General features: G+C 36.3%; 1 protein-coding gene across 1 annotated transcript; it reads left to right on the top strand.

Annotated features, from left to right (window-relative positions):
* Nucleotides 1-42,837: 42,837 nt before the first annotated feature.
* Nucleotides 42,838-465,519, top strand: LOC150109826 (RNA helicase Mov10l1-like). Its single transcript, XM_090414598.1, has 14 exons — nucleotides 42,838-42,942; nucleotides 56,953-57,102; nucleotides 69,195-69,286; nucleotides 97,771-97,829; nucleotides 130,259-130,830; nucleotides 171,988-172,065; nucleotides 200,562-200,717; nucleotides 269,769-269,834; nucleotides 273,398-273,562; nucleotides 297,292-297,465; nucleotides 346,432-346,572; nucleotides 371,976-372,083; nucleotides 430,018-430,158; nucleotides 465,291-465,519. Exons 1-14 carry the CDS (start codon nucleotides 42,853-42,855, stop codon nucleotides 465,366-465,368), a joined length of 2,070 nt encoding a protein of 689 aa, XP_090270724.1. The 5' UTR covers nucleotides 42,838-42,852; the 3' UTR covers nucleotides 465,369-465,519.
* The last annotated feature ends 611 nt before the right edge of the window (nucleotides 465,520-466,130 follow it).

Genomic DNA, 466,130 nt, shown 5'->3' with positions numbered 1-466,130 from the left:
AATGATGAAACGTTGACTACCGTTTCGGTAGGAAGTTGTAGTTTCGAGATTGAGTTCTTTTTTAAATTTTCAAATTTTTTGATATGTCGATCTTGTACCTTTTTTAAATTCTTTCTCCACTGCAGTGCATGAGATGTCGTATAAAATAGACCAAATTTCGTGGCTTAAGGTGCTTGAAAGGTCATCTTCGTGTGCCTGGATAGCTAAGTTAGCATCATTCAGAAACGGCGAGTCGTGGTGATTTGTTCCCTGAGCAAGGCTTGGCTGGCACGGTTATAAATACGAAGAGCCTTTTGCAAAGAGAAATGGTGCTTGAATTTCACACAGTTAGGAATTACCTGGTTATCCCGGCAGCGTTTTAGGAAGGTGAGACGATTCAGTTGTCGTGATAGCTTTGACTTCATTTTACCGTAATGGCATGCTCCACGTGCGATATCATCTCCGTGGATTATCGTAATTCTTGTGGAAAGGCTTAGACGTTGGTTATGCATTTTTACTAAATAATTTAAAGAAATTACATCAACTAGGATATACATTAAAATAAATTTTAATATACTTCAATATACGAAAAATTGAAGTATATTTTAATGTATATCCTAGTTGACATTGTAATTTCTTTAAATTATTTAGTAAAAAATTGAGCTATTTTGTTTTAATATAACTATTATTTGTTATTTGCAATATCATCAAAATTGTTCTGGCATTTAAGGTAAATTTTATTCAGTTCGTATCTGATATGTTGGATCCTCTCTCTAATTAGTGCTAAAGAAGTTTTATAATATATTTGTTCTGCTTGTTTTGACCGATATGTCCTTTGATAATAAGGAACTTGGGGATGATAGCATGTTGTGTACATCGTTTAAGGAAAGTAAGATGATTCAGTAATTTGGCTTTTTTGCATTTATCTTTACGAACATCGTGAACAATCTCAATGGATATATGAAACACAAGGTACGTTGCCTAGAAAAAGATAAATGCAAAAAAGCCAAATTACCGAATCATCTTACTTTCCTTAAACGGTGTAGACAACATGCTATCATCCCCAAGTTCCTTATTATCAAGGGACATATTTGGTCAAAACAAGCAGAATGAATATATTATAAAACTTCTTTAGCACTTATAATAAATTTAGTTTAATCCTTTATCCAAGTGTGAGCAAACAAGGTTTGCACCTGAAAGTATCTTCAGGACTGGGGTAAGGTGGTGCCACACCAGGGCAACTCTTTGCAAAGGTGGAGCAAGCTACCAACACTCCTATCTCAGTATCTCCTATAATGCAAAACACATCTCCTTGCGGATATGTCTAATGTTATGCATTAAGGGAAGGACCACTACCCAGAGTAAGGTGTTTGCTCACACTTGGATAAAGGATTAAACTAAATTTATTATATTCTAACCAAGTGAAAAATAAACTTTCAACTCTTTAGCACTAATTAGAGAGAGGATCCAATATATCAGATACGAACTTAATAAAATTGATCTTAAATACTGAAACAGTTTTGATGATATTGCAAATAACATAGATTACTCAACGTGGAATATTGTGGACCGCATATATGTGTATTAAAACCTATGGTCTTGTAATCCAAATAGTATGTGTTAATTTTCATCATACTTCATTAGAATGAGAGAGTTTCTCTTTCTTTTTAGAGTGCTTTTTATTGAGATTTTCATCAGAAATCAGTTTTCCCAAACTAATTCCTGGTAGTAGTAGTATTCTTATAAAAATTCCATTTTTTAATCTAATCGCTATGTACTCTTATTATTATTATTTGAGACCTCCAGGGAATCAAGGACTCATCGAGGGAAGCTATAAATTACCCAAACCAGCTGTCAAACCCTCCCTTAAATTCATTCACGCTAGATGCACTTACCATTTCGCTCTTTTGTTGCTCTCTGGAAGATAAACCTAGCTCTTATCCCTTTCTTGATTGCAAATAAATTCCTTCCATGGATGCCCCTGTGTTCTCTCCTCGCCTTCCATATAATGAAAAATTTTATCAGATGATATCCTTTAACACCCATTCAAAAGTTTATAGACCTCTATCATATCACCCATCTTTCTCCTGTTAACTAGAGTCTGCAATCCACATACTTGCAATCTGTCCTTATAATCCAAATCCTATAATCTGGATATAATCTTAGTAATTCTTCTTTGCACCCTTTCCACAGCTTCTTTATCCTCTTGGAATTCAGGAGACCAACTCTGCACACAATAATCCAAGTGTGGTCTTATCAACGCCTTATAAAGAGGCAAAATGACTTCCTTATCCTTACATGTCAAGGTTCGCTTCAACAATCACAATTATCCTCTGAGTTGTATTTGCAACTTTTGCTATCTGACCTTTAAACATTAAATTCTTATCCACCAATACACCAAGATCCCTTGCCTCTTCAGTTTCTTGTAGAATAACTCCACTAATATAATATGCCACTGGAACTCTAATCACGCCAAAGTGCATAACTTTACTTGCTAACATTAAACTGATAGTCATTTTCGTTTGCCCAAATTTCCAGCTTATTCAAATCATTTTAAGTGCTGAATATCAGTAGCATGTCTGATTTCCCTGCCTATTCTCACATCACTGATAAACAACTTCACATCTGATGTTAGACCCTGCCTGATGTCATTAATGTACAGATTGAACAGTAATGTCCCAAGGAATGAACCCTGAGGCACATCGCTGGTCACCTTAAATCTGACAGATTCACACCCACTGTATACCACTTTTTGATATTTAGCTCTCAGCCATCCCATTATCCAAGTCAAGAGTTTATATTCCAATCCCATATTCTCCATTTTATGCAACAGCCTTTCATGTGGTATCTTTCAAATGCCTTAGAAAATTCCAACATTATCATAGTGTATTATTCCCTTTATCCAATTTGACCATAACATTGTTATAAAATGTGATCAAATTGCTAAAGCATGATGTTCCTTTAGTAAATTCATGCTGCTCTTTGCAGAGTATAGCTTGTTTATCTATTCATTTCTGTATGTGAGTTCTTACCAACTTCTCTAAAATCTTCACTACCACACCAGAGATACTGATGGGTCAGTAGTTAGACACATCAATTTTTGCAAAATCCTTGTATAATGGAACTATCATGCTTGTGGTATCATAACTGAGCTGAGACTCAAGTTATACAAACATGTGAAAGACCTAGCCAATTCGGCTGAACATTCCTTTAGCAAACAAGCTGATATTCCATCTGTTCCTATAGATAAATTCTTATCCAGATTATGCAACAACTCTTCAACCTCATTTTCATGAACCTCTAACTCTTCATCCAATGTAGCAGTAACACTGTGCACCATGTTATTGCTACATTGGATGAATCAATGTAGCAATAACATGGTGCACATGTTATATACACCTAAATCTGTTTGACTGTTTAGTGTCCACTATTTTATGTCATAGAAGAAGTTTTCTTCAGAATCCTATATGGATACGAAGCTCATTCATCCAGCTTACACTTTTTCATTAAATTATATATATATATAGGTATTATTTCTGGGAAAATTCCCATGTTACTCCTCTTAAAAACTATTGTTTTTACGGCTATTTTTGCTTGTTTTCATTTAGGAGTGTCCCTTATTTTAAAAACGTTGGCTTTTTACTCAAGAATTCTTAGGACATTATAGGTGTATTTTAAAGATAAATATATGCAGACTAGTAGAGGAAGAAATTTTGCACATACCTTGTTTGGATGTTGTCTTTGTTCTGCATACTTCTGCTGTTAGGCTGTTAAAAGGGGGGGGAGGGGTTAGGAAATGTGGGAGGGGGTTGAGGCAAGGTGGGAAATTAATTTGAAAACCTGTTTTTTTTTAAAAATAATATATATACATAATATATATATTATTATATTTAAGGGCACTTCTTTTGGAGAAGGGGAAGGGTTTTATGGGAAGCAGGGTCGGGGGAGAGCGTTAATGGGGTGCGAGCCATTTCGATCATGCTATCATCATCGGAGCATTTCGGGATAAGTGTAGGGCTATGTCATGTCAGCTTGGTGTTTCTGCCTTTGAGGTGCTAGTGTTACCGCCTGTTGGTCGGAGTCGTGACCTAATTTTTATGTCGTGCAGCTCCCAACACTCAGAAATTAAGTAGGGCTGGTGGAAGTTTAATTGAGTTTTTGCCACATTTTATGGCTATTGCATCATTTCAATATAACATTTTAGAGGACTCCTCACAAAATTCATTTCCATGTAATGATATCATTCCAGAGGAATAATCACAGGAATACTTCTGCAAAAATAAGAATTCTTCTGGAGTTGTTTTGAATCTTCTAGTGAAAGGATCTATTCCCCAGTAACAAATAGATTCAGGATAAATGGATTTAGAAGAAGATGAGAGTTACAGGTTGGTGACCATGTTTACTCAAAGACAAAAGTAATTTAAGGAAAAGGGTAAACTAGTTGTAGGAGCTTCAGGTCCATATGAGACTGTGGACCTGAAGCTCCACAGTCTCATATGGACTTCTTCTGTGGCATATAAAATAGTAGACATTAATAGAAGACAGCCTAACATCCAAACAAGGTATGTGCAAAATTTCTTCCTTTACTAGTCTGCATATATTTATCTTTAAAATACACTTATAATGCCCTAAAAATTCTTGAGTAAAAAGCCAATGTTTTTAAAACAAGGGACACTCCTAAACGAAAACAGGCAAAAATAGCCATAAAAATAATAATTATATATATATACACAGGGAGTCCTCGAGTTACGTTGGAGATCCATTCCTACAGACCGACGTAAGGCGATTTTCGATGCAAGTTGGAATTACCATAGCCTAAGTTACTTACCTAACCTAAAACACCCTAAAGTCATATGTATATATATATATATATATATACATATATATATATATATACACACATAATATACACACACCAAGAAACAGAACTAGGCCATAGGAAAATGAAAGGGAGAACATAATTACTGTATAGTACAGAAAAATGACAATAAGAACAAGAAGCCTTTCCATCTCAATCATGAGCCTACTACGTTTTTTCGTAATTACAGTCGATTTCATTGGTGCCAATCCTTTCATGTGTTCAAGGATGCAAACTTTATCCTTGATAATAGTCCCGACTGTGGTACGACTTAAGTTCAACTTGCGGCCTATGTTCCCTTTTTTGCCCTTTTAATAATGTCTAATTTCACTTCTAATGTAATGGCTTTCCATTTCTTCAACACACTGTCATCGGAAGAGTCTGCCTTACGTTTGGGAGCCATATTGAAGGGTAAAAAGTCACAAAAAAAAACACAAACACAAAAGTGAGAGAGTGGATGTAAACAAAGCACACATGGTTCCCAAAGAGTGTATGCTAGGATCCAAGCGACGGCACCTCTCCCAAACAAACACTACATAACGGCATATTCTTCCGCCGCGCTCACAAACAAGTTCGCCCAGAACATTTGAATTTTACGTCGCACTGCTTCAAGTCGAAATTTATTTTTTAAATTATTTATGGAGTTACTGCCATAAAGTCAAAATGACACATGTAGAGGACGTCGTAGGTCATGGACCCCCTGTATGTATTTAAAAAATTTATTTTTTATTTTTGAGTCAAACATGGTCACCAACTTGTAACTTTCTTCCCCTTCTAAATATGTTTATCCTTAATTTATTCTTTTCTGAGGAAGATTCACTAGCACTTTTAACCAAAGACCACATAGTATAAAGTTTTTAACACTATACCAGACAAATATTCATGTGTGTCAGCTAAACCAGAATTTACAGAATCTAAATATAGATGACTAGGAAAGATTGGGTCATAACCAAAGAGTGCAAAATAATTGATTTTCTTTAATTCTTCTGCATTGAAGTGCACATAAGAATGAATGGCAAGTAAAGCTTGTAAAAACGATTCCATTCTTTAATCTTGTCATAATCCAATGTAGGTAGGACTAGTTTTAATGTCTTATTCATTCTCTCACAAAGACCATTATACTGGGGTCTATAGGCTGTTATGAATAGTTTCTTTACATCTTACAAACTTGCAACAACAATTCTGAGGTAAAGTTTGTCTTGTATTTGTCATCAGTGTTTCTGGACAACCAAACTTACATATAATTTATCAATAAGACACTTTACCAAAGTTTCTGCCTTTTGATCTTCAAAGCAAAAGCTTATGGGTATTTAGTCAGCATATCGACCACAAAAATATATATACTTATTTCCTCATTCTGATTGAGGTAAAGGTCCTAATATATCAGCTGAAATATATCATTTGCACTATACTAGATAAATATTTATCTATGTCAGCAAAACCAGAATTTACAGAATCTAAATGTAGATTGCTAGAAAAGGCCTAACAGGCATCTGCACTGTTTGTAAAGAAGCCTTCCTCTTAAAGGGATTTCTCAGTTGACAAGAATGACAACACTGAACAAACTCTTTGATATCACTGTGAAGTCCTAGCCAGAAATAACATTCTTGAATACAATATAAGGCTGTACAAAATTCTACATGAAGTGCTAAACTAGATGAATGATATTTATTCATTATCCAGAATCATTTTTCAAAGGAGCTGCTTCTGTAATTAGTTCTTGCATTCTTATATTTTATTTAGAGTATTCTTTCTGAACTCAGAAATAACCTCTCTGGATCAAAAAGGACAAAATCATCACTTATCAATCCTTTGTGGGTCATTATGTATATAGGTCCCCAAAATGGATCTTTCTGCTGAGTGATCTTTATGGAATTAGTATCCCAAACTCCATCTGGACTTCCTAGACATATCTGTTTTACAAGCTTAAAGTGACATTAATATTGTATAAAAACAATCTTTACTTAGTGTCAAGCTCTTTTTTTGTATGCAAACCGTCATTCTTTCAGATGACACATCAGTTTTATCCTTAGTGGAATAGTTGCATGTTTCAGTAGAATACTTTAGAGGACTCCTTACAAAATTCATTTCCATGTAATAATATCATTCCAGAAGAAAATCACAGGAATACTTCTGCAAAAATAAGAATTCTTCTAGAGTTGTTTTAAATCTTCTAGTGAAAAGATCTATTCCTCAGAAAGGAATAGATTAAGGATAAATGGATTTAGAAGAGGATGAGAGTTACAGGTTGGTGACCATGTTTACTCAAAGACAAAAGTAATTTAAGGAAAAGGGTAAACTAGTTGTAGGAGCTTCAGGTCCACATGAGACTTGGAAGAAAAATTCTCCTGTGGCATATAAAATAGTAGACATTAAACACCCGTAATAGATTTATAATAACACATAGTAAATAGATTAAAGAAATGCTATTTCAATTAGAATACCGCTATGGTACTAGGAATTAGTTTGTGAAAACTTATTTCTGATGAAAGTTTCAAAAAAGACCTGCACTAAAAAGAAAGTGAAACTTTCTCATTTTAATAAATTATATAATGAAAATTTATCACATGATTCTGAATTTGATACTTTCATGGGAAAATCTATTATCTATGTAACTATGTATGATGTAAAATCTCTACTAAAATCATTTGATCAATCAGATAGCACCAGAACATACTGAAGATAACTTGAGATCCATTCTGTTGTGGATATCCTTATTCAAGATTTTTGAAATGATGTTGGTGGACTCTGTAGTTCCAACATACCATTATTTAATTCTTGTGTAGATCAAATTTTAGGTGAAGAAGAATTTAATATTGATGACATAAATAACGGTAAAAATGTTGAATATCAATATAGATCCAAAAATGAGTGGTTATTCTTTGAGACCACATGCCAGTTATAACAAAACATAGGTTTTGTAACTATAAATAATTTTTATTTTATTCTATTGTGGAACAAGCAGGTTTTAGGAAAGGTAGGGGCACCAGAGATCACATCCTTTGCCTTAGACAGATCATAGAAAAATATAAAGAATTCAGCCTCCCTCTGGTAATGTGTTTCTTAGACTACTCTAAAGGTTTTGACTGTGTTGAGCATGAAACTGTGGGAAGTAATGAAAAGAATGGGTTTTCCTCAACACACTATCAGGTTGATAGCCAGCTTGTATAAGGAGCAAGAAGCCACAGGTGTTGGATTGACTGACTGGCTTCAAGTTGGAAAAGGAGTTAGACAATGTTTACTTTCTCCTCACTTGTTTAGTATATATGCAGAGGACATCATGCGTGAAGCATTGGATGAGCTCAGGACAGGAATTACGATAGGAGGTAGATTGATCAGTAATCTGAGGTACTGATGATACGATACTCCTTTGTAATGACATGGAAGAACTAGGACTAATTCTTGACAAAGTTAACAAGATCAGTAATAACAGAAGACTTCAACTCAATTCTAGCAAGACAAAGAGCATGGTTCTCAAAGGAAAAACAAACAGAGAAGCTCTTGAGAAACAAGTGTATCTTAATGGAGAAAGAATTGAGGAAGTCAGCAAGTTTGAGTACCTGGGATCCATTATTAATGTGAAGAATTGCTGTTCAGAAGATGTCAGAAAAAGGTTAGGAATGGCTAAAACAACAGTCAGAGACCTGTCTAAAATCTGGAAGGATGGATCTATCTCCATGGGAACAAAGTTGAGGATTTTAGATGCAGTTGTTTTTCTAACAGCGACTTATGGATGCGAGACTTGGAACCTAAAGAAGTCAGATAAGAAATAGATATCTGCTTTTGAGATGTGGTATTACAGAAGGCTGTTGAGGATATCATATATTGAAAGGCGTACAAATGAATGGGTGTTAGAAAAGATTAGTAGAGCTTTAAGGCTCCTTAAGGATATTGACAGAAGAAAGTTAAAATATTTTGGACACATAGAAAGGATGGAAGGAGGACTTCTCAGAACAGTAATAGAAGGTAAAGTTCCTGGAAAAAGAGGCAGGGGTAGACCATCAATGAGATGGATGGATGTGTGGAGTGACTGATCTTCAGAGAGAGTTGAGGCAGCCAGAAAAGCAAACAACAGGACTACATGGCGAGGCCTGGTGTGGAACATCACCGAGCATCGGAGTGACCATATGGCATCTGTAGATGCCCAGTGAACATAGAGAGAGAGAGTGGGCCATTGCAAACCATCAATATATCCACAGATGTTCTACAGAATTTTGTTTATGTTTTGCTGCACATCAGTCTGCAAAAAGATAAGTTTTATATTTAATGTGTGGGGATATTATCTAATTTGTAGAGAGAGAGTGTTACTGTTAGATATTTGAGTGTGGACTGAGGTATTTATTTAAATTTATAAGCTACTTTAAATTTACTGTTTCTTATTAGTACTCTGGTACAATAAGGTAGAGTGTTGCATAGATTTGCTTGAAAGACAAGAAAGGTGAATTGTGTGGATTTTTCAAAAATGGTACTGTGCTGTGAATGCAGTATGTATGATTGAGAGGATTTCACATTTTTATGTGGAGAGGCTGAATTGAAAAAAGGAGTAAGTGTAGGTATGTAGGAAGTGCGATATTCTGATGGACCATGAGACTTGTTTAAATATGAGTAAGGAACATGCTGTTGTAACTGAAATGGTTGTCGAGGAAGATTGTGTGAGTGTTCAGAAAGTATATGGAAGTGATAGTGAGGAAAAATATTCAATTAGTAATAAAGCATGTGATAATGATTGAAAAACACAGCGCAATTAACGGTAAGATAGCAATTGGGGTTGGTGACAAACAAGCTTGTGTGATTGATGATAAGATAGCAAGAGTGAATGATAGCAAAAGTGACTCAGGATTTGAAAGCTGAATCAGAGAAGATAAGACCAGGAAAATAGTGGATGTGGATTGAAATGAAGAGAACTGTAGATATGTATGCAAGAGTGGGGGGAAAAATGACGTTGGTAGGAAACAGGCCACGAAAGACTCATGAGGGAAATTGTATGTAGATTTGATTATTACAGGTATGATAAATGAGAAGAGGCACAAGGTTTGTTTTCTGAGAAGTAAAATGAATAGAGTAGTTGAGACATTAGATACGAGGAGTAAGCGAGCAGAAAAGTTAGTAATAGTACAAACAAATGCCTTGACTCGGAACAAGGAGAATATAAGACTGGATATCAAAAGGTTGTTGAGAAGGATAACTGATAATAGTGTGATAGGAAAGGTAGTTCATGTGTTGTCCAGGTATAGCAGTGATGAGGCAGAGAGAGCAAGGAGTATGAATGATTTGTTAACAGAAATGTGTAAAGAGAAAGGAGTGTAGTGTGTTAATGTGTGGAATGAGTTTGAAGGACGAATTGAGCTGTATAAGAGTGATAGACTTCATTTGAATGGTTTTGGTGTGAGTTATTTGCAGAGACTGCTGCTGCTGCTGGAGAGAGTAATGAGTGTAGAGAATAAATCGGAGCAGGTAAGAAGCAATGTTTCAAAGAGCAGAAGAGTAAGGAAGGAGCGAGGGGAGTGGTGCTGTAAAACTCGATTGTAGCTTAAAAATATCAAAGCGCTTTACATCGATTTTTACATAGGTCAAGTCTCATGATATATATTTTGCTAAATATTAATGTAGTTAACCCTATGGGAAGTTACTGTATTTACTGTTTTAATGTCAAAAACGAAGGCATTGCTTTGCCATCGGAACTGTGTAAGAGCACGGGAAAGTTGTTTATATGAGAAAGTTGCTTACAAGCTCTGCACATAACACCTTTAAAGTTAGCATCTAAGAGTGCCGCTAGGTTTAGAGAAGTTTCCGCTGCCCGAAAAGACATGGAATGTATGAAAGAGGTCTGCTAGTTTTAGACAAGTTTTCACTACCTGGCAAAATACGATCAAAAAGCACAGAGGAGAACAAAGAGCGGGTCAAACTTAAAAGATGAAAGAGTCATGCTGAATTCGTTGGGGTTTACTATCCTTAGTGCTAGGTCCCGAGATTGCAAAATAAAAGGGGACTGAGCCAAGCATAAAGGGCTTCCAGTCATCAGCAAAGAGTCATCAGAAGTCGGAACCAGAGCGGAGGCGAGCTGCAGACCATAAGCGAAGTCCGAACCAGAGCAGTGGTGCCAGAGAACGAGGAGAGTCCAGGTCCAGTTGCCGACAGAGGAGAGCCGAGATCCAAGTGCCAAGAGAGCAAAGATGAAGTGCTGTTACTGAAAAGAGCCAGAGCCAGTGGGCAGCAGTTACAGTCATCAGCGGTCAGCAGTTAGAGGCACAGCCATTGGCAATTTGTAGCAGAAGTGGCGGCAATTAGAAGCAGAAGTTCCCGAAGTAAAGATCCCGAGGAGAATTTGCCCGTATGCTGAAACCTCTTGTATGTGCTATTCGAGTATCGCAGATTGCAGTCCAAAAGCCCGCTTATATCCCAACATGATACCACTATAGCAAGATACTCCTGAAGGAAGTGTAAAACTCAAGATGAAAGAAAAGCCATAGAGACTTTAGTAAAAGACTCTTGACTGAATGTGTGATACAGAGCCTCTGTAAGTTACATCCTTTTGTATATTTTCTCTTATAATCTCCTAGATTATAAGAGAAGATATGTTGTATATGGACTGTTAAAAATTAGTTTAATAGTAATAAGAAGTGTCCATAATAGAGTCAATTGGCATGTTAGAAGTTGATATCAAATTTGTAAAAATAACTTAACAGAGAGTTAGCTAACCTCTTTGCGAGTAAACTAGAAGTTTAATAAGTTGAATTTGTAAGCAGAGAGTAAATAAGTTTTTGAGTTAAAGAGATTATTTAGTGTTGAAGTATAAGGGTTCTAATTTTATGCTAAAGATTTTTTTAGATGGGTAGAGAAAGCAATCTCCCTGTCATTTGATTCATGTATATTTCATATTAATGTAAATAAATGTGTTTTTATTATTTGCTAAAAGAGTGCTGCCTGATCCTTTATCTTACAATGCACTGTTCTAAAAATAATCAACTTGTGAGCAGGAAACAACTAAAGCATTAAAAGCGCAGTTTAATTACTTAAGAACCACGACTGTTTATGTAAACTTTGTTGAAGAAATTTACCCTAGTAGGAGAGAGAGAGATCTACCGGACGTTTTATTGAGTCTTAAGCCAAATATTGATATATTGGATGGCGCAGTCTTACAAATTTTCCAGTGTTCATAGGCATAAGACTAGTAAATACGGAAGGTGGATAAACATAATATGCAGTAGAGAAAGTGAGAAAGGTTACAAGAGAGAAAGCGTGCGCACTGCTAATTAGCAATGAAGAATAAAAGAAGATATTACAATAACGCAGCAGACAGAAATAGTTACAGTGCTTATGAATGGAGAAGTGGTAGAATGAGAATGGAGAGAGAGAGAGCATATGTGCAAGACAAACAAGGAGACTCAGGATGATCAGGTGGAACAAAGCGTAAAAAAGGTTGATGCTCAAAGAGGAAGTGAATGTGTATGTGTGTAGTCAAGAAGGGAATGGGATGGCCTAGGATGTAAGAAGAATAGCTGAATTTGAAGAGGGTTCTGGGATTGGTAAGGAAGAAAAAAAAAAGAAATGACTCTAGGAAGGAATGGAAATTCACATCTAATAAGATATCAGTGAAACTTGTTATAGTTTCAGGAATGAGCTGTGATGTTTGTATAGAAATGCTAAAGGTATCAGAAACAAGGGGAAATTAAATGGTTGCATTGATTGAATTCTTTCATCCAAAAACTGTTGTAATAAGTGAGATGTGGTTGGATGAGGATGACCTCCTGACAGGAATAGAGATATGTTAGATGGTAAACTAGAAAAAAAGTCTTGGAATGATTTACTTCCTTACTTCCTCAAATTAAAGAGTATCCTGTTAAAAAAAGGTAAGAAATATTTCCCTGAAATTTAAACTTTTTCATGGCAGTGTGATTTGTTCTTTCTGTGCGACATGCTGGTTCACTTGAAAAATTTGAATATGAAGCTTTAGGGAAGAGAAGATGAGTAATCACAATTTATTCATGAATTTCAATGAAAGCTGCCCTTGCTTAACAATTTGAGAAGAATGATTTGACACATTTTGCAAAGTTGAATAGTTTCCAGGAGTATGATTTCTCTGATGAAAAAGGATGATCTCAATGTCAAAAATCTATCTCAAAAATTTGAATTATATTTTTCCAAATTTGAAATAGATATTTGATTTTTGAAAATTTGTCACTTGGTTATACCATAAATTGAAGATGCCAAGAAATTATATTCTTGATTTAATCCTTTATTCAAGCATAAACAAATAAAAATGCTAAGCAAATAATGTGAAGTCGTTAGCCTCTATATTGTGATGTTACTTCACATGCAAATTTTTATTTGCTTACACTTGGATAAAAGATTTCGTGGCATCTTTAATTTATAGTGTAACCAAGTGAAAAAAAAAAAAAAAACTTTCAAGCATCTTTCTGTGATCCAGAGTATTCTATTAGTAAGGTATGACACCTTTTGACTACTTGTATATGGAAATATAACTTCAGCATTACTTCAACTTATCACTTTGGGATCTGACTCTCACTGATGAGACTTCAATAAAGGTTGAAACCAGTCTGTATGGATATGTGTTTTGCATTATGGGATACTAAGGCAATTAATGTGAAGTTGTGATATTTACTTCACATGAAAATTTTTATTTGCTTACACTTGGATAAAGGAGTAAGCTAAGAATATAATTTCTTGGTGTTTTTAATTTATGATATTTGATTTTTTGCATGATCTATTTCAGTTTGACTTAGCAAATTCCAGTAAGGAAATTACATTTTTTTTGTTTTTGGATAAGCATGGGTATGCGAGTCAATATTTTCTATTCTAGATTTCCTCAAGTCTAGATACAGATCTTGACTTATTGACATAAATTAAGATGCTCATTGAGCATAGATATTAAGCCAGATTTCATGAAGTTTGTTGATGGAAATACCCCATCAATTTTCACATTGAAGGTAAGTTGAAATGCAATTATTTTGATTAAACTAACATGTTTCAAATATAGTTTATTTATTTATTTTTGCATAATGTGGCCAATGTTGATTTATTTGGCACATTTTTCATAGTGGCCACTATGAAAAATAAGTTGCCCAGCCCTAGTCTAGGAGGAGGAGAGGTGATATGATAGAGACATACACGTTGGTCAGGGTTTGTTATAGAATTAATGTTGAAGAGGTTTTTCATAAAATGGTGGGAAATAGGGAAGGTCATCCAAAAAAAACAAGAAACAAGAGGTCATCCCTGGAAGCTGTATAAGGAGATGTAAGCAAGGGAGTGAGAAACAAGTTTTTTAGCATGGAGAGTTGTGAATGATTGAATGCATTGCCTGAGAGTGTGGTGTCTGCAGAGTATTTGAATGTATTTAAGGCTCAGTATTATGAGCTATGTTGTATGATAAAGGGACCCCCCCACATTGAGTCTTTGACACCATGAGGATCTTGGGATAATAATAAATTAGTGTAAACTTTTATGTTCTTTTTCAAATTACTAGTTTTGATTGTTAATGCATTTATATTGTGTAGAAAAGCACAGTTGATTGATTATTTATATCTAATACAATTGTGCATTGTAAATATAAATATATAAAGAGATGGTGCTGCTAGTGTGTAAATACAGATGCAACAAGCGAAGCAAGCTGTTAAAAAAAGATAAGTATTAGTAGGAAGGAAGGATATTATTGTGTTTTTTTCCTTATGATACTGGTATTTAAGTTTGTGCCATTTGAACTGTTAATTTTTTTTGAATGATTGTGTGGTATTTGTGACTAGTATTGTAAGGAGAGAAAAATTAGAATATGAGAGGAGTCTGACATTGCAATCCGCCGAGAATCCCAAGGAGTTTTTTTGCTGTGCAGTGAGTAGGAGGAAAAATGATAGTGGACAAATTATCTTGCAAGATTGAGATGGGAATCAGGTGACCAAAGCAGATGATATAGTTGAGCTATTTAGTGATCACTTTATTAGAGTGTTCCATCCTGGTACTCCAGACTTTATTCCTAGAAGTATAATGAGCGGTGAAATTAGAAGTGAATGAAGAGGATGTATTCCGAATACTAAGTACACTAAATGTAATTAATGCAGGGGGGGGACTAAATGGAATTTCATCACGTGTTTTAAGGTACTGCAATCCAAGGAGAATCCCATGGATTCTCATTGGATTGCATTGGATCGAATCTCCATACAACACTATGGAAATTTACCTCTTTCATTTCATACCAACATCATTCGTTTCATCTTCTTCATTCTTACATACATATGCACAATTCTCTTCATTTCACTCTGCATCTGTTTCATCTCCTGCCTCATCTTGACTAACTCACCTTCCAAATCTTGCCACACTTTTTTCACTCATTCACTCTCTCTCTCTCCCCCTATTTTATCACCAGTCACCCATGCTTGTTTGCCACAATACCACTCACTACCATACCGTTTTTATCATTAATTGCACTCTGTTTTTCAACTTCTGCTACATTCGTGTCACTTACATCATTTACCATTGATTGTTTCATTCAGCTGATTACTTGTTTGCTTTTTCAAGATTTTTTTTTTTACTAATTGCTCTCTTACAGTGTCTCTCTTTGCTATCAGATGAGCACTCATGCTTCTCATTATATTCTCACTACTAACACCTTCAGTTACCAATACTAAGGTTAAAGTTATGATGATTACAGTAGTTAATACTATAGTTATTTGTAAATGTGATAATTTTATTGACGAAATGGAAAAAATTTTAATAGTGTGGATTGATGACCAAACTGATTTGCTTGTTTCCTTCACCAAAGAAACCCAGGTTTTTCATCCTGCATACAGACAAATTGGCCCTTCAGAACGCACGCAATTTACAGACAAAAAAAAAAATACTAGTTGTGGTGGTGGTGGGCGGTAGATGCCATTGATGTGGATGATTGGTGGTAGAAGTTCGGTGTAGTGTTGGAGACTGAGAGTTGTACAGTAGGTGTCCTCCCGTGATGAGTTTTCGGACTTCTTGGTGGTGTCACGAATAATAACTTTTTGTTTTCAAAAATTATTCAGAATTTTTCATTTGCATATCTAACATAAATAAATGCTTTATTTTATCATTTATTCATATTTAATATCATTTAATAGAAATGTTATTAAATCATTATATGCTCTACAAATGTTTGTGTGTGAGGGTTCAGTATATGACGAAATTTACTGTATGATTTGGAACCTGATGTGTCATATGCCTGCATGTATTTTGTCCTATTTGCCTTGGTTTTATATCAGATTGTTTGAAATTATCTGCAATCTACTCACTCATACTTCCTGATCTCTTTTTGATTGCAATTCATAGGATAGGGATAGTACTATCATAAGCAATATACCTATCCTCAACTATTTTTGCTATCCTTACTGAAAATAGTATACTCCTCCTATTCCATTCCTATAATTACATCTGCTCAGTCAAGTCTTGTTATTGCCTTTAACTTTTGTTGAGGTTGTATCAACTAATGGCAAACTTTCCTCTCTCTTATTCCCGATACTTCTATCATTAGTATATATAAGCTGTATCATCTCTTTAGGTGGTCCCCAACTATCTGTACTCCTTGTGTCGACTGTGTCCCACTTGAGATTTGTTATGAGAATCCACATTTTTAGGTCATTTTTCACAACCTCTCTCTCTCTCTCTCTCTTTCTTTATGGGTACCTGCATGCACACTCACCTGAATTCATGTGAACAGTTTTGCATTTTCTGACTTTGTGCTTTCACACTTTTGGTGAACAATGCTTTCTTGAAGATAACTCTGAATCCATGTAAGTGTAAATTCATTAGCATTATATGAGTGTTTCTATATATCAAAATCATTCTATGGGCTAAACAGTCTCATATTCCTTTTTCTCAATCAATACATTTACAATTATTGCTCTCCTCCTAAACTTGCCTGTATTGTACCATGGCAGCTGTTTCACAGTCTTTACAATTTCATTTTTTCACTTCTTCCAGTATCTCTTGCATATCTTCTCTCATACAATATTTTTAACTTTCAGGTATCATCATTATCTTCAGACCTCCACAAACTCATTGCAGGAGGTCCCCTACTGTCTCACACATGCACAGTTTTCATCATGTCTTGCCTTAAATGTATTCATTGGACCCTCAGACAATGCATTCGACTCTCCATGAAAAAACTTACTACTTCTCACTCTTTCCTTCCTGCTCAAAGCCTCTTGTTTTCCACTTCTTTCCTACCATTCTGTTAAAAAAATCTCACCCCCATAAATATGGTAATAACTGTTATCAACTTTTATGTTAAATCATATTCCCTTTTCTCCTTCTTATCTAGTAGAATCTACTAGATAAGAAGACAGTTGCCTAAATTGCGTTTCCTAAATGCAATTTAGGCAATTGCCGGCCTGGTTGGCCAAGTGGTTAGCGTATTCACTCCAGCCAAAAGGCTGTGTGTTCGAATCCCACCTTGGGCATGGATGTTTCTGGTTGTCTGTGAAAGTGGTGGTGGTGGGGTGATAGATGGAGTTGGTATAGTTGGTGGATTTAGTGAGTGAGTGGCAGAGACAGAGTTTTAGAGTAGATGCCCTTCCTCGATGAGTCTTTGGACTCCCTGGAGGTGTCGTGTAATAATAATAATAATAAAAAATCTGGTCTGATCAAAGCTTTATAGAATGGAACTATAACTTCCTTTCTTGTACATGTCAGTGTTCTCTGCATTGCCATAATCTTCCATGCTATCCTTGCAGTTGTATAAGTATGTTCCTGAAATTTTAGGTCCTTGTACACCATCACCCCTAGATTCCTCATCTCCTTCACTCTCCTCTAAGATATCCATACCAGTTGTGTATTGTGCATTCCATCTTTACTTTCCAGATTTTAAAAGTTGACAGTTTGCAAACTGAACTGGTAACTTCATTCACTTGTCCTTATTGCTCCTCATAGTTCTTCCCAACATTGCATCAGCTGCAAATAATTGCATAGCATCTTTCAATTCTTTCCCAATCATTAACATACAAGTTAAACAGCAAATGTCCCACAACAGACTCCTCAGGTAAACCTCTATTGACTTTCCTCTTCTGGTATGTCATCCTTCCCCCCCCCCATAACTGTCTGCTTAGACAATCAGTTTTTTTTTTTTTTTTTCCATCTTGCCTCTTTCCATCCTGGCAGTTTTACTAATGTTAGTTTTCACACTAATGAAACAAAATTTAGTCGCATTCTTATTAAGAACTCCACTTATCTTGACTCACCACAAAAGATTTTCTCTTCAGTCTCCTTCTCTTGCTTATATATCTCTCTCTATCCATCCTAGTTTTTACCAGTTGTCTAATGTTACTGCAGTTGAATAGTTTATTTTGAATGAGTTTGCTATAGCAATTGCTGTAGTGCATGTTTAAAGCCTTGACAGCAGCAACTGGAAATATTATTATTACATAACACCTCCAGGGAGTCCAAAGACTCATTGAGGGAGAGCACCTACTCTACAGCTCTGTCTCCATCACTCAATCCACCAACTACAACTAACTGCAACTACACCAACTCTATCTACTGTCCACCACCATCACTAGTATTTCCACAGACAATCACAAACGTCCATGCCCACAATGGGATTCGAACCCGCAGCCTTTTGGCTGGAGAGTGGATATGCTAACCACTCAACCAGCAGGCTGGCGAATTCAGTGCTAAATTTTATAGATATCTTTTTTTTCTATTTTGCTGTAATTAAGTAATTTGCTGTAATTTTGCAGCATTTTTTTCATAGCTAATAATAGTATTGGTTTCTTATGAGATTAAGAAATCTTTGTTTAGTCATTTTTTTTTTTACACTGTTAGGAAAAAAATGAAATTTTCCTGTCATTTGCCTCATTATTCTGTGCCTTCTCATCTATGGCAAATTGTAGGAAATGAAAGTAGAAGAAACTTGTTGGAAAACTGTTCTTTTTTGACAGAGGTAACTTTCTTTCTTCTTTTATAAATAAAAAGAATAGAAGCATGATAATTTTTAACATCTGTATTTTATGTTTGTGAATTTCTTTATGCAGTATATGAATTTCATTGCATTGTCTGGTATTCGACTTAATCCTTGCTAATCAGAGGCCTGAAGTTGCTTGAAAATTCATCAAGTTTGATTTCAAGTGCAGAGTTTCAGATTTTATAGCAGTAAATTCTGGTGCTTAGACATTAGACGACTTATACCACAGAGATTCACTAGTATACAAGGCTCACAAGTTCTGTAAGTTGAAACTTTTAAGACAACTCAACAGACTTGCTTTTCTGAAATGTTCTAGAAATTATGAAGTCAACCCTCATATGTGTAAAATTAAAACACTGCTTTCACTCTAACAAGGTACTCTGCATTTATAAGTGCACTAGCTTTTCCCTACTATGGGAGAAATTGGTACTGTGCAGGCATTGCTGGATAACATTAATGAATCTATCCCTAAGCTGGCTGCATGCTGAAGCTCACTTGCTTGCTGAATGCAACCTCTGAATGAGCCTCTTAGATGTTCCAACTCATTAGCTGAAAGGAATATAATAGGAAGTAAAAAAAAAAAAAAAAAAAAAAAAAAAGTCAAAACATCCAAGTTCACCAACCTAAGTAAAAACTTGCCAAAGCCTCCAACGCAGTCTTTGCTCTCCTCGAAACAGACGCCATTAACACACTGAATGTTGTAGTCAGAACAGAATGCTATTGCTAGCGGAAATTTACTGATCAAAGATGTCATAATCCATACTAAGCATGGAATCTACAACCTTCCCTCAAGTAAGGCCAACAGTATTAGGCTAGATGTAGACAATGTGATGTCACAGGCAAAATCACCCAAAAGTAACCTGCTCAACAGATTGTAAAGCTCTAATAAGTCTCAGAAATAACAAAAAATAAAAATAAAATAAAGTAAAAATTAAAAATAATAATAATCATCTTGAAAGGGGATAAGGGTAATGCAGCTGTAATTCTCAAACACTCATATTATATTAAAATATGGCCACCCTTCTTAGTGACTGATCTGTATATTGCCAATTAAGCTCAAAACCATTCATAGACTTCTGAAAAATGTCACTTTCTGGCCAATGGAGTTTGCCAACAAACTAAAATTCTACAATTCCAGACTCATCCCCCTCTCCCATCGATATATAGACTTCTGAAGACACATAAAGGAAATGTATCCCCATGCTCATTTGTAGATGACATATACTCACCCACCCACCAACCAACCAACCAACTAGCAAATATGTAGCCAAAGTGCTCACTTGAAGTGCTCCAGTATACAATACTTCATTCCTTCTCATCATTGACTAATCATAAACATCCCACTTGAAGATGCTTTCGATCTGATCCAAGCAGAATTTTCTTCTACTATCTCAGCTCTGTTTCAATTTATCATTAATCCCCCCCCCACACACACACACTCGACAGACATCTTTACTGTGTTTGAAAATAATGCCTTAAACTTGGCTCCCTCAAACCTACTAATCTGGCTATGTTATGTAGATGATGTATTTGCTACTATTTAACCACATGGGTCAGACACCCTAAACACTTTTCTTTCCCATTTGAACAGTCAACATCCAAGAATCTAATTCACTACAGAAAAATACAGATCACTTCCATACCCATCTTCCTTTCTCCCCTTCTTCCTTTCTAAACATAGATGGCAACAAATCCATCACCATTTCATATATCTGGTGCACATCTGAAAAGGTGGCCAAGATGCTAAAAAAATACAATATTGTGTCCACTTACAAACCACACAGAAAATTAGCTTCTCTAATCTACAATGCTTTCCTAAAGACCAGCTGCAACCTCTGAAGTCATCTGGAGTCCATCAGTTACTTTGCAGCTGCAACCTTTCCTACTTTTGCCAAACAGGTAGCAAAGCCAACATTAGGATATCAGAACACCAAGATTACATCTATTTCCACCTATGGCCATTCAAGTTTAGCAGCCTGTGCTATAGATATCTATCACAAGATCCAGCGAAACAAAGCAACTTTGCTTAAACTGAAGCAAATTAATATTTCAGAAGCTATTCCTGGAATCTGTTTCTGTTCTCATGCCAACAAACTAATCGTAACCTGAGCAAATGCAGTTTGCAGACAATCAACCAAAGAGCCAAGAACACTCATCAAAAGTCACTAGTAGCATAATTTTAGCACTGTGGGCTTCCCTATATTTCTCCCATTCATTCTCAGTTACTGAAATAGTGTCTGCATGTATATGTTAATAGAAGTGTATTATTCTCTTGAAGATGCCAATTTAACTTTGGCACAATATGAAATCATAAATAATTTATTTAGTTACTATCATCTATGTTGTTATTCCTAAACATTAAATATACTAAATATAACATAACCAGGTTTCTTTATAAAGACATTCTATGAGGAAATGGATTTTAGGCTCAGCAAGTCCAGACTATTCAGGCTCATGATATTTAATATCACACTTGTGTTTCTTCTAGACAAATAAAACCAGATCTCCCAGTTTGTCTAAAATTAGATAACCCACAACAGCAAGGAATCTGGTATCCATGCTCTGGATACCTGCCATAGAATACGGTGGAAGAAAGCCAGGATAATACACCGGAGCAAATATAGATATGAAAGGCTTTTCATGGAATCAGCTTCAGCCCTAAGAAACGATCCAAACCTCAACAAATTTGGCTGCATGAGACTTCCTCAAATTTGGGAAACCTACATCAGAAGACCTTCAGCCCAATCGCCCAAGAATACCAACATTGCCCACTAGAGGGCACCATCAGGACTTTAGGAGAAATAATTAGCTTCCTACTTCTTCCTCACTTACTGTTTGTTGTGCCTGTGTGCACGTGTCTTGTACTTAAATTCTTGAAAATGGCAACGTGACGTTGCCAAAATATAGAAATATATTAAAATTTATTTTAATGTATATCCTAGTATGTTGTAATTTCCTTAAATTATATAGTGTAAAAAGACAATGAGTTAGTGAAACAATTCAAATTGTAATGGATAAAAGATCTTAAGTCCTAATTTGGAATCCTCCCATTGAAACCACATGTTAAATTAGCAACTCTGATCCATTCTCCTAAGGATAAACTCCATCCCCTAGTATATCCTGGAGTTTATGAAATTCCATTTGTCTGTGACTTGGCAACTATGGCAACTATTTTCCAAGGCAGATTTAAACAGGAAGATCTGTTTAAATCTGCCTTGAAAAACATAAACAATACATTTGCTATCATTATTATGGCAAGTCTGGACTAGCAGACCATGCTTTGGAAACCACCCCTTCACACAGAATTAGATGGATGAAAACCAGTGTACTATAAAGAAGTTGTTACAAGTTCAAAAGATTATTTTTAGAGTCAGCCATGGCTATTAAGCATTCTTCTAACCTGAACGAGTATCATCATCATCATCATCAAATTCCTAATATGTACCCTTAAGGGATATACAGGATATTATGATAGTACTATGTGAAGAACTTACATCATTACTAACTTCCTATTAACAATTTTCCTCTAAATCAATCTGTAATCTGTTAAGACTCAAACATTATCAGATGTTGTATTTCTGTATTCTAAGGCACTTTTTACTGTATCAATTCACCTATATCTTGAGCTTCTTCTGGGCAGAGAATACTTGTTTTGCTAATCTTTCTTCTCCCATTCTGTTTAAGTGACCATACCACCTGAGATTATCTCTGCTAACATATTCCTGGATGCCAGCAGAGTTAATCTTAGGTGTAATGTCAAATTCTTTCCTAATATCCTTTTTTAATATGATATTGCCATCAATGCCATCTGTTCACACCCCTAATCTTTCTCAGGATTTTCATATCTGTGGTCTCTAATCTTTGGTCAATTGTTTTGTTTTTAACCCAGCTCTCAGATCCATAAGTTAAAATTGGTTTGAACGCTGCCTTGCATACAGCTAATTTAGTGTTTTGACTAATTTCTCTCTTATTCCATATAAATTTATTCAGTTGACTTCCTACCATACCAGCTTTGTTGATTCTGTTGTCTATTTCCATATTTAATTTACCATCTCACTAAAAATAGTGCCTAAGTAGCCTAAATGTTTTACTTGTTCTATAGGTTCTCCATTCATGATTCACTTAATATTTTCAATATTTCTGGCCTATTTTCATTGTTTTTGTCTTGTTATTGCTGATTTTCATACCAAATTTATTACAACAATTATTCAATTTAGTGAGGGAATCTTGCAGACCTTATCCTTGTTGACAGATTAATTTAAAAGTATAACATCATCTGCATAAAGTAAAGAGCTGAGATTAACATCTCCAATTTTAATATTAGGCTTAATAGCACTTTCCTTCATAATGTGATCCATATAGATAATGATTAACAGAGGGGATAATGTATATCCTTGTCTGAACAAGTATGGTAGCATTAATTTGTCAAAAATTTGGGAGACTGTTATTGTGAGATCAATTCCTGCATAGCTGTAATACTTCTTTCTCTTTTACAACATTAGAGACTTCCGAATTATGACATTAGATCTTTTGTCTGTTACAATTTGAACTGTTTCACTTGTTCAGCCATGTGTTAACTGTAATATGTATTATTGCTCTGAAGATGCTGGTTTGTAATCTGTTGAAATATAAGCCATTAAAAATTAACGATACCAAGAATTTTTATACTTGGTTTTAATCCTTTTCCCCAGTAAGCAAAACAAAGTTTTGTTTGTGAAATATATTCACGTCTGAGCTATTTGTATATAGAGGCTAATGACTTCATATCACTTGCCTTAGTATGTATCTCATAATGCAAAGTTCCCTCCCCCTTTCAGGTGTGTATAATGCAATGCATAATGGGAAGGGTCACTACCCAGACCAGTTTCAACCTTTATTGAGGCCTCATCAGTGGGAGCCAGACCTGGGAGAGATACCAAGGTTGAAGTAATGCAGAATTCATATATATCTCATATACAAGTAGACAAAAGGTGGTTGACCTTATTAATAAAAATCTCTGGATGAGAGAAAGATGTAGAAAGTTTTTTACCTTGGGTATATCATACGTTAAAGATACCAAGAAATATAAAAGTAGCTCAGACGTAAATATATTTCACGTGCAAATATATTTTACTTGGGAAAAGAATTATAACCAAGTATAAAATTTCTTGGTATCTTTAATGTATAATACACCCAAGGTAAAAAATTTGTACACCAGTTAATAAATGTCTTTTTTTTTATAATTTAGTTCATTTAGTGTTGTAATACCATTGAAAATAAGTTATGCATTAACAGAATTATATTTTTAAAACATAAGATGGCTCAGATTTTTCCTAACTGTTGTAAAATAAAGGAAATTTATAGCTCTTCTAAAGCTCATTGAATTTACTATAAGGCTAGTAAGTCACTTTTAAATTATCGACTTTGAAGCTAAAAAATCTTTATCCTTCTTAAACAGGGAAATCAGTTCTTTAAGATCATTATAGAGTCTGTATTAGTGCCTGAAAGTTTTAACACAATTCTTTGCATTTCATCAACTTCTTACCAATATGTTTTGAATACTTCTTGTGATAATGTAAAGTATATATTTGGTTCACTTCAAAGCCACTTTTGAACAGTACTCATAATGTCTGTGATATGGATAAACTTGTCTTCAGTATTTCCAGCTGTCCACTAACACAGCATGTACTTTTTGTTTTATCAAAAGAACATATCATCACCATTTCTCCTAATAAAGTTCCTCTTCTGAACTTTTTTTTCATTGCATAGATAGAGGCCTTTGATTCTTCTCTTAAAACAGCTGACAGGATTCATTTTGAATGAGCAAAAATAATTTTTAGTGGTATGCCTCCTAGGTCTAATTTTTTGTTTTTTTTGTAAATTTAGAGTGCTGAAATCCTTGAAGAATAACAACAATGTAATAATAAAGCTGACAAGAGAAAGGCTGTTGATCAAGATAAAATAGAGTATTATAGAAAAACGTTTCTATTACCTTGAGACTATTGAACTTACAGGCTCATCACATTTGATTCTACGTGTAATCAACCAAACAGACTTAATTCTCTTATCGATAATGTTTTTAACTGGGATGAAGAACAAAAGTAAAAGACTGAAGCCTTCTTTGGTTGTCCACCTAGATTATGTGGTTTCTGAAAGTTCAAAAATGAGATATTCCATTAAGACCAGTCGTTGACTGTATAGGATGTCCTACTTATAAGATATCTAAATTATTATCTAGTTTACTTGAAGGAGCAGTTCTTTGACTAGAAGAACTGCTATAAAATTTCTGATCTTTATCTAGACACTTCTAATATTATGATCAGTTTCTATGCTTTATCCTTATTTACTAATATTCCTTTAAATCTGACACTATTTAATTACTTCAAGAAGAATTCCCTTCAGATGTTAAACTATTTGTTATATATTCTAGTTATTTCTCCTTTAAAAACAAATTATATCAACAGATCGAAGAAACAGCCATGAGCAATTCCTGTTTTTCCTATGATTATGAACTTGTTCATGTAACACTTTCAACATCTTTGATAGCATCTAACATAGATTTTTATTCAATATGAATGGCTCTTCCTCTGAGTTGCAGTAGCTTCTTTCCAAATTAAATGCTCTTCATCTTAGGACCGAATTCACTTTAGAAGAAGTAAATAACCAGTCAGCCTTTTTAAATTTTCTAATTCTTCATCAACCAGCTGGATGCTTACAGTTTTCAGTTTTGTGGAAGACTCATACAGACTATTATATCCACCCTGAATCGTGATCATTCTTTATGTTCTTCAGATAAACATTTACAGAAAGAATTACAGCATATTAAATCCACCATTTTTATCAAATGATCTTAAGGATTCTTTCATTAGAAATGTCAGAATAGCCAAGCAGTCCAGTTGTGTTTCAGATTGCAGCCATTCTTCTGAGCATATGTTTGAATCCCACTCCTGACAATTTTTGCAGGCGACTAGTGGTGTGCTGCAGGGCTCTGTGCTTGGACCACTGCCATTTAATTTGTACATAAATGATATAGGAAATAATTTGAAAGGAGATATTCAGTTGTTTGTTAGTGATGCAAAGTTTGGTTGGGTAGGGTAATAGTCAAGGTGATGTAGAGAGTTTGCTAGATCATTTAAATAGGCAGGCAATATGAGCAAAATATAATGGATGTCAATTTAATGTGGAAAAGTGTCAAGTTATGTGTTTCGAGATACAAAGATTACAAGTTGTATGTGACATTGGGAAAACTGTACTCCAGGAAATGGATGAAGCCAGGGATTTGGGGATAATAGTAGTCGATAGTTGGCTTTGGAGGGCATTTGTTAAAGTAGCTAGAATAGCTCACGATTACTTGGTTGAAGACCACACACTAACAGACAGAGATAAAGTAAGCTGAGTTATCATTCCTCTTTATAAAGCTTTGATACTACCATATCTAGATTACTGTGCTCAGGTCTGTCACCTGTGTTTATTGGTGATGAAGTGGTGAAGAGGATCCAGAGATGATGATGATTATTATTATTATTATTTTCGGGCTACTCCAGGGAGTCCTTAGACTCATCGAGGGAGGCCCTAAACATCATGTCCACACAACTATATGACATTCTCACAGTATCTATCATACCTTGCCTTGAACTCGCTCACTGTCATAGCACCCACAACAGAATCCGGCAGCTTATTCCACTCATTTACCACTCTAAAAGTAAAGAACCCAGCTCTAACACCCCTGCTAACCACGCTCTTGCCCAGCTTCCATGGGTGTCCCCTAGTTCTCCCACCACCAGTCCTGATCTCAAAAATATCCTCTGAATTAATCCTATAGAATCCTTTTAGCAATTTGAATGTCTCAATCATATCTCCCCTTTTCTGCCTATCAACCAGTTTCTGCAACCCACAAATCTTCAACCTGTTCTCATATGGTTCATTCCATAGACCTGCTATCATCTTAGTCACTCGCCTCTGGATCCTCTCCACCTCCTCCTCCCCATCAAGAAGGAACCAAGGTGACCAAATCTGGGCACAGTAGTCAAGATGAGGTCTTATCAAGGCTCAGTACAGAGGTACAATAGCTTGCTTGTCTCTGCTTGTTAAGGTATTTTTCAACAACCAAGTGAGTTGATGAGCTGATTTAGCTATTTTCACAATGTGCCCCCCTAAACTTCATCTCCCTATCCACCAACACTCCCAAGTCCCTGGCCTCATCAATTTCTTGGAATACAGTTCCACCCATGTGGTATACTGCTGCTAATCTTTACACCCCAAAATGCATAACCTTAAATTTTGTCACATTAAATTGACATCCATTCTCCTTAGCCCAGAACTCCAATCTATCTAAGTCATCCTGCAAGACTTTGACATCTTCTGCATTCACTATCGCCCTCCCCAACTTTGCATCATCAGCGAACAAATGAACTGTTCCACTTAGATCCTTCCCTATATCGTTAATGAACAGATTAAACAGCAGTGGTCCAAGAACAGAACCCTGCGGCACCCCACTAGTCACAGGCCGTCTTTTGGACTCCACTCCTGAATAAACCACTCTTTGATATCTCTCCATCAACCATCCACCTATCCATCTCACCAACCCTATATCCATTCCCATATGTTGTAGTTTACGGATTAGAATTCCATGTGGTATCCTGTCAAACGCCTTTGCCAGGTCCAGCAGTATCACTGTAAACCCATTTCCCTTATCCAGTTCAGCTGTGACCTTGTTATAAAACTTGAGCAAGTTACTCAGGCATGATCTACCCTTTACAAAGCCATGCTGTCCCCTGTACAGCATCTCATTTTCATCAATCCATTCCTGTATTTTTCTCTTGACTACTTTCTCCAAGACCTTGACAACAACTCCCGATATGCTGATCGGTCGGTAATTTGCAACCATAGTCTTGGATCCTCCTTTATGCAGTGAAACTATTTCCCCCTCTTTCCACGCCTTCAGGACTAAACCAGACCTGAGACTCAGATTAAACAACATGGTCAAGGGCACTGATAATTCCTTAGCCGCTTCACGCAAGACCCGTGCCAGTATACCATCCAATCCCACAGATGTTTTCACATTAAGGTTCTGTAATGGACTATTCACCTCCACTTCATTCATCACAATTCCCGTATAAACTAATGGCTCCTTCATTTTTTCAATGTCTCCACCTGGATGAATACTTTTGCAAAGTGCGTGCTCAGTAACTCCACTATATCAACTGGTTCAGTGACCTCCTTACCATCGTCATTCCTTAAAATCATTTTGCCATGTACAGTTTTTTTCTTGCTTGCAGCATATTGAAAGACCTGTTTGGGATTCTCTTTTGCTTGCATAGCTAGTTTCCTTTCATAATCGGCTTTTGCTGTTTTTACCACACTCGTTACCCTTCTGGCCTGCACTTTATACCGTTCATGTGCCTGCAGGTCACCCTGTTCTTTAAATTCCTTCCACAGTTGTTTCTTTTTTTTGCAGCTCAAGCTTAATGGTGTTATTCATCCATTTAACCCCTACTTGTTTTACTATTCGGACCCTAGCTATACAATCAGCCATAACCTCCTGTAAATGCTCCTTGACCACTTCCCATGTTCTTGCAGTTGTACATGCCACGGCACTGATCCAAGCAATCTCCTAAGCTTGTCATACTTACCAGCACGGTAATTCCACATATACCCTGTCTTAATCAAAAATTCCACACCTTTAGCCACTTCCCAGGTCAAGACCTTTATGATCGCTCTCACCAATAGGTGGCAACATGGTCATATTCATTACAGTCAAATTGTGAGATGCTATTACCAGGTCAAGCGCTCTCACACCCCTAGTATTTTCAATTACATGCTGTCTCAGATAGTTATCCCTTAATAATTGAATAAAATCCATTTCCTTCCTCACATGTGTCCTCTCCTCCTTCCAATCAATGTTACCATAATTAAAATCCCCCATAATAATTACCCTCCTTCCACTCATTTCATCAATTTGTTTATGCATACTATCTACACCATCTATTCCATCACCTGGTCTATAGCAGCACCCAACTGTATATTTTATTCTGCCAGTCTCAATCTCACACCAAATAGCCTCACATGAGCTCCTTTCACTATCCTGCAATACAACTTCGATTCTCCTTGGTTGGAGTTCATCAGCTATCATGAATAACACCCCTCCCCCCATTTTATTCTCTCTGTCCCTCCTAAACACACTATAACCTACACATTCTATCCCACTAACTATATCATCTTTCGTCAGCCATGTTTCACTAATGCCAATAACCTGTGGCCAGGAAGGGCCAATCAAGGCCAAAATTCTTCCTTCTTGTTCCTAATACTCCTGGCATTAGTATACATGAAATGCAGTGATCCCTTTGTTCCACCCCTATCTTGATGCGTTATTCTAAATGTCCCATTCCCATTTTTTGTCATTAGTGCTGGCTCAGGTACATTATATACATTTTTACACTCAACTGTCTCACTGATGTCTGCATATCCACTCCCCCCATCCTTGGTAGTTCTAGTTTCCCTGGTTCTGCACATCCATTTTCACTTCATTCAGCAACACTTTTTCCAGTCTTCGCACACCAAGTCCATTCAAATGCAGGCCATCCATCTTGTATAAGTCCTTTCGCCCATCAAACTCATTCCACGTGTCCACGAATTCCACACCACACCGTTTGCATAACCTGCGCATAATGTCATTTGCGATTATGGCCCTCCTTCTAAACTCCTCTCTGTCATACCGCGGCAACAGACTCACCATTCTAACTCTGTCACTCTTTTCTTTCACTACCTTTAACAATACTTTCAAGTCCTCTCTCATAAAAAATTTATCACCTTTCAATTCATTTGTACCTGCCACAATTATTAATTCTTTCACCCTCTGTTTTTGCACTCTAATACTCTCACTTACATCCTTAAATTTCGCACCCGGTAAGTATGATTTAGTTACACTCCCATCTATCACTCCTCTTAATAACAAGTCACCATACAACACTCTTTCCTTCATTTCAGAAACTCACCCACTCTTACGCTGGTTATTTACATTAGCCGAATCACTCTGGAAAGAGTTTTGCAGGTGCTCTAATTGCCGCTGCGCATTTTGTATCACTGCGTGCAACCTAGCGATCTCACTTCCTACAAATAATTCCTCATTTTTTTTATCATTCAAACCACTTTCTCTCTCTCTCTATAGTTGCTCTCACTCTTTCTTAAATCACCGCTCTCATTGCCATCTTGTGCATTGCAATTCCCTATCAAGCCACTGTTTTCACTCACATTCTGGCTTTCTTCAACCATAGCTGTCTCACAGCCTGACACATAATTCAACTCCTCACTTTGCTTACACTTTCTGCACATTCTCCCACCACTATCACTTTCAATCCAAACTCCAGCCTCATTCGGGAATGCATACATTCCACACACATCACATTGAACAAATTCTCTCACATTATAGTTTTTGAACAATGGCGTCGTATTTTTGGACGCCATTATCTTACGTCGCATTGGCACCATATTCAAATCTATGAAACATATCGTTAAATACTAAATTAAATAATGGAATTTATACCAAAATCACACTGACACCACAAGCTACCAAAATTAGACAATATTATGTTATGATTTTAACCTGTATTCTAATTTTCATTCAAAATTATACTTAGCTTTCGGGAGCTCCCTGAAAACACGACCAACCGCCTGGCCCTGTTGTGGCCCTTTAGAGATCAATGAGTAGTCTGCAGAATGCTTTATATGGATACATTCAGGATTTGTGAATTGCACAAGTTGGTTGATAAGTGAAAAACAGGTGGGGGAGTTATGATAAATACCTTTGTTACTTAAAGGTTTTATAAAATTGATTCAGAGGAAATGTTTTAGCATTTGACTAAAGGAAACAGAACAAGAAGTCATTCCTGGAAGTTGGGTTAAGATAGTGGTTAGCAAGAGCAGGAGGACTTTAGATCCATCTGAAATCAGTCCTAGAGTCCTAAAAGGTGTCCCCTAGTGGGTTAAATCGGGTTGTCTTAGCCATTTGGGCTGACGATCTTAGAATGTAAGCTTCATAAATTCGGAGCAGTCTCATGTACAGGCTGATTCAGGAATCATCTTTCATACTTGTACTTGCTGCGGTAATAAAGTCACCTTCTTCCAGCGTATTCTGTTGTGGGTGTCCAGTGCATGGTTGGCAAGTCTTGAGTGGCTGTATTTGTGAAACCAGATGTGGTCCTTGTGTTCAGGTATCCTGATATTGGCTGTTCTGCCTGTTTGGTTGTAGTAGGACAATTTGCAACTGCAAGGGACCTTGTACACTCCAGATAGTAGGGGAAGTGGCTGGTCTTTGGTGGAGCTGATAAGAGATTTCTGATGCTTTAGAGATACCAATTTCTTATGTGGTTTGTAACTAGTTGAGAGATCATATTTTCTTAGGATTTTTGTTAGTTTTTCAGATGTACCCCTTTTTGTGGTGATAGATTTAGATTAATCTGTTCTATGAGGGGGGGGGGATATTGTGTTGTGGTTAACTAGTTTTAATGTTTTTGGGATTTTTTTGGGGGGTTGTAGCCATTGACTAAGAAGGTGTTAAGGATATGGTTAAGTTCAGTAGTTAGGGCATTGTTATCTGAAATGATTAATTTTGTCCTGTTATATAAGTTTTTTATAATCCCATATTATTATGAGGAGTGGTGGTGGTGTGACTGTTGGTGAATGTTTCTGATTTGGGTGCTGGTGGGATCATATTCTATAGGGTGGTAGGTAGACTGGTCTCAAAGTAAACAGGCAAGCTTACCTGTGTAATTTGATTGGTTTAGAACCACAGTGGCATTTCCCTCATCCACTTTAGTAATTGCTATTTTTCTGTTGTTTTTCATTTCTGCAGAGCTTTGAATTCTTTTGATAGGTAGCTTTTTGGTGGTTTGGCTTTGATAAGAACACTGGCTACATCGAGTCTGATATTGTTGGCAATATGGTTGGGAAGGCTGCGATACCTCGTTCTACCTGTAGGGACCTTTTTAGGTGCTATAGCAAAGTTGTGGCTACATGCAGGTACACTGATGACTTCAGGGTAAGGGATGATAAGTTTATTATCGTGTTGAGAGGTAGTTGAGGTTTGGAAGCTGAGATTTGACATATCTTATCCACTCCACAAAAGACAAGCCATTTCCCAAGACCTACTTGGAGTATACCAGGTTCCTTGCAGTTGTAAACTGTCCTACTACGGCCAAACATGCAGGACAGCCAATATCAAGATATCCGAACACAAGGACTACATCCGATTCCACCACTACAGCCACTCAGGACTTGCTGACCAATCAGTGGTGGACACTCACCACAGAATATGCTGGAAGAAAGTCACTTTATTAACCGCAGCAAGTACAAGTACGAAAGATTATTCCTTGAATCAGCTTCAGTTCAGAAAAACTTCCCAAACTTCAACAAATTTGGATGCATAAGACTGCCCCAAATTTGGGAATCTTACATTCTAAGATCGTCAGCCCAATGTCTTAGAGTCTTTTTAGGACTCTAGAACCGACTTCAGTTGCCTTTCTTCAGCCTCTTTTGCTTAATGTGAGTGCCTGCATGCACATATCATTGTTTTGTGATCTCTGAAGATGGCAATGTAATATTGCTAAAATATAGTTATTAAAGTTTTTATAATTAATAATTTAGTTTACATTGTCATTTCCTAAAAAATTCGAAGTTTCTCATAATCTTTTTTTTCCTTTCTTGCCATGCTGGTCACCTTGCCTGAGCTTTGTACTGTTCATGAGTTTGCTAGTATCTTTCTTTTTATATACCTTCCACAGCATTTTCTTCTTCTGCAGCTTGTTCTTAATGATATTACTTATCCATCTAACTCCTATTCGATTAACCCTTTTTAATCTAGGTATACAATTTAATACTGCTTCCTATAGATGATATATACAATGCACTACTAACATTCTTACCCTGCAGTGTTTTATGACATGATATAGATTTGTTTTTTCCTAAACATGTCATAATCACTTGCCTTGTAGTTCCACAAATACCCCTTCTTGATAGAATATTCCACATGTTTTACAATCTTCAAGTCAAGACTGCATGGTCTGGTCACTTTCACCAATTGGAAGCAATGTTTTCACACTTGTTATGGATAGCTCTTCTAATTCTGTGACAAGGTCCAATATTCTCCCATCCCTAGTCCTCTCCATCACATGCTGCCTTAAGTAATTACCTTTTAGCAGGTGTATAAATTCTATTTCCTTCCTGCCATGTGATCTTTCTTCCTTCCAGTCCATATCTCCATAGTTGAAGTCCCCCATAATAATCACTGAACCTGTACTCATTGTACTAATTTGGCGATGCACGTCTTCCAGATCATCTGTGAAACTCCTTGACCTGTAGCAACAGCCAACAGTATATTTTATCTTACTGGCATTAATCTCATTCCAGATTGCTTCAAATGAACAACCACCCTCCCACCTGTTGCCACTCTTTGTGGCTGCAATTCATCTGCTATCATCAGCAGTATTCCTATCCCCCCCCCCACTCATCCTATCTTCTCCACCTTCTCTGAAAATACTAAACTCTTCACATTCAATCCCTGTAACTACATCTGCTGTTAGCCCACTAATGCCTATAACTTTTGGCAAGGTTGTTGCACTAACCGATGCCAAAAACTCCTCCCTCTTGTTCCTGATACTTCTGTCATTAGTATATAGAAACTGCAGCAACCCTCTAGTCCCCCACACACCCCTTTACTTTCTGAATTGACTACCCTATTCAATATTTTTGCTTGTGAAACTAGATCCCTCACTTGGTTATTTTAGAGTTTTACAAGGAAAATACTCCACTAAGATCTATTGCAGAAGTATTGATTCTCCTACATATAAGCTCTCAAAATATTTGGCAAAACTCTAAAATATTTGTTGCACTCAATCTCCTCTTTCCGTAAGAATTCTGAAGATTTTATTTTGAGTGTGAAAGACTGACATTTTCAAGAAGATGAAATTATGACTAGTTTCATTGTCATTTTCCTCTTTACTAATGTGGCTACAGAGGAAGTTCTAATTCTTTTAAAGGATAAGTTATCAAAAAAAAAAGTTATCTCTTCTCACCCATTGTGTTAATTCTGGTTATTTTCTTTTTAAAGATACTATTTACAAACAGGACTGCCCATTGGCTATGGGCAGTCCTTTATCTCTCATACTAGCAAATTTATATTTAGAAACATTTCAATAAAAAAGCTATCTATTACAATTATCAATTACAAGCCTAGGTTATGGAAGAGATATATATTGATGATATTTTCTTAATCTAGAGCAGTGGTCGGCAATCAGCAGGCCACATGCAGCCCAAACATGCATTTTTTGCGGTCCATAAAAAGTTGACCATACTTACATGGCATGTGGTCCATATGTTAAATTATTTAAATAATACATTTTATAATATGAATAATAAATTAAAAATAATTTTATACCTCTACTTCGTGATATCAGCATGCACGTTGGCACGATTCAACCGTGTGAGTCATCATGAGCGGGGGATAACAAAGGTGACTTAATCCGACAACAATCGAGATTTTGGCACACTTTTGCAGTCGTGTTCCCTGGTCCATGTTTTAATATAATTCAATAATCAGCTATTATTTTCAGAGGATATATATTTGTTAAAAATAATTTCAAAAATGGGTTCAAGAAAACGGAAAATTGCAGAAGGAAGGAAGAGTGTTTAATGATGAATGGAACAGCAAGTACAGTACTTCTTTATTGAAAATGGGGATAAGCTCCTTTGTCTTATTTGTCATAAAAGTGTTGCTGTTATGAAAGAATATAATATCAGACATCATTACGAGAATGAACTTGAAAGCCAATACAAGGATTTGAACTGTGAACTTAGAAAAAATCAAATTAATAAATTACAAGCTTCTTTGACTTCTCAGCAAAACATATTTAAAAAGCAAAGCATTCATAATGAATCAGTTGTTCATGCCATGGTTGTTTGCAACCATAGTGGAACTGGTTGTGAAAGAAGGAATGCCTTATACAGATTCAGAATTTATTAAACAATCTTTATTAGCTGTAATTGAACAAATATGCCCAGAACAGAAGACTTTAAGAGGTGGTAACAAAAAGTTTCGAGACTAGGTTTGTAACATGTCAACAGATGGCAGCACAAGGCTGCATGCACAGTCACAGGGAGCACCTACCTTCATAAGTCAGTGTGCCAAAAGACATCGTCCTGTGTACATTGGGAGCTGTGCAACTGATGCTATTCTGACCACCTGCATTACTACATCTGCGATTTCATCATGGACTGCAAGTTAGAACAAAGAGCAAACGTGGAATATTGCATGAAACTGGGCAAATCTGCCACAGAGACATTTGACATGATTCAGCAAAAGATATATTTTGGTGATTACACCAAATTTTTTATTATTCAGTTATACAAAATAATACTGAAATAATAGTTCCCGACAAGTTTCGTAAATTGTAGGATTTACATCTTCAGGGGGTAAATAGTATAACTTAAAATTTAAACAAGAGAATTAATAAATACAAATCATAACCATCTGGCTATTCATAAACTCAAATAACAGAAGGCAGACATAAAACGTTATTGACGTTGAACAATATTCGACGATGTCACATGTTCTCGTTCATACAGTCCGAGCTCAGATTGATGTAGATTTTTTATTAGAGCTGACCACACTTGATGGAGAATTAAACCTTGATTTTTATTGCATTGGGTTGGGTTTTTTAGCATATTAGCAGCTTCTTTAAATTTTCATATATTACTGTTGTTTTCTATGTGTGACATCATCATTTTTTGCCAGAGTACATCATGTCCAGTGGAAGTGGTATGGAAAGCAAGACCCGTTTTTTTGTTCTCTTTTGTATTGTATGTCTTTTTGGTGTTCAGCCATGCGTATTTCTCCAGATCTTCCTGTCTGTCCTACGTAGCAAATCCCGCAAGAGCAATGGATTTTGTAGACTCCTGGTTTTTTAAGAGGATGATTAGGTGGTTTTGGTGGATGTAGGAATAAATAAAAGTAGCCTTCCTTCCTATGGAAAAAATCTCAAGATTCCTACATCCACCATAACCACCTCATCATCCTCTTAATAAATCAGCACACACACTACGGCATGCCTGTAGTGTGTGTGCTGTTGTATTTTTGCGATGCGATACAGCCTGCTGCAATGATAGTGTGCACTTAGCTTTACATTGAATATGAGACTGATGATACTTGACTCTAACCAAGGTGTTCCATTAAAATTTCAGGATTTGTGAAGTGTTCTGTCGTAGGAAAAGTTTGAGAAACCCTGTCATAGAGAGTGGTGAATGAGTGGAATGGATTACCAGTAAGAGTTGAGTTGAGATAGGTTTTATGTATATAAAAGTTAGTGTGGGTATTCCTCGATGAATCTTTAGACTCCATGGAGATGCTGCATAATGATAATCATAATAATAATAAATGGATAATTATTATGGACATTTCAAATTATCTGAATATTAACTGGGTGGCAGTGAAAACTCATGATAAGAACAAAGGAGAATTTATTGTGTTGTTGTGTGACAACTTTCAAAGTAGCATGTGAAAGAAGCAACTCAAGCACAAAAAAATGTTAATTTTGGTCACTGCATCAAAGGTGTCTCAGTTAAGGATGAGACAGTGATCATGCCATACTCACCTATAAAGTAGCCAACTATATGGATGATTCAATTAAGACAGGTTATATGGCTGAACTATAAGACTGAAAATTATGACAAATTCAGGAGAATACCATTGTTTGTCTCTTGGTATTAGTTGTTGAATAGGAAGGGTATCAGCAGTGCGTGAGCAGCTTTGAAAAGGTGTTTGATAATAATGTTGTTAAAAATCAAAACGTCACATCGCTGCAGCAGATAATTTCATTCAGTATTTGTGTATTGACCTTGGCAGACTCGTAGCATTCTGCAACTGCTGCATTTATGTATCCATTCTGTTATGTATGTTAAGCCAGTTTTTTTTTTTTTTTCATGACAAGTGCTTGTGCAGTTTTTACTTTTGTGATATAACTGTAAGATAATTTAAAGAAGAATGGACAAAAAAAAATTATATGTTATATTTATTTATTATTTGAATAATGAATAAATAATAATATATATTATTTCTCATAATCTGAAGGTCATGAGTTTGTTCCTCATTTAGGGCACAAAGCTTTTAGCTGGCCTGGTTGGCTGAGTGGTTAGCGTATCCTCTGTTAAGCCAGAAGGCTGTGGGTTTGAATCCTGCCGTGGGCATGGATGTTTGTGATCGTCTGTGAAAATACTAGTGGTTGTGGTGAGCGGTAGATGGTGTAGTTGTGGTTCGTTGTAGTTGGTGATTAAGTGGTGGAGACAGAGAGTTATAGAGTGGGTGGCCTCCCTCGATGAGTCTTTGGACTTCCTGGAAGTGTTATGTAATAAATAATAATTTGTAATTGTGTATTTGCTAAACTTTTTTTAAGAAATGTATCGGATTGAGTGAGGCAGCACGTACAATAAAATTTATAACAGTTAAATCCAAGTTAAACTGAATGTGGCCCACATCAGCATTTGAGTTGTGGATCCCTGCTTAATGATTGTCTGTCTTCTCACATATTAAATTATTTGTTTTAATTGATTTTCTTATTATAACTTTTTTTGCATGTTTTACATGTTCTAGTCAAAGATACTCAAAATTTTCTTATTCATTTTATATCTTTTACTTATTTCATTTGTTGATTTATCTTTTGCTCTCTATTTATTTTTTAATCACACTTAATTTTTTTCTTATTATTTATGGCTACACTTACCAGAATTCATCTGCTGCTTATTTAATAAATTGACAATCAAGTCCTTATAATTCTGGTAGTAAGACTTATACGTTGGTTAGACATAACTGGTAATTAATTTACGGAATTAACAACGCATATGAAGTATTTAATTAAAGATAACTTTAATGAATCACTTCTATATTTCGGCAATGTCACATTGCCATCTTCAGGAACATAAAGATATGGTACGTGCACTAAGGAACTAACAAAGCAAATGAGGAAGAATGTAAGAAACTAATTTTGTTCCTAAAGTCCTAATGGTGCCCTCTTGCGGGCTAATTTGGTAGTCTTGGCAGTTGGGCTGAAGTTCTCATAATGAAAGTCTCCCAAATTTGGGGCAGTTTCATGCACCCAAATTTGTTGAGGTTAGGAACGTTTTTTAGAGCTGCTGAAGATTCTTTGACTAATCTTTCGTATTTAAACTTGCTGCGATGGATTATTTTTGTTTTCTTCCAACGAATTTTATGGTGGGTATCTAAGGCATGGTCTGCCAACCCAGAGCGGCTGTACTGGTGAAAACGGATGTAGTCTTGGTGTTCTGAAATCCTGATATTTGTTGTTCTGCCTGTTTGGCCAAAATAGGACAATTTGCAGCTGCAAGGGACCTGGTATACACCAGGTAGGTCTAGGGGAAGTGGTTGGTCTTTGGTAGAGCGGATAAGGGATGCCAACTTTTTATATGGTCTGTAACAGGAAGTAAGGTCATATTTTTTGAGGATATTAGTTATTTTTTCAGAGGTGCCCTGGATGTAGGGGATAGTGATAGACTTGGTGTAGTCTTTATTGTGGAGGGGGGGAGGGGGGTTGTGGTTTACAGGTTTTAGTATTTTTTGGATTTTTTTGGGGTTATAGCCATTGGCTAAGAAAGTGTTGAGGATGTGGTTTAGTTCCATAGTCAGGGCCTTGTCATCTGAGCAGATTAATTTTGCCCTGTTATATAGTGTTTTTATCACCCCATATTGTTGTGAGGGGGGGGGGATTGCTGGTGAATGTATCTGCCAGTGTGGGTGGGTTTTCTGTAAACAGAGAAAACCAAAGATCCATCAAGCTGGCGGGTGATTAAAGTGTCTAGGAAGGGGAGGGTGTTGTTTTCCTCTTTTTCTAAGGTGAACTGGATTCTGGGATGTTGGTTGTTTAAGTGTGTTAGGAAGGAGTGGAGTGTGTCTGAACCATGTGGCCAAATAGCAAACACATCATCCACATAACGAAGCCAAATAGTGGGTTTTTGTGGGGCGGAGTTTAAGGCTTTCTCTTCAAATGTCTCCATAAAGAAATTGGCCAAGGGCGGGGAAAGTGGTGAACCCATGGCTGTCCCCTCTATCTGTTTGTAGAACTTTCCTTGCCAAACGAAATAGCCTGAGTTCATTGTGAACTGAAATAGGGCTGAGATATCGGGAGGAAACTTGGCTTGGATGAGCTCAAGGGTTGTTTTTCTATCTTTTTTTGTATTAGTAATACATTCTATCTGAATGATAATTACATTATTATTTTTCTTTTTTTTTTTTTCCATGATAAATTCAATTATTCAGTTCACTTATTCATTTGAATTGAATAATTGAAAGAAAAAAAAAACTGATGTCAAGAGGTCTACCTTATCTTTAAGATATTATCATTGTGCCATCAGGATGAGAGAGAGGTGGAAACATAGAAGGATAGAAGTTGCATCCTCCAACTTTGCCAAGGGACCAAAAGGCTCCACTGCCATTAGGATAGGAGACAATCTTCATGCATTTGGTCTCTTACAAAGTCTACTTTGGTTGTTGGTATCCCTCTGGTTGTATTAAAAGTCTATACTCTGGAATTCAGACCCATCCTGCATCATCTCTTCAAACTGTCATACTCATCTCATCTCTATCTTACAGTCTGGAAGCAAGCTTTTATCTGGCCTGCTCCCCCAAAAAAAGGGAGATAAAATTTGACTGGTGATGATGACCTTTTTGATTATTTTCTTAAGAGTACTGAGATGGTTTGACAGTCAAATTTTATCTCCCTTTTTTTGGGGGAGCAGGCCAGATAAACGCTTGCTTCCAGACTGTAAGATAGAGATTGCTTCATTGCTTAGATACTCACCAGTTATTTAGCAATAATCAGTATGAATTCTGTCCTTCTTGTAACAGAGCACATCTTATCAAGATACCATGTTATGGTATCATCAATGAAACTCTTCCTCCTATACATTAGTGATCTCTCTCTCTCCATGACATCCAATCCTAATCATATTGTTGCTGATAACGGTAATCTTCATTATCAAATGGGAGGAGGATAACTTATTGACTTTAATGTTATCAAAACACAATCCTGTCTTTTCCAGGGGGGGGGAAAAGACTATGTCTCTCTATTCTCACTTTTAAAATTCCTCTTGCCTACCAGGACCATTTCTCTTTCATTGGATTAACTCTCACATCTAATCCATCCTGGCCTCTATATAGATCCATAGATCCATAGCCTCCTCAGCCTCCAAAAAGATTGGCGTTCTTTTCTGTTCCAAAAGTTTCTCAACTCTGGCACTCTATAAAGTTCAGATTCACCCATCTTAGAATACTCTTCCCACATTTGGGGGGGGGATGAACTTAAAACATCCCTCAGAGTACTTGATTGATATAGCAACAAGCAATTTATGTTTAAGTGATAATCTCTTCCTCACTCTGTTGCTCCATGTGCTTTCTTGGAGATGCTGTGTTGTTGCATTATGTTTCTTCAATAGGTGTTTCCATTGACACTGCTCCATTGAACTGGCTGCTGCCATTCCTCCTCTTTCCTGTAGTTATGTATGAACATGAGCAGTTGCTGGTCAGCATCCATATACAGTTTAACTCCAGAACCATTGAACCAACTTCTCATCCTCTGCCTTTATTTCCTACACCTCTGCTCTTTGAGCAGTCTTCTCCATATGACTACAACCTTTAAATATTCAAAAAACTCCTCAACTAATTCCTTTCTTCCTTCTAACTACTAGCTTACAGATGGCACTGTTGTATCAAATGTCTTAGGACCTCTTATATGTGGGGCTGATATTGAAAGAGTATGTCTATATTGGAATCAGAAGAACAATCTGGCATGCACCTTTCATTTAAAAGGATGTCAGTTTGATTCTTGTCATGATGTGAGGAGTCTTTATGTGGGTTTTTTGAATGTCATTCTCTGTAGCTACAATAGCATTTTCTCCCCTAAACTGAGTCTCTTTTTCTTCCTGATAGACATGCAAACCAGCCCAGGACAGTTAACAGACAAAAAATTGGGAGTACCTTTTCTTTCCCATTCTTTTCATTTGTTCTCTATGAGTCATGTGACTTCATGGATGGACTTATTAATAGTAATGTTGACTAAATCTTCAATTCTTGTAGGATTGTTTATGAAAAATTCTGATAATACTTTCCTTCCAGCTGGTTTATCTGCTCTGTGGAGAAAATAATGTCGTTGGTGTTTTGTCGTCATCAGGTATAGGCTTTTTATGTCCTGTTCCTGCTCTACAGATGAAGTTGATCTTTCCACCTTAATTTTGGATGTCTGTGGTCTCTTCTTCCTGTAGGTTTATATTTATATACTAATTTGGGGATCCTATTGTTATTCATCCTTTCTATGTGGTGTAGCCAATTTTGCTGATATTCTTCTATTTCTTGTATGATGTTTTTTGTATCTAATCGTTTTCTTATTTCTGTTTTTTTTTATATTTTTTTTTATCTAACCTAGTGAGTCCCAGGAGAGGTCTTAGACTCTTCATCTGTGCTGCTTCTAGTCTTTGTTTGTTTCTTTGTTTCAGAATCCAAGTTTCACTTCCAAATTTGAGAGATGGTTTAGAGGTCATGTTAATCTTAATTGAATTTCTTTAGTCATTTGTTTTTCAAAATTTCTTTTAATTATGCCATTCATTCTATTATTGTAAATTTGTAGTCTTGATTCCAATTGTGAATCAGTATTGTTATTGCGAGATTATATTTCCCAAGTATTTGAATTCTGTAACTTGTTCTATTATTTTATTGTTAAGCATAATTTTGACTTTTTGAATGGTGTTTCCAGACATTGCCATAGCTTTTGTTTTTTGTTTCAGAGATTTTCATTTAAATTTTTTCTGCTATTTCATTTAGATGGTTAGTTGCAATTTAGAGTTTATCTTCTGAATTTGAAAATTAGTACTTGATCATCTGCGTAAAGTATTCTATTTAGTTGTATATTATTTGTTAGTTTAACTCCATCTTTGACAGTTGTTTTCCATTCTTTTAGGATTCTGTTTATATAAATGTTGAATAGGATTGGGGATAAGCCACAACCTTGTTTTACTCCTTTATTTATAGTTATAGGTTCTGATAATGTTCCATCTGCAAATTTTTGTTTCTCTGTATAGACTTTTTATTGCATTAATCAATTGAGGAGGTATTTTATCATCTTGTAATATTTTCCAGAGTAGATTTCTGTTCAAGTTATCATATGCCGTTTCGGGGTTAATAAATACAAGAAAAGCGGACAGATTAAATTCTTTTCTTTTTTCTATGATCTGTTGCATTGTGAAAGAGGCATCTGTGAATTTTCTGTATATTTAATTAGTCTGTTCTTTAAAATGTTTGCATATAGTTTAGATGCTGTTATTAAGAGAGTAATGCCTCTGTAATTTTCACATTTGTCCATGTGACCTTCTTTTGTGAATATTTATTACTGCTCCAGTTTCTCATTCTTTTGGGATTTTTTGATATTTCCAGATATTGAAGAGTTTAAGTAGGTTTTCTTTTAAGCTATTGTCTGCATATTTAAAGAGCTCAACACATATTCCATCCAAGCCTGGGCTCTTTTTCTATTTCTTGAGTTTTTCAATTCTCTTTCTAATTCTTCCATTGCTGTTTCTTCTGTACTTCTGTGTATTGATATCTTCAATTTTTTGAGTTTTGTCATTGTTTTGTATTTCTTGTTTATCATTCCACAATGTTTTATAGTGTTTTATCCTTTGGAAATTCGATTATTTCTTAATTGGTCATTTTCTACTGTTTGTAGTTGCCTGAAAATTTTAAAACCTATTCTTTGTGGTCCAGTGATATCCCGCTCTAATGATTTAACATATTTACTCCAATATTTACTGGTGTTTTCCATACTGGTGTTAATCCATATTTACTGTTGTTTTGTTTTTGTACATTGTTATTTATATATAATTCCTAAACTAATCTATCACAATAAATGGCAATGATATTCACAAGATGTGTCTGATTATGTCAACCTTGCTAACACAAATGCATAAATCATGATATTACAAATTTATTTTTTTTTACTTATATCATTTTAATTTTTGTATCTGATATGAATATTTATTTTCACAGGGTTTAAACATGAAAAATTATTCATCTTTCTTTACAACACTACTTCATCTGGAAGAAATTCAAATAACCCTTGAAATGAGAAAATTTGATATGAAAGAAGTAAGTTATGCTTTCCAGATTAAATGCAGTAAATTATTAAGAGATTTTCAATTATTAGTTAATTCTTTCTGAATAGAGAGATACTTATATGTTTATGCTCAAATTTTTTTATTTTAATAATAACAATCCCTGAATGTTCTATAATAACAATTATAGAACATTCAGGATCCCTAATATAGTAGCACCAAAGGATTGCCAAGAGTTAACAAAGAATCTGAAATTACTTCTTCTTAATGCCTGTAGATTATGGTTTTTTGGAAATTATTATTACTGTGGGCTTCAGGAGTCCAGGGACACATTGAGTGATAACCCCTTCTTACACGCATGCGTGCACACACACACACAGTTATAGCATACAGTTCCATTGCATTGATGGAAATATTGTAATATTAAAATCATCATTGGCCATAGACTATTTATATATCACCCTAGAAAGCACCGATGCTAAAATTTGAGTTCTGTCCCCCCCCCCCAATTGCATTGCAGTTTGAATTGTTTCCACAGTTACATGATTGCAGTGCTGATTTGAAATCAAATGAAATATCAACAGCTTAAGAAATTTACTTTTTTTTCTTGCATAATGATGTGTTAAAACCATGAATCATCATAAAATATTTTCTAATATGTTGCCATCATTGATGTATAGTTGTCAAAAGTGATAGCATACCACTATCACTTTTGACGACTTCAGAGCATTTGATCATGGAATCCTTATATTTCTAATTAAAGACATCTATTACAAATAATAATTATTCCCTTATCCTCTTCTCTTCTCAACCGAATGGTTGGTGGGATAGTAATTCTACTTTACTAGGGAATAATTAGAGAACAAGATGGTTTCCCATTGTCTTCCATATCTGGTAAATGCTTTATCTATAGATATGTGTTCATGGGACTGGTTTGTGGGATGAAACACCTGATGTCCAGAGTCAAAACCCTGTCATTTCCATATGAGACTAGCTGACTCACCTTCAGTTGAAGAGGACTAATAAATTTCTTTGCGTAATGCATGGGATTTGAGCTCAGGTCTTTCTAACTAAGAATTTAGTTTATACTGACTGAACTACGGAGGCTCCATTATTATTGGTAATAGTAGTATCAGTAGGGTTTTCCCTGCCAGTTTATCTGGTGTTTTTCATCCCGCAAGCAGGCAAACCGGCCCCGTGAACACACACGGATACAGCCAAGAATACCTTGAGGCATAGAAGTGACCATTCTATCCTCGTATTTCGGTTACGAAATCCAAGCATGCTTGGAAGGTTGTGGGCCTTAAAGGCCTGTTAAAGCCATTGGGATAGATAGTATTAGTATGGTCACATGCACACGCACACACACTCATGCAGACCTACACCCACATATTCAAATACCAAATCAGTGGATTTGGTATTTGAACCTTTCACAAAAATTTGTTGAACCATTTATATTTGGGGCTACAAAGGCACAATGTGTCAAAGTTTTATATTGCAATAATTCTCTTAGTGAAATGCGTGCAAACCAGAATTTGTGAAATGCACAAGAAGTGGTTCAGTTTTAGTTTCAACCAGATCACTTTTCTTAGACAATTTTGCTAAAGAAGTTTCAGTGATATTAATAATTCTGCTCTGGCTAGATAAAATTTAATGAAATTATATATTTAAGATCTATATTAAAATTTACCACATTTGATTTCAATTTGAGTATTGTTGGGTATTTGAGTATTGTATATCTCTCTACATAAAAAAGTTTGACAAACTTTTTTATATAGAGATAAATCACTATCTACACAATGAAGTGGCAGGTATAGAATAATATTGCAAAAAAAAAACAAAAAAAATAATTATTATTTAAATTTTAAATTATTAAAATTTATATTTCAATGAATTATGAAAGAATTTGTCAAAAAATTATTGCCGAATTACTTTTTTGATCAATTGCATTTGTGATGAATTGTTGTGTGGTGAACCATCATTTGATAGATTGGCTTTTTGATGAATTGCCATTTGTTAAATTGTTGTTAGATGAATTGTTTATTTAATGAATTGTTGTTCAGTGAGTTGTCTTTTGGTAAACTGTCTTTCATTTAAGTTGAAAGTTTATTTTTCACTTGGTTAGACTATAATAAATTTAGTTTAATCCTTTATCCAAGTGTGAGCAAACAAAGTTTGCGCCTGAAAATATCTTCATGGCTGGGGCAAGGCAGTACAACACCAGGCAACTCGTAGCAAAGGTGGACCAAGCTAACATCACCTCTATCTCAGTATCTCCCATAATGCAAAACACATCTCCCTGCGGATATGTATAATGTTATGCATTAAGGGAAGGGCCACTACCCAGACTAGTTTCGACCTTTATTGAGGTCTTCTCAGTGGGAGCCAGGCCCAAAAGTGGAGATACCAGACAGAAACAATGGCGAGGTCATCTTTACCTATAAGAGCTGCCAAAAGGTGTGCCACCTTTATATTAAATTAATCTAGATTTAGAGAAAGATGTTGAAAGTTTATTTTTTACTTGGTTAGACTATAATAAATTTAGTTTAATCCCTTATCCAAGTGTGAGTAAACAATGTTTGAGATAGGCGTGATGTTATCTTGGTCCACCTTTGCTACCAGTTGCCCGGTGTTGTACTGCCTTGCCCCAGTCCTGAAGATATTTTCAGGTGCAAACTTTGTTTGCTCACACTTGGATAAAGGATTAAACTAAATTTATTATAGTCTAACCAAGTGAAAAATAAACTTTCAACATCTTTCTCTAAATCCAGAGTAATTTCATAAAAAGGTGGCACACCTTTTGGCAACTCCTGTAGGTAAAGATGACCTCGCCATTGCTTCTGCCTGGTATCTCCACTTCTGGACCTGGCTCCCACTGAGGAGACCTCAATAAAGGTCGAAACTAGCCTGGGTAGTGGCCCTTCCCTTAATGCATAACATTGTACATATCCACAGGGAGATGTGTTTTGCGTTTTGGGAGATACTGAGATAGGCGTGATGTTATCTTGGTCCACCTTTGCTACGAGTTGCCCGGTGTTGTACTGCCTTGCCCCAGTCCTGAAGATATTTTCAGGCACAAACTTTGTTTGCTCACACTTGGATAAAGGATTAAACTAAATTTATTATGTCTTTCAATTAAGTTTTTGATGAATTTTCATGGAACCTTGTATTTTATTTTTGAGCATGCATTGAACATTACCAGACATTTTGCTCATTTTCAGCTGTTCAGAAGGAGAGTATTTTGCATTTTCTGGGTCTTGAATATATGAATATTAAGCAGACATTGGAAGAAAAGTCAGAAATGGAAGGCTGAAAGAGAAAATCTTTTTTAGAAAAGAGATGTGTGAAGTTTATTGTAGTCATTAATCCATATAGGATTTATTCAATTAAAACCAAAAAAACTACAGCAGTATAAATTGGGAAGAGGAAACTGCATAGTAATAAGGGAATGAAATTTCTGGAATTTTTGAGGAACAAATATCTTAGCCAACATGTAATAGAAGGAACACGAGGTTCAAGAGTTTTAGAATTGGTCTTAGCATCTGAAGAGCTGATTATAATTGAGATAGCATCTGTACCCTCAGTTGGAGAGAGAGTGACCATTTGACTTGGAAGATGAATAGACATGCAAAAGCATCAAAGAGAAAGGAATGTATGTGGGATTATAAGGCAAGTGAATAGTCTTATATCAACTTGGGGCAGTTCCAGAATTAGAAGTGCAAGAAATCATCGGTGCTGGGAACTTGTGAAGGAATATTTATTAGCAGCAATAGCAAGATATATACTGCGAGTGAAGAAAATAACACAATTTGGTGTAAATTAGATGACAAACAATATCAAACAGTAACTGCAGGGAAAAAAGAGGCCATAGAGAGCAGATGCATGAAAAATATAAGACTCAGGCCAGGAGAGTGACTAGTATGGGAAGGAAGGCAAAACTGGAATATTAGAAGAGGTTCAAAAAAAATTCCAAAGGAATTTTTTTTTTGCTGTATGGCCAGTAGGAGGAGAAATGATTGTGGAAGAATGGCATTATTGGATAAAAATCGAAATAGAGTGACTAATGCAAAGAACATAGTAGAGTTGTTCAATTAATACTTAATTGGGGTATGTCATCCTGAATAAGTAGATTTTAATACTAGAAGCATAGGGCAGGTTTGAAGAGGTTTAGAAGTGCAAGAAAAGAGTGTGTTTCAAATACTGAGTACTCTGGATGTTAATAAAGCAATAGGACTGGATGGGATTTCCCTACTGATTTTGAGAGAATGTGCTAAAGAACTAACAGCTCCATTGACTTGGTTTTTCAGTGAAAGTCTGGTCATGGGAATGGCACCCAAGGAATAGAAGGAGGGTAAGATAGTTCCATTGCATAAGAGTAGTTGCAGACTGGAAGCTTCAAACTACAGACCAGTTTGTATTTCATCAATAGTTAAGATCTTGGAAAAAATTAGTGAGTTAGTGAGGAATTATTTACAGCATTGGGAAGATGAGGGTAATGTTATCTGTGAGAGCCAGCATAGATTTGTTAAGGGGCACTCTTGTTTTGGTAATATGATTGCCTTTATAATAAAGTGACAAGGGCAGTTGATGAGGGAAAGGCATATTTTGCCTTTTTTTTTTGCAAAGGCATTTGACAGGGTACCACATGATAAGCTGATATTTAAGTTGCCGACATGGATTTAGATGTCAGGTAAGTCCACTGGATTCAGGATTGGTCTCTGGAGTTGTGTATATACATCTGTGGTAATCTGTACACATTTGTGATAACCCTGCAAGAGGATTTGAATAAACTGGATGGATGAAGAAATGAATGGGGGTATCCATTTAATGCAGCTAAACGTAAAGTCTTGAAGTTTGAGATACATCGATGGGAGGCTGCATGCTCTGTTGGAGGGAGGCAAGGGATCTGAGGTGATGATTGATAGAAACCTGAAATTCAGGAAACATATTGAGAAGGATGCTGACCTGCAGCGATAAGAGTTGTCATTCCACTGTATAAAGCCTTGATCAGATAACAACTATGGTATCAGGACTACACAATGTTAGTTATGAAGATAGGCTGAAGGAATATGGAGTGCAGAGTTTGGTAGATAGAAGAAGGAAAGATGATATGATTGAGACTTTTAAACTATTGAGAGGAAGTTACAGGGTTGACACTGGAGAGTTTTTGTTTGGTGGAATGAGGGGAAGGAGCAATGACAACGTGCCATCGCTGGAAATTAAGTTGTGAGCAAGAGGGTGAGGAGTAGTTTCTTTGCATGGAGTGTAGTTGAACTATGGAATGCAATGTCTGATAGAGTGGTGAGAGCACAGTCAGTCAATGAGTTAAAGGAGCAGTATGAAAGACTATGTTTCCTAGGATGGGCCTCTCATGATGAGTCCTGTGATGCCATGGAGGCCTGAATCATAAAAATAATAATCATTATTATTTAGGATTTTCAGTCGAAAGGATGATGTGATGCTTTTTGTGTGGTTTTAGTTTATTTTTTGAATAAAATATGTTCAGACTATTATACAGAAAGTGAAATCATTCTAAAGTGATAAAACTGTTGATATGGTTTTAGTAATTTATTCAGTGGAACTTACTATGACTTTCAGACAATGCAAATTAAATTATTGAAGTGTTTTGATGAAGAGAAGATATATTTTAGTATTTTGTGATTTAGGATGATGGAAGAACTCAACTTAGCATGTTGTTCTTATTATAGGAAGAAAGTTTCTATATTAGTTTTAACTCTTGTGTGAATTCAAGAGAATACAATAAATTAAAGACTTAATTCTGTATGTTAGTCAAGTAGATAATAGTTTAATATCCAACATTTCACTGACTGATATCTGTCAGAATTTTCAAAGGATACACTGCTAAGCAATAGAAAGAAACAAAAAGTAGGAAACTAACCGACAATTCTAAAAATATATAAAGTTATCACTGTGCATTATACAATGATATAATATGTATGTCGCAAGTACAACGTTTTTGTTGAGAATTTATTGTAATTTTCATGAAAGTTTATTTCTTTTTGGTTAAATGATCTAATTAGAGTTTTCCATATATCTGGTAAGATTAGGCCTTGATTCTTATTTAAGTTACCTGTTGAACGGGCAACTGTAGCAGCTTCTTTAAATGTTCTGGAATGGTAGTTCTCTTCTATGTAGGGCATATGGCTCATATCTCATTCAATATTATGGTTGGTAAAGGCAAAGTGGGTAGAAAGGCCTGATATATCGTGTCTGTTGTTCCTTACATAGCCTATGTGTTCCTTCTTTCTTGTTTCAAAACTTCTAGATGTTTGTCCAATGTAATTAATACCGCATGAACAGGGTATGCTATAAACTCCAGAGTATTTGTAGAAAGGATGGCTATCTTTCGGTGATCTTATAAACTTTTGAATGGTCTCAATAGGTTTGAAGGGTACTCTGATATTATATGGTTTTAGAAGAAGAGCTAATTTTTTGGATATGGTAGTAACAAATGAAATTGTTATAAGTTGATGTATTGGGTTTCATCTCGTTGTCTTTGTGTATGTCACTAAAGAGAATCTTGTTGATGATTCTTGTAGGGTAGCCATTTAGGGATAGATCTCTGGATATTTTCATTAATTCTTCTTGTAAGTCACTAGGGTCTGTGGTACACTGTATACTCTTTTTTTGAGCATATGGATAATGCTGAGTTTCTGGGATATGTGGTGAGACGAGTCGAAATGGAGGTAGCGTCCTGTGTTAGTAGGTTTTCTATATACCGACAGGTTGATGCTATTGTCAGTTTGTTTCTTAATAAGAACCTCTAGGAATGGAAGTTTGTTATTTTTTTCTAGTTCCAAAGTGAACTTGATAGTGTTGTGGAAGCAATTAATTTTGGTTAGATAATCTAATAGTTCCTCTTTTTTGCGATTCCAAATGATGAAGATGTCGTCAATATACCTAAACCATGTGGTTAGTTTAGGAGTAATTTGGGATAAAATTTGAGTTTCCAGATTTTCTAAGAATAGGTCGGCACAAGAAGGAGAGAGAGGGCTACCCATGGCTAATCCATTAAGTTGTTTGTAGTATGTTTTTTGCCATGTAAAATAGTTCAAAATTAAGCAATGCTTGAACAACTTGGTGATGTTTGGTAGGAACAGGTTTTCAAAGATGTCGATGACTTCTGAAGCTGGGATATTTGTGAATAGAGATGTGACATCCAGGCTAGCCATAATATTATCTTCAGAGATATGGATGTTTTTTTAATTTTTCCAAGAAATGTTGGGAGTTCTTGATATAAGAAGCAGTGTTGTAAATGTGTTCTTGTAACATTTTGGCTAGATATTTTGATAGTCTGTAAGTAGGTGAATGGATACCATCTACTATTGGACGTAATGGTATACCTTCTTTATGGATTTTGGGAACACCATATAGTCTTGGAGTTAAGATGCATAGATTTTAGTTTTTCGATTAAGTCCACAGGCCAGTTGGTCATATCACGTAATAGTTCATTGGTATCAAGATGGTTTTTGTGAGTAGGATCTGTGTTAAGAACATCATAGACCGATGTGTCCGATAATAGATTTTTGATCTTTTCTTCATATTCCTTAGTATTTAAGATGACAGTGTTGTTGCCCTTGTCAGCTCTCAGTATAATGATTTCTTTGTTGTTAAATTTCAGTAGTACTTTTCTTACCATAGTGGTAGGGTTGGTGTGAAAATATCTAGAGGGAGCGGAGAAGATTACGCTGCTTTTTAATTGTAAGTCATTGGTTATTGTGCGTGGGGGTAATGAGAAGGCTTTCTCTAAGTTGCAGATAAAGTCAATTTTTGGAATAATAGTTGGTTTCAAAAGGCAAAATTGAATCCTTTTTTGAGGATAGAAATCTCTGGTTTTGTTAAGCTGTGATTAGATTGGTTCAAAATGACTTGGTTGTCTGGTAGGGAAGGTTTGGAGTTGATGTGATTATCATATAGTGCATTAATTTTTTAATTTGTGTCTTTTTACTTTGATTGAAACTTTTTGTATAACTTTTTTGAATCATGTTGTCCAAAAGTTGCCAAGTTTCTTCATCTAGGATATTAGAAACGTCTGTGAATAAGTCATAGCATTGAGAGTCTATTTGGTTGAGTATGAATCTCGAATGACAAATTCTCTCACTCTAAGTAGAACAAATGCTGTATTGAGGTAAATGATATTAGCTCTTTTTTGACTTAAAAAGTTGTTTTTGGCGAAGAAATTTTGGTATAACGTTGTTGTCGCGACATCTTTTTTAAGAATGTCAAATGGTTCAAATACCTACCCTTTCTACATTTTAAACTTTCAAGATTGCGTACCTTTTGTTTTGCGATTTCGTCGATTCTGTTCATATTATGACCTTTTTCTTGACCACTGGTATTAATAAATTAAAGACTTAATTTTGTTTGTTAGTCAAGTAGATAATAGTTTAATATCCGACGTTTCACTGACTGATATCTGTCAGCATTTTCAAAGGATACACTGGTAAGCAATAGAAAGTAACAAAAACTAGGAAAGTAACTGACAATTCTAAAAATTGTATAAAGTTATCACTGTGCGTGATACAATGATATAATACGCGTGTCGCAAGTACATTTTATTTGTTGAGAAATTTATTGTAATTTTCATGAAAGTTCATTTCTTTTTGGTTAAATGATCTGATTAGAGTTTTCTGATAAGATTAGGCCTTGATTCTTATTTAAGTTACCTGTTGAACGGGCGACTGTAGCAGCTTCTTTAAATGTTCTGAAATGGTAGTTCTCTTCTATGTAGGGGCATATGGCTCATATCCCATCCAATGTTATGGTTGGTAGAGGCAGAGTGAGAAGAAAGGCCTGATATATCCTGTCTGTTGTTCCTTACATAGCCTGTGTGTTCCTTCTTTCTTGTTTCAAAACTTCTAGATGTCTGTCCGATGTATTAATACCGCATGAACAGGGTATGCTATAAACTCCAGAGTATTTGTAGAAAGGATGGCTATCTTTTGGTGATCTTATAAAAGCTGCTACAGTCGCCTGTTTGACAGGTAACTTAAATAAGAATCAAGGCCTAATCTTACCAGATATATGGAAAACTCTTTAAAAAAAAAAAAAAACAAGAGCTATACAGTGTACCACAGACCCTTTTGACTTACAAGAAGAATTAATGAAAATATCCAGAGATCTATCCCTAAATGGCTACCCTACAAGAATCATCAACAAGATTCTCTTTAATGACATACAGCAAAGACAACGAGGTGAAACCCTATACATCAACTCTATAACAATTCCATTTGTTACTACCATATCCAAAAAATTAGCTCTTCTTCTAAAACCATATAATATCAGAGTAACCTTCTGAGACCATTCAAAAGTTTATTAGATCACTGAAAGATAGCCATCCTTTATACAAATACTCTGGAGTTTATAGCATGCCCTGTTCATGCGGTATTAATACATCGGACAGACATCTAGAAGTTTTGAAACAAGAAAGAAGGAACACACAGGCTATGTAAGGAATAACAGACAGGATATATCAGGCCTTTCTTCTCACTCTGCCTCTACCAACCATAATATTGGATGGAATATGAGCCATATGCTCCTACATAGAAGAGAACTACCATTTCAGAACATTTAAAGAAGCTGCTACAGTTGCCCGTTCAACAGGTAACTTAAATAATAATCAAGGCCTAATCTTATCAGAAAACTCTAATCAGATCATTTATCCAAAAAGAAATGAACTTTCATGAAAATTACAATAAATTTCTCAACAAATAAAACGTTGTACTTGCGACACGCGTATTATATCATTGTATCACGCACAGTGATAACTTTATATAATTTTTAGAATTGTTGGTTACTTTCCTAGTTTTTGTTCCTTTCTATTGCTTACCAGTGTATCCTTTGAAAATGCTGACAGATATTAGTCAGTGAAACGTCGGATATTAAACTATTATCTACTTGACTAACATACAGAATTAAGTTTTTAATTTATTAATACTAGTGGTCATAAAAAAGGTCATAACAAGAGAATACAAGTTCTGCAGAAAACAAGAAACTAAAGTTTCAGAAGTTTTCTTTATAAAGGATAATTGTTAGGTTGTTTAATTATGAGAGGTAATTGAGTTGATAAGGTGGTTTTTTAATATTATGAACTGAAGTATATATTGAAGCTTGCATAGTTCAGTTATATTGGTTTTATATTATATATATTTGTTTTCTTTTTGTAAATTAAAATGTTTTCTTTTGGTTATAAAAGTTTCTGAAGATGCCATCTCACAATGGGTTGAATGTCTAATAGGTTAATTTAAGATGATAAGTTTTATATGGGATATCCTGTAATATAGATGTATGTGGAAGTTCAATTGACAGTTTAGTTGTTTCAGGTAATTTTATTTTGAAATTAAGAGTGAGGAGAGTAATTTATGAATGGTGCAGATGACAGGATTACATGTACAAGGAAGTGAGTGAAAAAAAAAAAAAAATCTCCCTCCCCTACAATTTACTGTTTGATGATGATTTAACCCTTCAGACATGTCTAACCCTTTGGTAACTTTGTAAGCAAGTGTTCTTGCCAGAAAGCAAGAACTGTTGAGATTTTTACAGGATAGTTAACCATTTCTTTCCCCAGCCCCCATTTTATCTTGGCTCGTGACTGGCATATAGCTGATGAATCAGTCCTAAGGCTGGGTCATAAGTATTCATGGCTGTAAATCCATGTATGTTTATGGGGCTGGTTTGAGTGTTCTGAGAGAAGAATAATCCAACTTTCTGGGTGAGAAATTCCTCTAACTCCATATGAGACTGGCTAACTTACCTTTACTTGAAAGATACCAGATAAGGTTTCTCTCTTCACGGATAGGAATCGAACTCAGGTCTTTCCGATCAAAGGGAAATTATACTGACTGAGCTGTAGGGATTCTAATGCACTGTTTATTTTGACGTAAAACTGGCATATAGCTGATGAATCAGTCCTAAGGCTGGGTCATAAGTATTCATGGCTGTAAATCCATGTGTGTTCATGGGGCTGGTTTGAGTGTTCTGAGAGAAGAATAATCCAACTTTCTGGGTGAGAAATTCCTCTACCTCCATATGAGACTGGCTAACTTACCTTTACTTGAAAGATACCAGATAAAGGTTTCTCTCTTCACGGATAGGAATCGAACTCAGGTCTTTCCGATCAAAGGGAAATTATACTGACTGAGCTGTAGGGATTCTAATGCACTGTTTATTTTGACGTAAAAATGTGGACCTAACAAACCTAATTTGACCAGAGTCCAGCTTATTGTTCCCCAAGTTTCTTTTCTACAATATTCCATTCTTTTTTCCCAAGTATGCTTCTAAAGATTTATTTATCATTGGTAAGTACTTATTTATATAGGTTTACTCCAGTTTATCTGGAATTCACACTTCTAATCAGGCATTCTGAATTACATAATATAGACAGTGAAAAATTTTTATCCCTCCATATTTAAGCATTTCTGGTAAAATATCAATTAGTTCATTCCTATGTATTTTGCTAGTTTCAGTATGTTCATATGCTCACCACTGCTTGCCTCCTTTAACATTCTTTAAAAGTAATTTCTCTGGGTATCCAAAATATATTTATCTTTACAATTTTTTTTTTTATCATCCTTTACTTTTTTCTTTAACACTACTCTTTTCTCCACTTCTAGGCTTGCAGAACAGTTTGCCACTTTCATAATATTTATTTTCTATTTAAGTTAAGAGATATTACATCCCATATTTTTCCATAGCTGAATATAGAAACTATAAAGAGTTCGGCGAGTCCGAGCATAAGCAAATACCTGGATAGTGCAACACCTGACCCATTTGGTAGTGCAACACTGAGGCAACTCGTAGTAAGGGTGGACCAAGCTCCATTCACTATTCTTGGTATTTACCCATAATGTGAAACCTAGCTCCTAGGTGCTGTATTACTGTTTTACATTATGAGAGAAGGTCACTACCCAGACCAGTTTCAACCTTTATTGAGGTCTCATCAGTGAGTAGGTAGACCTAGATAATACCAAGTTTGTAGCAAACAGAACTTACATACCCTGCTATGCTATAAGAATTCGAAGCCTTTGGCTCTTCATATAATTAGTAATTTATTAGGACACCTTCTTGGCAAGTAGTAGATTTCATCATCATCATCAAATTCCTGCCATGTACCCTCAAGGGGGTGTACAGGATATGATAGTACTACATGAAAAAAATTACATCATTACTAACTTCCTATCTACAATTTTCCTCCAAATCAGTCTGTTACTTGTCAAGACTCCAACATTATTAGATCTTATATTTCTATCGTTTAAGGCACTTTGTACCGTATCAATCCACCTATATCTTGGTCTTCTTCTGGGTCGTTTTGCTGCCAACCTGGCAGAGAACACTTGTTTTGCTAATCTTTCCTCGCCCATTCTGTTTAAGTGACCATACCATCTGAGATTAGCTCTGCTAATGCATTTCTGGATGCTGACAATGTCAAGTTCTTTCCTAATATCCTCATTTTTAATATGATATTGCCATTGATGCCATCTGTTCATGCCTCTAATCTTTCTGAGGACTCTCATATCTGCGGTCTCTAGTCTTTGGTCAAGTGTTTTACTTCTGACCCAGCTCTCAGATCCATAAGTTAAAACTGGTTTGAACACAGTCTTGTATACAGCTAATTTAGTGTTCCTACTAATTTCTATTTTATTCCATATGAATTTATTCAATTGACTTCCCACCATACCAGCTTTGCTGATTCTGTTGTCTATTTCTATATTTAATTTACCATCTTCACTAAAAATCATGCCTAAGTAGCTGAAATGTTTTACTTGTTCCACAGGTTCTCCATTCACAACACAGTTGACATTTTCAATGATTCTGCCTATTTTCATTGTCTTTGTCTTTTTATTGCTGATCTTCATACCATATCTATTACAACAGCTATTCAATTTAGTCAGAGAATCTTGCAGACTTGTAGCAGATTTATTTAGAAGTATAACATCATCTGCATAAAGCAAAGAGCTGACATTAACATCTCCAATTTTGATATCCTGTTTAATACCACTTTCCTTCATAATGTGATCCATATAGATAATGAATAACAGAGGGGATAATGTACATCCTTGTCTCACACCAGATTTAACATTAAACCATCTTCCTATACTTCCTTCAGTTCTAACTGCTGACTTACAACTCAAATAAAGACTAAGTATTGCTTGATATAATGCCCCATTGACACCATATAACTGTAGCGTATTCAATAGCTTCTTTCTTGGCACCTTGTCACATGCCTTTTCCAAATCGACAAAACTTAAATACAGATCTTTGTTATATTCCCATGCTTTCTCAACTATTTGTCATAAAGTGAAGATCTGATTCTGACAGCCTCTGTTTGGCTTGAATCCAGCTTGTTCTTCACGAAGCTTTTCTTCCACAATTCTTCTCAACCATTTCTCAAGTATACTTGCATAGATCTTGCCAGGAACACTCAGTAGGGAAATACCTCTGTAATTCTCACATTCATTTTTATTTCCCTTTTTATATATGGGTACTATGAGAGCTCTACTCCAATCATCGGGAATTCATCCCTCTGTCCAGGCTTTCTGAACTATGCAGTGCAGCCACTGTACGACTCTTATACCACCATACTTCAGCATTTCTGGTCGAATATCATCTACTCCCGCTGCCTTTCCACCTTTCAAGCCTTTGATGGCTTTTTCTACTTCAAGTATGGATATGTATTCCTGCCTGCATGCCTGGTCAGTGTTTTTTACCACTGTGCTGTCATCGCTGCTTGTTTCATTTAACAGTTTTTCACAGTAATTACTCCATACTTCAAGGATATCTTTTTCTCCCGTTTTCATGTCACCTTCATGTAGTAGATTTAAATATACTATTTTATAAAGTCAATCTTTGCACAATTGAACTTTTATATATTGCTTCATTAATGTTCAGGTTTTCATTGTAATTTCTTGAAAAGTTTTTCTAAGTTACATGAATTTAACTGGGATCATATTTAAATGAAAATATGTTGATTAAAATATATTTAATTTTATAACTACCATATAACTTTTTTTCAAAAAAAAATTAGAGTTGTCTACAGCCACATGGAAATCACCTTGCTCTTGCTGTGCCAGGACTGGCTGAAAGAAGGCCATCTTTGCTCATTGGTGATAAGGTATTTCTCTCAATTCCTGATGAAGAAGCATCAACCTTACTATATGAAGGCTATATTCATGAGGTATAGTAAAATTAAGAATGTACTGATATCTCATTGTTATATGAAAGTTAGAATTTATTTATTACATATATTTAATTTCTTAAATGCCATCAGGTGGTAATGTTATGCTCTCTTGTGGCTACAACAACTGCATCTGTGTCTCATATCCATACACTGCTTAATAATTCTGAATACATTCATATCTCATTGTTATACAGAAGTGAGAATTTATTTATTTACATGTATTTCATTTTTTAAATGCCATAAAATGGTTATGTTATGCTCTCTCATGGCTGAAACTGCAGCTATATTTCATATCCATAGACTGCTCAGTAATTCTCTTGTAATTGATCTCTCCATTACGGATTTAATAAGGGTTACATGTTGCTCATTGTTTTGTGTAAATTCTTTCACCTGTTTATCAATGAACTGCTGACATGCTATCCACTTTGCATTGCTTTTTCTTAATTAACAGATCTTTTCACTAAACGAATCAATAAACTGACATGAATATCAATCTCTAATTTCTAATCATGTTCATTGAACACAGCTCCTTTCTTCTAGTAGTAAACTTTTGGTAACACTTAAATCACTAGATAACATGAGCTTTTCTGTATATAACTAGTCAGTGAGCTGCTGTCAATGTAAGTGAGCCTTTTGCTGGCCTGGTTGGCCGAGTGGTTAGCATATCCACTTTCCAACTAAAAAGGCTGTGGGTTTGAATCCCATCATAGGCATGGATGTTTGTGATTGTCTGTGAAAATACTAATGGTGGTGGTGGTAGGCAGAAGATGGCTCTGGTGTAGATGATGACGGAGATGGAGAGATGTAGAGTAGGTGCCCTCCCTCGATGAGTCTTTGTACTCCCTTGAGGTGTCGCATAATAATAATAATAATAATTCTGACAACCTGAAATACCTCATCTCAGTATGAAATACTGCATATATATATATATATATATATATATATATATATATATATATATGTGTTGTAATTAGGATGGACTCAGGATGTATACATTTATAAAATTAAAATTTAACTGACTAGAACCCGAGAAAGTATAGCAAAAACCTTTAATAAATCACTACTAGTTTCATCGCTGTTCCAACTTCTTCAGGTGAGTAAGAAATAACATAAGACTTATAAAAATAACAAGGTAAAAAACATAGACTTTCCAGCTTAATAAAAAGAAGCAGAATAGTAACAGTCATATTTGAATAGGTGACCGCATGCTACTGTTGGCATGAGTTGAATGTGTGTGTGTGACAGCTAACTTTAGAACGCCAGTATTGGATTACTGTGCTGTGGGAATCAGGCAAATTGTAGCTTATATTGTTGTTTAAGTGTGAAGGGTCCAGAACTTTTTCTTTTGATTCTATAATTCATCTTTCAAATTCATCCTTGCACATATATAGATTGGTTGTGCGGTTCCAACCAACTTGGTGTGGCCGTTCTTCGAGGTTAGAGTTTGTGGAGAAGAGAACATGACTGGAAAGGGCACTCGCTCGTGTTCTACTGTTAGAGATGTCACGTCTATGTTCCTCAAGACGAAGTGAAACAGATTTATCTGTCTGGCCAAAATAAGGTTGACCACAGTCGCACATAACTTTATAAACACCAGGAAAATGCAGTTGGATATGTTTTGGTCGACTCAGAAAAGAACGAAGTTTTGGCAGAGTAGTATAGTCGGTCTTTATGTTGAATTTCTTCATAATCCTAGATAGTTTTGGGGTAAAAGAGCTGATAAATGGTAACAGTATATGAGTGATAGGGTTGGATTCATCTTCTTGTCGAGGTTGTTGGCATGGTCTCAAACGTTTAGTGACGTTACAAGATGAATATCCATTATTTAAGAAGGTATTTTTCAGGAAGTTAAGCTCTGTTTGAAGTCTTCTTCTGTGGAAGTGAGACATCTTGCTTGATGGGCAACGGTGCAGATGATGCCCAGTTTCTGAGGAGGGAAGTGATGAGAAGATCCATGCAAATATCTATCAGCGTGGGTGGTTTTTTGAAGGATTGAAAATTTAAGACAGTCAGGTAATCTACTGATCTTTAGATCCAAGAAGGGGAGAACGCCATTAATCTCTAGTTCTGATCTGAATTTAATGTTCTGATGTTGATTATTTAAATGGTTTAGGAAGTTTTGAAGTTCCTCTAAACCATGTTCCCAGATAAGGAAGACGTCATCAATGTAGCGTAACCACAGTTTAGAAAAACCTCCTCAGAAACTGGGCATCATCTCCACACTTGCCCATCGAGCAAGGTCTCACTTCCATAGAAGAAGACTTTCAAACAGAGCTTAACTTCCTGAAAAGCACCTTCTTAAATAATGGATATTTATCTCGTAACATCACTAAACGTTTGAAACCACGCCAACAACCTTGTCAAGAAGATGTATCCAACATTATCACTCATATACAGTTACCATTTATCAACTCTTTTACCCCAAAACTATCTAGGATTATGAAGAAATTCAACATAAATACCGACTATACTACTCTGCCAAAACTTCGTTCTTTTCTGAGTTGACCAAAACACAATCAACTGCATTTTGCTGGTGTTTATAAAGTTATGTGCGACTGTGGTCGACCTTATTTTGGCCAGACAGATAAATCTGTTTCACTTCGTCTTGAGGAACATAGACGTGACATCTCCAACAGTAGAACACGAGCGAGTGCCCTTTCCAGTCATGTTCTCTTCGCCACAAACTCTAACCTTGAAGAACGGCCACACCAAGTTGGTTGGAACTGCACAACCAATTTATATATATTCAATGATGAATTTGAAAGATGAATTATAGAATCAAAATAAATAGTTCTGGACCCTTCACACTTGAACAACAATCTAAGCTACAATTTGCCTGATTCCCACAGCACAGTAATCCAATACTGGCACTCTAAAGTTAGCTGTCACACACACACATTCGACTCATGCCAACAGTAGCATGCGGTCACCTATTCAAATATGACTGTTACTATTCTGCTTCTTTTTATTAAGCTGGAAAGTCTATGTTTTTTACCTTGTTATTTTTATAAGTCTTATGTTATTTCTTACTCACCTGAAGAAGTCGGAACACCGATGAAACTAGTAGTGAGTTATTAAAGGTTTTTGTTATACTTTCTCGGGTTCTAGTCAGTTATATTTTAATTATATATATATATATATATATATATATGTATACACAGTTGAACTTCAATTGTCGAACATAATTCGTTCCTAAAGGCTGTTCGGAAACCAATTTATTTGAAAACTGAAACCATTTTCCCGTAAGAATTAATGTAAAATGGATTAATCCGTTCCCAAATCCCACATGATTGCTTATTTAAACCTTTATAACTTTTTTACTTCATGCATACAATTGTATACAAAAACAATGAAAATGCATAGAATCTTGCACAAAAAGAATAAACACAAAAAACATATAGACGATAAAATATAGGTGATAAAATATAGATGAAAATTGATCACCTCTTTATTTTTGAATATTGTACAAATGGTTGATTTTGCCATATTGAACTGCACAGCAAGATCTGAGACATGAATGCCATTTTCATGTTTTGATATGATTTCTTTTTTCACCTCTGTTGTGGTTCTAACAACTTTTCTTTTTGCTTTGCTGCTATTACTATCCTTCTTCTTCAGCCCAATGGTGGCTTATTTAATAATAATTTATAAAAAAAAAAAAAAACCCCACAAAATGCAAATAAAATCAAGAAAAGGCACTGCAAATTCAAGAATGTGATTGAGTTTAAGGGGAAGTATGACAGGTATTGGGTGAATAATGGTTAGTATGTAATGTTAGGTCTCCTGCGATGAGACTTTTGACTCCATGGAGGCACCTTATTATAATAATAATAACAATGTACAATAGGTGTCTTAAATTAATTAATTCTCCAGAAATTCCAGCAGGTGTTTGCACTGAGTGGAGGCTGTGGTGTAACTGACGCTCTCCCTCCATAATCTCAGCCCATGGAGCACGTGGTTGCTAGTTTGCCTATTCAGGAACCGAGATTCTGTTCGGAAACTGGCACGTTTTTTGTTCGGAAAATATGTTTGGAACCAATTTGTTCGAGATGAGAGTTGTTCGACAACTGAGGTTCCACTGTATATATATCATCATCATCATCAAATTCCTGCCATGTACCCTCAAGGGGTGTACAGGATATGATAGTACTACATGAAAAAATTATATCATTACTAACTTCCTATCTACAATTTTCCTCCAAATCAGTCTGTTACTTGTTAAGACTCCAACATTATCAGATCTTATATTTCTATCATCTAAGGCACCTTGTACCGTATCAATCCACCTATATCTTGGTCTTCTTCTGGGTCATTTTGCTGCCAACCTGGCAGAGAACACTTGTTTTGCTAATCTTTCCTCGCCCATTCTGTTTAAGTGACCATATCACCTGAGATTGGCTCTGCTAACGTACTCCTGGATGCTGACAATGTCAAGTTCTTTCCTAATATCTTCGTTTTTAATATGATATTGCCATTGATGCCATCTGTTCATGCCTCTAATCTTTCTGAGGACTCTCATATCTGCGGTCTCTAGTCTTTGGTCAAGTGTTTTACTTCTGACCCAGCTCTCAGATCCATAAGTTAAAACTGGTTTGAACACAGTCTTGTATACAGCTAATTTAGTGTTCCTACTAATTTCTGTTTTATTCCATATGAATTTATTCAATTGACTTTCCACCATACCAGTTTTGCTGATTCTGTTGTCTATTTCTATATTTAATTTACCATCTTCAGTAAAAATCGTGCCTAAGTAGCAGAAATGTTTTACTTGTTCCACATGTCCTCCATTCACAACACAGTTGACATTTTCAATGATTCTGCCTATTTTCATTGTCTTTGTCTTTTTATTGCTGACCTTCATACCATATCTATTATAACAGTTATTCAATTTAGTCAGAGAATCTTGCAGACTTGTAGCAGATTTATTTAGAAGTATAACATCATCTGCATAAAGCAAAGAGCTGACATTAACATCTCCAATTTTGATATCCTGTTTAATACCACTTTCCTTCATAATGTGATCCATATAGATAATGAATAACAGAGGGGATAATGTACATCCTTGTCTCACACCAGATTTAACATTAAACCATCTTCCTATACTTCCTTCAATTCTAACTGCTGACTTACAACTCAAATAAAGACCAAGTATTGCGCGATATAATGCTCCATTGACACCATATAACTGCAGCGTATTGAATAGCTTCTTTCTTGGAATCTTGTCATATGCCTTTTCCAAATCGACAAAACTTAAATACAGATCTTTGTTATATTCCCATGCTTTCTCGACTATTTGTCGTAATGAAGATCTGATCCTGACAGCCTCTGTTTGGCCTGAATCCAGCTTGTTCTTCACCAAGCTTTTTCCTCCACAATTCTTCTCAACCGTTTCTCAAGTATACTTGCATAGATCTTGCCAGGAACACTCAGTAGGAAAATACCTCTGTAATTCTCACATTCAGTTTTATTTCCCTTTTTATATACGGGTACTATGAGAGCTCTACTCCAATCATCGGGAATTCATCCCGCTGTCCAGGCTTTCTGGACTATGCAGTGCAGCCACTGTAAGACTCTTATACCTCCACACTTCAGCATTTCTGATCGAATATCATCTACTCCCGCTGCCTTTCCACATCTCAAGCCTTTGATGGCTTTTTGTACTTCAAGTATGGATATGTATTCCTGCCTGCATGTCTGGTCAGTGTTTTTTACCACTGTGCTGTCATCACTGCTTGTTTCACTTAGCAGTTTTTCAAAGTAATTACTCCATACTTCAAGCATATCTTTTTCTCCTGTTTTCATGCCAGCCACTTTTATCATCTCTAACTCCTTTTACAGCACTCTTTCCTCCATTTTTAAGCTTCTTCAACAACCTCCAGAATATCTTACCACCTTCTTGATATTTATTTTTTATATTCTTGCCAAAGTCCTCCCATGACTTTTGTTTAGCTAGTTTTACACAGTGTTTAGCATTCTTGCATTTATTTCTATATTCTCTAAGAGGACAAGGTGACTTATTTGACAAGAACTTTTGATATACTTGCTTCTTTTCCTTCACTGCCTCTTTAACTTCCTATGTCCACCAGGGAGTTCTGAATTTTTTATCCTTGCAGATAACCTCACCACATACCACTCTGGCAGAATCAATCAATGTTTTCTTCAGAGTTTGCCACTGAATCTCCAAGGTTTGGTTGCTGTTCTCAAACTCTTTCATTTTTTCTTCAATAATCTTTGTGTATTTTAGTCTACAGTTCACACACACACACACACACACACACACACACACACACACACACACACACACACACATATATATGTATATAATAGCACAATTAGTACAGCACTATCCAAGCACATATGCATACCAAATAGAACACTGAACCCACTAAGCATTTTCATTAACCATTGTTATCAAATGGTAGCTACGTCTATCAGTGAAAAGACAGAAAAAGATATGTAGCAAGCATTAAAAAATGCTATTTCTTGATAAATCTTATTTATAGAATCATGTGTAGCACAGTAAAAATTAATTTATGATGCAGATATTTTGTCTTGCATATCGTTAAGGCATCATCAGCATGAACAGAGAACAACAGTAAAGAATTTGAATAAAAGAAACTGAGTGCATTCCTTACATTGGAATCCTTCTATGTATACAGTCATGTGTCCATTGGTTTTAGAAATATTGGGCTGAGATGTTCTTATGAAAAATGACTAAAGAACCCAGTCTTATATCAACAACAATAAATCTGAAAAATCTGGCCTTGCTCAGGCATGGGGTTGGCATTGATACCAATATCCTGTGGTCAGTATTCATCTTTTACATCAGTGCGGGTGGTTTATTTTTGAGTGGTTGTTTAAAGCAAGTGCCAAAGGGCTTCCACATGACACAAATTTAAATCAGAATGCCTACCTCTATTGCCAAGATTTGGGAGAGTGTCATCCTTATAAATGACAAGCAGTAGTGTTTTCCCCTCTCATATTTTAATTGATTAATTTTTTTAAAATCTAATTATTTAATTTTAAATTAATAATATAATGATATAAAGAATATAATGTATGGCATTTATTTCTAAATCATATTTGATTTTATTTCAAATCACTTAATTTTAAATGTAGTCTTTAATTGTAATCTTATTTTATTGTAACCACCTGCTAGGTAACATTTCGGAATGTGGCTCAACTCTATAATTGTGATTAATATTCTTTGTTTTAACTTCACCTTGTGATTATATTGATACACTGATGATAACCATTTAGAATGTATTTGAAATATTTACAGTAATAAAATTATTATATGCTTGTGAATACATGTGCCTAGTAAACTTTATTATGCTAAAAGTGTTAAAACTCTTAAAGCTTGTGTTCTTTTCTACTTAATGTTGTCCAAGACATTTGTTCCTGAAGAATTCCTGAAATTCCTTTCTGTTACTACCTTAAGCTACTTCCTCGTCCTAGTTTATATTGCTGCAGCTAAAATCTTTGATAATGATCACTCAATTTACACTTGCAACTTTATTACCTAAATATCTCCTGCTGTTCCTCAGCTTATAGCAACATTCCACTAAATATCCTGTATTGCACACCTCTATCTCACATCATGTGCTCTCAAAACCATTACTACCATTTCTTCCCAAATTCTTTGCTCTGAGAGGACACAACTCATCATTTATCCTAAGTAATAAACCACCACTCCTGTTTACCCTTCCTCTTTCTGCCAAAGTACAATATATTATATCATTCTGCTTCTATTCCTGTTAGATCTTCTTCTGTCAAGCATGTTTCAGTGATCCCAAGAATCTTAGGATATGCTGAGGATATTAATGCCATTAGTTCATTCCCTTTTTTCCTGATATAGCTGGCAATTGTATTGAGATGCATCAGTGGGTTATTACTATACATAATGTTATTTCTCTCATACTCCATTTGACTCTCTATGTCTTTATGAGAAACTCTTCATGCTGCCTTTCTTCTGGGAAACTTTTCCTACCCTAATATTCTCTCTCTTACCTAGAAAACATTCATCTCTCCAGATGCTTGTATCCTTCCATGTTCAAATGACACCCATCTCCCATATATATTTCTTTTCTATTATCAGTGCACTCTAGGCATCCACATAATTCATGCATGTCTTTCAACAATACATTTTTTCTATCTTATCATTCATGTTCATTCAATATTACGGCTCTTTTTCTCAACTGTGCATTATTATATCTGGGTAATAAGTTCATTGCAATCCCACTCACTCACACTCTTCTGCTGCACACTCTTATGTTAACCTTGGACCTTTCACCACTTGATTCATGTTCTCTCCAAGTTATCATACCTACATCACCGACATCTCATCCATGTATTCACTCCTGTAATTATCTTAGTTATAACTGTTATTTTTCAGGAAATTACAATGCATACTAAATATTGATTATAATAACTTTAATTAATACTTTCTATATTTCAGCAGTGTTACATTGCCATCATCAGGGATCACAAAGTAATGATATGTGCACACAGGCACTAACACTGGGTAAATAAGGCTAAAGAAAAGCAACCAAAATTGAGCCTCAAGTCCCAAATGGCATACCCTAGCATGCTAAATTGGATGATCTTAGCTATTGTGCTGAAGATCTGAGGATGAGCACTTCCTAAATTTGGGGCAGTTTCATGCAACCAAATTTGTTGAGATTTGGATACTGGTAGATACATCCATTAACCACACAATCCTGCTCTCCTCCCAACAATACGGTATTATAAAAACTGTATATAACAAGGAAAAATTAATAAATTAATCAGTTCTGATAGCATTGCCCTAACTACTGAACTTTACCACATTCTCAACATTTTATTAGCCAATAGCTGCATTTCCCACACAATATTAAATCCCTGTAACTGCAACCTTCTTCCTCCTCCCATCCCTTCAGAGTAGAGATTATACAAAATCTATCATAATTCCATATATCTGGGACACATTCAAAAAATTAATTAAGAAAAAAAATTAAAATAAACCAGCCACATTCCCTAGACCTACCAGATCGCTTGCATTTGCAAACTGTCCTACTATGGCTAAACAGACAGGACAGCCAATATCAGAATTTCTGAACACATGGACTACATATGTTTCTACTAGGATAGAAACTCTGGACTTATTGACCATTCTTTGGACACTTGCCACAGGATATACTGGAAGAAGCCCACTCTTTTATACCATTGCAAATATAAATATGAGAGGCTATTCCTGTAATCTGCCTCAGCCCTGAGAAACTTTCCAAACCTCAACAAATTTGGGTGCATGAAACTGTCCCCAATTTGGAAAGCACACAGATCTTTAGCCCAATGGCGAAGACTAAATGACCCATAGTTTAGCCCACTAGGACCATTTAGGCTAGGCCTGACTTTAGTTGCCTTTCTTCAGCCTCATTTACCCATTGTTAGTGCTTGCATGCACATATCGTTTTTTGATCCCTGGTGATGATGACGATGCAATGTAATGTTGCCAAAATATAGGAAGTATTAATTAAAGTTATTATAATTAATATTTAGTATGCATTGTAATTTCTTGAAAATAATAGTTATGAATAGCAAAAGTATAAGCCTTTCTAACCAGAATTTATCTTAGTTTTACTCCCTGTCATTTCCTTCAGGCAGGCAGGCAGGCAGGCAGGCATGCCTTTAACATTCAGTTTTGCATTTCATAACTCATTGAATCTGTATATATGATGCCTTTTATCCATTCATTACTTGCTCATCTGAGTTCCTCCCTCTCTCTCTTTTTCTCTCTTTCCTGCCCTCTTCTGATATCCCTATCAGAAGAGGTCAGGAAATCTTCATCATCATTGTCTATGGATCTAATGCTTGTTTAGTATCTGCTATAGTTTTCACTGTTTTCTGCTATTCCCTTCTGTCCATTGCTAGGTGACTCAATTCATGCAAACACTTTCCTTAACTCTCTCTTTAACTTAACTCTCTCTCACTCCTGCTCTTGTTTGCCTCATGTCATAAGCTTTCCAAGTCCTTCTGGCCTCTCCCTTTATGTTTCTAAACTTATTTTTTCATATCTTCCACTTCTCAGCACTAACCCCTCCCCCCTGCTTTTCTCTCTCCACGCAGTCTTCTCTCACTTGATATTTACTTACTCGATACGATTCTGCAAATCTACTACATTTCCTAAAGTTATACCATACCCATCAACTTACTCAACCTTGATCTTGCTACATATATATATATATATATATATATATATCTCGCTCTCCTGGCATGCAGTTGTTACTGATACACCACTGTCACCACTACTGAAACCAGAAATTTTATTATTATTATTATTTGATGCCTCAGGGGAGTCCAAGGGCTCATTGAGGGAGGGCGCCTGCTCAACCACTGTCTCCACTACTCACTCCACCAACTGACCACAACTACACCAACGCCATCTATCACCGACCACTGCCACTAGTATTTTCACAGACACTCACAAACACCCATGCCCATGGTGGGATTCGAACCAGCAGCCTTTGGCTGGAGAGTAGATACGCTAACCACTTGGCCAGCCAAGCCAAGAACTTCTTATATCCCAGTGAGGATTAGTAGGAAGGAGCCATTTGAGGGTTTTATTTTTTGTGTGACTCTCACTCATGGTTGATTGTAAACCTATTATTTTCATTTTATTTATATATATATCTTTTACATGAGAGGTAGCAGAGCCTGTAGCAAATAAATGCCACATGTCAGCTGGAATTGTGGGCATGTGAAAATGGCTGTCAATTCAGTGTTAATAAATGCCCACAATTCCAGCTGACATGTGGTATTTATTTGCTACAGGCTCTTAGCAGAGCCTGTAGCAAATAAATGCCACATGTAAATAAATAACAAATAAATGCCACATCTTATCCGTAAAGATAAGCACCTTAGTGTAATGAGATATCCAGTGTTATATTATAACATTGGATGTCTATAAAATCAGGAACAAATATGAAATTTTCTATAAAAAAGGGAGTTAGACAGAGAGATACCATTTCACCTAAACTCTTTACAACAGCAGTAGAAGAAATTAACAAAAAATCTGGATTGGAAAAAAAGAGGAATCATAGTTATTGGAAAAGAACTAAATAACCTACAATTTGTTAATGACATTGTTCTTTTAGGAAACTCTGCAGAACTTCAACAAATCATCGATGAATTGAATGCAGAAAGTAAGAAGAAAGTTAAATATAAACAAAGATAAAACAAAAATAATGTATAATAAATGCTTCACCAAAAAACCAGCACAAATGGAACACCAGGAAATTGATAAAGTAACCTCCTGCTTAGGACAAAAGATCACAATTGAGGGAGGCTAAATGAAGAAGAAATTTTATGTAGAATTCAATCTTGGTTGGATAGCCTTTGGAAAACACCATGAAGCACTCAAAGGAAACATCCCAACCCATCTTAAGAGAAAAATATTCGATAGTTGTATACTTTTGGTCATGACATATGGAAGTGAAACCTGAACTTTTGACTAAAAAATTGACAAGTAAGTTGATGACGATTATCCAGAGGAAAATGGAAAGATCACTACTTGGTATTACATTTCTAAATATAAAGTGCAATACCTGTCTCAGTTAGAGACAGGTTCACCTTAGTTACAGAGATATGTGGAAATTTCTGTCTTTATTGTACTTTTTTTTTATGGACTTTTATTATCTTCATCATCATTGTCTATGGATCTAATGCTTGTTTAGTATCTGTTACAGTTTTCACTGTTTTCTGCTATTCCCTTCTGTCCATTGCTAGGTGACTCAATTCTTGCAAACGCTTTCCTTACCTTTCCTTTGTTGACTAATATAGTGTATGTTACTATTTTAAAGAAACTTTTATCTTATTACTTGGGAAAAAAATGCAATAACTTTTAATATCTTAATAACTGAGAGTGCAAAAGTTTTTTTGCCTCTAGAATTGTTCCCATTGTTTTCCTCTGTGATGTTATGCAATATATCACATAAGAATAAATCTTAGAAAGTTTAGAATTGTTTCATTTTGTATTGGTATCATTATTTTTACTTGTTATATGAATGGGGGGGGGTTAAAAAAAGCTTACTGTTTTCTTGCTGTATTTTTAGGTTTTAAAGGATTCCATACTGCTTAAGTTTAATAGTTTATTTCATAGCAGCTATCAAGGAGAATCTTATGATGTGATGTTTCAGTTTAACAGGTAAATTCAAAATAGTTTTAGTATTCACATATAAAGATTTACTGATATGTTTTTTCTTATTTTCTAATCCTCCATAGAGTAGTGACTTCAGTTCATATCTAAGACTTAAAGAATCTTTATAAGAACTTTATTATTATTATAATTATACAGGATATCTCCATGGAGCCAAAAGACTGTGGAAGTTCAACACAAACTATCATTCACTCAATACCTATGTTACCTTTCCTTAAAGTCATTCAACATCAGGGCACTCACATCTATCTCTGGCAAACTATTCTACTCATTCACCACTCTCCAAGCAAAGAATCTAGTCTGCACACCTTTACTAACTTCCTCTTACGCAACTTCCAATTAAAGGCAAGCGAGTTGCTCTCATACAGTGGGGGTAGGATTTTTCCTGTCAGAAATTGGGTTTTTCATTCCATTAAATTGACAAATCACCCAAGTTAGCATATATAATTTATGTCCAAAAATTTTTGCATTTTTGTACATTGTGGCAGTTGGCCAAACCATCTGGTATATGTCAGTATACTAGATGCAGTTTGGATGCCTGTGGTTTAATAAGATGGTACCATACTTGATCATATGGGCTTCATATGACTGCTGTATCATCATATGCTAATTAATTACAGCTGATTCTCTTTTTACATGGCTTTTTTTTTTACATGATTTCGAAATAACACAGTTTAAAAAACAAAAGTAATTATATTTTTACACAGTATATTTTGATGTAACACTGTTCAAATGGTGCTTATTTTTAAAACTTCTGTTTGAATTCAGTTTTGTTAAAAAGGGTATTTCCATTATAATTATCATTACCTAGAACAGTAAATATCTCTTAAACTCATGAATTTTGTGGAAGAAGGATTTGATGATTTTTTGTCTGCAGATATTGAAGAATTGATGGTTGACAAGGCTGTTAGTGATGATGAAATAATAGAAGCTGTCATTGAGAATCTTGATGAAAGAAAAAAAAGTGGTGATGATAATGATAAAGAGAGTCCATTCACTGCAGGATTAATTAAAGGAGGACTTCAAATGGTTAGTAAATTGCAAAGTTATTTTCTTACACATGATCCAAATACTGAACAAGCTGAACAGTTTAAACTCGAACTGAAGTCATGTATGGTGCGATATTAAGAATTATACAAAGATCTAGTCAAAACAGGATCTCAACGATTAATTACTGAGTTCATGGTAAAAAAAAATCAACCTTCATAATAAATGGAAATTAGTGCTAATTTAGTTCCTTTTACTGAAGAAAACGTTTTGCCATTGCAGTATGAACAGGATGGCCAAAGTGTTTCAAGTGATGGAAGGTGATTTAATTCCAGTCTCACACAAAAGAATGTGGCTATTAAAAAATGATGGAAAATAAAATTTTACTAATAACCATATGCTCTGGTGTATTTGGGCCTTTTCAAAATTCTGTTTTATTAATGTCACTCTATTTTCTTTAAGAAAAATACATACATATATACTTTAAATAAGTATTTAAAATAAAAAAATATATTCCATTAAAATTAAATAGTTTATTCAATGATTTTCATATGTTTTGTGTGAAAATAACTTATTGTTCATATCGGGTTTTCACATCTGGAACCATTCTTCTATTTTTTCATATTCACTGTATTCCTTTTTACATGGTTTTCATTTACACATTTTTTCTGGAACCAATCTATCATGTAAATGGAGAATTGGTGTAATTTTTATTATTATCTTTCTCAGTGATAATTTGCACTGAGCAATAAAATTAAGATGCCCTTTATGAAAGCTTTGCTATTATAAAGACTGACACATTCTGGAAATATATACTATAAAGTACAAACAATATTATCTGTTTTTAATTTTTGCTTTTGCATCTTTTTTTTTTTTTTAACTCCACACATTCTTTGACAGAACAGACTATTTCATTTTGCCCCTTGGTCAGAAAGACCTGGGTTTGATTCCCATCCATGATGCGAGGAACCTTTCTCTCTCTTTTGACTAAAGGTGAGTTAACTGATCTCATATAGAAGTAGGGTTTTTTTACCCGAAAACTCTGTTTTTTCATCCTCCAGAACAGGCAAGCTGATTCCATGAACACATGCATCTATAAACATAAGACACACCTGGAATAAGGAGTAACCAACCTATTCTGTAAGATCCTTGGATTTGAATGCCTGCACGATGAAATGTGGAAGCATAAATCTACGTGTAAGCATAAATCAAGAAATAAAAAAGAAGTAATTTCAAAGATTTAACAGTTCTTTTATTAATTAAAATAAAATAATAGTTCATGTAATTATTTGAACAGACTAAAGTTATGTAATTGTGTTTATCTATGTAGAATGCATTTACTGCATATTACGGGCAAACATCTTTTTATATCCTTTCTTTTAGGCTTACATGGTGATCCGAATACCTTTTGGAGAATTATGGAGACAGCTACTGTGTGTTTGAGTAAAACTTTAGTTTAATGTAAACCAAAATCCACATTCGACATTTTGACCTTTATATCAAGGTCATCTTCTGGAGCATATATACTATATACAGAGAAACAAGCTGCACTACAATCTACGTGGTTTGTTAAAGTTACAACAATTACAACTGTTACAACAATTATTGGCCTGACCTCGGCGAAAAAAAAAAATTCACCAGAAGTCAGGCCAATAATTGTTGTAATGGTTGGTTAGTAACTTTAACAAAGCATGTAGATTGTAGTGCAGCTTGTTTCTCTGTATATAGTATATATGCTCCAGAAGATGACCTTAATATAAAGGTCGAATGTGAATTTTGGTTTACATTAAACTAAAGTTTTACTCTAACACAATAGTTGTCTCCATAATTTTCTTAAAAAATATATCTTTTTATATATTCAGAATATTTTAGTTTTTTTAATATAATGCTACTGTGACCATATGAGATATTCTGCTTTTGTGACTCTTATTGAATTTTAGATATTTTGGATATGTTAGTATATAATACTTGGTTGTAGTGACTAAGAGACTTACAAAAGTTCATCATTATACCCATTATAATGATGAACTCACTATATCAGTGATGAGTTAAATCTACCTCCTATTTTTTTTTTTTTTTTTGATAATTCTCAATAATTTGATGAAAAATAGATTCAAAATAAAACCACAAAAGAAGTGATATTCTAACAGATTAGCTTAGTGTTGATGGTTATTCATGACTTATTTTTAACAGTATTAACAACACCAAATGAACTGTTTTATAAAAAGATGTTTTATTAACTTGCTTATATTTCTCTGAATTTTAAATCAGCATCATCAGAGCACAACACACTATATACATGGCAATGAGTAAGTGAACACAATGCAATCTAATGGACAAAAGATTTGAAGTCCTATTTTGGCATCCTGTAATGTTGGGAAAAAAAAAAAATACAGCTATGTGGGAGTTGCTCTTAAGATAACACTCTCCAAAATTTGTGGCAAATTGATGCAGCCATATTTGTTCAGGTTAGAAGAATTCTTCATAGCCATCGTTGACAAAAAATAATCTTTCAGATCTGTAATGAATTCTAAAGAGCAAACGTAGTCCAGAGCATGCCAGTTTTGACTTGCCATAACAGTGGTAGCGAATGCATTTTTTATGTTCTTCCAGACAGATCTTCCTGTCTGTCCATAGTAGGTCATGTCACAGTCATGAAGGAGAAGGTGAAGTTTATCCTTTGGTGAGCAGATCAGAGTTGCTAATTTAACATGAGGTTTGGATATGGTGCAAAGGCCATGTTTCAACAATGCTTTGGCTATCTTTTCTGATGTACCTCTGATATAGGGAATAGAAATGGCCATGTTGTATTCTTGTGTATTAGAGGGAGGACAGAGTAACGGGTCTATGTAGTATTTTAACTGTTTTGTAGGAATTATAGCCATTAGCCAAGAAAGTATGGTACAGATATTTGAGTTCTGTAGACAGAGCTGTATCATCAGAACAAATGGCTCTGGCTCTGTGTGTAAGTGTTTTTAAAATGCCATACTATTGCATGGGACGATGATGATGATGTGATTGTTTTTGTAGATATCCTCCTATGTGTGTTGGCTTTCTGTAAATGGAAAAAGATAGTGAACCATCTGAAAGGCAGTAGACTAATGTGTCAAGAAAAGGTAAACAGTTATTAGATTCTTTTTCTACTGTGAATTGGTTTTTGGGACATTGGCTGTGCAAGTGACAAACACATCCGAAGTGTTTTGTCCATGGGAGCAAACGGCAAACACATCATCAACTTAGCACAACTACACTAGGGGCTCTTCTATATAGCTGTTCTAAGTATTTTGTTTTTAAAGTGTTCCATGTAAAAGTTTGTGAAAGGGGGAGGAGGGGGGAACCCATAGCAATCATTAATCTGTTTGTAGATTTTTCCTCTCGATGTAAACTAACCTGCATACATAGTAAATTTGAATAATTAAAAGATATCAGGGGGATATTTAGATGATCAAATCAAGAATGTCTATTAGTGATATATTGGTAAAGAAAGAGGTGACATCAAAAGTAATCATTACATCTGAATTTTTAAGAATAGGATTTTTAACTAGTAATTTGAATTGGACTGAATTTTTTACAAAAGTAGAGGAGTTGCCAGTAAGGGGGCAAGAGACTTTGCTAACTGTTGGGTAAGTTTATAAGTGGGACTATCTATGCTATCAATTATAGGGTGTAGGAGGATATTAGATTTGTGGATTTTTGGTAATCCCTAAAAACCGGTTTAACATAAACCAGTTTTATTTTTTTGATGATTTCCTTTGAGACATACTGGGGTCTCAATTTATAATTTGGTACATAGAACATAGGAGATCTTACATTTTTTTGTTATAAACCTCTTGAATCCATGATAACTGTTGCATTTCCCTTATCAGCTTTTGTAATAACAATATTTTATTCTTATACAACTTTTTTATAGCAGCTATTTCATTTTAATCTCTTACATACCCACACATATCACTGTTGTGTCATAGGTCTTGGGACCTCTCATGTGCGGGGCTAATATATATTCATAAAAAAGGAAAAAAAAAAACCTCTTACTCAATTTCCAGGAATAACACTCCCCCCCCTTCCAACTTCTTGCCATGCACCATTTAGGCCAAGAGCTGAAAAATTTTCTCTTCATCAATTAGCCTATAAAGCTTGTTTAAACCCTTCTGAAGTATTTTTAGTAACTTATATATTTCTATTGTATCTCCCCTTTTCTACATGTTAACCAGTTTCTGCAGCCTGCAAGCTCCACAATGTATTGAATTGTGGTGCATTCCTGACCCCTCACTTCTGTATCTTTCTGCCATTTCCTCATTCCTAAGAAACTCAAGTGACCAGACCTCAGCAAAGTAATCCAGATGTTGTTGGATCAAGACCTTAAAAAGAGGAATGATAACTTTCTTGTCTCTTCTTAATGTGTTCTTCAGTAATCAAAGTAAGAGAATCTGCCTTTTCAATATGCCTTGTAAATATATCATCTTGCCTAGACTACATGTATATACTTTCCACAACTACCATCCGGAGTATTTTAATAAGGTGCTAAACCTTTTCACCGTTTTTATATTAGAAGTGTATGACCTGCATTACTTCAACTGTGGTATCTCCTTTAGTTCTGGCTCCCACTTCGATAAAGACTTCGATAAAGGCGAATACTGGTCTGGATAGTAGCCCTTCCCATAATGCATAACATTATACACACCCTAAAGGTTGAGTGTTTTGTATACCATAATATTATGGGATACTGTGGCAATTAATGTGAAATCATTAGCATGTCTATACAAGTGGTCTAGTCATGAAGATACTTCATGCACAAGACTTGATTGCTTATGCTTGGATAAAGGATTAAACAAGAATATTATTTCTTGGCAACTTTAATTTAATAAACTTATCAGTATCTCTAGAATAGTGATGAAGATTTTAAAGAATATGGTAAGAACTCTCATACAGAAACTGGTGGACAAACAATATGTACTTCAAGAACAGCATGGATTTACTGAAGGGAAATCATGCTTCAGCTAATATTTTTTAATGTTTGGCTGAGTTGGATAAAAGGAAGGGATATTGTTAGACTTTGCTAAAGCATCTAACAAGATATCACATGAAGTCTGTTGAAACTGAAGAATATGGGATGGGAATAGGAACTCGATTAGAATGAAAGCTAAGGAAGATGGGATATATATAATAAAAATAATCCAGATCTATGCACCAGGCCATTCACATGATGATAAAGAAATATATATCTTCTATCACAAACTCAAGACCTCATAAAATAAACTAATAAAAAAGATATCTTAATAGTCATGGGAGATTTTAACTCCAAAATAGGGAAAATACTCACCAGATATGAAGGGGGAAATAACAGATGAGAGAAATAATAGAGGAGAAAAATTGTTTGAATTCTGCAAACAAAATAATCTATTCATTTCCAACACCCAATTCTATCACATGCCTTCCCATAAATATACAGTCATCCCTCGACTTACGTCCGGTTCCGATCCATCTGGCAGGATGTAAGTTGATACATTAAATCAACGAAGTTATAGGGGTTAGGGACTTAATCGTAATAAGTATACTGTCATTTTAATTTTTAAACCTTATTATAAAACTGTACTCTGTGTTAGTGCCACTATAAAACAGGAGAATAATCATCCAAATCTTCCTCCACAATCACATCTTCATTACCTTCCCTGTGTGAACAATCAAGCTGTCGCTTTTCTGGTGTGTAGCCTTTGTTTTTATGATGAAAATGTCCAATGTGCTTTGCTTATTCCTCTTCTTCTTTTCATCATAAATTTATTCATAGCAAGCAAATGCATTATATACTTTTGTTTCTATTATTAAGTAGCATTCAACATTGGGATCCATGTCTTCAGCCATTTTGAGAACATCGCTAACTGCAAAGAACATTTCTGAAAGATCCTTCACTGTAAATTGTTTAACTACCTCTTCCTGTTTCTCTTTTCCCTCTTCCTTTTCTCATTTTTCCTCTTCTGCAACAGTTGTTCCTCCAGTTCGACCAATCCTTCGTTGGTCAACTGTTCGGGGTGGAACTTTCTATGAGTTGAATTATGTCATCATCATTCACTTCGAGATTCAGATTGTTTGCTAGGCTCACTATTACAAACTTCCAAAATCATGCACAAATGTCTTTGTGTTTTTAATGTCTTTAATGTTTTTTCCCATAGGCCACTCGTACATTGTTGAATGATTTCCAGAATTACATGAGAGTCCATTGATGACCATTTCCTTCAGTAACAGAGAATGGTCATTTCCTTCAGTAGCAGAAATGGCTGATGAAAAAGTTCTTTGTAGATAATAAGCCTTAAGCCCTGCAAGAACTCCCTAATCCATCAGGTGAATCAATGAAGTAATGTTTTGAGGGAGAAACATGACCTTGAACTTGGTGAAGATCACCGCTATAAGATGGATGACCTGGAGCATTATCTAGAATCAATAAAATTTTAAATTCTTCATTTTCTTTTTATGCTCACACAGTAGCTTTTTATTTCACTCACATAACAGTTGATTAAGGCATCCTCAAGCAATTTTTGAGTCATCTACGACGATAACTTCGGAGCAATAATGTCGGAGCAATAACTTATTGTTATTGCTCCGACATTATTTATATATCCAGCCACATTACCCATAACAGAATCATAATAAAGACATTAAGAGCTTTAAAATTAGGTATAGATTTTAGCTTTTTTGTGGATGAATGTCTGCTTGAGCATTTTTTTTCTGAAACAAGGATGGCTGGGGCAAATAATTTTCATCCATAATAATTTTATCCAATTTTTCCACAAACTCCTTGGCAGCCTTCCACTTGCAGATTCCAATATATTTTCCCATTATGCAGGTCAAAATGCTGCTTGAATTTCATGAACCAACCGGAAGAAGCATTGAATTCGTAGTCATTATCAGGTTCTGTTTCTCCTTCAACATGTTGAAGAGACTTAGTGCCTTAGCTGTTATTATCACAGTGTTAAGGGATATGTGCTTTTGGTTCAGGTCCTCTATCCATGATGCAAGTAGCTATTCCATGTCACCAATAGGACCTTGTCTTTGCTTCGTCACTCTCGTCGATTTAATGGAAGCAGATCCTTTCCCAGATTCTACGATTTTATCCTTATTTTTTCAAAATGGTTGTTACTGTGGAATGAGACCATCCAAAGTCATGTGCGATTACATTGACGGGCTTACCAGCTTCATGTTGCTTTATAACATGAAATTTCGTTTCAAGATCAATTGCTTACCTCTTTTTCTCTGATTCTTTACTAGGTTTTTTGATTGTGCGTGTAGGGGGCCATGTTGCACAAAATATCGCAAAATATTTAACGATAAATATACAAATAACCCATTTCTCAAACACAAAATGAATAGAGGAAATGTTGAAGAGAAGTGCTGACTGCCGAGGGGGGTTGCTGCTGAAAATACTGTTGCCACTGTGCATGCTTTACCTTACGCTTGCTTGCATGTTTGAAAGTATAGCTGAAAATGTTATTTATTCCATTATGGGATTGCGACATATCTTCGAAAGGACGTAACTCGAACATACGTAAGTCGAGGGATGACTGTACTTGATCACATGATGATAAAGAAATAGAAGTCTTCTATCACAAACTACAAGACCTCATAAACTAAACTAATAAAAAAGATATCTTAATAGTCATGGGGGATTTCAACTCCAAAATAGGGAAATACTCACCAGATATGAAGGGGGAAATGACAAATGAGAGAAATAACAGAGGAGAAAAATTACTTGAATTCTGCAAACAAAATAATCTATTCATTTCCAACACCCAATTCCATCACATGCCTTCCCATAAATATACTTGGACATCACCGAATAGAGTTACCAAAAATCATATCGACTACATTTTAATAAGAAACATATGGAAAGCTTCGGTCCAGAATGTCAAAGCCCTAAAAAAGCCTGATTTTGACACTGACCATGATGCCCTCTCAGCAAAGATTAAATTAAAATTCAAAAATAACATTCCAAAGAGCAACCTAATAGATATAAGCAAAATAAACATAGAACATGTAAATAACCATCAAACCAAATAACAATTGGATCACCCCTGAAATCTTAAAACTTCTAGAAGAAGAAAAAAGAGAGGCTAAAAAACACATTAAATCAGAATAATCCTGAAGAAACCAAACACAGCACTATAAAAACGATTATATTGAAATGAAGAATTTCAATATTTAACACTGATCCTCAAAAAAAATGGTTATGAACCTAAGACAATCAAAAAAAATCCTCAGCACACCTCCTACAAGCATCTCACAGAAACAAGATTTCAAGAATGCAATCACGCTTCCATACATCAAGAATGTTACAGACAAAATGGCCAAATCACTAAACAAACATAACATCAAAGTTGCTTTTCTACTGCTGGAAAAAATTTCAAGATTTCTACATCCCCCAAAACCTCCATATCATCCTTTAACCACCTTACCGGCCATTATGGATCAAATACACATCCTCATATGCTTCGTATCCATCATATATTTCAATGTAATATCAATGGTATTACAATTTTAATATGCACTTCGCAATCATGATAACCTTGACGTCTTGGCCGGTAGCATGGTTAAAAAAAAGAGGTGTTTATAAAATTCATTGTTCCTGTGGCATCTGTTACATAGGCCAGACGGAAAGATCAGAGGAAATTCGCATGAACGAACACCAAAAAGACCTGCAAAAAGGAAGAGAACACAAATCAGGCCTAACATACCATACAGCTTCCACCGACCACAATGTACTCTGGCAAAAAACAAACATGTCTTACATTGAAAAAATTGTTACATAAGGAAATTTAAAGAAGCTGCAAACATGCTTAGAATTCTAATGCAATGCAACAAAAACCAGGGCCTAATTCTATACCAAGTTTGGTCAGCATTGATAAAAAATATACCCAAGTCAGTTCTCGGACAATGTGAACGTGAACAACAGAACATGACAGCATCCAGCATTGTTTCAAACTTAGTATTGCACTGAATCTGCATTCGGATGTTTAATTTAATGAACAGTTAGACAGCCACAACTGCATAGAATGAACTATTTTGATTAATTTTTCATTTCTTGTGTTTAAACTTTTAGTTATCTTTGACCCCCAAAGATGTAAGGCAAACGACTTACAAAACTTGTTTGATTTGTTTTTTATTGTTATTTATCTAATAAACATGTGGTTCAATTACCAGAATCTTTCTTATGAACTGCTAAACCACAGAAACCTACACCTACAACACTATAAAAAAGCTAAAAAATAAAATCGATAGAACGTGCAAAGCAGCAAAGGAATCGTGGTTAGAATAAAAAGTAAAACAATGTGAGAAATCAAATAAAAACATGACACTCAAACTGGTTACAAAATAATAAACGATCTAACCAAAGAATATAATAACATCACTTTAAAAATGAAAGATTCTAATAATATGGAAACTGGCACAATCCAAGATATACAAAAAATATGGAAAGAATACTACCAAACACTATTCCAAAGAAAGAAACGAAACATGGGATTCATCAAATAGCAAAGAAAAAGAAAGCATGCCTACTATCCTAAAAGAATAAGCTACTTAAAGAAATAAACCAAATGAAAACATCCAAAACCTCCTGGAATTGACCAAATTCCTACTGAACTCTGGAAACACAGAGGCCAGGAAACCATAAAATATTTATTGAAACTTTTTAACCAAGGAGAAATATCTAAGGATCAGAAAACTGGGTTTACCCATCCATAAAAAAAAGATGATAAACAAAAATGTGAAAACTATTGCCCTATCACCCTTTTAATCGTAGCTATAAGATTTAACAGGTAAGCTTAGGTGTTGATGGTTATTCAGGACTTATTTTTCACGGTATTAACAACACCACAAACGCTTTTATTAACAAAGATGTTTTATTAACGCGTATATTTCTCTGATTTTCAAATCAGCATCATCAGAGCACAACACAACAGTGGGTGAGTGAAACAATATAATTGCAAAAGACAAAAGATCTAAAGTCCTATTTTTGGCACCCTCTAATGAAAAAAAAAAAAAAAAACCCGCAGTTATCCAGGAGTTTTTCTTAGGATAACTGTCTCCCAAATTTTTGGCAAATTAATGCACCCATATTTGTTAAGGTTGGGAGAATTCTTCAAAGCCATTGCTGACTCAAAAAATAATCTTTCAGATCTATAACGACTCCTAAATAGCACATTGGTTTTCCTCCATCTAATTCTGTGTGAAGGGGTGTCCAAAGCGTGGTCTGCCAGTTCCGACTTGCCATAGTAATAGTAGCGAATGTATTTTTCATGTTCTTCCAGGCGGATGTTCACTGATCTTCCTGTTTGCCCATAATAGGCCAAGTCACAGTCACATGGAACTTCATACACTCCTGGGTGTGCTAAAGGGTGAAGTTTATCCTTAGGTGAGTGGATCAGAGTTGCCAGCTTGACATGAGGTTTGAAGGTGGTGCGAAGGCCATGTTTTAACAATACTTTGGCTTTTTTTTTCCGATGTACCTCTGATATAGGAATAGAAATGGTCATGTTGTATTCTTGTGTATTAGGGGAGGGCAGAGTAATGGGCCTATGTAGTATTTTATCTATTTTGTAGGGATTGTAGCCATTGGCTAAGAACGTATGGCGCAGGTACTGGAGTTCAGTGGTCAGGGCTGTATCGTTAGAACAAATAGTTCTGGCTCTGTGTGTAAGTGTTTTTAAAATGCCGTACTGTTGGACTGGATGATGATGTGATTGTTTATGTAGGTATCTTCTGTGTGTGTAGGCTTTCTGTAAATAGAAAAAGATAGTGATCCATCTGAAAGGCGGGTGACTAATGTGTCAAGAAATGGTAAACAGTTTTTTGATTCTTTTTCTACTGTGAAGTGAATTTTGGGGTGTTGGCTGTTTAGGTAGGTGACAAAAGCATCCAAAGTGTCTTGTCCATGGGGCCAGATGGCAAACACATCATCTGTATAGTGCAACCACACTTATGGCTTGCATGTAGCTGTGGTAAGTACTTTGTTTTCAAAGTGTTCCATGTAAAAATTTGCTAACGGGGGAGAGAGGGGGGAACCCATAGCAGTACCATTAATCTGTTTGTAGAATTCCCCCCCCCCCCCATGTAAAGTAACCTGCATTCATGGTAAATTGAAATAATTCAAAAATATCTGGGGAAATTTAGACTTGATTAAATCAAGAGTGTCTATAAGTGGTACATTGGTAAATAAGGAGGTGACATCGAAACTAACCATTATGTCTGAATTTTTTAGGATTAGATTTTTAACCAGTGTTTTGAAATGGATTGAATTTTTTACAAAAGTAGATGAGTTGCCAGTAAGAGGGGCAAGCGACTTAGCTAAATGCCAGGCCAGTTTATATGTGGGACTGTATGCTATCAACTATGGGGCGTAGGGGAATATTAGTTTTGTGGATTTTTGGTAATCCATAAATGTGGGGTATTTTAACATGAATTGGTTTTATTTTCCTGATGATTTCTTTGGGCCATGATGTCACTTTTTTCAGTAATTTTCGGACTTTTTTCTTTTGAGACATTGTAGGGTCTCGATGTATAATTTGATATGTGGAACTGTCACATATGAGATCTTGCATTTTTCTGTTATACTCTTCTTTATTCATGACAACTGTTGCATTTCCTTTATCGGCTTTTGTAATAATAATATTTTTATTATTATATAACTTTTTTAGGGCAGTTATTTGCTTATGTGGCATATTGCTTTTTGGAGGCTTAGCCTTGTTATGTCTTGCTATGTCTAGTCGCACTTGCTATGTCTAGTCGCACATTATTGGCCATTGCTGGCGGAAGATCGTGGATACCCCGTTCTACTTTCATCATAATTTCGAGTTTAGGAATTTGTTTGGGCGCGACGGCAAAGTTATGTCCTAAAGTGAGAGTGTTCTTAGCTTCTTCAGTGAGTGTTTTCGACGATAGGTTTACGACCACGTGGTCTCGTCGAAGTTGCAGTCGGGACTTCGTATGTTGGCACTGTTGTAGGAGCTCAAATTTCTTTAGGTGTTTGCTTTTTACTTTTGTGAATTACTTTTTTGCTGCAACTTCGGAGATGTGCTGTAGGACAGTCCCTATATCAGAGGTACATTGGAAAAAATAGCCAAAGTATTGTTAAAACATGGCCTTCGCACCACCTTCAAACCTCATGTCAAGCTGGCAACTCTGATCCGCTTTCCTAAGGATAAACTTCACCCTTTAGCACACCCGGGAGTGTATGAAGTTCCCTGTGACTGTGACTTGGCCTATTATGGGCAAACAGGAAGATCAGTGATCATCCACCTGGAAGAACATGAAAGATACATCCGCTACTATTACTATGGCAAGTCGGGACTGGCAGACCACGCTTTGGACACCCCTTCACACAGAATTAGATGGAGGAAAACCAATGTGCTATTTAGGAGTCGTTATAGATCTGAAAGATTATTTTTTGAGTCAGCAATGGCTTTGAAGAATTCTCCCAACCTTAACAAATATGTTTGCATTAATTTGCCAAAAATTTGGAAGATGGTTATCCTAAGAAAAACTCCTGGATAACTGCGAGTTTTTTTTTTTTTTTTTCGTTAGAGGGCGCCAAAAATAGGACTTTAGATCTTTTGTCTTTTGCAATTATATTGTTTCACTCACCCACTGTCACGTTTACATCTGTGTTGTGCTCTGATGATGCTGAGTTGAAAATCAGCGAAATATAAGCGTTAATAAAACATCTTTGTTAATAAAAGTGTTTGTGGTGTTGTTAATACTGTGAAAAATAAGTCATGAGTAGCTATAAGATATTCGTTCGAATTATACAAAACCACATGCACAAATTAATGGAAGAAATCGTCAAGGAGGAACAAGCTGGTTTCAGATACCCCACAAGATTTACAATTGATCAAATCTTCACACTAATTGCTATAGCAGAAATGTGCTGGGAACACAATCTATCACTGTAATGCAACTTCATTGACTTTAAACAAGCCTTTGATTCCATAGAGACAAACTGATTAACATCCTAAACTTTAAATCAATAGATTCCGAATTGTTGACCTTCATTTCAAACTTTTACAGAGACACAAAAGCACTCATCAAATTTAATAATATAAGCACAGAAGAATTTAAGATAGAAAAATGGAGTCATTCGTGGGTGCCCACTCTCACTGCACTTATTCAACATATTTCCTAGAAGAAATATGCAAAGAAATCTCCAATGAACCACAGATAAATATAAATGGAAGGAACATCAACCACATCAAATATGCAGATGATATCCTGAGTGTATCCAAAAACTAATGTCTTGGGCACACACCATGGGAATCCTTAAATATAGCAGATTCACACTCACAAAGGCACTTTTTATTGTATCAGTCCATCTACATCTTAGTCATCCTCTGGGTCTTTTCCCCACCAGCCTGGCAAAGAACACTTGGTTTACTAATCTTTGCTCTCCCATTCTGTTTAAGAGACCATATCGCCTGAGATTAGCTCCCCAACACATTCCTGAATTAACAATGTCATATTCTTTCCTAATATCCTTATTTTTAATGTGATACTGCCATTGATGCCATCTGTTCAACTCTACTAATCTTTCTATGAACTCTCATCTCAGTGGTCTCCAATCTTTGATCAAGCATTTTATTTCTAACCCAGCTCTCAGAACCATAAGTTAAAATTGGTTTAAACACCAGCTTAAACACCATACAGCTAATTTAGTGTTTTGACTAATTTCTTTCTTATTCCATATAAATGTTTTGGCTAATTTCTTTCTTATTACATATAAATTTATTAACCTGACTTTCTACCAAAACATCATTACTAAATCTGTTGCCTGTTTCCATATTTTATTTACCATTTTCACTAAAATTGTGCCTAAATAGCTGAATGTTTTATTTGCTTCTATAGGTTTGCCATTCAGGATACAGTTGATGTTTTCAATGTTTGTGCCTATTTTCATTATCTTTGTCCTTTTATTGCTGATTTTCATACCAAATTTATTGGCAGTTATTAAGTGTAGCCAAGGATTGTGCAGACTTCATCATCTGTATAAAGTAAAGAGCTAAGATTAGCATCACCAATTTACATATATCAGATTTCATATCGCATTCCTTCATAATGTGATGCATATAGATAATGAATAATAGCGGAGATAATGTGTATGTACCCTTGTTGCAAACATGATTTTACCTCAAATAATCTTCATGTACCACTTTCAATCTAACTGCTGATTTAATTAAACTAAATTTATTATATGCTGATTTACAACTTAAATAGAGACTATGTATTGCTTGTTATAATGTCCCATTTACACCATATAATTGTAGCATTTTGAAGAGCTTTCTTCATGGCACCTTGTCATATGCCTTTACCAGTTCAACAAAACTTAAATACAAATCCTTGTTATATTCCCAGGATTTCTTAACAAAGTGAAAATCTGATTCTAACAGCCTCTATTTGGCCAGAAACTTCCCTTCCATAATTGTTCTTAGCAATTTCTCAAGTATACTTTCATAAATTTTAACAGGAACACTCATTATGGAAATACTTCTGTAATTCTCACATTCAGTTTTATTTCTTTTTTTTATAGATGGGTACTATCAGAGCTCATCATCATCATCAAAATTCCTGCCATGTACCTTCAAGAAGTGTACAGGATATGATAGTACTACATGAAAAATTTGCATCATTACTAACTTCCTGTACAATTTTCCTCATAATCAGTCTGTTACTTGTCAAACTCCAACATTATCAGATCTTATATTTTTATCTTCTAAGGCACTTTTTATGATATCAATCCACCTATTATATCTTGGTCTTCCTCTGGGTCTTTTTCCTGCCAACCTGGCAGAGAACACTTGCTTTGCTAATCTTTTCTCTCCCATTCTGTTTAAATGACCATACCACCTGAGATTAGCTCTGCTAACACATTCCTGGATGCTGACAATGTCAAGTTCTTTCCTAATATCCTTGTTTTTAATATGATATTGCCATTGATGCCATCTGTTCACGTCTCTAATCTTTCTCAGGACTCTCATATCTGCAGTTTCTAGTCATTGGTTAAGTGTTTTACTTCTGACCCAGTTCTCAGATCCATAAGTTAAAACTGGTTTGAACACAGTCTTGTATATAGCTAATTTAGTGTTCCAACTAATTCTCTCTTATTCCATATGAATTTATTCAATTGACTTCCTACCATACCAGCTTTGTTGATTCTGTTGTCTATTTCCATATTTAATTGACCATCTTCACTAAAAATCGTGCCTAAGTAGCTGAAATGTTTGACTTGTTCCACAGATTCTCTGTTCACACTGCAGTTGACATTTTCAACAATTTTGCCTATTTTCATTGTCTTTGTCTTTTTATTGCTGACCTTCATGCCATATCTTTTACAATAGTTATTCAATTTAGTCAGGGAATCTTGCAGACTTGTAGCAGATTTATTTAGAAGTATAACATCATCGGCATAAAGTTGACATTAACATCTCCAATTTTGATATCATGTTTAATGCTATTTTGCTTCTAAAATGATCCATATAGATAATGAATAACAGAGGGGATAATGTACATCCTTGTCTCACACCAGATTTAACATTAAACCATATTCCTGTATTTCCTTCAATTCTAACTGCTGACTCACAACTCAAATAAAGACTTAAGTATTGCTTGATATAATGCCCCATTGACACCATATAACTGTAGCGTATTGAATAGCTTCTCTCTTGGTACCTTGTCATATGCCTTTTCTAGATCGACAAAACTTAAATACAGATCTCTGTTATATTCCCATGCTTTCTCAACTATTTGTCGTAAAGTGAAGATTTGATCCTGACAGCCTCTATTTGGCTTGAATCCAGCTTATTCCTCACCAAGCTTTTCTACGACAATTCTTCTTGACCGTTTTTCAAGTATACTTGTATAAATCTTATCAGGATGGAAATACCTCTGTAATTCTCACATTCAGTTTTATTTCCCTTTTTATATATGGGTTCTATAAGAGCTCTACTCCAATCATCGGGAATTCGTCCCTCTGTCCAAACCTTCTGAACTATGCAGTGCTGCCACTGTAAGACTTTTATACCACCATACTTCAGCATTTCTGGTTGAATATCATCTACTCCTGCTGCCTTTCCACATTTCAAGCCTTTGATGGCCTTTTCTACTTCAAGTATGGATATGTATTCCTGACTGCATGCCTGTTGAGTGTTTTTTACCACTGTGCTATCATTGCTTGTTTCATTTAGCAATTTTTCGAAGTAATTACTCCATACTTCAAGGATATCTTTTTTCCTTCCATTTTCATGTCACCTTTATCATCTCTAACTCCTTTTACAGCACTCTTCCCTCCATTTCTAAGCTTCTTCAACAACTTCCAGAATTTGCCACCTTCTTGATATTTATTTTCTATGTTCTTGCCAAAGTCCTCCCATGACTTTTGTTTAACTAGTTTTACACAGTGTTTAGCTTTCTTACATTTGTGTCTGTATTCTCTAAGAGCACAAGCTGTTTTATTTGCCAGGAACTTTTGATATGCTTTCTCCTTTTCCTTCACTACCTCTTTAACTTCCTGTATCCACCATGGAGTTCTGATTTTTCTATCCTTGCAGACAACCTCACAACATGCCTCTCTGGCTGAATCAATCAGGGATTTCTTCAAAGCTTGCCACTGAATCTCCAAGGTTTGGTTCCTGTTCTCAAACTCTTTAATTATTTTCATCAATAATCTTTGTGTATTTTAATCTACAGTCCACATCTGAGAGCTTCTCAATTTTTATTTGCTTTAAAATTTTCTTACATGTTATTCTTTACAATATGAAATTCAATTTTATCCTGCTCAAGACTAAATAGTGATCACTTCCAATTTCAAATCCTCTGTACACTCTGGTGTCCTGCACCAGGGAGAAAACATCACTATCAATAATAACATAGTCAATGAGACTTTTCTTATTCCTTGCCTCTTCTCTCCAAGTGAATTTGTGCACATTTTTATGTTGGAACATGGTGTTAGTAATAACCAGTTCATGTCCTGAGCACAAATCCAACAGGTATTTGCCATTATTATTTGCTTTACTGTTTTCTCCAAATTTTCCCAAAATATTTTTGTATGTCTGACACTCATTTCCTAGTCTGCTATTTATATCCCCAACAAGGAACAGCTTTTCCTTTTTCATGGTGTCCCTTACTTTCTCTAAAGCCTCAAAAAATTTCTCCGCTTCTACCTTAATAGAACCTTCTGTTGGACCTTAGCCACAAATAAGTCTCATTATCAGTTCCCCATTCTGATATTTGCCCACATCACTCTACTTGAGACTGCCTGCCATTCAAGAAGATTAGCCTCATATTTAGTGTTGAATACTATGGCTACTCCTTCTTTTCCTTGATTGTCATTGCCTGAATATAACATTTTGTATTTATTGCTCAGAAAGATCTCGCCAGTTTTTGTCTTTTTTGTTTCAGTCATCCCTATTATGTCGATTTGGTACTTATCCAAATCCTCACCTAACCATTTCTTTGCCATTCAGGCTTCTTATGTTGATAGTACTGATCTTTAACTCTGGTGATGTTGAGTTGGGGTGTGTGTTCAGATTTGTTCCAGTAGCTGACTTTTTGCTGTTTGCCCTGATTACCTGGCTAAAACAATGGGAGCTTTGTTTAACTCGGTGACACCCCAGCCAGCATGAAATTTTGTCATGTTGTACAATTCATTTTGTATTTTGGTTTAAGCCTATAAGAATACAATTTTGTTGGCTAAATCCCAAACTGACAGCCCGTCCTTGTTAGTTCAGTATCCAGGTAGATACCCAACAGGGTGCATCATGAGAAGGTGAGGATTGGACCTTAGGTCAGAGGCTCTGGTCGGATCTCTGCATTCATTTAAAGGCTATGTGGAGGTCTCCTCTCAGTTATACAGCTTCTACCCTTAAGCACCTCACTATGAGAGCTCTGTTCCAATAATCTCGAATTCTATACTCTGATCAGAACCTAATTCAGAGGCTCTGATCAGGGATTGTAGCCACTGTAAAATGTTTATACCTCCATTTGAGCATTTCTTGCTGAATTTCATATACTCTAGCTTCCTTTCTGTATTTCAGGTTTTTGGTGACGTTTTCTACATCAAGTATGACTATGTATTCTTGACTGCATTCGTGTTGGGGAATTTCTACCATCATGCTGAGATTGCTTGTTTCATTCAGAAGTCTTTCAAGGTAATTAATGTAGACATCTAGAATATCATTATCTTTTTGTTTTCATGACAACTTTATCATCTCAGATTCCTTTTAGAGTACTCTTTCCTCCATTTCTAAGCTCTTTCATTAGCGAATATTTCGCTAATGAAAGAATATTTTGCACTTTCCTGATATTTATTTTCTATCTTACCAAGGTCTTCCCATGACTTTTGTTTAGCTAGCTTTACACAGTGCTTCTGTTTCTTACACGTTTCTCTGTATATTCTAAGACTACAAGCTGTCTTACTTGACAAGAACGTTTGATCTGTTTCTTCTTTTCCTTCACTGTTTCTTGAACTTCCTGAGTCCACCATGGAGTTTTGATTTTTCTATGCTTACAGAGAACCTCAGAATATTCCTCTCTGGAATTTTTTGCCAGAGAATTTCTTCACTGATGGATTCAGTGAAGAAAACACTGAATCCATCAGTGTTTTCTTCAGGATTTGACACTGAATCCCCAAGGTTTATTTCTAGTTTTCAAACTCTTAAATTTTTCTTTCAGTGATATTTGTGTATTTCAGTTTACAGTTCATCTCTGAAAGCTACTCCACCTTGATTCGTTTTAAAACTTTCTTAACACTCTTTTTGTCAGTACAAAATTCAATTTTATCCTGCTCAAAACTAAATAGCGGTCACTTCTATTTCAAATAATCTATACTCTTGTGTCCTGAACCAGTAGAAAATCATTGCTATCAACTATAACAGTCAATGAAACTTGTTTTATTTCTTGCATTTATCTCCATGTGAATTTGTCACCATTTTTATGTTGGAATATGGTGTTAGTAATAACTAATCCATGTCCTGAACAGAAATTCAGTAGACATTTACCATTATTATTAACTTGGGGCTTTTCTCCAAATTTTCCCAAAACATTTCTGTATATCTGGTTATCATTTCCTGCTCTGCTGTTTAGATCTCCAAGGACCAACTTTTCCTCTTTCATTGAGTCAATTGCCTTTTGTAATGCTTCCAAAAATTCCTCCATTTCTTCCTTGGTAGAACCTTGTGTCAGACCATAAGCATAAATAAGTCTCATTGCCGAATTCCCCCTTCTGATATTTGTCCACATCACTCCACTTGATATTGACTCCCATTCAAGAAAATTGTATTCTCATATTTAATGTTGAATACTATGGTTACTCCCTCTTTTCCCAGATTGTTATTGCCATAAATATAACATTTTGTATTTGTTGTTTAGAAAGATCCTACCTGTTTTTGTCTTCTTTTTTTTTCAGTTACACATTATGTCGATCTGGTACTTATCTAATTCTTCTGCTAGTTCCATTTCTTTTTCATTGATGCTTCTTATGTTGATAGTACCAATCTTGAACTCTGTTGATATTGAGTTGGGATGAGTTCTGGTATTTGTTCCAGTTGCAGACTTTTTGATTTTCGTCCTGGTTCCCCCTGAACAAAAACAGCAGGAGCCTTGTTTAACTGGGTGACGTCCCAGCCGGCATGAAATTCTGTCATGTTGTATCATCATTTTACATTGTGGTTTAAGCCAATAAGAATACAGGTTGGTTAGCTATATTCCAAATTGCCAGCCCATCCTCATTTGTTCAGTATCCAGGTAGATACCTAACAGGGTGCACCATGAGAAGGAAGATTGGACATTAGGTCAGAAGCTCCAGTCATTTCTCCATATTCCTTAAAAGACTGTGGTGGTCTCCTCCCAGTTATATAACTTTGATCCTTAAGCACTCTGTTCTTAAACTATTGTTGTTTAATCTATATATTAGTAATATTGGGAAGATTCTGACAAGAGATATTCAGTTGTTTGCTGATAATGCAGAGATTGCCATGCAATCAGAAATCATCACCCATTTACTGAGTGATTTGAATATGCTTTAAGTGTGGGCAAACAATAATGGCTATCAATTGAATGTTGCAAAGTGTAAAATTATGAACCTTGGCATCATGCAATATCCAGTGGCTTGTTATATTGCTGGGATTATATGACTCGCAGATAGAAAGTTGAAGTTTGAAGATCATATTACAATTTCAAATGCAACTCATGGATAATTGCAATGCTGAAATGAGCATTGGCATATAAGGATATGGAAATCATTTTACTTGTTTACAAGGCTGTAATATAAACACTCCTGGACTACTTTACTCAGATTTGGAGTTCCAAAGGGATAAAGAAGCTGTGGAAGGTTACATAGATGATGTTGGGATTTTGGAATCTAGATCAGAACAATTGATTGAGAATATGATAGAGAATATAGATAGATTTTTCTCTTACAGAACTGTGATTCATTTAATCAGTAGTGAGTTTCATATAAATAAATGAGTTTTAAGAGAAAGTATAACAACCAGCAGATAGTGTGGGTGATGTACAGCCTTCTTCAATAAGTCCGTGACTTCCTGGAGGTCTAATAATAATAATAATAAGTCATTATCTAGAGTATACATACAAATTTTATACAGAGAAACAGTTACATTACAATTCAGATGTTATGCAAAATATCACTAATTTGATCAACCATTACTCTACCAGCCTGGCCTATTCAACCTACATAATTTGTTTAACAGCCTATAATAATTAGGACTGTAGTACTCCAGAACCTTATTTATCATTTGTTAATAACCAATCTGAGCCCTTATTTTAAATAGTAATTATGTCACAGCTAATATTATTGGAAATTTAAAACAAGACTGCAGGTTTTTCCATCAAAGGGCATGTATGTTTATACCCTGGATGATGATCTTAATATGAAGATCAAAATCTTGGTAAATTTAAGTTATTCCTAACACAATTTGACAATGTTTGCATATAGCATTTTTCTATACTTAAATTTGCAGTAATCAGTAACAAATTGCAAGGGCAGATAATGGATCTATAGGTTCTCATGCAATAACTATTTTTTGTGATATCACAGTTTCATCATTTCAAGAATTGAAAAATACAAATCTGACTTGACAATGCTTACACTACAAATTTTGTACACAGCATACAGTACATGATCACTACAATTATAGTGATCATGTACTGTGATGTTAGTGATTACTAATGTTATACATCAAATTTTGAATGACCAGATGCTAATGTATTAATGAATATGAATTTGCATTTTTTTTTTTTTTGAAAATTCATATTCATTAATAAATGCAAAAAATTAGTATGAAAAAAACCTAATAAAAGAGTTTTTCTTCCTGCAGACAGACAAATTGGCCTTGAGAACACGTGCAATTTACAGACAAAAAATACTAGTGGTGATAGTGAGCAGTAGATGTAGTTGGCGTAGGTGATGATGGTAGTGGCAGTTTTCACTGTAGTTTATGGTTTAAGTAGTAGAAACGGAGAGTTGTAGAATAGGCACCCTCCCTCGTTGAGTCTTTGGACTCCTTGGAGGTGTCACATAGTAATAATAATATTAATAATGATAATAGATAATAATAACATCTGTTTGGAGGAATTAATAATAATAGATATAGAAATACCAAAAATGCATTGATGTTTCTTTACATGAATGCTAGGAGCATCCAGAATAAAGGAGATGAATTGGTATTTACTGACAGCCATGGCCTGTCCAAAGATTATTGGTATCAGTGAGACATGGTTGATGGAAGATGATATACTGACAGGAATAGAAGTAGCATAGATAGCATTTTTGGCAGGATAACAAGGGAAAATGCAGTGGTAAAGTATTACTCAATGACAAGTGATGAGTTGTTTTTTCTCAGAGTGGAAGATTTAGAAGACATGGCACTGATGGTTTTGAGAGCATATGGTGTGAGGTGAAGGTGGTCAGGGCAGGATATTTAGTAGGATATTGCTGTAAGCCAGGGAGCATAGAGAGTGAAAAACAGGAGATGTTTAGTCAGTTGAGCTTGGCAAGTGTAAAAAGAATGATTATTATTGGAGATTTTAACTACAACAGTATAAATTGGGAAGAGGAAACTGCATGTAGTAGTGAGGGAATGAAATTTCTGGAATTCTTGAGGAACAAATGTCTTAGATAATATGTAGTAGAGGGAATATGAGGTTCAAAAGTTTTTGATTTGGTTCTAGTATTTGATTGTAACTGAGATGTCATCCCTAACCCTGTTGGAAAGAATGACCATGTAGTCTTGACTTAAATAACGAATGGACATGCAGAAGTATATAGGAAAAAGAAATTTATGTTCCATTATAAGATGGGTGATTATAATAATCTTAGAAATCATCTTGGGATAATTCCATGGATGGAAGAATTGGAAGGGTGAGATGACATGAGTGCATGGAAATTAGGGAAGAAATATTTTTTAGTAGCAGTGGCGAGTTGTATACTTCGAAAGAAAAAAAGTACATGATTTAGTGTAAAGTGGATGACAGATGATGCCAAACAGAGAGAGAGAGAGTAGATTCATGAAGAATATAAGACTCAGGCTAGGAGAGTGAATGTTACGATAAAGCAGAGAGAAGTTGAATATGAGAGGAGATTGGCCCTGAGAGCCATGGAATATCCAAAAGAATTCTTTCGTTATATAGCCAGTAGGAGGAAGAATGACATTGTTGGATGAAGATGGGAGCAGATTAACTGATATTGACTCTATAATGATCACTTTATCAAGATATATTTTGGAGAAGTAGGTTTTAATACTTCAGGGATTGGGAGAGTTTGAGGTTTAGAAGTGCAAGAGGAGAGGAGAGTGTTTTTCCAATACTGAGTACCCTGGATATCAATAAAGTAATGGAACTGGATGGAATTTCATCAAGCATTTTCAGGAATTGTGCTAAAGAATTGAGAGCTCTGTTCACATGTTCACTGAGCATCTGGTTATGGGAAAGGTGCCTAAGGGGTAGAAGAAGAGTAAGATAGTGGCATTACATAATCAGTGTTAAACTATATACCAGTTTGTATTTCTTCCATAGTTGTTAATTTGGAAAAAATAGTGAGAGATACACATTATTCAGCAGATGAGGGTAATGTCATCTGTGAGAATCAGCACGGATTTGTTAAGGATGCTCTTGTTTTAGTAATATGATTGCGTCTTATAATAAAGTGACAAGGGCAGTTGATGAGGGAAAGGTATATTCTGCCATTTTTTTTTTTTTGGATTTTACATAGGCATTTGAAAGGGTGCCACATGATAAGCTGATATTTAAGTTACAACATATGGGTTTACATATTAGGTTATTAGTGAATTTGAGTGAAATTTTCTGATAGATATTAGCGAGTTTTGTATGAAGCAGTGGTATCAAGGAAGCAGCAGTTTACAAATGGGGTACACAGGGTTCATTACCAGGACCTGTATATCAGTGATACTGTCAAAGGTGTGCAAGGGGTTATTCAGTTGTTTACTGATGATGTGAATTTGGAATGGGATATTTAATAGATGGGATTTAATATTTAATAGATGGGATTAGTAATAATGGAGATGTTGAAACCTTTCAAGAGGATCTGAATAAGTTGGAAATATGTGATTTCCAACTTATTCAGATTTCCAACATATCCATCCCATTTGTGATACATCAATGGGATGTTGCATACTCTGTAGGAGAAACTGTACTGGAGGAATTGGGGAGAGAGAGGAGGCTCAAGGAACATTGGAGTGGGGATTGGTAGAAACTTGACATTTGGGGAACATATTGGAAAGAGATAGTAAAGATAATCCAGAAGATTGTTGCAATTCTGAGAAGGCTCTGACCAACTGAGATAGAAGAGTTTTGATTTTATTGTATAAAGTCCTGATCAGAACCACATCCTGAGTATTGTGCTGAAATTTGGTTACTAGGATTAGAAGGAGATGAATTAATCTTGGAAAGAGTGCAGAAGCAGATAGCATATATATATATATATATATATATATAGGGAATAATATATACAGGGTGTTCGGGATAAATTTGACATATTTATAATTAATTATATTTTTCCGTAAGTTACATGTATTAACACACACTTCTCTTCATTTAAAAGTTTGGACCCTTCTTCATTCATATACAAGATGTCAGAAAGGATGGATAGCTGGAACCCACCTGAATCATGGAAGAGAATAACTTGTATCATGATGATTCGTGCCCGCCATCAAAATAAGGATATTACGACTGCTGCCCAATGCTCCCTGAATACAGTAAAAACAATCAGGCATGAACTAGAGACTTGCAATGGTGACTACGAGGATGTAGCAAGAAGAAAGATCCCTAGCAGACGATCTGATTGCGTTCGTACAGCAGAATTCCTCGCAAATCTGCAGGAACAGGTGTTGAAGAACCCTGGCATTGGAATTCGGGCTTTGTTCGTGGAGTTGCTAACTGTAGTCAAGCCCTGGATAACAAGGGTAGCCAATGGTAGGCCGTATGTATGGCAGCAGGATTCGGCCCCTTGCCACACCTCTGGGAAAAGTCAAAAATGGTTGTCTGAAAATTTCTACGACTTCACCAGTCCAAATGTTTGGCCTCCAAACTCCCCAGACCTTAACCCCATGGATTATTTTGTATGGGGCGCAGTTGAAAAAGACACCAATCGCACTTCCAGTAATACAAAAGCCCAGTTAATGGATAAAATTAAAACAGTTTTTGCGGCCCTTCCTAGGGAGACTGTAGCATCAGCTTGTTCGAGGTTCCGAAGCAGAATTGAAGCTGTGATCGATGCTAATGGTGGTTTTTTTGAGTAAATCTTGTTGATAGTATTGTAATTAACTCTGCCTGTAATGTTTTTTTGTCAATTCATTAAATTTAATAGATACAAAGAAGATTTTCTTTTTCCTTACGAAACTGTCAAATTTATCCCGAACACCCTGTATATTATTCCCTCCCCAAAAACTTGGAATAATTTCTACCTTGGGACATAGAGCTTGCTCTCTTCTTGATGACCCAAATGAATTTCAAAAAGCAATCAACTATCTCAAAACTACTTTCTTACTTAATATATATTCTAAAAGAGGAATTGAAAAATTCCTTCTTAATCCTCCTAGTCATCACACAGAAGAAATAAATACATTTAAAGGCAATATATCTATTCCTTATATAAGTTCAGTTTCACAAAAATTAACCAAGGTTCTAAAAAAAATACAATATCAGAACTTTTTTCACTCCACTTCCAAAAATCTGCTCCTTAATAAGCCACCCAAAACCATGTCATCATCATCTTAAATTTCCTGGTGTGTGTACAAAATTTGGTGTGATTGTGATATTCCTTATTTTGGCCAGACAGACAAATCTATTGAATTACGCATAGAGGAACACATGAGGGACATTGCTTACAAGAGACAGCGAGCCAGTGCCTTATCAAGCCATATCCTTTTCTCGACTAATCTTAATGATGAAACCCCAAGTCATACAGTCCGCTGAGACAGATCTACTAAAGTTTTTCATTGCCATGATGAATTGGAGAGAAAAATCGTAGAATCTAGGGAAATCATTCTCAACCCTGAACATCTAAATAATAACTTGAGCTACAACCTCTCAGATAGTCAGTCATTCAACTGTAATCATGTACTGGTGTTCACGTGATGCTGCAAGCATGCACTCTCCTAACAATGCAACAAATGAAAGAACAGCTTTAAATACAACTACATCGTTTTCATACTAATTATGTATAGAGACTCTCTATGTTATTCATAGTTTTTTTTTCTTTCTTATATAATGTCACCTGATGAAGACTGTTATAAGCCGAAACTAGTCATGTTTTACTATTAAACCTCCCTTTTACCTAACTCTCAGTCTAAGTCATTCAACTCTTTTCACAATATATATATATATATATATATATATATATATATATATATCAGGACTGTACAGTGTTAATTATGTGGATAGACTGAGGGAACGGGTAATGCATAGTTTGGTAGACAGAAGAAGGAGAGGTAATATGATTGAGATTTAAACTGGGAGATAGTTACAGAGTTGACCCTTAGGAGATCTTTTATATGGTAGAACAAGGGGAAATAGCTATGACAAGGGACCATCCCTAGAAGTTGTGAAAGCAAGTTGGTGAGGAGTAGTTTGTTTGTATGGAGGATAGTTTAACCTCTGTTAAATGTAGAATACTGCCTGAAAGGGGGGGGGGGGTGAGAGCACGGACAGCAAATGAGTTTAAGGAGTTTTGATAACTTTGCTTTGTCTAGGATAGTCCTCCTACAATGAGTCTTGTGACTCCATGGAGGTTGTAAATAATAATAATGATGATAGATAACTTAGCATGTTGTAAAAATAATCATAATTTTCAATTATGAATCTTTTTACAATTTTTTCTAGTAAGCATATCATTAGTTTTGCTTTCGTAACACATATGATCGCCACTTGCCATGTGCCTGTTATTGATATTATTATTGTCAAAATGAAATGTAAAACATTTGAAGTTTGATGTATTTACTAGATTCTGATAGTTTGTAATCATTTGATTCTTCTTTATTGTATTTCATAAGTGTTAAGTGTCTCCTCAGCAAGCATGTACATGAAGTTTGATTGACAGCTGATGGAGAGAGTGTTTGGTATTGGGGTAATGAGGAAAACAAATAGAGAGGGAATGTAAATTTGAGAACAGCAACCAGAGAATTTTGTTCTTAGGAAGTTTTTAAGAAAATGTGACAGTCTGGAGAATGTTAATAGAAGATTCTGAAAAGGAATCATGGCACTGTGAGTCTTTAAGTTGAGACTCGCAGGAGTTGAGTTGGAGGAGTTGAGACTGTCAACAGGTGTTAAGTAGATAAAAGAAGATATTGGAATTGGCATTCTAATTCAGTGTTCAAGTTAATGCTGAATGGAAAGTTTCATCTTCTGTCTTAACTATGCCAGATTACTATGGAAAAAGCAATTGGTGAAATTTGAAACTGTAAAGTATCTTAACATGAAGAGCTCTAATTAGATATGTTGTTTATGAAGTAGTAGAAGAAATGTCTTTCTCTGTTACAAAAATAGGTAATTTCTGCATCAAATTGAACTGAGAGAAGTAAGAATATTTATACTGCAGTGAAACAGAAGGAACGATTGAAAAAATCATATGCTAAATAAGGAATTAAAAAAAGAGGATCCATGGAAGTGAAGAGTAATTCCGTAATTTCAGGAAAGGAACAAGAAAAGTGACTAATGAACATTTTGTTGTTTAAACAGTCAATGTAAAACAAACTCTTTACAGAGATGAAAAATTGATAATATGATAACAATGGTGCAGTTGACAGTTTTTTTTTTATATAAGTGGAACAGCTGTAATAGTAAATGATGTGATTACTGTATGGAACTTATTAAAATGAAATGTATTTATTTAATGTTTATTTCTTAGAACATTTGATAGTTGATTTATTCAACTCTGCATTTTTTTTCTGCTGTAGAAATTTTTTTTTTTCAATTATTAGGACTCCTTTGAGGCGTTGTCATCAGATTGTTCATCAGGCCAGTTGTATTGGAGTTGAAGGTAAAGTTTTTCTAGCAATGCTTGATTAATACTAAAATACTGAGTTATATCTTTCTAAAATATAGAACTGCATTTCGTTTATAGAAAGTATTTTTGTGATAAACAAGGTATCAATTGAAATGAGTTTTTGCTCTCAATTTAAAACTGAACTAGTTAAAATATCATCATCATCATCAAATTCCTAATAGGTATCCTCAGGGGGTGTACAGGATAATTATGATAGTACTACATGAAAAAGTTACACCATTACTAACTTCAGATCAGTAATTTTCCTCCAAATTAATCTGTTCTCTGTCAAGACTCCAATATTATCAGATCTTATATTCTGTCTTTTAAGGTACATTTATACTGCATCAATCCATCTACATCTTAGTATTTCTCTGTTTTTTTTCCCTACCAAACTGGCAACACTTGTTTTGCTAATTTTTCCTCTCCCATATCACGTGAGATTAACTCTACTAACATCCTGAATGCTAACAATGGTGAGTTATTTCCTAATATCTCCATTTTTAATGTGATTATGCCATTGATGCTATCTGTTCACTCCACTAATCTTTCTCAGAACCTCTCATATCAGAGGACTCTAATCTCTGATCAAGTGTTTTTGTTTCTAACCCAATTCTCAGATTCATAAATTAAAATTGGTTTGAAGACTGACTTGTATGCAGCTTATTTAGTGTTTTGACTAATTTCTTTCTTATTCCACATAAATTTATTCATTTGACTTCCTACAGTACCAGCTTTACTAATTCTGTTGTCTATTTCCATATTTAATTTACCATCTTCACTACAAATTGTGCCTAAATAGCTGAAATGTTTTACTTGTTCTATATTCAACATACAGTTGAGATTTTCAATGTTTCTGCCTATTTTCATTGTCTGTCTTTTTATTGCTGATTTACATACCAAATTTTTACTACAGTCAATTTAGTCAGGGAACCTTACAAATTTGTGCTGGATTTTTTCAGGAAGTATAACATCATCTGCATAAAGTAAAGAGCTAAGATTAACATCACCAATTTTGATATCTGATTTAACACCACTTTCCTTCATAACGTGATGCATATAGATAATGAATAACTGTGGAGATAGTGTGTACCCTTGTTGCAAACGTAATTTGACCTCAAACCACCTTCTTGTACCTCCTTCAATTCTAACTGCTCACTTACAGCTTGAATACAGTCATATTGTATTCAACATAATGTTGAACACAATATGACTGTAGCGTTTTGAAGAGCTTTCCTCTTGGCGCCTTCTCAACAAAACATTATTGCAAATCCTTGTTATATTCCCAAGATTTCTCAACTATTTATCTTTATTTGAAAATCTGATCCTGACAACTTCTATTTGGCCTAAATCCAGCCTGTTCTTCACCAAGCTTCTGTTCCACAGATTTTCTTAGCTGTTTGTCAAGTATACTTGTATAAATCTTACCAGAAACACTCACATTCAATTTTATTTCTCTTTTTATAAATGGGTACTATGAGAGCTCTGCTCCAATCATCTGGAATGATTCTCTGACTAGGCTTTCTTAATTATGCTATGCCACTGTAAAACTTTTATACCTCCATGTTTGAGCATTTCTGGCTGAATTTTTGCTGGCCTAGTTGACTGAGTGGTTAGCATATCTCAATTTCACACACAATCACAAACATCCATGCCATGGTATGGATGTTTGTGATTGTCTGTGAAAAAACTAGTGGTGGTGGTGGTGGGCAGTAGATGGCGGTGGTGTAAATGATGCAGTTCATTGTATTTGGTGGAGACAGAGAGTTGCAGAGTAGATACCTTCCCTTGATGAGTTTTTTTTTTTTTTTGATTCCTTGGAGTTATCATATAATAATAATAATAATTTCCTCTTCTCCAGCTGCCTTTCCACATTTCAGATTTTTGATGACTTTTTCTACTTCAAGCATGGATATGCATTCCTATTGACAGTTTTCCCACCATCATGCTGAGCTGACACTACTTGTTTCATTTAGCAGTCCTTCAAAGTCATTAGTGCAGACATCTAGAATATCATTATCTTCAGTTTTAACTTCACTTTTATCATCTCTGATTCCTTTTACAACTACATTTTCCTTCATTTCTAAGTTTTTTCAATAGTCGTAATGTTAAAATATTAAAAATGCATTTATTTCTGTTATATAATAATGAAAAATGGATAATTATTCAAAATCCAAAAAAAAAAAAAAAAGAAAAGAAAACTGGAAAATGTTTTCTTTACCAGGTAAGAATAACAAGATAAAATTTTCAAAGAATTAATGGGGAAGGGGATGGCAGAAGTAAGCATTTTATTAGCAATGCTTAGTAGTCCTGGTCATTCTATCTTGGTTGCCCAAGTGAATATGACTTCTGTTTTTTAGCCAAGTAGGCATGGATTTAAATGTCACTGCTGACATGGATAATTGTGAGCATCTTTTAATTGGCTAATGAATTTCACTGCCCAGTGCAAAACCACCACCACTCTGCTTATATATCATCCAAGCTTAAAGTTGCTTGAAAACGTTTCATGTTTTAGCATCTAAATCTTGCGGTGTTAATGGTTAGCATATCCGATCCTGGACCATAACTAGACCAATAGTTTTACAGCTGTTCATTGGTGGGATTCACATAATAATAATAAAAAAGCAATACAATTCACAAGTGCAACATATTAAAGATATTGATAGTATTTACTATTTACTGAAAATAAATTTCAAAATAAATAGTCAAAAGCAACTTAAAATAACAAGTCAAGTACTGCAAAGATAAACTGTTATAAATATCTAAAATACCAAATATACATAACTGCCAAATAAATTGCATACACAATAACTTAGTTTATACCAATATATTAACACATTAGTATAACCAATATAAAAAAAAAGTAGGCCATTAATGAGCAAGTGATGACATATCCTCTCCCAGTGAAGTCTGTCCTGTCTTCTTGATGTGTGACATATTTCCACCAAATGGGCTCTGGTGTTATCAGCAAGCAATCCCATTCTCAAAGGATACTAGAAAAAGTATTCTTGTGGCCCAAGTGGTTAGCATATCAATAGCTTTCATTAAGTTAACATATCTTCTTCTTATTATTCTGCAGCTTATTCCACTTAAGTAGGGTAGCTGTTTCTAACGAGTCTCCTCCACATCCTCCTGTCTTGGGCTGGAGGAGACTCATTAGAAACAACTACCCTACTTTGCCCCCCCCCCCCCCGCACACCCATCTGCATTACCTATTTCCTCCTCCATCCCACATATTTATCTTCACTCCTCGTCACATGGCCAGATCATCTCAACCTTGTCTTCTGTATCTCGCTTCTAAGTTCGTGACTTTCACCATTCCCCTTACATAGTAATTTCTCAGATGATCCTTTCTGGTCACACCACACATCCACCTAAGCATTCTCATTGTTAGATTGTGATAGAGTAGAAAATTATGTATTCTTATCTTATCAGAGTCTAACATGCTTTTCCAAACAAAAGAATGAGATAAATACAATAAATTGCCTCTAAGTGTAGAATAAGCATTATGTATATATAAATCAAGTGTGTTCTGCTATGAAAAGGTTAAATAAGTATGTATTTTGTGCCATTCATGAATGTGATTAAATTAATATTGAAGGTATAAAACAGTAACAGAGCATTATAAAAGTTGATGTATAAAAGAATTATTGAATGTAAGCACATATTCAACAGTTGGGGGGGAGTCAAGTCTAAAGGTTACGCGAAGGAGCGTCTCGCCCCAAGTAAACAATGACGTCAGCGTACGTGCAATGAGCAGGGCAGAGAATGGACGCTGTGACGTAATAGCAAGTGTGAGTTGGCTGGACATCGAAAAGGACGAGAATCGCTGAGAAGGAAAGGGGGAAATATAAGGGTCATGCAACCCTGTAACAAGGCTTTTTGTCCCAGGATCTCCTGTGTGTTCATCTTTCGTGGAGGCGGAGGGGGTGCGAGTGCCTCGATGTCGGACGGATACCGGAGGCAGTCGCGGGTCTTGGCGGCAGTATCTCCGGCAGTAACATTAATGATCTAGGATAGGATTGTATTGCTAGGACTTTAGAAGAATATTGATTTTACCTTACTATCTGTCGTTGTGTTAATGTTCGCCTTTATATTGAATGAAATTAAGGATATGTTTAGAGTAAAGAATTGGCATAATATAAAGAGATTGTGAAAGATATGAATGTTATCTTGTGTAGTCTGACAGAGCTACGGAGTCTTAGATTGATTGTGATAATAGTACATGATTAATGCATTAGCGAAGGTTAATATAATTCATACTTTAGGAAGCTACTGTATATTAATTTTTAAGTATAATAGTAGTGTTTGAATATTATATACCTTGTCTGGAAATCCCTTAAGATGGGATTTAATTTAGTGTTATTATGTGTATTAACCTCTGAGTATAATAAACCTTGCTTTTGATTCTAAGAAAGACTTTCTGTGATTTCTGGAATCCGATGCACCGCTTATAAAATATTAATGCGAACCTATGCGGGATATTAAAAGGGTTATTTGAAAAGGGTATATTTTGGCCACATCTGCAGAGTTGATAGGTATCATTAAGTACTGTCCTGAGATTACCTTTTGGTTGTTTAATGTTTAATGATCTAATAGCGCTGAGTGGCGCAGCGAAACAAATAAATTTCTTGGCGTTTTACGAGAGGTAAATCTTAGACACTCTGATACTCTGGTACTGCCTCTATCTCGAGGAAATTCCATTGTCACTCAGAGGTACCACGTGCTGCCCGATAGTGTATTACAGAGACATAGCATAAAAGGTTTAAAATAAGTGTGAATAAGAAGAAGCGACACAACATAAATGCCGCAGTGGTAGGATAGTTATAATAAATAAGAGAAAAGGTTACAACATCATCTCTGCTACCTCCATCCTGACAATGTTATTTTTCCTCAGGACCACAGTTTCCATAGCATGCATCATAGCTGGTCTCACCACTGTTCTATAGATTTTTCCCTTTAGATTGACCTGCACTCTCTTATCGCATAGCACTTTGGCCATCCCTCTCCAGTTCCTCCATCCAGCTTGTATCCTGCATCCTACTTCCTTTTCAGCCTTTCCATCCTCTTTCATTATTGAACCTAAAGTCACTGACATTCCTGATGACATTTTCTTCCAGCTCCAGATCTGTCTCTTGACTGCCAACCACTTTGCCAACAACACATGTACTCTGTCTTACTTCTTCTCAGCCTCATACCTCTCTATTCCAGTACTTTCCTCCAACTTTCCAGTTTAGCTGCTACTTCTCTTGATTCTGCACACAACACAATATCATCTGCATACAACATTGTCCAGTTGTCCAAATAACAGGCTGCAATTTCAAATCCTGTCATGGGCTTGGATGCTTGTGACTGTCTTGAGATGGTAGATGAATTTCATAATTCAATTTCAAGTCTCCAGTAAGCAGGGCTTAGTGGAGACCTGAGGTAGCTTGAAAAAGTTCTCTGTTTGGTCTTTAGAGCAGGCTTTCTGTACTAAGTAAGTAAAAAATAATTGAAAAATATTTTAAAAAATATAAATTAATAAAAATGCAAAAAAAACAAAAAGTTAGCTATCCATGGTGATAGTGTACTACAGTTTTGCAACCTTTTGTGGGTGGAGCTATAAAAAAGAAAAAAGATGTTGAAGACCAACCAGGTGGTAGATGACTTCATTATCCATGGATTTGGTTCTAAAGAGCAGAGGTTCTAACTTGTCTCCATCTTCAAGGGTATAGTAGTAAAACAGTTCTGTATGCCAGATAGCATATAGAACTGAACATGGCAGCAGTAGTGCATTTAGGTGACTTCCAGATTAGCTGGTGCATAATCCTGCTGCCACCGACAATGTTAGCACATTAGTATAATGTGCTAACATTGTAGGTGGCAGCAGGATTATGTACTTGGAGCTAGGCTGTATTCAGGGATCGTTCTTGAGGCCACATTATAGTGTGGAGACCAGATGGTTTTTTGTATGAGTGATATGTCTAAGCACTTTGTTGTGTCCCAATTTACGATTGTTAGGCTTTCAACTATCCTTACATGTGAAACTCTACTTGTCTTTGTCCAAATCTTATTTATATACGAGATATCACCCAAATACAAATATTGAAGCTTCTCCTCCCCTTAGTGTTCCTAAATATTTATTTTATACTGCGCCTTTCAGGACATTTAGTTTAAGAAATAAATTTCAAAAACAAGGAGCAATTACAAAATATGTTTGAGTGTGAAACTAATATGCAGTCGTGACCTTTACTAGTAACTTAACAAATTCCCCCCCCTCCATGTGATTAGATTTGTATGTTGTTACAAGTGGTGCATTGAGCGGCAATCTCAGACAACTGTATTTTCAATGAACAAAAGTTTATTGAACTCTTAAACATGGTACAATTCATCCTTTATCAAATAAAACTCAATTCAATACTAAGAATATATAATACAAATTTTCACTAGCTAAACACAAGTATTAGGTTGAGATCCTACATGAGAATTTTGATCATATCGCCATAACAGATTCTATACATACAAACAAGTATAATCTTAGAACTAGTTGCTCCTGTCTAACCCCTTTTGTTGGTTTGATCACACTATAATTCTGTATCTTCTAGGACATATATAATCAGTTACTCTAATTTTCTCACTAAGACAATATGGATTAAAATTATCCTTTCGCTGAGCTAATACACACTTTAGACCTTTAAAACTCTCTTAATTAAAATACAATGTATATGCATAAATCTCTAGGCACATGAATTACGTATTAATTAATAATAAGCTCATTTTTATTCTAGTTTGACATGTACTAAAGTCCTAGTACAATTCTCATTAATCCTTTCAAATGTTCAGCAATTGAACAATGACTACAGTTACATATGATTTGAATTGACACGAGATTTTACAGTACCTTTTGATTTGGGTCTTCTACACTGGTCTCTACCTTTTTCCGATATTTTACCTTCCTAGGACAAATTCTTCTATTACTTATCACTCCTAAGTTCTTTTGGCACTAAGATGGGCTTTCACAATCTTTACCTTACATTCTTCAATCAAGGACATACATAGAATCATCTATTCTATGGCTGTGAAATTCACCACGTGGGCACTGACTTCTTTATAGAATTTTCTTTCTCTCGTTACGATCACTGGACGATGAAACACACTGACATTATCTTCTCTCTTTTTAACTAAACGGCGTACCTCATTTCTGACAATAGGAACACGGAATCAAAATCATGCACACTTTGTTTCCTTATTGTGTCGGACGGAGAAAAACTCCTAACCCATCACTCAGGAAAACCGCGTGAGACCTATACGAAGACTCGTGAAGAAAACTCTGAGGGAAAAAAAAGCCTCGTGGGGGGGGGGTTCCTAACCCTTTTATACGATGACTCCTACCGGCACCTTCTTCAATTTCTTCCCCCCCCCCCTTACTGGAGTCGATTTCACTGACCAATTGGAGTGGCGTTTTTCTGCCAAAACATCATGTGGTCCGTGTGCATGAGACTGACACATGACGAAGTCTCAATTTGGGAATTATGACCTTGAGTTTTGGTTTTTGTTTAAGCTAACCCCTATGTTAGCTTAAACAAAATTAATCTTATCTATACTAAATTAATCCCCTTTTCAAAATTTTCTAGGAATTAACTGGAATCTTTAATCTCTTATTTCAAGTGTAAAAACTAGCCTCTCACATACAAAATCCAATGACTAATCTTCTTTGCTTTACTTAACCTTATTTTATCATATCACAACTGTAATAAAATTTTCTTCTTTTTTTATTTAGTTCAACTAACAATTTCAGCTATATTTTTCACTTGGATGCAAGCATGTTTTTTTTCCATTTTATTTTTTGTACTTGTCACTTTCAAGAGCTCTTAACGATATCTGCTTAGGAACAAGCTGGCTTACTTAGTTATCTATACAGGGTTTTTATTTCTTCTCTTGTTACACCATGATAACTGAAATTTTCACATTCTTAAGTTTTCAAAGTGTAACAGTTTCTTTTCCCACTGCTTGTTTTTTCACTATTTATTCTTCACCTCTTGAACACCATCACAACAATAAACTCAAATAGATGTTTGCTGTTTGATTAAAAATCCTGATGCCTCCTCATCCCAACTCTTATGATAATACGAAAGTCATTAATATGGAGTTAGTCCATCTTTCACTTCTGCTTAGCCTTCAATCTTCTGGGAAAGTTTTCCACTAGATTTTGGTATGCTGTTGTAGTAAATCCTTTCCATTCTTGCAGAAGAGCACTAGTGAGGTCAGTCACTGATGTTGTGTGACCTGGCCTGACTCACAGTTGGCATTTCAGTTCATCCAATAGATGTTTGATGGGTTGAGGGCTCTGTGAAAACCAGTCAAAGTTCTTCAGCACCCATCTCATCAAACTATTCCCTTACAGATCTCACTTTGTAGACAGTGTCATTGCCATGTTGATGCAGGAAATGCCCATCACAGAAGTTGGAAGCACAAAATTGTCTGGAATGACATAATAGACCACAGCAATTCTGCTTTTGAGAGGAACTTGTGACATGAAATTAAGAATTAACTACATGGCAGCACAGAAAAAGTATATTTAATATACTGTGAGATATTTTATTTTGAAAATAACAAACTATCATTAGTGGCTTGACAAAGAACAGTTTTTTTACAAAAGGTAGAATACAAATAATTGATCATTCAAAATTAGAATGAGCCATGTGATGTTACATTGTTAATCATGATATCATTTCACTGAAGAAAGGTGAAAATAAGAATGCAGAATAAATTACATGTATAAATTTACAATGTTATACAAAAAACTTAATATATAAAATCATACTAAAGATATCATTAGACAAATGTAGTATCTAGAAGTCTCAATTAAAAAAGAAACATTGTTATTCGGATCACATGTTCCCATGTTTTTGACAAGGATAGGCAGTCATTCCGATTCAAGTTAGGACAGTGAAGTAAGGCCTCAGCACTCTCTTTGAATAGACATTCGAATTTATACCAACATCTGTGTAGAAGGTGAGTTTTGTACCAGAGAATGTTGTGGTTTATCTCTATTCTGTGTTGCGCCAATCCAGACTTATCGAATTTGTTGTGAAGATTGTAAGATTGATGTTCTTTTATTCTTTTGGCTATAGAACATCCAGTTTGTTCACAGTAAGAAAGATGGCAGTAACATGGAACTTGGTATATACCAGGAAAAGATATAGTTGAGCATTTATATTTAGACGAGGGGAAATAGGTGGATATTTCATTAATAGAAATATTGCCAGCAAAGGTTGGTCGATTGGTAGAGCCTCTGCTACTAATGGCTCATGAAAAAAGTTAAGCAAGTTTGAGCACGGTTAGTAGTTGGAAGGGAATCAATCGTTCAATGCTGTTGACACACTCTTCCTTGATGAGTCTTTGGACTCCCTAGAGGTGTCACATTTTAATACTAATAATAATAATATTAAGAGCTGTTAGATCATATTCAAAATTCTTGAAATTGTTCTGAAATTCTGGAGATATATAGGATGATGTATTGATTCTTTGTTGTTTTGGTTTGGCTTGTAGGAGTCGAACAGATGTTGTGTAGTCCTTTTGAAGAAACCAGTTAATTTCCTGTATTGTTTGATAGTATAAAGTTCTTTCTGTAAATGATGGAAAGTTGAACAGTCAGTTCTAGCTCATTGAATTAAACATTTTATGACTCCTGTCTTCTGAAAAGGATGATGAGCAGATTGTTTGAGAATGTAACATCCAGCAAAAGTGGATTTTCTGTAAACTGATGTTGTTAAATTACCTGATGATTAGCGGACGAGAAGGATGTCTAAAAAGGATAATTTGTTCTCTTTTTCAGTTTCCATGGTGAACTTGATACGAGGGTGTAAAGTATTGATTTTGGCTAAAAAGGAAAGTAAGGAATCTCTGTTGTGAGGCCACACTGCAAAAATGTCATCTATATATCTAACCCAAAATGAAATTTGAGGATATATAGATGAAAAAAGGATGTCTTCTAAATGCTCCAAATAAAAGTTGGCTGGAGCAGAGGAAAGTGAACTTCCGATGGTGGTTCCTTCTACTTGGTTGTAAAATTTGTTTTCACACAAGAAATATCTGGAGTGCATTACGAATCTTAACAATTTTACAATATCTTGTGGAAAGATGTCAGTAAGTAGTTGTAAAGTCTCTTTGAGAGGTACATTTGTGAATAGAGATTCGACATCGAAGCTTACCGTAAGATCAATAGGTTGTATGGAAACATTTTTTAATTTGTTTAAGAAATCAGAAGAATTTTTTCAAAAAAAAAAGTGAGATTTGCATATTGCTAGATATAGTGGAATTCCTTTATTATGTATTTTTGGGAGCTCTAATATCTAAGAGGCTCTCCCTGGAAAATCTATAACATTTGATGATGCCAGCATCTGTTAACAACCAAGTAACTGAGTATCATTTTTTACAACACTCAAAAAGAATTAAAATAGAATTTAATACTTCCTATATTTCATCCTAGTCACTAGGACATCTACAGGGATTACAAAAACAATTAATGTAACATGCACACACACAAATCTTACAATACTAAGCCCAACCACGTGGGTGACACTAAAGAAAACCACCATGCTCCACCACAGCAAATTCAAGAAAGAGAGACTTTTATTAGAAGCAGCAGCAGCTCTCAGAAACCAACCAAATCTTAATAAATACAGTTGCATTAAGCTTCCGAAGATTTGGGAAACACTCATCACCAGAGATCCCACCTTACATTCCAGGCCACCTACTGCTGCCCTTAGAGGGCACTCCACCTAGATAGGACTTTAGTGTCACCCACGTGGTTGGGCTTAGTATTGTAAGATTTGTGTGTGCATGTTACATTAATTGTTTTTGTAATCCCCGTAGATGTAGTACTAGGACGAAATATAGGAAGTATTAAATTCTGTTTTAATTCTTTTTGAGTGTTGTAAAAAATCCATTAAGCCTCCAACATGATGTCCTCACAGCACTTAAGCCTCTACACACAAGTAACTGAGTTTATTCGCGTGCATTCTGAAGACAGAGATCTCTTGAAATGGATTTATAGCAAAAATAACCTCCGAGAAGAAGTTACATCTTATGATTTTGTTTCAAAGAATCCATTCAATATGGACATTCTTTTAGGTCTTCAGAAAGTAATGCTATGTTTCTTCTTTAATAAATGCAGAGCACTTATTTCTGACGTAACTGTAAGAATGTGCACGTAAGTTTCTGTGGTTTAGCAGTTTTGTGGGAAGTTTTCAGTATTGAGACCATTATAATATGAATAGCTCTTGTGAAATTAGCGATTTTTATCTATTTTGTTATGAATTTTTGTCAGAAAAGTAGAGTATTATAGTGTATTAGTGTAAAGTTTCGTGTTTTAGAGTATTAGTATATTTATAACATTTTTATTGTGATATTGTCGGCATTGTACCAATGCGACAAACAATAGCAGCAAAAACCACGTTGTCTGATTTGAATTTGCAGGATATTATTCAGTGCAGTGTATACAAAATGTATATGTTGGGAAAATTAATGAATATGTGGAAGGAAATTGAAACGGGAGAGAGAGAGAGAGAGAGAGTATGTATTAAGTGTTCTGAAAGTGAATGTCTGTTAGGTGACAAGAACGCAACAAATACTGATGATAAGATAGAAAATGATGTTAATAATGTCGAACATGGCTGTGGAAATAGAGGAGAATGAAATGGATATCAATAAAGAAATAGTGCTCTTAAATATTATCCTTCATAGGACAATGCACGAAATTGAAAAAAAAAAAGAAGTGGCAAGAGTTAAGCAGAACTGAAAAAAGAAAGAAGTAGATGATCCAAAAGAATAAAGATGGACCAAACAAACAACAAAAACAAGTTAAGGATAAAATTATTTATGGAAACTCAGTAATCAGGGGAGCACTTGACGAAAGTATAGCAAAATCGTGTTTCCCAGGAGCAAAAATTCATGATATTAGCCATGCCATCCAGATGCAAAAAGGTAAGTCAAAGGAAATGATTGTCTTGGTTGGTGCCAATGATTTCAGAGGCAGGAAGTATTCTATGAGGGAGGATCTAAAGGAGTTGTTAGAAGAGGCAAACCTGAGGAGCGAAAAGGTGAAGATTGTAAGTCTCCTACTAGACTATGATAGAGGCGAACTGAGGAGAAGAGCAGTGAGTCTATACATAGATTGTGCAAAAGGAATGATGTAGAATTAGTGGATCTGTGGTCTCTGTTATGGAAAGAAGGATTTGTACAATGTGGATGGACTGCATTGGAATGGTTTTGTGTTAGGTGTAACTACATCAGCTGCTGTTAGCCAAGTCTCACTAATGCTTATAACTTTTGGCAAGATTGCACTAACTAATACCAAAAATTCCTCCCTCTTGTTCCTGATACTTCTGGCATTAGTATATAGAAACAGCTTTGTTCACCGAGCATGCTGATGTACAAATTCAGGAAAACTTAAGCAATTAGGGTAGAAGCAAGTTAGTTTGTTTGAAGGCACTCATGAAGCGAGTGAGTGTGAGAATGACCAAGTGAGGAATTGAGTCTCTCAAGAAAAAATATTGAATAGGGTAGTCAATTCAGAAAGTAAAGGTGGTGGGGGGAATAAAAGGATGTTGCTGTTTCTATATAAATGCCAGAAGTATCAGGAACAAGAGGGAGGAATTTTTGGTATTAGTTAGTGCAACCTTGCCAAAAGTTATAGGCATTAGTGAGACTTGGCTAATAGCAGCTGATGTAGTTACAGGAATTGAATGTGAAGGGTTTAGTATTTTCAGGGAAGATAGAAAAGATAGAATGGAGAGGAGGAGTACTGCTGATGATAGCAGACGAATTGCAACCAAAAAGAATAGGAGACAGGCAGGAGGGTAGCTGTTCATTTGATGCAATCTGGTATGAGATTAAGACCAATAAGTCAAAATATACAGTTAGTTGTTGCTATATGCCAGGAAGTTCCACAGATGATCTGGAAGACATGCATTGCTAAATCAGTACAATGAGTAGGTCAAGTGATTATGGGGACTTCAACTATGGAGATATAGACTGGAAGGAAGAAAGATCACATGGCAGGAAGGAAACAATTTATACACCTGCTGAGGGATAATTACTTAAGGCAGCATGTGATGGAGGAGACTAGGGATGGGAGAGTATTGGACCTGGTCATGAGATCAGAAGAGTTATCCATAACCAAGGTGACAACATTGCCTCCAATTGGTGAAAGTGACCATGCAGTCTTGACTTTGGAGATTGTAAAACATGAGGAATATTCTATCAATAAGGGGTATTTGTGGAACTACTATGCAGGTGATTATGACATGCTTAGGAAAAAGCTTAAATCTGTACCATGGCATAAAACACTGCAGAGTAAGGATGTTAGTAGTGCCTGAGATATAGTTAAGGGTCATTTAGAGGAAGCAGTATTAAATTGTATATGTAGAGTAAGGAGGGTTAATCAGGTAGGAGTTAAATGAATAAATAATATCATAAGCACGAGCTGCACAAGAAAAAAATGCTGTGGAGGGTATATAAAAAGAAAGATGACCAGCATGGCAAGGAAGGCAAAATCAGATTATTAGAAAAATTTAGCAGAGCAAGCCAAAGGAAATTCCAAAGAGTTCTTTTGTTATGTGGTAAGTAAGAGAAAGAATAACTATGGAAGATTAACTTTAATGAGTGATGATGGTCACAAGGGGACAGAAGCAGATAAAATAGTTGATTTACTGAGTGACCACTTTGCATGCATATATTGTACTAGCAAGATTACTGCATTAACCTATGTGACAGACACTAACGTTGAAACATAGGCGAATGAATTGGAGGTTCTTAGGATATTGCAGAATCTCAATGTAAATACAGCTGTGGGATTAGATGGGATATCAGGTAGGGTTTTATGAGAATGTGCAAGGGAACTATCAATACCTTTGACTAAGCTGTTTAATTTAAGTCTCTGCTCTGGTAGAGTTCCAAGGGTGTGGAAAGAGGGCAGAATTATTCCTTTGCATAAGGGAGGTTCTACTACAGTAGCAAATTATATACCAATCAGTATCTCAGGCATGGTGATAAAAATACTACAAAAATTGATAAAAAAGAGAATTCAAGAATGTGTAGATAAAAATATGATACTGTATGAGGGTCAACATGGCTTTGTGAAGGGTCGGTCATGCCTTAGTAATTTACTAACTTTTTATAACAGAGTAACAGCTGAGTTGTATAAAGGAAATGACTACATGATGATTTTGGATTTTGCAAAGGCATTTGACAGAATACCACATTGAACACTGTTACGCAAATTAGAACAAATAGGGATGGATATGAGACTGGTTAAGTGGATAAGAGGGTGGCTGCTGGACAGATATCAAAAAGTGGTATATGGAGGAGAGTGCTGGGACCATTACTGTTTAAGTTGTACTTAAGTGATATATAAGTAACCTGAAAGGAAATATTCAGTTGTTTGTTAATGCAAAATTAGGTAGAGTAATAGTTAATCAAGGCAATGTGGGGAGCTTGCATGAAGGTTTAAATAGGATGTCAGTAAATGAAAAAGTTAATGGGTGTCAGTTTAATGTGGACAAATGTAAAGTTATGCATTTGGGATAAATATATTACAAGCTGTGTATCACATTGATGGCACTGTACTCCAGGAAATAGATGAAGTTAGACATTTAGGAGTGGTGGTGGAGGACAGAGAGTTAAAGTTTAGAGGACATATTACTAAGGTTGCTAAATTAGCTCATAAGATTACTTGGCTAGTGAAGAACACATTAACAAGTAGAAATAATGAAGTTATAATGCCTGTTTATAAGGCCTTGATATGCCCACATCTGGATTACTGTGCTCAAGTCTGGTCCCATGGGTTTTTGGGGATAAGGAGGTGGTGGAGAGGATTCAGAGGCTAGTGACCAAGTTGGTGAGTGGTCTGTAGAATGTTTCCTATGAGGATTGATTGAAGGTGTGTGTATTGCAGAAGTTGGTTGATAGGAGAAAAAGAAGGGATATGATAGAAACATTTAAGTTGCTTAAAAGATTTTATAGGATATATATGCAGGGGAAATGTTTCAGCACTTGGCGAGAGGGACCAAAACAAGGGGTCATCCCTGGATGTTGAATATAGGTGTGGTCAGTAGGGGTGTGAGGACTAGATTTTTTTCTTGGAGAGTGGTGAATGAGTGGAATGGGTTGCCAGAGTCAGTTGTGAGTGCTTTGTCTGTTAATGGATTCAAGGAGAGGTATGATGGATTGTGTGGATAGATTGGGTCACCCGTGATGAGTCTTTGGACTCCATGGAGGTGCCCATATAATAATAATAAATAAGGAGTTTAATAAAAAATAAGCAATTAAAACCTGACAAGTTTCATACATTGTAAGACTTACATCATCAGGGGTAGTGGTACATAAAAGTTTTATAATAAGTTGACAGTAAAATTGGATAAAGGAAATAGCTAAACCATGATACTACTAGACTCTGTAAAGACATTTGAGAGAATACTGCATTGAAAATATTACATAAGAAGAATCCAGATGATTGAGGGTGACTATTGGAGTGCCCCAGAACTCTGTACTAGGACTGTTGCTCTTTAATTTGTACATTAATGATATTTCAGAAGATTTGAGGGAGAGAATATTCAGTTGTTTGCTAATGATGCAGAACTGGGGAGGACAATAATTGATAAAGGTGATGTAGATATCATGTAGAATGATTTAAATAGATTGGCAGTGTGGGGCAAAGGAGAAGGGTTGTCAATTTAATGCTGTAAAATGTAAGGTAATGCACTTTGGGATGCTAAGATTATATACTTGATGGTATTTCCATATAGTTTGGAAATTGATGAGGCTAGGGATCTCGGTGATAGTCGATAGAGAGTTTAAATTCAGAGGATATGTTGGAAGAGTTGGCAAAATACTCAAAGGATTACTTGGATGTTAAAAAACACATAGAAAAGTGAAGACAAGACGATCATTATTCCTCTTTATAAGGCTATGATTCAACCATATGTTGACTACTGTGCACTGATTTGGTCACTTGTGTTTCTTGGGGATCAGGAAGTGGTGGAGAATATTCAGAGATAAGTGACCAAGTTGGTGATAGGTTTGTGGAATGTTCCATGTGAGGATAGATTGAAGGTGAGTAGTTTGGAGAATTTTACCCAACAGGTGGAGGCAAGGGGATATGATAGAAATTTATAAGTTACTGAAGTTTCCATAAGAGACACAGAAGAAATATTTCAATACATGATGAATAGGGGGAAAACAAAGGGGCACATTTGGAAGTTGTCTAATAGTGTGGTTGGTAAGGATTTGTGGACTAGGTTCTTTACCTAGAGAGTGGAATGGATTGCCAGAGGTGGTTGTTAGCACTCCAACAGTAAAGATGTTCAATGATATCTGTGATAGGTGTTGTGTTAGTGGATAGTATGATCTCCCACAATGAGTATTTCGACTCAATGGAGTACCCATATAAATAATAATAAATTTTATTGTTTTTTGTTTAGATGTTAAAAGTTAATGCATTATGACACAAATGCTCAGAAATGCAATTATTTTTTCTCCAATGGTTTTTGAGGAATCTATCCATATCCAATCTGTCAACTGGTAAAGGAAATAGGATTCATTATCCCAGAATATACCAACAAAAAAACATACATTGAAAAAGAGGAAATCAAACCTTTCTGTCATACCCTTCATACAGTCTGGCAAGGTAAGTAAATACTGTGTTATAAGCATATCTTCCTTTAGGGATATGTCAACTATCCCTCTCGGTGGTAGATTACTTCCGTTTGTCAGTGAAGCACTACTGCCCCACTTACTGGAGGTGTGAAAGTATTGTCGTGCTTTGTCTCTACAGTAGGAGTCTCCATCCCTTTCTGCACACAATACAGTGTAGGATGTACTGTACATGCTCACTATTCAGTGCTTAATTAAATAGAGTGCTGTTGTTAATTCCATATTTATACCCTACTCCATCTTTGTTGTTCTTTACTTAAAACTTCGTGAATAGTGGACTGCCTCAACTATTGATTGCCGCCATTTATTTATTTCTACTAGATCTATGTTCTCAAGCTCTATAGTCTAAACAAATTTATTAGTTTTACAACTGCATCCGTTATACTATGTATTGAGCGTGAGATTATAAAATTTTAAACTAAAGACAAAGTGGATATTGTTAGCATTCCCTGCTTATGTTAATATTTACCTTTAATTAGTCATGGGTTGATTATTAATTACCCAAAACTTTATCTTATGCAGGTTCGAAATTTTCAATATAATGCACTGACAGAATCAGCCCAATGTGCTGTTCACAAACCTATTTAATTAAATCAAAAGGCATTATTTACACAGTTGTAATTTACATTAACATATATATACAATTTCATTACAGTTCTTTGTTATTTTCAATTCTTTCTAATTCAAACTTAGTTCTAATTTTCTTCCTTTAAAGCTAATTCACAATCTAGAATATCCTGTCAGTCATATATACCCAAACTGACAATAAAACATACCTTGAGTAAGTTTAATTCAATATCAATTTACATTACCTTGTTGTACCCATAAAAAGACACATTTGATGTATATTTTTGTTCAAAATTATCACATACATAAGTACTTGCAATTCTCGTTCAGCACTGCCTTTTACATGAATCTTTTTTTCACACGAAAGTGCTCTTTTTTGTCCTTCTTTCCTTCTGTTAACTTATTCTTGATTTCCTGCTAAATTTCTTCTTTGTCCGAGCCGTCAATTATTCTGTGCTCTTTAGTACCCTTAACATTAAATCTTCCTTTAAAGCTAATTCACAATCTAGAATATCCTGTCAGTCATACAGGGTGTTCGGGATAAATTTGACATATTTATAATTAATTATATTTTTCCGTAAGTTACATGTATTAACACACACTTCTCTTCATTTAAAAGTTTGGACCCTTCTTCATTCATATACAAGATGTCAGAAAGGATGGATAGCTGGAACCCACCTGAATCATGGAAGAGAATAACTTGTATCATGATGATTCGTGCCCGCCATCAAAATAAGGATATTACGACTGCTGCCCAATGCTCCCTGAATACAGTAAAAACAATCAGGCATGAACTAGAGACTTGCAATGGTGACTACGAGGATGTAGCAAGAAGAAAGATCCCTAGCAGACGATCTGATTGCGTTCGTACAGCAGAATTCCTCGCAAATCTGCAGGAACAGGTGTTGAAGAACCCTGGCATTGGAATTCGGGCTTTGTTCGTGGAGTTGCTAACTGTAGTCAAGCCCTGGATAACAAGGGTAGCCAATGGTAGGCCGTATGTATGGCAGCAGGATTCGGCCCCTTGCCACACCTCTGGGAAAAGTCAAAAATGGTTGTCTGAAAATTTCTACGACTTCACCAGTCCAAATGTTTGGCCTCCAAACTCCCCAGACCTTAACCCCATGGATTATTTTGTATGGGGCGCAGTTGAAAAAGACACCAATCGCACTTCCAGTAATACAAAAGCCCAGTTAATGGATAAAATTAAAACAGTTTTTGCGGCCCTTCCCAGGGAGACTGTAGCATCAGCTTGTTCGAGGTTCCGAAGCAGAATTGAAGCTGTGATCGATGCTAATGGTGGTTATTTTGAGTAAATCTTGTTGATAGTATTGTAATTAACTCTGCCTGTAATGTTTTTTTGTCAATTCATTAAATTTAATAGATACAAAGAAGATTTTCTTTTTCCTTACGAAACTGTCAAATTTATCCCGAACACCCTGTATATACCCAAACTGACAATAAAACATACCTTGAGTAAGTTTAATTCAATATTAATTTACATTATCTTGTTGTACCCATAAAAAGACACATTTGATGTATATTTTTGTTCAAAATTATCACATACATAAGTACTTGCAATTCTCGTTCAGCACTGCCTTTTACATGAATCTTTTTTTCACACGAAAGTGCTCTTTTTTGTCCTTCTTTCCTTCTGTTAACTTATTCTTGATTTCCTGCTAAATTTCTTCTTTGTCCGAGCCGTCAATTATTCTGTGCTCTTTAGTACCCTTAACATGGCAACAAATTTGCAGCTCTTTTCCAGTGAGACGTCCTGATGACTTCATGTGGTGGTGGTGAACCCAAGCAAGAGAAGAGTTAGAGAACTAAGTCTTGCGACGCTCCTCTGTCAATTACTGACAATGGACCTCACATGACAGCAGACTCGGGTAGAAGATTCAGAAACTTAAGACAATGCTCTTTTGTTTACCGACAACGAACCTCGTGGCGGCGGACCCAGGTAAGAGAAGGTGAAACCCTAAGACAAAATTCTTTCTCGACATTCCACCTTATAAAGGTCTGGACTTCTGTTGTACGCATGCATGCATCTCTCAAGACTTCATATATATGGTCATGTATGGACATCCAAACATACCGTCATACTTTGCACGTCTTTTGAAATTGCCATGTATGGACATGAGTTAACAGCATTATATAATGACATCATGTACCACATTTTAACAAAGGCTCATAGTTAAATTACTACAAGTACAAGATTATTACAGACAAAATTTGACATTTCTTTAAGTGCAATCTCTTTAGAAAAACGTAAAAGCGAACATGATAAGTTACACGGTCACATATCGTGAGAGACTTTACACCATCTCTCCCATATGAGCAGTGTCATAGATTTTCATGTGCGCTGTGCAAGACTTTATTTTTGCCCCCCTTCCTTTTTTTGGGAAAAAAAAATGGTAGAAATAGATTGGTTAATTTTTAACTTTAACCAAAACATTACTAAATTGGCCCTCACAGTGGCAAAATTTAAAATTTGAAAATGAAAATATATACTGATTATTTGTTTGATACTCCCATTTCAGACTCCCTTCATCCTGGGCCCTGTTACCTGTGTACCCATTGCACCTGCCTAGTTATGGCACTGCATATGAGGATATAGCTGTAAAGCAATTTCTGTAAGCCAGACATTAAATAGACTATAGCAGAATGCAGAGGGCACTCTCGAGGCTAAGTATGCATGAACTGAAGCCTGAATGCTTACTCCCAGTGTGAAAGTCATCCACATATCCTTCACTGATAGTAGATGCCATTGTTTTATAAGCTTCCAGCATTATATTAATCATGAAATATTACAACAAATGTCACTGCTATGAAAAATATCTTTAATAAAAACTAACAAAAAGAAAACAGAATAATTAAGGATGGTTCAATGACTGGAGTATTTCTGGAGTGATGGTGAAGATTTTGGAAAAATTAGTTAAAGCTTATATTACAGAAATTGGTTGACAGAGAATCTATACTTTGCAATGAACAGCATGGCTTTACTAACAAAAGGTCATATTTGCATGTCTTACTCACATTTTATAATAATGATATTGAGTTAGACAAGAGGAATGGATACACTATGATAATTTTAGACTTTGTTAAGGCTTTCAATATGATACAGCATGGAAGACTGTTGCATAAATTGTAAAAAATATGGGTTTGGATTATAAAATATTGACATGGATAAGAGGATGGCTGATTGACCGATATCAAAATATGATATATTGGGGATGTGAATTGCAAGATTTAAAGTGACCAGTGATGTACCACAGAAACCAGTTTATCTATTATTATTCGGTCTTTACATTAATGACACTGGGAACAATTTGATAGGTACCATTTAACATTTGCTGATGATGCAAAGATAGGCAGGATAACCAAAAATGTGGCTGATATGCAATTCTTGCAGAATGCTTTGAATGGGCTGAAATTTTAGGCATGCAAAAATGGCTATCAGTTTAATGTTCATTTTTAATGTTTAATGTAAAGTCATGTAAAGTCTCATCAATAAGCCACTGAGATATTCAGTGGCTTATTGATGAGAGTACACTTGAAGAATCTGATCAGGCTAGGGATCTTGGAGTTTTAGTAGATAGAAAGTTGAAGTTCAAGGGCCATATAGCAAAGATGAAATTTTTCATTTTATGGAGAGTGTGAGAAGGCATCCATGGAAGTGAGAGTAAATGCATTGAAGAAGTGGACTAGATTTTTCCCTCATAGAGCAGTGCATGATTAGAATGGGTTACCTTTGGAGGTTGTGAGTGCAAGTACTATTAGTAAATTCAAAAAAAGGTATGGCAGCTAGTGTGGGTGATATGTGCCCTCCCTGAATGACTTCTGGATGTTTCTCTCATCATCATCAAATTCCCGAAATGTACCCTCAAGGAGTATACAGGATATAATAGTACTGCATGAAAAATTTACATCATTACTAACTTCCTATCTACAATTTTCCACCAAATCAATCTGTTATCTGTGAGGACTCCAACATTATCAGATGTTATATTTCTATCTTCTAAGGCACTTTTTACCATATCAATCCACCTATATCTTGGTCTTCCTCTAGGTCTTTTTCCTGCCAACCTGGCAGAGAACACTTGAACAGAGTACAAAAGGGAGGTAACCTGTTCAGGAGGCCTCACTGCCAGGCACAATCAAATGCCTTTGAAATATCGAGAGTGTGATAACATGAATTTTCCCAAATCTTTCCATGGCTTGTGTCCGAAGGTGGATGAGATCAGTGAAGACAATTTACTAAATTGTTTTCACTCCATTTGAAGATGATGAGATCAGTATTTCAGTCATTAGTCATATAGATCTTGAGGCTCACTCCTTACTTATAATAAAGTTCCAATTTTCTTTTCAAGATTAACACTTTCTTCTTGAGTCCACTGTCACATCCATTTTATCCTGGAAAAAACATATTGCATACATAGTCTCTTCAGCTTCTATGATGCTTGGTGTTCTTTTTTGTTCAAAACATTACTCCTCTTCCTTTCAACTTCTACACTTTATAAGTCTTAGATCTGACCAGCTTTGAAATATTGTTCCCTTGATGTGATGCACCCAAGACACCTTCCTAAGAATCCTTGATGATATTCAGAAGAGGCTAATCTGCTTAATATATGATCCTTCTCTCAAATATTCAATAGAAAAATTGCTAAAACCACACAAATACATCCATGGGGTGGGGGGTAATATTATTATTAATAATAATAATAAACTTGCCTACTGCTGAACTGGCAGTTGAGTATTCTGGTCCCTTGCTATGACTGTTGGGCACAACTTCTACCCCTTCTCTGTTCTGGCCTTTCTTGCATCCTGATGGCACTATGACCAAAAGAAAAGGCAGACAGACCTCTTGGGGTCAGTTTTTCCTACAACTCTTGCATGGATGACCGAGGCCTCACTCAACTACCATAAACTGTTCACTGCCTACCTCCACCAAAGTTTTTCCAGAAGGATATCAAAAAAAAAATTCTGATTAATATCAATACCAATAAGACTCCTGGTCCAGTGTTCCTCAAGTTGTGTTCAAAATTGTGTTCGAGAATTAACGCTCATCCAGTATCACCCATATAAGCTATCATATTCTACTGGCATCTGCCCAGCAGCATAGAAGCAAGTCTATATCTATCCTATATCCAGAAAGTGAGACAAAAGTCAGCTATCTCACTATCGACCATTGCTATTTTCAAAAAGTGATTGAGAAGGTTATCATCAACCAGTTTCTTCATTACCTGAAGACCTACAATTAATTAGCGATTGCCAATATGGATTCTGCCATTCTTGTTCTACAACTGATCTCATCCACCTTTGGACACAAGCCATGGAAAGATTTGGAGAAACCCATGTTATGACGCTTTTGATATTTCAAAGGCATTTGATTGTGCCTGGCTGTGAGGCCTCCTGAACAGGCTACCTCCCTTTTGTACTCTGCAATTGGTTTCCAGCTTCCTCACTGGTCGTTCATTGCTTGTCATGGCAGATGGCTTCCTCACTTTAGATTTCTCCATAATGCTTGGGTACTCCGAGGTTCTGTACTCTCAACCATACTTCCTCCTTTACATCAATGATTTCTCTCTTTCTCTGCCTTCAAATCCTGTTTACGGCCTTGTCGATGACAGTACTTTTCACTACAGGGATTTTGACAATGAAGAACAGGAATGAAAAGTACTGTCATTGACAAGGCTGTGAACAGGATTTGAAGGCAGAGAAAGAGAGAGGAGATCATTGATGCAAAGGAGGAAGTATGGTTGAGAGTACAGAACCTTGGAGTACTCAAGCATTATGGAGAAATCTAAAGTGAGGAAGCCATCTGCCATGACAAGCAATGAACGACCAGTGAGGAAGCTGGAAACCAATTGCAGAGTACAAAAGGGAGGTAGCCTGTTCAGGAGACCTCACTGCCAGGCACAATCAAATGCCTTTGAAATATCGAGAGTGTGATAACATGAGTTTTCCCAAATCTTTCCATGGCTTGTATCCGAAGGTGGATGAGATCAGTGAAGACAATTTACTAAATTGTCTTCACGGATTTCAGTCATTAGTCATATAGATCTTGAGGCTCACTCCCTACTTATAATAAAGTTCCAATTTTCTTTTCAAGATTAACACTTTCTTCTTGAGTCCACTGTTACATCCATTTTATCCTGGAAAAAACATATTGCATACATAGTCTCATCAGCTTCTATGATGCTTGGTGTTCTTTTTTGTTCAAACATTACTCCTCTTCCTCTCAACTTCTACACTTTATAAGTCTTAGATCTGACCAGCTTTGAAACCTTGATGTGATGCACCCAAGACACCTTCCTAAGAATCCTTGATGATATTCAGAAGAGGGTAATCTGCTTAATATATGATCCTTCTCTCATAGACTCCCTTTAGTCACTTTTCCATAGGTGCTCTGTTTCTGTGCTATGCCTCTTCTGTAGATACTTTCATGAGTGATGAGTGCTGCTCCTCTGAATTGGTCACTACTGTTCCTCCGCTGTCTTTTAACTATGTAAGAACTATAGCAGCCATTGGCCAACACCCATATGCTGTTCGGCTCCAAACACTGAACAAACTTTTCATCATTTTCCTTCATTCAGTACATCGCTATTCTTTGAAACAATCTTCCCCATACTGAGTACACTCTCCAACTCTAAGAAATTTATCACTAGGCTACTTTTTCTCCTTAATCACCTACCCAAGATGGCACCATAGTGTTATAGGTCCCATGACCTTCCATGTGTGTGGTCATCATAAATAAATAAATAAAAAATGTGATGATTAATCCACATACCTCGTGGTCTTAAAAGTCCAAAACAAATTTATGGTAATGTTGATACATTCATATGGAAAGTTTAATGGCCAAATCAAATGTTTATTATTATTATTTTAATTTTATTTAATTAATTAATTTTTTATTTTATCATACTACATATATTTCATTATATTACATTAATCATACTTGTTGTGTTGTTGTTATGTGCTATCTAGTTGTTTTCAATTCTTGGTGATCCTGTGAACAAATGCTCTTCATCCGACTCGGTTTCTTGTCCTTTCTTTGAGTAATCGTAAGTTCAAGTTGGTAAGTTTTTTATGTTGTACATCCAACTCTTTTGTGTCTTCCACTTCTTTTTCCCTCAATCTTCCCTAACATAACACATAACTGCCTTTTCCAATGATTCATCACCTTGCATAATATGTCTAAAGTACACCAACTTCTGTTTAGTGATCATCGTCTCCAAGGAGCATTCTGTCTTTATATTCTCTAAAACTTTCTTATTGGTCATTCTTGCAGTCCATGGAATTCTTAATAGTCTCCCCCACACCCATAATTCAAATGAATCAATTCAAGGAGCATTCTGTCTTTATATTCTCTAAAACTTTCTTATTAGTCATTCTTGCAGTCCATGAAATTCTTAATAGTCTCCCCCACACCCATAATTCAAATGAATCAATTCACTTTCTGTCTTTTTACTAATAATCCAGCTTTCATTTCCATACATCGCTATTGGAAATACCATTGCTTTGACAATTCTAATTTTTGTGGCCTAACTCACACCTCTATCTTTCATAATTTTGTCAGGTTTAACATCCCTTTTTTTTTGTGTGACTATCCTTCTTTTAATTTCTTCTTCTCATTTACCATCATTTCTGATTCTGGATCTCAGTAAATCCTCTTTCAGTGATTTTTATTTCATCTTCTTCTATTATAAATTCATTTAAATTACGAGAAGCCATCACTTTTATTTGGCTGATGTTTAAATTAAGCCTAGCTTTTTCCACTTGGTGATGCTACAAATTAAAGATACCCAGAAATTATATACAGGTAACGCGAGTATTAGGTTCCACAGAAATGCTGCGTTATATAAATCGTATTATGCGAGACTCAGATCACATAGAAAAATAGGGTTATGTTCCAAAATATTTTTTTTTTAATTATATAAACAACAATGACATATCCAACAAACAAAAAAATGTTTATTTAATTCAGGTAATTCATGTAAGTTAAGAAAACATAAACTATGAAATACATGGTATAAGCTTATAAAAATAGAAATATAAGCTTCATTGCACATAATGCATAGATGTTTTAAGCAAAATAAAATAAAATGCATATTTTAATCATCATCACTATCTTCAAAAATAACATTTTGTAGATGGTCTTTATTTACTAGTGGACGTTCATCATTTGAATCTCTAGTATATGACTTGTATAATTCTCATTGCATACTTTGGCTGGTTTAGTTATCAAAAAGTCAGCAATAAGAGCTTGCTTATCACTATACTGCAATATTTTATTAAGTTCATAATATGGAGCTAAACAATTATCCAATTGTCTTGTGAATTTTCTGGAGCTCTCCATTGAGGGATCATTATCCATAAAATAACTTCCTAAATTTCTTGCTAAGTCCAATCCTTTTGCTAATTTCTTTAAACTGAATTCTTTAACAGATTCATTACAATTGAAATCTTTGGCAGAACTTTTTCCTCCATTTGGTTCAACATCATCTATTAATTGTACCAGTTCCTCCTCATATAAATCTATTTCCCCATCAATTAATTCACTAATTCATTTTCAACCATATTGCAAAAGTCCTCTTATGCGATATGGTTGAAAGTGGCCATTACTATAAAAATAAAATTTTTACATAAAAATGCATTACATATTGTATGTAACTCACTAGAAAATAAAGTGCTCAGCTTGAGATTAACACACTTATGATTTTTAATTGGCTTTCCTGGCAGAAAACGAAGACAATTTTCAACAATAAACACTTTATATGGTAAACAATTGACGTACATGTGTGCTAAAGCTATTTACCCGAATATAAATTTGCTACTTATAACTACATGTGCGATACAGGCAGACACAAATTTAACGAAGATAAAATTTGATTTTTAAGTCGCGTGGTGAAAAATATATGAAAAGATAAAGGGTGATTACAATTTGTAGAATTTGTTATATCGAAACCGCGTTGTATAAGTACCATGTTGAACAAGGGTTACTACAGTTTGTAGACCATGTTATACAAGGGTTACCTGTACTTGGTTTAATCCTTTATCCAAGTGTAAGCAAATAAGTTTGCACCTGAACTATTTTCAGGACTGGGGCAACTTGTATAAAGAAGCTAAGACTTTTCACATCACTTGCCTTAGTATCCCATAATGCAAAGCACATATCCTTACAGGTATGTATAATGCTATTCATTATGAGAAGGGTCACTACCCAGACTGGTTTCGACCTTTATTGAGGTCTCTTCAGTGGGAGCCAGACCCAGATGTGATACCAAGGTTGAAATAATGCAGAAGTCATATTTTCATATATGAGTTGCCAAAAGGTGTCATACCTTATTATTAAATTACTCTGGATTAGAGAACGTTGTTGGAAGTTTCCACTTTTTCATGAGTTTTCCCACTCCTGAAAATAGTTCAGGCACAAACTTGTTTGCTTACACTTGGATAAAGGATTAGACCAAGCATATAATTTCTTGGTATCTTTAATTGGTATCTTCATTGTGTTCACAGGAGCCATGTTCTCCTACATAGATACTCATATGGAAAATGCACTAGGCTGACTGGAATACTTTTTCCCATCTTAACAAAATTTAATACTGATACAGTCATTCAAATACCTATCAATGAAGCAATAAAGTTTGTAAAAGACTGCTTTGTGCAGGCAGCAACAGCCTTTATTCCAAAACATCATCTTGATTTCCACTCTATCTAAAGCCTTGGTGGAACCCAGATGCCAGGGCAGCCAGAAAAGATCATCATAGTGCATGGGTATATTTTGTAGATACTTCATCACATCAAACTTAATAGTTTTTAAGCATGCTCAGGCCAAACCATGTTATGTGAGACATCAGAGTCAAAACAATCTTGGACCCAATTTACCTCATAACCAGTACAAAAATTGTATGGGATAAAATCCAGAAAATGAAAGGTACATATAGAACGCTGTTTGCTACCTTAAACCATTTTCTTATTATTGCTGATTGCAGACACTTCAGGAGAAAATTTTGCCAGAATCTCAGTAACAGCTCATATCCTACTGAATTTTTAATAGTAAAAGTGCAGCAAGAGAAACAAAGGTGAATTTTTCTACCAATGGGGCTTTAATCATACACTCCATCATTTGTTAAGGAGGAACTAAAAAGAGCTCTTTTGTTATCTCACCCTAGTGCAATAAAGCCTGATATCCTCTATGGATCTCATCTTAATATATAACATAATATTTTCAGAGGAATAGTTTCTGGATTCTTGGCATAAGTCATATGTCTGACAAGCTGTCTTTGTAAGTTGTTTTTCTCTGGTATTTAGAAAGAAACAATCTTCTCTCCAATGCACAGTGTGGCTTTTGTATACACCAATCAACTTTAGATCATTTGGTTCATTTAGAAACTTCTATAAGAGATGCATTCCCAAAACAAGAACATCTAATTTCAGTTTTCTTTGACATAGAAAAAGCTCATGACACAACCTTGAGATATGGCACATTAAAAGATCTCTATAAGCTATGTCTCAAAGGGCACCTTTCTGTATTTGCCAGCCTGGTTGGCTTAGTGGTTAGCATATCCACTCTCCATTCAAAAGGCTGCAGGTTTAAATCCCACCATGGTCATGGATGTTTGTGATTGTCTGTGAAAATAGTGGTGGCCAGTAGATGGCATTGGTGTAGATGATGTGGTTAGCTGTAGTTGGTGGATTTGAGTGGTGGTGATGGTGAGTTGTAGAATAAGTGCCCTCCTTTGATGAGTCTTTGGACTCATCAAGGTGTCATGTAATAATAATAATTTATTAAAAACTTTGTGCAGGCGAGATTTCCAAGTCAGTGCAGGAAGTATGCTATCTCAGCCATATCATCTACAGGGTGTTTCCTAAGGCTCTGTCTTAAGTGTCACACTATTTGCTATCAAAGTTAACTCAGTCACTGAATAGCTTCCTCCCGCTGTAGACAATGCTCTCTATGTTGTTCAGCAAACAATTGGTCATGTTTCTCTATGGGCTCTTAGTAATGGGTTCAGGTTATCAGCCAAAAGAAGTGTCTGTACATTTCTATTTTTCACCAAGATCCTAAATTAAGAATTGGACAAACTGTTATTCCAGTAGCAATAGAAGACAAGTCCTTGGGATTCATCTTTGACAGAACACTTACATTTCTTGCACATGTTCATCAACTAAGAGAAAAATGCAAGAGATCATTGAATCTCCTTTGCACTCTATCCTCTGCTGAATGGAGTGTGGATTGATCTTCATTATGTTTTTTCTTTATCATGCACTTATATATTCAAAGCTGGATTATGGGTCTCAAGTGTATGGTTTTGCATAATTCTTAATTATGCACTAAAAATAAAATCTTGCTGACAACATTGTCTACACCAAACATAACAGCATCCCTCCAATGCAGGTTTGCACTCCATCCTTCAACCTCTCACTTTGTCTGCGACAGAAGTCTTATACTCCACCATCTGTTCACTTGCAATTGTTTAATGTACACAGAGTGTCCTACTCTGATCTCTTGCCCATCTATGCTGATGGTTTGCAATCAGAGATCTCTGTTGGATGTAGTACTGTGTTTCCTAACATTACTATCTACAACCAGATCCCACCTGATTGTAGTAAATATACAGCAGAGTTGCATGCCATTTGGTTTGCACTTGTGCATATAAAAGAAAATGGCTCCAAAAGTGCATAATTTATATAGAATCATTGAGCTCTTTACAGGCTATCTGTTCTCATAAGTATAATCCACATCAAATGCCAGATTGAGATGTTACTGCTGTTGTACAAAATGAAAATCCTTATTTTTGATGTCTGGTTGTTGTGGATACCCAGCCACATTGGAATTAAGGGAAATAAGACTGCAAATGCAACTGCTAGATCAACAAACAGAAGTATTTTAAGATCCTCCCTGTCTGTATTTAAACCTCCATCTAGGTTTGTGTTTTTGAAATGCTTTCTGAAATTGTAAAAAGACTGGAGGAAATCACATCTGCTCTTCTCACTCCTCTCCCTAGACATATTTCTAGTTTTTTTTTAAGAGTAATCAGGGTCTCACTGCCTGTATATATGTTTTGTATTAATCTGTTATATGGCTGTTTGGTGACTTGATCTTTTTTGTGAATATCAAAAACTGCATTATTTTTTACTATGTCAAATATGTTTTGAAATTGATAAATAGGACAAAATAGAATGAAGTAGAAGATGGTATTTTCTGCATTTTTCAGTTAACTGGTTTATTGGAAGTATATGCTTCCAATAACTGCTAAGAATCCTTTCCTTAAATCCTGCTTATTACTGTTTGCTGGTTGGATGCTTTTCTTAAGATATATATATACTTACAAACAGAATATTATCATTAATATTATTATTATTATCATCACAAGACTCACTGTGTGACACCCATCTTACACAACACAGAATCTATCATAAGACTTGTTGAACTCATTCACATTTCTTGTTCTCACTATGCTATCAGGCAACCACCCTCCATGCAAAAATGCCAATCCTCATACTCTTGCTCATCACTTTCATTTGTAAATTCCAGGAATGGCTCCTTCCCCTTCTTCTATACAAAAGATCTCCCCACATCAGACCTCTAATTATTTCTCAGCAGCTTAATGTCTCGATCATATCATGTCTTTATCTTCTATTTAATAAACTGTGCAGTCCACATTCCTTCAGTCTGTCCTCATAATTAATATTGTACACTCCTGATATAATTTTTTCTTCTACTTATGTATCCTCTCCAAGCTTAATTTATCCCATTCAAAGACCAGTGATCAAAGGAGAGTAGAGTACAGTAAGGCAGATGTGGTCTGATCAGGGCTTTATAGAGTGGAATCATCACTCTTCCATCTCTGCTGGTTAGTGTGCTTCTGAGTTTTTGCAGCTATCCTTTGAGTTAGTTTTATGACTTCTAGAGTTTGTCCCCTAAACTTCACATTTCTGTCAATAATCATCCCATTATCCTTAACCTCCTCCACTTCCTCTAGTATCCCAGCAACAGAGTAGGTAGCCTCTCATTTATGGATCCCATATTTCAAGACCTTACATTTGGTTGCATTAAACTGAATCCTTATTCATTTACCTATCTTTCCAGCTTTTTCAAAATCCGAGAATATAGATAATAATTTTTAGACAGGCCTTAGCTAAGACTCTCGTGTCTATATTTTTGAGTATTGGATTCTAATGGATGCACAGACTGTTGATGCTTTTGTCACTTCCAACTGAATGAGCAGAACTGAAAAAGTGAGCCAGTTTAAGTTGTGCATATTGATGTCACAGAGAAAAATAGCTTTACTGTTGGGATAAGAGTTCTGGGTTACAATCAAAATAATAATAAGCGTTAACTAATTTGTTAAGTTAAAAGCACATTTGAATGCTTTTATTATTATTATTATTATTATTATTATTATGATTATTATTATGTGACACCTCCAGGGAGTCCAAAAGATTCATCGAGGCAGAGTGTGGCAACAGCATCGAACGATTGAACCCCTTCCAACTACTAACCATGCTCAAACTTGCTTAACTTTTTGTGAGCCATTAGTAGCAGAGGCTCTACCAATCGACAAAGCTTGCCAGTTTGGAGATTATTATTATTATGTAACACCTCCAGGGGAGGGCACAACTCTTCACCAACTACAACTACACCAATGCCATCTACTGCATACCACCACTAGTAATATCCATTGGATGTTACTAGTGGTGGTATGCAGATTCGAATGTGGATTCGAATCCTGCCTGCGGTGGGATTCGAATCCACAGCCTTTTGGCTGGAGAGCAGATATGCTAACCACTTGGCCAACCAGGCAGGCTGATCTTGCTTATAAATATATGAAAAGTATATATATCTTCTTCTTCTGCAGCTTTTCCCACTTAAGTAGGGTCACTGTTTGTGGTGTGTCTCCTCCACGACCTCCTGTCTTGGGCTGTAGCCACATTCAAGTTCTTCATCCTCAGGTCCTCCTTCACCATCTCCCTCCATCTTTTCTTTGGCTGTCTGCACTTCCTCTTCCCCTGCACATCCATCTGCATGACCTTTCTTCCCACATACTCTTCTTCCCCCCTCATCACATGACCAAACTATCTCAACCTTGCCTTCTGTATCTTTGCTCCTAAGTTCGTAACTTTCACTGTTCCACTTACATAATCATTTCTCAGGCGATCATTTCTGGTCACACCGCACATCCACCTAAGCATTCTCATCTCTGCTACCTCCATCCTGCTGATGTTATTTTTCCTCAGGGCCACAGTTTCCATAGCATACATCATAGCTGGTCTCACTACTGGCCTGTAGATTTTGCCTTTAAAATTGATCGGTACCCTCTTATCGCATAGCACTCCAGCCATCTCTCTCTCTTCAGTTCCTCCATCCTGCTTGTATTCTGCATCCCACTTCATTCTCAGCCTCACCATCCTCTTTCATTGTTGAATCTAAGTAGCTAAAGTCACTGACCTTCCTGATAACATTTCCTTCCAGCTCTAGATCTGTCTCCTGGCTGCCATCCCCTTTGTGACATATATACTCTGTCTTACCTCTTCTCAGTCTCATACCTCTCTTCCAATACTTTTCTCCAACTTTCCAGTTTAGCTGCCACTTCTTCTCTTGATTCTGCATACAGCACGATGTCATCTACATACAACATAGTCCAAGATGCGTCTTCCGTCACCACCTCCATCACAATATTAAACAGGAACGGACTTAATGCTGACCCTTGATGCAAGCCAACTGTCACTGAAAACTTTCTGTCTCTCCCAGGCAGGTTCGAACTATTGTCTTTACATTTCTGTACATCTCCTGCACCAACCTGACATATTTCTCCGGTACCTTCTTCTCCCTCAAACACCTCCAGACTTCTTGCCTTGGCACTCTATCATAAGCTTTCTCCAGATCAATAAAAACCAAATGTAGCTCCTGTTGCTTGTCTCTAAACTTATGAAAGTATATATATAAAGTATGAAAATTGATTGGGAGCAAGGAGAATGCTTTAGCATTATAATATATTTGTTGAAAATATTCCTTGTAGATGATTCTAATCAGTTTCATAGTTTTGCAAAAACTGAAATGTGATGTCCTTTTTTATTATATAATTTTCTTGGACACATATGGAAAATTTTTGGAACTAATTGTGCTTTATTTTCTCTCCCTTTCTCAGTTTTATTCCCATCAGAAGTGCAGTTGAAGAAGCCTCAAGTTATCAGTCTTATGAATCACACCACAAGCGCATTTTCTAAATCATCTGTATATGGTGCACTGAAATCAAAAGATGTTTCTGTGAATTCAAATGGAGAACAACATGACACAAAAAATACTACAAGAGGTACAAAATGTAAAAGTGAAACAAATGTAAAATTATCTTCACTGTCACATACAATCAAGAAGTCTGATAGTTATTATGCAGAAAGTGATAACCAGAAGGTGCATAATTTATCTGTATGTTACGTTAGCACTGAAAAGGAAACTTTGGCTCCTAATAATTCAAAATTCTTATCAGAATCAGAATTTCACACACTGAAATTTCATAATACTAAACTGAACAATAACCAAAGAGCTGCTGTAAGAAGAATCCTAAGTGGTGAATGTAGACCAGTTCCTTATATAATATTTGGACCTCCTGGAACAGGAAAAACAGTAACTGTAGTTGAAGCTGTTCTTCAGTTATTTCAGAATATTCCATCTAGTCGTATCCTAGTTTGTGCACCTTCAAACAGTGCAGTTGATCTTGTGGTAAGCTTACATACAAAGTATATTATTATTTTTTCTTTATTATTATCATCATCATCATCTGACCTCCATGGAATCAGAGACTCATCGTGGGAGGAACACACTGTCACACAATGCTCATCCAGCCATGTTTAAACCAGTGTTTCTTAACCACTGGTTTAAAGCTTATAAGAATTATAAGCTTTAAAGAATGGGGTTACGAGCTGGAAAATATTCCAGCATACATTGACTAATTATTTAAATCACATTTGCTTTTTCCACGAGAGGAAAAAGTTATGCAAACTAAATTATATTTAAGATATATAATCTTTCAATCCATACAGAATTATTCTATTTCACCAAGAACCATTAAATGTAAGTTATACATATTTTTTATTTGTTACATTTTAAGAAATTAAAAATCACTATATTCAAAAAATATTCCTGAATGTACTGCCACTCATGAATATGCCCAAACCGAACGCACGGATACTTGCTGCACATACACTTGCCATTGTTATGAGAAACATCATTTCTCATGACATGTACATTTGTATATGTCATGAGAAATGTTGTGTACAAATGTCAAAAAAGTGCATCAAATGACAAATGAATGCTATTTTTTTGTTTTACCGGCAGTAATCAGTAAGTAAAGAACAATTGATTAAATTTTTTCTCTCGAATTTTGAAAAGTTTAGTAAGAACTAAAATTAATTTTTGTTTACATGTTATTTTATAATTTTCTTAAGGAACCATGGCCAAATATTAATTTATTATTTGTAGTAATCCTTGCCATGGCAAAAAGATGCCAATGGAATGGTGATTATGTTGCTTATGGAGTTACTTGTGCAACAGCGAAAGATGATACTCAAAGATCACAATGCATTTTATGCTACAAAATATTTTCAAACTCCAATCTTAAACCGTCAAAGTTGTTAGAACATTTCAGCAATCAGCATGGTGGTAAAACTGCAGGATATATACTTAACATCTTGAAGTCTAAGAAGGCATGATTCAATAGCAGCGGTACTATTACAAAATTTGACTCTGTGTTAGTTCAGAAGCCTTTTCTAGAAGCTTCTTATAAGCTGGCATGTCTGTGCATAAAGAAAAAAACCTCATACAATAGCTGAAGAATTGGTGAAACCATGTGCATTGGAAATTGCAAAAATTGCATTAGGTTCTGAAGCACATAAGAAAATTCAGCAGATTCCGTTATTAAACGATGTGATTTAATCACGCATTTAAGATATCAGTCAGGATATTTTACTGCAAGTAGTACAAGATATTAAAACCAGTTCTCTGAAAGTATGTATTCAATTGGATGAGTCAACTGATGTTGATAATTGCAGTGAGTCATTAGTATTTGTGTGATACATGAAGGAAAAGGAAATTCTGGAAATTTTTTTATTTTGTGATCAACTGGAACTGATGGCAAAAGGAATTGATGTTTTTAATCACATTAAAATTTTTTTCTCGAAACATCAAATACCAATGGATGTGATTAGCTCAATATGTACAGATGGTACACCTGCGATGTTAGACAATAATTCCATTTTTTTTTTTTTTTGCCTATATCAAAAAAAGAAGTACCGCAAGTTACAATAACACATTGCATGTTGCATTGCCATGCACTTGCATCAAAAACTTTGCCAGAGAATTTAATTTTACCTGAAATTGTAATACATTTGCAACAATTGATTGATTCTTTTCATGGATATTTTTCCATTGGAGATATTGGCAAAGAGTAGAGGTGGATACTGGATCCATTTCTTTTTGATCTTAATTCTATAAATAACAGTAATTTAATAAAACACGATCTTATTGAAATGCGAGCCAGTGCAGGTATTCAAATGGAATTTGAAAAATTGGATTTAGAACAATTCTGGTGTGTGCTCAGTTAGAACCATTTCCACAACTGGTGAAGGCAGCATTGCAGACACTTCTACCATTTGCTGCCACCTATCTTTGCGAAATGGGATTTTCATCATTTTGCACAAAAAACAAAAACCCAAAATCATTTAAATGCAAGTGATGACATGCACATAGTCCTTTTGAAAAAAGGAACCTTGCTTTCAAAATATTATTATGAAAAAGCAACAACAAATTAGTCACTAAAAATTGATATGTTATTTTGATTTTATGTTGATACATATATGTGTATTTTTCAATAAACTGTTTTGCAATAAATTTTCTTTTCTAACAAATAAAAAACACATTTTTCAAGGGGGTGAGTGCAAGAATGTAAATTGAAGTTCACTGTGGTGCAGGTCAGTATAAAAAGGTTAAGAACCACTGCTTTAAACTGATTCATTGTGTCTACATTCAGGCAATGCATTCCACTCACCAACTACTCTCCATGCAAAGAACCTGCTCCTCACTGCTCTTCTCACACCTTTCTTACACGGTTTCCAATGATGGTCTGTGCACAATAATTCATATGAAGCCTGATCAAGACCTTATACAATAGCATCATAACCTGTTTATCTCTGAATGTCAGGGTCCTCTGCATCATTGCCATTATCTGATGTGAGATCTTCACAACTTGCACACTGTGGCCCCCTGAATTTCAGGTCCTTGTCCACCATCACTCCAAGATCTCTCATCTCCTCTACTTCCCCACCAATTGTATACTTTGCATCCCATTGTTGCTTAACAAATCTCAAAACCATACACTTTTCAACATTGAACTAATATTTCCCCTTACCCACCCATTCATGCAATCTATTTAAGTCCTCCTGTAAGGCCATGACATCTGCTAGACTCTGCATTGCTCTGCCCAATTTTGCATCATCTGCAAACAGCTGCATATCACTAGTTAAACCCATTTCAATATCATTAACATACAAATTGAACAGTAATGGTCCTAAAACTGATCTCTGTAGTACCCCATTAGTGACCTTCCTCTTTTGCGATACTTCAGCCCCCATATACAACTTTCTGATACCTATCTGACAGCTTGCTGATGCAACTCAGAAGTCTGTTATCCAATCTCATCTGTTTCAATTTATTTAACAGTTTGTTGTGTGGCAGTCTATCAAAAACTTCAAAAACTTGCAAAATCCAAGTACACCACCGTACATGCATCTCCCTTCTCTAAGGTATTTGTCATCTTGGTAGAAGTAAATTAGTAAAGCATTATCTCCCTTTCACAAGCCCATGTTGATAACCACAGAGAATACTGCAGTTATCAACATACTTTTGTATCCTACTTCTCATTTATTTCTGTAGTACCTTCTCCACAACTCAAGACATACAGATTGGCATATAATTTGAAGTTACAGCCTTATCACCACCTTTATGCAGTGGAACAATTATATCTTCCTTCTACTCCTTTGAACCTGTGCTGTTCTAAGACTTATTAAACAGGCATGCCAATACTACTGCCAATTCCTTAAGATGTGTGGTGATATGTCATCAAATCATCCTATCGCCTTATTGACATCAATACTATTTATTTCCTCAAATGCTTCTTGCTCACTCACAATTAATTCATCCTCTTCTATGTCCTTTGCACTTAAGTTCCTCATGATTCCACTTTGATCAGGATGAAACACCCTTATGCATTGATCACTCAAGACCTCAACAATATTATTATTATTATAATACCTCAACAACAATTATTTACAACATGGCTATCCAAACTTAGGTAATCCGAGGGCTGCATTAAAAAAAAATATTTATCCAAGGGCCGCATCACAATGGGTATCTAGTAATTTGGTGAGCAGCAACGACACAGCCTTGATAACTGAACAAACGAACAATACTAATTGCATACTCACATTCCCTGTAAGCACCGGGAGCATGTGCGTTGGAACAAAACAGTGTAAGAATGCTTCTTTGACATATCTAATATTGGAAAAACACTTGGGTATATAGTGATGTAAAACACCAAATAAAATTACCAACATAGATATTAGTATTCATGTGTAGAGGCTTAAGTGCTGTGAAGACATCATGTTGGAGGCTTAATGGATTTTTTACAACACTCAAAAAGAATTAAAATAGAATTTAATACTTCCTATATTTCATCCTAGTCACTAGGATATCTACGGGGATTACAAAAAAATTAATGTAACATGCACACAAATATTCTACAATACTAAGCCCAACCACGTGGGTGACACTAAAGACCTATCTAGGTGGAGCGTCCTCTAAGGGCGGTAGTAGTTGGCCTGGAATGTAAGGTGGGACCTCTGGTGATGAGTGTTTCCCAAATCTTTGGAAGCTTAATGCAACCGTATTTATTAAGATTTGGTTGGTTTCTGAGAGCTGCTGCAGCTTCTAATAAAAGTCTCTCTTTCTTGTATTTGCTGTGGTGGAGCATGGTGGTTTTCTTCCATGATACCCTGTGGGTGGTGTCCAAAACATGGTCAGCCAAGCCTGAATGGCCATAGTTGTGTTTACAGATGTAGGACTTGTGTTCCTCCAGGCAGATGGATGCTGATCTGCCTGTCTGTCCAAAGTATGCCAGCTTACAGGAACAGGGTACTTTGTAAACTCCAGGCAGAGAGAGAGAGGAGGGAGCTGATCTTTCGTAGAACAGATAAGGGTAGCAAGTTTGCTGTGGGGCTTATATGGTGTGTGTAGGTTGTACTTTTTTAGTATCTTGGCTATTTTTTCGGATGTGCCACGGATGTAGGGTATGGTGATGGCATTTTTAAAATTTTGTTGATGAGAAGGATGGGGAATGGTGGAGGAATGATTATTTTTTTGATACTGTGATTGCTGTAGCCATCGGAGAGGAAAGTGCTGTGTATGTGGCTAAGCTCAGTAGTGAGGGCGGTTGCACTGGAACAAAGATTGTGGGCTCTCTTGGTAAGAGTTTTAATAATGCCATATTGTTGAGAGGGGTGGTGGTGGGGAGAGTTTGTGAATGTATCTGCCTGTGTGTGTGGGTTTTCTGTATACAGCGAAGGCAGGCATATTATTAGGCAGGCGTGTGACTAAGGTGTCTAGGATGGGTAAACAATTGTTCTTTTCCTTTTCCATAGTAAACTGGATTCTTGGATGTAGGCTATTGAGATGACTGAGGAAGGAGTCTAACGTGTCTGGGCCATGAGGCCAAATAGAGAACACATCATCTACATATCTTAGCCAGATAGAAGGTTTGAGTAGGGCCGAGTCTGTGGCTCGTTTTTCAAAATTTTCCATATAGAAATTGGCAAGGGGGGGTGAGGGGGGGGAACCCATGGCGGTTCACTCTATCTGCTTGTAGATTTTGTTCTTCCAAGAGAAATACCCAGAGTTAATGGCAAAGGAAAAGAGATCTAAGATGTCAGAGGGAAAAACGTTTTCTAAGAGAGATAAGATGTCAGTTAAGGGAATATTGGTAAACAAAGAGGAGATATCAAAGCTTACCAATATGTCTGTATTATTCAAGGTTAAATTTTCTGTGAGGGCTTTAAAGTGGGTCGAGTGTTTTATATAGGAAGTGGACCTTCTGATGAGGGGAGTCAGAGAGTTGGCCAGCTGTTTAGACAGTCTGTAGCAAGGTGCATTGGTGGCATCTACTATAGGCCTGAGTGGGGAATTGGGTTTGTGGATTTTTGGTATACCATATATTCAGCAGGCAGGAGCAGAAAGGTTTAAGTTTTTTTGTGACATCAGGGGGCCAGGAAGTTACTTTTTTTAAGTAAGATTTTTAATTTCTTAACTTTTGTTTTTGTGGGGTCATATTCTATGAAAAAGAAGATCAATTTCCATTCCAAAAAAGCACTTCGTATATATATATAACCTTGCCAGCCTGGCATTACAACGCGAGCAAATTGCCTCTACTCGTGCCACCCTCTCAGTGACAAACACCGCCATTGGCTCCTTACATTCAGAGCTCTCCACCTTTCTTAACCCTGAACTTTGGTCGATTCTCTCTGGCATTTCGGAAATTTCCGCACAGAGAGAATTTCAAAAAATAAAAAATAAACACGTCAAGAAATATAGCAACCTGGTTAAAGACAAACCACAACTACAAATTCAACCGCTCCAGACAGTAATAAACCTCTCTTCCAAAAGGCTCAACGACGATGCCATCAGTGCTCTTTGCCTTGGCCGTAATTTTGCCATCGCTCCAAAGGAAGTGCCGGTGCTTGATGTAATGGTTAACATCGAATGGGGGATTGGTCGCTTACCGTCGGAGATAGCCAACAACATCAGACTTAACATAGCCAACATCCTCACTCATTCTTCACCTCCAAAAAGTAATTTGTCGTATGCCCAATGCACGGTTCTCCTGAAACTACGGAAAGAAAAAAGTATCGTCATCACCAGAGCGGATAAGGGTAATGCCACAGTCGTTCTTAATACCAGTGAATAGAATCGTGAAATGAACATTATCCTCCGCGATCGCGCTACCTACATCCTGCTAAAACACGACCCCACAAAAACACAAGTTAAGAAATTAAAAATCTTACTTAAAAAAGTATCTTCCTGGTCCCCTGGCGTCACGAAAAAACTTAGACCTTTCCGCTCCCATTCCCCCCGAATATACAGTTTACCAAAAATCCACAAACCCAATTCCCCACTCAGGCCTATAGTAGATGCCACCAATGCACCTTGCTACAGACTGTCTAAACAGCTGGCCAACTCTCTGACCCCCCTCATCGGAAGGTCCACTTCCTATATAAAAAACTCGACCCACTTTAAAGCCCTCACAGAAAATTTAACCTTGAATAATACAGACGTATTGGTAAGCTTTGATATCTCCTCTTTGTTTACCAATATTTCCACCTCATCTCTCTTAGAAAACGTTTTTCCCTCTAACATCTTAGATCTCTTTTCCTTTGCCATTAACTCTGGGTATTTCTCATGGAAGAACAAAATCTACAAGCAGATAGATGGAACCGCCATGGGTTCCCCCCCCTGCCAATTTCTATATGGAAAATTTCGAAAAATGAACCATAGACTCAGCCCCACTCAAACCTTCTATCTGGCTAAGATATGTAGATGATATGTTCTCTATTTGGCCTCATAGCCCAGACACGTTAGGCTCCTTCCTCAGTCATCTCAATAGCCTACATCCAAGAATCCAGTTTACTATGGAAAAGGAAAAGAACAATTGTTTACCCTTCGTAGACACCTTAGTCACATGCCTGCCTAATGATACACTTGCCTTCACTGTATAAAGAAAACCCACACACACACACAGGCAGATACATTCACAAACTCTCCCACCACTACTCCTCTCAACAATATGGCATTATTAAAACTCTTACCAAGAGAGCCCACAATCTTTGTTCCAGTGGAACTGCCCTCACTACTGAGCTTAACCACATACACAGCACTTTCCACTCCAATGGCTACAGCGATCACAGTATCAAAAAAATAATCAGTTCCTCCCCCATTCCCCATCCTTCTCGTCAACAAGATTTTAAAAATGCCATCACCATACCCTACATCCGTGGCACATCCGAAAAAATAGCCAAGATACTAAAAAAGTACAACCTACACACACACCATATAAGCCCCACCGCAAACTTGCTACCCTTATCCATTCTATGAAAGATCAGCTCCCTCATCTCTCTCTCTCTGCCTGGAGTTTACAAAGTACCCTGTTCCTGTAAGCTGGCATACTTTGGACAGACAGGCAGATCAGCATCCATCTGCCTAGAGGAACACAAGTCCTACATCTGTAAACACAACTATGGCCATTCAGGCTTGGCTGACCATGTTTTGGACACCACCCACAGGGTATCATAGAAGAAAACCACCATGCTCCACCATAGCAAATACAAGAAAGAGAGACTTTTATTAGAAGCTGCAGCAGCTCTCAGAAACCAACCAAATCTTAATAAATACGGTTGCATTAAGCTTCCGAAGATTTGGGAAACACTCATCACCAGAGGTCCCACCTAACATTCCAGGCCACCTACTCCCGCCCTTAGAGGGTGCTCCACCTAGATAGGACTTTAGTGTCACCCACGTGGTTGGGCTTAGTATTGTAGAATATTTGTGTGCCTGTTACATTAATTTTATTGTAATCCCCGTAGATGTCCTAGTGACTAGGATGAAATATAGGAAGTATTAAGTTCTATTTTAATTCTTTTTGAGTGTTGTAAAAAATCCATTAAGCCTCCAACATGATCGAGATTAGTGATAGAATTAAAATATCTAATGCACATTCTATTCAAATTATTTTATTTTTTTGCTTGTGAAAATCATAATCGCACTGCATGCCGCACATAATCGCACTGCAGGCCGCACATAATCGCATTGCAGGCCGGATGCAGCCTGCGGGCAGTGGTTTGGGCAGCCCTGATTTAGAGCATAATAAAGAAACATTCACCTGAATTGGGTTAAATACAAGATGCAGTGGATGAAGGTAATGCTTCTCCCACTTTGATTTAAGCACAGTAGAAAGCCTCACACATCACTGAGTAAATGGACAGTAGTTGTCTCTATTTCCACAATGAGTGGTTTTGCTGCTATCAGTGTTATAGTATTAGTCATATAAGCATAGCACATAAATAGTTCAAAATAGTGGATGTTATAGATGCACATATATGAAGTATAGGTAAACTCCTTACTACTGAAGTACTGAAGAGTGATATAATTTGGGTGCCCTGCACCAGATACTGAACATAATACTTTTTAAGTTATTTCAAGTCTGTGATAAGTACAACAATGATCTCACACTAGGTAATGAAAATCATCTAAAGATTTTCACAGCCATTCATGATACAGTGAGTTTTGAATCTACACCCTGTAGATTGGAAATCAGAGATTTTGTCTATCCAATCAATCATGAGAAAGCAATAATCTCATAACCAAATATTTCAAAATAATCATGAGTCTGTAATAATTTTGAGTGTAATCTAGAAACAAATTTTTGGTAAGAAATAAAATGTAATTTGAGCATTCCATCAAATTACGTAACTCATAGTTTTCAATCTGAAGCTACAAAGTATATGATTACTTTTACTGATTGATACACAGTCATTTGAATAAAGATGAATGCTGTGAGAATGATGCAAGTATATGTTATCAACAAAACCAAAGAGGCTCACATTTTCATTAAAATTCCATGTAGTACCTGCTTTGTATTTATGTATTTCTATACTCCAGACAACATGCATAGTAATGGATTACTATAATAAATTTAGTTTCATCCTTTATCCAAGTGTAAGCAAACAAAGTTTGCGCCTGAAAGTATCTTCAGGACTGGGGCAAGGTGGTACATCACTAGGCAACTCATAGCAAAGGTGGACCAAGCTCTTATCACTCCTTGTCTCAATATCTCCCACAATGCAAAGCACATCTCTTTGCAGGCATGTATGATGCTATGCATTAAGGGAAGGGCCACTACCTGTCTGGTTTCTACTTTATTGAGGTCTCGTCAGTGGGAGGCAGACCCAGAAGTGGTGATACTAAGGCAGAAGCATTGGAGAGGTCATATTTGCCTATATGAGTTGCCAACAGATGTACTACCTTATTATTAAATTACTCTGCATTTAGAGAAAGATGTTGGAAGTTTATTTTGCACTTGGTTAGACTATAATAAATTTAGTTTAATCCTTTATCCAAGTGAAAGCAAGCATTGTGGGAGATACTGAGACAACGAGTGATGAGAGCTTGGTCCACCTTTGCTATGAGTTGCCTAGTGATGTACCACCTTGCCCCAGTCCTGAAGATACTTTCAGGTGCAAACTTTGTTTGCTTACACTTGGATAAAGGATTAAACTAAATTTATTATAGTCTAACCAAGTGCAAAATAAACTTTCAAAAATGGATTATCATGTTTGAGGCAATGCAATACTTTTGCTAATTTTGTTAATACTTTCCAAGACATGGCAAGTATTGTTGATCAGAAGTTACACCGTTACTAACTTCTGATTAACAATTTTCCTCCAGATTAATCTGCTAATGTGCCTTTAAAGGCACATTTTCTATATCAATCCACCTACATCTTAGTCTTCCTCTGGGACTTTTTACTGCCAGCCTGCAAAGAACACTTGTTTTGCTAATCTTTGCTCTCCCATTCTATTTTAGTGACCATACCACCTGAGATTAGTTTACTAACACATTCGTGAATGCTAAGAATGGCAAGTTCTTTCCTAATATCCTCATTTTTAATGTGAATACTACCATTGATACCATCTGTTTACTCCACTAATCTTTCTAAGAAATCTCATCTCAGTGGTCTCCAATCTTTGATCAAGTGTTTTATTTTTAACCAAGCTCTCAGGTTGATAAGTTAAAATTGGTTTGAACACTGTCTTGTATACAGCTAATTTAGTGTTTTGACTAATTTCTTTCTTATTCCATATAAATTTATTCATCTGATTTCCTACCATACCAGCTTTATTAATTCTGTTATCTATTTCCATGTTTAATTTACTATCTTCTCTAAAAAATTGTGCCTAAATAGCTGAAATGCTTTACTTGTTTATTCAACATACAGTTGATGTTTTCAATGTTTCTGCCTGTTTTTATTATCTTTGTTCCTGATGATAGATATCAGAAATTGGTATACTGTGAGTGTCAATCTGCCATATTTAGGATTCCCATGGTGTGCACCATCAGTTTTTGGACCATCATCAAATCACCTGATATGTACCCTTTGGGGTTGTACTGGAGAATTATGATAATACTACATGAAAAAGTAACACCATTACTAACTTCCAATCAACAAATTTTCAACATATGAATCAGTTATCCTTTAAGATTCCAGTATTACCAAATCTTATGTTTCTGTCTTTTAAGGCACTTTTTACTGTATCAATCCATCTACATCTTAGTGATTCTCTGGGTCTTTTCCCTACCAACCTGGCAAAGAACACTTGTTTTACTAATCTTTGCTCTCCTATTCTATTTAAGAGACCATATCACCTGAGATTAGCTCTGCTAACACATTCCTGAATGTTAACAATGTCATGTTCTTTCCTAATATCCTTATTTTTAATGTGATACTGCCATTGATGCCATCTGTTCAACTCTACTAATCTTTCTAAGAACTCTCATCTCAGTGGTCTCCAGTCTTTGATCAAGCATTTTATTTCTAACCTAGCTCTTAGATCCATAAGTTAAGATTGGTTTAAACACCATACAGCTAATTTAGTGTTTTGACTAATTTCTTTCTTATTCCATATAAATTTATTCACCTGACTTCCTACCATAATATCTTTACTAATTCTGTTGTCTATTTCCATATTTAATTTACCATTTTCACTAAAATTGTGCCTAAATAGCTGAAATGTTTTATTTGTTTCTATAGGTTTGCCATTCAGGATACAGTTGATGTTTTCAATGTTTCTGCCTATTTTCATTATCTTTGTCCTTTTATTGCTGATTTTTATTCCAAATTTATTACAACAGTTACCAATTTAGTCAGGGAATCTTGCAGATTTGTGCTGGATTTTTTCAGGAAGTGTAACATCATCAGCATAAAGTAAAGTGGTGAGATTAACATCACCAATTTTGATGTCAGATTTAATACAACCTTCCTTCATAATATGATCCACATAGATAATGAATAACAGTGGAGATGATGCATGCCCTTGTTGCAAACGTGATTTTACCTCAAACCATTTTCTTGTACGTCCTTCAAGTCTAATTGCTGAATTAAGCTTAAATAGAAACTATGTATTGCTTGCTATAATGTTCCATTCACACCATATAACTGTAGTATTTTGAATAGCTTTCCTCTTGGCACTTGTCATATGCCTTTTCCAGATCAACAAAAAAAAAAAAAAAAAAAAAAAAAAAACCCTTAAATATTCTTACTTAAACTTAACTATTTGTCTTAAAGTGAAAATCTGATCCTGATAACCTCTATTTGACCTTGATCAACCAGCTTGCTGTTTACCAATCTTCCATTTCCACAGTTGTTCTTAGCCATTTCTCAAGTATAATTTCATAAATCTTACAAGGATCACTCTATTACAAAAGACCTCTGTACCTCTCGCATTTAGTTTTATTTCTCTTTTTATAGATGGGTGCTATGAGGGCTCTGCTTCACTCACCTGGAATTCAGCCCTCTAACTGGGCCTTTTTTTGTTGGAAGTTTCCTACCACCGTGCTGTCACTGCTTTCATTTAGCAAATCATTCAAAATAATTACTCCAAACATCTAGAATATCTTTATCTTAAGTTTTCATTTCACCTTTATCATTTCTGATTCCTTTTAGAGTACTTTTTCTTCCATTTCTAAGCTTCCAGAATATTTTGCCACCTTCCTGATATTTATTTTCTATGGTCTTACCAAATTCTTCTCATGACTTTTATTTAGCTAGCTTTACACAGTGCTTCAATTTCTTGCATGTTTCTCCATATTCTCTAAGAGCACAAGTGTCTTGCTTGCCAAAATCTTTGAATATGCTTTCTTCTTTTCCTTCACTGTCTCTTTAACTCCCTGAGTCCATCATGGGGTTCAATTGTTCTATCCTTACAGAAAACCTCACCACATGCCTCTCAGGCTGAATCAGTTAATGTTGTCTTCATGGTTTGCCATTGAATCTTTAAGGATTGGTTCTTGTTTTCCATTTTTTCTTCAATGGTGTTTGTGTATTTGAGCCTACAGTTTGCCTCTGAAACCTCCTCAACTTTCTTACACACTCCTCTTCTTTTCAAAAAGAAATTCAATTTTATCCTACTCAAAACCAGATAGTGGTTACTTCCTGTTTCATATCCTCTGTATACTGAACCAGTTTACTGAACCAGTGGAAGAAAAATTGCTATCACCTATAACATAATCAATCAGACTTGTTTTATTTCTTGCATCTTCTCTCCATGTCAATTTGTGTAGATTTTTATGTTGGAACATGGTGTGAAAGAGAGGCGAAAGAATGTTAAAAAATCAGTAAAACAGAACAAGAGTGATTTAAAAACCGGAACAGATGTTAAAAAAGATGAAAGTGAGGTGAGAGTGGCAGAAGGAAATGAAATTGAGAGAACGAATGAAACTGGAAATGCAGGAATCGAAAGTGGAAATAAGCGAAAGAATGAATCACAGCGAAAGTTGGACGCATGTTGGACCGAAAGTATGGAAGCACAGAAGGATGAATGAGAGTGAAAGTGAGAAGGGGTCGTGAGTTAGAAAATTGGAATGATTGAATGATAGAGAGAATGTGATGCAAGATTCGGAAGTTGAATTGGATTAGATGAGGAAAGAGATGAAATGGATGCAGAATGAAATTAAGAAAATTCAGGTAAAAACTATTAAAACAAATCATGATGGCATGAAAGAGTTAACGAAAGATGAGCGAGTGGCGTTGTATGGCGACTCCATTAATAAAGGTGTGCTTGAATGATAGGATGTACAAGGTATGTTTTCCAGGCAGTAAAATGAGTAGAGTGATTGAGGCATTGGATATGAGGAGGGAGCGAGCAAAGGAGTTGATAGTTTTAATTGGTATGAATGATTTGACAGAGGACAAAGAGCACATCAGAATAGATATTAGGAGGCTGCTTAGAAGGATAAAAGAGAATAGTGTGACAGGAAGGGTAGTCAGCATGTTGCCTAGGTATGACTGTGGTGAGATAAGGCAGAGCGCAAGAACTATGAATGATATACTGGCTGAAATGTGTGAGGAGATGGGAGTACAATTTTTTAATGTGTGGAATGAGTTTGAAGAACAAAGTGAACTGTATGGGAGCAATGGACTGCATTTGAGTGGTTATGGTGTGAGTCGCTTGGAGAGACTGCTTCTGGAAGGTAGAGAAGTGAATAGAGAGAATGAATCGGATCGAGTGGGAAGTGATGTGGAAAAGTAGGAGAGTAAGACAGGAGAGATTGAAGAGGTGGTTATGAATGAGGAAGTGAGTGGTATGAGTTTAGAAAATGAGAGAATGGGTGTGCAAGAGGAGCAGGGAAATGGGGAGGCTCAGGGTGGACAGGGGTACATAGCATAAGAAAGGTGGATGCTCTGAGAGGAGGTGAGAGCATGTGTAGACAGGAATGGGATGACCTGAGATCAAGAGGAAACAGTTGGAATTGAAAAGGGTTTTAAAATGAATAAGCAGAAAGGGAAATGGCCTAAGTCGAGCATGGAGAGATCGAGTGAGTGGTATCAATAGAACTAGCTGTAGATCCAGAAATGAGTTGTTGTGTTTGTATACCAATGCTAGAAGTATAAGAAACAAGGCAGATGAAATAGTTGCATTAATTGCGTCTGTTCACCCAAAGATTGTCGGAATAAGTGAGACCTGGTTGGAAGAGGACGACATCCTGACAGGAACAGAGATGGAAGGGTATGATGTGTTTTGTGAGGACAGAAGAGGTAAAAAGGGAGTGGGGGGAGTACTATTGATGATAGAGAAAGAGTTATGTTCATACAAAGTAGAGATGCAAGAGGGAAATAGTGCCAGTGGTTTTGAGGCAGTATGGTGTGAGATAGAGGTGAATGGAATCAAAGACTTGGTTGGATGTTGTTATGGACCAGGTAATGTGGATGGTAGTGATAATTAAATGTATAATCAAATTAGCTAAGCAAATAAGAAAAGGGTGATCATTATGGGCGATTTTAATTATGGCAATATAGACTGGAATGATGAGATAGCAACTGGAAGTAAAGAAAATGAGTTTCTTGAGTTTTTGAGGGATAACTACCTCAGGCAGTGTGTAACAGAGGGCCTGCGAGGATTGTGGGTCTTGGATTTGGTCATCTCATCAGAGGATGCATGTAATTATAAATGAGGTGTCAAATCATCCACCAATTGGTGAGAGTGACCATGAGGTGATTACCTGGGTGGTTGCCAGCAGTGTGAGGACTTCTGTGAGCAAAAGGTATATGTAGAACTACAGGGGGGGGGGGGGGGATTATGAAGAGCTCAGGAGATAGCTTGCAGGTGTAGCAAGGAATGAGGAGTTAGCTGGAAAAGAGATCAATGCAGCTTGGGGGATTTTCAAAAACTATCTAGTAGATGCAATTTCTAAATGTATTCAGAGGGTGAGAAGGTTAAATAAGGTAGGTGTGAGATGAATGAATAAAGACATTAAGCATATGATACAGAGAAAGAGAGCATTGGGTAGGCAGCATAAGAGAAGTGGAAATAACCAATTCCACGAGGTCTACAAAGACCAGGCAAGGAGCGTGACTTGGTTGGTGAGGGTAGCTAGAGAGAGGTATGAACAGCAGTTAGCTGATGAAGCCAAAAAAAAATCCTAAGGAGTTCTTTCGATATGTAGCCAACAAAAGAAAGAATGATTATGGAAGGATGACATTGATAGGATAAAATGATATAAAATGTGCTGTTGAGGAATGTGCAGTCGAGATACTTAATGAGCAGTTCATAAAGATCTTTCAGTCTTGTGCATGTGACTTCATGGAGAGATTGAGAGCAGTAGATGATGGGGAGGAGAGACTGACTGTAAGTGAGCAAGAGGTGTATGGAGAGTTGAGTAAACTAGATGTTACTAAGGCTGTGGGACTTGATAATATATCACCGCATATTCTGAAGCAATGTGTCAGGGAGTTGACACCCGCCTTGACATATTTTTTTTTAATACGAGTCTTGCACTTGGTCAAATTCCTAAAGAGTGGAAGGAGGGCAAGATTGTGCCAATTCATAAAGGAGGTGATCAAACTCAAGGCCAAACTATAGGCCTATCTGTCAGGTGTTGTGGTTTTGTTGTTGTAGAAGCTTGTGAGAACTAGGATCCAGAGTTGGGTTGGCAACAATGGATTATCTTTGATGGATAGCATGGATTTGCTAAAGGGAGGTTATGTTTTAGTAATCTACTTACTTATTACAATAAAGTGACTGCTTCCTTGGACAGAGGAGAAGGATACACAGTAATATACTTGGATTTCGCAAAGGCTTTTGATAGAGTATCTTATGATAAATTGATAGTGAAACTAGAGCAGATGGGGTTGGATATTAGATTAGTGCATTCAGGTCTGTTTTAGGGCCTTTTAACTTATATATTATTGATATTGTTGAAGATTTGGATGGAGATATTCAGTTGTTTGCAGATGATGCAAAGTTGGGATGAACCATGAAGAGTAGTGAAGATGTAGTGGCCTTACAAGAAGACTTGAATAAATTGAGTGATTGGACACAGAAATGGGGATGTGAGTTCAATGTTGCAAAATGTAAGGTTTTAAAATTTGGAAAACAAAGATGGGATGCAGAATTTATGCTTGGTGAGGTTAGAGGTGGAAGAAATAAGAGATCTGGGGGATGATAGTGGATAAGGATCTGAAATTTAGGGGACACATAGCCAAAATTGTGAAAACAACAGAAAGGCTTCCGGGAATGATGCAGATGACACTGACATGTAGAAGTAGGAAGATTCTTGTTCCATTGTAAAAGGCTTTGATTAGAATCTACACATGGACTATTGTGCCCAGATTTGGTCACCTGGTTTTCAGAAGGATGAAGAGCTGTTGGAAAGGGTCCAAAGGTGATTGACTAAGGTACTTTCTGACCTCTGGAATGTCGAGTATGAGGAAAGATCGAGAAGATGCAATTTGCAGAGTCTGGCGGACAGGAGGAAGAGGGGAGATATGATAGAGACCTACAAGTTGGTAAGGGGTTATTATAGCATCAATGCTGGAGAACTTCTACAGTTAATAATGGGAGATCAGGGGAGAACCAGAGGTCATTCCTGGAAACTGTATAAAGAGGGTGTGAGTAGGGGATTGAGAGGCAGGTTTTTTTCATGCAGAGTTGTAAATGATTGGAATTCCTTGCCTGAGAGTGTGGTGTCTGCAAGGAGTTTGAATGTGTTCAAGGCACGTATGATGAGCTGTATGTGTGTGATAAAAGGACCTGCCAGATGAGTCTTTGACTCCATGAGATCTTGGGGGTAATAATAATAATAATGTGCTGAACCGAAATCCAACAGGCATTTACCATTATTAGCGTTGGGCTTTTCCTCAAATTTTCCCCAAGCATTTTTATATGTCTGAGTAATAATTTCTTACTCAGCTCTTTAGATCTCCAAACAAAGATCAATTTTTCATCGTGCCAGCTGCCTTCTGTAATGCCTCAAAAAACCTAAAATAGTTCTTTATTTTTTGATGTATCAAAAATCAACTTATGATTAATTGTTGAGTTCCATGTAAAAAAAAAATTGTATAATCAGGACTAATCTGTAGATAACATTATACTGTAAAGCGATTTTCATTTGTTTTTCATTTCCTGTTTGTTTTATTCACACTTTATTAAAAAAAAGAAACTTTTTTGGAAAGGCGCCGAACATTAATCGCACATACAAGAAAAATACTAGGCGCCAGTGCTGCCCACATCACTCTACTTGATATTGCTTGCCATTCAAAAAGATTATCCTCATATTTAGTGTTGAATACTATAGCTATTCAATAATGTTTTGTATTTGATGCTTAAAATGATTTGACCTATTTGACCTACATTTGTCTTTTTTTGTTTCAATTATGCCTATTATGTAAAATCTGGTAGTTAATGAATTCTGCTAGTTCCATTTCTTCTCTATTGATGCTTCTTATGTTGATAGTACCAATCTTCAGCTCTGCTGATGTTGAGTTGAGATGTGTTCTGGGATTTATACTAGTAGATGACTTTTTACTATTTGCCCTAGTTTCCTGACAAAAACAGTGGGGCCTTGTTTTACCAGGTTACGTACCAGCCGGCATGAAATTCTGTCATATTGTACCATCATTTTACATTCTGGCTTAAGGAAATTTAAATACAATTTAGTCAGATAAATCCCAAATTGCCAATGTCCAATCTCATCTGTTCAGTATCTGGGCAGATACCTAACATGGTGCACCATGAGAAGAATGAGGATTGGACCTCAGGTCAGAAGCCCTGATCGGTTCTCTGAAAGTACTACATGGAGGTCTACTCCCAGTTATACAGCTCTGACTCTTAAGTATCCCATATACATATAAATACATATGTATACCTGCATACACATGCAATACATGCAACATACTACATACCAGCTGTCATTTACAGGTTCTTGAATTCATTCACACTGCTTGCAATCACAACATTCAATGGTAATTCATTCCAATCATGCACTACTCTACGAGAGAAAAATCTAGATCTCACACCCTTCTTACTGTTACTCATTCTCAACTTCCAAAGATTATAAAACAATAAATTACACGATAACCACAGTACTTAACTTTAATGAAATGAAAGTACAGATATTTCATTCTGAAAATAACAGTACATCATCAGTGTGTAGAAACAAGCAAATCAAAAATACAAGGTCCATACAGCAGTTGGTGGTTTACCGATTAAAAACTGTTGCTGAGTACTAGAAATTAATATTAATAAATAATTAAAATATTATTAAAAATTATTTTTGAAGGTTACATAAAATCAGAATCTCCCAAATGTTTGGGGGAGAGAGAGAGAGAGACAATTGTTCTGATTCAGATTTGTCCGATGTTAAAGGGCTTTGCAACTTTCTTTGAAAAGGCTTTTGTATTTAAACTTGCTTCTATGCAGAAGATGATCTTCATCCCTCTGAATACTGCATTTAGTGTCAATACTATGTTGTGCCAGACCAGACTTTTGAGGTGTCATGTATTTGACATAATATTGATGTTCATTAATTCTTTTTTTCCACAGAATGGCCCTTCTGCCCAAAGTATGTTAGATTATATTCATATGGTATCTGTTAAAAGCCAGCTTATGATATAGGTGACAGTTTGTCTTTTGTAGATCTCAACAGATGAGAAATTTTGTTGATAGGAAAATATGTGGGAATGAGATGATACTTCTTCAAAATTCTACCAATTGGTTCAGAGATGCCAGAAATATGTGGGATTGGAACCCTGTAGTCTGTTGAAGAATCATGAGGTGTTGGAACATAGGAGTCAGTTATCTGCAGGATTTGATTAGGGTTATTACTTTCTAGCATGTGACAGCAGTTTTTATTTGGTAAACCACTGACTGAAACACTTAAGTATAGATACTGAAGAAAACATAAAATTAAACACTGAATTTAAATTAGAAGAATTTCTAAATTTCTATACAGAATTGTGGACAGATAAATGCTGTGATCAGCATCCAGGCATTGCATAGGAAATATGCAAGACCCTTGCAGTTAAACACATGACTCACAAACCCTACATAACCACTTCACCAACATCCGTGGCCTAAACTCCAACCTTAATAATGTCCATTACCACCTTCAGTCTACTAAACCCCACCTACTCTTTCTGGCAGAAACTCAAATCTCACCTCCCCCAGCACTATTCATCTGAACCTTCCAAACTACACACTCTTTAATTCCTTTCGATCTAAGGGTGGAATCTGTGCATACATCTGCTCCGACATACCTTACCAGAGAACACCCAACCTAGAATCGCCTAACCTTCTTTGGATGAAAATATCCTCCTCCCAACTCAGTCAAATTCATATGCTGTCTCTATCACTCCCCTAATGCCACCAACCACTCTGAGCTCTTTAATTTCCCTTCTTAAAATTTCCTTTCCACTCTGAGCTGGGAGGGGAATGTTTAATTTCCTCTCCTCGATAAAAATATACTTTCTTCAGTCCCACTTTCCCAAGTGTGAAATCATCCTTCTAGGAGATTTTCATGCCCACAACACCAACTGGCTTTCCTCCTCCAGCTGTACAGATCTTGTAGGCAGAGATGCTGAAACATTTGCCATCACTAATGACCTTACACAACTTATTCAGATGCCAACTAGAATACCTGATAACCCATACCACTCCCCACATACCCTAGATCTCTTCCTCACCAACAACTCTTCCAGATACCTAGTGCTCATCTCCTCCCCCATGCAACAACACGGGGGAGGAGATGAGCACAAGGGGTGACAAGTCACTGCCACCCCATCTTGCTCACCTCAGTCCTGTCTAAAGTAATGGAAAAAATCATCAATTCCCAACTCCTACACTACCTTGAAGCTACCCATCTAATAAACGACCACCAGTATAGATTTTGTCACTGCCAATCAACAGTAGATCTGCTCACATATCTCACCCATCTCTGGACGAATGCCATGGAGAAGCTTGGTGAATCTTGGTTGCACTTGATATCTCCAAGGCGTTTGACTGGGTCTGCCAGAAGGCCTTACTAAGCAAGCTGCCATCGTTTGGCCTGTCTCAAGACCGCTGTAGTTGGATTGTCACTTTCTGTCTGGACACACACTATGTATGGTGGTGGATGGTTCCTTATCCTCTCACCACTCTCACCATTCAACTAATGCCGGGGTTCCACAATGTTCTGTCCTCTCTCACCAACCCTCTTCCTACTATACATCAGTGAACTACTTTACCTGACCTCCAACCTAATACACAGTTTTGCAGATGACAGCATATTGCACTCCTCCCTTTCTTTTGATAAACTTACTCCACACAGCTCACCTCAACCTACAGAATATCAACCATCACTGTCCTCAATTCTGATCTCCAAGTCATCCTCCAATGAGGTTCAGATAACTTAGTCAATTTCAGTGCTAATAAAATCCAGTACTGTCTTATTTCTCATAAAAAAAGAACCATTTTCTCCCAGTATTATTTTTGACAACACCCAAATTTCAGACAATTTGAGATTTCTCTTCTTGGAATTACTCTGACATCAAGCCTCTCCTGGCATAAACATGTAACAACAATTGCATCCTCAGCTTCTAAAAAACTAGGATTTCTCTTTCGCTCAAGATGTTACTTCACCCCTGAACAGTTGTTAACCTTATACAAATCTGCCCAATCATCTAATATTGCTCTCCCCATTTGTGAGAGCAGCATTCCGAAAAGCTCCCTCAAAATGCTTGCCTCAATACAGAGGAGAGCAATCAGTCTTATTAATGACCCATCTCTTAGCAACTCACTCACCCCACTTTCACACAGATGATTGGTCTCTGCACTATGTGTATTCTACAAATATTTCCACGAAAAATGTTCATCTGAAATAGCATCGGTAATTCCCCGACTTGATACTAAGCTCTATCGTTGGAACACGTGCAGCTGCTGCTCAACATCCCTTCACAGTACACCTTGAAACTCACAGCACAAGTTTCTTCTCCTCCTTCATCCCTGCAACTGCTGTATGGAACAGTCTTCCCCTTGCTGTGTTCCCCAAGGAATACAATATACAGTCATTCAAATCAAATGTGAACAAGTACCTTCTTTCCCAATCCACCACCTATACACAGTACCAATGTGCTATAGACTGATCAACCAGCCTCTTGTGTATGGGTTCAACATTTTAAAAAAAAAAAAAAAAAAAAAAAAAAACTGCAGCTACTTAACTACATGCCATTTGGTGATTATTGGATCTTAATCTCAGCTTTTTACTTCATGCAGATGATATTATTATTATAAGCAGTAATAGTACCAATGCCTTCCAAGAGTCAGGAACTCATCAAGACGATGCTTGCACTCACTATCTTCAAAGTAGAGTCATTCTAATTATGCATTGTGCTATTAGGAAAAAATCTATCTTTTTCATCCTATTCTTGATAGCATTCATCCTCAGCTTTCATGAATACCATCTCATCCTCTTTCCATCCTCCATAAAATTAAAATTTCTATCTACTTGTCTGTTATCACCATGTATTTCAGGAGTTTACAGGTTTCTATCATATCATTTCTCATTCTATCCATAATATTGCTTTCTTCAGTTTCCTTGCACCTTTTGTTTAGATTTTTTCCTTATCTTTCCTAGCCTGCCTTTGGAAATCTGCTCTCAGTCATCTAACCCTTTTCTTTGTTTCTCTGAAGTTTCATTTTTCTTCTTTTCTCTCCTATTTGAATAGCTTCTTCTGACAACCATTTACAATCTTTCTTTCTTTCTTTCTTTTTTGTTGCTTTATTTATAGTGTTTTTTGCTGCTTCTATGGCTGTACATTTTGTTTCTTCCCATACTTCATCTAATTCTCTCCTGTCTTCTCCACATTTTTTTAGTTTCTTTCCAGCTTCCTCTTTAAATGCTTCATTTATAGGATTTAAATCAAATTCGATATATGTTTGTTTCTTCTTTGCCCTTAACCCGGTGTTAGTAAGGTGGGGTGTCACAGATTTTAAATTGATTATAACTTTTTAACAACACGTGGCAGTGAGTCATGTCTTAATATAGCTTCCCCTCCCATAACCTGCTACTCGATGCCATAGATGACAGGCTGTTGCAGGCAAGCAAGTTTAGTGTGCAGAGGTGTGGAGTGTACTGGGGTCCCCATCCTACCTTACTAACACCGGTTTAATTTCAATTTAACTTCAGCTATCAATAATTCATGATCTGCCATGAGTCTACTATATTTGATGCTTGGATATCACTCTTCCACCTTCTACTGGCATCGATATAATCTATCTGATTTCTGTATTCTCCATTAGGTGAAGTCCATGTGTACAATCTTCTTTTATGTTGTGTGAAGCAAGTGTTTTCAATAAAATAACTATTTTCAACACAAAACTCCACAATCCTTTTTCCTGCTTCATTACTCAGTCCTAAACCCAATTTTCCAGTGATGCCTCATTTTTATTTTTCACCCACTTTTACATTCCAGTCACCTAATATCAAGAGAAAATCTATTTTATTAATACTGTATACTCCTTGTTGCAAACTGCTGTAAAATTCTTCTACTTCATCTTCACTTGAATCTGTAGTGGGTATATCAGTGTAACATTCACTGGATATGCCTTTATTCTGATGAGAATTATTCTAACATGCACTGGATTATAATTCAAATGTATTTTCTGTATCCTCTTCTACCTATGAATGCTACTCCATTTCTTCTAAGGTTTTCGAAGTAATACATCGTGAATTCATCAGTATTGAATTGACCCATTCCTGCCCATTTCAGTTCACTGATTCCTAACATCTTAACTTGAGTTCTTTTCATTTTTTTCACTCGTTCCAGTTTTCTTTGATACATGCTTCTTACATTCCATGTTTCTATTTTATGTAAATCAGTGAAGCATAGGTGTTAGGTGTTCTGAGGTTAACTTTATTAGAAATTGAACTTTCAGAAGGCTTTGATCCGGCCTCATCATTTTTGTTAACTTAATTGGAAGTTCCTCTTTTACTGGGCTACTGGAAAGTGCCCTTCCACAGTAACCATATCAATGCCTTCCAACCTGGGTGTCCCATCTTCCAGCACTATATTGCAATAACTTAAGCCTCTGTTCATAAGATTTTCTTGGCAAAATATGTACAAAAGTGGTTATCTTCTTCTGTGTTTGTTTAGCCTACTACATAAGGCTAAACAAACTGCAAGAGATGTAGAAAAGGAAAATAGGAAAGATATTTTGGGGGCGGGGGGGGGGGGGGGTAGAAGGAGCAAGAAGCAAAGAAAGAAGAGTAAGGACCAGTCTACAGATAATATAACAGATTGATATTACATGAAATAAGGCATGGTCCAGCATTAGGTATGTCGGGTTTGCCACTCCCATACTCACTAAAGTGAGCCCTTGAGGTAATATCGCTAATATCTACAAAAATAATGACTTTGCTGAGCAACATGTGTACAACATACACTACTAAGGATGATACTAGTGACGCATAAACTTTTACCACCACCCAACAAAACTTGATGCATAATTCATTCATACTTAAGTTAGCAAGCACTTAAGCTTGGAGTTTTAAGTTTACATGATAGCGAAAGAAATATGTAAGAAAGTATAAATGATATGACTGAATGTAGTGGTAAGATAGTGAATGTGAAAGTTAAATGAATATACTGTTAGATTGCAAGTGTGAGAGGTAGCAAGGATGAAAGTGTGACTGAGATAGTGTGATTGAGATAGCGAAGAGCAGCAAAAAAAGTAATTCAGTATATGAAAGCAGAGTTGGTGAAGATGAGATTGGAGATGAAGCAATTGCAGAATGAAATGGGAAGAATAACAGTATGCATGGAAGAGAGAGGAATACTGGAGTAAAAGATGGTATTGTGAAAGTGGTGTCCAATGATTTGACAGTGATCGTGTATTGGGATTCAATTATTAGAGGTGTGGTTAATGAGAATGTGCATAAGGTTGGTTTTGGTAGATTGAGCAGAGTGATTGAAACACTAGATATAAAGAAGTGAGCAAAACAGTTCATAATGGTAGTTGGCACAAATGATCTGGATGGCAACAAGGAGAATATGAGTGGCGCTAGCGACGCCGTAGCACGTGGCGGTGAATTTGATTCAGTGGTTGTTTTTTGGAAGTTAGTTGCTGTCGCAATATAATATATTTTGGTACCGTCGGAATCAAACGCGTAATGGTGGAAGACAAAGCGAAGCTAAGTTACTGTATTTAGTTATATTTCATTTTATTTAATTATATTTAGTACTTAAATGTTCTGATGTTTGTACTTTTTTTTTCCTCTTATTTATTAATTGAATAATTATTAAAGATTACGCTACTCGGCAGTAAGGAATGATGGTGGATTCAGCAGCAGTCGCAAGTGGCGTAATGCCAAGTCCTCTGCCATTTAAGAACTCAATTATTAGCAGTATCATAAGGACTTTGTGGCATGCAGTACTTGCAGCATGTATGCGTCTCGGGAATTACATATGTGGCTTGTTAAAGAGAGTGGAGAGCGTATGTGCGCAAAATGCAGGCAGTTGGAGGAAATAAGAACATTAGATATATCGATATCCGACTTTGTTGCTCCAGGAACGGGGAATGAATGTAGGAAGACAAGCAGTATGATAGGAGAGAATGAGAAAATAATAGTTGATAGTGTGGAAGGTGTGAGTGACTGTGGAAGTTTAGGAGATGGTTTTGTTTGGGAGAGTGAATTTAGATTAAAAGTAACTGACCTGCAGAGGGAGATAGATGAGTTGAAAGAGGAGGTGGAATGTCTTGTGAATGAGAGCAGAAGTATGAAAGATAAGATTAGGAGAATGGAAGAGATAAATGCAAGGCGAATCAGAGTAGGAGAGAGAGAGAGAATTTAGGGAGTATGAGTGAGAGGTATGGGGGTGCTAGAAGAGGAAAGAATGGAAACAGTAGAAGAGAGGGAATGAGAGAGAGGTATGGGAATGCTAGTAGACGAGAGGATGGAAACAGTAGTAGGAGAGACAGAATGAGAGAGGGATATGGAAGTGCTAGAAGTGGAGAAAATGGAAACAGTAGGAGAGAGGGAATGAGAGAGATGTATGGGAGTGCTAGAAGAGGAGAGAATGGAAACAGTAGAAGAGAGAGGTATGGGAATGAAAGAAGAGGAGAGAATGGAAACAATAGGAGTGAGGGAATGGTAAGAGGTATAATCTATGGTGACTCAATGATCCGTGGGGTTCAAGATAGGATGCATGAGGAGTGTTTGCCAGGAGGAACAATAGAAAGGGTGGCTACGGCAATTAAGAGAGGTGAAAGGGTGGATGAGATGATTGTGATGGTAGGAACGAATGACTTGAGTGGTAATGTAAGTCGGGCAGCGAGAGATATGAGATTTTTGCTTGAGACTGTACGGAAGAAGACAGAGAGAGGAAAAATAGTGTGCGTGTTGCCTAGGTATGATAATGATGAGCTGAGCAGAAGAGCGGTGATATTGAATAGCATAATAGCGAGAATATGTGACAAGAGAGGACCGGTATATGTGGATGCTTGGAGTGCGTTTGAGGAAAGAGAGGGGTTGTATGCGAGAGACCGTTTACATTTGAATGAAGAAGGACGTAGGCATCTGGAGAGATTGCTGTTCTGAACGAGTCAGTGTGTCCCAGGGAGGATGATAGCAGGGGTGGCCTCTTGTGGGAATGGATACTTGGGAGAAGGGAGACAATGTCAGGTAACACTGAGCCCAGTGGAGTCTAGAAAGGATAATGCTGGGTATAGAAACAGTGGCATTTATATGCTTTATACTAATGCCAGGAGTATCCGGAATAAGGGAGAGGAATTGGTGGCGCAGATAGCATCAGCCTGGCCAAAAATTATTGCGATCACTGAGACGTGGTTGACAGAAGGGGATATAACAACAGGAATAGAAGTCGCTGGGTATAGCATTTTTCGTCAGGATAGGAGGGGAAAGCGTGGTGGTGGGGTGCTGCTTATGATAAGTGATGACCTATGTCCTCTAAGAGTGGAGAATTTGGAAGGAAGTGAGACAAATGATTTTGAGAGCATATGGTGTGAGGTAGAGGTAGGCAAGACAGGATATTTAGTGGGGTGTTGCTACAGACCCAGGAGCACAGAGGATGGAGACCAGGAGATGTTTAGACAGCTAAGTTTGGCAAGTGCAAGAAGAATGATTGTTATGGGAGATTTAACTTCAGTAGTATAAATTGGAGAGAGGAAGATGCATGTAGCAATAGGGGAATGGAATTTCTAGAATTCTTGAGGGACAAATGTCTTAGGCAACATGTAACAGAGGGAACAAGAGGTTCAAAAGTTTTGGATTTGGTTATAGCATCAGAAGAGTTGATAATAACCGAGTTGATGTCTCTCCCACCAGTTGGAGAGAGCGACCATATGGTGTTGACTTGGAAAATGAATAGACATGCAGGAGTATCAAACAGACGGGAACTTATGTGGAATTATAAGGCAGGTGATTATAATAGTCTTAGACGTCAACTTTGGGAAGTTTCATGGAGGGAGGAATTGGAAGGCCGGGATATCACCACTGCGTGGGAAACTGTGAAAGAATATTTGTTGTCAGCAATGGTAAGTTGTATACCACGAGTGAAGAAGAGGACGCAATTTGGAGTAAAGTGGATGACAAACAATATTAAACAGGAATTTCATGCGAAAAAGAGGCTATGGAAGAGATATATGGAGACAGGTGAAGAGATGCATGAGGAATATAAGACACAGGCCAGAAGAGTGACTAGTGTGGTAAGGAAAGCGAAACTGGAATATGAGAGGAGATTGGCCCTAAGATCCAAAGAAAATCCTAGGGAAGTTTTTAGCTATGTGGCCAGTAGGAGGAGAAATGACTGTGGAAGAATGATATTGTGGGATAAAAATGGGAATAGAGTGACTGATGCAGAGGACATAGTGGAAGTGTTCAATGAACACTTTATTGGAGTATTTCATCCTAGAGGAGTCAGTTTTAATGCTAGAGGGATAGGACTGGTTTGAGGTCTGGAGGTACAGGAGGAGAGTGTGTTTCAGATATTGAGTACTCTGGATGTCAGTAAAGCTGTGGGACTGGATGGTATTTCAAAACGAGTTTTGAGAGAATGTGCTAGGGAATTGACAGTACCTTTAACGTGGCTTTTCAATGAAAGTCTGGCTTTGGCAAAGGTGCCCAGGGAATGGAAGGAAGGTAAGATAGTGCCATTGCATAAGGGTGGTAACAGACTGGAAGTGTCTAATTATAGGCCAGTCTGTGTGTCATCAGTAGTTGTTAAGATCTTGGAGAAAGTAGTGAGGGACCGTATACAGCATTGGGCAGATGAGGGTAATGTTATCTGTGAGAATCAACATGGATTTGTGAAAGGACGCTCTTGTTTTAGCAATATGCTAGCCTTTTATAATAAAGTTACAAGAACATTAGATATGGGAAAGGCATATACTGCAATTTTCTTAGACTTGGCGAAGGCATTTGACAGGGTGCTACATGATAAGCTGATATTTAAGTTGCAGCACATGGGTCTGGATGTCAGATTGATCATCTGGATTCAGGATTGGCTGTCTGATAGGTATCAGAGAGTTGTGTATGGTGGAGCAGTTTCCAAGAGGCAGAGGGTTACAAGTGGGGTCCCACAGGGCTCAGTACTAGGACCTATATTGTTTAACCTTTATATCAATGACATAGCCAGTGGATTGCAGGGGGATATTCAGTTGTTTGCGGATGATGCGAAGCTGGGAAGGATTATTAGTAATAGTGCAGATGTGGTAGCCCTGCAAGAGGATTTAAATAAGCTAGATAGATGGGGAAATGAATGGGGTTGTCAGTTTAATGCAGCAAAATGTAAGGTCTTGAGGTTTGGGAAACATCGATGGGATGCTGCATACTCTATAGGAGGAGTTACACTCCTCCTATAGAGTAGGAGGAGTAGGGGAGACAAGAGATCTGGGGTTGATGATTAATAGAAACCTGAAGTTTAGGGGACATATTGCAAAGGTGGTGAAGGTAACACAGAGGATTGCTGCTATTATGAAAAGGACACTGACCTGCAGAGATAAGAGGGTTATCATTCCGTTGTATAAGTCTCTGATCAGACCACACTTGGACTATTATTCTCAGATTTGGTTCCCAGGATTTGAATTGGATAAATTAACTGTGGAAAGGATACAAAGACGGATGACAAAGATGGTTTCAGGACTGTACAAGGATAGTTATGAGGATCGGCTGAGAGAATGTGGACTGCAGAGTTTGGCGGATAGAAGAAGGAGAGGTGATATGATTGAGACTTTTAAACTGTTGAGAGGTGGTTACAGGGTTGACACTGGGGAGTTCTTTCGCTTGGTTGATCAGCGGGAAGGAGTGATGACAAGAGGCCGTCCCTGGAAGTTACGAAAGGAAACTGTGAGCAAGAGGGTAAGGAGTGGTTTCTTTGTGTGGAGGGTGGTCGAGCCATAGAATGCATTGCCTGATGGAGTGGTGGGAGCGAGAATGGTCAATGAGTTTAAAGAGTGGTATGATAGACTTTGTGTTTCTCAGGGGGGGACCTCCCCTCGATGAGGCTTGACAGACTTTATGTCTTAGAAAGGACCTCCCTCGATGAGTCTTTTGACTCCTTGGAGGCCTGAATAATAATAATGATAAGGTTGAAGAATGTAAAGATAATAGTGTGGTAGGAAAGGTAGTTAGTGTGTTACCCATATGGATATGATAGTGATGAATTGAGATGGCAAGCATGGATTATGAATGAGATTCTAGCAGAGTTATATGAAGAGAAAGAAATTTGTTTTGTGAATGAATGTGTGGAATGAATGTGAGGGACAGATGGAACTGTATAAAAGAGATGGGCGGTATTTAAATGGGTTCGGTATGAGTCAGCTTGGGAAACTGTTGCTGCAGGAGAGAGTAATGATTGAAGTGAATGGAAGACCTAAGAAATCAAGTAGTGGTATGAGATGGCATGAAAGAGAGGAAAGTAGGGTAGGAGAGGTTATGAATGCATATGTGAGTGGCATGAGAGAGAGAGAGAGAAGAGCAAAAGACATACAAAGAAATGTCAGGGTGAACAGTAAGACACTACGTGAGAAGAGTGGATGATGGATTCAGGAGCAGGAGTGTGTGTGTATACAAGAAAGGATAGGTATGACCAGGGATGTGGGGGGGGGGGATAATCTGAGTAGACAAAGAAAGGAAAAGTCTGAGGAGAGGTGTAAGAGATTAGTGATGATAGAGAAGAGTGGCCAAGAGTATGAAGGAGTCATATCTGAGCAGTGATGTTGGTGAGGGTTGTCATATAATCAGAAATAAGCTACAATGTATGTTTACAAATACCAGAAGTATTTAGAATAAAGGAAATTAAATTGTAGCATTAATAAAGTGTATACACCCAAAAATTGTTTGAATAAGTAAGACATAAATGAGGATGATATTCTGACAAGAATAGAGATGGATGGATATGATGTTTATCATGTGGATAGGCAGAGTAGAAGGAGACAGGAGTGCTGTTAATGGTAGCAGAAGAGTTATCCCCTTCTAAGGTGGGGATGAAAGGAGTGAACTGTGGCAGCAGTTTTGAAATGTTAGAATGTGAGATGGAGATGAACAGAATTAATTATCTATTTGGATGTACCTGGTAATATGGAGAATAGGGAGAAGGAAATATATAAGCAAATTAGTCTAGGATGGAGACACCCTAGACACTAAGCTGCACTCCACTGAACACCTCATTAGGCTGCATGTCACATGTCAAATTCTTCCCAATGTTATTAATGTACAGATTGAATAACAATGGACCAAGGACTGATCCTTGAGTCACATCACTGATTACCTTGAATGTTTCAGATTCACCACTTTTTGATATATGTCAGTTGCCATCCTTTTATCCATGCCAATAGTTTATAATCCAATCCCATATCTCCAATTTATGCAATAGTTTTGCATGCTGTACGCTGTCAAACTTGATGAAAGAATGGAGAAACTACTTTAAAGAATTACTGAATGTTGATAATCCCCAACATTCAAGTCAGCTAGCAGACCTGCATCTAACCACCACCACCACTCTACCAATAAATTGTGAAGACTTCACTGAAAAGGAACTAAAAATAGCAATAGATCAAACTGAAGCAGGAAAGTTCCCAGGGATTGACAGAATTAGAGCAGAAGCTTTCAAAAATGCTGGGTATAATACATATTCCAATCTCCTTGCCATAATGAATCAAGCTTTAAACACTGGAATATTATCTCAACAATGGAAACAAGGCCTTTTCTCCCTATACCCAAAAAAGGGCAGTCTTAATAGAATGGATAACTACAGAGGTATTACTTTGCTATCGACCACAGTTAAAATCTACAATAGGATGATACTCAATAGAATAGAACCTTACTTAACACCACTTTTAAGAAAAAACCAAGCTGGATTTCTAAAAAAAACGATGTACAATAGAACAGATACATTGCATCAGAAGAATCATAGAAGGTTCATGTGATAAAAACTTACCACTCATTTTAACCCTTTATAGATTCAAAAAAGCCTTTGACTCCATTAATAGAGAAGAAATTTTAATATACTCAGCTTCTATGGTCTACCCTCAAAACTCATACAAGCAATCTCAGCACCTTATAAAGATTACAATGCTACAGCAATCTTTAAAACAGAAACATCTGAATCATTTCCAGTGACAACAGGAGTCCTGTTAGATGATGTATTAGCACCTTATTTGTTTTTAATATGGTTGGACTACATCTTCTAGACCATCAACACAGAAGATTTTGGTTTTAACAGTAAAACATCTACCCACACCATGCAAATAACTGATCTTACCTTTGCTGACGATGTTGTACTTATTGATACAGAACCAACAAATGCACAAAAATATCTCAGTCTATTAGAGGCACAGGCTAAACTTATTGGTCTGCAGATCAACATCCAAAAGTCCAAAGTATTCTCAATAAGTTGTGAAAACTTTATACTTCATATCAAACATTAAACCTTTAGAAAGAGTAAAGGACTTTCAGTACCTTGGATCGTACATCAGCAATACAGAAAATGATATCAGAAAACATAAACAGCTGGCTCTAGTCTTCCATAACAAACTCTGTCCCATCTGGAAATCATCATTAATATCATTAAAGACAAAATTAAGACTATACCATGCAACTAATAGATCCATCTTCTTATATGGTTCTCAAACCTGGACAATAAGCACTAAAAAAACTACAGATCTAATTAACTCCTTGGGAACTACATGTCTCACACTGATCCTTGAATACACCTGGATGGACCGCGTCATTAACTCTGCTGTGCTAAATCTGGCAAAGCAAGAACCACTTGTCAGTATAGTCAAAAAACTACAACTCAGATGACTTTGGCATGAACTCAGAGATTCTGAAGTCTCGCCCTTTTTGTAATCCCTCATCCTGTACAAACCAGAAGACAGCAGACGCAGTAGAGGAAGACCATGCAAACAATTTTGGCAATACATATGTGAAACCATCAGTAGGCTGAACTGCAAAACTCCATCTGACATCTACCAGTTAGCTCAAGATAGAGAGACTTGGGAGATCATAATTTGCAATATTTAATTTTTAATATAAATCTCTTTTCCCTTTTCACATTGTATCATATTGTGAATAAACTATGTATGTATGTACTCTGTCAAAAGCCTTATCAAAATCCAAAAGTATCATGGTGTATCCTTTTCTCCCCTTCTCTAATTTAGTGGTAACATTATTATTGAATGTGAGCGTTGCTAAAACATGACCTTCCCTTAGTAAATCCATGCTGTTCATTGCAAAGTAGAGATTCTCTGCCAACCCATTTCTGAACCCAAGCCCTAACCAACTTTTCCAAAATCTTCACCACCTCTTGAGATACTGATTGGTCGATAGTTTGACACATCGGTCTTTCCACCACCCTTGTGCAATGGTATTACCATACATTCTTTCCACTTCTGTGAAAACTTTCCTGTTCTGAGACTCAAATTATATAGCCCTGGTCAAGGGAATAGCCAGTTCAACTGATCACACTTTTAGCATCTGCAGTAGTAACTGATATCCCATCAGGTCCTATTGCAGAATTCTTATTCAGTTTGTGCAAGTTGTAGTACTTCCTTCTTATCCACGAGTTTCCTCATATGCTGAAGAGGTAGTGGTGAGTTCAATGTTGCATATACTAGGTGGATAGCTTTTAGCAAAATGGTTGCTTACTAGTTGAACAATTATTTCTGCATTAGTCACCTGCATACTATCTGCGTACAGTAGAGTTATTCTTTCAATTTCATTCTTTCTTTTACTTGCAGCACATCTATAGAATTTTTTGGGTTGTCTTTAAGTTGTGCCAGTTTCTTTTCATACTCAGACTTAGCTTTCTGCACATCTCTTCTGACCTTCTGCTTATTATTATCATAACTGATGTCATTCTTATGCATATGAAATTCCTTATAATCTTTTTCTTATGAATCTCTTGATTAATTAGATTACACATCCATTTCACTCCTACTCTATTTATTCTTCGAACTCTAGGGACACATTCTAATATTGCATCATTTAAGAATTTTTTAAACGCTTCCCACACACTCTTGATATCTTTCCCATCTAGACACTCCTCTGTAATTCGTAAACTGACATCTAGATGTCACAACAACCTCGCTTACCAGTATAAAAGGAGGCACAGAGCTGTGTGTTGTTCAGTGATAAGAAGTACGAGCAGAATGGGTAGGTCATGGAAGCTCAGTGACTTCAAACGTGGACTCGTTATTGGTTGCCACATCAGTAAGAAATCTGTCAGAGACATTTCAACCCTCCTCAAGTTGTCCATGTCAACGGTTGGTGATGTGATTGTGAAGTGGAAACGTGAAAGCACAACCACAACGATACCACGGTTGACTAGGCCGCATTTAATGACAGACAGGGACCATCAAGCATTGAAGAAGGTGGATTGTGGAAATCGCCAGACATCGAGTGAAACAATCACCCAGGAGTCCCGCAATGCTACTAACTGTTCAGTCAGCACATGACTGTGCATCAAGAGTTAAGAGGAATGGGGTTCTATGGTCAAGCAGCTGCCCTGAACCAAACATTTCTCCTGTGAATGCTAAGCACTGCCTGCAGTGTTGTAAAAAGCGACATCACTGGACAGTCGACAACTGGAAATGGGATTTGGAGTGATAAATCACATCTTACCATGTGGCAGTCCAATGGGAGGGTCTGGGTGTGGCGAATGCCTGGAGAACGATTCCTGCAAGCATGTGCAGTGCCAACAGTGAAATTTGGAGGAGGTGGTGTTACAATGTGGGTGTTTTTCATGGAATGGATTTGGCCCTCTCATAACACTACATGGAAATCTAAATGTGGACGGGTACAAGGACATTTTGACCTGTTGCATACTGTCTATGATAGATCAATTTGGTGATAGCTATTGTCTGCTATGAACATGACAGTGCTACTTGCCATAAAGCAAGGTCTGTGAGGGAATGGTTTGTGGAAAATAATGTTCCAGAAATGGACTGGCTGGCCCAGAGCCCTCACCTGAATCCTATAGAATATCTTTGGTATGAATTAGAATGCCGACTTTGCTCCAGACTCCAATGACTCACATCACGAGCTGCTCTGGCTACAGCTCTTCAGGACAAATTGGCTGTCATTCCTCCAGAGATGTTCCGACACCTGGTAGAAACTGGAAAAACTGTAATCAGACTTTCCATTACTGGAAAGTCTGATTACAGTTTCGAGTAGGTGTCCAGATACTTTTCATCAGATTGTGTGTGTGTGTGTGTGTGTGTGTGTGTGTGTGTGTGTGTGTGTGTGTGTGTGTGTGTGTGTGTGTGTACACATGCATGCACACTGGCCTGCTTGGCTGAGTAGTTAGCATATCTGCTCTTCAGCTAAGAGGCTGCTGGTTTGAATCCTGTGTAAGCATGGATGTTTGTGATTGTCTTCTCCCAACATGGACTGGGTCAGAATAGTAGACCCTAAACCTCATGCAATGGGAGAGTCCTTCATTCTGCAGTAGGTAGAAAAATAGGCTGAAATTTTATATATATATATATATATGTGTGTGTGTGTGTGTGTATATATACAAGCTCTCTATTAGTGCATATTTTGTATCTATTTTGTTTGTTTCCTTGTTATGTACATGATAAAGTCTTCTATGAAGACAAAACTAGTCATCATGCATTCAAAAGATGAAATATTTTTGTCTTTATTGTTATCCCTTGGTTTTAGTAATTTAAGTTTCTTTTAATTATACAAGGTCATTATAAAGTCCTTGTGAGTTTTAAATTTTCATAACTTCCATTCTATACAAGACAAAATCAGTCATTGCAGTTTTACATATATTTGTTCTTGGGATTGTTAACACGTTCACTGCCAACTACGAGTATACTCGTAGTTGGTAAACCAGCTACACAAGCCAGCTATGAGTATACTCGTATGATGCTTACCGCCGGCAACGAGATTACTGTACTGACCTTGAAGAAGTGAAAATGCTTGGCTTGTGGAGCTAGCATCAAAACTGTGTATTCTCATAGACAGTATATGCTCTGCACAAGCAAACTACAAGTATACTCGTATGACGCTTACCGCCGGCAACGAGATTACCGTACTGACCTTGAAGAAGTGAAATTGCTCGGCATACGGGAACAGACTATGCCAAAGTAGTGTGGCAGCGAAGGTGTTAATTCTAAATGTGTCTACCATCATTATGTATGCAAACCGAGATACAATTCTGAAGTTCTACAAATACATTTTGCAGTGGATTTTCAATAATTCTCTGAGAGACATTAGTTATACTAGTCATCTAAAGAGCAAGATTGTATCAAATAAGTGATAGTCCTAACAAAAATCCATTGGGCTCAAATCTAGTTATCATGGTGGCTAAGAGATTGGTCCACCTCTTCCAATCAATCTATTAGGAAAGTTTTTTTTTTTATTGAAAACTGTCTAACACTGAGAGCAGAGTGACACCGTGCACCATCTTGTTGAAACACTGTATCACCTCCAAGTCCTAAATGTGTTAGTTTGGGAATAAATTAATTCTGCTGCAGCATTTCAGAATAATTCTCACTATCAACAACCTGTCCTTCAAAAGAGATTGCTCAGTTTTTTTTTTTAACAATTATAACTTTTTATTAATCAATTGCAATAAAATAAACGAATCACTCTTAGCATATACAAGAGTGATAGTACATACAAGAGTTTCTGCTTAATACATACAAGAGTGATACATAGGGCAAAGCTGCAACTGGAGTGATTACAAAATTGTTTACCGAGTGCATCAGCTAATGTAAAGAAGCGAATGTGTGATAAGAAAAATGAGAGTGTGATCGAGAGTGAAAGGAAAATGAAGGAGTGAGTGTTGTATGGTGATTCACTAGTAAGAAGTATGATAGATGAGCGTTCGATAAAATTGTACTTACTGGTTGCGAAACTTAAGGATGTAAGTGAGGCTATTAGAGCGCAATAGCAGAAAGTGAAAGAAATGATAGTAGTGACAGGAACAAATGATTTAAAATGTGAAAAACTTGCTATGAGAGAGGACCTGAAGGAATTACTAGAGGTAGCAAAAGAAAAGAGTGAGAGAGTTAAGATAGTGGGAGTGTTGTCACTTTATGACAGAGAAAAGTTGAGAAGGAGGGCCATAATTGCAAATGACTTTATGCGCAGGTTATGCAGGAGGATTGGTGTGGAGTGAGTTTGATGGGTGAAAGGACTTATACAAGATCGATGGTTTGCATCTGAATGGATTTGGTGTGCGGAGACTGGAAAAGGTGTTGCTGAATGAAGTGAAAGTGGATGTGCAGAATTGGTTATATCCACTTTCTCCTTCCCCTTGCTATTAGGGGAGGGAGAAAGTGGATATGCAGACATATCAGTGAGGCAGTTGAGTGTAAGAATGTGTATAATATGCCTGAGCCTAGTATGAAGGACAACAAATCAGAATGGGATAGTTAGTATAAAACATCAAGATAGGGGTGGGATTAACAGGCTTCTGCACTTCATGTATACTAATGCCAGGAGTATTAGGAACAAGAAGGAAGAATTTTTGGCCTTGGTTGGCTCTTCCTGGCCACAGGTTATTGGCATTAGGGCAACATGGCTGACAGAAGATGATATAGCTAGTTGGGTAGAATGTGAAGGGTATAGTGTGTTCAGGAGGGACAGAGAGAAAAGAATGGGGGGAAGAGTGTTATTGATGATAGCTGATGAACTGCAGCCAAGGAGAATTGAAGTTGAACTTCAGGATAAAGAAGAGAGCACATTTGAGGCTATTTGGTGTGAGATTGAGAGTAGTGGAACAAAATATACAGTTGGGTGCTGCTGTAGACCAGGTGATGGAATAGATGGTGGAGATAGTATGCATAGACAAATAGAAGCAATGAATGGAAGGAGGGTAATTATTATGGGGGATTTCAACTATGGTAGCATTGATTATAGGGAGGAAGGAATTGGATTTTATGCAGTTATTAAAGGATAACTACCTGAGATAGCATGTAATGGAACGTACTAGGGATTCGAGAGTGCTTGACCTAGTAATTGCATCTGACAATTTGACTGTAATGAATATGACCACGTTGCCACCAAATGGTGAGAGTGATCATAAGGTCTTGGACCTGGGAGGTGACTAAATTGGTGGAATTTTCAATTAAGAAAGGGTACATGTGGAATTACCGGGCTGGTTCACTGCCATGGCATGTAAAACTGCAAGGGCTAGAGGTTGATAATGCATGGGAAATGGTAAAGGAGCATTTGAAGGAAGTAATGGCTGACTGTATACCTAGAGTCCGGATAGTAAATCAAGTAGGAGTTAAATGGATGAATAACACCATTAAGCTTGAGCTGCAAAAAAGAAACAACTGTGGAAGGAATTTAAAGAGAAAGATGACTTGCAGGCACACGAACAGCAGATTATGAAAGGAAATTAGCCACACAAGCTAAAGAGAATCCCAAACAGTTTTTTCGATATGTTGTAAGTAAAAGAAAAATGTATATGGCAGAATGATTTTAAGGAATGCCGATGGTAGGGAGGTAACTGAATTAGTTGATATAGTGGAATTACTGAGTGAGCACTTTGCAGGAGTATACCATCCAGGGTGGTGATACTGCAGGAATGAAGGAACCAATAGCTTATACAGGAATTGAAGTGAATGAAATGGAGGTGAATAGTATATTACAAAACCTTAATGTGAATACATCTGTGGGATTGGATGGTATACTAGCTCGGGTCTTACGTGAAGCAACAAAAGAATTGTCAGTGCCCTTGACCATTTTGTTTAATTTGAGTCTTGGGTCTGGGTTAGTCCCAAGGGGGTGGAAAGAGGGGGAAATTGTACCACTGCATAAAGGAGGTTCCAAGACTGCTGCTTCAAATTACCGATTGATCAGCATATCAGGAATTGTTGTCAAGGTTTTGGAGAAAGTAGTCAAGAGAAAAATACAGGAATGGATAGATGATAACGGGATACTGTATGGGGGACAGCATGGTTCTGTGAAGTAGATCATGCCTCAGTGACTTTCTCACATTTTATAACACAGTTACGGCTGAACTAGATAAGGGTAATGGGTTTACAGTGATACTGCTGGATCTTTCTAAGTCCTTTGACAGGATACCACATGGAATTCTAATCAGTAAACTGCAGCATATGGGGATGGATATAAGGTTGGTGAGATAGATAGGAGGGTGGTTGATGGAGAGATATCAGAGAGTAGTTTATTCAGGAGTAGAGTCCAAAAGACACCTGTGACTAGTGGTGTGCTACAGGGTTCTGTTCTTGGACCACTACTATTTAATTTGTTCATTAACAATATTGGAAAGGATCTGATAGAAACTATTCATTTGTTTGCTGACGATGCAAAGTTGGGTAGAGCAATAGTGAATGCACATGATGTCAAAATTTTGCAGGATGATTTGGATAGATTGTAGGACTGGGCTAAGGAGAATGAATGTCATTTTAATGTGGCAAAGTGTAAGGTTATGCATTTTGGGGTGTAAAGATTAGCAGCAGTATACCACATTGGTGGAACTGTACTCCAGGAGGTAGACAAGGCCAGGAATTTGGGAGTGTTGGTGGATAGGGAGTTGAACAGTAGTGGCCCATGAAGATTTAAGTGGGAGTGCTGCCTATTCAAAATAATTTTAAAAAAAATTGTTTTTTTCCTAATCAGTAACCAAGTTATTAATAAATAAATCTACAGATTTATTTATTAATAAATTGATTACTGATTAGGAAAAAAAAGAATTTTTTTAAAAATTATTTTGAATAGGCAGTACCTCCACTTAAAACTTCATGGGCTGCCAATGGAGTTGAAGTTTAAGGGGTACATTGCAAAAATGACTAAATCAGCTCATTAAATCACTTGGTTACTGAAGAATACCTCGACGAGCAGAAACAAGCAAGTTATTGTTTCTCTGTATCAAGCCTCGATAAGACCCATGTGCACAGATCTGGGTGCCAGGGTTTCTTCTTGATGGGGGGAGGGAGAGAGGATCCAGAGGTGAGTGACCAAGATGATAGCAGGTCTATGAAATGAACCTTATGAGAACAGGATGAAGATTTATGGGTTGCAGAAATTGGTTGATAGGCAAAAAAGGGATGATTGAGACATTCAAATTACTGAAGGGTTTCTATAAGATTAATTCAAAGGATATTTTTCAGAACAGGTCTGGTGGGGGGGGGAGGACTAGGGGCCATCCATGAAAACTGGACAAGAGTGTGGTTAGCAAAGGTGTTAGAACTAGGTTTTTTACTTGGAGAGTGGTGAATGAGTGGAATAAGTTGCCAGAGTCTGTTGTGGGTGCAATTACTGTAAATGAGTTCAAGGCAAAGTATGATAGATACTGTGTGGAAGCTGAATAGTTGTTCTTAATATGATGTTTTGGGCCTCGCTCGATGAGTCTAAGGACTCCTTCGAGTTGCCCGTAATAATAATAATACAAAACTTCACTATATTACTTTTTTTTTTTTTTTGCAGACTGATTTAATCATAACTGCACATGGATTTTCTCTATCTATATATTTTTATTTATATATTATAGCATTAGAGGGTGTTTCTGTTAAAGACGTAACTATTCTGCCTGCGGTTGGTGACAGTGATCATGTGGTACTCACTTGGGAAGTAACTAAGTTTATGAATGTTCCATTCAGAAAAGGTTATATACTGAACTACAAAGCAGGAAATTAAGACAAACTGAGGAGTATACTGAGTTCAGTGGAATGGGATCGGTTGCTGGATGGAAAGAATATCGACAGTGCATGGGAAGCGTTTAAACAACACTTGAACGATGCAATATCAGAATGTGTCCCAAGAGTTTGAAGAATAAATAGTGTAGGAGTCAAATGAATGTGCAATCTTGTTAAGCAAGAGATTCATAAGAAAAGGATGATGTGGAAGGAATGCCGTGTACATAAGCATGACGTCCGTTATGAATGTTATAAGCAACAGGCTAGAATGGTCACCACTGCTGTACGGAAAGCACAGTCTGAGTATGAAAAGAAACTGGTGCTGCATGCTAAAGACAACCCACAAGAATTTTATCGATATAATGCAAGTAAATGAAAGAATGAATATGAAAGAATAACTCTTCTAAATCCTGATGGCTTGAGGGTTACAGATGCAGAAGAGGTTGTTCAGTTAATGAGTGCCCATTTTGTTAAAAGCTATCAGCCTGGTGTATGCAACATTGAGCTCACCGTTACATCTTCACTAGATGAAGAAACACTGGTGTATGAGGATGAGGTATTAGAGCTGTTGCACAAATTGAATAAGAATTCAGCAATAGGGACTGATGGAATATCAGCACGTGTGCTAAAAGAGCATTCAGCGGAACTGCCCTTCCTTTGACCAGGCTATTTAATATGAGTCTCAGAACAGGGATGATTCTGCAGGAATTGAAGAAATGTATGGTAATTCCATTGCACAATTGTGGTGCAAAGGCCGATGTATCCAACTATCGACCAATTAGTATTTCAGTAGTGGTGGTGAAGATTTTGGAAAAATTTGTTAGAGCTCACATTCAGAAATGGGTTGACAGTGAATCTCTACTTTACAATGAACAACATGGTTTACTAAGGAAAGGTCATTTTAGCAACTTGCTCACATTCTATAATAATGTTACCACTGAACTAGACAAGGGGAATGGATACACCATGTTACTTTTGGATTTTGCTAAGGCTTTTGACAGAATTAACATGACAGACTGCTGCATAAATTGGAGAAAATCGGTGTGGGTTATAAAATATTAGCATGAATAAGAGGATGGCTGACTGACAGATAACAAAAAGTGGTATATGGAGAATGTGAGTCTGCAAGATTTAAAATAACTAGTGGTGTACCACAAGGATCAGTGCTTGGTCCACTGTTATTCAGTCTGTACATTAATGATATTGGGAAGAATTTAACAAGCAATATTTGCTGATGTTGCAAAGATAGGTAAAGTAATCAGGAATGCTGCTGATATGCAGTATTTGCAGTAAGCTTTGAATAGGCTAGAATTGTGGGCATGGGAAAATAGATGTCAGTTCAATGTCAGTAAATGTAAAGTCATTCACTTTGGCGTGATTAGATATCCAATTTCGTATTATATTGGTGGGATTAGGCTAGAAGAAACGGATGAGGCTAGGGATCTTATAGTGTTAATAGATAGTAAGTTGAAATTCAGGGGTCGTGTAGCTAAGATTGCAAATAGAACTTGAAAGATAATTGTAATGCTGAAATGAATGTTCACATGTAAAGATAAGGATGTTTTTCTGCCTTTTCACGAGACCTTGATAAGACCTCACTTAGACTCAGGTCTGGTCACCTGGTTTCCATTGTGATTCTGATTTATTGGAGAGAGTACAAAGGAGAGTGTTAAAAATGATATCAGGATTGTGGAATACTGGTTATGATGACAGATGGAGAATTCGTAGACTGGAGACACTAGCAAACAGGGTAAAGAGGGGTGATATGATTGAGACTTATAATCTTCTGAAAGGGTCATATAGGATTTCAATTTATGAAGGGTGGGGAAAGGACGAGAGGGCATCAATGGAATCTGAGAATGAAGGTCACTAAGAAGCGGTGAGGACTAGATTTTTCTCTTGGAGGGTGGTGCATGATCGGAATGGATTGCCATTAGATGTTGTGAGTGCAAGCAGTGTGAATGAATTCAAGAATAAGCATGATAGCTGATGTGTGTAGTATGTGGATTCCCTCGATGAGTCTCTGCCTCCGTGGAAGTCTCTCTTAATAATAATAATATCTATATATTTATGTTTATATATATATGTCTATATATATGTTGTCATTCTTTTTCAGACCCTCAGGCTCATAGATAGTGGTGCTCTATCTAAATCAGATATTGTTCGACTTAATGCATTTCAAAGAATAGATGAGGTATGTAAGCATTTAGTTTGTTGTAATATATAAAAATTCTTTTATTTTCTACATTAATCTTACTATTATTATGTGACACCTCCAAGGAATCTATGGCCCCATCATGCGAGGGTAACACTACTTTACTCTCCACATGTGCGCACGCACGCACGCGCGCGCGTGCGCGCACACACACACACACACACCTCTCACTACATTCCCTAATACTTAATCCTCTAGCTATGCATAACTAATGATCTCTGCTACCTAATTTTCCAACTTAATACATTATTATTATTAGGGCCTTTGCAAGATTAGATCGCACCCTGAGGCAAATGATTAAATATTGCTCTTGATGGATTATAAGACAAAAATATAAGAAAATCTTCAATTGCTATTTTATTTTTATTACAAGAGAAACATTAATGCAAAATGATTACGTCATAATATTAATTAAATGTTTGCTCTGCAGGGATATCACACAATAAAACTGTTTATAAACTCTTCTAAATTTAAACTATAAGCTATGGCCGCCTCAATCAATAAAGTTGCTAGACCAACCAATCTTTCTTGGATCATTGCTGTTTGCAAATAATTTTTAATCAGTTTAAGCTTGGAAAAACTTCTTTCTGCACTTGCTATGCTAACAGGAATTCTTAGCATAGCGATGGTGCCTACCTCAATATTGCTGAATGAGCGTCCATATTAAGCCATGCTATGAGGCAGGCTGCCTCTATGCTAAACCCTGTCAATGGTACTGATTATTATTATTATTACTTGACACCTCCATGGAGTCTAAGGACTCATCGCAGGAGGACACCCTACTCTTCTTCACTAAATACATCTCACCCTCTCCACTACTATTTAATTTTCCTACAACCACACTACTATCATCAACACATCTACCATCATTGCCAAGAACAGTATTTTTTTGTCTGTAAATTGCGTGTCCTGAAGGCCAATTTGTCTATGAAACACGTTATGAAAAACCCGAGTTTCTGTGAGAAAAGAGCCGCTACCTCCGTATCACCTTCAATTGAAAAATCCCTGTGAAGATTCGCCTTGTATTGACAAGAATTGAACCCAGGTCATTTCCAATTGAGGGCATAATGTTCCGCTGTTTTTCCAATTGCGTTATTGAGATAACTATATACATTGATATTACTATGATGAATACACAACACCATGTACCACTTACATCCAGCAATGATAGTAATTTTGTCTGTAAATTGCATGTACTCGCATGCCTAATTTGCTTGTATATTGGATGAAAAACCTGAGTTTCTTTGAAGGAATATCCAGATTTTTCATTGCACATACAAGTAATCATAAATTACGCATTCAAGCAATCGTAATCTCCATAATAAATTTAGTTTAATCCTTTATCCAAGTGTGAGCAAACAAAGTTTGCGCCTGAAAGTATCTTCAGGACTGTTGATAGGATTGCTGATAGGAGTGTTGGTAGCTTGCTCCACCTTTGCAAGGAGTTGTCCTGGTGTTGTACCACCTTACCCCAGTCCTGAAGATACTTTCAGGCACAAACTTTGTTTGCTCACACTTGGATAAAGGATTAAACTAAATTTATTATATTCTAACCAAGTGAAAAATAAACTTTCAACGTCTTTCTCTAAATCCAGAGTAATTTGTTAAAAAGGTGGCACACCAATTGGCAACTCCTATAGGTAGAGATGACCTGTTAATGCTTCTGGCTGGTATCTCCACTTGGGCCTGTCTCCCACTGATGAGACCTCAATAAAGGTCGAAACTAGTCTGGGTAGTGGCCCTTCCCTTAATGCATAAAATTATACATATCCGCAGGGAGATGTGTTTTGCATTATGGGAGATACTGAGATAGAGGTGATGTTAGCTTGCTCCACCTTTGTAACGAGTTGCCCGATGTTGTATTACCTTACCGCAGTCCTGAAGATATTTTCAGGCGCAAACTTTGTTTGCTCATACTTAGATAAAGGATTAAACTAAATTTATTATAGTCTAACCAAGTGAAAAATAAACTTTCAAAATCTTAATCTCCATTATGAGATTGGTTAACTTGCCTTCAAATGAAAAATCCCATATAAAGATTCCTCTCATTATGACAAGAATTGAACTTCTTCTTTTTTTTTTTTTTTTTTACACTAGAAGGGCACAATATCCTATTGTTCTTTTGTTCTTCTAGTTGTACTATAGAAGTGCTAACTTAACAACAGAATAATTTTATCAATTGAAGTTCATGCTAAATAGGATTGAGGCCAAAGTTGAGGCAGAGATGCCTCAGGAACAAGCAAGTTTTAGGAAAGATTAGGGCACCAGAAATCAGCTTACTCTAAAGCTTTTGACTATGTTCAACATGTGAAACTGTGGAAAGTAATGAAAATAATGGATTTTCCTCAACACACTACCAGGTTGATAGCCAACCTGTACAAAGAGTAAGAAGCCAGGGTAAGAACAGGTGTTGGATTAACTGATTGGCCTCAGGTTGGAAAGAAAGTCGGGCAAGAATGTTTACTTTCTCCTCACTTGTTTATTATATGAGGATGCCATGCGTGAAGCATTGAATGAGCTCAAGACAGGAATTAGGATAGTTGGTAGATTGATCAGTAATCTGAGGTATGTATGCTAGTGATACCACACACCTCTGTAATGACAAGGAAGAACTTGGAGAAATTCTTGACAAAGTTAACAAGATTACTAATAACAGAAGACTTAAACTTAATGCTAGCAAGACAAAGATTATGGTTCTCAAAGTAAATACAAACAGGGAAGCTCTTGAGAAACAAGTGTATCTTAAAGGAGAAACGATTTAAGAAGTCAGCAAGCTTTGACTACCTGGGATCCATTCCAAATGTGAAGAATTGCTGTTCAGAAGACATCAGAAAAAGATTAGGAATGGCTAAAACAACATTCAGAGACATGTCTAAAATCTGGAAGAATGGATCTATCTCCATAGGCACAAAGTTGAGGATTTGAGATGCAGTTGTTTTTCCAACAGCAATTTATGGATGTGAGACTTGGAACCTATAGAAGTCAGATAAGAAAAGGATAGCTGCTTTTGAAATGTGGTGTTACAGAAGGCTGTTTCTTCTGTAACACCACATTGTAATTTGTATGTACTGAAAGGCATACAAATGAATAGGTGTTAGAAAAGATCAGTTAGTACTTTAAGGCTCCTTAAGGATATTGACAGAAGAAAGTTAAAATATTTTGGACACATTGAAATAATGGAGGAGAACTCAGAAGTAATAGAAGATGAAGTTCCTGGAAAAAAGGATGTGGTAGACTGTCAGTCAGATGGATGGATGGATGGATGGTGTGTGTGTGTGTGTGTGTGTGTGTGTGTGTGTGTGTGTGTGTGTGTGTGTGTGTGGAGTGACTGATCTTCAGAGAGTTGAAGCCTCCAGAAAAGCATATAATAGAACTACATGGTGAGGATTGGTGTGACACATCACTGAGCATCAGAGTGACCATATGGCATCTGTGGATGTCCAATAAACATATGATTATAACTTAGATATATCATTTAATGAACAATTGTGTGCACAGTTTTTAATTTTGGATATGATATAGTGACATTTGTAATTCAAAAATTCTCATATTTGTTCAGCATAACAGACGGTGTTATATGTTGTAATGCAAACAAGTACATCTCTGAATCAAAAATTAGAATAATCAAAGAAAATGTGTTGAATGATTTGTAATTCTAATTTAGTGCATAGAAAATAGTTATTATTCATTAGCTGTGGGACTGACTTGTGTGTGTGTGTGTGTGTAAGGAATTGATTGCGCAAGGATTTCAGTTAATCATTTGCTAAACATGAATTGAAGAGTGACATATCGGACACTAAGAGGTGTTGTTTAGTGTCTCTACACAAAGAAGGCCAAACTCAACAGTTTATAGCAAAGGAATTGAAATGTTCTCAAGTGAGCATCAGTAGAGTATTGTGACAGTATTCTAATGACCAGAGTTTTCAAAATAATTGTTGCAATAGCAGCCGAAAGGTAATAACTACATCAAGAGATGAGAGGAGATTGAAGAATATTGTGAAGAAAAACTGCTTCCGAAATGTAAGTTATTTTCACAGGAGATGGAAAACACTATGTGTGAATATGTGTAAATCTGCAACATTGAGACGACTTCACAAATTGAGTTTTAAATCACATGTGCTTAAGATGAAGCCGCTTGTGACTTCCAAGCAAAAGGCAGCTAGACTGCAATGGTGTAAGCAAAGACTGTTGTGGGGTGAAGAGGATTGGGGGGGAAAAAAGGTACTTAGCAATGAAAGTGTGTTTTGTGTGTATCCCATGGTCATCAAGGGATACGTGTTTGGCATCTTAAGTAAGAAGCATTTGATAAAGAGTGCATGAAGAGGGTCCAAGTAGGCTATGGATTGTGTACAAGTCAGTTCCAAAGTGCACCAAGAAATTCTCAAGCACTTTATGTTACCAGCATTGTAAGATTTATGTGATGGTGATTTTCCTGATTCAGCTTATTGTCACACTTCCAAGAGCACTACTAGAAAACTACGAAGAAAGGCAAATCGGTGTAATTCTTTTGCTGGCAAACTCATCACATTTAAACCCCATTGAGAATTTTTGGGGAATTATGAAGAAATGTCTTCAAGAAGTTGCCCCAAGAGACAACAATGAAATTGTTTGTAATCTGCAGATCATACAGGTGTGTTTTGATAAAATAAAAGACTGTGAACTGCTAGTTGGGACACACACGAAACAACATACTTTCATCGCTAAAAAGTACCTTTTTTTCTCCAATCCTCTTCAACCCACAACAGTCTTTGCTTACACCATCGCAGTCTAGCTGCCTTTTGCTTGGAAGTCATAAGCGGCTTCATCTTAGCAACGTGTGATTTAAAATCCAATTTTTGAAGTCGTCTCAATGTTGCAGATTTACACACATTCACACTAGTTTTTTCCATCTCCTGTGAAAAATACCTTGCACTTCGGAAGCAGTTTTTCTTCACGATATTCTTCAATCTCCTCTCATCTCTTGATGTGGTTATTACTTTTCATCTGCTATTGCAACAATTATTTTGAAAACTCTGGTTATTAGAATACTATCACAATACTCTACTGATGCTTGCTTGAGAACATTTCAATTCTTTTGCTATAAACTGTTGAGTTTGGCCTTCTTTGTGTAAAGCAGTGTTTCTCAAACTTCAGATATCCATGTACCCCTTCTTAAATTTTCATTATTACCAAGTACCCCTTATCAAAATAATAATAAATAAATAAATAAAGTATATTTCATTCTAAATGTTATTTTATTTGAATTTATATGTACATGTAAACAAAAAATATGATTTATTTTTAATAGAACAAAATTTATAAAGATACTATAAATTTTTACTTAATTTAAAGAAGATCATCAATGAGAGGAGAAATTGCTTATGGTGGGATAAAATGTCAGCAAAATTTAGCTGTGTAGTTGTTAATTTCAATCTCAGATGCAGTTCAACATCTATAATGTGGTTCCTCTTCTTTGTTTTAATATATGCAAGGGCCAAAAATCCAACTTCACATAGACATGAACTTGGAAATGGAAAAATGAACCTTAGAGTTTTAGCTGTTAATTCAGGAAATTCTTTTGTATTTATAGCCAAAATAATGATAACGTATTCTTGTTGTATTTATTTTTTTAGGAAAACATCAGAAGCTAGTTTTAAAAGTTGTTGTTCTTTTGGTGACAGACCCTTTGGCATAGATTTGTTGATATTTAAAGGTTATCTTATCCACTCAATATTAGTCCAAATCAGGGAAAATACTTTTCTAGATTCATTTATAAGCTTTGTGAATGCTGCATGATAGTAATTTTCACATCATTATCAGTTTGTTCATTTGAACTTGCGAGCAATTCATCAAGAGATGAAGCTTGTCAAATTCTTCATTACCATCCCGCATTTGCATTAACTTCATCTTTGCCAATGTGGCGTTCATTTTATCTTGGACATGAAATATAGAAATTTCCTTGCCTTATACACACAAATGAAGATTATTTAATACAGTAAGTATATCTACCAGTGTTAAATTGTGATAGATTGTGATTTTAGGAATTCCAATCTTATCACGGTTTAACATGCATAACCCAATGAAAAGGAAAATAAATACATGTGCTTGTCTCTAGGTATTATAATACAGCTTTGTAAATATGTTAAATGTTTCAAATTTAAGAAAAAATAGTACTTATCTAGTATTTCAACAAAAGACTACTGACTAGTTTGTGTAAATAACAGTGGAAATGTAAATACTTAATTACTAATTATATGAAGAGCCAAAGGCTTCACTTCGGCGACATGAACTTAAGTTAAGGGATATTACATCTCATAATATTGTTTCTTAGCCGAATAAGAAACTCAAAGAGTTTCATGCCGAATATAGAAACTATATGAAGTTCGACGATTCCAAGCATAAGCAGAATACCTGGATAGTGCAACACCTGACCCATTTGGTAGTGCAAACTGAGGCAACTCATAGTAAGGGTGGAGCAAGCTCCAATCACTATTCTTGGTATTTACTCATAATGTGAACGTTCACGGTAAATACCAAGAATAGTGATCGGAGCTCTCTCCACCCTTACTATGAGTTGCCTCAGTTTGCACTACCAAATGGGTCAGGTGTTGCACTACCCAGGTATTCTGCTTATGCTTGGAATCGTCGAACTTCATATAGTTTCTATATTCGGCATGAAACTCTTTGAGTTTCTTATTCGGCTAAGAAACAATATTATGAAGCATAAGCAGAATACCTGGATAGTGCAACACCTGACCCATTTGGTAGTGCAAACTGAGGCAACTCATAGTAAGGGTGGAGCAAGCTCCAATCACTATTCTTGGTATTTACTCATAATGTGAACGTTCACGGTAAATACCAAGAATAGTGATCGGAGCTCTCTCCACCCTTACTATGAGTTGCCTCAGTTTGCACTACCAAATGGGTCAGGTGTTGCACTACCCAGGTATTCTGCTTATGCTTGGAATCACCGAACTTCATGTAGTTTCTATATTCGGAACGAAACTCTTTTGAGTTTCTTATTCGGCTAAGAAACAATATTATGAGATGTAATATCCCTTAACTTAAGTAAATACTTAATATTTGTTAGAGCCGTAAATATTAGGAGTTGTTGAATGACTTGCACAAATTTCTAAAGGGGATGTAAATCCAAAGGTTACGAAGCAAAAATGCAAGGGAAACGGTTTGCCCCGGGCAATCGTGTACTGACAGTGCACGAGAAGGGTAGCAGAGGAAGGTGGATGCTGTGACGTCGACCCGCATGAAAGCGCTAGGTGGACATCACGGAGTGCGAGAATTGCCAGGAACCAAGGCAAAATAAAAGGGTCAAGAACCCCCACACACACATGAGGCTTTTTGGTTCCTGATCTCCTGTTGTTGGTCTCTCGATGTCGTGAACTGGAGAAGGGTGTAGCGCCTCTACTCTGGAGGTTTTGATCGAGGCATCAGTGGAAACTCGAAGTCCGTAGGCCTGTGGAGCGAGTGTAGCCCCAGCCGTCCACAGAAAGCCAGAGAGGAACCTGTGGAAATTTCGGTCAAGGAGAAACAGATTCCTGAAGATCAATTAACGTGATGAACATTCAAGATAGATAAGTAAACTTTATTAAATTTGTTAGCTAAGGATGAAAGGATTTGTGCTGCATTGTGATTCAGAGGAAAGAACATTAATAGTATTATAAAGAACTGAACTGTAGTGATCTTGAGATAAATACTGTTAAATTTACTGTCTCCTTATGGAATCGAATTATATTGTGTGTTTAAAGAGTGTTATGATAAAATTCAGAGCGAAGAGTGATATTAATAACAAATTGTAAAAGACATTGATGCTATCTAGAGTGGTTTAGTTGTGACTGGATTGGAAAAAGTATTGCTGTGAATATCATACCTAGTTAAAGTGTTTGTTTGAGTATCTGTATGTTAGAGTGTTTTAATGTTAACCTATTTGTCAGGAACTCTCTTAGAATGAGAACTAAACTAACATGTACTCTCTATATATAATTATAGTGTTCAATAAACCTTGCTTTTGAATCCAATTAAGACTATCTGTAATTTGGAATCAATGCATCTCTTATAAAACTTAATACGAGCCTAGCTGGGAAATTAGAAAGAAGAGATTTTGGCCACGTCTGCAAGGTCAAGGTGTCACTTAAGTACAATCTAGAGATTGCCTCTTGATCGATATAGTTTATTTAATCTAAAAGCCCTGAGTAGCACAGCAAATAAAAAATAAATTTCTTAGTGCTTTAGGAGAGGTTGATCTCAAAATACTCTGGTATTGGCTCAACCCCGAGGCAATTCCATTGTTATTCAGAGGTACCACGGGATACCTGAGAAAGAGTCTTACGAGTATTTGTATGATAGACTAAAAGCTACATATATTAGAAGGAAGTCGACACAACACCAGGTATGCTACTTGACTGAGCCATTTCCAGTTATGTAAATGTTTTTTTCAATTCAAACTTTTCATCAAGAAAAATTTGTAATTCATTCCAAAGTTCAAATAAATGAGTAAAGAGAAAGACTTTTTCACGATAAAAGCAAACGAATATTGGTATGGAAAAGAAGTTATGTATGATTACGTCCCATTTCTTTGCAAAGCTGAGTGAAAAGTCTGGCATTTGGACGATGGCCTTTAATATAAGTTACGGTTTTTACAGCTTCATCCAGAAGTTTTCGTAGGTCTGTAGACATCATATGTGTACCCAGAGCCTTTCAGTGTATGCAGCAGTGTGTTGACTGCTGCATACACAAGCCCTTTTTTTTAGATCCGACCATGGATTTCACTCCGCCTATGCTTATTCCAACACATCTTTTCCAATCAAGTTTGTTTTGATGCATAAATCTATATATATTGTTGAATATGTCTGTCTCCTGTTGTATGTTCGGGCAAGGGTTGACAATATATAAGGTCATTTTGATTTTTTTTTTGTACCTAACGAATGCATTTTTTGAGATACTTTAAAATTTTTAGTTTATTTGAAAAATTTCTACAGGTTTGTCCTTGTAATCATTATTTTTCGATTCAAAATGGCGATTTATATTAGTTGGTTTCATGCTTTCATTTTTAAAGTTTCACCACCGCTTCATTTCCAGTCCATGAAAATCCACATTTCAAGTAATTCATATCATATTTACGAAGATTTTTTATCTTCCTAGTTGGTTCTCTAGAGATGTCAGAACACACCCTTATCAGTTTCATTTGATCCGTATACAATATCAACATTTTCTTGTTGCTTATAGCCACTTGTATTTGCTATATTGCTCTCTTTGGTGTGTTTTATAAATCCAGTCTTTAACCAATGATCCATACTTAAGAATTTGAAAGCTAAAAAGTTGTGGTGGGAGATATTATTATTATTATTATTATTATTATTATTTCGGGCGACTCCAGGAGTCCTTAGACTCATCGAGGGAGGCCCTAAACATCATGTCCACACAACTATGTGATTACATTATGTAATCACATAGTTGTGTGGACATGATGTCCACACAACTATGTGTAATCACATAGTTGTGTGGACATCTCACAGTATCTATCATACCTTGTCTTGAACTCATTCACCATCATAGCACCCACAACAGACTCTGGCAGCTTATTCCACTCATTTACCACTCTAAAAGTAAAGAACCCAGCTCTAACACCCCTGCTAACCACACTCTTTCCCAGCTTCCATAGGTGTCCCCTTGTTCTCCCACCACCAGTCCTGATCTCAAAAATATCCTCTGAATTAATCCTATAGAATCCCTTTAGCAATTTGAATGTCTCGATCATATCTCCCCTCCTCCGCCTATCAACTAGTTTCTGCAACCCACAAATCTTCAACCTGTTCTCATATGGTTCATTCCATAGACCTGCTATCATCTTAGTCACTCGCCTCTGGATCCTCTCCACCTCCTCCTCCCCATCAAGAAGGAACCAAGGTGACCAAATCTGGGCACAGTAGTCAAGATGAGGTCTTATCAAGGCTCAGTACAGAGGTACAATAGCTTGCTTGTCTCTGCTTGTTAAGGTATTTTTCAACAACCAAGTGAGTTGATGAGCTGATTTAGCTATTTTCACAATGTGCCCCCCTAAACTTCATCTCCCTATCCACCAACACTCCCAAGTCCCTGGCCTCATCAATCTCTTGGAGTACAGTTCCATCAATGTGGTATACTGCTGCTAATCTTTTCATCCCAAAATGCATAACCTTACATTTTGTCACATTAAATTGACATCCATTCTCCTTAGCCCAGAACTCCAATTTATCTAAGTCATCCTGCAAGACTTTGACATCTTCTGCATTCACTATTGCCCTACCCAACTTTGCATCATCAGTGAACAAATGAATTGTTCCACTTAGATCCTTCCCTATATCGTTAATGAACAGATTAAACAGCGGTGGTCCAAGAACAGAACCCTGCGGCACACCACTAGTCACAGGCCGTCTTTTGGACTCTACTCCTGAATAAACTACTCTTTGATATCTCTCCATCAACCAACCACCTATCCATCTCACCAACCCTATATCCATTCCCATATGTTGTAGTTTACGGATTAGTATTCCATGTGGTATCCTATCAAATGCCTTTGCCAGGTCCAGCAGTATCACTGTAAACCCATTTCCCTTATCCAGTTCAGCTGTCACCTTGTTATAAAACTTGAGCAAGTTACTGAAGCATGATCTACCCTTCACAAAGCCATGCTGTCCCCTGTACAGTATCTCGTTTTCATCAATCCATTCCTGTATTTTTCCCTTGACTACTTTCTCTAAGACCTTGACAATGATTCCTGATATGCTGATCGATCGGTAATTTGCAACCTTAGTCTTGGATCCTCCTTTATGCAGTGAAACTATTTTCCCCTCTTTCCACACCTTCAGGACTAAGCCAGACCTGAGACTCAGATTAAACAACATGGCCAAGGGCACTGATAATTCTTTAGCCGCTTCACGCAAGACCTGTGCCGGTATACCATCCAATCCCACAGATGTGTTCACATTAAGGTTCTGTAATAGACTAGTCACCTCCACTTCATTCATCACTATTCCCATATAAACTAATGGTTCCTTCATTTTTTCAATGTCACCACCTGGATGAATACTTTTGCAAAGTGCGTGCTCAGTAACTCCACTATATCGACTGGTTCAGTGACCTCCTTACCATCGTCATTCCTTAAAATCATTTTGCCGTGTACAGTTTTTTCCTTGCTTGCAGCATATTGAAAGAACTGTTTTGGATTCTCTTTTGCTTGCAAAGCTAGTTTCCTTTCATAATCCGCTTTTTCTTTTTATACCACACTCGTTACCCTTCTGGCCTGCACTTTATACCGTTCGTGTGCCTGCAGGTCACCCCTTTCTTTAAATTCCCTCCACAGTTGTTTCTTTTTTTGCAGCTCAAGCTTAATGGTGTTATTCATCCATTTAACCCCTACTTGTTTTACTATTCGGACCCTAGCTATACAATCAGCCATTACCTCCTGTAAATGCTCCTTGACCACTTCCCATGCTCTATCGACATCCAGCCCTTGCGGTTGTACATGCCATGGCACTGATCCAAGCAATCTCCTAAGCTTGTCATACTTGCCAGCATGGTAATTCCACATATACCCTGTCTTAATCGAAAATTCCACACCTTTAGCCACCTCCCAGGTCAAGACCTGATGATCACTCTCACCAATAGGTGGCAACATGATCATATTCATTACAGTCAAATTCTCAGATGCTATTACCAGGTCAAGCACTCTCACACCCCTAGTATTTTCAATTACATGCTGTCTCAGATAGTTATCCCTTAATAATTGAATAAAATCCTTTTCCTTCCTCACATGTGTCCTCTCCTCCTTCCAATCAATGTTACCATAGTTGAAATCCCCCATAATAATTACCCTCCTTCCACTCATTTCATCAATTTCCCTATGCATACTATCTCCACCATCTATTCCATCACCTGGTCTATAGCAGCACCCAACTGTATATTTTATTCCGCCAGTCTCAATCTCACACCAAATAGCCTCAAATGAGCTCCTTTCACATGTGTCCTCTCCTCCTTCCAATCAATGTTACCATAGTTGAAATCCCCCATAATAATTACCCTCCTTCCACTCATTTCATCAATTTCCCTATGCATACTATCTCCACCATCTATTCCATCACCTGGTCTATAGCAGCACCCAACTGTATATTTTATTCCGCCAGTCTCAATCTCACACCAAATAGCCTCAAATGAGCTCCTTTCACTATCCTGCGATACAACTTCAATTCTCCTTGGCCGCAGTTCATCAGCTATCATCAGTAATACCCCTCCCCCCATTTTATTCTCTCTGTCCCTCCTAAACACACTATAACCTACACATTCTATCCCACTAACTATATGCGAGGATTTTCAGAAACTAAAGTTTTAAGTAAAAAACAAAAAACAAACTGAAAATGGTGTGACTTACCAAGAAGCTCCTATTCACTATTGCTACTTTTGGCATTGAGAACAGTTTCCTTATGTGCATTCTCAAAGTCATCTACCCAAATAGCTTCATCTTCTTTCCCATTATTTTGATCAAAAATTACCAGTAATTTACAATACTTGAGATACATAATGAACAATCCTTCATAAATGACTAATGAGAAGTAAAAGCAGAGCACGAAAAAACTCTCCAGTTGTCCCTAACGCTGTTGGGGAGGGCATGTTGTTTACCACAGAGAGCGAGTTACTATCACCAAGATGTGAACTGCATGGGAATAGTAAATCACAATTTGAGTAGGAGAATTCATACATAATATACAATTTATTGAGAAATATATATGTTTAAAATAATCTGGGCAGAATAGTGCATGTGTGGCCTAATCAAAGCCTTATACAATGGAACAAGAATCTCCCTACTTCTAGAAGTCAGTGTCCTCCGTATCATTCCCAGAAGCCTTTGTGTTGTCTTCACAATTTTCGCTATGTGTCCCTTAAATTTCAGATCCTTATCCACTATCACCCCAGATCTCTTATTTCCTCCACCTCCAACAATATATCCTCACAAAGCATAAATTTTGCATCCCATCTTTGTTTTCCAAATTTTAAAACCTTACATTTTGCAAAATTAAACTCACATCCCCATTTCCGTGCCCAATCACTCAATTTATTCAAGTCTTCTTGTAATGCCACAACATCTTCTCTACTCTTCATGGTTTGTCCCAACTTTGCATCATCTGCAAACAACTAAATATCTCCATCCAAATCTTCACCAATATCATTAATAAACAAAACAGACCCCTGAGGCACTCCACTAGTGACTTACCTTTTCCTGGATATCGCTCCCCCATACACAACTTGTTGATACCTATCAGATAGCCAGTCTCCAATCCAATGCACTAATCTAATATCCAACCCCGTCTGCTCTAGTTTGACTGTCAACTTATCGTGAGGTAATCTATCAAAAGCCTCTGTGAAATACAAGTATATTATTGTGTATCCTTCTCCTCTGTCCAATGAATCAGTCACTTCATTGTAATAAGTAAGTAGATTACTAAAACATAGCCTCCCTTTAGCAAATCCGTGGTGTCCATCAAAGATAATACCATTGTTGTCAACCCAATTATGGATCCTAGGTCTCACAAGCTTCTCCAACAACTTAACCACAACATCTGACACACAGATAGGCCTATACTTTGATGCTTGAGTTCGATCACCTCCTTTATGAAGTGGCACAATCTTGCCCTCCTTCCACTCCTTAGGAACTTGACCCAATGTAATACCTATATAAACAAATATGTCAAGGCAGGTGTCAACTCCCTGACACATTGCCTTCAGAATACATCATCATACGTATCAAGGATTTAGGCCTAGTATGGCCTGTTCCGGCCTTAGAAGTCATCGTTGAATCGTTTAAGAGGACGTCCTGGTTTTCTTTTTCCTAATGGCTTGTACTTTAAGGCTTGTTTTGGTAATCTTTCTGTTTTCATTCTTTGAATGTGTTCCATCCATTTATGTTTATATTTTTTAATTTTTTCAATTACTGGTTCTTGGTTTAATTCTTTCATAATATCTTTGTTTCTTTTGTGATCAAATGGGGTATACTTTGCAGTTTTTCTCATAAACTTCATTTCTGCTGTTGTTAATCTTTGTCTTTTTGTTTTATTGTCCAGATTTCGCTTTCATACATTAAGACCGGTAGGGCTAACGTATTGTATACTTTTAGCCTGGTTTGTTTTTGAACTAGGTTTGGTTTAAATATAGAGTTAATTACTCCTGTTATTTTTAAATATTTTGCAATTTTTATGTTTATATCTTTTTCATTTTCATATGTGATCATACATCCTAGGTAGTTAAATGAATTCACCTGTTCTAAGATCTTGTTATCTATTACTGTCTTAGTTCTTGCTGGATCTTGTCCTTTAAAGGCCATAGTTTTTGATTTTTCTGTTGATATTATCATACCATAATCTTTGGCTATCTCATTTAGATCTAAAATAGCTTTCTGTAAGTTATCTTAAGAATTTGTAATTATTATTTGGTTGTCTGCAAAGAGGAGAGTGTTTAAGTTAACTGTAGATGAAAGTTTAATTCCTTGAAGTAAATTTTTACTCCATTTTATTATTATTTCATTTAATTAGATATTAAAAAGAGTTGCTGAGAGGGGACATCCCTGTCGGACCCCTTGGTTTATATCTCTTGTATATGATAGCTCGTGATATAATCTTATTTGTATTTGATTATTTTCATATATACTTGTGACAGCTTTTAGGATATTATTTGGTATTTGTCTTTCTTTTAATATGTTAAATAATATGTTTCTTTTAACTTTGTCAAATGCTTTTTCAAAGTCAATAAATGCAATATGTGTTTCTAAATTATATTCTCTTCTTTTCTCTATTATTAATTTTAGGCAGAAGGCTGGGTCTATACATGATCTTCCTTTTCTAAATCCATTTTGTACCTCTAGAATAAAGTTTTCGGAATATTTCATTAGTTTGTTATTTAAGATTCTGCTATATATTTTGTAACATGAATTTAGTATACTGATACCTCTATAGTTTTTAGGGTCATCTCTATTACCTTTCTTAAAGATAGGAATCACAATTGCTTTTTTCCATTCTATTGGGGGGATACCAGTTAAGTAAATTTTATTTAAAAATAATAAGCGTCTTCCTTTGAATCTTGTTCCTGCGTATTTATATAGTTCTGAACCTAGCTTATCTTCTCCAGGTGATTTTCCGTTTCTTGTTTCTTTCAGGCAGATTTCTTATTCTTCTTCAGTTATTTCCTTTTCATTTTCGTTAATTGTTTGCCAGTTGTCTTTTTTAAAATATTTGTCTGTCCACAGTTCTGTGTAGTAATTTAGAAATTCTTCTAATTTCAATTCAGTGTTTAATTTTATGTTTTCTTTGGTATCTGCATTTAGGTGTTTCAAAATCTTATATACATTGGGTCTTATTTTATATAAATCATGTTCTAAATTAGAAACAAATTTATTCCACGATTCTCTCTGTCTTTTTCTGACTTTTCTTTTAGCTATGGCTCTTATTCTTTTATATTCTATTTCATCTTCTAATCTTTTACTGCTTAACCATTTGTGATAGGCTTCTTTTTTCTTTTTGATTATTTCTTTGATTGTATCATCCCAGATCTTCAGTTTTTTTCTTTTATTGAATTTTTTGGTCTTTCCTAAGCTTTCATTTGCTGCTGCATTTAGTATCGTTTTTATATTAAGCCATTCTATTTCTATTTCTTCATTTTGTTTTATTTTATCTAGATACTGGTTAATTCTTTGTTCATATAGCCATTGTACATTTGTGTCATTCAATAGTCTAGTTTTATAAACAAATGTTTCAATTTTTCTTTCTGTTCTTGTTACTTGTAGCCATTTAGGTGGTAATCTTAATTTTATTTTAACAAGGAAGTGGTCACTGCTTATTTCATATTCTCTGTGAACTCTAACATCTAGTGAAAAATTTGATGTCCTTTCATTTAATATGAAGTAATCTAATATTGATTTCCATCCTCTTGCTGCCCAAGTATATTTGTGTATGTCTTTATGTTTATAGAAGGAATTCATTATCTTTAGGTTATTATAAACTACAAAGTCAATCAATTTTTTACCATTTCAGTTTAGAGTGTGTTCTCCATGTATTCCTATATTATTATCAATTTTCGTGTTTCCAATTCTTGCATTTAAGTCTCCTGCTAAAATTATGCAATCATTTTTATTTATTTTATTATATATGTTTTGTAGCTGATTGTAAAAAATCAATATTATCTTGTTCTCTTCCTTCTGCTTCTGCTTCAGAATACATGGTGATATATTATCAAGTCCCACAGTTATGTACTGATAGCTTTTTTTATTGCAGTTTTATTAAATCAGAATCCTCAACAATACAGGTACATACAAACTAAATTTTTTACTAAAATAAACTTGTGTACTGTATTATTTTTTATGTTTTACACTGCAGTATAATAGCTTTTTTTCTATCAGATACTACATTTATTTACAGAATTAAATTGATGTACCATTAGAATCTGATTTTTTTTTTTGTCTTAAATGCTAGTTATTGTTCTCTCTTGGGCGAAAATTCGCTAATCCGAACTTTTCGTTAATCCGAACGAGCACAGTTTTTATTAGTTCGGATTAGCGAGATACCACTGTATATCTTGTTTTCTTCTTCTTATTATTAGATATAGCTTTTTATTATAGCTATCTTGTAAATTGTTATGATTTTTTGCTTTTCACCTTAAAAATCATCAGGGATATTTATCCGGTGATCTTGTTTATGCTTGCATTTGAACCTCTTTGAAAAAATTGTTAGTTGCAATATCATAAAAGATAGTAAAAAGATATGAGTAATCAAACCTTGGAGTCAACTTTATTACCAAAACAGAAATGATAAATAATAAGTTATAGTTTCTATTTGTGCTGTGATATAATGAGATAAGCCAAGCTTTTATGTTATGGAGTGCCCTTAGATCTGGACATGTCTTTTGAATGCAACTATGTTTTAATTAAAAAATTAAATTTTTATGAGGAAATCATATATACTGCCTATCTTTTTTGTGCTTTTAGTAATAACAATCTGTGAAATTTCATGTAGAGATTGTAGATGTGATCAGTGAATCTGATATTCTTCTTCTTCTTCTTCTTTGAGGGCCATCTCCTATCGGAGGTCGGCGACCACCTTGGCAAATTTTGAGCGATTCTCAGCTACTCTGAGCAGTCTCTCAGACTTCATACCAGTCCACTGTCTGATTTCTGCCAGCCAAGATTTTCTTCGTCTTCCTTGTCCTCTTCTTCCATTTATCTTCCCTTTTATAATCAGTTGAAGTATCTTATATTTTTCATTACGAAGTAGGTGACCAAGATATGCAGTTTTCCTTCTTTGTATGGTATCTAAAAGTTCACGTGATTTCCCCATTTGTTCCAGTACTTCCTGATTGGCCTTTTTTGCTGTCCATGGGATTTTTAACATTCATCTGTATAAACACATCTCAAAGGCTTCAAGTCTTTTTATCGATGTTGTTTTTAAGGTCCAAGTTTCTGCACCGTACAGCAGTACAGACCATACATAGCTTACTCTAAGCTCCAAGTTTAAACTGCGGTTACACAGTGTTGATTTCATCAAGAGAAAATATTTTCTTGCCATTTCAATTCTAACTTTTATTTCCATTTCTGGATTACAATCTTCATTTAACCAGCATCCAAGATATTTAAACTTTGCCACTCTTTCTATTTGTTTCCTATTTAAAGAAGGTGCTAAATAAAGAATTGGTTTCTTACTTATGACCATGAATTTAGTTTTGGCGATATTTATTTTTAATCCCATTTTTTCACTCTCTTCATTTATTAGTTCCAAAAGATTTTGAAGATCCTGAATATTGTCAGCCAGAAGAGCTGTATCATCAGCATATTGGATGTTACTGATGATTTCACCATTTACACTTATCCCTTCCTTTCTTTCTTCCTAGACTTTTTAAAATATGGCTTCTGAGTAGATGTTAAACAGAAGAGGTGAAAGCCTTACTCCTCTTTTGATGTTAATGGAGTCTGTAATAATGTCATCAACTTGAACAGGTGCCTTTGGTTCCAATATAAGTTTTCAATGATCCTGATGTCTTTACCATCTAATCCAATCCTTTTTAATAGTACAATCATTTTAGCATGTTGGACTTTGTCAAATGCTTTCTCGAAGTCGATGAAGCAAATGAATATTACCTTGTTTTGGTCAATACATTTTTGAAATAAGATCTGAGAACAGAAAAGGGCCTCTCTTGTTCCCAAGCCGTTTCTAAAGCCGAATTGGGTATCACTGATGGTGTCTTCACATTTTCTGTATATTCTTTTTTGAATTATTTTCAGAAACATTTTGAGAACATGACTCATTAGGCTGATCATTCTATAGTCATTACAAGTTTTCGCATTTACTTTTTTAGGTAGCATGATGAAGGTCGACTGTAACCAGTCTTGAGGGATTATGCCTGTATCATAGATCTTATTAAATAGCTTTTCTAATATGTTAATGTTGTCACCTTCTAATAACTTTACTATTTCTGCTGGTATTCTATCTGGTCCTAGGGCTTTACCATTTTTAGCTGAATTTAGTGCACATTCTACCTCTGATTTTAGAATGCATGGACCTTCCATATGTTCATAAGTATTTTCTGGGTTCTGTCTGTTATCAGTAAAGAGTTCTATATATTTCACCCATTCTTGTATTTTGTCATCCTTTTTGGATATAATTTCTCCCTTTTTGTTTCTAAGGATACAGAATTGTTTTTTCTTACACATACCTGAGGTCTCGTTCATCTTTTTGTGTAGATTAAAATTGTCATGCTTTTCTTGTAGAATTTCTATTTCTTTACATTTTTCATTCATCCAGATTTCTTTTGCTTCTTTGATCTTGTGTTTAATAATTTTCTGAACCTCTGTATATTTTGTTGGATTATGATTTTTATATGATCTGCATTGATCCATGATATTAATGATAGGTAAAATAATAAGATGGAGTTTCATTGATTTAAAAAATTTTTAAAACTGAGATAGGAAAAGGAGTTCAAGGAATAAAAGTGATAATAGGATATTATTAAGGATGAGAATAAGTTTGTTAATGAATGATGTGATTACTAAATCATTTCAGGAATTGGCAACATAGATACGAATATAAATTAAATTACACTTTAATAAATATTTCCGATATTTCGGCAATGTCATGTTGCCATCTTCAAAAGGAACTTACAAAAAAAGGCACGTGCACGTAGGCACTACAACACAGTAACTGAGAATGAAGTGATGAAGCTATTATTCTCCCTAAAAGTCCTGATGGTGCCCTCTAACGGGCTAAGTAGGTGTTCTTGGCCGTTGGGCTGAAGGTCTGCTGATGTAAGCCTCCCAAATTTGGAGCAGTCTCATACAACCAAATTTTTTGAGGTTTGGAGAGTTTCTTACGGCTGAGGCTGATTCCATAAACAGTCTTTCGAATTTGTATTTGCTATGGTGTATTACTGTAGCTTTCTTCCACCGTATTCTGTTGCATGTATCCAGAGCATGGTCTGCAAGACCAGAATGGCTGTACTTGTGAAAATGGATGTAGTCCTTGTGTTCAGAAATTCTGATATTCGCTGTCCTGCCTGTTTGGCCAAAGTAAGACAGTTTACAGCTGCAAGGGACCTGGTATACACTAGGCGGGTCTAGGGGAAGTGGTTGGTCTTTAGTGGAGCAGATAAGTGATGCCAATTTTCTGTATGGTCTGTAACAGGAGGTCAAGTCATGTTTTTTTAAGATTTTATTAATTTTTTCCGAGGTGCCTCGGATGTAGGGAATGGTGATGAATTTAGAGTAATCCTTGTTATGGAGGGGATGAGGGGGTTGTGGTTTGTAGGTTTCAATATTTTTTGGATTTTTTTTGGAGGGGTAGCCATTAGCTGAGAAACTATTGAAGATGTGATTTAGTTCTGTGTTTAGGGCCATGTCGTTAGAACAGATTAGTTTAGCCCTGTTGTATAGTGTTTTCACCACTCCATATTGTTGTTGTGTTGTGTGTGGGGGGGAATTGTTGGTGAATGTACCTGCCTGTATGGGTGGGTTTTCTATAAACGGAGAAAACCAAGGTTCCATCAGGCTGGCGGGTGACTAGTGTGTCTAGGAAAGGGAGGCTGTTGTTTTCCTCTTTTTCCGGGGTGAACTTGATTCTGGGGTGTTGTTGTTTAAGTGTGTTAAGAAGGAGAGGGGTGTATCAGAGCCATGTGGCCAAATAGCGAACACATCATCAATGTAGCGAAACCATACGGTTGGTTTTTGTGAGGCAGAGGCTAAGGCTTTTTCTTCAAAGGTCTCCATAAAGAAATTGGCTGAGGGTGGGGAGAGTGGTGAACCCATGGCTGTCCCCTTTATTTGTTTGTAGAATTTTCCCTGCCAAACAAAATAGCCTGAGTTCTTGTGAACTGAAATAGGGCTGAGATATCGGGAGAAAATTTAGCTTGGATTAGCTCTAAAGATTCCTTGAGTGGGAAATTTTGAATAATAAGGAGATTTTATTTAATTTTTATTTGGCCTTATTAAATAAAAATTATTTAATAAGGCCAAAGCTGACCATTATGTCAATATGTTGGAGAGTAAGGTTATCAATGCTGTCTTTGAAGTGGGCTGAGTTTTTTATGTGTGATGGTGTGTTACCAGTATAGTGTGTGAGCGCTTTGACCAAATGTTTAACTAATTTGTATGTGGGGGAATCAATGCCATCCACTATGGGATGAAATGGCACATTTTCTTTATGTATTTTTGGGAGTCCATAAATATGGGGGGGGGGTATAGAGTTAAACGGCTTTAATCTGTTGGTAACTTCTACAGGCCAAGAAGTGACTTTCTTAAGGAGTGTGAAGTTTTCTGATTTGTGAGTTGGTGGGATTGTACTCGATAGGGAGGTGAGTAGCCCGATCGGGCTACTGACCTCCCTATCTTGGGTATAATATATGCTGTAATACAGTATAATATCATCCAGACTTGCACTAGTTGCATGTGCAAACTTGACTTACTTGTCTGTTTGCTTACTTGGGAAATGGATTAAAACCAGGTTTAAAATAGCTTGATATCTTTAGCGTATATTATACCCAAGGTAAAAAAAACTTAATACATCTATCTCTCATACTGAGATTTTTATTTAATAAGGTCAAAGCACCTTATGGTAACTTATTTTGGTAAAATACTTATAAGCTCTGTATTACTTAAACCTTGGTATTTCTGAGCCTGGCTCCCACTGATGAAACCTCAATAAAGGTCGAAACAGGTCTTGGTAGTGGCCCCTTGCCAATGCATAGAATCATACATCTTCTCAAGGAGATGTGCTTTGCATTAAGGGTAAACATTAAGAATAGTGATCAGAGCTTATTCCACCTTTACTACGAGTTGCCTAAGACTTGCACTACGTGCGGGTCACCCAGACTTGCACTACTTGCAGGTGCAAACTTGACTTACTTGTCTGTTTGCTTACTTGGGAAATGGATTAAAACCAAGTTTAAAATAGCTTGGTATCTTTAGCATATATTATACCCAAGGTAAAAAAAAAAATTTCTACATACATATATATATATATGTTAAAGATACCAAGTAATTTTATAACCTTGGTTTTAATCCTTTTTCCAAGTAAGCAAACAGACAAGTAAGTCAAGTTTGTGCCTGAACGTGGTTCAAGACTTATGGTGGTGGTGCAACACCAAGGCAACTCGTGGTAAAGATGGATTAAGTTCTGATCACCTTCCTTAATATTTCCCATAAATGTAAAACACATCTCCTATGAAGGTTGAAACCGGTCTAGGTAGTGACCCACCTATAATGTCATACATCTCCTATAAGGTTGATACCGGTCTGGGTAGTGAACCCACCTATAATGTCATACATCTCCTAGGAGATGTGTTTTACATTTATTGGAAATACTAAAGAAAGTGATCAGAACTTAATCCATCTTTACCAAGAGTTGCCTTGGTGTTTCATCACCACCATAAGTCTTGAACCACGTTCAGATGCAAACTTGACTTACTTGTCTGTTTGCTTACTTGGGAAAAAGGATTAAAACCAAGGTTATAAAATTACTTGGTATCTTTAACATATATTAAACCGAAGGTAAAAAACTTTTCACACACACACACACACACACACACACACACACACACACACACACACACACACACACACACATCACAGTGAATATTCAGGATGTGCTAGGTATCCAGTGCTCGTCCACCAAATAGCAGTATCACTGATTTTATATTTTTGGACTTATTCCTATTAAAGTCTCCCCTAATTGTTTCTAAGCTTCGCATAATTCCTAAAAATAAACACAGTATACTCTTCATGAAGAGGACACTTTTCAACGTATAAACATTGCATCACATTTGTTTTAATAGTCCGGATGTGCATTCAAAATACATACCTTTGAGCCCTTTGAAAAGATGTACAGATGGTACAGTCGATCAAATTCTTAGCAATCTAGTAGTTTTAAATTGCTTACAAGGCAAGACAGGGTGAAATCTGAGACAATAGCAAATGGAGGCTGTGTTTGGTTATCATGCCAACCAGTCCAACTGAAGGTTGTCATTTTTCATGAGTTACTGTTTTTGTTTTCTGAGTTCATCTGTTTTGAGTGCATGAAATCTGAATTGATGTGGTAGACAAGTTTTAGTTTTAAGAGAAACTTGTGCCATGGTTCTATACAATATTTACATGAAAACACAAGGTAGAAGTATTATTTATTAAATATACTGCCATGTATATCAGTCTGAAATTACCAGACCATTGTCAGTGGCTTAAAACAGTTGTTACAAAGTAGAATGCAAACATTTGATTTATTCAAAATAGAACAAATTGGTTGGTTTCTTAGGATGCTTATATCTTTAAAAAAATATCGTTCTTGGTCTTAAATAATTAAAAAAAAAAATTTAATGATGTGTTATTCAAATTAAATTTTCCCATATTTTTGATAAAGATAGGCAGTCATTCCGATTCAAGTTAGGAAGCAAAGCAAGGCCTCAGCACTCTCCTTAAACAGGCTTGGAATTTGTACCAACATCTGCCGGCAAAGGTTGGTCGATTGGTAGAGCCTCTGCTACTAATGGCTCCGTTAAGTAAGTTTGAGCGTGGTTAGTAGTTGGAAGGGAACCAATCGTTCGATGCTGTTAGCACACTCTCCCTCGATGAGTCTTTGGACTCCCTGGAGGTGTCAAATAATAATAATAATAATAATAATCTATGTAGAAGCTGTGTTTCAGACCAAAGAATATTGTGGTCTGCCTCTGTTCAACTCAAATAAAGACTAAGTATTGCTTGATATAATGCCCCATTACACCATATAATTGTAGCGTTTTGAATAGCTTCTCTCTTGACACCTTGTCATATGCCTTTTCCAGATCTACAAAACTTAAATACAGATCTCTGTTATATTCCCATGATTTCTCAACTATTTGTCATAAAGTGAATTTCTGATCCTGATAGCCTCTATTTGGCCTGAATCCAGCTTGTTTTTCACCAAGCTTCCCTCTACAATCCTTCTTAACTGTTTTTAAAGTATAATTGCAGAAATCCTACCAGGAACACTCAGTAGGGAAATACCTCTGTAATTTTCACATTCACTTTTATTTCTCTTTTTTGTATATGGGTGCTATGAGAGCTCTACTCCAATCATCTGGAATCTATCCCCTCTGTCCAGACCTTCTAAACTATGCAGTACAGTCACTGCAAGACTTTTATATCTTCATATTTGAGCATTTCTGGTTGAGTATCATCTACTGCGGCTGCCTTTCCACATTTCATGCTTTTGATGGTTTTTTCTACTTCGAATATGGGTATGTATTCCTGATTCAGTGTTTTTTTATCACTGTGGTCACTGCTTGTTTTTTCATTTAGCAATTTCTTTAGTTTTCATGTTACCTTTTTCATCTCTAATTTCTTTTACAGCACTCTTTCCTCCTTTTCTGAGCTTTTTAATCAGCCTCCAGAATATTTTGTCACTTTCCTGATATTTATTTTCTATGTTCTTACCAAAGTCATCCTATGACTTTTATTTAGCTAGTTTTAGACAGCATTTAGCCATCTTCGCATCTTTCTTTGCAACCATATGCCTGAGAAAGGAGTGTCCTGGGTTCAATACTCATTGCTGACGTGAGGAGCTTAAGGATCTTTCTCAGACATAGCCAAGTTGGCTGGTCTTGGGCATGGACAGCAGGGTTTTTCTCCCCAGTTTAACTGGAGTTTTTCCTCCTGCAAGCAGACAAATCAGTCCCTTGAGCACACATGGATTATAGTCAGGAATACTTAAGACCCAGCCATAGGCTTGATGTGTCAGCTATGCCAGTCCTGAGCCCAGATAAAATTTGGAGGGATTGAGATGGTGCTGTACTTCTCCATAAAAGGGGCCTCACGGCTGTTATATCATCATTGAATAAAACTGTTTAATTTATTGTGCTAATGATATTTAATATGGTTTGACTAGGCACATCTTCAAATGTTTGCTGATAATGCAAAGTTGGGTGAAATTATTAGGAGTATTGCTGTAATGTTAATTCTATACAGGAAGATTTCAATAGACTTTTAACTTGGACAGATTAATGGTATTGTACTTTTAATATTAATAAATGAAATGTAGTTGAATGAAGATAATATCTTGATGGGAATAGAAATGGAAAGGATATGGTGTTTTTAGCAGTGATAGAAAGGACAAGAAGGGAGGGAGAGTGCTGCTGACAATAGCAGGAGAATTATGTCCACATAAGTTGGAGATAAATAGGAAAATAGTGGCACCAGTTATGAGGCAGTGTGGTGTGAGTTGGAGGTTGACAGGAAGACATATTTAATTGGATGATGCTATAAGCCTGGGAATGTGGAGGGTGGTGATAGAGAAATGTATAAGAAATATATAAACTTGGATTAGTGAATTAGTGAACAAAGAAAGGGTGATTATTATGGGCAATTTTAATTATGGCAGTATAGATTGGAATGAAGAGACAGCATTTGGGAATAAGGAAAATTAATTTCTTGAGTTCTTGAGAGACAACTATCTTAGCCAGGGAAAAGGAGGGCACATGAGGATTAAGAGTTTTAGATCTGATCATTTCATCAGAGGATGTAATTATGAGTGGAGTTTTGCACTTTCCTCCATTTGGTGAGAGTGATCATGAAGTGATCACCTGGGTTGTGGCTAGCCATATACAGACTTCTGTAAGGAAAGGATCTGTGTGGAAGTACAAGGCTGGTGATTATGACAAGCTTAGGTGACAGCTTCGAGCTAGCTATAACATGGAATGAGGAGTTGAGTGATAAGCAAATAAATGTTGCTTGGGAACTGACAAAGAAATACTAGCAGCACCAATGTGTGAATGTATTCTGAAGGTTAAAATGCTGAATAAGTATGTGTAAAATAGATGATGAATGAGAGAATAAGCATGAAATCTGGAAGAAGACTGTACTTTGAATGTAGTACAAGATGAATAATGGTAATAATCAGTTACATGAAGAGTATAAAGAACAAGCCAAGAGAGTCATTCATTTAGTATGGACAACAGAAGTGCATATGAGCAGAGATAAGTGGCGAGTAGAAGGAAGAATGATTATGGTAAGATGATGTTAATGGATGAAAATGGTAGAATGGTAACTGCTGCAGAAGATGTTGTTGAGGTATTCACTGGTCAGTTTATAAGGATGTTACATCCTCATCAGAGTGTAATCATGATAAACTAAAGCATAGAGGACTTAGGAGAGGTTGGCTAAATTGTGAGTGAGCAGGAGCTTTTTTTGAGGAAATAAATAACTTTAATATCAATTAGGTGAGGTTTAATGACATATTGCCATGCATCTTATGGGAATGTTTCAGGGGATTGGCAGTAGCTTTTGCATGCCTGTTTAATAACAGTCTTACAACAGCACAGGTTCCAAGGGAGCGGAAAGAAGGTAAAATTGTTCTACTGCATAAAGGTGGTGATAAAGCTGTGTTACAGATGTGTGCCCATCTCTATATCTGGAGTTGTGGTGAAGGTACTAGAGAGATAGATGAGAAGTATGTTGACAACAGCAATGTTCTCTGTGGTTATCAGCATGGATTTGTTAAAGGGATATCATGTTTTACTAACTTACTTATGTACTATAACAAGGTGACAGATATATTGAACAAGGAGAAGGATATACAGTGGTATACTTAGATTTTTGGGGTGCTTAAGGGTCAAAGCTGTATAACTGAGAGGAGACCTCCACATAGCTTTTAAAGGAATACGGAGAAACAACCAGGGCTTCTAACCTAATGTCCAATTCTCACCTTCTCATGGTGCACCCTGTTAGGTATTATCTACCTAGTTACTGAACGAATGAGGATGGGCTGGCAATTTGGGATTTAGGCGACCAAATTGTATTCTTATTGGCTTAAACCAAAATGCAAAATGATGGTACAACATGACAAAATTTCATGCTGGCTGGGGCATCGCCTGGTTAAACAAGGCCCCTGTTGTTTTTGCCAGGGAACCAGGGCAAACAGCAAAAAGTCAGCTACTGGAACAAATCTGAAAACAAACCCCAACTCAACATCACCAGAGTTAAAGATCGGTACTATCAACATAAGAAGCCTGAATGGCAAAGAAATGGAGCTAGCCGAGGAATTAGATAAGTACCAGATTGACATAATAGGGCTGACTGAAACAAAAAAGACAAACACTTGTGAGATCTTTCTGAGCAATAAATACAAAATGTTATATTCAGGCAATGACAATCAAGGAAAAGGTAGCCATAGTATTTAACACTAAATACGGGGCTAATCATCTTGAATGACAAGCAGTCTCAAGTAGAGTGATGTAAACAAGAACAAGCTGGATTCAGGCCAAATAGAGGCTGTCAAGATCAGATCTTCACTTTATGACAAATAGTTGAAAAATTATGGGAATATAACAAAGATCTGTATTTAAGTTTTGTCGATCTATAAAAGGCATATGACAAGATGCCAAGGGAGAAACTATTCAATGCGCTTCAGTTATATGGTGTCAATGAAGCATTATATCAAGCAATACTTAGTCTTTATTTGAGTTGTAAGTCAGCAATTAGAATTGAAGGATGTACAGGAAGGCAGTTTAATGTTAAATCTGTTGTCAGACAAGGATGTACACTATCCCCTCTGTGATTCATTATCTATATGGATCACATTATGAAGGAAAGTAGTATTAAACCTGATATTAAAATTGGAGATGTTAATGTCAGCTATTTGCTTTATGCTGATAATGCTATACTTCTAATAAATCTGCTACAAGTCTGCAAGATTCCCTGACTAAATTGAATAACTGTTGTAATAGATATGGTATGAAGGTCAGCAATGAAAATATGAAAATAGGCAGAATTGTTGAAAATGTCAACTTTGTGAATGGAGAACCTGTTGAACAAGTAAAAGTTTGAGCTATTTAGGCACGATTTTTAGTGAAAATGGTAAATTAAATATGGAAATAGATAACAGAATCAACAAAACTGGTAAGGTAGGAAGTCAATTGAATAAATTCATATGGAATAAGAAGGAAATTAGTCGGAACACTAAATTAGCTGTATACAAGACAGTGTTCAAACCAGTTTTAACTTATGGATCTGAGAGCTGGTTCAGAAGTAAAACACTTGACCAAAGATTAGAGACCGAAGATTATGAGAGTCCTGAGAAAGATTAGCGGCATGAACAGATGGCATCAATGGAAATATCATATTGAAAACAAGAATATTAGGAAAGAACTTAACATTGTCAACATCCAGCAATGCATTAGCAGAGCTAATCGCAGGTGATATGGTCACTTAAACAGAATGGGTGAGGAAAGATTAGCAAAACAAGTGTTCTCTGCCAGGTTGGCAGGAAAACGACCCAGAGGATCACCAAGATATAGGTGGATTGATACGGCACAAAGCGCCTTAGACGATAGAAATATAAGATCTAATGATGTTGGAGTCTTGACAAGTAACAGGGTGATTTGGAGGAAAATTGTAGATAGGAAGTTAGTAATGAAGTAAATTTTTCATGTAGTACTATCATATCCTGTACACCCCTTGAGGGTACATGGCAGGAATTTGATGATGATAATGATAACCAACTAACCCATCAGCCTTCTCACCTGCAAACCTTCACATGCCGTCCGGTTTTTAGTTTGATCTCCCACACAATTAAAAATGTACCAGATGAGATGCATACAGTGGAGCCAATGTCTCAGTAACCTGTCAACTTCCACCAAGCTCCACAAATTCTAAATTAGAGAATCAGACTGCAATTTCCCAGGTACCTTGGAACACATGTATCCGACTCAGCCTACAAAGAAAGTGATGAACACCTATGTTGTGAATACTGCCTCTAGCACATGCAACTACGTATACACATAACCAAGAAGACTACTGGTATTTGTGTGTGGAGAAAGAAAATTAACATATTATTTGATCTGTCTTGTGTTATCTGACATTAGTCAAATTATAAATTTAAATTAGAAATTAACTCATGTATTCTAGCACAAAATATCTTATTTTTTATATTATGCTTTTTTTTTTTCTTTCTCAGAATGTCCCAGATATAATTAGACCATATTGTCGAGATGGAGCAAATCTATATCTTGTGGCACATCATCGCATTATACTTAGTACTTGTATTATTGCAGGTACGCTATATTCTTTGGGACTACGAACAGACCATTTCACACATGTATTTATTGATGAGGTCAGTTTATGAAATTTACTTCTAAATGAAAAATAGAGTGCAATTGTATTATTTATTTGAGACATAAATTAGTGCAGTGTTTACAAGGGTATGTTTAAAAATGTATTTATTCATATGCAGTCATCATTATCTGAGACTTTTTATAGTTTTTTTCCTTTACAAGTTATCCACTTCTTTTGTTATAATTTGATTTGCAACAATTTCATTATGAATTTGCAGCTTTTTTTTAAAATTAGTAATGTGTAATAAATAAAAAGAGTCCATTCCAGCTTTTGAGAAGAATGATTAACATACAAAATATTATAGAAAATAATTATATCCTACTAAGACATCATAAAATTTAAGTATTAGATCAAGTATATACAGGTATCTCTTGCTTTACGCGGGTTTGATTACCTCTGCGAAATTAATTGCGGCAATCCCTTGATATATGCGGCAAGAGTTTTGATTAACGTGCCTTTAATCCTGCAGAGCTTGCAGCTGATCTGACAGATACATGCAAAATGTTTAATATAAATATTCTTACACAATTCAGTGTATAGCTTGGAGGTCATGAGTAGCTGTACAATCATGTTACGAGTGATATTCCACACTGTTTTTTGCTGTGTTTGGTTTAACACATGGTATGTAAAGGTTTGTGATATTTGACAGTAAATTGTATCTGAGAGATACCACGACCTTCGATATCAGTATAGTATGGTTTAGTTGTTGTTTTTTTATTCTTTGTTCAATAATTTCTAGATTGTAACTGAAAATAAATAAACACCATCATTTATTATTGAAATAGAGAGCCAAAGGCTTATTTATCATACATGTCTTCTAGGAGAGGTGCTTTACATTATGGAAAATACTATGGAAAGTGATCTGGAGCTTACTCCACCTTTACTACGAGTTGCCCATAAGGTTGCTTATGCTTGCCTCCGCCAAAACTTTTAGTTTCTATATATTCGGCACGAAACTCTTGTAGTTTCTATATTTGGCTATGAAATAATGTTGGATTTAATATCCACTTAATTTGTACCATCATGTATTATATTTGCAGTGTTTTTTCTTTATGTTTTATTGCTTGTTTGCCAAGGTCGTCTGGAGGGTTATTTTGCTTGTTATCGTAGAATTTATACCGATAAGAAAAAACTGAAACTGTTGAAACGACTCTTGATAATTTCTTTTGATAAAAAAATTTGCAGTAAATAATGTAGGTACAAGTATTAATTAAACATTTACTTTGCATTCATTTTTTATCTTTCCTAAAAGAGTATCATATAAAACGAATTATTAATACAGTAATCGATCATGGGCAAATTGTAATTTTTACCATTGATTATTAGAGTTGATTAACACGATTTTGATATACACAGTAACACTGAGGGATTAATTAACCGCGTTAACCGAGGGATACCTGTATATATTTATTTAAAAGTATATAAAAAAAAAGTTTTATTTTAAATATATGTAAGATTCTGAACAATTAATTTATTTTTAATTTTGATTTTCTTCAAGTTCCTGATCTTGTTATTATTAACACTAGTCCTCAATGCAGATACATTCAACGTATCTGCATTGGCCATAATGTCAGGCCACACATTCCACAAAAAACCTACTCCTTATGCCACTGCTCATACCTTTCGTATATAAGTTGAACATACAGAAAGACATATCTCCTGGTAATCCTCTTTTTCCACTCTTTTCTCCTATTCTACAAAAATTTTCTTCCACACTAATCTGGTAACAAATCTTTATCAATTTAAATGTCTCAATCATACTCTTTCTTCCTCCTATTTATAAGGCTTTGCAAACTGCATTCCCTCAGTCTATCCTCATATCCCGATGACCAGTTATGACCTCAATCAATCTTCTCTGGACCCTTTCCAGTATATCCTCATCACCATGAAAACCTAGGACCAATTCTGTGCACAATAATCCAATAAGACCAACTCCCTCCCCTCTCAGTGCCTGGAGTATATAGAGTACCTTGTGCCTGTAAACTGGCTTACTTCGGACAGACAGGCAGGTCAGCATCCATCCAGGTAGAAGAACACATCTTACATCTGCAATCACGATTATGGTCAATCTAGCCTTGCAGACCATGTTTTGGATACTACTCACTGGATCTCCTGGAAAAAAACTACCATACTCCACCATAGTAAATTAAAAAGGGAGAGACTTTTTTTTGAATCTGCATTGGCACTCAAGAATCAGCCTAACTTAAACAAATACGGTTGCATTAAACTTCCCAAAATTTGGGAAGCATTAATTATTAGAGATCCCTCTTTACATCCTAGGCCACCTGCAAATGCCCATAGAGGGTGCATCACCTAGATAGGACTTTAGTTTCACTCACTACTGTATTGCTTTTGTGTGTTTGTTGTTACAAAAAGTTTTTTGTAATCCCTGAAGATGTCTCTGTGACAGCGACGAAATATTGGAAGTATTAAAATTATTTTTAATCCTTTCTCAGTGCTGATAATTATTCTATTAAACCTCCAACATGAATTCTTCACAACTTGTTTGAGGTGACATCTGAACTCCAGATCCTTGTCCACTACCACTCCAAGGTCTCTTATCGCCTCAACTTCCTCCAGAGTTTCCCTTGCAAGTGTACAATATACACCGAATTTCAGAATACCTTACACTTTGCAACATTGAATTGACAGTTCCATAGACTTTCCCACTTTTACAATCTATTCAACTCTTCCTCCTCCTACACCACATCTACTTGATTCCTCATCACTCTCCCCAGTTTTGCATCATCTGCAAACAGTTATATATCCTCTACAGCACACCACTATTGACTTTCCTCTTTAGAGATAGTGCCCCTTATATATCCTCAGAGGATATACAGAATGTTATGATAGTAACATTTTAGAGAGATCTGTTTAGGAGTATAGCATTTATTTATTTCATATCCAAATACAAGTGGTACAGTAGTAAGTAAGTGGTACAACATTTACAACATGTGATTAAGTTTATATTATTACTAAGTTCTTTTACAGCAGTTTTCCTACAGCTGAGTCTGCTCTTTGTCAGGACTTCAGTATTTTCAAATCTTAGATTTTGATTTTCCAAGTCACCCAGATGTCTTGGTCTTTTTGCAGATCTTTTTCATGACATCAAGCATCTTGCTGACCTTTCCTCCTCCTGTTCTGCTTAACTGATTGCGCTACTTCAGATTAGTTCTGCTCATACATTTTTAAATGCATTATCCTGTTTCTTCCTAATATACTATATATATTTTTTTCATTCAGTTTTGCCACTAATGCGATCTATTCGCTATACCCATTTTTCTCAGAACTTTTATGTCTGTATTTTCTTGTCATTGATCTACCATTTGTTTCTTAGCTAATTCTCAGATCCATGAGTTAAAATGGTTTGAATAGTGTCTTATATACTGCTAGTTTAATGTTTTGGCTAAGCTTTCTTTCTCTCTCTCTCTCTGGCTAATTTGCCATATCATTACATTAGCAATACATTAGCTCTACTCACCTTAATTGTTAGCATTCCTTAATGCTAACAATGTCAACTTCTTTCTAAATATCTCAATTTTTTTCATATTATTTTGCTAGTGTTCGGTTATTAATAGATCAAAGAATTATTTGTCCCTCTTGAATCTAAAAGTTAGAATTGGTTTGAACATATATACTCAAGTGTAGTGTTTTGCATATCTTCTCTTTCATATTCTATATAAATTATTCAACTCTCTCCACCATAACTGCTGCTTATTCTTTTGTCTATTTTTACATTTATTGTACTGTTTCACTCTTGACAAGAAATAATTTACTTGTTCTATATATTCTGCATTGATTGATCTACCATTTGTTTCTTAGCTAATTCTCAGATCCATGAGTTAAAATGGTTTGAATAGTGTCTTATATACTGCTAGTTTAATGTTTTGGCTAAGCTTTCTTTCTCTCTCTCTCTCTGGCTAATTTGCCATATCATTACATTAGCAATACATTAGCTCTACTCACCTTAATTGTTAGCATTCCTTAATGCTAACAATGTCAACTTCTTTCTAAATATCTCAATTTTTTTCATATTATTTTGCTAGTGTTCGGTTATTAATAGATCAAAGAATTATTTGTCCCTCTTGAATCTAAAAGTTAGAATTGGTTTGAACATATATACTCAAGTGTAGTGTTTTGCATATCTTCTCTTTCATATTCTATATAAATTATTCAACTCTCTCCACCATAACTGCTGCTTATTCTTTTGTCTATTTTTACATTTATTGTACTGTTTCACTCTTGACAAGAAATAATTTACTTGTTCTATATATTCTGCATTGATTAGATGAAGCAAGAAATGAAATGGATGCGGAATGAAATTACGAAAATTCAGGGAAATACTATTAAAATAAATAATGATGGAATGAAAGAGTTAATGAAAGATGAGCAAGTGGCATTGTATGGCAACTCCATTATTAAAGGTATGCTGGAGGATAGAATGCACAAGGTATGTTTTCCAGGTGCTAAAATGAGTAGAGTGATTGAGACATAGGCAGGAGCGAGCAAAAGAGTTAATAGTATTAATAGGTACGAATGATTTGACAGAGGACAAAGAGTGTGTCAGAATGGATATCAGGAGGCTGCTTAGAAGAATAAAAGAGAATAGTGTGACAGGAAGGGTAGTTAGCGTGTTGCCTAGGTCTGACAGTGATGAAATGAGGCGGAGAGAAAGGATTATGAATGATATTGTTGTGTCAGAAAAAGTAATGATTCACTTTTGATGAGTCATCCTGTTTCCGACCCAACATAAGGTAACGTAGGTAAGGACATACTTAGCCCTTCAGAAGAAAAGCTAAAAGATAGTGTATAATTGATCACTCAGAAGTATGTCTAACCATCTTTAGTTGTAGATATTAAGTGATTTTGAGTATCCCATAATTAAAATTTATAATGTCTGTGAAATAATTAACTAGGGAAAATTATGTATCAATGCTGAAATATTACTATTAGATGTATGTAAGATGATATAAGTATAAGAGCCATGTCAAAAAACAGTTCGGAGTTGTGGTGACCAATCGGCCACTGCTATGAGCATGACGTGGTCACCAAGAGAGGGCGCTCACATTTACTATATAAGTTTCGGCGCATGATTCAATCACTCTCTTGTTTTCTGTTCCTGGTTCCTGATCCAAGTCCTGGATAGCTGCGAAGCTTGCCGCCGTACTCAGCAACAATCTCCCTGTTTGCTGTACGTGCCATGTCGAGTATAGCCACACTGAAGGAATGCGGCCAGAATTCCAGCATAGAGCCGTTGGTTAGTTATGCCAACGTATAAGTCAGCGAAAGGTGAACCTTTCGAAGAAAATAGAAGTATGTCGCAGACGCCATAAGGATACATGGTGAGAAAATGCGGAAGTGTAACAAGGAAGTCTCAACAACTACGAGAAAAGACAAGAACAGTAAGGTGCAAGTTTTCGTACTCATTTTGAATAATAACCAAAGAAGGTATAGGAACCAGAGCGTTAAGAAGTTCCATATAATCAACTTTCATTTAGTGTCTAAAGAACTGTTTTTTGGACATTTCTGTCAATGTCTAATAAGCAAGTGCCACCCTAAGCTTAAGCTGAGCAAGGAACCAAGCTTTCGAACCGTTTATTTTGAAAGGAACAATTATGACATTGTGTTAGAATTTAGCCTTGAATATTAACTGAATTTTAGGGGAGGATAAAGCCTGAGCATAAACAAGAACATTTTCCTATGTTAAAATTGCAAGATGGAATACGTCTGATATGCTCTATACTAGGATTGTATATAATTATGTGCATGTGCTATTTTTATATGTGGGAACTGAGTAACTCAGTGAGAATTAACCGATTCTGAACATAGTTACACAAAAGAAAGTATGAGACTGTTAGAATAGATTTTAGAGTAGACATTTTGGATATGTTAACTTAAAGGGGGGGGGGAGTTCAGACCCTTTAGTATTGGAATCTCTAATTAAAGTGTATATATGTAAGTGTTTAAATAAATGTATTTCTTTAACTCAAACCTCATGAGTCTGTCGTTTTCTGAGATTTGAATTACCACTTATTAAATTTCGGACCATGCATAAGTAAAGGGGGAATCCATTAACAAAAGAAAAAGAGGGGACCACAACTGCAAATCACTCGATCCCTATATTACTTTGAGTTGTTTAATTGTGTATCAGAATTCAGTTGCTGGTTGGCGCAGCCAATTTAAACAATTATAAATTTGTCGGCAACAGAATAACTGAAGCTAAAGTGATAGAAAGATAGCGATAATATAACCATAACTATAATAAGGAAATAATAACAAAGACATAACAATATGCTGGCTGAAATGTGTGAGGAGACTAGGGTACAGTTTGTTAATGTCTGGAATGAGTTTGAGGGACAAAGTGAGCTGTATGGGAGCGGTGGACTGCATTTGAGTGGTTATGGTGTGAGTCGCTTAGAGAGACTGCTGCTGGAAGGTAGAGAAGTGAATAGAGAGAATGAATCTGATCGAGTGGAAAGCAATGTGAAAGAGTGGGAGAGTAAGACAGGAGAGATTGAAGAAGTGTAAATGAATAGGGAAGTGAGTGGTATGAGTATAGAAAATGAGAGAATGGGTGTGCAAGAGGAGCAGGGAAACGGGGAGGCTCAGGGTGGACAGGGGTACACAGCATAAGAAAGGTGGATGCTCCAAGAGGAGGTGAGCATGTATAGGCAGGAAAGGAATGGGATGACCAGGGATCAATAGGAAACAGTTGGAATTGAAAGGGGTTTTAAAATGAAGAAGAAGAAAGGGAAATGGCCCCAGTCAAGCATGGAGAGATCATATCGAGGGAGTGGTAGTATCAGTGGAACTAGCTTTAGATCCAGAAATGAGCTGTTGTGTTTGTATACAAATGCTAGAAGTATAAGAAACAAGGCAGATGAAATGGTTGCACCAATTGCATCTGTTCACCCAAAGATTGTCGGAATAAGTGAGACATGGTTGGAAGAGGATGACATCCTGGCAGGAATAGAGATGCAAGGGTGATGTGTTTTGTGAGGACAGAGGGGTAAAAAGGGAGGGGGAGTGCTATTGATGATAGAGAAAGAGTTATGTCCATATAAAGTGGAGATGCAAGAGGGAAATAGTGCCAATGGTTTGAGGCAGTATGGTGAGATAGAGGTCAATGGAATCAAATACTTGGTGGGATATTGTTATAGACCAGGTAATGTGAATGGTGGTGATAATGAAATGTACAATCAAATTAGCCAAGTAAATAAGAAATGGGTGATTTTAATTATGGCAATATAGACTGGAATGATGAGATAGTAACTGGAAGTAAAGAAAATGAGTTTCTTGAGTTCTTGAGGGATAACTACCTCAGACAGTATGTAACAGAGGGCACACGAGGATTGAGGGTCTTGGATTTGGTCATCTCATCAGAGGATGTAATTCTAAAAGAGGTGTCAAATCATCCACCAATTGGTGAGAGTGACCATGAGGTGATTACCTGGGAGTGCGAGGATCTCTGTGAGAAAAGGGTATATACGGAACTACAGGGGAGGGGGTTGATTATGAAGAGCTCAGAAGACAGCTTGCGGGCGTAGCGTGGAATGAGGAGTTAGCTGGAAAAGAGATCAGCTTGGGGGATTTTCAAAAACTGTTTAGTAGATGCAATGTCTAAATGTATTACAAAGGTGAGAAGATTAAATAAGGTGGGTGTGAGATGGATGAATAAAGAGATGAAGCATGCAATACAGAGAAAAAGTCATTGTGGAGGCAGCATAAGAGAAGTGGAAATAACTAATTCCATGAGGTCTACAAAGACCAAGCAAGGAGGGTGACTTGGTTGGTGAGGGTAGCTAAAGAGAGGTATGAACAGCAGTTGGCTAATGAAGCCAAAAAGAGTCCTAAGAAGTTCTTTCGATATGTAGCCAGCAAAAGAAAGAATAATTATGGAAGGATGACATTGTTTGGAGAAAATGGTATAAAGACAGCTGATGCAGAATGTGTGGTGGAGATACTTAATGAGCAGTTCATAAAGATCTTTCAATCTTGTGAATGTGACTTCATGGAGGGATTGAGAGCAGTTGATGATGGGGAGGAGAGACTGACTGTAGGTGAGCAAGAGGTGTATGGGGAGTTGAGTAAACTAGATGTTAATAAGGCTGTGGAACTTGATAATATATCACTACATATTCTGAAAGAATGTGCCAAGGAGTTGACATCTGCCTTGACATATTTTTTTTAATATGAGTCTTGCACTCGCTCACCTAAGGAGTGGAAGGAGGGCAAGCTTGTGTCACTTCATAAAGGAGATGATTGAACAGCATCAAACTGTAGGCCTATCTATGTGTCAGGTTGTGGTAAAGTTGTTGGAGAAGCTTGTGATAACTAGAATCCAGAGTTGGGTTGACAACAATGGTATTATCTTTGATGGACAGCATGGATTTGCTAAAGGCAGGTCATGTTTTAGTAATCTACTTACTTATTACAATAAAGTGACTGCTTCTTTGGACAGAGGAAAAGGATACACAGTAATATACTTGGATTTCGCAAAGGCTTTTGATAGAGTACCTCATGATAGGTTGACAGTCAAACTAGAGCAGTTGGGGTTGGATATTAGATTGATGCATTGGATTGGAGACTGGCTATCTGATAGGTATCAACAAGTTGTGTATGGGGGAGTGATATCCAGTAAAAGGAAAGTCACTAGTGGAGTGCCTCAGGGGTCTGTTTTAGGTCCATTGCTGTTTAACTTGTATTTTAATGATATAGGTGAAGATTTGGATGCAGATATTCAGTTGTTTGCAGATGATGCAAAGTTGGGACGAACCATGAAGTGTAGTGAAGATGTTGTGGCCTTACAGGGAGACTTGAATAGATTGAGTGATTGGGCACGGAAATGGGGATGCGAGTTCAATGTTGCAAAATGTAAGGTTTTAAAATTTGGAAAACAAAGATGGGATGCAGAATTTATGCTTGGTGAGAATATATTGTTGGAGGTTGAGGAAATAAAAGATCTGGGAGTGATAGTGGATAAGGATCTAAAATTTATCGGACACATTGCCAAAATTGTGAAGACAACACAAAGGCTTCTGAGAATGATGCAGAGGACACTGACGTGTAGAAGTAGGGAGATTCTTGTTCCATTGTATAAGACTTTGATTAGGCCACACATGGACTATTGTCCCCAGATTTGGTCACCGGGTTTTCAGAAGGATGAAGAGATGTTGGAAAGGGTTCAAAGGTAGTTTCTGACCTCTGGAATGTTGAGTATGAGGAAAGATTGAGAAGATGTAATTTGCAGAGTCTGGTGGAGAGGTGGAAGAGGGGAGATATGATAGAGACCTATAAGTTGGTAAGGGATTGTTATAAGATCAATGGTGGAGAACTTCTACAGTTAATAATGGGAGATCAGGGGAGAACCAGAGGTCATCCCTGGAAACTGTATAAAGAGGGTGTGAGTAGGGGAGTGAGAGGCAGGTTTTTTTCGTGCAGAGTTGTGAATGATTGGAATGCCTTGCCTGAGAGTGTGGTGTCTGCAAGGAGTGTGAGTGTGTTTAAGACACGGTACGATGAGATGTGTGTGTGATAAAAGGACCTCCCAGATGAGTCTTTGACTCCATGAGTTCTTGGGGTGGTAATAATAATAATAATAATAATAAGGCAGTATATTTCCACATTTGTGTAAAAAATATTGTTGTGTCTTTATTCGCTGAAATTCATGCCAAATTGTTACAGTGGTTATTGAAGTCAGTTAAGCAATCCTGAACATGGCATATGCTGGATCTGTTTATGAATATAACATTTATTTATTTCATATCCAAACATAGTAGTAAGTAAGTGGTACAACATTTACAACAAATTAGGATGCATTACAAATGAGAACAGCTTAAATTTGGTAGGTGAATTATACAGAGAATAATAAGTAAAATATGAAGAAAAAAGAAACTATGTATAAGTTATATACAATAAATATGATCAGAGTTCCTCCAGTATACTCTGAAATCAACTGCTCATTTTTGTGCAGGATATAAAGCCCTCTCTTGTGCAAGGTGATTGAAGAAGGGGGACCAGAAAGAAGGTGTTCCATGGACTGGGGTGTCTCACACTCACAATTATCTGGTCCAGTGAGTAGCCCCATTTGATGAGGTTTTGTTTGCAATATCCTATTGCTTGTAGTCTGTTGTGGCTTTTCCAAGTATTCTAGTTCAAGTGGGTACCACGTGGAAGATATTCAGCTGTTGGAAGATATTCAGCAGTATTATTCTCAGGATATAGTAGTGCAAGCCATAGTTGAAGTCTTATCACTGGAGGGTTTTTAATGGTTCAACAGTTGCTAGGAAACTATGTAGGGATGTTAGTCTTTGGAGCACTGTGGTATGGCCAAATAGTGAGTGGCATTCATCATTCATTTGTCTGCTGCTTTCGTCAGCTGAGAACGCATTTTCAAATTGAAGGGGTGTAAAGTATACAAGTCTCTAGTGATGTTGATTTCGGGCATCCTGAAATCAACAATGAAAAAACGAATTTATAATTTCAAAATTTTTTTTTTCAACGTAATCTCCCATAAGACATTTATTCCAGTGATGCTCCAGTGCCATTGTCCTGTCTCAGTATCTAGTGGTTCTCAGTAAGATCTGCAAAATACCCCTGTACAGCTGCAATCACCTCTTGATTCAAAGAAAAATGCTGACCAGCGAGGAAGAGTTTTTGTTTTGGGAAGAGATAGAAATCAGAGTGGAGCAAAATCTGGGGAATATGGTGGATGTTCCAACAATTTATAGTGCAGATCTCTTTTCCCATTGCGAAAACACCTTTTTGGACAGGTGCATTGTCTTGATGAAAGATGATTTTTTTCTTCTGCAAACCGGGTCTTTTCTCACAAAATTTTTCGTCTAGTCTGGTCAAAATATCGGAATAATATTCCCCTGTTATTGTTTTACCCTTTTCAAGATAATTAATAAACAAAATGCCTTTAGCATCCCAAAACACACTGATGCCATGACCTTTCCTGCTGATGGAACCGACTTTGGCTTCTGTCCACTGTTTTGACTGCTGTTTGGATTCTGGGGTGTAATGGTAAATCCAAGTCTCATCCATACTAATAAATAGATGCACAAAATCAATTTCATTCTTAAGAGAATTTAAGAGAATTCTTAAAATGCCTCCAAATAACAACACAATAAAACAGGATTACAAAAACAATCTCGCTTCCTTATATCAAAAATGTTGCAGATAAGCTAGCCAAATTAATCAACAAACACAACATAAAAGTAGCCTTCCTTTCTTCTTATGGAGAAAATCTCAAGATTCCTACATCCACCAAAACCACCTCATCATCCTCTTAAAAAACCAGGAGTCTACAAAATCCATTGCTCTTGCAGAATTTGCTACGTAGGACAGACAGGAAGATCTGGAGAAATACACATGACTAAACACCAAAAAGACGTACAATACAAAAGAGAACAAGAAACGGGTCTTGCTTTCCATACCACTTCCACTGGACACGATGTACTCTGGCAAAAAACGATGATGTCATACATAGAAAACAACAGTTATATAAGAAAATTTAAAGAAGCTGCTAATATGCTAAAATACCCAACCCAATGCAATAAAAATCAAGGTTTAATTCTCCATCAAGTGTGGTCAGCTCTAATAAAAAATCTACCTCAATCTGAGCTTGGACTGTATGAATGAGAACAAGAATACGTGACATTGTCCAGTATTGTTCGACGTCAGTAACGTTTTATATTTGCATTCTGTTATTTGAGTTTATGAATAGTCAGATGGTTATGATTTGTATTTATTAATTCTCTTGTTTAAACTTTAAGTTATACTATTTACCCCCGGAAGATGTAAATCCCACGATTTACGAAACTTGTCGAGAACTATTATTTCAGTATTTTGTATAACTGAATAATAAAAAATGTGGTGTAATCACCGAAATATATCTTTTGAACCAATTAACCACAGAAGTCTATGCCTGTAATTTCATTCTTGTTAAAATGCTCCAAGCACTGTTCAGAGATTTTCATGTAAGTGCATTTTTGATCTGCTGTGAGCCAGCGCAGTACCCATCTTGTGCAAAGCTTTTTCATTTGCAATTCTTCATGCAAAATATATCCTACATGTTCTTTTGAAATGCCTGTAGTCTCAGCAATTTCATGCACTTTGATTCACCGATTATCCAATACCATATCGTGCACTTGATCAATGATTTCTGGTGGTGTTACACTTTTTGGACGTCTCCTTCACGTGGATCATTTTCAAGGCTGGTATGGCCACATTTAAACTCGGCAGCCTATTTCTTAATTGTCAAAAATGAAGGAGAAGAGTGCCCATAAACTTTTATGAACTTTTAATGAATTTCTTTAACTCTTGACAACCTGTGTTAAACCTTCTTTTACAGAGAATTTTATAACTGCATGATACTAAATTTTATCCATTTCAAGGGATGCAGACAACACTTTTGTTTCAGACAGCTTTATAAACCAAGCTACTTCATTGAATGCCTTGCAGTTTCACATAGATGCGTATGACAGATATACCAACTTAGGGAAAAAAAAATCTTGCCGATAGTGTTCCCATCAATGGTCAAGGCCGAGAACTTTTCAGACCACCCTCGTAAGCCGCAACTTTCATTCAATGCTAAGTCAAGTTTTTAAGCATGGCAGGATCTGGACCATACTGGGCATTCATATTCAGCAGAAGAATAGCAAAAGGCTAAGGTAGAAGATCTCAGTGTGCTAGGATCTGCAACCCATTTGGAGGAGGCAAGCTTTCTTAGTATATTGTTTCTTGCATTTCCTTTTGCCTTTTTTCTATATGTGTTTTATATGAAAGAGTGTGATTGTGAGTCACACCCAGGTAGATTGGGTTCCAGGAATATTCTATATTATAGCCTTCTGAAGAAATCTGTAGCTTCCTGGTTGGCTTCCTTATTGTTAAGGTGGAAAAGGCCAGTCTGGGTTTTCAAGGGGTTTGGTTTTAATTGATTACTTCAATAATATGTGGTTAGACTATTTAAGGCAAGTGATAGAATAGTTTCAACAGACTTGAAATTTTTTGATTGAGTAGCTATGGCAAGATAATCAGCATAGATAAAATTTCTAGTTCCTGGAAAAATGGGGAGATCATTGACGTAGATGCTGAAAAGTAATGGTAATAACACATTTCCTGGGGGAGGCCATTTTTTTGGTGATGCCAGCAGCTCTCTCCCCCCAGGTCCACAAAAAAACATTTTTCTTCCAATAGTGATTGGATCAGGAGGTCAAGGCGATAGTCTCTAGTTATTCTGTATATTTTATTTCTGAGTGTGAGATGGTTTATGGTATCATATGTTAGGTCTACAAAGACTGCTCCTGTGGCTAGTTTTTGCTGGTCTAAAACCAGGCTGGTTTTAGACCAGGCAAATCCTGTATATCTTGAGTGAGGTTGGGAATTTGTGATGTACAGGATTTGCCTGGTCTAAAACCAGCCTGCTCAGCAATAAGATGGGGTTCGATTAGGGGTTGTAGCCTATTCAAAATTCAAAAATTGAGGCTTTGGTATCTATAAAAATGAATTCTTTACCTACAGCATCATGGCACAATTGAACATGACATTGACTTCACTGCAATATCATTCATATTTTCTTTTTCCAGCACTTTCTCTCAACACCATGACTCCAGCATTGTCATACCTATTCCTTTCAATTCTCAATTCCAAGTTCCTATTCCTTCCTGTTTTCAAGAATATTCTCACAATGATAAGCAGAACCACTTTCATGTCAGATCAGGTGTCGTCTAGAATCAGAGGAAAGATTAAAACAACTCTCATCTGTAAAGAGTACATTAGCCCATTGGTGTCTTGTCCAATTTTTAAGGATACTGCATCACTGAAAATGTGCTTTACCATGAGCTGTAGATAACAGGATACGCAGACTGCAGGCCTTTGGGTGTATAGGTCTACTTGTCGCAGATGCAATGCCACAGTTTGTTGAGATATCCACTTACCTGTGCTTGAATGGAGCTGACTTGCAAGCTGACATACCGTGTTGCATGGTTTACATTTTGCTGTAAACCATGCACCAAAAATATAACCAAAGATCTCTCTTCATGATATATGGTAGAGTGAGCATAGCCTCTTAGCAAATGTATGGGACACATTCCATTGGTTTGGAACGCTGCCCAGTGCCTAGATACAACACTATGTGAGATTCCAGACTTCCTGGCAGCATGAGCAATTGGCATTCTTCAATCTTTCCAATAATTGGACTGCATTATGCATCACTTGACCAAGCGCCAAATTGATGTTTTTGGGAAAAAGATTTAAACTTTACTGTCTCATTATTGTGCCAGCCTGGCTGGCCGAGTCGTTAGCACATCCACTCTCCAGCCAAAAGGCTGCAGGTTTGAATCCTACCCTGGGCATGGATATACTGTGGAAATACCAGTGGTGGTCGGCGGTAGATGGCGTTGGTGTAGTTGCAGTCAGTTGGTGGAGATAGAGCTATAAAGCAGGTGCCCTCCCTTGATGAGTCCTTGGACTCCCTGGAGGTGTCAAATAATAATAATAATAATAATAATATATAAAAAAAAAATTTAAAATCCAGTTACTATCAGCTGGGACTAATTTTTGGCTTGTTAGTTAAAAATATTATCAGAAATGCTTGTGTGGGCAATTTATTTTATTTTGTGGTAAGTAAAAAACATTTATTTGAGTGAAAATTTTTATGGAAAAATTTTAAAAAAAAGCAAAACTCATTAACAGTTTGAGTTTTGTATTATACATGTTATACATGACTTAAATATAAAAAAAAAAGTATTTTAAGCTTATTCATCTTCGTGAATGTCAAAATCAATGTGTCTGTCAAACCCATCTATATTCTCTTCAATATTAGGATTACCCATTAAATTCCTATAAAATTGTTTAGCATCCTTTGGAATTAAATTCAATAAAAATTTCAGGCCTTCCAATTTCTTTTCTGGTATAGGCTTACCATCTGGCCTTAAATTATGAAGTAACTCACTAAAATTCTTTTTTTTTTTTTGTTTCTGACGGTCTCCCACATTTCTTCTCCAGATTTATTTCTTGAGCTTCATCTCCAAAACTACTTTTGACAAAAATTCTATAAGGACTTTCTTTTTGAATTTCAATTTCTTTAAATTGAAACCATTTTATTTTGTTGTTAAATATATCTGTTTTTCTGTTGACAATAGCAATCTAGCCATACTTAAAAAAAAATTCTCTTTTTCCATCCTATGAACAATAAGATGGTTCTTTCTTCTGCAGGATTTCATTACATTGAATAAAGTCTTCTGGGGTATACAATCTTTGTTGTAATTTTAGGGCACATTCAATGACACCAAAATCAGTGTTATTTGAAAGAAAGCTGTGCCCAGATTCAAAAAAATTTAAAGTTATCTTTTCAAGTGAAGGAAGAACATCAAGAACTGCTTTCAATATCAGAGCAATTTTAATGTTCCTATTCTGCCTTCCACAGCTATCTGACCACAATATTAATTGCTTATAACAGTTTGCTTTCTTTGGAACAAAATAAATACAAATTGCAAATTATATAGCCAAAGCTGGTTCTTGTAGAACATTACATTAGTTGGTACGTGTGGGAGGGAAAGGGATTTCTCTAAATCAAAACATAAAACTTCAAGATTTTTATCTTCTTCTGCTCTTTTTCTCTGTTTTTAATAAATTTCTTGCTTCTTCAGCTGAACTCAGATGACACTTTTTTGCAATTTGTATTTATTTTGTTCCTCATTGGTTCCAGTACTTTTCAAAACCTTTAGTTTATCACATGTATTGCATGTATCCTTTTTCAATGGTTTTATTTTTAGATTAAAACAAGTTAAAAATATTTTAACTTGTTTTTATACTTTGAAAATGGTACTAGAGATTTAATCTCTTGCTTGTATAAATCACGCATAACAGTCAGTGTGGCATCTGACCATAAATACATGCCATTTGTTTGTTCTCTTGCATAATACAATTTGTATTTTGGAAATTTTTCAGTATGCTCAATCACTTCTTGAAGTCGTTCATCTGAGATTTTATTTTTACCCCTCCTATTTCCCCTCAAGTTTTTCACGCCTTCTGGTCTTTTTAAAGTCTTTAATGTCAAATCTACCTTGTAGGAAAATGCTTTACAAACTACGACACCATCAACACTATACTGCCTACACCAACACCTTTTTTAAGAATCTTTTACTCTTTCTCTGTTTATTGGACACTTGCACACCATCATGCAAATGACAGCATGTTGAGACTCATATGTGAACTTACACTGTAAAATTTTTCATACTCTTTTGCTTTCTCTATACCAACTTTGTGAAGACATCCACATCTGCATAAAAACTGCTGAAACTCTTTTTTCAATTTAACTTTCCCTCATTGAGTGAAGTAAGTTTTATTTTGAACTTTCTTCAATCTTCTAATATTTCAATTTTGTGAAGGAAACTTTCTGTTCCTACCCTTTTTATGGACGACTTTGAGACCCAACTGGTTCCTCCTGTTCTGTTTCAACATTATCGTAATTAAAATAATTTTCTGAGTCTTCTACCTCAGTTGAAATATTTTCTTCATTCCTTGCTTTAACTTCTTCATCGGATTCAGTGCTTGCTCTTATCAAACATTTCTGGATGTTCATTAATCTGATCTAAATTTGTGTAATTTGCAGAAAGTTGATCCATATCGGTTTTCATCGGTATTAGATTCTTAAATGTTGGGGCTGCCTCAACTTTTGGACATTTTTCGTATAAAACAAAGAGAATAATTAGAAAAAAGAAAACATGCTTGTAAGTACATGTAACAAACCTCTAAAATTGTATTATGTACTAAAACATTGTTGGATGGAATATTTGGATGCTCTTCAACAGGAAAAACTTGTTGAGTACCTACTAGCGTGCTTGTAAACAATACATTGTTATTATCAGCCTAACAAAAAAGTGATAATTTTTATTTACAGAACTGGAGTTAGGACTAAAAAAGTCTACAATGTTCATTTATAGAGAATAGTCCTATCTAAATAAAACAGTACATAGAAAAAGTAAAATCTATCAATAATATAGCATAAAAAGGTTCAGAATTTACCTGAAAAACTATCTCTTGGGCACACTTTAATATTAAAGCAGTTCTTTGCATCATTTTACAACTATTAAAAGTTCAATTTTGTAAAAGAAATAACAATACTATAACACCACCGGCACTAATAACAGCTTCTTACCATAAATTAAAGATACCAAGAAATTATATACTTGGTTTAATTCTTTATTCAAGTATAAGCAACAAAGTTTGCACCTGAAGTATTTTCAGGACTGGGGCAACTCATGGTAAAGGTGGTATGACTTCACATCACTTGCCTTAGCTTCTTACTCTAACCATAACCTCAGAAATGGCTATCAAGTGAAATATGTGCAGTACATAAATTTGCATCACTAATGAAGGAACAGATTTCACAGTGGTTGGTCATGTTATGCGAAATTCATATACTGCAATTCCGTCGACTTTTGTATTGATGTCACTTGGTCGTGTTTTGTAAAATTTTCTTAGGAACTTATTCCATTTGTCATTTCATTCTTTGAAACAAAACTATGCAAATGTAGACTCCTGCTCAACCTCGATTTTTTATAGGTAGGTTACATCATTATACGTGAGATGGCAAACTAATCTACAAAACATCAATTTGGCACTTGGTCAAGTGATGCATAATGTGGTCCACTTCTCTACATGAAACCATCTAAATGATGTCTTTGAGACATTACACAACATCCAAGTTTGCAATTTTATTCCTTCATGAAAACAGCTTCCTTCAAACCCAATTCGTTTAGTGCAGTCTTTTTCCTTTTATTCTCTTCAGTGCTAACACAAGAACCCTTTGCACACTATTCGAAAATTTGAATGCTTTCTACTTGAAATCATCAGTTATATAAATTTTCACAATCTGATATGTCTGAATTTACAGTTGTAATCTTCAGAAATAGTGTTTGTCCTTAGGGTTTTGGACAATGTGTATATTGGCTAGGTGGACGGGTGATTAGATCTCTGAATAATACTAGGAAGTTTTGCATGGAGCAGTTTCTCAAAAAGGAGGATAACTAGTTGTGTGCCATAGTTGTTTTACTTGTTTGTAGATGATATATCATGTGGACGGACTGAGGATCTTCAGTTGTTTGCTGATGATGCAGAGTTGGAGAGAATTATAAGTAACTGCTGATGTCAATCCCTTTCAGGAAGATTTGAGTAGACCTTTGACTTGGACAAAAGAGTAGAGTTGTAGTTTTAATATTAATAAATGCCAGTTGTTGCATTTTGGGGTGCAAAAATATAAGGCTGTGCACTATATCGATGGTATTGTACTGCAGGAAGTGGATGAGATTTGAGATTTAGGCATTACGGTTGTCAGCAGAGGAGATATTTGAAATATTCAACAACCAGTATGCTTCAAAAAAAAAAAAAAAAGCATTGTAGACATTTATTTACATGGCATATCATCATCATCATCCTCAAATTCCTGCCATGTACCCTCAAGGGGTGTACAGGATATGACAGTAATACATGAAAAATTTACATCATTACTAACTTCCTATCTACAATTTTCCTCCAAATCAGTCTGTTACTTGTCAAGACTCCAACATTATCACATCTTATATTTCTATCGTCTAACGCACTTTGTACAGTATCAATCCACCTATATCTTGGTCTTCCTCTGGGTCGTTTTCCTGCCAACCTGGCAGAGAACACTTGTTTTGCTAATCTTTCCTCTCCCATTCTATTTAAGTGACCATACCACCTGAGATTAGCTCTGCTAACGCATTCCTGGATGCTGACAATGTCAAGTTCTTGTCTAATATCCTCATTTTTAATATGATATTGCCATTGATGCCATCTGTTCATGCCTCTAATCTTTCTCAGGACTCTCATATCTGCGGTCTCTAGTCTTTGGTCAAGTGTTTTACTTCTGACCCAGCTCTCAGATCCATAAGTGTTCCGACTTATGGATCTGAGAGCTGGGTCAGATCTTAGTCGGAACTTAGTGTTCCGACTAATTTCTCTCTTATTCCCTATGAATTTGTTCAATTGACTTCCCACCATACCAGGTTTGCTGATTCTGTTGTCTATTTCTTTATTTAATTTACCATCTTCAGTAAAAATTGTGCCTAAGTAGCTGAAATGTTTTACTTGTTCCACAGGTTCTCCATTCACAACACAGTTGACATTTTCAATGATTCTGCCTATTTTCATTGTCTTTGGCTTTTTATTGCTGACCTTCATACCATATCTATTACAACAGCTATTCAATTTAGTCAGAGAATCTTGCAGACTTGTAGCGGATTTATTTAGAAGTATAACATCATCCGCATAAAGCAAAGTGCTGACATTAACATCTCCAATTTTGATATCAGGTTTAATACCACTTTCCTTCATAATGTGATCCATATAGATAATGAATAACAGAGGGGATAATGTACATCCTTGTCTCACACCAGATTTAACATTAAACCATCTTCCTGTACTTCCTTCAATTCTAACTGCTGACTTACATATGACACCATATAACTGCAGCGTATTGAATAGCTTCTCTCTTGGCACCTTGTCATATGCCTTTTCCAAATCGACAAAACTTAAATACAGATCTTTGTTATATTCCCATGCTTTCTCAACTATTTGTCGTAAAGTGAAGATCTGATCCTGACAGCCTCTATTTGGCCTGAATCCAGCTTGTTCTTCACCAAGCTTTTCTTCCACAATTCTTCTCAACCGTTTCTCAAGTATACTTGCATAGATCTTGCCAGGAACACTCAGTAGGGAAATACCTCTGTAATTCTCACATTCAGTTTTATTTCCCTTTTTATATATGGGTACTATGAGAGCTCACTCCAATCATCGGGAATTCGTCCCTCAGTCCAGGCTTTCTGAGCTATGCAGTACAGCCACTGTAAGACTTTTATACCACCATACTTCAGCATTTCTGGTCGAATATCATCTACTCCTGCTGCTTTTCCATATTTCAAGCCTTTGATGGCTTTTTCTACTTCAAGTATGGATATGTATTCCTGACTGCATGCCTGGTCAGTGTTTTTTATCACTGTGCTGTTATCACTGCTTGTTTCATTTAGCAGTTTTTCAAAGTAATTACTCCATACTTCAAGGATATCTTTTTCTCCCATTTTCATGTCACCTTTATCATCTTTAACTCCTTTCACAGCACTCTTTCCTCCATTCCTAGCTTTTTCAACAACCTCCAGAATATTTTGCCACCTTCTTGATATTTATTTTCTATATTCTTGCCAAAGTCCTCCCATGACTTTTGTTTAGCTAGTTTTACACAGTGTTTAGCATTCTTGCATTTGTCTCTATATTCTCTAAGAGCACAAGCTGACTTATTTGCCAGGAACTTTTGATATGCTTTCTTCTTTTCCTTCACTGCCTCTTTAACTTCCTGTGTCCACCAGGGAGTTCTGATTTTTTTATCCATGCACACAACCTCACCACATGCCTTTCTGGCAGAATCAATCAATGTTTTCTTCAGAGTTTGCCACTGAATCTCCAATGTTTGATTCCTGTTCTCAAACTCTAATTTTCTTTTCAATAATCTTTCTGTATTTTAGTCTACAGTTCACATCTGAGAGCTGCTCAACTTTTATTCGCTTTAAAACTTTCTTACATGTTATTCTTTTCAATATGAAATTCAATTTTATCCTGCTCAAGACTAAATAGTGATCGCTTCCAATTTCAAATCCTCTGTACACTCTGGTGTCCTGCACCAGGGAGAAAACATCACTATCAACAATAACATAGTCAATGAGACTTTTCTTATTCCTAGCCTCTTCTCTCCATGTGAATTTGTGCACATTTTTATGTTGGAACATGGTGTTAGTAATAACCAGTCCATGTCCTGATCAGAAATGAACAGATATTTGCCATTATTATTAGCTTTGCTCTTTTCTCCAAATTTTCCCAAAATATTTTTATATGTCTCACAATCATTTCCTACTCTGGTATTTAGATCCCCAACAAGGACCAACTTTTCCTTTTTCATTGTGTCAGTTGCTTTTTGTAAAGCGTCAAAAAATTCCTCCACTTCTACCTTAGTAGAACCTTCTGTGGGACCATAGGCACAAATAAGTCTCATTGTCCAGTTCCATTCTCATATTTGCCCACATTACTCTACTTGAGACTGACTGCCATTCAAGAAGATTAGCCTTGTATTTTGTGTTGAATACTATGGCTACTCCTTGGACATATATATAATAATATTAAAAATCTACTCTAACAATTTCCATATCATACTTTGGTTTTATCAAGATGTAATGGGGACTTCTTCTTTTACTCGTTTATCACTTGCCAGATGATGTCCTTGTTTCAACCAGGATTTAATATGCAGAATAGCCTCAAATTCTTCTGTAGATTTTCTCATTATATTAGTTGTCATTAAATGATTTGGTGTCTCTATTAGTATTGAATTTCTTTTAACATTAACAATGTTATTCATTGTACCGAACCCTCTTTCAGCTTCAGTGGAATTAAAAGCAATTCAAAATTCTTTTAGCACTCAAAATACTATTTAGAATCTTTTTATGTTCTATATCTCTGCCATCAACAAAATCTCAAAAGTCGTTCACTGAATGGATGTATGTTTTTATGATTTTATTTGACTGTTTTAGTCTATTTTCACCTTCAATCCATGGTGCTTCACAAATAATATGTGGCCAAGTTTCAGGAATTAATAAGTTAAAATAATTCCAAAGATAATTATACAAGGTGGCCATAAAATAACTTTCCCTCTTTGGAGGCATCTGTAGCTAAAACCAACAAATGGAATGAGACCAAATTTTATATTGAGACATTTGAAGGCATGGGGAGATGATTTCTGCAAAAAAAAAAAAAAAAAAAAAGAAAAAGAAAAACGATTTAGTACCAAAAGTCGCTGATAGGGGAAATTTTGGCACTGGCAGAGCCAAAAACAAGTGGATAATTACATTAAAGGCAGATAAAAGCCTGGCTGGCTGAATGGGTAGCGTATCTGCTGTCCAGCCAATAGGCTGCGGGTTCGAATTCCACCGTGGGCATGGATGTTTGTGATTGTCTGTGGAAATACTAGTGGTGGTAGGCAATAGATGGTGCTAGTGTAGATGATGATGGAGAGATGTAGAGTAGGTTCCCTCCCTCGATGAGTCTTTGGACTCGCTAAAGGTGACAAATAATAATAATAATAATAATAATAATAATATAATATATTATTATATTATTATATAATATATAATAATATAATAATAATAACATTTCAACGGTGTAAGCGACAGCTGCATCACTCGTCCCAGCTGGATATGTGGCTCATTACAGTGATAATAAGAATAATAATAATTAAACTAAAATAACAACTTGCGAGAGAGACAGAAATTAATGTAGTAATTGAACTCACAGTAAATAATGTTTTATTCATCAGAATCAGGGTCCTCTGGACCACATACACGATTTTCAGTGTGCTGACCTTTTTGGGTGCAACAAATTACATCCTGTGTGCGACATGCTGAGTGTAAGGTGTCGGATTGGATGTTCATAACAGCCCATTTTATGTTCTCTTTCAAGACATGCAAGTTGGGAATGCCACCAACATACACAACGGATTTCAAACACCCCCACAGCCAAAAGTCACATGGAGTGATGTCCGGGGGTCAAGGCAGCCATACCGTTGGAAAGAACTGAGTGATAACTCGACAGTCATTCGAATTACTGCCTGAACGTTCGCAATCCCTTTTTAAGTGGAATTGGTGCTGTTACTGTCACATACGCACAGTAAAATTGCATAATTCTTTTTAACTGCATTTACTGCAAATATTTGACTACTTTCGGCTCTGCAAGAGCCGAAATTTCCCCCATGAGGCCAAATAGAGAACACATCATCTACATATCTTAGCCAGATATGTAGATGTTTACGAATATTCCCTTAACTGACAACTTATGTCTCTTACAAAAAGTTTTCCCTTCTGACATCTTAGATCTCTTTTCCTTTGCCATTAACTCTGGGTATTTTTCTTGGAAGAACAAAATCTACAAGCAGGTAGAGGGAACTGCTATGGGTTCCCCCCCCCCCTCTCTCCTCCCCTTGCTAATTTCTATATGGAAGATTTTGAAAAACGAGCCATAGACTCAGCCCCACTCAAACCTTCTATCTGGCTAACATATGTAGATGACGTGTTCTCTATTTGGCCTCATGGCCCAGACACTTAAGATTCCTCAGTCATCTCAATAGCCTACATCCAAGAATCCAGTTTACTATGGAAAAGGAAAAGAACAATTGTTTACCCTTCCTGGACACCTTAGTCACACGCCTACCTAATGATACACTTGCCTTCACTGTATACAGAAAACCCACACACACAGGCAGATACATTCACAAACTCTCACACCACCACCCCTCTCGACAATATGGCATTATTAAAACTCTTACCAAGAGAGCCCACAATCGTTGTTCCAGTGGAACCGCCCTCACTACTGAGCTTAACTACATACACAACACTTTCCTCTCCAATGGCTACAGCGATCACAGTATCAAAAAAATAATTAGTTCCTCTCCCATTCCCGGTCCTTCTCATCAACAAGAATTTAAAAATGCCATCACCATACCCTACATCCGTGGCACATCCAAAAAAATAGCCAAGATACTAAAAAAGTACAACCTACACACACCATATAAGCCCCACCGCAAACTTACTACCCTTATCCGTTCTACAAAAGATCAGCTCCCTCCTCTCTCTCTCTCTGCCTGGAGTTTACAAAGTACCCTGTTCCTGTAAGCTGGCATACTTTGGACAGACAGGCAGATCAGCATCCATCCGCCTAGAGGAACACAATTCTTACATCTGTAAACACAACTATGGTCATTCAGGCTTGGCTGACCATGTCTTAGACACCACCCACAGAGTGGGTGGTGTCTAAGACATGGTCAGCCACCATGGAAGAAAACCACCATGCTCCATCACAGCAAATTCAAGAAAGAGAGACTATTCTTAGAAGCAGTAGCAGCTCTTAGAAATCAACCAAATCTTAATAAATACGGTTGCATTAATCTTCCGAAAATTTGGGAAACACTCATCACCAGAGATCCTACTTTATATTCCAGGCCACCAACAACCGCCCTTAGAGGGCACTCCACCTAGATAGGACTTTAGTATCACCCACGTGGTTGGGCTTTGCATTGTATGATATTTGTGTTATGTTACATTAGTTATTTTTGTAATCCCCGTAGATGTCCTAGTGACTAGGACAAAATATAGGAAGTATTAAATTCTTTTTAATCCTTTCTTAGTGTTGTAAAAAATCCATTAAACCTCCAACATTTTGAAGTATGATAATAAAGTTTATCGAGAAAATGTCTAAAGTGGTTTACTTCTTTTTCATCTTTGATTGCATCATCTAGAGACAACTGAAGGTGATAAGCTAGAAATGCCAAATGCACACACCTGAATTACTAAAATGCTTTTGTGTGAAATAGTTGAAGCTTCAACAATAATTGAAATTTTACGACCTGTATTTATCAGTTTTCAAAAAATATTTCTTCTTATTTCTGTAGAGATATGCTTTTGTGATAACTGGAACCATCAATTTATTTATTTAGTATATTGCTCACACATGAAAAGTTACATTAATTCTTAATATATATGGACATAGTAATAGACATATGTACAATAATAAGACATAATACAGTCATAAAAGAGACACTCAAGAATAGGCTACAACTGAATGTTTAGGTTGATTATCCAGTCGACTGCACTTGGTGTAGCATGGATGAAGGCTAACAGGTTTCCACTGTATGCACGTAGGACACATTCTGCTGAACATTAAATCTTTCTAAATGCATACATCTTAACTGTCATTGGTCGACTGTTGTTCAAGTGATCCAAACATACATGTTAGAAAGAGTGTGTCACCACTCTGGTGTGCTCTGTGTGGTTTTCCTTAAATCTGTGAATATGCTTGCATTTTCTTTATTTTTATTTATTCATTTAATTAACTAATGGCATTATGATAAAATAAATAATGCTTTTTTTTTTTTTTACAACACATATGGAAAACTGAAAATTTTAACAACCGGTATGATCATATCAGCTGAATATCACCTCTGGTTGTCAATAGATGAAGTTTATAGAGCATGTTTTAAGTCTTGCACACACATCATAGTGCCACTATAATAAGAAGACTAAATTTTATGGATAAGGATGTGGTTATGTCACTGTATAAAGTGCTGGTCAGACCACACTTGGACTACACTGCTCAGATTTGGTCACTTGGTTTTCATTGTGATGTGGAACCGTTGGAGAGAGAGAGACCAGAGATGAGTGACTACCAGAATATCAGGACTCTGGAATGCTGGCTATGGAGAGAGAGAGGTTGAAAAAATCTGAATTGTTGAGTTTAGTGGATAGGAGGAAAAGAGGTGATGTGATAGATGCTTAAGTTAGTGAGAGGATTTTATTGTATCAATCAAGAGGAGGTTGTATAAGTAGCAGAAGGTGAGAGGGCAAGAATCAGAAGCCATCACTGGTAGTTATGTAATAGCATGAGGAGTCAATTTTTTACATAGAGAATTGTGAGTGAGTGGAACGCATTACCAGAATATGTTATTAATGCAGAGAGTGTTAAGGATTTTAAGATGCCTCCGTAGCACAATTGGAAGAAGCAGAACATTGCATCCTTCAATTCGAAAAGACCTGGATTCAATTCTCATTGTGACAAGAGGAATCTGTTAATTGTAAGTGCGATTTTTATATAGAGGATAATCATAATGTTAAACCTACCATAGAGATGATCTCTTTTCAACAATTATTTTTAATTTATTTCCAAGTGTACCTATATATTATTTTATGCACAAGGGTTCACGCTAATTGGTGCAGTGACCTTAACTCTTTCTTTCAGAATCCAAATAATCACTGACTCAAGACCAAATACAATATATACACATTTATAAAACAAAAACAATATATACACTTCAAATAAAATTACACAACTAACTACAAATTAATTGGATCCAAGGCCTTTTTAAAATTAACTTACACTTCAGACTAGACTAAACACACTGTTTTCACAATGACAAAATGTTCATAGCCAGTTTCTCTCTCTGTCAAGGCCCTTTTCCAAAGATATATGACTTTATTCTTCATTTTTACAGGATCCTTTCTCATTACTTATGTTGCACACATTAATTCTTCCTGACTCAATTCTGTCTCCTTTCCAGTAGAAATAATAGTCAGATCCGGCGTCCTTAATACAGATGAAACTTCCTAATCAGAGTTTTCTCGAACATTCCTTTAGAACGTAAATAGCAAATTCTTCTTTTATTCACTAAATGCTTATTGACAGTCTTAACTCTTCCAATTAAAAAACTTACAGTTCTATGATTTCCTTTTCGGAATCTCCTATAAATCTTCCAATTAGAATTTCCTCCAATATTCCGTTTAAAATGCATATAGCAATATTTTCTTTTATTTATCCACATACTTATTCCACATAAAAATTAATAGTTCCACGATTCCTTTTTCGGAATATACTATTAATTTTACCCAACTGTCACATAAAAAAAACACAAGTTCCTCTCAATCTAAATATCAGCCTGCCTGTGTTCTAAATTCCTCCCGAACGCTATCTTGTTTACAGCCGTTACTCAGATACCGAACACTTTCCTTGTCAGCTGTCAATCACACATCAAACTTCTCGGAAATCATGCACACTCCTTGAAAATGGCAAGTGAGAAATTAGGTGTAATGGTTGGCACGTTGTCTCCGTTAGCGACAAGAGAATGTCTTCATAAAATACAACTTTTGATAATTTTAAATTACAATAAAATTCTTATAAGTAATACAAATATCAGTGGGCTTTTTCAATTGAAGGAGAATTAGCTGATCTGATATGGAGGTAGCTAGGTTTTTTCAACTGGAAACTCAGGTTTTTTGGCATGAAAATCAGTAATAAAAAGAGATTTGGCATGAAAATCGGCAATAAAATGACCAAAACTGTGAAAATAGTCATAGAAATATAGTTTGCATTCTCACTGGAGAAGATATGAAACAAGTAAATTAATTCAGCTATTTAGGCAGTTTTTAGTGAAGATGACAAACTAAATATGGAAATAGACAACAGAATTAGCAAAGCTATAGTTTGCCCACAGATTAGAGACCCTTCGACACTTCTGCGCATGTCCCCAAAAGGAGAATTCATTCCGATAATAGGTAATCAATCCGTCTTCTAGAATGAGTTTGTTTATTATTACAGATCAGAAAATTTAGCTTTTCTTTTACAAACATTGTAGTTTTTAAAGTGTAACTATTTTGCTTGTGTAACAGTTGGAAAAAGGTACTAGAGTATTAACAAAATTAAAAAAAAAGATATAGCATAAAACAAAAATTTAACGATATTTATTTTTAAGAAAGTTTTCTATAAAACTATAAAATAAAAATAATTATACAGAAAAACAGAAATTTTTTCAAATGAACTTAGATATTCTAAACTTACAATTGAGAGAACTGAGACACTTTAATGTCATAAACTGATTAATTATTTATGACTTGTTGTGACTCTTATAACAAACCCATGCAAAAAAAAAGGTTGGAAAAAGAAATACCATTATCAAATCCTTTTAATTTTCATAGTCATCTGAATCGGTGTCCGAAGCACCATCACTTTTGCTTAAACTGATCACCAAAGGCTCGCATAATTCTTCGATAATTCCGTCTCTGTCCCAATACATATTTTCCAATGAGGTGACATGAGAGCAATATTTTCCCCGGTTTTGAACTGTAATACTTTCAATCATCTGTTCTGAAAGCTTAAAAAGTTTTGACATGTCAATATCTCCAGTTACGTTGCGATGGCGAATGAAACTTTTCACTTCTGCCCAAACATACTCAATAGTATTAATATCGCAATGATATGGTGGTAGCCTCAAAGCTAGAAATCCATGCTCTTTGAGCATTGTGTCAAATTTAAATAGTTTAGTTGTAGGCGACTTTCTTGTGACCAAATTAAGCAATTCAATTTTTCGCATAATCTGGGGAATGAGAAATGTTATTTACAGAGAGCCAATCCATAAGAACTTGCTTCTTATTCGATCAGTTTGGAACTTTGTTTAATCGAATAGAGTGATATGAAGCGTTATCAATTATAACAACAGCATTTTTAAGAAGGTTTGGAATCAAACCTTCTTAAAAATGCTGTTGTTAAAAATGCCGCCCACTTTTCGAAGATCGTAGAATTCATTTGCCCATGGTAATCTCCAGTAGTCAAATTGGCTGTGTATAGTAAGTTTAAATTCAGTAAAAAATCTATTTCTCCACTTGCACACTAAATTATTATGTACTGCAAGGCATTTCCGGTTTAGCACTCCACATTCTTCTTTAGACTGCCAACATTTTCCATAAATTAAGTTACTATCAATCCAAGTTTCATCTAGATACACAATTGGTCTTTTCTCCTCCCTGAAACATATTGCTTTCAAATACTGCATTCTAGATAAATCAATGTCACTTCGTTCCATGATGAGTTTCCTTTTATTCTGGGACTTTTTAAAACAAAATCTGATTTCATGAAGTATTTTCCTTAAAGTTTTTCTTTTCCAAGGAAAATTAATTTTTTTCTTTAAGCACAGGAATCAGTTCTAGAACAGTTGGCACTCTTTTTTTGACCAGGTAAAATTCGTGAATAGTTCTTATAACGTCTACATCAAAATCATTCAAAGCTATGATTTCGATGGTTTTCTTTCTCTGGCGTAGACTATGTTAAATGAGGAAAATTATACACATGGACATGGAAATCACATGTGGTATTCATTTAACCAGTAGACCTCATTATCATCATCAGTAGCAGGCACATAGAAATGGCATTTTCAATATTCAGTTTTATGGTCCACCATAATACTAACTTTAGCTGTAACCTATTTGATTGTCACTCTTCAGCTATCCAACTTTGGTGTATATGAGATCATGCATGCACGAATATACCCAACAATAATGCTTTCATTATAGCATCCAGAATGCCTTCAAATGTCAGTATGTTTGCTGACATTTGAAGTCATCTTAGAAGGTGAAACTAGTTATGCTCAAATAGTAATAGTTTTTCTAGTTTTGTTATCTCTCAGCTTCTAGTAATTAAATTTCTTCAATTATATATACATCAGCTAATGCTTTTTATTCCCTTGTAGGGAGTAAGCAAGGCTATTTTAATTCTATCTAGCTTTTTGGAGACAAAGTGGGCAGTTAAATCTCCACTGGTAGCCAATCAAAGATAGCTGGCCCAAGACTATCACTAATTATAAGTGGCAACCAATGAAGAGACAGACAAACAAGTGCTGCCATCTCTCCGTACCCAAGTCTAATAGGATATGTTACTGTCTGAAATAAAGTGGATTCTATGGTTGATTTTCTTGAATTTATGGGATGGCAAACCTGATTTTCTGGGATAAAAAATTTGCTTGGCCGTGCCACAATTGACTAACTCAGGAACTGGTCAAAGAAAGGCTTAGAAAAAGTTCCTCCAGTCACCAACTAGACTTGAACTTAAGTCTATCTTCAGGTGGCCTATCACAGAGGATGCAAGTGCCACTTCCATTAAGCTATGCAGGCCTTTTTCACAGCCAACTCCATGGAGTCCTAAAACTCATCATGGAAGATCCAAACTATCAACACAATACCTATTGTACCTCTCCTTGAAACCATTAACAGAGAAACCACTTGCAATTCATTCGAGCAACAACTCAATCCGTTCATTCACCACTCTCCAATGGAAAAATCTAATCCTCACACCTTTATTAACCATACTCTTACCTAGCTTCCTGTGGTGACCTCTTGTTCTGCTCCTTCTACTACGTGCCAAAACATTTCTCCTCCATCGATCCTGTAAACCCTTTAAGTAACTTAAATGTTTTTATCATATCCCCTATTAACCAACTTTTGCAATCTGCAACCCCTCAATCTATCGTGATTGGAAGCATTGCGTAAACCACTTAACATCTTGTTCCTCACTGAATCCTCACCACTACTTCCTCATCCCTGCGAAACCCAGGTAACGATCACAGTAATCCATATATGGTCATATTAAAGCTTTATAAAGAGGAACGATAATTCCGTTAACTCTGCTTGTTAGTGCATTCTTCAAGTAATTTTGTGAGCAATTCTTGCTACTTTAGCAATGTGTTCTCTAAACTTCAGCTCACTATCTACTATCACCCCCAAATCCCTAGCTTCATCAATTTCCTAGAGTACACTTCCCTCAATGTGTTACACAGTTTGTAATTTTTGTATCCCAAAATGCATAACTTTACACTTTTCCACATTAAATTGACATTAATTATGCTTGGACCATAGTGTCAGCCTATTTACATTATCCTTCAACCATTACACTTTGCTTCATCAGCGAACGACTGACTGTCTCCTTTCAAGTTATTTCCTTTATCATTTATGTACAAATTAAACAGCAGTCCATTTTATCCTCCATAGATAAAAGGGTGATTTTATCCATATCACCAGTTTCATGTCCATTTCTTGCAATTTGCATAACATTTCCATGTGGTTTCTTGTCAGATATATTTTCAAAATCACCATTATCATGAAGCCATTCTCTTTATCCAACTCAGCTGTCATCGTATTATAAAAAAGTTAATAGATCATTAAGTCATGTCCTACCCTTTGCCCTTCTGCTTATATTGAGTATCATATTCTTCTTATCTACCCATCCCTGAATTCCCTTTTTAGCAACTTTTCTATTACTTTTGCCATGTCTCCTGAGATACTGATTAGTCTGTATTTAATGCTACAGAATTTGATCCTTCTTTATCCAAAGGAATTATTTTGCTCTCCTTCCACTTTTCTTGAGACTTTGCCAGAGCTGAGACTTAAATTAAACAGCTTAGTCAAAGGCATCGACAGTTCCTTTGCACTTTCTCTTAAAATGTGAGCCTCTGTTCCATCCAGTACTGCAGCTGTATTTGCATTCAGATTCTGAAATATCCTAAGTACCTCAAATTCATCAACTTCTGTTCTCACATCAATCTCTGTCACCTCCATCACAACAATATCTTCACTTGGATGATATACCCTTGCAAAATGATCAGTCAGTAACTCAGCAGTGGCATCTGTCTGCATTACCTCTCTACCATCTGCACTCAACAAAGTTATCCTTCCATGGTCATTCTTCTTTCTATTTGTCATATAATGAAAAAGACTCTTTGAGATTTCTTTCACCTGTTCAGCCACTTTTTTCTTGTAATTTGATTTTGCCTTCCTTACCATGCTCGTCACCTTTCTTGCCTGTTCTTGTATTGTTTGAGTCAGCTAGTCACTTTCTCCTTATATACCATGAACAACATTTTCTTTTCTTTTTTTTTTTTTTTTTTTGCAACTCATGCTTAATGATACCAGTCATCCATCTAACTCCTGCCCAATTTATCCTCCTGACCTTGGTTATACACAGTGGCACAGCTAGGGTGGGGCAGAGGGGGTCGGTTGTCTTCGGGCAGCACGTTTTTGGGGTTTTCAAGTGAGACAATTTTATTTTTCAATGATTCTTTTATTTATGTTAACTTAGTGATTTTTATTACTTCATTAAAAATTAGTTTTTAACAACTATACTTACAACTAAAATAAATAAAATATAAATATAACAAAACTGCTACATTTCCCTATCATACTATAATTCAAATAATTAAAAATAAAACAATAAAATGCATGCCTCTGCGATTGGTTTATTGTTTATACCGCAGCTGCTGCATTTTAACAGTGGTACCGCACAGCAGCACACATTTGCGAAAATGTATTGTTTTTCTTTCCTTCTAATTTTGCATATAACTAAGGTGATCAACAGGATTTTAGGGCCCCAGTAATAATAATATTTCTGTGAGCCCCTATTATATTATGGTTTTTGCTTAACCCTTTCGATGTGTTTACGGAGTGCAGTGGTGCACCCAGGGATGGGGCCAAGGCCAAAAGTAACTTTACACTTTTCCACATTAAATTGACATTCATTATGCTCGGACCATACTGTCAGCCTATTTACGTTATCCTTCAACAATTACACTTTGCTTCATCAGCAAACAACTGACCAACTTCTTTCAAGTTATTTCCTTTATCATTTATGTACAAATTAAACACAGTCCATTTTATCCTCAATAGATAAGAGTGGCTGATGGGGAGCCATCAGCCATCCTTTTATTTATATCACTAGTTTCACATCCATGCCCATTTCTTGCAATTTGCGTAACATTTCGATGCAGCTTCATGTCAGCATTATCATCATAATGGAAAAAAGTAAAAAAACACTAGAAAATTTTCCAAAAATCTTTTCCTAATTAAAATTCATATTTTTTATTTATGTTGTGTGATGTCTTCTATTTCTATACTACTTATGAATTAGCGGTCACATAAGGTGGGAATACCCTATAACTCTCTGGAATCACGACCGCTGTGAAAGCAAGGCGAACAAAGTATTGCTCTGGCTGACCGAGCGCTACTTCGTTTGCCCAAGCTCAGCCAGAGGAAATCATGGGTAGCATGTATTAGTGATCACTGCAGATACTCAGGCATAGGTCGTATGCAATGCGTATTGTCTATTCCCAAATCGTCTACTCAACTTGGCCCCCTAATGATTAAATCTTGAGTGCTCGGCTCCCCCAAGATTAAATCCTGAGTGTGCCGCTGATGCGGTGTATAAAAATTAACAGTTTCAGGGCAGTTCGTCCAGTTATTTTTGTCCATTCCCTTGATTTCTTCCATTACTTTTCTTGTCCAGTAGGACATTTCATCCAATCTTATTTGTCCAACTGAAAATAATTGGACGAAATGCCCTGAAAGCACCTCGGTTTGAGGTTATTCATCCAATCCTATTCCAATTTTAAAATAACTGGATTCAGGGCATTTCGTCCAATTATTTTCATCCAATGCAAATCTTGTCCAATCCCTAGATTTAGGTTAGGTTAGCTTAGGTCAGGTTAGTCAGTTGGCACAGCTGGCAATAATAGTCAGTTGACACAGAAGAGAAGGATGCAAGACAATATGCATGGTCCACCCTCACACATTTTGTTAGATTAGGTTAGTCAGTTGACACATTGGTTAGTCAGGTTAATCAGTTGGCATAGTAGTAGGTTAGTCAGTTGACACAGGTGACAATAATAGTCAGTTGACACAAAAGAGAAGGGCGCAAGACAATATGCATGGTCCACCCTCGCATGTTTGGTTAAGTTAGGTTAGCTTAGTCAGTTGACAAATTGGTGTCAGTCGGCATAGTAGTAGGTTAGTCAGTTGAAACAGATGACAATAATAGTCCATTGACATTAATAGAACAAATTGATATTGGACAAAATGTCTGATCGGATGAACGTTTTCTTGAACAAACTTATAAAAGGACAAAAAATCTTGGACCATCTGCCCTCAAACCAAATTAACAAGCATGATTTAGTTATTATGAATATCTTTCTATTTATTATTATTCTTTCAGTCTTACTTAAGATGAAGCAAATAAAAGAAAGCGGTGCAGTCTTTAAAAAAAGAAAAAGGCCGCTACCCAGACCAGTTTCAACCTTTATTGAGGTCTCATCAGTGGTAGCCAGACCTAGAGGTGGTGATTAGGTGGAAACAATGGAGAAGTCATATTTACCTATATGAGTTGCCAAAAGGTGTCTCACCTTATTATTAAATTACTCTGGATTTAGAGAAAGATGTTGAAAAGATGCTGGGTCTGGCTTCCACTGACGAGACCTCAATAAAGGTTGAAACCGGTTTGGGTAATGGCTCTTCCCTTAATGCATAGCATTATACATATGCAAGGAGCTGTGCTTTGCATTATGGGAGATACTAAGAAAGGAGTGATGAGAGCTTGGTCCACCTTTACCACGAGTTGCCTCGGTCCTGAAGATACTTCAGGCACAAACTTTGCTTATACTTGGATAAAGGATTAAACTAAATTTATTATAGTCTAACCAAGTGGGGGGAAAAAAGACTTCCAGCATCTTTCTCTAAATCCAGAATAATTTAATAATAAGACACCTTTTGGCACCTCGTATAGGTAAATATGACTTTCTCCATTGCTTCCACCTTAGTATCACCACCTCTGGATCTGGCTCCCACTAACAAGACCTCAATAAAGGTCGAAACTGGACTGGGTAGTGGCCCTTCCCTTAATGCATAGCATTATACATGTCTGCAAGGAGATGTGCTTTGCATTATGGGAGATACTAAGACAAGTAGTGATGGGAACTTGGTCCACCTTTACCATGAGGTGTCTCAGTCCTGAAGATACTTCAGGTGCAAACTTTGTTTGCTTACACTTGAATAAAGGAGTAAACTAAATTTTTTATAGTCTAACCAAGTGGAGGGGAAAAAAATTCCAAAAATTTGCTCTCTGTGTACCCATACACTATCTCCTCCTTCCAGTATATATTCCTGTAATTAAAGTCTCCCATCAGGATCACCTTCTTTTTACATGTGCAACTAATTTGCCAAAACATTTCACAGTCAGTATTCTCTGCCTTTCCTGGCCTATAACGGTGTCCCTTTCAATATACTAACCTGCTTATTTCAGCTTTGTACCACACAGGTTCAAAATATGTGCATGCACCATCAACTTCCACACTTTGTGAACTCAATTCTTCTACAATCATTAACAGCACTCCCCCTCCTCTTTTTAATTCTTCTGCATTCATTAACAGCACTCCCCCACCTCTTTTCACATCTTTATCCCTCTGGAAAATTATATATCCTTATAATTATATTTCTGACATCACATCCTCCTGTGACAACCATGTTTCACTTATTCCAATTACTTTTGGACATACTGTCTCAATCAATGTTACAGACTCAGCTCTCTTATTTTGAATACTCCTTACATTTGTGTATAAACGTAACAATCGCTGTGTGTTTGAGGCCATCCTACCAGCACCAACATTCTCTATTTTCTAGCTGCAATGCTATACCTCTCTTTTCGGTTAAAATGTTAACTAGAATAAAACCAGATATTCAATTTTAGGCTAAATCAGGATAAATTAACTAGGATAAACCAAATGTAACCAACTGTAAATGTAAAATATCTTCATGAAATAAACCACTACTTATTATGAAGTTCTATTGTAAACCACTAGTACTTCATGATGAGTATTTCAGCACATCACATCATCAAAGTGAAAACTCATAATGAGAACTGAAGCAAGAAAGAACCAAAAAGGTTCTTTCTTGCTTCTGTTTTGTTGTTGTTTAGTCAGTCATATGGTACTGTTAGGAACCTGTGGGAACTGAGAATATAGCCATATCATTGCTGAAAGACAGTGGAGCACAAAGCTTTTTACAAGATATAAAAGTGAGTAGAACTCAGCAGGTTTATCAAGAAAATTACCAAGTTTAAATTTGCCACTTATGAATTTAAGATATTTGCATCTTGAATTATATATTGAAATATATACAAGAAAAACTATTTTGCATGCAGTGAATAAAAATATATGCATGACAGCAATTGAATCATCAGGGGGAATATTTATATATTTTTGTGTGTGTGTGTGTGATGCAACAGATTTACTTGGCTATATGACATGATTAAATAAATTTAATGACTAGAAACGGAGAGATATCAAAATAGAAAAAATACTATTTATTATTTCAGTGCACAACTAGTTTTGTTTTCTTAGAAAATATCGGGTGCATAACATGAAAAGAGAAATATACATTATGAGCGTCAACTATAAATTAACTCGCAAACTTATTGCTGGCATTTGAAGGCATTCTGGATGCCATAGTATTGTTGGGTATGATTCTGTGTATGCCAAAGTTGGAAAGCTGAAGAGTGACAATCAGAAACTTTCTGGCCTTAACTTTGCAGTAGCACCTAGAACTGTCAATAAACTGGATTTTATATACCACATAGAACGAGGCATTGTCTCTTCCTATTAATATAGCTGATAAAATTCATTTAGAAACCATCAATGTTCTGAATAGAAAGAAAACCTTATATAGCAATCTTACAAAAACAGAACTAGCAGCAATCAAGTCATTAGAAGCTAATCAAGATATTATTATTATTATTCGTGACACCTTCAAGGAGTCTGAAGACTCATCGTGGGAGGACTCCCACTGTACAACTCTGTGTCTCCACTACTACACAGAACCTCTACTACCAATCACCTACATCAATGCCATCTACTGCCTATAACCACCACCACCACAGTATTTTTTTGTCTGTAAATTGCATGGGTTCTGAACGGCTGATTTGTCTGTATGTGGGATGAAAAACCTGAGTTTCTGGGAGGAAAAAACCCTACTACCTCCGTATGAGATTGGCTAACTCACCTTCGATTGAAAAAGTCCATATAAAGATTCCTCCCGTCATGACGAGAATCGAACTTAGGCCTTTTTTAATCGAAGACAACGTACAGTCGTTCTTCCAGTTGCACTATGGAGGCGCTAAATTGTACTGCTTTTTTAAACTAGATAATACCACTAATTCAGTTTCATCACCAACTTTGAAAAATCAATTGATCTGAAAGGTGAGTGACTTATTCAGTTATTTAAATGAAATTATTTAAATGAAACCATATAATTATAACAAAATTGGATAAAGGTAATGACACTGTCGTCCTTGACAGATCAACTTACATCCATCAGATGAATCAACAATTCTCCAATAACAGCACCTATCAGCTTGTAAACTATAATCCAACTAACAGAATAAGGAAAAAAACTGAGAAATTACTTAAGTCCGTCACTTCTTGACTGTCAGACACTGTTAAAAAACTTATACCCGATTACGCCTTTAGGAACACCATATATTCTCCCAGAATATACAGTGACATAATTCTTCTCCTACGTAACAAATTTCTGCCCGACATTACGGCCCCTCTTTGTCCATGTACTACGTTCCAGTTACCGCCATGGGCTCATCACTACTCCCCCGATTGCTAACTTTTATATGGAAGTTTTTGAGCAAAGTGTTCTTGATTCCTTTACTCTAAAACTTACAGTGTGGCTTAGATACATTGACGATGTTTTCGTTATCTGGCCACACGGTCGACAAATTTTAAGCACATTCCTTAGCTACCTGAACAAACGTGAACGCATACAATTTACTATTGAAATTGAAAATCAGAACTCGCTCCCGTTCCTGAATACACTGGTCACTTGTCTTCCCTTAAGTAGTTCTATCTTTCATGGTTTACCACAAACCTACACATACTGGCGAATATATAAAAACAGAGGTATAACAATTTGCTCTAATCAACATGCTCTTAAACAAGAATTAAAGATTATTAGGAACACATTTATAAATAATGGGTATGATTAAAATATTAATAAAATTCTTCATAAAACTTCATCAAAAAAGAATATAGATTACAGCCATAGCCATCGCATACATTAAAGGGTTATCAGAATGGCATTATAATCTTAATGCCACTTTTAAATCGCCTGTAAAATTAAAAAAACATATTCAACTCCTCTAAGGATCCTCTCCTCCCATTGGCACATCCTGGAGTTTATTGCATTTACTGCACCTGTAACTTACCTCATATTGGTGAAACTGGATGTACAATCCCTATACGTAAAAACAGAACACAAAAGACACATTAAATATAACAATTTTGTTGAGCAGGCCTCTCAGATCATGCTCTCATCACCCTACACCAAATTCATTGAAAAGTACCTGCTCTTTATATCATTCAGAAACCTGGTATGAAAGAAAATTTAAAGAAGCCTGTGAAATTCTGCTTAACCACCCTAATCTCAACAATAATGGTGGCATAAAAATTTCAAGTATTTGGATGGCACATATTCAGCCTACTTAGTTTCCAGCATACTTTAGGACTTTAAGCAATTTTTAGCTTTTATTGGAAACTATCCCATACTAATTGGTTGAAATTTATATGTATCATCACATAGTTTTATATATATATAGAAACATGTTGTTCTCCAGGCCAAATTTCATTTTGTAACTTAATAGATAATAATAGTAATAGAACTCTAGCTTTGATGTAGTAAAGTTTTTTTTTTTCCACCAGAGGTCAGGCCAATAATTGTTGTAATGGTTGGTCAGTAACTTTAGCAAACCATGTAGATTGTAGTGCAGCTTGTTTCTTTGTATATATATGTGTATGCTCAAGATGATGCTCTTGATATGAAGGTCGAAACATTGAGTGTTCATTTTGGTTTATATTAAACTAAAGTTTTGCTCTAACACGGTAGTTGTCTCCATAATTTTTGATAATGTATTCTGATCACCGTGTAAGTATGAAAGAAAAGAGGTTATAGCTAAAATTATTATTGGGATCAGATTGAGGAATTTCTGTTGATTCCACAAGTCTTCTCTCCATTTCATCATAGCATCTAAAAATGTTTTTTAATTTGTTCCAGTTCCAGATCACTGGATCTTTCTCATTCGGGTGAGCAGAATTTAGATTGGAGATTGTGCTAGCTCTAGTTCTGCCATGTGTAATGTCCCTCACATGCTCTTCCTATTCAGATCAATGGATTTCTCTAACTGACCCAAACAGAGCACCCTGCAGTGTGCCCTATTACATCTTTGGTGTAACTGCAATGTGCAGTTGCACCAAAGAACGGGGCAGGGATGGGAGATCTGCCAAATTTAAGGTGATCATTGGTGTACTCCAGGTAACAAATCTATACATTGGACATCATCAGGTGTTGTGTGGTCACCTTGTTCCTCGGTGATGTGCCACACCAGCCTTTTTCAGGTAGTACTAATGTATGCTTTTCTGGCATCTTCACCTTTCTGAGGATTAGTCACTCCTAACACATCATCCATCTCTCTCATTTGAGGGCCTACAACTTCCTTTTTTTCTGGGAACTTTACCTTCTGTTGATGTTTTCTGAAGTCCTCCTTCCATCCTTTCAATATAACCAAAGTATTTCAATTTTCTTCTGTTGACACCCTTTGAAATTTGACCATTCCTTTCTAGCACCCGTCGTTTTGTTCTCTTTTCAGCATATGATATCCTCAACCACCTATAAAACCACATTTCAAAAGCAGCTGCCTGTTTCCTATCAGACTTCTTTAGGTTCCAAGTCGCATCCATAACTGTTGGAAAAACAGCTGCATCCAAAATCCTCAACTTTGTTCCTTTAGAGATCAATTCTTCCAGATTTTAGACAAGTCTCGGACTGTTATTTTAACACCTTTTCTGATCCTCTTCTGATATCTTCTGAACAACAACTCTTTACATTAATGATGAATAGGTACTCAAATTTGCTTTCTCAATTTTATTATTATTATTAGACACCTCCAAGGAGTCCAAGACTCATCGAGGGAAGGCACCTACTCTACAACTCTCCATCTCCCACACTCAATCATCTACACCAATGCCATCTACTGTCCACCACCACCATCACTACTATTTTCACATACAATCACAAACATCCATGCCCACAGCGGGATTCGAACCTGCAGCCTTTTGGCTGGAGAGCAGATACACTAACCGCTCGGCCAACCAGGCCAGCATTTTTTCTTTGTTAAGGTATGCTTGTTTTCCAGGAGCTTCTCTGTTTATATTCCTTTTGAGAATCATAAATTTTGTGTTGCTACGATTGAGTTGAAGTTCTTTGTTCTTACTGACCTCATTAACTTTGTCATGGATTCATCCTAATTCTTCTTGTCATTACGAAGGAGTACTCTATCATCAGCATACTTCAGATTACAGATTCATCTGTCACTGTACTGATTCCTGTTTTAAGTTCATGTAATGCTACATTCATGATATCCACAGCACAGATATTAAACAGTTGAGGAGAAAGTCGGCACCCTTGCCCATCCATGGTACTAGTGTATTATAGGTTGACCAACCTCTCTTGGATAGGTTTCATTTAATTAAAAAATAAAAAAAAAATCCTCTGCCTACCTGAAGCAATCGATTAATCCATCCATTGCTTATCTCAATGTACAAGTTAGCTATTAATAGCTATTAGCTATTAATATGAGGTATGCTGATGATGCAGTACGTTTTTTAATGACAAGGAAGAACTAGGAGAAATTCTTGACATAGTTAACAAGATTAGTAATAACAGAGGACTTCAGCTCAATCCTAGCAAGACAAAGATTATGGTTATCAAAGGAAATACAGATGGGGATGGTCTCAAGAAACAAGTGTTCCTTAATGGAGAAAGAATTGAGGAAGTCAGCAAGTTCAAGTACCTGAGATCCATTGTTAATGTAAAGAATTGCTGTTCAGAAGGCTAAAATGACAGTGAGACTTGCCTAAAATCTGAAAAGATGGATCTATCTCTACAGGAACAAATTTGAGGATTCCGGATGCGGTTGTTTTTCCAATTTATTGGAAAAACAACTGCATCCGGACTTATTCTGACAGGATATGTTAAGGATATCATATATTTTATGAAAATTCTAATTTTTTTAAAAGAAAATTTTAGATATAAGCGTTTGATTTCACATATTGGTGATGAATTCATGCATCGCCTTATTCTTTTCTCTCCTTCAACATGAATCAAACTGTGGGTGTAAAATATGTATCTGGAGTGATCCCAACATGGCTCATATCCACCTGTCACTCGACTCTTCATGATCTACCAGGAAATAATTAACAAAAAAGAAGAGAAGAACAAAAAAGAGGAGCAAATTTTAAATTTGCTCCTCTCAAATTTCTAATCTTACTTGGTTACTTTTTAACTTTTCTGTGTGGAGTTTATCAATCCTATTTCTTTTTTAGTTGACTTTGTATTTTATCCACATTGTTGCAGAGAGGAGTTCATTGTATGTATCCAGCTCTAGGCTTTGAGTGTTTTTATGTTTTTCAGGTTTTCCATTTATTTCTAATTAGGATATAATCTATACAATTTTGTATTTCTCTATCTGATGAAGTCCAGGTGTATTTAAAACTAGGACTATGGTAAAATATTGTATTTGAGATGACAGTTGTTTTCTTTGCAGAAATTGAGCATAGTTTCTCCTCTTTCATTTTCAGTTCCAATTCCAAATTTCCCCATTACATCTTTTAGCTCTTCTCTGAAAGTTCCGATCATGGTGTTGAAATCTCCGATTATGAATAAGATGTCTCTGTAGTTGGTATTATCGATTTCTTTTTGGAGATCATTGTAGAATAGTTCAATGTCTTCTTCATTATGCGTCCGGTGCAAAAATCTGAATAACCTTTATGTGTAGTCCTTTTTCTTTGGCTTTTAATCTAATTCCTATTATTCTGGATGAGATAGGTTTGATATCTGTTATACTTGCAGTAAGATTTTGTTTTATTAGAATTGCAGCTCCTTCTCTACGTACATTGTCTCTTCTCGAATAGAATAATTTGCCCTCATGTTTAGGCATCCTTCTCCTGCCCAGTCGATTTCTAAGATTCCTACAATATTTACCTTATCCTGTTCAACAGTAGCATGGAGATCTGTTTTTAAAGTCATGGCTTAAGTGATCTTGAAGTCTGTGATAGTTGAATACCATAAGATTTATTATTATTATTATTATTCCGGGCAACTCCAAGGAGTCGACACACTCATCGAGGGAGGCCCTAACATCATGTCAAGAACAACTATTCGACATTCACACAGTATCTATCATACCTTGCCTTGAACTCATTCACGGTCATAGCACCCACAACAGACTCTGGAAGCTTATTCCACTCATTCACTACTCTCCAAGTAAAAAACCTAGCTCTAATACCCTTGTCAACCACACTCTTTCCGAGCAACAGCATGGTTGACAAGGTTGACATTCATGGCCCCTAGTCCTCCCACCACCAGTCAGTCATATTTTCAAAAATATCTTCTGGATCAATCTTATAGAAACTCTTCAGTAATTTGAATGTCTCAATCATATCACCCCTCCTTCGCCTATCGACCAATTTCTGCAACCCACAAATTTTTAACCTATTCTCATAAGGTTCATTCCACAGACCTGCTATCATCTTGGTCACTCGTCTCTGGATCCTCTCCACCTCCTCCTCCCCATCAAGAAGAAACCTAGGTGACCAAATCTGGGCACAGTAGTGGAGATGCAGTCTTATCAAGGCTCGGTACAGAGGAACAACAACTTGTTTCTCTCTGGATGTTAAAGTATTTTTCAGAAGCCAAGTGATTTAGTGAGTGTTTTAGTCACTTTTGCAATGTTCCCCCTAAACTTCAATTCCCTATCCACCAACACTCCCAAATCCCTGGCCTTATCAATCTCCATTTTTCCTAGCCCAGTCCTCCAAACTATCCAAATCATCCTGTAAAATTTTGACATCCTGTGCACTCATAATTGATCTACCCAACTTTGCATCATCAGCAAACAAGTGAACACTTCCTCTCAAATCCTTTCCTATGTCATTGATGAAAAATTGAAAAGCAGTGGTCCAAGAACAGAGCCCTGTGGCACTCCAATAGTCACAAGCCGTCTTTTAGACTCCACTCCTGTATAATCCACTCTCTGGTATCTCTCCTTCAACCACCCTCCTATCCATCTCACCAACCCTATATCTATCCCCATCTGCTCCAGTTTACTGATTAGGGATCTATGTGGTATCCTATCAAAAGCCTTGGCAAGGTCGAGTAGTATTACTGTTAACCCATTACCCCTATCCAGTTCAGCATCACTGTGTTATAAAACGTGAGCAAGTTACTGAGGCATGATCTACCCGTCACAAAACCATGTTGTCCCCCATAGAATATCCCATTTTCATCTATCCAATCCTGTATTCTTTTCTTGACTAATTTCTCTAAGACCTTGACAGTGATTCCTGATATGCTAATTGGTCAGTAATTTACAACAGCAGTTTTGGAACCACCTTTATGCAGTGGAACTATTTTCCCCCTCTTTCCATCCCCCTCGGGACTAACCCAGACTCAAGACTCAAATTAAACAAAATGGTCAAGGGTACTGACAATTCTTTAGCTGCTTCTCGTACAACACGAGCTGGTATACCATCCAATCCCACAGATATATTGACATTGAGGTTATGCAATAGACTACTCACCTCCATTTCATTCACCACAATTCCCGTATGCTCTACTGGTACATTCGTCTGCAATGTCACCACCTGGATGATATATTCTTGCAAAGTGCTCACTCAGTAACTCAACTATATCAACTGATTCAGTTACCTCCCTACCATCGGCATTCTTTAAAATCATTCTGCCATGTACATTTTTCCTTTTACTTGCTACATATCTAAAAAACTGTTTAGGATTCTCTTTAGCCTGCATAGCCAATGTTCTTTCATAATCCTTTTTTGCTTTTCTTCCCACACTCGTTATCCTTCTGGCCTGCGCTTTATACCATTCGTGTGCCTGCCGGTCACCTTTCTCCTTAAATTCCCTCCATAGTTGTTTCTTTTTTTGCAGCTCAAGCTTAATGGTGTTATTCATCCATTTAACCCCTAGTTGATTTATTATTCGGACTCTAGGTATACAGTCAGCCATTGCTTCATGCAAACACTTCTTAACTACCTCCCATGCACTATCGACTTCTAGTCCTTGCAGTTGTACATGCCATGGCACTGAACCAATCAAACTCCTAAGCTTGTCATACTTTCCAGCCCGATAATTTCACATGTACCCTGTCTTACTTGAAAATTCTACACCTTTAGCCACCTCCCAAGTCAAGACCCTATGACTCTCACCGATTGGTGGCAATGTGGTCATATTTGTTACAGCCAAATCCTCAGATGTAATTACTAGGTCAAGCACTCTCTGACCCCTAGTATTTTCCATTACATGCTGTCGCAGATAGTTATCCCTTAATAACCGCATAAAATCCAATTCCTTCCTCCCGTATGTCCTCTCCTCACTCCAATCAATGCGATCATAGTTGAAATCTCCCATAATAATCACCCTCCTTCCACTCATTTCTTCTATTTGCTTGTGCATACTGTCACCACCATCTTTTCCATCACCTGGTCTATAGCAGCACCCAATTGTATATTTAGTTCTGCTAGCTAGCCACAATCTCACACCAAATGGCCTCAAATGTGCTCTTTTCTCTATCCTGCAATTCAACTTCTATTCTCCTTGGCTGTAGCTCATCAGCTATCATCAACAGTACTCCTACCCCCTTTTTATTCTCCCTGTCATTCCTGAACACACTATACCCATCACATTCAATCCCACTAGCTATATCATCTACAGTCAGCCATGTTTCACTAATGCCAATAACCTGTGGTCTGGAAGTGCCAACCATGGCCAAAAACTCTTCCTTCTTGTTCCTAATACTCCTAGCATTAGTGTACATGAATTTAAGACCCCCATTAACCCCAACCCTACCTTGATGCCTTATATTTACTATTCCACTCTGATTTGTTGTCCTTATTTGCTCGGGCATATTATATTCATTTTTACATTCAACTGCCTCCCTAAGGACTGTATATCTACTCTCCACCCCTTAATAAATCTAGTTTCCCTGAATTTGCACATCCACTACATTCAGCAACACTTTCAGATTTATCAAATGAATTAAATGGAGTGCATCAGCAGAACTATAGATGAGATTTGAAGTTAGTGAAAATCATTTATATGTAGCAGAAAGAAGATAAGCAGGATAGATGATAGCACAGACCACTAAGATACTGGTGTTGGTGGTCTGAGGGAGGGAGGGGAGATCTGCCAAGAGCAATAGCACAATTTTTCCGAACTTTTCTATGATACATATCCAGCCATGGATGGTGTAGGCTAGGGAGTCTGCAGTAGATCTAGAGTGGCAGAACCCATACTAGTGTTCATTAATTAATTGGTGGGCATCTAAGTCATGAAGAAGTTGAATGTTAATTTTTTTTTTCTTCCTTTTTTTAGAAAGGATTAGGCTGAAGACAGTAGGTCTGTAACTCAATGGCATTTAATTTGTTTAATTTTAATACATAATTTATTTATTTTGAAATGTGTTAAATGTGTGCTTCCATGATGTGATATTAATGTCAGTTGAGTATAGAGAAGACATAAAATGAGAATTAAGTCTGAAGTCTCACTTTTAGCTACATTTCAGTGAGGTGCCACAAAATGACCAGACTAGATTATTTATAATTTTTCTTATGATTTCCTTGTAAAACTGGAAGCATATATATCACTAATCATGATAGGGTAGGTGATGATTTGCTTTGTTAGTTATGCAGGTGTTGAAGTATTATGCCAAGAAGTCAGCTTCATTTTTGGCTGTAATAGTGGTGACATCATGATATGGACTGGGGTAAAGTATTATTATTATTCGTGACACCTCCAAGGAGTCCAAAGACTCATCGCGGGAGGATACCTACTATACAACTGTCTCAACCACTGCACCAAACCTCTACTACCAATCATCTCCATCAACGCTGTCTACAGCCCACCACCACCACCACAAATAGTATTTTTTGTCTGTAAATTGCGTGTATTCTGAATGGCCGATTTGTCTGTATGCGGGATGAAAAACCTGAGTTTCCGGGAGGAAAAAACCCTGCTATATATAAGTATAGATGAGCTGAAGTTACAATGCATTTAATCCTTTCAAAATTATCCATCAACAGCCCCAAAAGTCATTTTTGGATTATGATGGATGATTTGCAATTATTGTTTGCTCTAGGTCAAAAATGAAGCTCCAGCTTCATTTTTGGTATTTTCTACATTTTCTTCATTTTCACATTTCATATATGAGGCCACCGCATGTAGTAAGTTTCTTCACTTAGTTAGAAAGTACATTATATTTGACGTATACTGTATTATTATTATTATTTATTATTATTATTATTATTATCATTATCCTATGACCCCATAGAATCAAAAACTCATCTAGGTGGTCATTTTTATTATACACATAGTTCATTATACCATGCCTCAAACACATTCAAATTCGCTCAGATACTATTCTCAGGCAATGTATTCCAATCATTCACAACTGTCCATGCAGAAACCCTGTTTCTGACTTCCTTGTTCACACTCTCCTTATAAGGCTTCCAGGAATGACCACTTGTTCTCCCCCAATCTCCCATCGTTTTATAAAAAAACTGTTCAACATTAATCCTATAACAACACCCCTTACCATCTTGCATGTCTTGACTAAACAAACACATGTAATAACCACAGTAATAAGTTTTAATAAGTAAATAGTTCATCCTAAGTATCTTAGGACATCATCATCAGTATGGTTAATTCAAACAATACTAGGAATAACATACAGTTAGGGCACATAATTACAATGGAATCCCAATACGCATGTAGCATGTAGTAACGTGTTATAGAATTAAATTAAAATATAACTGGAGGGGGGGAAAATTGCATTAAAATAAATAGCATATATAAAAAATTATTTTACACAATTTTGTATGACAATTTCCCATACTTTAGGAATAACAAGAACTTCATTACATTTTAGATTTGGTTTGTGAAGTAGGGTTCAGCACTTTCTTTATATAAACGCTCATGTTTATATAAAGATCTATGTAAAAGTTTTGACTTTTCTCAATGGATCCCATGGTTTAGATTTTCAACTCCATGTTGAGTGAGTCCAGATTTCTGCGGTTTGATAAGACGGATATGGTCTCGATGTTCCAAAATGCGTTTATCTGTCTGTCCATAGTAAGACAATTTACAGGAGCATGGCACCTCGTACATGCCAGGTAGCATCAGAGGTGAGAATTTCTTTAGGAGAAGGTAACAAGTTATAGATCTGGTTGGTGGGTTTGTAGGTAGTAGCAAGTTTGTATTTCTTCATAATTTTTGAAAGACGTTCGGAGATGCCTTTGACATTAGGTATGGGAATCCTATGGGCTTGTTCTTGTCTAGGTTGATGTGTGGGGAAGTGACTGATGATTTTTTGAGTTGTTTTAGGATTGTATCCATTTAGTATGGCTGGCTGTAATTTTGATTATTTCCAATTCTTGGTTTTTAGATTCTTCAGAGGAGTAGAATCTGTGTGCTCTGGTTACTAATGATTTAATTTCATGAATTCTCCACAGGTTTCATTGTATAATAAAATCTTGTATGTCTGTCATATCACCCCCACCTCTTCGTCTTGTCCATTAGACTCTACAAATTGCATTACTGCAACCTTTCTTCATGTTCAGCATTCCAGAGATCAGAAACTATTTTAGTCAATTGCCTCTGCAACCTCTCCAACATATCTTCATCCTTTTGTAAAACCAGGTGCCAAATCAGTGCACAGTAGCCCATATGTTTTGTTACGTCTTCACCTTCTCTTGTTTTGTTGTACTATCTTTTATTGTTTCTTTCTTTTCTTTACCTCTATCTTTTGTTTTATATCTTAAGGTTACTTGTACCAGAAGCTAGCTTCCGACAAATTTATTTATTTTAGATCAACTGCGCCAGCCGGTAACTAGTTCCTGATACTTAAGCTTACTCTACTAGCTATCTCGACAATATTATTTAGCATTGGGAACACATGGTGTGCAGTCATGGCTCCCCTTTTTATCTTACATCAAATGTCTATCCCCACTTACACAGGTTCGAACTTTTATAAGTGGTAAGTCAGTCTCAAACAACAGAGCATACAAACTTTGATTTAAAATAATGCATTTTAATAGAACTAAAATTCATATACAGGAAATCATGTAATAATAATGTTGGATTCTGAATATATAGAGATTGGAGTAATTATTATTTGCTTCAGAATCCAACATGATCTTCCATCACATAAGCTAAACTTGTAATTATTTAATGTAAATAACTTATTTTATAATTTAATATTCATATAACTACCTTAATTTTGTCTAATATTTAATTATTTAATCAAGATATATGTATTAATAATGAAAAGACTGTATTAAATATTATTAAGCTATTTTAATTATTACGATGTTATTATTATAAGAACTTGTATTTGATAATTTAACTGTGCATTATTTGAAATGTAAATATTCTCTATTTATTCCTGTTTGTAAAGTTTAACGTTATGTAATAGCTCAATTTTATTATATTTTGTTTTGTTGTCATGGAAACGTATGTAAATTGAGCGAGCACGTTTTGGAACACCATGTGAGGTTTATTGAAAAGAGTTTTAGAAAGAAATCATGAGAAGAATTTAGGCAGGAAGAATGGATATAAAAAGGGAGGAACGCTGAAATTATTTATTAGAGATTTATAAGAGAGAGATTGGCATTAGGTTGGAATCGGAGCATTCGGGAATCACAGTGCGATAATAGCGAGTCGGCAAGTCACTCAAGAAGCTAAATAAAGTCTACTAGTCGAGAAGCAGTTAGCTAATAAGTTGTAGAATAACAATTATAGCTATGAAAAACAGCTGAGAGACTATCAGATAGACTAGCGATACTTGAGTTGAGATTTAATTTCAGCACCGACCTTTCAAGGACATACGGAACCCTAAAGCAAAGTACGAAGTTTCTAGAGAATAGTAGAGCTGTGAAGTTGAAGTTTACCATTAGCTGTGGTTAGAATTATAGTGCCTAAAGAATTATTCGAATGCCAGAGGAATGAACAACTGTGCATATAAAACTTCAAGTTAAGGAATTATTGTGTGTTGCCTTATTTCATGAATGATCAGTAGTACTTTATGCAACAACGTTTATTTATGTGTAGTGTGACCGATGATTAATTCAGTTATTGCTTAGAAGAATTAGTTTAATGAGTGCCGTTTATTGTTTAAAGTGTTAACAGTTATGAAAAGTGTTGCGTATAAGTAGATGAAGAAAAAAGATTATCGGTAAGAATATTCCAACCATTAATATTCCTATACAGAGAAGTGTGTGAGTTTCATCCTAGAATTTCCTTGTATTAACAATAACTATTGCAGAGATTAGCTAAAGTGTAAATTTAAGAGTGTTTGTTTGTGAAGAGGTGTTACTACAATTTCATTGTATTTTGAACTAATGGAACTGTGTGAAGACTGTATTAGAGATAACAGATTTACCATCATCTGAGTTTGTATGATTGTACTTATCAGAGAAGCTGAAATGTTTGTGATATCTTAATTACTGATTTGATCTTAAGTGTATAATTTGCGATTCTAAAATTAAATGTTTGTTTTTGTTAATCAAAAGTTGTATTTTGCCTGAATCTCTTTCACTGCACCATTCATAAAATATTCAAACCAAAGCTGGTGAATTAAGTAAGTAAAATATACTCGGCCTGTATATACAGGGTGTTCGGGATAAATTTGACAGTTTCGTAAGGAAAAAGAAAATCTTCTTTGTATCTATTAAATTTAATGAATTGACAAAAAAACATTACAGGCAGAGTTAATTACAATACTATCAACAAGATTTACTCAAAATAACCACCATTAGCATCGATCACAGCTTCAATTCTGCTTCGGAACCTCGAACAAGCTGATGCTACAGTCTCCCTGGGAAGGGCCGCAAAAACTGTTTTAATTTTATCCATTAACTGGGCTTTTGTATTACTGGAAGTGCGATTGGTGTCTTTTTCAACTGCGCCCCATACAAAATAATCCATGGGGTTAAGGTCTGGGGAGTTTGGAGGCCAAACATTTGGACTGGTGAAGTCGTAGAAATTTTCAGACAACCATTTTTGACTTTTCCCAGAGGTGTGGCAAGGGGCCGAATCCTGCTGCCATACATACGGCCTACCATTGCCTACCCTTGTTATCCAGGGCTTGACTACAGTTAGCAACTCCACGAACAAAGCCCGAATTCCAATGCCAGGGTTCTTCAACACCTGTTCCTGCAGATTTGCGAGGAATTCTACTGTACGAACGCAATCAGATCGTCTGCTAGGGATCTTTCTTCTTGCTACATCCTCGTAGTCACCATTGCAAGTCTCTAGTTCATGCCTGATTGTTTTTACTGTATTCAGGGAGCATTGGGCAGCAGTCGTAATATCCTTATTTTGATGGCGGGCACGAATCATCATGATACAAGTTATTCTTTTCCATGATTCAGGTGGGTTCCAGCTATCCATCCTTTCTGACATCTTGTATGTGAATGAAGAAGGGTCCAAACTTTTAAATGAAGAGAAGTGTGTGTTAATACATGTAACTTACGGAAAAATATAATTAATTATAAATATGTCAAATTTATCCCGAACATCCTGTATATTAATAACATATTAAGGAGAAATAGTTGAGAGTTGATTTTTCTTCAATTCTTGAACTAATTCAGATATAGAGTTTGCGCAGTCAATAAATATAAATTTTCTCTATATTTGTATTAGAAATTGACTAGCAACTATTTTTTTTTTGTTTAAGAACATCGTAGTGACTAACAAGTAGGATCCAAAGTATAGATTGAGAAGAAGTAGGATCCAACAACAATATAAAAGAAATAAGTTCATGTACAAATGCTCATGCAACTGCAATAAGCTCACTCAATCCCTCTCACATACTTCTTAATATGCAGGCTCATACAATTATATTCCAGGAGCATCAGTTAATCAATCTTATTTCCATGGTTTGTGTTAGGATTAAATGATACTCCAGTGATTATGCAAGCTTTGTCAATACAAAATTAATTAGATTACACATGATATGTTCACTCAATTTTATCAATTACTATTTTTGTTAAAATAAACTCCTTGCTATAAATCTTATACAAGTCACAGGCTTAATGTACAGAGCAGTGAGATATATGAGATATCTGAAGGCACTCATTGTATCTCATATAATAAATCATCTCTTAACTGTCCCACTATAGTATCACTTGAACACAAAATTACAAATTACAACAGGAAGGTCCTATCAAGACGTTCAGTTCAAAAACGGATCTTCTAGTTGGGTCGAGCAGGGCTATGGTTAAAGTTCTCCTCCTCTTTGCTTTCTCTGGTTTTACAGCACTTGATATATATATATATATATATATATATATATATATATATATAGGATAAAAGATATGCACCTTACCGGCTATTTTCCTTATTGAAATGGTTCCTTTGTTTTAGATCTCGTCCTTCCTCAGATGTGGCAAGATTTCCTTGTCGCTCCGCTGTCTGTCTCTATTCATTCTTTTCGAAGTGTGGCTCCTTCACTATTGTCACATTGATGGCAGACTCACCAATGGCCCTGTCTGCTGGTTCCCTGTTGTTCAGTTGGATGGCCTGTACATATCGTCGCTGGTCCCACAGCAACGTGGAAAGTTGCTGGACACCGGTGACAAGCTTCCTCAGCCTTCGACCTGAAACACAGAAAAATGCAGAAACAAGAGAACATTTGAAGTGCCCGCTGCTCCTTATATCTCAGTGGTGAGCACCCTCACTCTCTGTCTATGTCACTCACTCAGACGTCATTCATCAGATAACAATGCGATCATGTCCTTTTCTCAGTGACCTTCTCAATGGAACTGTTACTGCAGGGGTTACTGGATGACTTTTCGGGTTTTCTGCTGTGTCATGGACTATTGCATAGTGATCAGGCCTTCCGCTGATTGGTTAACATAATTTTCCCTGTATTGGGTATGATTCTAAAACAGTATTTGGATTACACTACAAGAATATTATCAATTAAGTTAATATACCTTTCAATTACAAGTTATTTATTACCTCTCTGCCTCTGCTCTTGAGAGCTTAAGCATGTCTTTATGTTAAGATTCTATTTTCTCATGTTGTGTTTGAAACAAATGGCTGACTTATAGCGGGCCAGTTATTTCCGACACCACAGTTTCCTCTAAATTTTAGATCCTTATTCACCATCACTCCAAGATCTCTGAGTTCCTCCACCTCCAACATTATATTCCCACCAAGAGTAAATTCTACATCCCATCTTTGTTTTCCAAATTTTAAAATCTTACATTTTGCAACTTTGAACTGGCATTTTCACTTCCGTGTCCATTCATTCAGCATTATTATTATTACTAGACACCTCCAAGGAGTCCAAGACTCATCGAGGGAGGGCATATACTCTACAACTCTCCATCTCCACCACTCAACCTCATCCACCAACTGCATCATCTGCACCAACGGCATCTACTGTCCACCACCACCACTTGTATTTTCACAGACAATCAAAAATATCCATGTCCACAGCAGGATTCAAACCTGCAACCTTTTGGCTAAAGAGCAGATATGCTAACCACTCGGCGAACCAGACTGGCAAAATTTGAGCTGGACATGATTCGAACATGCAACCTTCTGATCTGGAGTCAGATGCGCTACCATTGTGTTGTAGTATATTCAAGTCTTCTTTTAAGGCCAGAACATTTGCTCTACTCCTTATAGCTCATCCCAACTTTGCATTATCTGCAAACAACTGAATATTCCTACTAAAATATTCCCTGTTGTCATTAAGGTTAAGCAGTAATGGTCCTAAAACAGATCCCCGAAGCACACCACTAGTGGCTTTCCTCTTCTGGGATATTGCACCCCATGCATGACTTGTTTATACCCATCAGACAGCTAATCTTCAAACTACCGCCTGGTTGGCCGAGTGGTCAGCATATCCACTCTCCAGCCAAAAGGCTGCAGGCTGTGGGTTCGAATCCTGCTGTGGGCATGGATGTCTGTGATTGTCTGTGAAAATAATAGTGATGATGATGATGGGTGGTCGATTGTGCTGGTGTAGATCAGTGCTTCCCAAACTTCTGGATGGCAGGGCTCCCTTTATAAAAATGTAAATATTTCATGGCCCCCCCTCGAAAAAAAACCGTAATTGAGACATATATTATTATAATATGTCTTTATTATAATTTATTGTATTTATATTCAATACTAATTTATAATTTATATCCAAAAACATATGCAGCGAATATTGCAAAAATCAAATGCAAGTATTACATTTTTAGCATCTTACATACACATTTGACATTGCACATTATCTCAGATTTTTATATAGATAGATATATTGTTATTGTACATTTGCATATTGTACACAAGCACATGAAACATAAGAAGATTAGTAATAAAGAAAGAATTAAAAACATAAAAGAAGTTTAATAACAATTTAACGTGATAGATGTGTTTCAATACTGCTACACAAATAGTCAATATCAGGTGAAATATTTGAAATGATATTCTTAGATTTCTTTCCAATTCTTCCAATGATAAGCAGGACCTATGTTTATTTTTAATTACCAATAACGATGAAAATGCTGTTTCACAAAGGTATGTAGATGCCAAAGGAATTTACATATTTAAAGCTGCGTTTGCTAATGAAGGACATTCTTTTTGTCATCGAATCCAAAATTCGGATAAATCACTGTTAAGAAATTCTGATTCGAGGGTTGAATCTGCTCTCATGTCAATTAGTTCTTCTTGGGATGACCATGGAAGATCGCTAAATTGTAGAGAAGGAGCAAATGGTGTTCTTATCCAATCATATTCTTTATCTTCATTCAAATTAGGAAAATATTTTTCGAAAAACCATAGAATTTGTGAGGTGGTTAATTATTATCCTTTTATTTTCTGTTGATAGTAAAATATTATTTTCTTTAACATATTTATGAAGAGAAGTAAACATTTCCATTTTATTGTCCTTAAAACTTTTTAACCACGCAGAAAGTTTACTTTGAAATGCTTGCAATTTAATGTTTAGTGTTAATATATTGGTGCTTTTTCCTTGCAGAGAAAGATTCGATTCATTAACTTTTTCGAAAAAATCCGACAGATAAGAAATGAAACAACCAATTTTCATCACAAAAATGAGATGCTAACGCGGGATTCTTATCAAGAAGAAAAATTCGTAGTTCATCTTTCAATATTAAAACTCATTTCAGAACTTTTCCGTGGGATAACCACCTTACTTCTGTGTGATAAAAAAGAGTGTCGTAATTGGAATCCATCTCTTTTCATAAAATGCGAAACAGTCTTGTATTAATAGCATTACTTTTTATATAATTAACTACAGTAGAAACTTCTGATAACACTTTACTCAGTGATTCTTCCATTTGTCGAAATACTACGTTTTCTCTATGGATAAGGCAATGAACATGTCTTGCATTCGGATAAACTTTTTTTACTTCTGCTACAAAACCTGAAATTCTCTCTGTTATGGCTATGGCATGATCAGTGCAAATTCCGATGCACTTTTGCAAATCAATTTCATATTCTTTAAAAAAAATTATTCACTTTTTCAAATATATCTTTTCCTTTGGTTGTACCAGAAAGATTTCTGCAAAACAGTAGATCTTCATGAATTTGAAAATTATGGAGGTATCTAACAAAAACCATTAAATTAGCTTCCTTTGTATTATCCGTAGATTCATCAAGCTGAATGGCAAATGCATTACTTTGTTTGATTCGTGAAATTAATGTAGACATGATATTATCAGCAATGCAATCTATTCTTCTTTTAATTGTGTTATTAGACACAATTAAAACAATTAAAATTAAAAATTCCCCCGAATTTTTTTTAAAGGTTCTGATATTTCAGAACCATAGATAGTTTTGCAAATTTTTATTGCTGCTGGTAAGATGCGGTCTTCACCAATTGTATGAAGTTTCTTTGATATCGAAAAGTATCTTTCGAAATTAACAAAGCAATTTCGAAAGATACTTTTACTAATTTGCCATTCAGTTTAGCATGCTTTGAAAAACATATAGTTTGTCGTTTTAATTCTTCAGCCTTTCTTTGAAAAAATTCAATTGTCTAACTCTTATATTCCCCCGTGAACAGCATCTAAATGGCGACAAAGTTTTCTGGGTTGCATGCAATCATTTGATAACTGTTTACAGCAGATTACACACATAGGTTTGTTCGGATTATTATATGATGGTACAAACCCATATTTCAAATAAGAAGAATCATATTTTCAAATTTTTTCATGCAACATTTTTTGTCTCTTACCGTTTGTAAGAGACAAAAAATGTCTCTTACAAACGGTGCTGAAGACAATGCAGGCTGTTCTGGTAAAATATGAAATACTGTCCTTTTTTTATGTCTGTTTCTGTTTCTTCTGATTGTTTGCTGGATTTTTTTTTTATCAGCCACTTATCCATCTCAGGATTAAATTTTTAACGTAGAAAGATCAAATAATAGCACCACTTACCGATACTGGCTAACAACTTGAAATTAGTAAATATTACCTGAATAAGGGAATCCCCAGACCAGGAACATTTTTCTCTTTTGTGACTTTTCTCCCTTTATGGTAATTAAGCCTAACGCGAAACAGACAGCAAATGCAGGTTATTAAAACGTGCATATGATTGGTGCGGTATTAGCAAAAGATTGTGCGGCCGAAAGATAAAAGCATAGCTGACAATTGAGTTGAAATGCTAACTCTCTTCAACCGAATTCCATATGTGAAACTGCCATAACATTCACTATATATATATTTCTTAGTTTTAACACATTTACAAATTTTAACACGTTCAGTTGAATTTTATTGCTGCCTTGCGGAAATCGAACTCACATACATCTAATTAATAACAATAGTTTTTAGTTAGATACTGTGCTTGTCGGTGCAACATATGGTTTTGCTTGAGTCTATATAGCATACTTTCTGTATGAGGGGACATCTGATTCATTAATTAGTGTTGTTTTTATCTTAGTTGTCTCTAATTGCACTATTTGTTGAGAAATATATTAGCAGACTGCTCATACCTTATTCACTGACATAATAAAAGTACTTGTTTTTCTTGCCTTTGCAATATAATGTCTATTGGGGGAGGGCGTGTTGTTTACCGCTGCAAGCGAGTTAATATCGCCCCATGAACTTGTTTAAGCTCTTTTTCATGTGTGAAGTATATGCGAAACTTTTATTGGTAACGGAAAACTAGCTCGGATGACACTGATAATATAAAACGAGTTTTGATGTGTATATAAAGTCAATATCAACAGTCACTTGATTACTAATGCATGATGAAAGGTATGGGAAGATTTGGAACTTCCCCAGAGAGAATTCAAAGTAAATACAACTAACCATTGCTTTGAAATGAAACTTATATGAATAAGCATATATTTACTAATATTCATTAAACACCGAAATATGCAGGAAGCAAAGTTTGTGAACCAACACCAATGTGTGGATTTTTCCATTAAAATATAAAAAATAACAAAAAAAATAATAAATAATAAAAGTTAATTACGTTTCTTTTAAGATAAAAAAAAATCTACTTAGTCTTAAAACATTTTAAATTTGTTCCCATTATTTCACGGTCCCCCTCAACAAAACCTATGGTCCCCAAGGGGGCCGTGGCCCACAGTTTGGGAAGTGCTGGTGTAGATGATGATGGTAGTTGGCGGATTGAGCAGTGGAGATAGAGTTGTAGAGTGCCCTACCTCGATGAGTCATTGGACTCCCTGGAGGCGTTACGATCTTGTATGCTGGTTTGTAGGAAGATTGTGGAATGATTGAAGTATTTTATCTACTTTACATGGACTGTAGCCATTAGTGGGGAAAAAAAGGGGGGGATATAATTGAGACAGCCTTCCTATCCTCCCCTTCCAGTAGTGTCACCTTTGTGGTACATTGCTTCTGCTTCAGACACAAGAAGCCCCAGATAGATGTAAACCTGATAACATGAAGCTAATGTCTCAAACCAGGCATCCAAAGGAGATATACCAAGCCTCCTGGACCACTTGCAGCAACAATGATAAAAACACAACTCAAAAAACTCCATGCTGTCTCAATCGTTTCCTGGAATAACAAGGATCATGCTGCTTGTTTGGGACTAGGGCAAGCTTTGAAAAATTAGTTACACTGCCATAAACAACACTTTCTCAAGGTTTGTTACTTAAACATAGGAAAAAAAAAAAAACATGTCTTGAACAGATTATTTTATTAATTACTAACAAAATTAAACTTGACGTTTCGACCCCTGTATCGAGGTCATCATTGGAAGAATACAAGTGTATAAGGAACCAAGCTACATGCTCATGCCCTGTATACCGGTAAACTAAATCTACATGGATTTAGTTTACCGGTATTTTGTTAGTAATTAATAAAATAATCTGTTCAGCACGTGTTTTTTTGTGTCCCTAAATTTACAAATATGAGTGCTGATCACCATATAACCTTAAAAGAAAGAATTAAACATAGGACTATCTAAATCCAAAGCCGAAGTCATTGGAAAAATAGCCAGAGACAAAATGATTGACCTCCTGGCTCTCCAGGAAACCCACATGCCTGACACAGCTCTCAAGAGACTAAAGTTCTCAGGCCTAATTCTTGTGTCTTATAACTGCCATCCTGAGCATGGCCTCGCAACGTACACCTGGACAGTTCTCAAGGACATAACCCAACACATGCCTGAAGCAGAATACTTCATAGATATTAAAATTCAAAATACCACCATCTACAATGTCTATAAACCACCATCAGATTCCTGGCCTGACCAGATGGACCTGCTGCCACCTCACCTTGCTATCTGTTGGTGACTTCAACTATCATCACACCATGTGGGGCTATTCCTCTAACAACTGGGATGGTGATAATCTAGTTAATTGGATGGATACATATATCCTGTATTTGATCTATGACACCAAGCAAGAAGTCACTCTTCACTCAGCCAGATGGAACAGAACCTACACCCCGGATCTGTGCATAGTCTCTAAAGACTCTGAAGACCACCCTCTGCCAACAACCAGAAGACCATCCTCAACAGATTCCCTAACAGCCAGCATTGTCCTACACTAATAGAGACAGGTACATCAATCCCAAGCATCAGTGGAACACCAATCGTTAGATGAAACCTTCACAGATCCAACTGGAAAGTATTTGAAAAGCAAATTGAGCAAATCATTACAGCAATACCCCCACCACCCCTAATTGCTATTGCATTCTGTAGCCTCTATTCCTAGAGGCTACAAAATACATCCCATGTTGGAGTAGGGATGCCGAGGAACTTTTAGCCAAATAAAAAAAAACTGAAGACTCAACTATTGCTACAGAGTTCATGGCAACACTTGACAAAAACAAAAAGGAAAGATGGATCTCAACCATCCATGAACTTGACTTCACCAAATCTAGCCGGAAAAGTCTTTCTCAGAAGCCGGTCACTTCTGAGAAAATTAGGGTGGGGGGGACAGAACCGACAACATACAAACCACCAGAGACCACTCCTGATCAAATGGCTAATCATTTACTGAAAACCTCCAAGGTAAGTCCCAGCTCTACTAGGAAAATAACTGTGCAATCTTCCATCAGAAAAAATCTGAAGATGGCCTCTGAGCTTCCTGAACTGGTACAACCAATTTTTCTCGAAGAGAAGCAGGAAGCCTTAAAACTCACCAAGAATGGCAAGGCTGCAGGAGTGGATGGTATCCTCCCTGAATTTCTTAAACATCTCGGCCAATGAGGTCAAACATGGCTGGCCACCCTTTTCTCAAATATTATAACAACTCGAAAACTACCAAAACTCTGGCTGGAAGCCAAAATAATTGCTATGCCCAAACCAAGGAAAGATCCAAATAATGCAAAAATCTTGTTTTGCACCTTTAAGCTCTTTGAACGAATTCTTCTTAAAAGAATTTCACCACTCATTGAAAGAGCACTCCTGATTGAACAAGCTGGCTTCAGGCCAGGAAGAAGTTGCTATGACCAGGTCCTGGCCCTGACAACACAGATTGAAGCAGGCTTCCAGAAGAAACTTAAATCTAGAGTCACTTTCATCGACCTAACATCAGCTTATGACACAGTCTGGATCAGTAGCCTCCTCCTAAAGCTAAGCAATATCATAAGGTGCAAAACAACTTTCCAGCTTTTTGAATCCATTCTCTCCAACAGAAAGATCCGGATATATATTAGTAGAAAAAAGAGTAGGCCCAGATGCTTCCACAATGGTCTTCCACAGGGCTCTGTCTTATCCCCTTTACTATTTAACATCTATATTGTTTGACTTACCACATACCAGCTCAAGCGAATATGTATACGCCAATGATCTCACAATCCTACATCAGTCTACCTCCTTTGCCAACCTGGAAACAACTTTGAACATAGACCTGAACATCCTGGGGGTGTACTTCAAGCACTGAAACCAAATCCAACAAAAAATGTGTCCACAGCATTCCACCTGAACAATGCAGAGGCGAATCGACACCTCAATCTCTCTTTCTGTGGCAAAATGGTGGAACATGAGCTTCACCTGAAATACTTTGGAGTGAGCCTGACAGAAGCCTAACCTATAAAAGGCACATCACCAACCTGTCCAACAAAATTAAAATGAGAAATAATTTAATTTCATGGCTTGCTGGAACAACCTGGGATTGTGGTGCTGATGTCTTAAGGTCATCTACACTAGCCCTCGCATTCTCTGCAGCAGAATACTGTGCCCCTGTCTGGGAAAGAAGTGCACACGCTAACATTATAGACACCCAGCTAAACTCTGCCATGTGCACAATTAGTGGGACGCTGAGAAGTACCCGCTCCCCCTGGCTACTTGTCCTATCTAACATTGCTCCACCAAATATACAGAGAAGACAAGCCTCAATTAAAGTATTTAATAAAGTAATGAGCAACCTGCTCCTGCCTTTGCACCTCTCATAAATCCATGTAGTCTTTGCCTGAAATTAAGAACCCCTTTCTAGTCCATGGATGAACTCTTTTCAGCTTCCTTTCCATCATGTGGGGAGAACACTGGTCTAACAGTCTTCCAACAAATGGTTTCCTGGTTGAAGATTTCTGTGTTCCGCAGCCTGATTTTGCCTTTCCTAAGGAGATTTGGTCATCTTTCATAAATAGAGACTATCAGACTACCCTTATTATGACTGTTTCCCTGTGGCCCAGGCGATCACTCATTGTGAATGACCCAAGGCACCAATTTCATGCTGGTGGCCTCCAGGACATCCATAAGATGACAGACGAGGCCCTGGATTGGCTTTCTGGTCTGGACATTGACCTGTGGCTGCTTTTGCCATAAGAATAAATAAATAAAAGTGAAAAAAAGTGGTGTGAAGGTCTCTGAGTTCACTTTTAAGGACTGTGTCATTAACAAAAAAAGCATCTTCACCCAAAGACGTTACCAAAAAAATCAAAATCTTTTCATGTCAAATCACCCAGGATATATGGGCTCGCTAAAATTCATAAACCTAATGTTCATTCAATAATTGACAGCATAGACAGCCCTGCCTACAAAATGGCCAAGCATTTATCCAAATCACTTCCCCTTCCCCTCACAGGCAGCACTCCCTCTTTAATAACAAATTCAATAAAACATTTAACCTTGATGAATTCTAACATCATGGCCAGCTTTGATATTACTTCACTGTTCACCAATACCTTTTGACAGAGAGAGAGAGAGAGAGACGACTCTTGACCTTATTAAGCTACATTTCCCCCTCTGATATAATTTAAGTATTCAAATTCACCATTTATTCCAGTTCTTTCTCATGGAAAAGAAAAATATATAAATAGCTGGATTTGGTTGCCATGAGTTCCTCATTTTCCCTTACTAGCCAACTTCTACATTTTGAAAACCAAGCACTCTGTGTTGAGTGCTTGGTTTTAAAATGCACAAAATACATATTAAAAATATACAAAAACGAATGGTCTGGCTGCGCTATGTTTATGGTGGCCCACACATACTGAATACATTTTTAGCATATCTCAACACCCAGTATCCAAAAATAAACTTCATCATAGACTAAGAAATTAACAATTGCCTCCCCCTTTCTAGATACCCTAGTAACATGACTTCCTAATGGCTCGTTATCCTTTACCATTTATGGAAACCCACATACAGGAAGGTACTCACATAAGCAATCACATTGCCACCATCCCAACAGTATAGCTTTCTCAAAACATTTACTAATAGAACTGGGTTATTTACAGGTATATGTAACATAGTGTGTTTAAAAGCTGTGTCATTTATTCAAATGGCACAGCCTTTAAAACTGAGTTCAGAGACCTTTTCAGTCAATAGCTACAGCCTGTGAAAAATAGATAAAATAATACATACATGCACATCCCCCATCCCTCCTACAACCAACCCAGATCACAGCAAAACCATTTCAATCCCATATATTAAGGATGCATCAGAAAAGAAGATGAAGTTCTCTCCAAATATGTTTCTATGCCACTTTTAAATAACTAATACAGCTACCTTCATCTGCTCTCCTAAAGATCAACTTCATTTTCTTGCACATCCTGGAATTCATGAAGTTCCTTTTGCCTGCCATTTAGCCTGCTTTGCACAAACTGGTAGATCAGTTAACATTTACCTTGATGAATACAATAATTACATCCATGATCACAATTCCTCCAGCTGATGACCTTAATATGAAGGCCCAAACATCGGGAAATTAAAATAATTATTTATAACACTGTTGTAAAGTCCATAATTTGTGTAAAATGAATGCTGATCACCATGTAACACTAAAGGAAAGGATTGTTTCTTTCTCACCTGCATCCTTTACTCGCTCTTCCTCTGATACTCTATCCTTGCACCCTTGTTTACCTGCCTTCCTATCATTTCCCCATCCCTAGCTCCTGCACTGTCTTATCGTTCTCGCATTCCCTCTCCTTTCCCTGATTCTGCTGTTCCTTCTCTCTCCTTTTATCATTCCTGTGACTCTCTCACTTCAACTGCTATTTGCTTCACATCAGCTAAACTTCCCAATCTCTTAAGAGTATTCTACTTTCATGCTTCTTAATTCATTCTTCATATGTTCCACTTTTTCTTTAAGTAGCTCTCCCCCCCCAAGCAATCTACTCTCTCTCTCAGCCATCCAGTCATCACTGTTCTACAAATCTGCTACGCTCCTTAATGTTATTTCTATTTCCTTGTAATACTTGTCTTCCTCAACATCGATCACACTACTCATTTCACTCTGTAATCATTCATTCATTTCTGACAGGTCGCTTTTGCAGTTTGTTATGGATCCAGTATCCATGTTAATATCCATGAAATATATGTTGATATATTGATAATAATTCTTTTAATTTAATGTTGTTGTCATTTGTATTAAGGATCACTATGACATTTCCTTCATTTGCTTTACTATAATTATGTTTCTGTTTAATTTAGATTCCTCATTTCTGCCTTTTTCTCCAAATACATTGCTATTTGGAGGCATTCTAAGTCAAAAATTGAGGCTTGTAATAATGACTGCTACATTTTCAGTAGCCTTTGGATGGTGAATTAGATGTTTTCCATGATCATATTACATGGAATTTTTTCTCGAGTTACTGCAAAATTAAAGTCTTTGCTTAAAACTTTTGGTTTCATTGCCCAAAAGTGTATAACCTGATAAGTTTTGAATCAGCTTGTCTGCTGGAAGTTGCTTAAGATTTTTCTTTGTTGCAAGAATGTTGAGCTTCCTGATTAAACTTATATTATTGTCATTATATATTATATTTTCAGCTTGTTTTTGGCTGAGAGTTGCTCTCTGAGCAACTCTCAGCCAAAAACAAGCTGAAAATTCCCCAATATCAGGACTGAACTGCTTTGAACGTTTAAGGTGAAGATTATAACATCTGGTGTTGAGAATGCTAAGAATTCTAATGGCAATATATGTTCCTTTGGTAGAGGAACAATATATGTTCCTTAGGATGCAGAAACTGTGAATGGTTTCAATGATCTCCTGCAATGAGTTCTTTGATTCCATGGAAATCAGTTGTTAATAATAATAATAATAATGATGATGATCTTTCTCTTTTCAGTGGTTTATGGTACTGACATACAGATCAAATATGTCAGAATATGTCAAATAAGTTTCTATTCCACCTGACATTATCATTTAATTGATTTTGTTATACAAATAAAAGGGTTTTTATTTTTACTACCTTGATCAGGAATCAGAATGTAATTTAAAATACAAATAACTATTTCATTTAGGTGCTCTCAGTTTTTCTTATCATTATTAGAAGGATGGGATTGAATAGCTTTTTAATTGTGAAAGGCTTATTTTTGTTCTTGATAGATTGCTGGATGTGTAATTAAAAATAAATAAATAAGCACAACCTATACTTATTCCAAAGATAATTAAGGAAGAATTATTATTATTATTATTATCTGAAACCTTCAGGGAATCAAGGACTCATCGAGGGAGGCTATAAATCACCCAACCTAGCTATCATACTTTGCCTTGAATTCATTCACACTAGATGCACTTGCTACCTCCTAAGGGCAAATTATTCCACTCACTCACTGCTCTCTGGGAGAAAAACCTAGCTCTTACCCCCTTTCTTGACTGTGAATTTCCATGGTGCCCCCCCCCCCATGTTGTCTCCCCACCTTCCATATAATGAAAAATTTCCGTTGATATACTATAACACCCATTCAAACGTTTATAGTCCCCTATCATATCACCTCTCTTTCTCCTGTTAACCAGCATCTGCAATCCACATACTCGTAATCTGCAATCCACATACTCGATCATATTCTTAATCGCATAATCCAGATATAATCTTTGTAACTCTTCTTTGCACCCTTTCCACAGCTTCTTTATCCCCTTAGAACCCAGGAAATCATTTGATAATCCAGGTGTGGTCTTATCAAAGCCTTATAAAGAGGAAAAATGACTTCCTTATCCTTACATGTCAAGATTTGCTTCAATATCCTATTTATCCTCTGAGTTGTATTTGCAACTTTTGCTATGTGACCTTTGAACTTTAAATTCTTATCCACCAATATGCCAAGGTCCTAGCCTCTTCAGTTTCTTGTTGTATTACCCAGCTAATATAATATAATATATGCTGCTGGAACTCTAATCATGTCAAAGTGCATAACTTTACACTTACTAACATTAAACTGATAGCCATTTTCATTTCCCAAATTTCCAGTCTATTCAAATCATTTTGTAAATGTGAATATCAGTAGTATCCCTGATTACTCTTCAGCAAACAGTTGTATATTTGATAATAGATTCTTCCTGATATCATTAATGTATAGATTGAATAATAATGACCCAAGGACTGAACCCTGAGGTACACACTGGTTATCTTAAATTTGGAAGATTCACACCCACTGTATACCACTTTTTGATATCTGTCTGTCAACCATCCCCTGATCCAAGTCAAGAGATAATATTCCAATCCCATATTATCCAGTTTATGCAACAGCCTTTCATATGATATCCTATCAAATGCTTTATTAAAATCCAACATTATCATAGTGTATCCATTCCCTTTATCTAACTTGGCCATTCCCATTCCATTATCCATTCCTTTTATCTAATTTGCTCATATAAAATATGAGCAAATTTCTAAAACATGATCTTCCTTTAGTAAATCCATGTTGTTCCTTGCAGAGTATAGAATGCTTGTCTACCCATTTCTGTATGCTAATTTTTATTGACTTCTCTAAAATCTTCGCTACCACACCAGAGATACTGATAGGTCAGTAGTTAGACACATCAGTTTTTGCACCACTCTTGTACCATGGAATTAATTATACATTCCTTCCATTCCTGTGGTATCATTCCTGAGCTGAGATTCAAGTTATACAAACATGTGAAAGGTGTAGACAATTTGGCTGAACGTTCCTGTAGCAAATGAGCTAATATTCCTTCTGTCACTATAGACAAATTTTTATCCAGGTTATGCAACAGCTCTTCAACCTCATTTTCGTGAACCTCTAACACTTCATCCAATGTAGCAGTAGCACTGTGCACCATATTACATACGCCTGGTTGATATATCTTAGCAAAGTGAGCACTCGTTAATTGAACAATCTCATTAGCTTCTGACACTTGAGTACCATCTGCGTTCAATAAAGTTGTTCTTCCACATTCATTCTTTCTTTTGCTTGCCTCATAACAATAAAAATATTTTGGATTGCCTTTAGCTTGCATGGCCAATTTCTTTTCAAACTCCAATTTAACTTTCTGCACATCACTCATTACTTTTCTGGCCTATGCTTTATATATTTCATAACTTTTCTCACTCTTATTCTCATGATATTCTTTCCACATCTTCTTCTTGTGGATCTCTTGCTTAATAATACTAGGGATACATTCAGATACTGCTTAATTTATGCACTTTTTCAAAAATCCCATACATTGCTAACATTTTTCAAATTCAGTAACTGATACCATAGGACCAAATATAGTATTCTCCGAAGTTGATCATAATTTCCAGCTTTGTAGTTCAGCATGTAACCTATTTTAATCAGAGCATCAATAAATTAGATACTTCCCATGAAAGTACAGCATGATCACTTTCAAAAATTGGTGGTAAAATAGCCATATTCTTGACAGAGACCAGACCCTTCCTGATGCAATGAACAAATCCAGCATTCTTTAACCTCGAGTTCCTTCGTTCACATGCTGCTTGAGAAAGTTGTCTCACAACAATTCAATAAATTCCTTTTCTTTCTTATCATGAAATTTCTCTTCTACCCAAATCAATGTTTGGAAAATTAAAGTCACCCACAATGATCATTTGTTTGGTACCCATAAGGCTAATTTGTTGATGCATTTCTTCGTACCCCTGCAACTGAGCCACCAAGTCTGTAGCAACACCCTATATATTTCATTCTGTTAACCTGCACTTCACACCAGATAGACTCAAACTCACTGCAACATGAGACATTGCTACCATCATTGTTTTCTTGTGTTTCTACCCTAACTGGACTTAAGTCATCTGATGTCATTAGGTGCATTCCTCCTCCTCTCCTATCTCTTCTGTCATTCCTAAAAATAGTATACCCATTACACTCAATCTGACTTATCATGTCTGATTCTGATAGCCAGGTTTCATAAATACCTTTCTTTTAGTGTTGCATGATGATCAGCATTCATTTTAGAAAGTATGGACTTTACAACCGTATTATAAATAACTATTTTGATTTCCCGACGTTTTGACCTTCATATCAAGGTCTGAAAAAATCCCAAGCATATGGAAGGCACATATTCTACCCACGGAATTTTTCTGTCTAAGAGTTAACTATAAACAGGACTGTAGATAATCCTAAATCTAATATAACAATTAGAAATATATACACGTTAGCACAAGAATAATGTTTAATTTGCCAAATATTTCGGTCTGAATATTACAGACCATCTTCAATGGCTACATAGGAATAGTTTTTAAAAAACAAAGTGGAATACAAACAATTGATCATTCATACATAGAACAAGCCGCTTGATGTCGTATCGCTAAGTATTAGATGAGTAAACATTTTTAAAACATAATTAAAGATATTAATTCAGAAATTCATATAATGAATTTTTAAGCAGTGTCAATTCCTTACATCCTCGTATAAAGTTTACCATGGAAATTGAAAAAGACAAGTTATCCTTTTTAGACGCCCTTCTCATCCGTTCACCTTTTGGTATTCTTACAACAACAGTTTAGAGAAAACCAACTTTCACAGGTCGTTATGTTCTCAAAGAATCTGCTCATCACCCTTGTCAAAAGACAGGAGTCACAAAATGTTTAATTCGACGAGCCAAAACTAACTGTTCAACTTCTCATTTATTACAGAAGGAACTTTCGATTATTAAACATCACATGAAACTAAATGATTTCTCCAAAAAGAGTACACAACATCTTTTCAATTCTTACAAACTAACACAGAACAACCAAGATTCAATACATCGAGTTCCAATTCCTAACATTTCCGGGATTTCGGAACCAATATCGAGAATTTTAAAGAAATATGATCTAACAGCCACTTATATGCTTATTAACAAATTATCCAACCATTTTGCTTCATCTAAAGATAAACGCTCAACCTTGTCTCTACCTGGTGTGTATCAGGTTCCTTGTAATTGTAATCTTTTTTACTTTGGACAAACTGGACATTCCATAGAAAAAAGAATTCAAGAGCATCAGTCATCAATTCAACACAACAAACCTCAGAAATCTGGATTAGCTCAGCATGGATTAGAAACAAACCACAACATCCTTTGGTCCAAGACTCTCCTCCTACACAGATGTCACTACAAATTTGAATGTTTATTTAAAGAAAGTGTAGAGGCCTTATTTCAACGTCCTAACTTGAATCGTAATGACTGTATATCTATATCAAAAATTTGGGAAAGTTTAATCAGGATAACACATTAAATTTTATTTATTTATTTATTTATTTATTTTTATCAGTCTAATGTTATTTAAGATCATTATATGAATTTCTGAATTAATATCTTTAAAAATGTTTACTCTTCTAATACTTAGCGATATGACATAACATGGCTCGTTCTATGTATGAATGATCAACTGTTCGTATTCCACTTTGATTTTTAAAAACTATTCCTATGTAGCCACTGAAGATGGTCTGTAGACCGAAATATTTGGCAAATTAAACGTTATTCTTGTGCTATATTTCTAATCATTATGTCACAAGTATCGTTAAAAAATCTAATATAACAATTGTAATGTTAAAAATAGGACATCATTGTTACTGTAAGAAAACTATCTATAAGAAAGAATGTTTCTCTCATGTTATCTTAAATGGAATTTAGCTTTGATGTAGTTTCTAAATAATCAATTAATTTGTAATTTTATCTGTTTTTTTTTTTTTTTTTTTTTTGCTAGAGGTCATGCCAGTAGAATAACCAGTGATCAAATCATTGTTTCTTTTGCTTACTGTGTGAAATGTAACTCAGCTTGTCCTTGTATATTTGTATATACTCCAGATGATGACCTTAATATGAAGGGCTAAACGTCAGGAAATTAAAATAGTTATTTATAACACGGTTGTAAAGTCCATAATTCTAAAATGAATTTCACTAATAGCAGCAATCTTAGGCCACATAGTATTCAATAAAGCAATGAACTAAACCCGTTTATTTCTAATGTGGCATTTGTGTATAGACATAATAAATTACCACCTAGTCTATTCTTATAATTAGATTCTTTGCTAATAAAAAGCAAAGAAGTTAGCTACATTATAGTTTCATGCCATGATCTTCTACTGAAAAAAAGTATGAGGTGGATTCCAAAAGTTTTTGGCTTGACATACGAAGTTCACCAATTTTAAAACACCATGCATGACAGACAGCAGCATCTATGGGGAGCTTAGTGTACTAGTTTCAACTTTCTACTACCTGCACCATTCAGTCAGAGACACTCGTTTGACTAACATGTGGCACACACCTGTAATGCTAAAAATTGAGTACCATACTGTGATAGATTTTCACCAAAGAAGACTTTCTCCAAGTGCGCTCAAAAAGCGATTTATGGTGTTTATGGGGAATCTTTTCTTTCATATTCCACTGTGAAGGAATGGGTTAAACAGTTTCATCTAGGAAGAGAGAGAGAGAGAGAGCATCGAAGATGATTGGCCTGCGAAAGTGATTACTGAGGAACTGCTCAATGAAATATCAGCAAGGTTTGAGCTTTCTATAACAACCATCTTTCACATCATTCACATGAAGCTTCACATAATGAAGGTCAGTGTAAGGTGGGTGCTCTGACTTCTCTCTTCAATTTGGGAGCATTATGTGACCTGTCTCTGTAAGTTTTTAGAGATTTGCCAAGGGAATCAGAGAAAAATGCTGGACTCTGTTTTCACCATGGATGAAACCATGGTCTTTATGATCCTCTTTCCAAAAGAGAATCCATGGACTGGTGCAAACCAGGTGAAGCACCACTGAGAAAAGCCAAGGTCACTTAGTCCACCAAGAAGATCATTGTAACAGTCTTTATCGGGAATTCTCTTAATTCACTAAAAGGAATACCACTATGAATGCAGAATAGTATGCTACACTCCTGCACAAACTTCATGACATCATAAAGGAGAAGAGTCAAGAATGCTGAGTCATAGTGTTTGCCTGCTTCACAACAATGCTCTAGTCCAGTGTTTCTCAAACTTCATATATCTGTGTTCCCCCTTATCAAAATAATAATAATAATAATAATAAATTAATTAATAAAATAAAATAAGTATATTTCATTGTCTATCTTATTTGAATTTAGATGTACTGCTCTAGTCCATACAGCTATTGTTGTGAAGGCTGCAGTGAAGGACTGTGACTTCCCAGAGATAGATCTAGTGCCTATTGAGTACTACCTTTTCTCAAAACTAAAGAAAGACCTTCACGGAAGAAAATTTGCAAATGATAGTGAGGTGAAAGATGGCCAATTTTAGGCCATTTTTGCAGGCTAAACTACAGACTATTTTTTCAAGGGCATAGAAATGTTAATTCAGAGATGTGAAAAGTGAGTTGAAGTAAAGGGAGATTATGTTGAAAAGTGGCACAGTTGTTTTCTTTCTATACCTCTAAACGTTAGTCAGGCCAGAAACTTATGGAACCACCCTCATAGCATATTTGTTTCACAAATATGTGCTGTGAATATTTACTTTACAAATACTGTTTATTATTTCATTCAAATTTGAACCTTAAAACAAATGATACTTAATTTATATTAAAATCAGAAATTTATATTTTTAGCTTTAATTTTATAACATTTTAATTTTCCTAGGCAGGACAAGCAATTGAGCCTGAGTGTTTATTACCTGTGGGGCTTGCAGCTGTAGGAGGTGGTCAGGTAAATGCCAAAATTTAAATTTTAAATAACTATTAAAATCTCAAAGACAATTTTTATAAATTGGTGCATGTGTTTATAAATTTACACATTGATTACATGACTTTAAATTTTTCAGGAAATGGCAATGTTACATTGCCATCTTCTGGGAACATAAAACTATAATATGTGAATTCAGCACTAACAACGAGAAATGAGGCTGATGAAGTCAACTGCAGTTGGTACTGGAGTTCTAAAGTTGCCCCTATCAGGCTAAATTGAGTTATCTTGGCTATTGGGCTGATGTTCTTAGGATGCAATCTTTCCCAATTTGAGGCAGTCTTATGCACCCAAATTTGTTGATGTTTGGGAAGTTTTAAGAACTGAGGCTGATTCCAGGAATAATTTTTCATACTTATATTTGTTGCAGCTGCGTATTCTGTGGTGGTATCTATAGCATGGTCAGCAAGTCCTGAGTGGTTGTATTGGTGAAACTGGATGGTCTTTGGGTTTGAATAGTCTGATATTAGCTGCCCTTCCTATTTGGCCATAGTAGGACGGTTTACAACTCTAAAGGACCTGGTATACTCCGGGTGCCAAAGGCCAGCCATATTGTAGCTGGTCTTTGGCGGAGCAGATAAGGGATGCCAATTTCTTATATGGGTTGTAACATGTAGTCAGGTCATATTTTTTTAGGATTTTTGTTAGCTCTTGAGATGTGCCCCAGATATAAGGAATGATGATAGATTTAGCGTATTTAATTATGAAGGGAGGAGAGGAGGGGGTTGTGATTAACTGCTTTTAATATTTTCTGGATTTTTTTGGGGGGTTATAGTCATTAGCTAAGAAGGTGTTAAGGATATGGTTAAGTTCAATAGTTAGGGCATTGTTATCTGAACAGATTAATTTAGCCCTGTTATATAGGGTTTTGATAATCCCATATTGTGAGGGGGGGGGGATTGATTGCTGGTGAATGTATCTACCTGTATGGGTTGGTTTTCTGTAAACAGAGAAAGCCAGGGAATCCATCAGGCTGGTGTATAATGAGAATGTCTAGGTGCATGCGACTGCCCCAAATTTGGGAAGCTTGCATCCTAAGAACATCAGCTCAACAGCCAAGACAACCCAATTTAGCCCACTAGGGGACATCTTTAGGACTCTAGAACTAATTTCAGTTGCCTCATTTGCTCGTTGTTAGTGCCTGCATGCACATATCATAGTTTTATGTTCCCAGAAGATGGCAGTGTAACATTGCCGAAATATAGAAAAGTACTGATTAAAGTGTTTTAATTAATATTTTATAATATGTTGTCATTTCCTGAAAAATTTAAAGTCATGTGTAACCAACGTATAAGTTCTACAAGAATTATGATCATCCACAGAGATTCTATCACACATAAGACCTGCCACTACAGCATTAAAGTTGAAGATTTGAAGACAACTGAATTGTTTGACCTTCTTAAAATGCTGCTGGGGGATAATAATGTGATCCCAAACTGTGTAAACTTAAAACACCGTTTCACGTCACCGAAGGCTCTCCTCATTTATAGCTGCACTAGCTTCACTCTTCTACATGAAAAAATTGCCACCACCTGTGTTCCCTTGGCCCACCAATGAAGCTATTTGTGCATTAAAGGAAGAACTTGCCGCTATGCTGAACAATGAGCTTTGGACAATCCTCTCCGATGTCTCGAGCATTTCAGCAGAGAAAGAATTTAATAAAATACGATGTCGGCACATTAAAAAATTTGAAAGTCTAAAAAAGAACTCTGCCTCTGAACCTAAACTTCCGCTCAACCTGGTAGTAAGCCTATCTTCCGTTACCCTGAAGCACTCAGCGCACTTGCACATGGTCACAACTTCACCTTAGCTCTGACCCCCCCCACACACACGAATATATATGGACTACCAAAATCCATAAGCAGAATGTGCCATTATGTCCCATTGATTCTCCCACATACAAATTAGCCAAACATTTAGGCAAAGTGCTCATGCATTATACTGGCAACAGACCACACATAAAAAAACTCAGCCTACTTTAAAGCCAGTATAGAAAACCTCTCACTCCAACACACTGACATAATGGTCAGTTTTGATGTTTCCTCCTTATTCACAAATGTCCCACTCAAAGATACCTTAGATCTCATCCAAACCAAATTTCTTCCTGACATTTCAGCCCTATTTCAGTTCACCATGAACTCAGGCTATTTCGTTTGGCAAGGAAAATTCTACAAACAGATAGAGGGGACAGCCATGGGTTCTCCACTCTCTCCAGCCCTGGCCATCTTTTTTAAGGAGACCTTTGAAGGAAAAGCCTTAAACTCAGCCCCACAAAAACCCACTGTTTGGCTACTCTACTTTGATGTGTTGACTATTTGGCCACATGGCTTAGATACACTCCACAACTTCTTAACACAGTTAAACAATCAACAACCAAGAATCCAGTTCACCTTGGAAAAGGAAAACAACAACAGTCTCCCTTTCCTAGACACTCTGATTACATGCAAGCCTGATGGATCCCTGGCTTTCTCTGTTTACAGAAAACCATATTATACATTTACCAGCAATCACACCACCACCACCCCTCACAACAATATGGGATTATAAAAACTCTATATAACAGGGCTAAATTAATCTGTTCAGATAACAGTGCCCTAACTATTGGACTTAACCATATCCTTAACACCTTCTTAGCCAATGGCTCCAACCCCCCAATAATCCAGAAAATATTAAAACCAGTTAACCACAAACCCCCTTCTGCCCTTCAAAACAGAGATTACACTAAATCTATCACCATTCCTCATATCCAGGGCATGTCTGAAAAGCTAACAAAAATCCTAAAAAAATATGACCTGACTACCTGTTACAACCCATATAAGAAATTGGCATCCCTTATCCTCTCCACCAAAGACCAGCCATTTCCCCTAGACCAACTTGGAGTACAATACTAGTCCCTTGCAGTTGTAAACTGTCATACTACGGTCAAACAGGAAGGACAGGTAATATCAAGATATCCAAACACAAAGACTACATCCAGTTTCACCAATACAGCCACTCAAGATTTGCTGACCATGGTCTAAATACCCACCAAAGAATATGCTGGAAGAAAGCCACTTTACTACGCCACAGCAAATATAAGTATGAAAGATTATTCCTGGAATTGATCTCAGCTCTTAAAAATTTCATAAACCTCAACAAATTTGGATGCATGAGACTGCCCGAAATTTTTGGAAGCTTGCATTATAAGAACATCAGCCCAACAGCCAAAATAACCCAATTTAACCTGCTTGGGGGCATCTTTAGGACTCTAGTACCAACTTCAGTTGTCTTCATCAGCCTCATTTCTCTTTATTAGTGCCTGCATGCACATATCATAATTTTATGTTCCCAGAAAATGGCAATGTAACATTGCGAAATATAGGTTCTCTGATTAATTTTTTTAATTACTATTTTAGTATATATTGTCATTTCCTGAAAATTTTAAAGTCCGGTGCATGTGTATTTATGTTATATATAATTTTACTTATGATTTATTACAATATTTGATTGTAATACTCTGATCTATATTACTCAATATGGCATTGCAGATTGTCTTGGCTGGTGATCCCTTGCAGCTTGGTCCAGTTGTTCAGTCTGCATTTGCAAAAGATTATGGCTTAGAATTATCATTTTTAGAAAGGTTAATGCGCTTTCCTATTTATCAGCGCAATGTTGACAAATTTTCTGATCATGGTAATTATGATCCACTTCTGGTATGTATAGTTTTTTGTTACTCTAACTTATAGTTTAATTTATAAAGTTTACTGTAACAATTAGTAACAATTATTATGATGTGAATTTCTTTATAGAGAAATACACTTTTAATTTTTTCCTGTTTGGATTAATTGAATAAAATTTATACTGCAGGCTCTATGAAAATAAATGATCCAGTGCTTAATTATTCATGTCTTTTTTTTTTGTAAATCTGCAGCATTTCATTTTGGAGGTCTAATGTAGTATTAACTGCACTAAGAAAGGATTGAAAACTATTTCCAATATTTCATCTCAGTCACTGAGCCATCTTCAGGGTGATGGTAATTATGAAAATCAAATATTCTTCCTTATGTTACACTCATTCTCTCACACAGAAGCAACACAATACTCAAACACGAGGCATTGATTCCAGAGTCCTATCTTGGTGGTGCATCCTCTATGGACATTTGTAGGAGGCCTAGGATGTAAATTGAGATCTCTGACAATTAATGTTTTCCATATAAAGTTTTTTTTGCACCCATATTTGTTCAAATTCAGTTTAGTTTTTCTTCTGATATCTTAACTCTCATTTCAACAGAAAAGAGATTTAAGATACAAGAAGGAAAATGTTTCTTTAAGGCTATTAAGGTCATTCAAGGGAATATGAGTAAACAGTGAGGGATGTCAAAGTTTAACATTTTTCCTTCTGTTATCTTAGAACTCGTTTTCTCTGCCATCAGTTCTGGTTCTCCATGGGTTCCCCACTTCTCACCCCACTTGCCAATCTTACATGGAAAATTTTGAAAAATGAGCCATAGACTTTGCCGCCACCCCTCCTCAAATCTTCTATCTGGCTAAGTTATGTGATCTTTATTTGACCTCATGGCCTAGACACATTAGACTCCTTCCTCTTTCACCTTAATAGTCTACGTCTGAGAATCCAGTTTATGATGGAAAAGGAAAATAATAGTTTACTCTTCCTAGACATCCTAATGATATACCTTCTGAATTATAACCTCTCCTTTACTATATACAGAACACCCATTCATGCAGGCAGATACATCCACACTTTCCCACCACCATCCTTCTTGACAGTATGGCATTATTAAAACTATGAAAATCAAATATTATTGAAACTAACCAATAGAGCCTACAACTCTTTAACAGAACTCAACTATATACACAACACCTTCCGATCCAATCAATACAATTCTTACAGAATTAAAAAAAAAATGATCAGTCCTCCCCATCCCTTCAGAAAGATTTCAGAAATGCCATCATCAACCCTTATGTCCAAAGTACATCAGAAAAAATAGCTAGCTCTTTAAAAATAATCTTCTACACAGATTTGAAGCACCACTTTCTGGAAACTTGCTACCTTTATCTGTTATACTAAAGATAAACTCCCTTCTCTCTCACTGCTTGGAGTATCCTGTTCCTACAGGTTGGAACAGGATACTTTAAAATCATTTTTAAAATACATGTGTAATCAAGAACTGAAACACTTCATCTTTTGAATTAGTTCAGGTAAAATGTATATATTTGTGTATATATATATATATATATATATATATCATATCTGGATGGGTGTCTTAAATGTGGTGTCCTTTCTCCCTAAACCACCCTATTCCAGTTTGTAAATATTATTATGCTATCATCATTCCATCAACCGATGTATCCAACTTATCTAAGAAAGAAAGAATATTTACAACTTTTTAAACAAAACAGAAATTAGGAAACTCACCGATCAATAAAATATTACTTTCACTATATAAGAATAAAAATATTATGCAAATCTAATTAAAATATAAGTAAATAATACAAAATAATACTTTGATATGGTACAAAGTGCCTTAGACGATAGAAATATAAGATCTGATAATGTTGGAGTCTTGACAAGTAACAGACTGATTTGGAGGAAAATTGTAGATAGGAAGTTAGTAATGATGTAATTTTTTCATGTAGTACTGTCATATCCTGTACACCCCTTGAGGGTACATGGCAGGAATTTGAGGATGATGATGATAATGTAAATAATACATTAAAAAAAACTATATTTTGTGAAATTTATCTTGCACTACATTTACTTTTCATATATCAGTATCAATGCACTATCAAATTTCAAATTTCTAGCGAATAACATTTTCAGCAAATTTTTTCCATGATCAATAGTTTGCACAATGAATTTTTCTGTGATAAATTCCCCCCCCCCCCCAGTGATTTTTGCTCACGTTGAATTTTTCTACGATGAATTTTTCACACAGTGAATTTTCCTCATGATGAATTGTCTGTTAATCAAATAAACATTTATGCTGTTTAATATGAGTCTCAGAATAGGGAAGATTCTGCTGGAATGGAAGGAATGTGTGCTAATTCCATTGCACAAGGGTTGTGCACAGACCGATGTATCTAACTATTGACTGATTAGTATCTCAGAAATAGTGTTGAAGATTTTGGAAAAATTGGTTAGGACTCACATTCAGAAATGGGTTAACAGTGAATCTCTACTTTGCAATGAACAACATGGGTTTACTAAGGGAAGGTCATGTTTTAGTAACTTGCTCACATTCTGCAACAATGTTACCATCGAACTAGACAAGGAGAATGGATACACCATGATACTTGTGGATTTCTACAAATTTTGTTAAGGATCAGAGGGCATTCATGGAAGCTGAGAATGAAGGCTGCTAAGAAAGGGGGTGATGGCTAGATTTTTCTCTCATAGGGTGGTGTGTGATTGGGTTATAGAATATTAGCATGGATAAGAGGATGGCTGACTGACAGATATCAAAAAGTGGTATATGGGGAATGTGAGTCTGCAAGATTTAACTAGTGGTGTACCACAAGGATCAGTGCTTGGTCCACTGTTATTCAATCTGTATATTAATGATATTGGGAAGGATTTGACAAGCGATATATACAGCTATTTGCTGCTGATGCAAAGATAGGTAGGGTAATCAGGAATGCTGCTGATATGCTGTACTTGCAGAATGATTTTGAATAGGCTGGAATTGGGCATGGGAGAATGGGTGTCAGTAAATGTAAAGTCATTCACTTTGGCATGATTAGATATCCAATGTTGTATTATATTGGTGGGATGAGGCTAGGGATCTTGGAGTGTTAATAGATAGTAAGATGAAGTTCAGGGGCAGGGGCCATGTGGGAAAGATTGCAAATACAACTCAAAAAATAATTGCAATGCTGAAATGAACGTTCATGTTCACGTGTAAAGATAGGGATGTTATTTTTTTTCTCTTTACAAGGCCTTGTTAAGACCTCACTTGGACTATTGTGCGCATGTCTGGTCTCCTGGTTTCTGCTGTGATTCTGATATATTGGGGAGATAGAGAGTGAAAAGGAGAGTGTTAAAAGTGATATCAAGATTGTGGAATACTGATTATGAAGACAGATTGAGAATTTGTAGACTGCAGACACTAGCAAACAGGAGGAAGAGGGGTGATATGATTGAGACTTACAAACTTCTAAAGGGTCATACAGGATTTCAATTTATGGAGGATGGTCACAGGATGAGAAAGCATTCATGGAAGCTGAGAATGAAGGCTGCTAAGAAAGGGGTGATGGCTAGATTTTTCTCTCATAGGGTGGTGTGTGATTGAAATGGATTGCCATTGGATGTTGTGAATGCAAGCAATGTGAACGAATTCAAGAACAAGTATGATAGCCGATATGAGTGTGTAGTATGTGACCTCCCTCGATGAGTCCTGGAGGTCTCTCTTAATAATAATAATAATAATAATAAGCTCACATAAAATATTATTTGATTAGTTTAATTTCGCCTAAGTATCAAAAACATCTTCAGTACATTAAAAAGCTAATTAAACAGTAACTGAAAATTCCAAAGGCACTACCTAAGTAGCTAATATAAGATAACTATAAAAAGATCATTAAATTTCCTAACTTATTAAAGAAGATAAATAAAATGATATACATATATTGTATATATTATTTAATATTTAATGACTAGAACACCAAGAATTAAAAAAATAAAAGTAGATTTTATTCACACAACTAATTTGGTCTTTCACAGACATCTTCAGGTGCATAAAACATAGAAATAACCATACAGGAACTAGCTCTAAACAGTACAAAAAAGCGTTAGCAAATAACTGTTAAGGTTCAAGCCCTGATGAGTTTAAAAAAGAACTCTCTCTCTAACTGTATTATTAGGCATACATGTGCATTTAAGATCTAGTGCACGCCAATATTGGATAGCAGAGCAGTGACAATCTGGCAAGTTCTAACTAAGGTTACTGTTGATATGTACAGGGTTATCGCTAACTGTATTATTAGGCATATGCCTAATAATACAATTAGAGAGAGTTCTTTTTTAAACTCATCAAAGCTTGAACCTTAACAGTTATTTGCTAACCCTTTTTTTGTACTGTTCAGATCCAGTTCCTGTACAGTTATCTTGGTGGTATTTCTAGGTTTTTTTGCAGCTGAAGAAGTCTGTGAAAGACGAAACTAGTCGTGCAAATAAAATCTTTTTATTTTTTAATTCTCGGTGTTCTAGTCATTAAATAATAAACAAAATGTACTCAAATCAAGTAAATCAATGTATAAACATATATATATATATATATATATATATATTCACTTCCAAAAATCCGCTCCTTAACCCCTTAACATACCAGTTAAAAATCAGAAAGCGGTCGTTTTTCTGCCAATATTTTGGATGACAGTGATTTGATACATTTGTGCAAACACAAACGAAATAGCTGATACACACCGTTGGCAACTTTTCTTGGCTGAAAGGAAATAGGCACAAAATAGTCTAGCGTCTATATTCGGTTGTATTTATATGTGAAACCAAAATTCAAAATCAATTTTGGTGCAATAAACAAAAGACGTGTCACAGACATCTTTGTATGTTAAGGGGTTAATAAGCCTCCCAAAACCTTGTCATCATCATCTTAAATATCCTGGTGTGTACAAAATATGGTGTGATTGTGATAATCCTTATTTTGGCCAGATGGACAAATCTATTGAATTACGTATGAAGGAACACATGAGGTACATTGCTTACAAAAGACAGCGAGCCACTGCCTTATCAAGCCATATCCTTTTCTCTGCTGATCCTAATGATGAAAACCCAAGTCATTCAGTTCACTGGGAACAGATCTACCAATATCTTTCTTTGCCATGATGAATTGGAGAGAAAAATCATAGAATCTAGGGAAATCATCTTCAACCCTGAACATCTAAATAATAACTTGAGATACAACCTCCCAGATAGTCATTCAGCTGTAATCATGTACTGGCATTCACATGATGCTGCAAGCACGCATTATCCCAACAATGCAACAAAAGAAAGAACAGCTTTAAATACAACTACAACATTTTCATGCTAATTATGTATAGAGACTCTCTATGTTGTTCATAGTTTTTTTTTAATTTATTTTTTATTTTTTTAACCTTCAGTGTTTAGTGTTTTTTCTTTTCTTTTATAATGTCACCTGATGAAGGCTGTTATAAGCCGAAACTAGCCGTGTTTTACTATTAAACCCCCTTTTTTTAACCTAACTCTCGATTTAAGTCATTTAACTCTATTTTACGATATGTATTTCCACTGAGTCAATGAAACGTCATATATATATATATATATATAAATAATCCTAATGATGACCAACAAAGCCACTCTGTATGCTGGAATAGATCAGAAAATATTTTTCGCTGTGAAGATGAGTTTGAAAGGAAAATCGTAGAATCAAGGGAAATCCTACTGAACCCGGTCCACTTAAATAATAATTTAAGTTATAACATCCCAGATAGCCATGCTGCAGTTATTCAATATTGGCGTTCACGTGAACTTGCACGCACAATTGCAACAAACAATGGCACGCCAGTTGGAACAACTTGAAAAATACAACGTTTTTATGTATCGATTATGTGAGGCAATTTGTACCTGTAATTTCCAGTTTGTTTAAATAATTCAATGTTTATTAGTATTCCTTTCCTTTATAAATACCTAAAGAAGGCTGCTATATGCCGAAACTAGTAGTATTTATCATTAAAATCTTTATATGTTATCTCGGTCTTGGAGTCATTAAATCTATTTTTTGAAATGTATAACAACCGAGTAAAAGCTGATCGCCACATATATATATATATATATATATATATATATACCCACAATTAAATTTAAAAAAAATGAATTTAGGAAAGAGTAGCTGATTTAAAAAGTACTATCTCTCGCAAAGGGGATAGACATAGACCAAATTTTCAGTAACAAATGAGTCAAAAGGCTGCAACTATTAACACTGGTTAACACTGGTTCATCGGGCCCACTATTTATATTCTTGAAATGAACTATTACAGAAAGAATTACAACATCTTATTTCCACTTTTTTTTATCCAATGATTATAAGAATTCTTTCATCAAAAGAACTTTGAGCAGTTTTGGTATCTCTACCTCTTCAAATACATAAGAAATAATTCATATTCCTATCCCATATGTGCAAGGCCTTAGACAAGGCATAGCAAAAGTTTTAAAACCACTAAATATTTTTGCGGGGTGCTTAAGGGTCAAAGCTGCATAACTGAGAGGAGACCTCAACATAGCCATTAAAGGAATGTGGAGAACCGACCCAGGGCTTCTGACCTAATGTCCAATCCTCACCTTCTCGTGGTGCACACTGTTGGGTATCTACTTGGATACCGAACAAATGAGGATGGGCTGCAATTTGGGATTTAACCAACCAATTTGTATTCTTCTTGGTTAAACCAAAATAAAAAAAAAAATGATGGTACAACATGACAAAATTTCATGCCAGCTGGGGCGTCACCCGGTTAAACAAGGCCCTCATTGTTTTCCCCAGGGAAGCAGGGTGAACAACGAAAAGTCAGCTACTGGAACAAATCTGAAAACACACCCCAACTCAAAAATTACTAGAGTTAAAGATTGGTACTATCAATAAGAAGCCTGAATGGCAAAGAAATGGAGCTAGCTGAGGAATTAGATAAGTACCAGACACAATAGTGGTGACTAAAACAAAAAAGACAAAAACTGGCGAGATCTTTTTGAGCAATAAATACAAAATGTTATATTCAGGCAATGACAATCAAGGAAAAGAAGGAGTAGCCGTAGTATTCAACAAAAAATACGAGGCTAATCTTCTTGAATGGCAGTCAGTCTCAAGTAGAGTAATGTGGGCAAATATGAGAATGGGGAACTGGACAATGAGACTTATTTGTGTGTATGGTCCCACAGAAGGTTCTACTAAGGTAGAAGTGAAGGAATATTTTGAGGCTTTAGAAAAAGCAACTGACACAATGAAAAAGGAAACGTTGGTTGTTGGGGATCTAAATAGCAGAGTAGGAAATGATTGTGAGATACACAGAAATATTTTGGGAAAATTTGGAGAAAAAAGCAAAGCTAATAATAATGGCAAATATCTGTTGGATTTCTGCTCAGGACATGGACTGGTTATTACTAACACCATGTTCAAACATAAAAATGTGCACAAATTCACATGGAGAGAAGAGGCAAGGAATAAGAAAAGTCTCATTGACTATGTTATTGTTGATAAGTGATGTTTCCTCCCTGGTGCAGGACACCAGAGTGTACAGAGGATTTGAAATTGGAAGTAATCACTATTTAGTCTTGAGCAGGATAAAATTGAATTTCATATTGAAAAGAATGACATGTAAGAAAGTTTTAAAGTGAATAAAAGTTGAGCAGCTCTCACATGTGAAGTGTAGACTAAAATACACAAAGATTATTGAAGAAAAAATTAAAGAATTTGAGAACAGGAATCAAACCTTGGAGATTCAGTGGCAAACCTTGAAGAAAGTCCTGATTTATTCAGCTAGAGAGGCATGTGGTGCAGTTGGTTGTCTGCAAGGATAGAAAAATTAGAACTCCATGGTGAACACAGGAAGTTAAAGAGGCAGTGAAGCGAAAGAAGAAAGCATATCAAAAGTTCCTGGCAAATAAGTCAGCTTGTGCTCTTAGCGAATACAGAGACAAATGTAAGAAAGCTAAACACTGTATAAAACTAGCTAAACAAAAGTCATTGGAGGACTTTGGCAAGAATATAGAAAATAAATATCAAGAAGGTGGCAAAATATTCTGGAGGTTGTTGAAAAAGCTTAAGAATGGAGGAAAGAGTGTTGTAAAAGGAGTTAGAGATGATAAAGGTGACATGAAAACAGGAGAAAAAGATATCCCTGAAGTATGGAGTAATTACTTTGAAAAACTGCTAAATGACACAAGCAGTGATGACAGCACAGTGGTAAAAAAACACTGACCAGGCATGCAGTCTGGAATACATATCCATACTTGAAGTAGAAAAAGCCATCAAAGGCTTGAAATGTGGAAAGGCAGCAGGAATAGATGATATTCGATCAGAAATGCTGAAGTATGGAGGTATAAGAGTCTTACAGTGGCTGCACTGCATAGTTCAGAAAGCTTGGACAGAGGGACGAATTCTCGATGATCGGAGAGGAGCTCTCATAGTACCCATATATAGAAAGGGAAATATAACTGAATGTGAGAATTACAGAGGTATTTCCCTACTGAGTGTTCCTGGCAAGATCTATGCAAGTATACTTGAGAAACAGTTGAGAAGAATTGTGGAAGAAAAGCTTGGTGAAGAACAAGCTGGATTCAGGCCAAATAGAGGCTGTCAGGATCAGATCATCACTTTACGACAAATAGTCGAGAAAGGATGGGTATATAACCAAGATCTGTATTTAAGTTTTGTCGATTTGGAAAAGGCATATGACAAGGTGCCAAGAGAGAAGCTATTCAATAAGCTACAGTTATATGGTGTCAGTGGAGCATTATATCAAGCAATACTTAGTCTTTATTTGAGTTGTAAGTCAGCAGTTAGAATTGAAGGAAGTACAGGAAGGTGGTTTAATGTTAAATCTGGTGTGAGACAAGGATGTACATTATCCCCTCTGTTATTTATTATTTATATGGATCACATTATGAAGGAAAGTGGTATTAAACATGATATTAAAATTGGATATGTTAATGTCAGCTCTTAGCTTTATGCAGATGATGTTATACTTCTAAATAAATCCGCTACAAGTCTGCAAGATTCTCTGACTAAATTGAATAACCATTGTAATAGATATGGTATGAAGGTCAGCATTAAAAAGGCAAAGACAATGAAAATAGGCAGAATCATTGAAAATATCAACTGCGTTGTGAATGGAGAACCTGTGGAACAAGTGAAACATTTCAGCTACTTAGGCACGATTTTTAGTGAAGATGGTAAATTAAATATAGAAATAGATAACAGAATCAGCAAAGCTGGTATGGTGGGAAGTCAATTAAAAAAATTAATATTTAATATGAGAGAAATTAGTCAGAACACTAAATTAGCTGTATACAAGACAGTGTTCAAACCAGTTTTAACTTATGGATCTGAGAGCTGGGTCAGAAGTAAAACACTTGACCAAAGACCAGAGACCGCAGATATGAGAGTCCTGAGAAAGATTATAGGCATGAACAGATGGCATCAATGGTAATATCATATTAAAAATGATGATATTAGGAAAGAACTTGACATTGTCAGTATCCAGGAATGCGTTTACAGAGCTAACCTCAGGTGGTATGGTCACTTGAACAGAATGGGCAAGGAAAGATTAGTAAAAGAAGCGTTCTCTGCCAGGTTGGCAGTAAAAAGACTCAGAGGAAGACCAAGATATAGGTGGATTGTTACGGTACAAAGTGCCTTAGATGATAGAAATATAAGTTCTGTAATTTTGGAATCTTGACAAGTAACAGACTGATTTGGAGGAAAATTAGATAGGAAGTTAGTAATGATGTAATTTTTTTCATGTAGTACTATCATATCCTGTACATCCCTTGATTGTACATGGCAGGAATTTGATGATGGTGATGAAATATTTTTGCTTCATTTCTGCCCATCAGAATAATCTTCACATTTCTCACTTCTCCAAAGGACAAACTTCCACATCTCAGTTATCCAGGTGTCTACCTGATTCTTTGCTCTTGTGGTTTATCTTATTTTGGATAAACAGGAAGATCTGCTTTTATTTGGCTAGAAGAACACAAGTCTTAACCTTTTTCATAATCTTTCTCCAACCACATGGAGGATTTGAATTCCACCATAGGCATGAATGATTGTAAATGTCTTTAGATGGAGTTGAATTGGATCTAGTAGGTCTAGGGCTGGGATCGGCAAAGTGGTTGATATCGACTCCTAGTGGGTTGATATGGCTATCCAAGGAGTCGATAAATATCTAGGGTCAAAAGGGGGTTAATAAACACCTAAAATGATTTTGAGGAGCACTAGTAAACATGCAATGCGATCAGCTAAGCCAATGAGGGAGAAGCTGACACTCTCCCCAGTGATGACATCTAGAACAGGGATAATCAGGGCTGTTATGCCTTTATTGCCCATAGCTCTCAGAGTGGTGTTCAGTGATCTGATAACTTTGAATTTACTGTGTAATTTTTTTTTTAAAGTTATAATGCCCATAGTGGCACCCCCTGATAGTAAGAAGTGCCAACAGTATTCACAAGAGTATTTAAAATTTGGATTTATACCTTCATTTTCAATGAAACAATGCCTATGTGCCTATGATGTGAAAAGACTTTCAGTAGTGATGCCATGAAGCCTGCATCTCGAAAGGGTTGTCAAGAGGTGATTCCATGCAAAGACTTGTTGACTTGTATGAGTCCACTGTTGAGTTTCTTACAGATGTGGACCAATCACCATGTGATGAGTTAAAAAAGTGTAAAAATCATCTTTTCTATTTCACAGACCAATATTCAAAATTTAACAGAATACAGAAACATCTGCAAGGTAAAGATGTCAAGTCCAAACAATCCTAATAGGCTTACAAGCTAAAATAGGCCTTTTTATTTTATTTTATTTTATTTTATTTTATTTTATTTATTTATTTATCATTTATTTAACATGATGGCAGTCCATGAAGGGGTGAATGGTCTAAAAAGTTTGTCTACCCCTGGTCTAGGGAACGTGGTTGGTCTTTGTGAGATGGAGGAGAGAAGAGATGCCAGTTTTTTTATGTGGTCTGTAAATGGTTCTAAGTTTGTAATTCCTTAGTATTTTTTGTCCGTTTTTCAGATGTGTCTGGATATATGGAATGGTAATAGTTCCTGAGTAATTTCTTGTCTGAAGGGGAAGGGAAGGAGGGTTGTAGTTACAGGGTTTTAATATTTTCTTGGATTATAGGCATTGGTGGAAGGGGAAGAGAATGAGGGTTGTAGTTACAGGGTTTTAATATTTTCTTGGATTATAGGCATTGGTAAGAAAAAAAAAAAAAATACAAAAATATTAAAAAACCCTGTAATCTCATTTCAGAGCAGAGATGATCTATCACCAATCCAGATATCCGAGGCACATCTGAAATATTGACAAAAATCCTAAGAAAACACAAACTCACAACCACTTGCAGACCACATAAAAAATTGGCATCCCTTATCTCCTCCACCAAAGACCAACCACATTCCATGGAAGTACCAGGTATATACCAGGTACTGCTATGAAATGCCCATTGCTGTTGTAAACTATTCTAGTATGGCCAAGCACGCAGGACGGGCACTATCAGAATTTCTGAACATGGGAATTTTGGGGATTTTCTTAGACAATGCCTACAATCCTCAAAAATATTAAAACCCTCTAACTGTGGCCCTCTCCCCTCACCCTTTCAGAGCAGAGATTACTAAGAACTATCACCATTCATATATCTAGGGCACATCTGAAAAATTTACAAAAATCCTAAAGAAACACAAACTTACAACCACTTACAGACCACATAAAAAAATGGCATCTGTTATCTGCTCCTCCAAAGACCAGCCACATTCTCTAGGCTTACCAGGTCCAATGCAGTTGCAAACTGTTCTACTATGGTCAAAAAGGCAGGACAGCTAATATCAAAATTTCTGAACACAAGGACTACATTCATTTCCACCATTACAACACTCAGGTCTGCTGACAGTGAATACACCCACCACAGGATACTCTGGAAGAAGGCCACTTTATTACACCACAGCAAATACATATATACATAGGGGATGCCATTTAGGACTCTACACCTGGCTTTGGTTGCCTACTTTCTGACTCATTCGGCCAGTGTTAGTGCCTGCATGCACATGCAATCCATGATGATGGCACCGTAACAATGCCAAAATATTGGAAAGTATTAATTAGTTATTACAATTAATATTGTTGTTATAATTAATATATATACATAAGTTATTATAATTAATATTGAGACCAAAACAAAAACATTAAATAAGAGATCTTTTCAAAAAGATCAGAGAACTGTTAATGTCGTTATGTCATTGCTCTTAGCTTTTCTGTATTTTAGTTCTATTATGTTTGCCTTACTATACTATGATTAACTCTCTTCTAATTCTCGATTATCTTTAACACTCAATTCAATTTGCATCTATCACTCTCTATATTCTACTCAATCTATAATTTGGGCCGTTTCTTAGACCAGTCATGTGTATTCTTTAAATATTAGAGGCTTTATCTTAGTTAGGAACAAAACCCTTAATTCTATTATCTGCGACTGTCTCCTGATCAAATATTGGCTTCATTTTTTAAAGCTGCGCCAGCCAATATCCTAGGATAGATGAGACTCTTATCCAAGGAGACCTTCTCAGAATAATATACAGCTGTGAAAATTCTAGCACTTATACTCATATATAATCTAATTCAATTCACCCTATATCAAACTTAGTATGCAGTCGTGGCTCATAAATCTCTACTATACTTCTATATCCATCCAGTTTAGGTTCAGTTTTATGAGTGGTAATTTGAATTCATATCTCAGGCCAATATCAGGTATAAAATACAAAACATGTTTATTGAGGTCTAAAATTTATATACAAGGAATGCAACAAACACATGGTTATTTCAACTTCATTCTAAGTAAAAGAATTAGATAACACAGCTAAATACCCTTGAACATGAATAATAACTCGCTCTACTGAATTTCTCATTAAAATACAAAATTGCTAGTTTAGAATTTTATCCCCTCTATCATTTCTAAGTTACTTAATATTTCTCACATTTATCATTGTTATATCACATACAATCTCCTTCTTGGACATTTCTTTCCAGTTGGGATAGATCACTGCCAAATATGGTAATCTCTTAAAAGTTCACTATCAAATGTCCACACTCTAAATTACATAGTGTCCACTCATTTCTTTAACTGGAAACATAAAATAAATTCTCTACTTTACCATCCCCTGGAATGATTATCTGGTCCATTCACTTCTTTGTCTAGACATCTCGATCTTTCTGCTGGCTTTGGCCCACATGGTCACTTACGATGATCACACGATATGGTTGCTTTGAAACGATACGGCGATGTGCAGCTCTGGTCTCGTTCCATTACCTCTTACAGTTTTCAGCATTGCCGGTTCTTCGGTTTTGCTCAGCTGTCCTGCTATGAAGGGTTAGCTAGCTAGGACACTCGATCTACGGGAGACAACGCATAACTTCTACGGCCGATCCGGAATCACCCAGCTGGCGGGAGAGAGAGCCAACGTCCACACAAAAAACAGGAACTAGGAATCAAAAAACCCTGTGAGAGAGGGGGGGGGTTTCGCTACGTTTTTCTGCACGGCACGCATCTTCCATGCGTGCCGTCTTCCGAGAACGCTTTCGAGCTTCATCTTCCATATAATTTCTCTCTGCCTTAGGCCATGAGTTACACTGGACAGCTAAGACTGACCTTAGCTCAGTTAATTCACATACACTGCATAGGATATTATATTTTAACTACATTTTTATACAAAATTCCTTTCATGACTTTGTGTAAACAGGATTAATTTCACATTTCTAAATCAGCGTTCTTTCAGCTCTGTGTATTTACTTTCTTGCCCAAGTAGAAGTGTATCATTGTTTAGATTTTTGACTTGTTAAATTCTGAATGAATTAATTCCTTTCCAAATTTGATCATTCAGGATATAACAGAATTCATACCGAAGTTCAGCGCCAAGGCGACAATATTGAAATAGTAAACACAGGATATCTTACAGAAACTGCAGACATCAAAGAAAGATGGAAAGAGAATACAGAAGACTTTACAGAAAGTACAACTCCAAAATTACAGAGAAATTTGAAGAGCAGGATTATACACATGAGCCAGTACCACTGGAAAGTTGAAGTGAGGTGGGCACTGCAAAAACTATTCATTAAGAAAACACCAGGAGGAGATGGAATACCTATTGAGCTGCTCAAAGCCCTGGGCGAAGAGGCAGTTAAAATTTTAGCAGCTCTACACCCACTTTCCAAAAAGAACCCGAACTTTTTGAAAATAGAAGAAGCTAGTGGCACCATCTGTTGTATCTTTTTTGTTGTTGAAAGCAGAAACCTTCATTAGTGTTGTGTCAACTGTTTATGACATTTCTTTCATTAGAAGCTGAGTTATGGTGCCAAGAGTGACAGTGTGTTTTAACAAGCGGTCAGAAAATGAGTTTCAAACGGAGAGCTGTGATCAACTTTTGTGTCAAACTTGGTAAACGTTTTACCGAAACGCATGAAATTCTTCAAAAAGCGTATGTTGATGAATGCTTATCCCGTACTCAAGTTTACCAGTGGTTTAAGCGATTTCAAAGTGGTCATGAGATGCTTGAGGATGAAGAAAAGCTGGGTCATCCAAAAACTGGACTGAGTGAAGTTAACATCCAAAAAGTGCGTGATTTCATCAAAGAAAACCCGAAATCATCCCTGGCATTGATTGAAGATGAATTGGGGATTCCAAAATCAACTGTGCACAACTTGACCGAAAGTTTGGGCCTTCGTAAATTGAATTCACAATTTGTTCCCCACAAGTCGATCGATGACCAAAAAATGTATTGAATTGAACACTGCAAGGACCTCATTAAAACAGTTCATAAGGACTCAGACTTCCTTCAAACGATCGTTACTGGTGACGAAACGTGGTGTTTTGAGTATGAGCCCAAAACAAAGTGCCAGAGTTCTCAGTGAAGACTATCAGAAGAGGGGCATCTGAAAAAAAACGTCGCTTGGAGAAGTCAAAGTAAAGTTAATGCTGATTTGTTTCTGATTCCAAGGGCGTTATCTACAAAGAATTCATTCCTCCTGGCCAAACAATCAGTGGTGAGTTTTATCTCGAAGTTTTGAAGTGATTGATAGCGAGAATTCGTTGCATATGGCATGAATATCGTGATGCAGGTCACTTTTGCACAATAATTCACTATCTCATCGTTCGAACATTGTGAGACAGTTTTTGAGCAAAAACCAAGTTTGTGTGTTGGATCACTTGCCGTATTTACCTGATTTCTTTCTCTTCCCCCAACTTCATTTTCCAATAAAAGGATGAAGAAAAGGAAAAGGAAAGCAATATGACACCATTGAAAATGTTCAAGCAGCAGTAACCACGACCCTCACAGTATCCCAAATACTGATATAAAAAACTCATTTAACGAATCAATTGACTGTGCCAAATGCTGTATCGGAGTGAGGGAGAGTATATTGATTGAAATAAATGATTTGAATGATTATAATTGGCCTATGTTTTATTTTCTAGCAAAAGTTTGGTTTCTTTTTGAACAGAGGGTATATGTCAGCGAATTTGGATCACAACTAAATGGCCTAAGGAACGGAAAAAATCACTTTATATATCTTTATCGAAGAAAGGCGATGCAAGAGAGAGTGTGAAAATTACAGAACTATGGCATTGATTTCTCATGAAAATAAGGTCTTACTTAAGATCATTCAGAAAATACTGGAACCTTTCATGAAGAGAGAAATGCCAGACAAACAGGCAGGATTTCGAAAAGGCAGAGGAACAAGAGATCAGATCGCCAGTGTGAGATGGATAATAGAAAGAGCACAGGAATATCAAAAGATGTCTACCTTTGTTTCCTCGACTATAGTAAGACTTTTGACTCTGTGGAACGTATTAAGAACAATGGGAGTACCAGAGCATTTCATTATCCTTCTGAGGATCTTTATTATGAATAAGAAGCTACTGTCCGAACAGATCTTGGAGAAACTGAGTATTTCGCAATAAGGGGTGCGACAAGGATCTATTTTATCTCCATACCTGTTTAACTTGTACAGCGAATACATTTTAAGAATGGCAGGGCTAGAGGAGTCTTCAGTTGGAATTAAAATTGTTGGAAGAAATATTAATAATTTTTAGGTATGCATATCGGTACACAATAAATAACGGAAAAAACTCACGTAGAAAGATTATTTATTAGTATAATTTTCGTCTGTGTCTCACAGGCATCCTCAGTACATTAAGCTCAAAATTAAACACTAACTGACAATTCCAAAAAGCATCACCTTTTTGGCAGAAAACTTACATTTCTAGCACACATTTGTCAACTAGGAGAAAAGTGCAAGAGAGTGTTGAACTGGCTCTATCACTTCGATGGAAACAGTTGTTTCTTAATTATGCCCTAAAGATGATAATAAATTTAGTTTAATCCTTTATCCAAGTGTTAGCAAACAAAGTTTGCGCCACCAGGTGCAACACCAGGCAACTCCAAGCAAAGGTGGACCAAGCTCTCATCACTCCTTGACAAGGAGTGATGAGAGCTTGGTCCACCTTTGCTTGGAGTTGCCTGGTGTTGCACCTGGTGGCGCAAACTTTGTTTGCTAACACTTGGATAAAGGATTAAACTAAATTTATTATAGTCTAACCAAGTGCAAAATAAACTTCCACCATCCTTCTCTAAATCCAGAGTAATTCAATAATAAGGTGGTACACCTGTTGGCAACTCGTATAATTAAATATGACCTCCTATTGCTTCTGCCTTAGTATCTCCACGGTTGGGTCTGCCTCCCACTGATGAGACCTCAATAAAGGTCAAAACCGGTCTGGGTAGTGGTCCTTCCCTTAATGCATAGCAGTATACATGTCTGCAAGGAGATGTGCTTTGCATTATGGGAGATACTGAGACAATTAGTGATGAGAACTTGGTCCACCTTTGCTTGGTGTTGCATCACCTTACCTCAGTCCTGAAGATATTTTCAGGTGCAAACTTTATTTGCTTGCACTTGGATAAAGGATTAAACTAAATTTATTATAGTCTAACCAAGTGCAAAATTAACTTTCAACATCCTCTAAATCCAGAATTATTCAATAATAAGATGGTACACTTGTTGGCAACTTGTATAAGTAAATATGATCTCCTATTGCTTCTGCCTTAGTGTCTCCAGGTTTGAGTCTTCCTCCCATGCTGGCTATATACGAGAGGCTCTGCTTGGGGTAGGTTTTTGCCCATCTCTGAGTAGAGCCACCACTGAGATTATGGCTCTGTCTGGTAGTGTGGTGAGCCTGCCACTGGGTAGAGCCAATGCTGAGAAGTTCTTCTTGGTGATGGGGTGAGCCTTTCTCTGAGTGGAAAGCTGATTTGGGCAATCTTTCAGGATCGTCTAATTTTTAGAGAGGTCTTTACTTAAATACACCTCAATAAAGGTCGAAACCGGTCTGGGTAGTGGCCCTTTCCTTAATGCATAGCAGCATATATGTCTGCAAGGAGATGTGCTTTGCATTATGGGAGATACTGAGACAATTAGTGATGAGAGCTTGGTTCACCTTTGCTTGGAGTTGCCTGGTGGTGCACCACCTTACCTCAGTCCTGAAGATATTTCCAGGTGCAAACTTTCTTTGCTTACACTTGGATAAAGGATTAAACTAAATTTATTATAGTTTAACCAAGTGCAAAATAAACTTCCAACATCCTCTAAATCCAGAGTTATTCAATAATAAAGTGGTACACCTGTTGGCAACTCGTATAGGTAAATATGACCTCTCCTATTGCTTCTGCCTTAGTATCTCCACGGTTGGGTCTGCCTCCCACTGACGAGACTTCAATAAAGGTCCAAACCAGTCTGAGTAGTGGCCCTTCCCTTAATGCATAGCAGTATACATGTCTGCAAGGAGATGCGCTTTGCATTATGGGAGATACCACCTTTGCTTGGAGTTGCCTGGTGTTGTACCATCTTACCTCAGTCCTGGACATATTTTCAGGCACAAACTTTGTTTTCTTACACTTGGATAAAAGATAAAACTCAATTTATTATAGTCTAACCAAGTGCAAGTAAACTTCCAACATAATTCCCTAAAGATAAAATCTCTCCTAGATCATCCTACATGAACTAATCTCTATTCAATGCTCTATTCACAGCATCCCACCATGGCAGATATTAAGCGAAGTCTCATCCGAAGTCTCATACTCCATCATCTGTCTACCTGTAATCGTTTAATGCTCAGGACCAGACCAGAGTTGGCAGTACTGCCATGTTTCCTGACATTATTATATCTAACCACATCCCCCCCCCCTGATTACAGTAATTATACAGCTGAGTTGTATGCCATTCAACTTGCACCTGTGTATATAAAAGAAAACCACTACCAAAAGTCTATAATAGACTCATTCAGCTCTTTACAGGCTATCTCCTCTCCTATGTATAATCCACATCCAGTGCTGTATTACACTTGTTGTACAAAATGAAAATCCTTAATTTTGATGTTCAATCAAATTCGAATGTGGCTTAATTTCGCAAGCATTAATCATTGGCATTCTAGTCAATAAATAAAGAGAAGAGAGAAAGTTATTCTTGCTAGGCTCTGCATAGGTCACAGTAATCTTACACATTCTTATTTACTGAGGTCTGATTACTATCCCATGTGTGTGAAAAATGCAATACATGTCTCATTGTTTGTCATATTCTGTTACAGTGCCAGCACTTTACATGAGACAGGAATGAAATTTTTACCTATCTACCCAAGTGATATACACTCAGGCAGATGCTAGCAGACTCAGGCAAATTGCATGATATTTTTAACTTTTTACAAAGAAGTAATTTGTACAAACACATTTGACTGTAATTTTGTTTATATGTAGCTACTGCATTGCTTAACTTAACTTTTGTATATGCTGTAGCCTTTGACCTTGTTTATATGTTGATACCACATTGCATGCATATTGTATAATAATTCCTTTTGCCTATTTATGTACTGCTGTAATAACATTTGTTGTAATTTTATCTATATGTAGATTGCATTCCTTGGCTTGGTTTTGTACATGCATTTTGCTTATTAACTTGTACTGTTGACTATTTATGTACTGATGTAACTTTTGACTTTGTGTGTGAGTGTGTGTGTGTTGCTGTGACCTTTGCAGTAATTTTATTTATATTTAGATGTTGCATTATGAAACTTAATTTTCATACATGAATATTTTACTATTTTCTTTAACTGGTTATGTATAGCTGTAAACTTTACAGTGACAGCTTAGTTTGGGTTTGAAATGGGTTTACATTGATACTGCTAAACTTTGTAAAAGCCTTTGACAGGAACAACATGGAATTCTAATCATAAGCTACAGCACATGGGGATGGATATAGGGTTGGTGAGGTAGATAAGAGGGTGATTGATAGAGAGCGATATCAAACAGTAGTTTACTGAGGAGTAGTGTCCACAAGAAGGCCAGTGACTAGTGGCATGCTGCATTTTTCTGTTATTGGACCACTACTGTTTAATTTGTACATTAACGATATAGGAAAGGATCTGAGAGGAACTGTTCAGTTATATGCCAATGATGCAAAGTTGGGTAGAACAATAGTTAATACAGATGATGTTAAAATTTTGCAGAATGATTCAGATAGACTGGCAGTCTGGACAAAGGAGAATGGTTATCAGTTTAATTTGGCAAATTGTAAGTTATGCATTTTTTAGTGAAAAGATTACGAGCTATATATTGATGGAACTGTACTCCATAAAATTCACGAAGCCAGAGATTTAGGAGTATTAGTGGTTACAGAGTTAAGGTTTAGAGGACACAAAGCAAAAGTGGCTAAAGCAGTTCATCAGATTACTTGGTTACTGAAGAATACTTTGACGAGCAGAGACAAGCAGGTTATTCTTCCTCTTTATTGAGTCTTGATAAGACGCCATGTTGACTACTGTGTGCAAATATGTACACCATGGTGTCTTGGCAATGAGGAAGAGATGGAGAGGATCCAGAGGTGAGTGACCAAAATGGTATGAGGTCTTTGGAATGAACCTTATGAGAACAGGTTGAAGATTGGTATGTTACAGAAACTGGTTGATTAGCAGAAAAGGGATAATATAATTGAGTCATACAAATACTGAAGGGTTTTTACAAGATTAATTTTAAAGATTAAACACATTGAATGGGCATTGACTGAAACATGAATCTGCAACAAAACATTCAGAACTTTGGCTCACAACATGGATTTCCATGGTAGGACTGCAATATCCTATCCCAATGGCTTTAACAGGCCTTTAAGGCCCACAACCTTCCAAGCATGCTTGGATTTCGTAACCGAAACACGAGGATAGAATGGTCACTCCTATGCCTCAAGGTATTCTTGGCTGTATCCTGTGTGTTCATGGGGCCGGTTTGTCTGCTTGCGGGATGAAAAACCCCAGATAAACTGGGGGGGAAAACCCTGCTGTCCACGCCCAAGACCGGCTAACTTGGCTATGGCTGAGGAAGATCCTTCAGCTCCTCACGTCTCCGACGGGAATCGAACCTAGGACACTCCTTCCCCAGGCATATGGTTGCGAAGAGTTTACAGCAAGATGTGGAAGCTTGTAAAGCTGTGTTATGGAGTGATGAATCATGCTACACCTGCTGACCAAGTGGAGGAGTACTGCTATTGAACGGCTCTTACTAGAGTATTTAACCCCAGCTGTGAAATTTGGAGATGGTAGTGTGATGTTATGGTCCTGTTTTTCCTGGTTTGATCTATTGTACCATGAACATTGAACTCCAAGAAGTATCTGAACATTCTGGCAATGCAGTTCTACTCTATGGCATTTCTATGGAACTGGCCATTGTCTCTTTCAGCTAGACAATGCACCGTGTCATAAAACTACTGCTCTAACTGCATGGTTTGTAGACATGAATATCATCACACTTGCTTGCCTCTACAGAGTCCTGATCTCAACCCTATCGAACATCTGTGAGATGAACTGGAGCATTGGATGAGGTCAAGGGATGCCTGTCCCTCAACAGTCCAGTTACATGCCTACAGAAAGAATGGTCAAAAATTCCCATTGATCACTATCATATGCTTGTGCATAGTATGCATCAGAGGATTGCTGCAGTCATCGCAGCAAAAGGATGTCCTATATCTTATTAAGGTGAGTGTAATGGCTGTTTTTCCTCACATTATCGTGTCTCTTGACTTCTTTCCATGATGTGTTAGTACATGCTAGATGTCTGCTTAGGACACACAATTAACAGGTACTTATTATACTATTAGCTCTGATCTCCAGATTTTTGGTTTTTCTAAGTGGAACTTTAAAAAGTTCAATTTCAGGTTTCAAGACAACTTGATTGTAGTCTAGGATTTCCAGTAGCTGCCTGCTCTCAGATTTTGTGTTTGCAATATTTTTCCAATTCTTATCTTCTAAACCTCTTTTCTTTATAGCTATAACAGTGGCCTCTCTCCCTCCCTCCCTCCCTCCCTCCTTGGACTTCATGTTTATGTGATATCATGGTGGAAAGGGGACCAATTCATAATGATGGCCATCATTCTTCTAATTTTCTGTGCATGTCCATATCATTTCAAGGAATGTGGCTCCATGAGGGACTCTTCAGCTTTCATCTCTGTTCAAATATATGCATTCCTCAGAAAATCCATATAGGTGGCTGCATACTTCCTCTGAAGTAATCTAACTCCACAACTTCTGTTTGTCTCATTCAACTTTTGGTGAGAGTTCCAAAACTGACATTAATAGGTCATTATATTCTCTATAATTACTGAATACAACATTTTTTTTAGTTTTCCTTGAGATCATATGACTTCATAAAATTCCATTCATGGTTGTAATAGCTGCTTGCTCATGACTGTCCTGTTCATTATGCCTTCTCCACCTCACATGGATCAGATTTATCAATAATGGAGTTCAGATACTCTGAGAACTTCCACTGGTTTTATGGTATCATCTCACATTCAAGAATGTTGCAGCATCACTGAAACTACTAGGCAATTGGTTATTAAAAGACTTTCAAACCAACTGTTTATGTATTCAACAATTTTCTCTTCTGATATTCCACCTCTCCTACTACATCCTGTGCAAGGATCACCTAATCATCATAAAAAGAAAAGAATGTAAGAGCTGTTCTTCTGTGGATACACCTCTTCTTCTTTCTTTGGCATTGTTAGCCCTTTGCTAGTATTAAATTCTTCTGAATGCCATGTGTTATCAATGTCATGTGTGATTGCTATAAATGGGCACACCTATCCTCTGTACATAATCAGGAAATGTTTGCCAGTAATGGGGAAAATGTGGCAACATAAGTCATTTTGACTGTGGGCAGATAGTTGGGGCCTAGAGGTCTGGTGCCAGTATTTCGGAAGCAGCTGACCTTGTTGGTTGCTACCATGCTATTATATCAAGGGTGTACCAGGACTGGATTAACCATGAACAGACATCCATTAGAAGGGCTTACATTGGTCAGCCACACGTGGTTGAATCTAGAGGTGAGCATCAGGTGTCATGACTGGTATCTGCAATGACTTTCAACAGTCACAAGCTCATCCACCAGTACAGTGGGGAAATTTGACCTATTTCCACATGCACCATGTGCCATACCTTGTTCTTCCTGGGGGGGGGGGGGGTCCACAGCTGGAAACCAACAAGAGTACCTATGATGATGGCCAGGCATTGCAAACAACTCTTCACATGAGCCAAGGAACGTTGGCAATGGATTCTCGACAGATGGAAGAAGGTCATCTGGAGCTTGCTGCACCATGCTGATGGCTGGGTTTGCATTTGGTATAAATAGCATGAAGCTCTATTCCTTGGTTGAGAGCTGAGGTTGAACAGGCTGGTGGAGGTGGTATTATGACCTGGAGAGCTTTTTCCTGGCATGCCCTGGGTCCATTGGTTATCATCCCACAAACACTGAATGCTGAAAGCTGCAGGGACCTGTTAGCCAACCATCTCCATCCATATCTGTAGGGAGTCTACCCTGACCACAGTACCATCTTTCAACAGGACAGTACACCACCTCGTCATATTATAAATAAAATCTTGTGCATAGTGATACGTAACTCTTATACTTAATTTATAAATCAGCACATAGAATGATGTATAAGAAAAATATGTCATTCTGCACTATTTGCCTTGTTATTTGTAAGTTATGTGGATATATTATTAAGGAAAGTAGCATTAAATGTAATATTCAAAATAAAGAATGTCAGAATTCATTCTTCACTGTACTCAACAGCAAACCTGCATATAACACATTTTTTTTTAGATATTTAGGCACAATTTTTAGTGAAGGGAGTAAATTTTAATATGAAAATAGATAATAGAATAATAATGCTGATGTGGTATTGAGCCATGATTAAATACATATGACAGAGGGAAAAATTAGGCAAAAGATTTATATCAGAAAATTATAATGATAAACTCTGTATTCTTTGAAGGAGCATAAAAATGATTTAGAAATGTATTATCCACTGGAAATAATTCTTATGATTTTAAGAATTTTTTCCAGTGGTTTTAAGAAGTTTTTCCACGTAAATTTAAGGAACTGAATAGACCTGGTAAAACTTTTAATTACATGAGTAACTATATTAATTCTTTATATCATATGCACCATTTTCAATTTGATAATGATTATAACTTAGTTAATTTTTCTCAGGATTAATGCTGTAGTATTCTTCTTTTATAATTCTGGGTTTTTAGAACAGATTATTTTATCATATTTGTTAATATCTCTTTGCTGTTCTAATTGCAGGTCACCAAACTCGTACACAATTATCGATCACATGATGCAATTTTGAAGATACCGTCCACTGTTTTTTACCATTCTGAGCTGATGTGCAGTGCTAAAGAATCAGTAAGAAACTCTCTCTGTAGCTGGCCTCAATTACCCAATCCAGAATTTCCACTTATATTTCATGGAATTCAGGTAAATATTAAACTTTGCATTCGGCGGGGGGGGGATTCCAGATAAGAAAAGCATATGATTCACTTTCACTGTTATTTAGGCACTTTTATGATATTTGTGACGATTTTTGTTGTTATTATTATTATTATTAGACCTCCATGGAATCAGAACACTAATCACAGGCAGTTGCACACTCTCATGCAAAAAGATAATCTAATTGTAATGATTATGATAAATTGTAATGATAAACCCATTCACAGTTTCTGCATGAATGATACTCTCAGGCAATGCATTCCACGCCCCAGCCATTCTCCAAAGAACCTGCTCCTCACTTCCCTGCTCCCATCCTACTTATATAGCTTCCAGTGATGACCTTTTGTTATAGCCTTGTTTCCCTCTACTATATAAATAATCTCATCCATGTTAATTAATCTGGTAACAACCTTCACCAACTTATGCATTTTGATCATATCCTCTCACCTTTTATTAACAAGGCTGTGCAAGTTGCATTTCCTCAGTGTGTTCATATCCCACATTCTGATCTGAAACTACTTTTGAACCTTTTTGGATTCTCTATAGGATCTGTATACCCTAATCCCCTTGAAAACCAGGTGACCAAATCTGTGCACACTAGTCCATGTGCAGCCTGATTAAGGTTTTATACAAGGGAACCATTACTTCTTTGTTTCTGCATGTCAAGACCCTCCTCATCATTGCCATAATTTATTGTAATGTTCTTACAATTTTAACAATGTTGCCTAAGTGGAAAATTTCTATCTTCCATCACTCCCAGATCTCTCATTTCTTCCACCTCCTTTAAAATTATTATTATTATTATGTAACACCTCCAGGGAGTCCAAAGACTCATCGAGGGAGGGTACCTGCTCTACAACTCTCCACCAACTACAACTGCCTTCATCATCTACACTAATGCCATCTACCACCAACACCACCATTAATTTTTTTCACAGATAATTACAAACGAACATTCAATTTGAAGGGAAGTTAGAATGGTTCAAAGCTGATGCGATGCATTTGAATGGATTTGGTGTTGGTTATTTGGAGTGATTGCTGTTTAATAAGAGTGCACAGGGTCATATTAAATTAGTAGCACTAAGAGTTCAGAGATTGATTGAGAAGCACGTTGGGGAAGGATGGATATAAAAGTGAGGAAGTGGTTATAGCAAAGCAACGTGATGCAATGCAAAATGGTGGGGATAATAAGAATATAAATGAAAATCAGATTCAGGATCAGGGGAAACAGGGATGGTCAGAACGAAGTTAGAAGTGCACTATAGTGGTGAGAGAGAGGGAGTAAAGAGTGATTGCGTTGATGGGATGGCCTCAAAGAGTGGAGAATTGTTATGCTTGTATACTAATGTATGGAGTATTCGAAATAAAGGGGCTGAGTTTGTAGCATTGATTGAATTAGTATGTCCAAAGATAATTGGCATAAGTGAAACTTGGTTGACTGAGGTCAGAACTTGAAATGGTAGAATATAGAATTTTCCAAAAGGATTGGAAGATGAAGAGAAGAGGTATTGTTAATGGTAGCAAAGGAAATGTGTCCTTCAAAAGTTGAAGTGGAAAATAGTAGTAATAGATTTTGAAGCTCTTTGGTGTGAAATTGAGATCAGTAGAATAGTACAGGTAACCCTCATATAACGTGGTACTTATACAACTCGGTTTCGATATAATGCGGTCTACAAATTGTATAACCCTTGTTCAACACAGTTTCAATATAACGCAGTCTACAATTTCTGGTAACCCTTTATTTTATTTTTTCATATATTTTTCACTGCTGGACTTAAAAATCAAATTTTATCTTCGTTAAATTTGTGTCTGCCTGTATTGCGCAAGTTGTTATAAGTATCGAATTTAGTTTTATTGTATCCCTGAATAAGGTACATTACAAAGGTTTTTGCAGTCTGTGTAATTCTCAACAAATAGTGCAATTAGAGACAGCTGGGCACTAATGAATGAATCACATGTCCCCTCTCACAGAAACTATGCTGTAGACTCAAGCAAAACTATATGTTGCACTGAAACACAGTATCTAACTAAAACTATTGTCCAATTTTTCAATTATGAAATAAGTGTTTTATTGCATTTGAAATTCTCGATGTCATTATGACAGATCACAAAGTCTAACTTAAAATAAAATTCTATCAAGAATTGAAACATGCTATATAATGAGTGTGTGAGTTTGCCTGCCACCTCCAATGCAAACAAGCAGCCATAAAATTCAACCAAGAGTTGAAACGTTTGTGTGAGTTGAGCCAGTTGGTAATGAGAAGTTTTGTTGGAACAATAAATGACACCCCATCGTGAATGTGTTAAAACTAATAGTGAATATTGACAGTTTCAGATGTTATGGAATTCGATTGAAGAGAATTAGCATTTCAACTCAACACTTGTCAGTTGCCTTTGTCTTTGGGTCACGCGATCTTTTGATAATACCGCACCAATCATATGCATGTCTTTATAGCTGCTCTCTTGTGTAAAACAAAATTCAACTTGTACGTATTGTAATAATTAAAAAAAAGTTGAATAATTTATAAGCGTATAAAAGGATATCACCTGTAAATTGTTGACGTGCTAGCAAAATTCTTAGACGTGCCAGCAAAATTCTCAGACATGCATGAGTGCCATATGTTCACCATCTAGGGTTTACTGTATAAAGTGTTCATTGTTCAAATTTGTCTTCGTTTTCTGCCTGAATTACCCGAATGAAATAAAAATATAGTATTGTTTTTGTTGGATATGTCATTGTTGTTTATATAATTTAAAAAAAAAACGATTTTGGAACTTGACCCTACTTTTTCTATGTGATCTAAGTCTCGCATAACGTGATTTATATAATGCAGCATTTCTATGGAACCTAACATAACGAGAGTTACCTGTAATTAGTTGGGCAAGTAAAAGGAAGATGATCCTAATTGGAGATTTTAAGTATAGGAATGTGGATTGGAAAGAAGAAATAGCGTATAGTAATAAGGAGATTGAATTTATTGAGTTCCTGCTGGATAACTATCATGCAACGGGAGGCTTATCAGTTAGATTTGGTGATTTCTTCACAGGATGTGGTTGTGAATGAGGTATCAACATTACCACTACCTGTTTGTGAATAATACCTCTCCACAAGCATGGTTTGAGAACAGAAGTTTCCTGTTATAGACCAGTCTGTATATATCTGCAGCTGTGATCAGTGTTGGAAAAATTGGTTAGAAATAGAATGCAGGATTGGGTTGATTGACATAAGATTCTGTATGTTGGTGAGCATAGGTTTTTGAAGAGCAGGACTTGTTTTAGCAATCTGCTCATGTATGATAAGGTGAGAATCATATATAGTGATCGGTGGAGTTGTGTGTCCATTTCGGTTGGATGTGCTGTCATATGGGTATGCAACCTGTGCTACAAATTTCACGTCAATTTGACCGTATGCATCTGCAGAAAATTTCCTGGGGGGAAGCAAAGCTTGGAGACAAATAATTACATCAATAATTTTTTTATAATTATTGATTTAAATAAATAATTACATCAATAAATACCTTTTAGCATTTTTTGATGTAATTATTTGTCAATGTAAACTATAAATACATTATTTTCATTTTACATCGATTTTAATGATCTTTAATTGTTACGGAAAAAAGTATTTCACATATAAAAAAAATGACTGGCATATTTTATTAAAAATCAACTAATTAATTAATCCCAAAATCCTAAATTAAATTATTTCAATTTAAAAGCCAAAAAATCATAAAACTTACAAGTAAAATAATATTAAATTACATACACTTACCTTTTTAAAATGTATTTTTCTGTTTAAATTTGTTTCCCTATAAATTTACAATTCCTACTTCACTCAGTGACTCACTAGACACAGGGGGAAAATGAACTGGTTTCTGTTCACAACAGTAATGAACATGTTTTTCACAAATCTGAAAAAAGATTAACCAAAAACAAGAATACGTGTTTTATTGCAGCAATAAAACACGTATTCTATGGCTACCTCGCCATGGTCCGAAACAGGTTAACCCATAATAAAATTTTAAGAGAGACAAAGCGTCCAAGGGCCAAGGGTGTAAGATTACATATCTCAATCACTTTTACAATTGCAATTTGAGGAATTTTTTACTCAATCCCGTGGGGAAGTGCCCTATCTCCCCCCCCCCCCCCCCCTTGTGGAAGCCCATGACCATGTGATTGCATTTTTATCAATGTATGAAAGTTTTGAGAGTGCATAGTGCATCAGCACTCATCTTAATTGGTCCAATGCAATTAATTGCATGATAACTTTGAATACTTCTACAATAGAGTAGGGGAACAATCTGTTTGTTTTAGGATTTATTAGAAAACAACAATAAAGGTGAATAGTATATTTGAAATACTCAAAGATGAAAATATGTGAACCATTATTTATAAGACATGTAAAAATAGGAAAGAATAAGTGTGAGTAGAAACACTTTCATTAATAGTAAATGAATTATTAATAATTATCATTTGTGATACGTGTGTTCTATAAGTTGCTGGGTAGAGTGAATGGCATGATCCTATAAAGTCTAAACATGAATAAGTGAATTTATGATGGCATAATTAAAAAAAACTTATGAAGAGAGAGTACTGCAGGAATAAATATGGTTTTATGGAGCAGCAAATCATCTCATCAAATTTGTTGCATATGTTATGTGTATTTCTCTGGTTTGTGTATATTTCATTCCATTTTTCAAGAATTTTAATTTGTTTACTGAGACTTGGTATACATAACATCTGATCATTATCAAAATTACCCACACGTTTGGGAATCCTACATTCATTAGTTGTTGTTTTTTTAATATCAGCGGTTCTTCTGTCTTATTAATCTCACATATGCTGGTATTTTGTTGTAGATCAACAACGTCTTATAATACACAGAATATTCATTTTTATTCAGAATTGATATTTTTTTACTGTCTGTTGTTTCTGAAGACTAGAATAAAAATGTTTCTATATATACTGTTAAAAAACTTTGCAACCTCAACGGATGCTATACTGCACAAGCAAAAGAAAAAACAATTAGCATTTTTCTCCTAACATCCACTTTCAAATTTTCAGTTCCAGAAAACATGTGTAACAGCTGTTTGCTATATAGCCATCAGATACAGCTCTCAACTCATGACAAATGACAACATTCAATTGGATTGGTTGACACAATAACCAATCACAGCTGATAGTTGCTGAGAGCTCAAAATGTTAGCTCACCCAGCCTCGCCATCTCAGCAGTTTAAAATTACTAAAACGCTAAAAATTTGATCCACTGCACCCTCTTCACATCTTTTTGATGGGCTCAAAGATGTATGCATTTTGAAAGCACACCCAGGCTATTAACGTGAATGTGACACAATGTTTATGCATTGAAAAGTGCCCTCTTCATGAAGCACTAATGCTTTATTACCCTCGTGAAGAGGACAATGAAGCATTAGTATATTGTGTTCAATTTTAGGAATCGCGCGAAGTCTGCAAACAATTGGGGGAGTCTTTAACGGGAATAAATGCAAAAATATAATAGCGGTGATACTCATATTTCGTGGATGAGCACCACACACTTAGCACACCCAGAATATTCACCCCGATAGTGATATTCTCAGACTTTGCAAAAGCATTTGATAGTTTACTACATGATAAGTTGGTGTACAAGCTGCAAAGGATAGGAATAGATAGTATATGGTTAGATGGATCAGACATTGGCTCTCTGAATAATACCAGCAAGTTGTGCATGATGGAGCCGTGTCTCAGAAAAGAAAGGTGACCAGTGACTTGCCTCAGGGTTCTCTTCTTGGGCCATTCCTACTGTTTAACTTATTTGTTAATGATATTTCATGTGGATTGACTGAGGATCATCAAATGTTTGCCAACGATGCAAAGTTAGGTAGAATTAATGAAATTCATTTGGCATCAGTAGCATGAAAAAATTACATACCGTAATTAGTATGAGACCTAATTCAGTAGAGTCAGAGAAACTAGATCATAAAGGGAGGAATGGGAAAATGTGTATGAAAGTTTAGCTATGGTATGGTAACAAGGCCAAACAGATTGCATATCTAATTATAAGAATAGGCTAGGTGTTAATTTGTTATGTGTATATACAAATGCCAGGAACATCAGAAACAAAGGGTTTGAGTGTATTGAATATGATGTGGCCTAAGATTGTTGGCATTAGTGAAACCTGGGTATCTGGGATTGAGTGTAATGGGTATACTATTTTTAGAAATGACAGAAGAGGAGAGGAAGTACTGCTAATGATATCAGATGACTTAAGTCCAGTTAGAGTAGAAATGCAACAAAACAATGTCCTATGTAACAGTCAGTTTGAGGCTATCTGGAGTGAAGTTGAGGTTAACAAAATGAAATGTATTTGAGAGTGTTGCCTGCAGACCTGGTGGCTCAATTGCAATGGACGAAGAAATGCATCATCAATTTAACCTTATGGGTACTAAATGAGTGATCATTATGATTGACTTTAATTATTATTATCATTATTATTATTATCTCCATGGAGATAATAATAATCTTCATGGAGTCTCCATGGAGATTATTATTCTCCATGGAAATTATTATTATCTCCATGGAGAATAATATGGAGTCTCCATATTATTCTCCATGGAGTCTCGAGACTCATTGTGAGAGGATCCAAATCAACCATCATACACACAAATCTTATCATACCTCTCCTTGAATCCATTCACCACAGTGATTTCAAAGCCAATTGTGGTAATCCATTCCATTCACTAACCACTCTCCAAAAAATCTGGTCCATACATCCCCATGCTCTTACACAACTTCCACAGATGGCTGTGTGCCCCCCTCCCCCCAGTTTGATGACTATTTGTCACATTGAAAAATTTCACTTACATTAATTTTATAAAAGTTTCTATCATGTCCCCTCTTTTCTGCTCATCAACTAAACTTTGTAATCTGCAAACCTTCAACCTATTCTCATACGTATTCCACAGATCTGTTGCATCCTGGTCATTCATCTCTGAATCTTTTAAACCACCTCCTAGTCCGCAAGAAAAAAGTGTGCACAGTAATCAAGATGTGGGTAAATCATATCCTGTATAAAGAGAGATAATAACTTCATTTTCTTTATTGTTAGCAGATTTTTCCAACATCCAAGTAATTTATTGAACTATTTTCCAACTTTTGCAATCTTCCTTTGAATTTGAACTCTTTGTCCACCATCATCCCTAATTCCCTAGCCTCATCAATTTCCTGTAAACCAATACCATCAATATGGATACACCATAGCAACCTTTTCAACCCTAAGTGCATAACCTTACATTTTGCAACATTAAATTGACAATCATTATCCTTTGCCCACAATGCCACAGTCACTTTTTTCAACTATTGCTCTCCCCAGGTTTGCATCATCAGCAAACAACTGAATATCCCCCTCCTAAATCTTTCCCAATGTCATTGAAATGGATGTGCAACCTTATTAAGCAAGAGATCCATTATCATAATGGATACATTATGATAATGTTGGATTTTTCCAAGGCATTTGATAGGATAATACACAAAAAGCTGTTGCTTAAACGAAAATATGGGATTGGAATATGAACTCTTGACTTGGATCAGTAGATGGTGGACAAACAGAAATTAGAAAAGTTGTATATGGTAGGTGTGAATCTACCAGATTTAAGCTGATCAGTGGTATACTTCAGGGTTCAGTCCTTGGCCCATTGTTCAATCTATAAATTAATGGCATCAGGCAGGATTTAACATCAGATGTGCAATTGTTTGCTGATAATGCAAAGATAGGCAGGGCAATCAGGGATATATTGATATCCAGCACTTAAAAAATGATTTGAATAGGCTGGAAATTTGGGCAAACGAAAATGACTGTCAGTTTAATGTTAGTAAGTGTAAAGTTATGCACTTTGGTGTGATGAGATTTCCAATGGCATATTATATTAGCTTGATTATGCTACAAGAATCTGATGAAGCTAGGGATCTTGGCATAATCATGGATAGGAATTTGAAGTTCAAAGGTTACATAGCAAAAGTTGCAAATACAACTTAGAGGATAATTGCAATGTTGAAGCAAATCTTGACATGTAAGGATAAGGAAGTCAGTTTTCATTTTGCTTCTTTATAAGACCACATCTGGATTATTGTGTGCAGATTTGATCTCCTAGGTTCCAAGGGCATAAAGAAGCTGTGGAAAAGGTGCAAAAAAGAGTTACAAAAATTATATCCAGATTATGGGATTTAGATTATGACAGATTGTAAGCATGTGGATTGCAGACTCTGGTTAATTGGAGAAAGAGCTATGATATGATAGAGGTCTATAAACTTTTAAATGGATGTTATAGGACAGTGGTGTTCAACCTTTTTTACTACGTGAACTACTTTTCTATAAAAAGTTATTCGGCGATCTATCTTATATTATTATTATTATTATTAGCTTTGCTCTTTTCTCCAAATTTTCCCCAAATATTTTTCTATGTCTCACAATCATTTCCTACTCTGCTATTTAGATCCCCAACAAGGACCAACTTTTCCTTTTTCATTGTGTCAGTTGCTTTTTCTAAAGTCTCAAAAAATTCCTCCACTTCTACCTTAGTAGAACCTTCTGTGGAACCATAGGCACAAATAAGTCTCATTGTAATGGCAAATACCTGTTGGATTTCTGCTCAGGACATGGACTGGTTATTACTAACACCGTGTTCCAACATAAAAATGTGCACAAATTCACATGGAGAGAAGAGGCAAGGAATAAGAAAAGTCTCATTGACTATGTTATTGTTGATAAGTGATGTTTCCTCCTTGGTGCAGGACACCAGAGTATACAGAGGATTTGAAATTGGAAGTGATCACTATTTAGTCTTGAGCAGGATAAAATTGAATTTCATATTGAAAAGAATGACATGTAAGAAAGTTTTAAAGTGAATAAAAGTTGAGCAGCTCTCTCAGATGTGAACTGTAGACTAAAATACACAAAAATTATTGAAGAAAAAATGAAAGAGTTTGAGAACAGGAATCAAACCTTGGAGATTCAGTGGCAAACCTTGAAGAAAGCCCTGATTAATTCAGCTAGAGAGGCATGTGGGGAAGTTGTCTGCAAGGATAGAAAAATTAGAACTCCCTGGAGGACACAGGAAGTTAAAGAGGCAGTAAAGGAAAAGAAGAAAGCATATCAAAAGTTCCTGTCAAATAAGTCAGCTTGTGCTCTTAGAGAATATAGAGACAAATGCAAGAATGCTAAACACTGTGTAAAACTAGCTAAACAAAAGTCATGGGAGGACTTTGGCAAGAATATAGAAAATAAATATCAAGAAGGTGGCAAAATATTCTGGAGGTTGTTGAAAAAGCTAGGAATGGAGGAAAGAGTGCTGTGAAAGGAGTTAAAGATGATAAAGGTGACATGAAAATGGGAGAAAAAGATATCCTTGAAGTATGGAGTAATTACTTTGAAAAACTGCTAAATGAAACAAGCAGTGATGACAGCACAGTGTAAAAAACACTGACCAGGCATGCAGTCAATAATACATATCCATACTTGAAGTAGAAAAAGCCATCAAAGGCTTGAAATGTGGAAAGGCAGCAGGAGTAGATGATATTCGACCAGAAATACTGAAGTATGGTGGTATAAGAGTCTTACAGTGGCTGCACTGCATAGTTCAGAAAGCCTGAACAGAGGGACGAATTCCCGATGATTGGAGTAGAGCTCTCATAGTACCTACATATAAAAAGGGAAATAAAACTGAATGTGAGAATTACAGAGGTATTTCCCTACTGAGTTCCTGACAAGATCTATGTAATATACTTGAGAAACGGTTGAGAAGAATTGTGGAAGAAAAGCTTGGTGAAGAACAAGCTGGATTCAGGCCAAATAGAGGCTGTCAGTATCAGATCTTCACTTTACGACAAATAGTCGAGAAAGGATGGGAATATAACCAAGATCTGTATTTAAGTTTTGTCGATTTGGAAAAGGCATATCAGAAGGTGCCAAGAGAGAAGCTATTCAATACGCTACAGTTATATGGTGTCAATGGGGCATTATATCGCGCAATACTTAGTCTTTATTTGAGTTGTAATTCGGCAGTTAGAATTGATGGAAGTACAGGAAGATAGTTTAATGTTAAATCTGGTGTGAGACAAAGATGTACATTATCCCCTCTGTTATTCATTATATATATGGATCACATTATGAAGGAAAGTGGTATTAAACATTATATCAAAATTGGAGATGTTAATGTCAGTTCTTTGCTTTATGCGGATGATGTTATACTTCTAAATAAATCTGCTACAAGTCTGCAAGGTTCTCTGATTAAATGGAATAGCTGTTGTAATAGATATGGTATGAAGGTCAGCAATAAAAAGACAAAGACAATGAAAATAGGCACAATCATTGAAAATGTCAACTGTGTTGTGAATGGAGAACTGTGGAACAAGTAAAACATTTCAGCTACTTTGGCATGATTTTTAGTGACGATGGTAAATGAAATATAGAAATAGACATCAGAATAAGCAAAGCTGGGGTGGGAAGTCAGTTGAATAAATTCATATGGAAGAAGAGGGAAATTAGCCAGAACACTAAATTAGCTGTGTACTAGACGGTGTTGAAACCAGTTTTAACTTCTGACCCAGATCTGAGAGCTGGGTCAGAAGTAAAACACTTGACCAAAGACGAGACCGCAGATATGAGAGTCCTGAGAAAGATTATAGGCGTGAATGGATGGCATCAATGGCAATATCATATTAAAAACGAGGATATTAGGAAAGAATTTGACATTGTCAGCATCCAGGAATGCGTTAGTAGAGGTAATCTCAGGTGGTCACTTATATGGTCACTTAAACAGAATGGGCGAAGAAAGATTAGCAAAACAAGTGTTCTTTGCCAGGTTGGCAGCAAAACGTCCCAGAGGAAGACCAAGATATAGGTGGATTGATATGGTACAAAATGCCTTAGATTATAGAAATATAAGATCTGATAATGTTGGAGTCTTGACAAGTAACAGACTGATTTGGAGGAAAATTGTACATAGGAAGTTAGTAATGATGTAATTTTTTTCATGTAGTACTATCATATCCTGTACACCCCTTGAGAGTACATGGCAGGAATTTGATGATGATGATGATGATTATTATTATTATATGACACCTCCAGGGAGTCCAAAGACTCATTGAGGGAGGGCACCTACTCTACACGCTGTTTCTACCACTCAACTGCCATCATCTACCACAACTTCCATCTTCATCATCATCTACAGCAATGCCATCTACCACCCACTTTCACCACTAGATTTTCATAAACAATCACAAACATCCATGCCCATGCATGAATTGAACCAACAGCCTTTTTTGGCTGGAGAGCGGAACTCGCTCTCCAGATACTCTAACCACTCGGCCAACCTAGGCTGGCTTATAAGTTATTTGGCGATCTACTTTCTTATATAAATCATGTTCCCACAATCTGATATCTGATTATTCAAAAATAAACAACTAATTAAAACTACACAACTAAAAACTTTATTTGTGTATCTAAAAATTTATTTATCACTTTTAATTATTTTAATATAACAAATATTTTAATACAACAAAAAAAAATATATTGAACTAAAATATTTATTTCTCTATTTTGGAAAACCAAAGTTAGAAAAAACAACAAATTGATTACAAACTCACAAATTACAGGAAATGCTGGTTGATTAAAAAAAAAAAAAAAAAAAAGTTAAAGTGAAATTTGGCATTGTTCGGACCTCGCAATATTTTCTCGTAGACAGGCTTATACGTTGGTTATTTCTAAATCACTTAGGGAATTGAAACAATGTAGATCCGAATATAAATTAAATAATACTTTAATAGATATTTCCGATATTTCGACAATGTCACATTGCCATTTTCTAAAGGAACTTACAAAAAGGCAGGTGCACACAGGCACTAACAATACAGTAACTGAGAATGAAGATATGAAGCTATCGTTCTCCTAGAAGTCCTGATGGTGCCCTCTGGCGGGCTAAGTAGGCGTTCTTGGCCGTTGGGCTGAAGGTCTGCTGATGTATGCCTCCCAAATTTGGGGCAGTCGCATAAAACCAAATTTGTTGAGGTTTGGACAGTTTCTTAGGGCAGAGGCTGATTCCATAAATAATCTTTCGAATTTATATTTGCTCCGGTGTATTATTGTTGCTTTCTTCCACCGTATTCTGTGGCAAGTATCCAGAGCATGGTCTGCAAGACCAGAATGGCTATACTTGTAAAACCGGATGTAGTCCTTGTGTTCAGAAATTCTGATATTCACTGTCCTGCCTGTTTGGCCAAAGTACGACAGTTTACAACTGCAAGGGACCTGGTATACACCAGGTAGGTCTAGGGGAAGTGGTTGGTCTTTGGTAGAGCGGATAAGGGATGCCAATTTTCTGTAAGGCCTGTAACAGGGGGTGAGGTCATGTTTTTTTAGAATTTTGGTAATTTTTTCTGAGGTGCCTCGGATGTAGGGAATGGTGATGGATTTAGAGTAATCTTTTTTTAGGAGGGGGAAGGAGGGGGGCTGTGGTTTGTAGGTTTTAATATTTTTTGGATTTTTTGTGTGGGGTAGCCATTGGCCGAGAATGTGTTGAGGATGTGATTTAGTTCAGTGTTAAGGCCTATGTCGTTAGAACAGATTAGTTTAGCCGTGTTGTATAGTGTTTTTACCACTCCATATTGTTGTGGTGGTGGGGGGGATTGTTGGTGGATGTATCTGCCTGTATGGGTGGGTTTTCTGTAAACTGAGAAAACCAAAGTTCCATCAGGCTGGCGGGTGACTAGTGTGTCTAGGAAAGGGAGGCAGTTGTTTTCCTCTTTTTCCAGGGTGAACTTGATTCTGGCATGTTGGTTGTTTAAGTGTGTAAGGAAGGAGAGGAGTGTTTCAGAGCCATGTGGCCAAATAGCGAACACATCATCAACATAGCGAAGCCATATGGTTGGTTTTTGTGGGGCAGAGGCTAAGGCTTTTTCCTCAAAGGTCTCCATAAAGAAATTGGCCAAGGGTGGGGAGAGTGGTGAGCCCATGGCTGTCCCCTCTATTTGTTTGTAGAATTTTCCCTGCCAAACGAAATAGCCTGAGTTCATTGTGAACTGAAATAGGGCTGAGATCGGGGGAAAATTTAGCTTGGATTAGCTCTAAAGTTTACTTGAGTGGGACATTTGTGAATAAGGAGGAGACGTCGAAGCTGACCATTATGTCAGAATGTTGGAGTGTAAGGTTTTCTATGCTGGCTTTGAAGTGGGCTGAGTTTTTTATCTGTGATGGTGTGTTGCCAGTATAGTGTGTGAGCTCTTTGGCCAAATGTTTAGCTAATTTGTATGTGGGGGAATCAATGCCATCCACTATGGGACGTAATGGCACATTTTCTTTATGTATTTTTGGGAGTCCGTAAATACAGGGCGGGGGGTAGAGTTAAACGGTTTTAATCTGTTGGTAACTTCTACAGGCCAAGAAGTGACTTTCTTAAGGAGGCTGTGAAGTTTTCTAATTTGTGAGTTGGTGGGATTGTAATTGATAGGGAGGTAAGTAGCCCGATCTAATAGAAGAGCATTCAGCTTACCTCTGTAGTCCTTTTGGTTATGTACTACAGTTGCATTTCCTTTATCCGCTTTGGTGATAAGTAATTCTTTATTATTTCTCAATTCCTGTAGGGCTTTAAATTCCTTGTTGGAAACACTCCTCTCCTTCCTTACACACTTAAACAACCAACACGCCAGAATCAAGTTCACCCTGGAAAAAGAGGAAAACAACTGCCTCCCTTTCCTAGACACACTAGTCACCCGCCAGCCTGATGGAACTTTGGTTTTCTCAGTTTACAGAAAACCCACCCATACAGGCAGATACATCCACCAACAATCCCCACCTCCCCTCACAACAATATGGAGTGGTAAAAACACTATACAACAGGGCTAAACTAATCTGTTCTAACGACATAGCCCTTAACACTGAACTAAATCACATCCTCAACACTTTCTCAGCCAATGGCTACCCCACCCAAAAAATCCAAAAAATATTAAAACCTACAAACCACATCCCCCCTCCTTCCCCCTCCACAAAAAAGATTACTCTAAATCCATCACCATTCCCTACATTCAAGGCACCTCAGAAAAAAATACCAAAATTCTAAAAAAACATGACCTCACCTCCTGTTACAGGCCTTACAGAAAATTGGCATCCCTTATCCGCTCTACCAAAGACCAACCACTTCCCCTAGACCTACCTGGTGTATACCAGGTCCCTTGCAGTTGTAAACTGTCGTACTTTGGCCAAAAAGGCAGGACAGCGAATATCAGAATTTCTGAACACAAGGACTACATCCGGTTTTACAAGTATAGCCATTCTGGTCTTGCAGACCATGCTCTGGATACTTGCCACAGAATACGGTGGAAGAAAGCAACAATAATACACCGGAGCAAATATAAATTCGAAAGATTATTTATGGAATCAGCCTCTGCCCTAAGAAACTGTCCAAACCTCAACAAATTTGGTTGTATGCGACTGCCCCAAATTTGGGAGGCATACATCAGCAGACCTTCAGCCCAACGGCCAAGAACGCCTACTTAGCCCGCGAGAGAGCACCATCAGGACTTCTAGGAGAACGATAGCTTCATATCTTCATTCTCAGTTACTGTATTGTTAGTGCCTGTGTGCACCTGCCTTTTTGTAAGTTCCTTTAGAAAATGGCAATGTGACATTGCCGAAATATCGGAAATATCTATTAAAGTATTATTTAATTTATATTCGGATCTACGTTGTTTCAATTCCCTAAGTGATTTAGAAACGCAGTATTTTCATAGTCAAGTTGATATGAAAAAGTGCCAATTGCAGACAATCATCTAAACGATCATTTGTAATTTGGTTTCTTAATTGATTTTTTATGAAGGTCATATTTGAAAAAGCGGATTCTGACAAGTATGTCGATCTGAAACACAACAGAATCTTTCATGCAATATCAGTTAATATTGGGAATTTTTTGTGTGCATACTTCCAAATGACTTCATTGTTTATTGAATTTAAATGTAAACTATTCTGAATGTTTATTATCTCAAGTTCTACTTCAGCTTGGTTTATATCAAACAGCCCACTAATATTATTTGAAATTTCTGTGATGCTCAAGTTTTCTTGAAATAGATTATTGATAAAAGATACAATCATTTCAGTTTTATTAAAATCTTTAAATCTTGAATTTATTTCTTCCTCAACTAATTCTATTTCACGAATAAATTCTTTTAAATCATAGCAAAGCATTTCTTGATTTTGTTCAAAAAATTTTAATAAATAAATATGGGAGATGTCTAAATTCGCAATCATTTATATTTTTCTTTAATAAAAGTAAGAGTATTTTTGAAAAATTTTTATTGAACTTAATATGTCAATTAAATTTTTATCTCTATCTTGTAACTCTTAATTTAAATTGCTTAATTTTGTACAGAAATCTACTAATAATGATAAATGTAACAACCATCTTTTATCACTCAATTGTGGATAAATATCTCCTTTTTCATCAAGAAAATTTTTTATATCGTTAATTAATACAAGAAATCTTCACTGAGCCAGCGAACATTATTGTATAACAGAAGTTCCCTATCATCATCTGCCTGTAATTTAAATAACTGCCATTGTTGACCGTCTTTTCCTTGAACAGAATTTACAATTTTAAATGTAATATCCAAAACATCTTTTGTGTTTAATCTTTTACTACACAGTACTCGATGAATAATACAGTGGTACGTTAAAGAATCTGGATATTTGTCATCGTTTTTACATAATGAAATGAAGCCTGATTTATTACCTATCATTGCAGGAGCACTATCAGTAGTAATAGACTCAAGTTTAAAAAGTGGAAGTTTGTGTCGTTTCACAAATTCATCAAATACCGAAAAATTGTCTTCTCCCTTAGTCCTTCCCAATAATGGTATAATTTTCAAAAGTTCTTCTTTACTTGAATAATCTTGAAATACCATGCGAATAAATACCATTAACTGAGCAATATCATTAAGTCGCTTGATTCATCAAATTGTAATGAAAACACAACACACTAGTGAATGCCTGGCCTGGAAACTTTTCTCTGGCAATTGAAACTCTTCCTTTTTTTTTTTTTTTTTTTGCTTTTTTCCATTCTATTGGGGGTTACCAATTGTATAAATTTTATTTAAAAATAGTAGGAGTCTTTCTGCGAATCTTGTTCCTGCATATTTATATAGTTCTGAACCTAGTTTATCTTCTCCAGGTGATTTTCTGTTTATTCTTTCTTTCAGGCTGATTTCTAATTCTTCTTTAGTTATTTCCTTTTCATTTTCATTAAATTTTTGCCAGTTGTCTTTTTTAAAATATTTATCTCTCCACACTTCTGTGTAGAAATTTAGAAATTCTTCTAATTTCAATTCTGTGTTTAATTTTATGTTTTCTTTAGTATCTGCATTTAGGTGTTTCAAAATCTTGTATACATTGGGTCTTATTTTATATAAATCATGTTCTAAATTAGAAACGAATTTGTTCCATGATTCTCTATGTCTTTTTCTGACTTCTCTTTTAGCTATGGCTCTTATTGTTTTATATTCTATTTCATCTTCTAATCTTTTACTGCTTAACCATTTATAATAGGCTTTGTTTTTCATTTTGATTATTTCTTTGGTTGTATCATCCGATATCTTCAGCTTTTTCCTTTCATTGACCTTTTTGGTCTTTCCTAAGCTTTCATTTGCTGCTGCATTTAGTATCATTTTTATATTAAGCAATTCTATTTCTATTTCTTCATTTTGTTTTATTTTATCTAGATATTGGTTGATTCTTTGTTCATATAGCCATTGTATATTTGTGTCATTTAATATCTAGTTTTATAAACAAACGTTTTAAATTTTCTTTCTGTTCTTGTTACTTGTAGCCATTTAGGTGGTAATCTTAATTTTATTTTAACGAGGAAGTGGTCACTACTTATTTCATATCCTCTGTGAACTCTAACATCTAACAAAAACTTTGATGTCTTTTCATTTAAGATAAAATAATCTAATATTGATTTCCATCCTCTTGCTGCCCAAGTATATTTATGTATGTCTTTTTGTTTATATAGAAAGAATTCATTATTTTTAGATTATTATAAACTACAAAGTCAATCAATTTTTTACCATTCCTGTTTAGAGTATGTTCTCCATATATTCCTATATTATTATTAATTTTCGTGTTTCCAATTCTTGCATTTAAGTCTCCTGCTAAAATTGCATAATAATTTTTATTTATTTTATTATAAATACAGTCATACCCCGAAGTTATGCGGTAAGCGGGACCAACAAAAAGCACATAAGTCGAATTCGCTTAACTCGGGGTATAATTTTGCATGTAATTTATATATACAAACATACAATTGGGACCAAAGGTTTACAAAAACACCTATATTTTTTAAGAAATATAATCATAATTGTAGTTTTTCGTACATAAAGAAAAGAAAGTTATTTCGATGTCGATGGTTTCATAAAATCTAATAGATTCGTCTGATGGCATAATGTCTTTTTCTTGTCACGCAAAATTTCTTCATAGCAAGCTAATGATTTTTTTATTCCTTGCTTTGTGGCTACAGTTCATTCCTCATTAGAATATATGTCTTCCAAAATCTGTAAACCTTTCTTTTATGATTGTTCTTACTGTGGATTCCTGTAGATCGAACTTCTTTCTAGCTCACAAATTTTAATTCCGCCTTCAAAATCCTTAATGATGTTGAGTTTTGCTTCCAAAGTCAATGTTTTTCTTTTCTTTCTAGCTGTAGAAGAATCGGACTTGCTTCTTTTGGATGACTTTATTATTTTTTATGTGATAAAATTTTTATCAAGAACATAACATTAAACAATCGCAAGGTTTGTAGACTATAAAAATCGTGTATGAATGGAGACTGCGTGAAACACGTCAGTGCTTGTTCAGAGCATGTGCGACACTGGGGAATGCAGCCGGTGCTGGATAGATACGACTAGTAGTGAGGCATGAAGCGGGACGGGAATACGTACATATCAGAAACCCCGTAACTCCAGATTCGCAGAAGTCGGGGTATGACTGTATCCAAATCCAAATGAATCCAAAATCATGACTCCTGCTTATGCTCTTTGGTCTCTGTCAACTCCACTGTATAATTTTTGGTTCTCATGGTTCCTATTTATTTTTTATGTTTTTATTTTTTTTTTTTTGTTTCAGTGATTACTGCTATTTGAAAATTTCTTTCATTTAATATTTGGTCTAATTCTATTTCTTTGTATGCTATTTCTCTTACTTTCCAGTTTGCTATGTGTATTATATTTTGTCATTTCCATTTTCGTTTTACCTTTTCCATTCCAGGGTCGTTTTCCATAGATTCATTCTGATTGCCTTTTTCTGTCAGCTTAAAAGGAATTATGTTCTCCATGTCAGGTGACTAACCTGATGATGGATAGTTCAGTTTTAAGGGCTACTTAACCTTAAGGCTACTGAACTAGCCTTCTTCCAAATTTCAACCCATAGGAGGAATAGGGTAAATTGAAAGGGAAAGAGTAGATTATAGTAGAATAGAGTAGAATTATAGTAAAGGTTTATAGAGGGAACATGGTTATAAGTCCAGAAATGGAAAGACCTCATGGCCCTCGAGTACTCTAATAGCATAAGGGTCATAAAATAAGAAGAGTTGGCTGATAAGGCCTAATGAAAAATTAAAGTGAGTGGATCTTCTTCAAAGTAGAAGAAGAAGTGGATAGATTCAGCTAGGGGACTACGGGAGTGCCACTTCCCTTACAATCAAGATGATTGCCCCTTTTGGCCTTTTTTTTTTTATGATTTTTTTTAAATATATCGATTTACTGACTGCCTTAGTTACACTGTACTGGTACTTTTAAAATTAATTATTTTATTACCTTTGATACTCAGGCAAAAATTTTACATTTATTAAAGTTACTACCACATTTATTTTGACTGACACGACTGCTTACATATCTATTTTGAAGTACTTCCAGTCAGTATTTTTATACTTAGAAACAACAGTTAGCATGATAATCACAGTAATTATCTTAAATGAAAGTACAGATATTTTACTGAAAATAACAGTACATCATCAGTGTGAAGAAATGAGCAAAGCAATGAACAAGAATGCAAGGTACATGCAGCAATCATTTGCTGTATGTACCTTGCTGTGAGCTAGAATGATAATATTAAATCATATTAAAACTATTTTTGATTTTTACATAAAATTAGAATTTCCCAAACTTTTGGGGGAGAGAGAGAGAGCAATCGTTCCAATTCAGGTTAGGCTCATGTAAAAGGGCTTTATAACTTTCTTTGAAAATGCAGTCATATTTAAAACTGCTTCTACGGAGAAGATGAACTTCATCCCTTCATAGATATTCAAACTTCATAGATACTCAGTTTGATACTAAACAGAGTATCAAACTGAGTGCCCTATCTGCCCAAATCAATAAAAAAAAAAAAAACAGAGTATCCCACTAGATATTCTGTTTTTTAATTGATACTAAACAGAGTATCTAGTGGGATAGATATTCTGTTTAGTATCAATATAAAAAATGATACTAAACAGAGTATCTATCCCACTAGATACTCTATTTAGATACTCTGTTTTGTTTGATACTAAATAGAGTATCTAGTGGGATAGATACTCTGTTTTGTTTTGTTTTTTATATTGATACTAAACAGAGTATCTATCCCACTAGATACTCTGTTTAGTATCAATATTATGCTTTTCCAGACCAGACTTTTGAGGTTTCACATATTCAGTGTAACACTGACGTTCATTAATTATTTTTTCCACAGAACAGCCTGTCTGCCCAAAGCACGTTAAATTACATATTCACAAGGAATCTGGTAAACGCCAGCTATAGATAGAGATGACCAGTGGTGAGCTATGAGGGGCTCGTGCGAGTCCTTTGTTAAATTTTTCTCAAATCTGCGAGCCCCTTGTTGTTGTTTAATCTTGTAGAACTAGAAAATACCACCATGGAATGTATACATGCTACTATAATTGCTACTTTAAATTCATATGGATTTTCTGATAACTCTATAGATAACTATAAAAAAAATTATTTCATTGCATTTTGTTCTGATGGAGCTAGTGTAATGTTAGGAAACAAATCAAGTATTGCAATCAAAGTTTTACAAAAATTTCCAAACGTTGTGATTTGGCATTGCGCTCATCGTTTACACTTTGCATTAGATGATTCGATAACAAATTATCAAATCATCTAATTGGGGAAGAGGGAATTGACTTGACTAGCTGTGGGACCTGTTCATGAAAGTTTGCCAACAGGAAAATATACCCGAGGAATGAAGGAAAAGTACTGTGTGCAGACTTTGAAATAAAGTCGAAGAGAGATATTTTTCTAAAATAATTAATTAGAGAATACCAGTTTTCCCACCTATTTTCCTCATTCAAGCATTAATTTCATAATAGTGATATATATATATATATATATTCATACCCCGACTTACGCGGTTTCTTATATGTACGTATTCCTGTCCCGCTTCATGCCTCACCACTAGTCGTATCTTTCCGCTGCCGGCCGCATTCACCAGTGTCGCACATGCTGTGAACAAGCACTGACGTGTTTCAGTCAGTCTCCATTCATACACGATTTTTATAGTCTACAAACCTTGCGATTGTTTAATGTTATATTCTTGATAAAAATTTTATCACATAAAAAATAATAATGTCATCCAAAAGAAGCAAGTCCGATTCTTCTACAGCTAGAAAAAAAAAAAAAAACATTAAATTTGGAACAAAACTCAAAATTATTAACGATTTTGAAGGTGGAATTAAAATTTGTGAGCTAGAAAGAAGTTCGATCTACAGGAATCCACAGTAAGAACAATCATAAAAGAAAGGTTTACAGATTTTGGAAGACATATATTCTAATGAGGAATGAACTGTAGCCACAAAGCAAGGAATAAAAAAATCATTAGCTTGCTATGAAGAAATTTTGCGTGACAAGAAAAAGACATTATGCCATCAGACGAATCTATTAGATTTTATGAAGCCATCGACATCGAAATAACTTTCTTTCTTTTATGTATGAAAAATTACAATTATGATTATATTTCTTAAAAAATATAGGTGTTTTATAAACCTTTGGTCCCAATTGTATGTTTGTATATGTAAATTACATGCAAAATTATACTCCGAGTTACGCGAATTCGATTTACTCGCTTTTTGTTAGTCCCACCTACAGCTCTTTTTAGTTTTTTGTTAGGCTTTTTTTTTTTTTTTCTTGACAATGCGAGCCCTTTGTTAAAATTTCCATAGCTCACCACTGCTGGAGGTGACAGTGTGTCTTTTGTAGAGTTTACAAAAGACTCACAGGTGAGAAATTTTGTTGATAGTAAAACATGCGGGAATGAGGAGATACTTCTTCAGAATTCTACCAAAAAGTTTAGAGATTCCAGAAACATAAGGGATTGGAACCTTGCAGTCTGTTGAAGAATTCTTAAGTGTTAGAACATAGGAGTCAGTTATCTACTGGATATGATGAGTGTTGTAACTGTTTAATTCCATTTAAGTTTTTATAGTGAGAAGTTCTTGTTGTAACCTTGATGGAAAGGAGCGCACATTATGTGCTTTATTAAATTTTTTTTTTTTTTTTTTTTTTTTTCTCATGGTGATTTGAATGTATGGGTGAAGGCTATTAATCCATTGTAGGAAAATGATGAGTTCATTTTCAGATTTAAGCTAAACAGCAAAAAATAATCGATGTAACAAAACCAGAGAGCGGGTTGGGAATGAAATAGATGAAAACAAGGTATCTTCCAAACGGTTCAAAAAATAGTTTGCTAAAGGTGGAAACAGAGGGCTGCCCCTGGTAGTGCCTTTCACCTGTCTATAGATCTTGTTTTTCCAGCTGAAATATCTTGATTGATAACATATTCAAAAAATCTTGACAACATCAGGAGGAAAATCATACAGTAAAGGAATAGTGTCAAATAACCTCTCTCTTTGGTTTCATTATGTAGATCAGGGCTGTCCAAAACACTGCATGCGGCCTGCAGTGCAGTTTTGTGTAGCCTGCCTGTGGGTTTTGATTTTCATGAGCGAAAAAAATAAAATAACAGTTTGAATCGAATGCATATTAGATATTTTAATTCTATCACTAATTGATAATCTTGATGTTGATAATTTTATTTGGTGTTTTTACATCACTCTATATCCACATGCTTTTCAAATATTAGATGTGTTAAAGGCGTACTTACCCTGTTTTGTTCCAATGCACATGCTCCGGGCACTCACGAGGAAAGTGAGCACGCGATTGATGTGCAATTGTGTTGTTCATTTATTCAGATTTCGAGGTTGTGTCGCTACTGTTCTCCAAATTACTAGATATGCTGTGATGTGGCCCTCGGATTTCCTAAGGTTGGATAGCCCTGATGTAGATAATATTTTTGCTCTTTGGCATCATTCTGAAAATGAACTTACCACTTTCCTACAACGGATTAGTAGCCTTTATGCATGCATTCAATTCATCATGGATAAAAAGAAAATGTTGATAGTTTACCATTCTTAGATATCCTTCTTACTCACACTTCCAGTACTTTGTCAACTGAATCTGCCAGTAAAACCTACTTTTACTGGCAGATTCATTTATCAAAAGTCTGCTCATCACACACCTCTCAATAAATTGGTGTTATGAAATCTTTAATTAATGAATCACATAATGTATGCTCCTCTCCCTCAAGCTTACAACAAGAACTTCTCACTATCAAAATTTTAATGGAATTAAATAGTTACAACCCTCATCAAATCAGCAGATAAGTCACTTCTATGTTCCAACTCCTAAGGACCAACAGGTCATTCTGTTGAAAAATAATTAATGAACATCAGTATTATTTTGAATACATGAAACCTCAAAAGTCTGGTCTGGCACTACATAGTATTGACACCAAACATAGTATCCGGTGGGAAGAATGAAGCTCATTTTTCCTCCATAGAAGCAGTTTTAAATATGAACACCTTTTCATAAAAAATTGTGAAGCCCTTTTCCATCGGCTAAATCTAAATCGGAACGATTGTCTCTCAGTTATGATAATTATTAGCAGCAGACCAGAAGAGTTCACAAGTGTTGTACAGAAAGCCAAGTCTGTACAACACTTGTGACTATGAAAAAGAAATTGGCTATGCAAGTTAAACCCAAAAAAATTCTATCATTATGCTGCAAGTAAAAGAAAGAATAAAGTTGAAAAATAACTCTTCTGAATGCAAATGATATGCAGAAGTAATTGTTGAACTAATGAGTAACCATTTTGCTAAAAGCTATCAACCTGGTATATTCAACATTGAACTCACCACTGCCTCTTCACTGGATGAAGGAACTCAGGTGTATAAGAGGATTTATTAGAGCTGTTGCTCAAACTCAATAAGAACTGAGGGAATATCAGCACAGATGCTAAAAGAGTGTTCAGCTGAACTGGCTATTCCTTTGACCAAGCTATATAATTTGAGTCTGAGAATAGGGAACATTCCACAGGAGTGGAAAGAATGTATGGTAATCCCATTGCACAAGGGTAGTGAAAAGACTGATTATTGACCAATCAGTATCTCAGGAGTGGTGGTGAAGATTTTGGAAAAATTGATTGGTGCTCACATTCAGAAATGGTTTTACAGAGAATCTCTACTTTGGAATGAACAGCATGAGTTTACTAATGGAAGAAGCACCTTCCTCACATTCTATTGTGAGGAAGGTGCTAATGACCTTTCTCACAATAGAATGAAAAATTTTATGTTATCTATCTGATCATAGCCACTAGAGGGCTACATGGTGTGTAGTGTTTGTGGAGAACTCCTGAACAGATAAGTGTGTCATTTTGAGTAATAATTGGTGAATTTGCATAGTATTTACATAGTATTGTTTACTTTTCATATTTTAGCATGTCTGGATGATTTTGGGGTGTTTTCTGAGTATTTTAAATAGTAAATTGATAGATACAATTATTCTGCACGTGGCCCCCATAAAGAGGAATACAACAAAGATGGCGTCCAGGTCACCATCTTTGTCTAAAAATTTTAATTTAAAGGATTTGATTCAGTGTACCATTTGTGAAATGTATGCATTAAGGAGAGCGGTTGGAGTCTGGTTAAACAACGATAGTGGAGTGAATGTGTGCAGAAAATGTAAAGAATGTGAGGATTTAAAGAGTGTTTCAGGTCGTGAGAGTGATATCGTTGTTGAAAGTAGAATCTAGAAAATAGTGATATTTGCGAGGTTGTACCAGATAGCTGTGAGAGTAGCGTTGAAAGTGAGAATGAAGGTAAACATACAGAACGAATGAATGAATTATCGGAGAATAAAAATGATGAGACCGATGCAATGAGTGAGATTGCTCGGTTACGCGGAGCGATACACAGGGCAAATCGGCAGCTGGAGTGTTGGCAAAAATGTTTACTGAACATTTTTGCCAATTTTTGCTTTTTATCAGTTGCCACTGTAGCGACTGATAAACGGCAAAAGTATGATAGAAAAAATAAGAGTATGATAGTGAGTGTAAACAAAATGAAAGAGCAAGTGTTGTATGGAGATTCCTTAGTAAGAGGTGTGTTAGTTGAGAGTTTAACAAAATCGTACCAACCTGGTGCGAACGTTAAGGATGCAAGCGAGTCAATTAGAATTCAAAAGCAGCGGGTGAAAGAATTGATAGTGGTAGCAGGTACAAATGATTTGAAAGGAGACAAAATGGCTATGAGTAAGAATGTGAAGGAATTGCTTGAGGTAACAAACGAGAAGAGTGAGAGAGTTTGGATGGTGAGGTCTGTTGCCACGGTATGACAGTGAAGAGTATAGGAGGAGGGCCATAATTGCAAATGACTTTATGCCTGAATTATGCAGGACGAGTGGTGTGGAATTTGTGGATGTGTGGAGTGAGATCGATGGGCAAAAGGATTTATATAAGATGGATGGTTTACATTTGAATGGATTTGGTGTACGGAGACTTGAAAATGTGTTGTCAAATGTAGTGGAAGTGGATGTGCAGAATCAGGGAAACTAGAGTTATTAAGGGGGATGGGGGGAGGAGTAGATATGCAGACTTTAGGGAGACAGTTGAGTGTATGAATGTGTAATATGCCCAAGCGAGTACGAAAGACTACGAATCAGAAGGGGATAGTTAGTATAAGGCATCAAAATAGGGATGGGATAAATGGGCTTCTGCAATTCATGTATACTAATGCCAGAAGTATTAGGAACAAGAAGGAAGAATTTTTGGCCTTGGTTGGCACTTCCAGGTCACAGGTTATTGGCATTAGTGAAACATGGCTGACAGAAGATGATATACCTATGGGATTGAATGTGAGGGGTATGGTGTGTTCAGGAGTGACATGGAGAATAAAATGGGGGAGGAGTGTTATTGATTATAGCTGATGAGCTACAGCCAAAGAGAATAGAAGTGGAACTGCAGGATAGAGAAAAGAGCACATTTGAGGCTATTTAGTGTGAGATTAAAACTAGCAGAACAAAATATACAGTTGGGTGCTGCTATAGACCAGGTGATGGAATTGATGGTGGAGATAGTATGCGTAAGCAAATAGAAGAAATGAGTGGAAGGAGGGTAATTATTATGGGTGATTTCAACTATGGTAACATTGATTGGAAGGAGGAGAGGACACATGGGAGGAAGGAATTGGATTTTATGTGATTATTAAGGGATAACTATCTGTGACAGCATGTAAAGGAAAATACTAGGGGGTCAGAGAGTGCTTGACCTAATAATTGCATCTGAGAATTTGGCTGTAACGAATATGACCATGTTGCCACCAATTGGTGAGAGTGATCATAGGATCTTGACTTGGGAGGTGGCTAAAGGTGTAGATACAATTAAGACAGGGTACATGTGGAATTATCTGGCTGGTAAGTATGACAAGCTTAGGAGTTTGATTGGTTCAGTGCCGTGGCATGTAAAACTGCAAGGACTAGATGTTGATAGTGCATGGGAGGTGGTAGGAAGTGTTTGCATGAGGCAATGAGGCTACAATTCGTTCCTCAATAGAATCTATGTCCTCCAAATTCTGTAAACCTTTCTTTTATGATTGTTCTTACTGTGGATTCCTGTAGATCGAACTTCTTTGCTAGCTCACAAATTTTCATTCTGCCTTCAGAATCCTTAATAATGTTGAGTTTTGTTTCCAAAGTCAATGTTTTTCATTTCTTGCTAGCTGTAGAAGAATCGGACTTGCTTCTTTTGGATGACATTATTATTTTTTATGTGATAAAATTTTTATCAAGAACATAACATTAAACAATCGCAAGGTTTGTAGACTATGAAAATCGTGTATGAATGGAGACTGACCAAAACACGTCAGTGCTTGTTCACAGCATGTGCGACACTGGCGAATATGGCCGGTGCTGGAAAGATACGACTAGTGGTGAGGCGGGACGGGAATACGTACATATATGAAACCTCGTAACTCTGGATTTGCATAAGTCGGGGTTTGACTGTATATATATATATATAGATATATATAGATATATTTTTTTTCCACCAGAGGTCACACCAGTAGAATAACATGCGATCAAATCATTGTTTCTCTAGCTTACAGTTAATGATGTAACTCAGCTTATCCTGTATATTTATGTATGCTCCAGATGATCTTGATGTGAAGATCGAAACGTCGGGATAATAAAAAAAGTTTTTTAACACGGTTGTAAATTCCATAAAATTTTTAAAATGAATGCTGATCACCATGTAACCCTAAAAGAAAGGATAAGACACATATCTTTCTATAAATATATAATAACTTTTCTTCTTATATAACATATACACTTGCTTTATCCAATTACTATACAACGCTTAACAAAACTTTACCACTGACCCTTTTGTAATATTTACATACAATTCTTTCTTAAATATTAAACATTTCCAGATATTAAACCTTTCTTAACTAAGTTACAAGGAAAATAACAATATCTAGATGTCTGGATTGATTACTTTGAAATATTTCTAAATGAAACAAGCAGTGAGAGTATGATGGTAGTAAACATTCAACAGGAATGCAATCAGAAACACACATTAATACTTGAAGTAGAAGAAGCCATCAAAAACCTGAAATATGGAAAGGCATTTAGGATAAATGATATTCAACTAGAAATGCTCAAATGTGAAGGTATTAAAGTTTTACAGTGGCCACACTGCATAATTAAGAAGATTGAATATCAGATGATTTAGAGCTTGCATAGTACCCATCTATAAAAAGGGAAATAAAACAGTGTGAGAATTACATTGGAATTTCTCTACTGTTAAAAAGTTAAGGAAAATTGTGGAAGGGAAGCTTTGAGAAGACCAAGCTGGGTTCAGGCCGAACAGAGGTTGTTAGGATCATATTTTTATAATAAATTTAGTTTAATCCTTTGTTCAAGTGTGAGCAAACAAAGTTTGCACCTGAAAATATCTTCAGGACTGAGGTAAGGTAGTACAACACTAGGCAACTCATAGCAAAGTTGGACCAAGCTAACATCACTCCTATCTCAGTATCTCACATAATGCAAAACACATCTCCTTGCAGATATGTATAATGTTATGCGTTAAGGGAAGGGCCACTATCCAGACCGGTTTCGACCTTTATTGAGGTGTATTTAAGTAAAGACCTCTCTAAAAATTAGACGATCCCAAAAGATCGCCCAACTCAGTTTTGTTCCTATCAGTGACAGGCTCACCCTGTCACCAAGAAGAACTTCTCAGCGTTGGATCTACCCAGTGGCAGGCTCACTCCCACCACCAGACAGAGCCATAATCTCAGTGGTGGTTCTACTCAGAGACAGGCAAAAACCTACCCCAAGCAGAGCCTCTCATCTTCAGTGGGAGCCAGGCCTGGAAGTGGAGATACCAAGACAGACGCAATGGAGAGGTCATCTTTACCTATAGGAGTTGCCAAAAGGTGTGCCACCTTATTATTAAATTACTCTGGATGTAGAGAAGGATGTTGAAAGTTTATTTTTCACTTGGTTAGACTATAATAAATTTATTTTAATCCTTTATCCAAGTGTGAGCAAATAAAGTTTGCACCTGAAAATATCTTTAGGACTGAGGTAAGGTAGTACAACACCAGACAACTCGTAGGAAAGGTGGACCAAGCTAACATCACTCCTATCTCAGTATCTCCCATAATGCAAAACACATCTCCTTGCAGATATGTATAATGTTATGCATTAGGGGAAGGGCCACTACCCAGGCCGGTTTCGACCTTTATTGAGGTCTCGTCAGTGGGAGTCAGGCCCAGAGGTAGAGATACCAAGGCCAGACCTCAATAAAGGTCAAAACCGGTCTGGGTAGTGACCCTTCCCTTAATGCATAACATTATACATATCTGCAAGGAGATGTGTTTTGCATTATGGGAGATACTGAGATAGGAGTGATGTAAGCTTGGTCCACCTTTGCTACAAGTTGCCTGGTGTTGTACTACCTTGCCTCAGTCCTGAAGATATTTTCAGGTGCAAACTTTGTTTGCTCACACTTGGACAAAGGATTAAAATAAATTTATTATAGTCTAACCAAGTGAAAAATAAACTTTCAAGATCAAATTTTTACTTTAAGTCAAATAGTTGAGATATGAGAATATAACAAAAATCTATATTTAAGTTCTGTAGATCTGGAAAAGGCATATGACAAGGTGTCCAGAAATTTTCAAAACTCTGCAGTTATATGAAGTTATATATATATTATATATATATTGCTTCATATAATGGGACATTATATGAAGCAATATTTATTTTGTATTTGAATTATAAATTAGCAGTAAGAATTGAATGAGGTACAGGAATATAGTTTGAATATAGGAATATAGAATCAGGTGAAAGACAAGAGTGCACATTATCTCCAATGTTATTCATCATCTATATGGATCACTGATATTTCTGAAAACTGGATATATTAATCTCAGCTCTTTACTTCATGAAGATGAGTTTGTACTCTTAAATAAATCTGGTACAAGTTTGCAGGATTCCCTGACTAAATTTAATAACTACTATGATATGATAAATTGGCTATGAAAATCAGCAATACAATGACAATGAAAATAGGCAGAAACAGTCATATCTTGAATGGAGAAATAGACATTGCTAGCATTCAGGAATGTGTTAGCAGGACTAATTTTATTATTATTATTATTATTATGTGACATCTCCAGGGAGTCCAAAGACTCATCGAGGGAGTGTGTGCCAACAGCATCGAATGATTGATCCCCTTCCAACTACTAACCGACTACTTCCAACTGCAATTTCAGGTAGTATTGTCATTTAAACAGAATGAGAGAGGAAAGGTTTATAAAACAAGTGTTCTTTGCCATAATACATGAAAAATACCCAGAGGAAGACAATTGATACAGTGAGATGTGCCTTAATGAAAAAAACAGAAATATAAGATCTGATAGTATTTTGAGTCTTGAAAGATAAGATTAATTTGGAGGAAAATTGTTGATAGAAAGTTAGTAATGATCTAACTTTCTCGTGTAGTACTATTGTAATATCCTGCATGCTCCTTAAGGTACATATCAGGAATTTGATGATTCTTGTGAAAGTTAATATTAATTATGGTAAGTTCAATTAATTACTTCCTATATTTAGACAGCATTACAGTGTCCTCATCAGGCATCAGTTAACAATGATATGTGCACACAGGTACTAACACTGAGTAAATGAGGCTGAAGAAAGGCAACCAAAGTTGGGCTTAGAGTCCTAAATGGCATCTCTGGTGGGTTAAATTAGGTGAAGATCTGAGGATGAGTCCCTTCCAAATTTGTGACAGTTTCATTCACGCAATTTTTTTGAAGTTTGGAGAATTTTTCAGGGCTGAGGCAGATTCCACTAATAACTACCCAGCGGTGACAACTATTGTGTAGTTTGTTTGTTTGTTTTTCTTTGCCTTGTTTACCACATTGTGTGTATTTATGCATTTGGCTAATGATGCCTAGGATGTATTCAGACAAGTTCATACATGGGTTTATGTTCAGATATTTAGGATCTAATGCCATTTCCAAGGATTCCCAAATTTTTCTCTTAGTTATGTGATAGCAATAGAGTAATACTTTTGATTTATCCCATAACACTTGATGTGTTATTGCTGAAGTGTCTTATGGATCAGCTGAAGCAGGCATATTATTATTATTATCAACAGACTTCAATGGAGTCAAGAGACTCATCATGAGAGGTCATACTCTTACATGCACAGATCATATCTGAACTTAAATGCATTCATTGTCCCTGCACTTACAACACTTTCATGCACTATATTCCAATCACCCATCACTCTCCATGCAAAAAATGTACTCCTCACACTTGCTCATGCCCACCTTATACAGCTTCTGGCGATGGCCTCTCATTTTCCCCCTGCCTCCAGATATTCTGTGAAAAATCTCATTCATGTTAATCTGGTAATTACTCCTTACCAACTTATGCATCTCGATCATGTCCCCCCCCCCCTCTTCCTGCTACCCACTAGGCTCTGTAATTTGCATTCTCTCAATCTTTCCTCATATTCCATATTTCAGAGATCAGAAATCAACTTAGTCAATCATCTCTGAACCATCTCCAACATCTCATTATCCTTGTGAAAACCTTGTGACCAAATCTGTGCACAGTAATCCATATGCACCTAATCAATGTCTTGTACAATGGAATGAAAACATCCTTATTTCTACATGTCAGTGTTCTCCATATCGTTTCCATAATCAACTGTGTTGTCCTCACAATTTTAGTAAAATGTCCACAAAATTTCAAATCCCTATTCACCATCACCTCCAGATCTTTCATCTTCTCCACCTCCTCTAAAATATCCATATCAATTTTCTCATAATGCTCCCAACTTTGCAGCATCTGCAAATAAATCTATATCATCATTTAAGCCTTTTCCAATGTCATTTACATACAGATTAAATGACAATGGGCCCCAAAACAGATCCCTGAGGCATGCCACTAGTGACCTTCCTCTTCTGGGATATCACTCCCCCATACACAACCTGCTGATATCTATCAGACAGCCAATGTCCAATCCATTGCACTAATATATTATCCCACCCCCATCTGTTCCATTTGAACTATTAGTTTGCCATGTGGCAATCTGTTGAAAGCCCTTGCAAATTCTAATTATACTAATGTATATGCATCCTCTTTCTTCAATATATCTTCACCTTGTTATAATAAGTAAGCAGATTGCTAAAACATGCTCTTCCTTTAGCAAATCCATGCTGTCCATTAAAGAGAATTCTACTGCCGTCAACCCAGTTCTGAATCCTTGTCCTCGCCAGCTTCTCCAATATGTGTACCACAACTTTAGACAAGCAGATTGGCCTATAATTTGAAGTTTTAGTCTTATAACCCCCATTTATGATGAAGCAGAACAATTTTGCTTCTTATCATTCTCCCATTATCACTGACCAACATCATCCTCCCATAATCATTTTTAAATAATTATAATACCAGAATTAACTTACGTAAATTAATATTTATTAGTATAATTTTCACCTGAGTTATTATTCCATCAGCTTTGTATTGAAGATGCTTGTGATATTTAGACAAAAATTATACTACTAAATATTAATTTACATGAGTTAATTCCATTATTATAATTATTTAAATATGCTTACTCACAGTAATTCCTTATTGAAACACATCCCATAATCATTCTTCCTTTTACTTCTGCCTTCCATTCCTTTGGGAGCTTGACTAATCTCAGACTCTTGTTAAAAATGTGTGTTAAAGCTGTTGTTAACTCTCTGGAACATTGCCTCATGACATGCAGTGATATACCATCAAGTTGCATGGCCTTGTTGACATCAAGTTTACTCAATTCTTTATATACCTCCTGCTCACTCAATAATTGGTTCCTCCTCCATTCTCACTGCTTTCAAGTTCTGCATTATGTTAGAGAGTCAGTTGCTCATTGGACACTTCTGTGTGTGTGTGTGGGGGGGGTTCTAATAAATGCGTAGAGCAAAAATGATATTAAAGCAGCTGATATAACCACAAGAAAGAACATAGGAGGATATAAGAATATAAAAACATAAGTTATCTTTATAACGCTGCTACTGTGTTCTTTCTTGTGGTTATATCAGCTGCTTTAAATATCATTTTTGTCCTAGGGGTTTATCAGAACTCCCCCCCACCTCATAGAGGTCTCCAATGAGCAGTTTATTAAAGTATTCCATCCTTGTGATTGTAACACATTGCAGAACTTGAAAGCAGTGAGAATGGAGAAGGAACCGATGATTGTGAGTAAGCAGGAGGTATATGAAGGATTGAGTATAACTTGATGTAAACTTATTTCTGTTTCTATAAATCCCATTAATCACACCTCTCAGATATGACCTCCATCCCCCCCCCCTCCCCAGTTCATTCCTGTCTGTCATCACTGATATTACACCACTCCCCAGGCCTAAAAATGTTGCCCCACATTTTTTTTTTTTTTTTTTTTTTTGCTCACTCACACATCTACTGCTAAACCCATCATCTACACTTTTCACGCACTATTCCTCTATCCACCCTGACCTCCCCTGTTTTCTGTCCACTCTGTGTTTCTTCTCTCTCTCTCTCTCATTCTCTTCACTTGTGTCACTCACCTCTCCATTCACAAACTTGTCTACCTTACTCTTCTGCTCTTTCACAACACTTCTTGCTTCCTCAGGTCTTGCATTCACTTCAGTCATTCTTTCTTGCAACAACAGTTTCTCTAAATGACTCACACCAAATCCATTCAAATGTAGCTCTTCTCTCTTTTTTTTTTTTTACAACTCTATCTACACCTCAAACTCATTTCACATATTCATAAAACGAACTCCTTTCTCCTCACACAACTCTGCTAGCCTACCATTCATAATCTTCACTCACTTTCTCAATTCATCATTATCATACCCTGCCAAAACACTGACTATCTTACCTGTCCTTTGCTATCAGTGGTTCTAACAGGCACTTAAGCACCCATGACCTTTCCAAGTATTCTTGGACTTTACAACTACAACAAAAAAACCCTACTTTCATATGAGACTGGCTAACTCACCTTTCGTTGAAAGAGACCAGATAAAGGTTCTTCATGTCACTGGCAGGAAGCAAATGCAGGTCTTTCTGACCAAAGGGCTTCAGATCATTCATGCCAGCCACTCTGCTTATTCAACCACTTCAACCACTCTGCTCATTGTTCCTCCAGAAAAATAGACCTTGTCCACCTTTTCACTCACCAAGTGGAAAAGAGAAAGCTGTGTTCGTTGAGATCACTGTTAAAAGATAAGTTTCAATTTTAAAATTATGTATGGCAATAGCAATAATTGTTTTGTAAACTGTGATCAATAGGCAATGTTCAGTGTAGTTATAATTCTGTATTTAGTAAATTCTTTGTGTTTCTTGTTATTATCTTATTCCAAGTTTCTGCCTTATAAATTCTTACTTTACACACACACACACACACACTGACTTAGCTTTGCATTAGGAACACCTATGCGATAATAATTTCATCCACCTCTTTGTGCAATCACAGCTTACAGGTGCCTAGGAACAGATCCCACAAAGTGTCGAACATACTCCATGTATAACTAAACCCATGTCTGCTGCAGCAACACTATCAGTTCACATTCATTCCATAGTGGATTATTAGCAGATCTCACATCCCGTTCTAGTATATCCCACACATGTTCAATTCAGTCACAGCTATCGAAATTTGGGGACCAAGGCAGTGTCGTGAATTCATTGTCATCTTCCTCCAATGATTCAGTAGTTGTACAAGCCAGATGATAAGGTGCATTGTCCTGTTGAAAGATGGCATTGTGGTTAGGGTAGACTTCCTGCAAATATGGATGGAGTTGGTCATCTAACAGGTCCTTGTAGCATTCACCATTGAGTATTTGTGGGATGATAACCAATATCATGTGTGGTGCATGGGCATGTCAGGAAAATGCTCCCCAGGCCTTACAACACCTCCATCGACCTGTAACCCCAACTGTGCAACCAGGGGATATGGCTTCATGCTGTTTATGCCAAATGCGAACCCAGCTATCAGCATGATGTAGCAAGAAATGCAAGTCATTATTCCAAATGACCTTCTTTCATCTGTTGAGGATCCATTGCTACAATTCCTTAGCCTATGCGAGGCATTGTTTGGGATATCTAGCCATCATCATGGGTACCCTTGTTGATCTCTGGCTGTGCACTGGTGAAACAAGGTGTGGTGCATGGTGCATGTGGATATGAGTCAAACTGCCATGCTGTTGTACTGGTTGGTGAGCTGTGTGACTGCCGCAAGTCATTGCTCAGATACCAGTCCTGACACCAATGCTCACCTCTAGGATCAAACATGTATGGCTGACCAATGTGAACAGACATCCAACAATATTTGGATGTCTGTTCAGAGTTAATCTAGTCCTGGTATATCCTTAATACAGTAGTATGGGAGCAGCCAACAAGTGAGGCTCTTTCTGAACTCAGTAGTATATAAGTATATATCAAAATATATGCTTTGATAATAAAATTCTGTAAAGACATATCCTAGTCTAATATTTGAATGTTGAAAACTTTATTGTAAGTTCATCACCAATTTTTAATATGTATACTCTCAAGGGATGTACAGGGTATGTTATAATGAAGCTTCACATACAAGATATGATAACTTAATTCCCAGAATGGCCTTATACTATAGTGTGTATGGCAAGCCAGGCAGAACCAAGTTACTGTGCAAATTTGGACATGTCTGTGTTATTTCCTTGAGTTGTATCAAAACAATGAAGCCAATTAAATTAAAAATGCCAAGAAATTATTGCCCGAAGTTTCTTCATGACAACGCTACTTGTATATAGAGGCTAATTACTTTATATTAATTACCTTAGTATTCCATAATGCAAAGCACACATCCTTTGGATGTGTATAATACTATGCATTATGGGATGAATCTACAGGTAATCAAATATATAGTTTTGTGTATTCACTTAAGGAATTTAATTGCCACACTTTGTGCACAAGTCTGGTTAAAGAACTGCTCTGGTTAATTAAAAAATGGAAACTATACTAACATTAACTGGCTTAGTCCACAACAGTATTATTATATTAGCTTTATTATACCAGATAATAAAACAATAAACAATATGCACAATATGAGAGGATTAAATAAACAAATTATTGTTTTCTATCTGAAATGTCCGATTCATGTAATCAGTAAACGTTACTTAATTCTTTTAATTCTAATTAGGTGTTTAAGTTTATATATAATGTTATATAAATTTAAGTTTTTATATAATGAATAGTCCATGTACAGTCCAGAAATCGAGTTTCATACTCTGCTGTTCGGTTCTCATTGATAGCAAAACAACAAAGGTTTTCATTTTTCTCTATATCATTTGTCCTCTTGAATAATTTTAAAAAATTCTCCTTCTTCTTTGTCATTCCTGCTAGAGTCTTCTCTCAGACATTCATTATAAAATGCATTATCCAATTTTTCATTTAAAATTTCCCCATATCACTGAAATTGCCTGCCTTTCGAGATGCTTCTTTTTTCTCTCTGATCATTAATTTTATTCCCCTCTCTCTCTCTGTATATATATCAGCACCTGTTTTATCTCCCTTCTTATTTAATAAGATAGAAATTTTGTTTAATGTGGTATTTATCTAATTTTTCTCATTACTTAATCCCCTTCCTTTGCTTAATAGGTCTATTTTGAATTCAGACTTTACAGTGGGATTTTTGAATTTGAGTTTACTTTAATTATTATTATTATTATTAAACAAGACCTCATGGAGTCAAAGACTCATCTAGGAGGTCCCTTTATCTCACACACATCTCATCATACCGTGTCTTAAACACATTCAAACTCCTTGCAGACACCACACTCTCAGGCAAAGCATTCCAATCACTCACAACTCTGCACGAAAAAACCTGCCTCTCACTCCCCTACTCACAACCCTCTTTATACAGTTTCCAGGGATGACCTATGGTTCTCCCCTGATCTCCCACTATTCCCTGTAGAACTTCTCCACCATTGATCCTATAACAACCCCTTACCAACTTGTAGGTCTCTATCATATCTCCCCTCTTCCTTCTCTCCACTAGACTCTGCAAATTACATCTTTTCAATATTTCCTCATACTCAACATTCCAGAGATCAGAAACTACCTTAGTCAGTCGCCTTTGGACCCTTTCCAACATCTCTTCATCCTTCTGAAAACCTGATGACCAAATCTGGGCACAATAGTCCATGTGTGGCCTAATCATAGCCTTATACAAATGAACAAGAATCTCCCTTCTTCTACACGTCAGTGTCCTCTGCATCATTCCAGAAGTCTTTGTGTTGTCTTCACAATTTTGACGATGTGTCCCCTAAACTTTAGATCCTTATCCACTATCAATTCTCACCAAGCATAAATTCTGCATCCCATCTTTGTTTTCCAAATTTTAAAACCTTACATTTTTCAACATTGAACTCACATCCTCATTTGCTTGCCCAATCACTCAATTTATTCAAGTCTTCTTGCAAGGCCACAACATCTTCACTACACTTCATGGTTCGTCCCAACTTTGCATCATCTGAAAACAACAGAATATCTCCATCCAAATCTTCGCCAATATCATTAATATACAAATTAAATAGTAATGTCCCTAAAACAGACCCCTGAGGCACTCCACTAGTGACTTTCCTTTTCCTGGATATCGCACCCCCATACACAACTTGTTGATACCTATCAGATAGCCAGTCTCTAATCCAATGCACTAATCTAATATCCAACCCCATCTGCTCTAGTTTGACTGTCAACTTATCATGAGGTACTCTATCAAAAGCTTTTGTGAAATCCAAGTATATTACTGTGTATCCTTCTCCTCTGTCCAAGGAAGCAGTCACTTTATTGTAATAAGTAAGTAGATTACTAAAACATGACCTCCCTTTAGCAAATCCATGCTGTCCATCAAAGATTATACCATTGTTGTCAACCCAACTCTGGATCCTAGTTCTCATAAGCTTCTCCAACAACTTAACCACAACACCTGACATAGAGATAGGCCTATAGTTTGATGCTTGAGTTCGATCACCTCCTTTATGAAGTGGCACAATCTTGCCCTCCTTCCACTCTTTAGGAACTTGACCAAGTGCAAGACTCGTATTAAAAAAATATGTCAAGGCAGGTGTCAACTCTCTGGCACATTCCTTCAGAATACGTGGTGATATATTATCAAGTTCCACAGCCTTATTTACATCTAGTTTACTCAACTCCCCATACACCTCTTACTCACTTACAGTCAGTCTCTTCTCCCCATCATCAACTGCTCTTAATCTCTCCATGAAGTCACATTCACAAGATTGAAAGATCTTTATGAACTGCTCATTAAGTATCTCCACCACACATTCTGCATCAGCTGTCTTTATACCATTTCCTCCAATCAATGTCATCCTTCCATAATCATTCTTTCTTTTGCTGGCTACATATCGAAAGAACTCCCTAGGATTCTTTTTGGCTTCATTAGCTAACTGCTGTTCATACCTCTCTTTAGCTACTCTCACCAACCAAGTCACCCTCCTTGCCTGGTCTTTGTTGACCTCATGAAATTGGTTACTTCCACTTCTCTTATGCTGCCTCCACAATGCCCTTTTTCTCTGTATTGCATGCTTAATCTCTTTATTCATCCATCTCACACCTACCTTATTTAACCTTCTCACCTGTGGTATACATTTAGACATTGCATCTACTAAATAGTTTTTGAAAATTTCCCAAGCTGCATTGATCGCTTTTCCAGCTAACTCTTCATTCCATGCTACACCTGCCAGCTGTCTCCTGAGCTCTTCATAATCACCCCCCCCCGTAGTTCCACATATACCCTTTTTTCACAGGGGTCCTTGCACTGCTGGCAACCACCCAGGTAATCACCTCATTTATAATTACATCCTCCGATGAGATGACCAAATCCAAGACCCTTGATCCTCGTGTGCCCTCTGTTACATACTGTCTGAGGTAGTTAACCCTCAAAAACTCAAGAAACTCATTTTCTTTACTTCTAGTTGCTATCTCATCATTCCAGTCTATATTGCCATAATTAAAATCAACCATAATGATCACCCTTTTCTTATTTGCTTGGCTTATTTAATGATACATTTCACTATCACCACCGTCCACATTACCAGGTCTATAACAACATCCCACCAAGTATTTGATTCTGTTCACCTCTATCTCACACCATACTACCTCAAAACCACTGGCCCTATTTCCCTCTTGCATCTCTACCTTGTATGGACATAACTCTTTCTCTATCATCAATAGCACTCCCTCTCCTTTTTTACCCCTTCTATCCTCACGGAACACATCATACCTTTCCATCTCTATTCCTGTCAGGATGTCGTCCTCATCTAACCATGTCTCACTTATTCCGACAATCTCTGGGTGCACAGACGCAATTAGTGCAACCATTTCATCCACCTTGTTTCTTATATTTCTAGCATTGGTATACAAACACAACAGCTCATTTCTGGATCTACAGCTAGTTCCACTGATAACACTCACTCGATGTGATCTCTCCATGCTGGACTGGGGCCATTTTTTCTTTCTGCTTCTTCATTTTAGAACCCTTTGCAATTCCATCTGTTTCCTCTTGATCTCTGGTCATCCCATTACTTTCCTGCCTACACATACTCTCACCTCCTCTTGGAGCATCCGCCTTTGTCATGTGAATTTTTATATGTGATTTTTTCTGTCTATGAGTCAGTTCTGCTTATTTGAAGGCCTAAGGTGCCTTGAATAAATTGCCTGGTCCGTGCAACTGTGTTTAGGTGAAATGGCTGCAAGAAGGGAACTAATGGAGTTTGAAAGAGACGGGATAAAATGTCATGTTGCAGGCTTATCTGTTTGGCAGACTGTTGACAAATTGAGCCATCCCAGGTCAACAGCCAGTGATACCATACTGAGCTGGAAATGAAGGTCAACTGCAAGTGCTGTCCATGATGGATGACTCACCACATTACCAAATTTGACCAAAGGATAACATGTAAAAACTGCCATTAGCCAGCTGACACATTGAATGTGGAGTTCTGGGTATCTACTGGAAAACGAATCTCACAAATGTCTGGTGAATGTCTCTTACCAGAGTGTATAACCCCCAACTATGAAATTTGGAAGTGGTAGTGCGATAGTATGGTCTTGTTTTTCCTGGTTTGGCCTCTGGTCTCTGTTTGTGGTACTACAAACATTGTACTCCAAGGTTTGTGGACATGAACATCACCACACTTGACTGGCCTCCACAGTACCCTGATCTCAACTTTATTTCAACATCTGTGGGATGAACTGGAGCATCAGATAAGGTCAAGAAACGTCTGCCCCACAACAGTCCAGGACCTCATTACATGCTTATAGGTCTAAAATTCCCACTGATCATTATCGTATACTTGTGGAATGTATTCTTGATAGGATTGTCACAATCATTGCAGCAAAGAGAGGTCATACATCTTATTAAGGTGGGTGCCATGGCAGTTTGTTCCTCCCACTATGGTATTCTTTGACTTCTTTCCAAGCAGCATACATCATACCACTCTTTAAATCAGTTGACCATTTTGCATTCACCACTTTATCAGGCAGTGAATTCCATGGTTTAGTCATCCTCCACAAAAAAACCACTTCTTACCTTCCTACTCACCACCTCATTTCAACTTCTATGGATAGACGTAAGCCGTCGGATCTGTTTAAGTTAGGAGAATGAAGTAGAGTTTCACATGTTTCTTTATAAAGGCGTTCCATGAGAAACTGACTTTTGTGAAGAACTCTTGTCTTTCTCCAATGAACTCTGTGTCTAGTGAAGATGCTGAAGATGCCTGTGACACACAGGCGAAAATTATACTAATAAATAATCTTTCTACGTGAGTTTTTTCCGTTATTTATTGTGTACCGATATGTCTACTCACGGTTTACCTCTTTTAAAACTTATTCTATGGATGTTCCCTGGACCTTGTTTTACCATATGAAAATTTTCCCTAGTGTCAGTCTTGTAAATACCTCTCAACAGTTTAAATCTCTATTGTCATCCACTTTTTTTCTTCTGTTCATCGAACTGCATCTTTACTAAAATTGTCAAGTCTTAATATGGTTTTTATTATCTGCCTCTGTATCCTCTCTAATGTTAATTGATTCTCTTCAAATCCTGGTGACTAGATCTGAGCACAATAATCCAGATGTCTGATCAGGACTTTATACACTGAAATCACAACTCTTATTTCTGCTAATCAGAGTCCTCAACATTGCAGCATTCCACTGGATTACCTTCACCATTTGTGCGGTATGTCCCCTAAACTTCAAATTTTTATCAGCTATCACTCCAAGATATTTTGTCTTCACTACTTCTACTATATGCATCTGCCAATATAATAGGCAATCTCTTAATGGTTGGATCCCAAATTTAAAAAAAAAAAAAAAATCAGCTAATGCTTTTTTTTCCCTTATAGAGAGTAGACAAGGCCATTTAACACATTCACTACCAACTACGAGTATACTCGTAGTTGGTATATGAGCCTCACAAGCCAACTATGAATATGCTCGTATGTCAATTACTGACCTCCTATGCCAAGTATGAGTTAACCGGTAGCATAAGCACCATAATTTGGACCCTTGGCTTGTGAGTAAAGCAGAGAGCATGTCTGGGGGCTTGGTAGAAGGAAAATAATTTCAGCAAAAGTATAGTCTATTATATGTGAGCCTCACAAGCCAACTATGAATATACTCATATGTCAGTTACCGACCTCCTATGCCAAGCACGAGTTAACCGTTAAATTAAATTACGAATGGTACACTTTAAAACAATTTTCCACGCACAATGGTGGTTTTTCCTGGCACACAGAACAATAATAACACATTTTCCTGTCATTTATTTATTTTTATTTTAATTTATGTGCTATGAGATTATTCGTAGTTGGCATATGAAACAAAATTCTGTCTGATAAGCCAGCTATGAGATTACTCGTACTGACCTTGAAGAAGTGAAAGTGCTTGCCATGTGGTAACAAACTTGCCCGAGGAGCGTGGCAGTGAATGTGTTAAGCCCTATCTAACTTTCAGAGACCAAGTGGGTGGTTCAGTCTCCACTTGTAGCCCAACTAGCAGTTGGCACAAGACTATTGTTAATTATGAGTGACATCTGATAAAGTGACATCTGACGTGTCGCCATCTCACAGTCCCTAATTCAAGCACGATATGTTATTGTCTGTAATAGTGTTGATTCTATGGTTGATATTCTTGGGGGGATGATAAATCTTATCATCCCATTTCAATCCTCCAGTAGTGCCACCATATCAGCACCATTACTGATAACCCATCCATGCTTTACATTATCTGAAAATAACTGAATATTTTCTGCAACTCAATGTCAGTATTATTATTATTATTCATCCTCAGATAAGCTTATTAAAAAGCTTCGCGGAGGCAAGCTGAGACATTACATCTCAACCGAGATCAACAGAAAGAAAAACAAAATTATTTATTACATTGAAGTGCTGTAGTTACAGCGCTAAATTATATTGAAAGCAAACATTTTAAAATATAACATATTGTTATACTATAAATGCTCTTAAAAATGTAATCTTATTCAATTGCAAACTAAAAATTACCATCTATAGTAACTATTATTAACATTATACAAAAAAAAATTATTTATTATTATTATGTGACACATAATAATAAAGAAGTCCATAGTGCAACTTCTAATTACGCTATGATGGTGCTGATATCACTAGTATAAAAGATTAAAAGCAAATGTCCCCATACTCTACTTGTGACTTTCTTTTCCCTTGATACTGCTAACCTGTACACCACTTTCTGATATCTATTATACAGCCAATTTCCAATCTAATTCACTACCCTGATATCTGATCCATGTGTTGCAACATAAATATCAGCTTGTTTATGGCCTTTCCCTCATCAACTTGTCTATTCTTGTCACTTTATTATAAAAGACAAGCAAATCACTGAAATAAGGACACCCAAATTCCTAATGACCTTCATAGATAGTACTCTCAGCTGTCTTTTTTTGTATACAATCTTTGACTCATTTTCCCAAAATCTTTACTACTACAGAAGAAATACAAACATCTGTAGGTTGTGTACATACTACTACTACCACCCTTTTACATTGGCACTGTCTTACCTTCTTTCCATTCATTCGGCACTTTGTTATTAGCTAGACTTTTATTGAAAACGACTAGGTCAATAAAACTGTAATTTCCTTAGCACATTATTTTAAAACTCAGGATGAAATCCCATTCAGTCTGCGATACTGCCTTATTGACTTTCAGATATTTAGTGTTTGATGCATATTTTCCTCGTGCACGTCAACCCTTCTCATCCTTCTAGAATAAAACTTGCTTTCTCAGTATGAAATGCCCCAATCTTTAAACAAGGAAGACAGTTATCACTATATGTTATTTGCATTGCTCACTCTACCCCCTGAGTGAGCAATGCAAATAACATTTAACAGAGTTAATTTTCCATTTAACAGAGTTATTTGTCCATAGTCATTTCTTCTCCTGCTGGCCACGTAACTAAAGAATTCCTTATAATTTTATAATGTTACAGTTTTATAATGGATGAAAGAATTTAAAGGAAGAAAGAGCAATTGTGTGTGGAAGGAGTTAAGAAAATTTCTTACACTAGTGGTAAATTGCATATCTAGAGTGAACAAATTGATTTGGAGTAGAATGGATGATTAGAGAAATCAAACAGGAATGCAGATGAAAAAGATTCTATGTTGGAAGACATAAAGGATGCTACATCTTCCAATTCTGACACACTTGCTGCCTCGGCTGTGCCTATCAATCCAGTCCATAAATATTATGAAAAAGAGGTGGTGACAGAACACATCCTTAGCAGAGGCCAGTGGAGACTGTGAAAGGTTCAGACTTTGTGCTGTTTACCCTGACACAAAATGCTGGGCATTCATACAGGGACTGATGGCAGCTAATAGTTGGCCATCCACTCCATACTCCTGTACTACTTGCCAAAGGTTATCCTGAGGAACCCAGTCATATGCCTTCTCCAAGTTCACAAAACATGTGTAGACATTCTTGGCATATTCCCAAGATTTCTCAAAGACTTGCCTTAAAGTGAAGATTTGGTCAGTTGTGCTTCTACCAGTACGAAAGCCACATTGTTCTTCCTGGAACTTTTACTCAACTATGCTCCTGCACCGTCTTTCCAAGCACCTAGCATACACTTTCCCAGGCAGGCTGAGCAGAGAGATGCCACGATAGTTACTGCAATCCTTCTGGTCTCCCTTCTTGAAGACTGGTATTATTATGCCTGTCTGCCATTGCTTTGCTCGCCCAGATATCCAAGCAGCCTGACACAGTCGAGTCAGCCAGAAAACACTGTCTCAATTTAAGGCTTTTAGCATTTTGGGCTGAATTTCATCATCGCGCAGCCTTGCTCGATTTTAGCAATTTTATTGCTAAATGGACCTCTTCTGCTGTGAGACTAGCCATTGCCCCGATCTTCACCTCTTGGATGTCCGCAACAACCTGGGTTAAGAAGGCTCTCAACGTATTCCCTCCATCTGTGGAGGATATCCTTCTAGGTTGTTAAAAGTGCACCGTCAGAGGCCTTAATTGCCCTTGCTGTGCACGATTTTCTCCCTCGAAGGCGGCAGATGGTCTGCCAGAATACTTTGTTTACATTTGCATAGGATGAGTCTAATCTTTCTCCAAAGGATTCCCAAGCCTTCTGCTTTGCTGTCTTTACTGCCTCAGCATACTGCAAACGCATCTCAGGTGACCTGACCCTAAGCCATGTTAGGTAGGACTCCTTTTTTGCCCGGACAGTTTTTTGGACTTCTTGGTTCCACCAAGGTGTCCTTTTCTCACTGCCCGTTGCCACACTGAGCCGCTTTCTGCCACAGCATGAGAATGCAGAGGCAGTGACAGCTGTTCTGAACAGCTTCCACTCCTCCTCAACATCTGCAGTATGCTTGGGAATCTCTTTGAACCTGGAGGAAATGTCATCTGAAAAATTCTTCCTCACAGCCTCATTTTCCAATGCCTCCCATTTCACGCTGTATTGCTGCTTAGGCCTACCAACGTTGATGGTAGCATCTGGTTTCTGTAGCCGTAGAGTGCACACAACAAGGTGGTGGTGATCAGTTGACAGTTCTGCCCCTCTTCTCACACAAACATCCAACACTGAAGAAAATAGGTCTGCTGAGACTATAAAGAAGTCAATCAGAGACCTTTGTTTTAGTGTATCCCTGTACCAGGTATAATTATGGACTTCTCGGTGCTGGAAGAAGGTATTCATTATGGACAAGCTGTTAGTACAGCAGAAGTCCAATAATTTCAACCCATTCACGTTAAGGTCAGGGGCACTGTTCCTCCCAACCACACCCCTCCATGTCTGGTCATCTGTTCCAACATGCATTGAAGTCACCCATTAGCAGGACTGATTCCATGTCTGCCACCCTGTCAAAAGCAGCATCCACTTCCTCTAGAAAGGCAGAGTATTCTGAGTCCAGATTAGGTGCATAGGCTTGCACCACATCCAAATCATGGTTTTTCCATCTGAAGCCTTAACACACATACTTGTCCCCTCAATGGGATCCACTCAGCAATACAGTCTGACAGCTGGGGGGGGCTTGTGAGTATCCCCACACCCTCCTGAGCAGACATTATCAGGCTCACACCAGAGTAGTAGAGCTTCCACCCCTTATCCAGGTCGACAGTTCCAGAGCCTCTCCTCTTGGTCAAAGAAATCCCGACTAAGTCTAGCCGGTAGCACTTCGCTTCCTCGACCAGTTCCAACTCCTTCCCTGTCAGAGAGAAGATGTTCCAGTTGCCTAAAGCCATAGTCTGGTGTCGTTGTCGTTGCTATTTCCGTCCTTTTGCAGAACCATTTCTTTGCGCTGCCCCTAACCTCCCCAAATGAGTAGCGGGCCCATTGATGGAGTTTCCTCTAGCAGAGTGCCAAGGAGTGGTGTCTAAGGGAGACTGTAACATATTTTTCGAATGGGTCCCTCTGCCTAAAACCCGAATGTGTCCCTTGGTAACCTGCACGACGGACGACGTGGTATGAACAATTTTTGATGGCCTGATCATGTTACAGTGTTTGATAATGTCCTGTTAGCACAAGATGAAATGACACAGCAAAATAGGAAAGATTCCCCTCGAATACTCTAATAGCATTCGGGGGATGCTATTAGAGTAAACTGATGCTGGACTAGTCTACAGATAATATAACAGATGTATATTACATGAAGTAAGGCATGGTCCAGCATCACGTACCTCAGGTTTGCCACGCCTGTACTCACTAAATTGAGCCCCTGATGCTCCCTGGTAAAACAGGTTTTATTTTTAGAAGGATGAGGAAGGTGAAGGATTAAAAGGGAATGAAGAGGGTGCATTTCAAGTGTTGAGCATTCAAGATGTAAGGCAGGGAACTAGATAGGATTTCATCATATGCTTTAATGGGATGTGTTGTCTGCACGGTTAACCTAATGGCTATGCACTTTGCAACTATATGCCTGGAGAAGGAGTGTCCTGGGTTCGATTCCCGTCACCGACGTGAGGAGCTTAAGGATCTTCCTGAGCCATAGCCAAGTTAGCCAGTCTTGGGCATGGACAGCAGGGTTTTTCCCACCAGTTTATCTGGGTTTCATCCCGGGTTGATTTTCATCCCGCAAGCAGGCAAATCGACCCTGTAAACACACGGATCTACAGCCATAAATACTTAACCTCCCATGAGGGGACTCAACTTGTCCCAATAGGGATGGGGGAGAAAAGGGAGGAAACTCCATATGAATAAATAAATAAATGGGATGTGTTGAGGAACTGACCATGCCATTATTTTATGTTATCTCATAAGGCACATAGTATCTTATTTTCACCATGATCTCAGGCAATGCATAACATATTTCTACCACTCTCCATTCAAAAAAGATACTCCTTTCCATCTCACTTACTACTCCCTGGATGGCCTCTTGTCCTTGGTGCTTCCTTTCATTTTATCATGTGAAAAATCTCTGCAGTGAATTTTTTAACAGCATAAATATCTCATTCATATTCCATTTGGTGTGACAGAAGAGGATGGGGTTCCCCCATCCTCTTCTGTCCACCAAACTCTGTAGTTAGCAAGACTTTAGTCTATCCTCATAACTAACACTCCTGATATCTTTTTTCTTTATCTATATCTGCATCCTCTCCAAGGTATTTTCCTATATTAGAAAAAGTAGTAGTAGTAATAATAATAATTGGTAATACTGACAAATTATTAAGTGCATAATGTATGAAAATTCATTCTTCAGGTACTTCAAAGAAATACTTCAAATCATTTCTAAATTTGAATATTGTGTAAACAGGTCAGTAGCACATTAGCAGATTTCATAGTCCTTTAATCCAACTTCAATATAATTATAGGAAAATATTTCATTACTCAGACTTCTGTGGAGTGATGACATAATATAATGACATAATACAAAAAAACTCAATCTGAAAAAAAAAAAGAAAAATGAATTACTCAACTGATTTCATGAAATTTGTGTGTTTCACAATCATAAGAAATAAGTGAATAAACTAAACACAAAATAAAAATCGTATTACAAAGAGGTGTCATTCACTATGAAATATTTGAAAACAGGAATAACAGTGAAAAGCACACACATGCTAGTGAAGGTATTTGGGGTTCATGGTCTTCTGTGTTGTGTCACCTTTTCTTAATAACTTTGATATCTATACTCTTTACGTTTATTCGCCCCTTGGTGTCACGTAGTACTATCTAAGTATAAAGGGAATTGCCCTGGGGTAGAGCCAAAATCCAAATGTAACAAAGCTTCTGAGGTTCTTCTTCTCATAAAATCCTAAGACATTTATTTGTTTTCATTGCACCACTTAGGACAATTAGGACAAAGGAAAAAATCTTAAACAAGAGGTGAACACCCAGCTATACCTCAGTGACTAGCAATCGTGACCGTAGATACGCTACTCAAATCTCCCACTTAGGTTTGCAAATTTAGCAAGTGGTGCATCGGATAATACTAACAAACAACTGAATCAGAGTAAGCAAAAGATTTATGTAACATTTTAACATATATATAGTTCATGGAAGTCTAGGAAAGATCATTTCTGAACTACAAATTTATGTGCTATCATAGTTATCAAATACGAACAGTAAATTCTCATAACTCATAGGATTAACAATAGAGCTGTTCTATATCACTTCACACATAAGATCCTCATAACTCTCTTAATTAAAACTTAGTAAACATACATTATCACCTTGTATTCACACATCTTAAGGTTATCACTCTTTAAGTTATACGTCTACTTTCACAACTTATAATTTGCTACAGTCCTAAGTTTTATCTTTGTTAAGTCCTTAGATCTTGATTCACATATCATTCATTTACACAATTTAACAATAAAATTTCACGATACCGTATTATAGTTATCTCCTGTGCTTGTTCCTCTCGTTACTCATCCTTTGACCTTCAAATTGATTTCTTTGTACTGGGATTGGTACCTGGAATTCCTCGATTATATGCTGGCCTATTCGTTTCAGTCAGTTATGCCTTCCTTTCAATAGGATTCTTGGGGCAAAGTCACTCTTTCGCATGTGTTGCCCTTTTACCTAGATTCTGAGGCCTCCATGCAGACTACCCTTTTCTTCTGGAGTAATGTGATTCACCTCAGACCTTGCTACACATAACCTTTCCTGTGGATATGCGGCATCTACCGTTTCCGTCTTCTGGGCATCAAGGCAGAGATTTCCCCTCACGCTCTTGAACTGTCCCTCCACTCGCGAAGTCCACACACCAAAACCACCAGGAAAAAAGCCTCGTGTGTGTGTGGGGGGGGTACCTAACTCTTTTATATCTGTGCACCCTATCGGCACCTTCCATAATTTTCTTCCTCCCCCCCGACTCATCGATAGCGCTCAACGTGATATCTCTCGGTAAAGGATTTCTACTTTCTGCCTACTTATCATGTGCCATGTGCACACGATACGCTTGCGGCAACTTCCTTTAATCCTGTGCTCTTGGCCTTGGATTACACTACAATTATCGTTAAAAATTGTGTCATTCATCTAAGCTTTGTCTATCTAAGTCCTAGAAATGGTATACTGCTTTTAATTATACTATAACGTTCTTTTTCTCTAGAATTTTACCGCCAATATTTAACTAGCTTAAGTAATCTTTTTACATAATGGAATAACACTTCTTTCTTATGCATTTTCACAATTATTTTCCTTTTGTTTAATATATACAATTTTGTTCACATATATCTGGTTTACACTCTTAGATGCAAGCAAATTTTCTATTATAGGTTCTTTGCTTGTTAAATCATGAAAGAATAAATTCTCTTAGGAATTCTATCAATCACAATTTAACATCTGTGAATGACTGACAACTGAATGCATATCATGTTTAATGAAGGAAGACCAGACTTGATGCAAAATCATTATTTGTTTCTTGTTGCACTGTTGAGGATGTTTTATCATTCCACGTGACTCCTTGAATTCTCTTGAACACTTTGTAATCTATGCAGAGCATTTCAGTTTGTCGCCATAGTACTTTGATATTTAGCTTCAGTTATGTGTGCTTCCAGTCCTGATTTGTATTTTCTTTCATTCTCTGCTACCTTGATACGTTCAAACTTGGATGTCTCTCCTGTCCTGCCTGTCTATCAAATGTAGCACAACCCACAGTTGATCATGTAGACATCAGGTTTTTTTAGTGGTGGATGGGGAGTTTTTGGAAGTTTTGGGACATTAGAGAGTGAGAATTTAGAAGGGTACAACAACCCATAAGTTGCCTAGTATAATAGGACATTGAACATTACAGAAACAGGAATATAAATATCTCTAATATTTCTGTTTCTATTTTATAGACATGAAACAGAAGTATGCATGTAATAGATAAAGAATTGTGCTGCATATAATAAATATTGAATGAATGTCTGAAATATGGATGAAACTTCATTAAAAAAAAAGTGATTTTTTTTTTAAATCAGAGGGTAAATTGATTTTAGAATTAAGTCATAAATAATAATTTATATATTTATTTAGGGAGAAGATTATCGAGAAGCAGATAGTCCCTCATGGTTCAACCCAGTAGAAGCTGTTCAGGTAGTAAAATACTTAAGAAATTTATATGACTTCGGTCTAAAGCCTTCTGACATTGGAATAATAACACCTTATCGCAAACAGGCAAGTAGTTATATTTTGCTCAACTAAGTAATACTTTTTGATCAGTTTAGCATGTGTAAGTTATGCAAGCATGTATGAACAGTTTGTATCATGAAATAATCATTTTAATGTTGTTTTTTTAATTTAAGAGAAGAGAAGGCAGATGACAAGGAAGGAGAATGTCAGTGGAAGATACAGAGCAATGCAGTGAGCAAGGAATGAATGGATTTGTGAAGGGAGTGCTGCATGGAGATTCAATGATTCATGGTGTGCAGAAGATGCTTAAAGCAACAGTAGAGAGTGTGACCATATCAATAGACACAAGGTGAAAATGTAGTTGCGATGACAGTGATCGTTGGTATGAATGATCTGAAGTAGCGAGTATCAGGTTGCAAAGAGATCTGAGGTTAATGTTTGGAATTATGCAGCAGAAAAGTGTGAGAGGGAAAATTGAGTGTATTACCAATATGTGATAATGTAGAACTGAGGTGGAAAGCAGTAGTAATGAATGATGTGGTGGCAAAAATGTGTTGAAAGAGGAATCTGGAATAGGTGGATACTTGGAGTACATTTCAAAATAGAAGAGAGCTATGTATGAGAGATGGACTGCATTTGAAAATGGAAGGCCATCTTAAGAGATTGTTCTCTGGGCAGATGAATGTGTTAGGGCAGAAAAACCAGAGTTGCAACAATAGATTGTAGCAGAGCTGGCTCTTGTTGTGGGGAAAGTTGATTGGGAGATGGGAGAATGTATGGTATTGTTGAGTTAAATGCAGTCTGGAAGAAATAATAATAGGCAAAGAAGTTCTGATAAATGCATTGATATTTACTTATACAGCTAAGAGTATTAGGAGAATAAAGGAATGAATATTTAGCATATTTTGTCAGAAAAAAAAAAAGTGGGTGGATTGAAAACTGCAGAGTGATACTTATAAGTAATGAGTTGTGTCCTCTTAGAATAGAGAATTTGGAATTAAATAGCACTAAATGTTTTTGAAAGTGTGTTGTGTGGGGGGAGGGGGGGAAGGACAGGATATTTCATAGGATGTTGCTGTAGGCCAGCCAAGGAGGTGATGAATATGAATATTTAGGCATATGTTTGGTTTGGCAAGTTTTAAGTGAGAGATCATTATGGGAGATTTTAACTATAGTGGTATAAATTGGGCAGAGAAATAAACATACATTAATAAGGAAACAGAATTTCTGGAATTCTTGAAGGACAGATGTGTCAGGCAACATGTCATAGAGGAAATGAGAAATCAGGAGTTTTGGATTTGGTCCTGGCATTATAGGATTTGATTATAATTGAGATGTCATCTTGCAGCCAGTTAGTGAGAGTGACCCCATGGTGTCTCGACTTCTTGTCTTCTTGCTTGGCCTTCTCATGTCTGAGGACTCATAACCTAGCCACAATGTCTCTCCATTCTTTTTGCCTTTTGTTGTAGCAGTGGCCAACTCTAAACTAAGTCTGGTGTTTTTAATCTGGTCCAACCATCTTGGTCTTGGGCATCCTCTTTTTCTTTGCCCTTCCACTGTGTGCTGGATGATAAGTTTATCCAGGTTGTCATTTTCATGTCTTGAAATGTGACCAGAACATCTGATATTTCTTTCATTTACAATGTCACATAGCTGTCTCTTGATTTTTAGTTGCCTTATTATACTTTCATTAGACCTTTTGTCCATTTAGGTGACTCTCATCATCCTCCTCCAGCACCACATCTTGAAGCTTTTATCTTGTCCATATCTTTCTTGCTGAGTGTCAGAGATTCTCTAAGTTAAGAAACATGCAAATGTATCAAAGAGAAAGAAATTTATTTATAATTATAATGATGTGAGTATAATAATCTTAAAAATCAGCCATGGTCAATTCCTTGAAAAAGGAGGTCTTGAAAAAAATTGCAAGAGATATCAGCAGTGTGTAGGACCTGGTTGAGAAATATTCATCAGTAGCAATGGCAGATTGCATTCTTCAGGTGTAAATGATAACATGATTTGGTGTATCATGGATGACTAATGAAATCAAATAGGAACTGGAGAGAAAAAAGATGCTGTGGGAAAAGTGTAAAGAGAGCGAAGTGAAGAGTACTTGCAGTGAGGGATATAATATTCAATTGTGAATGAATAACCTTGTTAGATGTAAATGGAGATGAGTGACTAATACTGATGACATTGTAGCTTTAATAATTATTTTGGTTGGGTATTTTCTCCTGGAAAAGCAGGTTTTCCTGGAGAGATGGGAGGATTGAAAGTTTAGAAGTGCATAAGGAAAATGTATTTCAAATGCTAAGTACTGTGATGTTCAATATGGAAGCGGGATTGGATGGGATTTCACCACATGGTTTAAGAGAATGTGCTTTGAAATAATCAGTCCTATTCTGGCTGTTTAGTGAAAGCCTAGCCACTAGGAAAGTGCTCAAGGAATGGAATGAGAGTAAGATAGCACCTATGTAAAAGGGTAGTGGTAGCAATGGAAGCATTGAACTAGAGATGTATGTATTTTTCTGTAGTAGTCTTAGTAGTTAAGATTTTGAATAAATTAGTGAGATGAGAATAATATTAATAATCTCAAGGTCAGACAGTATGGAGTTTTTTAAGGGGCATTTTTGTTTAAGTAATCGACTTGGCTTTTATAATAAAGTAATGAGAGCAATTGACGAGGGAATGACATATGCTGCCTGTTTTTGATTTTGCAAATGCATCTAACACGTTCAATATGAAAAGTAGATATTTAAGTTGCAGCATATGGTAAAATATCAGGTTAGTGAACTAAAGTGGAAATTGATTGTCTTATAGATATCAGAGAGTTGTATATAGGATATATAAACAGAGACAAAACAAAAATAATGTATAATAAATACATCGTCAGAAAGCCAATACAAATGGAATACCAGGAAATTGCTATAGTTACCTCCTATGTTTACGTAGGACAAAAGATCATAGAAGGAGACCGTGAAGAAGAATTTATGCGTAGAATTCAGCTTGGTTGGATAGCCTTTGGAAAACATCTTGAAGCACTCAAAGGAAACATCCCAATCTGCCTAAAGTAAAATATTCAACAGATGTATATTTCTAGTCATGATATATGTAAGTGAAGCATGGACTTTGGCACAAAAATTGACCAACAAGTTGAGGATTACCCAGAGGAAAATGGAAAGATCATTACTCAGTATTACTATTTTAGATAGAAAGTACAATGTTCGAATCAGAGTTCAGAGTAGGGTTGAGAGACATTATAACTGTCATTAAAAGATCCAAATGGCAGTGGACAAGTCATATTGCAAATGTAACACTCAAAAATGGACAAAGTTGATATCTGAATGGTATCCCAGAGATGATAAGAGAGCTACAGGAAGACCAAAGAGACAGTGTGAGGACATGATTAAAGAGATGACTGGAATTCAGTGGCACTGAAAACCTCAAGAATATAGAAATGAATGGAGAACTTTGAGGGAGGCTTTCCTCCAGCAGTGGACAGAAAATAGTTGATGATGTATATGGGATGAACAGTATTATTATTATTGTTCTGGGCAACTCCAAGGAGGCGACAGACTCATCGAGGGAGGCCCTAACATCATGTCAAGAACAACTATTCGACATTCACACAGTATCTATCATACCTTGCCTTGAACTCATTCATGGTCATAGCACCCACAACAGGCTCTGGAAGCTTATTCCACTCATTCACCACTCTCCAAGTAAAAAATCTAGCTCTAACACCCTTGTCAACCACGCTCTTGCCCAGCTTCCATGCATGGCCCCTAGTCCTCCCACCACCAGTCATATTTTCAAAAATATCTTCTGGATCAATCTTATAGAAACCCTTCAGTAATTTGAATGTCTCAATCATATCACCCCTCCTTCGCCTATTGACCAATTTCTGCAACCCACAAATTTTCAACCTATTCTCATAAGGTTCATTCCACAGACCTGCTATCATCTTGGTCACTCGTCTCTGGATCCTCTCCACCTCCTCCTCCCCATCAAGAAGAAACCTAGGTGACCAAATCTGGGGGCACAGTAGTGGAGATGAGGTCTTATCAAGGCTCGGTACAAAGGAACAACAACTTGTTTGTCTCTGCATGTTAAAGTAATTTTTCAGAAGCCAAGTGATTTGGTGAGCTGTTTTAGTCACTTTTGCAATGTTCCCCCTAAACTTCAATTCCCTATCCAACAGAAAAAGAACGTCATGAGTAGGGTTCTACAAGAATTAGTATTTAACTATTGCTTTTTTAAGCATTCATGTCAGTGGACTGCATAGAAATATTCAGTTATTTGCAGATAATGTTAAGCTTGGATAGGTTATTAGTAGCGCCAGTTCATTTGCCCTTAAGGATTTGAATAAGCTGGGCAGTGGGTGAATGAATGTCACTATCAGTTTAAGATGGTCAAAGGTAAAGTCTTGAAATTTGGGATTTACCAAGTTGAGGTTTCATACTCTGTTGGTAGAACTGTACTAGAGAAAGTGGAGGAGGTTAGCGTCAATAGTCAAAGTCCTAAGAGCAGAGATAAAAGAGTGGTTATTTCATTGTAGAAAACTTTGAATTATTGTGCTCAAATGCAGTCACCAGGAGTTTAAAACAGATGAAGTAACTTTTGAATGGGTATACAGTTGCCATGAAATAGGAGTTTGGTGGATAGGATATGAATGGGTGACATGATTGAAACATTTAAACTGTTGAGAGTGATAGTGGGGAGATTTTTTGTATGGTAGAACAAGGGGAATGAACAAAGACATGGGCCTTCACTAGTAGGTGCAAACAGGAGGTAGTGAGAAATGTGTTTTTTTTTTGTTTTTTTTTTGCATGGAGGATAATTGGACCATGGATTTACAATGCATGATGGGAGTGGTAAACATGCAGACAGCGAATGAGTTTAAGAAATGGTGTAATAGACTTTGTATTGTCTAAGTAGGGCCTTCCAAAGTGAGTCTTGTGACTTCATAGAAATCCTGAGTAATAATAATAATTTAGTAAATTTATAATATTCCTTTAGACTGTGTACGTTGAAAACAAAGTACCCCAAAAAATATTATATTTAACCTGAATAACAGTCAAGGACATGCAGTTGACCAGGTAGTTAATAATTCAATAATAATGTAGCATAATTTGTTTAGTCTGTGGAATTTTGTATCTTTGCTTTTAGATATGTGTTCAGAAAATACTGTTATTTTCTGATAAATGCATAATAATGTTCATTCAACTATCAAATTCCAGAACATAAATGTTTGGACGCATCAAATACAATATAATGCAATACACTGGTCATTTTTTTTCCCCTTTTACACATCCTACCAACTTGAGCATACAGAAAACATTGCATTTAATCGGAATGATGGTCAAGAACATCCAGTGGACCATGTACTGACAATCATAATGAAGCATAATTTGTTCTGTAGCAGTATTTTGTATATTATTATGTGACACCTCCAAGGAGTGTGAAGACTTTTCAGTGATTTAAATTTTTCATTTATTACTATCATATCCTGTACACCCTTTGAGGGTACATGGCAGCAATTTGATGAAGATGATTCTGTTGTTGATTAAAACTTATTCACAATTAGTTTTAAACTACTAAAACATGTCTACTGCACATTTTGTAAAAATAGTTTGTGAGTGGTATCAGATTTCAGTATATATAAGCATAGATATTATGAAATTTTGATATGATAATTAAATTGAGACCTATGACTGCAATACTAGTAATTTTCATATGGTGGTAAGTTTGAAGCCATCTGATGTAAAGTGGAGTCTAACAAGATCAAATACCAATGCAGTGTTGTTACAGAACTGGTGGATCAGATGCTGGGGACAAACAAACATCATCACCAAATAAATAGGATGGGTGGGAAAATAGTAATCATAATGAGGGACTTTAATTATCTGAGCATTGATTGGTTAACTGTGAAATCTCATGGGAAGAATGAAACTGAATTTATGGAGCTGTTGCAAGATTAGCCTGTTATCTGTCAACATTTCAATATTATCAGATCTTATGTTTCTGTCTTCTAAGCACTTCTTACTGTGATATCAGTCCACCTCTGCATCTTAGTGTTCCTCTGGGTCTTTTTCCTGCCATCCTGTTTAGCCAATATTTCCTCACCCATTCTGTTTAAGTGGCCATGCCACCTGAGATTAGCTCTTCTAAGACATTCCTGAATACTATCAATGTTAAGTTCTTTCCTAATATCCTCAGTTTTAGCATGATATTGCCATTTGTTCAGTCCTCTAATCTTTTTCAGGACTCATATCTATGTAGCACCCAGTCTTTGATGAAGAGTTTTATTTCTAAACTAGTCCTCAGATTCATAACTTAAAATTAGTTTGTACACTGTCACTGTCTTGTATATAGCTAGTTTAGTGTTTTGACAAATCTCTCTCTCGCTCTTATTCCATGCAAATGTATTCAGTTGATTTCCTACCATACCATAAGTCTGGTAGGAAATTTGATTTCCTACCATACCAACTTTGCTAATTCTGCTGTCTATTTCCAAATTTAATTTGCCATCTTCACTAAAAAGTGTACCTAAATATCTAAAATGTTTTCCTTGTTCTCTAGATTGTTGATGTCTCAATGTTTCTGCCACTTTTCAATGTCTTTGTCTTTTTAACTGAATTTCATACCAAATTTATTATAGCAGTTATTCAATTTGTTTGGGAAATCCTGCAAATTTGTCCTGGATTTCTTTATTATTAGTAGTAGTATTATTATGAGTCTCTAACTTCCTAGTAGAGACCTCTAGGAAGTTAGAGACTCATCGAGGGAGGCCACATACTACATGCACCGCTGTCATACTTAATCTTGAATTCTCTCTCTCTCACACACACACACATCCATTCCAATCATGCACCACTCTACGAGGGAAAAATGTAGCTTTTACTCCCTCATTGATGGCATTCATTCTCAACTGTCAAGAATGCTTTCTTGTACTCCCCCCCCCACACTACAAAAAATGAGAAACTCCATCTAATGAAATTCTGTATGATCCTTTCAAATGTTTCTCAGTCTCAACCATATTACCTCACTTTCTCCTATTTGCTAGTGTCTGCAGTCTACAAATTCTCAATCTGTCTTCATAATCAGTATTCCACAATTCCTCAGTACCTCACTTTCTTCTGTTTGCTAGTATCTGCAGTCTACAAATTCTCAATCTGTCTTCATAATCAATATTCCACAATTGCTATATCATATTTGTTCACATTTTTAACACTCTCCTTTGAACTCTCTTCTTCTTCTTCTTCTACAGCTTCTCCCACTTAAGTGGGGTCACTGTTTGTTATGAGTCTCCTCCACACCTTCCTGTCTTGGGCTGTCACCACATCCAAGTTCTTCATCTTCAAGTCCTCTTCTACCAGCTCCCTCCATCTCTTCTTTGGCCGCCAACGTTTCCGCCTTCCTTGCACATCCATCTGCATGATCCTTCTTCCCACATATTCGTCCTCCCTCCTCATCACATGACCAAACCATCTCAACCTTGCCTCCTGTATTTTCGCTCCTAAGTTCGTAACTTTCACTGTTCCCCTGAAATAGTCATTTCTCAGATGATCCTTTCTGGTCACACCGCACATCCACCTAAGCATTCTCATCTCTGCTACTTCCATCCTGCTGATGTTATTTTTCCTCAGGGCCACAGTTTCTATAGCATATGTCATAGCTGGCCTCACTACTGTCCTATAAATTTTGCCTTTCAGATTGATCGGCATCCTCTTATTGCATAACACTCCAGCCATCTCCCTCCAGTTCCTCCAACCCGCTTGTATCCTACATCCCACTTCCTTCTCAGCTCCTCCATCTTCTTCCACTGTTGAACCTAAGTATCTAAAGTCTCTCACCTTCCTGATGACATTTCCTTCCAGCTCCAGATCTGTCTCCTGGCCACCGCCCACTGCACAACACATATACTTGTCTTACTTCTGCTCAGTCTCATACCTCTCTCTTCCAGTACTTTTCTCCATCTTTCCAGTTTAGTTTCCGCTTCTTCTCTTGAATCTACACACAGCAAGATGTCATCTGCATACAACATTGTCCAAGGCGCATCTTCTCTCACCTCCTCTGTTACCACCTCCATCACAATATTAAACAGAAACGGACTTAATGCTGACCCTTGATGCAAGCCAACTGTTACTTGAAAACTTTCTGTTTGTCCCAAACAGGTCCGAACACTTGTCTTCACATTTCTGTACATTTCCCGCACCAACCTGACATATTTCTCCGGCACCTTCTTCTCCCTCAGACACCTCCAGACTTCCTGCCTTGGCACTCTATTGTATGCTTTCTCCAGATCAATAAATACCAGATGTAGCTCCCTTTGTTTCTCTCGATATTTTTACCATCATCTGTCGTAACCCAAAGATAGGATCTGTTGTTGATCTACCAGGCATGAAGCCAAATTGTTCCTTTGCAATCTCCACCTCCTCCCTCAATCTACCATCAAGAACCCTTTTTAGGATTTTCATTGTGTGGGACATCAACTTTATTCCTCTGTAATTTTTACAGTCTTGTGCATCCCCTTTACCCTTGTAGATATGAACAAGAGTACACTCCCTCCATTCCTCGGGTATATATATTCCTGTTGGCAAACTTTCATGAACAGGTCCCACAGCAGGTCAATTCCCTCTTCCCCCAGTGCCTTCCATGCCTCCACTGGAATTCTGTTGGGGCCCACCGCTTTTCCATTCCTCATCCTCTTCAAGGCCTCCGTCACTTCCATTCTACTGATGTTCTGCACCATCCCCTCAGAAGGCTGCCCATCTCCTCTGTGAGTCCTTGCATTTTCCTCATTCAAAAGTCCCTCAAAGTATATTTTCCATCTGTTTCTTATGTCCACATCCCTCCATAATACTCTTCCTTCAGCATCTTTGATCTGCCTCACATGTAAGATGTCCTTAGCTGCTTTATTTCTACATTTCGCTAGTTGGTAAATTTTTCTCTGTCCTTCCTTTGTTTCTAATTGATCATACAGATCTTGATATGCCATGGCCTTCGCCTGCCACAACTCTCTTGGCTTCTTGCTTTCTCTCTTTGTACACCTCTCTGTCCTCTTCCACTCTTGACTCATCCCACTTCTGCTTTGCCTTTCTCTTAGCTGTCACTGCCACTTGTACATCATTATTCCACCACCAACCCTCCTTCTGCTCTCTAATCTTTCCAGATGTCTCACCAAGCACCTCGATTGCACAGCTCAGGATTACTTTTGAATTATGTTTCCACCAATCTTGTACACTTTCCAGTCCATCCGAAATCCTCTCTAACACTCTCTCCCTAAAACGATTCCTCACACTATCCTCTTTTAAGCGAAACCACTTAATTGTCTTCATCCCATGGCACCCAGAAGTTCTTATCTTCGATCTTATTTTAAAGTCTGCGCACAGCAGTCGGTGTTGTTGTGCTACTTGATCTGTTGGAATTACTTTACAATTTGTCACAACCTTAAGATGTTTTCTTCTAGTCAAAATGTAGTCAATTTGTGAGCTGTTGTTACCACTTCTAAATGTTATCAAATGTTCTTCCCTCTTGAAGAAAAACGAGTTCACAATTGCCAGATCAAACGCTACTGCAAAGTCCACAACCCTCTCTCCTTCCTGGTTCATCATTCCCACTCCGTGACCACCATGCACCCTTTCACAGTCTCTATTCTGTCTTCCTATGTGCCCGTTCAAGTCTCCTCCGACAATCACCATCTCATTTTCTTCCAATTCCCTCATTTCTTCATCTACCATGTTCCAGAACTCATCTTTTTCCTCTGCTGTACAACCAACTTGCAGGGCATATACACATAACACGACCACCCGCTCTTCTCCAAGACCCAATTTCATTCGCATGATCCTGTCGTTCCTTCTACCCACGTCCAGTACTTCACCCTTCATTCTGCCACACACCACAATTCCTACACCATTTCTTCCCTCGTTATTCGCTCCAGAGTAGAACAATTTATATCCATCTCCCAGTTCCTTTGCCTTTCCCCCTTTCCACCTTGTCTCCTGCACACATAAAATGTCCAACTTCCTCTTCCTCATCATGTCTGCCACCTCTCTTCCCCTTCCAGTCATGCTTCCAACATTCAGTGTTCCCACTCGCAACATCCTCTCCACCTGCTGGGCTCGCTTCTTTAACTGCACCCACCCTTGATGCGGTAGCCCTCATTCACTTCTCACAGCTGTAGGGCGATGTGGCTGCACATCACTTAAGGGGTACCCTAGCCCTTATATCATTTTCTCTTCGACTCATAATCATAGTTTGAGTTGGCACTGAAGTTTTCCGACCGGATGCCCTTCCTGACATCAACCCTTGCATTTATCCAGGCTTGGGACCGGCACCTATTGAGGCTAGCTTGCCTCCTTCGGTGGCTGCATAAGACGAAATGACTTAGCAAGATAGGAAAGACTCACCCTTAGCCCTCGAATACTCTCCTTTGCACTCTCTCTCTCCAATATATCAGAATCACAGAGGAAACCTGGAGACCAGACCTGTGCACAATACTCTGAGGTCTTATCAAGGCCTTCTAAAGAGGCAAAATGACCTAATTATCTTTACATGTCAAAGTTTGTTTCATCATTTTATCTTTTGAGTTGTATTTGTAATAATCCCTGAACTTCAACTTCCCATCTACTAAAACTTCAAGATCTCTAGCCTGATCAGTTTCTTCAAGCATAATCCTATCAACATAATATGACATTGGATATATCTAATCACACCAAAGTGCATGACTTTACATTTATTAACATGAAAATGACATTTTCACATGCCCACAATTCCAGCCTATTCTAATCATTCTGCAAGTACTGCATATCAGTCACATTCCTGATTACCCTGCCTATCTTTGCATCATCAGCTCAAATCCTTCCTAATGTCATTAATGTACAGATTGAATTACAGTGGCCCATGGACTGATCCTTGTGGTACACTACTAGCTACCTTAAATTTTGTAGATCCCATCACATACACCACTTTTTTTTATATATATTAGTCATCTTCTTATCCTGCTAATATTTTATAATCCAAACCTATATTTTCCAGTTTATTCAATAGTCTTCCATGCTGTGTTCTGTCAAAGGACTTAACAAAATCAAAAAGTATCATGGGGTATCCATTCTCCTTGTCTACCTCAATGGTAACATTATTATAGAATATAAGCAAGTTGCTAAAATGTGACCTTCCGTTAGTAAACCCATGCTGTTCATTGCAAAGTACAGATTCTCTGTCAACCCATTTTTGAATGCAAACCCTAATGAATTTTTTCAAAATCTTCACCACAAATCCTGAGATACTGATTGGTTGATAGTTGGATATTTTGGTCTTTGCACCACCTTGTGTAATGGAATTACCATACATTCTTTCCAGTCCTGTGGAATCTTCCCTGTTCTGATACTCAAAGTATACAGCCTGGTTAAGCAAATAGCCAGTTCAGCTGAACTCGTTTTGCATCCATGCTGATATCCCATCAGTTCCTATTGCAAATTTCTTACTAAATTTGTGCAACAGCTCTAATACCTCCTTATGCACTTTAGGTTCTTCATCCAGTGAAGAGGTAGCAGTGAGCTCAATGTTGCATACACCAGGTTGATAGCATTTTAGCAAAATGGATACTCGTTAGCCTCTTCTATATCAGTCACTCTCACACCACCTGCATTCAGTAAAGTTATTCTTTCATATTTTACTTGAAGCATATCTATAGAATTCTTTTCGATTATCTTTACCTCTCAGAGCCAGTTTCTTTTCATACTCAAACTTAGCTTTCTGTGCAGGAGTTGGGGCTTTTCTGGCCTGCTGCTTATAATTTTCATAATAGACATCATCCTTATGCACAATGTATTCCTTCCACATCATCATCATTTTCTTATAAATTTCTTGCTTGATAAGATTACACATCTATTTGACTACCCTATTTATTCTTCAAACTCTTGGGACACTTCCCATTCACTGTCAATATTCTTTCCATCCAGTAACCAATACCGTCATGCTGAACTCTGTATACTCCTCAGTTGGTCATAATTTCCTGCTTTGTAGTTCAGCATGTAACCTTTCCTGTATGGAACATTCATAAACTTAGCCACTTTCTTACTAATCAGTAAGTAGAAAAAATCCTCTGTAATTTCCACATTCATCTTTATTTCCTTTTATTTATAGGTTGGTACTATGAGTACTCTTCTCCATTCATCTGAAATTTGGCCCTCTGACCAGGCCTCCCGAATTATGCAGTGTAGCCTCTGTAATCTTTTATACCTCCATGTTTTAGAATTTTTGTCAAATGCCTTTCCACATTTCATGTTTTTTGAAAGCTTTTTTCTACTTCAAGTACAGATATATATATATCCTAGATGACATTCCTGTTGAGTGTTTTCTACCACCATGCTATCACTGCTTATTTCATTTAGCAATCTTTCAAAGTAATTATTCCATACATCAAGAATAGTTTTATCTTCAGTTTCCTTTTATCATATCTAATTCCAGAGTCTTTTACAGTACTCTTTTTAGGAAAGAGTCTTTTTCAAAATCCCTCAGAATATTTTACCTCCTTCCTGATATTTATTTTCTATGTTTTTACCAGCATCTTCCCATGATTTTGTTTAGCTAATTTTACACAATGCTTTGCTCCTCACTCTGATCTTTCTCTATCTCACATGACTTCTTAAAACATTTTTTAGTTTTTCTCTCATTTCTGAATTCTCATTCAATGCTACACATTATAACCGCTATATACTCATATATAGAGGTTAATGTCTTCACATTAGTGGCCTTTCTCATAATATGAAGGTAGGCTGAAAAGTTCTCAGCCTAACAGTGAAAAAACGAATTTATAATTTCAAAATTGTTTTTATTTTTCAACATAATCTCTCTTAAGACTAATACATTTATTCCAGTGATGCTCCAGCGCCATTATCCCATCCCTGTAGCAGTTCTCAGTAAGATCTAGAAAAATATACCTCTCTACAGCTGCAGTCACCTCTTGATTTGAAGAAAAACTCTGACCAGCAAGGAAGAGTTTTAGTTTTCGGAAGAGATAGAAGACAGAGAGAGCTAAATCTGGGGAATAGGGTGGGTGTTCCAACAATTTATAGTGCAGACCCCTTAATTTTCTCATTGCCAAAATACCTTTGTGGGCAGGTGCATTGTCCTGATGAAAGATGATTTTTTTTTCCTGCAAACCGGTTCTTTTCTCACGAATTTTTTTGTCTAGTCTGGTTAAAAGATTGGAATAATGTTCCCCGGTTATTATTTTATCCTTATCAAGATAATTAATAAACAAAATGCTTTTAGCATTCCCAAAACACCAATGCTATGACCTTTCCTGCTGATGGAACTGACTTTGTCTTCTTTGGTGCTGAACAACCGGCTTCTGTTCACTGTTTGGACTGCTGTTTGGATTTTGGTGTGTAATGGCGAATTCAAGTCTCATCCATAGTAATAAATCGATGCACAAAATCAGTTTTATTCTTGTTAAAACTCTCCAAGCACTGTTCAGAGATTTTCATGCGAGTGCGTTTTTGATCTGCTGTGAGTAAAGCACGGCACCCATCTTGTGCAAAGCTTTTTCATTTGCAATTCTTCATTCAAAATTTATCCTACACATTCCTTTGAAATGCCTATAGTCTCAGCAGTTTCATGCACTTTGACTTGCGTCATTCAATACCATAGTGTGCACTTGATCAATGATTTCTGGTGTTACACGTTTTGGATGGCCTTCATGTGGATCCTCTTCAAGGCTGGTACGGCCTTGTTTATACTCTGCAGCCCATTTCTTAATTGTTGAAAATGAAGGAGAAAAGCATGCATAAACTTTTATGAACTTCGAATGAATTTTCTGTTAAACTTTCTTCTACAAAGAATTTTATAACACGATACTCAATTTTATCCGTTAAGGAATACAGACAACACTATTGCTTCAGACAGCTGTATAAAACAAACTACTTGATAGAATAACTTGCAATTTCACATGGATACTTATGACAGATGTACCAACTTAGGGGAAAAAAATCTTACTGATAGTGTTGCCATCTGTGATCGAGGCCGAGAACATTTCAGATAGTCATATATGTCTACAAGGATGTGTGTGTGTGTGTGTGTGTTGCATTGTAGGATACTAAGGCAATTGATGTGAAGTCATTAGCCTCTATGTACGCATTGCTCTGTCATGAAGTTACTTCATGTTCAAACTTTGTTTGCACTTGGAAAAAGATGAAGCCAAAAATATAATTTCTTTTGGCATCTTTAATTTATAACATTTATCCATCTCTCACACTCTAGCATGTAAACATTCAATCATATCATATACACTATTATGCAAGACACTGGCCAAAAAATTATTTCTTTTTACACATCATAACAACTTGCACTCTGCATGAATAGAAAAGCATATCCTGTTGGTTAGACAGGATGGTTACTGCAAATTAGAGGCCAAACTTTGGAGAACTTGTCATAACAACCTGCACAAGTTGGCTTTCTTTCTCTAATACATTCTATATAGATAGGGAGAGAGAGAGAGACTAAAAGATGTTTTAAAGAAGTCAAGTGAGATATTAAAGCCATGCTGATTTTTTACAGATATGACACAATTAACATTATAGTGATGTGACATGGGCATCACATATTTGACTTCAAATGGTTTAAAATTTTTCAGCATTAATGGCAAAGATAAATTAATAGTTAATGTATTAATTACTAGTCTGTTACATTGGTTTAAACAGTGTCCTTAAATCACTACAGAATTAAGTGACAAAAATTATTGACCATTTCTCTTCTCATCCATGTCATCAATGTGAAATGTGTAAGATCTCTTTTCCTTAGTGAAAGGTGCCTTCAGATCTGCTACTAGAAATCTCAAGAAGTATCAGCTGTCACTTTCAAATCTATCAAGAAAATTTATGATTTTTTTGGTGACTTAAACACTAAATTTATCTTTAAAACTGTGTCTGTTGCAATTTAAGAAATACTTGTGCTGTTATAGCACAAGTATTTCTTAAACATTCCTCTATATGTACTGGCCTCTGAACTGTACAGCTATATTTGACTTGTAAAACCCATACAAATCCAGTTTACCCAGCAAGGTGTCACTAGGTATAATATTCTTTGGGATAATTCCAGATTGCTACATCAAAGCATGTTCATATATGTATATTTGTTCAAAGAAATCTCTATTACCTTGTTCAAAGTTTTATTGCAATAATTGACTTATCCTCAAAATTTGAGAAATTCGAAATTCAGATGTACTGGCCTAATATGCTAAATCTCCCTTTCTTAAATGTTTTCTGTCTCTTTCTCTGGAGTGTTATCATGTAGCTTACCCAGACGGAAGATTAAGAGCTGTACAGAGGAGAAAAGGATTTCTTCCAAGTGTTAAGATAAAAGTTTGCAAATGCAGGAGAAAGTTGACTTCCTATTGATAATTTTCACAATCGAAATAGAATAGCCAGCAGAACAAAACAAGAAGCAGATTATTAAAAATAAACATGGGAGCATTCTTATAGATAAGGAAGAAATTTCTGAAAGATGGAAGGAGTACCTATAAGAACTCTATAAAGGAAAAGATCTAGATAACAAGGCCATATTACAAGATGAATTTGACTGGGCATTAAATGAACTGCCTTCTAACAAGGCCCCCAGGTGTTGGTAACATTCCCTCAGAATTAATAAAATATTCAGGAAATATAACTAAATCATACTTATTCAATAACATAAAGGATATATATGAAGCTAGAACTATTACCAAAGACCAAAAATATCAAGAAGCAATAAAAAAATACAATATTCTGTCCCATTCAAAAATTAAATAATGCAGACAAGTGTGTGAAAATCATCGAACAAAAGTCTAATATCACATGCTTCAAAAATATTACTAAAAGATATACAAAAAAAGATTAACAAATAAGGCGAAAGGATATATCAGTAATGGCCAAATTGGGTTTGGGAAATAACAAGGAACAAGAAAGGCAATCCTAGTTCTTAGAACAATGATAAAAAAAAGATTTGAGAATAATCAAAATACTCTGATAGTTTTCCTTGACCTGTAGAATGGCTTTGATAGTCTTGACTGGAACCAAATGTTGAAAATCTAAAAAAACAATGAAGGTAGACTGGGAAGGTAAACCAGTCTACCTTCATTGTTAAGGGATCATATTTAACCTCTACAAGCACCAAGAAGCCCAAATAGAACCAATTAATAGCAAAACAAAAAAAGAGCAGGAATATGTAAAATTGTAAGCCAAGGGTGTTCTCTTTTTCCACTTCTGTTTAATCTCTACATTAATGAATTAATCTCTACATTAATGAAGCAATTGACAAATTAACAGAACTAATAGAAACTGGAATTAAGATAAATGGATATTGAAGTTAACTATGATTTGTTGTTGTGTTGTTGTTGTCGAGTCCACTGAAGAGCTTCTAGATATGACCTTGGAATTGTAGAACTGCTTTGGCAATCTGTTGAATTTTGATGGAGTAGAGCTTTTCTCTAGGGTTATTGTCAAATTTTCTGTAGAGCAGCAGCAATAGCTGGACAAGAATAGATATGGGCAGGTGTTAGTTAAACTCTTGGACAGTTCTTGCATGCTTCGTAACTCCTATTACTGTTTGGCAGAATTTTCATGCCTTTAAAATGTTCCGTCCTTAGTCTGGTGCTGAATGTGGTTATTTCTCATCATCATCAAATTCCTGACATTTACCCTCAAGGAGTGTAAAGGATACGATAGTACTACATGAAAAATTTACATCATTACTAACTTCCTATCTACAATTTTCCTCCAAATCAACCTGTTACTTGTCAAGACTCCAACATCATCAGATCTTAAAATAATATAATAAATTTAGTTTAATCCTTTATCCAAGTGTGAGCAAACAAAGTTTGCACCTGAAAGTATCTTCTGGACTGGGGTAAGGTGGTACAACACCAGGACGACTCCTTGCAAAGGTGGAGCAAGCTACCAACACTCCTATCTCGGTATCTCTCATAATGCAAAACACATCTCCTTGCGGATATGTCTAATGTTATGCATTAAGGGAAGGGCCACTACCCAGACTAGTTTCAACCTTTATTGAAGTATCTTCAGTGGGAGCCAGGCCCAAGTGGAGATACCAGCCAGAAGCATTAACAGGTCATCTCTACCTATAGGAGTTGCAATTGGTGTGCCACCTTTTTAATAAATTACTCTGGATTTAGAGAAAGTTGTTGAAAGTTTATTTTTCACTTGGTTAGAATATAATAAATTTAGTTTAATCCTTTATCCAAGTGTGAGCAAACAAAGTTTGCACCTGAAAGCATCTTCAGGACTGGGGTAAGGTGGTACAACACCAGGGCGACTCCTTGCAAAGATGGAGCAAGCTACCAACACTCCTATCAACAATCCTACCAACAGTCCTGAAGACACTTTCAGGTACAAACTTTGTTTTCTCACACTTGGATAATGGATTAAACTAAATTTATTATATTCTAACCAAGTGAAAAATAAACTTTCATCATCAGATCTTATATTTCTATATTCTGAGGTACTTTTTACTGTATCGATCCACCTATATCATGGTCTTCTTCTGGGTATTTTTTCATGTAGTACTATCATATCCTTTACACCCCTTGAGGGTAAATGTCAGGAATTTGATGATGATGAGCAAGATTAGCAAAACAAGTGTTCTCTGCCAGGTTGGCAGAGAACACTTGTTTTGCTAATCTTTCCTCTCCAATTCTGTTTAAGTGACCATACCACCTGTGATTAGCTCTGCTAACACATTCCTGGATGCTAACAGTGTCAAGTTCTCTCCTAATATCCTTGTTTTTAATATGATATTGCCATTGATGCCATCTGTTCACACCCCTAATCTTTCTCAGGGCTCTCATATCTGTGATCTCTAGTCTTTGGTCAAGTGTTTTATTTCTAACCCAGCTCTCAGATCCATAACTTAACACTGGTTTGAAAACTGTCTTGTATACAGCTAATTTAGGTTTTGACTAATATCTCTCTTATTCCATATAAATTTATTCAGTTGACTTCCTACCATACCAGCTTTGTTGATTCTGTTGTCTATTTCCATATTTTATTTACCATCTTCACTAAAAATCATGCCTAAGTAGCTGAAATGTTTTGCTTGTTCTATAGCTTCTCCATTCACAATGCAATTGATATTTTCAATGTTTCTGCCTATTGTCTTTGTCTTGTTATTACTGACCTTCATACCATATCTATTACAACAGTTATTCAATTTAGTCAGAGAATTTTGCAGACTTGTAGTGGATTTATTTAGAAGTATAACATCATCTGCATAAAGAAAGAGCTGACATTAACATCTCCAATTTTGATATCATGTTTAATACCACTTTCCTTCATAATGTGATCCATATAGATAATGAATAACAGAGGGGATAATGTACATCCTTGTCTCACACCAGATTTAACATTAAACCATCTTCCTGTACTTCCTTCAATTCTAACTGCTGACTTACAACTCAAATAAAGACTACGTATTGCTTGATATAATTCCCCACTGACACATACAACTGTAGCATTTTGAATAACTTCTCTCTTGGCACTTTGTTATATGGTTTTTCTAAATCTACAAAACTTAAATACAGATCCTTGTTATATTCCCATGATTTCTGAACTATTGTTGTAAAGTGAAAATCTGATCCTGACAGTCTCCATTTGGCCTGAATCCAGGCCAAATGGAGGTTGTTCTTCACCAAGCTTCTCTTCCATAATCCTTCTCAACCGTTTCTCAAGTATACTGGCATAAATCTTACCAGGAACACTCAGTAGAGAAATACCTCTATAGTGCTCACATTCAGTTTTATTTCCCTTTTTATATATGGGTACTATGAGAGCTCTACTCCAATCATTTGGAATTCGTCCCTCTGTCCAGGCCCTCTGAACTATGCAGTGCAGCCACTGTAAGACTTTTATGCCTCCATACTTGAGCATTTCTGGTCGAATATCATCTACTCCAGCTGCCTTTCCACATTTCAGACTTTTGATGGCTTTTTCTACTTCAAGTATGGATATGTATGCCTGTTGAGTGTTTTTTACCACTGTGCTGTCATCACTGCTTGTTTCATTTAGCAGTTTTTCAAAGTAATTACTCCATTCATCAAGGATATCTTTTTTTCTCCTGTTTTCATGTCACCTTTATCATCTCTAATTCCTTTTACAGCTTCTAATTCCTCTTTCCTCCATTTCTGAGCAACAATCCCCAGAATATCTTGCCATCTTCTTGATATTTATTTTCTATGTTCTTGCTAGAGTGTTCCTATGACTTTTGTTTAGCCAGTTTTACACAGTGTTTAGCTTTCTTACATTTGTACATTTTGGAAATTTATGGAGACAACTACCTTATTTGAGTAAAACTTTAGTTTAATATAAACCAAAATCAACACTTGACATTTCGATCTTTATATCAAGATCATCTTCTGGAGCATATACACTATATACAGAGAAACAAGCTGCACTACAATCTACATGGTTTGCTAAAGTTACTGACGAACCATTACAACAATTATTGGCCTGAACTCTGATGGAAAAAAAAAAAAAAAAAATGAAACACAGTAGGTGTCTTCATAATTTTCCAAAATTCATTCTGATCACCGTGCAAGCCTAAAAGAAAGGATTCTTACATTGTCTCTGTATTCTCTAAAAGCACAAGCTGACTTATGTACCAGGAAATTTTGATATGCTTTCTTCTTTTCCTTCACTACCTCTTTAACTTCCTGTGTCCACCAAGGAGTTCTGATTTTTCTATCCTTGCACACAACCTCACTATATGCCTCCCTGGCTGAATCAATCAGTGTTTTCTTCAGGGCTTCCATGGTTTGGTTCCTGCTCTCAAACTCTTTCATTTTTTCTTCAATAATCTTTGTGTATTTTAGTCTACATTTCACATCTGAGAGCTGCTCAACTTTTATTTGCTTTAAATCTTTCTTGCATGTTCTTCTTTTCAATATGAAATTTGCTTTTATTCTGCTCAAAACTAAATGGTGATCACTTCCAATTTCAAATCCTCTGTACACTGTAGTGTCCTGCACCATTGAGAAAACATCACTATCAACAATAACGTAGTCAATGAGACTTTTCTTATTCCTTGGCACCATGTGAATTTGTGCACATTTTTATGTTGAAACATGGTGTTAGTTATAACAAGTCCATGTCCTGAGGAGAAATCCAAGAAGTATTTGTGCTTATTATTTGCTTTGCTCTTTTCTCCAAATTTTCCCAAAATATTTTTGTATGTCTGACAATTATTTCCTACTCTGCTATTTAGATCTCCAACAAGGACCAATTTTTCATTGTGTCAGTTGCTTTCTCTAAAGCCTCAAAAAACTCCTCCACTTCTACCTTAGCAGAACCTTCAATGGAACAATAGGCACAAATAAGTCTCATTGTCAGTTCCCCATTCTGATATTTGCCCACATCACTCTACTCGAAATTGCTTGCCATTCAAGAAGATTAGCCTCGTATTTAGGGTTGAATACTATGGCTACTCCTTCTTTTCGTTGATTGTCATTGCCTGAATATAACATTTTGTATTTATTGCTCAGAAAGATCTCACCAGTTTTTGCCTTTTTTGTTTCAGTCACTCCTATTATATCAATCTGGTACTTATCCAATTTTTCAGCTAGCTCCATTTTTATTCTCTATTTTCATTAATTTCACTGGTTTCATTCTTCTTCTTGAGTGTTTGTTTTACCAATCTTATTTTGGTAAAAGCATCATTTAGTGATAGTGGGTATAAATTTTAATGTAAATGCCTTGCTCCTTTGGCTAGTCTGTCTACTCTTTCATTGCCTTCAAGAAAACTAAACTACTAAATACGAGTAAAAAGAATCCAATATTAATAAACTTGGAAATAAATAACAACCAAATATAACAGGTAACTTCCTTTAAATACCTTGGTAGTCTCATCAGAGAAGATGAAGGAAGCCAGTTGAATATAAAATTAAAAATAAACTTGGCCAAAAAAGGCATTCCACAATACAAGAAACATTTTTATTTTGATAAAGGACTTAGCATTCAACTAAAAAAGAGACTAGTGAAAACATAATAGGGAGCATAGCATTGCATGGTTGCAAGACATACATGAACAAAACAAGACAAACAAGTCCAAGAATCTTCTATATAAACCTAACAATAATAACTGCAGCTAAAAGCTATGAAGAAATAAAAAGGAGAGGAGAGGATAGGACATTATGTTGTACTGCTGCTACCAATCAATCTTTGGATTGATGCACCCATAAAGAAGATTATGGCATAGAGATAGAATAGTTTATGTGAATGGGTCAACTAAGATTTTATTATTACTATTTCCTTTTATATTATTTTTTAAATTATTTTATTTATTTATTCTTTTTGCAAAAGGTATACAGAACAGCTACAGGTCAATGTCCTGTAGGCCACCACCATGAAATTGGCACCTTGGAGCAGTCATTCACAATATGAGTAATCATCTGAGCCACGAGAGAACAATCACAATAAGAGTGGTCTAACAGCCTCCATTTATGTAGTAGGTAGCCACATCTGCACTAGTCAGTTCTGATCTTGTTGATTGACAACCAAATTTTCCTAAGAAAATCAAAACCATGCTGCAGAGCACAGGGATCTTCTACCAGGAAGCTGTTTGTTCAGAGATTGTTGGACCAGTATTCTCTCCACATGTCAGGTGTTGATGGCAGGGCAGCTGAAGAAAGTTCATCCATGAACCAGGAAGGCTTTCTAGATTTTAGGCAAAGACTACTAGGTGGATTTATGAGAGTCTGGTGCAGGGGCAGGAGTGGGTTGCTCATTGCTTTATTATATTCGTTAATCAAGGCTTGTCTTCTCCTTATGTTTTGTGGAGCAGTGTTAGATAGGACAGGCAGCCAGGTGAGAGAGGTGCTTCTCACTGTCCCACTAATTGTGTGCATGGTAGAGTTTAGCTGGGTGTCTATAATGTTTGTGTGCACTTCTTTCCCAGACAGGGGCACAATATTCTGCTGTGGAGAATGCAAGGGCTAGTTTAGACAACCTTAGGATTTCTGCACCACAACCCCAGGTTGTTCCAGCAAGCCTTGAAATGATATTGTTTCTCGTTTTAATTTTGTTGGACAGGTTGGTGATGTGCCTTTTATAGGTTAGGCTTCTGTCCAGGCTCACTCCAAGGTATTTCCGGTGAGGCTCGTGATCTACCATTTTTCTGCAGAAAAAAAGGTTGTGAAGTGTTGATTCACCTCTGCATTGTTCAGGTGAAATACTGTGGACACAGTTTTTGTTGGATTTGGCTTCAAGCAGTGGTACCACTGCTTGAAGTACTCTAACAGGATGTTCAGGTCTATGTTCAAGGTTGATTCCAGGTTGGCAAAGGAGGTAGATTGATGTAGGATCGCTAGGTCATCAGTGTACATATAGTTGCTTGAGCTGGTAAGTTATACACGTAGATGTTAAAGAGTAAAGGGAATAACACAGAGCCCTGTGGGAGACCGTTGTGAAAGAATCTGGGCTCTTTTTTCCACTAATATGGACCTGGATCTTTCTGTTGGAGATAATGGATTCAAAAAGCTGGAAGGTTTTTTTGCACCTTATAATATTTCCTAGCTTTAAGAGGAGGCCCCTGATCCAGACTGTGTCATAAGCTGATGTTAGGTCAATGAAAGTGGCTCTGGATTTAAGTTTCTTCTGGAAGCCTGCTTCAATCTGTGTTGTCAGGACCAGGACCTGCTCACAGCAACTTCTTCCTGGCCTGAAGCCAGCTTGTTCAATCGGGAGTGCTCTTTTGATGAGTGGTGAAATTCTTTTAAGGAGAATTCTTTCAAAGAGCTTAAAGGTGGAGCAAAGCAAGGAGGTAGGTCTTAGATTTTTGACATCATTTGATTCTTTTCCTGGTTTGGGCATGCCAATTATTTTGGCTTCCTGCCACAGATTTGGTAGTTCTCCAGTCATATTTTTGAGAAAAGGGGTGGCCAGCCATGTTTGACCTTGTTTACCGAGATGTTTTAGAAACTCAGGGAGGATACCATCCACTCTTGCACCTTGCCATTCTTGGTGAGTTTTAAGGCTACCTGTACCTCTTCCTGAGATACTGAGTGTACAAGTTCAGGAAGCTCAGGGTCCATCATCAGGATTTGTCTGATGGAAGATTGCACAGTAATTTTCCGCATAGAGCTGGGACGTATCTTGGAAGTTTTCAATAAATGATTAGCCATTTGATCAGGAGTTATCTCTGTTGTTTTGTGTGTTGTTGGTTCTGCCCCACCTAATTTTCTCAGAAGTAACCAGCTTTTCTGGCTAGACATTGTGATATCAAGTTCACGAATGGTTGATATCCATCTTTCCTTTCTGTTTTTTATCCAGCATTGCTATGAGCTCCTTAGCAACAGTTGGGTCTTCAGTCTCTTCATATTTGGCTAAAAGTTCCTCAATTTCTCTACTCCAGCATGGGATGTATTGTTTTCTGTAGCCTCTAGGAATAGTGGCTTTGGCTGCAGTTTTGATTAGTTTAACAAATCTTGGATAGCAATTAGCAGTGGTTGGAATTGTTCTAATGGTTTGCTCGATTTGTTTCTGAAATGCATTCCAGTTGGACCTGCGAAGGTTCAATCTAGCGATTGGTGTTTGCTAATGACTGGGATTGATGTGCCTGTCTCTATTAGGTAGGACAGTGCTGACTATTAGGGAATCTGTTGAGGATGGTTCTGGTTGTTGGCAGAGGGAGATCTTCTTCAGAGTCTTTAGAGACTATGCACAGATCTGAGAGTGTAGGTTCTGTTCCACCTGGCTGAGTGGAGAGTGCTTTCCTGCATAGCATCGTAAATCAAATATAGGTTATTTGTGTCCATCCAGTTAACCAGATTATTACCGTCCCGATTGTTAGAAGAATAGCCCCAAATGGTGTGATGAGAGTTGAAGTCACCAACATAGATAGCAGGGTGAGGTAGTGGCTAGTCCATCTGAGCAGGCCAGGATTGCGATGGTGGTTTGTAGACATTATAGATGGTGATATTTTGAACCTATGGAGTATTCTTCATCAGGTACACACTGGGTTATGTCCTTGAGGCCAGGCCAGATGTAGGTTGCCAGGCCATGCTTGGGATGGCAAGTATAAGACATGAGAATTAGGCCTGGGATTTCTTGGAGAGCCAAGACGTCAATTGCTTTGTCTTTAGCTATTTTGCCGATGGCTTTGGATTTAGATAGTCCTATGTTTAAAGAATATATCTTGAGAGAGTGTTGTTAGGGAACTGTAACTTATTTTTTGAAGCTTGCCCTCCACCCTTCCAGGCATGGAGCTTTTTAAGTTTTGTATTCATCATTGTTGCTGTAAGTGGTCCAGGAGGCTTGGTACCTTTGGATGCCTTGTTTGAGACATTAGCTTCATGTTACCTGTGATTCATCTCTGAGGCTTCTTTTTTCTGAAGCACCAGCAATGTACCACAAGGTAACATTATTGGTGGTGGTGGTGGGGGGGGGGGTTACACAAGAGATTTTACAGTGGCAAGAAAAAAGACCTAAATGATGACCACAAACTAATTAGATTGATGATGCAGTTAGTAGCACTTTAGAAATCAAAATGTAAGATCTTACAGTACTCGAAATCTGACAGATAACCAATTAATTTGGGAGAAAGTTGTTCATAGGAAGCTTGTAATAATATGACTTCTTTGTGCAATACTGTTATCATTGGCTGGTCCATCCTTAGAAATGATAATAATACTTAACATTGGTTCTATTTTTTTAGAAAATGACAACATAAACTAGATTTAGAAAGTATTTTACCTTGGGTATAATAAATGTTAAAAATACCAAGCAATTTTAAACCTGGTTTACTCCATTTCCCAAGTAAGCAAACAGACAAACAAGTCAAGTTTGCACCTGCAAGTGATGCAAGTCTAGCTGATCTACAGGTAGTGCATCAGCTAGACTTGCATCACTTGCAGGTGCAAACTTGACTTGTTTGTCTGTTTGCTTACTTGGGAAATGGAGTAAACCAGGTTTAAAATTGCTTGGTATTTTTAACATAAACTAGATTATTAATTATGAAAACTTTAATAACTACCTATATTTCAGCAATGTTACATTGCCATCTTCAGGGATCACAAAGTAATGATATGTGCATGCAGGCATCACACTAAACAAATGAGGCTGAAGATTGATGCTTGTCTTAGGCATTGGGCTGACAATCTTAGAATGCATGCTTCTCAAATTTGGGGCAGTTCTCATGCACCGTAATTTGTTGAGATTTGGAATGTAACATTGCCAAAATATAGGTAGTTATTAATTAAATCTTTTATAATTAATAATCTAGTTTACATTGGCATTTCCTAAAAAATTAGAAGCTATGTCTAGGCAATTTATAAGCTTATCTACAAGAAAATACATAACTTACCAAAAAAAAACTTTAAATTCGGCTCAGTTTTGTATTTGTTACAACAAATAAATTTATTATTATAGTTTTGACATCTGGTGTGAATTTTAAACCAATAGGTGGAAAAAATCCGATTGCTCATTAAAAGTTTTGGCCTTTGTTTCTGCAAAGTTGGCTCTGTTGAGGAGTTCCAAGGTCAAGAAAGGCTAGCAGTTATCATTTCTACAGTAAGTTTTTCTATAACAAGTTAAGAATTCATGACCTGTTATAAGTTAACTAGATGCTAAACTTTATAATTGTTCTATCCTGTTGGTGTATGAAACAAGTTTTATATATTATTACATGCTGAGTAATCAGAAATTACTGATTTTTTTTTATAATGTAATGTAACCACCACCCATGAAAGGTTGTAAACTTAAACTACATTAATAATTAGTGGCATTGATCAGAGTGAAAGTGTTGATGTGGTGTCAGAAAAAAAAAAAAAGAAAGAAAGAAAAATAACTTTCAATATAAAGTATAAGAGTACTTTTATAAATTATAAAAAGCTTTATCTGTTAGAACATAATTGGCTGTGGATACTGTACATTTTAAGGGTTTTTCCCTTTAGTGTATATTTTTAGTATATCTTTTCTGTGTCTGTCTAATGGTTTTGAGAATATATGGTGCAAAATGGGGATGGACAGGATTATTTAGTATGATGTTGCTATATGCCAGGGAATACAGAGTTTGAAGAGTAAGAAATGTTTAGGCAGTTGAGTTAACAGTATAATTGGGAAGGTGATTAACATGTTGCTAGGTATGAAAATAGCGAGCTGAAGAATGATATAATCACTGAGCTGAGTGAAATGTGTGCAACTTGTGAAAGTAAGAAGATACATACTGGTTTCAGAGAGAGAGAGAGAGAGAAAGACTGCATTCAAATGGGGTGTTTGTGTTGTTTCCAGTACTAAACTTGTGCTGTTTCCAGCACTTTTCAGTGGAGCAGTTGTGTGGGTGGCGAGGGGTGGTAGGGAGTGAAGAGAGAGAGGAAGAGAGGAGCATGAGTAACCGGTTGTGTCAAAAGATGAGAGACTGAATGAACAAAAAGAACAGAAAAATTAAGATAGCTAAAGTGGAACAGAGGGTGTGCCATGATAACAGGTGATTATCATGGTAACATGATATTAATGTTAGGAGTAGGATGATGAGTTTATAGCATTGATTCATGCAGTTTTCCCATGGATTATTATCATATTCAGAACTTGGTTACCTGTGTTTGATACATAGACAGGAATAGAAACGTAAACATATAGAATCTTTTTGTGGTCAGCAAGGGCAAAGAAAAAAAAAAGCATAAAGTAGGGATTTACTCACGGTGGCAATAAAAGAAGGCAACATATGTAATGACTACAAGAATGGCAGGATATCCAATAATAAGTTGTTTTGGACTTGGGAATGTAGAGGACAATAACTATGAAATGGTTAAGCAAGCAGACAAAGGGTTATCATAATAAGAGACATTAATGATAGGAATAGAGATTTGGAAAGAGGAGATAGTTTATTTAAGTCTGGTTGGCCTAGTGTATATGCTTTCTAGACAGGCTGTGAGTTTGAATCCAGCCATAAACATGGATATTGGCTTGTGAAAGGCTTATGTTGATATGAATCCCATATTCCATATGTGAATTCTATCTGCAAAGGTTTTTAGGCTTTCATGGATAGGATTCACACATGAAATGAAAGCAAAAAAGAGTAAATTTCTTGAGTTTCTGCATGATAAATACTTTATGCAGTCTGTAACATATACAGTTGGCAGTGTTGAATTTTGTTATAGCAAAATTATGGTCCCAGAGAATGTGACTATGAATGAAGTAGCAATATTATTACTATGACTTGACTAGGCAGTGGAGATTTCATTCTAAGGGATATATGCAGAACTGTGGGTGATTATGGAAAACTGTTATCAGCTTGAACTGTGAGGGAGTGAGATTGACAGAACATAAGAGTGATTAAAATACATCTCATATCATCTCAAATGTGATGTACAACTATATATTGTTAAGAGTTAGTTAAAGATTTAAAAAAAGGCAATGCCCAAATGCAAGAGAATAAGATGCAAGCTGGAATGATAAGTATGATAAGGAAAGAAAAATCACCATATGGAAGAAAATTGGCCACTCAGGCCAAAAGAAATCTAAGGGAGCTCTTTTGCTATGTGGCAATGTTTGATGATGGCAACGTGACCATTACCGAGATTAAAGCAAAATTGTTTAATGAATATTCTGCATGTTTCATATTGATTAAGATAATAGCATGAGGTGATTGAGCTGGAGAAGCTGAGTACCTTGATGTTAATCAACCTATGGCATTGGATATTATTATTATACAGGCATCTCCATGGAGTCAGATGACACGTTATGGTTGTGGGAGATCCATTATTCATACACTAGACATCTCACACAATAATACTTCTTAAACTCATTCACTCAGAATCACTCACAACCACCTCTGCCAACCATTCCACCCATTCACCACCCTCCAAGCAAAAAATCTAGTACACTCTTCTAATCACACTCTTACACAGTTTCCACTGGTGATCCCTTGTTCCTTCCTTTCTTGCCATGTACTGAAAAAAAATCTTCAGTGTGTTAATCCTATAAAGTCCCTTTAATTTACTTACAGTGGTGGTCTGAAAAGTTCTCAACCCTGATCATAAATCGCAAACTATCGGCAAGATTTTTTTTTTTTTTTTTTCTATGTTGGCACATCTGTCATAAGCATCCATGTGAAATTGCAAGTCATTCTATCAAGTAGTTTGTTTTATACAGCTGCTGAAGCAAAAGTATTGTCTGTATCCCTTGAAATGGATAAAATTGAGCATCGTGTGTTATAAAATTGTTTGTAAAAGAAGGTTTAACAGCAAAAGAAATTCACTGAAAGTTTATGGTCACACATGGCTGTACCAGCCTTGAAGATGATCCATGTGAAAGACGTCCAAAAAGTGTAACACCAGAAATCATTGATCTAGTGCACAATATGGTATTGGATGACCGGCAAGTCAAAGTGCTTGAAATTGCTGAGACTATAGGCATTTCAAAAGAATGTGTAGGATATATTTTGCATGAAGAATTGCAAATGGAAAAGCTTCGTGCAAGATATGTGCCAATAGATCAAAAATGCACTCGCATGAAAATCTCTGAACAGTGCTTGGAAAGTTTTAACAAGAATAAAATTGATTTTGTCCATCAATTTATTACTATGGATGAGACTTGGATTCACCATTACAGACCAGAATCCAAATGGCAGTCAAAACAGTGGACAGAAGCTGGTTGTTCAGCACCAAAGAAGACAAAGTCAGTTCCATCAGCAGGAAAGGTCATGGCATTGCAAAATGCCTTTAGCATTTAGGATGCTAAAGGCATTTTGTTTATTAATTATCTTGAAAAGGATAAAATAATAATCAGGGAATATTATTCCAATCTTTTAACCAGACAAGATGAAAAAAATTCATGAGAAAAGACCTGGTTTGCAGAAGAAAAAAATCATCTTTCATCAGGACAATGCATCTGCCCACAAAGATGTTTTGGCAATGGGAAAATTAAGGGATCTGCACTATGAATTCTTGAACATCCAACCTATTCCCCAGATTTGGCTCCCCTCTGACTTCTATCTCTTCCCAAAACTAAAATGCTTCCTCGCTGGTCAGCATTTTTCTTCGAATCAAGAGGTGATTGCAGCTGTAGTGGGGTATTTTGCAGATCTTACAGGGATGGGATAGTGGTGCTGGAGCATTGCTGGAATAAACGTATTAGTCTTAAGAGAGATTATGTTGAAAATTTTGAAATTATAAATTCGTTTTTCATTGTTAGGCCGATAACTTTTCACACCACCCTCGTAAATGCTTCTATCATGTCTCCAGTTTTTTTTACCTATCAGCTACGTTTTGAAGCCTACAGACTCTCGATCTGTTCTCATAGGGAGCATCTTACAAACCTACCACAATCTTTGTTACTCACCTATGGATACTTTCCACAACTTGTTTATCCCCACAGAATCTGGCAGTCCAGATGAGGACTTATTAAAGCCTTATGCAGAGGAACAATAACCTCTCTATCCCTGCTTGTTAGTGTGTTCTTCAACAACCAAGTAATCTGATGTGATTTTAGTTACCTTCACAATATGTCCTGTAAACTTCAACCCTGTCCATAATCACACCCAAATCCCTCACCTCATCTGTTTCCTGCAGTTCAGTTCCATCAATATAGTACATAGCTTCTGATCTCTTCTCAAAGTGCATCACCTTGAAATTGGCCAAATTAAGCTTGCATCTATTTACCTTTGCCCATACTGATAGGCTCTTTAAGTCTTCCCAGTTTAGCATTGTCAGCAAACAACTGAATATTTCCTATATCATTGATATACAAATTAAACAACAGAGGACCAAGTACTGAGGGGCTCAACTCCTCCATAAAACCACTATTTGATATCTGTCCCATCATCCACCTTCTAATTCAAATCACCAAATTCATATCCATCCTCATTTGCTCCAATGTATGCAAAAAGTTCTATGTGGAATTTTGTCAAATGCTTTTGCAAAATCTAGCAATATCACTAAGTAGCCATTTCCCTTATCCAGTTCCTTTATTACTTGATTATAAAAAGTAAGCAAATTGCATGTTGTCCCTTATAGAGTATCATATTCCTATTCACTCAGTCCTAATTCTGTCTTTCACTAATTTTTCCAATAACTTAAGAGGAACTGATAATTCCCTTGCACATTCTCATTTACATAGGGCAATATGCCATCTCATCCCATGGCTGTGTTTGTATTGAAGTTCTGCAATATTTTAAGCACTGGCATTCTCCTATCAGTCAAGGTCACATCTGGTATTGCAATGTTGCCACCTAGATAGTACACCCCTGCAAAATGCTCACCCTGCTAACCACATATGTATTCAATTTTCAGGGATGATCCCTTGTTCTGGTCCCTCCAGCCAAGTGATGAAACATTTCCCCTTTGTTGTATAATGAAACCTGTGAGGCATTCATGACTAAACATACACACGTAACCACAATAATAAGATTTATTAATAAGTAAATATTTCGTCATAAGTATCATAGGACATCGTCACTATAGTTAATTCAAACAATACTAGGAATCACCCTAGTGATTCCTAGTATTGTTTGAGTGCATGCGCCCTAACTGTGTGATTCCTAGTATTGTTTGAATTAACTGTACTGATGACTTATGATACTTAGGACAAAATATTTACTTATTAAAAAATCTTATTACTGTGGTTATGTGTGTATGTCTAGTCATAACATTTCCCCTGCATTTATGCTCTTACTAAATAAATTCATTCCAAAGGATGATCTGTGGTCATTTCAGGATTGAAATCGAAAAGTTCAAATATCAGAGGACAATGAATAACACAGTTTACTTTTAAGTCAAATGACACAAAGGTCTCTCCATAATGGTTAATCTATTAATGCCTTTGCAATTGCTGTTAAGGGATTAACAGCAGAGGGGGGTAATTACATGATAAAAGGCAGAATGCCAATGTTGTTTTGATCTAGGAAAAATCCTAAGGTGGACTGAGTGCTGTTTGATGGCCAGGTTACTACTTCAAGTTTCCTCAATGATAAAATCAAAAATTTAATGATGGATATAATTGAAAAGCAGAGAAGTGACGTAAAAGAGATGGTATCTCCAGTAGGAACATACAATTTGACTAGAAGTTGAGAGCAGATATGAAAAAATTCTGTGCTACCAATATATGGTAGCACTGAATTAAGAGCCATGATGACAAATAATTCTAGGTGTAGGTTTTGCAGAAAGAATGGTTGCAAGTTTTTGGACATGCTGAATAAATTTGAAGGAAGAAGGGATTTGTGACAAATCTATGTGAGAGCAACTAAGCTATGCAGTTATGTTAATGATATGCATATACTTAATTGTGGAGGTACTGAAACTTATGAAGAAAAGATGATTGTGTACTCATCTGTTTCGGAGTTAAATATGTGCAGGGATCTTTGTATAGGTGAATCATATAAAAACAGGGATTTGAAAGTTGCCCAATTAGGTCATGCAGACCACAGAGTTTATATGTTGTAGCTTCAGATTACACTGGCCAACAAAAAAAAAAAATTTTTTTCTGCTGATTATGATCTGACACTTGTTTTTTCCTAATTTGGGTGCGCTGATTTCAAATATCAAACCCATTTTTCTCTATCACGTCAGATTTTTCCTCTATGGCATTTTTTTTTTTTTTTTTTTGCTAATTTGTAAGTTTTTAATAGTTTTAAGGAGGCAGTACTATTTAGAGGATCAAAAAAATCGATTTTTTAATATTATTTTCTAAAAGTATGTACTTTTAAAAATCTGTTCCTAACTTTTTATACACATTCGAAAAATCCCCGAAGATATAGCCTATTATTCAAAGCGGTGCGCAGATCAGAATCAGAGCGCTCACCGCTCTCGCTTGTTAGTAAACAAATAAATGCGTAAGAACCTGCAACGGCATGTACTGATGCTTTGAATGCGAGAGAGGCCGATACCAACCTAAAAAATTAAGTGATGAAAAATAGGCGATGACAACTGCCTAAAACAAATGAATGCTATGTGCGTCATAGCAGACAAAGAACGATCGAAATCAGTCAATCGTTAATCGATCGTGAAAGTATGATGAGCGCTTATAATGTTTCAATAAAGTCTCTGGTTTTTTTTGTCTTGTTAATTACATGTTAGTCGGCAGTGAAGAAAATACATCATGTCTACTACTCGAAAATGTGTCAATAGTGTAGATTCCTTCTGCTACATTTGTCACAGCTTTACTGTTCCACTCAAAGGACATATATCACTGATTTCGTTAAGAAAGCGTACTTTGCATACGTCGACGTAAAACTTACAGATCAGGACAATTCATGGGCTCCAAATAAAGTGTGTAAGTCATGTGTAGAAAATTTATGACAGTGGAGCAAGGGAAAACGCCAAAAATTAGCTTTTGACATTCCAATGATTTAGCATGAACCGAAAAATCACGTAGATGATTGCTATTTTTGTTTAGTTCAGACTTCTGGTTATAATAAGAAGAATAAGAAAAAAATTGTGTATCCAAATCTAGACTCAGCAATTCGGCCAGTTGCTCATTCCAATGAAATAGCCCTGCCAATTTATAAAGGACTTCCTTTACTTGAGAACAAGTATGATCGGGATATGCATGATGTTCTTGAGGAACAAGACCCGGATGTTGATTTAGACAATGAAAATTTAATTTCTAGTTCTGGACTGCAACGTTTTACTCAAGCGGAATTGAATGACTTAGTAAGAGATTTGGGCCTATCAAAGGAATCATCGGAATTGTTAGCTTCAAGATTAAATGAAAAAAATTACTGGAGCAAGATATGAAGATAACTTTTTATCGTAGCAGGGAAAGTAATCTTGTACAATAATTTAAACATGAGTGTGGGTTTGTTTACTGTAACAATGTGTCAGGTTTACTAACTGAAATGAGTGTTGTACAATATCATCCAAACGAGTGGCATTTATTTATTGACAGTTCAAGCAGAAGCCTCAAGTGTGTCTTACTACACAATGGGAATGTATATGGCTCAATTCCTATTGGCTATTCAGTCCACTTAAAGGAAACATATGAGGACATTAAAAAGGTTCTGAAGTTATTAAAATATACAGACCATAACTGGATCATCTGTGTGGATCTTAAAATGGTGAACTTTTTACTTGGCTTTCAAAGAGGATATACAAAGTTTCTGTGTTTTCTATGCTTCTGGGATAGTCGAGCTAGAAACCAACACTGGAGTCAAAACATTGGCCTCTTAGAATATCCTTAAATGTTGGAGAACAGAATGTTATAAATCAACCTTTAATCGACAGAGAAAAAATCATTTTTCCACCTCTACACATCAAACTAGGTCTTATGAAGCAGTATGTGAAAGCTTTAGATTTACAAGGTGACTGTTTCCAATACATATGTGAAAAATTTCCACGACTTAATTATGAAAAACTTAAAGCCGGTGTATTTGATGGACCACAAATTAGAACTTTAATGAGAGACCCAAATTTCATCAACTCTATGAACGAAATTGAGAAAGAGCCCTGGACTTCATTTACGATGGTTGCGAATAATTTTCTTGGAAACAAAAAAAGCGTGCAATTACAAAGATCTAGTGGAAACAATGCTTGAAAATTTCCAGCACCTAGGTTGCAACATGAGCATAAAGCTTCATTTCCTATACAGTCATCTTGATAGATTTCCCGAGAATTTAGGTGCTGTAAGCGATGAACAAGGCGAAAGATTTCATCAAGACTTCAAAACTATGGAAGATCGGTACCAAGGAAGATGGGATTCTCACATGATGGCCGACTACTGTTGGAGTATTCAAAGGGATTGCCAAAACAGAACACACAGCAGAAATTGCTACAAACAAAAATTTATTCCCCGAAACTCATGTGTAAGTAAAATTGTTATTTTTTTATAAATATTCTTGTAATTTTTAATGAATATTGTTAAGTATTTATGTATCTAATTATCGGCCTCTCTCGCATTCAAAGCGCCAGTACGTGCCGTTGCAGGTTCTTATGCATTTATTCGTTTACTAACAAGCGAGAGCGGTGAGCGCTCCGATTCTGATCTGTGCACCGTTTTGAATAATAGCCTATATGTTCGGAAATTTTTCAAATTTCTTGATAAAAAGTTAGGAACAGATTTTTAAAAGTACATACTTTCAGAAAATAATATTAAAAAATCGATTTTTTTGATCCTCTAAATAGTACTGCCTCCTTAAAACTATCAAAAACTTACAAATTAGCAAAAAAAAATGTCGTTGAGGAAAAACCTGACGTGATAGAGAAAAATTGGTTTGATATTTGAAATCAGTGCACCCAAATTAGTAAAAAAACAAGTCTCATATAATCAGCAAAAATTGTGTTGGACTGTGTTATTAGCATTATTGGGAACTGGCTCTTAGAAGCAGATATACTTGTTGGTATTGATTGTAAAGGGGACAGTATTTTTAGAAAGGATTGACCATATAGGAGAGGAAGGTTATGATAATAATGATATCAGGTGATTTGAGTCCAGTTAGGGTAAAAAACTATGATTGCAGTATTAATAACCATTTTTCGTGTAGCAGTGAGCTTATGTTGAGATGTATGAAATGCATCACAAAATAAACCTAATGAATACTAAATGATTAATCATTCTGGGTGACTTTAATTATCTGAACACTGATTGGGTAGCAGTGAAATCTCATGATCAGAAACTGAAACCAAATTTATTGAACTGTTACAAGACAACTTCCATAAGCATGTGACAGTAGGAATTGCTGTCACACTTCATGTATTAGCAATTGTGTATTGCTAATACACGAAGATTCGTGTATTAGACGAATTCATGTAAAGTGTATTAGACCTAATTATTATTATTATTAAACAAGACCTCATGGAGTCAAAGACTCATCTAGGAGGTCCTTTTATCACACACACATCTCATTATACCGTGTCTTAAACACACTCAAATTCCCTGCAGACACCACACTCTCAAGCAAGGCATTCCAATCATTGACAACTCTGCACAAAAAAAACACCTTCTTTATACAGTTTCCAGGGATGACCTCTGGTTCTCCCCTGATCTCCCACTATTCTCTGTAGAACTTCTCCACCATTGATCTTATAATAACCCCTTACCAACTTGTAGGTCTCTATCATATCTCCCCTCTTCCCTCTCTCCACTAGACTCTGCAAATTACATCTTTTCAATATTTCCTCATACTCAACATTCCAGAGGTCAGAAACTACCTTAGTCAGTCACCTTTGGACCCTTTCCAACATCTCATCATCCTTCTGAAAACCCGGTGACCAAATCTGGGCACAATAGTCCATGTGTGGCCTAATCAAAGCCTTATACAAATGAACAAGAATCTCCCTTCTTCTACACGTTAGTGTCCTCCGCATCATTCCCAGAAGTCTTTGTGTTGTCTTCACAATTTTGGTGATGTGTCCCCTAAATTTTAGATCCTTATCCACTATCACCCCCAAATCTCTTATTTCCTCTACTTCCAACAATATATTCTCACCAAGCATAAATTCTGCATCCCATCTTTGTTTTCCAAATTTTAAAACCTTACATTTTTCAACATTGAACTCACATCCCCATTTGCTTGCCCTCAATTTATTCACGTCTGTCTTCTTGCAAGGCCACAACATCTTCACTACTCTTTATGGTTCGTCCCAACTTTGCATCATCTGCAAACAACTGAATATCTCCATCCAAATCTTTGCCAATATCATTAATATACAAGTTAAATAGTAATGGCCCTAAAACCGACCTCTGAGGCACTCCACTAGTGACTTTCCTTTTCCTGGATATCGCACCCCCATACACAACTTGTTGATACCTATCAGATAGCCAGTCTCCAATCCAATGCACTAATCTAATATCCAACTCCATCTGCTCTAGTTTGACTGTCAACTTATCATGAGGTACTCTATCAAAAGCTTTTGCAAAATCCAAGTATATTACTGTGTATCCTTCTCCTCTGTCCAAGGAAGCAGTCACTTTATTGTAATAAGTAAGTAGATTACTAAAACATGACCTCCCTTTAGCAAATCCATGCTGTCCATCAAAGATTATACCATTGTTGTCAACCCAACTCTGGATCCTAGTTCTCACAAGCTTCTCCAACAACTTAACCACAACACCTGACACAGAGATAGGCCTATAGTTTGATGCTTGAGTTCGATCACCTCCTTTATGAAGTGGCAAAATCTCCCTCCTTCCACTCTTTAGGAACTTGACCAAGTGCAAGACTCATATTAAAAAAAATGTCAAGGCAGGTGTCAACTCTCTGGCACATTCATTCAGAATACACGGTGATATATTATCGAGTCCCACAGCCTTATTTATATCTAGTTTACTCAACTCCTCAAACACCTCTTGCTCACTTACAGTCAGTCTCTCCTCTCCCATCATCAGCTGCTCTCAATCTCTCCATGAAGTCACATTCACAAGATTGAAAGATCTTTATGAACTGCTCATTAAGTATCTCCACCACACATTCTGCAACATCTGTATTTATACCATTTCCTCCAATTAATGTCATCCTTCCATAATCATTCTTTCTTTTGCTGGCTACATATCGAAAGAACTCCCTAGGATTCTTTTTGACTTCATTAGCTAACTGCTGTTCATACCTCTCTTTAGCTACTCTCACCAACCAAGTCACCCTCCTTGCCTGGTGTTTGTAGACCTCACGAAATTGGTTACTTCCACTTCTCTTATGCTGCCTCCACAATGCCCTTTTTCTCAGTATCGCATGCTTAATCTCTTTAATCATCCATCTCACATCTCACCCGTGGTATACATTTAGACATTGCATCTACTAAATAGTTTTTGAAAATCCCCCAAGCTGCATTGATCGCTTTTCCAGCTAACTCCTCATTCCATGCTAACCTGCAAGCTGTCTCCTGAGCTCTTCATAATCACCCCCCCCCCTGTAGTTCCACATATACCCTTTTTTCACAGGGGTCCTTGCACTGCTCGCAACCATCCAAGTAATCATCTAATGGTCACTTTCACTAATTGGTGAATGATTTGATACCTCATTTATAATTACATCCTCCGATGAGATGACCAAATCCAAGACCCTTAATCCTCGTGTGCCCTCTGTTACATACTGTCTGAGGTAGTTAACCCTCAAAAACTCAAGAAACTCATTTTCTTTACTTCCAGTTGCTATCTCATCATTCCAGTCTATATTGCCATAATTAAAATCACCCATAATGATCACCCTTTTCTTATTTGCTTGGCTTATTTGATGATACATTTCACTATCACCACCATCCACATTACCAGGTCTATAACAACATCCCACCAAGTATTTGATTCTATTCACCTCTATCTCACACCATACTACCTCAAAACCACTGGCCCTATTTTGCTCTTGCATCTCTACCTTGTATGGACATAACTCTTGCTCTATCATCAATAGCACTCCCCCTCCTTTTTTACCCCTTCTATCCTCATTGAACACATCATACCTTTCCATCTCTATTCCTTTCAGGATGTCTTCCTCATCTAACCATGTCTCACTTATTCCGACAATCTTTGGGTGCACAGATGCAATTAGTGCAACCATTTCATCTGCCTTGTTTCTTATACTTCTAGCATTGGTATACCAACACAACAGCTTATTTCTGGATCTACAGCTAGTTCCATTGATACCACTCACTCGATGTGATTTCTCCATGCTGGACTGGGGCCATTTCCCTTGCTGCTTCTTCATTTTAGAACCCTTTGCAATTCCATCTGTTTCCTCTTGATCCCTGGTCATCCCATTTCTTTCCTGCCTACACATGCTCTTACCTCCTCTAGCATCCACCTTTCTCACGCTGTGTACCCCTGCCCACCCTGAGCCTCCCCGTTTCCCTGCTCCTCTTGCACACCCATTCTCTCATTTTCTATACTCATACCACTCACTTCCTCATTCATAACCACCTCTTCAATCTCTCCTGTCTTACTCTCCTTCTCTTCCACATCACTCCCATCTCGAACTGATTCATTCTCTCTATTCACTTCTCTACCTTCCAGCAGCAGTCTCTCCAAGCGACTCACACCATAACCACTCAAATGCAGTCCACCGCTCCCATACAGCTCACTTTGTCCCTCAAACTCATTCCACACATTAACAAACTGTACTCCCATCTCCTCACACATTTCAGCCAGAATATCATTCATAATCCTTGCTCTCCGCCTCATTTCACCACAATCATACCTAGGCAACACACTGACTACCCTTCCTGTCACACTATTCTCTTTTATCTTTCCAAGCAGTCTCCTGACATTCATTTTGACATGCTCTTTGTTCTCTCTCAAATCATTTGTACCAATTAATACAATTAACTCTTTTGCTCGTTCCCACCTCATATCCAATTATGGCGTTAGATGGGATTCAGTTAAAGACATGACTATTGTAACTTCAGTTGGTGACAGTAATCATGCTGCACTGACCTGGGAAGTGGCTAAATGTATGGATATTCCATTCAGAAAAGGATATATGCAAGGCAAGAAATTATGGCTGGCTGATTAGATTATTAAATTTGATCCTGTTGTATTGGTTTCTAGAGGGAAAGAATAGCAGCAGCTCATGGGATGTATTAAAAAATACATCAATAATGCAGTTATGGAATGTATTCCTAGAGTTCAAAAAATAAACAGAGTGGCAGTGAACTGGATAAGAATAATGATAATGTCATGAAAAGTATAAGGTGCAGGATAGAAGAATTACAAGTGTTATATGAAAATCTAGGTGTGAGTAAGAAAAGAAACTGGCTCTACAAGCAAAAGACAACACAAAAATGTTATTATTATTATTATCATTTGACCTTCACGGAGTCAGAGACCCATTGTGGAAGGTACACGCTATTACACACAGTGCTCACCCAACCGTGCCTAAAATGATTCAGTGTATCTACACCCACAACACACTCAGGCAGTACATTCCACTCACCTGCATTCTCCATGCAAAGAACCTGCTCCTCACTCCTCTGCTTACACCCTCTTTATACAGTTTCCAATGCAATAACAACCCCTGACTAGCTTATATGTCTCAATCATATCTCCCTACCCCCTCTTCCTCTTATTCATCAGGCTCTGTAACTTACATTCTCTCAATCTATCCTCATTCCAAAGACCACTGACTACCTTTGTGAATCTTCTCTGGACCCATTCCAACATATCCTCGTCACCATGAAAACAGGTGACTAAATCTGTGCACAATAATCATAACCTCTCTATTTCTGCATGTCATTGTCCTCTGCATCATTGCCATTATCCAATGTGACATCTTCACAACTTGTGCAATGTGACTCCTGAATTTCAGGTCCTTGTCCACCATTACTCCTAGATATCTCATCTCCTCTACTTCTGTTAAAGTTTCTCCCCACCAAGTGTATACTTTGCATCCCATCGTTGCTTACCAAATCTCAAACCTTACCCTTTGCAACATTGAACTGTTAGTTCTGCTTACCTGCCCATTCATGCAATCTATTCAAGTCCTCTTGTAAGGCTATAACATCTACTTGACTCTGCATTGTTCTCCCCAGCTTTGCATCATCTGTAAAAAGCTGCATATCATTAGTCAAACCCATCCCAATATCATTCATTAATGTACAAATTGAACAACAATAGCCCCAAAACTGACCCTTGCAGCACACCACTAGTGACTTTTCTTTTTGGATACCGCATTCCCATATACGATTCATTTTCTAAATTATGGATTTTACAACTGTGTTATAACTAACTCTTTTTATTATCATTAGGGATAATAAAAAGAGTTAGTTATAACATGGTTGTGAAATCTATAATTTCGAAAATGAATGCTAATCACCGTGTAACACTAAAAGAAAGGATCCCATATATAACTTTCTGATACCTAGTCTACAGAACCGATCCAACTCAGAAGTCTGTTATCCAATCCCATCTGCTTCAATTTATTTAATAGTTTATCACATGGGAGCCTATCAAAAGCTTTTTGCAAAATCTAAGTACACCACTGTATATGCATCTCCCCATATCCAAGGTATTTGTCACTTTGTTATAGTACATAAGTTAGTGAAACATGATCTGCCTTTAGCAGGCCCATGCTGATAATCACAGAAAATACTGCTTTATGAACCCATTTCTGCATCCTACTTCTCACCAATCTCTTCAGTACCTTCACCACAACTACAGACCAGCCTATAATTTGAAGCTACAGCCTTATCACCACCTTCATGCAGTGGAACAATTTTACCCTCCTTCCACTCCCTTGGAACCTGTGCTGGTATAAGACTTTTATTAAACGGCCATGCCAATTCCCTTAAGATGTGTGGTGATATGTCATCAAATCCTATTGTCATCAATCTTATTTATTTCCTCAAATACCTCCTGGTCGCTCACAATTAAGCCATCCCATCCTATGTCCTCTACACTTAAGTTCCTCATGATCATGATTCTACCCTGATCAGGATGAAACACAATGATCATTCTTCCTTCTACTTGCTACTTATCTAAAAAAAACTCTCTCTAGAGTTTTTCTTTGCCCGATTTGCCAATTTCTGCTCATACTCTACTTTTGTTTTCGCAACTAACTGAGTCACTCTCTTGTCTTGTACTTTATACTCTCAATGTGACTGATTATTACTATTGGTCATCTTGTACTTCCTCCAATCACCAGCCTTATAATTCCATGTATATTCTTTCCTCACAAAAGTCTGCATATGACTAGCCACAACACAGGTGATTTCTTCATAATCACTTTCACCAACTGGAGGAAAGTGTGAAACTCCTCTCACTATCACATGCTCTGATGAAATGATTCGATCTAGAACTCTTGATCCTCACATGCCTTCCTTTACGTGCTGAATAGTTATCTCTCAAGAACTCGAGAAATTCATTTTCCTTATTCCCAAATGCTGTCTCTTCATTCCACTCTTTACTTCCATAATTAAAATCATAATAATTACCTTTCCTTTGTTCACTAATCCAAGTTGTTTATACATTTCTTCATCACCACTTTCCACATTCCTAGGCCTATAACAACATCCATTATGTTGCAGGTAGAAGAAAGAAAGAATGAATGAATGTGAAAGCATAACTCTACTGAATGAAGATGTTACGTGGATGGCAGAACTATCTCTCATGCAGAGAGATAGTTCTAAGCTTATTTTGCCTAATAGTTATCAACCTGGTATATCAGCATGGAGCTAAATGCTACCTCTATACTGGAGAAAGAAATTCACATGCATCAACGGAATGGGTGTATGATATCCTGCACGAAAAATTGCACATGAAAAAGCTGTGTGCACGATTGTTGACTGTCAATCAAAAACTCATGTGAAAAGACATTTCAATGTGTTTGGCAATGTTTAATTACAATTCACAGGATTTTTTTGCATTGATTCGTGACTGTAAACAAAACTTGGATCCACCACTACACACCTGAGTCCAAACAGTAGTCAGAACAGTGGACAATGCCCGGTGCAAGAACACCAGAAAAAGCAAAGCCCGTTTTGTCAGCTGGAAAGGTGATGGCCATTGTTTTTTTTTTGGATTCCCAAGGAATTATCATGATAGACTATTTAGAAAAGGATAAGACAATAACAGGAGTCTATTATGCATCATTGTTAGACTGTTTAAAAGAAGAACTGAAGAAAAAACAGCAAAGATTGGTGCACAGAAAAGTGCTCTTTCATCAAGACAATGCACTGTCCCACACATTGACTGTCACAATGGCAAAATTGCATGAATCGAGGTTTGAATTGGTTCCACATCCACAGGGCCAAGAAAGTATTCTCCGGTCTTGGCCCTGTGTGACTTCTTCTTGTTCCCAAGCTTAAAAATTTGGCTCAATGGGAAAAATATTTTTTTGAACTATGTCATCAAGGCTGTCAATGATTATTTTTCAAAATTTGATCATATCCTACTTTTTAGATGGGATGAAAAATTGGAAACTTGCTGAACCAAATGTGTAGACTTCGATGGAGACTATGTTGAGAAATAAACGTGATTTTTTCCAAAAAAATTATTATTTTATTTATTTATTTATTTTTACTTATTTTTTTACCAAACGTTTCAAACAACCCTAGTAAATGTTTGTTCCAGTAGAGAAATCTGATCTGATCCTGTCTGGCGATTTGTGTATTTCTAAAACTAAGGATAAGTGATCTGAGAGAAAAAGCAAGACTGCTTTTTAATGGCATTGAAGGTGATCAGATTATACTCTCCTCCCCCATTGAAGGATAGTATGAAGATCATTGTTTAAGGCACTAGTTGAAGATGATCTTGAAGCTCGATATGCCTTGAGTAATGTATGGTTTGTGAAATGAATGGAAAATACTATCATCAGCAGAGTTTTTTATCCACCATAACACTCAATGGGCCAGAGAGAGAGGAAAGGTGGGGGGGGGGGGCTATCCAATGGTAAGTAGACCATCAAAAGTACTGAAAGTGTCAACAACAGCAACGACCACATGTTTCTCCAGACCCATGGCATATATTCAGTTGAGAGGTGGGGGGTTGAGGTCAGCCTAGTATCTAGATTAGCAGAATCCATACAGGTTTTCACTGATTAACTGGTGGGAGCTCTAAGTATTGGAGAAGTTGACTGTGATTTTCTCCATTATTTTGGTGAGGATTGAGGTGATGGTAATCGATTGGTGTTTGGATGACTGACTTTTATCTCCCTTCTTTTATGAAAAATTTGGATGTATACTTGCTTTGGATTAAGTGCTACGAAGGTAGTCTGAAAAATTTCTCAGCTTAACAATGAAAGAATGAATTTATAATTTCAAAATTATTTTTATTTTTCAATATAATCTCACTTAAGACTAATACATTTATTCCAGTGAGGCTCCAGTGCCATTATCCTGTCCCAGTATCTAGTGGTTCTCAGTAAGCAAAACACCTCACTACAGCTGCAATCACCTCTTGATTCGAAGAAAAATACTTACCAACAAGGAAGAATTTTAGTTTTGGGAAAAGATAGAAGTCAGAGGGAGCCAAATTTGGGGAATAGGCTGGATATTCCAACAATTCATAGTGCAGATTCCTAATTTTCCCATTGCCAAAACATCTTTGTGGGCAGGTGCATTATCCTGATGAAAGATGATTTTTTTCTTCTGCAAACAAGGTCTTTTGTCACGAATTTTTTCATCTAGTATGGTTAAAAGATTGGAATAATGTTCCCTGGTTATTGTTTTACCCTTTTCAAGATGATTAATAAACAAAATGCCTTTAGCATCCCAAGTCCCATGTCGAACCTGGTGCGACCATAAAGGATGTAACTGAGTCTATTAGAGAGCAAAAGGAAAGGGTGAAAGAAATGATTGTTGTGGCAGGTACGAATGATTTGAAAGGAGATAAAATGGAAATGATAGAAGACCTGAATGAATTGTTTGTGGTAGCAAAAGAAAAGAGTGAGAGAGTTAGAATGATTAGTCTTTTGCCATGGTATGACAGTGAAATGTTTAAAAGGAGGGCCATAATTGCGAATGACTTTATGCGTGGGTTACGTATGACGAGTGGTGTGGAATTTGTGGACGTGTGGAGTGAGTTTGATGGGCGAAAGGATCTATATAAGATGGATGGCTTGCATTTGAATGGTTACGGTGTAAGAAGACTTGAGAAAGTGTTGCTGAATGTAGTGGATGTGCAAATTCAGGGAAACTAGATTTGTTAAGGGGGGGAGTAGATATACAGTCCTTAGGGAGGCAGTTGAATGTATGAATGAATATAGTATGCTAGAGCAAATAAGGACAACGAACCAGAGTGGGATAGTTAATATAAAGCATCAAGGTAGGGTTGGGGCTAATGGGGGTCTTAAATTCATGTACACTAATACTAGGAGTATTAGGAACAAGAAGGAAGAGTTTTTGGCCATGGTTGGCACTTCCAGACCACAGGTTATTGGTATTAGTGAAACATGGCTGACTGTAGATGATATAGCTAGTGGGATTGAATGTGATGGGTATAGTGTGTTCAGGAATGACAGAGAAAATAAAATGGGGGGAGGAGTATTGTTGATGATAGCTGATGAGCTACAGCCAAGGAGAGTAGAAGTTGAATTGCAGGATAGAGAAAAGAGCACATTTGAGGCCATTTGGTGTGAAATTGTGGCTAGCAGAACTAAATATACAATTGGGTGATGCTATAGACCAGGTGATGGAAAAGATGGTGGTGACAGTATGCACAAGCAACTAGAAGAAATGAGTGGAAGGAGGGTGATTATTATGGGAGATTTCAACTATGGTCGCATTGATTGGAGTGAGGAGAGGACATACGGGAGGAAGGAATTGGATTTTATGCGATTATTAAGGGATAACTATCTGCGACAGCATGTAATGGAAAATACTAGGGGTCAGAGAGTGCTTGACCTAGTAATTACATCTGAGGATTTGGCTGTAACAAATATGACCACATTGCCACCAATCGGTGAGAGTGATCATAGGGTCTTGACTTGGGAGGTGGCTAAAGGTGTAGAATTTTCAATTAAGACAGGGTACTTGTGGAATTATCGGGCTGGAAAGTATGACAAGCTTAGGAGTTTGATTGGCTCAGTGCCATGGCATGTACAACTGCAAGGACTAGAAGTTGATAGTGCATGGGAGGTAGTTAAGAAGTGCTTGCATGAAGCAGTGGCTGACTGTATACCTAGAGTCCGAATAATAAATCAAGTAGGGGTTAAATGGATGAATAACACCATTAAGCTTGAGCTGCAAAAAAAGAAACAACTATGGAGGGAATTTAAGGAGAAAGGTGACTGGCAGGCACATGAACGGTATAAAGCACAGGCCAGAAGGGTGACGAGTGTGGTAAGAAAAGCAAAAAAGGATTACGAAAGAACATTGGCTATGCAGGCTAAAGAGAATCCTAAACAGTTTTTTAGATATGTAGCAAGTTACATGGCAGAATGATTTTAAAGAATGCTGATGGTAGGGAGGTAACTGAATCAGTTGAGATAGCTGAGTTACTGAGTGAGCACTTTGCAAGAATATATCATCCAGGTGGTGACATTGCAGAAACGAATAAACCAGTAGATTATACGGGAATTGTGGTGAATGAAGTGGATGTGAGTAGTCTATTGCATAACCTCAATGTCAATACATCTGTGGGATTGGATGGTATACCAGCTCGTGTAGTACGAGAAGCAGCTAAAGAATTGTCAGTACCCTTGACCATCTTGTTTAATTTGAGTCTCGGGTCTGGGTTAGTCCCGAGCAGGTGGAAGGAGGGGAAAATAGTTCCACTGCATAAAGGTGGTTCCAAGACTGCTGTTGTAAATTACCGACCGATTAGCATATCGGGAATCATTGTCAAGGTGTTACAGAAATTAGTCAAGAAAAGAATACAGGATTGGATAGATGAAAATGGGATATTGTATGGGGGACAACATGGTTTTGTGAAGGGTAGATCATGTCTCAGTAACTTGCTCATGTTTTATAACACAGTGACGGCTGAACTGGATAGGGGTAATGGGTTTACAGTGATACTACTGGACCTTGCCAAGGCCTTTGACAGGATACCACATGGAACCCTAATCAGTAAACTGGAGCAGATGGGGATAGATATAGGGTTGGTAAGATGGATAGGAGGGTGGTTGAAGGAGAGATACCAGAGAGTGGTTTATTCAGGAGTGGAGTCAAAAAGACGTCTTGTGACTAGTGGAGTGCCGCAGTGCTCTGTTCTTGGACCACTGCTTTTCAATTTGTTCACTTGTTTGCTGATGATGCAAAGTTGGGTAGAGCAATTGTGAGTGCACAGGATGTCAAAATTTTACAGGATGATTTGGATGGTTTGGAGAACTGGGCTAGGAAAAATGGATGTCAGTTTAATGTGGCAAAGTGTAAGGTTATGCACTTTGGGGTGAAAAGAATAGCAGCAGTATATCGCATTGGTGGAACCGTACTCCAGGAGATTGATGAGGCCAGGGATTTGGGAGTGCTGGTGGATAGGGAGTTGAAGTTTAGGGGGCACATTGCAAAAGTGACTAAAACAGCTCACCAAATCACTTGGCTTATGAAAAATACTTTAACATGCAGAGACAAACAAGTTGTTGTTCCTCTGTATCGAGCCTTGATAAGACCCCATCTGGACTTCTGTGCCCAGTTATGGGCACCAGGGTTTCTTCATGATGGGGGGGAAGTGGAGAGGGTCCAGAGATGAGTGACCAAGATGATAGCAGGTCTGTGGAATGACCCTTATGAGAATAGGTTGAAGATTTGTGGGTTGCAGAAATTGGATGATAGGCGAAGGAGGGGTGATATGATTGAGACATTCAAATTACTGAAGGGTTTTTATAAGATTGATCCAGAAGATATTTTTGAAAATATGACTGGTGGTGGAAGGACTAGGGGCCATGCATGGAAGCTGGGAAAGAGTGTGGTTGACAAGGGTGTTAGAGCTAGGTTTTTTACTTGGAGAGTGGTGAATGAGTGGAATAAGCTTCCAGAGGCTGTTGTGGGTGCTACGACCGTGAATGAGTTCAAGGCCAGATATGATAGATACTGTGTGAATGTTGAATAGTTGTTCCAGACATGATGTTAGGGCCTCCCTCGATGAGTCTGTCGACTCCTTGGAGTTTCCCGGAACAATAATAATAATAACACCGATGCCGTGACCCGTCCTGCTGATGGAACTGATTTTGTCTTCTTTAGCACTGAACAACCAGCTTCTTTCCATTATTTTGACTGCCGTTTGCATTCTGGTGTGTAATGGTGAATCCAAGTCTCATTCATAGTAATAAATCGATGCACAAAATCAGTTTTATTCTTGTTAAAGTGCTTCAAGCACTGTTCAGAGATTTTCATGCAAGTGTATTTTTGATCTGCTGTGAACAAGCACAGCACCATCTTGTGCAAAGCTTGTACATAGTAAGCTTGATCACATGCACAGGGCACTTCATAGACTCCTTGATGTGATGAAAGAGAGAGATTCTGTCCTTGGGCGAAAGGATCAGAGTTCCCAATTTCACATACAGTTTAATACGATGCATAGTTGATGTTTATTAAGTACTCTAGATATCTTTTCAGATATGCTTTAATGTATGGGATGATAACAGTTTTGTTGTAGTCTTCTGTGATAGATATTGGGGATGTGGATTTCTGCAGAGCATTTAGTATTTTTTCTATCTTATGGGAATTATAGCCAATCGCCAAGAAGATGTGACATAAGTGTGTTTGTTGAGCAGTGTCATTGGAACAAATTGCTCCAGTTCTGTGGGTTAGTGTTTTTAGAATACCATATTGTTGAGATGGGTGATGGTGTGATTGTTTGTGTAAATATCTCCCTGTATGTGTGGTTTTCGATAAACTAAGAATGATAAGGAACAATCTGGAAGACGTGTGTATCCAGGAAGGGTAGACAGTCATTAGTTTCCAGTTCCATTGTAAATTGGATTTTTGGGTGTTGGCTATTTAAATGTGCTAAGAATGTATCCAACATGTCTGGGCCATGTGGCCAAATAGCAAGCACATCATCAACATAGCCAAATCATAGGTTTGAGTGTGACTGTATTGATAGCTAGCTTTTCCAAGTGTTGAATGTAGAAGTTGGCTGGCGGGGGGGGAATTGCTGTCCCATCTAATTGTTTGTATATTTTTCCTTTCCATATAAAATAACCTACCTGTACTGTGAATTTAAATAGTTGAAATATATCAGGGGAAAATTGTGACTTTAGTAAATCGAGGGTTTCAATTAAATTTGCTGAAGATTTGGGAGACAGTCATCTTAAGACCAAATTAATACCTGCTTTCTTTTTTTTTTTTTTCCCCAACATAGATCATGCCTAATTAGGACTTTAGTCTTTGTGTTATACGTTACGATTGTTCAAGCTAATCCCATTGTTACACCGGATTGCGGTTGTCTCGCATACTGTGATAAACTGTTTTTGTGCTCTGAAGATACTGTAGAATACCAACAAAATGTCAGCAGTAAGTTAATAAATAGTTATTTCCTTATCAGTCTGTGTTTTCATCTATACCATTAAAATTAATCAACGTTTACAGCAAACACATAAGCCTTCCCATACGTCTGATTCTTCTTCTTTGCCTCATTCCCAAGAAATCCAGAAGACCAGATCTGAGCACAGTAATCTAGATGTGGATATATCAAGGTCTTAAAAAGACGAATAGCAACTGCCTTATCTCTACTTGTTAGCGTTTTCTTCAATAGCCAAGTAATATTATGGCTACCCCTAGCAGTATTTTCTCTAAAGTTTAACTCTGCCTATCAGCACTCCGAAATCTCTAGCTTCATCAGTTTCCTGGAGTACATTTCCAACAATGTGGGGTATTCAGCATGTCATCTGTTTATCCCAAAATGCACAACTTTACATTTTTCCACATTAAACTGATACCCATTAACTTTTGCCTATACTGACAGCCTATTTATATCATCCTGCAAGCTCTTCACATTGCTTGATTAACTATTTCTTTACCTAATTTTGCATCATCAGCAAACAATTGAATATTTGCTTTCAGGTTATTTCCTGTATAATTTATATACAAATTAAACAGTAGTTGTTCCAGCACTAAACCTTATGGCACCTAGTCACCTATTTTTGCCTTTATTCTGCCTCTACATATACCACATTTTGATGTCTGTCCAGCAGCCACACTCTTATCCACATAACCAGTGTCACATCCATTCTCATTTGTTCTAATTTGCATAACAGTGTGGTATTCTTTCAAATGTCATTGCAAAATCATTGTGTAGCCATTTCCTTTATCCAACTCAGCTGTTACGGTATTATAAAAAGTTTGTAAATTACTAAGGCAAGACCTTCACAAAGCCATTTTGACTCTCATACAGTATCATATTTTTATCCACTGATTATTGAATTCTCTTTTTGACCAATTTTCCAGTAATTTTACCACCATGCCTGAGATAATTGGTCTATAATTTGCTACTGCAGTCTTTCCTTTCCTTATACAAAGGAATTATTTTGCTCTCTTTTCACTCCCTTCGAATTTTACCAGAGCAGAGATTTAAATTAAACAGTCTGAGTCAAAGGCATTGTCAGTTCCCTTGCACATTCTTGCAAAACCTGTGCTGATATCTCATCTAATCCCACAGCTGGATTTACATTGAGATTCTTCAGTATCTTAAGAACCTCTGTTCCCACATTAGTATCTGTCACATATGTTACAACAGTAATCTCACTTATATAATATAACCTTGCAAAGTGGTCACTCAGTAATTCAATTATTTTATCTACTTCTGTCACCTCATGACCATCATCACTCAATAAAGTTATCCTTCCATAGTCATTCTTCCTCTTACATGCCACATAATGACAGAACTAAGTTCACATTATGGGTAAATATCAAGAATAGTGATTGGAGCTTGCTCCACCTTGGACATGCGTTGCCTCAGCTTGCACTACCTTAAGGATCAGTTGCTGCGTATCCAGGTATTTGCTTATGCTTGGAATCGCCGAACTTTATATAGTTTCTACTATATTCGGCATGAAACTCTTTGAGTTTCTTATTCGGCTAAGAAACAATATGGGATGTATATCCCTTAACTTAAACAACCAACTGTATATTTTGTCTTACTGGCCTTGATATCACACCAGACTACTTCCAATGAGCAGCAACAATTCCACCTATCTCCTATTCGTTTTGGCTGCAATTCATCTGCTGTCATCAGCAGAACCTCTTCTCCATCCTATCCTCTCTGTCCTCTCTGAAAATACTAAACCCTTCATATTCTATCTCTCTAACTACATCATCTGCTTTTAGTCAAGTCTCAATAATGCCGATAACTTTTATTGAGGTTACACTAATCAATGCCAAAAACTCCTCCCTCTCATTCCTGATACTTCTTGCATTCATATATAGAAATTGCAGCATCCCTTTAAGCCTCACCCACCTTTACTTTCTGAATTGATTATTCTATTCAATATTTTGGCAAGAGAGACTATATTCTGCACTTGTTCATCATCATCTCATACTCACTCACCTCATTGGTGTCTTCACACACATTCACCTGCAACTACTTGGTTAAGTTTGCCTGAATTTATGCTTCAGCATGCTCAGTGAACAAAACTCTCTCTATACACCTAACACCAAAACCATTTAGAAGTAGTCCATTAGCATTATACAAATCCTTGTTTCCACCACACCCTCACTTACCGCAGATCCACAAATCCTACATCATTCCTTCTGCACAACCTATGTATTAATTCATTTGCTTCCAGTGCCCTCCTCTTCAGTTCACCTTTATAATAGCATGGCAGAAGACTTACAGTCTTCAACTTCTTGCTCTTCAGTTTTGTTTCTTCTAACCACTCCTTTACATCCACCCCTCATAGAATACTTCTCACCTCTCAAACCATTTGTACCAAACAACCAAGACAATTAGTTCTTTTGTCTTACCTTTTTGCATCCAGATGGCATGACTAATATCATGAATTTTTGCACTAGGGAAACATGATTTTGTTTCACTTTCATTAAGTACTCTCCTGATCATTGAGTCTCCATACCTAATTTTCTCCTTAACTTGTTTTTCTTGTTTGCTCACTCTTTATTATTACTTTGGATGACCCATCTTTCTCTTCTCAGCTCTGCTAATCTCATGATGCTTCTGCAATTTTTCAATTTTATTAACATATTTTTTTTTTTTTATATATCAACTGATTCCTGAGGCACACCAGCAGAACAAGTGAAAGCTATTGAGGCATAATTTTTAGTGACGATAGCAAATTAAATATGGAAATAAAGAACAGAATAATGAAAGGTTGGCATGGTATACAGCCATTTGTATAAATTAATATCGAATAAGAGAGAAATGAGAGGGGGAAATTGAAGACTACAGTTATGACAGTCATGAAAAAAAAAAAATTAAGAGAGTGAATAGGTGTCATCAGTAGCTGAATCATAAAAATAAAGACATTAGGATGGAATTTGACATTATTAGAATTCAAGATTCTGTAAGTAGAGAAAAAGCCAATCCAAAGTGCTCACTTGAACTGAATGAGTGGGAGTGAGAGATTAGCAAAACAGGAGTTTTATGCATTGGATGGAAGGAAAAAGATCCAAATAAAGACCAAGATCTAAGTGGATTGATGTAGTTACAAACAGTATAAAAATTACATCCTTCTTAGTTGAGTAAATGCCAATTAGACCTCATAGGAGATTGTTTTGATCATCTGGAAAAACACCACCACCACCTTGCTTATTGCAGACAGCTAATACCATTGCCTTTAAAGTAAAGTCCTTGGTTTCTATCCCTCCCTTTCTTCTCATACAATGCAGATGATGGCCTAAAAGCAAACTTCATAAGTGCAATAAGGCCTCTCGCTTGTTTCTACCTCTTTATATCAATATTTTCCTCAGACTCTTGTGCAGACAGCCCAGTTAATCATGTCCATAACCACAGCTGTTCACAGCATGCCTCCTATGATCTTTTGATAGAAGAACACCAGGAAAAAAATCCTCATTAATGTCAGTACTAATAAGTCTACTTCCCTCCAGTCATGTCCAAAGATTGTGTTGCAGAATTAACACATCCTGTATTTCCTATATTCCCGTGTTGGAGCAGGTAGTAGAATACCCCAACTGCACTCCTGCATATTGTAAGAGGCGATAAATGGAGACCCTTGGGGGGGGATAGCCAGGTTTCCCTTTGGGGGTTGGGTGAAGGGCTAATCACCCTCACTACTAAAATTATTATCTGATTATAGAAACTGCAAATCTGGATGAACAAATCCTCCTGGCGACAGACATGAATTGTGAGATCCCAGAAGACAGTTATCTAGAGTCTGATGTGGATAACGTATATATGACACACTAAGGGGAAAGAAAGCCTTTCAGAATGCTTGTTATTGAAAGAGTCACTTATGAAGCCACAAAAAAATTTTAAAGATTGGATCATGGAATGTCGGAACACTGTACCAGATAAAAAAAACTAGGCAGGTAACAAATGAAATGGATAATTACAAGTTAGACATTTTAGGCATCAGCAAACTCAGAGACTGGTTTTGGTAGACTTATAACCAAAGACAATAAGACAATATTGTACTCTGGATCATAGGAGAAGCATGAAAAAGGAGTTGTGCTAACATTGAACCCAAAAGTAACCAAAAGCCTGATGGAATGGAAACCAGTAAACGTGAGAATTATAAAAGCCAGGTTCTATTCCTAATTTAACAAACTTTCTGTTGTGCAGATTTACACACCTACTAATGATGCAGATGATGAAATAAAAGAATGCTTTTATGAACAGCTACAAAAGGTAATAAATTCTATATCAGTGGATTGCAGGGGGATATTCAGTTATTTGCAGATGATGTGAAACTAATACCCCTTCCTAGCTTCACATCAGTCCTCTTGGATGTAGCAGCCATGCAAGAGGACTTGAATGAACTTGACAGATAGACAAATGAATGAGGATGTCAGTTTAATGCAGCAAAATGTAAAGTCTTGATGTTTGGAATACATCTGTGGCAGGCTGCATACTGTTGGGGCTGTACTGGAGGAAGTAGGGGAGACAAGAGATCTGGGGTTGATGGTTGATAGAAACCTGAAATTCAGGGAACATATTGCAAAGGTCGTGAAGGTAACCCAGAGGATTGCTGCAGTACTAAGAAGAACACTGACCTGCAGAGATAAAAGAGTTTTCATTCCATTGTATAAGCCCTGATTAGACCAAACTTGGACTGTTATTCTCATATTTGGTCTCCAGGATTTGAAGGGGATAAATTAACTGTGGAAAGGAATACAGAGGCAGATAACAAAGATGGTTCAGGACCATACAGTGTTACTTATGAGAATCAGCAGAGGGAATGTGGATCTCAGAGTTTGGTAGATAGAAGAAGGAAGGTAATATGATTGAGACTTTTAAATTGTTGCGAGATAGTTACATGGTTGACACTGGGGAGTTCTTTTGCTTGCTGGAAAAGGGGGAAGGAGCAAGGACAAGGGGCCATCCCTGTAAGTTATGAAAGGAAACTGAGCAAAAGGGTGAGGAGTGGTTTCTTTGCATGGAGGGTGGTTGAACTGTGGAATGCATTGCCTGATAGAGTAGTGAGAGCACGAACAATGAGTTCAAGGAGTGGTATGATAGACTTGGTGTTTTTTAGGAAGGACCTCCCATGATAAGTCTTTTAACTCCATGAAGGCTTGAATAATAATAATTATTATTATTATTAATATAAATATTGAAACATGTTGGAGACAGAGGGCATCCCTATCTCCAACTCCTTGGTTTATAGATTGTTTTTCCAGACATTTTTTCATTTATTTTTAGTTTTATTTTATTATCTTTGTATATATTCAATATTGCATGCAGTAAAATATCATTATCATCAAATTCCTGCTATGTGCCCTCAAGGGGTGTACAGGATATGATAGTACTACATGGAAAATTTACATCATTACTAACTTCCAATCTACAATTTTCCTCCAGATCAGTCTGTTACTTGTCAAGACTCTAATATTATCAAATCTTATATTTCTGTCATCTAAGGCACTTTGTACCGTATCAATCCACCTATATCTTGGTCTTCCTCTGGGTCTTTTTCCTGCCAACCTGACAGAGAACACTTATTTTGCTAAACTTTCCTCACCCATTCTGTTTAAATTACCATACCACCTGAGATTAGCTCTGCTAGCGCATTCCTGGATGTCAAGTTCTTTCCTAATATCCTCATTTTTAATATGACATTGCCATTGCTGCCATCTGTTCACACCTTTAATCTTTCTCAGGATTCTCATATCTGCGGTCTCTAGCCTTTGGTCAAGTGTTTTACTTCTGACCCAGCTCTCAGATCCATAAGTTAAAACTGGTTTGAACACTGTCTTGTATACAGCTAATTTAGTTTTCCAACTAATTTCTCTCTTATTCCATATGAATTTATTCAATTGACTTCCTACCATACCAGCTTTGTTAATTCTGTTGTCTATTTCTATATTTAATTTACCATCTTCACTAAAAATCGTGCCTAAGTAGCTGAAATGTTTTACTTGTTCCACAGGTTCTCCATTCACAACACAGTTGACATTTTCAATGATTCTGCCTATTTTCATTGTCTTTGTCTTTTTATTGTTGACCTTCATACCGTATCTATTACAAGAGTTATTCAATTTAGTCAGTGAATCTTTCAGACTTGTAGCGGATTTATTGATAAGTATAACATCGTTCGCATAAAGCAAAGAGCTGACAGTAACATCTCCAATTTTGATATCATGTCTAATACCACTTTCCTTCATAATGTGATCCATATAGATAATGAATAACAGGGGGATAATGTACATCCCTGTCTCACACCAGATTTAACATTATACTATCTTTGTACTTCCTTCAATTCTAACTTCTGACTTACAACTCAAATAAAGACTAAGTATTGCTTGATATAATGCCCCATTGACACCATATAACTGTAGCATATTGAATAGCTTGGCACCTTCTTATATGCCTTTTCCAGATCTACAAAACTTAAATAGAGATCTTTGTTATATTCCCATGATTTCTCAACTATTTGTTGTCAAGTGAAGATCTGATCCTGACAGCCTCTATTTGGCCTGAATCCAACTTGTTCTTCACCAAGCTTTTCTTCCACAATTCTTCTCAACTGTTTCTCAAGTATACTTGCATAGATCTTACCAGGAACACTCAGTAGGGAAATACCTCTGTAATTCTCACATTCAGTTTTATTTCCCTTTTTATATATGGGTACTATGAGAGCTGTACTCCAATAATCCCTCTCTCCAGGCCTTCAGAACTATGCAGTGCAGCCACTGCAAGACTTTTATACCACCATAACTTCAGCATTTCTGGTCGAATATCATCTACTCCTGCTGCCTTTCCACATTTCAAGCCCTTGATGGCTTTCTCTACTTCAAGTATGGATATGTATTCTTGACTATGCCTGTTGAGTGTTTTTACCACTGTGCTATCACTGCTTGTTTCATTTAGCAATTTCTCGAAGTAATTACTCTATCCTGTCCTGTCAGGTGTCTTCTCCCTCCAGGAGATTGACCACCATGTGTCTCCACCATGTCCTATTCTGCGCCTCTCTGCTGCATTCCTCATATCAGAGATAGGTCCAGTCTTCTATATTTTTCATCCACTCCAGTCTTTGTCTTCTTCTCTTTCTCTTTCCCTCAACAGTTCCTTCAAGAATTGTCCTTTGTAGGCAGTTATGTCTCAGAATATGTCCAAAATATCTGACTTTTCTCTTTTTAATTTCTTTCATCAGGCTCCTGTTTACGCCTGCCATCTCTAGTATCTCTTCATTTGTCTTTTTGTCTTTCCATGATATTCTCATAATTCTTCGCAGCATCCACATTTCAAAGGCCTCCAGTTTTTTCACACTCAGATTGGAGAGTGTCCATGTCTCTAGTCCATATAATAATGTAGACCATATGTAGCATTTGGAGATTCTTAGTCTTGTTTTCAGATTTAATTCTCCTGATGTTAGTAGATTTTTCATCCTGTTGAAAGTTGACCTTGCAATTTCAATCCTTTTTCTAATTACTCTATAATTACTCTATACTTCAAGGATATCGTTTTCTCCAGTTTTCATGTCACCTTTATCATCTCTGACTCCTTTTACAGCACTTTTTCTGCCATTTCTAAGCTTCTTCAACAACCTCCAGAATATTTTGCCACCTTCTTGATATTTATTTTCTATGTTCTTGCCAAAGTCCTCTCATGACTTTTGTTTAGCTAGTTTTACACACCTGTTTAGCTTTCTTACATTTGTCTCTGTATTCTCTAAGAGCACAAGCTGACTTATTTGCCAAGAACTCTTGATATGCTTTCTCCTTTTCCTTCACTGCCTCTTTTACTTCCTGTGTCCACCATGGAGTTCTGATTTTTCTATCCTTGCAGACAACCTCACCACATGCCTCTCTGGCTGAATCAATGAGTGTTTTCTTCAAGGCTTGCCACTGAATCTCCAAGGTTTGGTTCCTGTTCTCAAACTCTTTCATTTTTTCTTCAATAATCTTTGTGTATTTGCTTTAAAACTTTCTTACATGTTATTCTTTTCACTATGAAATGCAATTTCATCCTGCTCAAGCTAAATAGTGTTCACTTCCAATTTCAAATCCTCTGTACACTTTGGTATTCTGCACCAGGGAGAAAACATCACTTTCAACAATAACATAGTGAATGAGACTTTTCTTATTTCTTGCCTCTTCTCTCCATGTGAATTTGTGCACATTTTTATGTTGGAACATGGTGTTAGTAATAACCAGTCCATGTCCTGAGCAGAAATTCAACAGGCATTTGCCACTATTATTAGCTTTGCGCTTTTCTCCAAATTTTCCTAATATTTTTTTGTATGTCTGACAATCATTTCCTACTCTGCTATTTAGATCTCCAACAATGACCAACTTTTCCTTTTTCATTGTGTCTGTTGCTTTTTCTAAAGCATCAAAAAATTCCTCCACTTCTACCTTGTTGAAAATGTATTTTTCACTTCGTTAGACTATAATAAATTTAGTTTAATCCTTTATCCGCGCCTGAAAGTATCTTCAGGACTTGGGTAAGGTAGTACAATACTGGGCAACTCGTTGCAAAGGTGGAGGCAAGCTAACATTACTACTATCTCAGTATCTCCCATAATGCAAAACACATTTCCTTGCGGATATGTATAATGTTATGCATTAAGGGAAAGGCCACTACCCAGACTAGTTTCGACCTTCATTGAGGTCTCTTCAGTGGGAGCCAGGCCCATAAGTGGAGATACCAGGTCTAAGCAAAAGCAAGGTCATCCCTACCTATAGGTGTTGCCAAACAGTGTGCGACTTTTTATTAAATTACTTTGGATTTAGAGAAAGGTGTTGAAAGTTTATTTTTCACTTGGTTAGACTATAATAAATTTACTTTAATCCTTTATCCAAGTGTGAGCAAACAAAGTTTGCACCTGAAAGTATCTTCAAGACTGGGGTAAGGTAGTACAACACCAGGCAACTAGTTGCAAAGGTGGAACAAGCTAACCTTATTCCTATCTCAGTATCTCCCATAATGCAAAACACATCTCCTTGTGGATATGTATAATGTTATGCATTAAGGGAAAGGCCACTACCCAGACAGGTTTCGACCTTTATTGAGGTCTCCTCAGTGGGAGCCCTTAATGCATAACATTATACATATCTGCAAGGAGATGTGTTTTGCATTATGGGAGATACTGAGACAGGAGTGATGTTAGCTTGCTCCACCTTTGTAACGAGTTGCCCGGTGTTGTACTACCTTACCCCAGTCCTGAAGATACTTTCAGGCGCAAACTTTGTTTGCTCACACTTGGATAAAGGATTAAACTAAATTTATTATCCACTTCTACCTTAGTAGAACCTTTTGTGGGACCATAGGCACAAATAAGTCTCATCGTCCGGTTCCCCATTCTGATATTTGCTCACATCACTCTACTTGAGACTTCCTGCCATTCAAGAAGATTAGCCCTGTATTTAGTGTTGAATACGATGGCTACTCCTTCTTTTCCTTGGTTGTCATTGCCTGAATATAACATTTTGTATTTATTGCTCAGAAAGATCTCACCAGCTTCTGTCTTTTTTGTTTCAATCACCCCTATTATAAGTGCCAGATAAGTCGACCTGGTACTTATCTAATTCCTCAGCTAGCTCCATTTCTTTGCCATTCAGGCTTCTTATGTTGATAGTACCAATCTTTAACTCTGGTGATGTTGAGTTGGGGTGTTTTTTCAGATTTGTTGCAGTAGTTGACTTTTCACTGTTTTCACCCTGGTTCCGGGGGCGGGGGGGCACTTTGGGCTTGTTTAACCGGGCGACGCCCCAGCCGGCATGAAATTTTGTCCTGTTGTACCATCATTTTGTATTTTGGTGTAAGCCAATAAGAATACAACTTGTTCGGCTAAATCTTAAATTGCCAGCCCATCCTCGTTCGTTCAGTATCCAGGTAGATACCCAACAGGGTGCACCACGAGAAGGTGAGGATTGGACACTAGGTCGGAAGGTCTGGTCAGTTCTCCGCATTCCTTTAAAGGCTATGTGGAGGTCTCCTCTCAGTTATACAGCTTTGACCCTTAAACACCCCTGCAGTAAAATATTAGGTATATTTATTCTTTATAATATATCAAACAGCATATATCTTTTCCCTTTGTCAAATACTTTTTCTTAATGTATAAACAAAAGATGGATTTCTGAATTAAATTCTCTTCTTTTTTTTCTATAAGTAGTTTTAAACAAAAAGCTGAATCCATTATAGAGTGTCCATTTCTAAATCCATTTTGACATTCTTATAATATTCTTTCGCCATATATTTTCAATATTTCATTCACTATTCTGCTACATGTTTTGCAGTATGTATTCAATAAACTAATACCTCTGTAATTAACAGGTTTTGTTTTATCTCAATTTTTAAATATAGGTATTACTATACTTGTATTCCGTTCTATTGGTATTTGTCCTTTTATATATATATTTTATTTAAAAAAGTTTAATAATCTCTGATGAAATTTTTTTCCAGCAAATTTATACAGTTCAGAGTTTATCCCATGTTTTCCTGCTGATTTACCATTTTTTATTTTACTTAAGTTGTCCTTTAATTCTCTCATTGTTATTATATCATTTAAAGCATTTTGTAAGTTTTTGGTGTAATTTTTTTTTTATTTTAGTATTATTTGTCCAAAATCTGTAAAATAATCCAAGAATTCTTTTAAATCTATTTTGCAATTTATATTTGCAGTTTCTTTTATATTTGCATTCATGTATTTTAGTATTTTATACCTATTGGTTCTTATTTTGTATATGTCATTTTCTAGATATGATACAAATTTTTCCCAGCTTTCTCTGTGTCTCTTTCAGGTTTCTCTTTTGGCTATTGCTCGTCTTTTTTTTTTTTATATTCAATTTCATCTTCTTGTTTTTTGCTACTTAACCATCTTTTAAAGGCAAGCTCTTTATTTTCAATTATTGTTTTTATTTCATTGTCCCGTTGGCCGAGTGGTTAGTGTATCTGCTCTCCAGCCAAGAGGCTGCGGGTTCGAATCCACATAGCCATGGATGTTTGTGATTGTCTTCCATCCTCATACACTCATTCACCCAAGTATAGATACACTCTGGAAGTAGTAGACCCAAAACCTCCCTCAATGGGAGAGGCCTTCACTCTGTAGTGGGTAGAAAAATAGGCTGTTCATCATCATCATCATCATATATGTAATTTTTTAATTTTATGATATTTTTGTGTGTTCCTAGACTTTCATATGTTGCTGATGTAATAATTTCTTTTACATTATTTCATTCTTTCTCGAAAATTCATTTTCTTGTATTTTTTTTCTAAGTAATAATTAATTCTCTATTGGTATAAATTTCTTATACTTGAACTGTTTAGTAGTTTTACTTTGTAATTAGATTTTGTTTCTCTAGTTTGTTTATTATTATTATTTTTTTTTGTATTTTTTGTAACCAGTCTGGTGAAAACTGTAATTTTGTCCTCACTAAATAGTGATCTGTTTCTATTTCTAGCCCTCTACTGACTTTAGCATCTAGGAAAAGGTTTGCTGCTTTTTTCATTTGTTCTAAAGTAGTCTATTATTAATTTTTTGTCCTCTTGCACAATGTATATTTATGTATATTTTTGTTTGTAGAATATATTTATTATATATAAATTATTATTCAATGAGTCATTTTTTCAATTTTCATTTACTGTTTGTTCTCCAAAGTTTTCTATATTATTATTAATTTTTTTCATTCCTATTCTGGCATTAAGATCTCTGTCTATGATTATATTGTCTGTTTTATTTAAATTTTCATATATATTCCTTGTTACTGTTTATAAAAAGTCATCATTTTCTTCTTCTTCTTTTCCTTCTTCAGAGGCATACACTCCAACAACCGTTAAATTTTCTTTATTTAATTTTAATCACACTGCTAATATTCTTTCACTTCAGTATGTATAATAAGTTATTTTTGCTTTAATTGATTTATGGATCCAAATCATTACACCACTTTTGCACATATTTGTTTGTCCATTCCACTATATATGATATGATAATTAGTTGTTTCTTTAGTTCCTTGAAGTTTCTTTTTTGTTTCTGTAAGAAGTGCAATTTCTATATTTTCTTCATTAAAATTTTATGTAATTCTTCTTCTTCTTCTTTGTTATGTGCTATGCTTCTAATTTCCATGTAACATATTTCACCACATTTTTCTTTTTTCAAGGTTTCTTAACCTTTTCCAGTTTGTGGTCTTTCCCGTGTTTTCTGTCCCATTTGGATTTTGTTGAGATGATAGGTATCCTTGTGGTGGGGCTGCCACATTAAGGCAACTGGGCTTGCCTTTTTTTTAGTAGATAATGGAAACTGCAGTTTGAGAGGAAAGAGTCATCCCCTGCTTGCCCTCAAATTGCTCTAATAGTACTGTTGGGGGGGGGTAGAGTAGAGTAGAAGACCAATCTATAGATATGATGTACCAAGTGTATATTGTAGGAAATAAGATCAGGTTTAGCCCAGGTATCTTGGATTTGCTATGCCTGTGTATTCACCAGTGTGAGTCCCTGAGATGAGTCAGAATGTTATACAGCATATGTGGTCATACGACACATTAGGTGCCAGACCACTGTCCTAGGGCAAATCATTGCATTTCTGTAGATACATGTAATGGTTTAATAATATTTTTAAGAAGTCATGTATGTGTGCAAATGATGTAAATAAAGCATTTAGCCAACAGTTTAGTCATCAGTCTCCACTGTTAAAAGTTTTTCCATTTTCAATAAGATTGTCACATTTATGGATAACTGTAGTATTAACTAGTGTAGCATTTTTTCACTTTATCTTTGTACAACTGCAACAACAGTAGTGTGAGGTAAGTTTAACCTATGACCTGTCTCAGTGTTTGATACACCATCATCACTAAATTTAACAATTTTAATCTTAGTATCTAATGTAATAGGTTTACACATCTTCTTCTTTTCATTGGAAGAAATAGCACCATTACTTTGAATTTACCTGCCATTATTAACATTAGAATAAATAAATACTTATAAAACAGTTTATAATTCACAGCGAAACACCAACTTAGAAAAAGATGTAGCGAGCAATTGTATTGTAAACGAACAGTTCACAAAAACTACACATTGGTTGATAATGAAATAATGCTTGTAAATTTTATCCTTCACAGAACAAAGTGCAAAATCAAAAAGTTGCAAAAGTGCCAGGAGATTAGCAGGACTGAGAAGAAAAAGAAGTAGATAGTCTGGCATAAAAATTGAAATCAGGTCGACAAACAAGAAAAACATGTAAGAAGAAAATTATGTATGAGGACTCAATGAGCAGAGGAGTACTTAACAAAAGTATAACAAAATCATGTTTCCATGGCACAAAAATGAATGATATTATGTAAAAGATGCAAAAAACGTAAGGGAAAAGAAATAACTGTTCACGGTAATCATCTGTGAGGTGAGAGGTATTCTCTGAGGGTGGATGTGAAGGAGTTGTTGGACAAAGCAAAAATGAAGTGTAAGAAGGTAAAAAGAGTAAGTCTCCTGCCATTCAATTATAGAGGCAAATTGAGGAGGGTGTTAATAGCAAACAAATCAATACACAGGTTGTGCGAAAGGAATGATGTAGGATTTGTGGATCTGTAGTATATGTGTGTGTGTGTGTGTGTGTGTGTGTGTGTGTGTGGCAGAAACAAGAATTTGCATAATGCTGATGGACTGCATCTAATTGGTTTTAGTGTTAGGTGTCTAAAGAGAGCTTTGTTCGTTAAGATGCTGAATCGCAAATTCAGGAAAACTTAAGCAGTTAGATTGGATGCAGATGAATGTGTGTACACCCATCAGTTGAGTGATGTGAGAATGACCAGCAAGCAGAATCTTAGTCTTTCAAGCCAAAATATTAAATAGAATAGTCAATTTAGAAATTAAAGGTGGTTGGGGGCACAAAGAGATGCTGCAGTTTCTATATACTAATGCCAGAAGCATCAGGAACTAGAGAGAGAAGTTTTTGGCATTGATTAATGCAATCTAGCCAAAAGTTATAGTCATTAGTGAGACTTGGTTAACAGCAGTTGATGTAGTTACAGGGAGAGAATGTGAAGCATTTAGTATTTTCAGGGAAGATAGTATGGTTGAGAAGGGAGTACTGTTGATGACAGCAGATGAATTGCAACCAAAAAGAACAGGAGATAGGCAGGAGGGCAGCTATTCATTTGAAACAGTCTGGTGGGAGATCAAAGCCAACAAAATATATGGTTAGTTGCTATTACTAGGCCAGGAGGTTCTAGGGATGATGTGGAACACATGCTTCAGCAAATTAGTACAATGAGTGATTATTATTGAGGACTTCAAATATGAAGGTATAGACTGAAAGTATAGATATGAAAATATAAACATCGCATGACAGGGAGAAAATGAAATTTATCCACCTACTGACAAATAATTACTTGAAGCAGCGTGTGATAGAGGGGACTCGAGATGCAAGAGCATTGGATCTGATCATGGGATCAGAAGAGCTATCCATAACTAAAGTGGCCACATTGGATGAACTACAAGGCAGGTGATTATGACCTGCTTAGGAAGAAACTTAAATCTGTACCATGGCATAAACACTGCAAGGTAAGGATATTAGTAGTGCATGGGATATAGTTAAGAGTTGTCTTGAGGAAGCAGTATATATATTGTATACCTAGGATAAGGAGGGTTAATTGGATAGGAGTTAAATGGATGAGTATCATTAAGCACGAGCTGTGGGACTGGATGGTATTTCACCACGAGTTTTGAGAGAATGTGCTAGGGAATTGACAGTGCCTTTAACATGGCTTTTCAATGAAAGTCTGGCTTTGGCAGAGGTGCCCAGGGAATGGAAGGAAGGTAAGATAGTGCCATCCATTGCATAAGGGTGGTAACAGACTGGAAGTGTCTAATTATAGGCCAGTCTGTGTGTCATCAGTAGTTGTTAAGATCTTGGAGAAATTAGTGAGGGACCGTATACAGCATTGGGCAGATGAGGGTAATATTATCTGTGAGAATCAACATGGATTTGTGAAAGGACGCTCTTGTTTTAGCAATATGCTAGCCTTTTATAATAAAGTTACAAGAACATTAGATGAGGGAAAGGCATATACTGCAATTTTCTTAGACTTGGCGAAGGCATTTGACAGGGTGCCACATGATAAGCTGATATTTAAGTTGCAGCACATGGGTCTAGATGTCAGATTGGTCAACTGGATTCAGGATTAGCTGTCTGATGGGTATCAGAGAGTTGTGTATGGTGGAGTAGTTTCCAGGAGGCAGAGGGTTACAAGTGGGGTCCCACAGGGCTCAGTACTAGGACCTATATTGTTTAACCTTTATATCAATGACATAGCCAGTGGATTGCAGGGGGATATTCAGTTGTTTGTGGATGATGCAAAGCTGGGAAGGATTATTAGTAATAGTGCAGATGTGGTAGCCCTGCAAGAGGATTTAAATAAGCTAGATAGATGGGCAAATGAATGGGGGTTTCAGTTTAATGCAGCAAAATGTAAGGTCTTGAGGTTTGGGAAACATCGATGGGATGCTGCATACTCTATGGGAGTAGTTATACTGGAGGAAATAGGGGAGACAAGAGATCTGGGGTTGATGATTGATAGAAACCTGAAGCTTAGGGGACATGTTGCAAAGGTGGTGAAGGTAACACAGAGGATTGCTGCTATTATGAGAAGGACACTGACTTGCAGAGATAAGAGGGTTATCATTCCGTTGTATAAGTCTCTGATCAGACCACACTTGGACTATTATTCTCAGATTTGGTCCCCAGGATTTGAAGGAGATAAATCAACTGTGGAAAGGATACAAAGACGGATGACAAAGATGGTTTCAGGACTGTACAAGGATAGTTATGAGGATCGGCTGAGAGAATGTGGACTGCAGAGTTTGGTGGATAGAAGAAGGAGAGGTGATATGATTGAGACTTTTACACTGTTGAGAGGTGGTTACAGGCTTGACACTGGGGAGTTCTTTCGCTTGGTTGAACAGCGGGAAGGAGTAATGACAAGAGGCCATCCCTGGAAGTTACGAAAGGAAACTGTGAGCAAGAGGGTAAGGAGTGGTTTCTTTGTGTGGAGGGTGGTTGAGCCGTGGAATGCATTGCCTGATGGAGTGGTGGGAGTGAGAATGGTCAGTGAGTTTAAAGAGTGGTATGATAGACTTTATGTCTTAGGAAGGACCTCCCTCAATGAGTCTTTTGACTCCTTGGATGCCTGAATAATAATAATAATAATAATTGCCTCTGATTGGGAAAAGTGACTATGCACTCATGACTTGGAAGATTGTAAAAAATGAGGGGTATATAATATACCCCTTCTAATACCATATATACCCCTTCTTTGTCAAGAAGGGGTATATATGGTATTAGAAGGCATGTGTTTATAACAAGCTTAGGAGGAAGTTGGAAGCTCTGGCATGGAATAAAACCCTGCAAGGAAAGAATGTTAGTAGTGCATGGGTGATAGCTAAAGGGATCTAGAGGAATCTATATTAAATTGTATATGTAAGGTAAGGAGGTTTAATCAGGTAGGATTAGATGGATGAGTAATGGATGAACTACAAGGCAGGTGATTATGACCTGCTTAGGAAGAAACTTAAATCTGTACCATGGCATAAACACTGCAAGGTAAGGATATTAGTAGTGCATGGGATATAGTTAAGAGTTGTCTTGAGGAAGCAGTATATATATTGTATACCTAGGATAAGGAGGGTTAATTGGATAGGAGTTAGATGGATGAGTATCATTAAGCACGAGCTGCAGAAGAAGAAAATGCTATTTAGGGTACATAAATAGAAAGGTGACCAGCAAACTAATTAATAGTACAACAGTCAGGCAAGAAGGGTGACTAGTATGGTAAGGAAGGCAAAATCAGATTATAAGAAGAAACGAGCCTAACAGGCTTAGGGAGGTCCCAAAAGTTCTCTCATTACATGGCAAGTAAAAGGAAGAATGACCTTAATGAACGTTGCTGGTCACATGGTAACAGAAGCAGATAAAATAGTTGAGATAATGAGTGACCACTTTGCAAGCTTATATCATACAGGTTTGGTTATTGCTGTGATAAGACATGTGGAAACAGAGATGAATGAATTGGAAGTTTTGGGGATATTGCAGAATCTCAATGTGAATACAACTATTGGATTACATGGGATATCAGCTGATGTTCTGAGGCTTTAACTCTGACTAGGCTCTTTAATTTAAGTCTCAGCTTGTGTAGAGTTCCAAGGGAATAGAAAGAGTGCAAAATAATTCCCTTGCATAAGGAAGATTCTAAGACTGCAATAAAAATTAAAGACCAATCAGTATCTCAGGAGTGGTGGTAAAAGTACTGGAAAAATTGGTCAAAAAGAGAATTCAGTAATAGATGGATAAAAATGTGATACTGTATGAGGGAAAACATGGCTTTGTGAAGGGTCAGTCATGCATCAGTAATTTACCACCTGTTTATAAGAGTGACACTTAGTTGGATAAGGAAAAATGGCTACATGATGATTTTTCTGGATTGTGCAAAGGCATTTTAACAAATACCATATGGAACTCTGTTACACAAATTAGAACAAATGACAATGTATGTGACACTGGTTATGCAGATAAGAGGGTGGCTGTTGGACAGATATCAAAAAGTGGTATATGGAGGAGTAGAATTCAAGTGACTAGTGGTGGGCTGCAAGGTTCTCTGCTTGGATCATTACTATTTAATTTGTACATAACTTATTTAGGAAATAACCTGAAAAGAAATATTCAGTTGCTTGCTGATGATGAGAAATTAGGTAAAGTAGTAGTGAATCAAGGTGATGTGGAGAGCTTGCAAGATGATTTAAATAGGCTGTCAATATTGATATTGACAATAGATAAATGAGTGTAAGTGTAATGTGGAAAATTCTCAAGTTATGCATTTTGGGATAAATAGATTGCAAACTGTGTCCCATATAGTGGTGAGTTTGAATCTATCTGGTGTGAAGTGGAGGTTAACAGAATGAAATATAATAGTGGAGTGTTGCTACAGGCATGGCGGCTCAATTACCGGGGACAAAGTGCATCACCAATTTAGCCTTATGGGTACCAAACGAGCGATCATTATGGGTGACTTTAATTTCCCAAACATTGATTGGGTAGAAGAAAAATCTCATGATAAGAAAGAACAAGAATTTATTTAATTGTTGTGAGAAAACTTTCTCAAGCAGCTTGTGAAAGAAGGAACTCAAGGTCAAAGAGTGTTGGTTTTGCTTATATCATCAGAAGGGATCTCTGTCAAGAAAAATAGATGAAGCTAGGGATTTAGGCATGGCGATAGACAGTTGAAGCTTAGAGGACATGTTGCTCATAAGATTACTTGGCTATTGAAGAACATACAAGTAGAGAAAAAGGAAGTTATTATTTCTCTTTATAAGGCCTTGGTACATTCACATCTCGGTTACTGTTCTTGGAGATTACGAAGTGGTCAAGGGGATTCATAGGTGAGCAACCAAGATGTTGAGTGGTCTGTGGAATGTTTCCTATGAGGATATGGACTGCAAAAGTTAGTTGATAGGAAGAGTTAAGTTACTTTAACGATTTTATAGGATTGATGCTGGGGAAATGTTTCAACAATAGATATAGTAGGCAGAACAGGAAATCATCTTTGGAAGTTAAGGGAAAAGTGTGGTTAGAGGGATGTAAGGACTAGATTTTTCACTTGGAGAGTTGCAAATGAATGGAATGTGTTGCCAGAGTCAGTTGTTGGCACTTTGTTTGCTGATCGGTTCAAGAAGAGGTATTGAAGAGGATTGTGTGGATAAATTGGGTGTCTCCCACAGTGAGTCTTCAGACTCCATGGAGTCTGTGATGCAAGTGATATGAAGTCATTAGCCTCTATATATAGGTAGTTCAGAGATGAATATATTTCATGCGAAAAACTTTGTTTTCAACTAATAATTGAGAAGCTTCATAGGAACAGATCGTTACTACTGATCATAATGTACTAGTAATAATCCAGATCTTGGTTATTTCTGTACAGAGCAATATGGACTCTGTATTTAAGTTATATTGAAGTCACAAGTTAGAATTGAAGGGATTACAGGAAGATGGTCTGATGCTGCAAAATCAGGTATAAATATATATACCTGATGTATACCTTGTATACCTTAATGTATAATAAACCCAAGATAAAAAAACTTTCTACATCTTTCTCTCATCCAGAGATTTTTTATTAATAAGGTCAAGCACCTTTTGTCTACTTGCATATGAGAGATATATGACTTCTTCATTACTTCAACCTTTGTATCTCTCCTGAGTCTGGCTCCCAGTGATGAGACCTCAATAAAGGTCGAAACCAGTCTGGGTGGTGACCCTTCCCATTATGCATTGCATTATGGAATACATACTAAGGCAAGTGATATGAAGTCATTAGCCTCTATATACAAGTAGTTCATATTTCAAAATATAATTTTCTTTCATTATGAAAGAAAATTATATTAAACCTGATATTAGAATTGGAGATATTGATCTCAGCTTTTACTTTATGCATATACTCTTAAATAAATCATAAATAAATCTAGCCCTTGTAGAAAGTTTTTTTTTTTTTTTTTTTTACCTTGGGCTTATTATACATTAAAGAATACCAAGAAATTTTATACTTGGTTTTAATCCTTTTCCCAAATAAGCAAAACAAAGTTTTGCTTACTTTTGGAAAATTTCAAAACTGGTCTGAGTAGTAGCCTAATAATACAGTTTTTTAAATAACAGTTTCACACATATAAACGAAAACAGTATAATAAACAGCTTAATGTATAATAAACCCAAGATAAAAAACTTTCTACATCTTTCTCTCATCCAGAGAATTTTTATTAATAAGGTCAAGCACCTTTTGTCTACTTGTATATGAGAGATATATGACTTCTTCATTACTTCAACCTTGGTATCTCTCCTGAGTCTGGCTCCCATTGATGAGACCTCAATAAAGGTCGAAACCAGTCTGGGTAGTGACCCTTCCCATTATGCATTGCATTACGGGATACATGCAAGGGGATTTTCAGTTGTTTGCGGATGATGCGAAGCTGGGAAGGATTATTAGTAATAGTGCAGATGTGGTAGCCCTGCAAGAGGATTTGAACAAGCTAAATAGATGGGAAAATGATTGGGGGTTTCAGTTTAATGCAGCAAAATGTAAGGTCTTGAGGTTTGGGAAACATCGATGGGATGCTGCATACTCTATGGGAGGAGTTATACTGGAGGAAGTAGGGGAGACAAGAGATCTGGAGTTGATGATTGATAGAAACCTGAAATTTTGGGGACATGTTGCAAAGGTGGTGAAGGTAACACAGAGGATTGCTGCAATTATGAGAAGGACACTAACCTGCCGAGATAAAAGGGTTATCATTCCGTTGTATGTCTCTGATCAGACCACACTTAGACTATTGTTCTCAGATTTGGTCCCCAGGATTTGAAGAGGATAAATTAACTGTGGAAAGGGTACAAAGATGGATGACAAAGATGGTTTCAGTACTGTACAATTTTGGATATGAGGATCGGCTGAGGGAATGTGGACTGCAGAGTTTGGTGGATAGAAGAAGGAGAGGTGATATGATTGAGACTTTTAAACTGTTGAGAGGTGGTTATAGGATTGACACTGGAGAGTTCTTTTGCTTGGTTGAACAGCGGGAAGGAGTGATGACAAGAGGCCATCCCTGGAAGTTACGAAAGGAAACTGTGAGCAAGAGGGTGAGGAGTGGTTTCTTTGCATGGAGGGTGGTTGAACCGTGGAATACATTGCCTGATGGAGTGGTGAGAGCGAGAATGGTCAATGAGTTTAAGGAGTGGTATGATAGACTTTGTGTTTTTTTTTGGGGGGGGGGGGGACCTCCCCCTCGATGAGTCTCGACAGACTTTATGTTCTTAGGAAGGACCTCCCATGATGAGTCTTTTGACTCCATGGAGGCCTGAATAATAATAATAATACTAAGGCAAGTGATATGAAGTCATTAGCCTCTATATACAAGTAGTTCAGATATGAATATATTTCATGCAAAAAACTTTATTTTGCTTACTTGGGAAAAGGATTAAAACCAAGTAAAAATTTCTTGGTATCTTTAATGTAAATCTAGCATTTGTTCAGTTGAGTTCATTAACTTAATTGTATAAGTGCTGTGAAAAATTTATTGCAAATCAGCAATAAAAAAAAAAAATATATATATATATATAAAGATTATGAAAATGGGCAGTAGTATTGAAAATATTAACTGCATCCCGAATTCAGAACCTACAGGCATTTCCTGTTCGGTCATTTCAGCATAATTTTAGTGAACACAGCAATTTAAATACAGAAATAGATACCAGAATAAGCAATGTTGGTGTGGTGGTGAGTCAAGTGAATAAACTTATATTGAATAACAGAGAAATTTTAGTCAAACCACTAAACTAGTTATGTATGAGATAGTATTTAATGCAATTTTAATTTTTTGAGCTGAGAATTGGTTTGGAAATAAAACAGTTGATCACAGAATGGTGGTCATAGATCTGAAAATTCTGAAAAAAAATTACAGCAGAGGATAGATAGGAACAGTGTTTGAATCTGATATCTCTAATATTTCTAATATCTTATTTAAAAATTATGCTATTAAAAATGAAAGTTTAGCAAAATCAGTATTTAATGCAAGGATAGCAGGAAAAATATCCAGAGACACCAAGATATATACACAGTAACTAGATAGTAATTATATACACAGGAACTAGAAGAACCTTAGAAGACAACATATTTCTGTTATTATTATTACGTGACACCTCCAGGGAGTCCAAAGACATTGAGGGAGTTCATCTACTCTACAACTCTGTCTCCACCACTCTTTCAATCCACCAACTACACCAACACCATCTACCACCACCACCACTTTCACAGACAATCACAAACATCCATGCCCACAGCAGGATTTGAACTTGCAGCCTTTTGGCTGGAGAGCAATGCACTAACCACTCATCCAACCAGACTGGCTAGAATCATAAAGAGGGGTCATAAACATTTCATCAACACTAACTACCATTTTCGTAATACCACTTATATTTTGCTTTGAATTAATTTACTGACAAACATGCCCAACTGACTGTGACAACCCACAGTCAGTTGGGCATGTTTGTTATCACTTTCCACTTATTCATCACTCCTCAAGTAAAAAATCAAATCTTCACATAATTTCTTACCATATCATTACTCCATGTAATGGTATGGGGACACTGTTACTCACTGTCCCCAGATGACCCTTAGTTCTCCTATCAGCTGGTGAATAATCTTTCTGCGACTACTTTGCAAAGTCATGCCTGGAGGTAGGACAAGTTAGCTCTGTGCAGGAGGGCACACTGGAACTGGATTTTCAGCACTTTCTGTGTGGGAGTTATGTACACAGTTTCCTCACCCCAGATGCATGCACTTGTTATTTAAGATTCCTGAATTATCTCCTCCATGAAAGCTAGTCACACAAATATTAGCATTTTAACTGCAAATTTAAAAAAAATCTCACATAAAAAAGCAAAGAAAAAAAGAAAAATAAAACAAAAATTCTTTGCAAACCCCCCCCTCAAAAAAAAAATAAATAAAATAACACCAAAATTTCTTCTAGCATTAAAAAAAAAAAAAAAAGCAACAATTGAGACACCACTACAAACAGTGATACACTCTTCTTCAACCTTTTGGTTCTGTCCACTGCTGGATGAAGGTCTCCCCCATGATTTTCCAGATCACTCGGTTTTCTGCCTCTCTGATCCATCTCACTCCTGCAATTTGTTCCAGTTCATCCCTCCACCTTCTTCTCAGTCTTCCTCTTTGTCTTGCTCTATCCATTGGTCTCCATTGTGTTGTTTTTCTAGTCCATCTCCCATCACTGCATCTGGCAATATGACCAGCCCATCTCCACTTAATGTATTTAATGTGTTTAATGTATTTTACAATATCCATGACACCTGTTTGAGATCTTATCCAGGTATTTGTCTTCCTATCTCTTAATGTTAATTTTAGCATACTTCTTTCCATGCGATGTTGTGTTGTTCTCAGCTTTTTGTTTAGGGCTTCTGTTAAAGTCCATGTTTATGTTAGGACAAGAAGTATGCACTGGTCGAAAACTTTCTTTTTTTTAGACTCATAGGGATGTCACTTCTGAATATGTCTCTCATTTTCCCAGAAGCCATCCATCCAAGGTGAATTCTTTGTTCAATCTCTTTGCTTTGGCACTTCTCAATAAAGGATAACAATTGGCCCAAATATATATATGAAATAACTTGGTCTATTTCATGGTTTTCAACTTTGGCAGTTCTATGGTTAATATATTCATTCATCATTATTTTTGTTTTTTCTCTATTTATTTTTAATCCAGTTACTCTAGAAGCTTCATTTAGCTGATTTAGCCTTTCTTCCAGATCTTCAAGATTATCTGCTATTAAGACAATATCATCTGCAAATTTCAGATGATGCAGCATTTCTCCATTTATGTTTATTCTTTTTGTTTCTCAATAAAGGCTTCTAAAGACTTCCTCTAGTGCAGCTGTAAATAATTTGGGAGATATGGTGTCGCCTTGCCGGATGCCTTTTTGTATTGGGAACTTTTCTCTGTTTTTATATAATTTAATTATAGAAGTTGCATTATTGTAAATTTGTTTTAGTGTTTCAATATATGGTTTCTCAGTTCCCTGGGTTTCAAGTGCTTTTAGTGTTGCAGATGTTTTAACTGAATCAAATGCTTTTTCATAGTCTATATAGGCCAGACATAAGGGTTTATTGTATTCGGTTGATATACACTACCACTTAAAAACCATTGTACTCTTCTTAACTGAACTCCAGTTGGCATTCTCTGTTACTAGAACTCAACTTGAGTATGCCAACTACATCTTGCATGATGCATTATGCAAAAAAAAGGGAGGAAAGCTTTTTTTTTAAAATCTGATATCCCCTGCAAGACTATCCATCTCGAATCCCTGCTTTTTGATCTGCTCTGACTCAAAACTTTCTTATTTCAATTTATTTATAACCTTCATCACTCTTTTAATTCTGACCAACATTGCTGTCCTCTTTATCTTCTTATTAATAAAAATTGATCATACAATCTAATTACTCAAATTGTGATATCAATGACCAGTGTTTTTTTTTGGGGGGGGGGCAGTACTGCATATCAGCACCTTCATTAACAGTGATATATGCATGCAGTATGGTTTTTCCAACTTTTTTTGCTAGCAAAGAATGCAGTACCTATTATTTTACCATAAAAGTGTTGCCCACAATATGAACTGACTCCCCTTCTCTAACTTCACAGAGCAATCAGGAAAGGAAGCTAAATCATTTGCCAGCAGTCATTATCTATTACAGATAGTTAATCCACAAACTAGAATACCATTCAAATCTCATTATTCTTCACACTCCAGATCGTTTCTTAACCAACTCTCACTTCAATTATGCTCTGGATGTCTGCTCTCCTCTTGGTAACTGACCACAATCTTATCCAAGTCTCCTTTTGTACATATCATTCTCTTTCCATGCAATCTCCGACATACCTTATGGCACAACAGTTGAGCCATCTGGGATGTTCCCAGAATTTTTATTCCACTTGTTTATGGTTAGATTGCTGATTTTGCTCTCCTGATCCAAACATTTGCACAAAACTAATAGTAGAAATAATCTTCACTAAAATGGGAGCCTTTGTTCCCCATTCCACTGCAAATGTCCAACCGTTATCCAAGCTCTTGTGCTTCAGCAGTCCATGATAAACATACATATGGTATATGTCTAGTGATTAAATCGAAAACTACAGGTACTTCCCATTCAATTTACACTACAACCTTGGGGGGGGGGGTATCAACAATTCTAATACAACCTGCATAAAAATATGAAATGCAGTAAGCTTGCCTTAAATTAAACTTACCAAGAAATTTGATTGTTGTTTAATTCTTTATCCAGGTATAAGCAAGAGGGCACTGTATGAATGGTGTGAGTGTGTGTGTGTGTGTGTGTGTGTGTGTGTGTGTGTGTGTGTGTGAGAATAATCTTCATGTTTGACTACTTCCACTAGGCTAAGGTTAAAACTGGTCTTTAAGTAGTAGCCTAATAATACAGTTTTTTAAATAACAGTTTCACACATATAAAGGAAAACAGAAATATATCATGAGCATCATGATATGTTGAGTGAGAGTATTTAATAAAGTATAGTAATAAAGTATTTAATCAAGTATAGGAAAATTTGATACAACATGTAAAATATGAACACAAGAACGAGTCATACAGCATACATTATTCCATATGTCTTAGTTGCAGCTTCAAGTAGTAGAAAACACTATCAGAGTTCCAGGGAAACAAGTATAGTCAGCCAATTAAATATTATAAGCAATTAATGGCAGTTACTTTCCAAAACTTAGAGATAAGCATACAGTCTGTTTGATTAAGATTAAGGTGGAATAAAACTATGTGATTCAAGAAATATATGAATAAATTTAAACCATTGTAGTCCAACATCTTTGTTTGATTCCACTGAACTCTGTGTCTAATGTCCATGGCATGAGAATCAAGGACTTAACCTTCTGATTGTAGAAATCTTATATAATCTTGATGTTATTGGATTCTAATTGGCTGGCAATCCATTCCACTCCCTCACTACTCCCAAGCAAAAAATCTAGTCTGCACATCCTTACTAATCACACTCTTACATAACTTCCAGGGTTGCCCTCTAGTTCTGTCTCTCTCTCTCTCTATCATATATTAAAAAAATTTCCTTTGTGTCATCTATAGAACTCCTCTTTTCTGCCCGTCAGCTAAACTTGGCAACCCACACATCTTCCAACTATCCTTATAGGGAGCATTCCACAGACCTCTTGCCATCCTGTCACTCATCTCTGAATCCTCTCCACCGCTTCCTGATCCCTAGGATACCCAAATCTGTGCATAGTAGTCAGGATGCAACCAACTCAACCTAATAAAGAGAGAGAATAAATTACACTGTCTATCACATCAGTGTGATACATAGTTTAACCTTTCCAAACTGAAGTGCAGTGGCTGAAGTACAGAGGGCGCTAGTGGGTCAGGCGCTACGAACGTGCTTTGAAGAGCTCCTGATTCAGATAAGTTTTACTAGGAATAATTAAGTATATATGCGTAATTGTTTAAGTAAGAGCGGCTGTAAACGTTGTACGCTACCGATAGTATTAGTGTGGGTTTTTTTTTTTCTTGCTTAAACTAAATACGAAAACGTTAATATTAGACCTAGTAACCTGCAGAGAAAAAAAAATGGCGGCTGCATTGTCATTCCATGATTTTAATTTGGATTTCAGTAGGTTCGTTAAGTGTGAGGTCTGTTATATGTATTCCTTCGATTACATAAATGATTTGTGGATGTTTAGTGCGGATGGAAGAAGGGTGTGTGCGAAATGTGACCTGAACGAGGAATTGATGAATGCGAATATGAAGTTGATGACAGAAAGTGCTAGTACCGATTGTGTCGTGAGTGCACGTTTGAAAGAGAATGGCGAGAAAGACAGGCGAAAAAATGTTAAAAAATCAGGAAAAAAGAAAAAGAGCGATTTGACAACCGTAACGGATGTTAAAAGGGACGAAAGTGAGGCGGAAAGAAACGAAATTGAGAGAACGAATGAAAGTAGAAATGGCGTGGTGCAGAAACCGCAAGTAAAAAAAATCGAAAGAATGAATGATAGCGAAAAAAGAATGACTGATGGCGAAAGTTGGACGCATGTTGGAACGAAAGTACTAAACCAAAGAAAGATGAATGACAGTAAAAGTGAAAAGAATGATAGCGAAAGTTGGACGCATGTTAGTCCGAAAGTACGGAAACAAAGAAAGATATGTGAGAGTGAAAGTGAGAAGAATGACAGTGAAAGTTGGACGTATGTTGGACCGAAAGTACGGAAACAAAGAAGGATGAATGAGAGGGAAAGTGAGAAGAGAGGGTCGAGAGTTAGAAAGTTAGAAAGATTTAATGATAGAGTGAATGTGTCGCGAGGTTCAGAAGGTGAATTGGATTGGATGAAGCAAGAAATGAAATGGATGCGGAATGAAATTAAGAGAATGCAGGTCAAAACTATTAAAATAAATCATGATGGCATGAAAGAGTTAACAAAAGATGAGCGAGTGGCGTTGTATGGCGACTCCATTATTAAAGGTGTGCTAGAGGATAAAATGCACAAGGTATGTTTTCCAGGCGGTAAAATGAGTAGAGTGATTGAGGCATTGAACATGAGGCGGGAACGAGCAAAAGAGTTAATTGTATTAATTGGAACAAATGATTTGAGAGAGAACAAAGAGCATGTCAAAATGAATGTCAGGAGACTGCTTGGAAAGATAAAGGAGAATAGTGTGACAGGAAGGGTGGTCAGTGTGTTGCCTAGGTATGATTGTGGTGAAATGAGGCGGAGAGCAAGGATTATGAATGATATTCTGGCTGAAATGTGTGAGGAGATGGGAGTACAGTTTGTTAATGTGTGGAATGAGTTTGAGGGACGAAGTGAGCTGTATGGGAGCGATGGACTGCATTTGAGTGGTTATGGTGTGAGTCGCTTGGAGAGACTGCTGCTGGAAGGTAGAGAAGTGAATAGAGAGAATGAATCAGATCAAGAGGGGAGTGATGTGGAAGAGCAGGAGAGTAAGACAGGAGAGATTGAAGGAGTGGAAATGAATGTGGAAGTGAGTGGTATGAGTATAGATAATGAGAGAATGGGTGTGCAAGACGAGCAGGGAAACGGGGAGGCTCAGGGTGGACAGGGATACACAGCGTGAGAAAGGTGGATGCTCCAAGAGGAGGTGAGAGAATGTGTAGGCAGGAAAGTAATGGGATGATCAGGGATCAAAAGGAAACAGATGGAATTGCAAAGGGTTCTAAAATGAAGAAGCAGAAAGGGAAATGGCCCCAGTCCAGCATGGAGAGATCACATCGAGTGAGTGGTATCAGTGGAACCAGCTGTAGATCCAGAAATGAGTTGTTGTGTTTGTATACCAATGCTAGAAGTATAAGAAACAAGGCGGATGAAATGGTTGCACTAATTGCGTCTGTGCACCCAGAGATTGTCGGAATAAGTGAGACATGGTTAGATGAGGATGACATCCTGACAGGAATAGAGATGGAAAGGTATGATGTGTTTCGTGAGGATAGAAGGGGTAAAAAGGGAGGGGGAGTGCTATTGATGATAGAGAAAGAGTTATGTCCATACAAGGTAGAGATGCAAGGGGGAAATGGGGCCAGTGGTTTTGAGGCAGTATGGTGTGAGATAGAGGTGAATAGAATCAAATACTTGGTGGGATGTTGTTATAGACCTGGTAATGTGGATGGTGGTGATAGTGAAATGTATAGTCAAATAAGCCAAGCAAATAAGAAAAGGGTGATCATTATGGGTGATTTTAATTATGGCAATATAGACTGGAATGAAGAGATAGCAACTGGAAGTAAAGAAAATGAGTTTCTTGAGTTTTTGAGGGATAACTACCTCAGACAGTATGTAACAGAGGGCACAAGAGGATTAAGGGTCTTGGATTTGGTCATCTCATCGGAGGATGTAATTATCAATGAGGTATCAAATCATCCACCAATTGGTGAAAGTGACCATGAGGTGATTACTTGGGTGGTTGCCAGCAGTGCAAGGACCCCTGTGAAAAAAGGGTATATGTGGAACTACAAGGGGGGTGATTATGAAGAGCTCAGGAGACAGCTTGCAGGTGTAGCATGGAATGAGGAGTTAGCTGGAAAAGAGATCAATGCAGCTTGGGGGATTTTCAAAAAATATTTAGTGGATGCAATGTCTAAATGTATACCACGGGTGAGAAGGTTAAATAAGTTAGGTGTGAGATGGATGAATAAAGAGATTAAGCATGCAATACAGAGAAAAAGGGCATTGTGGAGGCAGCATAAGAGAAGTGGAAGTAACCAATTTCATGAGTTCTACAAAGACCAGGCAAGGAGAGTGACTTGGTTGGTGAGAGTAGCTAAAGAGAGGTATGAACAGCAGTTAGCTAATGAAGCTAAAAAGAATCCTAGGGAGTTCTTTCGATATGTAGCCAGCAAAAGAAAGAATGATTATGGAAGGATGACATTGATTGGAGGAAATGGTATAAAGACAGCTGTTGCAGAATGTGTGGTGGAGATACTTAATGAGCAGTTCATAAAGATCTTTCAATCTTGTGAATGTGAATTCATGGAGAGATTAAGAGCAGTTGATGATGGGGAGGAGAGACTGACTGTAAGTGAGCAAGAGGTGTTTGGGGAGTTGAGTAAACTAGATGTAAATAAGGCTGTGGGACTTGATAATATATCACCACGTATTCTGAAGGAATGTGCCAGAGAGTTGACACCTGCCTTGACATATTTTTTTAATATGAGTCTTGCACTTGGTCAAGTCCCTAAAGAGTGGAAGGAGGGCAAGATTGTGCCACTTCATAAAGGAGGTGATCGAACTCAAGCATCAAACTATAGGCCTATCTGTGTGTCGGGTGTTGTGGTTAAGTTGTTGGAGAAGCTTGTGAGAGCTAGAATCCAGAGTTGGGTTGACAACAATGGTATAATCTTTGATGGACAGCATGGATTTGCTAAAGGGAGGTCGTGTTTTAGTAATCTACTTACTTATTACAATAAAGTGACTGCTTCCTTGGACAGAGGAGAAGGATACACAGTAATATACTTGGATTTCGCAAAAGCTTTTGATAGAGTGCCTCATGATAAGTTGACAGTCAAACTAGAGCAGATGGGGTTGGATATTAGATTAGTGCATTGGATTGGAGACTGGCTATCTGATAGGTATCAACAAGTTGTGTATGGGGGTGCAATATCCAGGAAAAGGAAAGTCACTAGTGGAGTGCCTCAGGGATCTGTTTTAGGGCCATTACTATTTAACTTGTATATTAATGATATTGGCGAAGATTTGGATGGAGATATTCAGTTGTTTGCAGATGATGCAAAGTTGGGAAGAACCATAAAGAGTAGTGAAGATGTTGTGGCCTTGCAAGAAGACTTGAATAAATTGAGTGATTGGGCAAGCAAATGGGGGTGTGAGTTCAATGTTGCAAAATGTAAGGTTTTAAAATTTGGAAAACAAAGATGGGATGCAGAATTTATGCTTGGTAAGAATATATTGTTGGAAGTAGAGGAAATAAGAGATCTGGGAGTGATAGTGGATAAGGATCTAAAATTTAGGGGTCACATCGCCAAAATTGTGAAGACAACACAAAGACTTCTGGGAATGATGAGGAGGACACTGACGTGTAGAAGTAGGGAGATTCTTGTTCCATTGTATAAGGCTTTGATTAGGCCACACATGGACTATTGTGCCCAGATTTGGTCACCTGGTTTTCAGAAGGATGAGGAGATGTTGGAAAGGGTCCAAAGGCGACTGACTAAGGTAGTTTCTGACCTCTGGAATGTCGAGTATGAGGAAAGATTGAAAAGATGTAATTTGCAGAGACTAGTGGAGAGAAGGAAGAGGGGAGATATGATAGAGACCTACAAGTTGGTAAGGGGTTGCTATAGGATCAATGGTGGAGAAGTTCTACAGCGAATAGTGGGAGATCAGGGGAGAACCAGAGGTCATCCCTGGAAACTGTATAAAGAGGGTGTGAGTAGGGGAGTGAGAGGCAGGTTTTTTTCGTGCAGAGTTGTGAATGATTGGAATGCCTTGCCTGAGAGTGTGGTGTCTGCAAGGAGTTTGAATGTGTTTAAGACCCGGTATGATGAGATGTGTGTGAGATAAAAGGACCTCCTAGATGAGTCTTTGACTCCATGAGGTCTTGTTTAATAATAATAATAATAATAATAATATAATAATAAGTGCCATAACCTTACATTTTACAACAGGCCATCCTTGGAAACTCTATAAGAAGAATGTGAACAAAGATGTAAGGAGAAGGTTCTTTGCATGGAGAGTGGTTGGTGAGTGGAATGCATTGCCTGAATGTTGTGAATGTAGACACCTTGAATCAGTTGAAGGCACAGTTGGATAAATTTGTGTGTGTGATAGTGTGTACTTCCCACGATGAGTCTCTGACTCCATGGAGGTCACATGTTAATAATAATAATAAATCTTTCATTGTATCATTAGTATACTAATTAAATAGTAGTGTTCCTAGGACAGAACTTTGAGGTAATCCACTAGTCACCCTCATTCTCCTAGATTTCACTCTACCATATACTACTCTGTGGCTTCTGTTTGTTTGTGCCACCCCACCCCCTGTCTATGCTACAACTTCATTTCCATTTACTCCAACTTTTGTAATAGTCATCCATGTAGTATTCTGTCTAATGTCTTTTCAAAGTCCAACAGTATCATGATGTAGTAATTTCCTTTATGTAATTCTTGTGTCACTCTGTTATAAAACATTAGTAAATTACTAAGGCAGGACCTACCTTTCACAAAGCCATGCTCCCCACCATAGAATATAATATTCCTATCCACCCACTGCTGGATTATACCTTTAACCAACTTTTTCAATACTCTAGCCACCACTGTTAAGCTATTAAATGCTCTATAGTTTGTTACATCTGTCTTGGAGTGACCTTTATATAATAGAAATATCTTGCTCTCTTTCTATCCCTTTGTTCTTTGACAGAAGAAGGTACTGCAAGTTCATGTAGCACCCAAGTTGACATGCCATCCAGTCTAACTACTGTATTCACATTGATATTTTTCAATATGCCTAGCAATTCCTGTTTATTTACCTCATATTCAAACTTCAGACTCTGTCACATCAGCAAAGTGATTATGCAATGATAAATGCACTTTTGAAGGTTTCAAATAAATCTGTTATTGCACAAGAGTAACTGTAGGTCCAATGAGATTATTATTATTATTATTACGGGCGATTCCAGGGAGTCCTTAGACTCATCGAGGGAGGCTCTAAACATCATGTCCACACAACTATACGACATTCTCACAGTATCTATCATACCTTGCCTTGAACTCACTCACTCACTCACTGTCATAGCACCCACAACAGACTCTGGGAGCTTATTCCACTCATTTATCACTCTAAAAGTCAAGAACCCAGCTCTAACACCTTTGCTAACCACCCTCTTGGCCAGCTTCCATATGTCCCCTAGTTCTCCCACCACCAGTCCTGATCTCAAAAATATCCTCTGAATTAATCCTATAGAAACCCTTTAGCAATTTGAATGTCTCAATCATATCTCCCCTTTTCCGCCTATCAACCAATTTCTGCAACCCCCAAATCTTCAGCCTGTTCTCATAAGGTTCATTCCATAGACCTGCTATCATCTTGGTCACTCACCTCTAGATCCTCTCCACCTCCTCCCCATCAAGAAGAACCCTAGGTGACCAAATCTGGGCACAGTAGTCGAGATGAGGTCTTATCAAGGCTTGGTACAGAGGAAAAATAACTTGCTTGTCTCTGCTCGTCAAAGTATTTTTGAGATTTTGATATGCATGTACACGAATGCCATAAACCACTAACCTTTGCCAAGTGATTGATCAGTCAGCAACCCAACTATTTCTTTTACTTCTTTTGCCTTTCTTCCATCACCATTGATTAAAGTTATCCTTTCATAGTCATTCTTCCTCTTACTTGCTACATAACAAAAAATCTTTTTTGGTTTGTTTTTTTTACCTGCTTAGCTAATTTTCTCTCATAATCAGATTTGGCCTTTTTTAGCATACTGCACCCTTCTTCCTTTCACTTTGTACTGCTCATGAGTATGCTGATCACCTTTTGCTTTATATTACCTTTACAGTGTTTTCATTTTTTGCAGCTCTTGCTTGATATAACTACTTATCCTCTTAACCCCCAATTGGTTTATCCCTCTGACTGTGAGTATGTAGTCTGATACTACTTCTCTTAAACAATTACTGATCATTTCCCATGCACAACTTACATTCTTTCATTGCAGCTTCTCAAGCCATGCCACTGCTCCAAGATACTCCCTTAAATCTGTCACAATATCCAACTTTATACTTCAACATAAACCCTTTCTTGACAGAGAATTCCATGCTTAGTAACCTCCTGGATTAAGACTGCATCATCATCATTCTCTGCGATTGAAGACGGAGTGTCTACCTTGGTTATGTCTTTTGATGCTATTACCAGATCCAGCACTCTTAAACCCCTGGCTCGTTCTATAACATGTTGTTTCAGGTAATTATCCCTTAGCAACTGTATAATTCCCATTTCCATCTTGCCATGTCCTCTTTTCTCCTTCCAATCTATGTCCCCATATTTAAAGTCTCCCATAATAATTGCTCAGCAGCACTCATTGTGCTGATCTGCCAATGCATAGCATCCACATCTTCCTGTGTGGACCTCCTGGCAAATGGCAGCAACCAACAATATACTTTGTCCTGTTGACTATCTCACACCAAATAGTGTCAAACAAACCATATCTCCCACCCCACAAACCTAAAATCCTCATTAATTATAATTTTGTTGATTGAAGTTCTTGTATCATCAGCAATACCCCACCTCCTCTCCTATTCCCTTTATTCTCTCTGAAAATACAATACCCTTTATATTCTATTCCGGTAACTATATAACTATCATTTTCTGTCAACCCGTTCTCTCAGTAATGCCCATAATTTTTGGTCAATTCAAGCTGACCAATTCCAAAACTCCTAACCTTTATTTCTGATACTGCTGGCATTCATATTCATGCATTTCAGCATTTCATTGAACCCACAGTTACTCTTGTGCAATAACAGATTTATTTGAAACCTGTGAAAGTGCATTTATCATTGCATAATCATTTTCTGTATACACACTCATTTATATCAGCCGTGGCTGAACCCATACTTGACAGCATTACCATTATTACATCTAGTTTCCCTTTGTTTGTACATTCAACCTCTTGATTTCTTGGCAAGTGTAATTTAATTTATAACCAAGTGAAAAATCTTAGTTATACAATAAGCTTGCTTGCTGGTCAACTGGTAGTCAATATCTCTTTGAGGTTGTTGGACATGATTTCTGTTTTTTCTTTCTCTATTACATTTTGATGGCACCATGATAACCTCATCCAATGACAGGGCAGATCTCTGGACATTAGCCTTTTCCTTCAAATCTTGTTTGGACAACCAATACAATTTGTTTCCTGCACTACCATAAAAACTGCCCATTGCATGCCTCTTCTGATCTTTACTAGAAAGATATCTAAAAATCCTGATTAATCTTGATTCTAAGAATGCTCCTGGTCCAGATTATATTTTTCCAGCCATGCTCAAAATTTATGCTTCAGAATTAGCACTCATGTGGTATTGCCTACATAACAGCTCATGCAGTTCTTTGACATATAATGTGCAGCTCGCAGAAATATGTTGGCTGAGCTCATTTTTGCATCACAATTAATATAACAGGTAAATAAAAAATTTTCAAGCTTTATGATTATTTACTGGGTATAAACTGAGAGTCCATTTGATTAGAATGTAAGTTTAATGTTCATGGTGAGTAAATATAGTTAAGAATTTTAATGGTAATTTTAATGCTAGATTTGAGTCAGGGATTAAAGAAACTTCAGATCAGCAAGGATTACAGAGGAAATTGTGCTAGAGAATCAGTAATCATACAAGCTGGAGCTGACAATGCTTGCTTTATTGAACATTGCTTGTGATTGTAGTGTGTGTGTGGCTATGTTCCATGCAGTGAAATTAGGAGTAGCATGATATTGGTGCTGTAGAGTTGGGTTGCATTGTTTCTTTCCACTTTAATTTTTTTAGGACTTGTGAAAATTTTTTGAAGGAAAATGGCATCATCAAATTGTAAGAAGCAAAAGTATGAAAATGAAAACAGAAATTTTAACCAAGAATGAAAGGAAGATTTTGCATTCACTGTTGAAGGAGGTAAACCTTTGTGTCTTAACTGCAATGTATCATTCAGTAACTTGAAATGCCACTATTTTCAATAGAAAATAGTGGCATTTCTATTGAACTATTCATTCAGTAAGGAAGCTGATACAATGACTGAAGCTAGTTTTGTTATGTCATGGAATATGGTTCATTCTAAATGCCCATATTCTGATAGGTGAATTTGTTAAAAAATAATATAGCTGAAGTTTTTGCAGTGTTAGAACCAAATGATGCAAAACTTCAAGTGACTAATAGCACAAACACCAGATGTCACACTATAGAGAGGCACATCTCCCAGATTGGTGCTGATGTTGCAGACAGAATGCAGAATGATTTAAAGAGTTCCCTTGCATTCAGCTTAGCTCTTGATGAATCTACAGACATACAAGCAACCCACAACTTTGGCAGTATTTGTTTTTTAGGTTTCTTATGATGTAGCAGTGAATGAGGACAGCTTACGACTGCATAGTACCTGGCAGACACTTGACAGATGTAGAGACTGTGGCTGGTTAATTGGGGAGCAGATAAGGGATCTAATTTTTATATGGTTTCTAAGTGATGAGAAGGTTGTATCTTTTTAGAATTTTTTTCACAGGTATTATGGAGATATGGGATGGTAATAAATAGTGTAGTGGAGGAGAGTAGGAGGACTGTGGTTTGGATAGTTTATTTATTTATTTTTTATTTTTTGGATTTTGTAGGGATTATAGCCATTGGCTACGAAGACGTTACAAAAAAAGTTTGATAAAGATAATGTGTTCAGGTTCAGTGGTGAGGGCATTATTATCAGAACTAATCAGTTTTTTCCTGTTGTTTAGGATTTTAGTAATCCAATACTAATAATGATATTATTTAATATCATTACACTTTTCTTTATAGGTAAGATCATGTCCAGACTATATCAGCTTTGATTATAATCACAATTTGGGATTTTTGAGCAATCCAAAACGCTTCAATGTATCTGTGACCAGGGCTCAGGCTTTGCTTATTGTTGTTGGTGATCCTGAGTTGCTGTGTAAAGTAAGTATTTAGGTATGGCAAATATCTAAAAATTATATGAAAAAATTTGAAGTAAATTATTCATATCAGACAATGAAAAATGTTTGTATATTTTTAAAGATAAATTAAAGACATTTGTAAAAAAAAAAAAAAAAAGTGAATAAAAACCTTATTTTATAAAATCATCATCTTCACAACCAATAATTTTTTTCCCAAATAGATAAAATTATATAAACACTACTTCCACAATTTTTGGTTTTTAGAGAGAGAGAGAGAGAGAGAGGGAGGAGAAAAAAAAATTATTTGTACTTGTTTTCTGTCTAGTATTTCTCATTTTTGAAATTATCAATTCACAATGTTTGGGCCCAAGAAAAGGTGACAATAAAGATAATGACAAGTTTCACATGGTTGCACAGCATATCTTAGCCATTCATGCCTGTGTGAGACTTTTCTTTCTTCTAGAGGAACATAGCACCTTTGCTTTTAACCATTGCAGGCAAGTTTTGTAACAGCACATCATAAATCTATGTGCATCTAAATATCCTCTGTAATTATTTAGCCAGAAGGTAGAAGTTTCTAATACATTATAGTAGCTGTTTCTCTTGACACATGCACATCTTCTATGGATGATTTGGGGAGGAAAGAAAAGGTGATCAGCATACCAATGATATGTGCATGTAAGTTCTTCAGCTGATGTAGCTATTTGGTATTATATAAATCAATTTTTATTTTGTTATGTTTTGTTACTCCAAAAATGTATTTTTATTGTGATATAAAAGCAGCAGCAAACAAATTAGCATTTTCAAACTTATTTCAAAAACATTTTGTTGAGTGTTAATGCTTATTCCCATTTTGCATATGCAAACAAATGGCTCTATTATTTGCACTGATTGCTCCTAGAAGCCTCTGGCATGTTTCACATGAGTCTGACTTTATAACTACCTTAAATTCATTATGCCTCATTAGGCACATCCTCAAGTTACTGGTCACCAGAAACAGATCTTTTATCCATTTTTGAGTTCTAAATTCACTGACTCTCTTCTCTATAGGTCTTATATCTACATTTGTTTTTTAAAGCAATCTTTTTCTCTATACCCCCCCCCAGGACATTATGATCTCTGAGCTGCTCAAAAAAAAAAAAACTCATCAACAAATTCTAATTTTTTCCACTAACCACTTGTGTATATATTATTATTATTATTATTATTATTATTATTATTATTATTATTATTATTATTATTATATGCAGATATCTCCATGGAGTCAGAAGATTCATCACAAAAGACCCTATATTGACACACCAGTTATTCACACAATACCTATCATATCATAACTCTCTCCTTAAAGTTATTCACTGACGAAGTAGTCACAACCACTTCTGGCAGCATATTCCATTCATTCACCATACTCCACACAAAAAATCTAGTCTTAACACCCTTGTTAACCATACACAAAATGTTAATCTTACACAATTTCTAGGGGTGATCCCTACACTAATGAAGGAAAAAAAAAAGCCATCAGTGTCTACCCTATAAAACCCCTTTAATAACTTAAATACCTCTATCATGTCTGGTCTCTTATGCCCATCATCTAATGTTTGGAGTCCACAGATCTTCAATTTATTTTCATAGGAAGCATTCCACAGACCTGCCACAATCTTTGTCACTTACCTCTAAATCCTCTCCATCACCAAGGAATCAAAGTGACCTGATCTGTCCTTAGTTCAAATGTGGTCTTATTAATGCCTTATAAAGTGGTACAATAACTTCCCTATCCTTGCTTGTCAGTGTGTTCTTCAACAGCCATGTAATTTAATGTGCTGTTTTGGCCACCTTTACAATATGCCCTCTAAACTTCAATTCTCTGTCCACAATTGTGAATGTTAAATTGTGAATGAAGCTATGTTATGTAATTTATTTTTTTTTCATTCACATTTAACATTGCTTATTAAATATTAATCATGGCTCATATAAATTTATTTATTATTCATTAATTAAGAATTACTAATTAAATATTTATTCAAAACTTGACCTATTATTAATTTATAAAATAATAAAATATATAGAATTTTGTATAACCAAATATATATGATGTAACGTAAAGTGTTATTTTATATTTAACTGTATACGTAATCAAAAAGTTGAAGAAGTAGCTTAAATATTCTGTTGTTCTTATTTGTCAAATATTAAATGTTATGTAATCACTCATGTAGTAATAAGAGAGCATACATTACATTAGCGAAATGTTTACGTTTAGTTCATTGTCATGGAGACGTACGCGTAAACAACCACGAGTGGAGTAGAGCGTGGCGTTCGAACGTAAGGTGGGAGTGAAGGTCATAGATAGGGAGAAAGCAGGAAGAAAAGGAAGGTCATAGATAAGACAGGGAAGGGAGAAGAATTATTATTAAGCGAGTGAGGAGAGAGTTTTGCGGAACCAAGATTATAGAATCCTGAGGGCAGAAATTTATGAGTTTAGTGTTCGGAAGTGAACCTATAAGTAGTGAAACATAAAGTTTAATGTTATAAGCGAAATCTGCTATTGTTATGAAGAAAGGTTGATGCCGTAATCAGATAAAAGGAAACTGGACAGTCAATGCGAAAATTCTGATTAGTTCCAGTTAATCTGGATTACGATTAAATTCTATGTTGCCCTAGGAAAAGGTTATATTGATTACTTGGAGAAAAGTGAACAGGAAAAGATATTAGTACCTAATTACTGTTGTTTGGAATAGTGAAGTGCGACTTACAGTAATACAGTTTAAACTATGGAGAATATTTGTTATGTGTGTTCCGCTAATGTTAATTAAGTTAATTCATAAGTGCTCTCTCAATAATTTGATGTATTGAAGAATTTGTCTGGTAAGAGTAGTTGTATAAGTTTCTCTATTCTAGCATTAACTGTAATATACCTCCGATGCTCAAGGTCCGGGAATATATTTGCTTGGAATATAGCTTACGTAGTTTATTGCCTGCTGTGAATATAAACATTGAGCTGATAGATTTGTGAAGACTGAATAAAAATGTGAAATTGTTATATTAACTTGAGAGAAGAAGATTTGTGTTTTTGGGACTGTGAATAGCATATTAAAGTTAGAACATTGAATTAGCATCAGTGACCTAAGAAGAAGTGTTAAGTTAATTGTATAGTTCCATTTTAAAATAGAGTTCTTGTATTTGTTAACCATATCATATATTAAATGTTTTATTTTGTTGATCTAAATATTGTGTTTGCCTGAATTCCTTATTATTGCACCGTTCATAAACATTCGAATCTTGCGGGAACCCCAAGTAAAAATGATAATAGATGATTCGGCCCAATGAGATGACTGCTAACTTAATTTAGAACTGATCCTACTATTTATATAGACTAATCTAAGAATAGGGTGGCGCAGTATAAATATAAATTTCCCTACTTTTGGATCGGTGATCATTTCGTAATTAGTTGTATTATTCATAAAAGTGACTTGAAACTAGATAGATTTAGAACACGACAGAAGGAGCCGTCACGACAAATGGCGCAGCCGACAGGATGTGATTTAATAGGTAGGAATTAAATTTAACAACTATAAGATAAGTAATTGAATTTAAGTTTAGTGATAATAATCGTAGAATTACTCCCTGAAATTTTAGAAAGTGAAATAATTAAATCACAGTGAACTGGTTATAATTTGGACTCAGGCAAAGATAAAAGTTAATTTTAAAGTAGAAAGATTGAATTAATTGAGATAGTAATTTATTAATCATTATGGCTATCACATCAAGCTCTGAAATGAATGACAGTGAATTCTTTCGTACGGTAAACCCGCAACAGGTTTTTCCCCAATATTCAGGTGAAGAATCAGATGATGTACTATTTTTCTTTACCTATGTTGAAAAACTTAGAGAAATTGCAGGTTGGACTGATTTTCAATTGCTAGTTTTAATTAGAAGCAAATTAGTAGGTAAAGCAAAAACATTTTTGCATTCTTCTCCAATACTTCGAGAGACTTTTGAGTATTCTAAATTTAAAGACACTTTATTGTCTCAATTTTGTAAACTTAGAAGTGTAGGTCCTAACTTGTGGAAATTACAGAAGATTATTCAAAAGGATAAAGAAACTGTTACTGATTTTCACAATCGGTTATTAACATTGGCCAACAGTTTAAATGTTACTGGTGAAGATAAACCTCACTTAGATTGGGCTGTGTTCCAACAATTTAGACAAGGTGTTAGGCAAGAATTAAGAGAAACAGCCTACAAGAAGAAAATTTCTACTTTAGAAGAGTGTCTCAAAAGTGTTAAGGAAAAAGAACAAATACTAGGAGACCTTTATCCCTCAACCAATGCAAGTCTTGTGAATATTGTGAATAAGACTGATAGTTCATTCAACCAATCAGAAATAGAAAAGAGAAGTAAAGTTGAAAAAGGAAAGGCAAGGAATATTGAAGAAAATTCAAGTAGTGTAAACTACATGACTGAGAGTAAAGAGCAATTGGACATGAAACTGATGACAGAAGTGAAATCTCTAATTCACCAGGAGGTGAATAAGTTAAATCAGCCAATAATGGATAGTCTTAATGAAGTTGTGAGACAGTTATCAGCTATTACTTTGAGTTCTCAAGAAAATCAAAACCCCACTACAAATAAAATTGATGAGATGATTAAGCATGAGGTTGAAAAACAAAGTCAACCTATTTTAAGTAGCCTAGATGAGGTAATCCGAGGATTAAATGATGTTAGACAACAAATGTCTGCTATCCCTCAATCCAAGACAGAGACAAAGCAAAGAAATCCTCTTAAGTGTTACAATTGCAACAAAATTGGACATTATGCCAGGAACTGCTTCCATAACAAGGAAAACTACTATAACAATAGATGGAACTCAAAGTTTGGATACAAACCCCACAGAAGAAATAATGGATTTCAGAAACACCAGGCACCTAATGATAGAATGATGACAGTTAGAGGAGAAATCCTAGGTTCTAAGTGTAGTATTTTATTAGATACTGGATGTAATGCTTCAACTATTAGTAAGGACTATCTCCAAAGTATAAGATATAAGTTAAGGAATAGTATTGCCAAACTTAGACAACCTGTAAAAATTACTACTCTTTCAAATCCAAACTTTGTAGCGTATGAAAAGATTCGAGCAAGAATATACCTACCAGAATTTGGACTGTATGTGTGGCAAGACCTACTTATTGTTCCCACTACTTCCAATCTAAGTTCTCACATTATCTTGGGAACAAACTTCCTAGCAAGATATCAATTTTCTTGTGACTTTTCTAAGAAAGAAATAACCCTGATGAACAAAAGGAGATATATCAGAAGAAATGAAATTCATGATTGTGATAGGACTAAGTATCAAACAAAACGGTTTAGATTGCCACTTGAATCAGGACCACCTACTGAAGAAAAATCAGCTGTGAATCAATCATCTAATAGAGATAGTGATGATAACTCTCATGTACACATTCAATCTAATACTCCTCTTCTTACTGATGAACCAAAAGTAGTAGTGACAAAGCCCAAATCAGAAGTTACCACTGATAGTAAACTAAAGGTTGAAGTCAATTTTGGTAAAATGTCTAATCTATATCGTAGAACAAACCACAAAGTTGTGAGACAACATAAACTTAATTCTAATAATGGAAAACGTGAATTTAATTCAAAGAAGAGAATCCTATACTACAAACTTAGAAGATATGCAGAAATTGATAGTAATAGTAATAAGAGAATTGATGATGATGTGGAAGAGAATAAAGGCACAAAACATAATAAGGAACCAAGATTCAGTAAAACTTGGTATTACTTGAGAAATCGAAAAGGAAATATGTGATCCAGTTTTTTTTTAAAAAGGAGCCTAGTGTAAAAAGAAAAATTTTTCTTATAATAAAAATTTTTCAAAGAAAGGGTGAGCCTATGTTAAATTGTAAATGAAGCTATGTTATGTAATTTATTTTTTTTTCATTCACATTTAACATTGCTTATTAAATATTAATCATGGCTCATATAAATTTATTTATTATTCATTAATTAAGAATTACTAATTAAATATTTATTCAAAACTTGACCTATTATTAATTTATAAAATAATAAAATATATAGAATTTTGTATAACCAAATATATATGATGTAACGTAAAGTGTTATTTTATATTTAACTGTATACGTAATCAAAAAGTTGAAGAAGTAGCTTAAATATTCTGTTGTTCTTATTTGTCAAATATTAAATGTTATGTAATCACTCATGTAGTAATAAGAGAGCATACATTACATTAGCGAAATGTTTACGTTTAGTTCATTGTCATGGAGACGTACGCGTAAACAACCACGAGTGGAGTAGAGCGTGGCGTTCGAACGTAAGGTGGGAGTGAAGGTCATAGATAGGGAGAAAGCAGGAAGAAAAGGAAGGTCATAGATAAGACAGGGAAGGGAGAAGAATTATTATTAAGCGAGTGAGGAGAGAGTTTTGCGGAACCAAGATTATAGAATCCTGAGGGCAGAAATTTATGAGTTTAGTGTTCGGAAGTGAACCTATAAGTAGTGAAACATAAAGTTTAATGTTATAAGCGAAATCTGCTATTGTTATGAAGAAAGGTTGATGCCGTAATCAGATAAAAGGAAACTGGACAGTCAATGCGAAAATTCTGATTAGTTCCAGTTAATCTGGATTACGATTAAATTCTATGTTGCCCTAGGAAAAGGTTATATTGATTACTTGGAGAAAAGTGAACAGGAAAAGATATTAGTACCTAATTACTGTTGTTTGGAATAGTGAAGTGCGACTTACAGTAATACAGTTTAAACTATGGAGAATATTTGTTATGTGTGTTCCGCTAATGTTAATTAAGTTAATTCATAAGTGCTCTCTCAATAATTTGATGTATTGAAGAATTTGTCTGGTAAGAGTAGTTGTATAAGTTTCTCTATTCTAGCATTAACTGTAATATACCTCCGATGCTCAAGGTCCGGGAATATATTTGCTTGGAATATAGCTTACGTAGTTTATTGCCTGCTGTGAATATAAACATTGAGCTGATAGATTTGTGAAGACTGAATAAAAATGTGAAATTGTTATATTAACTTGAGAGAAGAAGATTTGTGTTTTTGGGACTGTGAATAGCATATTAAAGTTAGAACATTGAATTAGCATCAGTGACCTAAGAAGAAGTGTTAGGTTAATTGTATAGTTCCATTTTAAAATAGAGTTCTTGTATTTGTTAACCATATCATATATTAAATGTTTTATTTTGTTGATCTAAATATTGTGTTTGCCTGAATTCCTTATTATTGCACCGTTCATAAACATTCGAATCTTGCGGGAACCCCAAGTAAAAATGATAATAGATGATTCGGCCCAATGAGATGACTGCTAACTTAATTTAGAACTGATCCTACTATTTATATAGACTAATCTAAGAATAGGGTGGCGCAGTATAAATATAAATTTCCCTACTTTTGGATCGGTGATCATTTCGTAATTAGTTGTATTATTCATAAAAGTGACTTGAAACTAGATAGATTTAGAACACGACAGAAGGAGCCGTCACGACACCCTCTAAACTTCAATTCTCTGTCCACAATCATCATAAGTCCATTGCCCCATCAACATCTTATAGTTTCAGTTCCATCATGTGGTCTCAACCTCCCAAAGTGCATCACCTTACACTTAGCCACATTAAATTGCAGCCATTTAACTTTGTCCATACTGTCAATATGTTTAAGTCATCCTGCAAGATCTCTACATTGCCTTCATTGACTATGGCTTTTCCCAGTTTTGCATCATCAGCAAACAAGTGAATATTTCCTGGCAATACAACAGAGGACCAAGTACTTAGACCTGATGTACACCACTTGTCACCTGCCCTTTCCTAGAATCAACTCCTCCATAAACTACTCTTGATATCTGTCTATCACTCACCCACCCGCCTCTAATCCGAAAACCACCAGCTTCGTATCCATTCCAGTTTACTCAATTTTATGCAATAGACATCATCAAATTCCTGATATGTACCCTCAAGGGGTGTACAGGATATGATAGTACTACATGAAAAATTTACACCATTACTAACTTTCTATGTACAATTTTCCTCCAAATCAGTCTATTATTTATCAAGACTCCAATATTATCAGTTCTTATATTTCTATCATCTAAGGCACATTGTACCGTATCAATCCACCTATATCGTGGTTTTCCTGGCAGAGAACACTTGTTTTGCTAATCGTTCCTCACCCATTCTGTTTAAGTGACCATACCGCCTGAGATTAGCTCTGCTAATGCATTCCTGGATGCTGACAATGTCAAGTTCTTTCCTAATATCCTCATTTTTAATATGATATTGCCATTGATGCCATCTGTTCACACCTCTAATCTTTCTCAGGACTCTCATATCTGCGGTCTATAGTCTTTGGTCAAGTGTTTTACTTCTGACCCAGCTCTCAGATTCATAAGTTAAAACTGCTTTGAACACTGTCTTGTATACAGCTAATTTAGTGTTCCAACTAATTTCTCTCTTATTCCATATGAATTTATTCAGTTGACTTCCTACCATACCAGCTTTGTTGATTCTGTTGTCTATTTCCATATTTAATTTACCATCTTCACTAAAAATCGTGCCTAAGTAGGTGAAATGTTTTACTTGTTCCACAGGTTCTCCGTTCACAATGCAGTTGACATTTTCAACAATTCTGCCTATTTTCATTGTCTGTCTTTTTAATGGTGACCTTCATACCATATCTATTACAATGTTTATTCAATTTAGTCAGGGAATCTTGCAAACTTGTAGTGGATTTATTTAGAAGTATAACATCGTCTGCATAGGAAGGTGTCCTAATAAATTATTATTAATTATATGAAGAGCCAAAGGCTTCAATTCGGCAACATAATTGGGAAAATATCAAGAATAGTGATCGGAGCTTGCTCCACCCTTACCATGAGTTGCCTCAGTGTTACACTCCCTAAAGGGTCAGTTGTAATGCTATTCAGGTATTTGCTTATGCTTGGACTCGCCGAACTTTATATATTTACTATATTCGGCATGAAACTCTTTGAGTTTCTTATTCGGGTATGAAACAATATGGGATGTAATATCCCTTAACTTAAATAAGTTCCAGTTTAATATTTAAGAAGTGATCAAATACAGCACAGAGAGGGATACATTTAATTGAGCAGTTTCAAATACACTTTCAATTAAAGTAACATTTCTGCAGATTCCATATTGTTCCTTGAAATATCAGTTGCTTTTCATTAAGCACAAAATATTGGAAAATCGTGGTTTTCCTGGCAGAGAACACTTGTTTTGCTAATCGTTCCTCACCCATTCTGTTTAAGTGACCATACCGCCTGAGATTAGCTCTGCTAATGCATTCCTGGATGCTGACAATGTCAAGTTCTTTCCTAATATCCTCATTTTTAATATGATATTGCCATTGATGCCATCTGTTCACACCTCTAATCTTTCTCAGGACTCTCATATCTGCGGTCTATAGTCTTTGGTCAAGTGTTTTACTTCTGACCCAGCTCTCAGATTCATAAGTTAAAACTGCTTTGAACACTGTCTTGTATACAGCTAATTTAGTGTTCCAACTAATTTCTCTCTTATTCCATATGAATTTATTCAGTTGACTTCCTACCATACCAGCTTTGTTGATTCTGTTGTCTATTTCCATATTTAATTTACCATCTTCACTAAAAATCGTGCCTAAGTAGGTGAAATGTTTTACTTGTTCCACAGGTTCTCCGTTCACAATGCAGTTGACATTTTCAACAATTCTGCCTATTTTCATTGTCTGTCTTTTTAATGGTGACCTTCATACCATATCTATTACAATGTTTATTCAATTTAGTCAGGGAATCTTGCAAACTTGTAGTGGATTTATTTAGAAGTATAACATCGTCTGCATAAAGCAAAGAGCTGGCATTAACATCTCCAATTCTGATATCATGTTTAATACCACTTTCCTTCATAACATGATCCATATAGATAATGAATAACAGAGGGGATAATGTACATCCTGGTCTCACATCAGATTTAACATTAAACCATCTCCCCATATTTCCTTCAATTCTAACTGCTGACTTACAACTCAAATACAGACTAATTAATGCTTGATATAATGCCCCATTGACACCATATAACTGTAGCGTATTGAATAGCTTCTCTCTTGGCACCTTGTCATATGCCTTTTTCAGATCAACAAAACTTAAATACAGATCTTTGTTATATTCCCATGCTTTCTCGACTATTTGTCGTAAAGTGAAGATCTGAACCTGACAGCCTCTATTTGGCCTGAATCCAGCTTGTTCTTCACCAAGCTTTCCTTCCACAATTCTTCTCAACCGTTTCTCAAGTATACTTGCATAGATCTTGCCAGGAACACTCAGTAGGGAAATACCTCTGTAATTCTCACATTCAGTTTTATTTCCCTTTTTTATATATGGGCACTATTAGAGCTCCACTCCAATCATCGGGAATTCGTCCCTCTGCCAGGCTTTCTGAACTGTGCAGTGCAGCCACTGCAAGACTTTCATACCACCATACTTCAGCATTTCTGATCGAATATCATCTACTCCTGCTGCTTTTCCGCATTTCAAGCCTTTGATGGCTTCCATGTGAAATCCTTTCGAATGCTTTTACAAAGTTCAGCAGTATCACTGAGTAAGCATTTCCTTCATCCAATTCCTTTCTATAATTACTTTATTATAGAAAGTAAGTGAATTACTAAGGCAAGACCTATCCCTCACAAAACCATGTTGCCTCTTATAAAGTACCATATTTCTATCCACCCAGTCCTGAATTCTGATTATCAACCTCTCCAAAACCTTAACCACAACTCTTGATATACTGATTGACCCATAATTTTCTACTCCTGTCTTGGAGTCTCCTTTATGCAGTGGAACTATTTTCCCTCCTTCCACTCTATTGGAACTTTACTAGAACTGAGGCCTAAATTAAACAGCTTGGTCAGAGGAGATGCTAATTCTCTTGCACATTCCTGTAACAGATGGGTTGATATGCCATCTAATCCTATGGCAGTTTTTCATATTAAGGTTCTGCGATATATTAAGCGCCTCTATTTCTTCCATCTCTGTCTTCCTATCAATCACTTACACATCTGTCATCGCAATATCACAACCAAGATATAAAACCAACCAACCTTTGCAAAATGATCAGTTTGTAACACAACTTTGATTTGCTTCTGTTACTTCCATGCCATCAACACTTTTTAAAGTCATCCTACCATAGTCATTCCTTCTTTTACTTGTGATATTGTAATGCCAGATGTGTTGCAAAAGAACTCCTCATGATTTCTTTTGGACTCATTAGCTAGCTTCCTCATATTAGCTTTGGCCTTCCTTACCATATAGGTCACCCTCCTTGTACTGTTCATTGGTATGCTGATCACCTTTTCTTTATACTCTCTCCAGAACCTTTACTTTATCTGCAACTCCTTAATAATATTATTCATCCTTGTTATTCCTACTTAAATTATTCTCCTGACTCTGGGTATACATTCTGATACTGCTTTCCTTAAACACCCCTTGACAACCTCCCATGCACCATCATCATCTCTCACCTCCATATTCTCATGCCATGGCACTGCTGAAAGCTTGTCAGTCACCAGCTTTATAATACCACATCTAACAATCTCCCAGGTGAAGACCACATGATCTCTTTTCCCAAGTTGAGACAGTGAAACTAAATTGGTTATCGAAATGTTTTCCTATACTATGACCAGATCCGACATTCTCTCACCTCTTGTCCCCCTCCATTACATGCTGTCGAAGGTAATTATTGCTTCTCTTTAAACTCCATTTTCTTTCTTCCTTGTGATCATTCCTTCTCCCGGTCTCTGTCCCTATAGTTAAAATTTCCTATAATAATTACTCGAACCTGCTCTCATCATGAGAATTTGCCAATACATACTACTACATTCTCCCTTATACCTCCTGGATTATAGCATCAACTATTATATATTTCATCCTGTTGCTCTCTTTTTCACACCAAATAGCCTGAAATGAAAGAAACATGTGAAACTTTACTTAACTCTCCTAACTTAAACAGATCTGATGGTCTATGTCTATCTCCTTTGTGGGAGATAGTATAGTTCTGACAGTTCATCTTATCTCCTTTTTATATATTGGTTTTATTATTCCAATTTTCCAATTATTTGGCATTTTTTCTTCTTTCCACATATCTAATATCAAATAATAAAGAAATTTATTATTTGATATTAGATATGTATATGCAAGAAATTAAAAATGCTAAATAATTGGAAAATTAGAATAATCCAACCAATATATAAAAAAGGAAATAAGATGAGTTGTCAGAACTATAGAGGAATTACATTATTGAATGTTACATACAAAATTTTATCATGTATGATATATATAAAAAATTAGAACCATATATAGGAACAATAATGGGAGAGTACCAGTGTGGTTTCAGAAATAAAAGATCCACAATTTATAATATGTATATTTATGCTACGAAATATATATGAAAAATGTTTAGAATATGATATAGAACATCATAATTTATGTAGTGATTTCCAACAAGCATAAATTAAATAGACAAGAAATGATACATAGCTTGGAAACACTGGGAATACCAGAAAAATTAATTAAAATTACATTAGAAGGATCCAAAGCAGTAATTAAAATACAAGGGGAATTAATGGACCCCTTTGAAATAAACTGTGGAGTAAGACAAGATGTACTTCTAGCAAATTTATTTAATTTGGTACTTGAAGCAATAATAAGAAAGTTAAATATGAGAGGATTTATTACAAAGGGGTCCATTAATTTTCCAAATCTTTTCTCACAGGAGAAAAGATTTGGAAAAGAAATTTGATGAACTTAATAGAAACACTAAAGAAGTGGGATTAATTACAAATTAATGAACAGAAGACTAAATATATGCAATGCAGAAAGACATTAAATAAAAATATTAGAAGATATAATATAGGTGAATACAGTTTTGAAGTTGTAGATAGTTTTAAATATTTCGGTTAATTAATGACAACAAACAATAATATATCCAAAGAAATTAATAGTAGAATCATGGCTAGAGATAAGTGTTATTATATTTATAAAAAGTTAATGAGTAATAAAATTCTTAATCGTAATTCTAAATTAAAACTTTATAAAACAATTATAAGAACTGTAACAACATATGGATATGAAACGTGCCCATTAACACAAAAAGATATAGATAGACTGAGAATATTGGAAAGGAAAATATATGGACCAATTAAAGAAGAAAATCGAATATGGAGAATTAGAACAAATAATGAACGTGAACAACTAATTAATGGTGAAGATATAGTAAGATATATAAAGACACAAAGAATAGTGTGGTTGAGGCATATAGAAAGATTGGAAAAAGATGGAGTTAAAAAAGTATTTGAATAGAAACCATTAAGACAAAGGAAGAAAGATAGACCAAGAAAGGGATGGATTGATGATGTACAAAAAGATCTTACAATTTAAAAGTTAAGAACTGGAAGAATATTGCACAGAAAAGAAAAAATTGGCTAAAAATTGTTTTGCAAGCTAAAACTCGTAAACAGTTGTAAAGCTAGAAGAAGAAATAATACTTTTTTAAATGCGCTAATCTTTCCTAATTTTATTTGTTTTAATTATTATTATTATTACTGGCAACGCGAGGCCATCCCTGAAAGTTATGAAACTGTGAGCAAGAGGGTGAGGAGTGGTTTCTTTGCATGGAGGGTGGTTGAACCGTGGAATGTATTGCCTGATGGAGTGGTGAGAGTGAGAACGGTCAATGAGTTTAAGGAGTGGTATGATAGACTTTGTGTTTCTTAGGGGGGACCTCCCCACGATGAGTCTTTTGACTCCATGGAGGCCTGAATAATAATAATAACTCCAAGGAGTCCTTAGACTCATTGAGGGAGGCCCTAAACATCATGTCAAGAACATCTATTCAACATCCACACAGTATCTGGTGGTGGGAGAACTAGAGGCCATCCATGGAAACTGAGCAAGAGTGTGGTTAGCAAGGGTGTTAGAACTAGGTTTTTTTACTTGGAGAGTGGTGAATGAGTGGAATAAGCTGCCAGAGTCTGCTGTGGGTACCATGACTGTGAATGAGTTTAAGGCAAAGTATCTAGTTCTAACACCCTTGCTAACCACACTCTTGTTCAGTTTCCATGGATGGTCCCTAGTCCTCCCACTACTAGAACTGTTCTGAAAAATATCCTCTGAATTAATCTTATAGAAACCCTTCAGTAATTTGAATGTCTCAATCATACGCCCCTTTTCCGCCTATCAACCAATTTCTGCAACCCACAAATCTTCAACCTGTTCTCATAAGGTACATACCATAGACCTGCTATCATCTTGGTCACTCGCCGATGTATTTTCACTTTATGGCAGACTGTTGAGAAATCATGGGAATATATCAAAGACTTGTATTTAAGTTTTGTAGATCTGGAAAGGCATATGGCAAGGTGCCAAGAGAGAAGATATTCCAAACGCTACAGTTATATGGTGCTAATGGGGCATTATATCAAGCAATACTTAGTCTTTATTTGAGTTGTAAGTCAGCAGTTAGAATTGAAGGAAGTATAGGAAGCTGGTTTTATGTTAAATCTGGTGTCAGACAAGGATTCACATTATCCCATCTGTTATTCATTATCTATAGGGATCACATTATGAAGGAAAGCATTATTAAACCTGATATTATTCTTATTATTATTAAACAAGACCTCATGGAGTCAAAGACTCATCTGGGAAGAGTCAAAGACTCATATCAAAATTGTAGATGTTAATGTCAGCTCTGCTTTATGCAGACAATGTTATACTTCTAAATAAATCCACTACAAGTCTGCAAAATTCCCTGACTGAGAATAACTGTTCTAATAGTATGAAGGTCAGCAATAACAAGACTAAAACAATGAAAATAGGCAGAAGCATTGAAAATATCAACTGTATTGTGCATGGAGAACCTATAGAACAATTAAAACATTTCAGCTACTTAGGCATGCTTTTTAGTGAAGATGGTCAGTTAAATATGGAAATAGACAACAGAATTAACAATGCTGGTATGGTAGGAAGTCAACTGAATAAATTTATATGGAATAACAGAGAAATTAGTCAAAACACTAAATTTGCTGTATACAAGACAGTGTTCAAACCAATTTTAACTTATGGATCTGAGAGCTGGGTTAGAAGTAAAACACTTGACCAAAGACTAGGGACTGCAGATATGAGAGTCCTGAGGAAGATTAAGGAAGGGCATGAACAGATGGCATCAATGGCAATATCATATCAAAAACGAGGATATTAGGAATGAACTTGATATTGTCAGCATCCAGGAATGCATTAGCAGAGCTAACCTCAGGTAGTATGGTCACTTAAGCAGAATGGGAGAAGAAAGATTAGCAAAACAAGTGTTCTCTGCCAGGTTGGCAGGAAAAAGACCCAGAGGAAGACCAAGATATAGGTGGATTGATATGGTATAAAGTGCCTTAGACTATAGAAATATAAGATCTGATAATGTTGGAGTCTTGACAAGTAACAGACTGATTTGGAGGAAAATTGTAGATAGGAAGTTAGTAATGAAGTAAATTTTTCATGTAGTACTATCATATCCTGTACATCTCTTGAGCATATATATCAGGAATTTGATGATGGTGAATAAATGAGTATTCTTGAGAGAGAAAGCATTTCTCTTATGAAATACTGAACAGTTTGTGTAAATAATTATATTTGTACATTTTTTATTTATTAAACAATTTTTCTTTTGTATTACAATTCTCATGTCTTATTTAAGAGATAAAGAGTGTAAATAATAATTTATAGTATAACCACATTAATTAACTTCAATGAAATTAAAGTACAGATATTTCGTACTGAAAATAGCAGTACATCATCAGTGAGTAGAAACAAGCAATCAAAGGAACCGTAGTACAAAGTACATACAGCAGTCAGTAGTTTACCAGTTAAAACCTTTAAGTAACTTAAATGTTTCTATTATATCCCCTCTTTTTAACTTATCAACCAACTTTTGCAATCCACAAACTCTCAGTGTATCCTGAGGAATTGCAATCCACAAAACTCTCAGTGTATTTCTTGGGGAATGAGGAAGCTCTGAATCCTCTTCACTGCTTCCTCATTCCCCAAGAAACCTAGGTGAGTAGACCTGAGCACAGTAATCCAGATATGGTCATCAATCAAGGCTTTATAAAGAGGAATGATAACTCCCTTATCTCTGCTTGTTAGTGTGTTCTTCAATAACCAAGTAATTGTATGAACAACCCTAACTACATTAACAATATGCCCTCTAAACTTCCTCTCTCAATCTACTACTACTCCTAAATCCCTAGTTTCATTAGTTATTTCCTTTGGCCCATTGGATAATTTCTTCTGATAATTTAATTTTGCCTTCCTTACCATACTGCTCACCTTTCTTGCCTGATGTTTGTATTGTCATTTTCCTCAACATGATATACAATTTATAATCTTTTTATCCCAAAATAAATAACTTTACACTTTTCCACATTAAATTGACATCAGTAATGTTTTGCTCACACTGTCAGTCTATTTACATCCAAGTTTTCTATACATCACCTTGATTAACTATTACTTTACCAAATTTTGTGTCATTAGCAAACATTTGACTATCTCCCTTCAAATTAATTCCTATATCATTTATGTACAAATTCAAGCACAGAGTGCTGTGGCACACTCCCTAGTCATCTGCCTTCTCCTAGATTCTGCTCCCTATAGACTACTTTTTGGTATCTGTCCATCAGCCACCCGTTTATTCCTATCATCAGTTTCCTATTCATCCTCATTTTTTGCAGTTTACATCAGTGTGTAGCCATTCCATTTATCTCACTCAGTTGTCAACTATTATAAAAAAGTTAATAGGTTACTAAGGCATGACCGACCCATCACAAAGCCATACTTCCCCATATAGAGTATCGTATCCTTATTCACCCATTTCTGAATTCTCTTTTTTACTAACTTCTTCTTTATGCAAAGGAATTATTTTACCCTTCTTCCAGATCTGAAACTTCAAGCCTAGTCAAAGGCATTACCAGTTCCCCTGCACATTCTCTTAAAATGTGAGCCAATATCCCATCCAATTTCACAGCAGTATTTGCATTCCAGTTCCGCAATATCCTAAGGACCTCCAATTCATTAATGTCTGTTCTCACATCAATCCCTTTGTCAACCTTTCCATAACAATATCTACAATTGCATGATATATCCTTGAAAAATGATCATCAGCAGCTCAGCAATTTCATCTGCCTCTGTTAAATCTCTGCTATATGCACTCATTAAAGTTATCCTTACATAGTTATTCTTCCTCATGCTTGCCACATAATGAAAAAAATTGTTATTTCCTTTGGCCCATTTGGCTAATTTCTTCTGATAATTTAATTCCCTTACCTTCCTTAATTCCCTTGCCTTCCTTACCATGCTGCTCACCTTTCTTTCCTAATCCTTGTATTGTTTTACGAGTTTGTTGGTCATCTTTCTCATTATATACTGTTTACAACATTTTCTTTGTTTGCAACTCATGTTTAATGCTACTACTCATCCATCTAACTTTTACCTGATTTACTCTCCTGACCTTGGGAATACAATGTGATATTACTTCCTCAAGATACCACTTGGCTATTCCCATGCACTGTATCCTTCTCTTTGAAGTGTATAATAATCACCTGCCTTGTAGTTCTGTATATACCCCCCCCCCCTTCTTAACTGGAATTTCCATTCAGTCCTTGGTTTATCTCTTCTATTTATGATTATGCAGATCAATACTGCTTCTCTGAAACAACATGTCACTACTTCCCATGCACCACTGATATTTTTCCTTGTAGCTTCTTATCCCATGGCACTTCTCCATGCTGCCATGTCATAATTGCTATCTTTGTAGTTTCATATAAACCTTTTCTTCATAAGAATTCCACCTGTTGAGCAACCTCTCAAAAAAACAATGCATGCTGCTGTAGTTATTGACAGATCTCCTCATACTATTACCAGATCATCCACTCAATGCTGGTCCCCCTTCCATCACATGCTGTTTCAGGTAATTATTTCTTAGTAACTGTGTAAATTTCATTTCCATCCTGCCATGTGCTCTTTTTTTCCCCTTTCAACCTATATCCCCATAGTTGAAGTTTACCTTGATAATTGCTTGGTCTGCACTTGTGCTAATCTGCCAATGCATGATATCCACATGTTACTTTGGATCATCAGTCTATAGCAGCAACCTATATATTTTGTACTATTGGCATCTGTCTCACACCAGATAGCCTGAATTGAACCATCTCTTTTGGATCTAAAATCTTACTCAACTTCTATTTCTGTTGATTGAAGTTCTTCAGACATCATACTCTATACATTTCTATTCTCCCTATGTGGTACCCTTCCAATGTAAATGCGAATACTGCAGAAGGGATACAACTGTAAATACTCCTTATCTTATATTCTATCCTTGGAACTACAGGAATACCTTGTATAGCACGGTTAATTGGTTCCAAGAAGCATCCGTGCTGTGCAAAACCGCATTGTTCGAGGTCTATTTATAAAGATTTTCAATTTAATTTGTTCATTACAAAAATTTAGGATAATAAAAATGTTTAAAAATTTAAAAAAATTGTTATTTTTATTAACTGAATAACAAATAAAATCCTTTTAAACAGATATAAAAGTTGTAGAAAACAAAACAAATATTGTTTCAATTTTAGCATACAGTAATTTACTTTTTACTAAAGTAGTCTTTTAGTGTTCGTTGAACCATCCTTGTCTTCTTTGTCTCTTCAAGTACTAGATCTCTGTAGCATTCGATGGCATTATTGAGACTTTGTCTCACTTTGATGCCTCTTTCCAAATTCGGGTCAGCATTTATGAGAAAGTTGGAAGCTTCGTCGATTTTTCTCACAAAAGTTGAAAGGTCAGCAAAGGAAAATTCTTCAACTGTGACATCAGTGGGGTCATCTTCGTCTCCTTCTGCTTCATAGGCTCGTTGTTGTTCCAACTCCAAAAGGGTTTCATCATCCAGATCATTTGAATGAGAATTAGTACATTCATTCACATTGCTACAATCTAAACTTGTAAAACTAAGATCTCTGCCCATCTGCACAATTTCTGTTGAGATTTCCTCTTTCTGTGTTGCAAAGGCAACAAAGTCCTTTGAATAATGCAGCAAGATATTATGCCATATGGCTCTCATGTTGCTTTGAGTCACTTCTTGCCAAGATTCATAAATATTTTGAATAGCATCTTTTATGTTAAATTTCTTCCAAAATTCACTCAAAGTCCAAGAATCTTCTTCTGCTGCAGCTTTAATAGCTTGAGCAAAAGTTCGTCTTAAATAGTAAGCCTTGAAAGTGGAGATATAAAGCCTTTATCCATCATCTGCAGAATTGATGTTGTGTTTGGAGGGAAAAAATGAATCTTGGCATTTTCGTCTAAATCAGTCAATGGAGTTGGATGGCCTGGCGCATTTTCTAATAAAAGCAAAATTTTGAAAGGAATATTATTCTTTTTACAATAGCTCTTAACTTCAGGACAAAAACAAGTTTTAAACCAGTCTTCGAAAATTGAACGACTCACCCACGCTTTTTTATTCGAACGCCAACGAACAGGTAAATTGTTCTTTGTAAAGCCCTTAAGATCTCTTGGGTTTTCTGCTCTGTACACTACCAGTGTCTTCAATTTTAAATCAACTGATGTATTACCTCCTAGTAAAAGTGTCAATTGGTCTTTTGACACTTTATACCAAGCTTGTGTTTTTTCTTCTCTGCTAGAAATGTGCACGATGGCATTATTTTCCAGAACAAGCCAGTCTTGTCAGTGTTAAAAATTTGATCATCTGTGTAGCCTTCCTTCTCAATAAGCTCCTTCAATTCATTAGGAAATAATTCTGCAGTTTTAGTGTCAGCACTTGCGCTTTCACCTTGGATTCTTACATTATGGAGTCCTATACGCTTTTTGAAATTGTAGAATCACCCGCAACTTGCTATAAAAGGTTCACTGGTTGTTCCTCCTTCATTTTCGCTTTCATTTTCTTTTATTTTGTCATATAGACTTGTTGCTTTTGCCTGGATTATCATCTAACTCAAAGGAATCTTTTTCTGATTACAATTTTCAATCCAGATCATTAGAAGGTGTTCCATATTTTCCATTGTAGAAAATCGATTTCTCATGATCACCTTTGACATATAAGAAGCGGTGCTCATTAAGAAAAGATTAAACAACATTCCATGTTGTTTAATCTTTTCTTTGCTCTGAATAATTGTTCATACAGATGACTCATTCATTGAATTCTGATGTGCTATTTTAGCAAACGAAGCACCATTCTCGTGACATTTTATAATTTCAAGTTTCTTCTCTAATGTCAACCACTTGCGTTTTTTTTTTTTTTTTTTTTTTTTGTTATTCCAACAGTGTCTTCTTTATTTTGTCTCTTTTCACTCATACTTAAATAATAAAAAAATATTAAATACTAATATTAACATAAATAATAAAATATCGCAGAAAAAAGAACGTGTCTACGTGAGAGCCAATCGAATAACTACTGCATAAACGTGGCTCTCGAATGTCACTTGCAGTGCCCGGAAGTCGCCGGTCAGTATTGAAAATGTTAGTGTAATAATAAAAACCGCGTTGTTCAAAACCACGCTATACAAGGTATTCCTGTATATCATTTTCTGTCAACCAGGTCTTACTGATGCCAATAATTTTTGGCTAAATTGAACTAACAATCTCTAAAACTTCTCCCCTTTATTTCTAATACTTCTGGCACACAAGTACAAGATCTGTTTGGGCTCTCAATTTCTCTTGTATAATGTCATTACCAAACCATATTTCAAGCCAAGGAAGCTGCCTGGCCATTCACATTCAGTTCTATAATCACACTCATTTGATCCACAGATGGTGGGCACATGCTTGACTGCATCCCCCTTCCTACTAATTTTCCCTAATTTCTCTGAATATGCACTTCTAGCCTCTCTCTCTCTCACTGAACAACACTTTCTTCAAATGTGGTTCATAAACTTCACACCATTTATCTTCCACAATCTTCTCGTTGAGCTGTTTGTAAATCATGATCTTTCTCATTTCTTTCCTATCATTCTGGGACAGCAGATTCAGTCTTTACTTTCTCACTCTATATTTTTTACTTCTTTCAATAATCAATCTTTCAAACCTTCTTGCACCTTCTAAAACGATCAACTCTTTCAATTCTCTTTCTGCACCTGAGAAACATGTTTCTGCATGTTTGCACTTGGAAACATGCTTTCATCACTTTGTATTATATAGTACACTTGTTATCATCAAATCTCTATACATCAGATCAATCTACACTCAGTTATCAACTGTTGTATTTACCTTGTATTTTGCCTCTTTGAATTTTTTGTTTGTTCCACATTGAGAGTCTACTATTGGGATACATTTATAGTCCTATACATTGGGATACATTTATTAAACTGGAACTTTATATTGGCTTTATTAGTTGACCAGAGATTTTTGTAAAATATATACAAGAATTGTCTACTGGTTTCACCAGCATTTCTTCAGGACATGTGTAATGGTACATGGAACTAACGTTTGCTAGTAAAAAAGAAGAATGGAGTAACACAGTCAAATAAATTAAAACAGTGCGTAACATCATAAGCATGGAACGTGGTGTATCAGTCATTATTTATTGAGTGCATTATATAGTTTTTGGTGAAATGAAAAATGGGCAAATGGAAAAACTATATAATGCGCTCAATAAACAATGATAGATACACCATGTTACATGCCGTTTTAATTTATTTGACTGTGTTACTCACTTCTTCTTTTTTATTAGCAAACGTTAGTTCCATGTGCCATTACACATCCTGAAGAAGCCAGACAGAAATGCTGGTGAAACTTGTAGCCAATTCTTATATATATTTTACAAAAATCTCTGGTCAACTAATAAAGCCAATATAAAGTTCTAGTTTAATTATATGAAGAGCCAAAGGCTTCAATTTGGCGACATAAACTTATTTAAGTTAAGGGATATTACATCCCATATTGTTTCATAGCTGAATAAGAAACTCAAAGAGTTTCATGCCGAATATAGTAAATATATAAAGTTCGGCAAGTCCAAGCGTAAGCAAATACTTGGATAGTGTTACAACTGACTCTTTAGGGAGTGTAACACTGAGGCAACTCATGGTTAGGGTGGAGCAAGCTACAATCACTATTCTTGATATTTCAACATAATGTGAAACCCAGCTCCTGGGAGCTGTATTACTGTTTTACATTATGAGTGAGAGAAGGACACTACCCAGACCGGTTTCAACCTTTATTGAGGTCTCATCAGTGAGTAGGTAGACCTAGAAATACCAAGTTTGTAGCAAACAGAACTTACATTACCCTACTATGAGAATTGCCAAGAAGGTGTCCTAATAAATTATTATTAATTATATGAAGAGCCAAAGGCTTCAATTCGGCAACATAATTGGGAAAATATCAAGAATAGTGATCGGAGCTTGCTCCACCCTTACCATGAGTTGCCTCAGTGTTACACTCCCTAAAGGGTCAGTTGTAATGCTATTCAGGTATTTGCTTATGCTTGGACTCGCCGAACTTTATATATTTACTATATTCGGCATGAAACTCTTTGAGTTTCTTATTCGGGTATGAAACAATATGGGATGTAATATCCCTTAACTTAAATAAGTTCCAGTTTAATATTTAAGAAGTGATCAAATACAGCACAGAGAGGGATACATTTAATTGAGCAGTTTCAAATACACTTTCAATTAAAGTAACATTTCTGCAGATTCCATATTGTTCCTTGAAATATCAGTTGCTTTTCATTAAGCACAAAATATTCTCACTAATCAATGAATGAACAAAATGTAGGCAATGGGAAGAGCTTAGTGAGTTAGAGATACTATAACCAAACTCATTCTATCAGGGACAGGAGAATTCAACCTATAGAGAGAGAAGAGTAGTGTGATAGAGGGTGAGAATAATGAGTGAAATATGAATGAAAAAATAAGAGTGGGGAGTGTGGAAATTTTGAATGATTGTGAAGTTTTTGGAGATGGTCTTAATTCGGAGGATGAATGGCGAGCAAGAGTGGCTAACATGCAGAGAGAGAGAGAGAGAGAGAGATGAGCCGAAAGAGAAGGTAAAATGTCTCTGGAATGAATGAGAAGTATGAAGGATGAGATTAGGCAAGGCAAATCAGAGTAGGAGTGAGAAAGAGTTATGGGAATGATAGAAGAGGAGATAATAGAAACATTAGAAGAGAGCGAATGAGAGAGAGTTATGAGAATAATAGAAAAGAAGAGAATAGAAACAGTCGGAGAGAGAGAGAATGAGATGAATGTGAAAGAGTGCTGAAACCAGGGATAGAGTGATGCCAGGATGGCAGGTAAGTAGGGGAACACAGAGATAAAGTGTTAGGGGAGAAAGAGTGAGAGATGCAGGTGAGTAATCAGGAACAGAGTGGTAAGAGATGTGACGTATGGAGGCTCGATAATCCATGTTATCGATTCTCTTCAAAATTGGGTAGAAGAGAATTCTTATGATAAGAAAGAAGAGGAATTTATTGAATTGTTGTGAGACAACTTTCTCAAGCAGTATGTGAAAGAAGGAACTCACGGTCAAAGAGTGTTGGAATTGCTTATAGCGTCAGAAGGGATCTCTGGCAAGAATATGGCTATTTTACCACCAGTTGGTGACAGTGATCATGCTGTACTTCTTTGGGAAGTATCTACTTGTATTGAAGCTCCGATTAAAGCAGGTTACATGTTGAACTACAAAGCTGGAAATTATGATCAACTTAGGAGAATGCTATCTTTGGTCCCATAGTATCAGTTACTGAATGGAAAAATGTCAGCAATGCAAGGGAATCTTTGAAAAAGTGCTTGAATGAGGCTGTATCTCAATGTATCCCCAATGTTCGAAGAATAAATACTTTGGGAGTGAAATAGATGTGCAACCTTATTAAGTAAGAGATCCAAAAGAAGAAGATGATGTGGAAAGAATATCGTGAGAATAAGAGTGAGATGAGTTATGAAATATATAAAGCTCAGGGCAGAAAAGTAACGAGTATTGTGAGGAAAGTAAAAAAAAAAAAAAAGTATGAAAAGAAATTGGCCATGCAAGCTAAAGGCAATCCAAAAGAATTTTATCATTATGCCACAAGTGAAAGAAAGAATGAATGTGGAAGAATAACTATTGAATGCAGATAGTACTAGAGTGTCGGAAGCTAAGGAGATTGTTCAGTTAATGAGTGCCCACTTTGCTAAGATATATCAATCAGGTGTGTGTGTAGCATGGTGCACAGTGCTACTGCTACATTGGATGAAGCATTAGAGGTTCATGAAAATGAGGTTGAAGAGCAGTTGCATAACCTGGATAAGAATTTGTCAATAGGGACAGATGGAATATCTGCCTGTTTGCTAAAGGAATGTTCAGCCGAATTGGCTCTGCCTTTCACACATTTGTATAACTTGAGTCTCAGCTTAGGAATGATTCCACAGGAATGGAAGGAATGTATGATAGTTCCATCATACAAGGGTAGTGCAAAAACTGATGTGTCTAACTACCAACCTATAAGTATCTGTGGTGTGGTACTGAAGATTTTAGAGAAAGATTTGGTAAGAACTCGTATATAGAAATGGGTAGACAAACATGCTATACTCTGCAAGGAACAGAATGGGTTTACTAAAAGAAGGTCATGTTTTAGCAATTTGCTCATATTTTTTAACAATGTTACGGCCGAGTTAGATAAAGGGAATGGATACGTGATAATGTTGGATTTTAATAAAGCATTTGATAGGATACCACATTAAAGGCTGTTGCAAAAACTGGAGAATATGGGATTGGAATATTATCTCTTCACTTGGATCAGGGGATGGTTGACAGACATATATCAAAAAGTGGTATACAGTGGGTGTGAATCTTCCAAATTTAAGATAACCAGTGTGTACCTTAGGGTTCAGTACTTGGGGCCATTATTGTTCAATCTATACATTAATGACATCAGGCAGGGTCTATCATCAGATGTGCAATTATTTACTGACGATGTGAAGATAATAAATTTAGGTTAATCCTTTATCCAAGTGTAAGCAAACAAAGTTTGCACCTGAAGGACTGAGGCAACTCATGGTAAAGGTGGACCAAGCTCTTATCACTCCTTATCTTAGTATCTCCCATAATACAAAGCACATCTCCTTGTGGACATATATAATGCTATGCATTAAGGGAAGGGCCATCACCCAGACTGGTTTCGACCTCTATTGAGGTCTCGTCAATGGGAGCCAGACCCAGAAGTGATGAAGTGGTAGTGGCCCTTCCCTTAATGCATAACATTATACATGTCTACAGGGAGATGTGCTTTTATTATGGAAGATACTAAGACAAGGAGTGATGAGAGCTTGGTCCACCTTTACCACGAGTTGCCTCAGTCCTGAAGATACTTCAGGTGCAAACTTTGTTTGCTTACACTTCAATAAAAGATTAAACTAATTTATTATAGTCTAACCAAGTGGGAAAAAACTTCCAACATCTTTCTCTAAATCCAGAATAATTTAATAATAAAGTGAGACACCTTTTGGGAACTTGTATAGGTAAATATGACTTCTCCATTGCTTCCACCTTAGTATCACCACTTCTGGATCTGGCTCCCACTGACGAGACCTCAATAAAGGTCAAAACCAGTCTGGGTAGTGGCCCTTCCCTTGATGCATAGCATTATACATGTCCGCAAGGAGATACTAAGACAAGGAGTGATGAGAGCTTGGTCCACTTTTACCACAAGTTGCCTCGGTCCTGAAGATACTTCAGGTGCAAACTTTGTTTGCTTACACTTGGATAAAGGATTAAACTAATTTATTATAGTCTAACCAAGTGGGGAAAAAACTTCCAACATGATGTGAAGATAGACAGGGCAATCAGGAATGCTACTGATATTCAGCAATTTCAAAATGATTTGAATAGACTGGAAATTTGGGCAAACGAAAATGGCTATCAATTTAATGTTAGCAGGTGTAAAGTTATGTGGGTTATTCTACAAGAAACTGAAGAGGCAAGGGATCTTGTGTATTGGTGGATAAGAATGTAAAGTTCAAAGGTCACATAGCAAAAGTTGCAAATACAACTCAGAGGATAATTGTTATGTTGAAGTGAACCTTGACATATAAGGATATAGAAGTCATTTTGCCTCTTTATAAGGCATTGATAAGAACACTCTTGGATTACTGTGTGCAGATATGGTCTCTCGAGTTCCAAGAGGATAAAGAAGCTGTGGAAAGGGTGCAAAGAAGAGTTACTAAGATTATATCTGGATTATGGGATTTAGATTATGAGGACAGATTGCGCTTATGTGGATTGCAGACTCTGGTTAACAGGAGAAAGAGGGGTGATATGATAGAGGTCTATAAACTTTTGAATGGATGTTATAGGATTTCAACTGATGAAATTTTTTGTTCTGTGAAAGGTGGGGAGAAAACATGGGGGCATCCATGGAAGTTAAGTTTGTTCACAGTCAAGAAAGGGGTAAGAGCCAGGTTTTTCTTCCAGAGAGCAGTGAGTGAGTGGAATAATTTGCCCTTAGGGGTATTAAGTGCATCTAGTGTGAATAAATTTAAGGGAAAGTATGATAGCTGGTTTGGGTGATTTATAGCTTCCCTCGATGAGTCCTTGGCTCCCTGGAGGTCTCAGATAATAATAATAATGTTTCTCCCCTTTGGATGGTTATAATGCTGTGCATTATGGGAAGGATCACTATAAGTTAAGAGTCATCTCCAAAACTAGGCAATTCCTCAGATCACTCTAACCTCAGTGAGTAACATGAGGGATCATTTCAACTCATTAACTCCCAAATGATTCCAAGATTCACAGAGGTGGTTCCACTCATTGATAAGCAAACCTTACCACCAAGCAGAATCACTCATCTCCTGGACAAAAGCATCCTCCAAAGGGCAGTGGTGTATTTAGGTATAGGCTGTATAGACCCAGGCCTAGAGCAGCAAATTTTGAGGGATGGTGGAAATTTCCTTGCTCTCATTTTTGTAATTATAACATGTTCTTTATATGCCGCATCTACTCACAAGTAGAGAAATATTTTTCTTTTTCTCATCGTAAGTTTAGTCTGTAAGCTTATTGGCATGTAATCAGATTCTGCATAACTATACAGACCGATATATATATTTATATTACGAATTTACAATATAAATAGGTTATGCATGTAAATCAACATGTTCATTAAATATGGGGGCGGCATTTTTGGCGGGCTTAGGGGCAGGAAATACCTAAATACGCCACTGCCAAAAGGTGTCGATAAAGACTATGTCAGCAGAAGCTATACCATAAGCTGACATCTAATGGAATGCAGTGATCAAACTTCAGGCCTTAAATCTGTGGAGAACCACATCAATGGTAGCCAGACCGATAAGAGATACTAAGTAGTGAAAAGGTGTATCACCTTATTATTAAAATAATATGAATCAGAGATTACACTTGATTAGAAGGTAAATTAAACTTGTGACAAAATTATATAATACCCTTCTGAAAGAAAGTATGCTTTGTATTATGGGAATTAAGCAATTGATGTGAAGACATCAGCCTCTGTATATAAGTTGTCTAGTTGCGAGATATTAAATACAGAAATGGTGTTTGCTTACACTTTGATAAAGGATTAAACAAGGATATATATTTTTGGCAAATTCAATTTAATTTCTAATCATTTGGAAACACTTTCTACCAAACTTTCCCTTCACTGAGTGGTGCATGTAGTTAAATATTTTTTGTAGATATTTAGTAATTGTTTCAAAGATCCTTTCCTCTGTGTTAAAATAGTTTGTTTTTGATATTCAATCTGCTTTTTCATTCTTTTGGAATTTTTTTTTCTTTTTATTGTGTTGTTGTAAGAAGAATTGCCGCATCTCATAGGAAGTCTTTTTGGATTATTATATTTTTGACAAAATATTTGTGGTGAATTTCACCACAAATATTTTGTCAAAAATACTTGTGGTGATTAAGTAAATAGTGGAAGCAGTGAGTGATTGTTGTGTGCAGTAGAGTAGAATGTCCTCCCAAGGACTCATCAAGTGAGGGCAGTGATAATACAGATTACTGTATTATCTAGACAGTGATAATACAGTAATCTGCCATTTATCTAACCACATCAGGAAGGCAATTTGGAAGGGAGGAAGGATAACTGAAGTACAGTTACATGATGCTATACAAGAAGTTGGTTGCCATGCAAAGGTCATTGTTTTGAAGGTCAGAAATGGTAAGTCACTATAGTAATCTACTATTATTACAATTACTGTAGTAAAATTAGTGTTAACAAAAACAAAATCAGCAAAGAGTATTTTAGCTAGGTGTCAAAAAAAAAAATTAATAATAAAGAAGAGCAATAAATATAGATGATAAGAAGGTAACGTAGCTTTTAATTTTTTAAGGAAGGACTACATATACTAGAATATTAACGAAAAAACTTTAATCAATACCTTCCTATATTTTGGCACTGTTACATTGCATCATCAGGAATCACAAAATAACAATGATATGTGCACATAGGCATTAACACTGAGCAAATGATGCTGAATAAAGGTAACAGGAGATGGGCCTAGAGTTTTAGTCATGCTCCCCCCCCTCCCCCAGTGCAAACTGAATAAAAATTGACTGTTATGTCTGCATGTGTTGGAGTGTGAGGTTTTCTATACTGGCTTGAAAGTGGGCTGAGTTTTTATGTCAGCCAGGAGAACGCAAGTAACGGCAATCTTCTGCGTTCTCCTGGCCTCCTTATTCACCAATGTCTCACTCAAAGATACCTTAGACTTCATCCAAAACATATTTCTTCTTGATATCTCAGCCATGTTTCAGTTCACCATGAACTCAGGCTATTTCATTTGGCAAGGAAAATTCTACAAACAGATAGAGGAGACTGCTATGGGTCGTGACTAGAAAATTCGCTGCAACATTTTCGCCATAAGATATTTTGCATTAATTTTTGTAAATAATCAATGGATGATAAAGGTATTATAAATTAATTAAAAAGGCCAATTTTTATTAAGGTGAATGTCAAAGATACATAACATAATGAAATCATTTAAAAATTGTGCAAATTAAAAGAGATGCTGCATAAATAATTAATTTTTTGCTGCGGATCATCAATTCAACAAATCCATCAGTAACATCGCTCATTGGAAAAAATGTTAATGCTGTGAAGCGTTTAATTTTCATGTTGAATTCAGCATCTGTTTGATAGCATAACTTGAAATCAATGGCAACAATTTTGCGATATAGATTTTTTACCATATGTAATAAACAACCTGTTGTAGTTGTTGATGTAAATATGTTAGAAAAAACGTTGATAGTTGCTTTCTCGAAGTCAACCATTAATGTTTCTGGATCTAATGATGAACGTAAGCCCTTTAAGGCACTGAATAATCTGCTGTAAGTTAATTCTGATTTGCCAGGAAGGAAAGCAAAAAGCTGCCATGGAATCCTTAGGAGCTCATGCCAGTCCCAAGTCTGGATAAAGGAGGGGGGTTGGTCAGATGAGTGTAGATGCTCTGACCATAAAGAAAAAACAAGATTGTTATCTGATGCATATAAAGATTATTCTTTGGCCATGCTGATGCTATCAACACCACCAATTCATCTCCTTTATTCCAGATACTCCTGGCATTAGTATAAAGCATAAAAATGTCACTGTTTCGATACCTATCATTATCCCCTCCAGACTCCACTGGACTTACTGTTACCTGATGTCATCCCCCTTCTCCCAAGCACCCATTGTAGATAGGCAGTTAGTAATGATGTAAATTTTTCATGTAGTACTATCATATCCTGTACGCCTCCTTGAGGGTACATGGCAGGAATTTGATGATGATGTTTTTCTTATGTATATATGATCCAAAATTATTTTGTTATACATATTATTATATACTCTACTTTTCTTATGTGATTTCCTTGTTTTCTTTTGTGTGATTACTCTTGTATTTATTACTGAAATAAATATATATTATAATTATAAAATTATATGCAGGAACTAGATTCAAAGAAAGACTCTTATTATTTTTAAATAAAATTTATTCAACTGGTATCTCTCCAATAGAATGTAAAAAAGATAATAGAGATGACCCTAAAAACTATAGAGGTATCAGTATACTAAATTCCTGTTACAAAATATATAGCAGAATCTTAAATAGCAAACTAATGAAATATTCCGCAAACTTTATTTTAGAAGTACGGAATGGATTTAGAAAAGGATGATCATGTATAGACCTGGCCTTTTGCCTAAAATTAATAATAGAGAAAAGAAGAGAATACAATTTAGTAACACATATTGCATTTATTGACTTTGAAAAAGCATTTGACAAAGTTAAAAGAAACATATTATTTGACATATTAAAAGAAAGACAAATACCAAATAATATCCTAAAAGCTATCACAAGTATATATGAAAATAATCGAATACAAATAAGATTAAATCATGAGTTATCATATACGAGAGAGATAAACCAAGGGGTCCGACAGGGATGTCCCCTCTCGGCAACTCTTTTTAATATCTACTTAAATGAAATAATAATAAAATGGAATAAAAATTTCCATTAAGGTATTAAACTTTCTCCTACTGTGAACTTAAACACTCTCCTCTTTGCCGATGACCAAATAATAATTACAAATTCTGAAGATAAACTACAGAAAGCTATTTTAGATCTAAATGAGATATCCAAAGATTATGGTATGATAATATCAACAGAAAAATCAAAAACTATGGCCTTTAAAGGACAAGATCCAGCAAGAACTAAAATAGTAATAAATAACAAGATCTTAGAACAGGTGAATTCATTTAATTACCTAGGATGCATGATCACATATGAAAATGAAAAAGATATAAATGTAAAAATTGCAAAATATTTAAAAATAACAGATGTAATTAAATCTATATATAAACCAAACCTAGTTCAAAAAACAAACCAGACTAAAAAGTATACAATACATTAGCCCTACCAGTCTTAATGTATGGAAGCAAAATCTGGACAATAAAACAAAAGACAAACAAAGATTAACAACAGCAGAAATGAAGTTTATGAGAAAAACTGTACGCTATTTGATCACAAAAGAAACGAAGATATTATGAAAGAATTAAACCAAGAACCAGCAATAGAAAAAATTAAAAAATATAAACATATTTTGGATGGAACACGTTCAAAGAATGAAAACAGAAAGATTACCAAAACAAGCCTTAAAGTATAAGCCATTAGGAAAAAGAAAACTAGGACGTCCTCTTACACGATTTAACGATGACTTCTAAGGCCGGAACAGGCCATGCTAGGCCTAAATCCTTGATATGCATGATGATGATGATGATGATAATTATAAAAATGTTTCATTTTTTAATTACTTTCACTGACTTTCAAGGGGGGAAGTTTTTTAAAGTTTGCACAAAGGGTTCATATGCACCCAGCTGCCCTAATCAAAACCTTTGCAAAATCTAAGTATACTACTGTGCATCCATCTCCCACATCCAGTGATGCTGTCGCCTTTTTGTAATAAGTAACTACATTACTAAAACATGACCTCCGATTAGTAAATCCATGCTGTTTATCCAAGATCCATTGTTGTCAACTCAATTCTGGATCCTGATTCTCACTAGCCTTTCCAACACTTTAGCTACAACACCTGACATACAGACCGACCCATAATTTGATGCTTGAATTCTGTCACCTCCTTTATGAAGTGATACACTCTTGCCTTCCTTCTGCTCCTTTGGATCTTGACCTAGTGTAAGACTCCTCATCTTAAACAAATATTCCTGGGCAGAGATATCAAGTCCAACAAAGTAGTGTTATTAATATCAAGTTTGCTTCATTACCCATATAATTTTTGCTCACTCACATCACTCCCTCCTCCTCCTCATCTACTACTCTCATCTCAAACTCACCATGATGTCATATTCACAAGGATGAAAGACCTTTATGAACTGCTCATTAAATATCGCAGCTGTCCCCATTTTCTACATTCAATGCCATCCTACCATAATCATTTTTATTTTTGCTTTCTACATATTGAAAGAACTCCCTAGTAGGATTTTTTTTACTTCATTAGTTAACTGCTGCTCATACTGAATTTTTGCTACCCTTACAAACCGAGTCATCCTGCTTGGCTGTTCTTTGTATTCCTTATGGAATTGATTATTACCACTCCTTTTATGTTGCCTCTATAATTCCTTTTTTTTCTGTATTGCATGCTTAATCTCTTCATTCATCCATTTCACACCTCTCTTATTTAACCTTCTAAACTTTGGAATACATTTAGACATCGATTTTGCCAGATAGTTCTGGAATATCACTCAAGCAACATTGATCTCTTTCCACTCAAAGCTGTCTCCTGAGTCTCTTATAATCACCAATCTTGTAGTTCCACATAATATAACTCCTCCCTCATATAGCTGGCACCCACCCAGGATGCCAAACAATCACTTCTTGGTCACTTTTGCCAGCTGGAGTGAGATTTGACACCTCATTTATAATAGCATCCTCTGATGAGATGATCAAATCTGAGACCCAATCCTCGTGTGTCCACTTTTACATACTGCCTGAGATAGTTGTCTCTCAAAAACTCAAACTCGTTTTCTTTACTTCCAGTTGCTATCTCATCATCCCAATCTATATTTCCATAATTAAAATCACTCAATGATTACCCTTTTCCCATTTGCTTGGCCTAATTTGCCTATACATTTCCTGGTCACTTTCTTCCACATTATGGTCTATAGCAACATCCAATGAAGTATTTCATTCTGTTCACTTCTATCTCACACTACACTGCCTCAAAACCACTAGCACATTTTCCCCTTGCATCTCTACCTTGGGTGGAGATGGAGTTGTAGAGCAGGTGGACTCCCTGGAGGTGTCAAATAATAATAATTATTATTATATTGACATAACTTTTTTACTATCATCAGTAAAATGATGCATTTTGTGCAGACAGAAAGGATAAAAAGGGAGGCAGAGTGCTACACAAAATGCATCATATCCTTCCATCGTCATATCCAATAATTTTTGGATGAACAAACTCAATTAATGGAACCATTTCCTTTCCCTTGTTTCTGATACTTCTAGCATTCATATACAAACATAATGGCTCATTCCTGGATTGATCTATAACAAGTTTCACTAATATCCCTTGTTAGATGTGACCTCTCCATACTTTCCTCAAACCATTTCTTTTTCTCCTTACTCATCCCAGAACCTTTTTCAAATCTAACTGTTTTGCCCTTCCCTTTTTGTCTACACACGCATTCACATTCTCTTGGATCATCAACTAAATTTTATTTATATTAATTTTTAAATCTTTTTTCCTGCTTTCTTTGTCATAGTCATTTAGCATTTCCTGAGTCACTACTTTAGTTTTTGCTAAGAGAACAGTGACATCTGCAAAACATAAATTTGTTTTTCCATGAGGCATTCTAAAAGACTTCTTATAATGCAGCAGAAAACAATTTGAGTATCAAATTTTCTTGCCCCTCTCTCTCTCTCTCTCCTTCTGCCAAATTACTTTCCCTGATATTCTAATTTTGTATTGACTATTTAGTTGAAATATATATTTCTTAATAATCTGATATACTTTGCTTGGATAACCTGTTTTAAGTTGCATATTATTTCTGGCTAATATAAAGAATCAAAGACTTTTCCAAAATCTACAAACACTAAATATGCAGAACAATGATATTCATTTAGTTTTTCTATTACTTGGTTAATAATATGGATATGATCAATTGTAGAGAATCTTGCACAGAATGGCAAACAGATTTATAGTATTTCCTCTCTTCTGTTAATTTTTTCATATCTTCTTTGATACTATACTTTTCACTCTTAAGTCATTAGTGCCTGTTCAAAAAAATGAGCACTTTCACATTACATCTTTACATCCTGATAACCATACTGATATTAATTTTCATACCACCTAGTCACTACCTCTACATTACCAGGTCTCTAGTAACATCCAACAAAGTATTTCATTCTATTCATCTCTATCTCACACTTACTGCTTCAAAACCACTAACACTGTTTCCCCCTTTTAACTCTACCTTGTATGATGGAAACCAGATTTATCACATACTTGTTATGTATGCACTTGGTCCTAGAATTACCATAAAAAATTTTATCCTTATTTTCCCTTTCTTGCTTTGTCATGAATTTCTTTTCATCATCTCGCACTTCTTTTTACTTTCTTTCTCTTTTTTGCTGTGCCACTTGAATAACATTTCAACAATCATTTGAACTCATGTTTTGTACTCTGTTCTTTTATATCATCTTCATTCTCCTGACCTTCTTTACCACTGCACTTTCATTATGATCTCGCTAACACTTATATTATATTTTTCAATATTTTCCATCTACTATCATGCTTTACTGCCCACACAACTACTATTGACTTTCAAAACATTTCCTACATATCTGCATACCAGTCTGGCTTTCTTCTAGTAAATCTTTCACCTTTCATGACAAATACATTTCACACTCATTGTACCCAACAAAATAGCTCATATTATTCTCTCCTAATAAAAATATCTTAGCTTCTGTTATGCATTATACTTTGGACATAATAATCTTGCAAATGAATCATTGGAAAAAAGTTATATTAGAGAAAGTTGAGGGAATGAGGAGAGAAAGACAACATATGAGTTGGATGAACAGTGTAAAAGAACTTACCACTATGAAATTGTATATGCAGAAAGAAGAGACAGGAGATCAAGTGAGATGGAGAACATACTGTATGTTTACAAGAACAAAGTCAGAAATCACTAGAAGGCATATAACATTGACATGACAGTCCTATTTGTGAAAGTATCTCTTAAGCATATTAGTATACACTGCAGAAAGGAAGTCAAAAAGTTGGATATTTCAGAAACCTTGCTTTAGAGACTGAATTTGCAGCTTATTAAAAAAAAAAAATAAAAAATAAAATAGAAAGGTGTGTGTGGGGGGAGGGGGTTGCTATGCTATTTTATCTTGTTGTATCTGATAAGATACTACAAGATAAAAATTATATTAATTAGATAGTGCAGACATTTTTCTCCATATTTATTCTGTTTAAATGTGAATGTTTATATAGAATATATTATTATGATTATTACAATATAGTAAAATAATTTTGCTCATCTTAAAAATTATTTTTTAGGATCCTTATTGGAGTCGTTTAATTAACCACTGCCATCAAAATGGTGCTTATATAGGATACGACTCCGCTGCTGCATGATTATCGAAAATCATTCCTGTATTAAATTTCCTCTCATATGTATATATACATTTTTTATATGTTTGTTATATTTAGAGTAAATTATTTTTGGAAATTAAAATTCTCCTCAGGATGCCACACTCCATGTGGTTTTGTATTTTACATAACAATAAAAATTTCCTCCTGTTGTATTTATTAATTAAACTATTATTATTATTATTATTCACAACCTTCATGGACACTGCATTTACTATCCTATCAGGTAGTGCATTCCATGGTCCAACCACCCTCCATGCAAAAAAGCCCTTACTCATCTTCCTGTTCATTACTTCTATTTGTATCCAGGCATATCTCTTATCTCACACCTTCACTTTGTTCTACCATATGAAAGAACTCCACACTGTCAACCTTGTAACTGCTCCTAACAGTTTAAATATCTGTCATATCACCTCTCCTTCTATTTACCAAATTTTGCAGTCCATATGCTCATAATTAACATTATACAGTCCTAATATCATTTTTGTCACCTTTTCCAATATTTTTAAATTTATCCCCTTCAAATCCGCCTGGGATTTGAAGGGGATAAATTTAACATGTGGTCAGATCAAACATGTATACAATGGAATCCTAGTTCTGCTGGTCGACATCCTTCTCAATATTACACCAATTACCTCACCACCCACCACCTTTTTTACATATACTTGCACAGTTTATGTATGTAACAAAAATTATACAGAATTTATTCAAAAATTCCGATATGTTTCATCCAGCGTTACATGGGCA

The sequence above is a fragment of the Typopeltis vanoorti genome, chromosome 1, assembly GCF_054136105.1.
Source record: "Typopeltis vanoorti isolate ZY-2024b chromosome 1, IOZ_Tvanoo_1.0, whole genome shotgun sequence".
Lineage (NCBI taxonomy): Eukaryota > Metazoa > Arthropoda > Arachnida > Uropygi > Thelyphonidae > Typopeltis > Typopeltis vanoorti.
This window is presented reverse-complemented; position numbering and strand designations above follow the sequence as displayed.

Bases quoted from the DNA above. Each gene is read 5' to 3' on its own strand.
- LOC150109826 (XM_090414598.1), top strand. From the start codon at position 42,853: ATGAAAAATTATTCATCTTTCTTTACAACACTACTTCATCTGGAAGAA. The intron at 269,835-273,397 runs GTAAATGCCAAA...ATGGCATTGCAG, and splicing joins CAGCTGTAGGAGGTGGTCAG to ATTGTCTTGGCTGGTGATCC. The intron at 297,466-346,431 runs GTAAATATTAAA...ATATTTATTTAG, and splicing joins TTATATTTCATGGAATTCAG to GGAGAAGATTATCGAGAAGC.